At 42.8% G+C, this 576,716-nt stretch overlaps 8 protein-coding genes, 2 long non-coding RNA genes and 1 other non-coding gene across 23 annotated transcripts; 7 read left to right on the forward strand and 4 right to left on the reverse strand.

Annotated features, from left to right (window-relative positions):
- The first annotated feature begins 7,541 nt into the window (after window positions 1-7,541).
- Window positions 7,542-79,929, forward strand: SUSD4 (sushi domain containing 4). Its single transcript, XM_058420100.1, has 8 exons — window positions 7,542-7,662; window positions 48,484-48,696; window positions 57,516-57,695; window positions 61,070-61,258; window positions 75,214-75,405; window positions 75,926-76,070; window positions 77,242-77,624; window positions 78,861-79,929. Exons 1-8 carry the CDS (start codon window positions 7,542-7,544, stop codon window positions 78,887-78,889), a joined length of 1,452 nt encoding a protein of 483 aa, XP_058276083.1. The 3' UTR covers window positions 78,890-79,929.
- Window positions 79,930-99,975: 20,046 nt separating this feature from the next.
- TLR5 (toll like receptor 5) lies at window positions 99,976-110,702 on the forward strand. The gene is given in 8 exon segments (XM_040060944.1): window positions 99,976-99,991; window positions 108,062-108,679; window positions 108,682-108,735; window positions 108,738-109,684; window positions 109,686-109,919; window positions 109,921-110,168; window positions 110,170-110,406; window positions 110,408-110,702. Coding segments are annotated over 7 exon segments (2,628 nt in total). The 5' UTR covers window positions 99,976-99,991; window positions 108,062-108,066.
- A 30,377-nt stretch (window positions 110,703-141,079) lies between these two features.
- Window positions 141,080-226,854, reverse strand: DISP1 (dispatched RND transporter family member 1). Of its 6 annotated transcripts, none has more exons than XM_040059429.2 (11): window positions 226,779-226,845; window positions 203,806-203,966; window positions 202,863-203,066; window positions 197,828-197,985; window positions 172,470-173,006; window positions 157,004-157,033; window positions 153,355-153,478; window positions 152,199-152,326; window positions 151,667-151,764; window positions 149,379-149,476; window positions 141,080-144,794 (listed from the first exon to the last, which is right to left on the reverse strand). In XM_040059429.2, the coding sequence occupies exons 5-11, from the start codon at window positions 172,973-172,975 to the stop codon at window positions 141,150-141,152; spliced, it is 4,629 nt and encodes a 1,542-aa protein (XP_039915363.1). In that variant the 5' UTR covers window positions 172,976-173,006; window positions 197,828-197,985; window positions 202,863-203,066; window positions 203,806-203,966; window positions 226,779-226,845; the 3' UTR covers window positions 141,080-141,149. The 6 variants fall into 6 exon arrangements, with proteins under 6 accessions (XP_039915363.1, XP_039915364.1, XP_039915365.1 ...); XM_040059430.2 differs by lacking the exon at window positions 226,779-226,845 and adding an exon at window positions 221,145-221,262; XM_040059431.2 differs by lacking the exon at window positions 197,828-197,985.
- Window positions 226,855-240,057: 13,203 nt separating this feature from the next.
- On the reverse strand, window positions 240,058-255,022 carry BROX (BRO1 domain and CAAX motif containing). 3 transcript variants are annotated; one of them, XM_040058677.2, is made up of 13 exons: window positions 254,943-255,022; window positions 252,935-253,061; window positions 252,188-252,294; window positions 250,615-250,711; window positions 249,190-249,285; window positions 248,481-248,553; window positions 248,048-248,153; window positions 247,415-247,504; window positions 246,579-246,664; window positions 245,196-245,277; window positions 244,001-244,151; window positions 242,419-242,578; window positions 240,058-241,958 (listed from the first exon to the last, which is right to left on the reverse strand). In XM_040058677.2, exons 2-13 carry the CDS (start codon window positions 253,033-253,035, stop codon window positions 241,872-241,874), a joined length of 1,236 nt encoding a protein of 411 aa, XP_039914611.1. In that variant the 5' UTR covers window positions 253,036-253,061; window positions 254,943-255,022; the 3' UTR covers window positions 240,058-241,871. The 3 variants fall into 3 exon arrangements, with proteins under 3 accessions (XP_039914611.1, XP_039914612.1, XP_039914613.1); XM_040058678.2 differs by lacking the exon at window positions 254,943-255,022 and adding an exon at window positions 253,418-254,477; XM_040058679.2 differs by lacking the exon at window positions 254,943-255,022 and adding an exon at window positions 253,341-253,359.
- Window positions 255,023-255,240: 218 nt separating this feature from the next.
- AIDA (axin interactor, dorsalization associated) lies at window positions 255,241-284,163 on the forward strand. Of its 2 annotated transcripts, XM_040059805.2 has the most exons (11): window positions 255,248-255,427; window positions 258,956-259,025; window positions 265,586-265,639; window positions 267,637-267,691; window positions 273,170-273,233; window positions 273,656-273,762; window positions 274,923-274,934; window positions 277,588-277,710; window positions 279,984-280,106; window positions 280,563-280,680; window positions 281,543-284,163. In XM_040059805.2, the coding sequence occupies exons 1-11, from the start codon at window positions 255,318-255,320 to the stop codon at window positions 281,637-281,639; spliced, it is 933 nt and encodes a 310-aa protein (XP_039915739.1). In that variant the 5' UTR covers window positions 255,248-255,317; the 3' UTR covers window positions 281,640-284,163. The 2 variants fall into 2 exon arrangements, with proteins under 2 accessions (XP_039915740.1, XP_039915739.1); XM_040059806.2 differs by lacking the exon at window positions 274,923-274,934 and having other exon boundaries at window positions 255,241-255,427.
- An 815-nt stretch (window positions 284,164-284,978) lies between these two features.
- On the reverse strand, window positions 284,979-312,504 carry MIA3 (MIA SH3 domain ER export factor 3). Of its 3 annotated transcripts, none has more exons than XM_040059803.2 (29): window positions 312,345-312,504; window positions 311,542-311,675; window positions 306,310-306,396; window positions 301,774-304,711; window positions 300,558-300,845; window positions 298,872-298,933; window positions 297,544-297,675; window positions 296,295-296,316; window positions 294,193-294,281; window positions 293,964-294,041; window positions 293,758-293,868; window positions 292,864-292,935; window positions 292,551-292,655; window positions 291,650-291,772; window positions 291,423-291,546; window positions 290,706-290,761; window positions 290,535-290,625; window positions 290,287-290,425; window positions 288,581-288,682; window positions 288,420-288,480; window positions 288,264-288,299; window positions 288,105-288,172; window positions 287,747-287,844; window positions 287,499-287,630; window positions 287,225-287,293; window positions 287,021-287,097; window positions 286,804-286,875; window positions 286,015-286,180; window positions 284,979-285,659 (listed from the first exon to the last, which is right to left on the reverse strand). In XM_040059803.2, the coding sequence occupies exons 1-29, from the start codon at window positions 312,502-312,504 to the stop codon at window positions 285,400-285,402; spliced, it is 5,952 nt and encodes a 1,983-aa protein (XP_039915737.1). In that variant the 3' UTR covers window positions 284,979-285,399. The 3 variants fall into 3 exon arrangements, with proteins under 3 accessions (XP_039915737.1, XP_058275991.1, XP_039915738.1); XM_058420008.1 differs by lacking the exon at window positions 312,345-312,504 and adding an exon at window positions 311,997-312,013; XM_040059804.2 differs by lacking the exon at window positions 286,804-286,875.
- A 4,250-nt stretch (window positions 312,505-316,754) lies between these two features.
- TAF1A (TATA-box binding protein associated factor, RNA polymerase I subunit A) lies at window positions 316,755-327,510 on the forward strand. Its single transcript, XM_040058820.1, has 10 exons — window positions 316,755-316,965; window positions 318,433-318,602; window positions 319,421-319,534; window positions 320,492-320,690; window positions 321,399-321,529; window positions 322,391-322,549; window positions 323,609-323,675; window positions 324,748-324,868; window positions 325,933-326,093; window positions 327,250-327,510. The coding sequence occupies exons 1-10, from the start codon at window positions 316,842-316,844 to the stop codon at window positions 327,390-327,392; spliced, it is 1,389 nt and encodes a 462-aa protein (XP_039914754.1). The 5' UTR covers window positions 316,755-316,841; the 3' UTR covers window positions 327,393-327,510.
- Window positions 327,511-329,856: 2,346 nt separating this feature from the next.
- On the forward strand, window positions 329,857-351,473 carry HHIPL2 (HHIP like 2). The gene is given in 14 exon segments (XM_040057390.1): window positions 329,857-330,438; window positions 334,836-334,909; window positions 334,911-334,987; window positions 334,990-335,212; window positions 335,214-335,320; window positions 335,323-335,452; window positions 336,486-336,629; window positions 344,024-344,355; window positions 345,623-345,749; window positions 346,153-346,290; window positions 347,772-347,861; window positions 350,202-350,284; window positions 351,083-351,280; window positions 351,283-351,473. Coding segments are annotated over 14 exon segments (2,286 nt in total). The 5' UTR covers window positions 329,857-330,066.
- A 1,301-nt stretch (window positions 351,474-352,774) lies between these two features.
- Window positions 352,775-352,847, reverse strand: TRNAT-UGU (transfer RNA threonine (anticodon UGU)). The gene has a single exon. It is a non-coding gene; the product is annotated as a tRNA-Thr (tRNA).
- A 349-nt stretch (window positions 352,848-353,196) lies between these two features.
- Window positions 353,197-393,136, forward strand: LOC120750598 (uncharacterized). 3 transcript variants are annotated; one of them, XR_009207665.1, is made up of 5 exons: window positions 353,197-353,295; window positions 388,432-388,814; window positions 390,026-390,173; window positions 391,808-391,930; window positions 392,726-393,136. It is a non-coding gene; the product is annotated as an uncharacterized LOC120750598 (long non-coding RNA). The 3 variants fall into 3 exon arrangements; XR_005700065.1 differs by lacking the exons at window positions 353,197-353,295; window positions 388,432-388,814 and adding exons at window positions 389,240-389,313; window positions 389,516-389,596; XR_005700064.2 differs by lacking the exon at window positions 353,197-353,295 and having other exon boundaries at window positions 388,084-388,814.
- A 129,901-nt stretch (window positions 393,137-523,037) lies between these two features.
- LOC120750593 (uncharacterized) lies at window positions 523,038-533,846 on the forward strand. The gene is made up of 3 exons (XR_005700061.1): window positions 523,038-523,174; window positions 530,998-531,672; window positions 532,630-533,846. It is a non-coding gene; the product is annotated as an uncharacterized LOC120750593 (long non-coding RNA).
- The last annotated feature ends 42,870 nt before the right edge of the window (window positions 533,847-576,716 follow it).

Here is a 576,716-nt window from a genome sequence, read left to right on the forward strand (position 1 = left end):
AATTCTTTACTTTTCTACATGGCTTAGTTAAATGCTTCTAAGCAAACACACTCTGTCTACACCAACTCTGCAGAGACATGAGAACCAAGGGCCAGAATCCAAGAGCAGTGTGGAGGCCAATTTCTTCTGTACCTGAGTGGAAAGCTCGACTTCTTTGTTTGGGCAAAGGAAGGCACATCCCTTCTGGTTTGAAAGACATTTTGCTTATCAGAAGCGTTGTGAAAGCTTCTGTGAATCCAGCACAGAGAGGTACAACCCTACCAAACAAGCCACCAGATCCCTGCTCCCACAGCCTGGAACGCAACCACAAACTCCTGGGAATTTTTGCTAAGGGATAGGGAAGTGCCTTTGACTAAAACTGCAGCTGAGCTGGGGTCTGGAGGCTGCAATTTTGAACATAGGTGCCTTTTGGGGGAGCTGAGTCTGAGGGACTTGCTTGTAGCTGTAAGTTCAGGCAGTGGTGGGCAGGAATTGGTGTCTTGCTGTCCCTGTGCCAGGGGCTGCGCTGCCCGCCCCAGTGGCACCGTGGCACTCAGCTCTGCTTCTGCCGGACTGATGGAAAGGTCAGAAAGCGCGATTTGGGAACTTTTCCAGAGGGCAAATGGATGGGGCTGAGCACCTTAATTTAAACAGACCTGTGAGTAATGAACTCGTAAGCTGGACGTGAAAGACGCCGGGGTCCTCTTACGCAGAACTTCGGGTATCGTAATGCAGAGGAAATGAACACAGCCAAGTGTGCTGTGGGCAGAGGGAAATTCATCATGAGTTTATACTTAAGGGTGATGAACACCATTCAGGGCTTAGAATGGTGCTGCAAATCAAACACTACATACTGCATTTTGTTTTCAAGCCTCCTCTGGTCTGGGGGATGAAATGAAAAGCACTCATAATTTAAATTGTTTCAGCTCCTGGAATTGTTTCATTTTACATTCTTCTGCTCTAAATTACTGTTTACTGGAAAGCAAGGGCCAAATGGAGTCGCAGGACTAGTGGCAAGTTCAATTTGGCTGTAATCAGAAGAGCACAAAAATCTCCGTGTGTTCAGCTGAAGGTTTGGCCTCCCAGTAAGTGTGATTTGGCCCAGTTCTCCAATTAGCCAGGTATTGTTTAATTCTGTGATGTCCTCTAAACTATGTTGATGGAAATAAAAATAAAGCGTGGTTTTCTGTTAACTAAAACTTTTCATTAGTCATGTAGGTCAGCAGGAAACAAAAAAAGTAGTTCAAACTCCATCCTCCCTACACTGCCAGTTTTTCTAATGAAATGTAATTAGCACTAATTGGTACAACTACACTGATGGCTGGTTATTAATATTTGTGTATTGGTCCCAGATGTGAGTTTATGGCTGTCAGTACTAAAGGCTCAGTGAAGGAAAAAGAATTCTTCTTTCATATTCCTGTCATTTTCTTGAGGGTGCCCCCTGCTCCCTTCAAACAAGACTGATTATGTTTAGGGAAGAGAAAGGTTCTTCTTGAATCCCGACTTTGTGAGAAAATTAATGCCTTCACCTCTCCTTTGAATTTGTTAGGATTTTAAAGGAGCCAGCACTATTTAGCATCTGCAGAATCAGGACTCTACAATTTTAGGGCTGCTTTTCTTGAGCCATCATAACTGTTAGTGGTTCAGAATTCATCAAAATAATTATCCTCCTAATGGCTTACCTGTTTTTGAAAGCCCATTTATGAGGGAAGCCTCTCTTATAAGCAATCACCTTAAAGTATCCTGTTTAGAATAATTGCTTTCCTGCAATCTCTGCAATTGCTGCGTGTCCAGCAATCACCCTCTTTAGGCTGAGGTAGGTGAGGGAGCTGGCCTTTTCAGACATGGATGGAGAGAAATGATGAAATCAAGCTTTCCAGTGCAAATCTTCCCAGAGACGTGTAGGGGGGCAGTCTCCTGCAGAATCAAGCAAAGGCAGTGTCATGAAGAGGGGGGTCTCCAGGAGTACCCTTTTGGGGGCCAGAGCAATAGATTGGAAAGCGCTCAGGAATTCGTTAATTCCTGAATATTGACAGTAAGACATCACCACTAACATCTAAGAAGATAAAACCTTTCTTTGTAAAGCATCTATTTATTCTTACTTGGTTTAATAATGGGCAGCTCCCCAGGTCACCCATGCACACCTTATTTTTGTGAAATATCAGCTCATTAATATTTCTAAGTTCAAAGGGAAATACAGTGTATTCCAGGTATGAAGGAAGTGACTGAATGCCTTATCTGATATATAAGCGAGTTCAGCAAATGAGTTTTTACTTGAAAATGCTCGAAAGCTTGAGCCTGTTAAGAGTACAAGTAATACAGCATATCTCAGGCTATTATCTTTCATAAGGACACAACAAGGTCATTATGAATCTTAGCTCTGAATAGTTTTGTGCATTCCAAGGCATCCAGAACTCCCTTTAGCAACTCCCTGCATCTTGTTAGATGATGCTTGAGCTCTTTTCCTTAATTTGGTGTGCAGATTTGTGTTTATGCCAATAAATACCTGTGAGCTCAAGGCAACAGCTCTTCCTTGTGGCTGATGAAATGCAAGCTGGTCTGTGGCCAGGAGGTCTGGAGGATGTTCAGCAACAATACGTACTCACAGTCTGGTTTGATGTTCTGCAGCCAAATCTCACTGCCAGTCATTGCCGTTTTATATTTTAAAATAATTAATTGCAGTCTTCTGTGTTAAGCTGTTCTTTTCCCCATGGACTGACCACCCCTTTACTCGTTCAACTGCCACTGACATGCCCTGGGCTCTTTTTTTTTTACAGTCCCATACTGCCACAGATAAATTCCCTCTTCACCCTCAGCTACAACCCTCACCACTTCCTTTTCACCCTTTCCGGAGTCCAGTTTAGGGATGAGACTCACCTACAGACAGCCTCATCACCAGGACAATTCCTTCTGGCCTTGCTTTTGAGCAGGTAAAACATGGAGAAGGAATAACTTAATGTGATAATTGAAACCCCCAAACACTTAATCCAATACCCAGTATTTTGGGTTACATTTTGCTAGGAAATTAAAGATGTGCATGACCACTCATGCATGCACTGAGGCCAACCAGGGTGTTAGGAACCCAAGAATTTGGACTGCAAAGCCTCCTTTCCAGCTGACTCTCACCACAGTGTCCTGGTTTTGGCTGGGATAGAGCTGATTTTCTTCTTAGGGGGTGGTAAGTGCTGTGTTTTGGGTTCAGTATGAGAACAGTGTTGACAATACACTGATGTTTTAGTTGTTGCTGAGAAGTGCTTACTCTACTTTTCTGTTTCCCATACTCTGCCAGCGAGGAGCTGCACAAGAAGCCATGAGGGAGCACACCCATGACAGCTGACCTGAACTGGCCAAAAGGATATTCCACACCATAAAGAGTCATGATCAGGACATAAACTGGGGGGAATTGGCCAGGAGGGACCAATCATTGCTGGGCATCAGTCAGAGGGTAGTGGGCAACTGTGTTGTGCATCACTTGTTTCTCTTGGGGCTTATTTCTCTCTCTCTCTGTCCATCTTTCTCATTCTAATTAATATTATCATTAGTATTCTTACTATATTGTACTGTTTCAATTATTAAACTGTTCTCATCTCAATTATTAAACCGTTCTGATCTCAGCCCATGAGTTTCTTCTCTTTTTTTTTCCACAGCTCTCCTCCCCTTCCCATCAGGATGGTGGAGGACTGGGTGAGCTCATTTTCTAGCTCTCTCTCTCTCTCTTTGGTGGTGTGGTTTTGGGTTTTTTTTCCTAATTGAGTGAATGAATTTGTTCCCTTTGAAACAAAACCTGTTGGCAGTTCTGGAAATAATTTAGTCCAGACATCTTCCCAATGAGCTGTGTGAATGAGACTACAGCAGATCTGGCTGCTCCTGTCCCACTTTTGGCCTGGTTTTTGAGCACTCTCAAACACTTTCATGTGCCATGGCGGCAGCTGTGCAACACAGGTTCACGTTGCAAGGGCACCACTTGGACCGGTGATGCCACAGACTCTCACCTTGCCTTGGATGCTTTGAAAGAGAGTCCCTACTTCTCGACACAGAGAGAAAATTATTACATTTTATCCAGGACTCAGGGCCAAATGCTGTGTAAGGTGGGCATGGCCTTCATATTCCTAGTCCTGGGCAGAGTCAAGGTTGCTGCTCTTGTCACTCAGCTTGGAGTGAGGGGCCATTTTTGGGTTGGATGCATTTACCTGATTTTTCCAATCTAGCTTTTTATCCAGTACAGACCTCAGAATAAGAAAATCAACTGCAAGAGGGCACGTGAGAAGACAAAAATAAGAGAATGGAGCAGGTGAAAGTGCACGGCAAGACAAAACTAAAATCCTGCAACTGTAGGAGTTATACACACAATTGTTTATTCATGAAGGCGATCACAAATCCCCAGGGGAAGATGAGCTGTAAGCCCACAGCCAGCCAGAGTCTGGCTGGGATGCCCACCCGGCACTTGCTAGAAGCAGCCAGGAGCTGACTGTGTGCACCAGCTGGAGCAGAGCTGAAGCCTCTCCCTCCAAGGGGACCCAAGCTGGCCAGGAACGCCTCTCACCACATGGCAGCACCCACAACCTGCCACGAGGAAGATGTGATCTCCCCCATTCCCACCACCACCTCGATATTCCTGGGCCCAAATAACAGGAACCTGAGTCTGGAGGATGCAGAGGAGCACTGGGACTTTTCACCTTCCTTCTGAAGGGTGGCATTTTTAGCTGCAGCAGCGGTGCAGGGAGATAGAAGCAGCTTTGTGAGTACGCATGAAGCAAAAAAAAAAAAAAAAAAAAAAAAAAAAAAAAAAAAAGTCACTTAATCTCTCAGACTTGTTTTCAGCCTGTCTGCACCAACACCAGGGAGAGTTTATCTCCACCAGAGGCAATTCAGGGTTATACCCCACAGGTTTGAGACTCATCTGTAACTTGCTTTAAAAAAATGATGAAGGGGCAGCCAAGTGTAGGAAGGTACAGTAATCATGACATCTGGGTGGGATAACCAGGGGATAAATCCTCCTGTGTTTTACAGTCTGTGCTATGCAACAGCGGCTCAGAGCTTCGGGTCCAGCCTGCTGATCACCGCTCTGGCCTCACTTCAGCTCAGGAGAATGCACTAAAATTGATTATAGATGTCAGATCTGGTCACAGAGTGGTTGTAGCCCTTCAGGCAATACATCCATCCCTTCCAGAAACAAAGACCAAGCCAAAGCGAAGCAGCTCCTTCCCCTCTGCCTCTCTGTGGCCGGGGTTGCCCCCAGCCCCCTCAGCCACTGCCACCACCTTGCACACACGTGCCCTGCTCAGCAAGAGGTGAATTTTTACAGATCATTAAGATTTTGAAGAAGAACTGCTGAACAAGAAAACCTTGATTTCCTGGTGCTGTTTGCAGCAGTGGTGCTCCCATTCACGTGGGGTGGCTGACAGGTGCCTGGAGCACTCAGTTGTCCTTCCCTAGGCTGAATGGTGTCAGAGGTGCAGCTGCACACGTGGGGACAGGAGTAAATGGCAGAACAAGGGTTAAGTAGTACCTTTCAACACTGACAGACATTAGTTCACTTGCCTCTTCCTCCTCAGAGGTATCTGGGTGCTCCATCCACACTGAAAGTAGACATTGCACCCAGCATTTCACATTTTATTCGATGGAGAACACGAATAGCTTCAGATTGCTCGGGACATCACCTTTTGCTATTTTGATTTTAAAAACAAAGGCCACCAAACTGGTAACATAAAGATCCTCTTGTTACAGATAATAGGAATTGCTGCACTATTGCTCTGTCCTGCCACTGTAGTACTCAGTGGCTTATTTCCTCTGAGGAAGACCTCTGTCACATAACTGTGCCTGCGCTGTGTTTGCACGGCTTACCAGGGCTATCACCGACCTGAACTCCCTCTTTGGGCTGGCTGGGGACACGAAAACTGACCTGATCAGGAAACAATGCTTGGTGAAAGTGCTCTAGAGTTTCCAAATTTTCCTGTTTAAAAGGAGAAGCAAAGGTATTTCAGAGATAATACACTCTCTTAGCTGAAAATTGGCCACATACTTCCCCATTCTTAGCAGAGTACCTGCATTTCGCTGTGAGATGCCCATTTTCTCCAGAGGAGATGAAGAACTATGCCTCTTATGCTGGCCTTTGAACTGATACACGATTTGAACTAAAATCTCTCCTGAAGAGCCTGAAGTTTTAACTTGGAGGAGACAGCATCAGGTAGCTGAGACACTTGAAAAGGACTTCAACTTTACCAGTTTTTACTATTAACTTTGAAGCATCAGGATGTGCTATGTCCACATGCTGTTAATATTATCCCACGTACCTTTGGGTCTGTATTTGTACTGAGCATTGGTACGTTTCACTACAAATGTGTCTTCCCTTGTCCCTGGTTTTCTTCTCCTTGTTGTGTCCCAGGAGTGTGCCAAACACCTTAATCTGCTTAGGAGAGTCCTCCTCAGGTAGAGGACACCCTCTGCTACCTCTGAGCGAGGGAAGCTGCAATGCCTAGGCGTGGGCAAAGGGGCAATACCCCTAACAGCACACTGGGAATGGCACCAGGAAGCACAGAGCTACCACGGCTGCTGGAGCCACGAGACCGTGTCTCTGAGTGACTCGCGGCTGTGAATTTCACAGATTCACTAAATATAGCCGCATGCTAATTCCTACCAGCAAATTGCTCCAGCCGGCAGGCCCAGGCGTCCTGCCTTTCCCCGATGGCAGCTGATGGGCGAGAGCGCTCAGGAATACGCCTTCCCACTTCCCCAAACCGCGAAAGATGCGGCGCTGCCATCAGCGCTGCTAAACCGTGCCTCGTATCTAGCGTTCTGCCTACGTGACGAAGCACAGGGCATTCCAAAGATGCTCCGTCAGAGCCGCGCACCGCGAAACCCCGTTTGAGGTGAAAACGAGCAGAAACTACCGGGAGCGAAGCCCTAACTTCGCCTCGCCCTACCCTCGGCGGTGTCGGGGCGGCCCGGGGCGCGGGGCAGGGGGTTCCCCTCCGGGCCGGGCTGCCCGGGAGGGTGAGCGCGGAGCGGCGGCGCGGCCGTGCCCGCGGCTGCCATGCGTGCTCGGCGCGCCGGGGCCGCCCGCGCTCCCGCCGCGCTCGGCTCCCCGCGCCTCGGCTCCGCTCCGCTCCGCGCCGGCCGGGCGGGCCGGGCAGGTGCGCGCTGCGGCTGCCGCTGCCCCGCCGCCAGGTAGGGCCGGCCGGCGGCGGGCTGCGCGTCCCTGCGTGCGCCTGCGAGCGCGCGTGTGTGCGGCTGTATGAGTGTGTGCGTGTGCGCTCCGCCCGGCCCCGGCAGGCTGCCGAGCCGCAGCGGCGGAGGCGGGCGGCAGCAGCCGCGGAGGGTACCGCCGGCTCCGGCGGGGCGGCCCCCGCAGGTAGCGGCGGGGGGGGGAGCGGGGGGGGGCACGGCCGGGGGAGCCGCGGGGCCGGGAGGGCGGCGGGGGCGGGCGGGAGCGCGTCCCGGGGCTGGCGGGGGGCGGCGCGGGGGCGACCCGCGGAGCCGGCGCGGAGCCCCGGGCAGCGGCGAGGCGGAGCGGCTCTCTCGTTGCAGGTGGCGGCGAACCGGATGCCTTTGGCGGGCAGAAGATGTGTCATGGGAAGCGGGCGAGCGGCGGCGGTGCCCTCCCGGCGGCGCGGCGGCGGGCGCTGGCCGCGGCGCTGTGGCTGCAGCTGGCGCTGAGCCTCGGCCCGGGGCCGGCGGCGGGCGGTGAGTGAGTGAGGGGCCCCGGCCCCGTCCCCGGTCCCCTCCTCCGCCCGGCCCCGGCCCCGGCCCGCGCCACCCCATCCCCGGCCGCCCCCGCAGCCCCGAGCCGGGGGCGGCGGGGAAAGTTCCCCCCCGGCGCCCCCCGGCCCCTCCCGTGCCCGCCGCGGGGGCGCGCAGCCTTTGGCACCCCGCGTGGGGACCCCCGGCAGGAGGGAGCCTCACCCCGGCCCCGGCTAGGGAGCGCTGGCTCTCTGTAAGTACGGCTTCATTTTGAAACAGCGAGATTTTTTGAATTTAAAGGAAAAAAAGAAAAATAGAAAAAAAAGAAAAGAAAAAAGCCTTGCCCCGCCGCGGTCCGCTCAGACATCTCTTGGATGACTCTTAGCGCGAAATCCCCATGCAGCTGGGGAAAGCGGGAATGTGGGGAGGAAGCCGGCGATCCGGGTTTGCAAATGCAACGTCCTTCAGCACTCTCCTAGTGGAGGAGCGACCCAGCCTCGTTTGGCCTTTTTAATTTTAATTACCTTTTTAACACTATCATTTAAATTACTGAACCTGTGAGATATTTTCAGCAGGTACTTTTAATTACAAAATTGTTTTAAATTGATTCCATAATTAGACTTGGATTACTGGAAAAGTCTTAAAGTAAACTGCTTTGCTGTAAAATGAACTTAGCTGTGACAATGAGAGCAGCTTCACATTCCTGCTCCGGCATGGTATTATATATTTGTGTTGGGGGAATAAGCCATTTTATGATTGAATCGCATCACTAATGGCAGACAGAGCCCAATATAAAAATTGCTTGGGCTTCTTCTCGTGCCAAAGACTTACGCCAAAATTTTCCAACTTGAATGCCTAAGCCCCAACAGCTCCAGTGCAGATGTGTTTTCTGTCACTGAATATGGACTTACTGGAATACTGCTGAAGAGGACTTCAAAAGGTCATCTTGTCCATCCTCCTCCTGATGTGATTCAGTCCTAGTTTTTCTCTTTGGAGATGATAATGCCATTCTCCAATAGAAATCTCGTGACTGCAAATGTGATTCCAGCTAAAAAAGCTTTTAAACTGTTGCAGTGACTACATGTCCCTCTTCAGAAATCAATGGCTTAAAAAAAAAAAAAAAAAAAAATCTTGCAGTGATGTAACCCTTGATTTCCTGGGCAGCTCATGTTTCAATGTGGTGGTGCTACTCAGCCTGTCCTGTGTTTTTCTCGGGATTGGAGTTGTGCGTGCTCCTGTCCTTCTCTAACCTCTTCTTACGGCTTCATTCATAAAAATGAAGCTGTTCCAAGGCCCCCTCCTCCCTGAGGCTCTGCATATCCCACAGTTTGATTGTCAGCACTTATTTAGTGGATTAGTGCAAGAGGTTCTTCAAAGTACGGTTTATATCTCCCTGGAATGGAACAGTTTCCATCGCAGCCTGCAATAAATTGCTGTGCGGCGCTGATCGTTATTAACGCCCCTGCCTTTCACCTCAGTAGTGTAACTAATTCTGTATCGAATTTCATTTGTAAGTCGTTTTAGCATCTTTCAATAATATGGGGTTTTTTTTTTTTGCGTCCAGAGTCTAGGAAAAGGCAACGCACTGAACGATTGTGCACGGGCATAATCACCAGTGAAAAACCTTCATTGCTATTCTGATTACTGCTATTATTCTCCAGTGTGGTTGTGCTCAGAAGGTAGGCAGTGTATAAATCCCAGCAAACGTACAGTCCTTTCATGTGGTAGAATATATGGTTGTTGGGTTTCTCTCACCCTGAGTCATTCGAGTGGTGAAAATAATGAGCTTTGTAATTAGAACAGAGGACTGTGAATTAGCATCCCTCCTATTTTAGCGTCTGTTGTATCTGTGAGCGAGCTCACTGTGCTTACATAGCTTGCTGTGTTTGCTATGAGGGCTCAGCTTTTCGGCTCCCCAGCCTGTGACCCAGAGTTCGGGAACTTGTAAGCAGCCGTTGACCAAAGTTGTGATTTCCCGGGACCTTTGAATATTTCTTTTCTGTAGGACTCTCATTTTATGGATTTGTGTATTTGGACACAAGGCACGCAGCATTACTGACTGGTTTGGAAAATGTAGCTCCAGTCTCTTTCTATCTTCTCATTATCTGTTAAATAAGGATAATCATACTTCTCTCAGAGATTTGAAAAGAGCTTTGATGACATTTAATGAAAATACTATGGAGGTGGAAAGAATTTGTTTCTAAAGCTTTAGAAAAACAGCACTGACAATATGCTGAAATAAAAGCTACCTCACATATTAAAACATTAAAATGAATAATTTAGGGTTATTTTTTCTAGAAAGCAATCCACAGCTTATATTTTGGATCCCATTTAGAGCTTCTTCCCTTCCTTGGCTGATACCAGGATTTGTCTCCTGTAATAATCCTGTCATGACTTGTGTGACTCCTTCTATTTTATATCTGACTAAGCTCTATTGATTGTCACGTTCTACCATTTCACCCCAAATCAATACTACTTATAACTCTTTTTTTCTTGTCAATAACCCTACCGAGAATAACTTTGTTTATTACACTTTGACTTTCGCAAAAGTGAATCTAGCGAAAAAATTTGCTGTAGAAGTGAACTCAAGTGAGCAAACCTTTCAGCCATCAATATCCCTCCTTTGTCCCTGATGTATTTAAAACTCTGCTGATACCGAGGATAAAGTGTATCTCTCACACTTCAGCCTGTGGCTTTCATCTAATCATTTTTGTTTACAGAATCCTTTAGGTTGGAAAAGACTTTAAAGTGATTGAGCCCAGTTATTAACCCAGCACTGCCAAGCCCACCACTAAACCATGGCCCCAAGTGCCACATCCACGCATCTTTTAAATACCCCAGGGGTGGCTGACTCAACCATCTCCCTGGGCAGCCTGTTCCAATGCTTGACCACCCTTTTGGTGAAGAATTTTTTTTCTGATATCCAACGTAAACCTCCTCTGGTGCAACCTGAGGCCATTTCCTCCTGTCCTCTGCTGGGAGAGGCGGCTGTCCCCCCCCGGCTACACCCTCCTTTCAGGTGGTTGTAGAGAGTGATGAGGTCCCCCCTCAGCCCCGTTTTCTCCAGGCTGAGCCACCCCAGCTCCCTCAGCTGCTTCTCATCAGGAGGGACAAAAAAAAACAAACCCCAAAAAACAACAAACCACACACCAAAAAAACACCCCAAAACAAACAACAACAACAACAAAACCCCAAAATAACAAAAAAAAACCACAAAGCAGGAGCAGGCTGGGAAGGCCGGTATGAGGAGAAATGAAATGCATAATGGATGGAACCGATGACAACTTACTCTGGAGTTTTAAGGTATTGTACTGAGTTCACTGTGAAAACTGCAGTATGGGGATAATAGCTGTGACAATACATTTTAAAATATATTTCAAATTCCTGCAACTGTACTAAAATAGTGGAGGATGGCAAAACCTAAAAGGAGAGGGAGAAAAAAAGTTCAATAAGCTTCTGTTTTTGAGGTTTGTTATGTGGTCTTGTACCCAGATGTGACTCGGGCATGTGTCTGCTTTGTTGCCATGGGTCAGTTGGGTGACCTCTGCAGTGTCTTCTGCTGGGCCCATCAGGGAGTCTCAGGGCTGCAGCCCAGATCACCAGAGGTTTGGAGAGGGCCATGGCCTTGTCTTGCCTCCTGGCCTCAAGCAGGGTCAATGTTCTGTCTGTCTTGCATGGTCTGTTTCATCTCTTCGATGTTCCGCTGCAGAAATGCACACTCCAGTTCCTCCAAAGCCTGATGGCTCCAGTTTCTCTGAACTTTTCTTAAGTTTTTGTCACACTTTCTGGATTGCAGACCGTGAGCTTGCTCTCCTGGAACCACTTCCCTGTGGAATGCACCCCACTAGCACTGAACAGAGCTGAGGAATATCCTGTGCCTTGGAGCTCTGCTCCTGCTCTGACATCCCGGGTTCCTTTGTTGTTGTTATATGATGATGCTGGGTTGCATTCAGCTTCCGGTTCCCCGTAGCTCCCACGGCAAAAAAAGCTTTTTATTGGCATTGTAATCAATTTGTGGTGTTTCCCTGGTTGCACGTTCTGCTGGCAAAATCCCTGCACATCAGTAGTGCTTTTAAGCTGGGAAGTGCATCGTGCACGATGGCAAAGAAATCGGGCATGTTGTGAAACCTTCGAATATACGGGATTTTAGTGATTCCATGAAGAATAGTGGTGAGCTTCTTTCTCTAGGCCAAGGCTGAATTGTTACTGCCCTGTGATTGTATTGCATTTGATTGAAATTTTAGCTATGCCGTGGTTATGGTAACTAACCATTGACTTTGGATGTAGTGGCCCTCAAAAACACATCCCTCAGGTTTCTGAGGATGGCAGACTTGTTTTCCTGGGGTGATAAAAGTTTTTGATGTACGCTGATGATGCAGGCCTGTGATAGGGCTGACCTTTTGGTAACCTGCAGTTGTTTCTGGCAAGAAAAGCCAGCCAGAGATTTGCCATAATGGCCTTGCATGTGATTTTGGAATTACGAAGGAGGTTTTATGAAACCTCTGAGTCTTTTCTGATACCCTCTCACTAAGTCTACAGTTAATGTATTTTACTGTCTCCCTCTCAGTGTGTCTGCTTTGCTTGTCAAGCAAAATAGACATTTCAGCTTCAAGTTCCCCGTACATTTGATGAAATCACCAGTTATTTTGTAGGATTGTTTTTAACTTGCAGCTTATTGGAGAAGCTCAGTGTTTTGGAAGGAAAAGATTTTTCCCACCGTGACAGGATTTCAGTCCCAGATGCACTCACGCAACCTCTGTTCTCAGCAGTTAAGCACTGTTCCGATGCTGTTCTGATTGCAAGTGGCAAAGCCGGTGACATCAGAGGATGGCAGTTCATCATTTGTCTTAGTGGCACATCCATCTGCCTACAGCCTTGAGAGGTGGGCATATTTGATAGATTAATCTTAAATCAGTTCCTTAGCACTCTGCAAGAAGGAGCTTTATCACTGATGTGCTGTCATTTGGAGACCGAGGTTAACTTCTGCTTCTCTGCTTTGCTCCCTTACTCCCAGGATTGCAATAGAATATCTTTGATCTCTGTATGAGGGATGATTACAACTTTTGGAGAATCAATTAATTATGCTTTGCTTGATTTTCTCATCTGTAAAGTAGATAAACGATGTGTTTCGTGGGCGTGTTATGAGGGAGTTGGAGAACCTCCCAAAGAAAATGTTATCGGATTGAGAAATAGGAATTTTAGCAAAGGATAAACTGAGCTTCATCAGTTTATAAGTAGATTTTTTACTATTCATGATTTTTGTTGTTGGTATTTGTGGAGTTTAATAATGAAATATTCTTACCAGAATTAGGAAAATGCTATCGTTTTTAACTTTTACAGATTCTTATAGATTTTTTCCTACAGCATTGATCATGTACTCACCTCCTTTTTCCAAATATTGTCTAACTCTGATTGCAGTTCATTTATTTATATAACCCCCCCCGACATTATTAGAAGTAGGAAACCTTGCACTTGTGCTGTGCATTTTCATGAGGTTTTAGACAGGAAAAGGACAACAAAGTGTGGCCTGAATTCATGTTTGTTGTGTTCTGGTGCAAATGTGAATGAAGGCTGGGCTACACTTACTGGTGAGCTTGCTTAGTCAGAAAATGAGCTTGAGGGATGAAATTGTGTAGTGTGTACAATTTGATTCACTAAGTGGAAAAATCTGGTTTGTTAACATGTTAAGAGACTGAAGGTACAAGGATCTTACCAAATTCAGCAATTTAACTGTGAAACTGGCATCTCCTCACTTTGTTTTACATCTCCTCAGCTGCTTCCTTGGAGGTGGCACAAGCAGAGCATTATGAAACCAATTATGGGCTGTGCATCTATTAATTCTGACAGTGGTGTGGTTTATAACAGCAGTTTTTGGTGTCCACACTCACCTGCTGTCTGACTGTGTTACCCCATGGTTTCTGGTGACACCAAGTCTGGCCTCCTGCTTTTCAGAGGGGGCTCCCAATGGCTTTTCCTGAACAGCTGGGCTGCTGATAGGATTTATGCGAGTCGGGGAGGTTTTTTCTCCACGTACTGTAAACAGTGGAACTGGTTGGTGGTGCCATCTGTTCTCAATGAGATCCTGGGGAGCAAATGTATTTCCCCATTTGTGACCCCTGAATCTTTCAAATTGAGTAGTGTCCATCCTGGGTTCCTCTTCTGCTTGTTGTTAAGGGATTGTACCAAGCTTTTTTTAGCTAGGGAGATCCCAAAATTTATCAGGAACATTTCTGTATTTATTGATTTTTGTCGGTACGACCAACTTCAGAAAGGGGTATAGGGGCTTTTCTGCCAGCACCCCTGCTTACTTTTGATTAACATATCTCATTAAACTCATTTGACAAATATTCTTGCTTGTGGTAGCTTAATAGTAACAACAGTAATAAAAATTTGAGGTTTTTTCATACAGCTCTTCTCATCCATGGAGTTTAAAGCACTTTATAAAGGAACATAAGTTTTATTATGCTCCTTTGTAGATGGAGAAATGACTGTAAAAAGATATAATGTCTTGAAGACACATTACATGTAAGAAACAGATGTTGCTATATACAGGGACGAGATCCTTTGGATCTTCATCCGGCTCTTTCTTCTGTAAATAGAATTTAGGGAAATTCCTAATCCACAGTTTTGTAATATGGTCTCTATATTAGGAATTTTTTGGCTGTGACTGTCTTCTAATTGAGATGAGCAGCAGATTTCCTATTCACTTAAATTGCTACTTAAGCAAATCAGAGAGTTTCTCCAGTGTGGTTTATTTGCCTGACTCCTTTATGTCTGAGATAGCACATGGCATTTTTCCAGACACCAAAAACATCTTCAGAATAACAGCAAAAAAGAGTGTTATGAGATAGGGTAGGGCTCTGAAAAATGGTGTTTTGCAGGTTTCTCATGGTGTGAAGTCCATATTAACAGGAAGGGTATTTCTGCCTTGCTCAGTCGCGTGGTTCACGATCACAGTTTACATGAAAGGGCAACATCAGAGAAGTACTGCGTGTGTTTTAAACTAATTCTAACATACTTGAACAGCTAGAGAGGAGGTGATCATTGCATGACAGACAGCTCCATGGGGGCTGTGGCATGCCTGTCCCACGTTAGAAATCAGTGGACGTGTAACGTGCTTCCATAAAAATATGGGTTCCGCTTATGACTTCTTGCTCATGAAAACATAAGATGAAATGCAGAGGACACAGAAGGATGAAATATGTCTGGTCCCTTGATCCTTTCTGCACATGGTGAAGCTCAGCTAAGGATGCAGCAGAGTTTCTGTGTAAAGCCAAATTCTGCAACTAGAAAAATTTACAAAATCTGGAAGAAAAAAAAATCTGGAAACCAAAAAGAGGAAACAACTTACAATTGTTGAGGAAGAAAATAGGTTATGTTACTAAGGGTTAGATTATGTAGAAGTTGGATTATCAAGTGTATCATGAGATTATATCCTAAAAATATACTGTCTTGTACACTGCTAAAGAAAAAATGGGAAACTGCATGCACATGAATCAGAGGAATCATTGTATCACTGGACTCCCATTCTGAAGACCAAGAGAACACGCTGAAAAGAAGAGAATGTCTTTGAAAATGCAAAGCCTTCTGATCTTTTCTGGTACTGCAGAAAGGCAGCAGAGCTCGTGGCTGTTTATCTGTCAGGAGGCTGGAGAACACCAAACAGATTCAAGAGAAAAGCTGCCATCCATGCTGGGAGGGAGGAGAAGATGCTCAGAAAAAGAAGCTGGTAAATATGTGGTCCTGTTCTCACTTCTGTCATTATCACCAGCAAGTGTGTACAGTAAAAAACTATGGAACAGAAATTTCATTTCCACCCTTCAAGACATGGGAGAACACACTTGAGAGTGGAGTCACAGAAATGGGACTGGAAAAGAGCTCAGAAGCACCTGTAGCTTATCTTCCTGCCCAGAACACATTTACCTCAGGCACGTTACCATTTGAGACTTTGGGTTGGAAACTCTACTGTCTGTCCAAATGCTTCATTCTCTAATCTTTGTAAATGTTTTTGTCAAGTCTGAGTCAAATTGTCAGTGCTGTAACATAGGACTCTGAGGATTTCCATTTCTAGTGTGGGATTCCCAAGTGTTACTTCCTCCACTGTGGTGCTTGTTAGTGCAAATCTGTCAGTGCTGTGTCTTGGGCCGCACTGACTGCTGCTGTCACTCTCCTGGGTCAGGCTGGAAGAATGCAGGCCGCCCCAGCAAAGAGTCTTTCAAAAGTTATGGATTAATTAACAGCCTGGGAGCTGAAGTTTAGCTGTAGCTGCCTGATGTTCATGTGTTGCTGCCAGCACCGAAGGAGCTGTTGTGGTTCTCGATGGTGGAACTTCCATTTTTCTTGTTTAGTGAAGGTCACTGCTAAGTTTGTGCTTAACACAAGATCAGATATTTTACCAGCAAAAGGTCAGCTTTGCCTTGCTCATTCTGAAGGGCTTGCAAGGATTTTCCAAAGTCACAACTGGAAAGCATCAGGAATAAATCTTAGAGCCATCCCATAAAAGATGCTTATTTACACAGTCTGTTCTCCTTGGGGATATTAGACCAACTCTTTGTACTTGATCATGATGTAAACAGTATGGTTATTGCCACAGTAAATTGCACCCAAATGAATTTGTATTTTACTTCTGCAGACTGAGTGAAGTTGTATATACTGAAAAGCCCTGTGGTAATAGATTAGATCCACACAAAAGCCAGTCAATAGCTTAAGACTTCCATGTGTGTTTGCAAATAAACAATTTTAACTGGAATTTTGATATGCAGCTGCTTAACAGCTGTCACCCCCAGTGCCTGAGTTCCCATTTCCAGTGAAATGGTTGCTAATTGTGGGTATCCAGAAAGATTGTGTCATTCAAGAATGGCAGGGGGAGAGGTGGGGGATGTTGGAGGGTGTGTGGGGAGGAGTTCCTTGGTTAGGCTAAAATGGAAATTAGATTTAGAGCAGCACTAAGACCTGAGTTAGCAAGAGGAGATCTGTGATGGTGTAAGGACTGAAGTGAACAGCATTGCCTGCTTGAGTAAATCTTTCAGCTGTAAGGACTTCATGGCATACAGTGTTGTGGTGGTTTTTTTTGTTTTTTTTTTTGTTTTGTTTTTTTTTATGTATTTCTAATACTCTGTGGAAGCCTACCATGCTGTTGCTGTGTTTGTGTAAGAATGATTTGTATTCTGAAAGCAATGGGTACTTATGAGACAGAGAGGCATTTTTCTGTATCTCTCCACTTAGTTGACATTTTTAGGGATATTTTGTACACATCATCTTACTCAGAGAAAACACAAATGATCCACTTAGAACTGAAAATAAATAATAAATAATTTGGTCTCCTGTAAATTGGACTTATAAAATGGCTTGATTGCAATTACCAGCTTTGCAGTAATCTTGAAGGAATTAAGATAAAATGGTGTTATCATGAGCAATAGTAAAAATTAAAATACACAGACATTTGTCTTGATCTTGTAAAAGTGCAGAACATTCTTCTCTCCTCTGAAGGGGGACCATGACCCCCCAAAATACAGTCACAACCATTCTGGGGGAGCACCAAGCTGCTGCAACCACAATCCTGGGTCCTGCTCTATCCTTCCTTGGGTTCAGCGATAATTATCCTGGGCAGTTCTTTCCACTGCTGACTCATAACATCACATGCTCTTTTCTCTGCACCCTTCGTTTTCGTCTCAAAGGCCTGAGGTTCTTCTGTGGGGCCAGGGAAGAAATACGGAGGATAGTCTCTTTTCTTTATACATAATTCCAGGTTAATACCATCTGGCGTTAGATGGGTGAGCTGGAGGCTGTGACATGGTTGTGAGCACAGTACCCACATTTTAAAACTCCCCCTCGCTCTGCACGGTGGGATTCATGTCCCAGCAAGCAAGGCTGTTGTTTCAGGCCTTGATCTCTTCTCTTTTATGTTTGCCCAGGTGGAAGAATCCACCTTTCAACTCGAGCAGAGTCCTTCCCTGCTGGTAGCCTGTGCATCATCTGTCACTGCTGTCCTTACCCAGGGCATCTGTCTAGGACTGGTTTTGTCAAGACTAGGCTGGTCTGTAGAGGCTAGAATATTTTAGTTCAAAGGGAAAATCCCAATGAAAATATTCACCAGATAAAATATATGAATGATTGCACAATGTGTGTAGATGAAGCCCAGCTCCATCGTGCCTATGATCTCTTGGAAATTGGGTCATGATGGGACACATCTCTGCACAGTGGCTCTAAGGGATGCCAGTGGAAGAAATTGCAGGAAGGGGCATCTGGTTATAAAGGAGGGGTACATATCTGTCTTTGCATGCAGCCATCCCCTTATTAATCTTATGGATAGGGAGAAACATAAATAGATGCATGCATATATGCTGAATAAGAGTAAGAAACTAAAAAACAAAACCAAAAAAACACCAAAACCAAACAAACAAAACCAACCAACAAACAAAAACAACCCACAACCCAGGAATGAAACGGCAAAAAATATACTACTCTCATTGAGAGTCTTTCCAAAGTTCTTATGCTGGTTCTTAGCATTTACAAGGCTGCTTTTTACACTGAAATATGGATGAGCGCTGCCTCTAATGCTTCTGTTTAGGCACAAGAGTGATACTGGATTCATGTGAGGGATGGAGAGCGGGAGAGTGTTGGGTATATTTAGATTCTATTTCATTTTTATTTCATATTCAGTAACGTTACGGAGATGGACTTCATTCCTCATTTCAGAGAGAAATCCATCAGATAAATTGCGTTCACGGCGGGGAGAGGAATTTTGTGAAAACCAAGATGAAAGATGCCTTTCTGCAGTAGCCTTGATGTACTAGGAGGTGTGTTTCCTGCATGCTACTAATAGTGTATTTTTTAACCCTGGGTTCTGCATGTGTAAGAGTTTTCTTGGTTCTTCCAAAAGGCTGTCTGAGAAACCTTGTACTTAGAGCAGGTAGATCTGTGCTTCTCAGGAAGTCAGTATGTCAGCCAGGCCAAGGTTACAGGAGTGAAAAAAAGAGTGCTTTGAACTTTTTTTTAGAATCCCAATGTTATTAGAATATTAATAAATGTAAGGGGGCACTCATTTAAAGTAGCTCAGAGTTATGTCAACTAGAGATTTTGCTGCAGTGCATTAGTATCACAGGTAAATGATTCATGACATTTGCCATCCTGGCCTGTTTAAAGCTGTGATTTAAAAATCCAGACTTTCAGGGAAAACAGTTACAAATCTTGCCTGATTTTTAAATATATATTTTTAAATGTGATCTGATAATTACTTTTTTTCCAAAGGAACAATGTAGCAGCTCCCAGCTGCAACTCTGTAGTAATCTTAGAATTTGCTGTTTGTGATCCCTTTTTGCCACACTTTACCTCAGTTTAATTCTTTGGTTGTTTTATTGGAGAGAGGTAAGTCCTTTGGAAGTGCATACATACCTATAGTGTTGGGAAAAAAAATTCCTTATGCTGATATTTTCTGTCCTTGCAGTCAAGTGATTGTGTTATTGTAAAATCTCCTCTGAAGTCCAAACCCAAGGCAGTGCAGGGAGCAGCAGCAGGGTGTCGGGAGCCAACGGGACTGGCAGCTTGCTGTGAATGTTAACACGAGACTGCTGTTTGTCTGTAACTTGGAAATCCATTTGCTGGTTTTTCCCTGGTCTGAACGTGTTTGGAAATAGGATGATGTAGGGATTTTCCTATTCATCAGCTTTCCATTTGCCCTGTGAATTTCCTATCTTGCTCCAAGGCAGTCATTCAGGCCGTGGAGAATCTGGGCACCAGTGGCACAGCCAAATTTCCTACAAGAGCAAATCTGGATCCTCTCTGTTACCTCCTACGCTTGACCTTAGGAATGGAGGAGGCAGGGAAGAGATCTGACCTCATGAAACAGCTCTAAAATGATGCCTCCCTCAATTTTCATGTGGGGATGAGGAAAATCTGTTTTTCCTACAACACAAGATGATGCTGGTCCTTCTGTTTGTATGTACAGCCTCTCCTTTCAGCATCTGAAGACCACGCTTTCTTTCTTTCTCCCTCACATCCTTGTCATTCCATACTTATCTCTTCCTCTGCCTTATTTTTAGAAGTACTTACCTGAAAATAAAATGAACAGGTGGGCTAGTGCCTTTTCTGGGAGATTCTCTGGGAAGCTACAAGTCAATTAAAAATGTTTAATATGTCTCTTTTTGTAATTTGGCTCCCGTTCAGCCTTCTGCAGATCATCTGGTCTCTCTGCTGTCTCAATCAACTAGCTTTTGATAAATGTCTTCACGCACAATTTTTAACCATGTCTCCATCAGAAATACCAAAAAAAAAAGAGTCAGAAAAACAAGACAGGGATGTGCTAGATGGGGAAAAAGGTAGTCAAGGGATGTATTATTCAGAGCTTTATGTGAAGCTTCCTTCTTTTTCCTAGTTGTAATGGTAGTTTCACACTTGACTCTCTGATTGAACTTGACTGTAGTCTTTTGGTTTGTTCTGGGCTTAGTGAGTTTTGAAAGCAAGGGTTGCTCCGTGCCCAGTCCTGAGCGTTCCTTACTATCAGTCCATATGATCTGTGGTAGGAAGGGAATAATTCTGTACATCCAAGCCTAATGACCCGAATTTGTAAAGCTAAATAGCAAAACTGCTACTGGCATGACTCACTATTATTTTTAGCTCCGAAGAGGAGACAGTGGAGCAAAGGTTCATCTTTCCCTACCAGCTGTGCCTTTTGTTGAACAATCTGATATTGCTGAGAGGTTTAATGTTCATCTTTCTGTTTTTAACCAGGTTTCTGCAAGATGCCATGCATCTGTTTGGCTTCTATTTGTAACAGACTCATTCCTTGAGAGCTCTCTGCTCTTCTAGTTCTGTACAGGCCCTTGCACAGGACAGAGACTTTGCCACTTGAATTGTTGTTGGAAACAGACAAAGTAGAAAATGTGACTGATCTAACTGAAACAGCAACACGGAAGTCTGTGGATTTGGTTTGTGCTATTTAAAGTATAAATATTTTCTCCATTTTCCTTCAGAGTGCTAATTATTTTATGTTTAAAGAATGATTTTCAGAGGTGAGACATTTGGTAGTACTATAGTAGTATAATAAAGGAAAAAAATCACATTTCCCCGTGGAATGACTGATCCAGATTCAGTTTGGAAAAGTGCATTGATTCTGAAAGCTTTTGCTCCTAATCTCATGGAGTGCTGCAAAGCCTATGAGGCTGCATGGCCTCTGCTCCTGCCAGGGTTACCTGGGGAATACCTGGTCATCAAAATCCACTGTTGCACCTAAGCAGTTCCAGTTTCTGTCATTGAATTTCTAATTAAGAGTGAGTGGTGATACTGTCAGATTTGAAGGGAAAAAAAAACCATGTTTACACCTTAAAAAAGCAGTGAAGTGACTTTGGAGTTTAAGAACTGCTTTAGAATTAGCTTAAGCACTGAAATAAGCCTGAAGTCTCTAAACTTTCACTGAAACAAAGGGCCTGAGCTACCGTGAAGGCACAGGGCAGACTAGAGACATACTACTGCCTTTGGGACACTTGCTAAGACTGACCAAAGCAAAAACCTGCACTCAGATTACTGAATAGTGGGGTTCAGGTCCTAATCTGTGTCTTGCAATGGTGATGAACCATACTTGATAAGGAGATTTCTGGTTTTATGGTGAATTGAAGAAAAAAAAAATAAAATTACTTTAAGAAACTGCACATACAGCAACTTTTTAATGGAAAAACCCCACCTTACCAGGGTTTAAATCTAATTTTAATTATCCCTTAAGAGGGACATATGATGGTGAATGTCAACTGGGTGATGCTTGTATGTTCTCCGTAGTGAAGTCTTGGTCTGCTACATATGGAAGACTTATCTGAGCCAAAAAGGGAAGTAAGGGCACAGAATAAGGAGCACAGGGGAAGAATGTGCCTTGCATTATCAGGGGATTGCAATTTCAGATAAAGCAAGACACAGACATTTTGTCAAAGATGTTGGGTATGTAAGTTTGAAGCTTGCTCTAGGCAGTTTAACTTAGCCAGCACTTCCAGCAGCTGATAACCTAAAGTGACACTGACCTTGGCAGACTTACAAGGGCAAGACTTGCACAGGGATAAATTATTTCTTGATCAGTTGCTCAAGTATGTGAGACACAGTCCAGCATTCCTTCAGTATTGATTATGGGTATTTGTTTTATCCCAGAACAAACATACTGATTGCAGATAGTGGAAGTAGAACAGTCCCTCTGTATATTTGAGCTCTTCTCTATCCATTTTATTATATCCTGGGGCACAGCGATGCTACTGAGTTTGTACTGTGCGGCTCTCTCCGCTTGCTTTCTTGACTCATCCGTTTTTAAAACTGACATGCAGAGTAGGAAGTAGTGGTTTTGTTCAGTAACTGTCTGTACAATCAGGAATTTTGGCCAGATTGTCTTGTTTCTGGCCTCGTTGCCTTCATGTCCAGGAGATGTTTCATGACCTTGGTGTGTGGACACGCAGTTCCAATAGCACAGATAGCTTTCACCTGTTGTAAGTGGCTGCTTTGAGGCTGTCAGTGTTTAGAGACACAGTGGAGGCAACTTAGCCACAACGTCACTATTTTTAATCCACCCTCTGTGTACTGAATCACTGTACCTCTTGCTAAATCCGTCAGGGTCCGTGGGTGGTAAATGCTGCTAGGATGTAATTCCTTTTTCTTGTGAGGAGCTACCCAGACTCAGGAAATAAAATGCCATGGTGGGAACAGAACTCAGCTGTACCCTCCCCATGCTCGTTGTAGTGATTTCTGTGTAGCAGAACTGGGCAGTTCTGCAGTCACAGCCCTTTCCTGGAAGGTCATGTTTGTGGCCCAGTGGACAGAGCCTGTTGGTTTCTTGGACTAACTGAATGCTGTCCATGCCAAAACTCCCACAGATGTTTTCAGCTTAATATATTAAAATGCTTGTTATAAAAAAACTCTAAAAATCCAAAAACCCAGCCCCAAAAATGTTATGTGATACCTCTGGGAAAGTGACAGCTGAAGGGTCCCTTCTAGATCTTCTGTTGAGTGACTTGCTGGGTTCAGAGATGCTTTTGCACATGCTACTTTGCCCATCTGTTCTCCCTGCTTCCTCAGATCCCCTGAGCAGACAAAGCACAACTCAGAAGACTTCTTTTCTCTCTGCCCCTCAGAGAGAAGAAATCGTGCCAGCTGCAATACATTATTTGGATGCAAAAACCCCTGAGATGGCAGGTAAAAAAACCCCAGATAGTATCCCTGATGTGTGTAGGGTGAGTTGCCCAAGTAATCCCAGCCCCCTTGGTTTAGCAGTGGTCATTGATCTACAGACTTGACATTTTTGGACAGCCGTGTTTTTTGTTTGTTTGCCCCTCTGTTACACATTTAAATGAAGGCTACAATACTGTGGTATTATATTATACATTTTCTTTACCAGGATGGCCTTTAAGTCAGTAACACGTTGTAAGACTCAAGCTCTTTGTGAGCTAAATCTCTGCTGACAGCACATGATTGATTCAGTTTTGCAGATGGGACAGATTTCCGTGTTGTGTCTCAACCTGTCTTATGATTACTTGCACACAGACCTAGCCACTGACAACCCAAAAATGTTAATGTGGGTGAATGCTCGCACATATGCCTTACACATATGTGAACACCCACTCCTTTATGCGTCGCTGGAGGAAAAAATACACTTGTACACAAGAATCCTGGGAATACAGGATGCAAAGTTATGCAGCCAGAAATAGGAGCAGGGGGTTGAAATGTCAGCTTGTAAAAAAAAAAAAAAAGAAAATTAGTATTGAGTGGTTGTATATTCAAGAGGGCTGAGCATGACAGGGATTTGTACTTGATCGTCGAGCTTCTTCCCTCAGTAGGTCAGCACTTGTTAGCTCAAGATCTGAAGCTCTTTCACCTGGAGGCCCATATCCTTGTGGGATACCTGTCTCTCCCACAGCCCTAGGCTACTTGACACTAATTCCCAGTAATTGCTGTCAGTGTTGAAGGAAAAGCCAGTACCGAGTCAGCAAAGAGTGGGAATTGTTCTGCTGTCCCTGGAAGTTTTACATTTAGCACCAGTTGTCCCACAAGGCTGCCGTGGCCTCCCCTGTGTATTTTCTGAGTGTTGACTGGTGCACTGAAGACCACAGGAGTTCTGCATCAGAAGTAAAATGTCACAATTAAGTAGAGAAATTCAGAGTTGCCAAATTTTCATGGAAAAATTTCTTACTGTAGAATGTTCTGAGTTGGAAGGGGCCCACAAAGATCATGGAAGTCCAACTCCTGGCTCTGCACAGATTGTCCCATGGATAATCCATTTAGGATCATACTTTTAGAATTACACTGAAAGCATTTGAAAATATAAAATTTAACTCACTTTTCAATTTTCTTTTACTTAGTTCCAATTTAGAAATTGATATTTCTGTTCAATAGACTTCAGTTTTAGCAGGCTAATGCCTACGCAGCTGAACTTTTCTGCCCTACTGGATCCTGTAACTTATAAAACTGAGCAGGGAAGACCCTGGGTCTCTCTGAAGGCTAGCTTGTGACTCCAGTTTATTTGTACTGACGGCTTGGATTTCTTTTAGGTTCCAGAGTTTGTCCTCTAAGCATTTGTTGTTTTCCCATTTTAATGAAAAGTCTTTGCCTGGGGCTGAGACCTGACACATTTCAAAATCAAATGCTATTAGTGTTAAAAAAAAAGTGCTGGAGACCACTGATTTAATTGAAGGACTTCATTTTCAGAGGTGATTTATCCCAAATTTATAGTAAAAGTCCATGAAAGCTGTGATTTTGTACCATTTTTTGAAACCGGATCCTGACCTAAGACACCTCAATGATATGGCACCATTAGCGAGGAAGGACTTCTGCCCACTGTATTGAAATCTCTTTAAAATGTGACCATCTGCCCAGTGTTCTGCAAAGGCAGGAAACACTAATTACAGAATATTCTGACATCTTTGGACTAGTGACACAGCTGAATCTGACCCAGTATATTCACAAAGTTGAAGGTGATGTATACTGAAAACGGCACAGCTCAGGAACACTGTTTCCTGAACTGCTTTACCTTTGTGTAAGTATATTAGACAAAAGGAGTGTGTATTTTTAAAAGGCATTCAGTTCAAATTTGCATGAAAATGACACTGTTGCTACAGGATTTATTATGAACTGCGACATAAATAATCTGCTTTTAAACCGCCTCTAAATACCTATTTATGCAATGTTGCAGTTGAAAAGTTAGTACGTATTTGAAGACTGACAGTAGCTTACTGTGTTCAGCATCTTTGGCTTGTACAGCAGAACGTTTTTCACTTAACAACTTATTTGAAAAACCAAAGTAAATACCAAGAGACACACTGTGCACACACACACACACACACACACACACACACTGGATTTAAATGTAAAGTTCAGGTCATATAATGAGTCAGCTGCAAGCAGGAAAATATTAAATCTGACAGTTTTTTAGTAGATGTGCTCCTGTGCTTAAATGCCATAAAGGTTATTTGTCAATAGGTAATGCTGTACATGCTATAAGTTGAATGACCTAAGCCGAAAAGGTTTCTAAATGGATAAATATCAAGAACTGAAACTACACAGTCTGATCCCCTTAGCCAAGCCCATGAGAGGACTGGTCTTCAGCCACGCTGTTCGGTTCTGCTTTACTCTGTCTGCAAAACTGCTCACAGGCCTGCTCCCTGCTTAACAAGGGCAGTGCCTGCATCGTCTTGCCCTTTTAACAGCAGTGGCTCTTAGCTATGTCTGCCTGCTTTTGAATCCAGCTTCTGACTCCGAATGGGGAACCTCTCCCACGGCCCCTGGGGGAGGTCGTGTGTCCCTTGCTACCAGAACTGACTGTGTTCTGTGAGTGGTTTCACCTCTTGTTAGGCCATTAATGAATCTTGCTCCAAACATCAAGCTTAACAGCAAAATTGCAGGTTTTAAGTAGGCAGTGAAATAGTCATGACATATTGCTCCAGGCTTGTATTTGTGGGATTTTTATGCAGTGTGCTTCTGGAATGGAGTGGAATATTGTATTCTGCCTACTCATTCTTCTGTTCTTCCTGTAAGTACATACTCAAGTCTTTGCTGGAGGCAGTGATTTTTTAAATCAAACAGGTTATATTTATTTAAGTGAGGATCTGCTATCCACTCCACCCGGGCAGGTGACAGTTCCTAGGATTGATTATTCAGGATGAACACCTCACTATTCATGAGTATGTCTTCTGCATATGCAGGAGGGTGCTTGTCCCATCCTGAAGTGGTCACCACTTCTCACAGACACTGTGCCTGCTCTGGCCTCGCCATGTGAATTCTCCAGGGGCCGCTTGTGCCTGCAGGTACCCTTGGAATTGGTTGCCATAGTGTTGGATTTGTCTTGTTCTCAGGTTTGCATGGCCACACCAGACAGCTGCTCTGTGAAATGAAGGCAATGCCTGTCCCTAGCGTGCTCCAAATGGGCTGATCCACTGGGATTTCACTGGGTGTGGGACTTGTCATGCAGCAGCAGCTGAGACGTCCCGGGGCACCTTGGTTCACTGGGACGCAGTGGTGAGAATCCAACCCATATCCTGCCTCCAGGGTGAGTTTGCTACAGGGGTGCAAAGCTCTGACTTTATATTTGAAATCTGGATGAAGAAGTAGCTGAAGCAATTGTTAGTAAATTGTGTTTCTATTCAATTTTGAAATGAATATGTGATTTTTCCAGGGACTTGTTAGCAGTGCCAGGTTGGAAGACTCCTTGGGCAAAAGATCTGACTGCTTAGAAATTAAAATGGTGCAGAATAGATATAAAATTCAGAAGATGATAGTTTTATCCTTTGGGCATATGTCTGTGTAGGCTGAAGAAATTAGTGGAGCTGGTCTCCCACCTCAGTTTCCTTTATACCCTGTATGTGTTTTATACAACATTTTGGTTTTTTAAGCAATCATGCACACATGGTTTCTGATTGCTCTGTTTCTGACTCTGGAAAGTTCTGACTTGTACAATGGCTCTGGAGTTACAAAGATTTAAATTGTGAAATATGATAAATAAATAATATATTTCTTTAGAATCATCCTCAAACCTGAACACTCAAGATATTCTTTCTTTTGAATGCCTCTTGAAGACTAGCACTTTCTAAATCACTGTCTTCTCAATCTCCTGGAAGGAGGGTGCGATCACTTGCAGCTTACAGTCTGTTCTTGTACGAGGTACAGTCCTTTGAGATGCAGAGGTCATAGGTAATCAATCCTGCATTCATTTTTCAACAAAAGAATTAATCTGACTGATATTCTGTAGAATTTTGCATTGAGAGAGAACTGCAGAAATATTGTGAACCATGCACTTAGACGTTCACATTTTAACCTGTTTGCCCTTGTGCATCTGTCTAACGTGCACAGATGTCAAAGACTAGAGCTTTCTGTGAAAAAAAAAGGTCAGAAAAGGAAACACTGACCATATACATTCCCTCTTTCCTCTGCAGTGCATTAAGCAAGAGTGCAACGTGGCAAAATTTTTATTGATGCTTTTTCCATTTATTCTCATTGAGAAAATTCCTATAGAATCGTGAGCTACTGTGACGTGAGCCTTTTGCTTCGTTCTGGTAATAGTAAGTTTTGAGATCACAATCATATTCCATAGGTGAGATCTTAGCAGAAGAGGTGGAATTCTGCCACCCTTTGTCACTGCATCTGTTGTATTGCAGGTCTTATCTTTGGAATATTGATCCTAAGAGCACTGCTGTGGCCATGGAGGGGCAATTTCAGGAGAGGATGCAACCTTCTCACTACGTGATCTGGAAGACCAGTTTGATTTTGGTTCCTGGCATACTGGGTCATTGGAAATGTGTTCTTCCTTCCCTCAGTTATGAATTCGGTATCTTCAATCTGCTGCCATGTCCACTGGGGTAGTGTAGTTGGTCCAGAAGATCCAGAGTTGACCCAGAGAAAGAGGTTGTGTGCTTTGGCCAAGTCCTCAAGTCATGGAAGAAGCCTTTAACTGTGGAAGGAGGATTTGTAGTTACAGAAGTCATGTGGATATTGAATTAAGAATCCAGGAGACACTTCAGACTGCAACAGGCTACTGATCACTTGCCTTTGATTTTGGGAGCAGTCTTCACGATGTAGCAAATTGTGTAGAATCTTTTCAAGAATTCCGTGTTTCCTTGGCCAGACGTGAGAATTGAGATAGCCCAGTGAAAGTTTCATCTCTGTGGTTGAAATGATGGATGTAGAAGGTTGAAGATGAGTTGTGTTTCATAGGAGGCATAAAACTGGTGTTCATGGGTATTTGCCTTCTTTTGTTGTACAGGAGAGAGTGGAATCTTATCAAACTACACCAGGGAGATGTCTTCAAAGCAGAAGACTATAGCTGTCTGTTCTGGTCCCAGTGAATGTCTGAGAGGAGTGTTTTAAGTCAGGGTAGCTGCAAGCTGAGCACTCCAAATCTCATGTTTGACTCATCAACACTTCACAGTTGGCTGTAACAAATTCCACTGCCTGGTCTAGTCTAAAGGATCTCTTTTTTCTTTGCCATTTGTGCATCAACATCCAAGTCTGGTGTTTTGCAGAAACACATTTTAAAGGGGAGTTCGTTTTCAGACGCTTACAAGTCTTATTAGTCAGTCTGGGGCTAAGCAGAGGGAAAGCAGCATGGGAGAGAGGGAACTTGGAGTCCTGGTGGACAAGAAGGTGAACATGAGGCAGCAGTGTGCCCTTGCAGCAAAGGCAGCCAACAGCATCCTGGGCTGCACTGGGAAGAGAGAGGCACTGGAGCTGGTTTCCTGTGAGGAGAGGCCAGGAGAGCTGAGACTGTTCAGCCTGGAGGAGAGAAAGCTCAGGGAAGCCCTCTCTGATGTGTAAAAATAACCTGAATGGGGAGGATGAAGAAGACAGAGCCAGGATTTCAATGGTGCCCAGTGGCAGCACAGGAGGTAGAAGGCACAAACTGAAACACAGATTTCTTCTGAACATCTGGAAAAACTTCTTCGTGTTGGGGTAGACCAAGCACTGGTTTCCCAGAGAGGTGGTGGAGTCTCCATCTGAGGTGATAGTCAAGTACTGGACACAGTCCTGGGCAGCCTGCTCCAGCTGTCCCTGGCTGAGCTTGGGACCGTGGACAAGATGATCAGAAGGTCCCTTTTTATCAGAACATTTCTGCTGTTCTGTGATACACCTCAAATCGACACACATCAGAGGAAGCCTCTCTGTCAGGTTTGTCCATCAGTCCTGTCAGGGAAATGGGAAGTGTGGGGGCACTGTTATACAGATATGTATAGTTGTGGAACGGCTGAAGGTCATGTGCAGGTCACGTCCAAAGTACATGGACTCATGGCAAGCTGGGTGCAAGGCTGTGGTGTACTCCTAACGTAAAGAAGCACATGAAGATCTCGGACTTGGTATTTGAAATTTTAAGTGTATCCAGCAAGACTTTTATACACACACGTGGACATTTTTGCTCATGTTCCAGAACCTGGATAATTCCAGCCTGGAAATACGGCCTAAGAAACACTTAATTTTGGCCATATTTAACTACTCTTCCTCGTCTTTCATATCTCTTCTAACTTTAGTCCAGATAAATGGAGCACTTGGTCAGGGCAAAACAATTTAGCAACCCTTTCAATACAGAGTTAAAGATCTGTATTGCAATTTAGGTGAAGGGAATGACAGAAAATTAAAACTACAAAGACATTAGGCACAGCAGTGCTGTTGTGGTTTGTTGTTAATGTTACCACCCTCATCATTGCTGTTATGAGTGGCACAGTTGTTTTTAGCATAGCCTGGCTACCATCCCCAGCTGAAATTAGGAAGTTCTTTGCACTGGTGTCTTGGTGAACACACAACATGACCGTATGCCGCCTTGGCTCCAGTAGGACCGGACTGCTAAGGCACAGCTCGTCTTCTTCAGTGTCCTTGTGTTGCTGCTTCCGTGGTAGGAACAGATGGCATAGCAGGAGTGTTCCTGGCTTGGTTAAAACAAGATGCAGAAGGTCAGATGAACTGGCTTTCATTGGAATACACCGGCTATTACAGCTAGGTGCTGTCTACCAGTCAGTCCTAGATGTAATTCTCCATTGCACAGATTATACCAAACATCTCTCAGATGCACATACCACACAGAAATGTAGATCTTCAGAAGCTGCAAAGTGACTGATTTCACAGACATACATGCATTTTGAGACATTTCTTCCCATATCTGACTCTGAATGTGTTGATACGTTTCCGCTGTGTAGCAATGAGATGACTGCTCTGTTGGCAACATCTCGTAGTTGGTTACATAAAAGCCACGATGGTCTTGAAACCTTGAATCTGGACAGAGGGATGACGAATACTGTATTTTAAGCTCATGATTCAATGACCTTAGTTCAACAGTGACAAGAGATTCCTGCCATCTAAGCAGCTAACTAAATGAACTCACACATGTAAAATGGATTTTCCAGTTGCTCTGATGTCTGTATCCCACATGGTCTCCTCACGACCTTTCGCAGTCTCATCAGAGGTGCCAGTTTTGGATGAGATTGTGGAAGTTGAACTGTGCTTGATTGTAGAATTTAACTCCTTGGGACCAGAGACTACTGCTGGGGCAATAGGAGAAATTTGCAGTCACCCTCTACTAAGAGTTCTGTTATTTTACTTCATAGTATTTTAGATTCTTGCCAAAAGCAGAATAATTTTTACACCTTTTAGACTATGTTCAGTGGTGTCTACTCACTGGTTTTTGGCCTTGTATGTATGCTATTAGAGGCAGGCTAATTTATAGTGGCATGTGATTGCTTGTTGTACTCATTCCTGAAACTGGGGAGGGAAAATGCTGGAACAGATCTGCAAAGTGATTTTACCTCATTTTATCCTTGATTGCTTTAGCGTTAGATTGATCTACAGTCTCTTCTTTGTTCCGGCATGCATTTCTTGGCCTCTTAATTTTCAGCATAAAATGTAAATAGTTACTCACTGAGGCACATATATATGAAAAGGTTAAGGAGGTCAGTGAAGAGTCTAATGATGAGAGGGAGAAGAAAAGTGCTTTTGAAAATAACGTTTCTAGTTTGATTATATTTTGCCCTGGTTCAAAATATAAAATCTTTGCGAACTTATAACTCCTGTAATGAGGTTAGGTTATATTCCCAATCAATTCAATCTTCTGGCCAACACACCATTAAGCAGACATTTTCTAGTTCATAACTGCAGGAGAGACAATACAGCAGATTTTGTGAGGAAGGCCTTGTGTGACTGTGAGATGGTCTGTTTTTCATAATTATCTTAATTGGTCTAGTAAAATATATTTCTTTTCCTGACAAATGTTGCCTTGACGTATCCTGGAGGCAATCACAGCTACAACAGCATTACTGCTGCTCTGAAGTCACAGATGAATATGTCAGTGGGAGTCAAAGTAAAAGGTGCAACAGAAATGTTATGAATTATTATTAAGATACATGAGAAAGCTCTGCAGGGAAGAACTGGAACATCTTGGGAAATGGTCTGCAGTCAGCCAGCTGGGAAGGCTGAAGACAGAATGTTAATAGAAATGTTGTTTTTAAAAATCACCATGGCATCAACATTTATATCAAGTGCCTTGTGCTGGAGCTGCTTATGTAACTGAGATTATATTAGGTGTGATGAACAGATGTGCAGTCGAGAGGGGTTGTGTTGTGCTGGGGAAGGTGGAGTTGGCAGCAAAGCTTGTAGCTAAATCTGCTTCAGTAGGAATCCTTACTTTCTGTGCCTTGCCAGTTTGTACTGAAGCATTTAAATGAAATTTCCCATTCTTGTCTTATCTCTGGCTTAATAGCTTTGGATTTGGGGAAATATTAGGACAAGATTTTTTAAATACCTAATTGTGCCCACTGTGCTACTCCTTGGGTTGCCTGTGCAGAGTTATTTTGGATATGAGAAGGAAAGATAGCTTCAAATGACCAGTGTTACTGGTGTGGGTTCCAGTAGCGTATTTATGTCAGTTATGGGAAGGAAAAGCCCAGAACTGAGTCCTCTAGCATGCATGAGAAGCATCTTGAAGAAGTATGGTAAGTACCAGAAATCCAAGAAATCAGTCTGGTAGAATTTTCCTCCATTAGTAGGAAGAGAATAGGAAGTTTCACAGTTCCAGACCAAATAAACTAAAACATAAGTTTTTGTAATTGTGAATTAAAGCCCCCCTGGCAAAATTTTTTGGTTAGAAGGATGATAGTTAAGAAATACCAACATAAAAAGACTTTATATGGTGAGTATTTCTAAAAAATGACATAAGCAATTCAGTAGTTGTTCAAGGACTAGAACAAGTGATGAATACTTTACTAAAGTACTGTTGAAGATACTAGTTGCAAACATACGATACCATTTTTTTTTATCCTTTAAGCAAAATATGCTTTAAGGCAGATTTCTTCTGAAGAGCCATGGCAGGAACAGGATGTCAAGCACAGATGCTACTCTGTAAAAGCGTACTTTTAGTATTGCCGACTTTTATGACATTTTGAAGGTCATCTGTTTAGGGAACATGATAGGGTTATGCAAGATGTTGAGAGGTCTGAGAAAGCTCTTCTGTACTTTCTGGAGAGCTCTGGTTTCATCCCCCTTCATGCCAAGGCAGCCGTGACATGTATAAAACCTGTGTTCACACAGACTTCACACAGAGGAAAGAAGCTGCATGTTTTCTTTTGCGAAATCCTTAAAAAAGTTTGTGTCTAGATAATGAGAATTTGGTACTATTCTATACCTTCCTGTTATTTATATATTAATACGTGCTTGCAAAGGCTGGCTCTCTTGAGTAGCCTGAATTGCTTCTGCTACTCACTGTGGCTGAAGAGTTGCTGCATTTTTAGATTAAGCAAATGTTAATCAAAGTTGCTCTCATCCCAGTCAGTTTTTTGTCCTTCCTCTGAATACTTTGCATATCGAAAGGAGGCAGTTACTCCATAAATTACATCTTTTCACAAAACCTTACACTGAAATAGAATTTGGTCTTAAGGCAAAGTCACTGCTTCTTGGAATTCAATTTCTCAACTATAATTATTTTCATTAATTTCTATGTCACTGTCAATAGCTTTTTCTTCTCTACAAAGACATCAGAGGCTCCCTCTCGTGGCTGAGTTAATTTCATTTGGATCTTGTTTTTTTATAAAAGAAAGGCTGAAAAAAGCAGAGCACGTCCTAAGATTAAAAACTCAAACTAAAAGAAAAAGTAATAATAATAATAGCAATAATAATAATAATAATAATAGCGGTTGTACAGAAGCAGCAATGTAGATTAATAGTGAAAAGGGAAAAGGGAATTTCTCGCAGGCAAAGCTGAAGCATGTTTGCAGCACAATATGAGCTTTAAAATGTTCATACACCATTGCTAATGAACAGGTGCTCAGGTAGGAACAGGATTCATATTTCTACTGAGTGAAAATTAGAGCTGTTATCTCACTTAGGAGTGTGAAACTACTTTGATTTTTGACTTTTTTTTTTTAATGGAATTGTAATGCACAGAAGTTTTTTGAAATAATGATGGGGTCTGTTGCACTCAAAAATGCATCACTCGATTCCCATTAGTAATTTATTTTGTGTTTATTTTCCTCCCAGGCTTTCCAAGCATATGTAAAATAATTCAGCAGTTGGGTTCTGCTGTTTGTTAGGAATCCATCTGGTAAATAGTGTGGCTGCAGGAAGTGGAAGCTAATGCATTTCATCTCATGGGCAAAGAGAGTGTACAGGCTGTTGCCGCAGCTCAGCTGCCACACGCTACCTGTGCGAGGGGGATGGGACAGACACCAGCTCCAGGCAGCCTCTGCCAGCCCTAGAAGTGGCCCTGACCCTCCCAGCTGCCAAAGCAAGGACTGGTTTTAAGTGGTGCCCTTCCCATTTGTACACGGGGAGTTTGTGCTGCCCAGTCCATTCCTTTTCTGTCGGTCGTGAACAAGCTGCGCTCCCTCCTCGTCGCGTTCTGCCTCTCCCCTCTCACTCTAAAAGCTGCCCACAAATGTAGCAGCTGTAATATACAGCTGAAGCCCTTTCAATGGCCTAATGAGTTAAAAAACTGGCAAATTTTCCATGAAAGTTTGATGGAGCCTAGAATCTACAACAAAAGAACAAACCCACAACCAAAGCGCAGAGAAGCTTGTGGGTTGTAACTGGATTTCTATACAGTCGTGATTCTCATGAGGATTTCACAGTTTCGCTGGAGTCTGTAATGGTGGATGAGACAGCTTAAAACACTTTAGAACCTTTCTCCCCAAAGAGAAAATGTATCACGCAATGTCATTACCAAAAAGAATATAACTCTTCATTGCCGTTATAAATCACACTAAAGCAATTTCCTCCCTCATTTGGGTATGCTGAGTTTCAAAAGTAAGCGTAACCATGTGGGTTTCTGGCACCAGATTAAGTTTACCTGCTTACTGATTAAATGAACTGAAAAAAAAAAATGCTGAACTCATCCCAATTTGGAGTATCTGTTCTTGTATTTTTTCCAAACCATGTAGAACAGCTGATAATGCTGAGAGAGCATCCCTTGCCTCCTGAGAGAAAGCTGAGATGTTTCAGCCAGGATTGCATACAGAGACTTGAGAAGTAGCAGTTTACTCAATTTTTCCATGGGATAAAGTTGTTTTGCCACAGCCTTCAGTCAGTTTCCAGTTAGACTTGTGTATGTGGTCTACCGTGTGTATAATTTTATCTGTGACAAAGGAAATATGCTGAGTTTTAAAATGCACAAGGACATATATCTATACATTATTTTTTCCATTAAGATAGTGGAAAATAAAAATAATACAGTTATCATTCCCATAGCCATGCCTGGTTTCATCAGGTTGCTAATCAGGCACAAGATGCTGCATTTTATGAGAGCAGGTCTAAATGCTTGGAGGACAGGTCTGCTCTGGGAGTGGGGAAGAACTTTTGGTGAAGCCATGTATGATATCTCAGTGAGGGAAGTTGTAACGACCTGGGGAGGTCACTTCTGCCTAATGTGTGATTGATATATCTTTGGTGAGCAGCATGTGGGCTACCAAGTGGCTTGAGTCAGCAATCATGGGCAGAGAGACTTCTTTTCATCCCAGGAACAAGTATTTCTTAACAACACGCCAGGTTAGATCAATCAAAGTCTCTCTGTTTATGGGTACAGCAACATATTCACAGAAAATTAATGACATGTGAAGAAAGGTGGCTTTTCCCAGGAACAAACAGTTAAAAGATTAAGATTTTCAGTCCAAGGTTAGGGCAGACTATGTCCGAGAGCACCAAGTGTGGTAAGATGCTTTCTTGTCTGTGGATTTTATTGCCTAAACTCAAAGACCTCATGGAGAACAATCCTCAAAGGGGAAAGCAGATTGAATAAATGAATTAAATGAAGTTTTGAGGTAGGATTTAAAAGACAACTTGAAAGGGGAAAAATGGAATGGGAAGGTGCCATTGAAAGATAAATTCAAGCTTGAGAAAAAACAAAGCCGCCAAAATTATATACTGGGGAGAATGCGGAAGAAAATCAGGACGCAGAAAAAACAGAGAACAGGGAGGTATGTTGAGGAAGAACAGGCTCAGGGGCTTGAACTTCACAAGGAAAAGAAAGGAAAACAGTGTAGGGAAGGCTGTGTTCTCACTGACCAGGGCACAGTCCCACAGGGCCTCAGCAGAGCTGGGAGCTGGTGATGGGATCCAGGAACAGTCCCAGAAACAGCCAGGGGATGAACCCAGCCAGAGCAGCAGAATGTGCTGGTGGGTCCAACATTGGTCCAAGGTTCACCCAGAAGATCAGACTGGAGACAGGCACAGCTACAGCACAGCCCAGACAAGGTCTGGGAGCCCAGGGCTGAGCTACCTGGAGCTCCTGGCGATGAGGAGAGGGCGTGAGTGGGGATTCCAGGTGAGGCCAATCAGTGCCCTCAGGGTCCTGGTAGGGATTGACATGATGGCAGAGACATTACTAGGAAAAATAGAGACATGGGATTCAACGCAGTTCTAGAAAGGCAGTTTTGGCACCGGACTCTGCATCAAATCATGTTGGGCAACTCCCATCAATCAGAATGGAAGGAAGAAGGGAAAATATTTTAATAGAGGTGTTGGGAAGGTGGTACCCAGCAGAACCATAGAAGAACGTTAAGGACAGGGGAGATATGGAAACAAAGGGGCATTATTGTTCTCAGGAGGACAGTAAGACTGGTAATGATGAAGAGAAAAGGGTCAGCATAATGTGGTGGTCAGGGAACAGGTGCAGTATTCTTTTTCCACCAACACTATCAACAACCAAGCCTGGAGTTTTATTGTGAATCTTGTTTTGAGTTACTGGAGGCAAAAAATACTTAGGTATTTCAGATAACAAAGACAAGTAAGTAGTCTTGCCTAATCCAGCAAGGCCTCCAAGAATTTTGTGAGAACTGGATGGTGAGGCACGAGCACAGAATGCCCAGAGAAGCTGTGGATACCCCATCCCTGGAAGTGTTCAAGACCAGGTTGGAAGGGGGCTCTAAACCTGCTCTAGTGGAAGGTTATCCCTGCCCATAGGATGGGGGCTGGAACTTTTCCAGATTGTTTTCAAAATTTCATCCAACCCAAACACTTTTATGATTCCATAACTTCCTAAAGAAGTTATCTTTTGTCTCAAATAAGATTCAAGATAGTGTCAGGTCATGTAAGAAAAAGATCTTTCAAGCTGATCAGAAACAGAAAATGGGCGTGTGTTTAGGCATGTTCAGCTCACTTTTAGCCATTATGTTGTATTGGACTGGGCACCGACTGACTGGGGTCCGGCTTTCTGCTCAACGCTGTCCCATTAGCCCGTGCTGCTTTTGACCTCTGTTTGTCTCAATGCCCCTCATGGATACTGGTAATCTGTAAGTCTGACTCCATTACAAGGTAATCTGCAGCCTGGTTATTGGAATTAAAAAATCATTTGTAATCATTAGATTAGGACTGGCATGCTGTAGTCACAATAGCTGCTGAAAGGCCATGCCTACTTAGTAAGCTGCTCAACTAACTCAGTTATTTGGCGTACGTCTGCGGAGAGGTTGTAAATGTAAAGTGTAGATATAATAATTAGGAAGAACAAGATTGTCTAAATAACCCAACTGCTCTTGCAAGTCAGGAAGCTTGATGTGCTGCTCATATCAGGGAGACTGCAATTCACCAAATGCTGGAAGGCAGGCTCGGAAAGCTGTGCACAGAAAGAAATGGCTGAGCCAAATATTTTGCAAAAACAAAATAAGATTTGAGGAGAGAGACCCTGAATTAAATCAGAGAACCTATTATGTGCGTGGCTGGAGTCTGGTGTAAGGAAGGAGCCAGACTCCTGCATTTATTTAAGTCTGCTTACTATATAATTCAGGGTAGTGAGGTGAACTAAGGATGAAGCATTAGCTTCAGCATAGAATTTTTATTCTGATCGCTGGAGCCTAAAGTTATTAAAAGAACAAAAACAATTATGATATCCTAGGGGAGTGGCACACATATAAATCTGGATATGCTGCCTGTTTCTCGCAAAGCATATGTATGGATCTGTGTGCTGCCTGCTTTTTATTTTAACTAGGTTTGCTGCAGCGGTTGCTCTGAAAAGAACCATCTAACACTCTGGGGAAAGAGAGGCTGCAGAAATCCTCAAATCTATTAGGAAAAATAAGTTTCAAATAAATTGCTTGTGTATATGGTTAAAACTCCTGTCCCTTGAATAAAAACAAAGAACTACCACTTTACTAGCTCTAGACCTTTCCTAGTTCCCAGTTAATCAACTTACAGTACCATAACAATTTAATAACAGCTTATTCCTCTGTTTCTTCAAAATGATGAGAACCCATTTTCATGAAAGGTAGGGGTATGAAGGGTTTCTGAAGAACAAAAGCCCATAATCTTTAAATTTAGCTAGCATATGTGATTTTCAGATTGGCTTTTATGAAAATATTTTGAGCATCAGCAATACCTATTATCTGTTCATAAGAATACCCTAACTCTCAGTCTTCCAGCTGACTAATAGTGATGTGTATATGTTACATAAATTGTAGTAGACTTGATCTGACAGTCTCGATGTCAGTGCTGTCAATGCCAAGTACATTACAGTCTGTAGTTTTCAGAGGTGTCATCAGAAAAAAAAAAACCCAGGTTTTTCTGATCCGAAAGGGTAGGCCATTAACCTTTGAGGAGGTTCTCACAGTGTCTTACCAGCCTCCAAAGTTGTCCTGCAAGGCACTGCCAATCTTTGTTTCCTGTGACTGAGGGTCTCTCCCTCCCTTCCCTCTTGTCCCTCTCCAGTTCCATGTTTTAGCCTCCTATTGGGCTGCTTTTTGTGTTCCCATCTCCTCCTTCTTTTTCAAAATGATGCATTTCTATATTGTTGCACTTGTATATTGTGATATTTGTATCACAGCTTGGAGTAGCTGCTCTTAAATGCATAGTTTTGAAAAAGAAAGAGAACAAAGGTTGTGAGGAAAAAAGTTACCAAGCTGTATCTCATTAAATACATGTATTTGCAAATTTTTATGGGGTGGAGCTTAACTAGATGAGATTATATGGAAAGGATTATTATGTCAAGGGTCCAAGTCTACTATCATTAAGAATAACTCTCACCTGCTGGTGGTATCACCATCCAAACAGCTGCCAGTCACCTTCCAGGCTAACATATTTTTGTATGTCCCTACATCCCAGTTCTGTGCCTTTGCCAAGTCTCTCCTGCTGTTCCTGCTCCAGTCCTTTTGCTTTCTCTTCCATCCTCAGCTTCCTCCTCCTCTGCCTAAGTTCACTGCCATAGAACTGAAATGAAGCAACTTCCAGTATTTCCCTAAGACACTATCTGTAATATTCACAAACAAAAACCCACAAAACCACAGGATCTGGTGATCAGGGACTTGGTTCTCTCACTTCAGTAAATTGAAATTTTAGAATTGTTTCAAGGTAGTGAGGTTAAAAATACTGGAGGTATGACATAAAATAAAACATAGCTGTATTAAAAGAAAGGTTGTGTAAGAATAATCTGTTAATCTCCTGAGAAAACAGGTGGTTTCCTAAAGATGGAAAATATAGCAGATATTGTCCACCTTGGCTTTTGTAAACTGCCACTAGGGAAAGTATTTGTGAAGATTTGGGATCAAGGAAGAACTGGAAAATTGATAGAAAACTGACTAGAGGGTAAACAGACTGCATTGAAAGGGGAAATACTGGACCAGAAGGAACTTTGTACACCAGTGATTTTTTGGTGATGCCACAAAGATTGAGTATGACAGTGGAATTTGTCATTGACATTCTTCTGGTTGTTTTTTTTTTTTTTTTTTTGGGGGGGGGGGTGGAGTTTAAACATGGTGGCTGTGTAGTTGCACAGCATTTTAATTATAAATGTTTCCATCTTGCCCACTGGCTCTTCTGTGACTTTGCTCTGAGTTGCTTGTTCCGATGCTGTGAGCAGCCTCCCGCTCGCTTTTTATCTGTTGGGAGCTTTTTTGGAAGGACTTTATGAGGAAAATGGGCACACAAGGATTAAGTGTAACACAACTATGAATCAAAAAGAAAGGGAAGAAAAATGTGTCTGCATCATCTTAATCTCCTACTGATTTTTCCAGTCTTCTCAGTATGGACAGAATAACTCACAGGACAAAGCACTTTAAATGAGTAATTTAAGTTAAAAGTGTTTGGATATGATGACAATACTTCATTGTTAGTGCCCAGCCAGACTCCTGCTGCCTTCCTATACAAATCTGGGGTTTATCACATACTTGGAAAAGAGCAAGATGATTATGTTCCATTTTTCTTCAGAAAATGCATTCTCATGAAGAGAAGCAGAGTAAAACCAGTGTTTTATGCTAACAGTACTAGCAGAGCACAGAAGCATGCAGGACCTCTTCAATATGGAAGAAAAGCAGTTCTCCTTGGGTCCAGGTTAGGACCAAAATCATTGGTTTTTATCCCAGTGGGTATTTTCTGTTTCTAGAAGCTTTACCTGAGTAGAAATGCTTTGCAGGGTGATCTGCAGCAAATGTAGAATGTGCAGTGCCAGTCCTCATGTGGGAAATACCTGGTGAACCCACAAGGTCGCCTCATCTTCCTTTGCATCTTCTAGACTTGTAGGTAAGTAATACCCCAGCTTTGCAGGGCTAAGTAAATAAGTAGCTGCAAGTAAAACATACAGAGGAAAAGATGAATAAAAAATGGATGGCCATTTAAGAGGAAAGGCCATGGTTTCATGGGTAGGTGCAAACAGGGAAAAATCACTGTAGGGCATGAGAGCTGTCAGAGTAGCCAGAAGCATCAGAGGATTTGCGATAAGGAATCACTGCAAAAGCTGGAAACAGTGTCTGTCTGCTCTCCTGTTTTAGTATGTACCAGCTTTTTAAATCCCCTGTCTCTCAGTCTTCTCTGGTGTGCACTTCATTTAAAAGTTTAATATTACAATATTCACGCATTAATCCTGATTGTCCCCATATCCAGTTCTGCCTGGTCTTGGGAAACTATAAAATCAATTTATACAGCACGGCTGAAAAGCAAAAAATTGTTGGATTACCGTACTGTGGCATACAATAAAAATATAGTGTTATCTAGGGAAGCCTGTAGCTGATGAGAGCATAAATATCAACCCCCCAACTCATACCCCTGAGTATTTGATTCCCACATCTTATAGAAACAAGGAACTCTGCTGAACAGTGTGACATTTCATCACTTTGGGTTTGCTATGATGAATAATATTATATGCTATTGGTCTAGAAGAAGTATTACTATAGTAACTAGCTCATGATTCATTTCTTATGTTTGTTTTTTTTTTTTTTTTTGCTGTATTTCCTAAGGGTTGCCTGTCTAGACTAAGATTGTTTAACTCATGGTAATTAATTTTTTCCAGAGTGCTAAAAATATGGGACAGATAAACAACAATACTTAGATACTGCCTTTTGAAAAGCACAGCAGGCCCATAACATTCTTGAAATTATGGGAATATTGTTTTGTTTTATTTGTCACATTTTTATTAGTGGCTTTCTATGTTGTGTTAATCCAGTTTAGTGACCTAAGGCTGGATTCCCACACTGACAGTATTGCAACTCTAATGAAATCCTTAGACAGCTAATATATAAAATGTTACATCTGAGGATGAAAACAGAAATGGGGTTGGTTGGTTTAAATCCAAGTAATGAGATCACTTATTCATTTAAATCAGTAAAAAGAAAATCTTGGCATAAGTGACGTATTAATATTTCATATTCTGGTTTTGTACATATTTAATTCCTTATGATGACGCTTATGGGTCACCAGTCTACAAGCACACGGTGGCAAGTATCATCTTTATTACAGCGCCTTATCAGCAAAATGAATAGGAGATTGTGTTAGGTACTTGCCCATTTACTGAAGCATATAGAGAGCTTGGTGTGCATTTAATGCAATCTTGTTTTTATTATGGTAAAAGGTGGTGTTTGATTATTTTTTAAAACTGGATTGTTTCAAAAATTAATCATCCCTGTCAAACCATGTTTAGAATTTTTTATAGATAGAAATGAGAATAAGTAAATTAAATAAAAGCTAGATTAAATAAAATAGATAGAAATTAGAATTCATAGTTGTTCAAGGTTCCCATAAGAAATGCGGAACTACCATTTCCAAGAAGAACCATTTTAAAGTAGTTTAAATTACCTTAAGGATAATAAATATGCACACAGATAAGCTTATTTAAGCACATTTTGTATTTTAAATTAACTTAGAAACATGAAATATTATTGGAAACTGAAGAAGTAATTTATTCTCACATGCTTCTTTTTCACAGAATAGGAAAAAACTCTCTGGTTTTATACTTTTAAAAATTTCTGGTGGAGTTTGCAGCTTGAATAGAACTAGCCATTAAACTGAACTGTCTGAGTAAATGGAGATTCAGAGAATATTCACTCTGTATTTGCAGAAAGCTGACCAAACTTTGTCTTCAGGTCTTTAATTATTTCTGCCTAATACTTGATTTGATCTTACGCCAGTCTAGGCCTCAGAGTACCAGTTTTATCATTTTCAATGGCTCTGTTGGAAATTTAAAAGTTTAGGAGCTGGGAGGAGGTTGTGGGATTTATTGTTCGGCAATTTGGCTGAATCATATCCCAGGATAGCCATGGAAACTTTCTGTAACAAAAACACAGAAGTGATCTCTGTCAGCAGAAACAGCAAAAAATTTACTTTCTGCCTTTTATTTTCCATTTAAGTGATGGCAAGTTCAGGGATCACAGAGCAGCATATGACATTTCATAAGGGTTCATAAATTATTCAGTCGGACTTGTTGGATTACAAAAGCCCGGGAGTAACAAGTGCTTCTTGCATTATAAATGAAATGGCCTATTTACAAAGATGACACGGCTATATTAATTGTGAGAAGTTGTGATTAAAGGGATAGGCCTGTGCTGTTTAAGATGTTAATTAGAAGAAACTCCTTTTCCAGAAGAAACAAATGCATCTTTTTGGTTTGCTGTGCGTTTACTGAAGTGCTTTCCTGATTGTGTTCTGAACCACCTTCCTTTTCCAGCAATTTTAAGTGGTTTTTCCTTGTGTATTAGCCTAACATCAAGGCAGTAAAGAATCCTGCATCAAGGTGCACATTCAAAATTAAAACAGGTGATGACTGGCATCCATGGGCAGGAAATTCAGCTTGTTGCCTGCTGCATGACACTTGGTCAGGCACCAGCTGGGGTGTGCTGTCTGCTGTGAGCGTTGGATGGTAATTGGAGTAACTAATTGGAGGCGTGACCCCTGAAATAAAGATGCTGTTATTACATCTGCAGTCATCTGCATCATGCAGAGCCCAGGAGCCTGCCCTGCTGACACTGCAGCTCGTGCTCCTTTCTCCCTGGTGGTATTCCCAGGCAGAAACAGTTCCTGGGTGGTTCCTAGAACACCCATTTTGTCCTCTGAGGACACTTTATCCTGCTTACGTCTCCTCACATTCCTTCCCCTGTACCTGCTCTGGAGGGAGCAGCAATTCTTGGGATTTCTAGAGAGATGTCAGCTTGTTTTAGCACAAAAATGCCCAGGGACTTGTCATACCTGAGTAGGGATTTTAAGGTTGAGCTGATCGTCACCCATAGGAGCATCTTTGAGTGACGGCCCCTCTCCAAGGCCCATTGAGAAGAGGAGAAAGGGAGGTGATGAACGTGCTGGTTGGGCAAGATTTGGTAGCACAGAGGTCTTGGAGGGGAGTGCAAGGGCAGGTGGTGGGTCGGCTTAGGGTGGGCTCTGGTGAAGGAGGATAGAGAACACAGGCGGGAGGCCAGGGCTGTGGGAGAAGATGAAAGATTAGGAAAACGAGGAATTGCAAATGAGTCGACCTTTCAGCCTTTTGAACGACCAGTTGCCTCTCTTGGTGTCTGTTGCCCTTCATGCAAAACTTCCACGTTCATTTTGTACTGCAGATGGGTCAGTTTGGTGCTCATGAGCTGCGTTACACACTGATTTTCTTTTTTCTGCCATGGTGCTCTTGTGTTCTAAGAAGGATAAAGAAGCTTAATGGTGCTCTTGATTTGACAGATCAGCTTGTGACTTAAGCAAAATACCTGCCCTTGGAGGTCTTTTTTGCTGTTCTGTTTCTCCGACAAAATAATTTGAACTTCTCCTTTTCTTCCAGAGGCTTGTTAGGCTGCCCTGGGTAAGGCTTAGCCGAGTGAGGAGGGATATCCAGCCGTGCTGGGAGCTGGGAGCGTGTTCTGCAAGGATAGCAAGGGAGGTTGTGATTCACATCTTAAACAGGGCAGGGTTTTACAAAGCTGCTGAAGTCTCAGGGAAGCTTAAGCGTTAGTGACCCTTCAGGGATTAAGGAGAGTTTTGATTTTAGCAGGCATTTCACTAATGAAATCATAGCTTTATAATTAAATTTCCCTTCCAAGTCTAGATGTTAATCGAAGCACATCCTTCCTTTTCTTGTTCCTGGGGTACATGGATAGTTCAATTAACATCATCAACAGCAAGGAAGCATAAACAGCCAGAGGCACACAGCGCTGTGCCTGCGTGGCTTCCACAGAAACGGGGCAGAAACTCCTAAAGGGATGAAAATGACTTTTCCTTTGTACAAGACAAGCAAGCCCTTGGCATGTTTGCACTCGTGGCCCTTCTGGTTTAGTCCCAGAATGGCTTTTTACTGAGAGCTGGCCTAAGATAACCTGCTCCTGCAGTGTTTACAGACTCCCAAAACGTGCGTGCAGACAGTCTGGTCCTGCCACAGTCTGTGAAGCCTCCGCCTCCCTCTGCTTCTGGGTGAGACAAATTTAGTGAACCCAAAAGATCTTGATGTACAAGAAGCCCCTTCTCCATCCTACTGGAGACAAACACTGAAAATACTCTCTGTCTTGAATATTATTGCACATTATATGTCACTTTTCATTCACTGGGTGTAGGCAACAAACTGAAATGAGAGTGATGCCTGTGTTTAAGAATGAGTGCAGCCAGTTCTGAGCTCACATGCATCATCAGTGTGTCAGTGAAATGTTTTATAGCAGCTTTAGAGGCACAGAAGTCCATCAAATCTAGATTAGAAATCACCTTGCCAGCGCCATGAATTTACAAGGAGCTGTAAGATACGGAGGTGAGGGAAGAGGGAAACAAGGAAAACGAAACATGAAGCTGAGAAAAAGAAAAAGAGAAAAACAGATTTATGGGATGAACTGAGGGATTCTTCCTCCTGCCTTTTTTTAGGCATGTCTGAAGATCACTTGTGGTTATCATGATTTCTTGTCATCACACATATGTAATTTGTGTGTAATATGTAATTTTCCCCTGGATTCCAACATTTCAGACTTTTCATTGGGGATGAGATGAATCATTTTATGTTGGAGTACAATGCAGAATTCTAGGAGCAATCTGATCAAGTTATTTGCAATGATTCATTTTATATCCCAAGGAGGGCATTGCTTATTTTTCAGTCTTCTCATTAATTTTACATTATTTTACCTGACAATACCAAGTAACTTAGGTAAAGTAAGCACCCACATAATCTGCTTGAGAGTTATCCAAAATAAGAGCATTTTCTGGTTGTCCCAACAGTAGAAATGTGGTAAATTGGTAAATACCAAACCCAAAATATATTCTGTATCAACTGCATGCTTTGTTGGTTATGGTGACCTTATGTGCTCATTAACCTTACCAAGAAGACATTATCGTCCATGATATTTTACACTACATCCCTTAAAGGTGATGTGATATGGAAAGTCAGCAACTTGGACCAAATATTACGCTATTTTGATTACTGAAATAGTCAGTTCCAGCAATTATTGTGTGATCTTTACTTTAGGGGTTTAAAGCCATGCAATAACATCCCATAAAGTTGCTGCTAATGATGTAGTATTGATTATGATGACTGCTGGCCTTACTAAATTTTTACTATATAAGCAACATGAAAGTTTACTACTTTATTTAACAAGTGTGTTGTATAACTTTTACTAGTAGGTGGTGATGATGATTTCCCCTTCCCTCCTTCTAACCATGAGAAAAAGCCCAGTAATCTTCTTTTCCCTGAAGGCTCATTGAAGGGTTTGTCAAGAAACAGAATCCATTGTAGTTTGAAGTTACTTTTTTTATCTTACTTGATATATTTTTATCTTTTTCCTGAAGGATCGCAAGTTTTTATTATACTGAAAAGATTTGCTTTCTCTTCCGAAGACTTGTATTGTGGCTCTGGCTGAGAAGTTTTTTGGCTTTTTTCATCAGGTTCTAAAGGGATTGGAGCATAAGATGTCGGTAGTATCTCATCTATAATGTAGGATTACTCCTACCATTAGAAAGTTACTGTATCACAACTTGGAGTAGCTGCTCTTAAATATATAGTTTTGAAAAACAAAGATTGTGAGGAAAAAAGTTACCAAGCTGTATCTCATTAAAGACATGTATTTACAAATTTTTGATAGGGTGGAGCTTAACTAGGTGAGATTATATGGAAAGGATTATTATGTAAAGGGTCCAAGTCTGCTATCATTAAGAACTGCTGAAAGATGGCAATTCCCAGGGATGTTTGAGCCCTATTGTTCTTGAATATTGTACCAGAAATTTTATACTTAAATTGGAAAAGACTGATGGACTTAGCTGTCAGCTAAATAAGCTGTTGAAACTTCAGCACAGCTATTGTGTGGAGGAACAGCCCTGGTGAAAATCAGAGCAGTTCCTGGCTCCTCTGGATGGTGGCAATCACCCCTTTGGAACACCTGCAGTGCCTGTTGTGCACTGGAGATCCTCAGCACAGGGGCAGCCTCCCCACACCTTCCTCATACATGTCCTTCCTCCTTCCCAGCCCAAGCATAGCCCTGGCTTCACTGCTTTGTGCCTGGGTCATCTACACCTTCATAAAGAAGCTGGACATACAGGTGCCTTCCACTGGCCTTCAATTTGGGTCGAGTCTTCTGTTGCTACCTATGGAGCAAAGATGGGGTTAGGGTTTTGTTTGCTATGCCTTCATGGCTTTTCCATGAGATGCTATTATATTGCATGTGACATCTGCCTAACTGGCTCTTCCCTGAGGCTTTTTCCTTCTTCCCTACTTCAGGAACAAGCAAGTATGCCGTGATCCTGTGCTGAGTCCATGTGTCATCTCTTATGCAGCGGCTGAATAACAGCTGGCTACTGGCTCCGTAGAAACTAGAGGGTGCATAATTCAATTTTCCCATTCGTGTTCCAGTTTCTACTCGGGAATTCCTCTTGGGGATAGATTTGTCTGCTTGCTAACTGCACTTGATAAAAAGAACCTGAGAGACAAACACACTGCAAAAGGATCCCTAGGAGGAATGGAAATCTTTGCTTGTGAAGGGTCAACAGAAAAGTGGTAGTAGGGTCACAGAATTAGCCTGCACCAGGGGAGAAAACATTCTTGCCTTCCATGTTGAGTTTTGTGCTGACGGGCACAAAATCTCTAACTTTGCATATTAGACTTAATGAAAACTGAGAAATGAGCTTGGATCTTTTTTTTTTAATACCAGGCAAATTGTGTGTGACCTCAGCGCCTTTCCTTTTTCTGTGTTGTTGCAGAGGCAAAGTAGTAGGCAGTAGTGTACTTTTCCCTGATGCAGCTAGTGAGAAAGGACACATATCTCAAGGTGGGTTATAATATTCCTCGCCTGACTGCAAATTCTGACATTACTGAAGTAACAAAATTGATCTAAATGTCATGTTATCCCTTGGTTTAATGGGAAATAATTAAGATCTTCGCTGACATTATTAAAGGTTGTGGGTTTGCTGTCTGAAGCATAAGGAGCTTCTTTTTAATCCCCAGTAAAAATGGACAGCCTTTCTCTGTTAGTAAGTACTGCCTACAGCGTGTAATCCCATGATCATAATGACTGTGCTTCTCCTTGTTCATCCCGTTGGCAAATGACAGAGGTCTGGGGCCATTTGCACCAGAGGACTTGAGCTGTGTGGCAGATGAACAGGTGTGGGTGGAATTCAGGGATGTGTTTGACTTGGTCACTGCACTGACCCTTCCGCTCCCAGGACAAACTGCACTGGGTGGAGGAGTGCGACTGCACAGGAGCAGCTGCTCTGCTGCTCTTTTGCTGTTTCAGCCAGGAGAGGGGATGATGCTGAAGTGGAGAGGGAGGTCCATGGATGTTGGAGCACTGCAGAAGGGCACAGGCTGGCTGTTGGTTGTGGAATTCGGGCTGGGTTCTGTCCATCACATCACCTCCCGGGAATGGTAGCCTGGTTGGGGAGTTCAGCGCAGGACCTGGAAATCAGGAATGTGCAATCCACCCTGGTGAGCCCACAGTGTGTCCTGCCTCAGCTCACAGGAGCAGGTAATGGGGCATACGGCACAGTGGCTTGGTGTGGGCTGCCTGCTTCTCCAGTAGCAGCTGTCAGCCAGGGGACTGAGCAGAGACATTCAGTGCTCAAATGCAAGAGCCCTTCATCACCTTCAGTGCTCTCCATTTGGCTGCCACAGCGTCACAACGAGCCCATGGCAGAGGGAATGATTTAGCCTTGGGAAACGGAGATTTATTTCCTAAAGTCCTTTAGTGTAATATCTTCCTTCTCTCTGACTGCACCGTGGAGGCATCTCATTCTTATCATGCAGGAAGTGGCTGAGGCTCTCTGATACTATTCTTTTTAAATCAAAACATTAAAACTACCATGCAATGATTTTCACATTTTCCAGCCATCCCTCCTGCTAGCATTAATTGCCCCCCTGCTGTTCCTGTTCCAAAGCTATTTGCTTTTTCTGTATGCGGCCCTTGTTCAGTGCTGCACTAAACCTTTGCTGCTTTGCAGCAAAAAAACCTTCCACTTACGTAAATGGCATTGAAATGAGTTTGATAAAGTGATAAACAGTCACATTTAATGATTGCAACTGTTGGGGTTTAGTTTGTTATTTTATAGTTAATTTTGTGGAGGTAAAGGACTTTACAAACTCCCTTCGTATCAATGAAGTAATACAGCACTCCCATAACAGTGTTTGGAAAGTGTGGTAGGACCACCAAACCAAAGTGATAAGGGGGTCACATCCATGAAACATCACAGTGTCCCTTTGCCCTCTGGCAGATCTCCCTCCCATCTTGAAACCTCCCTCTACTTAGCAGTTCTCCTATTTCAATTGCTGTGTCTTTGGATGGCAGTTAAGTTTCAGGCCCCTTTATTTCCTCTTCCTCTCTGTTCTGACACATTATTATTCTTACCAGTGACTGTGCGAGACCTCCAAAATCCCACAGTCCCCAGAAGTAATTACAGATACATTACTGAGCAATCCCCACTGATAGGCTGGGTCAAGTGCTTTATTTTTATCCAGAGCAGCTACCAAGGAGTGTGGTTGACTTTTGGTTCCCTGATAGCTGTGTGAAAAGGCAGGAGTGCTTCTGTCACCTGAGCATTTCAGCCGTAGCTGGGGCTGGGTCCTCTCCCAACTCTGGAGTTCCTGGTACCTAAGCAGGGTTGCTAGCGGTAATATGGAATTTACAAGGTCCTCACTAAGATAATGGATAAAGATAGAAAAAGCATGAGGAGTAAACGAGCACAGTTTGATTGTATCCTTGTCTGACACAGGGTTTGATGACCTGCAAGCCTGTGCTGATCCTGGAGCTCCTGAACATGGCTACAAGACGCCCAGCGCAGGTGTTTACTTTGAAAGCGTGGTGGTCCGGTTCCATTGCCAAGAAGGATACAGGCTCAATGGTACTTCCAAAAAACTTTGTGTGAGACACTTTAATGGCTCCCTGAGCTGGAAACCCAGTGATAAACCTGTGTGCCTACAAGAAGGTAAGTCAGTTTTCTTCAAGCTGTTCACCACGTCAGTTCTTCTCGCTTGTCCATGTACCATGTCTGCGTGTCTCTGGACAAAACACAACAGGCTAGAGCCCGTTTCACTGTGTCTTATTGGATACATACTTCAATTTTCTGTCATAATCCTCATTTGTCAGCTAAGTTTAAGCCATGAGAGGCTGTGTGTGTTGAAAGGGACATAAAGAAATGTGAAAACAGAATTTGACCTCCCCTTTTAACCAGTTACAAATTGATGCAGAGAGGAAGAACAACCTCCATTGTAAGGTAACTGTAACTATTTATTAAAGCTGCCCACTTAATATTTCTTTCTGCAATATTTTACTAGGAAAAATACAATCAGTTTCCAATGCTACTGCTCCTGCTAATCAGGAATTTTAAACAATAGCTTTTTATGATGTATGTATGAGTCAAGTGGCAAAATCAAATACACATAGACTGCAGAAGCTTAAAGCCAGGGTAGAAGTTTACTCTGAGATAATTCAGACTATTATGGCATAAACCAATTTATTTTTATTGTATATTTGAAATTGTATTTGGTTTTAAATACTTAGGATGTTATGTTGCTTTCTTCTTCTAGGTCTTAGAGGCAGGATTAATTTGAATTTCATAACTGTAAATTTTGGCCAAAGTACACCCAAGCAGCACAAATTATTTATTTCACCAAGTATATTAAAGATATAACCTGTCCTTGTTGTTGATTTATTTTTGGTCAACAGAGCTATTAAAGTCAACAGACATGAAAAGTGTTAGTTAAATAAAGTGTTTACATTTTAGTGTTGTGACTTCTCCACCGAAGGCATTAGCCATTGCCTCATTGTCTTCATGGTGGAAAGAGATAAATTCTGCTTCAGGTTACCTTTCACCATTTAAATCAAATAAATACATGGACTTTATTCAGAGCTAGCTGAAGAATTATGTGGCTCACAAAAACACTTCCTGAATAGGATCATGCATCACTTAGCCTTTATAAAAACTGCAGGTACTTGTTTGTGGTGCTGGAGGGGTAGGCGTGAGCATCCTGTGCCAGGACAGGGATGTGCCACAACAGGGACAAGCAGGGCCTGGGAAGACCATGCTCAGGAGGGGTATGTGAAGGGAACAATCCTAAATATGGCCAGTGTGAAAGTGGTGCATGAGATATTGGCGAGAGTAGCCAGAGGCAGCTGGTAAGGAGTGCATGGGCTTTCAGGCAGCTGGCCCATTGGCAGGAGAAATTTTGTTAAAATATGTTCTCCTGGACATGTGTGAGGGGCACAGTTGTGAGCTGTCCCATGAGGTGGCAGCTGATGCCTGGAAATAAAGACAAAGGGGTGCCAATAGCACCTCATCATATGATCACATGGGTCAGCTTCAAAGAAACATCCTGATGCTTTTAAAAATTACTGTGTATGGAAATCGTGCACTCTTTTGTGACAGACACTTTTCCTAAATGACCTTGTCTCTCATCTCATGGTTATTTAAGAAAAAATACATACAGAGTGGCAGCAGTCTGTGTCTAAACTGGCTATTGGAGCTACCAGAGAAAGCTTTAATGTTTGGAAATTCTGTTTCCTTAAGAACAGCAGGGAGCTAGGAATGCTGATCTGCATCTTTGAAATGTTGCCTGTATCATCCACTGCAGTTGTTAAAATAAGCATTAATGTGTTTTATTGAATATTCAAACCTCTTCCCAGGCCCTCCAGCCCAGTGGAAATCTGTGGAGGAAGTTTCTTATCACAATGCCACCAGCAACAAAACTGCCACTAGTGTCAGTGTGATCAACACTCAAGCCAGGTGTCTTCAAAAAAGAAAGAAATTGGAAGATGAGAATGTGATGGATGATGTGACAACAGTTGCTTTAGAGATAATAATTACTTTCCAGCGCAGAATGCTTAAAAAGGATTGCTAGCCAATGCTCTGATCAAGCAAAGCACTTAAGCTGGAGCATAACTGTAATTACGTGATTAGTCTTGTTAAAGTTCTGTGCTCAAAATTAGGCAGATGCAAAAACGCTTCTTATTATTTGGACCAAAGAGTAGGACCCTGATTTAGGATTTAGTGAAGCAACTGCTTAAGTACTTCCCTGATTAACATTATAATAATACCTCAGGTATTAGATTACAGCATTAATTCTTCTTTCCAATGCACAACAGCACCACTGATTCAGAAGAAATACTAAGAAAAGGCTCAGTGGCAGTCCATGAGGCCTAAGCGCTGGCTTAAGTGAGTTTCAGACTGATCCTTTTGCACACTAGGAGCAAAATATTGAGAGAGGGCCGTAGTAGGGAGGTGGGCAGTGTAGGAACGTGGGCACGTCTGGAGACAAGTTAAGAGAGAATTGCAATGGGGTTTGTGATTCTCAGCTGTCTAATGACATACATAAAAGTCTTCATTGCAGAAATTCTCTAATGATATATAGAAAGAAATTTGAAATTTCTAGCAACTGCTGGAGAAGGGAGAAGTTAATGTCTTCCCATTCATCATTACCTATCACAAGGTGAAATAAACTTTATGCTGCGTTTACCATTTACGGCGGGGGCTGGCTGCTCTGTGGGCTATGATATGCTCTACACGCCTCTCATCCCAGCATATATAAATGTCAGGCAGTGCCAGCTGAGCTTGAGCAGTAAAAACACTCCATACTTTGGAGTTCATTTATTCTCAGGAGTTTGGATTCGGCGAAGGATAATTTTATGTCTATATGTTATGTACGTTTAATTGTCGTGATGTGTTTACTAGCACAATCTCTAATCACAAGTGGATGCTATTTACCAAAGAAAGCAAAGCAACCTGTTTCAGAAAGTAATTGATTTTAGAACTAATATGTTTGCCTGGAGCTCTTCACCCAATCAATTTGATTTTATGGGTCTGTCATTTCTCGTTAAGAGGCAGGAGATTTTAAGTGTCAGGACGAGAATGAAGTTGCTTGACTCGGTGACCAATAAATGCCCTGTCAAAAATCTGTATGTTTAGAGTTATGTTCTTATGTTGATCTACAGCATGTTGTGACTGTACCTTTCATCAGCTCTAATACGGTTATGCACATAAATACCAAACCTCTGAGGTAGGAATTTTGTATTTACTGTTTAAGAGCAGTATGTCATGTTGTTCACACTTTAATCTAATCTTCTCCCACTGTGATAATGTGGCTGCTAAGGCTGTTGCCCTACTTGGAACAAGTGGTAGCTCTTTCCTATGAGATTGAATCTAAATTTACAGTCTGCATGGAGATGGCAACGAAGCAAAGAGCTGTGCCCTTCTCTCCCTGTGCTCCTGCAGGCAGACACCTTGGAGATGTTCTCAGTGCCTCATTCTCCCACTGACAGGGATGATAAACCTGCAGTGGAAGTAGTGGACTAGTACATGGTTTGACTACAGCTTTCCTGTAGGACATTCAGCCCTCCATTTGCTTTGTCCCTGAGTCTGAAATATTTTTATTTCCCCATCTCTTATCTGTCTTGCCCAGTGTTTGCTGATTCTTAAGCCTGGTTATGAGCACTCTGATATGTGTAACCAGGCCACAGCTCAATGGCCACAGATCTTAGGTGAAGTCTCTCTGCACTGTTGCAATACAAGCAAAGACAGTAAAGAGAAAGTGTTATTTAATATGCGCTAAAATACCATTTGCCATCCACAGAACAATCCTAATAACACAGTACTGTGGATTTGACAGTAGTAAAAAAACCCCAAGAGACAATATTGCTCTTGAATGTTTACTTTTAGGAGCACAGGGTGTAGATGAGCTGTCCCTGCATCAAACCAGTTCTTCATGATACTCCTTTCATCCTTCCTCCCTGTTTCTCTCTGTTCCAGCCTGCCAGTGGTGTGACTTGATGTGGTCGAGGCTAATTCAGGGACTTGTCCACAGTGAGATACACAGGAACACCTGACCTCTGCATTTGACTTTACATGCAGAGAGCAAACCAAACAGTGCCAGAGCAGTGATTAGGACACTGTTCTTCAGTTGCACACGCTCTTACAGTGCTGGAAAGGTCCTTGGCATGGTTTTGGCCAACAACCAGCAGTACTGCCAAGTAAATCCTACAAGCGCCTTCTTGGATTAGCATGGACCAGGGATAATTTTTGGATGGTAAGGACTCACCTGCAATAGATAGAAGCCATCCCAGGCCAGCTGGTACCCATGGATGATGTGGCTATCTCCGTGGTGTCTGGGTCACGCCTTCCTTCTGAGTTGCTGTTGTGGTCCAGGTGCTCTTGGGAGGAGGTAGGGTGATCTTCCTTCCCCATGGGCTGGAAGGAACAGTTCTGAGAGGTTCTGCATGGTTTGCACCTGAGCAAAACACTCTAACTATACTTTTAACTGAATTTTGTTCCTCAAACCAATCTTCTGTGATGGGAGATGCACTTGGTTTGCTAAAGCCAAGAGTTCCTAATGTACAAATCTTCATGAAATTAAGGGCAAGGTGAGCCCTCATGCCTGTCAAGCTGTTAAGCCTGCTGGCTCTACCCCACCTCTTTCTGGCCCTGCAAGATAAGAAATGTGTCCTTTTGGCTGGCCCATTTTAATACCTACACGGTAGATATAAGCAGATCATGTAAAATTGCCAGAAAGGAGTGTAAGTCACAGACTTTGCTGTTCGGTGCTGGTTAACGACCGTATATTCCCTTAAATGGTTTAGCAGCTTCCACGGATTTGCTGAGAAAGACTTAGAATAAAGTGGCTTATTTTCTAGGACAGGACATTTTAAAATGCAGCCACTTTCTTCTAGCTTTTCCGAGCAGAATTGGTGCCAGCTAATCCAGTTGTTTATGGAGAAGTGGCTACTGCAGTTTATGCCTGTCTAAGTGCTAAACAATATTCATTCAGCCAGTGGGAAAGCATTTGCTCGCAAGCATCAGGAAAAAGAGCTGTAATATTGTGGTCCATTGGTCTGGTGTTTAGCTGGGACTTATAATAAGGCTGTTATCAAGGTCAGCCAGGATGTGGCAGGCAGAGGAGGGTGCAGTGAGCAACTTATCGCTGTTCTCTGCCAACATCTACCTGATTAAAATGATCCCATCTACAGCTGTTCCTTGGAATAATGGGGATGGAATCACTGTGATAGATCATTGTTACAGAATCCATTTCCCCCACTTTGGAAGTGAAATCTGATGTTTTACTGTGCTGTGTGTATACACACCTCCTTTATTTGTATTGCAACAGGAAGAGGTTTTAGCAAGAGAGGGAGCTTCTCACTGGTGTTATTTTCTGGCATCCATCTCCAACCTCTTGCTGCGTGGCTGCCAAGCAGGTTCTCCATCTGTCTCATCCCATCCTCATGGGGTGCCCAGGACAGCCTCTTCATGACAGCATTTATGGCTTAGTGTAAGGCATTTCTTCTGGGGCATCCTCTGCTGTCTTCTCTGCTGATTAACTTTATATATAGAGAGAAAACTGTTCCATCTTTGAAAGTAATGTCTGCACCTTCGCCAGTGTGTTTTACAGCCTCCAGTTAGGGCATGGATCCTCCCAGACTTGTGCATTTATAAATGAATAAATTCTAAGAAAACTTCTTGCTGCAGTTTCTCTACCCACCTGGCGGGCTGCCAGCCCTTCCTGCTACCAGCAGCAGGAGGCACCTGCAGCAGCTGCCAAGAAGCTGAAAAGTACCAAGAGAAATGGAAGAATTTTTAACTAATGATGTACTCAGGCCTCATACCAACAAGTTAGCTAAGTACAATGTAGTTTAGAAACATCCCTGGGATGGGAAGGTACAAAGTGTGTTTTAACTGGGGGAGGAGCAACACTGTCCCCCTTCAGGTTAGTAAAATTTAGTGATGGAGTCTCAGAGTGATAGACCTCCCCCAACTAAATAAAAGCATTATGAAATACATTTGCTCTTTGTAGTTTGTGAGTGCTAAATGACAGTTTATCTTCCTTCTACTTGTGCTTCTAAACAAACAAGCTGTCACTATCACTTTGCTTAGTGCATACTAACAATTAATTGCTAAATGCAAATTTAGTTTTGCCTCTTCCTCTTTAGCAAGAATTACCAATGAAAATGGCAGAAACTTGGTCTTCTATGCAAGTGTCAAGGGATTTCTTTTTCTATTTTCATAATAAAAACAGTATTCCTAAGTGAATATAATTGTCTCTAATAGTAGAAGTGTTGGGGGAATAAAACAGCATAACTCAGGCTTATAATATTTTTTATCTTTCTTGTGTTTGAAATACTTCATGGGTTTTGATGCCTGGAAACTTTTATTACCATCTCTGTTATGGATTGACTGCTGGCAGGCAAACAAAATTTTTCTCCCAATATTTAATCTTTCCCTGTGTTCTGTTTCATCTCGCTTTGCCTTTGTGATGAGGATGAACTTTGAGTCACCCAGACTATTCCCTCATACTCCCTTGGCTTGTTTCTCAATTATTCAGTATTACTAGGGGATTTTTCACCTGCTTCCCCTTTCTACTTTCCACATCTTTCAGTGTTCTGAGTTTCATTCTGTATTTTGGTGTCTTTGGCACTGGTATCTAGAGTGAGATAAGTGACTGTCAGATGCATGTGCCACAGCATAGTGATTTTAGTTAAAACCGGGCAGAAACACCAATTAATGTAGGGATTTCATGTTTGCTAAGTTGTGTTTGCCAGATTTAGTGTACTGGTCTTAGGGTTACTCTCTTTTTTTTCTTGTGGGAGAGGATTAGGAGAAGCAAAGCAGGCTCAAGCTTTAAAAAAACCAGTTTTATTAACACACGCTAAAAGAATGGAAAAGTTGAAAAAAAAAACCCCAAAAATCAAAATGAAACTTCAAAACACTCTTCCCTCCTCTTACAAACTGTTAACTTTCTTACAAACAACGTCGAGAGACATAACCTGTGATTTTTAGTCAGTTTCACCATTTAAACATAATCTTTCATCACTTTGGGAGAGGAGTCTCTCTAGAGTCTTATGGAGACATTCACCACAAGACAAAAACAGTCTTGTGGCTCCCAATGTCACAAATCTGCAACTGTCCAGAGTTTTTGCAGATTGTGCAGTCCCACCCATTGTCAGCCTTTCCCCTGGCTACTCAAGGGCCTCTCTGACTATTTGGGGTACTGTTTAAGAATGCTTCTTCTAGTACAAAACAAGGATTCTCTTCTTCTATCTCTAAAATCGTCTCTATCTCAAAAGAAATAAAGACCTCCTTTTACCCCAGGAGCCAAGGGCTTCAAATCACTTTCTCTCTAAAAACATCTTTGTCTCAACAGCTGAGACCTCCTTTTAACCCAGGAGCGAGAGGCTTTGAGATTCTCACTTAAATCTCAATTATATCAATCCTCAACTTTGATTAGAACCAGCATTCCTCCAGACCTTAAGATATTACAAGAAACAGTCCATTTCTCCATAGGTTACCCCAGAGAAGTCCAGTTAAAAATGTCCACATCCTCAATCCCTCCTTCTAATAATTTTTATCAGTTCTTTCACTCTTGCTCCACTGACTTCATGTGGTGCCTTTTCCGCATCCACTCTGTCTCTTTCTTTTCTCTCAGGGAAGGGTTAGGCCTTGGAAGCTTCACGTTGCCAGGAAAGGGCTAAATCTGCCCAGGCCTGCCGTGGCCATGTGCCGCAGTCTCTCCCCCAATGCGCCTCGGATCAGCGCGGTTCCTTCTCTCCACCCTTTTCTTCTCTGTCTGAAATGACCGGAGGAGGGGAGGGCGGGGAGCTCTGCACACCCCTCGGTGACAGTCGGGATGGCCTCGGCCCAACTGGGCCCATGGTTGTTTTCAGGAGCCCGGCGGAGATCCCTCCCTGCTCCGGGGGCTCTGGGGCTCCAGGGTGTTTTTAAAAGTAGTGGATTGCAATCTCTCCTCCCCCACCGGGAGCCGATGGAGCCCGGCCGGGCCTTGGGCCAGCTCCCCCCCCAAAAAAGGGTGTGGGAGGGAGAGCAGCAGGCCCAACTCGGTGTTACCTGTTCAGCTGACCCGGAGGAAAAGGGCTGACCTGAACAAAATCAGGATTTATATGGGTACTTCCCAAAGTCACATTCAACGTTCTCAGTGGTCAAAGCAGATGCCAATAGCCCAGCCTAGCTTCCGATAGGTCCCTGTCCTTTCCAAAACAATTCCAAGGCCCTGACAGACTAACACTGCCCACTCCTCCCTAAGTAAAAACCAAACTGTGCCAGCCCATGACACACAGACAGGTACTACAGCCCATCCCTGTGTATCACTCAGGTTTGCAGTCCCTTCTTGAGATCTTCTATAAGTTCTTGAGATGCTGCTCAGGACCCTAAAAATCATGTCCTCTAAAGGCATATGAATGCAGGCAAACAAAACTATCTGGTTTAAAACATAATCAAGGAGATTAAAGTGAAGGCATTCTCACAATGAACTCTGTGGAATGGAGCTGGATAAACCCTTGTGAATGTACCTGATTTTCATCTGTCTCTCTGCTAAAACTGCAGCTTTCCTGTGTTCCTTGTGCCATATCTGTATTTTATCTTTTCTTTCGTCCTGTCCTTAGTGCTGTCAGAGTCTGCCTTTGCGTGGAACCTTGGGATAGTCAGACTTTGGGGTGTAATTTGCACACATGATGAATGGAGGGCCACATTTAACCACAGTCTTCCTAAAGGCTCCTGATTTTGTCGGTTTTAAAAAGGCTGGGGGAATGATCCATTACTGTAGCACCTTAGCTTCTCCTGCGGTGCTATAGACTTTGTAAAATGGTGGTTCACTAGGGAAAGGGCGCTTTTAATGAAATGCATGTATTTTCCAAACAGTTTAAGCAGAGCACTTGTATTGAATGCTAACTTCTGTTTAAGAGCTTACTGATTACTGAATAGCTAGCCATGTTTTTTTAATTAAGTTACTATTTCTTTTTCTCGTGAAGTCACAGATTGCCTTGTTCCACATGTTGAAGATGCAGAGGTTCATAACAAGACATACAGGACTGGCGATAAGTTAATAATCAGCTGTCATGAAGGATTCCAGATCCGTTACCCTGACTTAGACAACATGGTTTCCATATGTCAAGACGATGGAACATGGGATAATCTACCCATATGTCAAGGTTTAGTACTCCAGCACGTCCTGTTTCATAGCTCATGCATCTTGTGATAGTTTGCCAATATTTTTTTCCTACAGTTGTAAGAATGACAGTGATCTGATAAGCTCCACAGTGCAGTGTTTGACTCGTGCTGCTGCTACGACTTTTTTGATTTCTCTTCTCCTTTGCTTACTGCAGGAAAAATGTTGCTTCCTGAACATTCCCATGCTTATAATACTACTTTAAATACTGCTTTTGGTTTGCAAAACTCAAATCTGACATAGATACACTGCAAAAAGTAAAAAAAAAACAACCGAGGTAATCAGTCTGAAGTTCTGATGGGCATTTGCATTTTTTCACCAATTAATTTGTGGAAAAATTTAAGCTTCTAACTGTACTTTATCTTCCTTTACCTGGTGCAGAAGGCAGGAGAAGAGGAGAGAAACTGAAACCTGTTCTTCTGTCAGAGTTTTCAGCAGAGCTGTTGATTAGATTCACAGTCCATTAAACCTTTACGTATTGACTGAAAATTCAGGGTGTGCACAGGGATGATTTTGGCCAGAAAAGCTATTAGCTGTAGAACTAGAAGTATCAACAGCATGGTATCCCAGCTCAGCTTAGACGGTGAGAAACGGCTGGGGGTAAGCCAGCTTTAGTGAATGGAAATTCAATAACCCTGGGCTCCGTTTCTCTTCGCATTTCTAATAAGCACGTCTGAGTACCCCTGACTCCGCTTTAACCAAGTCACGTCTTCGTAACAAGCTTGGCCCACTCAACAGCAGCGAGAGATTCTAACTGAGGAGCAGACTGGGATAGTCCCAACTTTCCTCAAACCCATCTGTCACCTCATAGAGCTAACACTTCTCTGTAGGCACTTAATTACACTGTCGCACCGATTTGCAGAGTCAGGGCAGGCAGGCAGGGGAGCCGGGACACTTCTCGGGAGCAATAGCACATCCTGTCCCCCAAGATCTTGCCTTCAACTGTGGCAGAAACTGAGACATATTACTAGGCTAGCATAGCATTTTAGATGCACACATTGTATCTGAACAGGCCTGACAGCAAAGGGGAGATTTTGCAAAACCATAGCAAAGCGGACGCCAGTTTTGGGGTATCTTATCAGCGATGGCATCGCATGTGGCAGTATGAAGTGTACAGCCCCTCTCTGTGGGGGTGCACCTCACATCTAATTCAGGTAGATTAGGACTCTTGCAGCAGGGGGAGATGAATGCTTAAAAGATTGATTTGCAGATGCTGTACTTGCCAGAGACCCAGGCGCAAACTTTGTGACAGGCAATATTTACTGAGTAAGCAGAAGTATCCCAAATACCCCTTAGCTTGTTAGTTCTGTTGCTGTGTTTATACTGTGAAACACAATCAATTGCTCCTACTCGACGGTCAATATTAATTGCTTTTCAAAATGAAAGCAGTGCTAATAAAAGTTAAGAAATCAATTGCACAAGACCCGAGAACTGTGATTACCAGGCAGACAGTGAATAGGCAATTCAGATTCAAGACCCTGCCATATTTTGCCAAATTCCATAAAGTTACTGCAGAATTCCAGAATTTCGTTTTTGCCATGTCAGGCACTGGAAAGATCAAAGCCACTTGTCTGATTGCTCTAGGTAGGCTGGCACTTACATTTCTATAGCCCTTTCATTACAAAAGGCAGGGAAGTCTGATGACACTAAGATGCCTTTTTTTTCCCTGCCAGAGCAGGGGGGAAAGATTAAGAGTGTTTAAGAATCTAACCTCTCTTTTTGCCATGAGATAATAATATTAATTACTAGTCTGGAATGATGTTATTTAGTAGAAAAAATGTCAAAATGAAGTTTTTCAAGCAGCTTGACTAATTTAGAGACCTAGGAATTTTCACAAACGCTTGGCTGTCATACAAATTCAAATAAATCTCTGTCCTGCATGACCAGGAACATAATGAACATTAAAATTCTGAGCCAGCAGAAGGTCCAGAAGGACCAAATTTTCCCTGATACAGTTCAGAGAAGAGTAAGCTTGGTCTTGCTTGGGCAGTCTGTGCTCTTTTAGTCCCACTGGGGGCTGCTTATGTCGTCCTGCTCGATGGGCTGCTCAGTTTGCAGGAATTAGTGTGTTGTGTGGGGGGCATTCTCGATCAGGGCAGAAGCAGCAGCCAGCAGATAGGATGCTTGAAGCTTTACTTGAGCAGGGACATAACCAGCTGCTTAAACAGCTACGAAATCATTGCTCTGGTGATACAACATGCTGCAAAAAGCTTTCAAGTTGTTTTTTTTTAAATTTTCTTTTGGGTTTATTCCTCTCCCTCAAAAGACCATTGCAAGGAAATGGCTGCTTGAAATGCTGCTGAGCCTTCTTGTTTTAAATGCCAGTACCTTACAAGCAGTTCTCAGACTGATTTTTGTTTCCTCCTTTAGCTTAAAATTATGGGAGACCTACGAACATCCTTCACAAATTCTTAGTAGTGGCAAGAGACCTATTTATAGACTGCCATAATGCAGCTTCCATTAGTCACATAATTTTAAAATATTATTTTTCATGCCATGATTGCTAGTCATCTTTTCTCCCCATTACTGCAAATTAAAGAATTAAAAATATCAAGTATTACCCAGAGGGTAATTTCTAGGGCCATGAGGAACGACATGTTACAAAGACATGCCATCTGTTAAATTCGCTGCTCTTTGTTGCCCCAAATTTGGTTGGTGACCATTTAACTGTAGCTGCTCAGTACCAGCCATGACACGAATCCCTCAGGTGTAATTGCAGAAGCAGAACTGGAACACAGTCTCTGATTCTGTCTACATTTACAATTTCTGATGATAACAGGTACCTTAACTTTTTGATAACCTAGTCTGAGCCCTCACTCAATGTTTATCATGGGACTGCTCCTAGAAAGTCATTCCCTTTAGATTTGCTCAGACTAGAATTTCGAAGCCATTAATTCTGCCTGCAAATCTTTTACAGTTGCGTGCACTTTGTCACAGGAGCGGTTTTAATATTTAAAGAGGGTTTACATGCCTGTCACTTTTAGGAGGAGGAATAAAACTCACCATTTATATAAATGACAATCTTCATTTATTAAAGATTCTTCCTCAGAAAGAAATTGCCATCTGCTGAAACGGTGAATGTTTGTTAAACAGAATGCTGTCAGTTTCCGAAAACCTTTCCTGGATTTGTTGGGAGTGAAGCCCACGCTAGCAAAGCATGTGGGCTAAACAACAAAAGGGTTTGAAATGGGATAATGAGGCAGCTCTATCTGAGGGAGATCACGCAGACTTGCCGTTCATAGTGGAGAGGATGAAAAATATCTCCCTTCTCAATTTAGAAACTGTAACTGAGACGCGTGAAGACGACTGAAATAAGCGCTTGATAATAAAAGAAACCTCCCTCTTCTTAATTTGCAGGTTGCCTGAGGCCGTTGATTCTTCCTCATAGTTACATTAACATATCTGAGTTCGGGGCCTCCTTCCCCGTAGGAACAGTGGTGTATTATCAGTGCTTTCCTGGATATAAACTAGAAGGGGCAGAGATCCTTGAGTGCATGTATAACCTTATCTGGTCAGATAGCCCACCTAGGTGCCTTGATGTGGAAGGTAAATGTCTTACTGTTTGTTTATCTTTCCGGTCTGCGAGATCTGCATGCTCTCTGTGATTTTACCACAGGGCCGTAGGCACGGTTCCACTCTGGGTGGCATTTCCACTGGCTGTGCAGAGTTCTGCTGTGTGCAGCCTGCTGCGCTTCGCTGCGCCCTCAGCTCTTGGCGCTCCCTAAGCCGTGTTTGCTCCCGCAGTGTCCCAAGCGCAAGAGGGAAAGCTCCTAATGATTGCTTTGCCTTTAAAATGTGAACTCTCTGCTGCCTTTCTGATCAGAACACTGAGGAGGTTGCGTAACTCGCCTTCCTGCGCAGATGGTCAAAGCTCCTACACGTACGGATAGATTTCCATGATCAGCTAAAAGATACCCCACAGAAACTCTTCGTTTGGGCTGTGCCAGGTGCAGTCATTACTCAGCGCCACACGGTGCTGCACACTCGAGTATTCGCTGTCTCTCGCAGTAGTTAACCTTAAAGAAGGATTGACAACAAAGACGACTGAGCTAACTTATTGATGAGGAACATAAAAACCATTCAGTGTGGAACAGGTAGATCCTACTGAGCCAAAAGGAATAATTTGTGACTAGAGCTGGGAAGGGGGGCGTTGTAGTGCATTTGTATTTGCATCCCAGACACTTAACACAGGGATATTGGATGGATTGCTCTATACATTGCCAAAACTGCACAAACCACCCTCCTCCATCTTCACATCTTGAATGAAACATCCTAGGGAGTCATGAGAATGCAAATACATCCTCGGCATTTCGTTCCCCTAAAAGAACTAAATTTTTGTTCTATTTCAAGCCTGTAAGGAAGCTCTCTATATGTAGAATGTAGCTAAAAGCAATTAGAGTAATTCATATGTGATGCTAATGTCACTGAACTAAATTCTAAGCATTCTGGAAGTGCAAAAAATTGCCAAAAGCATCAACAAAGTGATAAATGGCACAAAAATAATTAAATTATCCTTATTTTTAGCTGACAGTTCAAGTTCCAAAATTCAAAATTGCCTTTGCAATTTTGGAATGAAAAAACAAGATGATTTTTTTTTGTTTGTTTATTTAGCTCACCCTGAAAGACTAATCCTCAATCAGCTCTATGTAAGCCATTTTTGGAAGGCTTGTTTGTTGTTGTTTATAGCATGGCAAACACATTAGAAAATCAGAAGGGCCCTGTTAGGATTAATCCAAACAATATAACTGATTTGGTAAAAACGACAATTCTTCAGTTAGAAAGACAAGAGCATGAAACTCAAGCTTATGAAACAGAAAGAGTTGTGTCATACGGTCACTTAACACAGGTGATCATCCCAGCTGCAATCAAAATACCCGAGAAAACTCATGTGCTAATTGTTTCTTGCTTGTATTATGAAGTCATAGAGAGGGCCCTTCTCTTGATAATTTAAAACATGAGTCAAGAACTTCTGCCCTGACAGTTCTACATTTTAAATTACACATCAAAAGTTATCATTCCCACTCAACTATGATGATCTGTGATGGGAGGATCGGTGTGAGCCAGACTCTGGGCTAAGGCCATGGGGACACCTCCTGAGCTCTGATTTTGATTCAGCCTCCCTTTGAATCACTTTCTTACTGCTCTCTTTAAATGCCAAACCTTTCCATGGTGGTTTCACGTGGGCATCCCATCAGTGCATTTGTTAAGTGAACCACAGGAGACCAAATCTGGAGCACAACAACTGCAAGAGCTGGTTCTGCTCAGCTTTGGGGGAGAAGGGAGAGCTTCCAGCAGCACTGAAAGGTCACTCCTGACATCTCCCCTTGTGAACTCTGCTGTAGGGCTGCTCCAGCAGGTGTGCAGTGATCTTCAGAATGAATCCAGATAGGGTAAATCAACTCGAGATGCCCTTGTTTGAAAGTGCTTGTTCAAGACATTTATGCAAGGAATGCCAGTCTCCAGGAATCCTGTTACAATCCACTACTCTTAATTAGTGGACAAAATTCCTTCCCTGCATATTTTTTTTAATCTCCACCTTGCATTCCAATGTCAAGCTCATTTTTCAACATTCCTTTTATGTGTGCAGTGTAATCTCACCAAGCAGTATTTTTCACAGAGGAAATCTGCAAATAACAAATTAATTCCATTTATTTCTTTCCATGTTCAATTAAAAATGTATTGTAATGACATTTCCTGCTCAGTATTTTAATAGGGTAATGATTAAAACTAAATGACTGCTAGGAAGCTATAGCAACCATTTGAGAGCTTTTATTCTCCTATAAACAATGCTGCTTACAGCTTCCTCATTTAGATGTATGTTCTTGTTGAAGCCTCCACAGAAGGGATTTCCTAAATTTGTGTGTAGTCACAAAACTACTTTACATCAGTCTGGTGAATTTTTTTCCTCTTTGTTAGGGCAAATAAATTCTGAATGAAGGGTTTGTAGCTCTATTTAAATAGAAGGTCACGCCAGGGACCGCGCAGCTCCTATTGCACATCAGGTTTTTTAAGGCTTCCCAGCCTTACCCTCAATACCAGTGAGCACGGAGCTTCCACCAGCTCGGGTAGGAGACGAATTTCCACTGTCAGGGAAGGAAGCTTTTTTTCTGGTAAGTGAAATCAGTGCTGCTTTAGTCAGAGCAGAGCATAGAAACCGTGTCACCTGGCACTGAAGTGCAGCCAGCAGTGCAGAGCTGAGCAGCGACTGCTCAAAACAGCTGCATCTGGCTGGGGCAGTGCTTATGGCTCAGGCAAAAAAGGATGCCTCTAGCTCAGATTGTCAAGTGTTTGCTGGTACGAGATCCTCTTCTTAAATGCTTGTACCTTTGCCAGATTTAAAACATTTGGATTGATTTTTGAGTGTCTGCCTGAAGCTGAATCATTTGGGTGGCTTCAGTGGAAATGGTTGGGCGATATCAGATGACAGTGGAGGAAACAATGTTGTTTTACCAGTTCTAGAAAATTTTACAGTCATTTAGAGGATAAGATGAAGCATCTCCACGCTGAATTTTCTTCTTAACTTTTTTAATTTCCTTTTTTTTCTAGTGGATGTCCACAATTATGCAGAAACTTTTTAAACCTTCTTTTGTACTGAAACCCAATAGACACTTCCAAGAAAATCGAAGGAAAATGGGCGTTGGGTTTTTTAATACGATTTTTAAATTACCAATTTGGGGTTAATTATCCATCTGTAGAAACTGATGCGAGTTCGTGATTGCCTTCTGTAAAACCTGGTATGCAAAACATGGGTGCAGAATTAATGAGAGTGAAGAATACCACAGGGGGTATAAATATTAATTGTAAAATAAATCAAACGGTTTCCAAAAAGATCAGAGGAGAACAAACACTTGAAAACATACCTGTATGGAACTCTGTGAAATTAAACATTTAAAACTAGGAAAAGTTTCTGATATGGTACTTTAAAGTGAATTAAGATATTACATAGGATTTTGAGATCAACAACAACAACAAAAAACCCACCAAAAACTCTGAACCCAAGAAACCCCAAACCAAACTGAAAAAAGAAACTTTGAGTTTCTTGGCCATGAGTACTTTGGGAACATGATCTGCATATGATTACATTCCTTGCCATCTGGAGTTTGAATTTTAATTTTTCATGCCCTCTGGAAATCTTCCAAGGAGATGTAAGGAATAGTTCTTATAAAGAACTGGGTGGGAAGTGGCAAGGGAAGCAGATAAAGAGAGGAAGGGCTGGGAGAATTTGATTGTAGTGCCAGAAAATAAAGCACTTGTATGGATAGTGTCATTGGGAATTCCCGGCTTTGTATTTAAGAGTAAAAGGGAAAACAGGTTGATTCAATTTGCAAACAATAGACATGATCCTGTTATCCAGAATGTCTTGTTTCAGCATCATCCCAGCTGAACAGAAAAGCTGGTCTTGCAAGAAATCAAATATATTGCAATATCAAAACTTCATTCTGCTTTCTGGGAGGTTCTCTAGCTGAGGTTAAACTTGAAAGAAGGTAAAATAGAAAATTTCAAATTTTTGTAGGTAGATTCAAAATTAAAATGAAACAAACATGAGGAGTAGACTTCAAAGGGGAGATTCAATAAACAGAAGAGAGTACAAACACATAAAAAACCTGAAGGTATTTCTGAACTCTGGAATATAAAACCACTTCATTGTGAGGGTAAATGAAAAAAAGACAAAGCTAAGCAACCATAAAGGTACTGACAGGATTCAGAAAATTATAGAAACTGTGGAAGAAAGGTAGGAGAAGGAAGGAATTAAGAAATTTTAAAATAAAGCCAGAGGTGCAAGGGAACACAACCCCCCTTACCTGGGCACCATGAGATTTCTGGAGAATAAAAAGGGGTTAGCCAGATGAAAATCAAAACCAACAAAATATGCTGCAGAGAAAAAAAATCTCTGGGAAGATAGGTCAGAATACAGAAGAGAGCTTTAAAATTTTTCTTCTCATAAGCCTGGGGATAGACACTCATAGAGAGGGGCTGATAATGCTGACTTAGACCCTAGAAAGGGTGTGACAGAAGAAGGTGCTATTACAGATGAAATGCCATAGCCTTGTAGTAGTTCAAAACAAAATAGCTGAAACTTTGTAACCAGGACATGCAGGACACTTTGAAGGAAAGCTTCACAGACCTACATTCTTCCATAACAGTTCCTAATGTCAGGAGCAGTGATTGACACTGAGCTGTCTATCTGATGAACTAGGCACTTAAAATCTAAATTCTGGAAGGAACATAGAGCAACGCCCTGAGAAAAAAAGGATTGAAGTCAGCCTGTAATCAGTTATGTTCAGGAGACGGGATGAAGTAAGCAATCCTAAGCCTGAGATGTTATACAGTGGTACAAATGGATTTCTCTCTGTGTTTCTCTGCTGACTTTGAGAAGGCTTTAGATAAATTCCAACATGACAGACTGATGTGTATCCTCAGGGATGATAATGTTCATGCAGCACATCTCCAACAGATAGAAGTCCTGTAGAGGGAGCAGAGGGCAGCAATACAAAAAAGTTATGAAACACTGTGGTATTGGGAAATTAAGTAAAGTAGATACCAGGATTCTGTTTTAGGTTTGCACCTACTCAGCTTGCAGGCAGAAGGGAGAATAAATTAAATATCGCTCAACTGCCAAAGAGGTCATCCAGGTTAACTGAGTTAATGTTAACATCGGATATATTGATAGTGTGCTTTTTAACAGCTCTGTCTACGGTGGCATTTCACCGCCTACAGCAAAAGGTGTGACTCAGAAACTACAACCAGCAGTAAATGCTCAAATAGCAGAAGACAACCATATATCTGAGGACCTTTACCAGGGCAACACCTTTATGTCAGTGGCACCTTCAGCCTGATACCCAAAGGATGAAATAGGCTGACAGTGTCTCACCCTGGAGGTGCTTGTTGTGGAAAGCAAGTGGAATAAAGAAGTTTCAGGTATAGTTTTTCTTTAGAAAAAGTAATTCAATAATTCTGCTTGTTTCTGCACTTTGGACAGTTGATTCATTCATCACCCAGGAGTGAAGAAATTATACACATCCATGTTTGAGTGTGGAAGATGAACATTTTAACTTGGAGTATGTGGATTTCTGTGCTGTTGGAAAATGCTGAACTTGATCTGTTACCCACAGCTGAAGAGGTGTGGAAAAAAATTGAATTCAAAAGGAGCACAGGGACATGCAGTGCTAGACAGAGAAGTCAAGTTATGCTGCTAAATAGTCAGCAGCTAACTCCAGCAGCTGTATTGCAAAGTGAAACATGAAGGAAAATAGTCCAAATCCCAGACAGAATGGATACACAACAAAGTGGGCTTTTTGCAGCTCTTGTTGCAAGGGATGGAGGGTTTAGAGAACAGGCTCCAAGTTGAAGACATTGAAGAACATAAATAGCATTATATTTCTAAGTGACTGCTCCTTTTTTGCATTGCAGAAATCTTCTTTGATTTTGGCTGGGATTGAAATAGATGCCTTCTCCACTGTTCATAGTTCTTTCAGGAAAGCATCAGAATAACATCTTGTAATCTGTTTCTTTCATGTCTTTGGTATTGCTTGTTGCACATGACTGCCACAGTAAATTAATTGTTTTACACCTGCTCTATCACCTCTGTACCTTTAAGAAACTCCTTAGCATTTCCAGAATCAGCCAGACATCCCCACTTGTTCACGGAGCCATAATTTCTGCCTTGAAGTTCCATATTAGCTGCCAGATGCATGTAGTGTTTTATCCATAGTGCTTTAAATCTGCTGTGAGTTAGGTGGCGGAAAGCAGGCAAAAATTCTTCCTGGGGGCTGTTTTATGATATTAATCTTTAACTGTATCTGACAAGACTGCTTGGAAGGAAAAATAACATATTGTCTACCTTGAAATCAAACATCTCTGTGCTTTATGGACATGGTCATTAAATTTGGCCACAAAATGCACTCACAGAACCTCCTCCACAAATGGAGGGAGCTGTAGCTATGGACTCTGTGCATCAAGAAGTCTACTCACTGGTTCATTTCCAGAGATAAAACCCTGTATTTAGAGGGTGGAACTTTCACCAATCAGTGTAGGCAGGCACTTGGGAACTGAACACAAATACCAGAAACCAACATTCCTCCATGCCTTCCTGGACTTGTAAGATGGTTTGTGAAATTACAGTGCTAAGATCATGCACTGGTTTTCTTCCCCCACCTTTTTTTTTTTTCTTTCTTTTTTTTTTTTTTTTTTCTTTTTTTTTTCTTTTTTTTTTTCCCTTGTAGCTCTCCACTGGGGATGGGACCTGCTTTTTCCTTCCTTATGTGGTATAGCTTGATTTTGTCAGCCTTCAGCTAAGCCCTGGATTACAGCTTGTCTATTCCAGCATTCCTTGTCTCCATCAGTCCCTGATGACAGGTGTAGGTAACCCCACACAAGCTCAAGGGATTCTTGCTTATAACAAAGAAGGAAAAGCCATTCAAAAAAGAGGGATTAAAGTAGCATAAAAGCCCACTGATACATCCAGCTTTCAGTGAGCACTGGCTTTTTCAGACATTCCTGACAGGAGCCTTTGGCTGTCTGGTTTTCTTAGCCAGCTTCCTGACTGCTCTCTCTCCCCTCTCCATTATACTTCTAAGCACTTTGACCTTTTCCAGTCCTCAAGTTATCCTGGGATGCCTGTCAAATACCAAACCTTGATTGATTTTTGAGTTTTCTAATTCCTCCCTGCAAAGTGTCTGTATAGTTTCCAGCATCTGCTTCTCAAAGTCCTAAAAAGACCATTGCTGATCATAAAGCCATCCACTCATGAGGGAAGGAAGAAGCAAAACTGGAAGCAAGTGATGAAGAAAGCCAGAATTATCTGCTGTAAATGAGACCACAGTGCTCCAAGCACTCACATGTTAATAATGAACATAAATATTTCCTTAAATATAACTGTGGGCCATTTGTTAAAAGAAGTCCTGGCTCTCTAGCTGCAAACTTCTCATCAATTTTTTGTAGTTTAAATAAAACTTTCATTGTTTAACTGATAATTTATAGGAAGAAGATCACTTGGGGTGTGCTTCATCCTGTATTTGTTGTGAAATGCATTTGAAACTAAAGACTTCAGCATTGATACCAATGTTTCACAGGATACTGTGCTGGGAAGGGCAGAGGTGTTGAGGTTGAGTGTGAATTTGGCATGATGCTCTTGTAGGAGCTCAACTGGCTGGAACTGTAAAACTTGCTGTGTAATTTGCAGTTCCAGGAAGGAAGTGTGTACCATAAGTGATTGTAAAACGCTGTCTGTTTCCATTTTGGAATCAGCTAATATGAAATTATTATTAAAACGTGTTTAGAACTAGTTTTATACTGTTTCATGCAATTCTCAGCAAGATGGTGCTTGTCAAAGCTAGACAGAGAAGGAGCTTTTCTTAAAACACTTAATTATTCAATTTATTTCACACTCTGAAGAAGGTGAGAAGTTCTTCTCACTGTGTGCACATTGAAATCTTACCTCGGTGTCAAAGCTGGGTCAGAATTACCCTGGGGCGATCTTCTAGGGCTACAGCCAACATACCCTGGGGTGTGTTCCTGGCTGCTTGCACATTGACTTGCTGAGTGGTTGAGAAGGAATTGCTCACCTGTTAGGTGTCTTTTCAGGAGAAAACATCCAAGTGGCATTGTGAAGGTCAAGTAATCAAGAAAGGTTAAGACTGAAAAGAATTTGGACACTAGTGGCTAAGAATGCAATATTATTAATAATTCTTGCTCTAGGCTTTCAAGAAAAAAATTCTCTGGCAACTTGAGAGTTCAAAGTAAGCATCTCGTATCTTCATTACCTAACATCTTCAGTCAGGCTTAAATAGGATTTACTTTATATTTGAGTGCTCAGTTGCTTCCATCAAATTTTCTATTCTGTTATTGCTCTTGGTGCTGTTGTTTTGCTATGGGAATGAGTAATCAGAAAAACTCCTGAAAGCGTGGCATCACTTTCAGAACACAAATTCAACAGCCTCCAAGTTTGGTCCAGTACAGCTGTAACAGGCACCAAGTCTCCCTTCACAGTGCCAGCAGCATTACTTGTAAGATTGTTTCATTAGGATATTGTTAAGCTGAGGTTCACAATAAATGAAAATTTACTCCAGTAATGCTTCCTGTTCTGCTTATGTTCGTGAAGAGTATCATTAAAAAAAAAGTCTCATTAAGCAGCTGTTCTTAGAATGAGATGTTTTGACAGGGCTTATTTTAAAGCAACTGGATTTGCTATTTCCTTTCTTTTACAAACCTCTAAATTTCTTCTTCAAGCTTTTGATTGGATATGAGCAGTTAAGTCCAGTATTTTTCTCCCATCCTACTTAGAATACTGAATATTTTAATGGGATTTTTTTTTTTCTATTTTAGAATTAAAATGCATTGGGTTTTGTAGATTTCTGTAAATCGAAATCTAAGTATAGAACAGAAAAATCCTGTTTTTAGTATTCAAAGTGCAGAATTAATTTCCTCAGGCTCTGTGCTATGCAGTGCAGGTGTGATTCATTTGCTGGTAATATTTGTGGAAATGGACAGGTCTGTCAGGTGAACTGGACAGGAATTCTTATGACTATGAAAAAAACTTCTTGGTTGATGATTTGTTTTATTCTGTAGGTATGAAGGGCGATGACACTGAGAGAACCAAGAAACCAAGTTTATTAGCACATTGTTCATAAAGAAGAAGGAAAAGGAACAAACATAATCTTCATCTTCTATGTTCCTGTAAAAAATACAATTTTCAGATCTTGCAACCCTAAGCAAGGGTTTGTACAGAGGGAGTATATGGAAAAGTATCCAGAAGCCAGCCAGTAAACCTTCCGGTGGGGACCTGGCCACCCTTGGTGGGAAGGGTCAGACCTGCTGGGACATGCACAGCTGTGGTCTCATGGAGTAAGCGACAGCTTGAATTAAACCTTGGTTGGGATGCAGTAGCCAGGTGACAGGTGCCCAGATTCCTGGTGATAACTGGTGTCCTGATGTGTACAAAAATGACTAGTGAGGGTCAGCAGAAACTCTTGTTCTCTTCCAGTTTGTGAGCAAAGCAGACAGATGTCTCCCTGTTTTAGATGATTCTCTGAGTGAGACACACCAGCATTTTCCTGCACAGTGGAACTGGCAGGTTTTTATCTGTGTCTTTCTCATCTGGAAGTTTCATCTTAATCTGTTCTCACTCTTTGCATAATGAGCAGGCATTCACAATGTGCTTGGAAGAAGTGTTATTCTTGATAAGGTGCAAATGTCTCTAATCCTCTCCATCCCTGTCAGACAGAAATGGCTGGCCTTACACTGGGGTTTTCTGCTAACCCAGCTAACCAAGAAATTAATGTCCTACACAAAAGGTGAATTAATAGCTTGAGACAAATAATCACAGGTGGAAAATAAGCGTGCTTGTTCCTACACCTCACCCCCCTTTTTTTTTTTTTTTTTAAATAAGTAAGTGTCCTGTACTTCAAGACATTTTTGCTTTTAGTTTTTGGCTCACATAAAAAACACTGGGCAAAACCTGAGTGACTTACCACCTGTCTACTTTGACCACAGACTAAAGCCCCTAGCCTTTGAACATTGTCTAAAAAATGGGGTTTGAGCTGTGTAAATATCTGTAACGCAGTGGCTTTTAAAAAGTCATGCAATGTCTTTATTCTGTGCTATCGATGTTAATTGAGAATATGCTAATGCCAAAAAAATCTTCCCTCCCTCCACCAGTTCCAGTGTCAACACCGCAGAATTACTGCAGCATCCTCCGGGCAGAGTTTAAAAAGTTTCTTGACCATAATGGGTAGGAAAAATCACTGGGTGACCCCCATTAATTCCTCGAGTGCCCTCAGCCTGTGCCACCCCCTCGTGGCCCTGCTCCAAGGGATGCGGCTCTGCGGAGGCTGCGATGGAGAGGACGCTCCGTGGGGCAGACCAGCCCTTCCCTCTGCTCCAGGCCACAGAGTCACACTGCTGCTAACACAAGGCTCAGCTCCCCAGGTTTCAAGCTCTTCTTGATAGCGTTAGTCCTTATTAAATTCAGCCAGAGGAGAAAGCTGATCTCAGAGGAGAGGCCTCAGCTCCAGCAGCTCCTAGGAGCAGGTAGGGAAGTCCACCAAATCGAATCAGGAATTTTTCCCTTCAACTTCCTTGAGTAACAGGACTCTTGAGTGTGCAACAAGGGATTTGTTTGCCATATAAACACAATTGCTCTTTCTTTTTGATGAATGATTCAACTTCTCAGCTGAGAATGCTGAGCTATAAAGTTCCTGTAAATCCCCTTACATTCTGTGGCCAATTGCGGTACAAAGACAAATCCAGAAGCCCGGGATCACCTGCTGCAGAACCACCAGCAGACACTGTTTGAATTATGTCCGTCCCTCTGCCAAGCTCCAAAGTTAAGGACATGGGCATGTGGTCTTTTAATGCTGGTCGTCAGAAAATACTACTGGATTATCCATGCTGGATGTTGTAATTAGAGCATTAAAGTCTCCGCAGCCTTATAAAGTGAAGATGCTGAAAGCTATTGGTAGTAAAGATTTAGTATAATATTTAAGAACAGTACTTTGGGCTTTTTTCAATCTGTGAGAACTTTCTGAAGTAGAATTCCCTTGTTTCTATGATGACTGTGCACACTGCTATTGGCTTTGGCTGTGAAAATGTACCTGTCAGATCTGCTTTTATTGTAATCAGTTTATGGCTATTTTCATTCTGTGAATTTGATGCATTTGCCTGAAGTCCATGGCCTGTAATTTCCAAACACAATCAGGGCTCATCACTGGGAATGCTAGAATTTTAGCTTTCCTAAAAAACTTCAGTGGCCTTAGGTTTGTCACCTGAGTTTCCCTCCATATTTGATCTGACGCATTCCTTTAATCCGTGTAACCAGTATCATACACTGGCATCTGGCATAAATAAGAGAGCCAAGAGAATTCAGCAGCCCTCCAGACTTTGATAATCTTTCTTTTCTATGATCAAAACCAAGGCCACAAGCTGGTTGTCCTTCCACTGGCTTTAAAGGATCTTGGATCAGGATGACTATGGATATGAAGTTGAGAAAAGGACTGAGTGTACAACTAATTGCCCAGAACTCAAAGTCAGTTCATTTAGGGTTGTTTGTGATGTATCTTTAACTTGATTTGTGAAAAGAGTCTTTGAACCTGAGTGCTACAGACTACAAGTGGGGCCAGTTTGCCCATGGAAGTGTTAAAGGGATCCTGAAACTGGTTGAACAGCAAGTTCACAGGAGGTGGTGAATGATACTCCGAGTGAGTTAGAATCCCTGACTCTTGCACTCCAGCTGACATAAGAAGGAAGCACTGTTTCAGCTGAGCTCAAAGCCCTCAATCTCAAACCTGTTCCATTGCATCTGTTGGTTCCCAGTGTTTCACACAGGAGCTGTTGGCAGCTATGACCCCGTAAACCTCAACTAATTCATGACTAATACTTGACAGGGCAATAAAATACTGTCTGCAGGAGTCTCCAGGCAGCACTAATACACAAGCATTTCCCTTGAAATACGGATGTGTCCGTGGAAGGGGTGGCACTCTTTTTAGTACTGGGGACATATCCTACACAAAGAGTGATATTCTCATTTTTGGGTGTTATAAAATACACCTCTGTTTGTAAACAGACTGACAGCTCCATATCTGGGTTGTCCCCGCAGTGTAAAGCTTTAAATCTGCCGGGAAATGTGTCATTCCTGAGCTGACCCACATTGCTGGGTTGTCAGCTTTGAGGGATTTTTCTATTCAGCAGGCTGCTTTGGCTCTCAATGACATTAAGAGGTTAGGGATGATGTAGCAGCTACGTTCCTGGAGGGGAGAATTTGGTTCTCAGAGTGTTGCTCTTTGTGATAAGGTGTGCTCTACTTGCTCATTGCTGGAAAGGTTATAGGCATCTACACATCTCTTGTGCACTGCTAGAGCTTGGCAAAATTCAGTCACAGAGGAGCTTAAATTGTTCTCTTCCTTTGTTCTCATGCTCTAAGCACAGGTAATAAAAATACACCAGGTTTCCTTATGGTAGGCCAGGATCATGGCTTTCACTGATCATTTTCTTTTTAATGTAAGAATTATTAATAGGTACTTTCCTACTATTTCAGTCTGACAACCTCGCCCTAATCTTAAGAAAATTGTTTTCAATCTTGAGTTGACTTCCCAGTAAAGTATTCCTCTTTCTAGTGGGCCCAGAGACTTTGGAAAGTGTGCAGAGCATCGAGGATGTGAATTTTTATGTGAATTACTTACTCTGATTTCAAGTTATTATTAAGCCTTGCTAGTGAAAATGCAAACAAAACCGTGTCTCCAGAGGATAGGGAATAGACATTGCTGCACATTGTAATCAGCCTCTCTTGAAGATTCATTTAATATCTTGTGTATTTTTTTATGAAATGCATTATTCATGTAACAAGATTCACAGGGAGAAGCAGCTGAATTGTAATTTCTGGGAAGATTCTTCTTCCAAGAGATGTCATTTTCATTATTTAAATCAGTGCAGTAGGTCTTGCCTGCATGAGAGAGGCATGAAGTGAAGGGCCTGTAGATGGGGCACGGAGCCAGATGGGAACTGCCTCTGAAGGGAAATAAAAGCAGCCATCCAGCAACTGAAGCCCCTTTTGGGTCAGTATGCAGTCATTTGAAACATCATTACACTTTATACGGTGTTTTTTTGCCCTGTGCTAGAAGCACTTAAGAAAGCAGTAATCAACCAACACTTACACTGTGGAAAAGTTTCCTCTCTTGTAAAAATACTGCTTGTGAGCTGCTTTCCCCACTGCTGTTTTCCAGAGTGCTCCCTCAGTTCTCCATGGAGTTCATCTGCCTGGGCTGTCATTTCACGGCCTATAGGAAAAGTCCCACATGTTTATACTGCAATTCTCTCTTATTTACCTAACCCTAAGTAAACCACTCTACTTAATTAACACAGGCTCAGCCTCTGCTATATTTAAGACCTTGCTCCACCAGTGGTCCCACTGAGATCAGTCGGGCTGTTCAGAAATAACAAAACATAAATACCACCAGTAGACTTTAGGCTCAGCTTAATAAAATTACAGTGATACAGACTGCACACGCTTAAGTGACACTAGGTGCTTTCTATCTCTTGCAGCACTGCTGATGGCAAACTTATTTTTAAAAGGAGTTTAATTAATGCATATAACCATTTAATTATGTTAATGGAACAAAAAACAGCATGCTACAGCTGAGTTATAAATGCTTCATGAAAAGCATGATTCTCCTTCTTTTGACTGCCCTGCTCCATCCCCATGCAGCCACCTGATGGGCATGTGTCTCCCCTCTTGTCTTCCTCTCACCCTCCTCTTCCCATAAGGATTGGAAGCTTCCCAGATCCCACCTCAGTGACCCCCTGGCATGTGCATCCCTCCACTAGTGTGGATGGGCACCTGGCCCGCCTGGGCAGTCTCAGTCTGCCACTGAGACGTACCCAGAACCGCAGGGAGCCGAGAGGGAGCCTGACGTGTGCCTGCTGCATTGTGACACTCTGAAGCTGCCCAGCCGTGGGTGGCTGGCATTAACGTCTTTCTCCTGTTCTCTTTGTTTGTTTGTTTGCCCAAGTTTGTCCGCTACCTCCAATGGTGAGTCACGGAGACTACATCTGCCACCCGCGGCCCTGCGAGCGCTACAACCACGGGACGGTGGTGGAGTTCTACTGTGACCCTGGCTACACCCTCACCAACGACTACAAGTACATCACCTGCCAGTACGGGGAGTGGTTCCCCTCCTACCAAGTGTACTGTGTCAAAACAGGTAAGGGAGAGTCCTATCCTAACGGTCCTGTCTTCTTACGGTCCCTCATTTTGGAGCAGATTTGTAGGTTGGTAATGCCTGGTGAACTTCATCTATGTCATGGTTCAGTGAGTGAGCATTGATTTTAAGACGCTACTACTTTCAAGAGTCTCGGGTTTTGGAAAAGGCTAAATATAATAAATATAACAATAATGCATTCCCAAGATCCTGAATGATTCTAAACCGTTTTGATCATTACCTCTCCAAATGTATTTTTTAACATCTGGGTGTTTTGATATGTGTGCATGCTAAGGTCACGATTACAAGTATAAAAGACCAGCCAAGAGGAAAAAGCAAGATCCAGCCTCTGTGACAGCTTAATGTTAAGACTGCTTTTGGTACATGGCAAAGGGTTTATGTGTGTTTTTACAAGTTGCATATAAAAAATGTCTGGTCCCAACTGGCACTTCTGAGTAGTGTTGAATATAAAATAACAACAGGAATATACAAACACAACTCTTGCATTGTCTTTCTGTTACAGAACAAACGTGGCCAAATACACAGGAGACCCTCCTGACTACATGGAAAATAGTGGCATTTACGGCTACCAGTGTTTTATTAGTACTGCTACTGGTTATTTTAGCCAGGATGTTCCAGACCAAATTTAAGACACATTTCCTTCCACGGTTTGTACTGGTTTCTTTCTTATTTTGAAGGTTGAGGGCCTTGATTCAGTTTTCACACTCAGCACTCCTTGCTGGAGAGGTGGAGCAGCTCATGAACCTTGCAGAATCTTTGTTCTGCTCTGAGCAGAAGTCCCTGAACCACTGGTGTGGAAGGGCACCCCCAAAAACCTGCAGTAATCCTTCATGCAACTAAGATAAAAGGCAAAGTTTGCCAGATTCGCTCTGGGAGTAATTACCAAACTTCTATTGAGAGCTGCTGCTTCTGCCTGTAAAAATAGCTGACAATATTTTTAAATACTCGTTTTCAAGTGCTTGGGGAATTAATTTTTTAACTACTGTAGACTTAGTAATGTAAGTTTTAAGAAAAAATTTCTTTTTTCTCTATGGACAAATTTATATTAAAGGTTTGCTTTACCTTCATTAGTGCTATTTTCATCACGATTCATAAACATCTTCTGCATCTTCCTTTATTTCTATAAAATATCACGGAGCTGGGAGTATTTGTCATTTGTCATGAGGAAGGACTATAGACTGGGCTTGTCTAGCTTACTAAAATGGCTTTCAGCCCTCTCCGTTTCAGATGTTTTCATGTCTTCAAGGTACCTGGGACCAATTCTTTCCTGCCCGGACTATACTGTGTTTAATAGGCTACTAAATAGATACCTTAGGGTTTAACAGGCCTTCCCAATTAATAGAAATGTTTTGCTTAAAAAAGAAACCAGCTTAATACTGGTTTAAGGAAGCCCCCATCCTTTGAAAGCAAGGCCCAGAGGAGGCCACAAATCTTGCCACCCAACCCTTGTCATCCAGCAGTAGTGATATCAGTGCCCGTTTACTTGAGCTGTAAACACTTCTGTGCTCTAGCATACATTTTGCCAGGGGTTCACACACTTTTGCCTGGTGAACTAAATCTGTCGTCTTATGTCCATGATACCTGTTTACATTCCCTTCTTGGAACCGTTCTTCCCATTACTGGTTTCACTTTTTCCAGTTGTAGCAGATTCCATCTGTCAACCCAAGCACAGTTTGGCAAACATTTCTGTGAATGTTAATGACCCTGTAGCCTTCATTTGGCATGACTAGAAAGTGCTGTGTTTGCTGAAGTTCAGCAGTTGCTCTGAGCTGCTGCTGACATGCTCCCCTTCTCTGCGAAAACCTGTGTTTGACACAGAGGCAACCAGGAGGGCTCCATGGGCGACCCCGACTTCGTGGTGGTGGATGGTGTTCCTGTCATGCTGCCTTCCTACGATGAAGCTGTCAGCAGCGGCTTGAGTGCCCTGGCACCCGGATACTCAGCTGCCGCAGAGCAGGGGCACATTTTGCAGACAGAAGACCAGAATCCTCCTGCTTATCCCGGTCCCAGGATTCCAGACACGCAGCCCAGTGAATTTGAGACCTGTGACAGTAGGTCGGGTTCCTCTGAACTGCTCCAAAGTTTGTACCCATCCCTGACGTGCCCAGGGGCAGCACTTCCCGGCCCAGATCGAACTGATGTATCCCATAGCACTGACGGGGACGCTGCATCCACGAGTCCCCGGATCGATATCACAGATGGTGAGTCTTGCATAGGTGCAATAGGTGAGTCCATGAACAGGGGACATCATTTGTCTGTACTGGCAGAGCAGGAATTAACCTCAGCTGACTCACTCATACTATCTTTGTAATTTTGTCTACACCTTAATTTGAAACTTTTTTAAAATCATAAAACTCCATGCTTACAGAGTTTCATGTCTGTGGTATGTCCTTGCTAGCTGCGGTGCATGTCATTTGAATGCCAGGCCAGAAGGCTCCTGTTCAGATCCCAGCCTCATCAGCAGGGATGTCAGCAAACACCTGTGTACAGCAGCAAAGCCAACCCTCATCTTGCCTGTGCCGGTCTGTTCATCTGCTCCTCAACTCCTGCGTTCACAGCTCCCTCACAAACCCTGGCTTTCACAGCAAATAACAGGATTTTCTCCTTGAAAGAGAAAATAAATCATATTTTCACACTGGGCCAAAATTAGCAGCCTTTATTAACAAACTCACCATGTCTGTGCATCCAGCAAAATGTTCCTTCCATCTGAGGCGTGTGAGCCTTAAGCCAGGGACATGGAAGTCACAGCAAAAGGAGAACGTGCCCACAGGTCCATGTGCCAGGAGGGAGCTTGCCGTGCCCTTAAATCGAACATGAGCATGTACTGACACCATTTCATGGGGTTCTGATTGGTGCTGCTCAGCACGCTAAGGAAACTAGATGGCTTTTCTGGGAGACATTTAGAGGGAGAGGCTCATATCCCACTCTCCACTTTCACTGAGCTGAAGCTCAGTGTCCTAAATTTAGTGTGGGTGAAGGTCTGGGTGGAGGAAGTCTTCTGCTTCAGAGAGGTTTGGGTAGTTTTACTGCTATCAAAAGGGGAACAGGACGCCCAGGAGGAGAGGAAGAAATTATGGGGCTGCCAGTTAAAGTCCCTGCCACGTCTGCTGCTTCAGTGATTAATGTAGTAGCAAGGATGTTTACATTTAGGTTTTGTGTGTAAGTCCTCACTTGTCTGTGTGAAAATCTGTGTAGTTTTAGCTATCTAATTTTCATAGAGGTGTTGGGAGTCTGAGTTGTTAGAGTCCAGGGCATTCCTTTGGTTGCCCTGGAGGGTCAGGGACCTGGACAGGTCTAGAATTGGCGATATCCCATGTCTTGTTCAGATATTTGCAATGTCTGTTTCTGAATTTGTAGAATTGGTAACAATGATACTCTGCAAAAGCGAAAAGGGAAATTGCAATCAGCAGCCAATGGTATTTCTTTGTTTCTCCTAGAGATTCCTTTGATGGAAGAAGACCCTTAGCCTGCACTGAGTCGTGTCTTTGTCACATTGCACTGTTGGGTGACACGAATCATGAGGATTCCGAGACAGAAAAGACTCTCTGTGGATTTGGGGAGGGTGTTTTCCTACTTATCAATCTTCCACGTGATGATGTCACCAGGTTGGGTGTATGTCTTAATCCACAGCAGGGATAACACCGTCAGCATTGGGAACAGCAACAGTTTTATGAATGAATCCTGGGGATTTGATGAGAGCAGATGTAGACAAAGAACTGTGGCTTTTTAGAAATGAAATGTTTATCTGCATCGCAGAAAGTCATATGGCTCTGTAAGAAATGCTATTGGTTTTTGATACTAACTGCCTCACAAAAGCATGTCAAAATATGTAAATTTGCTTATAAAGACTGCTTTAAATGATCTATGGACCTCCAGTTTATGAAGAATCCTTTCAAGTTTAAAAAATATCAGTACTGAAACACAAAAAACAGAGGAAGTACCCTCTTTTGCTTTCCTATGATTACCAGGAAGTTTTTGATTTAGTTGTCGGTGATTTTGCTTCAGACCATGTCTGCAAAAAAATATAACAGAAATGAAGGGATTCATATATACTTTGATGTAAAATAGCAAATATATAAAAATATATATATATATTTAAAAACTCTTAAAGAGAAAGAAAAGGAAAGACTCCCAGGTCACATAACGATCTGGAGATTTTTTTTTAAAGGTAAGGCAGAATTTATATCATAGACAATATTCAAAGTAAATTATCAATATTTGTATTTATGCAAGACTTCTGTGACCACGTTGCATTTGATAAATCCTGCTGTAGTATGAGAGATCTAGAGGATGTTAAAATTATGAAACACATGCTTAAGAAATGTCGAACTGCCATGCTTCAACCTTTCTTAAGCTCTTAAATATATATATATATATATATGAGAGTAATCTACAGTCATAGCCCAGAGCACTGCCTTGTCCCTGTACATTGTGGTAGTATTCTGAGCCATTATTGTAGAATACTTTTTTTAAAAAAATAATAAAGCTGAGTTTCAGTTCTTTTGACTTGTCTGACTATTGTGTAGTTGGCCTTTTTTCCCCTTCCTCACTTCTTTCACCAGCTCCAACCAGAAGATAGGAGGTAGCAGAACACCTGTCCTGTGGCGTTTTCAGCTTCACGTCCATTATCCAGCTGGAAATGGAGAGTGGTTTTGGTTAAGCAGAGCACACAGAATGGGCGTGCAGGGGCACAGCTTCTGCAGATGCAATGTTGGTTTTGTTAAGGGTTTTCTCTGCTCTGCAGGCTGTGCCGGAGCATTGTGCTAAAGCCTGTATGAGGGGCTCACTACAGGCTGTTTGTTCTTTGTCAGGAAAATTCCTCGCCGTTTCATGTACTTACTGAAATCCAAGCAGATTTTCTTGTCTTATTTTTGGTATTGTGCAGATGAAACAAACTGGCAGTGTTTGAAGGAATAACTCACTGTGTGTTAATGACAGAGATCACCATCACGTAGGCTAATCTAAACCAAAGGGGAGTTCTGATTATATGTACAAAGTAAATTAATAATATCTCTATTGCTGTAAATAGAGGATCACTACAAGCTTCTCTGTCATTTTTTCATGATTGTTTGATGATTTCTTTGTATTGTGGTAGAATTTAGTGGCCCCTCTCATGAATCAGTCAGTAGTGGAATAATAGATGTGCTGCAACCATTCAAGAAAAGTGTTTATTAGCATCCCATCAGCAACTGTACATGACAGCAAGAAGCAAAAGCAGACCAAAACTTGTGGCGAGCAGAAGTAATTATGTCAATTTTCCTAAGGTAAGATTGATGAAAACACAGCAATTGGTACTGAAAAATGAGACATATTCCATATCATCCTCCATTCTTGCTTACACAGTATTTGCATTTTTCTTGTCCTGAATTGTCTCATTTGCAGCTGTATGTTCAGGTTTATCCTAGAGATGCATCTATCAGGTGTTTGTACTTTCTTGGCTACCCCTTCTTTTTTTAGATCTCAAGCTTTCCAGAGGTGTTTGCATGACCAACTGATGCTCGGAATTATCACTCCGGCAAACAAGACAGGAGTGCTGTAAAACCAGCCCTGAACTGAAGCACGCCCCAAGCCTCCAGTCAGTTATGTGATTTCAGATTCATAATGCCCGTGAAAAGTATTGAATTTGCTTTAAATGCCTGGTAAAATAATATGAAATCCATCTTTGCTGGTCTTCTAGCGGCTCGTGAAATTTCATTCCTTATTAAATTTTTTTGCTTCCATTTATTAATTTCTGTTATGAAAGCTTCTTGATTAATATTTGGGGCTCTGAGGTTTTACAGATTTACATTGCTATGTGTATTGTATTGCAGTCATTTCATTAAGGGAGCCAGACAGGGTAACTTAAGAAATGTAAATTTATTACTTACCTAGACCATTTTTATTTTAAAAAGTGCAGAACTGCAAATACACCCCAAAAAAAAAAAGAATGTATTAATTTTGCTTGATAGACTTTTGATAGCACTGTGCTAAATACAGCTTGTAAAGGGAAGAGAGTCTTACTGGTTTTTGCTTATGGTGGATAACACTTCTTAAAAGGCTGTTTTGTGGGGGGTGGAATTATTTGTGTGGCTGAGTTTGGGGGTTTTGCATGCTTGAATATTGGGGGGGAAAGAGAGGATTTTTTTTCTCATGCTATTTTTTTCCACATAGGGCTTGAAGTCTCATGAGAGGACTGCCTGCTTCTGGATCCACACCTGGGTCCCAACCCACAGGGTGACACCCTGGGCTGGGGGCTGCCCCCAGGTGCCCCTGACCTGCCCAGCAACCTGGACACCATGGAGAGCTCCACAGCTCCCTGGCCTAAAACCTTAGGATGTTTTTAGGGCCTCAGGAGACGAGAGGGCTGCTCTGATCATGGCAGGATGTTCACTGTGTAAATGAGACCAGATGGGAGGATGAGCATTTTGTGCAGCTCATAGGCTGTTTTCCCTTGAGCTAACTGGATGTGAATTAAAACAGATCCAGGAAAACCCTTGTTGGTGAGGGGAGAAGCAGCATGTTAGTGAAGATGGACAACCCATGTGCCTTCAGCAGGGAGAAAAAGGGTGTGTACTGAGAACTCCAGGAAAGAAAAACAAGAACTGGTTTCACCCTGCCAACATTTCCAAAAAATGAGAAAAGAGGAGCAGAAGTGAGCAATGTGTCAGCCTTCGACACTGACTTACGAACGGGGGCTTGACCTGCAGAGTGCCGGGTGAAGGGTGGGGATCCAAGGTCTCCCAGGAGCTCTGCAGGGAGTGAATCACAACTGAGCATGAGTCAACAGAACCTGGCTGTTGTGAAAATGTTAAATGTCAACACAGGCGTGTTTACACAGAACTGTAACTTATCAAATGCATGAAGCAATCCTTCGGCTGCACTCAGCACTAGTAAGGCCTCAGCTAGAGCAGTGTGTCAAATCTTGAGCAATTTTTTTTCCTCTTCAAGGGAAACATGGTGTAGCTGGATGGCAGCCAAGCAGAGAGAATCAAGCAGAGAGAATTGGAAGAACCTGTCCTGTCCTCACAGGTCACAGATTATGTAACGTTCAGTGTGAACAACAGGAGACCAAAGGGAACACAGACATTCGGTTTTCTGTAAGAAGCATATTTTGCAAAGAAGGAATCTATCCATATAAGTAGGACAAGAATAATAGACTTAATTGAAGCTTGAGAGAATTAGGTTAGATATTAGGAAAAACATTCTAGTCACAGGGATGGTTACTAGGAGAGAGAGAGATGGTCTGAAGAAGCTGTAAAGACCACTGAGAGACTTTTTAAGACTGTTTTAAATAAACAGAGGCCAGGAAAACATTGGGGGAGTTGCACAATGTGAGCTTTGGGACCCCTTCTCATTCTGTCTCTGCATGATTCTCAGCTTGTGAGAACTAAACTTGGCTGATGGCCAGTTTTGCCCATAGACTAATTCCAAACTGATGGTACTGGGCCCACTGGCCAGCGCTTATCAAAACCACAGCCAGAAATACTCTCGATTCCACCAACAGAAGCTTTCGTGTAGTGTGGGCTGAACTCCAATAAAATCCCGTGCATTAAACCCTGTTGTATTGAAGTGACGTTGATGTCAGAATTTTGTTCTGTGACAAATCCAAACTTGGGATTTTCTGGTCTTCATGTCTATCTTAGGCAGCTAAATGAATGCAGCCCTTCTAATACTCCCTGAGCATTAGGTGAAGTAAATCCTCTCTTGGCAATTATCTGAAGACACCTATTGAGTTCAATGAGAAACAGCAGCTCAGGCAACTGGAGCACAGAGCCCATTGTCATGTTTATGCAAAACTTGCTTCCCATGCCCAAAAGCTGCTTGTTCCTCCCTGCTCTGTGCTGTGGATGGTAGCACAGCTTAGCACATCAGCTGTCAGAGGGGGAGTAGCACAGATGAGAGAAGCACATCTCAAGCGCCTGTTCTCCATCTCCTGTGGATGCCCAGGCACGACTTGGGGGCAGAAAGAACTACAAAGCAAGTAAACATCTGCTATAAACACAGGGAGATCTCCCACAGTCAAGGCCACATCCAGTCCCTTTGACAGAGTTCCCAAAGGAATTGTGCTACACTGGAGGGGAAGGCCTGTGGTGGAGGGGACACGGGCCCGGCGGTGCCTATCACTCTCCCAGGCCAAGGTGTGCAGCCAGAACAGACAGACAAATCCTTCTCTCCCCATTATATAATGTATATAACTTACTTCATGCACTCAGATTTCTCTCCTCACTACTATTCTGTGGTGGCACACAGCCTATTCTTCCAGCCCTACATTTTCCAGGACAGGAAGATAGGTTATTTAACACCAACAGAAAGGGCTGAGATTGAATTATCATCTGTCCTGGTGTCAGAGCAGACTTTTAATCATTCACAAAGACCCCATAAAGAAATTGGGGCTGACTGGGATTTGAGGCACCTTTCCTCAGCAAGGCGAAGGGGCTGCTCTGCAGGGCAGGGGCAGCTGCTATGTGAGGACATTTTATAACCCAGGAAAATTGCATTCACCTGCTAAAATATATTAAGCAGAAACTTGGAGTAGGAAGAAAAGACATTTAAATTTTAATAAAGTCCAGGGGACATGGATAAATTCCCCATGTTCCCCAGTAAGAAGAGAGGGAGCTGTTTGTTTAATACAGTTCATTGAAAAGAAAGTCGAGAGGCAAGCACAAGTTTATGAGTTTTGGGGCTCCAGCAGCTCTTTTCCTTCACCTCTGCATTTCTGTCCTCAGACTGGTTCTGCTTACAATAACGGCCTGGGTTTTGGTTTGGATTCACTTTTTCCCATTTTACTGTGTTTGCCTTCATTTCTCCTCTGCTTATCCTTCTATTTGCTCAGTTCTTTTTTTGTAACTAATACTCCTGTTCCAATTTCATTCTGCCACCCCAGTCATGCTGGGAAGCAAAACAAGTTGCTTAATTGCAGGGCAGTGCCCAGCAGGACACTTTCCCTCCTGTGTAAGAGGTTGCTCTTATTTGCCTTGCTTATTTAAGTTCTCAGCAGAGAGGACAAGAAGGGCCATGGAGCTCCTCACTCTGCAGGCACATGGTCCATGAAGATGGTTAGAGAGGGGCACTGAGGGGAGCCCACATTGCTTCGTGAGTGCCGTGTCTGTGCCTCAGTCCCAGGACTGTCAGCTCACCAGCTTTCATCATTGGCCCAATATTCACAGGTGCGTGGGAATGCTCCTATAAAAACACAGTTGTCAAGGGTTTTAAGGATCTGCCAATGTTTTAGGGTGTTGTTGAGGTGAGACCTTTTTAAAGACCCCCTCCTTTCTGAAACTGGTGAGCTCACATCTTCAGAAAATTGGCACTGATACGGTCCAGTTAGGGAGCGCAGGGTGCACAGCAGGTCACTTCATCTGCCTGCTTCCTGCTGCTCCAGTTTGAATTTCTTGTCCCCTGGATAACTGATTGAACTAAAGAGTTGCCAGTTGCTGAGCTGTCAGGTTCACGTATTTCCTTTTTTCTTTTTTCTTTTTTTTTTTTTTTTTTTTAAACCTAATGAGGCTGGATTTATTTTTAACGTTCCTTATTACCATCCGCTCCTGACTTCCATCCATCTACTGCTGAGCACATGCTGCTCTTGCCAAAGCAAGTGTCTTTGAGCAGCTCTGTGAGCCCCTGGAACTGCGCTGCCCTGCGGGGGATCGCATTTGCCACCCTTGTCCCCTCTATTAATTCCATGGCAGCACATGCTGCTCGCCCGCCTTGTGCAGTGCTCTCGTGCTAATAACTGCGCAACCAGTTGTTGTTTCTTTCATAACTATCACCATAGCTGCCTGTTGTTAATAATTCAGGGTTAATTACTTACTAAAAAGTTTAGCAGAACGATTTAGCTTCACTTAGCCTGTTCATTGATGAAGACTATAAATGTCTGCAGTCTATCACTGATAGAGCCATTACTGGAGCTCGGTATAATTGGCTTTCACTGAAGTGCTGCAGCAAAAATGAGGGTTAATCCAACTGGCAAAGGGAGCTGTCTGCTTGTACACCTCCTGCTTGGTTTTCCATTGGATTTTGGACAACCACTTGGGAAGAGAAGTGCCACAATAACTTAGCAGGTTGTCTTATGTATCCATCCACAGAACTGCTGAAGCCTGGCATTAAAAAAGACATCATGACAGCTGTCAAGTGGCCAGCTTCTCAATTAGCCTTAGGGTGCTGGGCTGATCTGTCACGAATACATCTTACTGGGGTAGGAATACCCACAAGGCTTAGATGATAGTGTTCTCTTTGGTTTATGGAAAAAGTGGAAGGAAAAATTGCCAAGAAGAAGCATCATCAAAGATAACGATGCCTCTTCAGTCAGTTTTCTCTGGTCTGGGAGGCTCCTGTTCCCTAAATTTCTGAATCTAGAAGCTGTTACGGACAGAAGGCTCTGGATATACACACTGGTCTCAGTTTCCAGTGAAATGAATGAGAGCTGGGACCCCTTTCAGCAATGAGCTCTTTCTGAGCGTGCAGTCAATCCCCATCTGATTCCCAGAAGCCGAAGAAAAGCCTTCCAAGGGAAGGTGGGGTTTACCATTGCACTTCTTTAGAGCAAAACTGGACGCTGGAAAATCCACCCAGACTTCTGATTTTACTTGAATTACAGCACTTGCAGTGACTCAAGGCTGAAGTCCATTGTGGTACTATGGATTCATTTGAGTCTTCACAACACAGGGCTGTGCAGCAGATCATCAACAGCCCTTGGCGGCTCCAGGCAAAGACAAGCAAGTGAAACTAAGACAGTTTCCCTCTTAGATACTTACAAATCCAGAATAGCACTGCCTTCACCTCTGGATGCCTAAGTGTCCTAAACATGCCTACATATTTTCATATTAAATTATGGGCAAGAATGTGATTAATTGTCCCCTGACCTTCAGTTTCTTCATTGAGGCTGTGTCACCAAACTGTATTTTATGTCACTAGGAGACAGCAGATGTAAATCCAGTATCTGCCTCCTCTAGAATATATAAAAAGAGAGGAAATGAAATGAGAATTCAAGGAATGACATGAAATGAAAGGAAAGGAAATAGAATGAAATTAATTTTAGAAAATTGTGACATGGAAGTAAAAAGGAATGGAATGGAATGGAATGGAATGGAATGGAATGGAATGGAATGGACCAAAACTTACTGAAATGATACTCATTGAAATCTCGAGATTTCATTTCCTTGCATGAAATAAAGAATTTTCATTTCACTAAGGGGAATGAAATGAGAAATTAACAAATGAAGCAAAATGGATAGAAAGGAAAGGAAATAGAATTAAATTAATTTAGATTTAGTTGATAAAATATAAAATTCTGAAAGAAATTGAAAAGAGTGGAATGGAATGGAATGGAATGGAATGGAATGGAATGGAATGGAATGGAATGGAAGTGAAATTGTATTGGTTTATTTAGCATTGCCTGGTTTTGGTAGCTGGTGGGACTACAGGAGTGGCTTGTGTGAGAAGTTGCTTGAAGCTTCTTCCATGTTTAGCAGACCCAGTTCCTGGTGACTCCAAAGATGGACACGCCACTGGTCAGGACTGGGCCAATTTGTAGTGGCTGCAAATCCTCTCAGGTTGTTGCCTCAGCAGTATTCAGCACTTTGTATCTTTGTATCAGGATGTCCATCAGGCCTGGCTCTGTGAGCGAGGGAATATTTTCAACTCCCATCAGTTCCAAAGTGAGTACCATTGAAAACTAAACAAATGCTTTTTAAAAATAAATAAATGAATCAAGCTTAGGAGTAGCCTCGTTGTTGTGTTGTCCCCATGCATTCATTTTTTTCCTTCAGATTAGTCATGCACTTGAAGAACAGGAAGTTCACAATAGGGAAGTCAAATCTCATGTTCATAATTTAGACCCTGGAAAGAAATCCAGCCTGTAAACCAGAAAAATATTATTCTGTAATTACACTAAAATCTCAACAGTAAGTGCAAGATGTGTTTGTAAGTGCTTTCCCTAGGAAGCAACAGCCTCTGCCCTGCAATTACATATTTAAGCTCTGTAGGAAAGATTTGTTTACTGAGTAAGAAAGGCACAAATCCCAGGCTGCTGGTCAGAAAGAGTCCTATGTAATCATCAGGATTACATGAATACAGCAGTTCAAAGACCTTTGACATCTGATGAGTATTTTTCTCTTTTACAGAGTGAAGAGAGTTTGGACCTTAAAAGGAAAGTGAGCTGAGGCTTTGATTAGCAGAGCCACAGAAAAAGAAATGAAGGATGTCTGTGGAGAGCCACAAATATATGCTGAAAGCTTACAGGGAAACTGCTGCCAAGCAGGTTGTGATACATTTTAAATTCAAAATGTAGATGGACTCGCATGTGCAGATGCCAAACACAACCGTTTCTATATAACTTGGAGAAGGTAGGAAATGCAAGAAATCCTCAAAAGCACAAATTTGTGATAACTGGCAAATGTTCTCCTTGAGCAACTGCTTTACCCCTTGGCATGGTCATAGAGAATTGATTCTGCTCTCTTAGAAACAACAGCTGTTCACTGCTGAGGGCTATTTTTTGATTTGCACCATCTACATCAGAGCAAAAGAGACACACGTTTCTATTGTTTAGTCCATCTCTTCTGGGCCTTGACCCACACAGCTCCATCAGTACTGGTGCACTGGCCACAAAAGCCAGGAGCAAAGGTGACCAGGCACCAAATTCTCTCAAATGTACAAAGAAAGTATCAGCAATGGGTGGGGTTACTGAAAATGGTAAGCATGCTCTTTTCAGGCAAATATGATTTGTGAGGTGATGGTTGCTTCACAGGCAGTGAGTTCACAGAAGCTTCTTGGCATCTGCAGCATCTCTCTTTTCTTTAGGCAGTGATGCTCTGTGGCAGGAACAGGTGTAGATAAGAGCAGTGTTTTAGGGCTTGTGCTGATAGTACAAAATGAGCAGAAACCGCTGTCACATCAAAACAGCAGAAATAATCCAGGACGGGGCCATACAAAAGTGAAACACATTTCATGCCTGAAAGGTTGGACTTTCAGTTGTGGATGAAGCCAGAAGCGATGTGTCATCCCGCTCCAAGCGCTTTCTCCAGTTTCTCCTGGCTAGCAGGTGCTGTTGGCATAAGATCAGGAGTGCAAAGCACCACTTAGTGGAGTCTGGCTAAACTGAGCACTGGTTGAGGTGGAAGGAATAGCAGAACAACTGCTGTTCTGTATTTTTCTGTTCTGTATTCTGATTCCCTGCTGTGGGGCAGGAGCTGGAGCAGAAGGGCATCTCTCCAGAGAGGGCTGTGGTGGCCACTGGGAAGCACAGCCCCTGGCACAGCTCTCTGCTGGGTGGGTCCTGCTCATTTGCACTACTCTGGGGCCCCTCCTGCCTGGAACATAGGAGCCAGAGGCAGCAGCAGCTGTCACCCAACTTGGGAATTCATGTGGTCACCCAGCAGTCCTCCCTCTTGAACCAAAGATTACTTCCACCTGCTTCTTGTAAAAATGTGATCCAGTATTGAGACTTCAGGTTATTATTTTAATGGCTGCAGCAATATTTCCATGTGAAAAAAAAAAAAAAAAGTTAAGGACTTTTCCTCCAGGATGTCACCTGCTTTGTTACTAAACCACTCTGGAGATCCTTAAAAGAATAACGTTCTAGGAGTGCAAGAAGTGATGTGCCAGTTTTGTGCTCTCCTCATCCGCTGTGTTTTTGAGTTGCACAACAAGAGCAATTCATGTGTCACTTTCACATCTGGAGAATGGACCAAGCTGACCATCCTGGCTGAATGTGCTGTTGTTAACTGACAGGTCTCGAGTGCCACAGGAGTCACAAGGATACAAGGCTGTCGTGGAGGTGCTGGCTTTTAAATCCCAGCTGCACGCACAGCCCTCGCATACTGTCAGCATGCAGAATTTTCAGTTTCAGGGGACATTTCTTCTGGTGTTACCAGTGGATTTCGTTTTACCTTCATCTCCCCTTTTTGTTAACACTGCAGAAACTTACATCTCGAGGCTCTCTCCTGTCGTTCCCGATCCCACGCGCACTCTGTAATTCCCAGGGGGTTTCCGTGGCAGAACCTGAGCTTGCACAAGTGCTTCATGTGTACACTCACATCCCCACGCCAGACAACTGAGTATCACGAAAGCTGTCACAGGTCATTTTGCTACAGTCCCAACATTTGAAAGGTATTTAGGTTAGAGTAAAACCAGATTTTAGCTCCAGTCAGCCTTTTTTTATGCTGGATACAGAGAACAGCTGGCTGGTGGATGTTGCTCGAACAAAGGTCTCCTTCTACTCGGAGTGGCCTCGGGGGGCAGCTGCTGCTGCTGGTGCTGTGTCTGGCTGGCATGACAGCAGGGCCCAAAACAGGAATTTATCCTGTGCAGCTGCAGAGGTCAGACAATCCAGGGCTGTATTTTATCCGTAATAAACTGTGGGAGCACATTTTTTCCCTACAACTGACTCAGATCCAGGAGAAAAGCAGAGCAAGCCAACCAGTTCCTCCATCACTATCCTTTTGCATATTTTTACCTTGGGTTTAAGAATCTAAAGCAGGGTAATAACAGCTCTGAGGGTTTCTTTTTGCCAAGATCTGACCATGTTAATTTCAACAGAGAAACCTCGGTTTCAGTGTGTGCTAAAATGAAAATATAATTTTCAAGCTCAAATGTAATATACTGAATTATTCTTATGTTGAGATGGAAAGAGCACTTTATTTGATTGATCAAGCTTTGCTCCGTTACCCTTTACTGAACTTGCTTTTCTCTTCTTTGCTCAAATTAACACAGTCATATTTGTAACTGAAGTCAGTGGTAGCCAAGGCTCTAAAGGCAGATAAATGCAAAAACCTGCATCTCCAAAGTATTTATTCTCACTAAGAAAAAAGCTCACAGAAGGAGACTCAGATCAAAATCAATGCTACCTAACTTGGGAAAAAATTAATTTGCAGGAGTTCATTTTGGATTCTTCTATGTATATAAAGAGAGAATAATTAAGTTTGCACATGTAGAATTTTATCTTATTCTCTCCATTATGTGGACAAACTGTTAAGTTCACTGCTTTGATAAAAATCTTTCTAGAACATTTTAATTATTCCCAAAATACTGGTTTCCCCCCCACACTCGTGGTTTTTTTTTTGTTTTTTTTTTTTTTTAAGTTAGAGGTTTGTTAAAGAGATCATAAATTTTCCTATGTTAGTTGTGAAATCGATGTGGGAAAAAAAATCAAATCATTCTTGGCATTTACTATGATAATTTTAACTGGGACTCATAAGGTAAAGGAACTTAACGGCATTACCTGTGCAAGATCTGAGAATGTGCATGTCTAGAAATAATGACCTTATTACAGCGTTGATCCTGTGTGGGTGGAAGCGTGGTTTAGAAGGAGCCTGGGGAAAATGCTCATGTATTTCACCTGCCTATTGTACATTATAGGTGATCTCAGAGGTACAATAAGATACACATTTGGTAAGTGTCTTACATGTAAGAAATGGGTAATTTAATGCATTAATCACTGGAGTGCAATTACAGGCCTTAATTTAGAAGGTATTAGTCACTCGCCATAGATAACCTTCTGTGGCTATTAGAATTTCGTAGGCTGAGTACATTACAACTGGCAAATGTCATTTGCACAACCAGCACACACAAGGGGCTGGTTTTGGCTGGAAGCACGTTTTTTTTTTTTTCTGTATTAAACCCACTCCATTAAATACAAGAGAGAACAACAGTTTGGGTCTTATTTCAATAAGGACTATGTCCTGGCTGCATTTTAAGAGGGCTTATAAAGGTTGCATGTTATTAATGTATTTTAATAACATGTTTTAAATGGGGTGGGATACACTGCAAATGTTATGAGCACATCAGTAGAAGGCATCATAGCTGGTGATAAACCCTGGCAATAAACAGCCTGTTAACCTGTTGCAGTCTTTATCAAAATGTGAGACGGGTAACTATAAAACCTCACAGCATTTACTGATCTTTTATAAATGAACCTTCATATATGGTATTTTCTTGAAATTAGTAGTATGCTTAAAAAGTGCTAAATTTCAAGAAGCTGCATAAATCTAGGACACAGTAAAATTCTGTAAGTAATTGTTCCTAATTTTTGGTGTTTTCCCTTGCATATCAGAGAGGAAATCTTTACCCCCTCCATCCTAATCCCTTTTGGTGCCAGCCAGGTGTCTAGCTCACTGTGCGTATGTGACTTGCATAAGACAAGGAGAGAGCAAGAAACATGTCTGTGCTTAGCAGAGGCACCATGGCAGGAAGACAACTTTTGTTTTTGTTTCCATCATTTCGTTCAAGTGGCAGAACAGCATGAGAGGGCTGTGTAGGTGTGCCTTTTGTTGTCAAAATGTAACATGCAGGACATGCTCATCTGCATCATTTGGAACTGCATTACTTCCTCTGTGCTAGAAGGCACTGAAAGGTGTCAGCACACTGCTACAGGAAATACAGCTGCATTAACAAAAAACTTGGATGTTTCTTTTCTCTGTGAGAGAGAGAACAGCCACAGTAGCTGAATATTTTGGCATCTTTATTGTAGAGTCCTGTGATTTATGCATGTGAAGCCTGGAGGTTTTTAATAACTGGATCAAAAAGATTTAATCCAGAAGCAAGTCTTCAGTCGTAATAATGGTGTACAAGCATTGTTCAGTGACAAATCAGCCAATGCATCAACCCCAAAAAAGTTCCAGGTTGGATTTTTAACCATAACTTAGTAAGAACTTTTGCAAAGAAACACTTGTGTAAATTCATGACCATTTGGTAGCAGCAGGTGACTGTACACCAAGCAGCAGTGAATACATTGCTTCCATGCTGAAACGTACATTATGTATGAAACAAAAAGGTTTCTGAAAAACTATAGCCATGAAAGGATAACAATCCTGCTTAGCTGCTGCTTCAGCCACTTCTGAAGTTTTCACAAACTGGAGCTGGCTTAGCTGGCACCTAAACTGTCACAGCATTTCAGACCTTGTTTTAGTAACGTCAATATAAAATATCTCAGCCTTTTCGGTATATGGACAAAGTTGGGGCTCGAGCTGACAGGATCTACAAAGAACAAGGTGCTTCCTACCTGCAATAACAGGATTGTAAGTGAAGTATCTACATCAGACAGGTGCTTGTAGCCTGTGAACTGGGGCAAGCATGGTTAAATCATGATGCTGGGTCTTACTGTCGCCATATAAAAAGAGGTGCTGTGGTTGTAGACTCAAGAGAAAAGAGACTTACTACAGGCTTACTGTCTTTTTCTATTATTTACAGCTAAGAGTAATCCTGAAAATATTCAGAACTTAAAGCATCCAGTTTCCTCTATTCAACTATAAAAGAGAGAAGCAGGACCAAAAAGAAAATATGTTTTTGAGCATAAGTATCACAACTATTTCATCACACTGTAAATTTGCACAAAACTATTTGCTTCCAGATAATTCTCTGATATCCCATGTGTCCTCAAAGAATTGTATAGGACTTTTCCTATATTTGGCTTTCTTCAGTTGCCTGTGTTTTGTTTGAACACAAATGTAGCAAAACTACTTGGCTTCAAGGTCCCATTCTGTGTGGCCTTAGGACTGTTTCAGTGCCAGATCTGTCACCCGACTTAATCTAAGTATAATATATCCCAGGCAACCAGAGAGCTGCATTAACACAATTTCATTTCATCAATTACTCCTCCTGTCTCCTCAATTCACTTCATTCCCTGATTTCAAGGTTTCAATGAGTACAATTTTTGCAAGGTTTTAGCCTTTTCTCTGCGCCTCGTTTCATCCCAATCCACGCCAATGGAGTTGCTTTCAAAAGGGACTTGACCAGGTGGGTCCCTTTCCCTCTCATTAGCCACCCAGGCTCGGGAAGGGGCTTCCTTTGGCTACAGGACATGCTTTAAAGAAACATCTTTATGGAGATGCTTCAAAAAAGCATTCTCTTTAGGGGAGGGTGGCAGCAGGACGGGGCAAACAGGGGCATGGCACGGCATTTGCACAGTGGTTCACACAGGCGAGGTGAGCTGGCTGGGTTGTAGTCATCCTCCTGGCTGTGAGTTTTTTATTTTGTGTTGGGATTTTGTTTGCTTGGATTTTTTTTTTTTTTTTGGTGGGTTTTTTTGGGGATATATATATTTCTTTTTTCCCCAGCAATGGTCTCCAAATGGTTAAAAATTATAGCTAGTAAAAGTGTACCAACCCAAGCAGAACCCCCCAAGCAGGATGTGTGTGTCCAGACCCCTTCCTGTAAAGATTGTTTGAGGCTGCCAATAGTACCAGGGGACAGTGCAAAAGAAACCTGTGTATGGTGCAAACAGGTGAATGATGTCCTCTGTCTGGTGGCAAGCTCAAGGGAAAAGGAGAAAGACTTAGGAATATTAGGGAAAGTGAAGGAAACAGACTGGTGGAGTTTTGCCCTTCCATCCCTGAAAGAAGCCCCCAGCAGTCAGAGGATTCCCATGCCTCCCACCATCAGGCAGGAGGAGGAGATCTAGTAAACAAAGGGGAAGAGAAATGAGTCCCTGCTTGGGGAATTAATTAAAATTCCTCCCAACTCCCATCAGCTACCCAGGTACCACTTCAGAATAGGTATGAGGCCCTGGACCCAGAGGGTCAGCCAGGTGCCACTGAAGAAAATAATCTGCCCAGGGAGCGTCCCAATTACACTCTGTCTGTCAGAGGGATCACTGCCTCTAGCATTAAAAAGAAAAGAGTAGTCATAGTAGGTGCCTCCCTTCCGAGGGGAACGGAGGGCCCTGTATTGACTGGACCCATCCCATAGGGAAATCTGCTGTCTCCCTGGGGCCTGGGTATGGGATATCACCAGGAGTCTCCCTAGCCTGATTCAGCCCTCTGATCATCAGCTACTGCTGATACTGCAGGCTGGCAGTGATGAGACTGAAAAGAAGACTACCAGGGCAATTAAAAGCGCCTTCAAGGCTCTGGGCTGACTGGCTGATGGGGCAGGAGCACAGGTGGGTGTTCTGCTCAGTCCCTTCAGTAGCAGGGACAAATGATGAGAGGAACAGGAGCACCCACATTATCAACAAGTGGCTTAAGGGCTGGTGCCACGGGCAGAACTTTGGGTTCTTTGATCATGGGGCAACCTTTATGACACCTGGCCTGCTAGAGCCAGATGGGCTCCATCCAACTAACAAGGGCAAAAGGATTCCAGCCCATGGGGGGAGTGACTGAGAGGGCTTTAAACTAGGTTCAAAGGGGAAAGGGGAGGCAACTGGGCTCTCCAGAAACAAGCTGTGGTGGTTTAGCCAGGAAGTGATTTTTCTGGAAATTATAGCTTGACGAATCAATTAGACAGGGATACGTCTACGTGAACATAGGGGGTTAAGTATTGGAGGATCTTGGGAAACTGTTTTTCCTCCCTGCCTTGGGAGAGGCAAGCTAGTGGCTACCGGGGGGCTGGGTATGGCCGGTCCCTGCCTGGGCCAGGCTTTTCCCAGAAAGGTCCTGGGACTGGTGACTCCCAGGCCAGGGGAAGGGAAGGGAATCTGCCCCCTTCCCTGCCCGGATCGGGTCTCCAGCAGCTGTAAAACACCTGGCTGCTAAGCTGCAGGGCTGAGCCCCCCCTCTCCCATCAGTGCTGCCTTGAAATCTGACACCGTGAGCTGCAGCCCAGGGAGAGAGCACAAAAAGAAACTTGTGGAGCCCTAATCCTTCTTTGAGAGAGAGGAAAGGGACAGGGTGGATGTACAGAAGACACAGCATGAAGTCAGTGAGGAGAGAGTGAAAGTCCTAAGTGGGACAAAGGAGTGAAGAGTTGCCTCGTTGACTGGACTTCTCTTGTGAAACCATGGAGAATGGACTATTTCCTGGAACGCTGTTTGGGGGGGTGCATGGCTCTAATTAAAAGTTTGAAGCCCTTTGCTCCTAGGGAAAAAGGAGATCTCTAGTTTTTGAGATGAAGATGACTTTGGAGATGGAAGAAGAGAATCTTTGTTTTATACTAGAAGAGGCATCCATAAACAGTACCCTAAATAAGCAGACATGACCCACATGCAGGGTTGGCAAAGCTGCTGATGGGAAGGACTTCACAAGGGAGGTTCCTGGGCAGCTGTCTTTTTGAGAGACCCATAAGAGAACTGCTCTATGCTGTCAGCGGGGAATCCTCTCCTAAAGAACTGATGAAAGATCAGATTTTTAAATGGTGAAACTGACCGAAAACCTCAGGTTTTGTCTCTTTATGTTGTTTGTGAGAAAGTGAACACTTTGTAGGGGAGGAAGAGTGTTTTAAAAGTCTCATTTTGATTCTCATTTTCTCCTGTTGGTGTGTGTTACTAAATCTATCTTTGTGCCTTTAAGTTTGGACCCACTTGCCTTTCTTCTCCAAATCCTATCTCACAGCAGAGTAAACGCTCAAAGCATCAGACAAATAGTGCATTAGCTGAGAAAGGTCAAAATTATTGAAGGTGAAACCACTACACAAGCCCAAGGAGGGTAAGCCAGAGTCAGGGTGAAATCAGCAGCCCAGCTGAAGTGGATGTACACGAAAGCACACAGTGTGGTAACAAACAAGAGGAGCTGGAAGCCATGGAACAGGAAAGCCAAGATGTAGTCGCCACCATGGAAATGTGGGATGACTCGTATAACTGGAGTGCTGCAATAGATGGCTACAGGCTCTTCAGAAGAGACAGGCGAGGGAGAAAAGATGGAGGGGTGGCTCTATATGTATCATATATCACATCTCATATATCACATATCATATCATATCGCTCTGGATGCCATGGACATTGTGATTAATAGTGATGAGGTCGAGTGCCTGTGGGTGAGAACCAGGGGGAAGGCTGACATCCTGGTGGGAGTCTGTTACAGACACCTAACCAGGATGAAGAGGTGGATGACTTATTCCATAGGCAGCTGGAGCTTGTTTCAAGATCACCAGCCCTTGTCCTTGTAGGTGACTTTCACCTGCCAGATATCTGCTGCAAGCCCCAGGCAGCAGAAAAGAGGCAGTCTAGGAGGTTCTTGGAGTGTGTGGAAGACAACTTAGCACAGCTGGTGAGCGAGCCTGCCAGGGGAGGGACTATGCTCAGCCTGCTGTTTGCAAACAGAGATGGGCTGGTGGGAGATGTGGTGCTTGGAGGCCAATTGGGGCACAGTGATCATGAAATTGTAGAGTTTTCAATATTTGGTGAAACGAGAGGGAGCATCAAGAAAACACCCACACTGGATCCCCAGAGGGCAGAATTTGGCCTGTTCAAGAGAATTATTTGGAGAGTACCTTGGGAAGCAGACCTCAAAAACAAAGTATTCCATGAAGGATGAGCTTGCTTCAAAACAATTCTTCGTTTCATGAAAGGAAACAAAATCTGAGTTCAATCAGGATAAATCTGGCAAGGTTTGGTCCGCTTACCAACATTTGATGTCATCCTATTCCATTTTATTGTTTTCACTTTGATTTACAATTTTATCTTTTCTTTTTTAAAGTATTTAATTTCATCAATTTCTTCTCCTGTCTCTTCATTTGACTTCATTCTGTGATTTTGGGATTACATAAAGCATGATTTTGAAAAGTTTTGGTCATTTTCACTGCAGGTCATTTCATCCAAATGCAGGTTGTAGTAATTCCATTTACAAATTTTATTTTTCTTTCTTTCAACTGCATTTTGTAATATCGTATCTCCTTTGAACAGAGTTTGCTACACTTTCTTTTCTGAATTCAATATTTTATTACATTTAATTGAAAGCAATTCCTCATTTAATGAGAAGAAATGAATACTTGAGAATTAAATGAGGATTACTTTGGCAAGGTTCGGTCCAACTCCCTGGATTTCCAATGCCTGGATGAGAAGTGGTCCCTTTTCAAAGAAAAACAATACTCAGCCCCCAGTGTCTCAGGGTCAGCTCAGAGGTGGCATCTGGGGATCCAAGGACAGCCAGAATCCTAGAACCTGGCAGCTTTGTTCTGAGAGAAATCCTGTGTCGTTTGCAAATTTAGGAGTTGGCATCCAACCGTCCACCAGTGGGACTGGATGGGAACAGTGGCCTTTTTCCATGGGGGAAAAAAGCCTCATTCCCCCAGCATCTTGGGGTGAACACTGAGGTGGCATTTGGGGCTCCAAGGGCAGCCAAAGTCCTAGTTGCTGGCAGCTTTGTTCTGAGAAAAATGCTGCATGGTTTGCAAATTTAGGAGGCAGCACCCCCACTGTCCGACAGTGCAACTGGGCATGAACGGTGGAGATTTTCCATGGGAAAATCAACTCATTCTCCCAGAGTCTTGCAGTCAGCTCAGATGTGGTGTTTGGTGCTTCCGTGGCAGCCAGAAATTTAGATATTGGCAGCTTTGGTCTGGGAGAAGTTCTACCATGTTCACTATTTTATAAGGCAGCAGAATACTTTTGGCCACTGTCTGCCACTCATATAATCCTATTGGCTTCTACTGTTTTCACTTGGTTGCAAAATTTTCCCTTTTTTTTTTTTTTTTTTTTTTTTTTTTTAAGCATTTTATTTCATGAGTTTCATATCTTGTCTTTTTGTTTGATTTCATTTCCTGATTTTGGGATTTCAGCAAGTATAATTCTGCCAAATTTTGGTCCTTTTCACTGCACCTCATTTCACCATTTGGTTTTAATTATTCCATTTCTGAATTTTCTTTTTTTTTTTTTTTCCAATTGCATTTTATTTCCTCATATTTCCTTTCCCGAGTGTTTGTTACACTTTCTTCTCTGATTTCAATATTTCATGTACAGGGAAATGGACCAAATGTTGCCCAATGGATCCTCATTGAAATAGCAAGATGTAATTTCCTTTCATGAAATGAAGAATTTCCTTACATGAACGGAAATAAAATCTCAAAGTCAGAGAACAATGTGCAACAAACTGACTGGGGTAAACTTATAAAGACGTGAAATTCAGTTTAAAGAAATAAAAGAAAATTCTGAAATGAAGTGATTGTAATCCAATGTAATGAGATTACATGAAGTGCTCCCCTTTGCATGCCTTTTGTAGTTGCAATGTTTCTGGAGGTCTAGGTTTTATGGTATGCAATCATTTATAAGTACTTAATACAGGAGTGACAAAAGTATAAGTAATTAAAGGTACATAACACAGATTACTATGAAAATAGGCACTTTGGTGTCATCTCTGGCCCAGCTGATTCCATAGAAAGCAGACCAGCTTAAGCAGGAAAGAGTAAGAATTTCCTGTCTAGATATTGTCATCATCTGGTGGGATACCAGGGGCCATCAGGGAGAGAAGCAGAGTTCACATCCTGTTATGAAGAGGAGGGCTCCAGAAGGAGTGATCAGGACAGGAGAAGGGTCCACAACTTGCTGTGACTTGCGAGCAAGAGCTGCCTTAGGCACTTAATTCCAAAAGAAGTTGAGACTTACGCAACTCCAAGAGAGCCGAGACTCATTTTATTTTATAATCTTAAAACATGGCCCTTGGTGCTGCATTTCCAGCTGTCCAGATTAGGGGATGCTTTGGTTAACAAGATGTGTATTGCAGTGCTTTAGGCTCCCATGTCTCCCATGCAACGTTACTGAATCCCCAGCTCTCTCCTGTGGATATGGCCATGCAAACATGAGCTCAAGAGTCAGCTCAGAGGTGATCACTTTTTCAAACAGCATCAATTTCCAGAAATTTTATCTAAATGTAACATGAAAATCTAAATTACTATAGTTTTTTAAAAATAAAAGTTACCCTGTCCTTTCCTTTACCTCCCCTTTTCATTCCTGGATTGCTCTCGAAGAATTACAGTAACAGGCAAATAAATCACTTCAGTTACAGATCTATCATTCAATCCTAACTTCTTTAAGAAGCCTAAGTATTCCTCTTAGTATAAGGTAATGTAGGAAATTGAATATAATGGCCATTAGAAACAGGATAATAATGTGAGTGGAGGATCACCTGCTTACAGTTATCTTGGGTCAGATTAAGTGCAGATCAAAGAGTCATCTGTACTGGAGGTAAGAGACAGAGATGTGATGGCTCTTTCCACCCGAAAAAAGACCAGAAGAGACAGCTCAAGAACCGAACAGCTGGCAAACACAAATGTTCATGTTTCTTAGACTGAGATGAGTCAGTCTGATCATCTCCTATACATTAAAATGGAGCAAAGCCCATAAAAGGTGCCTCCTGTGCTCTGATTGAACCCATCAGTCTGGTTTTCCCTGGCCTGACCCTCTCCCATGGAATCATGGAATATTTGGGTTGCAAGGGACAGTGAAGATCATCCAGTTCCAACCCCCCTGCCATGGGCAGGGACACCTTCCACAAGTCCAGGTCGCCAAAGTCCCATCCTACCTGACCATGAACACTTCCAGGGATGGGGCAGCCATAACTAATTTGGGAAACCTGTTCCAGTGCCTCACCACCTTCACAGTGAAGAATTTCTTCCCAGCATCTAATCCAAATCTAATCTAAATTCTGTCAGTTTAAAGCCATTCACCCTTGTCCTGTCACTACACACCTTTGTAAAAAGTCCTTCTCCTGCCCTCTCTTGGGCACCCTTTAAGTGCTGGAAGGTGCCATAAGGTCACCCTGGAGCCTTCTCTTCTGCAGGCTGAACCACTCCAGCTGTCTCTCGCTGTCTTCCCAGGAGAGATGCTCCAGACCTGTAAGATTCTTTGTCACCTGCTCCAACGCTTCACTTCCTTCGTTTACTGGGGCCCTAGAGTTCGGTATCCAGCAGCCGATCTTGGAGAGCCAGGGAGGATTTCCATTCTGCTGGGGAATTTACCTTCCAGTGCTTCTTCACTGATGATTATTCTACCTTTTAATTTTTTAAAATTATTTTTCCCTTCCCCCTCCCCCTTTGTTTGGTTTTTGTGTGTGTGTTTGTTTGTTTGTTCCCCGTTTCCTATCCACACACTCATCACTTCCCCCTGCTCCTCACCCCTGCCAGCTCTGGCTCTCCCTGTGTGCTCCCGCCTGGCGTGGATGCGCAGCTCAGCCGCACAGCTTCTCCCCGGTGTCCCGGCTGCCCGGCCATTCCCGGCACGTGGAGGACGCTGTCCCGCTCCAGCCGGCCGGTCTGGATGTGGGAACCAGGCGGGGAACCCGGCGGCTCCTCCCGGCCGGGTTTCCGTGCGAGGCCGCTCCGCCCGCAGCTGGCGCGGCCGCCGGGACACGGCGCCGGGCTGCGGGACAGGGAGAGCGCCAGCCCCTCACGGCTGGGCCCGTCACAGCCCGCGGCACCCCAGGGCTCAGTCTCCACCCTCTCTGCCCACCCTCTCTGCCCCTTTAAGCCGCCGAGAAATAAGGTTCTCCGCCTGCCGGGAGGATGCTTTGGCAGCAGCCTTGCACTCCGCATTTTTGCAAGCGCTGTGTAACTGAGCGCTCATTCACTTTTTTCCCTCCCCGTGGCGGGCGAGGATTACTACACTCTTTTTATGGAGGAAGAAAATAGATCCCTCAGGTACAAAGTCCCTAAGAGGCACAGGGGCGTTGGAGGTGGGACTTGATAAGACAGAGCCGCATCTGCACCTGGCCTTTGAAGAGTCCAGATTGTTGGTTTCAGCAGTTCCACCCTGGGCTTGAGTACCCGAGAACTGGAGCACGGAGTGTTTTGCTTTTGCAGACACCCAGCAGTACCCGAGTCTGGCAGGGCTGACTGGCCAGCATCTAATCTGGCTACATGGCACAGGTGTTGTCAGGTGGGCAGGCTTCTGGCTCAGACCTAGCATAAAACACAGCAGTGTTGTAAAATGGAGACGTGAACTGTTGCTGTGTTTCTTTAATTCCGTGACTTACAGCTGGGAGTATTCACTGAGGTCAGGGGAGAGTTCAGTCCATCAGGTCTCTGCCCGAGGGTGAAGGAGACGTGTGTCTCCCTCTTAATTGGCAGCAGGCTAATTTTGGCCTCCTCCGGCTTCCTTGTGAAGCTGTGCCATTATGCAAGAACTTTCAGAAGCTGAGTAAGGTGGTGAAAGACAGGAACTAGAGGGCAGGGAAAGAAAGACCTCCACAGTGTTCTCTAAGGATGGTTTCTGGGTTAAACACATGTGTGATCAGCTTATGGAAGCAGCCCAGAGCAGATCTTCTCCCTTCCCTCCCTTGGCCCCATGCAAAGCATCCCCCAATCCTTCATTAGGCTGAAACATGTATTTGATTTAGGGAACCTTGAGCATTATTCACTCAGTTGGAAGAGCTATAATGGAAGAGGAAAGTGCCTCCTGTCCAAAATACCAATGTTTCCACAGTTATGAGTGTGAAAAAATGGTTTGGTGTTGCATTGTGAAGAAAACAGAGCTGACTGTAGCTGTTTTACTTGACAGATTAATGTGCTAAATAAAGACACAGCTGGCGTTCTCTCTGGAAAGAGCTGGGTAGGGAGAGAATTGAAAATATAACCTCCATGGGGATTTCTGCTTTGGCAATCCCTTGGTGTCTGACTGCGGGTCTTTATTCAGGATTCAGGCGCACGTTCTAGATGCACGGCATGCAGTGTGTCATTCAGTCTCCTGCTTCCCCTCTAAATGCCTTTGATGCAGCTCAGCCTGTGTGACAGCTGTCCTTCCTGGTTGGGACTATCCTTGTGTAAGGATGATCAGTAGATAATCAGTAGATCTGGGATGTATATGCAGGTGAGCCCTAGGATGCTCCTGCCATGCCGGGAGTCGATGGAACAGCTCCCTCACCAAGAGCCTCCCACAGGAAGGGTTTCAGGAAGGCTACTAGCCACTTTTCTACCTTCTTCACTTGGTAGTTCTTCATTGCATCACATGTTCAACAGTACAGAGTTTTGTCAGTCATACTAGTGAGTGAAATTTTCGTGTTTTTCTCCTCCACCACCAAGAGCAAATCAATTTCATTCAGATCTAAAGCCTATTTCAAAAAAAATTCAAACATCTCGATTCCAGGAAAGTCTGGAGCAGGTTTCCAATTTCACCTAAAAGCTGGGCAGATTTTATCTCTCTTTGTATTATGTTTATGGTCCTTTTGTCACTGGACATTTGCAGCTTGTTATCTTTTGATTGCTTTTTTAAAATGCAAAAAAAAAAATACTTGCAGAACCAAACATCTCTTTTATAATTTGTTCCATTTGGCTCCGCATATTCAGGAATCAGTTTCCATACTTTTAAAATAGTTCTTTAATAAATTATGTGCCCAGATTTGGTCCCAGAGGTGCAGGGCTGGTGACCATGCCATTCCCCCTCTGGCTGGTCCCTCTTACTCATCTTTGCTGACTTCAGGCTACCAAACCATTACCACTGTTTTCTGCCTGACAACCGTTTCATGGGCATGACAGCACTAATGAGCTTTATAGAAAGGTGAGACCTTTAAAAAGAACTGTACAGAGCTCTGCTTGTGACCCCAGGAATTACAGTCTGAGTCTCCACTTTGTCAAAAATTCACTGCTTCCTGAAGAATTTCTGTCTCATGTGTGAAAGCTGGCTTCCTGTAACTTAAAAACTTGACTGTCATTCCTAAGACTCCTTTCCTATTATCGCTTTGATCTTTTCCAGGTGAGAGCTTAAAGTCTGGCTGCTTCTAATTTTCCTGCAAGCACAAAAAAAAAGAACATTGTGTCTTTGGGCTAAATCCAGTTTCTGAAAAATACAAAAAGTTATAGCAAGGAGGGAGGGGAAATTAACAGGAAGGAACTTTTTCCCCCCCAGGGTGGCTTCTAGTGTAGACCGGGCAGTTCTCACATGACAGCTTTCAAAGAATAAGGAAAAGATGGCCTCAAGATGTGAGGTAAGAATACCTGAGTGGTGACTGTGACTGCCCACAGGTGCAGTGTGCAGCTGTGAACCAGTGCTGCTGCTGGAAAATGACTGTAGCAAATCCTTTGGAAAAACAAACAACAAACAAAAAAACCCCACCAAATGAAAAACCTCCAAATGACTCTTCACTGTCCTCACTGAAGCCCTGTTTCCTTAGGACCTGGAAGACTGGTTGTTGGTCCTCTTCTGAGGCCCAGCCGAGGCTCTTTGTGCCTTCGTGTGTCCTGTGACACACAGGGCGGAGTTGGGCTGCCCAGGGTGGGGTCATGGACCCGTGCCCAGTGCTGGGGGCCCTCCTGGAGCCACCAACCCAGCTGGGCAGGGAAAGGAGCAGGCTGGCCTCAAAACTCTGCTAGAGGCTAAAAACAGCTGAGCTAGGGCCAAAAGCTGAGGTCTGGGGCTAGGGCATTCTCTCTCTGCCTATCCAATATACTCCTGTCCTCCACAGAATAGACCAGAGTATGTTTTAGTCTTTATTTTCAGATTTATTTTCCTTCCCTTCTGGGAACCTCTCTGTTGTAAAGAACAGTTACACTACAAATAGTGGAATCACATCCATCTTTGTGTGTTTGCATCTCATCATATGATCTGCTGGGATGTCAAAACAAACAAATAAATACACACAGGAAGTCGATCATTACACCCAAACCAGTACTGGCTTTTATGGTCCTCCTGCCCTGTCAGGTCATTAAATGCCTTATTGCCTTATGCTTTTCTCTACCAAAGATAGGAACTGCCACAGTGCTCAATTACCTTGTAAGATGCCTCCTGATTTGAAGAGGAAATATGCTATACTTGATTTAAGCATCCTGGCAACTTAAGGGAGAGGCTGAGGGGTGGGATGGGGCACGTTCATTAATCATCTGATGAATGAAATAGTTTCTTTTTTAGATCTTAATTGCCTCCAGGGGCCCCATGACAAAAAGTGTGTTTACACTGCACAACTTTTTATGAGCACAAATGCATATATTATGATGGCCTAAAGCCCAGGCAAAAGCTTGGAGCTTTATTTTTGTTTCAGTAAGTAGGCTTGATCTTATCAGATAACAGCAGCGATACAAATTTTCACAATAGCAGTTGGCCTTTATCTGACCAGTCTAAGAACAAAGGCTTACTGTTTTGCAATATATCTTTCAAGATCTTTTTTATGGCCTAAATAAATATTACAAATGACTTGTCAGCAGGCTTTCTGTTAGATTAAAAGGAAAAGGATGCTCTTTGAAGGTCTTTGTTTTTTGGTTTTTTTTCCTGAGAAATTTTACCAAGCACCAAATATGAATAGTCCTTCACAGTCAGTGAATATCAGCAACCTCTGGGAAAGATAATCATAATTTTTGCCACGAGTGAGGAAAACATGAATGGTATTAGGGCATCAGGCAATGTCATTTTGTTCTTCACTTTCTCCAAGAAGTAGGAATGATTCTTGTTTCCCTACAGAATTCTGACCTGGGAATATAAAGAGAAGACTGCACAAGGGAGACTCCTTTGGATGGCTGGAAGGTGCCTAAGATCTGAAGAAGGAGATTGAGACACATTTGTCTATTCAGGTGAATTTTTGTGGGGTTTGGGCAGCAATTGCACAGCAACTTTTCCAGGGCATTTTTGTTGGGGGTGTGGAAAGGGGAGCAGCGAGTGCTTTTTGAATTTCCATGAGAGAGTTGCTGCTCTGGCATGAATAACAAAAAGAGACAGTCTGAGCCCTCCTTTTCAGCCTTCCCCCAGGCCCTGCTTACTGACAGTGTCTCTGGGTGTCCCCAGGCAAACACAGCGGTGCTGAGATAGACAGGCACTGCTACAACATCCACTCTCAGGTACTGCTACAACATCCACTCTCTGGTACTGCCAGTTCCCATCCTCTTTTGCTGTGCTTTGGAACCAGGTTAGCAAAATCAGGTTTTAAAACAGTGAGTACAATAGGGAAGGTCAGTTCCAGACTACTCAAAGCCTTTCTATTTTTCCTCTTCCCTTTACTACTTACCCTTTCTGACATCAGTGCAGTAGAAGGAAAAAAACAAATCTCACGTGCTGGGCTCTGGTTCTCTGAACTTCAGTGCTCCAGTTTTCAATAATGAAAATTTTCAATAATTGACAGGACAAGAGGATATAGACTCAAGCTCCACCAGGGAGGTTCAGGTTGGACATCAGGAAGAATTTTTTCACTGAAAGGGTGTTTAAACATTGGAAGAAGCAGCCCAGGAAGGCAGTGGAGTTGCCATCCATGGAAGTGTTCAAGAAGCGACTGGACTTGGCAATTAGTGCTACAGTTTAGTTGTCATGGTGGCGTTTGGTCAAAGGTTGGACTCAGTGGTCTTGGTGGTCTTTTCCAACCTTTAAGATTCTGTGACTCTATGTTTCTATGAATTAGGCATTTACACATCCCTTCATCTCCCTGTCCCTGCACAGACATGTGATTGAATGGGTGAGCCTCATTTTGTGGGAAGAATATTCTTCCCAAAAGGTTTTACATGCTAATGTACAGTGGTGAAGGGTTGCATAAACTGCTACATGATGGGGCTCTGATAAATTACAAATCTCGTGCTGTCTTCATGAGAGCAGTCAGAGGCATTTCATACTGCCAGCATCCCTCTGCTGCTCATGGATTCAGGGGAGAAGGCAATAACAAAGGCCAAAAGGAAGCAAAGAGTTTTCAAGTGAAATCTTGCTTGTCACTAGACCAGAGCAAAGCTGGAGTGTAATAAGTGCTAAAAGATTGTTAGATGGTTTTTTAGCTTACAAGAATGTGGAAAAGTAGGTCAATGTAAAAGAAAAGATCTCTAAAAATATTTCCCCATTTTATTATATTCTCCTAATAAAAATAAAGCTACATTGTAAAATTTAAAAACAACATTTTCTAATTCTTGCACTCTAAACATTCTGAGCTTTTTCTAGCTGCCTATTGTACTCATATCTGTTAAATTTTGACTTTCAAAGTATTTTCTCTTTGTCACTGCTTTTGATGATGCTGTGATTTTGCCCGAACTTTAAAAGTAACCATCTTATCTGGGATGAAAATCTAAATGTCTGAAAGATAAGCGTAATTTGAAACTATTTGTGTTAAACACCTTATATTAAGGTGTCAAGAAGAAGCAATATAATGGTTATCAAATATTAAAAGCGTAACTTGGTGTTTTGTTTTCATGGTTCAAGCAAAGATAAAAGTAAAAAAGTAAACAAGATCTGAATGTATGTTTAGCTGTGTCTTTTTTAACAACCTACAATATTTTGTAGTCACAACAAACATTAAATAGTTTACTGCTTATAAAGTCCCCTTTAAAAGTGCATGTTAGGTCAAAAATGAGGTTAGTAAATACAATTATTTTTTAGTACTTGGAATTATTCCCCATACAAGAAGCTAAAATTTCTTAGTGGTTTTTTTTTAAGTACAGTACACAGACAACCCCTTTAGGGCTAATAAATTGCTCTGTTCTTTACTATGCTCAATAAAAGAGAATTTTGATACTCACTGCCTGCAATTTGATTTCCTTTTCGGCACATCCTAAATTCCTTAGTGGGACAAAACATGAATGAAGTTTGAATGCCAGGACTTCAGAAATCAACGCTTATCACATATCCCTAATCTCTTTTACTTTCAAGGATCAGAGCTTGTCTCAAGCACATGAGATTGTCTTAAAAATTAGAAGATCCCTGTTTTAAGTTGTGGGCTATGTGGGTTTCCCACTTAGTGTTTGAGCCTCTAGGGTGAAAATTCGCAGACTCACTCCAGCAGACAAAGCTGCTACAAGTTAAGGTTTTAATAATTTTTATTTTGGTTTTAATCCCATTGGATGGCAGAAATAAGCATAATTTTAATTTAATTTAATTTAATAGTGCAATATTCTGCGTAGAGTTTTGTGCTTGTCCTTTGAAGAGGGAGGCGTGCTCAAATCAGACCAGTAATCGCTCAAAGCCCCACTTCTTCCTCTCTGAAGGAGATTTACTTTGCAGACATTAGATGGCTGCTGGGAGTTTGGTTCTACAAGAATTCACACTTACCCATCTTTAAGCAGATTGTGCTGGAGAACACAAAAATTCATCCATTGGGTCGTCATATCATTTCAATAAACACTTGGCTAAAAGCAGAAGCAGATGGTTGCAATCTTAGTTAGAAGGTTGGGAGTTTTTTTAAACTACACTGCAGAAACAACCACTTTAGGGATAGTAATTTGCTCTGGTCTTCACCACGCTCAATAAAAAAGACATTCCTTGCTCTGAAGAGGTTTTTGTCTCAGATAAAAAGGGCAACAGACAGACAGATGGCATAATGCAAGGAAAATACAGAGCGGGAATGAATGGATTCATCAGCAAGCTGCAAAAATTGTGCTGGGCACCTTTTTGTATAATTTAGGAATTTACAGTTTGGGAAATGTAGTGTTTTGTAAAACGTGAAATCTTGCAGCACAGTTTCAGGCTACTGCTTTTTTTTTTTGGTTGTTCCATCACTGTTAGTGTTGTTCCTGCCTACACTTTCAAAACTATTTTGCAGCCATTTCCAGAACAATTTCACATTGTCAGGTTAATCTGAGGCTCGAGGAGCCCCGAAAGAGGTTCCCCTTCTCAAAAACTCACGGCTGTTAGGCACCTCTATGTGACAACAGTCTGAATTCCAAACAGCTGACTGTCCTGACAAGGAGAGCACTCAAGGAAAGAGTGGCATTTGCCTGCTCTGTTGGGATGACTGGCTGCACTTTACTTGGACAATCCAAACTGGGTTAGCCTTTTTGGAAAAACTAATTAAGGAGTTAAGCTAATACACCAACGTTACTAGTTCCATGGTGCAGTTTAAATAGCTAGGCCAAGATTTTCACTCTTACCTGGTGGGGTTTTAAGGAACATAAAGGAGAGTTACTTTATAGGTCGTAGGAGGTCCTCTCATCTTTTCGGGATGCATGTTCTGACCAAACAGCCTATCAGGTGATGCCTGTTAGACTTCAGAGAAAGGATAAATCACAAGTTACTTTTATTGTGACATTAGCCCTTTATTCTACAGCTATTAAAAATGTGGTCTGAAACTCACTGCAAAGACAGCCAACTGCAGAACTAATTCTCGCTACTGTCACATTTTTCCACACAGGTTCATGACGTTGTGTCATCAGCTCCTACTTGTCTTTGGCCTGTCACTGGTGGTCACTTTGGCTGGTGGGGGGTGTGCATCTAGAAGCTGCTACTCAGAAGCCCAAGTCTCCATGTATTTTTTCTGCAGCCTCACAGATGTTCCACCTGTGCCAAAGGATACAGTGAAGCTTTTCCTGACTTTCAGTTTTATCAGACAAGTGACTGTGACTTCGTTTCCACTGCTGGAGCACTTGTTCCTGTTGGAAATCGGAGCCCAGTTAGTTGGTCCTGTTACCATAGGGAAAGGAGCGTTCAGGAGCCTGCCAGACCTTCCTATCTTAGACTTGGGAAACACTAAGATTCTTCAGCTGGATCTTGATGCTTTTGTGGGCTTGTCAAGGCTGACTGTCCTCCGTCTGTTTCACAACTCCCTTGGAGACTCCATCCTGGAAGAGCGTTACTTTCAAGATTTGATTAGAAGAATTTCATTAGAAGAATTGGATCTTTCAGCAAATAAAATCACAAAACTTCATCCTCATCCCTTATTTTATAATCTAACAGCCTTGAAAAGTGTGAACCTGAAATCCAACTGGATATCCAACTTCTGTCAAACTAATCTTAACAGATTCCAAGGAAAAACTTTTTATTTTTTAACCTTGGTTCTAATAATTTGTACAAGACAGAAGATGTGGCCTCGCCAAGTGCTCCAATCCTTTCAAAAATATTACATTTAAGTCACTAGACCTTAGTAAAAATGGCTGGAGCACAGAGAGAGTCCAGTATCTCTTCACAGCCATTAAAGGGACTCAAATAAATTATTTAATATTTAGCACTCATATAATGGGTTCAGGATCTGGCTATGATAACTTTAAAAATCTAGATTATTCTACTTTTGCAAGACTAGGAAGAAGTAATCTTAGGATCTTTGATGTTTCACAGGGTTCCATATTCTCTCTCAATTCTTTAATCTTTCAAAGTCTTGGCAATCTGGAATCACTGAATCTTTTCAAAAACAAGATAAATCAGATCCAAAGGCAAACATTTTTTGGCCTGGGCAACCTAAAAACCCTCAATCTCTCAAGTAACCTTTTGTGTGAGTTGTATGATTATACTTTTGAGGGTCTGCATAGTGTAACACATATTGATTTACAGCAAAATCATTTTGGGATGATTGGTGACAAATCATTCAGGCAATTAGTAAATCTGAAAATGATTGATCTCCGAGACAATGCCATTAAAAGACTCCCTTCCTTTCCACATCTGACCTATGCCTTTTTAGGTGACAATAATCTAATGTCTGTAGCTGACAGAGCAATAACTGCAACATACCTTGAATTACAAAGAAATTGGTTGGCAGACTTAGGTGACCTGTATACTCTTTTCCAAATTCCAGATCCACAGTATATCTTCTTAAAACAGAACCGTTTCTCTTACTGTGCAAAAAGTGCTAATGTTATAGAAAACAATCAGTTAGTATATATGGATCTAGGTGAAAACATGGTACAGCTGGTGTGGGAGAGAGATTTATGTTTGGATGTGTTTGGGGCATTGCCCAAACTTCAGGTTCTACATCTGAATAACAACTACCTTAGTGCTCTTCCACAGGAGATTGTTAGAGGGCTAACATCTCTTAAAAGACTTAAAACACCTGGCTTCCAACCTGTTGTCTCATCTTTCTCCCGGGCTTTTCCCACAAAGCCTAACAAACCTAAACTTATCTGGAAACCAGCTGTTTTCCCCTGAGCCTGAAGTCTTTATGACTTTGAGTATTCTGGATATAACACATCATAACTGTGTCTGTGATTGTGCTTTAAAGAGCCTGCTGGCGTGGCTGAATGAAGCCAATGTGACCCTGGCTGGCTCCCTGTCAGACAGGGGGTGACTGCCTGCTCCCCCCTGCCTTTGAAGGGGTGCCCCTGTCGCATCTGGAACACGATGGTTGTGATGGGGACGAACTCCAGCAGACACTCAGATTCTCACTGTGCGTCGTCTGCTCGGTCGTTCCCCTCGTGCTTCTGGTGGCAGTCATGGTCTTTGCTCGCTGCCGGGGGATTTGTTTCGTCTGGTATAAAACCATCACAAGAAGACTGATGGACAACCAACCATGAGTAGCAGATAAAATCCAGCAAAAATGACTTTGAATGGGTCCAGAATTCTTTACTAAGGCACCTGGATTCACAGTATTTTGATAAAAACAGATTTACCTTGTGTTTTGAGGAAAGAGATTTCTTGCCTGGAGAAGAACATATCAACAATATTCGTGATGCCATTTGGAACTGCAGGAGAACAATATGCATTGTGACCAGGCAGTTTCTCAAAGATGGGTGGTGTGTGGAAGTCTTTAATTTCGCCCAGAGCAGGTACTAGTGACCTGAAGGATGTCCTCATTATGGTAGTTGTTGGGTCACTTTCTCAGTACCAGCTGAAGAAGCACAAACCAATTCGAAACTTCTTACAAAGGAGTCAGTATTTGCGGTGGCCTAAAGATTACCAAGATGTAGATTGGTTTTTAGATAACCTCTCTTGCCAAATTCTGAAGGAAAAAGAAGTGCAAAGGAAAACCAGTGGTATAGAGCTGCAGCCTATACCAAGTGTCTCACACGGACTGTGTGAGTTCCTGGCAAATATCCCATTTCCAACTGTGCCATGGCAGGAATAAACAGAAGCTGGCTTCATCTTTCCTCGAAAAGACATGCAGAATGGTGTCTGTTTCAGCATAAATCCTTCAGGACACAGAGACAAAGCAACCAGCCGATTTATGAGAGTGCAATGGTTTTATGGAATACAACATGCGTTTTCAGAAGAATGGAATTAATCACAGATGCTTCACATTTTGGATACATTTTCAGGTGCTTTAGTCCTGATTTTTGGAGTACTGCTTAATGGTCTGTTTCAGCTAGAGGAGGATGCTCACGGTTGTTTTTCCGAAGAGAGCCCATGGTACTGTCCAGGAGTGACCAAAAGTGCTTTCAGGCCCTGGCAAGCCTGATCATTGTGGTTCCTGGACTATTTAATTCTGTGCTTGCTGCACTGGTAACTTTTCATGCTCTGTTTCACAGTACAGTCATTGTTTTGCACCATTATGCTTTATATTGGTGTAACACAGATGTCATTTGTTTGTTTTCTTCTCAGTTTACCTCAGCTCAGCTGGAACATACAAATTTGGGCGCTGTTCATGCCCTTCCCCTCCACCAAATTCTCTGCTTGGTGGCCAAACTGCAGTCATTGCTCTACGACATTTGCTACTTGTTCAGCTTTGGTGCTTTTTCACTTGACCTGCCTTCTGCCCTGCAGAGAGGAACCGGTATTCCCTTTGGATCTGAAGCAAGCCTGAGCTTGGAAAGGAAACGAGAAACTACCTCAGCAGCTGTGCAGGCTGTACCCTGGTGACAGGGCTTTTGCATTCTGGGAGTGGGAGATACACTTGTGCTTTGTAATTGTCCTATGTAATTTGGGTTGTCCTCAGCACACCCTGTGTGCTGATCAATTCTAAGGTGTTTTCTTGCTCCTATGGAAATTTTTTCCAGAGACATTAATGCCTGGCTCTCTCGTCTCTAATTATGTTACCACTGTCTGCTCAGGTATGTGCCTTCAAGGGTTTTTTTAGGGTCATTTTATTAAAAGTCTGTCTCGGAGTTCGCTATTACAGAACCTGCACCTATTATTTTGATCGTGACATACTCCTTGAGAGTACTGTTCACCTCTCTGCATTTATTCAACAAAAGCTTACCGAAATAATTTCAGTGTGGTCTCGGTGAGATTTTTTTGCAGTAGTGAGGAAGTAGGAACGGGAGGTTTTATAAGTTGTCTGCTCGACCTTAGCTGCGAACAAATAACATCATCTTAGCTGTTTTGATAGAGATGAAAGAGTGTAATCCACTTTGTGTGCAGGCAGTCGTTGGAATACAGATGTGCCTGTGGCTGATCTAATTTACTCTCAGCTCAGTATACATGATTTCTATTTGTGAAATTACTACAGCAAAATACTTCTTCCTTCTCAATAAGCGTAGTCATTCAGGAAGGCAGAAAAGGCTGAACCTTGGAACATTTTCCAGGCAGCATGGGACGCGGGGTTGCAGACGAAAGGAGGGATTGACTGTGCTGGTGGAGCCCTGGGTGTCGCTGTTGGTTCAGGTAACAGCCCGGCTTTCCTGAGCCCCTGCTGTCCCCTGCCGCTGCAGCTGCTGGCAGAGGGGAAAATCCTGCTGCAAGGAGAGGGCCGGGAAAGCACCAGCAGCCCTGGCTGCCCAGAGCCCCCCAGGAGCCGTCAGAAAAGCCACCACGGGAATTTCAGCTCTCTGCACTTCTTACAGTTCCCTAAAAATGTCCAACTCTTTCTCCTTTTGTCCCGTCAACCAGTGCAGATATTTATAGGCATCCTTTAAATGCAGAGGCTATACCAGGGAATATTTCACATAAAACCCGCTGGCACATAGCCAAAGCAGGAATGAATCTGTACAATGAAGATCATCTACAGGTCCAGGTGCTCAGTCTATGAATCTGTGCATGGTGTAAGAGTTGGGGTTTAAAAGCACCCTTAAGCAATTATATTTGAATGACTATCACAAAATATTTTTTGTCACGTGTTAATTCAGAGCCCTCTCCACTTAGGACCTTAATGTATATTTACAAAATACTCCTCTCACTTCAGTTACTTAAAACTTTCTCCTGCTAACGTGTGTATGCAGGAATGTCAGGTAGATACAGGAGATGACTTAAACCGAGGCTTTTCCATTTCATCTGAAAAGCTTCTGTCTATTTCCTGCTTATGCCACTGGTGGGAGGTGGCTACATAAGGTTTGCATTTACTTCAGGCTTCGGAAAAGTCCGACTTTTTACATGGAAGTTTTAATAAAATCCTCGGATGAAATTTCATTGTCTGCCTCCGTCCTTAAAAACCAATTTCAAAACATAAAGAGATCACACCTGTGCTGAAAGTAGACGGGAAAACTTCTTCCACAGAGGCAGCTTAGAAATGTAGAATTAGTCCAGCCTCCATCTTGAAAATTCTTTTGCAAGGGGTCTACAAAAAGCAGTAAAAGGATTTTTGGAGAAAGGGCTGCTGAACCATTCCTGCCTGTAAAGTGGTTTGCAGGCAAATGAATAACTGCAGTGTCAAATTTTAAAGAGATCCAAAATAACTTTAGTTTCTACTCTTTGTGAAACCATTCCAAGCCTGAGACTCTCAGAACACATACAGTTGGTACAGCCTGTCCTATATGATGAAAAATTGCCTTCAGATAGATCATAGGACCCAGATCACCACCTCTGTAGAGTCAGCTGTCCTAAATGACAAAGCCTGGGGAATTGTTGAGAAAGGACTTGTGCTGACTTTATACTCCTCTGCTCAGCAGGAATCACAAAAGCATCCTGTACAAAAATGGAGAATGACTATGCTTGATGAATTCAGGCCATAAATTGAGCCTCAGCCTCATAACTATTGATCGGATTTCCTTCAGGCTCACTGGGAACATTACAGCTCTATCAGAATTTTATGGCTCCTTAGCTAAGGATACTCTCATCATTTTTACTCACCTTCCTCAGTAAAAAACATTAACTTGTTGGAGAGGATCCAGAATAGGGTGTGAAGGGTGGCACTGGCTCTAAAGCAAGCTATTAAGGTGGAAGCTGGTGAATTTATTCACTTTAGCAGCACAGGGGAGGACAGTGACTCAGTGCCCCATGGTATCAGCTCAGATATTCAATAGCAAAGCCCAGTCCTACCATTGCAGTATATGGTAGGTAAACACTATGATGTGTATATATGTGTGTGTGTGTGTGTGTATATATATGGTAGCATATGGTATATAAACATTAACTGGTCAAATGGGCAGTGTTTTTCAACAGTGACAACTAGCCAGCCTCTCAGAGTCCAAGGATTGCATGGGCTCCTCCTCACATTTTACATTGTTACTACTATTTTCCACACAGTGAAATCGGCATCCCCTCCCATCTGACGTGCATTGTATTCTCAGTGGAGTCCAATTACACTCGTTAATCCAAATCAGAGGGACTGTTCCACATGCTGGTGCAGTATCATGATGCTAATTAACAAGGTGATAGATCTAACTACTGACAGTCAGTATCCAGCACTGCTCTCACCCCAATACCTGTGTGGAGAACGCGAGCATGGGTAAGACTACAGAGGGCTCAATCTCAGGAGGAACACTCCTACGTACATTGCCCAGATACACTCTGCCTTTAATTTTCTCGTGTCACATCATTAACTCAGCTCATTTTCTGACTTCTGGATCTTTTTTCAGCGTGACAGCTCTCCTTCTCCCTGCCAGTGACCATCTGCATTTCAGATCATTGGACCCCACTTTCTCGATTTCATGTGGTGCCCATTGTTTTACAATGGCTTTAGCATGTTCTCTTCTTGCTGGAGCTGCAGTCCAGTAAATCACAAAGCAAGGCCCATAGCTGGGGAAAATACAGATGGAGAGCAGGACACAGCTGAGTGGCAGGAGTGAGTGGTTGCAAATGGAGCTGAAGCTTCACATGTGAATCTCTAGAAAAGCAGAAAAGTTGGGAAGGGTGCACACTTCGGTTCCGTGAGAAGTGAAAACATGAAGCAACGAAGGCAGACGAGGAACAAGATGTGTCTTTAGGGTCTGACTCTACAAAAATGAGCAAGCAGAATGCCCTACTGTAGTAAGAAGATCTACCTGGAAATAGCTTGAGAAAATACTGGCAGGGTTTCTTTATGCTTCACAGTACTGCCAACAGTAAGCAGGCAGTTCTGTAAAATAAGACTTCCAAAATCAGAGACTGGTGTAAAAAAACCCTAATGAATAGAAAACAATTATAAATGACTGGTATTTGACCCTGTAAGACCATATTTTCACACTTTCTACATGATCAAAATATGGTAAATATTCATACAGTCTGTAAATACAAGAGCCAAGAAATTACCCAAGTATTTCAGAACCTCTGCTTAGCTATGAAGAGCATCTAAATAAGTCAGGCCTGGAATAAAGAACTTTAGGAAGATGATGGAGAAAGGACAGGCCTTTCCAGCTTCCCAGCCCTCTGTGGGCAGTGATCTTATATATATCCATTCGTGCAAGATGTTTCAGTAGTTGCTGTGAAATAGGATCAACAAGACCTCAGGCTTGACTGCAATGAAATAACATGAAGGAGAAGTGAGAATATGAACCCTTCCCATAGTGACAAATTGACGTCAGCAGTCCTCACAGGGCCTCTCCTGGTGGTTATTCCATTAGGCTGCCTGTCAGACTCTGGGAAGGTATGGAACGCTTTTGGAATGCCAAACAGCTCGTTCTGCCTTTGGGATGAGCACTTTTTCATACTCAGCTTTCAGTTACCTGTTTTCCCATTTCTGCCTCCCAAAGATGAGCTGAGTGCCTCCGTCTTCAGTCTCACTATGCTGCTCCTGGCAGCCATCAAAAATTCCACACACACCTGGAATAGGTGCTGCTCCACCAGTGTTTCCTTTAACTAAACTAAAAGCTGCAAAAGCAAAGTTTAGGAGGTGAGATTTACCCAAAAGGCCGTGTCAGCACTGACTTGAACCGGAGAACACTGTATGGCCGAGCAGGTATCTGAAGTTTTAAATTCAGCCTCGCATCACATCTAGAAATTACTGTTGGGCCAGGCCAACTGCCTACATGATTCCTCCTCTCTGTACAGATTGACAGGAGGCTTCTCTTCCCTCTGTAGCCTTAACTTTGCTTTCCATATTGTGTATATACTGCGCAGCGAGTGCCAAAAATAAGTCTACATTTCCTTTCCCAATATGCAAAAGTCAAAATGTAGGTATGACATGAGTTATTTCATAGTGCAGAGATTATCTATTCATAGCAGACTCTGTTTGTTTCAGACATGTGCTTTTCCTTCCTTTCAGATAGTCTATTGTTTGTCTTTTTCATTTGTATTAAAAATAAAATCTTTGAGAATTGCAAGCAAGAGAGGAAAAAAATATATTTCTTCTGAAACTAACAATTCTCCAAACAGGAAGGTTAGCTTTTTCCTGTTTAGACATTATGTTCAAAGAGAGGAAGTTGGGATTTTCAATGATAATAATAATTACATGGTATGTAAACATCAGTAAGTATCAAAGAAGCCTTCACTCTTTATTTAGCATGTCCCAAATGTTGTTTAGAGTATTTTTACCAGTTCACCAATCTCTTGCAAAACTGGATTTATGAACAGTCATTGCGCTGGGTTGATCACAGTGAAAGAAATCAGGCTTCCTCAAGCCTGCATGGAGGGCAGTGATGGACAGGAGTGGAGCAGATGGAGAATCCTCATGCAAAGCAACAGTTTGAGATATCAGATTTGCAGATTTGGGGGAGAGTGTTGAATGAGGATTACACCTACCAGGCTGTTCGTGCTGCTGCCTAAAGCTAAGTATTTCAGGTCACGAGGTCTGTTGATGCTGTTCCCCAAAACTGGATTGGCAATGTAATTTCAGCCTTGAGGTCAGGTGCAGTATCACAACACATATTTGGCACATGTGGGACCTTGTAGCGGTAAACCTAGAAGTGTTTTATAAAGATGAGCGCATGTTAGTATCTCCTCTTTAAAGATGGACGAATCGAGGCAGAGAGAATCAAGCGGTGAACCCTTGGGCATGGGCAGCACTGGGAAGAGAGCTCAGGTTTGTCGAAGCTCTTGGGTCTGTTTGCTCTCTTTAGTAGGAGTTTTACAATGGCCATTTTTATTACCTGCAAACTGAAGTCTTCTATTTATCAGCAGAACTAATTAACAGTGTAAGGCCTCCACTTAATGACTGCCTGTCGGCCCATGTGGGTCAGAGCTGGTTTTACAGGGAGGAGAAGGCAGCTGAAGAGTCACTGAGTGTCACCAACTCGATCTGAGCCTGTTCAGGATGGGAGCAAGAATCCACTGGGCATTTCACTGGGAGGTGCTAACACTCTTCAGGTACCCAGATGGTCTGGTATTTCAGATGAGGGCTTGCAAATTGAGAATGATAGGAAAAACCACAAAAGCCATATGACCCCATAAGGACATTGTCCTCATGAAGTCCTCACTATGGGAAAGTGAGCAATGGAGTAGGGAGAATAGGGAGAAGGCAAGATAATTTGAAATGCAGGAACTCTATTTTGAGAACTGTCAGATACTAAAATTCTTCAGTGATCATGAAAAATCTTTGGAATGGGCTGTTTGGATATGTTGCTTCAAAACAATGACACCTAAGAATTTAATGTCAATAAGAAAAAAAAAAGGTGAAGCAATAAATTGTACAGAGCATGAGAAATGAACAAAACTATCCTAACTATAACCTCCTTTTTATCCAGACATCTGGTGTTCTGGAATTTATTCACTTTAACTCATCAGAAAGGAAAGCCCCAGGCCCATACACCCAACTTTTCCTTTGGGATGGTGAGAAATGCCAGGGTGAATCACTTACTCTGTATTAAGAGTGCTAGCACCTGCAGCCCTCCTGACATAAACATTCAACACTCCCAAAAAGCAGGCCTTGAATTTCTCACCCTTTTCCTAGGGAGAAGAGCCTTCAAGCTGCATTCCAACTGCCTGATGGAAGCAATCTTGCAACCTTCAGTATCAGCTTCCTTAATTTCAGACTTCTACTGCTTTGCAACTCCTTTGTGTAGCTTCCCTTGTTCTGCACTGTCAAACATCCCTGCACCATCTTTTGTTTTGAATAGACTTGCAGACACCCAGGAAAATCCCATCCTGTGCTGCAAGAGAGAACTGAGAGCAGCTGACAAGTACCATGAACGTCCGTGTGATTAAATACAACTCAGGAAAGATCTGCAAACCATTTACCCACTTATGTCCACCATACTCTCTACCCAGGCTTCAGAGGAAAGCCGTGGATTAATCACAGCCCTTCCTCATGTCTCTGAAGTCTGGGCTGCACTTTTCCTGCCAGAGGCAAGACCTTTCATGAAGATGCCAGCTCAGTTTTCAGCTGTAGCAGCCTTATGGCATGAGGGAAAATATGGGCTGATGTGGAAGAAAGAGAAATCCAGAACACACTTCACCTTTGCCAAATCCCTTGATACTCTTCAGGGACACATCCAGCAAGAGGGAAAATGTAGGCTGTCAGTAAGTACAAAGTCAGTGGTATTTCATTCAGTTTTGTCTTTACAATTCTTTATCAGGAGCAATTTTGGAATGTGACTTGATGGAGAACAGACCCGAGCTGGGAATGGCTTGATTGGTTTAAATAAAGGGGGAATTTCTTCTTTTTTGTTCCTAAACTTGAGACATGCTTTAGAAAAGCCCATGCAGTTTTCTGTCCTGTTTTCCATTTTTGTGCCGTTCTCCTCACTGAAGATGGAAACAGATCACTCAAGACAGAGTTTAGGAAAGATCTTTAGTCTGATTTGAAAGAGCTGAAGAACCCAAAGAAGCAGAACTACCAACAACAGCTGCAGGAAAGTTTTATCTGAAGCCAGCAGAGGTTTTCAGTGTGAAGAAAGTGGAGCTGCACTACTACAGAGGGCACAGCCCCTGTCAGCTCCCTTTCTGTTCATATTGTAGATGACCAAATGGAAGACAAAGACTGGTATGAGAGGCCAATAGTCTGAAATAATGGAGACAAATTCAACTTTTAAAGAATCCTGTGCAAATCACCCTCTTCAAGCCTCACTTTCTCATCTTTTTTGTGAGAAGACAGCACAACCCCTGTATCATGAGAGTGCTGTAACTGGAAAAATATTAAAACAACATGGTGATGAAGCAACATAAACACAGAAGACAGATAAGAGCTTAGCCTTTTTTAACTTAACTCCTTTTGGGAGACTAATCCGAAGGCTTATCCTATGGCCATGGAAGTACACTGGGACTTGTCTTCACACCCAGGAGAACTTACACTAAGGACAGACGTTATTTCAGTTTTTTTGCTAAAACTGGAAAATCTTGCCTATTTAGCATGACTCCTGAAAAGAAAATAATGTAGTTCACTAGAAAGTGGGAACCCACTCCCCCTGGGTGTTCTTCCTTTTGAGTGTTTGCTCATACTTCTGTGGTCGTTTTTGCTAACAGTGTCCTTTTCATCAGTGTTCTTCTCTGAAGAGACTCATTCATAATATTCTCATTTGAGTACACACACATTCGCCCCCTTGACACTCCAGAAATCCGCAGTTCCATTCGTACCCCAGCACACACATCAGAAGGCTGTTTAAAAAGCCCCAGGAAGTTTGCTCAGACATGCTATTTTTAGGAGACCTGGACCGAGTCTTGGAATTTTACAATATTTAGAGGATTTGGCACCGTGACTGTTTCCACACCAGGCCACGTGTGCCATCAGAACACGGAGCGCGCGCCCCGTGAGGGAGGAATAAGCTACCTGCAAGCTGAGCAATAAAGGGGAAGGCCTATAAAATGCTTAAGAGTGGCTGCAGTAAATGATTTGGGGAAGGCTGACCCAGTCAGCCCAGAGCCTGACCCCGAAGAGGGAGGCAGGCTGGGCTGCAGGTGGCCAAGCGCAGTGCACACGCACGGGACACATCCGTGCCCTGCGAGGAGGAAGGGCACACAGGAAGCTTGTCCTGCCTGGGGATGGGTTATAACAGAGCTTGGAGGTAGCTGAAGGGACAGAACTAAACTATCTTGTTCATGCTACAGCACTATGGCGCACACAGCTACAAAGCCTGGCTCCTCTGCACAACTCCACTGGGCCGACATATGTTTTACACTCCTGAAGTCGCTAGGAGATTCATTCATGAGACAGCAATGGGTGATGAAATTCGTTGAACACACCTGCATCAAGAGCAGCACAAGAGCAACTCTTCTCAGCAAAGCCTCACCTTTCCTGTTGTCATCCTGTAGACCCCCCAGATAGCCTCAGAATCCAGAGTTTTTAACTCAATAACTTACTGCTCCGTGACCTTGGTTTTACCTCTTTGAAGGAAAAGCTTAGCAGGAGACACTCTGAAGGGATACCCTCGTACTTCACGTATAGAAGAAGCGGCTCTTCTCCCAGTGACCCTTTGGTAGCCCTTACTGGGGCTGGAGATCTCTCCATATCCTGTTGACTGTGTTTCATTGGCATGACAAAGCAGCACATCCTGCCTGAACCTATGAACCTGAGGCCAGACCTCATCTTGAGAGCTCCAGGATACATGCATTAAGAATGCCTGGTGATCCACCCCAGTGTGTTTGGTGCCTTAGTCACTGAAATGTGGCGTTGCAGAATATCGCTCTGTTCCGGAATGTGCGTCTGGAGCCCGAATCTTCACCTAGAGCTGCTACACCCCCAAAACACCCTCGACAGCCAAACCAGCACAGATTTCACACAGGAGCTGCCGGGTTTATTCTGACTTCCTGCAAAGACTAGAGATGTATCGGGCCTCAGTTTTCAAAGCAGCACCTGGGATCAATGCGAACCTTTGTCACAAGCGGCTCAAGGTGCAAGGCTCAGGCTGCCTCCCACCGAGATCCAGCAGCTGCATACATCTCTGACAGACTGATAGCTGTTTACGCAGCAGTAAATATTTTCATACCCCATCTATTTATATTTTCATCTCGCTTCGGAATTATTTATGTTTTTATTTTAAATCAATGATATCAAGAAGGCTGTATAATTCTGTGTGTTACTTCACAGTTTGATAGAGAAAACATGACCTAGAAGGGTAAGAGTCTGAGAAGTGAGATGTGATTACTTTAGCAGGAAGATTAATTAAATAAAATTCCTCAAGTTCTAATCCCTCCTGCCCAGCTCTCCCTTGGCTTTTGTCACTGCTCTGCGTGTTTCAGTCTGCCCACTGAGAAGTCATTGAAGGGGATAAAGGTTGCAGCCCACCTGCCTGATACCCACTGACTTTGAGGAGGATGGGAAAAACATCTTTGACTGTTTTTTTTTTTTCTTCCAGACTTACAAGAAATAAATGCAATAAGTAAGTTGGTAACTGGTTTATGGATGTTTTGTCTTTCGTGCGTCATCTGGGATGTGAACCTAAGAAATACGTGGATGGTTGTAAGCTGGATGAACTGGGGAGGATAAGTCTTACACAATTGTATTGTGGTAAAAAGAGAACCAGCGACCACAAGCAAGAAGAGAACAAAAGGGCTTGAAAATCAGAGAAAACTAGAGGAAAACAGTGAGTGCAGAGAAAAACAAATAGGCCTTTTACATTTTAAGCAATGTAAGATCTGACCCAGCTTCCTCAACAGAAAGATACCCATGGAGTTCCACAGATATTTGAGTTTTTTTAAAAATGCATTTTTACTACACCTTGAGTAGATTCATCCCGCAGAAGGAAGTATAATCTTTGTTTTCCAAAAGCTTAGCCCTTCTTGAGAAATTTTTAAAAACAGTGTTAGAACTTGGTGGGACAAATCAGATGATCTCAGAGCTGGACCACCTTCTGACTTACAGCATCCAAAATTGTCAAGATTATTCTTCTGCAGATGTGGCCTTAAGCATTTTTAAAATATACAGCTGTCTATGAATTCCACATCTAAAAAGGAAAAAATTGCAGAAAGGGACCAGCACAGTGACTCACAACTCTAATCTCCCTTACGAAAGAGGCGTCTCTATCCCTTCCCAAAATGTGAGTCACAATTCTCTGATATGAGCCAGAAATCTGCCCTCTAGTTCTCAGAAAATGGTGTTTTTAACACAGCAGTATCTAATGATTAAGGAATTGCAAAGCCACTTGGAGAAACAAAAAGGGCTGCTACACCCAGGTTCCAAGCATTTCATGACCCCTGGAGAGAAGACATCCTTGTGGATGAATGTGGGATGGGAAAACAAAGATACAAGGACTGGTCTTGATGAGGCACACAATCTCTGTGTTTTCCCTATGACAATAATACACTTCCACAGTCATAACATGAATTCATTTGGCAACAGAAGCTTTTCAATATGTATTTTAAATAATTTCCAGGTTTTGATGCCTCCAGGAACTTTTTTAAAAGCTGTCTTGGCAATCAGACACTTGTGTTTCGCAAATCAGAGCCTCAAGCACACAGGAAAATCAACTACTCATGAACTGCTCTCAGCAGGAGCCCTGAGCAACATCTGCCCTCATACCTTACCTTTCCCATTAGCCTCCTGAAATTAGGTTTGACTTTGCAAAAAGGAGTGTGCAGGTACCCTTGTCAGCTCCAGAGGCATGAGACAGGAATGGCACTTTAATGATCCACTTAAAAGTAATGAAACAGCCATTTATCCTAATTGGAGGAACACTAATTATACCAGAAAGTGGCACACTCTTAGATGGCAGAGTGCAAATGCTATCTAATCAAACTTAATGAATAGGTAAAGTGCCCTGACAGAGCATCTGTGCATCACTCACGAATTCCTGCAAACAGAAGAATTAGCCTATAGGGAGCTGATCTGGAACTGGAGGCTTTAAAATGGAAGGTTAATTATAGTGGTTGAATACGTGTACTTTATCTGAAAACACGTTCGCACCGTGAGCCTCGAGGGATGTTTTCCTATTGAAGGAAATAAAAGTGGCTGGAGCGTGAGGGCACATCCAGTGTGGAAGGCCTGTCGTGGTTACTGGGAACGTGTGAGGCACTCCTTTCTATCCAGGGGATTTAGAAGGAGGAGGCTCGAGACGGCCTTTGCGTAAAGACAGCACTGCTGCTAAGTCACAGGGGTGAATCTTATGCTGAAATGTCTTTGTTTGCTCTCTAACTGGCTCCCAGCAAGCAGAAGAGAAAGGCCTTTGGCACTGCTGCTGGGAGTAGAAGGTCAATTCCAGCATCTTCCCAGCCTGTCAGGCTGGAAGGCAGCAGAGGCAGAGTGTACAGCTCTGGGCTGGCACAAAGAACCTCATAAATCCTTCAGCCTCCATCCTTTAGGACAGAAGTGGGGCCGCTTAAACCAGGCTCTGAATGAGACCTCATTTGCTCTGCATTTGCCAGGAGAAGGGTGGTTGGAATGCAAGGGCTGGGAATGGACATGAAACAAGGATCAGTGAAGAGCACGTTGGAGATCAGCACTCCTGGAAGAGGAGATTATTATTGCAAAGGGAGCACAAGGGTCTTGCCTTCAGCAGCCACAGAGGATGCATTTCTCTGGAGTGAGCCGGGCTTTCTATGAGCTGTTCATTGGTGGGATCCCAACAGCTATGGAAAAAAAGAAAAAATCTTTGACACCTTTTAAAAAAACCTCTAATGAGGAATAGCAGTGAATTGACAAAGTTGAAACCTCTGCCGATGAAAGGAGGTCATCAGAATTTGCTCCTGTGAGCAAGGTACAATGTTAAAATCAGAAAACATTTACCCTCAAGCCACATTAGTCAGAGCCTTAAAATATTAGCAGAATTGGCTGCACGGAAGCCCTGCAAACAGCACTGGGTTTATGCACTGAAGATGCCAAGTAAACACACGAGCCTTGACCAAACAAGTACTGCACTGATAGCTCATCTGGAAAAAGGGAAAAAAAAAAAAAAGGCAATGAGGGATGTAATAAAACTCCAAGCAAAACGTGCTCCCAGCCAAAAAAACAAAACAAACCTCAACAACTCAGGATAAAAAGACATTCACAGCCTCTGAATGCTTACTGAGATTAGACATAAAAGCCTCTTCAATTTATCTTGAGTTGTGCTTCCCTCTTAATGTCAAAGGGTACCCTGCTGCATAGGAAGATGTTTATACCCTCTCATGGGAAGCTAGAGGCTTCAGATAAGGGAGTGTCTTTGGAAGAAGAGAGCTTTAAAGGCTTGGGAAGATAGCCTTTATTATCAGCTAACCCTCTATTGGGTTGGTGAGATTCCTGTTTGATTTGGCTGCAGTCTCTAGCCTCAAGTTCCTGCCCGAGCTTTTAAAATAGAACAAGATCTCCCTGCAGAAGGTCTGAAAAAGGGTGGTACGTGTAAATAGCAATTAAAGCAAAAATCTTGTTTTTAAAAAACCCTCCCCTAAAAGACATTCTGCGCTCTTCCCCAGTGGCCAAGGCTGGTGGGCTGACGGAGCCAAGCGTGCTCCACAGACCAGTTCAAGTTAAATGTGACGTGTCCAGCTATTTCAGACAGCTGATGACAACACAACCCTGACATCACTCTTTCTTGGTCTCATGATAAGAGGCAATTCAGCCAAAAGAAGAGACTCCTTTACTGGGGTTCAAGAGTGCTGGAGGCTGTCCTGGGTCCCCCAGCAGCCTGCTAGGTAATCACCTTGGGACAGCTCTGCTGCTTTAACTTTATGAACTATTTTTGACGATTTTAACTTTATGAACTATTTTTGAGTAAGAAGTTCTGCATTAGGTATTACTATAAATTCTTACATTCAGTGGAGTTCATTCCATAAAGTTTGGTAAGACAACCTAGAAAAATAATACAGCTAAGCAAACCAAACTTGGATTGAGGAATAAGTGTCCCCCCATATTCCTTCCTTCTCATCATGGAATAGCCCTGTCAGGCTCATCTGAGTGTGCTCAGACCCCACTTACTGCCCATATTTTGTGACCTTCCCTCACCTGTTTCTCAGTTTTTTGTTGTACTCTTATAAATCATGACTTTCTCATCTTTCAGCATTTCAATCAATACATAAAATGTCAGATGGGATAGCTGGAGCTCTCTCAATGCACACTAATGCAATTTCATAATGTGATTTCACTTTTCAGAGAAAAAAAAACCAGAAAAGCTATTATTGGAAGAGGAAGAATCAGGTAATCGATAAAGGGCACTTTAAAGGCAAAATTCTTAGAGCTTTGAGTAAAATATTTGCCTTTGGATTACATACAGTGGCTTCTGTGATTCCAGTCCACTTGCACAAGCTACAAACCAAAATTTGTTCCGAAACCTAAACACATCTATAACTGACCTTGGACAAAGTATCCAGTGGGATGGCAAAGAATCACAGGATGCTTAAGTACCTTGAGAGGTCTGTTAGGTCTGGTTTTCAGCATCTATATATACTTTTTATATAGCATTATTATCATGTGCTATATAAAGTTTACAGGAGATTTATATATCATGTGGAAGTCATCACGCTCCAACCCATCGTTTTCTGTCTCATTTCCAAGCAATATCTGACATATGGGATGTATCTAAGGTGAAGGATCTCCAAGCATGACAACACTGTCTGGGGCTCTTGAAGAGCTGCAAAGTGCGAGGTGTGAAATACAAAACTTCGGGGAATAATTAAAGAATTCACACAGAAAGGGAAAAAAAAAAAAAAGCCAACAAAAATTCAGGCTGTTGTTTTCAATCTTTACTTCAAAAAAGACAAATCCAAGGTACAGGCAAGACCCAATCTCAGTCCTGCTGGCTCTGGAAGCAGAGCTGTGCAATGACAAGATGAAATTCTGCTCATGTGTCTGCACATTTTCTCTCGGTTTTTTCATGGCCATATCACCCCACTGATATTTTTCATTTGGGATTCTAGGGAAGAGGGCTTCAGTAACGAGGTAGTCCCTTCCAGGAGCAGATTAGGAATGTCTGAGTGAACTGTTCACAATTCGTGACATGCAACTCAGCCTTCCTGAGTACTTTGTAAACTTCCCTCTGTTCCCTGAAGGATCAGCGTTCTCCTCCCCCCACTGCTCAGACCTGAGAGCACAGAGAAATTGAACAGTACAAGTCATTGGAAAAGTCGGAGTCTGGGCTCTAATCACAATCCCTACGTTTCTTGCTTCAAACACCATGCGGAGCACCCAAAATCTTTTGATTTTGATTCTTTGAAAGAAAAATCAATTAATTCCAGTTTTGCTCAGCTGAGTCGTCAAACTCAGTTTTTGCCCAAGAACTGGTTGGACACACTGAACACCTCAGAAGAAAATACAAGCAACTTTCTGTGATTGCAATTTCACTGTACAAGTCTTGATGACCAGTCTTGTTTCAACTCATAAAAGCTTTTCCTTCATTGGGAGGGAGGTTTGGTCAATATTAAAAAAAGTCATTGCTTTGCAGAGTTATTCTTATAACACCCCTAATTTCCAAGTGCCTTTGCCAAGGAAAATATCATAAACAGATTTTCTGTGAAACATGGAAATAAGCAAAGAAGCAGAACTAAGTATTACTGGGACAGACTAATTTGAGATGGGAGGGAAACTGCAAACAGAAATTAGGGAATGCAGCAAGGGAAACTGGCACAACACTGTACAGACACCTTGATGAGAATCAAAACTGCCCCCAAAAAATCACTGGAATCAGAGTGATCTCAGATATTTTTTAGCATTGATAAACTGTGCGGATGCCAGCACTTGGACAAAGTAGCAACTTTTCCTAAGAAAAAAAGAAAGCAAAGGATTTGTGAGATCCAGGCATCTCCACATAGAAAGATTGGCAGTATGGGAGAAAGAAATGCATTTTGTTTCATATCCTCTGATGCTAAAATGACCAGGAATCCAGACTTCACTGGAGCCGGATTTCCTCTGTAGTTTCTGCTCACAGGGACTCTGTTGCCGAGCATCAGGCACACAAGGCAGAACTGAGAAGTTCCTGGTTTTAATTGTTACCTGAAAAGGTGTGGAAGGAGACTTCACCTTGAGGTGGCAGAGATAAACCAGATAGCTTGGACACAGTTACACAGGGACAACTTAATGTCAGTGCCTGCCTTAAAGCAGAGGTTATGTGGGCAATTTGACACAGGCATACCTGACATTCTTCCCAAATTGGAGTGAAAAAAACAGCCTGTGATTTATAAAGGAGAAGACAAAGCTGCACAAAGGCCAGGGGCGGGAAAGAGATCAAAGTCTTAAACAAAACAAGTTTTTCTTATCAGATTGAGGTGCTTTTTTTCTTTTCAGATAACATTTAAAATACTAGTTTCCAGCAAAAATCATACATTCAGAATCACCTTCTGGGGGAAAAAAAAAAATGAACCCTGGATTAAAGAAGCTTCAGTTTGTTTGTTTGTTTGTTTTGTATTGTTTTGTTTTGTTTTTTGTTTGTTTGTTTGATTGATTGATTTCCTTTATCTCTTTTCCTCTTCCTTCGCTTTTTCAGTGGCAAAGTAGAAAGACTTAGAGAGAAAAAGAGAAAATGTCAAGCAGCCACAAAGAAGTGTTGGTATTTTCTGTATAACTGCTGGTGTTATATTTTGAATTAAGAAGGTGTTTATGCTGTATGTAAAGGCCTTCAAAACGGAAACATTTTAAAAAATAATATTTCTATCCTCAGCACTTCACAAACCCTGTAATAACACTCTGAGTCATATAAAGCATTTCTGACATTTCCAAATTGCCCAAACTGCACTTGAATAAAATCATAGCAATAACATTTGAGACAAAAATTTATCCTGGAGGTCCAAGTCCCTGGATTCTGGTATCACTCAGCATCAACTGGAAAACAAAGACTATAACATGATTGTTTATTTCTTATTTTCTTTCCAGCTTCTCTTTTTGAAAATGATGTTTAGGTGGGTACAGGGCTCACTGTTTCTTATTCCTGCCTAGTGCCCCACACTGAATGGCACGCAGAACAAAACATTTGCTACTGCCAATCCATAGCCAGACACAGCTATAGACAGTAATTTCCAGAGCTGGTAAACAGCCTTTATTTCATTAAGTTTTCTTTATCTAAATTTTCTTTTTCTAAATACTGATTTTCTTGTATTTGTGTTTTTCTTTAGAGTTTTCGAGTTCAGCCATGTTCTGAGATCTTTGCTTAAAGATCAAGACTCCCAAATATTGCCATTTCTGACAACCCCAGTCACTCCAGGCCTGTGACTCTGGTAATTCTCTCCAGGTTGCAAGAAAGACAAGATAGAACAGCAGTCAGCCAGAAAGACACACTTATTTTCATCTCTCATGCAGCTGATATCTGAGAAGAACATCTCAGTGAGGCCCTAAGGGCAACAAGGACTTTGATTTATTCCAGAAACTGCTTTCTTAGACAAGTTGCTCTCTTGGCAAAATATAGAACAGATTCTTGAACTATAAAGGCCTGGGGAAGGTTTTGACTTTCTGCTTTACTCGAAGAAATATTGTTTGCACTGTATTTTGTGTGACCCTCTCAGCCCCCCACAACAACACTTAGCATTTCCTGACGGCTCATCAATTTGTTGCCTTCATTGTTCAGAATATCAATAATTATTATGCAAGCACAAGACTGAAGAATTATTTCAAATCCTCATTAGCTTCAGTACCAACAGGAAAAGGAATGTAGGGCAGGAAAACCCTGCAATTACTGTTGTGGATTCCTTGTAACTCCAGTCACACCACATCAGTACAGTGCCTTCCTAGCTCTTCTTCTCCCTTCTGCTTGGATATCCTCTGGCAGGGAACAAAAGCTGGATTAGACATTAGTAGGAAAAAGAATAGCATCTAATATTACACTGGCTAATAAAAAATGGCCAAAGGTATCGACTGCCGTGCTTCAAGGGGATAAACTGATTGCCAGTCATGAAAAACCAGCTTCCCCACCCTCACCCATACAACACTTCAATGGGATCACGGTGGGAACACAAATCAGCATTTAGACCTTTCATGAGGCAGCCACACCTGGGAGCAGCGTCAAGGGAAGCTGACCAGGCAGCTCCCTCACCCTTCTGCACCTACAGCAGTGCCAAAACCAGGCAGAGCAGCACTCAAACTGAGATAAGGAAGGAGTTTTGCCCTTCCACTCGGGACGCTGGCGGACGAGCCGCAGCCGGCCGCGTGCTGCCGTTCCCGCCAGCACAGTGATGGTGTCTGCCAAGGCGCTCCCGTCACCGTGCAGCTTATTGCCTGCCCTTCCACCAGGGCCCCGCGCCACAGTGCTGTGCTGCACACACTGCTTAGCTCCAGTTGTTCCACTCACTGGTCCTGCAAGGTCGGGCTGCCTTCATAAAGTCTGGCAGCTCCTCCTAACCCAGCACATTAGAGGCCCCTACCCACCAGCACGGCAGTGCACACTCTGAGAGGCAGATCTACAACTCAGGCTCTCCTGTTCTGTCTCTACGTGTGCCCCTTTTACTCTCTCAGTCAATATTAAATACACCTCTGAGCAGCCTCTTCTCTCTGCTTTACTTACCAGGCAGAAGAAGGATTTATCTGGCTGCCAGTGCTATAGATTTAACCCATTATCTGAGAATTAGGCTTGTCTTTTTATTTCATATATGGTTTTTAATCACAGTGGAGATGTAATTTCTGGGATGCTGCCTCCTTCTGGAGCTCTGCAAGTTCTGAATCAGGAGTAGCTAATATGAATATTAGTCACCTAGCTCTCCCTAATTCTTTCATCTATTCCTCTTGTAATAATGTTTCCTTCCAGAGTTGACCTTACATTTATCTGTAAATCCTGGAACATCCACAAAAGGCTGCAGAAGCAATATAGAACTAAAAATGCTGGACAACCAAACCATCTGTCTTATTTTGGCATTCTTTTCGCTATTGGCCTACCTTTAATACTGCAGAAATGGAGCAGATATCATGTAGTGCCTTCTTTCTTAGAAACCTGGGAGTGAAAGGCTACAATTTTAGAAGTAAATGTAAACCTGAGCTTTCTCAAGTAAAGTGTGCTGATGTGTCTCAAAGCTTCAGTTGGCCTAAGCTTACAGTAAACACTGTAAGAACAAGATTTATTAATTCTTTTTTAAAAACATCCTCAACTTTTATTACCAGATCTAACATTTAAAGAAGTCAAGGGGGTTGCCTGCTTATTTAGCTTTTATTTTTATACACATATGTGTATATAATGATAGAACTTTACCAGAAAAACTATTTCCCATTTAATTTCCCCTCACAGGAAAGGATGACTGTAATTCCAGGGTCAGAGAGGTTTTGTTCAAAATCAAAATCAAATTATGGCTCTGACATAAAATACAGAGGTGTGCAAGAAAACTGCTCATCCCTAAGAACAGGAGTAGATCACCTGTATTTCCTAACATCTGTATTTACACACTGGAAGATTCTGTACTGGAAATCCAGTGTTTTAGTTTACAAAGAGCACACAAGATTTATAAAGATTCTATTAAGATGCACATTGCACACAGAGCAGCACGACCAGCTGTCTTGGGTGAGTGCTGTCCGATGCCATGGACAAACCCCACGCCTTTTCCTGTTAAAAACTAAACACACAAACAAATGGGAACAATAGATTGGTCAACTGAATCGAGCATTCCCAAACCAGCACGTGGTTGAGGGCTGACTGTTGGGAGGAAGATGAACTGGATTTGAAGCATCAACACAGGAAAGACAAGAGACAAGAGCTGGGCTCAGAGCCAGGGACTACCAAAACCATTGATTCAACCCTATCATGACACAGGCAACCAGTTACCCTGAAAAGGAGGCGCCCTGTCCCTAAAATGCAACTCCTAAAGACTGTTGCATAGGATGCATTCCCACAGAAGCCAACACTGCCTTACGGTTTAATTTCCAGAGCACAGAGATCCCTGTGGGAGCTGAGTACTGAAGGCAGGATAAATAAACCAGGCCAGAGCTTGTGTTGTCCCAGCTGGATTCCTTTGGTAGCTAAGGGGAGCACAGCACGTATCTCAGGCAAGGCTGTCTGCCTTTTCCTCTGTCTGGTCAAACAGAAAGATCCATGGAAGCCCCTTTGCCATATTGCAGCCTCAAAGAAGATGGAAGTATGTCACCTGTGCTTTTCCAACTTTCCCATGTAATTCCAGTTTCAGGCCTCAATCCGCTTGCCTGTGAATTAACAAGAGGAGCCTGTGCTGCAACGTTGGCAAAAAGAAAGACATTGCAACCTCTGCAAATATTCAGAGGGAGATGTTCCAAGTTAGGTATGATTTGCTGCTCCTGAATTAGGACCTTGGGCTCTCTGGACAGTCACTGGGAAAAGGTACACGTGCTTCCAGAAGGTTGCACCTGGATTTCTTGTCTGCAGAAGACAAGCGGGGTACGTCTCCATAGTCTCCATTCCATAGTCAGTAGCTTCCTGTCCCACATTTAATTTGGAGCATTTTGCAGTGAGAACAGAGGGATTTCAGGCAGCACAGCACAGCACAGCCCAGGATGCACATCCTTTTCCTCATGACAGCAATTAGCTCTAGGTGTTGCATCCATACCCAGGCAGGCCGGAGCTCCAAGATCTCCGGAGCTTTACTAATTCACAGCTAAATTCTCAAACAAATCAGCCACTGTTGTACAGAGAAGGGATGGAAGGACTAAGTCTTTTGACAGTTTCTGTCTTTCCCATCTCCCCTCCTGCTGTAGGAGAGGCTGCAAACAAGAGTTGCATCTAGTTCGATACACTGACATATGACTTCAGACCCTCTGAAGTGAAAACAAACCAATCTGAGAGCTGTGATCACTTTGAGGAAATCTATATTCAGCCAGGCACACCTAAATGTAAAAACATGAAGAGGCTGTGGCTTCCTCACTGTCTGGGTTTCCTAAGGAAGGGCGGACCCATTTCCAGATAGCATGGGCTTGGGTGCAGGGAAGCGGGAATACACCAGCAGCGACATCTGACATGAATCTTCGCTCTTCTGATCTCAAAACGCAATGTGAAACCGGAGCAAGTGCAGAAACTGAAAACTCCAGCAGGGTTCACATCCATCAGGCTTCTCAGGATACGCTATTTTAGCATATCAAAACCGAGGAGCGAGACAGCAAATGCGGGATGTCAGGACAGTTTCTGAAATCAGAAGACACAAGGGGTTTAAATTCCCTTCCATGTACAGTCCACCTCAGGAGCTGACAGCACCCCTGCTCTTTTCCCAGGAGGCAGAGGAGGTGACCGTACAAACAGCAGCTATCTTTGGGGCAGGGGCACTGAAATAAATGAATGCCCCCAGCTCTTCCTCCACTTGACAAGGGCTCCGACAAGGCTGCACACAATGCTGAGAGCAGCAGGGATTGTTCCTCAGTGGGGCCTCTTCGCAGGCAGCAGCAACTGCAGGGATTTGAGGAACGTGAGCACCAGGAGGGAGCTGCTCCTGGCTGCCCAAAGGAAGGGGAATAACTTGCAGAGTAACACAATGGCAATGGACAAAAGGCAAATTTAGACCAAGTATCAGACAGATTAATTGCTGAGGGTTCTAATCCTCAGGGATTGCATGGCCCAGTGCCCCCCTGCAGCACAGGCCATACCACCTGCCCTGCTGCTTGAGATCAACCCCTCCCTCTGCTCAAAGCACTAGGAGAGATATAATAGTGGGTCTTAGTCAAGTTCTGTGTCTGGAAACACACTTAAAAAGCAGGCATACACTGACATAAGTGCAGCCCCTCAGAACTGGTTGGCCCCTTGCGGTATCAGAACCAGCTCTTGCTCTTTAGGATGCAAGTTCAGGTGCTTTGAATCATCTAGGCATCCAGACCTAGCCTTTCAAATCCATTATTTTAAAGGCCTCATGAAATACAGTCACAAAGTACTAAAAGCAGTAAATTAAATCAGAGCTTATGTGTCTCTACTGGTCTTGCCCAGTTATAAAAATACTGAAGTAATAATAACATTGAACATCAGCTACAATAATAGGCATTTAAGCCTGGCATGTTATTCTAGCTTTTATATATTTAAAATAAATATGAATTTAATCATAAGAGAAGAGTGTTTCTTTGACAGCACCAAAGCAGAAATAGATCAGGCCAACTTTTACACTTAACAGGGTGAAGTGAAAAATAAATATGTTTGAACATAAGCAACTTCTTAGCTACAAAAATCCAAGTATTTATTCAGAACAACCAAAGAATCCCAGCCCACAGAGTTTCAACTACACAGGACCACAAGGACTTACTTCATTGATTGACCTTTTGAGTTTTGAAATATCTGTGCTGGGCAAAGTCGTCAGCTTCTGTATTCAGGGGACAAACAGAAGTAAAGATTTGAACCTCCCTTCTCCATTGCTCACAACAAACCAGTGTCTGGCATAAGCCAAAGAGGCACACTCATATTCTGCTTTCAGAGGTGGTCTCAGTTTCGAGCTGCTCCTTCAGGAGGCACTTCAGCCCCCATCCAAAGTCCAGACTGGTGACAGCTGAATTCACTGCACTGATGTACCTATGAACCTGTGTAACAGACACCAAGTACTGTATATAAAAGTTACAGCACCAAAAACTACTTGGATGTACTTGACCAAGCACCGACGAGATCTGCTGCAGCACTCAGACACACAGGTTTGTGGGGCTGGATGAGATCCCTCCAAGGGTATGGGAGGAGCTGGTGGGCGTGCTCTCCAAGCCACTTTCTATCATTTACCAGCCATCCTGGCTAACCGAGGAGGTCCCAGTTTTCTGGAAGCTGGCAAATATGACTAAGCCCATTGCCAAGAAGGGCTGGAGGAGTCTGCAGGGAACTGCAGGTCTGCCAGTCTGACCTCAGACCAGAGGTTTCTGACCAGGGAAACCATGAAGCAGATCAGCTGGGTTGCCATTACAGGCACGTGCAGGACAACCAGGGCATCAGGCCCAGCCAGCATGGGTTGATGAAAGGCAGGTCCTGCTTGGCCAACCTGACCTTCTGTGATGAGGTGACCCACTTAGCGGATGAGGGGAAGGCAGTGGATGTACTCACCAGGACTTTAGTAAAGCCTTTGGCATCATTTCCCATAGCATTCTCCTGGAGAAGAGAGCTGCTCATGGCTTGGATGGCTGCACGGTTCACTGGGTAAAACCTGCCTGTATGGCTGGGTCTAGGATGGTGGTGACTGGAGTCACATCCAGCCAGTGGCCAGTCACTGGGGGTGTTCCTCAGGGCTCTGTGTTTAATGTTAATGTTCACTTTATCAGTGCTCTGGATGGACACAAATGCTGTGTCCATTTCTGGGCCCCTCATTACAGGGGCTGGAGCGTGTCCAGAGAAGGGCCACGGAGCTGCTGGAGGGTCTGGAGCACAAGTTCTGCGAGGAGCAGCTGGGGATGTTTAGCTGGTAGAAAAGGAGGCTCAGGGAGACCTTTTCACTCTCCACAACTGCCCCAAAGGAGCTTGTAGCCAGGTGGGGGTCAGTCTCTCCTCCCAGGTAACAAGTAATAGGACAAGAGGAAATGGTCTCAACTTGCACCACAGGAGGTTTAGACTGGATATTAGGCTGTCAAGCACTGGAACAGGGAAGTGGTTGAGACACTATCCCAGGAGGTATCTAAAAGACACGTAGATGTGGCACTTGGGGACATAGCTTAGTGGTGTCTTGGCAGGGATGGCTTAACACTTGGACTCAATGATCATAAATGTCTTTTCAACCTAAGTGATCCTATTATTTACTGCAGGTTCATTTAATGTTCCCTTTTCAAATGCTGGTGGGTATTTTCAAATACCCTTTTCAAATGCATGGAAGTTCCCACTCCCTAATTAAACATCAATCACATTATACACACTATTGTTTGTAACTCATTTCATGGTTATTATTCTGAGATCAGAAAAGGTACTGTCATCACAAATATTGTGGTTTAAATATATTTTCAAGACATTTAGTCCCTCTGTGTAGTGTACAAGAGTATTTCAATACAAATAAGGATTTGGGATTCTCTGTCTCTCTCCCTGCTCTAAGATAATTGAAGATTTTATATCTAAGTTATCCAGTGCACCTACTGAGCTGTCTCAAATTCTTGCATACAGGCTTGAGTACCTTGCAGTCAAAATGCATTAGTTCAAGTCCCATAACAATTCTCATCTGCAAATGATGAAAAAGCCAGAGTAACAATTGAATGATAGTTTCATTACGGCACCATATTTTGGTAAGGTATCTTTCCCCAGTCCCTTTTATTTCTCATACTCAAACTTCTCTGGAAAGTGATACCGTCTAGAGTTATCAGAGGAAAGTTTCTTGAACTCTCATTCAACAACAGCATGTTATTCACCTGGGACACATTAAGCAAGATGGTTTAAAAAGTCCTTACAGAATTGAAAAAGCAGCAGAGTTTACCTCCTGGCAAGCCACTGTAATCCAAGCACTTTTCAGTTTTATGTTGTTTTGCTTAATACTTCCTGAATTACTTCTTTTAAGTTCCTTTGTGTGAAGGTTATGCTATACAAAAGAAGGTGAGAGTTAGTTATTATCTGTCATTTATGTTACAAGACTCATAATGCCTGTCTTTGTGAGGATTATACTCTTTCAGTGCAATGCCAAATAAAACACCGCCATGTAATGGAACTACCTACTGCTCCAAGTATTCAAACCGGTGTCAGTGTAACACAGCCCTCTCTATTTCTGCCCTGTTTTGTAGTGCAATACTGCTGTGAGGTCTTAAAAAGCCGACATGTTATACTTCCCCAATGTAAATAAAGCTTCTCTAATAAGAAAGGTTCAAAGAGAATATGCTATGCGACTACAGAAGCTGTACTTCAGGAGCTCGAGACAAAAGGAACCAAGGAAAAGAAAGACAGCCTGCTATAAGCAGTTTTATGATTGCATGGGATACAGGGAAATTAGTTACCTTTAATGTACACTAATGACAAAATGACCTCCATTTGGCTCTTAGCAGATTCAGTACTATGTCAGGAAACAAAGCAAGATGTCAGAGCATCTAAGAAAGGCCCAAAATGTTCAGGTCAGTTGAGACAGAACCCTAACTAGGAACACAGAATAGAAGAAAAGGTGAATAATAGACTTGGATGACCTTGCTGATGTGACAGCCATGAGTTCAAGTTCCATTAGATTGAAAAGAACATTTTTTAGGGAAAAAAGTTTGATGTTCAGCCACAGCATATCAGGCCACATGGAAAATTTTGGGACAACACTATCACATTATAAAAGAGATATTTAAATTTTGATTTTAAAAACATAGATTTAAAAATATATATTGAAACGGGTTATTCCTGTAAGAAAAAGGAGAGTATCTAATTTGGTACTGCAGGATGGCTCCAACAGATCTCTCCACTCAGAGCAGTGCTAAACCTGCTTTTTTGTGCTGTCAAATCTTTTCAGGAGTGAGTTCACATGCCTTCAGTTGCCAGTTTCTGTTCATTTTTACCTGGACTGTAAGAACTTCGATGGGTTCTGCTTTTGCCCATAAACATCTCCTCAAAAGTGGATTTTGGGCCAAACACTTTGGAATTTTTATGAGAGCCAGTAACTCAGCAGTTGTGATACCTCTCTTTTTATACTAACACAGCTCAAATAACTCCAATTAACTCACCTCTGATTTATACCACTAAAGCAAGAGGTGGGTTATTGCTCCAGCACACAACACACTGAAGGGGCTTTTATTACCAAATGGAGAACTTTACCAGCCAGGGAAGGGGAGAAGAGAAGGATGATGCAGTTGCTGCCCCTCTGCTCCCCACCACACTGCAGGTACCCGGCTGCTCCTCTGTCAGCTCCTGAATGCTGCCAGGGGATCCCAGGTGACCTGCTCTTAGGGTTGAGTGGGAGCAGACAACCAGAGGTGCCACCTCGTCAGACCAGCTGTCCTCACTCGTCCTGAAAATGGCTTCAGATACGCGTAAACTCAGCAATAATTTCAGTACATCATCAATCTTACAATTTGAACTACGACACTTCCAATTACTGAATAATATTGTAAAAATATTATTGTATGCAGAAGACATGGCTTAGGTCAAATTTTTAAGGGCCTGCCATTACTGAGTGTATATTTTAGTCCCACTGTTTTCCAAGGATCAGGGCACTGTATAAAGCCAGCATTACTAACTAGTCAGCCATGAATGATCTGCTCCTTTCCTAAGCCGCAGAGAAACGTTTCTAGAATTGCTGTTAAGATTAATCTGCAGACAATTTTGGTTAAGGCTTTACAAGGGTTTAAGAAGGTTTGTTTAGGCCTCAAAGCAAAGCCATCCGTCTGCTCTAAAGACTCACGGCTGGAAGGGTTCAGCTTTGAACACTGCCACCATTGTGGCCAGCCCTCAGCAAGAGAGCATGCGTTATCCTGCTGATTTTAAGACAGATGGGCACCAGTTTTAAATTAACAGCTTGGGAACGAGACTCGACATACAGAATTTAAATAAAAGCACTAACAGAATTTAAATAAACTAACTAACAGAATTTAAATAAAAGCAACAAGCAGCTGCTCCTCTGGAATGTGTCTATCCATTTGCAGGTAAAGTGACATTGATCAAAACCTAAATAACGTAATCCAAACCCAAGCTGGACATATTACCTTTAATACATTTCAAGTGTACCAAAATACCCCAAATTACGTGCCTGCAGGAAACACCTGACTCCATGCAACTTTCTGAAGTGGGGAATCTTAGGAAGAACTCTTGGAATATAGGCTGCCAAGTAAAGGGAAACAGCAAAGTCAGGAGTCCTTGGTTTCAGACAACTTAGTATTCAGACAGTACTACCTGAAAGCTGCAGCCTCTCTAAGCCGTGCAGGATCTATGTCACAGGCTATGCAGACCTCAGAGACCTTTTTCTGATAAAGTGAGTGAATAAATAATCGAAGGGTAACACAACTAAAGTGAGAGTAGCTCTGCAACGGCGACACCGGATCCAAATTCATGAGTCTGCAGAGATCTGTTATGAACTCGGAGACGTTTTCCAGACTGTAACTTCTCCAGGCTGAGCTTTTTATTGCAAAGGCGACCCTTGTTTTGCACTGTGGGAATATGCAACACTTAGTAGGATGGTGTCCCAGCTCAACATCATAAATCAAATGCTGCATGTATAGGCACTTCAGATGTTATTGGCAGAAGTAAAATTTAATACACTTTGCCAACATGTGGAAAAAATTTAAGGTCCAATTCAATGAAGTCAGTATGATTCTGGCCTGAATCACCCATCTGCTACCTGTATTAACTAGTATAACATTATTTGTATAAATAAAATATATTCAGTTTTTATCACATTTGACATTTCTTACCGTGCTAATTTTTTTGTCATTTGTCAACCTGTATTTTTAGAGTTCTCTTGGACTGATTGCCAGGTCTCCATCTGGCAAAATGAAGGATGTTCCTAATTCAAAGCACTTCAAAGCAATTCTCCCACATCAGTTCAAAAAGATCAAATTAAAGTGATTATGGGTGATTGTAAAAAGATGGCTGTTAATTTTCTTTAAAAACACAAACAATGAAGCAATAATTTAAAACTCCTTCACTCTATCAGCTACCTACCCTGGCCCGAGACTTTGAGGTAGATGTATTTCCAGTGATTACATATTGAGCCGGGTTTAATATTTTAAAGAACTTAGTGTAAATTTTATTCTTTTTGTTAAACTGATGAATATATTACCCACACTATAAATGTGGTTTTAACCTGAAAAACACAGATCCCAAGGACAATACAGATAACTAAGGTATCTATTATGTTAAATATAATTTTTTCCCCCTGGGTGAAGTGAATTTGAGGCAGTTGGTCTCAGATACAAGCCCCACTCCCGGGAATATTCTGGTTTGTAGTCTTTATTCCTGAAGAAAGCATACCAGCAAGTTAAGAGCCACAAAGAGACCACTGTCGTCTCACATAAAGCCTCTTTCCTTCCTTGAATAATCAAAGACATGTCACTTTAAAGACTCTCTACACGTACAAGTTACTGTCGAGTCTTTCCTAGACTTTGGAAGGGCAAAAAGCTCACCTGTCATGTCTCAAGTTACAGGTGTCATCACTGGCAGAACAATTCCCAAACATCCCAGCATGGATTATCCATAGAAATAAAGCTCTGCATCTTCTAAATCCAGGACCACATTATTCCCTGGAGGAAGCGCGAGCCAGTGGCAGGGCCCTCAACCCCACTTGGGCAGCCTCCAAGAAAAGCACCTCACGGAGCCAATCTGTGTGGTGTGCACACATCCACACCCCCCAAGCAACCCCAAAGCAAGGCAGGACCTCAGTGACAGAAAATTAGTTAATGGAAATTCCAGTATTTTAAGCTCATCAGCTTCCCTTGGGACTTGGCCATCGCTGGCAAGTTTTCGAGGGATGTCTCAGCAGGATGTAATGGTTCTTGTTAAAATTTCCTGGAGTGGAACAGAATTCCACCTATCCTTGCTTGCTCCCAGTAGCCTGTAAAAACTTAATTATTAGCATTTATTTATTTCTCTCCTGGTTTTTATGGGGATAGAGTAATGCATACCCTCATCAGCCTTCATCTGTCACTGGAACCAATCCCTATTCTCTTCCATGCTCCAGGAGTTGCACTGGCTTGGATTTTAGAGTCTACGCTTGAATTGACACAGATGCAGCACACGGTACTACGTACATAAGTATTAAACTTATCTAAGTCAGTGATTGCTCCTTGTCCAGCTAACTGGTTTGGAAAAGATTAGGCAATTTGCAGGGAGGAAATGGCAAAGTCACAAAAGGCAGATATGGTGATGATCCTGCTCACTAGCCAAGCACATTAGTTCATTTTAATCTTTCCTAAGAGCATATTATATCACAACTCCTTATCTGCCCCCTTTTTCTCACTGTATCAGTCTTTAAGAACATAGTAATCATTATGGAAACATAACATTAATCTCTGTCACTTACATCACCATTACAAAACCAGTTATTAATACAAGCAATCAAAGGTGGTTTCCTTTACTCAGAACTCAGGATGGAAAACTGGCTTAGGGAAAAATCTCATTTTGAGCTCATCAGGTGACAAAGTTCCCTGTTCTGTAGATGCATTGGCTGGGGCCACGAAGACCCACGTCTCAAAGCTGTGGGTGACAGCTCACGTGACAGGCACTGTGGTAAGCATTACATGCCGCTTTGACGGGGTCTGACAAACCACCCTCAAGCAGGTGTGGTGGGCAGGAACAAAGCTGGACAACAGCAACAGTCCAGTTTATTTCTTATTCCCCTATATTTCTTTGATTGCTAGCACTGCAAGTGTTAGCTTATAATTAACAGAAAAGCCTTGAATTGCTCTCATTACAAACTAAAGAATCAGGCTCTAAACTAAAAATCAGGCACTTGAGTGACAAGTTCCAAGGCAACTAAAACCGAGTTTTATTTTATAGCTAAGAAAGAATGATGCTCTTCTTAAACCATGTAAAACTAATTTAGCTTTTCCTGTAGATTTCAACCTCTCCCAGTCACTGGGACATATAAGCACTAACATCACTATTCCCAGCCAAACCAAAGTGGTTTGTTGCATGATGTGAACCTTCTGCATGCCTTCAGCATGAACACTAGGATAGAATCAGCCAGGCTTTTCCTCCAGTGATTCATTACACACTGAGTACCTGATATCACATCAGCCCATGAAATCCATCCTCTGTCTCATAAATCATCAGCATAACCAAGCGATGAAATGAAGAGAGATTTGTCATTAAGGTACACAGAAATTATGACATGCTACACAGTTCCAGCTCTCAAATCCACTCTCCCTGAGTGATAAGACCATGGTATTCCCATGACTAGCCACGGCTATCATGTGACTAAACCCTGTACTTACACAGATACAACATCTGAAATCCAATATCTTGGTTACATGGTTTAGTTCAGTATTTGTAACTTCATCTTGGAACTTCTCCAGATAGAAGCACTCAGAACACAATACTTTAATTTATGTTTCTGAGCCTTCTGAGTTGACAATCTGATACTGTTGGCAGTAGAGTCTAGAACCTGTGCACGAACTATGCCTTTCTCCACAGCAGATTAACTCTGTGGGAAAAAGTTCAGTATTGCAAGGCACTTCATGTCCAATTTTACAACTCCTGATTTTACACACATCTGTCAGCTGCATAAACTGTATTTTGTTGTCTCACTGAGAAGTCAATAACGTTCACTGACTATTGTTTCCACCTGTGTTCTCTGGTATGTAATGGCGAAGTCTATACAGTACCTGCCAGAAAGGCAGTTTAAAAAGTTTTACTGCACTATATACACAGAAACGCAACACAGGCAGTGCAAATGTTGTGGACCTCCAGGAGCTTTTCTTAAGATTTTGTTAGGATGAATAGCTAAAAATATTCCCCAAACAGGCTACCCTGCAGAGCTGGTCTGTCAAACAATCCTGAAAGAACACAGTTACAGTCCTGCTGCTGTTTCAAGGTGTGCAGAAGCCTGCCAAGGCAGCAGTAGAATAAAGGCAAATTATGTACTCAGGAAATGTGGCAATCTCAGTCTGCCCCAAATGTTATCGATCTCACAAGCCCTGGCTTCAGAACAGGGAGAGTTTCTTTGTAATGCTTTATTTCTTGAGATGGTTTATATGGAGAAATCAAACACTAATGCCCTGGAACAAAACCTAAATGAAGCATAATCCACCTTACGAGTTATAGCAAAAAAAACATTCTGGACAACATCAGGTTTTACTACATGTAATGGCTTTATGAAATGTATAAATGTTATTGTTCTATAAAATACATTTTTCATTCCAAAAGGCAAATTAAAATTCATATTTATGCAGGACTTTCCTTTCTAGTGTTTTAAACTTAGTTTTAAAAGAAAGACACTGGATTGCCAAATTAAAGGTTTATTATAGTGTTTTTATTAACAAACTTTCATTGGAAAGTTCTGGGCGCATTAACATAGGAGGCACATTGGCTTCAATGTTTGGCATTTGACAGTCAACAGAATTGCACTTCACTGCGATTGCCTTGCCACAACAGTGTGAACTTTCATGGCAACCCTCAGAGCGAGCCTCTCTCCCTGACCTGGTCAGCAGGTGTTTTTTATCATTTTGGTCAGCCTTCAAAACTCGGTCATTCTGCAAAGAACGCTGATCTATCTTGCTCTCAGCTTTCTTTTTCTGCTTTGACAGAGAGGCTTTCTTGCTTTCCACCCCGTTTGCTTCTGTACCACCCTTTTCGTCACACTTGTCTGTCTGCTGACAGAATTCCTTTTGGTTATTTGAGATGCTCTTCTCACATTCAGAGCAACGCACTATTAGAGGTGCTGCATTTCGGCAGAGGAACTGTGAGGAGCTCATCACCTTTGGAACAGTTCTTACATTTTCCTCTGGGTTTTGATGAGCATGTGTCTCTGTCCTGTTTATTCTTTGATGTGCCTGGAACTGTTGCATGGACTGGAGGAAAAAATTTTTAGGCAGAGAGTTTTGTGTCATCGTTCTTTTGAACCTTCCCTGAAGGCAGCTGCAATGAAGGACGTGCTGGACTGGATGCACGTAACCCTCGGCAGCTTGCTGTAAAGCATTTATGGGAGCTACAGAGCTTTGGATCTGCACGGTCCCTGGGGAAGGAGAACACTGGTAACAGAAGGTGTCACTTAACTGCTGACAGGAGTGTGGACTCCACTTCACTGCCACCTGCTTATATGCATCAGGACAGCTACACTGCCTGTTTTGAGGGAAAATCGGGCATAGGGTGTGTTGGTCAATAGACGTCTGCAGCACACCTGAATTAGCAACATTTTTGATGCCTTTACTCACTTCACTATTGTAGGCTGGATGCATAGGCACACACGAGTTTTGGGGCCTGCTGTTGAAGAGCTCTGAGCAGATATGAGTTTCTTCATATGTCACTTTCTCCGCAGGGTTACAGAGTCCAGTTTGTGATGCGAGAGGTTCAAGCTCGTAGTGCTCATGCTCCATTTCTGGTTTTTGACTTCTGGAGTCCAGCTGATACTTGCTAACAGGATGTGATTTGTTTTGACTTCTGCCCCCTTGGGCTCCTGAAAAGGCCTGAGAGAAGGCATGACACCGCAGTTTTTTTGGTAGTGGGATCTGGCCACAAGTGCCCTGGGGCCCAAGGCATCGGCACATGCACTGGAAGAAGAACGTTGCGAAAGCCCAACTAATGCACATTATAAGCATCATGAAAGTGCCAAGCTGAGTGTATGCCAACACTGTCGAGGGCATCATCATTGCCCCAGCTACAAATGTAGTCAAGGCAGCCATTGCAATAGCAGAACCCATACGGCTTAAAGAAAAAATGACCTTGCCCTCCCGGTCAGGGTCAGGGGCTAAGCGGTAGGCCACTCCGTAATGAACAGCGAAGTCCACTGACAAGCCAACAGCCACCGAGATTGTGACAGATTCCAACACGTTCAGCTCCCACCCAAGAAGAACCAGAGAACCTACAGTGACAAAAATAGTTCCAGCTATTGAAACTATTGCATAAAGGCTTATGATTATGTTCCACGTTGTAAGAAGCATTACGCTAAATGCAACGGCAACTGAAAGGCCCATGGCAATCAGAGTACCATCAGAAAGACTGTCCTGAAGATCGTAAAATTCAAGGTTACTCACAAACCAACCATTGCTAAGACCTTCAGGAGCAGAACTAAGCTCACTTGAAATCCACGAGTCCACCTCTTTGTAGAACTGATGCATTTTCTCATAAGCCAGTGTGAAGAGGTAGGTGCTTTGGAACTCCAACACCACTGCCCTGATGGTGTCATTAAGGTCAAAGCGAGGCCCTGGGGTTTTGCTATCTAAATGGTACCCCGTGCTTCTTTCTAGCTCCATTATAGCTCTCTTGATACATAATTCAAAAACTTCTTGTTTGTACGGAAAGCTCCAATGGCTGCAGCAGGGGTAAAGAGATGGCTCATCACAGTCTTGATTTTCCATCCACTGCTTAAATGTTTCAATGAAGCAGCTTGTGAAGTCTTGTTCTTCTGTCTGATAAAAAAAGGTTTGATTTCTTAACTTCTGACAGAAACGTAAAATCCAAACCTGTGAAGCTGGGCTAGCGATATTAAAACTGGTATCTAGCTGCAGCTCTCCTTTGCTTTTAGGGTTTAAAGGGTCACCATTATCCTCAGGTGTGACACCCCAGATTACTGTAATCGGCATGTGGAGCTCCTCTCCGTGGTGGACACGTTCAAACATAAAAAGTTTTTTGTATTCTGCATCGTATCGTTCAAATGGGTGAGAAGACCTAAATACCTGAAACTCAGAGAGCTCCAGTGATGGCAGTTTCATCTTTGGATTTACACACACGATATATGCTCCACCAATTGTTAAGGCAAGGAACCAGAAAAGCCAAATATACCGAAATTTGATAACAATGCATGGCAAAACTTTCTCAAAAAATATCCTGGATGCTTCTGAGACTGCAAAAATAATCTTGTGGAACATTTGGCACAACACTGTCCAGCAGTTTTTGTTGTTGTATACCCTCTGCTGAGGCTTCTTAAAGCAACTGAAAATATTGAGAAGATATCGTTCATGTAATACAACTACAGCAGGCAGCCATGTAACCATCAAAACATAATTCACCAGAATGGCAGTGCCAGCATAAACACCAAAACACCTGATTGCTGTGATATTGCTGACATAATTAGCATAGAAGGCAGCAGCGGTTGTAAAACTCGTGACAAACATGGAAAGAGCAGCGTGTTGCAATGTGATGCTCACTGTCTCAGAGGTTCCAGCATGAGGTTTATCAAACTTTGTGTAGTTCCAAACATCACATAAAACAAAAGCATCATCTGCTCCAATCCCAACAAGGATAATCAATGCCGTGAGATTCATGAACGGAAAGAACTCAAAATTAAATACTACCCGATAGAGAAAATAAGAAATAATCAAGGAACTAATTATTGCAAACATAGTCATCAGCGTGATAAACATGGACTTGGTGTACACACACATAACTAACAGAACAATTACAATGGCTATGGCAGGATACACAGTATCCATCAACAGGTAATCTTGAAACAACCTATGTTTTATTCCAAACTCAATCCCTGTGACAGTTGTTACACCGTCAGAAGCGTTCCAGTTCTCAAAGTTATCTAGGTAAATACTCATCATGCTTTCCCCTTTCTCGGTCGGAGAGAAGAGCATGCTGTATTTTAAAGCTGGTAAGACATAGTCAGCTGTCTTTGGGCTTAGGAAATCCTTGTCCACTAGGTAGTGAAGGATCTGGTAAACAGCATTGTACTTGGTACATTTGCGAGGCACGTTTGTACACTTGAGTTGGTCCTTCCTTTTGGCATTCATATCCCAGCAGTCCGGCCCCAGGGTCCCGTTGTAGTAGTATTTGGCACAAGTGCGAAGCAGCTTTAGGGTGTGAGAGACGTCCCGTTCGACAATTTTCTGACACGATGACCTGTTGTTCAGAATAGCAATATAGTTGCCCAGGGTCCAGCTGGGACAGCACGAAGCAGCGGTGGCTCGCTGGCAGAGATCACCAAACTGGGAATGGGATCTGATCTGTATGAAGACAGACAGGGAGAAAAATCCAATCTAAAGTAACAGTCTGAAACATTCAGTAACAAAACAAAACAAAACAAAATAACCCAACCCAACCCAACCCAACCCAAGAAATTACTTTCAATTATGAAAATTCAGTTTACGGTCCTTTGGCATTAACATTTTAAATTCTTATTTCCACATGCACTGCTTTTGATCAGTATACTCTTACATACAGCAGACTAAACCAGCCAGTATACAGGCTTGTCACAGTGGCACAGAAGTGGCGGAAGTGTTAAGAGTATTATTTGAAGACCCACTGAGGTGTTTTGTTTCTTTCCAGACTGAAAACTGTTAACTCTCTTCTATTATCTCATGCTATACTCCTGAGAATAAACAATCAGCCATACATCAGTGAAGTTTCATTCTGCTTGGAATCATAACCTGAAGTTCCTAGGAGAGGCAAGGACTTACCAACCTGAAAGGAAGGATGTGACAGGTTACCATAACTTCCATCACCTGATGTCTCTCCTACAACCCTGATTTTACGAGTCTCTTTTAGCTCTTGTAGAGCTGGCAGGCACTGTCCCCAAAGAGCTCTGCCAGCCACGCAGGCACTGCATGTCCCTATGTCATGAAGGATTTCCAAAGCACAAGATAATTCCACTGTCAAGAAGCACCCCAAAATAACAGGTCATGCCTCTGAACACTGCACCCACGGTGTACGGCACATTCTGGTTAAAGATTCTCCTGAACTAAATGAGAATGAATCCCTTACGGGGATATTTTTCTTTTGCTTCTAGAATACTCCAGATTTAGTTGAAGATAGTAAAAGCACGACTTAGCAAAATAACCACAAGACACTTCTACGCAAACTGAAAGTAACTATAAACCAGAAGTAAAACTCTAAAGTAACAAGGTTAGATCTGGGAAATTTTCTCAAGTTGAGAAAACTCAAACTTTGGAGAGCACAAGGAATAAAAGTCTCAAAAAACCAGAGAGATATATGTATGTTATATATGTCACATATGTTCTATGTGACAAAGTAGAATTAGTCCTTCAAATAGTTAAGATATATGTTTTTCTTTTGGTCAAGTTACACAGAATGAACATATATTAATACAGTCACATAAATAAAGCCATGTGCTTCAGATTTTAGTGGAGTGCACCCTGGAACAGTTGTCCATGTATGCTTTAAATTTAGGTGATCTGAAAGAAACAATTTTTTCTCTTTTTTCTTCAGCAGAATTGCACAGGCTTATTATTAGCAATCCTTCATAATGCAGACCAAAGAATACACTCGGGGATTCTCTCAGCAGTTATAAGAGCTTTAATATGGACCAAATTTTGTCAACCAGTTTCTGAACAATAACAAACTGGCACTCCAAAAAAACAGGATAATTCACATTTGATTGTTTCCAGATAAAAACACTCACACATGCAGACTCAGGAAAAACTGAACAACCTCCTAAATAAAAGGAAGCACTGGAATAGCATATCTGTGTTTTTCATGGCACATCTCCAGGTTAGTCCTATGAGGATATAATAGGCAAACTGGGAGGAAAGGATTGTATTGTCTTCTCTAAGTGTTCAGGTTCAAGATGGGACAATGAGATTTATATACTGTTCTTCTACACTTGCTGCAGGCCATAAACATTCACGGGCAAAGTAACTGCTGCCGAAGATAAAGTAACATGAGCTGGCAGCTGGAAATCAGAAAGTAAAATACAAAACCTAGCTCCTGATAGCTCATTAAAATACTATGTAAAATGTTAATAGATTGTAGCATTGGGCTTTGTTGGTGATCCAAAGGAACCGGAAAGATCATTCTAGGGTTTGCAGACCTGGTCTGCCACTGGCACCACTTTAATTTATTTTGGAACAAGTAAGGAAATGAAACTGTGCAACCTGCATGCATCTGTGGGCAGATCTGCCTGAGTGACTCTCTGCAGTGACAGAGAATCACACATCCACTGCTTTGGGGAAGCAGCCTGAAGACATAATATACAGTCATTAAAGTTTATAAAATAACTGTTTACAGTTTATAGGGAAAACATTCTGCAATTAACAGATGGGAAAAAAAAAAAAAAAGCTCTTCTTATCCAAGTAGTAAAAAAATTAGAACACCTTCTATAACTATTTTGTATGTAAAGTTTCCATGAGGATTATAGGGTGAGCATCTGCTGAACAGCTGCAGGGTAGAGCCCCCAAGTGTCAGTAAAACCCATAGTTAAAGTAGTTACAAGCAGATTGGAATACAATTAATACATAGAGGATATGCTGTTAGTTCCATGCTAAAGCCAGTACTAGTTGGTGCTGATATCCTGCTTATCATCAGAAAAATATATAAATTTGAAGGCTTGCATTTCCAGCAAGCAGTGCCTGATTTTCCCAACTTTGAAAACAGAAAGCTTTACCATTTAATTCAACAGAATTGTGGCCCTAAACAAGCGTGAACTCAAACCCAAAAACAACTACAGGCAGGAAAGAGTCTGTAAGACCAGAAGGTCACCAAAGCCATGAGGTTTCTGTTATGGCTGCAGTGTAAGTCAGCATCCTCTCCCTCCCTAGGGACTGGCTGCTAGCAGAACTTAGCACTCAGAAGTGGGACATAGCACAGCACTTCGTGAGTTCTAAGAAGTGTTAGAAGTACTTAAAAACTGCTAGAAAATGTTAAAATAATTAAAAATTTTATTTGTAAGTAACAAGCATTTAAAAAATGAACTATATAAAAACTTCATCCCTTTCTGAGCCCTGAGTATCTAATTTTTATAATAAATTTACATGCACAGTCCATCAATATTAGCAAAACCTAACCACATTCGTTTTCTATACTAATTAGCTAAAAATCAATGCTGCTACCATGATGTACTGTTGTTCTGCTCAGATGAGGTGTCCAATTACTTTTTTCCTGAGTAATTTACAAATAAAGATCTACAAAAACATTATTTACAACAATATTCTTTATAAATTCCTACCCAACTGTGGGTGTAGATGATGCAGCAAACGTTTTATTTTCTCTAGTGTTCTTATTTCAAAGGAAGAGCTGGTTTTATGGGGCTCGTTTGTTGTAGTAGTTTCATCCTTTCTTCAGAAAGTATAGCGGGATTTGATATAATAATATAATTTGATAATTATGATTTTATATATTAGTTTAATATTATATAATTTAGATAACAATCAAATATTTTAATATAATTTAATATACTTTTTTATGAAGGTGAGCAGATGGGGAGGAACAGAAGGAAAAGTTCTCAGTAATGCAATCATTACAGAGATATTCTACAGAGGTAATTAACTATCTTCTGTTAAACAGAATGATGCTTTTTAATTCAGATTGCATTGCTTTGCAATGATCTACACGACCTGCATCAGCTGCCTGTGTGACTAAACTTCTACAGTTAAATGCACAGATTAGCATCTCCTCCCTCAGGCTCAGTTTTTACCCTCGTTAAAAGTTATCCTCCCCTGGATCTTCTGATTGAACTGGTGATATGATCACTCCCTAGCTCAGCTCATTCAAAACTGATTGGGCTGCTTGAGATCCTGTACTCTGCTCACCTGGCTCATTCCGATTGCAAGAGATAAGGGACAAAAGCAAATGAACCATCCTGTCAGTGCAATCATCTCTGATGGGGAAATAAGGAACATTTCAGCAGCCTGTGAGGATAAAACCCCACTTCCACCAAGGGAGGCCAACCAGGACAAAATGCCTGTCAGCAGACTGCCAAGGGAGAATCATTATACAGTGTTCCACTACAGCTCAACATTTTAATCCAGCAAATGATGGCTGTTGTAGAGAAAACAGAATTATTACAGTTGTCTAACAGCCAATGATCAATCTAATAATCAAAATATTTCTCATTAAATAGATGAGAAATATGAGTGAAGTTGTCTATTTTTGTTTTGGAGAAGAGCAAAATAGAAATAATTCGTTCAGTATTAACAGATGAAAAACATATTGCTTCATTTCCATGAAAAGTCATCACTGTGTGAACTAAAAGTTCATGGTTACTCAGAAGTTCAAAGGAGTTCACTGAAGCAAGTGACAAGCTTATATTTTACAGATAAAGTTTAAAGAAAAAATTAGTACTACTCTTCAAGTGTCATTATCCACATCTAATTAACTGGGCTGTGTTTCTAGCTATTTTACCTAAGCTCTTTTGCTGTCCATTTGTCAACCTATTCTAAACTAACAAAAGAAAAAAAAAAATTAGAGTGATCCACTGGGTGTCTGAGAAAACTGCATATACTATGAGATTATAGCTAGTTCACCTGGAGATGAAAACACAAGAAAAAGCAATTATTTGCTGGGATCCAAGAACAAAACTCTGTGGAATAATACTGTATGAGGAAACACACAGTAAAAGTTAAGATAGTCCTTTCCTGAAGCAACCCTCTTCTACCCCATTCTGGATGCTATTTGTAGAAAACTCAAAGAAATTCCCCAATATATAACCTGATCTACAAACTGAAAGTTGTTTTTTAACTGCATGTATGTGCCGACTGACCATGTGACAGGAGCTGAACCACATAAAGTCCTCTCATATGCTACTGGAAGGCAGTGGGCAGCAAAACAAAGTTTCAAATGCCATTCTGACTTACCCTCAAGTTGTCTACATTGCACATTGACTTAATTGCATTCAAATTCCATAAATTCTCTCCTTCTGTTGATGTAAACACCACTCGTGAATAGCGATCACCTGAAATTACAGAAGGGGGTTTTCACTGTTTGGGTGGGCCTGGTATCAAAGGCTGAGGCAAAATCCCACCACTCAAATGACACACATGAAATCTTTGTCGAGTCATGGGAATTCACCTCCTTTTCAAGATGAGCTGTTTATCTGTAACACACGCTCCACATGAAAGTTTCCATTTCCTTAAAGTGCTTATAGTAAATATGGCATCTTCAATACCACGTACCACTCAGAAGCTCTACAGACTTCTATTCAACCAAACTATCTTCTGAAATATGACAAACAAATAAAAATCAAAAGATCTAATCAGCAAACTATGAAATTCTTGGCACAGCATAATGGCAGTACACTGATAATAGTAATCAAAGGCTGATTTAGTAAGTCATTTGGGAATATAAATAATAATTATAAAGCTGTTTCTACAAAAATGTTTTTGCTTTAGAAGCAAATGACTGCAGTGCATATCCTTGAGGCCATTTTCAAGAATTCCACAGTTCAGACACATGGAGCTTAAATTACAAATTAAATCACATTTATCAGAAGACAGATTTAGGAAAGGAAATAATTACTAAGTGGCAGTGAGATCTGTCTGCAGAGCTCAGAAGGGAAACAAATATACAAACACAAACATATAGTACTGCCTAACACAGTATGGTACTTTGGGTTAAGAAACATTATCACGTTAATTAAAATAATCCAAAAACCCAAAAGGCTGAATTTTTCCCACTGCTGTGAAGCTGCAGAATTATTGCCTTCCACAAGGCTGCAATGAAAAGACTCAGAGGCAGCGCTTCATGATCTCCAACCATGTTTTAGGATCAAGGGAACTAGAGGTCCTGGAGCAGATAAAGAAAGATACCAGGAATGACAGAAGTGGGTCAAGAGGAAACCACCTGTTTTCTTTACATAATGGACTGCCAAATTTTCCCAGAGAAATGCAATTCCTTCATGACTGTCACAACTGAGACTACGCAGAAGCAGCAGAGGAAAGAAGGAGTGAGACTGTGCAGAACAGTGGCCTGGATAAGAGGAGTTAATTCTGCTTCGAGTTAATGCTCAGCAGAGTTCCGAGTTCATTTCCTCTCCCTTACTCATGACATGCTCAATTTGGTCCTGTTCACAGGAGCAGAAATGATGACCTTGCTCCCATCCTCTCACTTAGATGTAAGATCATACTGTAATTGAAAAAAAATAATAAAAATCTGTTCTTCACCCCAGTTTTCCCTGGTCATTGCTCTTTTAGACCAAGTAACCTAAACAAATAATTTCACTATTGTGTTTTTGTGCTCTGTTATCAGTCCTCACATGTGGAAGCAGCCACAAAAGAGCTCAGGTCCTTCTATGAATAGAGGCAAGATCTACATCTCTCTGCCAGAACAGGACTTATCAAAGTTCTGCAGTGTGCTTTGTAAAAAGTCAAAAGACTTTGTCTTTTTTATCCTCTAGTTTAACTCAGTCAGCTTCATAAGGCTACAGTGCTTTAAGGTGGGGCGATTTTATTTTTATTTCTTTCTCTGAAGGGGATGTTTTCTTTGGTTTTTTGTTTAGGGTTTTTTTTGTTTGTTTGTTGGGGTTTTTTTTTTTTTTTTTTTTTTTTTTTGTTTGTTTGTTTTGTTTTGTTTTTTGTTTTGTTGGGGTTTTTTTTGGTGTATCTTTTATTTCTCGTAAACAAACTCCTACATTCTGTACAAAATATAACTGGTGGATGTCTTTAGGACATATACAGGAAAAGTATTTTGACTTAATTCTAAAAGATTTAGACTTAACTTAATTATAAAAAGTTAAGTTAATGGCACAGACAAAACACGACTTCTTCCCAAGTGTGAATTAAGGACTACATCTCTAGCCACACACAAAATACTGATTTTACAATGTTCAGTACTACCAAGAACAAATAAAATTCCTTACAGGAAATGGAAACAGTTAAAGGAAGCACTTCAAGTAAATACAGTTTACTCTGAGGAAGAGCCAATAGAACAGAACCAAGAAGACAAATTTTTAAATAATTTTGAAAGTGACTTTGAAACATTTCAGTCCAATTTTAGCAAGATTTCTGCATGAAGAAAGATGGTGTTTATTGTGTGTATATATTAAATAAAAAATATCTTCCTAATATGGCATACAATATACAGAAGAGTTCAAAAACTCTGAACAGTCAGAAGCTTTTAGCTTTCCTTGCATCATTTCTCCACTTACTTGGAATATCACAGAAAAAGGTATCCTTGTGGAAGTTCCAGTCTGCTTGCCTCTTCTCTCTTTCATAGTGATCGTCTGACCATCTGTCATCCTGATGACTAAACCAGAATAAAGAGTTTCACTTTACCTTAGCAAAGGAAGTATTAAAAGAAGCACCATCCAAACAAGTCACAAAGCTTGACAGCTCTTACACATGAGAAAACATATTTTTACCCATGTGATTTTGGTATACAAAAACCAAAACAGTAGTTTAATTTTTTCTTTAAATTAAGAGACTTCAAATGAAAGGATATTGAGTCCAGTACCAAAAATATCCATAGAGAAAAGTAAAATCATACATTTTTTCAAGAAAGCTTGCAATGGGAAATATCTAGCCTGATATGAAAGGCCTTAAGAACTGTAGAATATTAGATTCTGTATTTATTGAAATCAGTGGCAGTAAATGTATTAACTTCAGAGGGTACTGGTGAAAGCACGACGTAGGTACAAAACCACCAATAAAACAAAATGCCTTTTTACTATAAAGCCTTACCTTTTAGCTTGCTCATCTGCGTATTTGAAAGGATAGTTTGCAAGTGTTGCTTTGTACCCTGTGTTTTTCACCATGTTGTTCCATGTGACCAATCTCTGTCCTATGGCCGTCCCTCTGGGTTCAAAACCCTAAGGGGAGAGAAGCACAAAATTCCATTAATGCTTCTCATTCTTCAGCTCAAATGGGAGAGCAGAAACACGATGAAAGTGATGGATAGTTTTCATTATGAAGCATAATTACTCCAGGCATCTACTTTTAGAGGTAAAATGCTTTATGACAAGTCAGACAAAATAATGACCCAATGTAGAGAGTGACGAGGGATTAAGAATTCTTGCACGTCCTGCTGCTCTCCCTGAGAAGAGATGATGATTTAGTCCACCAAATGTTCACCACTTGGTTTACAGAGGAAGAACATTCTACAAAGTCCTCTTCTGTATCTCAATTATCACTTTTTATTCATTAAATATGATTAAAAACTGTCAAGTATTTCTTCTCTGTCTCTCCAAGAATAAAGCAAATATTTAAATAATTTTCAAAGTGACTTTGAAACAATTTTAACAACCTGGCTATTTTCAAGAAATATCCATTAAATATGGATATGTACAGATACACATACTATACAAATAACAATAACTTACAGGAAGAGTTTATTTTCATTTGAGGGTAATAATTTAATACTATATTTTCAATAAAAAATCCTGAAAGCTACTCATGCTTAAGACAATTCATGAAAAGTAAAAAATGAGTGCAATGTTTCACAGAATCTGATAAAAATTACTTTTAGCCTTTCAATATGGCCATCACTATCCCCAGAAGGCCCTCAGAATTCCTTCTCCTTTAACAGATCCTGGCCTTCCTTCTTTGAAACCTGATTTAGAACATGTGGTCTGTGCTGTACATTAAAACTGGGATGAATTTTCATTATTCAATCTGAAGCAGCTCTGTTAAAGGACACATGACCTTAGCAAAATGCAGGGGGAATAGAAACTAGTGGGTAACATTCTCTGATGGCAGCTGCAGCTTTGTATTATCATTTGTTGCTCCAGTGTCAAGATTCAATTGCTGTACATGCATTTGCTGTTTACTGGTTCTGCTGGAGAAAACAGCAAACAAACAAATGCTTGTTTGACAGTACAACTGATTAATATTGACTTACCAGCAGTGGATCAGAGAAATCTGGAAGATCTGGAACTAATATTCCCACGAGTGCACACACCACTATGAGCACAGTGCACATGCCCAGGACCACCACGGGCCAGTCGGCGATGAGCGCGGCGTAGCTACGGGAGAGGAGCAGGGAGAGGTGCTACAGCGAGGAAAGCTGCACGCAGAACTAATCCATACCTCTCTACAGAGCTTTTCAGGTCAGCCTATTCTTTCTTCCCAGGATTCTGACAAAAATGCAAGCTTATCCATGATTGGGAACCACTAGGAAAAGATGCTTTGTCGAAAATTTAATGAGAGAAAAAACATCACTACTTGGGCTTTTTTAAGATGAAGCATTTTAAAGGAAAAAAATCCAAGAAAGAAACAGATCTGTTTTAAAGTAGAACCCAAAGAAAACATTTCCTCCATTTTTAAAATAGTCATTAAAAAATATTTAAACCCGACAAGCTCACGATCCATGAAATTTGTTGTAGCTCAAAGATGCAAGGGGTTGGCAGCATGATACATAAACTGACCAACATTAAACATCTAGTCTCACAGCGTAACATTCATCCTTTGATTTTAACACCTAGTTTATTCTAAATTTTATAAGTGGAAGAATTGTTATATGCAAACCTAATTTTCTTTTTTTTTTTGTGAAATATTTTTATTTTTGTTCATTCAAGAGAAATGTTCAGAAAATTAAGTGAAATCAAGAAATCTTAATTTCTAAATGATCTGTCTTACAATAAAGACTTGAATTCATAGAGTTTACGTTTCAAAAGCAACACTGTCTAATATTGGGAGTAAAGAGAGTATAGGAAGTCCCATAAAAGCATTAGAAAAGTAATTACAGGCTATGAATCCCTCTATACGAATGGCCTCTGTACACATTAAATATTGATCACGAAGATCTCCACTCTTATTTCCTCCTCAATTTGCAAGCAGCACAACGTGAAAATTTATAGCAGAGAGCTCCTTTACTTATTTCAACTGTCTTAAAAGATTATGGCCCTTCTTCAGTTTTAAGAGCAACCTGCTAATTCATCAGAATACAATTATCAGCTTGACTGAAATTTTCTGTCCTGCTGCCAAGAAGGGAGGGATTGTCCATCTCCCCACTCCAGCAGCGGGTTCCCAGTGTTCTGACTGCAAAATCAATGGCATAAGCAAGCTTATTCCTGTTTTTCCATAGCATGTGGAAAGAGGCATCTCTAGGGGTCTAAGCAGAGCTTTGAGGAGCAAGGAAATCCAAAGCACTGGGTGTTTCTCCATTTCCCATTAAGCAAACATGGAATAATTCTGACATGCTCATATAAGAGGTTAATTAGCAAAAGCTTGAAAAGCAATCTGAAGTCAAAGTTTTCATTAAAGTCAATCACAAAGAGGCAGCTTGCCAAATGAGCAATTGTACAAAGTAGAAGTGAAGGGAAGTAAATGACCTAATAGAATTTTCCTATTTATAAGACTAAATGTTTTTCTAAACACCAAGCTAGACTGACTGGCCATTACAGACATTTGCTCTGAAGTCATAAAAGTTATACCCAAAAGATTTATTTTCCTATTCATCACTAGTGCCAGATTTACCACTTTGACATGTTGTCTCTACAGTTCCATTCTCAGCTGAGCACTCTTAAATTGGGTAAATTCTTTCAGCTGTAAAAGAAACTCTGCCCTAAGTGTTTAATGTGATAATAAGCCACATACACGAAACAGTGAAGTGCTTGTTTACACCTGCAAATTTGTGTTCTTTCTTTACCACATACTGAAATTCAGATAAGTACACCTGGCCTGGGCTGACAAAAGGACAGACCACTCTGTTTTTAATTTTACCTGTCTGAGCATTATTTAGTGCTGCTGAGGGCTCTAGCTCCAACCAAGTTGCCTAAAACCAGCCTCAACCCCAACCGAAAGTACATGGCTACAGAGATGGCAGGTTTTTTAATTTTTACCCATTAAAAAGCTATAACATGAGTTTAGTTACATTTTTTTCCTCCGTGAGGAGGAAGCCACCACCCTGACAGATTGGGCATAAACAACCACTTGCCTGAAAATGCCGGAGTCCAAGGGGAAAATGCTTAAATCAAATCCTCAGTGGAGGAATCACATTCAGAAAGGATATCCTTAGTGCTAAGCACATCCTTTAGTACTTTTCTAAATCAGGGTAAAACCTCCCACTTCTGGATGCCTAGTTAAAACTATTTTTTGATTATGCAATGATCTAGACATATAGCCACACTTATACCTTCTTGTATTTGTTTCAGCCAAACTATTCCAGCACTGAATGATGAACTCACGTAAGTCTGAGACACTGAGTGAAATACCACATTTTATGCCACTTTACCATTTTCAGTCTGTTAGAATGGTACTAATTTTAGCTAGCTATGTACCATTAAAAAGCATATAGCTTTCAATAATTTATGTTCTCCTGATGTTTTTCACACACCTAAAAAAGGTTTGGTTTTAGTTGTTTTCTTAAACCCATGTTTTAAGTAATTCAAAATGCTTAGGAGATACAGTAATTCAATCTATATTTAGCACCACTAAAAGCACCACTGTTATCAAGCAATTTGTCCAAAGGTGATCCCAGACTTCCAATGTTTTCTTCAAAAGGAGAAGGTAAAAAAGAGAATGTTTAGGTTAGTTTCCTATTTTAAGCATAATATGTGGTTTAGTAACAAACTTTTCAGTTCAGCTCCTACATACAGATGTCCTCAGGCTCAACCACTCCTCAGGCTCATACAGACACAGAAATGTACCATATATAGTTTCTGTGTTGTAAAAAGGTCACTATGAACAACAGACACTTGTGTGACCCAAATCATATCAACACACAGAGTTCTGTAACTCAAAACAGACACTTAAAAAAGAGGCCTGCTCTTTACTGAAAGCAAATCCTAAAGATGTATTGTGTTTTTAATGCATTTTCACTTGAGATGGTCTCTTGCTGCCATTCTGATGCACTGACAGTTTTAGATGGAATGCTCTGCCTATACAATCCAAACCGTGTTCTAGATTGCATGGGGAGGAAGTAAAAACTACTATGATGAAATTTTCTGAACTTGACTGTAAAGGTTGTTTATCACTACTGATGATACAACCAAGCTACTTCTCAGAGCAATCCTTAATCAAAAAAGTACTGAGGCATGGAGTACCCAGGCAGAGATTGTAATAAAATGCCCTAAAATAGCTGGAAAACAAGAAGCATTGGAATCTGCATAGATTTTTAAATTCTGGCCTCGTACTAATGAGGAGACTGCTTTTCTGTCTGTAAATAGAGCCTGAGTTTGGATATCCTGCATGTTCTCTCCCCTTCCTGCCCCCCCAGGATTCACAGATGTGTTATTAGGGATGTTAAAGAACTTGGCCCTGGCTCCTTGTTTCAGTGTTTATTGACCCACTGCAGATCAATTCTTCTAAATGTTGTTTGACCTTGCTGATACTATCTGCCTCCCTGGTTTCCCATGGCAGCTGCAGAAGTTTACTTACTACCCACTGCCCAAAGAAATACTTTTAAAATCTGATTTTATTTGAATGTTTATTATTTTCTTTGAATATTCCTTATTCTTGCTTTGTATGGGGAATAAAAGCTTTGCCATCACCTCATCTACCACCTTTATAATTCCTCAAACCTCAGCGATGACAGCACTGCTCCTTACCTTTTTGGTAACTTGAATGGTCTGGCTGGCCTGAAAGAAGAGAAAAAAAGAGAGTAGTTGAGAATGCATGAAATATGCAGGCACACACCAATTTGTTTAATTATTCTCATATATGGGTAAGCAAATAAATTATAAAAATCAGATATTTTAGGATATGAATTCTTTTGAAAGGCCCACAATCATACTCAATTGAGTCTTTGCAAACAAGTAGTTCAGAGAATAATTACAGCTACAGACAGCTGGGTTTTCAAAAGTGGAATTTTATGCAGCTGATTTTTGGGATTACTATTCGAGAGGCTTTTCCAGTTTTCAACAAGAGACAAAATAAACTAATATGCTAAAAATTAAATACTATTAAAAATCACGACAAAGTTTGCATATGACAGAAACAGACAACCACAACACCGTGTTCTGACAGCAATTCCGAAAACTTCATACTTGTCCTTTGTAATTTCCATTAAAAAACATTATTTTGGCCATAAATTCTGTCTTGCCATAATACATGAAGTAGAATGACATAGGATACCTCTATAAAATATTTTTATGCACGTTTTTATTACTTTTTAAAAAACTAATATAAAGTATATTATTTTGAAGAGGCGACAGCAAACCCAAGTGAAAATTATTCTTATCTAACACTGTTCAGTGGGCACATCAATTTCTTAGCTACTGGACCAGCAAGATTCACATAAATTTCACTTAAAAAAAAAACCTCATGAAGAATCTGCAGGTCATTTCAAGAATGTGACATAAAATCAGTCTGAAGTTGTAACCGTACCACAGCTTCAGTTAAGTTATGGATTTGTTTTACCACCAAGGACACACTTGATATTACTTCTTTAAAAAAGTATGCAAAGCACTGAGTTAAGAAGCAGGTACGGCTTAGTAACATCACACTGAGGTTGCCAGAAGCATAGCTTTGTGTGCTTTCACATAAACAGTACAAACTTCAGACTCCTCAGAGATTTTCAGAAAAACTTAATCCACTACATAGAAATAATCCACTAAACAGAAATGAAATGTGCTGTTCTTCAAAGTACTAAGAGTTGTTTACTGCTACACAGGAGTAATATTTGCTCCTTTCAGCCACAAGGAATTTGGAGAAAAGCAGAATAACCAATCTGCAGCTGTAGAGTAACTCAAGGAATAAGGAAAGGTACAGACAAAGATTCTCTGCTGAATGTAGCCACAAAAGATTACATTTATGAAATGTCACCAACCTTCAGACTAGGTGCCCAAATCTGACTTCCAGAGGTATTGAACATACCCAGTTTTCCAACTGGTGCTAAAAACTTCTGGTAGCACTACAACAGACTCACCAGCAGCCAGAATGTAGAGAAACCCAACTGAAGTGAGTTCTGAAACGACTTTAAACAGTAAATTCCCCGAGACTGAAAAGAAGTCACAGCAGGCTTGGGGGACTGCTCGTTGTCTGATCTACAGCCTCAACCACAAAACCAACTTTTCCCAACTCAGGCTAGAATGGAGGATCAGAAACCAGGTACTGAAGTCAAAACTCACTCAGCTTGAATCTGAAATGAGCAGTAACAGGACTCTGGATGAGGAGAAATGCTTAAACAGACAGTCCCTTTGATGAGCCAAGGCAGAGCACATGCTGAATGTGCCTTCACAACTGCATGGAAAAGAGGGCAAAGCCACAGTGTGGGGAATAACAATTTTTTTAACTGCAGCACAGACTCCTGGGTTTACTGATGGGAGAGAAATATAAACAGATGTATTTACTGTTAGTAAGGTGATTCAAATATGAATTTTTAGCTTTCGTTTGTAAAGATCTGAATTTCCACATATATTCAGTCACTTGTTTTTGTCTGCGTCACAATGGGCTCTGCTGTGAATAACAATACCAGACAATGCTTTGGCACAAGTAGAGCCACCCAACAATGATTAGTACAGGCTTTGTATTTATGCTGACTTGTATAAAGGTTTCTATGACAATTCCAGTTTATATTAGCAGGTAAAATTGTTTTCTTCTGCACGGGGGCTACTTTAAAATTAAATTTGCCTAATTTGTTTTACACAAAGTGGGTAAAAATACCAACACACAATCGTTCCTCATCCACCTCCTGTCCCATCAAAACCAAACTACATTTCCCTCTGTTTCCTCCACCTGCAAAATATATTCAGTGCTGAACAAATGATGATGATTAAGTTCTTCAAAGTTAGGGAGGGTTAAAGGTCACACCTGCTATCAAACTGTTTTGTTTTGAAAAGCAGGCAGTCAAAAAACCTGGGTACACCCGGGTGAATTCCAGCAGTGTAACCAATCCCTTGCAGCTGTTGTGATGACTCTATTATATTGGTCAATAGGAAAAGCTATCCCTGAAAACTATGCCCCAAAATTCTTTAGTTATGCTCCAAAATACAGAAATGCATGGCAAAACCAGAGCTTTCCCACTTATTTAATGTTGCTGTATCTAATTTTTGAAGTATTATACTTTCATTGAGCCAGTTTAAGTAACACCATCAGCCTCCAACAAAAAAAAAGTGGACAAAAGAGTCCTCATCAGTTTTCATGAGAAAGAAATGGTGAATTCCACTCTTTTGCTGGGACAAAAGCCAAGTTGATCTGTGTATTAAATTACCTTTGTACTTGGTTCTCACAAGTCTGATAGCAAAAAGTGCCAATCACAGTTGTTTGTGACAAGACCAGCACAACCAAGTTACTGCACAAACTACAGTCACTGATTAAAATCTAACAAACACTTTGCATCAAGAGGGGAAGAAGGAGAGAGGAAGAAAAGGACAGGATCTGTTCTAGCACAATTTACTGTGTGTGTCAGACCCTGCTCAACACATGCTTTGCTTCATCCTGTCCTTTCCTAGTGGCAAGTTTTGTCTGAACATCACACAATTAAGAAATACATAAAGAAAAGATAAATAGATTGGTTAAAACCCCCAGATGTTTCTCAGTATGAAATGCATTTTGAATGCCCAGCATGCTTCTGTGTAACATGCTGAAAAGGAGGAATGGTGTCTTTGAAAAAGGCTGCTGTAATACCAGCAAGTTTACTCTAGGAAATACCTGAGTATCAGGAGGATCGATCAGCTTTGGACTGGACTACTACAGCTCTAATTATTCACCTACCCAGCCTAAAAAAGCACTTCACCTGAGTGTTTCTACCAGTATTTTGAACAGTGAGGTAGTAGAAAACCTTTGCTCCTTTGTGTACAAACCTACTTGAATAGGAGCAGTTCACAGGTATAAAAAATGATTGCTTTACGTATTTTTCAATCTGACAATCCATGGAAGCCAAAGTCTCCTTTTGATTACGGCACTGAACGAGTTTTCTCGTGGAAGTTAATAGGGTATATCAGAGAGGGGAGTTTGGTCCTAATTTCAAGCATCACACTGGAAAACGAGCTTTTGGAAATCCTATGTATTATTAGATCTAGTTCATAACCTTCAAGTCACCTGGACATCACGTGGCACAAAGCAGTATTTCCAAACATGCTCCTCAGCATGGGACTTCATAGTAACACTGTGGCTGATTTACTTCATATGCAGCGTGTTTCATTAATCTAAAGCATTTCAGGGAAATACGAACCTGAATGTGTCAGAGAACAATAAAAGCATCTCAATACTCCAAGACATTCTTTTTCAGGCTTTCTTCACAAACCTCAGTTGTGAGAAAGGTATCAATGTAAGCTACCCCTTGGCCTCACACCCCAAGGAATCAGTGCTTGCTGCTTCCTTAGTGGGTGCAAGAAACCCTGCAAAACACAGCCATGAAATAGAAAATTAGGAAAACAGGCTGTGCTTTGAAGGATACTTTGAAGAGTTTTCTAGCTGTTGCGAAGCACCCACCATTTCAAAAAAAGTGTTAAAAAGGCAGCTGTCAATAACCTAAGAGGTTGAAAGAGACATTAATATGATTTTACATAGGAACATCCCTGCTTACACTGACAGTAATGTGGGTTGGGGTTTTTTTTGAGTCAGTTAAAAAGCATCAACACATTCCAAATCATATCTTTGTACTAACTTATCCAAACATTATCTTCCTAAGATTCCTACTACAGTTCTGGATATTTCCCTGACTAAACATTTGATTACTGACTTACGGAATTTCACTTAGCTGCAATTAATTTCTATTTCACCATGTGCAGACGTGGAGACTGGAACTTGCATATAGAAGGGCTTTTCCTCTTTTTTCCCTTGGAGGAACAATAAGCCAGTCAGACTTTTAGCTGAAATTAATGCCTACCAGCCTGACATGGGGCAGCACAAAGGCACTGCCCGGGTTTGCTGTGCCCTGTTTTCAGGTGTAAGGAAACAACAAACAGCACTGGCTAACTGTGAAACTTCTCCTCTGCTTCATTCCTGGGAGACAGGGCTAAGGGAAGCAGAAGCTGCTCTCCCAGCAATGAAATCCAGCACTGTCATTTTGGTGCTGAGCTGCACAAAAATTTGAAATTAAATGTACAGCTTACTGATATTTATCATAAAGGATTTACACAATATAGAGTCATGGAATATCCGGAGATGGAAGGAACCCATCAGGATCACTGAAGTCCAGCTCCTGGCCCTGCACAGGACACCACATCCATTTTGCACTCTTGCTTTTCACTTAAAGATTCACTGGAGTAAAAAATGGTAGGTTACAATAAATAGCTGTATTTACTGAAAAAAAAAAAAAAGACTCTCCTGTCCAAGGATTATGAGGTGTTAAACTTCAATGCTTTACTTTGCCAGAGGGAAACTATTCCCTTTGTTGGTAGATCTCGTTACCAGAAGTGATAAAACATAGCTTTTTGTCATTATTATACTCCTGGATAAGCTAAATCCCTGCAGGATAGAATGAGATATGCATCATATTGTACATTCTCCATCAGAACACACAATACAAACTAAATCCCTGCACAGGAAGAAAATCCTCATGTTTTCAGAATGTCATTGACCCAAGAGAACAATTTGAATTGCTCCTAAATATCAAGCTGGCTTTTGCTGTTATATCAGATACAACACCTATGTACTCTATCATTTTAACAATCACTCAATGAATCCAACAGATTAAGTTGCCAAACAAGTTTTTATAAGCCTCCCAATTTAATTTGTTTGCTGTGATGAGCAGTTTTCCATTATTTTAATAATGATATATCAATATCTAGATATTTTTTAAACATGCAGTGTTCACTGTATTCGTCTGAGCTTAGCTTTGCTTGTTTACATCTCTAAGGAGCAGGGCAACAGCAAAATGAAGTAAAGGAGAAAAAGAATTCAGTTTTCTAGTAAGATGCTTTTTAAGGCTTTATTAAAACCAAGAAGAATGAATCTAGTTTTCATGGGGTTTTTCCCCCCACATAAAATATCAATGAATAATACCAAAAGACTTTATATCTTTTAATGTCTACATTAGCAGGGTGAAATGATCTGAAACTAACTGCTATTTCATCCCATTAAAATGCGTGAAATGTCAATGTTGCAGCTTTTCTTAATGTTGTACATATTCTTTTGCTTAAAATTAAGCAAAATGCAACTTAGCAGACACTATTTGGCAACTGTATTACAGATGTCAATTCACAGTTGGCAATTTTACAGTTGAGACACCAAGCTTTATAAAAGAGCTTATCTGCTTTTCCTGTGTTCTTACATACCTCTTCAATTCCAACTGAGCATCTGCTCTATTTTCACAGATAGGAGCAAATAAGATTGACTTTCTGTGAGGAAAGCAATTGTAAGGAAGGTGTTAACAATAAAATCATTTTCTGAGTGATTCTTGCTCTGCCTGATTTAAATTTAGCATAAAACTGTAAGCATGCCCACTGGATAAAACCCCACAGAGCGGGGCAAACCCTATATACTTACCTAAGCCAGCATTTCACCCACTTCTTTTCTGCTATTAAATCAATATTAAACTTTATTAACCTACTCCACAAAAGTAACAGGGAGTTTTGATATCTCCCATGGACAAACTTTTGGCAACAGAAAACTAGGCACCAGGGATGGGAAAAAGTCAATGGAATCCTGTTAGCATCCTAAATGTGTGTATTTTCATTTGGAAGTTTAGTAACAGTACTGGGAGGAATGTGCTAGGAAGATGGGTTGAGGACTTTGGACTTGTCTAATTTGGAGAAAAGGAAGCTGAGCAGTGACCTCATTGCGCTCTACAGCTTCTTGAGGCAGGGAACTGGAGAGGTAATCTCCTCTCCCTGGGATCCCGTGCTGGAACATGCAGGAATGGTTCAAAGCTGAGCCAGGGGATGTTTAAACTGGACATTTCTTTATCTACAAGGCGGTCAAACACCTGACCAGACCTGCTCAGGAAGGGCTGATGTCCCAGTCCTGTCAGTGTTCAAGAGGCATTTGGACAATGCCCTTAACAAGATGCTTTAACTGGGTCAGCGCTGAACGGGTCAGGTGATCCTTGCAGGTCCCTTCCAACTGAAGTGATCTCTTTTATTCTAACCCTGTGTAACTCATTACATGTTAAAATTAAAACTCCTATAAATTTATAATAAACAGGTGATTTGAAACTGAAATGATCCTATTATAATCATCTCCAAGGCTGGGGGGATTGTTGGGTTTTTCCCCTCCTTTTCCTCACTGCTCCATAGGGATGGTATCCACATAAGAGCCCAGGATTTACTGACCAAGTCTTCAGTTTAAGGATCCTTAGAAACCCATTTTTGCAATACTGACTTCTAATGTCTTTCCTCTTTCACCTTCAACAACTGACTAAATATTATCAACCACTAGGAAAGTTACCTTTTTTCTTTACAGCACCTACTTGGTTCACTTGTCTTGAAAAGGAATTAAATCATCATTTCTGTAGGAAAAGCTGAGAAGATATGAAGGAGCCAAGTTATACAGACCCTCCAAACACTTCTCCTGTATTCTCTCCCTAAACTTTTCTCTGAGTGTAGCCACTTTTAAACACTGCTCCAAAACTGTCAATAAGAAGATTGCCATCGATACTTCAACTGGATTCTCCCTCCTTTAAATGGCAAAGTTTATACACAATTTAAAGTATACATGTCTTCAAAAGGTTTAAGTGAAGCTATATATATATTCCTTAAATATATATATTTACCACTGAAGGTAGGACCACATAGAGCACTGCCTGGCAAATTAAACAAAAGTTCTGAACTATTAAAGAGAAAAGAAAAAGCTTAGTAAAATACCACCATGAATCATTACTTGAAAACAAGCCAACAGCTAATTTGGAACAGACTAATATTATTTCAAGATCCTTCACAAGTCTAAAACCATTAGTCTTTTCTCTTTTCTTGGTAATTACAGTGAAATTAATAGATATGTTCTGGGATTTAAATGATGACTAGAGTAGTTTTCAACATTTTTACTGGCAAAAAGTCCCTTCCTTAGAAATATTTTATTTCAAAACTGTTTTTATTACACTTCCCAGTTGAATGGAGCAATGCAAGGTCACAGCCACATCTTGTATTTCTCTGACAGACAGGAAATTAACATGACCCAAGGAAACACAGCATACACAGACGAAAAACCCCTTCTCCTGGTACCAAGGAGAATGGAAATGTCCAAGAGTGGCTATTTTTATGATGGCATCTCTCCACGCAGGCTTAAGTGCATGTTCTTATAGGCATTAATGACTGATACTAAGCACGTGGAAGTTTGGCTCTGGAGTAGGAGATTTGCAGTGTCATAAATCACACCTCAACTGGTACATGCTTCTGTCTTCCCCCTTGTGCAGATATAAACCCCTGTGATTCTAAGTCGCCAGGGAGCTCAGTTTCACTCTCAGAAAACCTCCTTTGACCAGAGAGCTCTTCTAAAGATAGACTAAAAGCACTTCCATTTTCTCCAAATTATTCATCTAACTATGGGGACAAACAATGGGTTTTATCTTTCTGCATATTTAATCCGTTGCAGCAAATGAAAATGCTGTTACTTAAGATCTTTGTTCTAAATTCAGTCAAGTATTTCTCTTCAGTGTTGAACTCCTGTTCCAATATCTGTGAATTTAGTCATTCAGAATGCTGCAACTTTTAAGTGATATAAAACAAGTGTGTATTCAACACAATATATTTTAAAGGATTGAATATGAAATTCCACAAAGAAAGCTCTTTTGCTTTTGCTAGTGCTAATGAAAACTTGTACTTATGTAATGCAACGTTATCTTCTGGATTTTCTGACATGAAATTTTGTATGCTCGGTAACAAGCAAGCGAAAAAAAGGAAATATTTACTGAACATTTAAGGTTTCCAGCATTGTATCTAAGATCCCAAAAAAGCACTCTAGGATTGAACAGAATATAAACCAGATTTAATATAATCAAAGCTGTTCAGCAAAATGTTTGTAAAAGTTCATCCATTTGACAACAAACTAAACATCCCACGAGCTGGAAATATAAGAATTTTGAGGCAAGGTATCCCATTAATATACTAGAAAACGTGGGAGAAGTGGCAGAAATGATGCAAATAAGCTTTTCCAGTCCAGTACATAAATCTATTTATGATTTTACTAGAAAATAACTAAAACACACCCTCACTTGCAAATAGTGAGGCTTAGCTGCCTGAAGTATCATCAGGATTTCTACCTGTAACTTCCCTTACCTCCACTGATCTGGTAGTGGTATCATCTCCTTTCTATTTTGCATTGATAGTCCGGGCTTTAAGAGACTTCTTTTTTCAGTAGAATCTCACTGCAATTTTTGTACAGCAAAATCAATTCCGAATTGCTCAGGTACCCTCTGTATTTCCATCTTGCACTGTGACTGGGGTTTTGCTTTGTTTTGCTGTTCAAGCACCCCTGACCAATTAAAAGCATGCACTTCAATTATTATTATAGGAGATGAAGACAACACTGAAATATCAGAGAAGGAGAACAAGTGATTTTGGAAGGAGTTAGAGACAGACAATGATGGTAACTCATAAAGACCTTTCTAAAGGTGATGTTGATCATTCTGCACTTTCCCCTCAGAAGGAAGACTAAGAACTTTTGAGTAGGAATATGCAAATATTTCGAAATTCATCCCTTAAAGAGTGATGAAAATCAGGTCTTGCATAGTTTGGACTGTTGTTTGTTGTCTGGTGTGTCTTATTCCCATTTCAAGTTTACTACAACTACTAAATTAAAAGTACACGAAAACAACTGTACATCATCAAAACATTCCAGCAAACTGACATCATTTTGCATGTTGTGGGTTTTTCCTAAGTGTACATAAATGCTTAGTTTTAAAAGTAATCTCAAACCCCACAGCAATTAGTCCTTTTCCAGAACGAGCACAGCTGATGCTGGTTTTCCAGTCAATTTAGTACAAAAGAAAGGAACCATGTTTTTTACGGTTTCCCTCCCATTATCAGCTTTACATCTTCTAAAGACAGCAGTTCAAAGGCCCAGCAGATTGCTAGTTATGAGTGAGCTCTTCTCCTGTTCAGGGAAAGGTGAGGGATACAGGGCACGGGAAATTCACCTTCAAGCACACACAGGACCTGAATTCCCTAAGGAGCAGAACCTGCAGGGCAAATTACAGCCAGGCTGGTACTCAGCTGCACTCAGACCAAAGCACCAACCTTCCAAGCACCACCTTCCTATGGCAAAAATGCTTGATTCCAAACAACCTGAGGTCTAGACAAACACTAATGTTTAATTAGTACAATTAAGAAGCCTGCAAAAATCCCTCCGACAGCCCAGAATGACAGGGGTCTTTGAAGTGTACTTAATGCTTTCTTAGTCATGCTATTCTTAATTTGGTAAGCCACCAAATTGTAAATGGCATTTTTATTTGTGTTCTGTGTGTTAGCCTTTTGCTTTCAGCTCCAGAAAGTGCAGCAAGCTGTTTGCACAGCCAACAATGCCCAATGTTTGTAATGAGAAGAATACATGAATTAATAAGACCAGAATAAAGCTCTTAAGGTACCACACCTGGAGATCATGCAAGCCTAAAATAAAAATGTGTGAAAAAGAAGAAGCACAGTTCAGATTAAACTGACATGAAAAATTATATCAAAGAAAGAAAAAGGACCAGATAATTTGGTCACAGGGGAAGACCTACTTCTCCACATGTGCACAACAGAGAACCCCACATTTGGATTCAGATGGCTGCATGGGACGGCTTTGCATTCCTTTTCTTTTTTCTCAGCTACATCAAAATCCCAAGTATGCCATTGGGTTGCTAATCCTTCATAGTAAGAAGAAGAGAACTCCTATTTTGGCATAGAATAAATGGCTCGAATGAGAATACAGCCAGAATTTGTATTGTTTCAGGAACTCCTGATCTATAGCATGAACCAAAAGATTGCAACACCCTGAACACTGAATGAAATGATGGTAACAGCTTTTGCCTTTTAGTTGCTAAAGGTTGATAAAACATTTCAGAAATCCCACTTGCAGAAACCTGACCTAAAGATTTCTTCTTAAGGATTCCTATTTTTAATCTTCCTAGGGGAAGGCAGAAAAGCTCTTTTATTCATTTTTAAATTGTTATATGCATATGTATTTAGTACAAAAGACATTAGTATACAATTCATATAAAAGGTGAAAAGAAAAATATCTTTTAATGCATCAAATAAAACAGAAGCTAACAACTTTCAAAATAGGATAGGTTGTTAAAAAAGCTGCATGGAAAAATTTTTGTGAATAGTTCATGTTGCTGAAATGAGGGTATTTGAAAATATTTTATACGCATGTATACGCAAAATCAGCTCTGCAAGCTATGCAGAATGTACCAGATAACAATTATCCTTTTCCTGGAATCAAGCAGGGAACTGTTTCATAACAAAGTCTTGTTATTAAGATTGGTATTTGGCAAATATTCCCTTGCTTTTTGAAAAAACAGGAGATGATTTTTGTTTTTTTCTGGTCCTAATCTTAATGCCAAATAACTACAGGGAAAAATCTAAAATGGGTAAGAGACAGCTGTAGTGTTCTATCCTCACTTCACAGCTTTTTCATTTTTATAGAGGTTTGTTTTAAAGTATTAAATACAGTGTAAGTATTCATGTATATCTGCAGTACTGTTTAAACAGTGTGTGGCACAGAACGCTGAGACACAGCAGAACTCAGAATCCCAGAACTGCCACATAAATCTGCAATGCCAAAACACTTCAAAAGAAGGTTTAAATCTAACTGAAAGCAAGTTGTACAAGAAGTCTGGATGTTTTACCAGTTTTCCTGACGCTGTTTTTTGCCTTCCTTAGAGAATAAATTGGTGCAGCAAGCAAAAACTTTGAATCCAGCAATTTAAACTAAGTGAGCTTTGGGAGCTAAAACCTCCAAAGTAGGCTGGTGGGGGATGAGGAACAATTCTTAAATTTTAGCCAAAGTAAGGATTCTGTGGAGCTTTAAACAGATTTTATTTTCCTGTTCCAGCTTGAGATGATTGCATGATTGTGGAGAGATCATCCCATATACCCTTTCAGCCTTTTTTTTTTTTTTTTAACCACAGATAATTCAGAAGCTTTTCAGAACAGTTTTCCTTACTTGTCTGCTTTAGTCAAAAGCATTAACAGTATAGTCTAAAAAAGTAATAACAGTGGGTGACACAAAGCAGGTTCACCCTGAGCCAAGAGTGCTTGTTTGAATTTACTGGTTTGATACTGCAAAAGTGCAGGCACTGCACAAATTGGCAGTCTGGAGCATTTTTCTTAGCAGCAGCACCAGCAGTTCCTTCACAGCTCCCTGATTTCTTCTGCCCTCCCTTTTGTCTCTGAGTCCACAGACCTAAGTCTTCTAAATGTTATCACCGGAGAGATTCCAGCAGAGTTGGCATCAAGATTAACAAGCATACAGGTAGCTTTTAACCTGTGTTTTCCCACTAAAACCTTCCCATACATGTCTGAGGGAAGCAATCCAATTTGGTACCAGAGATCCCACCACTGTAATTCCATGCCTTCCACAATCCTGAGATGACTTCCAGAATGATCTCAGCACGTCCTTCTTCTTCCTCTCCTATTTACATGCAGACATTCCCATATGAAGAAGAGGTTTGGAAAAATACCAGGAAAGATTGTAAGAGTTTTCTGGCTTTTTTAAATGGTATTTAATTCTCCTAGAGAACTATGCAACTGTTCACTGTTTATTCTATCCTCCTTTCATCCCATTAAGCACGCTACTGGGCTGCACGGTTTTACTTATCCCTAGGGACTCCTAACTCCAATGCCTCCAGTCGTTACGAATCAATCTTCATCCTTCTTTCACAGCCTTATTTAGTTGGTTTTCCCCATTTCTACTCCACCCTGGTGCAGGCTGCTGATGACTACAGAAGCAGGTGGCAGCAAAGGAACTACAGTAACTACCTATCTTCCAGTGTGTCTAAGCCCCCAGTTTTCTTGAGATTCATAAGCCCATTCCAACAAAAAGGATAATTCAGCATGAGCTCTCCAAAGGGGCAGAGTAGGGAAAAATAAAAAAAAATCCAATAGTACTGAAGAGAATTATATGTGCCTTGCTCCTACACAGGTAAATTTAGAAATGGTTAGAAAGCAAATCAATCCCCCAGACAATTGCGTTCTGATATGGAGAGGTGGCTAGGATTTCCCATGGTGTGTTTGTGTGGTCAAGATATTATGGCCACTGAAAAAAGAGGTATGAACGTGTTTACATGAGCTACTTCTTAAATGTGCATGCAAAATAACACAATTACTCAAGATCTTCCAACCTCAGAAAAACATCTAAAAAATCATCAGAATCATTACAATCAAATGTTGACCACTTTTACCTACTTTTACAATAGAGGTTTTTTTATCACAATCGTGCTGCAAAACACCAACCACTAAAAATATTTTCTTTCATGCTACAGAATTTTTCACCAACCTAAAAAAAATAACAGCTGTCCAGACTCTCAAGATATGGTGGATAGATGACATTTCCATGTAATTTAGTTAAACTTCAAAGCTGAACCCTCTACAAAATTCCAGATCCAGCCAGCTTTAAGAGGATAGGACAAGTGTGGCATTATTTCAATCTGTCTTTACTCACTTCAATCTGCAATGATATACCAGAGCCACATTCCTTTAATATTAGGTCACTGACAAATGTTAAGCCTTGGGCTTCAAAACCTGACAAAACCTGTTGTGCTGAAACAATTGGTTACCTGCCCAGAGCCGTAAGCATCAGTGATACATTCTACAAAGTGTTCACCCTGCTCTATCTAATTGCCTATTTTCCCCCTTCTTAAAATTATAACAACATTTGAATGCATTTTTTAAAAATAGAAAGAAGCTAAATTAGGTGTATTTTGACTACATACTGAATTTAACTAATGTATTGTATGAGAACCTGCATTTGAAATAACCCTGTTAAAACATGCACTTTTTATAAAGCTGGATGATTTCCAACGAACCTTGTAATAAAAATACTTGGAGAAGAAGCTGCTGTGCAGATTGTAAGCTCAAATTGCAATAAAATTAAGAGTGTGGAACAATGATCACATTGAAATATCACACACCTAAATGTTACTCCTCTGTTTACAGGAAGTTACCTGAGCACATAAAAAATGAATACACATTTATCACCTCTCCTTTTTAGCACTGCCAAGTAGCCACAAATGAGGCAGTTTGCTTCTTCCTCAGTGCACATCCATCCACCTGCAATGCTGCATCCATCTGCTCCCAGTTTTTACCATCTCCCAACATGTCTACATTGACAGTGGCCTCTCTGGGTGATAACTTCACAATGCAATGAGAGACTGTGGTGTTTAGACACACCTTGTTGAGTATGGAGAGAAAAAAGAAGTCTTTGGTTCCGTGCTAAGTGATAGTCAGATGTGTATACCCTGTATACACTGTCCATTAAGGCAGCCACAGGCAGTTTAGAGTGAAAAGGCATGGAAGCAGCCCAGTAATCATTTGATAGGGACATGCAGGCTATGCTAACAGACAGAGCTGATTATATAAGTGTAGGTGCTTTAAAGTGTCGTTGCTTTGACATCTTGCAGTAAGACAAACCATTCACCATAACTCATTATTAATAATTTCTGTACATTTTTGTAGAAGTGTATGGTATGGCAAGGAAGTGCAAGATGAAAAACCAGCGTCTTGGCTCAAGAGCCCGTCAGAACAGTTCAAACAGTTCTTGTATCTGTGAAGCGCAACAGAAAACATTATTTTATCATATCCAGAAGAAATTTTCACTGTTTTTATTCCTAGACTAAAACCAGAAACCCAAACTTATGGATGGAATTTGTTCCCTTCCTCATGACTACGGAATACAGATGAGGTTTAACAGCCCTGCTGCACAGGGAGAAAAACAGTGAAATCAATGTAACCATTCCGAGAGTTTGAAAAGTATGACTGATCCTACAACAGTTCAACTTCCTGCATACCTTTGCATACAAAATTATACAATATCTTTGCTTGACATTTAAACAAGTATGGCGTGGAAAAAACATCTCTGACTGTAAGCAGTTGTGACAACTAAGATTGTTTCCATTTGTAAGTGGAATAACTGGCAGGAGAAAGCCGATTTGCACTCTGTATTACCATCATTGCTATTTTCATCTGCTTTCACCTAGAAGAAAAAGCTGTATTCACTTTGAGTTTTTCTACATTAAATGTTTTTCCCAGTCTGCTATTTTTAGGAGTTTAAAATTAGTTCATATATTTTATCAAGACAAAAATCACTGTAACTGACTGAGAAACACTTGTAGCTCCAAGTTCTTGAACAAAGTTGCAGATGGTGGAGAACAGTTTTTAATGCTCCCATGAAAATTCACCCCTTTTAGCCCAACTGCAACTCAGAGAAAATAATAACCTTGCTTAAAAGCTTCAAAGCTTCTTGCTTCAATGGGTAATTTGTTTTTGAGAAACTGCCTCTTAGATTGACTGATTTTGCCCAGGATCAGGAGGCTGCAGAAGATCTTTCTTGTGCTTGTTCCTTCTTGAAGCTCTGGAACTCCAAAGTTAACAAATACAAAGAGACGGGTTCTTATGAAATGGAGAACAGAAAGGACTACAACCTGGAACAATGCCAAATTTCTCAATCTGAGCACAATTTTGAAGTTTAACAGATAAGACAGGAGGGTAACCCACTGAACCAGCCAGCCTGACAAAGAAAAAAAACACCCTGTACATTTGAGAATAGAATTGTTGAAAGCATTTTTCAATGCAACTTTTTAAGGAAATACATGTTTTGATTGGACTATGTAGACAGATCTCTCAGCATATTCTTAGCTATCTCTATATTGGTTTATTCTACACAATAGAGGTGTACCCTGTTTCTTCTAAAAAAGCTAATGAGCTTCCAAACAATCCCCAAGAAGGAAAAAAACCAAAACAAAACAGCCTTTTTTTTTCTCCCAAGAAAGAAATAATTCACTTCAGGAATATTCATGGAGCCTGGCAAAACAAATCTGACTTGGCTTCTTCTGGAATTAATAACTTGGAAATGCATTGAAAATTGATCTGCAAAATTACTGGGAAAGAAATTTGGTTCCTCTTCCTTTCAGATCTTCTACTTTTGTAAGAAAATAAAACAGTTCTGAGAAAGCTTACCCAACCTGAGAACTAAGAAATAACGCAAGCTGCTTACCTTATCCTGGCAATGTGTTGCTGCACAGGCTGATGCTGGAAATGGTCAGGCCACTGATGGTGAAGGCAGAAGGATGGGGAGGGCTGAAGACAGCAGGCAGGCTGATAGACAGGGGTGTGTTTTTGGCAAATAGAGGCTGAGTACTCAGCGTGTGGCTGCATGCAGCACGAGGTCATAGGAGATGGCGCTGAGCTGCCAACCACTGAATGACATTCTTGCTTGCTATTATGGCTACTTAAAGAATGATGGTACGGACAAGGGTGGCAGCATTGCGACAACATCTGCTGAGTTCTTTGGTTGTCTAAAGGCAGAAAGGATGGTTTGATTGTACCATTTAGTTGCAGGCAGCCATTTGGACTTGGCTTTGTTCTTGGTGTTTCCTTGGATGGGAGTTGCTGGACCGTGATGTCTCCGTCGTTCGCTGCGACGACCCCTGGGCCAGCAGCATTTGACAAGATGCTGCCATTGCTCAGGGCCACAGAGTCACTGGCGTTGCTCATAGCCATGCTCCAAGTTCTCAGTGGACACCTGATGTTCCTGAAGAAACAAATAAAGCATAGTTTAGAGAGCTGCAGAGTTTTCAGATGCTCAGAAATAACTTTGGATTAAACGTGAGTAAAACTCTGCTCTGAGCTTCTCCTTCCACAACACAGGGAAATAGAAAGGAGTCACCTACATTGCCAGGAATGTTTTAAAGTACTTAAATCTGTTCAACAAAATGTTAAGAGTGAAGTTATGTCAATTTTCAGTCATTAAACAAATTGTAAGTCAAATGAGTAGAGAGCTGACAGCATCTGTGTCACAGCTAATAAGTAATGGCTGACATGCACAGAACAAGATCACTGTGCACAAAACTAAGCTATAGCCACTATTTATAAAAACAGATTTTGGTATAAGTGGTGTCACCATCCACATTGCAATTTACCTGCTTTGAAAACCTGCAGGAGACAAGCCCACACAATGGAGATTATTTAATAACCAACAGTGTGCTGGTTTCAGTAACCTCTTTTCCAATTTCTAATAAAAATGAGGCATATTCATGTTTATAAGGAAATTTTGAAATGCCTTATTTGAATAAATCAAGCCATTTCAGCAGACATATCAAATTTTCTGAATAGTAGACCAGGTCCTTAGCAGAAGCTCAAAATGAACTGTTAGGAATACTAAAAAGATAGAATACAACTACATGCTTTTCCCATGTTGACAAAAAATAATCCCAGGATTGAATTACTGCTGAGAAGCTCTTGCTTCTCAGTGACATGTATTCCGAAGACAGTACATAATGTACCGTGTTGTAAATAAAGGATATTAAAAGATTTTCTCCTAAGGTTTTTCAGGCAATATGTAGGTAAATGAGAACCATTAAAATTGTAGAAGTGACCACAGCTCAAGATCAAAACTTGTGTGAGGTGCTCACAGCAGCCAATTTTCCCCATGTTAACTAAAACTTTGTTTTAGTAAGATAAAAAGGTAAGTTGGAGATTGTTATTCTGATAAATAACACGAAAGGTCAAACACCACACTCAGATAAAAGTTTGCTACCCAATTTACGTGGGCCTGGGGGAGGGAGGAGGAGAAAGAGGAAGAAAAACGCCAATTATGTAGTACTTAGAAGAATAAATCAACACTGAAAAAAACAGAATCACTTAATTACAACAGCTTTGACTTTTTAATACCAAATTTAATTAACAGCATTGCAAGTCCAAATTGCAAGGCTTGCATTACAGACACTGAACTTTGCAGAGGGACACAACATACATTGATTAAGGCAGATAAGCAAGGAAGTTTTAACTCCTTTTCTTCCCTGCTACCTTTGCTGAGTGCTCAGAGCTAAGCCTGCCCAGGCAGCTGAGCTATTTGACCGCCGGAATGCTAATTCTGAGCAGAAAGTGCTTGGCCGACTGGAATGCTCCCCCTGGCAGCCCCCCGCCTAGCATCTCCCTGAGAAGAGCGAAATCCTCCACTTCTGAAACAAAAATTAATCCTCTGCTATTTGTTCTAGATCATGTGCAGAGCCAGATGCCCTGGGAAATCACTTTCATTTAGATAACCACTCAGAACGGGAGAATATGCTGCTTGACAAGCAAATTTCTCCAGCCCTCAATTCCACACATTCCTGCTGGGTACCCCCTCCCCTCCCCTGGCCCAGGCAAGTCAAGCCCAAGGAGGACTTTCTGCTGAGCACAGAGAGTAAATTCAAGGGGCAGGCTAAGCTTCAGTTTGGTCTGAAGAGACCTATCAGCTATGTGAAATTCCACTGCGTCTCAGCAGTCTGGTTTCTCTCGCACTGCGGGCAACGTCAAACCTCAGCGGACAAAGTGAGAGCTGGACATTGAGGCAGAGAAAGCTCCTCTCCAGGTCTGGCAGCATTTTAGGAATTTCTGGCCACTTATTTTTACATTCACCCACCTAAGAGATAAGCTGCATGGTGATGCTGTTCCATTTGTTTCTAAGTTAGTTGGACTCATCCATATTATCACTTGAAACTGCTGTGCACTGATCCAAGTTACTGTCTGCTGTCATAACTAAACAGAAGGGACAGAGAGACTGCAAATATCTGGTATTTCAGGAAGACAGACACATACCCTTTTGCTTTAAATCCACGTCACTTGCAGCATTCATTTTTAGTAGCTGTTTTCAATCACCTCATGAAGGAAACCACACATCTCTGTGCCAGGCACACGCGTGCCAAACACAGACGCCCAAACTCGTGCCCGCAGCAGCTGGGCAATCCCAGCACAGACACACGGGCTTGGCCCTTCAGCGTATCTGTGCCCCTCGAGAACGCTGACATGGGAATTGCAGCTTTTGTCCAGACAGCTCAGCAGCCTCCACTTCATCATATGATCAAAGATAAATGCTTTATTTTACACAGATGTAATAGCTACCTGTGCACCTTTTGTTCAGAAACGTTCTAGAACTACCAAATTTGAAGAAAAAATCATCAGTACCACAACATATAATTCTGACTTTGTTCTCCTGTTGAACAAGTAATTCATGAACCATTTCAAACATTAGCATTTTAACAGACAGAGCTAATTCTTTCTTTTTTTCCTAAGCCTTGAGGAACTCCTGAGTTCTGTCCACTTTTATGGAGTCTTTTAGAGAGGCAATGGAAGCACCTGCTTGCCTTGAAGTTCTCTCAATGACACATTAAAGCAAGACTACTTTGCATGCTAAGGTAGCCACCTGATAAAATATTTTATTCAGTCACAGCTAAGAAGAACTGGGACTCAAACCAATTCTCTAGAATGTCAGCTGGGCTGTACATTTTCACTTGGTTTGGTAACTTTTCTATTTTGAGTCATTGAATTTGACCAGGCTAATATCATCTGAGTTTTGTTTCACTCGAGTTTGAGGGGATCAAAAATCCTGTACTAAGGTACTTCATTTGTGTCCCTCTCTACGGAAGGAACTCTAAATCTCCTGACAGCAAAACTTCACCTGCAGCTGGCACACCAAAATATATTCTTAGATTATATTCTTAACTCTCCACGGCATTTTGTCTCCTCTGCCACAATTGCAGTGACTGGGAATTTAAAGAGATGTAACAATAGCCCAATGAAATAGTTAACTGAAGTCTTTTCTTTAGAGGATGAATAAATAAGCCAATTAAGATGTGACAAGTAAAAGTGTAGTAAGATTTTTAATATGACATGGGCATGGGAAATCTAAGAACATGATAATCATAAAAAGAAAAAATCTAAAAATAAGCATCTTTGAAAATTCACTCTTTGAGAATTCTGAATTCTTTCAATATTGAAGTTTATTTTTGCTGCACTCCTCAGACTGCTTTAGGATCTGGCATTCTCCAGTAGAGTGGGGTTTTCAGAACTACAAAAATTTACACCTGAAAGCTTTGAAGCAGTGGACAGGTATTCTGAATAATGAGGTTGTAGAAAATACAGGCTCTAACGCAGGCAGCCCTACTTAATAGAAGATTAAATACAACCAGAAAAAGTGGTAATCTGCATGTTTAATACATCCCATGTCTGTAGCTGGACACAAGGTATTTTAAATGTGATCATCTCATGATCGTAGAAATTATGCCAGCTGGACTGCTAAGGGAAGAAAACCAGAATTGTCTTCAATTACTGCACTCTTGATAGCAGTGACTGCTCAGAAAGCACTTGAGCCTTGCAGTTCAAAACGACTCTTGGACGAGCATCATATCTGGAATGTACCACGGTCTGCAGCGGCGATGTTCCTTCATGACAGTTTTATGGAGTAACCCATCTATTATTCGTGGAGCTAACAGTGAACACAGCTCGCCCAGCAGTCAGCTGCCATCGGCATTGCAAGCCCTTCAGGAAATAAAGTAATGCTGTACCACACAAACTATGTGGGATTTGGTGCTCCCCAAGTAGCATGTTCTTTTAAAACTTGGATTAAGTTCACCTGTTCCTTTGGCTGCAACTGAAAGAATTGTTCCTTGATTTAAGTTTCTTAAAAAGAAAAAAAGAAAAAGAAAAAAACCCAACCAGACTTAAAAAAATATTGGTTCAACAAATCCCATCTGGGCTCATAATGCCTGCAATTGGGAATGACAGAAGTGCAAATCCAAGAGAGAATGACGTAGTGGAAATTTTGTATAACCTAATATATTAGTACAGATAATTTAAAGATTTTTTAGAAGACAAAAGAGAACAGCCAAGTGTTGAGGGTTGTTTTAACCATACAAGAAAAAAAAATACCCCAAATCTGTAACTTGCACAGAACCTAAACTAAACTGTTTTAAGACTTCAGATTTTTCATTTAAGGTAGCACAACATTCAAATTTCATTTCGAAGTTATCTAAAGCTTTTCAGCTGTAGTCAGCATGGCACCACGCAGCCAGCTGAAGCAGCCCAGGCTTTATGGATTTTGCAGACCTGTCAACTACAAAGCATCATAGTTCTGAGATGAAGACGACGCCCAAAGTAACAAAAATGTCTTTTCACGTTAAAATTCATCTAAACCAGCTGGAGTCTAGAAGCAGTGCATTTTTAAAAGAAGCAACATTTACCAATCCCAGCACTACCTGCTAAGGCTCCTTCCAGATGAAATACTGTGACGGCCTTGCAGTCCTTTAAGACGCTGAAGTTTTCCAACGTGGCCAGTAGTGGTACAGTCTGCAAACTCAGTTAAATCCTCTCCAGGCTTCGTCTGCTGCGCCAGCCAGTGCACAGCCACTCCAAAGGAGGGTTTGCTCCTCCTTCACATTACCAGAATTCTTTGTATCTTTGCCTTTTCGCGGCGCTCAGAGAAGCAACGAGCAGTGCCTGGTGTTTGATACTGCGTTTCACGGGAGATGTCTACTTATCTATCACCGCAATGGTCTTTAGCGAGTCAAACTGCGTTTTAATGTTTTATGGTTGTTGATCTCCATTTTGGCTCTCAGCTAGACATTTTTCAAATTCTCCAGATCTTACTCCAATGCTATCATATGTGGTGCTTGGTTTCTCTCAATACCTCGATTCTTGCTTTTCCAGCTGTTAACCCCTACCTCTTCCCTGAAAAGCTTTCTCTGTACAAAACACAGGCACTTCTCAGAATGAGCCATCCCTGTGCTTTCCTTTTTTTTCCCCAGGTATTTCAAGTATATTAAATATATGTATTGCAGCTTCAGGAAGTCTCAAACTCTTATTTCATCAACAAGCAAGTTTACCTGATACATTTACTAGTGCAGCCATCTCGCTCTGAGAACTGGTACAACGCAGCTCCTATTTTTGAGAAATGCAATTATGGTCAGTTTGTTTTCGGCACAGTCTATAAATACCCATTTTCTGAACTAACGTCATCCTATTAACAAGCAGATTTTCAGCAATCTAAGTCCTTGTTCCATGAGGCAGTAGTTAGCAGACAATTATGAAGCAGAAGAGGTCTGTAGAGGGGAAATTTCCCCTCCTCCAAGTGTTCTGAGAGCCAGCTGTCCCTGTCATCCCTCTCCACAGCCTCACAGGCTGAAGCTGTCCTGTCCTGAACCTGAGACTCCATGAGTTCATTTCCTGTGTCGCAGGCTGGCTTGGGAACCGCAATTCCTGTGACAGGGAGTTTCCAGATGTCACCATGCCAGCACCACAGCTCACGTACAGATGGACACTGGCAAGCAGCGTTGCCAAGCTGGCACAAGAGCGACCCACCAGCGGCAGCTATGGGGTGAGGGACCTGGGAAAGGCTGCAAAGGGTGGGAAAACCAGGATTCTTCAGACCCTCGGAAACAGACTCTGCTTTGCTTTTAAGCTAAAGTTACTTCTCCTGGCACAGAGAGCAAAACAACAGCACACCATTTCCAGAAATCATTTATAGGGCTTTGACTACAGAAATCGATGGCAGTGCTTTAACTACGAAGTCTTTTCAAAGCCAAAATGTACAATATATATGATTAGACTATAGATAGAAGCAACAACAAGGAGCTCTGAATTCTCTTCCAGAAGTTTTGTATGAGTCTAAAGTTTTAATTTTAAAAAAAGGCAAAAAAAAGCATATTTATGTAGGGAAAATGGAAAAAAATGTATTAAAGTCCAAAAAAGCTTCAAATACTCTGAGTTTTGGAATGAGATACAGCTACAAGGAGAAATTATTGGAACCACACTACTTCAAGAAAAAATGTGCATAGTTCTGGAAAGCAGGTGTATACCTCCACACAGTTTAAGAGCCCAGAAAGCTGTTAAAAAACCCCAGACATTGCTTACAACTGCCACACTGTCATCACACTAAATCTTATTTATACAACTTACTGACTTCCCATTACCATATGAAAGACTTTAACGTTTTTGTAATTGCAAATATTCTGATCCAAAATAGCGCTAATCCTGCTTACACAGAGTGGGGCGAAACCAAAATATTTCTCTTTCTGGCTGTAAGAGGAGTTACTTGCATCGAAAGTTCCGCAGGTTTTTACTTCATCGTGCTGTGGGATTAACATTGAAATTATTACAGCTGTAAAGGGACACAAAAGAAACACCCTAATTTAAGGTACAGCCCCAACTATACCTCCCATCACCCTGCCTACATTAATGTTATGTAAGAGGTTAAGAAACCCCTTGGCCATCTGCTTAGAATCAGACTTTTTGTTTTCTGTCCAAATTTAAAGGCGATGTTTGAACACAGTAACATAGTAACAAGATTTGTTACTAATATTAGCATTTTTTTTTCTTCCTATTTTAATAGAAGCACTAATATAATGTCCCTCTACAGCACATTAAAGAAGGCAAAGACTCAGCGAGAACGCCATGGCACATCGGGCAGGTACACACTGCAGTCACACCTATTTGATAAACACAGAGCATTCTTTCCCTTTGGCTACAGAAAACACAGCAAAACCCTTTTACACGATCAGTCCAGCAATAATTTTCTTTGAAAGCTAAACACGGGAGTTGTTGGGTTATTTCCCCCGCTTCATTTCCCAAGCGTTGAGTGGGTTTCAAGTCTCCCATTTGCTGAGCCGTGCTCTGAGGGCCAAATGATAAACCTCGTACAGCACTTTTATCACAGCGCATCTGCCCAAGGAGCCGGATCCCGAGTCGGGAGGGGGTTCGCTTTCTCACCAGGCTCTTCAGCGCTGGCAGGGTACTGCGCTAAGCTCTCCGGCATTCCTACCCAGCTGAAAAGTCTCTCACAATCCCGGGAGCCCACTCGCATTACAAAGCAGCATCGCAATGTAAATAAGCGCAGAGTTAAACCTCCATCCTCGCGCTTTCTGAGGGCACGGCCAGCTCCGAAGCGACCCGACGGGACGCGGCTCTCGCCACTCACCAGCCGCAGGTCGGGGCGGACGGGCAGGAAGGAGGCGGCAGCCCGGTCCCGATCCCGGTATCCCCCGGCTCCGCGCCCGCTCTCCCCGCAGCCGGAGCCGCTGCTCCGCTCGCCCCAACGCCGGCCCCGAGCGGGAGCCGGGAGCCGGGGCCGCCCCTCCCCGCGGCAGGTCCGGGCTCCGGCAGCGCCCGGCGGCTCCTCCCTGCTCCTGCCGCCGCGGGAGCCCCGGGCCGCTCCCCGCCCTCGCTGCCAGCCCCTCGGAGCGGCGCCGGGGCCCAGCGCCGCAGCTTCACCTGCCCGCGCCCAGCGGCGCTGCGCGACCCGCGGGCTCCGCGCCAGCCTTCCCACGTGGAGAGCGCGAGTGGCATCCCCTCGGCACCGGCGGCTGGGAAGGGAAAGAGCCGAGGAGGGCGGGAGACTGAAAACAGCGCCGGGGCTCATCTGGAGTGCTTTTCAAACCCGCTTCAGCCCTCATTAACTCCTGGCAAGGGCTTGTCCCCGAGCACCGAGCTCTTACTTCATCCTTTGGTTGTCAGGTATTTCTTACAAAATATTGGTGCGTGGCTACAAATCTCCAACAGTCTCCAGCAACAAAATACCTACTGGGATTTAAGGGCTTTTACCCCTTCAGACTTTATGAAATTTGTACCTAAAAAAAGCTTCTTCCCCATAGGCGTACTTGAGGACCTGGCAGTTCGTCTCCACATATGTCTCAGATAACAATTTTTTATGAGACTTTATGAACACAAACGTAATTATTACAGACTATTAATGCAAAAAACTAAAACCATTCATGGTTCACAACTCAAAATGAAAAAAGAGGGCTTACCAAAGTCTGGAGCTATTTAAACCCTCAATTCTAGGTATTAATGTGGGGAACATGGTACTCACTCACTTAGTAGAGCTGTTCTATGAGGAGCTTAAAACCCTACCAGAGGAAGTGCTACAAAAGGGTCCCAACCTGCGGTATACCACGATATTATGTTCAAACTACCTACTAAAGCCCATATGCTCACAAGCCTTGTGTTTTTGGGGCAGACTTCTGCTTTTTTCTCGGCCCTGGGTATCTCAGATACAAACCTCCGACCTGGCATCTTCCTGGGGCAGATCTTGTGAATCAGTCCCTGTAAATCCAATGTAGAACACAATTCACAGGCATCTGACTGCCTTTTAGAAGTGCTCTCCTTACTCTCTATTGAAATACAGAAGCTCTGGTTTCAGGGTCAAGTTGAACTGGTTGGAGCAAAAGGAATTTCTCATCTATAAAGACCTTTACTCTTTGCAAAGCAAAAGATTTAACCAAAGGAGACACTGAGGTTCCATTTCCCTTAGTGTGACCTTAGAATTACATATTCCAAGTGTGATACAAGTTTTTATACAAGGCAGCTCTTCCTGCTACTTGTATCTGGTCTCTAACAGGTGGTGAGAAAATGTTAAACCTGTCTTCCTTGACTCTCTTACTGAGCTTTAACTGTGAAATTTCACAGGCTTCAGCTGCCATCTCCACCTCCTCCACACCATCAGCATCCTATCTAGAGAACATCATTTTTCTAACATTAATGGATTCTCTAACAGAAAACTTGCTTTTCATCCAAGGTAGAACCATTCAGCATCAAATGATCTAGGACAGATTTTATATAAGAAATGTATTTTGCTCAAATGTATTTATTGAGCAAAACAGCACTACTACAAATCAGGTAACTTTCAACCATAATTCAAAATGAAAGTAGGACTTCAATACAGTATTCACTTTCTGAATATCTCCCATAATATAGCCTGAAAGCACCAGAAGAATAATCTCAAAGTTACTTTTCCAAAGTCACATGACTCCATGTATTCTTGAAAAACACATCTGCTAATAAAAGTATTCCTGAAATGTGTAAATATTACTGCGTATCAGTCCACTGCTGATACTGTGCCCCTTGTATTTGCTGATCACCTCAAAGAAGTGACAAGAGGCACATATTTTCTCAATGCTTTTATACCGAGGAGAAAAGGGACTATAAAAATCTGAAGGATTACAGTCTATTAAAACTCTTAGATTATATGTACTGCAGAAAAATAGCACTAGTTTCTTAGCACATAAATTTAATGCAGATACTTTGTTCCCAAGGAAGACAGTAAAATGAAAGTATAGTGCATGTTCAGAGATACGCTTAATAAAAGTATTTGTCCAAATGGGATTTAAATAGCCTATCATATATTTGAATTACAGCCTTGTAGCCGATTACTGCCCTTACAATATCTGAACACCAAACTCAACACTAAGTGCTGAGAAACCTTTTCCCTGTGCTACACTTAGGCCCTGCAGAGCCTTGGTTGTCCAGGGTCCCCCCAGCATATTCCTGGTTTGGACATCTCCAACAATCACCCTATAACATCTCCTTCTGCATCACTTCTAATGTTGCTACTTATCCCACTGTTCATCTCCACCAATAGCAGACAAATGCTGACTTTTTTATTTTAAATCATTAAAAAATACAACTGAGCCCTCCAGCATATGGCATGCAGGTCCAGGAAAACCAGGGGAAGGTGAAACAGGATGGAAGAACTTAAGAGTCATTCCAGGCAGACCAGGAAATGTCAGATTTGATCTGTGGAAGCCTCAAGAGGATAAAGGAGTAACACACTGCCCTATTCACTGCCTAGAAATGCATCTATGCAGGGAATTTGGAGGGCAGCTGCACTACTAATTCAGCCTTGGTATAATTCAAAATGATCCTCAATATACTAGGAAGTTCTGTCTACCTATGGATCTACAAATACATTTTACTAGAACTTTGATTGTTCAAAGAAAAATTCCTTACCTTAATTAACATGAGATGCTTTCTCTATTTTCTCTATTATTCTATCATAAGCCTTTTTTTTTTTTTTAATTGAGATTTTAAAATAACATTCTTCATAGTATACTTCACAAATAAAATCAAGCAGTAGTAAAAAGACTAACACAGTGCCCAGATTTCTGCATATAACACTTAGGAAAAAGGTTATGAAGAGAACCATGGTAGAGACTCAAATGAGCGTGCACATCTGTGTAAGAAAGTGAGTCTAAAAAACTGAAGCTTGTATTTACAAAGTAGGACTGACAGAGTGTTGTAATGCATGAAGTTTGACCATTCTTTCTCTTCAATAAGATACAAAGAGCTGCAATTCTTGGCCCTGACCCTTTCACAGCCTCTCCTAAACTGAAGACATTGGGCAATGCCATCGAGTGCCAGCCACTTCTCCAACCTCTGGCTGCCCAGGATGAAGAGCCGTAACCAAGCTGCCGCCCTTCCACCACAGGAGGTGCAGCTACACCTTGTACGTTTTCCTGGCTGGAAACTTTCACCTGCCTCTCCGAGCTTAAGATGACATTAATCACATGTTCTCCTTGTCACAGTGTCACTCTTCCAAAGAGAGATCCAGAAGAAGCTGAAAGACTTTGAGCATTGAATGTTAGTAAGAGAGCTGGTGGAAATCTTGGGTGTTCTGGGGATGGAATGGGTGATGAAGGACTACGTAAGTGCTCAGGAAAAAAGTGGAGAGGCTTCCAAAATCCTTGAAAGCCAGACAGAAGGCACAAGAGGTGCTGTAGAAATTCTGATGAATTGCTAATGAACTGGGGAGAATAACGGAATAGGGAATAAAAGAGCCAATTAGAGGTTAAAATGACAAAATGAGTTCTGCACGTGGCACATGTACTCTGCACATATTTTATTACAGCTACATTGAATTTTTATTACAATTCCTATCCACCTACAGAATTTCCTGGCTGGTGGGTTTTTTTTCTTGGAGGCAAAAGTCTCTGTTGCCTTTTAGATGCCATAGTACAGTACTTGCAGTAGGCAATTTACCAAATGCCTTTTAAAATAAACAACGTAGCAGGAAAAATATGGTAGGAACCAACCACTCTTTTACTACTTTCCATACTAAAGTATAATTTTGTGCAACACCTGAGGTAATACTAAGGTAGCAGCACCTACTTTAATTATTCAGAGGCACACAGGGCACAGACCAGCAACTTGCAGCTTCTAGCAGCACATGGGACAAGCCAGCACCATATTAAGGAAGTTAATTGGTCTGAGTCAGCTTGATCCATCAGAGATTGCAAGGTCTAGACTGCCACTGATCCTCACACCTGACAACCTGCAGAGAGATCCAAGAGCCTACACGGTGTTCCCAAGCGTTCTTGGGTCCAGAAATCTGAGGCAAAGACACAAAGTGCCTTATCTGAGTCTGCAGCCATGCAAATTTGAGCTCTCTGCTCCTACGCATAAACTGAACCTGAACAGAGAAAGGCTGTGTCCATAAGGAGATGAAGTTGGAAACTCTCAAAGTTGGCATTTGGAAGCATCTGAACATTGGAGTTAATTTACAACCTCTGTTATCCAGAGATGAAAGAAAATATTGCAAAATATAAAAACAAAAGCAGCCAACTGTGAAAATCTGGCACTTCAGTCTGTAGGTTTATTTATTTGAGATACAGGATGAAAAAAAGGAAGTGACTGAAATCCAAGGTATTAAAGTCTAAAATACACTGGTATTCTTCTATACACTTTTTTCTTCCCCTTGAAGTGTAGAAGACAGACCTTCTTATAAATACAGGTTATACTATAAGCAAAACTGATTCAATATCATCATATACCCATGGCAGAAGCCTTAAGTAGAATCCTCCACTTACAGACTGCTGCTTCCAAAATGATGAGATCTTGTCTGATCAATAGAGGACGTGAAGTAAATTGACTGTCCTTCTCCAGCTTCCACTCATCCAGACTTTATCACAAAATCTTTCATAATTGATTACTTGGAGAAAGGCTGAGAAATCTTTAAACCTTGCAAAGCAGACTTTCTCCAGCACTAGTGACAGGGGAAAAGTTAAGACATGCTCACTGCTCATGCTCTGTTCATTGCGGTTGTTTTTTGGGCTTTGGTTTGTTTGTTTGTTTTGGTTGTTTGGGTTTAAGATATGCAAAGGACATCTGGCTTGGATTTGGAAAATTTAAACTCCACACATTCAATAAACCAGATATCAACACATTCTTTTTAATATGCTGGAAACTGGACATTTAAGGCCACATCAGCTTAAATTACACTGAAAGTCAAAGCACAGAAATAAATTTCTGGGGGCAAAGAGGGTGTTTCATTGTCCGTGAAGTGCCTAGAACAACGTCCTCTCACCCCTTAGTGTAATGAAAAAGTTACTTCAGTATGAATCTGCAAACAAATACAGCCTGATTCTAAATTATTTCCTTTATTGATTTTTTTGTCCTTTATTGATTTTTGCTAAAAAGCCCTCTAAGTATGATAATGACATTTTACAGCCTTGCCTCTTCCCCCAGCTGAAACAAGTCACTGGCAGCACTTCCCTAACTTTTTTTTCATTGAGATCCTGAGATTTTAAATGCAAAGGCTGAGGTTTATGACATGTAAGACTGTCTTATCTAGTTACAGAACAGAAAAACTAATATAAATTTAGTGACTTTTTTTGGTGGAGCTCTAACAGACATAAACCTTTTATTTTCCATGTTTCCAAACCACAGGTACTCTGAATTGAAATGCCGATCTGAGGCTCCACAGTAACTCAAGTCCCACATCACACAAAAGCCTTGAAAAGCTCTGAAGTTTTAAAATTCTCCATGTTGAATGAAATTATTTACATTACTAAAATAAAACAGAAAGCTGTGTATTAATCATGAAAACCAGAAGAAAACATTAGATTTAAAACTCTGCAAAAAAGCTTTAATATGGAAAGTTTATAAGACAGTTTTATTAGCATCTCAAATAGTTTTCAGATACTAATAGAAGAAAACTTGTTAAAAAACCAAATAAATTTGGAAGCAGAACTGAATATCTATACTTCTGATTTATCTACAGCTTACAATGTTTTGAAGGAATTTTTAATAGCTTGTCTTCAGCTGTAAAAGTATCATTCTCTAAACATAGTGCTCCAATAATAAGTTACATTAAAATACAGCTGCATAAACATGTTTACACACAGTTATATTTTCTCATTCACATTCCTTTCTCACAGGTGTACCTTTTCCACTATGAAGTAACTAAACTTAAGTGTATCTTATGTAAGTGCACACATGTATAATGTCACTTGTAAAATAGTCCAGACTGACCAGGGGGAAAAACTAACACAATGCTTTATCTGAACATAAAATAAACAAGTGACATAAAAAGCAGTAATTCTACCACTTGTACAACACCAGCACTTAAATTACAACCACCAGCCTGATGGCAGTGAAAGCAACTATTCCAGTATAACTTTTTTTTCTTTCCAGGGCAGGAGAAATGTATTTTACTAATACTGTTTTAATAACCACCACATGAACTTGTCTGGAATCAAAGAAGTAACAAAGAACTGCACTTCTCCCATCATTTGGAGAAATTCATGTAGCAACAGTCCAGAAACCACAAATACCACTATTTCCATTTCAGTTAAGGAAGCAAAGGAAAAGTCACTTTTTTCCAGATTCATATTCTTAGTTCAGAAAACAGCAGAGTCTTGCAATGTATGGGATTCTTTCAAAAGATATCAATTATTTTTAAGATAGGGACAACTGTTTTGAACTTTATTTAGGGAAACTAAAAATATAACATCCATATTTATTGCAACTACATAGTATTGCCATGTAATGTTTATGCAACATTAACAGCTGTGTCCAAAATAAACTTTTATGTTGCAGACATCAAAAAACCACTCATTTTGCTGTTCACTTAATTCACTTACAGAGCAAAGAAGAAGGTTCTTGCTATTCATTTAAGAGTAATCTAGGTAACAATGGCCATTCTGAAACACTTCCGAAATATCTATCTATTGCACATTCAACCTTCAGCCTAGCCTAGCTCCTTCGGCTTAGTAAAACTAACAGGAGAAGAAATCCCTACCAGCTTCTTTTTTGTTCATTATTTTTTTAAGATTTTCAAAACTAACTGCTCAAACCTTCAAACAATACATGAAAGAGCTCCCCTGCCTTTTGTGCTCAACCAACATCACACCTTCACCTTTCTTCATTAGGAAGGTGGAATAAGCACCAAAACTAATTTTTTTTTCGTTTTCCCTCCCAGGAAAAAAACGAGAGATCTAAGTGTTTGGAGTAAACAAGCATTGCTAGAGCCCATAGAGGACCTTTTATTTGAAGTGGGCTTTACTGACACACTAACGAAGGCCTGACAGACAAGCCAAGAGAAAATGGTATTTGAGCACAACCTCAATGTTTGCTCACCAGGCTGCTTGCCTGCCACAGGCTTACCCAAACACAGCCCCTGCAATGAGAAGTCAATCTTCTCTGGCTGTCCCTTAGCAAACAGATGTGAGCCTGGGAATTCCTCATACATTCAGATAAATCGAGAACCAGACCGTTCAGAGCCCCAACCTCCATGGCTTTAGAAGGAGATGTCATATTTCTGCAAGAGTCTCTGATTTCACACTACTTAGACTAAAATAGAGTTATTGCCAATCATCTGCAAGTCACACAATTTCCAAAACTGTTCACCAAGTTTGATATGCTTCTGTTTCACCTACTACTCTACAGGAAAAACCTTGAGACAAGTCTAAACTATGAAACACGTATGTAAGAGTCCTCTATGGATGTTTTTTTTAAAGCCATCTCTATTCCTTTTGTATTATGCCCAGGGGTAGTGAGGTGCATCTTCTCAAAAAACTGATCTGGCATTTTCTACTTGCAGGTTCCCTGGAACCACTCAGTTCTGACTGTACAGCACAAGACTTGCGTTGACAGTACCGAACTGCAATTGTACCTTCCTGATCAATGCTTGAATCAAGAAATCCTTTAGAAAAGCACAAGGTACACAAACGTTGCATTACGGTTGTAATACAAACCCAGATAAATTCCTTCACTGCATGAGGTCCATTTAACAAACTAGATTTTTATGCAGAAGATTGCCAAAATGTCTAAGGTGAGGAACTTGAGTGTTTTTCAAGCTTAAAGGGTACCTCTTGGGAATGACATTCAATAAATACAGCTGGACATCTACTTAAGATGGAATTCAAGAGCAGACTTTGACAAGATTACTTTATACATTCTGTGATGAATGTAGAAATTCAGTTGGACAAGACTGATTTTACCATTTTATCCAATTACAATACAGTTTCTAGATACATTGGAATAGGATTTGGTTCTCTTCTGGTTATATGAACTCTAGTATCAGATTAACTCTCTTCACACAAGAATTAAGGAATCTAAAGAGGATCAGCTGCTGAAATGTATTTAGGAGTACAGTATCTTTCCAAACCCAGGATTTGAGGATCAGGACTCTGACGCAGCAAGACTGATAACCAGCCTGCAAAGGAAGCCAGGCTGTGAGAATTGAGAGAACTCTAGTCAGTGTTGGTCATTAGAGGTTACAACTGTGCAGTTGTGGTTTTTTTAATATCCTGGCTAAAAAGCGTGCCTGGGTATATGCCAGCAGTACCACAGCTGCACAAAGTTAACACCAGCAAAGCACCTCCATATCAGACATGGAGACAAGGGAACAGCAGCTGTGGAAGACTCCTAGTAGCCCCAGGGAGCAGCAGCTGCACAGCCATTCCTTGGCTCCAAGGGCAGTTTGGTTCCTTTGCAATTCCCTCCCTTCCAGCTCCCTTAATTGTGCCATGTACCTGTTCCAGGGCATGGGCACTGGTGATTGTAATGAACCTGAGAAATCCATTTACTACCAAGCCATTGAACCTTTTATAGCAAGTGTTCACATATTAAAACCTGAATATTCTTTTTATAATTTTAAATCTTATTTCACAGACCAGCCTTGTTTAGTCTACAGATTTAACAGTCACCAGCAGATATCATTTTAAAGAGCAATGCACACAAAAGATACTGACTTCCCAGCAAGAACTCACAGCCCAGCTATTAAAAAAAAAAAAGACCAGCCTCAGTAAGGTTGCTCCATTTGTCAGAAGATATTAATCTTTGCATATGGCCTTTCTAAAACAAGTTAGTATAAATCTACCAGCAAAAAAATCTTTCGCTAAAAAGTTTGCTTTAGAAACAAAGCCAAAAATAATCTAACCTTGAGGGAACCACCCCAATGAATTTTGCATGACTTGTTCTTCATACTTGTATGACACATCCATGTTTTTCCCCATAGTGAACAAAAAGAAGTATCACATGGATCTGGTCAAGGTACTCAAAGGCACACAGAGTTACTGCCAGGCATTAGAAGAGACTGTAATACCAGCCAGTGTTCCTTCCACCTTTCCAGCACAGCTGAGTGTGAGCTGCCAGGCAGGACCAACACATTGTGCACGGTGAGTGACCCTGAGCTCCTTGGTTACTGGCACATTATAAACCAGGGGTGAGAGCAAACCCGCTCACACATATCAAGGAGAAGGGGGCTGGGAAGAAGGGAGAGAAAGGAACCTGGAATGCTTGGCCCAGGGTCAGAGGACAAAGAATTTCAGAGCTAGGCGGCACTTTTAACAGGGAAGTGCCTATCACGCAAACATGTGCTCATCGCGCTCACCCACACACTTCCTCTTCAGAGATTAGTTTTAATCCCAGTAAATTTTCTAAATTTAACTCCCCACATACTTGCACAAGCTTGTTTGCTGGCATAAGGTTGGTGGCTATAGCAGGCAAGGATAACCAGATGGGGGAGATGCATTTCTTTCAGTGGCACCGATAATTTAGGTTCGCTTAGGAGAACATGTGCATATAATGTGTATATTAGAGTACAAACTGGAAAAGCAATAGGCACTACAGGACTAAAGAGAAACTTTTAAAAAATGCTTAAGAAAAAGCATGCAGTACACAGAATTTAACTAAAAGGCAGAAATGCAAATCACAGAGATTAAGTATGATGCACAATCTCTGCCTCTGACTTTTCTGTACAAAAAGTTATTGCTGAACTAGTTTTGAATTCTCACAAAATAACAAAACAGAAACAAAGGGCTGTCCTCGAAACACAAACTGAAATTCCAGTTCCCTACGTACAAGACTTTCTTTCATTAGGACAAGATGGAAAACAAGTCAGTGATTAGCATTCTAATTCAATACTAAAACATAGTGGGGTACAATTGGTAAAGGCACTGATGGGCATTTTTCCAGGTTCCTTGTTGAATGACTGCACTTTTTCTTTCAGAAAAAAACCAAGTCAACAGTTGAACAACATCATTATCTGCTATGACTTTCCTCACAAGTGCTGCATTACTGAGCTCCCTGCATGGCTACTGTAAACACTGAGCAGGAGCATCAATGCTCTTCAGATTATCAGTCAGAGCATGACTGAGAGCGGTCAGGCTTCTTGTGCACAGAACACATCCCAAAGACTCCACAGCCATCAGGAGCTAGTCTCCAGGCAAACATGTGAGTGACACCAGATAGTGCTGTATTCCATTAAAATGGCAGTGGTGAAACCTTCGGAGGGAGGTAATTCAAGGAAAACTCTGCCGTGCCGTTACTGAATTCTACACAGAACTTCACAAAGGCCTCATGATTACAAAAATAAAACAGGTTCTGTTAATTTTCCTATGCTCACTCCACCTTGTATTTAAAGGTGGAAAGAAATATTTCCCTCAGGGAAGGGGGGGCCCAGTTCATAATTTCTGGATTAAACCCATTACTATTAGCTGCAGAACGAAATCATTAGTGACAGGTTCACTGAATTACCTCTTTACAGAGGTCACTGGAGCTTCCTAGAAACCTAAAACTGCCACTGTAAATTTAGCTAATAACAACTGAGTTTTTGAAACCAAGTTAGAGGTAAACATAGTAAAGTACCTGCTTTAATACCCTAATCTAGTCATGCACTGTAGTACAATACATTTTCGTTTCTTCACTTTGAAGTTATAAACTGAGAAATACAAGAGTTTTGGCATGCACCACTATTACATCAACATTTTATATCCACAGATGTGGATGTAGAATTTCTATTGATTTTAAATATGCTCATTTCTCTTTGAACTGTAACGCAAATCAAGAATAATTTTTCTGGCAAGTACACAAACCATAGCTCGATTAGCACATTTAAAATAAGATTATACAGAGGCTTAAAATAGGATTAAACAAAAGCTTTCACCACGTAAAATTCTGTTATGAAATGAATCAATTTTGCGATATCAATAATCCAAAAAAAAAAAAAAGAAACCACATGTACAAAAACCTTACTTTCATTCTATGTTTATTACTGACATTTTGAAATTTTGCTCAATTACTGATGAAGCACCTTAGACAGAAACTGTTCAATCCACCACTTCATAGGTTACACTTAGTTCTGTTTAATCTTCCAAGACAGTTCATAAACTCTGTGCACTGTTTCATGTAAAGTACATACATAGTCCTCAAAGTCCAGCCTGTGTTTCCCCCTTCCAAGGAAGTGACCTCACCAGCAGATTATGAAGTTCTGTTTCTCTTACTGGCGCTCTCTGTCGCTCTGGTCCTGTAAATTTTGCATTCCTAGGAGTACAAAGGATGCCCTTCATCCCCATCCAGTAAACAGCTGAGTAGTTAAGAGTCCACTACTCGGTGAGAAACCTCAGCTTGAAATCCTTCAAGCTGGATTTCAGCATTAAATCCAAGTCTTCCCTTTCCCAGGGTTATCACACAGCTGCCCAGCAATTCTATCCCAGATCTGCAGGGCGTGTGGGGCTGCTGCAGTGGCTCTGGGACACTGGGGCGCTGCCAGGAGCAGCACTGGGCACAGCTCTGCTCCCCAACACATCAGTCTGTGTGGCTGCTGGGACCTCAGAGGGTCAAGGATGTCACACTTGCTTACACCAAGCTCTCCACTCCTCCCACGAGCAATGAGAGCCTCCATCCCTGCTGTCCCTTCCCAACTCCTGATCTACTTTGTCAGGGGTTACTGGAAGAACTCCCAGAAGTAATGCCATTCCATCCTAGACAAACCCATTTCGAAATGCCTATTTTTACACAGTGAAAAAATAAACACCTTGAATTCTGCTGGTTCATAAAGAATTGACAGGTAAAACGGGGCTATAACTGAATTACTGGGGAAGAAATGGAACACCCCATGAAATGGTCATGGTAAATCTCACACCAAATGAGGGTCACCTGTCACAACTGAGCCCTGTTCATCAGTATTTAACAGGAACCTAACAGAGTTCTCAGAGTCTCAGAAGCCTTAAATAGATTTAAAACATGCTCTGTTATGGTTTATTTTACCAGTGGAACACTATTGTGCAAAGATCATAGAATCCCACTGACCCTGGTCATGAGTTCCACAGAACTATTACCAAAATTCTACAGATGCCAGAGACCTTGAATCTGAAGCAGACTGATACTAATTTGCAATTAAGAGACTAACCTACCATAGAGTGCAGGTTTCTTGGTCTAAATTCAGTTTACTAATAAATTCAGTTCCCTTTGTAATTCCTTTTTTCTGCTTACCATTGTATTTGGGTTAAGAACTAATATATCTCATACAACAACTAGACATGCCCATAACAGATAATGATGCAGAAGGCTGGAAAAAGAGCTGGATTAATCAACTTTAAAATTGAATATCACCTTTTGCACAGGACACATCTGATTCTGAACAAGGAAGGCAAACATGCTCTGTGCTAGTCTCTGTATCTTTGTGGTAGAGAGTAAGACCCTATTATTTTACTTCCTCTTGGCACTGGTTGCCTAAAATGAAAAAATGACCACACTCTCCAGTGTCCAGGTTGGGCAAATGACATCACTGAAATAAGAATTTCTTTGAATTGTTCCAATTCAGAATTTGCAGAGGACTCTCGGTAAGAATAAGCCAAGAAAGGACAGGCGGTTAAATACTGAAGTGTTTCTCATCCTGCTGAAGAAACGTAGAGGTAGCAAATATTAATTTAAGTAGGTAACCAAAATGCTGAGAAATTTGCAAGGAAACTGAGGCATTGAAGTCTTGGAGTGGTCTAAACTATCTCCAAATATTATTTCATGTTGTATTTCAGAAGTCTAGCTCCTCTTGCAGAGCAACTTCTGTTAGCCTTCAGATATTAGGTGATCTAAAATTCAACAAACTGTCCTGGGCTGTGCTGAATTATCTGCCATCTGGAAACAGTAAAAATCAAAATTATAGGAAGGGACATGAAAAAAATACTATTAAAACTCAACGGTGATGGTAAAGCTTGACAAATTTCCAACAGATCTAACTGGAAACCTGTCTTTTCTGAAGACCCATACAACTTGAAGCAAGCTGAGTGAGAGCTAAGAGCCCTCAGGCATAAGATAAGGTTACCCAAGCAGAGCCTCCTACCTATGGAGATTAAACTCTATGTCCTACAATGAAATGTAGCTTTTTTTTTTTTTTTTTTGCTTTAGCTTCTAAATTGGATAAAAAATATAAATCCAATTTCAAAACACTGAAGTTCTTTCCAAACGTACGGTTCTCTTTATCCAGCCAACTCCATACACATTTCAGTCTCTTTCTGAAAAACATAGCACTGCTCAAAATTAAGTTAAAGGATTATCTGGAATTGCCTTGCATAAACACAAGCCAAGTATCAGCTTAAGTTACTATAATGGTCTTTATATAGGCTCGTAAGTCACACAGCAAATTCTGGCAGAAAAAGACTTCAGTCTTTGGACACGTTTAGGTATTTGAACACGGTGCCAAAAATCTCCAAAAGATAAGTGAAGCACACCAGGAAAACTGGTTTTAATATCCGAAGAGTTACTCAAGCTCAATTGAATTTATCAAGATAAAGAATACATTTTTCTTGCTATGCAGAGAACAGATGAATCTTTCTGCTCAATATTGAACAGCTGTTGAAAACAACAGATGCTGAAAACTCTCTAAGATTCTACAAAAAATCGTTCATGGAGCAAATTACTTTGCAACCTAAACACCAGAGATCCTATAATGAAATCAATTTCTATGCCATGGTCTTAATTTCAGTTTACTTCATATATTCATTTAACCTACAGCTCCTGAGCTTTATATTCAAGAAGTTCTCATACCAGAAGTTGTCATCCATAAAGAGACTTGTTCCCTTAACAGTGCTAGTATTTGCTCAGTGAAATATAAGCTCCTGCAGCCTGTCAGAAAGGAACTGAACAACAACACACTCTGGTCTGACAAAAAAAAAAAAGTAAAAATGCCTGAACAAGAACAAAAAGGACACATTTTCAAAACTGGGTGTTTTATTCTACACAGAACATTTCCTGCTGATTCCATACTCCAAAGCTGAAAATTGTAACGTTTCACCAGTTTACCAAAACGCTTATATTTTTTGCACCCAAGGTTTAAACCAAATGTGTCTCAGCACTGAATCCCAAACTTTAATTTCCTTCTACTTCGGCTTTTGTTATGCCAGCACTTCTAAATATTTACCCTTCCCAGATTCCTAAAATGGAAGAAGCCTGGGCTCTTTTGTAGTGCAGATGATTTGCACAGATCCCAAGCAGTGGAGAAATTCTCACGCTTTCATAGGAGGGAACTGGATTTAGGAGACACTTTGCTCCTGACAGGGTAAAGTAATCTTTAATAAATTTAAATTGAAGGGTATTTCTAACACAGAGGGATTATGTATATCTTCCCTACGTACAATGATAAACATTAAAGGCATTAGGAAACATTCCTAAAGAAAACTGCAGATATACATTTTTCATAAAGCGTAGATGTGATTAAACAGAATCTAAAGCTGGAAATGTTTAGCACTAAGCTACTGAAAAATCACTTTTCTGTATATGTCACTTCAATTTATCTTTTGAAAAATTAAACTGTCATTATAGATAAGGATTCAGTAAAAGCTTAATCAAAAATGTGAAAGCAATACTAACAAAATGCAAGCATAAACAACATGAAAAAGGAAACTGTATTTTTATGCCTACTGAATCTTTTGGAGTCTCCGTAGGAGAAACTTTGGTATCAAAGAGGGAAGTCAGCTTGGTCTTTGCTGGCATCACACATTCAGCAAAGTGACAGATAAGAGAAATAATTTATATACTGTTTATTTATTAAATCAACCCCGTAGTCTAAAATGTCACGCTACAGTAAATCTAAAGGAGAAATAAACATATAAGACACTATGGAGTCATCTGAGAAAAAAGCAGTTTTCCTATACTGAGTTATATCTTCCTACTTAACAGAAATCTGTTAAGGATAGACAGAAGACTATTAAACTTGCTAAAGCTATTGATTGTGTCATTTGAGCTGGAGCTGTGAACAAAAGTATCAATATATTATAGTATTCTTTAATTTGAAGTTGTCAAATCATGCACTCTAACTAAAGAAAATCCTTCCCGAAAATCTTTGTGAGCACTGAGCCTCTTTTGTTATCAAAGTAAACATTTCTTTGTGTGTCTATTCCATCTGATAAAGTTGGATTTTGCCCCCTTACAGATGCTGAAAACTTGGGGGATAAGAATCTAAATGGGATCATCGTTCCCATATATTACAGAATTCCTTAAGAATCCATACAAGTGCATGGTAATCGACAGAGGAATATAAAGAAACTTAAAAATAAAGTGTTTTTGCACAGTGGGGAGTTAGAGTTTCTCAGTAATGAACTCAGAACACATGGGAAAATCAAAAAGAAGGGAACAAAACAGAGTCTGTCCCAATCTGCTTTTCAGTCTAAGGCAGCAAAATAATCAAGCCATCATTTTTTTAAAAAACAGGATAAAAATACTTCAAAGGAATGGCTGTTAGTGCCAAACCCATTTCACACAGTTCCACTGGTCTATCAAAAACAATCTCTCCTTATACTCCTGGTACTGCACCAATTCTCCTCACTTTACACGGACCTTTGCTTCTTTCTCATCTTCTGCTTCTGTTTTTATCTCCACTTGTCCTGAATTTTCCTAATTACAAAGCCTTCTAAATCAGAGGAATCAGAAACCTTGATGAATAATTCCTAGAAGCCTCTGTCCTGCAGGCAATCTCCTTGTGTAGAATACCTGTCTGCATAAACACCACTTATCATTGCAAGTTTAGATGTGCAGGACAGTTTGAACACATATCTAAGGAGCTGCTGTGGGCACACAGGTTCCACAGACCCCATCAACCAGTTTCACCTTTTAATCATTGCGGTGACCTGCACTGCACTTGCGCCTCACACAACATTCAAGTGCCAGTCATCATAATGCTCATTCATGAGGAGTTCCTTGAGTTCTCCAATTTAGGGTAAGATTATTTCCAAGCTATTTAACCCCTAAGGGAAAGAGTAGGAAAACAAAATCCAAAGTTTTGTTCATGAGACTAGGGAGAAACTGTAATATTCAAAGTCTTCATTAAAATGACACGTTTTTACAGACTGACTTCAAGAAACTACTTTAGAAAACCCCTTCTAGATGGTTCTAACTTACCAGTTAAGTTACAATACAGTTACATTTCACCAGTTTCAGATCAAGCCAGGCTTACTTTAAATTCTCAAAAGACCGCTGAACAAGCAAGAACTGCTTATCACAGAAGCTCCTACCTTTAGAAAATACTGAAAACCACTGGCAGAACTTTAAACCCTTAAAACAGAACTTCAGAGAATAACTGTGGGTATTGACAAATTGTTGGCACTTATTTTTCTTAACCTCTTTTTTTTAATAGGTATGTAGTTGCCTTAAAAGTCATTAGAAAAAAACAAAAACAATTGGTTACCTCTCCCATTAAAAACTCAGCTGAACAGGGTTTGATGCATCAACTAGTACAGCGGCTGGCTTCAAACCCAGTAATTATGAGGAAATTTTAAGAAGCTGAAAAAAAGCTAAACTTTTCATCGTCTCCCAACTGCAGTAACCAAAGGTGGAACACTACCAAGGATTGGACCAAACTTTTTAACTCTTTATTCTGCCTTTCCCATCTATCTGACTTTAAAGGTATGCTTTCCCCAAATCTGAATTAAAAGCAGAGGTAAGACAGCTAGCTGAACTGGAAACTGTAATAGCATCAAAGTTACATAGTTAAGCAGCAAATAAATGCCTTGCTAACACTGACCAGCAAGGTAAGAGTCCTATTTTCAGCTGGAAAACCAGCTTTAAGGAGCAGTCAAGGTGAATTTGCATAGTAAAGAACAGTCTTAAAATGGGACACATTTAGAGAGAGTTAACAGTTCTGTATATATAATAAATAATATCCAGGCAACAGATACAATCCCATCCAAACAGTGTCTGCTGTTCTCAGGAATCTTGCCCTCTCCAAAGCAGAATGCATGATGTCAACTCTGGGGAGCAAAGGCAAAAGCAACAGAAGAAAAGGCACCTGGAAAGAAGTAGCCCAGTTTTAGGTGGGATGAAAACACTCTGAAAGCTGCTGTATAAGGAGAAAAGCAATTTGAAATAGCTCTTTGTGTTACTCTTCAATAGAAGATTTGTGTTACTCTTCAATAGAAGATTTTAATAAAAATGAAAAATAAGGGACTCTGAAAAAAAATACAACCTCGAGCTACATAAAAAAAGAGAACATGTTCACAATAAGAGATGCAAATACTTATTGCCCTTTATATGCCATCAGACCATGTTAGACTTCCAATGCAGACCATGACATTCTATGTCCATATGTCCTATAATCTAAATTTCCATTGATGCTTCTCACTAAAAGCAAGAAAGATTTCACTTTTTAGTTCTGGGATAGTTATCTTGAACACAAGTGAGCTGACAACTGTAACAGCACCTTCCCAACACAGCAGAATTAAAGTAATGAATTTCCTAGAGCCTGCACAAAGCAACCCCATCCCTCCTTACCAAGGCACAAGTGTGACTCTTGAGAAGCAGCTGACTTGCGAAGTCTTTGCTGGAAACCAGGTTCATGTGTTACATTTGATGTACTTCAGGGCAAGCGAAAAACTTCATTAGAGCATTCCACACAGGTTTCCAGGAACAGCAGCACACTGAATTAGGGGCTAAAGGAAGAGGAGTTGTCAGTTTTAAGTGCACCAGAAAGAAAAACAGGAACACACTTCCTGGGGCTTTTTAAATTACACTTCAAGAGCTATTGTTACTAATAACTGCTCTGAGCTGTAAAAACTGCAACCTTGGAGGGCAAAAGTCAAAGAAACCCTACTGGTTTTCCCCGGATTACTCACAGAATTAATAAGATCATTTGGAAGGCAGCCTTTAGGTTATCAGAAATCTCCCATCACATGCCCACAGCAAACTTTTCCAGCATTTCTGCTTACAACTCTTTAATGAACTGCAGCACTGAAGCAGAAATCCTCTTGCCTGCTAGCAGGTCGTGCTGGAATGCAATTTGGCTACTTGCGCGTTTTGTGTTTCCAAGAGCAAAGTTACCAAAAGAAAAAAAACACACAAAAAAACCAACCAAACAAAAAAACCAGATTAGTCTTTAGCAGTTTTCCACTACATGGTTCTGAAATAGCTTTTTAACGTGTATTTACCACTGAAAAAATACACGTCAAAACTTATGTAGGAATATTATTACTGACAACATAAGCAAATTCTCTTAATTTTTCAGTACATAATCAAAGAGAACATTGTCTCGAAGTGCTATAGAAAGTGCTCCTTCTTCAAATATTCTTTAAAGCAATAGCACTGGAACAGACTGCTGAGGGAGGTTGTGGGGTCTCCCTCTCTGGAGACATTCAAGCCCCACCTGGACACGTTCCTGTGGCAACTGCTCCAGGTGACTCTGCCTTGGCAGGGAGTTGGACTGGCGGTCTCCAGAGATCCCTCCCAACCCTAATGATTCTGCGATTCTGTAATAGGTCTCAGGCAGGTAGAAACAATCTGAACAATGAGAGTTTGTAGCTGAATTGAGCTGTTTTGACACACAGAAAAACCTAAATGCTGTTTTGACACACAGAAAAACCTAAATATCAATGGAGCTGAAGGTGGATATGACTCAAACAGATTCTTGTCAAGGAAGGAATTGCAGGATTTTAGCTACAGGCATGTCTTCACTACACCATGCTTAGGTACTTCTAGGATTTCAGCCCAAGCCACTACTTGTGCACAAGTACCTCACATTCCAAGCACCTGGTTCAATGAAGTTCCCCACAAAACAGACACCAAAGCAGGTACCAAAAGTACAGCTTGCCAGCCAGAAGCTCAGACATTCACTGTGAATTTGTGATGGGAGGTCAGCAGGGGAACAACCCAAACTGGCGTGGCCACTACAGGACAGCTTTAAGGTATGGCCACAAGAATAAGTAGAAACAGGCAGAGCTCAGATAAAAATGACAATACTCATGGCAAAGCAGGATTTCAACTTGTCCTTAATGTGATAGGCCTGGCATTGCTGGAAGTGTGCATCTGGAAGTGTTACACATCTGAAAATCCTTTATTTTGGCCTTTTGGACAAACTTTCTGAGAAGAAAATGAAAGGCCTTGAAGAGAGTGAATCCATCTAGGAGCCAGAGTAACATTAGAGAAGAGCTGAGACTCAATGCATGTCATCATCAGGTTGGAACCCAAGGGAATAATAAAACCCCCAAAACTTACTTCCTTCCTTCAAGTCAAAAAAGAGGCCAAAATCCCCAAAGCAGCCTGTCACAGGCAAGAGGCTGAGTTAACTTTATCAATTTGAGAGAAACCAGTATTTGTGGAAGGATTTGGCTGGTTCAATCAGTTCACTCGCTGGAGACTTAAGATAATCAGGCCTTGACTGTCACAGCTTAAAACAATGATTTGCAGTATTTGACTTCCCCTCCTACATCCCAGGCAATCCAAAATGGGTTCCAAGAAGGCAGAAAAATTAAAGGTCTTTAGCCAGTCACATCTGTTTTACTTGAAAAGTTATAAGCAGCATAAATTCAACACATCACGAGGCAGAGGGAGCACAGACATCCATCCAAATACATTCCTCTTAGTTTCCAGAACAGAAAGTCAAATCAGAATGTGGAGTGAGGTTGTGTGTCTCAATTGCTGTACATGGAAGTTCACTGTCCTGAAAAGGGTTAACAGGGAGAACTTATTGACCACTCGAACACGCAAACCTTTGCAAGGTTTTTCTGCACATTGGAAACAACCCTAATGCGCACAGATATTTTAAGTAATAAATCCTATTGCATGACATGCAGTTTTAAGAGAACCCATGAGACTGCTGTTATCTGCTCTCTGGGCACTGCTGATTCACTGTTTGCAACCACATGCTGCAAAGGTTTCTGTCACATGCAACATTCTGCATCCGAGTTGTGCATCTTGTTTGTGTTGGCAGGAACTTTGCCCACTCTTGACAAAAGCAGCTTAACCATGAGGCTTAGAAATTCCTTGGCCAGGGCAGATTCTCCCTTCTCTTCATAGAACTCATGTCAGGGAGCAGGGAAGGAAGAGAAGACAGGAGAAACAAACCTATTAATAAACTCTCAGATCAGAGTGGGCCCATAAAATTTTGATAAACCAAGTTACCAATTATCTATACATTTTACTCAAAAAAAGATGGAACAAAGGGTATCTCTTGCTTTCCCTGTACTGCTACACCACAGGCTTGGAGAGCTGCACGTCCTGCCTTGGACTCACTGATTTCCATCCAATCCCAACAGCAGCTCTTGGCCCCACTCTTTTTTTTGTAACTTGTTCTCTCCATCAGCAGTGGCATGAACCAAATTTTCCTTTTGAAAAGGTGGGTTAACAGCAGCTTGCCTGTCTTGGGCCTTCAGCTACCTTCAACTCAGGCAACTGCTCAGTACAAATATTCTTCTATCTGGATGATGCTTTGTAAGTTCAAGCAGCACAGTGTCAGCTGGAACACCCAACAGATGGGACAGATGTGCACTGGTTGGTGACATCCATGGCAGCAGGGATGCAGCAGACAAGTTAATGGTTGTAAGTCATAGAGGTTATGGAAGAAAACCACTGTCTCAGAGAAGTCAAAGATAAGATGTGAGGATAGTTTCCACTATCTAAAAATAAGTCACAGCTATTTCCTCATCTGTCATTCTTGAAAAAAGAGAGAAAGTTTTACACTATGAAAAGCAGGTGTCTGTCTTGGAACTACTGGTAGCCACAGACATCCATTAACTTTCTGGCACTTTCTTTGGTAGATTGTTTTGAGCCAACCAAGTTTTGCCAATAGGCAAAGTTTCATCCTGCCATTACACAGGGAGTCTACTGTGACTACTAGTACAATGACTACTAGCCCAACATCTGTACAACTCCCTAAAATTTGCCCTGCAAACCCCTGTCAAAAAGGTTAACAATTACTTTTTTCCCCCTTTTGCACTGCTTCACCAGTAACCCCCTCTTTTGGTTTGTCTGGTGCAATTAAAATCTAATTTCTGCATTTTCTGGATGATGACATCTTGTTGGAATTGTGTTATCTCGGGACTTTTAGACCAAGATGCAATTTTTACACAACAAGATTATTAGGAATTATCATCACAATCTCATTCTCTCCACAAAGTAACTGGTATGGATTTATTATTTCATCTATGGTATCTTTAAGCAAAAACTTTCAAGTCTGAAACAACGCAGTAAAAGCAAACATCTACACTCCATATTTAAGTTTAGACATTACTAACACAACAATTATCAACAAGTGTCTATTTAAATATTTATAAAGCTATTAAAAACAAAGAAAATTTTAAATACCTTAACCTGAAAATATGGATTGAGAAATCACAAGGATACCAAAACACTAAATATATGCATGTGAATTGGTTCAGAAAATAACTATAAAGCTTAGATACCAGGAGCAGGAGAGGAAGATCTCTAGCATGCTAGTTGATACTCAGCTGCAGGCAGCATCCATTAAAAAAAAAAAAGTTATCAGACAACGTTTTGACTGCTCATGCAAATTGAACAAACGACTTGATTTCAGAATTGAGAGTAAAAAGCTTTACTCAGTGGAAACCTCAGGAGCGATGGGAAGAGAGCAGACCTGCCTGCAAAAATGACCTGATATTATTTCAGCATCCGTCAGAGATTATCACTGGGGCAGAAGACTCCCAAGGATGTTCCAGCCAAGGCCTCTATGATGCAGTTTGTGCTGGGTGTGGAAAGCCACATGAATTAGCTGTCCAAGGAAACATAATTCCTTGGCTGAAGCATCTCGCTGATCTTGCCTGCGACATGAATATAAAGTACCTTGCTCAAAACCCAAAATGTAATCCAATCTGTGTAATTGTAACAATCAAAAGGTAAATATTGGTGTGCAACTGATGGCAGATTTTTAATACTCTTAATACCTGGTAAACATCAGGAATATGATCTCATGTTTATATATTCTTTATTTGAGATGGAAAATAAACTGGTACAAAGTATTTGTGCTCATTTAGGAAAATCACATCTCTGCAAAGGAGAGAAAGATCAGAACAAAGTCTCTCATTATCAGAATACCATGCCACTTCACATTTTCTATGAAGTTCTTCTAAGAAATCAAACTTTTCTTAGAGTGAAAAAGCAGTTGCACCTGGATTGAAAATAAACAGTCTGAACCAATCAGCCTCACGAGGGAATTTCAGTGTAAATTTTTAAGCGGAGCTCTACTTGGAATTTCAACAAGGTAATTAGAGATAGACCACTTCAAAGTGGGACATGTCTATACTGATCACTGAAACACACAGTATTGCAGAAAGGGAGCCAGTACTTCCAACAACATTTGAATAAAACATGGATTTAAAAAAAAATCTGTACTCTACAGGAAACATAAGAGCAGACCAAGAGAATATCTAAGCAGGTCTGCTTTTCATTTTTTTTCAGCTAACATTATTTAGGCCTGTATCAAAAGATTCTTTGGAAGCACCAGAACTTAGCTGTTGGCTTCAAATACCTTAACATAATTAGAGTGCTTTTAAACTTTAGTTATGCTATGCTTCCTCACCCTTCTGTGTGCACTGCAGGGACTGAAGATCCAGTTTGTCTTCTCTCTTGCTGACCTAAGGCAGCATCACACTTTTGCTTGTCCTGCTGGAACTCTCAAGCGTGAAGGTTTCCAAGTCACAACTCCTCTTGACAAAAGCTAAATTGTCAGTGTATTAATTTGTCTGGTGCAGAAGTGGGACTTAGACCATTCTTTCCCCTGTGGCTGCAAGCACAAGTAAAACAAGTGTTTAATCACAGTATTTGAGAAAAGAATTTGCTGCTGGGTTCCAAGTTAGCTGATGTTGCAAAACAATAGCCAACACAAGTAATACAGCAACTATCCACTGTTTCAGCACAAAAAGACTTCTACGTGCTACACAATATCCAGATTTTTTTTAGAAGGAAACGTGAAAAGTCACTTGTCTTTATCCTAAAATAGAATTTCTACTTTTCAGTTTACCAGTTTTGGTCTTTTTTAAAATAACTAAATCTGCACTGCAGATGTATCCCAATGCCCAAACATATATTTGCATCAAAAATATGTTTTGTAGACTGAGGTGCACAGACTGAGTGAACTGAAACTTTGCCTGTGATGACATCACCCAGTTGAAAATAAGAGTCTAGGTATGCTGTCAGAACTGGGAATACAGGCCAAAAGTCCTGGCTCCCTCTCTGGAGACCTTGACAGAAAACAGTATTTCACTTTTAGGGTGGAATACACAAAGAAAAACAATGTACCTGCCTTTTGTAACACAAATTTATTTGGAAAGATGACCAAACAGGTTGTAGCTTCAAGTTACCACTATGAGATTTGGAGTGGCTTTTTTTGGAGCTGTTTGTTTGTTTTAAAAATATAAACATACACACTCTTCCAGTCATATTTTGCTCAATGAGCTTTATAAAAAAATCTGCCATATCCTGCAGCTTTGCAAACTGAGACCATATGTGAGCATTATACGCACCACAATAAAAAGGCAAGCTGCCTGTTCAGCTGAACATCTCTTCCTGCACATGGACACAGATGGAAGCAGCTGTTGCCACGAAATAAGTCACAGAGCTAAAATGCATCTGAGAAACTGCTCCATTCCCCAGGCAGGACCTGCTCCTATGGGCTGCAGCAGAGCTGGATGGGATAAAGAGAAGATGCAAGTCGTGAGGTGGTTTGTCCTTCCCCCCTCATCTCCTGAAATGAGCTCTGCACAGACACTCAGCCAGCTCTGAGAAACGAAAAGACAAATACAAACACCACTTCCTCCTGTAACTGCTAAGCTAAGCAGAAACACAAAGTGCACACTTTTATTTTACAGCACAGCACGAACGAGAATTAGGCTTTTTGTACCAAACCATTAAAACATGCAATCTGCCCACCAGGTTACAGTAGAAGGATGAAAAAGTAGTGTCTGCAACACTGGCATACACTGGAAAAACAAGGAGGTGGAAGGATGAGGTAATAGAAAGAGGAAAAGCAGTTTATCACCCCACTCACTCTCCTCTCAGAGAAGACTCTGAGCACTTGGGAATAGCAGGGGACTATGCTCCTACTCATGACCTTTCTTTGAAAAAGTGCAGTGCAAAGTCTCAAAAAGTAAAAGTCAGGGAGGAGGCAGAAATCTGGCATTCCAGCACTCCCACTCCCAGCCTAAAACTTCAAGGCAGATTGCTATTTCACAGTCTGCTGATTTGCTCTATTTTCTATGAACCAAGAATGCTTCAGAAATTCTAATTTAATCTCTGCTTAATGTCTCACATTAATCACATAAAAGTTTTGCTTCTGGAATCTTCAATGTCATCAGTGGCAGTAGTGGGCCATTGAGAGTGAACCTTCAATAAGAAAAAGAAAACTAAGACTCTCCTTGCTGGAGGAACGTGAGCCATAAGTCTCTTTTCTTGAAGATTTTAGAGACAGGTTAGTTCCATTTGCATGTTTTCAGACACGCCTTTAGGAGGAGAAATCATACGTAGATCAATACAGAAATAACACAGTTCTCTCCAGTATTTATCAGGTTAGGAGAAACCATTAGCAATGGTACTGAAGCTTATGTGTTTATGGATTAGAAAAGACATTCCTGCTTTCTGCAGCTCACGAAATCACTTCTCTCAGAAAGCAGCTGTAATCACACACTGCAATCTATACAACTGTAGGTATTTACATTTCTGTGATTGAAATATAGGAATGACTGTGCTCAATCAATTCACAAAATAAAAACTTTTTAAGCCTCAAAACAAACAAAATATCTGATTCTTCAGATAAGCATATGATTACCACAAAATGGTCAACTCTATAGGGAATGCTCTCCCTAAGAGCTATTTAAGCTGTAAGTTCATAACTATGATTTGAATTTTTATTTTTTTTAACACTGAATAATGTTTCACTTTCAGAGTCTGACATTTTTAAGGTAGGTTTCAGACATGGCAGAGGCCCTATCTCTGCATCATCAATTCTGCACCATGTAGCCAAATTCTCTGTTCTTCAAACAATGCCTCTTATAAACAAAGAACTGCAATTTTTGCATTTCTACAAAGCAAATTGATTTGTGGAAGAGGTTAATGCCGGATGCCGCTTTCCCTGTCATAGAACTACTTTGCAATCGAATGACTAAAACTGTCAAGGCCTTCAAGAACACACAGTATCTCTCTAATCTTTAGGTATTATTATATAGGTGCAGCTCTGCTTAGACATGTAGAAGGTAAATATTTCCAGCCACTGGCCCTTTAGAGATGTTGAGTGGGTAATGCGAACATGAGAACAGGAAAGCACACACACACACAAGTTCTATTTGCAAGTTTCACTCCCAATCCTGTCACCTAAAAGCTTTATAAATTTTCCATTTCTATAGAGAAATTATGCCAGTATCTTCACCCAGACAAGGTACTTCTTTCATCAAATGAAAAGGGTTAATTCCAAACTTCAAGTGAGTATTCCTATAGCCACCTTCATTACTAAGCTAAGCAATGAGGCAAACCAAAGGTAAAAAACTCAACAAGTCAACAGTCCCATGAATCACACAGAAATTGCTTTGCTTCCACTGACAGGATGAATGTTTAAGTGAAGCACTGATGTCATTTTAGTAGCACACCCTCCCCTGCTGCAGGACCTCACCCTCCACAGCCTGTGCCCAGCTTCCATCCCACCCAAGATCATCCACTAGGTCTGGACATCTGCAGCGGGCTGCACTTCTGTTTGCACTATATTTTAAATCATTTAATTGTTCTACCTGCTTTTTAACAGAGTCAAATCAGATATACCAGTAATTACAAGGAGAAAAATAAAATTAACAAAAAGATTCAGTAAAAAGAATCCCCAGTTACTTAACTACCTTTTAAATCCCATACATTCAACTTCGCTGTTTCCAGCTCTTTAGAGATAATAATGGCTCATTTGACCAGTTCTTATTTAAAAGCCAATTACTGTACTTGTAAAATTTACCTTTAATGCAACTGCCACCCAAGATCTTTTCATGATTTTTCTTGATTGATTCCTCAGGTCCTTCTCTCAAAGTAAAGTTCATGTCAGCACTGCAGCATCTTTCCCCAAGTCCCTGCTTTTCCTCTTCTCCATCAGCACCAAGAAACCAATTCCCAATCACAGAATTTCCATCCTAATTCTCCCTAGTAAAACAACTCTCTTGCCATTCTGACTTTCTCAGGCATGGAGGGGAATAAAAGCCCATCCATACCAAAAGACACTGAATTTACAAAAGTTATTTTCCTTGCAAAGGAGTGTGCTGTACTTACGAAAAGTTATATGGAGAATAACCACACAGAGAAGTTCATCAGAACTGGGAAACTGTCCTCATAGTCTCAAAGACTCTCAAAGAGCCTCACACAATCCTGAGCTTGCACTTTATATTCCCACCTCACACTGCTTCCCCCTCAGCTGCCTGCATCTCCTGGGTTTGCATACAGCACCTTCATTTTCTTCCCCACACCTCACATGCTTTGAGCAAGATTCAGCTGCATGAAGCCACCAGGCATTTGGCATATGGAAATAACCAAGCAGGAGAGAGAGCAAAGCCTTATTACAGACAGATGTTGCTGCTCTTACTGCAGCTCCATGCTCAGGAGTCTCATTAGAAAGAATATTGCTCCCAGTTGCAGCCTAAGAATGGAGAGAAATACAACAGAAGCAAAGCAAGTTGTCTGCTCCTGACAAGGGAACATTCAATAAAAATCTAAATTTGGCACCTTAATGTCTTTGAAATCAATCAGCCTTTAAAATTCCCTGCCACGTGATGCTAACCATGGAATACAGCAAAGTTTAGTGCACTGCAAATTTTTATGGTTGTCAGGAACTTTTAGCTGCTCATACTATTAATGCCAACAGAAGGACTGTTAGAAGAGAGGTAAATATCTGCTGTTTAAGATGTTAAGCTTTTCATGCCTCTGGCTCAAATAACTTCACACTCTGAGATAGTAAGGTCCCACATCCTTCCTCAACTTGCCTTCTCTCCAGCTTAATAATGGGACATTCTCTTCCTGCTTATTCTGCTCCTCCTCACTTGCAAAAAGCATCCTATACATACCCAGCAGTCTGACAGGCCTTGTACAAGGAAGGATTTGGCTTCTTTCTGCCTTCTCACAGCTGTTCAATCCTCTGCCATCTCCATCTCATCACTCCTCAGACTACCAGAGTATTAAAAAAGTAGTGAATAAATGGTACAGCAAAAGGGTACTGAACAGCTCTCCCCTTCCTAATAAGGTTTCTAAAGCCTTAGGCTAGATCAGATGTTTCTCTTCACGTTAGTACTAGCACCAAGTTAGTATTTCCTTTCAGCACCAACCAAGATTATGGTGCTACCAAATAGTAATAAATCTCAACTAAATATTCTCAAGAAATTAAGTTCTAAAATTAGACTTCAAAGTAATATTTTTAAGTACCTCTAATGACTATTAGAACGGGGGAAGATATATAAAAAAGAAAAACTGACTGTAGTGGTTTCAAAGAACAGTGTAATTATAGATGAGCTTCTAGCATTTTATGATCACAAAAAGAAGTTATCTTTCTTAAACTGAATTATGACAAATTGTTCTTTCTCAGGTGTGGAACAACACAAAACTGGTACTACCAAAATCTTCAGCTGACACAGGGTATCTTCAGCAAAAATTTTTATCTCTATTATGATCTTGAGGTCAGATGACTATTACATGGCCTAGCAAAACCAACTTCAATGGGAATATATTTCTAACCTGTAGCTAAAGGAAGCAAAGTAAACATTCAGCTGTATCTGTTCCTTTATTTCCATTTGCAGAACATGGAGGTGTGAGTACACAATGTTCTCCACAAGCTTTAGGAGATGGGACAATTCAGCTAGAACATCTCAATAATGAAACCAGAAAAGAAATATCCTGAAGACAGAATGGGAGAAGAGGAAAGCCAAGCAGCCTTTCAGACCCATCTCAGAAGAGCAGCAAATTTTCATCATTTGGCATTTATAAAAATCTTTAATTCAGGCTTCAAATAAAACCTTCATGGCTTAAAAATCTCTACATAAGAACCCTGTTCCTAAAAGGTGACTATATAAAGTGGAGTATAAACATATCAACTGGAACAGTGGCATGAAACTCTCAGATCACTGCTTCTTGCTTAAAACAGAGGAATTTTTTGTAAGAACACTTGGTTTTAGTCAACTACAGATAAATCACTACGGTTATAACTATGCAAAAGAACCCATCAACGGTCAGACATGTTCAGATGAACTGTTCTGTAATTCCATCTGAGAAGTTCTGGTTTTCCCTAGCTCAAATAGCTACCCATTTCTAATATCCTAAATGAAGTCATTTGGTCTTTTCCTAACTGCCACTTAGACCCAAATGAGCCATGAGGACACGAAAAATAAAACAGAGACACCAAAACCTAAGACTATTCTGGTAAACAGTACTTTTGGTACCCAAGCCAAGCAGCAACCACAAGAATGCAGTCTGGCCACGATGCAGCTCTTGATATCCAGTCCCTGCCTCCCCAGCTGACCCCTGATCACCCAGAACATTTCAACAATTTCTGCAGGTTTGCCTCGAGACATTATTGTGACTACAGTGTGATACAGAATAAGCAGTCTTCGACTTACATCACTTTAACAATCTCCAGCTTCTCCCACAAATGTAAAGCTATAGATTATTTTATTTGTCCAAGACCACATGCTAATTATTATCATATTTCACTGCCATCATCTTTCAAGACCAACTTAAATATTTTCCCCAAAAGTACTTTTAAAATTAGATCTAGTAAGCAACACATTAAGTTCCTTCTCTTCAAAGCAGGATCTTATTTTGTACAAGTTTAAGATACCAAAAGCCTACCTAAAAACACACGCTACTTCTTGGGCAAAGTTAATTCTTTGTTAATGTAAGTATCAAAGCTCAAAATCATGTTTCTTTCCAAATAACTGAAAGATCTCTTTAACAAAGCAGCAAACTGCAGTACAACATGAACATTGTCATTGTCTCCTTTCGGCAGATAATTTCACTTCAGCAGCACAAATTTTATTGTAACTACCTTCCAGTACTTTCTCCTCTCTCAAAGTTTTCCCATTTTGTAACACTCTGGCAACCCAACATCTTGCTTTGAAACCCTGGCTTATTGCCAACTTGCAACTGATACCACAGTTTAAATACCTTCCTAGCAAAGTTGCACAAACTTCAAAACACTCTGGGATCAGTCATTAAAATGTTTTTGTTTCAGTTACAACACTAATGAAAACCAAATGTCTGCATTTATTTTAGCCAGCTTAATGGTCTAGGGACTTTGCTTAAAAGAAAGCTCTGAATCAACCCTCATTTACTTGAGTGAACAGATTAGCAAAACAACATTATACAGAGATACGGATAATATTTTTAAAAGATTTAATAAGAGTCTTTCAGCCACAGATTCGATTAAGGAGGCCAAATTAATCGCCTCAATTTTCTTCTTCTCTGAAGTCTTCAATTACAGCATGCTCAAAAGTATTCACTTTTAGCTGCAACTTTACAAGGCTCAATTTGCAAACGGATTTAAGACCCAAAGCTAACATTGTGCTACAGGATAGGCTATTGCAAATGAAATAAGTACTAAATACCAGATCCTGCCTAAGGTTTGAACCTTCCCAAAGTGCCTGCTTGTGAAAGATATCACTGTGCTATGAAAGTGTATCTCCCAGATACACACACGCCACATTCACTGGACATGGGAATATTTGGGGTGGGAATTGCAGCGTGCAAAATGAAATGCCCCATACAAAGCTGTCTTTCAGCCGAGAGTCATGACATCCTGCTGCTGCTTTAATCCATACATTCTACAATAAAGCCGGCAAAGTCTATGCTGGTTTTGTACAGCCTTAGCAATTCAAAATAAATTGATGTTTCAGAAACATTTTACGCCTAAATTTATTTTTGAACGCTTTGTACGTACTTCTCCACAGCAAAGAATGCAGAAGGTCTGCTGAAGCAAAACCAAGACAAGCTGGCACAAATATCTACATTTCAGTAACAACACTGTTGACCATCATTCGTATCTCAAGATATTTGGAGCATGCACCACCTGTTTCCAACTAGCTCTCACACTGTTCAACTGCACGATTAATGACAGCTGCTAAAACATCTAAAATATCAGGGAAAACAAATAAAAGTTTAACAGCAGCTATGCAGGATTGAGTCTTTTGCTAAATAGGAGTCATTATAACACATACAATACTCCAGTAACGTGTATTTGCACTTCACAGACTCCCCTCACCACCATTATCACTCCAAAGTTAGAGTTTCTGTCTGCAGGAACGCTGACGCCTCTGTATAACTATTGTTTCTAGGCCAGGAAGGTGAATAGGCTGCCTCTACACTTCCAGAGTTTTACAGACCTAAGGAATCCCGACCAGAAACTTCCCAGTACACATCCCAAACACGCACATCCATCCTATTTAGCCAGAAACAGAAAAGAGAGAGAAAAGCCTGCTCAAGAAGTGACACCAAGTGCACAAATGCCAACCCAAAAAGAAATTTTAAATGAACAAATCTCAAATCATCAGTTTTTTATTCCCCAAAATGTGCAAAAACTGATATATAGCAAGAAAGTAAAGGTTACAGATAACTGATGAGCCAGTAAATAGATTTTATAATATCCACTTTAAGTGCATTGCCACTATATTTGAAAGCACATTTTACTTATGAACACTGGCATTTCTGCCATGCTTTCAAACGTATGCAGAACTCTCCCTATGTAAAAATCCTTCTTTCTAGCACAGCAAGACATTGAAAAAGTGACTTTTTATATGCTTAATTCAGAGTTTCACAAAAAATCATATGCTTACTGTAATTCACTTGACTTCTCAATTTAGGAGATTTTTTTCCCAGAAATTAGAATACAGAATTCTGGTACTGAGTAGCTGATAATTGCTTTTCTGTTAACCCCAAAAGGAAGAGAAAGGAATAATTCAGGAAAAAATGGATATTTAAAATTAATACATTTATGTTTCACAAAAGAAACCCCTGCAACATAAAGGTCTTCCAAGGTGTTAAGTCTCTGACCTAGTCATGACTTTATAGATGATGGACATCACCACAAGAGCACCAGAAGCAAAGAATCCTTTCTCAAAGTTTTACTAAAAGCAACAAGAAACAAGATCAAATAGTTCAGCTATTTAAATGAGAATGAAAAAATAGCTGAGAATAATTTCCTATTCCTTTATTTTGTAAATCCACATACCTGCTCTTTACCACTTTGAGAAAGAATCGTGGCATACTGTTTATATAGTTATTTCTCTTATGTAGATAAGAAAAGTATGAATTCAACCACACCCTGCAAGAACCTCCAAAAATACCATTTCTCAGTATGAATTTTCTCAGAGCCTGCCAGCCCTACAGAACAGTCACAGCCCTAGCCAGCAACGAGGTCTTCTCATGACGTTTCAAATAGATACAATGCCTTCATTTATTAAACTGACCATACCTGCCTGTCACAATTTCTCTCAGGCATTCAGCACGGAAGATTAATAAAGAGCATGTGGATCAAACAAGCAACACCCCCTGAGATCAAGAATAACAAATTCCTGCAAGAACACAGTTGGAGATAAGTTCCTGCTATCAAGTACTGTTTGCACAAAGCAGCACAGAAGTGCAAATCGTGAACTCTCAGGAGACTCCCATTTCCCATCTGCATACGAAGGGAACTTCCAAGTTTTAAAACCTAACCTATGGTTTGGGACGAACTTCTCAAATATGATTCTTTCAAGCAGTAATACACATTCATTCCTCTCTCAAAGGAAAATAATTACGCCAAAAGCAGATTACAGAGACACAGCAATACTGAAGAATTAAGTCTTGTAAATTCAGAATATTAAGACTGATTTTTTATGGCTCATAGAACTAGCTTCAGTTCTCGCACGCAACAGGGGATCTTTTATGTGAAAACACCTTGAGGAAAAACAGATAAATATTAACTATTTTCCAGCAAAACAGAACTTGTCACTTGTCATATATTGAGCATTATCATCTTAAAGCCTCATCTAATTTAGTTCAAAACACAACCCATATCACACAACCTGTTCCAGAAGTGTAATATGTAAGCAAGGAGAGCTTAAGAACAAGGTGCTACTCAGCTTCCTTCATACTGCAACATTCATAGGAGCAGTCACCCCTTTTGGAATAAGAGAACAAAATTCTGAGTATCTTTTTTTTATCCCAACAATCTCTATCTAGGGCATTTTCTCACTGTGTATTAAGGGCTAACCTGAAAGCATTTAAGAGAGACTACTCTGTGAATATTAGGATCTTGATGGTTAGCAGTGTCAGCTTTGGAAGCTGGCTGTTGGGTCAGGCCAAGAGGATTGATGGAAAATGAGGTAATCGAACAGATGTACACAGCACTTTGGGCTTTCTTCCCTGTCACTAGGGCCAAGTGACCTTGCTTAGATTCCTTACAATCTCCAGGTATGGGAAATCTGCATATGGGATGATTGGAAAAAAACAACAAACCAACACACTAAACAAAAACATGGTGGCTTTTTACCTAGAAAACTATTTGGAAATTAGGCTTGAACTGCCATAAAAGCATTCTAACCCAAGAGCATTTGGTCACTGGTGATTATCAGCAGAAGAGACAGATTGGTATTATTAAGACAACATCTATTAAAATGAAATCAGCATGGACTGCAAAAGGCATTCATCCCCAAAGCACTGTCACATTTTAACATCCTGCTGAGTTTGTTCATTTGTGGGATATGGGCTATATTAGAGCAGCATGTGGAGCCAATATCACATTAGGCCTTACAACCTGAAGCTAGAAATCCACTTCTGGGCAATTCCAACTTCATTTAGTCCTGGACATGTCTTCAGATCCATGTCCACTTTCTTCCCAAAGAAGCTGAACTTGTGTCAAAACTAGACTACAGCTTGTCACACTGCTCTGCAAGGGTTCCCTCCCTGGCACACACTCCTGACTGGATGCTTGGCTACCAATGAAACTGTATCCCTAAAGAGGTGCAGAAAGTACAGACCCCACATTGCTCACTCTGAACGGAAAATGCAGATGTTTCACGGGGGTGGTATTTAGCTTGCATGAACCACTCAAGGTATTTTGCACTACATGTATAAATCAATGGAAGAGCTCTGCTATGAAACACAGTTTCAAACACAGATCTCTCTGTACCTGTCACTTCACAAAGGCACCTCTGGCTACTTCTATGGACACCAAACCCAGAGAACATCCTGTTACCTTCACCTGGAAACTCAGACCTACTGCACTAAAATTAGCACACTGAGGGTATTTCATTTACACTTTTTAAAACACACAAAACACTTCTTTGTAGAGATATTTCAAGGTTTTGAAACACACAAGGTGTAAGGCCACCACACTTTTCTCAAAATACTTTTACTAAACTTTACATGTGAGGTAACTTTAAAAGGTTGACAGTAGAGCTCATACAAAAACTGACTGGCACAGACTGACCATGCCCAGGCTTCTCCCCCACTCAAGAAACCACTTTTGATTACGAAGTGGAAGGGAGCAGGGTCATTGTGGCTGTGGAGTTTCACAATTAAGTTCATCACAGAATGCACACAAGGATCAATTTTACCAAGAAAGCTGCTTCTAATTTTTACTCCATTAAGAGTGGTCATCCATTTTCAGCAGCTGCTTCTTTAACAGGTGTCCCTCTCTTATCTTTCACTTTCCACAACAGGACATTCACCTTTTCACTCTTTTCCAGTATGCTGCCCTTGACTTTTTGCTACTCTTGGCTATTTGACCCAAAACTGAACCGAGTGTCCTGCAGCAGTTGTTTGTCTCATCCTTAAGGACTGCACAGCTCACAGTGAGACACGAGCAGCACTTAGTGACACCTTCACTGTGACAAACACAGGGCTCGTTTTCCTCAGCTTTCAAACGTGCCTGCCCACACCTCTTCCACTGACCTGGGAAAGGAACAAGTTAATGTTTGACTTCTGGTTTAATCACATAGTTTTTTCTAGTGGTTACTTGACAGCAGTCTGGTGCTGTGCAGGTCGTTTGCATGGGCTCCAAAGTCAGCAGTTTGCATTTCTGAATCAAGACTTGAGAGGTTACATAAACACATTTATCTTTGTGGTCTTTATTTTGGAAGGGGAGAAAAGTAAGTGTGCAGCTAGGAAGGAGCACAGCAGATCATTTGGAAGGCAGAGAACAGACCAGAAACATACTTCAAGTGTTGTGTTATGTAATACAAACAACATACAAATGCTCTCTCATGGGCATTTAATCTATGCATGCAGGAGTTTCATGGCTTATTGTCTTGTTATGCCAGTTCTTAGCCAGAAAAAAATTCACCATCCACTTTTCCCCAGTCACAGCAAGTCTAGGACCTCTTTGCTTCATGCAGGTGTGTGAGATGCAGCACATTTTGCATCAGCAGTTCCTTAGCTCTCGGTGTGTGCATTGCCTCCCTGTCTCAATGCTGACTGACAGGGCTCCAACACACAACACAGGGCACACAAAACCAGCAGGGTCATTTTACTGCAGAGGGAATAAAGCAACCTGAACAACTGACAAGCTAATGCAAAGTAAGGATATACAGACGAGCATCTCTGCATTAACTCTTTTCCAAGTTAATCTAATTCTCAAAGCAGACAGTAGAATTTGCATTCACTGGCCAATTAACTCTAGTGAGAACAGTATCACTGGAAAGCAAAACGTGCATTTGAAAACAGCTACCATAAACCTTCTCTACCTCATTCCTCCATAAACAAACACTAAGAACCTGACATATCCATGGCAACTTGTGCTGTGGAAACGAGAATTCAACATAACCTTTGAAAAAATGATGCCAATTGTTTTACAAAGAATTTACTGAAAGAACTATAAACCCTGTAGGGTGACACCATAATAATAAATTTAAATGTCTGTGCAGGCCTAACTTGAAACAAGCACCTGCAGGAAGAAGCCCGCAGGGATTTCAGCCTGATGCTACCAGCCTTGGAAAAGGTGTTTCATTGCCCTAAAGACTCCACATGCCCTCTCACTCTTCAACACTGCTGGCCTCTTGAACCAGAATGACATCATACAACATTGCCCTCAGCCACTAAAGGAACCTAAATTAAAAATTAAATCCTTCACTGTATTGCTGCATCAATGCTCCAAGACAAACCAGCTTATACCAATGCAGCCTCCTTGCTTAGAAAATAACAGGACTGGGATTCTAGTCAAATGTAAATTCTGCAATCATTCTGTATCCTTATAAATCATGAATGAAAGTAAAAAAAACTACACCGTACATCTGAAGTCTTTGAGAAAGGAGGTGATTTCAACAACAGCAGGGAAACAAAAAAAGCAAAGGAAGAAAAAAAGAATTTGCATTTTCCATATGTAAAAACTAAGGAAAATATCATAGGGTTAGATATATTTAACCCATCAGAATTTTAAGTTATTGTTCTTTAACCCGAGGACACTGTAGCAGAAGAATTCAAACACAACTTACGAATTCATGAATGAAAACCTTGGGCTTACATACTAACTTTTAATGTGGAAAGACGAGTCTGAGAGTTTTAATTCTGCAACTACAGACAAAAATTAATCCTTACAGCATTACATTCTGTGTGTGGAAAACAGGGCCAGGAATTAAACGTGCCCTTCAGCAAATCATAATTCAACAACATGTCTAGATTAAGATGCTGACAGTTCTGTCTCCCAGGCCCAAGTTCCTGCTACCAGAGTACACTGCTGCTTATTTATGCATTTTAATTGCCAGGTTTAGAAAGAAAAAGGCAAGATAAAGGCTACTATCTGCTAATGAGGGAATGGTTTCTTTTTAATCTTAATTCTGACTCGGAGGAATGAGCTAAGCAGCCTGAAATCTTAGAATCTGGTATCAAATTTACCATGGGGCTTGAAGAGTCTAATTTCTCCCTCATCCCCAAAGCAATTTTACATATAGCTAGGGAAGAAGGATGATTCTGGAAGTTTGCAGTCATCAGTACACACTTAGTGTATCAACTGGAAGATATTTACAGACATGAAATGGAAGTGAGCCAGAAGATTTATAAAAGTATTTCCCCCCTCCCCCAATGCAATTTTACTTTCTTTGAAGAGCAGGGAGTGGAAATGAGGGAGTACAGATGTGCAATTTTGACAGCAAGACCCATTATCACAAAATGAGAAGGTGATTAACATGGGCCCAATGCTATTAACCACTTTGATATCTTTTTAATTCGAATGTGCCTGCTTTCTAGAAATCCTTCTAGGATTTTCTAATACTCTAATGGTTAGAAAGCAGCTCAATAAATCAGCTAATCCTGCCTCTCAGGACTGAGGGAGAAAAACATGGTCTAGACATAGTTAATCTGTGCCTTATGAGGCACTCTAAAAATGGCAATATCCCAGTCTTCTCAAGCAATCTGTTTCAGGGGGTCACAGCTCTTTTCAAGGGTCCATTTCCACTCTCTGTTGCAGTGTAAGTGTGTTACTAGTGGTTCTGCTGTCAGAGACACTAGACTGAAAAATGTTCTCCGTGTTTATACCTCACTGAAGAAAACTCTCCCTTCCCTCTGTAGATTTCCATTCTGTAAAGGAAACACTTCTCAATCTTTCTGTGAATAAAATAATTACATTTTCAAGACTTCATTTTTTACTTTCCTCTATACTGTCTTGTAATTGAGCTTCTCCTGGGGTGAAATGCTTCAGCCTAGCTAGAAGGACTATTATGTGATATGCAGAAACTCATCCTGCTTACATATCACAGTACACCCAAGCTCTTTGCAGCAGCTGCGTTAACAGAGTATCTGGCTTCTCAACTGCAACATCCCCAGAACTCTTTGCACAATTCATTCTCCTCCTCCACACTCTTCTTGTACAAAGATGATAAATGGAGGATCTTGAATCTTGTCCTTATCCAAAAGGCATGGATTTCTCCCTCCCAGACTGCTTCTTCTCTGTCCTCAAGTCTCTCTGAACCCTAACCACATTTTCCAACACACACACAGTAATTCCAGGCTTGATACCATCTGCTGCTAATACTGCACAGCCTTAACGTTTCACTTAAGCCAAAATTAGTGACAGAACCCTGCAGAGAGCGTTCAATCTCCACATCCTCTGGTCTGACAGTGATCCTGAAACTATTTAAGGCTTTTCACCAACTTCATGGTATTTAGAGAAACATCCTTGCTTATAATACAGAAAAAGCCATTAGAATAACTAACTAAACTAAAAACACATTTGTTCCTCCCAAAAAAGACTGGATAGCATGCCATAAAAGGAGATTTGAATGGTTGTGAATTTTGGGTTGAGAAAATCCACATTTATGTTTATTTAACACTTCTCGTACTTATTACTTGAAAAACTTATCCAATGGTTCACATTTGTTGCAATGTTTTTGTAAGTGGACTCCAGAACTCTGGTGCTTCTTTTCCACCTGACCCTTAGATACAGGTGCTGGGCCTGGCTTCATTCCCTGCTTAAAGAACTTTATCTATCTACATGGAAACTGACAATGGTTCTGTGACCGGGAAGCAGGTGACCCAAATTATCCTTTAAGTTTCACCTGCTTTCCAAATTAGCCCTTTTCTAACTGTTCTTCATCATCTTCCTCATATAAATGAAATTCCTATGCTTCTGTTTCTGGTGTCAGCTATAACTATAGCTTATCCTGAAATAAAGATATATCTGAAACATGTGTACTAAACATACAGACTAGACTTTAAAAGTTTTCTTGGGAAGAAAGTTTATTCAAATCTTTTCCAAAAGAGTTGCAACCAATTGGTTTTTTAGAATATCTTCACCACTCAGGTCTTTTACTAGTTGTCTGCACCCTGATTTATAAACCCCCAGCAGCATTTTCCATCCAAGTCAACAACAGTCCAGTTTGGTAAAACAAAGTCTTATGCTGCAGGTGTAAATCAGCCCACTGACCACCAAACACCTCCTTGGTGCCAAGTGAGGTCTCTTGCCTCCTGTCCTGGTTGAGCTGCACCAGCCACGCTGGGCACATCCCACCACACCTTGAGCTCGTTCTGCGTGGCCTCCAGCCAGGACCTTACAAGGACAAAGGATGCCCACGCCATGGGAGCCACATCTACACCTAAAGCTACTCAATATTGTTAATTACAGACAGCCTCTCAGGCAGCCGTCTGTACATGTCTGAATTCACTGGAAGGATGTAACTGTGAGAAAAGAAGAATTCAGCAGTGGAACAGAGCACCTGTCCTTCTCCATGGAATAGCCACGAGTGCTTGTTTTGGCCCACGGTTTATTACACAACACAGCACACCGTGGAAGGCTACCCAGAAGCAGCTCACAGAAGAGATAACCACATCCAATTAAGAACTACCAAAATATTTACTTCATTCAAACTTTTCACTTGCTGCATTTGTTTTCTACTCTGCTCCACTCATTCTGCTCAAAGCTGTAATACAATGGGGAAAATTCCTAACACAAATATGAACACAAATTTCCAGAAAAGACAAACAAGGTACCACAGAACATCCTCTTAGCAGGGCTGACAGAAGACCTGGTATTATGTCTTCAAGAGTCAAGTAGTACAACTGTTTTGAGCTATCATTCAGACCCATTCTTATCACCTGACTAAATTTTAACCTAGTATCTTTGACACTAAGGCACTGACCACCAGAGCCTTCCCTGAACCACAGAGGGCAATGAGAGGCACAGCAGATAAGAGAGGTCTCAAAATTAGGAATTCATCTCAGAGTCTCATAATCCCATTATTATGGCTTCAGTTTGTGGGTTTTACAGATTTAGCATCCTAAGTTCTAAGATCTGCAAGGAACTCTAAACAGCATATCCAAATTACCTTTGGGGGTTAGAGGATAAGATGCCAATTTAAGAAAAAATCATGTTTGGCACAATCAAACTGATGCAGTTTCTCCTGCCTAGATAGTTAAAAAAAAAAAAATATTTTTGGAAGTCAGTAACTCCTTTATTGTGTATGCAATTAGCAAAACCATAAAAAAAAGATAAGTCAAAGAGCTTTGCAAAGTAACAAAAGCTAAGAGAGGGACAAGCCTTCCCCAATCCAGTCAACATCCCACACACCCAGTCAGTGATCAAAATCTATTAAAAAACAAACAAACAAACAAACAAAAAAAACCCCACAACAACAACCCAAAAACTTAAACCCCTTCATGTTTCCCCAGAAAGCAGAGCAGTTTAGTTTGTAGAACTCAACCATATACAGGGCAATAACAAACCATCATGTGACCCTCTTAAGGAAAGGCCATGGGGGAAAAAAAAAAAAAAAAAAAAAAAAAGAAATCTGTCTGGAGTTTGTGTCGGCCAGGCAAATCAATATACTTAGTCATAACTCAACTACATTACTTACAAAGCAAGTAATTGTTTTCCCACTAATGCCATCTCTACCATTTTCAACAGAGAACGAGTTGCCAAAGCACTCAGTTTGCAGCAGATCAAACTGGCTTTGCTTGACAGCAAAGAAAAGCAGAGAAAAGCAGTTTACTGATTCAACAGTTAAGCAGTAACGCAAAAAAACCCCAAAATGCAGTTACAGCTCACAGTCAACCACAATTACTTTCTTCAGCTGTCTTGGTGTATAAACATTATAACACAATGACATTTCCAAAACCCTTAAAGCAAATCTTGTTTTTTCAAGATGTGACATAAAATTTCATAAAAAAAAAAGTTTCACAAAATTTCACTGTCACAGAAAATACCCAATGACTAATTCAGGCCCAGAAAGTGTCCAGGACCATTCAGGATCTTAGACTTCACTGTCACAGAAGTGAGTTCTAAACTATATTAATGATCTTACTTTTAATTTTAATAATGGATTTGGGTTTTAATTTCATTATGTTTTTATAAAGCTATCAGCATGACATACATTTCACAGTACCTAACTTCAAAGAGTTAAGATTAGGTTACTGAATTCTTGCAATACCTGCTGTAGTTTTTTATAGTATTAAAGAAGTTATCAACAATAAGTGAGAACATATGTTTAAGACTAGGGTAAAGTTTATTCCAAAAAGCAGAAGTTCCCTTCAGCCTTATATAACTATTTAGAACAGCACATGTATTAAAGAAAATATTTTAGCTTAGTTGCATATTCAAAGTATGTGGCATAGCACGCTGTAACTTTCTAAGCCCAAAACATCATAACCACAGCAATCTTTAATTAATCACCTAGCTCTCAAAATCCCCCTCTTCCTTCCCCCCACCCAAAGATATCTCCACATTATCCAGTTTTGATGCAACTTCAAGAACTGCTGCCCAAGAGGGGTGTTTCAATATTAAATACTTTTACCATTAGAAATGGATCCTATCAGCTGTATTGCTGAGCACAGCAACTACTTTCAGTAAACACAACAGGGAGAAAATTCCTAAGAAAGTCTTTTAAGTTCACATCAAGTCTAAAAGCATTTTCAGTCTAAGCCTGTAAGTATCAAGCACCCTCTAGGTTATACAACAAGTAATACGAAAGTGCAAAACTCGGAAGACCACAAATGAGGCTTTGCAAAAAAACCCCAAGAAAACGAACAACAAACAAGCTCCAAAACCCCCAGCTTTAATTCCAACACTACCCCGAAGCATAAGTGTAATCTGAGCTGTACGATTCCACTCACATTCCAGGTAGAATGGATTTTTTGTTTACAAAATGTGTCTTCTCAAATCTCACTACCAATGTTCCATCCTGACTATAAATGCTTAATCACAAACACTTCACGAAAGGCAGCTCACTGGCAAATGAATCCTCTCCAAGTTAAACCACAAAAAAATTATGTTACACATAAATAGGGTATTGGAAAAGAAGCCTTAAAGAGAGATGCATTGAAAGAAACAATACTCTTAAGTCAGTCACTTTATGTCTAAAATATAAAGCATATTCATTGGCCAGACACATACAAGTCACAGGAAGATGATGCTGTACTTCAACTTTGAAACTTGAAAAAATTCTCCTCAAGACTGTCTCCAGACACTCAGCAAACAGCAGACAGGATCCTTTTGAAAAACAAGGCACAAGCCCAGTATTCGCTGTGGCAATGAACCTCGTGCCTCTGACTCCGTGGTTCAGCTCCAGCAGGCACGTCTTATCACATGCAGGGATGGCAATGGCATAGGGAAATACCAGGAAGTCTAAAACAAGGCTGTTTACAGCCCCTGACCAGCCCTGGTTACATAAAGAGGAAAGATAAGAATTAAAGCTCTAGGAGGGGAAGATATTCTTGTCAACCCAGGAATAACAATAGTTTAATTTCTAAACACTGGCTCTGCACAAGAAAGGACTATTGCTGAGCATGCAGGCTTCACCCAGGAGCATAAGCGTTTTCAGATGACAAAGCAAACATTTTCCCTTATTAAAGCCTATCTCCCTCCCATTTTATCTGCATGTGAAGTTCATTAACAAGGATAGACTACACAAGGCTAAACCACAGTTTCCATCTGCTATTAGTTATGGCTTAATTCAGTCATTTTTATTAATTTGTGTTACATAGCACAAGAGTTATGTTGTACTATAGACAGCACAAGAATGTTTTTATCATGCTGTGTTTGTCTGTTTCTACAAAAACAACAATGCTATACATAAAGATACACAGCAAGACCTTTCTTCAGAGACTTGAATGCAGAAAGCTGATGTTATTTCCAGTCATGTGTTGACTGTACCAACCCACCAGAAATCAAGATTTTCATGTCTCCCACAGAGAATAAAGATGAAGAGGGGAAGAAGAACAGGGAGGGCAGAAGGAACGTTTCTTTCACATCTTCTATAGGCTATGCACACTGTGAGAAGCACTCTGGGCTGTGCACCACTCAGGACACCCAGCATGGCACACAAATGTTGTTTGAGGTTACCATACAGCTGCAGGTCTTAAGCTGTCTCCATACCACAAGACCTCTGGTTCCCCACCTCAACACTGAAGTTCTCTCTGCTCACAGGAATGGGCTCCACACACTCCAAGAACATGCACCTTTACAGTCACTAATGCTTTTTCTGGTGCCTTTCAGATGTATTTCTTCCTAATTTTAAATGGCACTTTCCTGCCTATATACCACACAGTTTCTTTTTCTGTCTCTCCTCAATACCACCTTTACTAACCAGAAAACTTTACGCTTGCCAGGTCTAAACTACTCTACAACACTATCAGCAACTCTTAGTCGTCTGTGAACCCTGGCTTTGCCCCATTCCATTTCCCAACACCACTTTTGCTGCTTTTCTTTGCCCTGCTCCACTGACTTGATTGCTTCCACTTAGAGTTCTGCTTCCAAGATCATCTGACACTGGCTCCCCTTCCCACAACTCTCGTAGATAGATTTATTTCTGTTAATACTGCATGCTGGATAATCTCCCACAGAGAAATTTAAACTGCTATTTATAAGCAAAGAGTAAAAGTCAGATTAAAAAATCCCCAGGATTTTTCACCTTTATGAAACTGCTTCAGAAACAGCTCTAAGCTTCCCAGCCAAAGACTCCTCTCTGTTATCCTAGCTTTCACCAGCTCAGCTGGACTATGCTCCTTGATGCCCAGAATATTTCTCAGAAGCTCTTGATTTCAAATCTTAGAATCATTATGGTTGGAAAAGACCTTTAAGATCATCAAGTCCAACCATTAACCAAACACTGCCAAGTCCACCAGTAAACCCCCTGTAAGCACCACATCTGCGTTTTTTTTGAACACTTCTAGGGATGGTGACTCCATCACTTCCCTGGGCAGCCTGTTCTAACACTTGACCATCTTTTTAATGAAGACATTTTTCCCAATATCCAATCTAGACCTCCCCTGAAACAACTTGAAGCTGTTTCTTCTTGTCCTATCACCTGAGAGAAAAGTCCAACTCCCACCTGTCTACACCCTCCTTTCAGGTGATCATAAAAACCAGGAAGGTCCCCTTGGGCCTCCTTTTCTCCAGACTAAACAACCCCAGTTCCCTCAGCCACTACTAATGTGACAGATAAAGTTCACACTTTTTGATTACTGCAGGCCTCAAAAAACTAGAATTCAAATGGAAATTTCCTGTGGCTGTTCTATTAATGTCATGACACATTTAACAACAGCATTAATGTATCACACCTTAAGAAGAAAACCCCTTAAAAGGGTATGATACTGAAAGAGGGGTCTCCTTTTCACAGAAAAGCTAAAAAGTATTTTGTTTACAACAAAACACTGATCTGTTGGTCATTATTTGCATTAAAAAACTTCAGCGTCAAACAAGCAGCAGTTACAAATTTTTACTGCTTTAGCATTACAGTCCCCCTGAACGTGTCATTTAGAGGCTACAATCTACTCTTACTTTAACTTACCAAAGTTAAAGTAACCTGCCTTTTTTTTCCCCTCCTCTTTTAGTATTAGAACATTTTCACACCTTCCCATAGTATTTAATTTTTGCTGCACTTCACACCAAAGCCCAGCTGACTCTATAAAAACCACCTACAGGAAATCACACTAAACTCAGAAATACCATATGGCTGCGGAATGAGAAAATAGCCACGGCTACCAAACGAAATTAATGCCATTGATCACTTTAAAGAGAGATAGATGTAGGCTTGCTAATTACCTGAGGTGCTTATTATGTATTTCAAAGTTTGAAAGTAATTCTATCCCTCTATCAAAGCCAGTAAATCAATCATCTCTATTAAAGGCTTAGAGAAAAAGTCAAGCTTACTGCCCAAATAAATCTATGGTCAACATATGAGAAACATTACTATGAAAGCCATTCAAAAAGCCTCCTCATGGGAAAGGGTAACATTATGAGAACTAAGTGTTTTCACATGTTGTTTTTACCTTTGTTCTTCCAAAGTCTTACTTTTCACCTCTTCTATGGCAAGATTTTTTTGGAGGCTACTAATCTGAATTCCATCTCTTTCTTCTCAAGCCCCCTTGGGACCACTTCTCCCCCATCACTGTCCTTTGTTCCTGCTACAGTAATTCTCTGAGCAGTCAAAAATAGCTTCATGTGGCATGCTCCAACAGAGCCAGGAATCTGCGATGATAGTGCATTTGGAAAGAAGGAGTGAAGAGGAAAAAAACCACAATCTCAGCAATGTTGTGAAGAAAGCTTCATCCTCGAGTCGTGTCTCCCCTGCACCACCTGAGCAGGAGAAGGCAAATCCATTGAAGCAAAGGTACAGCTCTACAGACAGGAAAGCCCAGCCACTGACAGTGCCCTCTCCCAGGTGCCTTGAAGGCAAACAGATCCCACTGTGGCCTTATTTATTACTTCATATAACCTGCAAACAACCTTAACTCGGCTACAATGAGTTCAAAAGCAGGCTAAAAAAATGGAAAACCCAACCACTGCATTTGATTCTCTACATACATAATGTGTCCCTCGAAAGTGGAAAAAACCTCTCCTGAGCCATGGCACGAAGTTGCCAATCCTAAGGCACTCTTCCATACTTTGCACCACTCTAGTGTCAAGTCCCCACTACAACATCCATCTGCTTTTAACCAACATACACGCTTGAGCTTCTAATCTCAAAATAACCATGTCCTCCAACTGGGCTGTGATATTACTGCAGGATATCATGCCCTTCTCTCTAAAGGAGAAAACAAATCTTCCTGTAAAATCTGATTTCGCTTTCTATTTAAGGGCCACCAAAATATCCTACACTATAACAATGGTAAAATTCAACCGCTCTATTCTGAAACAGAACATGAGTGTCAAAGGCTGTTTTGTTTACTTACTTGAGCATTTAAAGATAATTACTTATGCAAAAAAAAAAGCCCCCACCTGGACGTTTGCCTCTTTAATCTGTATTTTAATTTACACAAGCATTCAGCAATCAGCACAGCAGCCCCCCAGTACTAGACAGTTTCTGGGAGCTACTGAAAAGCTAAAGAAGCACAAGTAATTTTTTTTTACATTCAGAGAAAAACATAAATATACATAAAATAAATACAATCTGTAAACGTTATTATACATTTTCATGTAGTGTGAAGGTTTCATTACAAGTGTAAATATCTGCCACAAGAGACTACAAACCACAGAATCTCCTTAGTTGAACAGAACCACAAGCAGTCCAACTCCTGCACAGCAGAGCCCCAAGAATCCCATCATGTGCCTGAGAGCATTGTCCAAACACCCCTTGAACTCTGGCAGCCTTAGTGCCATGCCAACGTTTGAAGTATTTATATTTTTCTAATAAATTTTTCCCTGGCCTCACCTTGGCTGTTTGACACTAGATCTCTTTCACACCCATCCCTGAAGCTGCCTGCTTCAGGCTCTTAGTCCTTTGTTCAGTTAAGAAACCCCTTATTCCTTCCAGTCTCAATTCATCCCATCTGCTTCCTGGCACCTATTTTTGCCTGTAGTTCCACCAGTCAACACTCTTAAAGCTAAGCACTTATATAAACCCACTGACAATCCAGATGCCTTGTACTAAGTGTTTGTTACTATTTAACGGGTTTGACCAAGCCAGATATTCTATAACAAGCTACTTGCAATTCTGATCAGAGTTTTTGTTCATTTAAATCACACACATGCTACAGACACACTTTGAGTTAACTTGAGAATTGTTTCATCTCTCTCCTGAAGAGCTGGTTCTCATTTACATCCATACAATGCGAACCATCAACCATTCTGCAAAAATGTATTTTTCCATCCTCCCCAGAGGCTGAGAAAAAGAGATTGAGTGTCCCACTGCCTTACTCGCAGAGAAGTTTTTCATTAAACCCCTAGTGTCCTCTCAACCTCGACTAGGACGAGGATGTGAAGAACCAGCAGGTGAGCTGTCCCAGACGCAGGAACTCAGCCATTCCCAAAGCGAGGAACAGCGAGAGCTCCTGCACTGGCTGCAGGTGCCAACTCCACAGATAACACGGGAACTGCTTGCTCGCACTGTAACCAGAAACTGAAGAAGCTTCCACACCCCTCTGGACAGACCTCTGCCCAGACCACCCCCCTCCAACACACCTCCAGCATTTACCACCGCCACTGGAAGCAATGAGCAACCTTATCACAACATCCGTTGTGCGGCCAGAAGTCGGGAATTACAGTATTCTTATTTCCCAGGACAAAGAGCTCCCATATGAGCTCCCTTCCGAAACCACTGCCCGTAGACCTGCTCTCAAGGACTCTTTGCTCCTAACAAATAAAACAGGCAACTACAAGCACCGTGTGTCTGAACAAAGGGCAGGAGCACACGAAAGGTTGAACACATCTCAGCCCGTAATGAACAAAAAAAGTTAGGTGCTTGAACACCTTTAAATAGAGAGAGGGGGAGTAAAAAAGAAATTTAAAAAGGCCCCAGGTTGCAGTAAAATAAACACAAAAGATTCAGAAGTGAAGGTGAAGAATTAATTCATTTTTACAAGGCATTTCAAGGTACGGCTCAGCGACACAAGGACACCTCCGCCGCCAGCAGGGCTCTGTCCCGGGGCTCCCCGGGGCGCTGCCCCCGACCGGGGGTTTCTCCCCCGCTACACGAGCGCGGGGCGGCCGCCGCCGCCTCCTCCCCGGCGCCGCCGGCCCGACCCGGTACCTCGGCGGCGCGGAGAGACCGCCCCGCGGGGCCCGCCCGCCCCGGCGGGCTCCTCTCACCTCGCGACCTGGCGGCTGCCGGCGGCGCGGCCCCGGAGGCGGCGGCTGCCCGTCGTCGCGGGCCGGGCGGCAGGAAGGGAAAGGCGGCCGCGGCGTCCCCACCGTGGCGCAGTTACCATGGGACGGACGCCCTATCCCGCTCCCTCCGGAAGTCACCGCCGGCGGGGCGGGGGAAGGCGGGGCGGCCGGCGCCGCCATCTTGAGCGCGGCGCCCCGGCCCGGCTCCCGCGGCCGCCATCTTGAGCGTGGCGTGGGGTTCTCCTGAGGCCCCGCCTGTCGCGCCTCGCCCGGCTCCTGGGGTCGTGGCGGCGTTGAGCGGAGCGTGTCCAAAACTCCTCGAAGAACCACAGTCGAATAGACACGCTTTTAATAATGTACCGAAGCTGTGGGAAAATCGGGTCTGGGGTTGAAAGGATTCCCCTTTAGTCTGAGGAGGTTGCACCCCGAAGGTCACAGTGGCTCCCAGTTTCATCCGAGGCAGTGACGCAGATCAGAGTCCATGCGATTGTCCACCCTTCGTCTCTAAAAACGTGTCGGCATTGCATATGAAATTGCACTAGGAAACAAGGTTGTCTATACAGATAAACGCGGTGCTGAATTCCTAGGAAAAGCTTGCTCCAGACGTAATTGTGCCCCTTTGTGCATAGGCCTCCATTTTTAATTACATGGTTGTGTACTTTTCTGTCCCAAAAGGCGTCTTTCTTATTTAGTGCACAGAATGGGCCGAAATACAGAGGTGGAGTTTCCTAAACTTTGAGCGCTTTATTTTGCAGTTGTAATAGAAGTATGTCTTTGTAATTTTTGAAACCATGGTAATACATGGGATAATCTGCAGTGATCCCTTGCACATGATGTGCTGTTTCACTTTCATCCTGTCCTGAGGGGAATTGGCTCCCTAAAAACCCTTCTGAAGCATAAGAAACACCCGCGTCAGGCTGCTGATGGTTGGAGAGCCAGAGTCTGCAGCCCGAGTCGGACTCCAATCCCCTGCTTCCCTGCTAATTCTCCCTCCAGGGTTCATTTGGAGTGGTTTTTATTGAGGGCTCGTTGTAATCTCCAGTTCTGACCCGGGCCTTCTCCTGAATGCCATTGCTGTGTCTCCTCCATCGGCCCAAGGGTCAGATGGACAGAACCAGAGTGTGAAACGCTGTGAAAGTTGATGTTTCTAACACGGTCAAGTTTGGGACTACAACTGCATACAAGGAGCACTGTGGTGACAGGGAAGGAGCACATGAATTCTGGAAGAGATTTTTCTGTGAAGCAACATGAGCAAGTAGGAGAGGGAAAGTTGAATTTCCCCCATCTGCAAAGGGGCTTTGCTGTTAGCCCTGGTCACTTAATATCATGTTCTGCCGCTTCGTCTGTAATTGTACCAAGTTCTTCCATAGACTTAAGGAACAACTGAGTTATGCAATAAAGCTTCTGAAATTCCTGTGGCTTCTTTCTTTCTTTCTCTCGTTCTCTCTCCCCCGAATAGATTACAGGATATCACTTATGCTGCCGTGATCCTCCACTGAAGTACACTAAAATCAAGAAATGTAAAAGATCTGTTTTCCGCACCCCAGCTCCTGTCTTTCAGTGCCATCTAGTGCCCACGCTTGGAAGAGATGGTGCAATTAATCGAATTTCTCCTCATCAGATCGATTTGCTATAATTAATGCATTTCGGAAAATGATAGATGGCACCGGTAGAAGGTGTATTAGGACAATATTTCTCTAGGTAAATCTAGCCATATATAAATTCATATTTTTATTTTGTGGCACTAAATTCTGACACAGATCTCTTTCACATTAATTAAATTAAAATCAATAGTACTCACAAATCAAACGTGTATATATCAGTTATTTACTTTTGGCTATGCTGTTCTCTGTACTTAATTAGATTGCTTTGGAAAATAGTGGCCTCATTAAAAAAAAGTGCTGAAATAATTTATCACCTTGCTTCATTTTCAGCTCAACTGAAAAGGAATAGCCTCCCAGATGTGAGCCCAATCACAATTTCATTTACAAAGTAAATCTGCAAGGCTTGAAGTAACAGGTTTTTCTGTCCATCTACAGAAAGGAACAAGGTGATTTTTGAAACACGGAAGAGACAAAATATGAAGGGTTATCCAGAGATCATCTGACTTCAGGTTGTTATCTTTCACCCCTTCATGCCTTTCTTTACAGTGATGGCTAGTTATTATTCTCATCAGCAGTGAAACAGTTCTTAACCTTGAACACCCTTGGCTGTCTTTTATTGTAACACATAAACTTGAGAGATGCTCATGAGGGAGTTATGTCATCTCCTCATATTACTGCAAAGAAAGCACTTAATGGCCAGAACAGATAATTCCCCCTTGAAGTTCTCAGATTCTAAATTGAGATGCAAATTGTGGATAGCAAATACAACAAAAGGAATATGAATTCAGAATTCTACACAACAGTCTTGTGCATATTCAGTTCCTTGTTTATATGTAACAAATCTTACCTTTCTTATCCGGCCGTGAAAGAACTGGAAAGTCACTATTCTCTGAATTAGTCCAGCTAAAGAGGAAACAAAACAAGGTGCTCAGCTGCTTTCATTCTAGTAAAAATCTAATTTAATTAGAGCAATTTCAGATCACAATTCTGACAGCTGTGTTTATCACACTTTCTTCAAAGGATAGAAATTAGCATTGACTGACATTAGCATCAAAGCTTATTTATTCACCCGCCCACAGCCTAGCAGCCCTTCTGAGTTCGTCTGTTTATTTAGCACTTTAATAACACCACAGTAAATAAGATTTCATTTCAGAGCGTGTTTTTTGTCAAAGCATTTAGTGCAGCCTTGTTGGAATGCCATGGTAGAGCCCCTCATTACAGGTTTGATGAAAGAGCAGTGGGTGTTCTCCAGAAAAAGCATTTTAAATAGTTAACAAGGACATAGCCTGGGATTTGGAATTTCTTTTTCTTTCTTTTTTGTCAACAACTAGAAAATATCTGCCTTTCAGCAGTAGCCAGAGACAACCTGTTAATCTTTAAGCTGCAGAAGACTGTCCAAGTCTGCCAAAATCTTGGATGGGGTGGAAGTGGAGCCTCTTGTGGCTATGACCCAGGCAGAAATGGCTGACCACAGGCCTCCTCTGTTATGCTTTGGTAACTTATGAAATTAGGAGAAAGACAAGCACAGCTCTGAGAACAATGGGCAGTGCGGGCATTTTCTGCCTTGCAGCAAAACATCAAAACTAATAAGGGAAATAGCTGTTACTTCCCAAAGTTTATCGTGTACAGACAGGGCAGTAGTCTCCCCTAGACAGTGCTTGCAACCTTAGCTGAAACAGAAAAAAATCAGAGCCCTCACTGAAAGATGTCATTCAAAACACGATCAAGGAACAGCAGAGCTGTAAAAGTTCTCTCTCCAGTGGGCACATGATTCTAAAGAGAAGTCAAATTTAAAAACAAAAAAAGACAAAGAAAACACAGAGAACTACTAATGGGAATAAATTCCACTGCTTTGACCACAGAATTACTTTCTCAAATCCTGGGACTTAATATGCAACAGAATTATCATAAGACACTGGTTCTGTGTAATGGAAATAATTTCAGTTTTGGTATTTCATCCAGCAGTGCAGACAGGCTGTGGAGTGTGCTGTCTCAGCTGGAGCATTTATTGAGTCTGACTGCTGATTTATACAGCAGGAGCTCGAAAGTGACAAATTCAACTCTCCAATTCTGAAATCAGGAAAATCCAGAAACGCCAAGGAAATGAGACACTCAGCAGCTGGTTGGTGAGAGAGAGAGAGTTGAAAAATTCACAACTTTCAATCACTCACAGTATATGTTATGCAGAAAAAGACTGAGCTCCCAGTTTTGTTTTGGAAATTGTGTCACTCCCAATCTTTCCTGTGAAACTCAAGCATGGCTTATGATGGCGATTTTCATGTGGACGAATGAAATGTCTGCTTTCAGTGATTGTATTTCTGTCTTGGTTTTTTCTCTAGCTGAGAGAGAAAACAGCTTTTGGGAGGATATATTACCCTTGTAAATATCCCCATGCTCTAAACCATTACACACGGTCTGACTTTAAAAAAAAAAAAAAAAAAAAAAAAAAAAAAAAAAAAAAAAAATGTGGTAAATGGGAAAAGGTAGGGGAACAAAAAATGTTAACACTGATTTGCATTTTTAACTGACAGCCCAGCCAGCGGCTAGAATATTTTGTTTATTCTGTTTAGCTAGCCAGAAACCACACAGGCCCATGTAAACCCAAATTTTGGACATGCTTTTTCTCATTTACCACGAAAATGTCAGGGAAAAGCAAAATTTAAATATCACTTCAAAAGCATGTCCAGAAAACTCATCTTGCATAGTACTTTATACAATCCATTCTTCCAGTGGTTCCACTCCCTTTCTTCAGGCATACCAGCAACAAAAAAACGTGCAGCCAAGAGTAGCTTAGGACAATATTCAGTATCTCACAGGAGATTACTGTGGCAGCATATCAACTAGGATAAGAGTATTCTTCTTTTATTAGATTAGTTTATCTATAAAGCAAATCTACCTTCTTTAGGAATACTGACCAACATTTAAATCTGCAACAAAAATATGGAACCTGGAGAGCTAGAATTAAAAAAAAAAAAAAAAGAAAGAAAAAAAAAAGAGTCACTATTATTAATGTTCAACTACTTGCCTTGCTGAATATAGGTAATTTTTACATGATTCCAGTCAGCCAAAGTTCTTTTAGTTTTCACTTGGTTACTTTGATGAGTGAGAAAAAAAAATAATCTGCATTTGCCCAGACCAAAAAAAGATTCTGCAGGCTGGTTTAGGGATGTCAGGATATTAAATTCCTTTGTAATGGCCCAAGCAGAAAGTTTTCCATTGTTCAGAAGTCATCAGCTAATGACAGCTCCAAGACCCATGCATCAGAAAAATAAGAGCTTCAGTTAATGGGAATCAGATGACAAGCTCCAGCAATGCCTTTAGTTTAAATAAAGCAGTAGATGCCACCGAGGTCATGTTCTTCCTCACAAAACTCCCTTTTCTCTTCCATGATCAAAGTTTTTTTCTCTACTGCACATAAGATCTTGCTGGCTGGACAAAGGGAGGGGATGGGTTGTGCCACAAGTGGGTAAGAATTCATTCCTAGCTTATTAAGTTACTTTAGTCACAGATATATAGGAACAGCAACAATCAGTGTTTAGTTGTTGAGACACTTTTTGCGTCACATTCTGAAACTTCAATAATATTTGCAAAAGCACGTTGTGAGAAACCAATTGTATCCTTTATTGATCTTCAACACTCTGTACCCCAAGGTGTCTTTTGTCACTCAAAAAAGTCCATGTCATTTCCCTCCGAGCTTCCTTCACTATCTCCATGTTCCTGAAGATAAACCAGTAAAACATTCACTAGATAAAAGGCAACTAATGTAGCTGTCTTCTCTTAGGAACATGTAAAAAATGATAATTGTCCCAGAGCTTCCACTTGCCTTGTGCTGAGACTCCATCACATAAGGCTGATTTATGGCTGTAGCTTATGTGGTGAATAGCAACAAGAAATCTGCAGTATCAGAAACCACAAAACACAGTTAAAATAAATCTTGAAAAACAACAGTGTGGAAACACCATCAGCAAATCTGCTGTTGCATTTTAGAAATGATCCAGTTTTGCTTTAGCAAAAAAGAGCTGCAAGAAGTTGTATTAGAGCAAGGAGTGTGAGCTGTAATCACCTCTGGCTCATGTTTCAAGAGTCCCAGCTCTTTTCCTCTCAAGTTACTCCCTTTTCCTCTCAAGTTACTTCCTCCACTAAGCAAGCCTGCTGTTAAATAGGTGCATGTATCAAAGGTTCTAATTTAAGTCTTGTTAAAGAGAAATAAGAATAGAACTTGATGGAAAAGAATCAAGCTCAAGGGAAAGACCTCAGAATAAGCTGCCAGAGCTGAGGTCTTGTTTTAAAATTTGGTTGTATCACACATAAAACTTGGAAAACTACACTACCGGGTTTAGATATCACTTTTCCAAAGCAGATGTTTGCTTTAAAGTACAAACTGGCACAAGCTGACACTTCAGGCTTTCAGGGAAGTTGTGCTGCACCTAAATTGCAAGAGCCCATGTGTGATTATTTTCTAAAGTTAAACTGGCTAACAAGAACTTCAAATACAGATTCAGACAGTTTCAAGTTTCAACAACTTTTGGGATGTCTTCATTGATAGGCAATGAAAACAGAATTTAATATTACAAAGTCTATAATCTGTTATCTTCACATTAAAAAAAAAAAAAAAATCCCATCTTTTCTGTAGAATTTTATTGCTAGAAAAACTCCACCACACATTTCACACATCCTTAGTTAAAAAAATTCACCCAGCTGGTCATCCATGAGGTGTTTCCTCAAGTGGTCCTGGGACTCACCTTGGATCCGCTGAATACCCTGCACAGCACCATTGTTGCAGCCATCAGTAAGAGTCTCGCAGCATAACGAAGCAGGGCAGTTGTTTTCTTACTGGCAGGAATTAGTAAAGGATAATTGGAGTTACCTTACGTTATCGCAACAGCAAACATCACTGATAGAACCAGGAGTGTTGCAATAGAACCACACACTTTAGGGAATTTCAGAGACCTGGTGACAGGAAAATGTTTAGAATTCAGGTTTTGGGAAGAGTTTTGTATCACCTAGATTCCCAAAGGGCCTTTATGGTTGGACAAAGTTAATCCTGTACAGTGTCATGTGGTCAGTGATCCATCAAAAACCCCTCACCTAATTCTTGGATCAGGCTGAATTTGGGGTATTGCCTATTGCAAAGATACACATAAAGGCTCAACTATTTTCTGTTTCCTGTGGAAGAGGTTGCCTGACAAAAGATCATAAAAGCTGCTGGGTTGGCTGTTTTTCCCCTGGAGAGAATGGATTTGTAGTATGTCCAAGGACCCTCAAGTGCTCTTTGCACAGCCAGTGTGGTTGTCCTCATTAGCTTTATCTCCACACCACATCCAGTTTTTTGCCATGGCTGCTGCTGAGGAATGGCACCCCTACCTCTTCCTGGGCACCATCCTGCTGGGAAATCTTGTGGCTTTGTGTCTGTCTCCCCCAACAAATGCTCCGGCACGTGCCTGTGACAGCAGAGTGTCCAGGAGCCCCAGGAAAGCTTTATTTGCAATGCAAGGTTAGAACACATCGAGTTTAACTTGACATTCCAATGTTGTTCATGGAAAGTGGAAACAAGTGGAATAGACAAACATTTATTTATGGCAATCTTGTATCTTGCAAGGTGATAGATTTTCATGGTTATATTGAGATTACTTTCCTACAGCCACACTGATTTCCACAGAATCATTTCTTATTTGTATTCCTGTAATCAGGCCAGGAAGAATCAAATGTTCCATTTAAAGCTTTTATTTTTCCCCCATTCAGTGGTAAATTTTCCGTGTTCTTCTAGATCTGAGTTCTGGATTAACTGTAAATGAGAAAAATAAAATTGTGAGGGAAGAGAAAAGAAAAAGGTCTGCTTTATTTATACCAACTCATTTGCATTAAAATCAGTTGTGGCTGAGGCTGGTTTTTGCAACATGCAGGGGGAGTTTTTTCAGGCCAGGCCTCTCAGCAGTTCTGTGCACATCCAGCACTGGGTTCAAAACAGCTTTTCACTGGCATCCGAGAGTCTGTTAAATTTACCACATTTTATTAGTATTTATTTATTAACAATTTGCAAAATCAGTTGTTCCTGCACTCTTGAGTATGCATTATTTACCTTATCCAAAAGAAAAGCTGGACATGTGAAATCCTAGGGAAGCTTTCCTCCTGTAGCACCGTTTAAAACCGTAGCCCCAATGCAGGTTTCAATAAATGCACAGTTTTTCTTTGAAACCTGCTTGCACATACATCCCAACTCTGTGTGCCAGTGAGCAGTCTGAAGGTTATTGCTGAAGCTATGGAATATCAATGCCTCCACAGCCACAAATGCAATGTCTATTTGTTTCTTAAAGCACCTATCTTTTACTTAATTATTATTTCAGTTGTGGTTATCCCCAGGTGATATTAAGAACAGGCAAAGCACATCTGTTGGGTAGAAAGAACCAAGTCTGTGTAAATTGTAAATTACAACTCCCTACAACTGATTGAGCATAGGGGCACACTATTTCTGTCTCGGAATTCCTGCAGTAGATGGATGCCCCCCATTACTTCCACAGGCAGTGCTGCCCATGTGCAGTTGGTCAGGACATTTTCTGAGCTGATGGAAGGGACGAGTTGAAACCCAGTGCCAGTCCTTAGTGGCTCATTTCAGACATGTCACTCAGTAACTCTGTCATATTTACCTGAAACTCTCTCCAGAAAGAGTTTCCTTACCAAGGAGACAGAAGATATTGTGGAAGCTGCAGAGAGATTTTGTATCTGCCGTGCCAATAGAAAGGCTTTTCCATTAATAGTTACAACTTGGGGGTTTTTAAAGCTGTGTTGCCAAAAGCAAATGGTTTGAATTTTAATGTGTGGCTTTGAGTTCAGCATTTTCCTCTTTCTCTGTTTATTAATTTCCTCTTATATTCCTAAGGATCTACCATGTATTACAGTACTTTTCACAGGAATTCATGTAATCTGATTTTAAGCTTTATGTGGATTCTTTAACTGGTCAATTCATTAATACTTAAAAGTTTCTGCAGTTTGAAATACAGGAACAAGAAAGTCCTTAGTCAGGGTGACTACACCTAGTGACACATGGCTCAAATTTAACAAACCTGTCAAGAACTACTTGGTCTTTCTTGGTTCACCTTTGATTGGAATCATCCTTTTCTGGTTTTTCTGCAAGTGCTTTCTGCCATGTTGGTCTAACTGTGAAGCTTGCACAAACTTCACACCATTTTTAACATACCACTCACTGATTGCTGTCTACCTGTGTGATAACCATGGTTTCCTACTGTCTTCATCCACAAAGGCTGCATCTGGGCATGCAAAAGCTCATTTGTGGGTACTGCAAAATGTACCCTTTGGAAAAAGCTGATGGGCTGATACTGTGCAGTGTAGTCTGAATTGTATTGATAGAGTTTATACCATTTGAATAAAAGAAAACAGCCAATTTTACAAATCATCAAGGGGTTTAAATCCTGGTGATAATCCCTTCAGACAATACCAGTAAGTATTAAAAGGAGGAAAAAATAGACAAGTGCCGGCTTTGTTGCTTGGGTAGCGATTGCATTCCTGTTAATCCATCCTTAAAGTTAATCAATCATATTAAAGTTTTAAAAAAAGGAAATAAAAAACTTTAACTTGCTAAGGAATTAAGTGGTTGCAATTCAAACTTTCCCAAACCAGAGATACAGACTCCAAGGACACTGGGAACTATGGAAACAAGAAGAAAGCTTTAATTTTGAGCATAAAAACAAGTTAATCTGTGAACTTGCACCAAACACAGTTCCGTACCCTCTGGTCATTGGGGGTCAGTTGTCCCCTCACAGCCTCCTGTGCACTCCCAGCCCACTGGGGCATGCTGTGCAGAGGAGAGAAGCCCTTGGTTCATATTTCCAGCCGCCCAAGGCCTCATTGTCCACCTCACGGCCTTTTCCCCACAGCCATGAGCAGGGGGCTGATGGACACAGCTTGGGCCAGCAGTGGCTCTGTCCTGGGGCTGGCTGGAACAGGCTCTGGCCAACACGAGGGCAGCTGCTGCTCACAGAAGCTGCCCCTGCAGCCTTCCCAATTCAAATCCTTGCCACGGAAACGCAGCCCAGGACCCCAGAGGAGCCCCACACAGATGTACACGGCCTCACGGCGCTTCCTTCCCGAAGGACAGCTGCCCTGGAGAGGCTGAAGGCCCCGGGACAGAGCAGCCGCTGGGACACAGGGCAAGAGATCGTGTGCGTTTGTCAGTGCTCCTGCTCCACGGCCTTGGCAGCGTCCTGGGTGGAGAGGCAGCTGCTCTCCTGCTCCCAGAGCATGCACGGGCTCTTGGAAGCCCCCGTCAGTAAACACAGATGTTCTGCATAAAATGATGTAGCAGGTGTAACTTGTGACACCTCTCCCCATTTCAAAGCTGCGGGGCTGTTCCTGGGTGCGCTGGGCAGCTGTGTGGAAAAACTGCGGGAAAACGCGAGCTCTGCTGCCCCTTGGTGGCCAACACTCCGCAGCGTCCTGGGGGGATTTTTTATCCACTCCGGAGGGCTCTGGTGGTGCTGTTACGCAGTTTTTAACGATGTTTCGGGAGAAGGTATTGACTAAGCTGTGCTGGCAGAAACTGGGGAAGGACTGGCAGCAGGGGAAAGGGCCCAGGTGTCACAGAGGACGAGGTCCCTGACCCTCAGATTTGAGAGCAACTCAACAAAGCAAGGGCAGCCTTACATCCAGGGGCCACCGACATGGGCATTGCAAACGAGTCCTCCTTTGGGAAAGCCAGACAGAAAGCTTGGAGGCATGAAGCGAAATTATTAAAGACCATCACATGGCCATGAGAAAGACTGGGACTCCTGGAGACACCAGCAGATTCATGTCTGGTTCAGATACAGAAGACCGAAGTTATTCCCAAATAACCCCCTTCACATACTGTATATAGAATGTCACAGACCTTGGCAAGTACTGGGATTTTGTACTGCTGTAAGAAATTCTGCCTAATTACTTTCTTTTTTCTAAACGTGAATTTGGGAAGCCCATCTCCTCTCCTCCTGCCCCAGGACTTGACACGCTTCATTGTAGCTACTACTTTCATAGGCACCCAATTCACGAATCTTCCTTATTTAAGTCCTCCTGTAAGCAAGGATTAAGCATTCCCCATAATTAATAAAGCTGCCTTAAACTGCAGAAAGTAACATTCAAGACGGAGTCTTTTTCTGGCTACTGTACGTAAAGTTTTAAATAATGAAATAAAACATGATACTTGAAGATTGTTTATTTTAAATGGTATTCTGAAATTTGTAGCTATATACAGATTTTCCAGCTATGAAGTTTAAGATTGCATGGTGACTGTCTTCACAAAGTAAGGCTGCTCGGTCGGTGATCTCCGAGCTGATTCCATTGAAGTGGGATTACTCCAAGTACAGGATGGCTTCAGGAAGCTTGTAATCCATGAAGGCACTAACACCAAAGGAGGGAGGCCTTCCTACAGAAAAAGCTAATCAAGGGTCCCCTGGGTTGCTATGGGACCCTTGCCAAATTTAAGAGCATCACCAGCAGGGAAAGGTCTGAGTAAAACCAATGGTCCCTGTGGAAAGGCCTTTACACTGCACTCACAGCCTGGAGACAGGTACACTGCAGGGCCTTTTCCATGCCTGCCTTACTCACTTTATGTGCTTTATTCCTCACTCAGCTGGGCCAGTGACAGGGAAAAAAACACACAAAAAGGAAAAAAAAAGCAGCTTATGCTCCTATGGTAATTTAAGAGTGATCTTTAGAGACAGGATCTTTTTAGGGATAATTCACAGGCATGAACAGGATTTTTGTTAGGACTTTAGCTTAGATACCAGACACAGGGATGGGACGAAATGTTTCACCCCGCAGCCAACAGAGAGAAAGCCTTCACTTCTTGGAATTCCCATGGAAGACAGATAAGCTACTTACTGCCTCCTCTCGTGTTCCCCAATTCTAAAGGCAGAGATATGCTTCATGAGTTTGCTTTATACACAGACAATTAAAAATACATTTTAGTAATGTTTCCCATTAAAACCTTACCCATAGAAGAGTACTGAAATCAGTGCAACAAAATGACAGGAAGGAGTATTTACAAGCATATTGTATTGTACCAAATTTGAAAGACAAGAAAATTCTAAAGTGCAAAGTAGTCTCTATTCTACACAGACACAGGGATCCATTTTCCTGCTCCTTGTACAAAGGACTGCCATCGTTACAGACACACCAGGGATCCATGCTGAACATCCAAGTGACCGCACACTTTCCCTAGGCTGACAGACAAAACTCCTCCATCAAATCCAGTGGGAAGCAGACATCAGCATCCAAGGGCCAGGTTTAGTCCCTTAGCTGTAGGTGTGCCACACGCTGGATGGAGAGGAACTATCGAAAACCCAGGAACAGGAAACATGAAGGAAGTGTACTTAAATACATGGAGGAAGGTATTTAAATAGAAATCCTACTAAGAGCTTAATGGTTTGGTTTATACTACATTAAAGACAATCACTGCTTTTCTTAAAGCACAAAACAGAGGGCCCAGCACTCCGTATTTTATTCAGCTGCAGTTCTGTCCTGCTTCAGATGGGGCACAAATTTTTAAAGACTATTTACACCAACAAGATTTGCAGGCTTAGCCATGAGAGCCTCTAAAACCAGAGAGAGGCCACAGAAACAGGCTCTTGCAGCAGCAGAATATTAAAAAGTCACCGTTCAAAATACTTCACTCTTAAAAATTACTAAAGGGAGCTATAAGAGAAGGAACATGGCTGCTGGGTTTCCAGATTGACTGAAACTCCCAGCTCATTCACCCATATTCTTAAGCACATTGGACAGTTAATCTATATCCTATTTACAGCAATTCCTGCTACTACCCAACAAAACCAGAAGGGAAAGCTGCTCATTGCCTCACAGCTCTCTCTGCTTTGCAAACTAAACAGTCTCCAGCTTCTTACTTTTTGGCAAAACCATCCAATTTTTGCCACAGGATTTCAGCTACGAGTAAACAAAGTTTGTCTTGAAAAGCAACACATGTTAAGTGAATTAGTTTGTTCCATTATTCTATTCTTAAACTACTACATCATATTTACTGAAGCAGCTATGGCATAAAAGGTTACACAGCTAGGCTTAAGTAATGTCATCATCTGACACAATTCAATTGGTTATGTCCCAAACTATTTACAGTGAACTTGATTCAGACAAACCACTCGGTTTGAGAAAGCGTCCAAAGAATTCCAAGTCCATAAAATAATCTTTCCTATCAAGATGTTTGGGAATGATTTAGTCATGATATGTTAATTTGATTTTTAAGATATTCCTCTACTGGAACCCACCCATGGGTAAAAGCTGCATTGGAAATGAGGGCCAGGACCTACATGAGCCTTAGCAAACAAGGGTATGTCTGTGCCACAGTTTCTAGCAGATGGAAGAGAAAATGAGGGGAGGAGGGAAAACAGGATCTGGTCTACACAGAAAGAAAACTAATTCAGTTGAGATGTGTACATATTGACAAAGAATTCTGAAAAACAATGAGTAGCTAAAAAAATTGTGATTATGAAACTGAGTTAACTGTATCTTGATCCTTAAAGGGGGCAGGTTGAGCAAATGTTGATGACTACAGCTGGAGTACATTTTTAGAATTAAAATCTATATAAGAAAACTAACTCCACACTCCACTCTGGCAAAACCTAAGCTGTCTTTTAACAATGTAAGAGTCTAATGAGTCAGCTGATCAAGTTAGGAACAGATTTGAGTAACTCTTCATGAAACATACCCCATGTTCCTGTGCAGCACCAGAAGAAATGGAGCCTGCAGAACAGAAACTTCTTCCAAAGAAATTCAGCTCACTTTACACTTATTTTTATGTGCAGAACTGACAGAAAGAAAAATACATCACGGGAAGCAATGAGGTCTGCAGCTGATCAACCCACAACAGCCAGCATTACAAGCCTCTTTCCCTTTTGTATCAACAAGTTTTGTAATTTGGTCCAGTATCTCAGGAAGAGTCTCGAGTTCCCTGTTAACCACCTCAGCAGCTTTTGTTCCACAGGCCTTCAAGGAGTTCCACACCTGCTCTCGATGCTAAGCGACTCCAAGCCCCATGAAAGATTTTAGAAGCACTGAATTACAGCACGGTGCAAGGTGAACAGTGGATGAATCCTCGAGTGATCACTCTGATGATTCCTCCACAAAGAGCACAAAGTGAGGAATGTGTTTACAGTTTATATCACATTAAATGCATTTGCCATCACGTTTGCTGGAAGGGTGAACATTGTCAGGCTGCTCAGTTTCTTTCTCAGGCAAAGAGAAGTGCAGCAACTGGTACCCAGGGATTGCAAAGCCCTCACTTAAACACATGCATCCTATGTCTTTGCATCTGCAGCAAATCAGAAAGATGTTTTTGTTGTCATGGGTGTTTTGCAATGCTCAGCACTGAAGAATGCTGTCACTTTTTCCACAGCAGGCAGAAATGGAAACAGCAAGTTCTACAAAATCCTTTCTTTCTCAGCCTTGACTGGGCTGTGGCAAGTTTTCTTCAGAAAGCTCTGATTTCAGTGCAATACTGCAAAAGCTGAGAAGCAGCTCTGTTTACATGGGGCATAAAGGAAATCCAGAGCTTGGCTTTCCAGCTGTGCCATCAGCTCTTCAGCTCGTCTTTCCTCCCTGTTCTCCTGACAGCTTTTTATAGACACTACCCAGATGGAAACACAGCAACTTACTTTCAAATCCATTACCTCAGCATGACAGCTTCAGGAATTCCAGTGCCAAGAGATTTGAACTGTCTGCAGCCTTCAAACTTAACAAAGCTTTGATGATTCAAAAACTCTGAACAGGGATGCCATACTGCTTGCTGCATCACTTTCAGATACACTTTGATATTAAAGGATTTGGATTAAAGGACAGACAAGGCTAAGGTACTTTACTACAAATTCTGACATAAAAACCCTAATCTATAGAGGAAAAAACAGAGACAGTTTCAGAACATAAATTGTGCTCTTGTTATGCAGAACTTGAGGTTTCCCAAGTTCTGTGCAAGTCCTGTGAAATACCATAGGAGTGTTACAATCCAAACCCAGATTTTCTCCCCACTACAATTAGGTGAATTGGAACACGACAGGGGCTAAGCCTGAATGACAAGACGTGAATAAATATAACTGCTCATGCAAACTTCTGTTTGCAGAATTGGACATGATACAGCATAAAAAGTAATGGAAAACCCTCAAGCATTACAATCATGATACTTCCTTTGCTATTTGTGGGTAAAACTAAACCCACAAAAACAAACTCCCTAGAGGCACAATAGGAACATTTAAGCCCACTCATTCTATGATATCCCACTAAAACCAAAAATAAGTCAGACATAAATAACCTCCTAGAAATCCACCACATTCTTAAGTAAGATAGACACATATTAACAAAGGTAAATTAAATTAGTCTTTTACATGAAAAAAGAACAATCAAGAAAAGGAGATCAGAACTAAAGCCCCAGAGTCCTATGAATAGGAGTTTCAAAGTGAATTCAAAGCACTTATGGCACTTAAGAAATCTGGCATCCACTGTCTTTTTGAGGCTTTATATCTGGTTCCTTCAGAGGTTTTACTTCTTCATCTGGTTTTGGTTTAGCCTGAAAACAAGAAGAAGAAAAAAATCCCAGCTAAATACCACAAGTACCAACCACTGTGTCTGCACAGTATTTATGCACAGCTAACTTTACATGTTATAATCTAATAGTCCCCTCTCTTTTCAAGGTTGAAACTTTGAGTATGCCTCGAGCAAGAGGGAAAAGCCAACTGTTCTCTGTTTCAGCATCCTTAAATGAGTCATTTACTACAAAAGAATCTTTCTCTAGAATTCACTCCTGTAACATTACAGGACTTAGTAAAAAATGAGCTGATTTTTCAGATGCTGGCAGAGTGGCAGAGGTTAATTGACTTGCCCCTGGCACAAGAGAAGGATGAGCTTAGGTGGTCGCCTTGTGTCTGCTTCCTACACTGAGCTGGGGAATGTTACAGAAGAGCCCAACTAACCCTGTATGATACACAGAATAAAGCCAGAGGAAAGAACAGCACATGGGATTATCTTACGGTGTCATCCTTTGGCCTCTTGGTCAGATCAAATGCTGCAACTGTTTCAGGAGTCCAGTGTGTGTTCAAGGCAGGAAACTCAAAAGGAACAGGCTCTACTAAGCCATAGTTTGCTTTCAATTCCAGCTGGGGAGCCTCTGCTGGCACCTTCTGGAAATAGCTGGAACAGAATACAGAAATGTATTTAAAATACAATGCACCATCTCTGCAAGTCTTATTTGCAATTCTAAACAAAACAATCTGGGTTTTCACAGTGGCAAGCTCTGCTGCTCTCTTCCATTTGATTAAGGCACTGCCTAACATGCATTCTGCCAGCAAGGTTCACAAGAACAAAAGCAACTCCTTCTTAGCACTATTGTTTGTTCCCTAATCGTGTGGTGGGTTTTCTCCTACTTAATAATCATTATTCCCAGTGCTTCAATGAGAAGAGCATCTTTTCTCCAAAAAAAACCCCTTCAAAATACAAATGAGGATTTAAAGAACTTCCCAAAGATGAAGAGGACACTTCTCCTAAATGTGCCTTAAATGTGTCACAGTGGATGATGGCAACACAGCAGCCCCCCAGAGACTGACTACAGGGCAAAGCCTGACTCGGGGTGTCCCTCTGCCCCTGGCAGGCCAGCAGGAGCTCACACACTGACACACTCTGCCTCACCTGCTGTGCTGCATAGAGCTCTCCCAAAACAGTCACTGCTTTCTCTTTCCAAGCTTTGCTCTAGAGGGACATGGGTGTGTTGAAATCTCCAGTATGCCGCTGTTGTAAGCTCTGACAACGGGTATTTGCACCCAAGCAGAGCAGAGCATTTCTCTTCCTATTTGCAGTTCACTGTGATGCACTTGACCATCCTTTGAATTTAGTCAGTTCCCCTACTATTGCAGGTCTTTAAATATCATAAAAATGGAAATAACATACCTATTATGGAATACTAAATCATAACAGGAGGGAAGGGGAGAAATAAATGAGCCGAAGAACCCTAAAGATAAACTAATCTTGATGTTTTCAACTGAAATAAAAACTTGGTATTTCCAAACCCTTTTTGGAAGGACATTAATGAACAGAAAGCCCTATTTACAATATTAACTATACTTGGACTGGTAAAGCTTCTGGCACTCCAAGCAGGATCTTCACTGAAGGCAGCACCACTGTTTTGATTTCCCTGCTTGCAAAGCAGAATCACCTGCTGCTCTTCTCCACTCCCCGCTCTGTCCTCTTTTGCCTAATAGAACCCAGGAGACAGGAAGGGAGCATCAGAGCAACACAGCAACTTCTGCGGATTTTCTCCTGAGCAGAAGGAAGAGTAACCAGGTGGCTGAGGAATGAGGGAAGAAAACTGCTCAACCTCTGCAGATGTCAGTCCAACCCACCCTGCTCAACTGGCACAGGACACAGTGGGAGAGCACACACCCACTGCAAATCTGCCAAGAGAAAATCACAGAACTGCAAATTTATCTATAAGTTATATGCCATGCCCTAAAGGAACGTAACAACTGGAGAGTAAAATTTCCCATCCCATCCTGAAATAAAGGCAAATGAGGTAATAACACCTCATACAGAGTGCTGTACCAACTATGAATTACTTACATAAATCCATTCTCTCTCTGGCATTTTTCTAGTGTGCTCTTAATCAAACTTCCTAATTTCCTAAAGAAAAGATGTCCAGAAGGTTTGGCAGTAGTCCCAGGCCCTTTGGTTTCTCCATATTCTTTGCACAATGCTTCAGCCTTGGCAAAAACTTTGCAAGGAAGAAAGGAAATAAAAATTATTTACATGACTCTGTTCAATCATGGTTCTGCTGTACAGCGCTTCAGTCTTAGAGACACTAGAATCCAATCAGGCCTCTTTCCTCTTAGAAACCAAAAAACCAAGCTAGTTCAAAGACAGCACTTCCAGCCAGGATTTACTGCATCCAAGAAGTGACTAGGAACAGGAAAAGAAAAAGATAGCTTTTTGGGTGGGAAGATGCAGGAAAGCATTCTAATGTGTGGGGCAAAATGCAACAATAAGCCCAAAAACTGTGCCACAAGGTAGGGAAAAACAGAGGGTATGAAGGAGTCCACACCATCACACCGATGTCCCAAACCAAACAATAACCAATAGGGAGTGGGAGAAGAAGCTCTCTTCTCTGAACAGTAGAACAGTATTTGTTTTACTCCACAAAATCCAACTTAGTTTGTTCTCAGTAAATTTTTGATTTATGTTTAAAACTAATATTAAAGTTTCCACTTTGAAGATTCCAGCATTTTTATAGATTGCAGTAAAGTTATGCACTACAGGCCATTGGGGTAGAAATAGCTTTGAAGAGAGAAGATTGGGCAGAAGACCTTGAACTACTGCAAACTTGCCTGAATATACCTTTCAAATGAACAGAAAAAAAGTAAGTTACTGAAATCTGTTCAAAAATAAACAAGCATAATCTAGATTTACTGCTTAACCTCCAAAGCAGAAATGGCTGCACCCCTCTAACATATAGACCAGAAAACAGGATGACCAGACCACTGGTTTTTACACTGTATATTGCAGACAGCTCAAAGCCAGTCTTTAAGCCAGGCTGAGAAGTGAAGATGAAATTTTCTGCAGCACTGCTGTGAAAGAGAGTCTTTGGTAAGACAAAAAAAAAAGAAAAACCACCAAAAAAACCTGTCTCTATTCAAAGCTGTGCTGGTTTTCCATCAGGTGACAGATAAAATCTTTATGGGAGAGCAAATTAACACAATACAGCAAAACAGAACAGGCATGGCTTCATCAGACCCTGTACTCCAGTCTCAACCACACTCACATTTTTCTGATTCCTGCAGAGATCTGATGGCTTCCCCACATTTATCGCTCGCCAGCAAGGTCTGGCCATGGTAACAGTATGCCTGATGGGAAAGGACAAAATCATTACCGACATCACTGGGCACTTCCTGCACCAATTCCCTTCTCCTGCTCCCTACGGCAGCTGCAGCTCTTTGAAGCTGCCATTCCCTGCAGGTAGCTGGCAGCTGGGGAAGGCAAGTCAAAGCAGCGTTCACTGAACCACTCCTGCAGTTCAGCACGAACACTGAACCACGATCACGAACCGAGCTGTCTCGGGTCTAGCCAAGAGTAACTGAGCTGCAGGAAGCTGGCTGACCCGCAGCTCCGGCACACAGGGCAGTGCGAGCTCTCACTGTAGCAGTGTGCAGCATCGAGCCCCAGCACAGAAAGAACAAACCCCAGGCAAGTTTACAAAGCTGAGACTGAGAACTAAAACTACCTGAACACTCAAAAACACTCCATCTGCGACAAACACCACTGAATCTGGAAGAGATGAGGCGTTCTGCTGTCTGAAATATTTTGTCATAGTCCAAATAACTTTTCCACCCCCGAAAGTCCCATTGCTTCTCACCTGTGCTTAAAGGTGGTACTGTGTTCCAGTGAGAACTTAATTCCCATTATCTATTATCGGGAGTTGAGTTTAACTAGTGAGTACAATAGGTGAAGGAACAATCCCATCAACTAATGCCTACCTTGTCCCCCCTTCCTTTAGTGCCTGTTCTCACAGTACAAATCTATCCAAATCTGCCATTGCCCAGATCACTCAAATTTTAAAAAAATTAGAAGTACCACAACTCTGACCCTCCCTCACCTCTCAAACCTGCTAATAAGGCAAGCAGCTTTTAGCTACAAGTTCAGCCTAAGAAAAAGACAATGATGTAAACTACTCAGCTTGGGCCTTTTGTACAGTATAAAAATGACAGATTACAGGCTGTGGCAGCTACAAGACAGCAAATTGAGCAGCTGAGGCTTTTAAGGGCACTGCAGCACCTGCTAGGAGATCCATCAGGCAAACAGGGACAGCTCTTGGAATGGTTCCTTTTGGTACTTGATGCAGTTTCATTCAGGGCTTTCATAAAGATGCTCAGCTCTGAACTGTGCCTAGGATCAGGTCGGGATGTAGGTAACAGAGATGATCATTATGCTCAGCCTGAACAGCTTCAATTAAAGACCTGTGATCACAACAAATCCACACTGCTGCAATTTCATCTGGCCCCATAAAGGCATTTTTAATGTCACTGACACTGCACAATTCCTCTCCACAGTATGGACAGAAAGCCAAGGCAATACTTAGCCCCCATTCCCTATGCAGCCCTTGGCAGACAGACAACAACCTCTGACTGCTGCCACCCAAAGTACTTACGTAGGCCATATAGAAACAGCTCTTCAAGTTTAAGTACTTCCTCCATTTACCTGCATAGGTTGGATCCAAACTGGATAAAGTTTGATCTGTGAACACATATGTAAAATTATTTTTAAGACATTTCCAAAAAGAAAAACCCCAAACACATTAAAAGACCAGAATTCTTACTTAGCAATAGATCCTAAATCTAAAGTATCCAGAAACAAGGAAAAAAAAAATTACCCCTGCAACACCACAGAAAAACTAGGAGAAAACCCCCCAAAATATGCAGCTATCATCCAGTTGTCCCTAGAATCCCTGAAACTCCTGTCCACTAAGTCTGGATGGCTAATGCTGTAAGTATTTTTAAGCAGCATTTCAAAGCTTGCTCCTTGTTCCAGCAGTGACCTATAATGTGACATATGTTACAATGTTCTCCTGACTCCCACACTTCTGCACTTCTCCCACTTGCCTCAGTGGGCCCAGAGATCATCTTACTCATATGGAAGGTGGTCCATAACAAACCCAGCCCACTCTCCATGCTCTGCATCATGATCTGCTGCCCAAAGGCAGCTGGAACACATTCCACTGCCATCAGGCCATTTGTCTGCTGCCAGTCTGTCTTCCTTCACTAACATTTCCTGCCATCAGCTACAGAAAAATATTCCCACAAAACCAAAAAGCCTTACCAAAATACATGCTGATAAGTGAAGCCTTAAATGTGCTAAATAGAAGCTAAGTACACACTCCACATCCACTGAGAACAGTGTTAATATTGCAATTTATGGGTGGGTGAAGCATATCTGCTGGCAAGAGTGAATAAACCAAGTCACTAAGGATACAAAAAAGACACTCACCAGCTTTCTGGTAGAAGTTGGCTGTTTCATAAGCAAGAGCAGCTATTAGGCCTGGATTGTGTTTCAGCTCAATAGCCCGAGCAATTGTCACTGAAAAAAAGTTCCACACCATGGTTTAACTGAAACGTCCCATCACAACAAATCAGCAGAAGCATTTAGGGTTTTAAAACCCATGCACAAATGGAAAATAGATGTTGTGCTGTCAAGCAAACAGCAGAATAAAGACAGATTGCTTCTTGGATAGAATGATTCCAATTGAATAGAAAAACTGAAGGAAGGTTAGCCTTACAGAAGCTGCACATATTTTGAAGTAAAGGAACTGGGAATTTATGTTAGGCAAGCATGGTGGTGAAAGGGTTGCATGAAAGGGGGAAATAAGAAAAAGGAGGAGTGCCACACACAGCTTCTTCTAAAGTGAAAGATATTCCATATTATAATTATAATATCAGACTGATTTTTGGCATTTTCCTTATGTAATTGTAACGTAATTTTCTTTAAAAGCAACCTGCCCCACCACACCACAGTACTTCAGGAGAATAAAATCCCACGGCCTTGCTGCCAAGCAGAATTCATGAGACATCAGTAACCCACAGAGTCATTTCCCACACCCAACCTATGTACACTTGAAGATACCTTCTTGAGCTTCAGCTTGACACTGTATGATGTAGGAGTCTAAAAGTCGAGCTTCTAAATCCCTTCCCTTTTCCACAGGCGTAATCAGTTTTGCAATGTGACTTTCCTAAATACAAAGCAAGCCTCAGAGTTAGTTTAGGCCTAATACCAGTGCAAAACAAGTGCCTCATTCCTAAAGGGATGGGACACACTGCATGAAGGTCCCAAGACAGAACTGCAGCACATGATATGGGCAAACAGGCAAACCACTCTTCCAGTGCCACTGGGAATGGGTTGCAGGGATCGAGTGGTACCACAACATATTAATTCCCTTCTGCTTCTTCCATCATTCAGGTGGTCTCAGGGATGTGTGTATGGCAAAGGCCTCTCTAAGACAAGAAGTCTAGTATTTGGAGACACCTTGAAGAACAGAGAGCAAAGAAAGTCCTTCTACCTTCAGGTGTTTAAAAATCCCAGCTGCTATCTTCAGGCTGCGGTGCACGTCTTTTGCTTCATCTTCTGTTATACTGAGAAAACAGAATGAATCAGTAAAATTATAGTTAGAAAGGGCCCCTAAATGTCATTTAGTGCCACCTCCTGCTTTGGGGAAACAGCAGATCAGGCCACTTATGGCTTTGTCTAGATGAATCTTAAATCCTTCAACAATCAAGAGTCCACTAATTCCCTAAGTGACCTGTCCCACGGCTGTGCTACCTTCAGAGTAAAAGAGTTTCTTACGATGTCCAATCACAAAATAATCATATAGAACTCGCTTGGAAAAAAAGAAATGTAAGATCCTGTGATGACCCCCAAGTAAAAGGTAACCTCAGTGTTAGAAGCCAAGGATTTAGAAGTCTGTAGGGCTAAACATCAGCAGAGCTGGGATTTTGAGACTCTCAGTTTTGTACCTGGACATTTAGAGAGGGACTGATGAAGGGTTTATTGACAACTGACACTTTCTCTGTATCACAGTCACGTGGTACTACTGCACCTGGTTTACAGAGACAAGAAAGGATTGAAGTGCTTGTTTGTAAAGACCAACTGCCTCCTGCAACTCCTCTGTCTTAGCTGAACATGTCCCCCAGCAGGGAACCCCCAGAACCTGCTAAATCTTTGGTGGAGTATTGCTGCAGCAGAATTGTTAAGAAAAGAACACTACTTACTCTTCTTTTCCAGCGAGTCTTGATGCATATTTTGTGTACCATAGAGCTACATTAAATCCCATGGAAACCAGTTCAAACACTGCATCCTGCTGGGCACTAAAGAAAGACAGACAAACCCCCCAAAAACTTAATGCATTCGGTTTTGTTCTCACATCTCTCTCTGCTGCAAAAGTCAACATTTCTCTCTGTAAAACATTTTTCATTTAAGATGTCAACAATTTCCAATGCAGAACCTCCTACTTACTCAACTGCCTAAGAGAGACTTCAATTTTTTTACTTATTCCCTGTAAGAAGTCATAATTAGAATCTCCCACATTCAGATGCCCACCCTTCCCTTTTGGGAACTTTTATTTTAAAACTGTAACTTGAGATTTGTTTAGCTTTGGGTGTGGCTGACATTTTTCCTTCTCTCTCTTTTTTTTTTTTTTTTTTTTCCAATTGCACATTTAGTGGAAAGCCTTGCCATGGAATGTCCACTTTAAAGTTGTACAGCTAAGTTAATAAGTCAGAGTCTGTTACAACTCTTTCAAGTGAGTGTTATTCCAAGTATTTATGTAACTGCAGACAAACAGCATGTGCAAATAGCAGGGAATTTCAAAAGCTATAAACAGAGTCTTTGAAAAGACTGAACCTGCAATCACAAGCTCAGTATAGCCTAGGAACTAGCAAACCTTTTAAAAAGAAAGATGTGGGAGTGGGAAGGGTAATGCTGGCACAAGTACAAGAGTGTATGACCGTGAGAAAATTAGAAGAAGGTCCTAATCAACAGACTTTCTTCCATGGGGAATAAAAGCTTTGAGGAGGTCAAGCACTTCTAGCTAAAGCCCAACAAATTTGTAGGCGTGGTTATACAACACAATTACCTCCAACAGCAAGAGACAAGTGAATAATTCAGAAGGTTACAGATCTGTATTCCTATTGGAAACAGAAGATTGGTTTGTTTGAACCAAGAGGGCATGTACTCAGAGCTTCAGAGGACAAGGACAAACTCAGATCTTCAGCAACACCTGAACCTCTAAACACACAGACGTTCCTGGTCAGGTAGTAGTGCTAAATTAAGTTTTAAACTGCAGTAAGCAGTTTAAACTGAGATGAGCCATGCTCAACTCACCAATACCCTCAAGGCTCTTCTTTGTACTGCTCTAGCCAGCTGCAGGTTCAGTTTGTAGGTCAACTGAGACCCAACAGATCCTTCTACCAGCATTGTGCATTCTCATGGCTTTACATAAAGGCCACGCACAGTTCAGAACACCTAAGGCAGTACAGCAGTTACCAAAACCACAGCAACACCTTTTCACGAACTACTTTGTGTTCAAGACTTTGCTACATTTCAGTTTCCCTTCAGGCCTGTGTTGGCACGGGTGCACCGTGTAACAGAGCAGCAGAGGGCAGCTGCGTACCCTGCACTCAGAAGAGCGCACGCACCTCGGGACTTGTCCTTGCAACGTGTCTGTCCACTTGAAATTCTGAATGTACCTCAACTTGCACTCCTGGGAAGAGTCATCCAGAGAAAGGATAAAACCTATGGAATAAAACAGGCAATCTCACCATAGGAAACAGAAATGAGTAATGAAGGAGATGGATCAATATGAATAACAGGTATAGATAAAGGATGTTTCTTGCTGAACCCCTCAAAACCCCACGTTACTTCCTGGGGCTTTTATTCCTCAGTATCTTGAGAACAAAATGTGGGAAAAACCAACTGGCTACTCCAGGAAACTGCTTGTCCAGCAGGTTACCAAGCCAGTCCTGAGAATCTTGACTGCTCAAGGAAAACCTGCACATCTCATATGGTGAAAAGTTGGGAGTGGGACTGGCCCAGGTACAGGGTGGCTGAGGCTGTTCAAGCTGAGTGAGTGGCTGCCTCTCCCACCATAGTGGCAACCACGAAATTCCAGGAAAAGCTGCTTGGTCAACAGGGAGAGGAAAAAGGGCTTCTAAGCATGGGCTCACCTAGTCATCATATATCTGCAGAGCCACAGGAAATCAGTTCTTTGTGTCCAGTAGCCAAGAAAACAGCAGTTAGTGAGATGAAGCTTATGCTATGGGATGTTCAAATCATAGCATATGCAGGCCCAGGAATTTTTTAGGGAGGTTGAAGAAGAGACTTGGTCTGATCAGGTCTTACAGACTTTAAGAGGTCAAAAGCTCGCCATAGCAGCTACTAGGGCTGTCAGTGTGTCACATGTTTATAAACACAGAAAATACTTGTTCTTTTCACATGTGGAAAATTTTAGTGGCCAAGCATGATATTTTCCTGAAGAAACTCTCCAAATCTGGGCTGAAGCAGCAGGGATTCTTATCTGACCTTTAGATGTGACATTGGCCTACACCCTCCCATGGGCTCACTAAACCAGTGTGTACTTCCCACAGACTGGAAGATCCCACTTTCCACAAATCAGCTGATTCCTGAAAACTCAGTCCTAAGAAACCTGGCCGAGCACCTGACTGCTACGAGAGAGTTACCAAAATATTGGCAGAAGGAAGGTTTCAAAGGAATGTGTCAGCACAGGTGAACTATCCACTGAAAATGCAGATACCAGGCTAATGAGCACCACATATATGCACACACCTGACAGACAAGCAGCAGTAGAAGGTAAACTTGCAACAAGTCTGTGGTCTAATATTAGACAAACCAGCAGTTTACACTGAAGAGTAAATGATATCAACTAATTAACAGATTCAATTTGTACTTAAGGAGCAACTCACCACCACCTAAGAGACAAATCCGTGTTTTTTCCTCCAACAGGAAGCAGAATGAGGTTAAAGGCAGGAGGGCAGGGCTGCCAGCACTTAGTACCAGCAGGGTCACAAAGGACTCTGAAACTTGGAGAAGGGGCCTGGTGAGCAGCCACCACTGGTATCAAGCACAGAACCCATGAAAGACACTCTCCTTCCTGGGAAGTGCAAAGCTTCTTTACAGGAGATCAGCACAATTCACATGCTGAACTGATACTTCTCTTGATGAGTTAGAAGTACTGCTAATAAATCTCCCTACCTTGCAGGAGTGAGAAGTACAAGTCAGCTGCATTCTTCATCATTTCTGGATTACAACTCGAATCTGTGAACAGCTCCAACAGCCGTGTTCGAGATAACCGCAAGTCACTAAATGAAAGGAGAAAAAAAAGGGAAAAAAAAAACCCCTATTCAAAAATGTACTAATACAGAAAAATCTTCCTTTCTCCTCTGGATACATATGACTGACTGTTTAGTACAATCCACTCTGGACACACAGCAGTGGATAATGAGCACTCAATCTCTTGTTCTAACACTAAAATAACTATGCCTTTACCTACCAAGAGGTTGGGTGCACAGAGAGGAAAGGGAAGTAACAAGCAGGAGCATTCTTCCACATTAGAATGGGATGATGAGATGAAGAGATAAGAATAGATTTGCAAAATAGGCTGAGATCCCTTTTCATTACATTCCTATCCACAACGGAACAGTCAGGCCTTATCCACTTATGGAAATTAAGCAATCTTTTGCAGAGGAATGCACAGTCTTCAGAAAGACAATAAAGTGTTTCGTCTTTTGCCTCTGCATTGTTGTAATAGGCCTTGTTGTGCACTCAGAGACTTGAAGACTGGAGAATTCATTCTCTATAAGCAAATGTTCAGTGTTAGCAGTCTTATTGCCTCCCTATCTCTAGTCATCTTCAGTTCAAAAACTGAAGAGCAACCATTATTTTTATGGATGTCCCCCAATTTGTAAGAGGCAGAGTGAAGCCAGTCCCAAGTACACTTACTTGCAAACCTTTGTTGCAGCTGGAGTGGTGGCTACCCCGTAATAATTAAATGAAACGGGAGCTGTAGCCTTCAGAGGGTTGCGATGGAACCAGTGGGTCATTTTCTGTAATGTTGTTTATGCCAAATCTAAGGAGTGGAAAGGAAAGAACAGCTGCAGGAACAGGAACAGGTACAACTGAGGAGCTGCACATGTCCTGCTCCTCTACTCACAGAAAGACATTCCAAATGTAAACAACTAGGCAAGAAATTAATTTGAAATTAATTTTTTTTTCCCCATTTGAAACGCCAAGCTTCCATATACCTTGTGCTCATCGTCCATGCGCTTAGTGTGAGAATTGCACTCCCTTGAAATACAAATGCTTTCTGAGGCAACTATTTTAAATTAGGCAAAAAGCTACCACCTACTTTGCTCTATGTGAGCACACACATTCCTAGGAAGAAAATCTCCACATTTGTTACCACCTGCATAAGGCTGAACATACCTGTAAATTACATGAGAAGTATCTCAGAATCACAGAATCAGTTGGGTTGGAAAAGACCCCTGAGCCCTCCGGGCCCAACCTTTGACAGAACACGCCCGTGTCAACTAGACCATGGCACTGAGTGACATGTCCAGTCTATCCTTAAACACCTCCAGGGACAGTGAGTGACTCCAACAGCTTCCTGGGCAGCCCATTCCAATGCTTAAGAAGCCCTTCCGTGAAGCAATTCTTCCTAATGCAAAACCTGAACCTCCCTCGGCACAGCCTGAGGCCATTTCCTCTCATCCTGTCACTTGTTACCTGGGAGAAGAGGCTGATCCCCAGCTTGCCACAACCTCCTTTCAGGGAGTTGTAGGGAGTGATAAGGTCACCCCTGAGCCTCCTTCCTCTTTACCAGGCTGAATCTCAATTCACTGAGATCATTATACTGTGTCTGCTCCATCTGTGAATAGCTTGTATTTGGAGCCTTTGGATAAATGAACTGCAACCACGAATCCTGACTGAAAACGTGGATTTATTTACATGCATGTATCAGACCTGGAAGGCTGGGAGAGCAGAGATAAACCCGACAATCCCTTTTCTTTCACTTCAGTTTCAGCAGGCAAATATAACGCAAGCACTGCAGCCAGTTTTACAACAGCAGTGCGGGGTGATGGAACATAGTGGGCACATCCTGAACACGGGAAGGCCCTACTGGATAAAAGGTAAAACTCCTTCACCATGAGGACAGAAAAACGGAGAAGCAAGTTGTGTGCTCTCCGTCCTCAAAGCCTTTCCACACCTCACCGGACAAAGCCCTGAGCCCCTGGTGTGACCTCGGAGCTGTCCCTGCTCTGAGCAGGACGCTGGACCGGAGACCCCCAGGTCCTTTAACGAGCTTGAACCCCTTAACTTCATCCTTATAAAGCACTCTGCAGCTTTGCGGAAACAAACAAACAAACCCACACCCAAGAACTGCCGGCACTGACCCCCCGGCACCGTTCCGATCCTCCTGACCGAGCAGGGGGCTTGTTCATCGCGTCGGCACCTATCGCGCCGTGCCTATCGTGCCGGCGCCTCTCGGGCCACCATGCCAGCGGCTGCGGCGCCGTGCCCGCCCACCCCGCAGCGCCGCTGTCCCCGCGGTGTCGCGGCCGCCCCGGGGCGCTCCCCGAGCGGATCCCGAGGCCGCGGGACCCCGGCCCTGCCCCGCCGCTCCCGGCGCTGCGTCACGGGGCCGCCGCCGCCAGCAGCGCCGGCCGACGGCCGATGGCACCGCCCCATGGCGGCCGATCGCGCCGGCCCCGCCGCTCGCTCGCCTCCCTACCGGAGCCCCCGGGCCGCCAACAGCGGCCCCGCGGCTGCGGGGCCTCCCCCGGGACGGCGGCCGCCGGCGCGGCCGGGGCCCGAGGCCCTCCCGCGGGAACGACCCCCGAACGCCACCAACACCGGCGGGAGCGGGGACGCCAGCAAGCCGGCGGCGGCACCTGCCCTCCCGGAGGGGCGAGAGCCGCCCGCGGGTGCTGCAGGGGGGCGTCGGGCTTACCTGGGGGCGGGCCTGCGGCGGCGGCACGGCCGGGAGCGGAGGGAGGAGCGGAGGCGGGAGCGGAGGCGGGAGCGGAGGGGGGAGCGGAGCGGCCCCGCCCGGCCCCGCCCGTGCCCACGTGACCGGCGCCATGACAGGTACCGGGGCGGAAGTGGCGCGCTGCCTCGGTAGCGATGGCGCGGGCGGGCGCGGCCGGCGCCGCCTCCCCGGCTGGGCGGTGCGGGCGGGAGGCGCCGCCGCGCTCGGGTGTCCCGGGGCCGGGCTGGGCTGTGCCGGGCGGGGCGGTGCCGGCGGCGCGGGGGCTGGCGGGAGCGGGCCGTCCGGCGCGGTGGGTGCCCCGGCGCGGGGTGAGCATGGTGCCCTAGCGCTGGGGCTATGTCGGAGGCGGCCCGCAGCCTCCTGCAGCGCTGGGGCGCCAGCTTCAGGAAGGGCACCGACTTCGACTCCTGGGGGCAGCTGGTGGAGGCTATCGACGAGTACCAGATGTGAGTGCGGGCCCGGCACGGCCCCGGGGTCCCGGGCGAGGCGCCGGGGTGAGGGAGCGGCCCGGGCGGGGCGGGGCAGGGGGGCCCCACCGGGCCCAGGCCGCGGCCCCCTCACCCCTGGGGCCCCGCGGGTCCGGCCCTTCCTAAAGGCGCGGGGCCGGGGCCAGGGGGTGCCCGGCCGGGGGCCGAGCGGGGAGCCGGTCGTCCTGCTCTCTCGGGAGGGCGGCAGCGGCCGGCGTGGAGCTTGGAGCAACCTGGTCTGGTGGATGGTGTCCTCCTGCCCGTGGTTGTGGATGGAACGAGGTGATCTTTAGTGTCCATTCCAACCCAAACCGGGTTGTGATTTTGTGAGCGTGAGCTGCCGGAGTGGTTGGTTGGTGGAGCCCCCGAGGCACCACTGTACCGGGATGCCCCATCCCATCGCCCTGTTGCCCTGGCACCACGCTTGTGGGAACGGAGTGCCCTGGCAAATGGGCTGGCTAAGGATCAGCCTTAACCAAAAAACCTGCCAACCAACCCATCAAAACACGCTTGTGTGTTGTGTCCCTGATTGTACCGGGGGGGGGGAGAGTCAGGTTGGCTGGCACAGGGTGAGACCACACCATCCATGAATCCTTTGGCAGCAGAGGAGTATCGGCTACAGGGCACCGATGATGGACTCCTTGGAAACACACCTGGTGCCTTTAGTCAGATGTTCTTCCCTACTCCTCCATTTGCCATGACCGTGAAAGTTATTTCTTTGTGATTGGAGTATTTCAGGCCAGCTTCTCTTGGTGAATTTTCTGGAAGTCCTCTAAAGTCAAGAGGGTTTGCACTTGTTTGCCAAGAGAAAGTCAGCTGAAGAGATGCTCCCTGAAGGGTCTTTAGCACTGTTCAGGACTGGTCAAGTTGGGTTGTAACCACACCAGCTGCCAGCTCAGTTGTCATTCAGAGTCACTGGTCTGCTGGCCACTTACCGTGTGGTCAGGAGAGGCTGTAATCTCATCATTTCATTCACTCACCAGGAATGATGATGCAAGTTCAGTGATTTGCAGTTTGCTGATGGCCTTTAGAGTAGGGCAAGCAGTTACTCTACAAACCTTGGCAGAGAGATGAAAAGAAGTTCTCTTCCAGATCTGTATCTCGGCAGAAAAAAAGAATCATCAAGAAGTAAAAGAAGATATTTTTACTAACTGCCCTTATATGCATGTCTGCAAGGAGTCCAGTAGAATCCTAATGCCTTAAACCCTCTAAGCCTGAGCAGCGAGTTTCATATAATGATGTTTCTTTGGAATGAAAAGTCTTTGGGCTGTCCTTCTGATCTCTCCTCTCTGAGAAGTGAGGTCACCAGACATGTGCGGGCAGTCCAGTCTGAGCATTGAAGTGCAGCTTCTGTTGCCTTCCTCACTCTGTTGCTTGTGTCAGATGGACGAGAGCTGAGGTGATCTCCACACCCTGCCTCTGTTCTGACCTGGGGCAATGTGGTGTCTTTGTGAGGAAGCTCCTCTCGGTGGAAGCTGCTCTTATCAGTGAGTTTCTACTAAATACTTGTTGGTAGATGAACTCTGTGGTCTGAGTAGAAAGGAGCGAGAAGATCAAGGCATTACGGGGAGATACTTCCTAGGGAGGAGCAAAACCTTTTCTGTGCTTGTATCTTCTTTATCCTGTATCTTTAGCAGGTAAATTAGTAACAGTATCACGCTGTAGGGTGGAAGTTGCAAACAAGTAGCACAGGGCAAGATACTGAGCTGTAGTTCTGGAGAGACATTGCAGGAAGGGTTTATGGTGTTGCTTTCTCAAAGGCACCCTAAGATGGGATGAACAGATGTGGTGCTGCTCTTGTCCAGGTGCTGATCCACACAAGCATCTTGGAGAGAAGCTGCTTACACTGAGCTTGCTGATGCTGAGAAAGCTTGGATTTGGGAAAAATTTAAGTCCTGATGGCTGCTGAAGTAAAACACAACTATGTACCTCCTGTGTCCATCTGCTCAGGTGTTCATGTTACCCCTAAAAGTACAAGAAGCTTGACTGGCCCTCAATCATTCAGATGATTGTTCATGCAGGAACCCTTTGAGCTGTCAGCAGTGGCTTTCCTGTTAGATGTCCCCATATGTGGAATTTGGTCTCAGCCAACTTTGAATGAGCTTCAAGGAGAATGCCAGATGCATTTATTTGGATTAGGGGGGATTTTTTTTTTTTAATTTTTTTGTATTAATGATACATGGAAAGAAGGTTGTGTTAATGATGCTTGCAGGAATGTTAATGCTGTGATGCTGCCTGTTGTGAGTAGCATATTGCTGCTCTGGTGATCTGTTTTCTTAAATCATTACTTTAAAATGCCCTTTCTCTGTGTCCTGTGTATCATTGGGCAGAGCAGTAGGCCAGGAGTGGACTTTTGGGTTCAAGCATGCTTATACTTTTTGTCTTTTCTCAGCCCCAATCTTTCTCCATTTTTTCAAGCAGGACAACACCACCAAGTTGCGCAGTTACCTGATCCTGTTTGGTTGTGGTTTTCCTGGTGAGAGTTAAAAGCTACAGTGTTCTCAATCAGTCTGAGCATTTTTTGAGAACTTATTTTGAGGAAAAGCAAAGAAATTGAGTTCTGATTTTTGCTTCTGCCACAGGCTTTGACAACAATCTGTTCTGCTGGATGTTATCTTGGTGTATATATTTTATAAACCCCTCCTAAGGCTGGGCCAGTGTGGAGAGAAGCAGAATGCCTTTCACAGTGCAAACTTTTGAGGTTCCAGGAGGAAGCCTGTTGTGACGTCCCTGGGTTTCCCCTCAACCATGTTCTCCCTCTCTCTCTGCTTGTAAAAAAAAAAATTATTTACAGGGAATGGCAACAATTGCCCAGAGTTTTTGCTTGTTTAATGTTCTCCTTCCTCCAGAGACGGAAACTCTAACTCTTCCCATAGCTTCCCTCCAGCTTCCTTTCGCTTTCTCGAGCTGTTTGCTTACTGTTACTTTCCAAACCCCTTGGTACTCCTGCCTTGGTGATGACAAGGGGTGGGGTTTGTGCTCCGCCTGTGATGCTGACAGGCACAAACGCGAGCGGATCCACCCGGCAGCCTGGCCAAGCCGCCCTGTGCCTGGCTCCCAGTGCTGGCAGAGCGTGTGCCATGGCTTCGGGGGCCCGAGCCCCCCAGCCTCTCCCTGGGAAATGTCTGTGGGATTCACCACAGTGGGTCTTCACAGGGGCTGGGGCGTGGTATTATAAAAGGGGATTGTGAGAGGAAAAAAGTCAGTGCTTGTAAAAGGGGCTGTTGGCTACAAGGACCCTCTTACCTGTTCTCCCTTCATGTTCCTGCCTAATGTAGTTGTGCCCTTGTCCACCTTCTGGGGCTTTTTCTTAAATATGAACTACCATGGCTATAGAAAACTTTGTTTCAAAGGACAAAAACAAACCAAAAACACAACTGCAAAACCAACCCAAACCTCTTTGGTGCAGCAGTCTGCGAACCTTTTGGCTGACATGTTTTCTGGAGCTGGGGTGTGTGTGTTTGTGTTGTATTCCTACTCTACAATTTTCTTTTCCCCCCCATCCAGATTAGCAAGGCACCTCCAGAAAGAGGCGCAGTCTCAGCACAACAACTCCGAATTCACAGAAGATCAAAAGGTGAGTACTGCTGTTTGCTCATGCAAGGAGCTTGACTCATAGATGTTGATGTGTGTTATGTTTTTTTATCTTGCAGGCCAGAGCCTTATGAGACCTTTTTTTCCTCCCTCAATATATGCAAACAGAAACAGAGCCCTGCGTGGCTAAAACGATTGCTGTCATTAGATGTGAAGGATGCTCTGCTGTGCTATTGAATGTCAGGCAAGCTGGCCAGAGTCCTTCATAGCCTGGGTGTTTCTTTTTGGTGGTTTTTTTTTTTTTTTTTTTTTGAGTAATGTTTGATAATTTGCTTATTCAACATTAGCACAATTTATGTTGTGAGTTCTGAATACAAAACATCTTGAACTGCAGACATTGAGGGTGTGTGAGGGGGATGAAAGCTTAACATGTAACACCTGACAGGGAAGGGTCCTGGCAGAACACTCCCTAGCAGCCTCTTAGAATGTTAGTTGTTTATAATCTTTCAAAACATGGAAATTACTTTACTCCTCCCTCTGTCCCATCAGTTGAAAAGGCTGTTTCTTGTCTTAGCAACATCCTTCTGCAGTTCTGTGATGGCATTTAGGTGGACTCGTGGACTCAAGCATTTACTGCAAAATAAAATCTTTTGATATATGAGGCCCTACTAATTTTCCCTGTCTTCTGTAAAGGCATGTTTTTCTTAGGAATAAAAACCAAGAGATGTGTATTTCCAGATTTCCATGTCATAAGATCACTTGTTTGAGCAATGCTGTTGCCTGAAAATTGACATTTGCTGGCTCAGAATCTCACCAACGGTGATAGGATGCTGGAATAATGGGAGCCGTGCTTGGGAATGTAAGTCCTGAAAACAGGTGCTGGCTACAGAAATTTGAGATGAACTTGATGTATGTAAAGAAGCTCGAAGAAATGCACCTTTACATAGACTCTGAGAGAGGTTTGTAGCTGTTTCCTCTGTGCGAACCAACATGAAAAGCAAAGACCTAGTCTTCCGTGTTCTGCTTACCTTCTGCAAAGATGATAAAGCTCATGATTGTCTTAAACAGAGCCATCATTTTGGAGCAGGATTTGGTCCACTGTTCCTGAACTGTAAGCCATGAGAGCCCTATTGATGTTGGACAGCTGTTTATTCCTTGAATGTTTCTGCTCTCCCTGTCTAGCTTTCTCCATCATTCTCAGCTAGAGTCATCTTTACTGCGTGTTTCCACTCTGTGGAGACTTTTGAAAATGTAGTTACTTCATGAAGGCGAAGCTGTTAATCTCACTTCTGGAGACATCATCTCCTGTGAGTATGGGAACCAGAACCACTCAGGGCTTAGCCTCCAGATGTTCCCTGAGTCTTATGAAAAGGACCTTGGATCAGATTGTGGAAGTGAATGAGGTCAGCCACGAGGGGAGGCCTGGGGGGCTCAGGAAGTGGAGATAACTGACCTCAGATGTTTCATGCACAAGTGCTGTCATGTCTTAAGGCAACAGTCTTCTGAAAAGAAAAAAAGTGGTGGGTGGTGGTTTTACATCTTAGCAGTGATACCCATTGCTAAAGCTGATATAGTTTATAAAAAAGGATGGCATTTTTATCACTTGCTGGTTCTTGCAGATCATTAAGCGGCTGATGCACTGAATCTTTGAGTCTACTTATCAAATAGCAGTGCCTGTCTCATTAGCCACATGCACAAACCAACTCCCCAACATTTTGCTGAAAGAAAACTTTATCTCCTCTACCATGAGGAATGCTAGTCGCAAAAAAAAAAAAAAGTGACTAGAGTCTTGCTATTGCTTAGAAAAAAGCACTTAAAACTCTGCACAGCAACAGCAAAATCTCTGATGTAAAACCTCCTTGCTGTGCTGGTCTTCCCTATTTCTGCAGGAGCTCAGGCAGTATATCATCTAGTGATTATGGCTAATTACTATCATCACTAATATCATTCACATGGCATGTGGCTGGAGGGCTTGGTGCATGCTGGGTTTGCAGTTTGCTTAAATAGAAATGTATCTTCTTTCCTGCTGCCCTTCCAAAAATCACCTACAAATCAGTAACTTTGGCTCAACTGTTCTTCTGCCAGTGCACCCACCTGCATGCTTTTTCCTCCTGGTTCCCAAAAATCTCTTTCCCTAATATCTTGACTTTCTGAGGCTCTGTATGTTGCATAAGAACCACTTTTTTTTTTTTTTTTTTTTTTTTTTTTTTTTTTTTTTAACTGTGGAAGAGCCTGTAACCTTCAGGGTTTGCTTATCTGATGTCACTGGCCAAGGCTACGTGCAGAATTTCATAGATTGAAAGGCCATGAAGCTGATTACGATTGCCACTTGCTTGATCTACCCTCATGGCAGATTTTGTAGATTTTCAGTCAGCTGTTTTCCAAAGAACCATATATACTGCTGAGAATTGTTCTGAGGCTGTTGTTTCTTATTTGACCTACCCTGTGAGGAGGGTGAATTTCAGCAGTGATTCCTCTGTACCAAGGGAATGCTACTATCTTTACAGCTGCAGGGAAAGACCAGGTTCAAATCCTCATCCCTATCTGTCTGTATGAACTCTTACCAGATTTGGGTTTATTTCTTGCATCACAGGTGGTGTTACAGTGCAGATATAGCCACACAAAAATGGATGGTGTGTTACTTGCTAATGTTAATCTAAGAATACTTGACAGATACCACCAGTTTCCTTCCTGGTCATACTGTGAGCCAATTATCATTTATCGTCTAATACATGTATTGTTTATGGTAAGAATTCAGGCTTGTAAATAGTTGTATCTCCCAATTTTGCTCCTAAAGAACCAGTTTTGAAACACTGTATGCTACTTGCCTTGATAGAGCAGACTCCAGATTTTGTTGTTCACTCCTGTATTTTTCAAATTCTGATGGGTTGTCATCTTATAACTATTGCTGGACATAATTCTGGCGTTTTAGTCCTTAGGAAAGGCTCTGTCTTGACTTGGGTAATTGGCAGTGCTGGAATCTTCATTAGTGACTGTGAATTTTGTTGAAGACTTGAAGAATTTCTCCACAGATCCTGTAAGCAGCAAATCATTGTGTTTAGTCTCCCTTCCACAGCTATGAAGAGGCTGTGCAACAGTTTTATCTCCTAGAGGCAGCATGTGTGTAATACTAAGAGATACAATTGAATTTACCTCAGTCTTAACATTTTGAATACCACTGTTCATTGTTTTACCTCCATTCTTGAAAAATCTCATCTTCATTCATGATCAGCCACCGTGTTTTGCGATAGGAATTGTTCCAGTTAGGTTTGGCCGTGTCTGACAGCTTGCCTGCAGCTAAAGTTACTCTCACCCAGTTCTCTGTGCAGTAAATGTGACCTTTAAAGCCCTCTTCCAACCACAGTTGTTGCTTCTCGTGTAACTGTTTTTGTGCTAGGCTGAGTTCTCGTCAGTGTTAGAAAATCCTGCTTTTGAAGCAATGATAACTTGCTGTAATACGAGCACTGTTGAACAGTCTTAGCATGATTCATTAAACTACTGGTCTTCTAACAGCCTAAACTCTGGTTAAAGCCAAGCTCTGCTCTGGCTCTGTGTTTGTGCAAACATCTTTGCCTGCGTTACAGTTAGCACAGTCATTACTCACACAACTGCTCTGAAGAAACCTTGACTACGAGATCAACTGACTTTTCCCCATTCTAATCACAAGTTTACATAAAACGGAATCTAAACTATTTTAAACTAGCAAAGTTAATTATGGCTTCAGTCTTTCTAATGAGATGCAGAATGTTTTCCCTGCTGCAGAAAGGAGCCTTTGCATGGGATAGTTGCAGCTGAAAATGATAGCAGTGTTTAGCTGCATTTTTAACTTTTGGGTTGGGTGTGGTCCCTTAAAAAAATAGTTATGAATAATGCCTGCTGGGAGCTTGCCATATTTCAATAGATTCCATATAAAACCTATTCTTTACTATTTTAAGACTCCCAAAGTCTCTTCAGTTAATCTGTTTCTAGAGCCATTATTGCCCTTCAGCCCCCAGGAGCCAGAGGATACTCATTTTGTACTGCTCTTTGTTCTGTGAGGAGGTTCCTAGTTCAGGCAGTTTTCAGAACACACAGTTGTGAATCTGCAGGACAGGGAATAGTGGAGTTGTTGAATTTACTGGTGAATTGGCAAAGGAGATAGGGGCTGAGCAGTGCTTCTGAGACCTCATTTATGGTGTGGGCCTAACGAGAGATCAGGAGGGGCAAGGCCAGGTGAAAATCTGTTTACATGTTCTGGGTCTGTGGTGGGGCATGGAGACAGTGTGCTGGTACCCTGCAAACTCATAGCCCTCTTTCTGTTGTGCAAGTGGAGGAGTTTTGATCTCACACAGAATGGGCATGCTCTTTGCTCAGCCGTCAACACCCAAACCGTTGGAACAGCTGGACTTCTGCAAATGCTGGAGCTGTAGTCAAACCTCAGAGGTTCCCCTCCCTTCCCTAGGGAACCTGTGGATTCCTTTCTTTTACCCTTCCACACCTTCCTCTTTAAGAATCTACCTTTGCAAGTATATTTTTCCAGCAGTTCACAAATATAGAAAGGAATTCCTTTTGTTATACTGCAGCTGCTTAGATGGACGTAGCGTGTTCTCATTCTAGGGACTGATAATCTGCTTCTGCAGTGCTACTTGGTGTCCTCCCACCCAGCCTGGCAGTACATGTAAACAAATCCACAACACCCACGTATGCAGTGTGGGTCTGAAAGTCTCAAAGTGAGCTCAGGACTCTACGTGCTCTATTTCCAAATACCTGTGTTTTTGCAAGCTGTGCTGGAGATCCAGTCATGGGTCTCTGTTGTATAGCAGGATTTATTTTGGGGAGGAGGGAGTTTGTTGACTCAACAATGTGTCCTGTGTTAATAGGCATCGCTCGCTGCTTTCTGGGAAGAAACTGAAGTTTTTGAAAGGCCTCCATACAATGGACAGTAATAAAAATAATAAAGATGTAAAGTCTGGCCTAGTGCCATGTTGTAACAGTGTTAAGGGGAGATGCCAGCTTTGAGCCAGTGGTGGCAGGTGAAAATCAGATATCTGAGGCGTTTGCACACTCCAGCTGTTGGCTCTGCCCTTGAGGTATTAATGTGTGATCTACTTATGATTCAGCTCCTGAACCCTTTCAAGTTTCAATGTGGCCTAAGGTGAACTGAAACTGTAGTCACTTAGTTTTTTTCCCAGCCTGTTGAAACTCGTGGGGGCCTAGGAGATGATGGAGAAGGATTTGTGACACCCCTTTGCAGGAGAATCAGAACAGGTGATGGGGTGAGGTACCTTTGAAAGCACGTCTTAGTTTTTATCTGCTGTTACCAACCCCTTGGAGTATAAAAAACACTACCCTCTGGATTTGAATGACACTGCATAGTTTGCCAGGTGCCCGTACTCTTGAAGTTCTTTGATGCTGGAGTTGTGCTCTAGGAAATCTTTTCCTCCCATTGCATCCAGCTTGTGGAGGAGCTGTTTTTATACTGCCTGATTTAGAAGGAGAGAATGAGTTACAGGTGCGTATTTCAACTTCAGTCTTCCTTCTGGGGGGAAATTTAATTTAAAAGTAAACTGCTTTTCTTTGTAGCTTCATTGTTGCTGGTTTTCTTGCCCTATAAATGTTCCACAGAATATTTTGAGTTTATATCTGGCCCTTATTTCTGCAGATCATCTGAATTTTTCTTCACAAAAAGATTTTAGTCAATTAACAACAAACTTGTGATGGTTGGGAAAAATATACTGGGCAGTTGTGTCCAGTTGATGTCACTAATGGAATTCTTAACTCCCCCTTTCAGCTGACAGTAACAGAAACAAATGTGACTTGCTGGAGCATCTTACTTTGTGAGACATAAAAGCTTAAAACTGTCTTCAAAGCAAGACTGCTTGCAATGGGCTATTTTGAAGCCCTTCCCTCTCTTCTACGTTCTTAAATGAAAATGAGAAATTACTTCACAGTTCTGCTCACAGATATTTTAGACTGCTGACAAGTTTGAATTCAGGCATATATTCCATGATTCAGTCAGAGTTTAAATCTCTTGAAATCACAAAAATAGAGAGCTAGAAAAATAATCCACCTTTAGACTTCCTCTCCCACCAAAACCCACAGGAGTGGGCTGTGGTTTTTTAGGGATGAGATATTGGGCTGCTGTAATGTCTGATGTGGGTGGACTTGGTCTGCTGAGGTTGGGGGCCTGGTGGAGGAGCAGTAGACCTGGCTCCTAAAAGAGCAAATCAGCACAAACCACTCAGGTTCTCAGGAGGTAATACACTGCTTGGCTTGGATTTTTTTTTGGGGGGGTTTTTTTTCAGTTCCCTATCACCTGAGAGCAGTTGAGTTTATAAACAGTTTATGAAGTGATAGGCATTACTGCAGTTTCTGCAGAGTGAATGACCCCCACGTGTGTTGTTGGGCTGTGGGAGGGGAGTTAAGTGGCAGATGTCTTTCATCTATTGTGCTTTCAGCAAATCCTGCTTGTCTATAAAAAAAGCCTCTGATGCTGAATGGTCTGGTACTGGACAAGAGACCTGAAATTTTTGCAAAATAAAGCAACTGTTTGTGTTAACATTCTTTGAAAGTGTCGATCTGGACAAATACAGTTTCTGCACTAATCTTTTTTTTCCCTTTCAGAAAACCATAGCTAAAATTGCAACATGCTTGGAACTGAGAAGTGCAGCTTTACAGGTATAAGCTCTTTTTCCTCTCTGACTTCATACTTTAGCAGCAGGTAACTGTAGAGCTTTTTAAAACTCATTTATTGTCTTCAGAAATACCCAAACGTCTGAAAATGGAGTGAACGCTTGAAATTTCCAGCTTGTCATGGTGATGGCCCAGGTGGCTGCCTTAAAAAAGACTGCAAGTGCTTATGTGAGCAGCTATTAGTGCTTGTACAGGAATTTAGCTCCACATTTTGTGTCTTTGGTTCTTTGCTTCATTTTCATCCTTCAGAACTGTTTAATTTCTCTTCCTAAGCTGTGCACAAGGTTAAAAGAGATCACCAGAATGACCCTAGGACTTATTCAGCTGCTTCACAAATCATAATAGACCACTAAAAAACCACGTGTGTGTAGAATAAAAATGACTTTTTAGCAGTCATGAAAGCTGGCAGTGCTCTAGGAAAATGTGGGAAAACAGTAATTTGTAAACTACTTTTTGGGCTTTTTTCTGGACTGAAAGTAGATGTCACGGGAGTGGATATAATTTTTTTTCTCAGCACATGCTTATCCCCAAAACAAAAAGCAAGTGAGAGAAATTTCCAAAAGACCATGGATGGGGAAAGGATGAATCAAAGCTTGGGTTACTGGGTTACCTCTTTGCCAAGAAAGAGTGATGACAGGCAAATTTTGCATCAAGTAACTCCCAGCAGCGCTACCAAGTACTTCATTTTGCTGGACAAGGTGCTGCCTTCAATTGTCTGAAAGGCTGGGATACAGCATGGTGGACTCAAGAGCTGGGGGCTGACCAGTCTCAAGGCTGTGTAGAATTTGAAGGTTTATTTGGTTACCTCTAGCTGTCATTCCATTTTGATGTAACCTGGGGTGTTTGAAGAGTGTTGCACTTGCTTGGAGTCACTGTGACTTTGACGAAGGCCTGAGTGTTCCACTGTGGAACAGCTGTGTGGGACAGGTCACATCTGGGAGCAGCAGCAGAAGCTGCAGCCATGTCATAACCTGCCAAGCTGGGGAGATGATGTTATGGATATTATGCAAGAACAGCCTTCCTTGCTGTTGAGTCCCCTGCAGTAAGTCAAGGATTTTATAACCTTTTGAGAGGGTACGAGAACTTCTCACCCACTTCCCTTTGGGGAGGTCATGGTTTCTCAGCAGAGGTTAAAGCAGTTAGTGACTGTATTCATCTTTTCCCACTCTCCTAACTCTAAGGGTACAACTGCTTTAGTATCCTTACACAGCCTTGCAGAAGGTCCTGATTCACTCTTGGACAAAATCAAGGAAAAAAAAAAACCTCATTGGACCTTAAATGTTGAAAACAATGGGCAATTTTAAAGGATGCAATGACATAATAGGTAAGACCTGACCATCCACTCAGAAGAGAATGTCCAGTGTCAATCCTCTTATTTCCACTTCTTTTTATGCCAGCTCTGCCACTTGTCTCAGAATAAATTAATCTTACCAAATTGTTGGTGAACTACCTCAGAATAAAAACTTAAGAACTTCTCTGTTGCTTTAGTAAGTCAGATAGGCTTACTGAGAACTGTACATGCATGTGCTACAGACAGAGGAGGAAACCATCATCAGAGCTGGAGAAAAGAGAGATGGGAATTCCTCTTCTGTTTTCAGTGAGTTCTTGGCTGAGTTTTGTCAAGCTCATCCTGTGTACTGTAATTTCTGCTAGTGTCACAATGTTGGACACATGTCTTGAAATGTGAATGTTCCTGTGTGCAGTAAGTAAGAATTTACAACTAGTTGGTTTAAAAATGTTTATCTTGCGTTAGAGCTTGGAATATTTGATATGTTTGTTCTTAATAAGTGAGAAGTAACAGCCTCTGCCTCACCTGTGAACCTGCCTTTTGTTGGGGAGATTTTTTGGGGGGATGGAGCTTTGTAGTAACTTGCTGTGCTGGAACAAAAGGAATCACCTTGCATGCTTATTCTGAGATAAGGTAGCCCTGTGTGAGAGGAAGGTGTATCTGAAAATCTGACTCTTTCTTTGTACTGTCCTAGTCCACCCAGTCGCAGGAGGAGTTTAAGCTCGAGGATCTGAAGAAGTTGGAACCAAGTGAGTGGTATCTTTGTATTTTGAATGCCGTTTGTCATGACAGGGGAAAACATAGCAGCAGCAGGAATACTGACTAACCACACTGCAGTTCAACAGTGATGCTGGGTTTAGGTGCTTATTCCAAGTGTCTATTATTACACAGACAAAACTCGATGTGTATTAAGGAATGCAACATGAGTAATTTAAAAGTACAGTAACCCAAATGTTTCAGATAATATATTCATTTTCAAAGAAGCAATTTGGGGTGCTGCTAATTTTTGCACAAAATAGTATTTTAAGCTATTAATAGTAAATTTTATAATTTACCTGCACATTCCTTATTTGAACTGTATTTCTACAGTTTGTGGTCGTCCTTCTTGCAGTATGACATTTATTTTTTCTTCTGAAAATATTTAACTTGTGCTCACGGTAGCCAATCACCTATCACCTTCCACTGTAATGCTACCAGACCAACGAAGTTGAGAGTCAAAGTGAGGATGTGAGTCAGTCTTTGAAGGGTTTTGTGTGATGTTGTTTTTTCCCAACTAATCCTGGGTCAGGTCTTGGTATGTCAATCCAGAAATAACTTTTTCATATAGGAAGTATCTATTTATCTGCTTCATTTTCCTTCCTGTAACACTGGCTGCTTTGTTCTCAAAGCATCCTTATGATTAGAGCTTCCACATCTAAGCAATATTATCCTGAATGTTAATGTTTCTGCAATTCTCAGGGAACAGGAAATGTGGAAGAGCTTCTTTCATGCTGACTGAAGTTGGTTTTATTTTTCTTATGACACAATTGTAACATTAAGTGGCGTGTTGGGGATAAACATGATGGGCAGGCAGTGTTTCCCCTTCATGAGTAGACTGAGCTTTTCTGCACAGGAGATCCTAAATGAGAGCTTGTTAAGAAGTGGAGCACTGAGCTAAGCTTCCTAATATCTCTACCAAAACATAGAGTCCAAATGCTTTTCAACAGTTCCCTGAAAGTGCAAAGTGAGGGTGTGTAACAAACTGCTGGGTGTTATAGGTGAAGACCATAACTCAGGCAAGGGTTTAACGGTGTGGTGGAATATTCTGTCTTCCTCACTCTACATGTAGCATGTCCAGCTTCTGAATCCTCTGACTTGGGATTTTTTCTGTATAGATACTGCTGCTCTCTGTTTACAAAGTATTTAAAATGTTGTAATCATTGAATGACTGTGAATTTTAGACGCCATTGTGCAAATGCCCTGTGAGTGACTGAATGATGGAAGGGAGACGGGAATCCTGTCCAAAATTTCAATTATGGTGCAACAGTCCTGTTGCTTATCTTGTCCTTCACCAGAAAATTGAATTTGTTGTTAAAAAAACTGCTCAGCAGTGTGAAGTGCATTCAGCCCACACCTCATACAACAAGCAACTATATTAAAACTGAGGAAGAGTGTGTGGCCATCAGTTTTCAAATACACTGAGTTATTTTCCTTGGAGGAGAACGGGTGCTTCTACAACAACAATTGAACATTGATGTTCCTAATGCTGCTGTCTTACTTGGATGGTTCTGGCCTCTTTCTCTCTGAATTGTGCCTTTGTTTTGTGGTTTTTAAGTGTATCTTGAATAGAGTAAATCTCAATCAGGCCAATACCAGCCATTTCGTAAAATGCACCGTGAAGTGTTTTAATTCGCATGTTGTCAATTTTGTTTTGCATCCCACCAGAAAAAGCTAAAAAAATCTGGGCTGGCAATGCAAATAAGTGATTCCTTTGTTAGGTCAAGCCATTCCATTAGGGTGGAACAAAAACAGCTATTCATACAAAACAGCTATTCACACAATTTGGCTTGTTTTAATTACTTTTGTGCCTGAAGCTGTCAGAATGGTTTTGGTGTTGTTATAACAACCAAGGTCCTTAAATTTACTTTTTTTTTTTTTCCCCTTAATCTTGTGTTGTCGAGTTCTAACTTTTCCTACTTGAGCTTGCATTTCATGCAGCTTGGAAAGTGAAGCAGTTGGCTAGTTCTGTTTATTTATAGGATTTGTCACTCAATAGTTTGTGCTGGAATAATGCTGCAGGAGGTTCCATACATACAAATAGTTCTTTTGAGGCTGCGCTGTGTGAAGTCATTGTTAACACACTGGGTCTCACAAATCCATTTCTTTGTGGAAGCTTATACCAGTGTTAGAATGCACAGTACAAATGGATGGGCTGGGGCATCCCTTGTGCCTGGGTGATAATTATAAGACAAGTGGATACTGAGTTGTACTGGGGAGCATGGTCTCTGAATTATTTTATGTTGTCTATTCAAAAAAAAATCAGTACAGGTATCAGAAAAAAATCCCTGTCACAGAAAATCTAAATGGACAGTAATCTTTACCACATTCATGTGTCCTCATCTTCTGGCCTGTGTTGATAATTTCTTTTGAAATCTTTTAAGAAAGAGCCAACTGCTGATAAAATCAGACTATGAGGATGGTGAAAGACCTCGCCGGGAATCTTTAGGAGGAGTGACTGAGGTCACTGCATCTGTTCAGGCTGGAAGAGACCGAGGGGAGACCTCACCACAGTTCCAACTTCCTCGTGAGGGGCAGAGGAGGGGCAGGCATGGATCTCTGCTCTGTGAGGACAGTGACAGGACCTGAGGGAATGGCCTGAAGTTGTCAGGGGAGGTTTAGGTTGGAGATCAGGAAAAGATGCTACACCCAGAGGGTGGTTGGGCACTGCAACAGGATCCCCAGGGAAGTGGCCACAGCTCGTGCCAAGCAGAGTTCAAGAAGTCTTGGGGCAATGCTCCCAGGCTCATGGTGTGATCCTCGGGGTGTCCTGTGCAGGGCCAGGACTTGGACTGTGATGATCCTTGAGGGTCCCTTCCAACTCAGGAGATTCTGTGATTCTACGCTAATCAAAGTGACACTGTCCAACATCACAAAAGGAAAGGCAACTTCTGCACAAGAGCCTGCAGAACAGTATATTTAAAAGATTTCTGTTGGCAATGTAGCACAGATGGAGGCCACGATGCTGGATCTACCCGTTAGTTGCACTTCTGGAGAATTTTCTGGGAATCGCATTCTCAGGCAGCAACATTACAGAGGGGAAAGGCTCTTTCTCCCAGAGGTGAATTGTGGTTTTGAAAATGAAACAGAGATCCAAAAAAGATCAAACCAACCTTTTAAAGCTTGGATGTCTTATACAGCACTACAAGGGAGATTCCTGTTCGTATTAACCTAATTTTTTTTTTTTTTTTTTTAAATTCCTGTGATCTGGTATTTTTATTTGAATCAACTGAAGCTCACATTTGTGGTGGAGGAGAAGAGGATTTTCCTTTTCCTCAAAGTTTTATTGCTTAGCTTTTCTTAGTGGCTTCGAATAAGTATTTCACCAGGCTGAGTGTGGTGGACCTGCTGCTTACCTTGCTGGTCTTCAAAGGAGCACTTAAATTGCTGCGTTACAGCTCTGCAAAGGTATTTGCCATTGGTGGTGAGACAAGAATTGAAAACTTTTTAAAAACTTGAGCCACAGCTTTGTGCAGCAAAAGGCAAGAGGTTCCACTCCTGAGCTGAACATTCAGCACCACATTTGTTGCCGGCAGCACAGGGGTGCTCAGCCTCGGGCGGCAGCAGCAGCAGCAGGATTTTAGGTGCTGTAGAACGGTTTTTCTCTTGCCTGGGCTCATGTCAGTAGAGCTCTTTGGGCCCTCTAGTGATGCCTGAAGTGAATTACGAGGACGGTTTTTTCAGGGGCTGCTCGTAAGTGGTTACTAGAAGAGAGGATTCTAAGCACTTAGCAACCTTTGGAAAGTGGGAGGAGAGCTGCTGTGACGCCTCTCTCTTCTGTTTAATGTGCTTGTGATCTGTAAGAGAGCTCGCTTCACTGAGGTTTTCCTCCTGGGGCAGTTTCACTTTCTGTTTCTGATGTGATGTATGTCTCTGAGAGCTGGGGAATTCTGAGCGTAATAAAAATCCCCTTCTTTTCTGAACCTCAGCAGCACAGGAAGGTGACTGTCTGCTGTTGACCAGCTGTTTTACTGGTGGGAAGTGGCTGTGATTCTTAAGATTCATGCTGAGATCTGCATTACTGGTTCCTCAAAACAGAAGTCTTTGGAGAGACAGGCATGGCATCAGTTTTGTCTCTCATCACAGCTCTGACTGAAGGCACTTTAAACCTTTCTCTGTTTTTATGTTTTGTGTCTGGCTGGGATCAGGCGCTGATTAGCCTCTCATGTCGTAGCACAGAAATCAGAAAAAAAAATCAGTATGGGTAAAGACTGGAAACACTTTTTGGTTTCTTTATAGCTTCCCAGAGGGATAATTTATTCTTAGAGCATTCAGATGCTGTCTGGTAAGCTAATGCAGGAGCCCAGGCTGGGTGATGGGAATGTGAAGGCAGACAGGGAATCTCTTCTGCACTGAGCTGTAGTGTGCTCAGGCAGAGGGGCCTGGCAATGGTTCCTGAAACATAGCTGGTATTTAAGTACCTCTTGGTATTTGTGTAATCTGAACATTGTTTGAAAAGAGTTTTGTTCTCATTCAGCAGTCCTAAGGGGAGAATTCCTCTGTTCTGAGAGTGCTTATTGCAAAGTGAAGCTCTGTGAGGAGAGTCAGGGTTTTTTTCTCTCTGCTCCCCCTTCCAGTCTGGGATATTCATTGTCTGGTAGGAGAGTGCGTTTCCCTGCAGGTGTCCTCTTGTAAATTTTTTAGGCCCTTTAGCCATCATGAAATGCTTATTTCTTTCACATATTTTTGGAAGTTTCTCTTTCACTGGTACTTGTGTTTGGAAATGGCAGCTAAAGCTGAGATTACTAAAATGTGAGTAAATTTCCAATATAAATGGGAAAGCCATTCTCCATGGAATGCTGAAAATATAGGCAATGTCTCTGGGCCTTGGTGCCCAGATACTGTACTTTATCTCTCCTGAATTTCACCAATCTCCCCAGACATACAAGGGCAGATAAAAAGAAAACACAAAGAAACAAAGCCACGACCACCACCAAACAAAACCCCCAAAATACATGACTGAAGAAGTAGAAAATCTCACCAAAACTTTGTGTTAGCAGCACCCCCATGGTGGCTGCCTGAATGTGCACCCACATGTGCTGAAGTGTGCCAGCTGAGGAGACTTCAGTCTGTTTGGAGCTGATGCCAGTAACACCACCACCCTGTTCTCAATAGCCACCAAAGATTGCTACCCTCACCCTGGGGGCTGTAGCTTTTTCTCATGAAGATTTTGGTTATTGCCACATTTATCCTCTCTGTGTGGGTGTGGTAGCAGTGATCTTGTACTGCTGTTGCAGTTCACCCGTTGGAATGTTACAGTGATATAGCTTTGATCATAGCTATGCTGGTGTTTAGAATATGAGAGATGAGGGGTGTTTTTTGTAGGATCTGATTATTTTTAAAATATTACTATTATCATTATTATTATTTGTGTGTGAAGGTGCTGTCAGAATGGACATAGCTGTGCAAAGTAGTAGAATTAATGCTGGGTTTTAAGGGGTTTTTTTTTGTTTTTCTTCACTTCTCTGCAGTCTTAAAGAATATCCTTACTTACAATAAGGAGTTCCCCTTTGATGTTCAGCCTGTCCCACTCAGGTAAGAGAGAACTTCATGTACAGGTATGTACCTGAAAGGGAGTATGGCCTGGACCTGGTGTGCACCTGAAACACATTCCTAGAACCGTCTGCTTGCCAGACTGCTTTGTGTCAACTGGCTAATAAAAGAACTTTTGAATTCTATTTGTGTAGGTACCACTAAAAATCAAGACCATGCTTTTGGTAAAATCAATACCTGGTACATCCTCTTCATCTCTCTGAAATTTCCAGTATCATCTCCTGGCTTTAGGCTCTGTGCTTTCCATTGGTCTGACTTCCTGCAATCTCTGTCAAAGTCTGTAGGTAGAAGTTAAGAAGTGTGAAATGACATTAAAGAGTGTTGTCCATGCTCAGATGCTGACTTGTGAATTGGCAAGTGATGAGTGAGTGTTGATCTCATTTCTTCTTTCTTGCATTTTACAGGAAGATTTTAGCACCTGGCGAAGAGGAACACTTGGAGTTTGAGGAGGATGACGAGGAAGGAGGAGCTGGAGCAGGGTCTCCAAACTCTTTTCCTGCTAGAGTTCCTGGTAAGGGCACTAGCCTTGCCGTGCTAGCCTCTAGCATCTCTGAGTTCTGGCTCTAAAAACTTGTTTTTCCACTTGTGATTTGAAAAGTTTGGGTGGGAAACTACAAACCTTAATGCTGTACTGGAGAACCACAAGGGTGGCCAGTGAACTTTTTTTTCAGCAAACAATATCTTACTGTGAAACAGTTGTATGGAAAACCTCTGAGGGTGGTACCATCTACCTCAAATAATAAGCCTTTAATCCTGACTCAGACTCAGTATTTTCATCCCCTGTGCTTTAACTATGTGAAGCATTTCAAATGTGTTTGAGTGTAAATTGTGGCAATGTTTCTCCTGCAAGGAGCAGCACATTCTACTAGAGATGTGAGAAGTTGTTGCTGCTTATGTTTGCATTGTTTGGTGAGACAATGGCTTAGAATAAAGCCAGGCTGTGAGAGCAGAAAGTGGGGGGTTTGATTTTCATAGCTTAAGTCCTTGTCCATGTGAAAGCACTTGTAGAACTGGATATACTAACAGATTCTAGAGAAGGTCTTCAGGTTTTGACAGTTTAAATGTTTCAACAGAGGTTCTTTAGGTTCCTGGTGTAATTTCTTCGCAGAAGAAACAAGTTTCTAGTTTCAGAGCTGGCTGGCAAACTTTGTGTTTCAGGAATGAGATAACTGGAAAGGAAACCAGTACTGGAATAATGGTCAAAAGAGCTGGGGTGTTGCATTACTTATGCCTGGAGAAAACAGATGATAATCAGATATGATCCCAAGCACAATGCTGAATATGGCCCCTGCAGGCTGACCTGATGTGGACATGCACAGTCTACACCTGTTCATGCCAAGCTCCCAAAAAGGCTATAATATATTGTCATATTGATTGCTGACATTTGCTGTCTCAATCTTTGTTATTCACTGTGATAAATCCATTTATGGAGACGCCTTCTGTCTGTCCCGAGTACAGCAGGAAGTCTCAAACAAAAGCAGTTTGCAGCCCTGGGGTGAGCCTCATGAGTAAAGTGAACTTCCCCTATCGATTTGACAGAATTGTGTTGCACTCCTTGCTTTGATGTGCCTTTAGTCCATAGTGTGTGACTGTACTGTCTAACTGACCATGGTCTTGTCTTCTCCATGCATGGCTTCATCGTTATCACATTGCCCCATTCATCTAACCCAGGAGCCAACAAAGGTATGAGAACCTTTTAGTATGTACAGTGATTTCTGTGCTCGTGTTCATGTAGCCGTGGTCTTCTTCATACAGCTCTTGGTGCTGATCCTCACAACACAGTTTTTGGTGACAATCACAGTACTGGGCACCTATCTGTTGGTCTTCATTTGCCTTCAGGACGGAGAAAAGGGAAGGTCATGTTTGTTGATTCAAGCAGCTCTCTAGAGGTCCTGCTGTACTAATGAAGAGGTTCTGGGTTGTGGTGTAGCCAAGGGTAGGTGTAGCTGGATTTTATTTACTGGAATACACATTTCATGGGAAATCTTACACAAAAGAGTATTTGTGTAGTTAGACTTCTGTGCTGTGTGGAGCTGAACTGACCAATGGCTTGCTGCCTCCAACAGCAAAGGTTTCCTGCCTTTCTCCTGGTTATATATGACTTTATTCCACTGCGGTGCTCTTCTGTGAGCCATTTCACTTCATGAGCCCAGCAGGAGACTTGGCACTTTTTTCCCCTTGCTCTGAACTGGGATTTGGGAGGGGAGAGCCTGTGTCTTGGTGGCAGTGGGCTGCTGGGCTGACTCACTGTCTGTCTCTGAAACCCACCTAGGGGAGGACATTTCCTTCATGTGCAGATGCTCCCGTCCCCCTCTGGCACAGATGCCCTGTGGCTGTGTCTGGCGTGGCTGCAGCTTTCTGCTGAAAGGCCTCAGTGTGAGCCTGCTCAGGGGGCCAGGCTGTGGTGGCAGACAGGGCGTGGTGCCCAGCCTGGGAAGGCTGTACCACGGACAGGGCGCTGTCACCTACTGTGGCTGCTGGGGGAAGTGGCTGCAGAGGCTCCGGCACAGGCCTGCCTGGCGCTGTGGCTCATGTGAGACAGGTTACAGTCAGCTGCTCTAGTCCACTGCTGGCTCGGCTGTTCCTCCTGCTAGGGCAGGAAGGAAACAGTGTTCCTTGGATACTCTCTGTCCTACTGTTTTCTTGTCTCCTGGAAGTGAGTCTGACCCTTCTGTCCGTTGCAACTCTGCAATTTCACGCATTCTGGGAAAGCATTCTTCAAGAACAGAATCATTTCTCTTAAGCCACTATTATTATAATGAACACCAGGCTGAGGCATCTTTCGGGTGATTTTTCTATCAAGTACCACATCACTTAGTCCCATGGAGCGATGGACAGGAGAGCTGAAGGCTGCAGTTGTTCCTGGCTCTTGAGGACCTCGCTGCCTTTAGGAGACAACTGAGATACGGTGGAGCAAAAGTTTGTGCCAAGGAGAAGACAGGCTCGCTTCTGCCTCCACTTAGATTGAAATAAAAACTCTGTATTTGAACATCTCTTCAGGAAAGAAACAGAAAGATTACCTAGAGCATGAGCTGCTTTGCAGAAATGAGGGCTCTCTACTAAATTTGCTCTCTAACATTTCTCCCACTGCAGTCAGAAGCCTGTCCCATTGCTCAGAACACTGGGCTGAGCTCTGCTGTGGAGGCCCTGAGTCTCTTCAGGACAGGAAATACAGAAACACACAGCTTCAGAGATGGGAATTCAAGTCTTGCACATGATCCTGAGAGGGGGATTGGATGCAGGAATGCTTGTGAAATCTTGCTCGAGCTGTGCCTGTAGTTCTCAGAGCAGAACGCAAGGTTCCTCTTGCAAAGCCACTCTCTCATAAGACAAAATCTTTGTGGTTCCACAGCTGCTCAAGCAGATGAGAGGAAAAAACTGTATCAAGAAAAAAACTGTATTGGACTTGTCAAAGGAAATTATTACATGGTTTAGGTCTCAAGCCTTAGGATAACTTCTTTTTTTATTAGAAAACCAAAACTTTAACTCAAACTTGCTCATGAGCCTGAGTATTTTCTGTCCTGGTGCTTGCTCATCCAGTAGGTGAGAGGGGCTTGAAGTATGCCAGTTTTTGCTAAATTCAGCATGAAATAACCAACTTCATGTTTGATGACAGAATATCATGAGTTTGAACAGTCTGGATTTCTTGGCAGCTGCACTGTCTTCCTCAGCACTGTGAGGATTCATTTATACTGACCACTAAGTTTTGATGCTAAATATTCTTAATGCAGAGCTGAGAGCTCCTTCCTTTAGGCAGAAAGGAAATTAGGGGATGCAAACACGTTTTGTTTTTTTTTCCTCCCTTTAAGTAGAGGCCAGTAGAACTTCTTTAAGAATCAGTTTTCTGGTTCCCTTATGTGCAATTTGCAACAGTGCCATTTTCCTCCTTAATCTCCCAGTCTAAATGTTCAACGTGAAGCCAAGTCATGTTCAGTGGGGTGGGACTCCTGATCAAGTGTCCAAACCTCCTGCAACTGCAGATTGAATCCAGCCTCCCAAATTTAATCCTCAAAAATGATATCAAGTGAGTTCCATGAATGGGTTATTCTGTGTGACAGCAAGAAATAATGCTCCCCTCTATTCTTACGGCATTAGTTTATTATCAGTTGATTTGACTTGAGGCAGTCCTGGGTTTTTGCTGGGGGGCTTTGAACTCTGTCAAAGGATGTTGTGTGTCTGTGCACAGACATTCCCATAGTGGTGTGTACTACTGGGATAGGAATCTTTGCAGTTTAAACCCCCTATGAACAGCATCTTCCATGAGAGAAGATGGGACAAGCGAGGCCTCTGCTGTGCGATGACACCAAGGGTTAATAATATACATTACTCTTTCCAGGTACTTTATTGCCCAGACTGCCGTCTGAACCCGGGATGACGTTACTCACCATCAACATAGAGAAAATTGGTCTGAAAGATGCTGGGCAGTGCATTGATCCTTACATCACAGTCAGTGTAAAGGGTAATGATTTCTGTTCTGCCTCCTCAGTGCTGCTGTGGAAGAGAGTGCCTTTTCTGAAAGCTCTATTGATTTTTCAGCCTGCCGGGAAAAACATTCGTTGGCACTTCTATTGAGGATTTAGGGCTTCTGCTTTAATCAAGGGTGGAAAAATTCAGTATTTGACAGATACTGGGAGGTGAATCTGCAGGATACACTTATCTCTGTGCACTCAGGGGTGGCTTGTCCATGTTGAGGGCTGAGTGACTTTGCCCTGCTTCTCCATCACGGCTTCTACAGCTGACTCCTAAGTACAGATCTGCATGGACTCTGTGTACTCCTCACACATCCTGGTCTCTGGGCTCCCTGGAGGTGGGGCCCATGGCCCACTGACCCCATTCTTGCCCTCTCATTAAACTAATTTTGCAGTAATACAAATATAATCTTACCAGGGCTTGAGGCTTAGAGGGATGGGTATCAAGCTGGGAAGCAAAACTTGCAAGTGAAATAAAATAAAAAATGTGTTAGCCTGGCTAGTGAAATGCTTCAGCCAAAGCCTGGTGGGCTGAGAGCCTCCATAAATCTGGAGGAACCTCGGTCTCTGTCAGTCCAGGATAGTCCATTAGGATTTCTCTGTTTCAGATGGTAACAGTTGGAGTATTTTGAGGCTGAGATTTTTGATATTCACACTCTTTCCAGTAGAGTGTCTCTGTCCCCCATTTTGCATTTCTTAGCAGGAAGCCCCTGTAGTCAAAGCTGCTTACCCTTGCCTTGTTCTGCTTTACTCCAGCTTCTCTTTACAGGCTTTGTAGGCAGATGATTTTTTTGTTTATCATGTAAAAATCTGTAGCTCAGCCAATATGCTCTTGTTATTTTCAGTTGTGATAATGACCTTGTATGTGTCCTCTTGAGATGTGCTGTTGGATACTAAATGTAGGGATAGAACACTTGTTAGATGTGTGATCAGTGCTTCTTCCACCAGACACGTCCCCTGGCAGGAGGAAGGTTCGCAGCATCAAATATCCCTTGAATACTCAGCAGGGCTTGTAAAGCAAACGTTGTTCCTTGCCACTGGAGCGTTTGCCTCGTTGTACATTGCTAAAACCACTGCTGTGGCTCTCATTTCCCTTCTGGAGCTAAGGGAGACTCTGTATCTCTGCTTGTTTTCCCAACAAGTCTCTGTTAACATGATGCTCCTGTTTCCAAACTCATTTACCTATAAATGAGTTGGGAAGCCAAGTAATGAGGTAGAAAATAGGATCAAAAAGTGAGTGTGTGGGCAGGGTATGGATGAGTCTGCTAATGGTGTCTTTTGATACTCTTATTTCCCAAGATTTTCGGTCAGGAAAAGTAACTCTGAGGGCTCATTTTGTTACTGCTAGGAGTCTGAAGACACTTAGTAGCTGATTTCCTTGGCTTTAAACCAAGCTGCTCTTCTGCAGGTTCTGCAGGTTTGGAGAGAGGTTTGTTCCTGTTGCAGCATTGGAAATCCCAGCCAATGTCCTGGAGGAAGGGAATCACTGGTGCTGCAGAGCCTGAGTCTGTGCTTCAAGCACAACATGTGTACTCCATACTTTTGATCTTGGCCACATCGTTAGCAACTTCCTCTGCCAGAGGGAAAAGGATGGAGAATGAGAGGAAAGACCGAGGACACTGGTGCTCCTGGAAACAGCAGAGACCTAGTGAGAAACAATATTGACTGTGCCAGAGCAGCAAAACCAGGGGCTGGTGCTGAGAGCTGGAGCCCAACCCACAGCCCTACAATGCCTCTGTGGAAAACCCAAGAGAAATAATGCTTGTGTCTAGGGACAAAGCAGGGCAGACACAGGATGTGTGAGCTGTGCCCTGCAGACCCTATGGGAGGACAGCCTTTGGTGTGTATCCCACTGGGGCTGGAGCTCTGCTGGAGTCCTGTGTGCACAGGGAATGGAATCTTTTGCTGACAGCAGAAAGAAATGCACTCTTAAAAATAAAAAGGGATAATTCCAACTTTTTATCTGAAATATTGCTAGAACTTTAGCTGCTTTCATGTTGCACTCAAACAAAACAAAACAAAACAAAAAAACACACACACACACAAAAAAAAAAAAAAAAAAACAAAAAAAACAAAAAAAACAACAACAAAAAAACCCTGATTGTGAAGGGGTACGATTGCCCCTTTTTTTAGGTTTTCTGGAAACATTCAGGTGTGGATTAACTTTTTTGTGGCAGGATTAGGAGAGGCTTATAAATCTCTTAAAGCTGAACCTTAAAGTCTGAGAAGCTTCTGCAATTCTCATGCTCTTTCTTTCCTGCAGATTTGAATGGGATAGATCTGACTCCTGTGCAAGATACTCCTGTGGCTTTGAGGAAGGAGGACACATACATCCATTTTAACGTGGACATCGAGATTCAGAAACACATTGAAAGACTAACAAAAGGTGTGTGGTACCAGAGACCTGAAACAGGGCCCAGGAGCTTTGGGAGCAGAGATACTGGGCAGATCCTGAGCCGGTGCTGCAGGGCTCAAGATCCAGACAAGGATAAAAATAGACCTTTGCATCCTGTCCCTTTCAAATTGGTCACTGGGATGGCTCGAAGGCAAGGGAGAAATGAAAAGAGATAAAATCAGAGCAGGCTGCTCTTCTACACAGGTATTGAGCTGCTTTATCACCTGCTTAGTCATTGGTACCCGGGTGTGAGCAATGGAGTGAAGAGTTTAAACTGTTGAGAGTGTGATGAGCATTGTAAGAACACGGTGTAGCTTTTGAGTAAATAACAGAAGTGTGGGAGATAATTCCCTTCAATTTAAGTAGAGCACCTTAATGGCAGGTAAGTTTTCAGATAACTCTTAGCCATAATTGCTAACTTTTCTATTCAATAATTTTTCCCTCTAGGTGCAGCTATTTTCTTTGAATTCAAACACTACAAGCCTAAGAAAAGGTTTACTAGCACCAAGTGCTTTGCTTTCATGGAGATGGATGAAATTAAACCTGGGGCAATTGTTATAGAACTGTAAGTGACTCACAGTTAAGGATGACAATGACAGAGGAAATGAACCAGCTTTCAGTTACAATGTGTGGCTTGTTGTATTAAGGAAGGTTTCTTGGACTCATTAGATTGACTTCCATAAGGAATATTTTATTCTTAATAAAGAGGGGAAAAAAATGCTTTTAGGCAAGTAAGATGGTTAGCGACTTCTCAGGAACTAGACCAGCTTGCAAATAAAATGCTGGTGTTTGTAATTCAGTTTTGTATGGATTTAATGAAGTCTGTAGGGGAGATTTTAATTTGGAGCTTAGCCTGAGTGTCAGATCTGCTATATTTAAAAAAAAAAATCAACTCAGGCTTTTGGTGCAGAACTTCTGTAAAGGAAATCTGATTTGAGGCATGAGGTACCAATTTGTAACTAACTTTGTGAACATTTCAAAGCAGTATTGAGTGGTCGTGATGTGCATTCTCTCCTTGCTGAGTGAGGGAGGGGTTTGAGGACTGGGGTTTGGTTTTTTATTCAAGAAGAGGGTGAATCTTGCAGTTCTTGGAAGAGTGCTTAGTCTGTGCTAGCTGGAGTACTTCTTAGGTACTGAGTAACTGATACTGGGTCTCTCCTACAATCCAGAGTATTATTTTGGGAATCTCCTTACAAAACATTGTGTTCATTTGCATATTGAAATTTTTCTTCTGTAAAAATAATAATCCAAAGAAAATACCGTTTCTTCCTGTAAGTCTACCCATTACTGTTGCTTCCAGCAAGCTTTCTCAGGTGTATTTAAAAGATGAGGGTAATAAGATCTGTGCAGATTGAGCTTTCTAGTTTGCTTTCATCTTCCTGCACGGCCATTAGCGCTTGTATTAATGCACTTTCTTGTGGTTACAGGTACAAAAAACCCACTGACTTTAAAAGGAAGAAATTGCAACTGTTGACCAAGAAACCACTTTACCTTCACCTCCATCAAACATTGCACAAGGAATGACCCCGGTTGTGAGACCTCTGTGAACTGAATCACAAGTCTTGGTAGCTGTGTAGTAGCCTTAGGCTCGGAGGGGCGGGAAGACGACTCTGTTCATGCCAGTAGGTCACACAAGACCATCACCCACTGCACAGCACTACTTCAGGGGCAGGGACAAGCCCACCATGCAAGTGCAAGATTTTTTTCAGTAACTTCCAGCCACAGGTTTTTCCAAGAGCCCTGATATAGGTTGACTGCTTTTCCTAAGTTTGCTGTTCACCACTTTTTATCTTTAACCGTTCTTCTCCTTTTGCCTCTAGCTCCCCCTGAGGATGGAGAGTGCCCCTTTGCCAAACCTGCAGCAATAAAGATGTGGCAGGCCTACTAACTGTTTACACTGCTGTGCTATTGTAGTTCCTCTCATCTGCATTTCAGAGTCCTCTGGAGTGGGCAGGCTGACAGAAGACTGGGAGAAGGATGAGGTGGGCTGGGAAGGAGCTTGAGGTACTGCAAGTGCTTTGAAGTGAGGGAGCAGGATGCGAGTCAGGTGGGTGGCCACGAGTCCCTGTGGTCCGGGCAAGAGGAGGACAGCTGCAGATGAGAGCGCCGAACTATGATTTAACAGCCTTGCCTGGGTTTTGGATACATGTTACAATCCTTTCAGTCACTGTTACTCCCTAGTAGAGCTATTCTTTTCTGTATCTTGTCACAGAGCGATTTGCAAAGGTGGGTGGGGGATAGAGAGGCCTTCTCCGGGGCTTTGTCCTGGTGGCAGTGGGCGTTTTGCCATTTCAGTTACAGCAGGACAGGCCCTCAGTGCTGAAGTGGCAATTTTCCAGAGCTTTGGATAAAGTAGGTCTGGCTAGCAGGCTGACCCACCTTTTACATGAAACTGCTGTTCTTATGGAAACTGATTGTATACAGTTTTCTGCATATTTTGTGCAAGTCTGGAAACTTACTCAAAAATTTACCTTTTTATGTAAGTAGATAGGATTATCATTTATTTTCTATATTTTTGATTTGGTGTGTAATAAGCTGCAGGACATTGGCTTATTATGACACACTTGCATTCACCTTTTGACCAGAAAAAGGGACAGAAGTAGAACCCAGTAAAATCTTTCATATATTTGCGTGGATATTTAATATGATACTTTATGGTTTGATAAACTTCTTGCATATCTAACTAGTGCCTGAATACTCTGCTATGCTAACTAAAGATCCAGCTCCCCAAATAGTGTCAATTATTTTAAACAGCCTGGATGCAGATGTATCATCCATTCCTCTTTTCTATCACCTCACCCCAAGATCTTACATCATGTGTTAAGGGAAGGGATGTTACTTTCCTCATGCTGTTTGTCTGTCTCCACTCAGCTGTTCAGCATTTTTAGCTTTACCATATTGATTAGGATAAAAAGCTGGTTTTGAATGTCCTAATCTTCTTGCCTTTCTTTGCTCTGGTCTAACTAGGGATGACATTATTTAGCTGTTACAACAAGTCAGCAACACTTTCTAAAATTCCACTGCTGGTTGGAGGGGAAAAAGGGCAGTTGAATTGTCCTGTTTATGGGTCTTTACAGTATCCCACTGGTTTTAAAGCTGATGGGTGACCATCAAGATCTCCCTGTGAGTTACAGACACACCTCTGAATGCAGCATTCCGGACACCAGGCTAAAGGAGGATACCTACACTGCTAAAAATTGAATACAAATCATCCTCTGAACTCTGCAAAAGGACAGAGCAAAGCATTTGTCTGTGGCTGCAAGTAAATCTGAGCTTGGCCCATTTACCTGTCAGTGGTCCCTGGCTGGCTCAGGACTTGTTCTGACTGAGGAATTGCACGATCTGAGTGTCCCTGAAAGGTGGACGGGCTGGTTCTGGAGTTCAGTCCAGCTCTGCCATCCAGGGTAAGGATTGTAGCTGTGTGTGTCCAAGGTGAATGCTGGTGCATCCAGAGGGAGATTCCATCCAGCTTTTGTTACTGGTAGCTGGGATGGGCAAGGGAGGAGACACTGAGCATCACAAAGGCTTGTATGGGAAAGGCAAGATCCTGAACTTGGAGAACTTGACTTTTAATCATGGATGTTCAATGTGTGTATCATCAGCCACCCTGCAAACTGAAACACTGTCCCTTAAAGTACAAACCCATCGTTTCTGCTGCTTACCTGGACCCTTCCCCAGCTTGTAGATGTCTGTATTAATGCCAGTTATATGAAATGTCAACTTTGAAGTATTTTTGTTAAATACACAAGTAGAGCTTTGTATTTAACTGATTGTGAATTGATGTCTGTTGAGTGTGAAATACCATTTTTAAAGTTGCTTCTATCCCTTGCCTTTTTTCTGTGAACCGTCTCAGTGCCAGGACTGCTGCTGCACACAGCACAGGCTTCAGGATTGTTTTGTGCTTCAGTGATGTTCCAGCTTCTGTTTCATCTGAAATCTAAAGCTTTACACTTGTACTATAAGAATGTAATACCTAGATGGCAACTTTAATGGCTGCTTGTACTCTGGCAGTAAAGCTGTAATGGCCTCCCAGTAGGGTTTTTTATTATTCCGCATTGTTTTCCTTTTTTCCTCCCTCAGGCTGCCTTTTGGACAGTGCACTTGTGAGGAACCTTACTCACTGAGACAGTCAAAAGCCTGCTTTTCCAAATGCTTGCACGAACACTTGAACTGCAAGTGTACGGTGTGTTTGTGAAGTTATTCAGTGGTGGTCGCTGCAGTAGATTTTTACACGGTTTACATACCCCCAGTCTGCTTTACAGAAAGCTACTTTCTGTTCTGATGGAAGTAAAAAAGGCTCCCCAACTCCATCCTTCCTCTTAAAGAAACTGAATTGCTCTTAACCCTGAGGAAGATGAAAACTCAGCTCTCACATTTTGCTTGATGCTGCAGGGTGCTCTTGAAAGCAGAAAGCAATGGGGGAAGTTCTAAGTTTCTCTAGTGGAGAGGCACTGTGGAAACACAGGTCAACTCCACAACTTCATCAAGGTTTCCATCTCTGGAAGCTGCATCCCCCACAGTCCTCGTAACATTGCAGCAGAGTAGATCAGCATGAGGACAACAAGGTCATTACCCTGCAGCAGCATTAATTTGGCCTTGATTCAATTCTCATTCTCAGAACTGTAGCATTCTCTGTCACATTACTGAACCAATGTCCTTTCTGAACAAAACATGGCACTGAAACAAAGCCTTCGGGGTTAGCAAAAGGAATTTTGCTTTTTATTATAACTTTCCTTTGAATACAGTGTCATTTGTGCTTCTGGTCTCTGACCAGGCATCTTTTTTAAAAAACCCCAGAACCTTGAAATCCTCATGTAAACCCCTGGCCTAGAGTAACTGCAGCTCAATGATGTGATGGAGAAGGCAGGTTGGATAGCATTTTACTTAAAAAATTATTTCCACAGGAAATGATTCGATTTACATTTTTAACGAAATTAGTTCATTCGCCAACTGGTTACAAAGGCTACATTGAATTAAAACTCTCCACACAGGTACTTCCTTCCTATTGCACTTTTAGAGTAGGTTCAAGTCCATCACAGAAAGGTTCTTGCAGCCCAAGTGGATGGATGAGTTTGTGATCATAAATGCACGTAAGATGTCTGTAGCAACTGGATAAAAATTAATCCTGCAAAAGCTGAGATATACTGAAATGAGACCAATGTCTTCAAACCAAGAGCCATTTCCTAGAGTTGTGCACACGGGAGCCGGGCCGGTGGAGCCGGCCGGGCGCTGCAGGCAGGAGTCCTGCACGGGGGCTGTGCATAGTCCTTGGGGCCGGCCGCTCTCAGTCCCTGGGTGCCGGCAGAGGCAAGTCTCTGTTGGGAGCAGGAGCATAGTCCCTGGAAGCCTGCAGGGGTAGCCGAGGGCCTGGAGGATAATCCCTGGGGCCGGGAGGGCCAAGGGGAGGGAAGGGAGGATGCCCACGTGCGTAGCCTCTGGGATCAGGGGGAGGCGGGAGTGGGACGGGAGGCAAATCTCTCATTCCTAAACGTGGACCAGGTAAGAAATCTCTTCCAGCTGGAGGCGGCAAGGGAGCACCACAACCTAAAAGGAAAGGAAAGCGTGGAGTTAAATGAAATCTTGCTTTAACCTAAACAAAGTGGCTCCTGCTTAGTTCCTCAGTTTGTCATTCTCTGGAGTGGATCACTGTCACATGCGGGACTTCAAAGCTCACAAACTGCATTCTAGGGACTTCTGGCTGCTGGTTTCCATTTTAGAGTAAACAAGGAAAAATACCTTGGCATTAAAGAATCTTGAAAAAACCCACCCAGTCCAAGCTTACTGAGCCAGCTAAAGCCCCGGAAGCAATGAGGAAGCCATGTGCCAAGGGAAAGCAGACCTGGATTCTGCAGTCAGGCTCCAAGAAGTGAAGTGCCAGCACAGGGCACTGCAGCCGTACCTTGGGGCCCAGGGAGAGGCCGAGGCCCGAAGCTCCCCCGCAGAGGAGGTGGCAGCGGTCCTGGGGGTCCGTAGCGAATGGGTGGCGGCAGCGGAGGCCCCATCACCGGGGAGCTCATCAGAGGTGGCCCAGGAAAAGGAGAGGGGCCTTTGGCACCAACGTTACCCTGGGCAAGATGAGGTTACACTTCCGTGAGTTACTGCAGCCAACAGGCACTGACACTGCTGAACAACCTGACCGCTCACCCAGAGGCAAATAGGTACAAGGGGGGCAGCGGGGAGAAAGAAAAATAACCCCAACACACTCCAAACCACATTAAACAGGCAGAAAACAGCTGCTGCACCACTGTCATCCCTTCTCCCAGAACACTGCTGGCAACACTCAGGAGCAAGTGGTTAGTGAGACACGTTCATTTAGATGAAGCTGTACTAAAGAAAAGTTCAAGCCCTGGTGAGGTGCCCTTGGTGAAGGACCCCTTTGGTAAAGGACCTGGAACTTTGAGTTACACATGGAATTGTGCTTAAACACCACAAGGAAGTCAGCTGCTTAGGATTATTGTTGTAATCGCTCCAAAGTGTTTGCCCACAGTCCTTAACAAGAAACATGTCATTTCCTCAATCCCACAAAAACCAGAGAGCAACTGCTCATCATTAGAGAAGCCCTTTGAGACAGAGGGATGAGCCTTTGGTTAGTTCCACAGAGCAATCGTTATTCAGCACTTCAGAACACCAAGCCTGTTACTCCTCTCCATCAAAGCAGCATCTCCATGTCCAGCCTTGGAATACTCACTGCAGCTGCTTCCATGGAGGAAGGTGAATCTTTAGTCACACTGGGGGCTTCAGACTCTTTGGGAGAGGGTTGCTTTTGGGGGTTTTTTTGGACAGCAGATAGGGATAGTGACAGGATACAGACAAGACAGAACATGATACAGTTAAAGAAGCAGGAGGAAGTACAGTGAATCATGTATTAGAAAGGCTTCCTGAAGGTTGGGGCATTCTCAACTCACCACTCCATCCATTGCTGTGGAAGGGGAGGAGGTTCTTGGCTCACTGCTGATCAGGGATGCCACAGCAGGCCCAATATCTAAAAAAAGAGACCCATGAATAAGTGTCCTGCCATGCCTAGAGTAGGGAAGGTGGGCTTGAAATTACCTTTTTGAAGGGAAAGAGTTACAAGTAAGTTGAGGTTGGTTGCAGACCTGACAACTTACCAGGAACAGACATCCTTCCAGGTAGCTCTGGAGGCCTTCGTGGGGCAGGGGGGCCATCCAGCATTGTACCTTAAGGGAAACAAGAACCCCAGAGACCCTAAGTAACACAAGCCTGAGCTAGCTATTCCTATTAATGAAACCCTACCACCAGCCACTCATTAGTGTATTAAGACAGGTATCAATACCAACATTCCTAGAACCAATATCTGACCTTAGTATTCCTGGGTGTGTAGCCTAAGAGGGAGCTGTCAAAAAGGGGAGTTTCACAGCTTACCAAATTCACCCCTCGCGCCGTCTCTTCGAGGAGCCGAGAGGGGCCGGGGAGGGACATCAATCATCTGTGTGGGGGATGGATTTCCACCACTCACAGGGGATGGGCCAGAAGAGCCATCTCTGCTTAAGGGCCCTGTGCCAAAGAATTAAAACCACTCGATTTACTTTTCTACAATTTAGCACAGCCCTATGTTTTTATGATGCGCTGACTCCAAGAGCAAAGGTTTTGGGAGAACCAGCAGCATTTACCTCGTCGCGGTGGGATCTGGCGGTCAGGTCTGCCTGGAGTTGGCTTTACAATAACTGGTCTTTGAAGCATGATGATTTTTTGGTTTACTTCTATTAATCTGATTTTGAAAAATAAAGGGTCTCATTATTATTCAAGCAATACATGTGAGTTGTATCTATTACAATGTAACATAACAAGGCAAACTGCATTGTAAAATGTTACAGCTTTCACAAAGACATGTTATTTTAACCATTAAAACAGTTTAACAGTAGTTAAAATTAGTATAATAAAAATGCACTGCACATTCTGAGCTTCTTCTCCCCCAGGCAACTCCCAGAATGTTCCAAGAGCAAGAAAGAGGGTCTGTTCTGTACTTACTTCTGTCTCAGGTTGGCTGCTTCTCTCTTCTCTTCAGCCAGAGCTCTCTCGGCCGAGCGGGCAATGAGCTGGCAGGGAAAATTTTGTCAACTGCGTTACTGGCACCAATGTGACATCAAAAGCAAACTGCTGGCATCAGAAAAGAATGAACATTCTTACCCAGTTGTCATGTGCCTTTTTCTCATGAACAGCAATCTGAGAAGGAAAGAAGCCATTTAGTTTTTATCCAACTACCAGTATGTCCAATAAGTCACCACAGAGCACTAGAATGATGCAGTAAAAGATGACACAATAACGAGCAAGCAGGAAGTTTACCTGGTTTTTGTAAGATCTCTCTGTTTTTTGCAATTCTTCTTCCATATCTTGGATCCTTTGCCTGTACAAAAGGAAAAAGAGGGGAAGGAGAGACATTTGAATAAGTTTTCCTCAGTAGCTGAAATAAAAGGAAAATCATAATCTTCAGAAATTCAAGTTACTTGTAAACTTTCACTTCCTCGATGGCCAGTACGGCTTTTTCATCTGCAGCACACAATTTCTGCTCCTTCTCCTGACGCTCATACTCCTCCTGGGTTAGTTTTCTGCATAGGGAGAAAGAATGCACCAGATAGTCCAGCATTCTACATCTATTACAACTCAAAAGCAAGGTATTCCCCTGCCAACGACAACAAGATCAAAATCTACAATAATGGATGAGATACAGAGAGAAAAAAGAGACTTCTTAGAGAGAGAGAAATCCTGTCTCTTGAAACCAACAGACACGCCCCTTATGTACAAAACCTTAAAATTACAGAGTTGACTAAAAAGTTCTGTCAGAATCTATCAGCTGCAGACAGTTCATTCCTTCAGATCCTGTAGTTTTCCTAGCAGTGCCATAGATTGCAATCCAGATTTACAAAGTACAGACAAGGAAATCCACTGGACTTTCACCAACCACAGGAAATGAAGCTCTGTGTGTGTGGAGAGAAGGGGCAAATTTAGGGCTCAGGTGACAAACACATTCAATAGTTATTAACCATGTGGGAAGTTTTTTCCAAGTATTCTCCATACCAATTCACTGCACAATTTCCAAAGTCTTTTTATAACCTCAAGGTTCACTATTTTTTTAATTTTTGATATTTTTCTGGAAGTATTTAAGAAGTCTATAGTGTGCTCCCAGCTTACAAGAACTATCCCACAGAACTGGAACCATTTAACTAATAGCAAATTAACTATTGCCAACAGCCAGTTCAACATAATCCATTTCCTTGGCTAAAAGTCAAAGCAGTTTTCCAGGGGGAAAAAGAAAAAAAGCAAGAAGTTTTTCATTCTGGTCAAGAAGTCCTAACATGCAGTGTAATCTCCTCTATGTTTTGGAAGGAAGAGAAATTCTTTACAGAGGTCAGGATGAGGTTTTCCCTGAAGTGTGGGCTATGCTTCACCTCTCCATTCCAAGTTATTACACATGGACCCACGGAAGTTACAAGGTCAGGCAGTTTCACTACAGCCTCATTTCCAACCTTGTGCTGGTTCCAACCCTGTGCTTCCCCCCTAACCAACACTCTTAAACCTCAGGAAACTTCAACTGCTTCCCCATCACAATTTCAGCTTTTCTACAGAATTCAGCTGAGAATGACCCCAAATCCTATTCTCAAAATTTCCCCACAGAACACAGATGGTATTTCAGACATTTCAGTAAGTAAATAAATGAATAAGGAATGAACACAAACAGAGCAGATCCTCACCACTGGCAATTCATTCCTCTCAGTTGCCATCACCAACGCAGCCTTCATTTAGCCCTTTGAGAATGTAAGAAGCTCACAAGGCTGAAATCCTAAAGTTCTTACGCTATGAGAATTAGACTCACTGAACGGAAGTCAGAGTAACAGAATCAAATCTTAGCAGCCCCTGTGTTCTCCCTGACACTTCTGGATGATATAACAGAGCAACCCAGAATTTGCAGAGCAAGCCACCCACCTGCCCTCTCCAGGAGTTTAAAAGTAGAAGGCAATATGGTTGTGTGCACACTGACAGTCTTTTTAGAATTTCTGGAATGGTGGCAAAAGTAAAGAAGGGATAGCACCTTTAGTTGTAGTGAAAGAATAGCCATCAACCATTCCAACAAGAACTTCCAAGTTCTTTGATTCTTCTGAGCAAAAAGCATTTGAACAGTGCCCATGATACAACAACGTAAGGAAAGACTTACTTCTGGAGTGCCATCTCCTTCTGCTGGTACAGTTCACCAAGTATCTCCACTTTCTGCTGAAGAGTTTTGCATTCATTTTCCAGTTGAGTTTTTGCTGACTGCAGCGAAGAGGAATCGTGTTCCAATGTTTTTATCTTCTCTGTTGGTGAAGCAGTTGCAGGAAGAACCATTAAGGCCACTTACGCGCTCTGTTTCTTTTTAAGCCACCAACAGCACTTCATACTAAGCAGTTATTTTGCTGAACCTACCTTCCAGCTCATGTCTTGCTGTTACTTCATCATTCAGTTTGGACTGCAGAAGATTTCTGTCTTCTTCAACGATGGATAACATAGTTTTGACCTGAAAAGAGAAGCAGAGAGTTTGTGATCGTAGGCATATCACTCATGTGACTGCAATTCTCAGATACTTGTGCAACATACCCTGGAGACATCCATCATCTGCTTAATCTGAGTCTTCATCTTCTCACTCTCAGTATCTACAAGAGAAAAATATCTTTGTTTTCCCTTGTTTTTAATCATGAACAAGTCCATGGACAACTGTTAAGAGTGACACTCCCGACAATTTAATCCCTACATCCTTATATGGAAAAAAAAAAAAAAAAATCAAGAAGTAGGAATTTCCAGCCCACATATACTTTAAGTGGAAAAAAAAGAGGAAAAAAAAAAAAAAAGAACAAAAAGGGATTTCAAAACCAGAGATGCAGCAAATACATGTGCAACATCACAAATGACAAACTGCCTGAATAGCTTTGAAAACATCTATTTCGGTCTTTCAGTTTTAAAAAATGTGATTACCTAAATTAGTTATTTATCTGGAGGCAAGCAGAAAGCTCATTTAAAATTCATATCAAAAATAAATGTACCAGAACAACAAAGCTGAGACTCTCAGCTTTTGGAGTGCTCTTAATTAACAACCTTTATACACAGTCTTTACAGCCATGTCACTACATCCATGGTTTACCTAAAAGGTAATCTAAAAGCAGCTACTGACCTTGTAGGCAGTTCCTCCCTTCAGTTAGGGATATTTTGTGTTTGAGGATTCATGCTGGCAGCTCTATATGCATGGATTCCCCCTGTTCCCTCTCTTAACACACCACGAGCACAGCACCACATGATCCTCAGGTGGGATCACTGTACCTGGCAACTCTCCATTGGCCAGATCATCTCCTGGGCTCCACTCATGCCCTCTGTCATCCTTCTTCGATGGATCCTCTGAATCCATGTCCAGCTGCTTCAGCTGCATAATGCAATTGGTTAAAACCTAGTAAAGAAATCAAAGGTTCAATTGCCATGCATTTTGTGCAGTGTGACAGAGTATTTTATGATGCATAATACTGAAAGCAAGCTGGTTATAGAGAACCTACTTCAATTTCATTTTCCTTGTAGGCAAGTGTCTCTTCTATGTCCTTCTGAGATTTCTGATACAGTTGAATCTGCTCACGGAGCTCAGAATGCCTCTCACTCCAACCTTCAGCTTCTTTTAGCAGCTGTGTGAAGCACCAAGGCAGGATGATTACTTGCTGTGTTTTTAGTGCATGGTGTAGGTAATTAAAGTCCATTTTACTGCCAGCTCTGATGATAACTGATCACCACGGGTCACAGATAAAGGGTAAACTTCAGTTATCAGGCTAATTGCTGTCCCACTGCAATGAGTGGATGCTGGCAATCTTTCTGCAGTTTATTATTAGGTGGCTTTACAAATCTGCCATTTTCTCAGCTAACATCCCAACATCAAACTGCTCACACACCTTAAAATACGAGGAATTAATTGCAGTCAAGAGGTACTCAAAACACATTCCTTAAAAAGCTACATACTTCACATATGAAGAAAGAAAAGATATTTACAATTATTTGGAAAAGAACTGTCCCGACATTCCAGGGCTAAAACTCCTCCCCCATTATCTTTGCTTTCTGAGATACTTTCTGGCAATTCTTCACCAGTACCTTCTTGAGCCCTGATGCCAAGTGGCAATCTCTCCACCATGCCTTGACTAGCACCTCAGCACAGACTTTCTGTGACTTTGCTGACAAAAGCTGCATCAGGGGAACTGGCAAAGCCTTCATACCAGAGCTGTGGTTCAGCTGCACAAACAGCCTGTGCAAGCAGGCACAAAGCATTTAAATTTTATCATGGTAATAGAAAAAACGGTATTCTGCCATGTTAAGAAAACAAAGACATGCTGAAGCTACACTCAAAAAACACTAGGAACAAAAGCCAGGTATTTTGTTTGAAAGAAAAGGTTGCCTGGCCTGGGCATAATTTACCTGCTCCTTGCTCTTTTTCAGTCTAGCATTCTCTTCCTGAACATGATGAAGCTCAGATTTCACCTTTTCTTCACTCAGTTTAGCTTCATTAAGGGCTATCTGCACCTACACATAAAACAAAAAGAACAGGAAGACAAAGTCAAACTACAGTGGAGTGACAGCTACAAAAAAAACCTGGTTAAATGGAAATGAAGAAGGTTACAGATGCACAAACAACCTGCAACCTGCCAGGGGAGCATTTTCTGTTCCAGAGATAAGAATTTTTCTGGTACAAAAACTTGTGAGTGTTGAGGGGGCGTAAATAATGCTTTACCTCTGAAAGCTCTGCAGAATGCATAGTGATAGCTTCCTGAAGCTTCTCCAAGGACTTCTGGGTCTCAGAGAGCTAAGAAAAAGATGAGCAATGACTTAGTGTTATCCTGGCACAAACTTCAGCCTGAGTAATTATTTAACCTGTGTCTCCTGGAAGCATAAAAGCAAAGTCAAAACACCAACAAGCTTCAATTTCAAGAATCCATTTGCTGGCAGCAGCCTTATCAACAAGGTAAGGAATAGAAACATTCAGCACATTCAAATCAACTTCCACCCCTGACTCCACCTGTCAGTGTCCAGGAAGTTCCCTGTACACCTGTGTAGTCCACAATGAGAGGAACTGCTATCATTAGCCGCAACCTTTGACCAAAACAAGGCCAAAGAGCTTGTTGATACAGAAAAATGAGCCTTTAAAGAGAAGAAAGAAAACAACTATCTTTGGACAACAACAAAGAGGGGTAACTCAGAGATCTTCACAGTAACTGTACAACTAAATGCTGCTCTGAGTACAATAAAATGCCTCTTTCCAATCTGAAATTTTAAGCTTATACTGCCAAGGAACTTCCTGGCTCCAGCTAGGCAGTATTAGACTAGCCCATGACTTGAATGCATCTGTTTGTGTGTGTGAAAGCACATAATCACACAAGTCCCTCAAGATCTCTTAAAAAAAAAAAAAAAAAACCAACAACTACCCTACAATCCCCACCCCCCCAAACAAAACAAATCAACAGACTAATCCTTTGACCTTGGGATAAACCTAAAATTTCATTTAATCTTTCTTTTTGAGGTGGCTCACCTTGTTTGTTCTACCTCTATCTAACCCACCAGGTCATGACAAACTTTTAGGGTACATCAAGCTAAGGACAATGCAAGACACAAGTGTAATTGTTCTAACCTTGTTCTGTTTCTTCTCATTCTTTTTTCTCTCTGCTTCAAGCATGGTGTGCAGATTTTTCACTTTGTTATCTAGCTGCTGATTTGCTTCTTCCAATTCTTTGACAGTGTCCTTAAAAAAAAAAAAAGGTGTAAAAGACCAACCTAAAGCAAACAATTTTTATTTGTAATCTGCTTTCAGTACGGAGACAGTTAACGTGCTCTTACTTTAAGCCCTGCAGTTTCGTCTGAGAGAATGTCTTTTTGTTCTTGGGCCACTTTCACAGATTCCTTTGCTTCCTTTATCTAAGCACAGAAACAACCACACAGAACTGAGGAAATTGTCAACATAATATTCAGTACAAATAGAAAATAAAAATATATTAGATATTGCACTGACTGCGTCATTAAAGCAGTAACAGAAAATCAGTAAACAAAGGACAACTTAGAACAATACCTTTTGATCGTATTCTGACAACTTTTCTAAGATTTCTGTTTTTTCTTGCAGAAGGTTTTTAATCTTTTCAGCAAGTTGTTTTTCAGTCACTAGGAAGAAAATGAAAGCTTATAGTAACTGTACTTCATATACTGGGGAAAAAAATCATTACTACAACTTCAAGGAACATTTTCAGGAAATAACTAAAGCATAAATCAGGAGAGTGTTAATTTCTTGGCAGTCAGCCCTTTCTGCACCTCCAGCTTTCACTTAACCCTAACTGAAAACAAGACAGTAAAGCTGACACAAAGCACAAAGCTTCTGCATCCAGCTCACAAAAGCTGCTCCCAGGACCCAGAGCAGAGTGAGGTGCTGGCTACACACAGCTGATGTGTGTGCAGGGGAAGAGCTGACAGTGAGACTCTCAGAGCAGTCTCAGGCACTCAGGAAGATGCCACACCTTTCCTAACAACCACCCTTCTGCCCTAATGTAGGTGAATGTTTCATCAGCGAAGGAAAGAGGATGAAAGCTCTGAAAGATCTACCGTGAACAGAACAGAGACAGTCAGCTGAGAGACAGCACCAGTAGGTTTTAAGGAGCTGCTCTCAAAAGCTTAGACCTCAAAAGGGCTGTGACCAAGCAGCAGCCTTCAGGCACGCATTTGCTTCTCACCCTAAACAAGCCACCAACCAGCCCTCAGGATTCAATGAAAATCATTAACGCACTTCACTTATTTTATTGCAAATCATTTAAAAACCACTCAACTATTGTTATTTTTCAAGTCCTAAGCCACCTTAGTTCTGGATCTGACCGCCACGAGCGCCCTTTGCCTCACAGCAAATCCTGCAGCACAAGAAGGAGCACTGGCTGTTCCAACTGCATCCCACAGAGTGCAATACTCCTCCTTGCCCTCCCACACGAGGGCTCCTGGGACAGTGCATCCCAGGCCCTTCCCACACTGGGCAGAGCAGAGACAGCAAGTGGCTGCCAAGGTTGGAGAAAGCTCTCAGCAGTTTAAAGGAAGCAGCAACCCCTGCATTAGCTTGGCCTCCCAGTTCTACTACTGTCATTAAGAGAGGATCACAGATTTTTATCCTTGGAACTCCAAATGTAATCTACATTTTAAAGCATTTTTGTCACTGTTAATATTCCTCTATTTTGGATAAAGATTTTAATAACAATGTGGCCTGTATCATGCTTGAAGAATATCTATTTGTTCTGATCTTTGGTAGTTTCTATATAGCATCAAAGCTATATATTTGGGTTGTGGAATTAAATCCACGTTCCTCAGTTTTTTAGGGGGGGGCTGCTAAGTAATTTCTGCACCACCAATACCAATATTCTTCCTGCACTACAGAAATCACCTCAGAGATCTAAGATGGGCTTTTCTCAGCTCATTAATTCTGCATTGACTGTGTAGAAGGAAGCTGCAGTATAACCACAATGAAATTAGAGAGGAATGACTGGTAAGTAAAATGTGAGGAAGGAAGAAACAGAGCTCCTATGAAGACAATTCTTCCATATTTGCATTTTTTATTCAATTATGAATTTCAGCAACCACCCTACTTTGAATTTTTTTTACATTCAGCACACTTTAATTTTAGTAACCTGAAGCCAGAGAAAAACTCTTGCAAAAAGTGATGTGTTGGCCACAGGAATACCTGCATATTTAGATCTACATATAGAGTGTGTCTCTGCAACTGCATAACAGCCAGTTTCAGGCTCCCCTCGATCCAAAAAAACAAAAGAAACCTGCTCCAGCTTTTTGAGAGAAATGACAAGCAAAGGCAGACCCCCTGCTGGTCAGAAAACTAAAACAAACTCTGCCCCATGAACCAGTGGTTCACATTTATGTTGAGCAAAGTGGAGCTTTTCCTTGCCCTTTATTTTACAGGTGCAAGCTGCCTTGTTTCTCCTGATCAAAGTGTTATCAAAGGCAAAATTTAAACCCTCAGATTCAACTAATTACCATCTACTGGCCAAGCTTACACTGTAACCTTGGACTGAGCATTCTCCTCGAAAGGGAGTCAAGATGAATACTTGGTCTTCTGAAACAGGATAAACATTCAAAACTTTTACATGCTTAAGCATCAGCTACACTGAAAAGTAGAGAGAAACTTACCTTGATATATTCTACTCTTTACCTACAGAAGAGAACAAACAAATGAAAAGATTAGCCATAAAAAGTGATAAGTGAAAAATGCTATTAGTATTCCCTATAGAAAAAAAGCGACCACTTCCATGCAGGTTAAAGCGGCACATGGAAAACACATCTATCACTGCCAGTGAGTGTTGAGTAACACTACAAACGAGCTTAAGCTGTTTTCTAATAAAAGCTCCCAGGCTAAAGCCCTGTTCCAGAGCCCTAGTAAGCGTCTGTTTACTCACTCACTGAAGGGGCACCAGCAACTGCCCACAGCCAATTTGCACAGAAAATGAAACCATTTTGTATCAAACCACAGCCACAAACTCGCAAACACAAAAAAGCCCCCTTGCATCCCAGTTCTGTGCCCTCTAAAGCTATATGTTAGTATGACAGGTGTTTGTTTCGAAATTAAAGACTTTCAGAAGGTTTTTTTATGCTGTTCTGTTAACACTCTTTTTTTGCATTTGAAACTGACCCAGGGTATTCTATATTAACACTAAGCAAGGGGAAAAAAACTCTATCAATACTGTTACAGAAAACATGTAGTTTTAGTTTATTTTTGTCAGGCAAATATGAAGTATTCCACAAATTTCCAGAGCATATTGTGACTAAACTGGACAGCTGTAAAATATATTTTCCTGTTTGATTCTCATCACTCAGCTCCCAAGGAAAAGCATTGCTATAGTTGAGAGCTGGTGACAGACTTTTTGTTGCACGGAAAATTATCTATGTAGGAACGAGAAAAAATGGAAGAGCCTCTCCAATGATAATTAATATCATGTTTTCAGGTTTCTAAATGCAGTACCTGCAAGCAGCTGGACAACGTGAAGTGGAGAGGATTAACAGTTTTGGATATAGCCAGCAACAGGCTCAAGCACATGGAAGGCTTCTCATTTCAAAAATATGCTGACCCTTTCCTCAGCCTTCTTTATTTACATCATACTCAGACCTTACATTTATTTACATCATACTATTTTGCTTTCAAAATTACCTCTTACTAAGCAATCTTCAATTACCAGCTTATAGAAAATGCCTCTTAGCACTGCAACTTACTTTAACTATTCGGCCAAGCATTTAGCTCCCATTAATGCTCTAAACAGAAAAAGTAAAAACACAAAAGACTACATATTGCTTTGACCCCAGTAATGCTGAAACAGTTTAACCATACAAAGGACCACTCAGCTAGTGAAACATCAGCAGGCTTGCAAGCACGAAGTATACTCACTGAAAGGCAGGTTCTCCAGAAAAATATAGCAAGTGTGGCAATTCCCACTAAGGCAGTTATAATAACAGGCTCCCAAGGAAGTCCATGGAAATCAGGCCCAGGACGCATTTCCTCAGGCAGCGTGTCGACCAACTGCAAACCGACAGCAGTGACAGCCATGAGTGTGTTTGCATTGAATAGCGGGGTAAAACAAGCAGCCTGACAGGTGCCTTTACTCCTCCCATAAAACCAGAGAACCATCTAGAGGTTTCTTGCAGTTTTTCTGCAAACTGAAAACCGAAAATGAAGAAAACCACAGAGCAGCCTGGTGCTCACATTTCAGTGCAAAACTCCCGAGTACCAGGAGGGACACCTGACAGCGGCAGTCTGCTGGCAAAGAAGAGTCACACCAAAATGAGTACACACGGATGCACACAATTTGCTTGACACAGCACTGGTACTTATTTGACCTGTTTCTAGATAAAGCCGTAAGGACGGAAAACTATAGAAAAAAACCCCCAGTTTTACATCTGTACGTCTGTACCAATCCAGGGCAAACGGCTCAGATCTTCTTCCAGCTGTTGCCCCTGTCAGAGGGTCATATGCCATGAGTCTCCTCCTCTACCTGGAGGTCAGAGAGCACCTGGGGAAGGTGCGAATGCCTGGTTCAGGCTAAGGGGCTGATAGTGACATGACATGGCGCTCAGGGAACATAACTGTGCGAGCGACACGGGAGCCGCCGTTTTCTCCCTTCCTTTCCTCCTACGTACCCTCTCTCGCCCTCCCTTCTCCACAGCCGGCAGAGAGGGGGACGGAAAGGAGGGCGAACACCTGCCCTGCAGAGCCCGGCCGGGGAGCGAGCTCTCCCCGCCATCCGGTGAGGCCGGCAGCGATCCCTGACGCCAGCGGCCGCCTCCGCTCCCGCGGGATTGCCCCACATTACGGGCCGGGGGCGCGGAAGGCCAGCCCCCTCCACGGCGGGTACGCCGGTGTGACCCCCTGAGGGACCCGGCTGGCTCGGGGGAGGTGTGTCGTGTGTCACCGCCCGCCCCGCGCCGCCGGAGCCCCTCCGCCGCTCCTCACCGCCCGCCCGCCCGCCCGCCGCCGTTTCCCTGCCCTCACCTGCAGCAGCCTCCGCCGCGCCGAGGGCTCCTCCACCGGCCAGCCGCTGCCGCCCGCGGGATCCATGGCGGCCCGGGAGCGCCAGGCACACGTCAGCCCTCCCTCCCTCCTGCCCTCCTTCCCTTCCCTTCCCTCCCTCCCTCCCTCAGGGCCCGCCCGCCGCGCGCCGCCCCTCGCGGCCTCCCCGCCCCCGCCCGCGTCACTCGGCGCGCGCCGCCGCCACTCACCCGCCGCAGCAGCGGCCGCGCCGCGCCCAGGGTCCCCCGCCAGGCGGCGCCCGCTCCGGCACCTGCGGGGCGAGAGCGGAGCGGCGTCAGGGCACGGAGCGCCCGCGGCCGGGAGCCGCCTCAGGCACCGCCGGAGAACGGCCCCCGGCGCTCCGGGCACCGGGAAAGAGGCAGAAAGCCCCCGGGAAGCGCGCTGATATCCCACAGGCGGCGTCAGGAGGGCTGCCGCAGGAGGGGACGCGGCTGTGCGGCGGCACGGCGCCGAGCCTGCCTCAGACGGAGCGCACCCAGCTCCTCCAGCCGTGAATCAGAAACACACTCTTCTATTCCTAACCGCGAATCCCTCCGATTAGTTCCCAGCACTGTTCACAGGACCACAGAATATTCCAAGCTGGAAGGGACCCACAAGGACAGCCAAGTCCAACTCCTGGCCCTGCACAGGACATCCCCAGGAATGTCAAACGTTCCTAAACTCCATCAGTACTCCGTAAGCATGGCAAAAGCTTTAAACCATCTCCGGCTCTACCCTGGCCTGAATGCTGCCCTCTCGTCTCGCTGCTTCTGCCGCCACACGTGCAGGCCAGCAGATTCCACAGCCACCAGCCCAGCCTGTTGTCACAGCGCAGAACAGCAGCTGCGACCTGCCATTCGACCATCATCCGCCTTGTAACTTCCCAACGCTTCTACCAGCCCTCCCAAGAACTCCCGGCAAGCAGCATTCAGCCACATTTAAGGAAGGAATGGAAGATGGTCTGAAATACAGCTGAACATAACGACTGCTTAACGAGTAAGTTACCCACTAGTCATTTAAAATTCCTTCGTTTTCTTTGCATTCAACCTAGATCAACCTTCAGATCTTAGAAGCTGTTCAAAAACGCTTGGCCCTGGAGGTGGTACAGCACCTCAGCAGTGTACAAAAGCTAATGAAGATGCGCCTGAATTTTTCCTAAATGCTCAGTGGAGACAGAATTATTAAGCACAATCAGAAGTGAAGGCAGAACAGCAAAACTGAGAGTAGCACTGAGAACACAGTCAAAGACTGCTTCCTGCCAAAACAGAGCTGGGAAAGATGACAGTAACAGGATCCCTCCTTGGCATAATGATGAGATGGCACTCTAGCTCCAGAGGGATAAGGCCTCGGCCAGAGGGAGCCCAAACATTTCTCCTACTCCCAACACACAGAGAAATTACTGAGCTGCCTGAAGGGGAAGCTACACACTACCTTTCCTGGAAAGTAATATGGCCCAGAGACATGGGCTAAAAAGAGCACGAGAGGGCACACAATTCTATGGGCAGTCCACTCTATAGAAGGTGACCTTTAGGCTGTCAGTCCCTGGAAAGAAGCAGAAATCTGGGCTGATGGTATGCTTCCAGGGATTTCTGCTCTTTCTCTACTACCATCCTGAGACACAGTCCACAAGCCCAAGCACAGAGCTCTAACTGACACTCACAAGAGCACTTTCCTTTTTCCTACAATGCAAAACCATAGTAGAAAAATTGCTGTGCTAAGTTAGCAATACAGTACTGCCACTAGAGGGACTGTCACTGATCAGGGAAAGCCATGAGGATTACAGCAACATAAAATGAAAGTATCAGTGAAAACTCCTGCTACTTGCCTAAAAATACATTAAATCATGCACATCTTCAAGAGCAGAAGACCAAAATAAGACAATTCCAAATGCTTACCTTCAGCAGTGTGTTCACTGGAACTCTCTCCTGAATCAACTGACCCAAAGGAATTATCTTCCAGGGGTGATCCTCTTTCACTATCATACCCTTTTTCAGCTTCTCCATTATCTGAGAAGTTGGCTTCTTCATGCTCAGGTGGAACACTGACAGCCCTCTCCTCCTCCTCTTCAACTGGCTGCTCTGGCCTCTTATCTTCAACGAGCTGCTGAAATTCCTGATTGCCCTCATCAACGGTATTTGGGTTTCTGATGGAAACGCTGTCATACTCAGTCCCTTTTGCACCATCTGTGACAAACAAGGAGATGCAAATTAAGCACTGAGCTAATGTGTATTTCTTACTCACAGCTACCTTCAGTGAAATGCTGCATGTAACAAAGCTTTCTTGACACTTTTCAAATAGTTCAGCTTATGTATTACTTCCAGTACATTATCAATCAACTTTCAGTAGCGTCTAATTAAATGTCTGTGTGAAATTCGTGCAAGATATCAACCACTGACCTTGCAGTGAAACACTTCAAGGTGAAATATTTGCATCCTTCGTGACCTTATCAGAAATCACATACTTAACATGTACTACTGTAAGAGGAGCCTTGCTAAAAGTGTATCTTAACATCTTGCACACTAATTAGAAAACCCAGCAAGTTTGCAAAAGACTACCTCTCATTCTTGCCCAATCAAAAGATCTGTTTCTTCAGTATTTCTACTTATGCACTCTTTTATGAATGTGGGCAAAAATATGATTATAAGGACACCCACGATTTTAGGTGGCTGGATTTAGTACCTGACCTTTGCTTTACCACCAGATCTCTCACAATCAGGTGATAATTAGTTCAGAAAAAAAGACTGCTCTAAACCCTCCGGAAAACTCAGCACATTAATATACATGAATCCCTCTTTCTTAAGGAGGTACAGACTTGTCCTGAATGGCTCCTTACAACCATATCAATGCATGGATCTCACTTATCTTACACAGAACTTGGTCCATAAGAACAGGCCTGCTGAACTCAGTATCTTCCCTTAGGATTTATCCCTGAGCCCTCTCATCACAATGCTAAAAACATGCATTAAAAATAAGCAAAATCCCAGGTTACTGCACAAGGCCTCTTTCAATTCTACTCCCTCACCCTCTTCTTAAAGCTTCTATGTGTTAGTGTTGCTTGGGACAGGGTTTTACTTCCATTTCATCTATTTATTATCTGGTTTAACATCCTACCTTGAACATGCAGCCGGTCATCTTCCTGTTCTGGAGGAGAAGCAAGTGGGACACTCTCACCAGCAGATGAGTATTTACTCCTTAATGAATATATTAATTCTTGAATATCATCCATCAGTGCACTCTCCTCATCATACAAATCCATCTCCTTCACCACCTCCTCCTTATTTTCTGCCACCCTGGAATCCAGAACTTTTCCTACAACATCCATAATGCTCGATTCTGAAAACTCCAGTATCTCATCCAGAGCTTTCTCTAAATCCTCGTTACTCTGGCTCGCCTTCCGAGCAAGCTCCATCTCCACCTTCATGTCGTGGAACATGGCTTCAATCCTAACCACGTGGTGGAGCCCAAGGTACTTCTGTAGGCGCATCACGCGCTTTTCATCAAGGAAATCTCTCATTATTGAGAGCCGCTTCACAGACTCACTGAAGTCTGTTACAGTGTCACTGGTGGCTTCTGAGCTGTCGGCAGGGCTGGGGACATGTGCAGCTTGCTGGTGGTCATTTCTTGTTTCCTCTAAATTTTGCACCTCTTTTGAGTCTTTCTCTGAAACGCCCTCTGGGAGATGATCCTTCCTTTCGTCAAAGTCATTGCTGTCTTCTGTGTGAGGAGACTGGAAATTATGTTCTTCCACAGCTGATGGTTCCTCAGGTTCAGAAGACTCCTCATCAGCTGCATCAGTGACATGCTGCATCTCATCCAATTTAGCATCTTTTCCCACTGATACATCAACTTCTTTGATCCTAGTCTCGCCTGTGTTTTGCACGCTGATTGTTTTATCCTCCTTAGGGAATGAGTTTGTTTCCTCTCCTGTTTTGTAAGTAGGATTTGGGATTCCTGAAACAGCTTCACTTAGTCCTTCTAATTCAGGATTTGCATTTTCACCACTTAGTGTATTACCCTGGACATTTGCAGCCTTTGCTTGTGACAGCTTTGCACTTGCTGCATTCTCATCTTCCAGTAGCTCATCATCTGCTTGTTTGAGGTCAGGGTCATCTTCAACATCTGGCTCTTCAGATTGCAATTCTTGTGTTGTTTCTTCAGCCAAATATTTGCCAAGATTTCTGTCTGATCCCGCATCCTCAGGAGGAGCAGTTCCTTGCAGAGTAAGATTCTCAGTATTAGTGTTCTGCATGGTGCTTTTTGGTTCTTCTTCGGGGGAACTCTTCTCAGTGCTTTCTTTAAACACTGGCATCTTGCCAGGATTTCTTGGAAGGTTCTCATTCACATCTGCCTCTGAATACTCAGTCTCATTTTCCCACGGCCTAGGTTGCTCAACAGCTCCACTATAGCTTGGGTCTTCTTCCCCTGCAGGGGTTTCTTTCATGTTTCTCTTTATTTCCAGTTCTTTGTTAGAAGAGGCAGGATTTTTATTTTCGTCATCAATTTTCCCTGTTTGTTTTAAATCCTCTTCATGTCTGAGAAGTTCTTTCTCCACAGCAGGCATTCCAAGCTCCACTTTCTGTCTCAAGAAGTCAGTATCTCTTAGGTCACCTTGAGATGCATTTTTTACCTCTTCCACTGGTTTGGCTGGAGTATCAACTGGAGGCTTGTTCTCGGCTTCTCCCCTTCCCATTGTTTTCTCCCGTGATCTTTTGTGCTTTAAATCACTTTCCAAGGATTCCTCCGAGGTACCATCCTCAAACTGTTCCTCACTTTTCTCTGCTGAAGCAAGTGGAACTCTTTCAGGACTTTTGTTGATATCATCATCAGATGGTTCTAAAGCATCTTCCTTCTTTTTAAGAAATGATTTGGACTCCAGAGCATTGCCTGGACTAGGCAAAGCATGAGGATCAGGCACAGCTGTAACTTTCAGTGCTGCAGAATGTGACTCAGTTCCATCAGTGAGCTGCTCTTCCAACTTACCAGTTTTGTTGGTTTTCTCTTTTGAACCCAGATCACCTGTACCCACAGGTTCCTTTCCAAGGAGCTCTTTGGGGAGATCCTCAGGCTGAGTTGTTGCTGGTGCTTCTCTTTTACTAATTAGCACCACCTCATCCAGTTTCTCTTTTGTTTGTTTAGATTCAGACCTGTCTACATTTACACTGCCACCCGACTTCTTGCTCTTACTGAAGGCATCCTTAAGAATTAATGCATCTGAATCGGGCTCCTCCCCATTGTCTCTTTGGTTATTTAGCTTCATAGCACCCTTTGCATCTTCATCAGGTTTGTGATTTTGTGACTTAGCATCATAGTTTCCATCATCTTCTAAATCCTCAGGGGATGTAACTTCATCCTCTGCTGTAAAAGACAGCAAAGGGATTTCTGCAGACTGATCTGCAAACTCTGGCTCCTCATCTTCATTGTGAGGATTAATGCTCAAATCTTCACTTAAATCATCTTCCAGTGATGTAACAAGGCGAGTCACTTCATCATCTGATACAACAGCATCAGCAGTTGAGCCAAATTTTGTTTTTAAGTTCACAGAGAGCTCTCTGTTTAAAAGTGTATAGGCATTGACTTCTTCATTCTCTTGGTCAAGTTGGCTGGTTTCACCCTGAGGAATACTAGTGTTTTTGGTATTTTCACTTTCTAGCCCTTTTAACTTCCCATGTAGCATTCCCTTCAAGTGCTCATGTGCAATTTGATCTCCCTGAGAGTTTTCTTTGTGACTGTTGACACTGGGGTCTCCCCCAGTATTTTCAGTTCCTTCTGTAAGAGAATCGTCAACTTTGTCTGTCAAGACAAGGTTTTCCTTTTCTTCTTCAGCACTTTGCTCAAGATTGTCTGTCTCCAAAGCACCAAGGGACTTTGCTCTATCAGTCTGTTCAGCTTCTTTATCCTTCTCAATTCTTTCAGCTGGTTTTGTCCCTGGATCACTCCGTTCAGTTTCCCCTTCATTTACTATTGTCTCTTGCAATGACTTTAGAAGTTCATCTACATTATAATTATCAAAGTCATCCCTTCCTCCATCAAAGCAAACAAAGTCTGTTTCCTGAAATGAAAAACAACATGCAGTCAAAAAATATTATTTTCTTTGTAACAGTGATGAGACCAAAACATTTGCCTACTTTAAGAGAGATGCAGCAGCAAAGCAAATTATGTTAATGACACAGAATTAACCCCTTGAGTCCTTAACCAAAACTCTTTGAAATCAGTAGAGGTTTTGCCCCAAGGACTCATAAAAAACCTAAACAAAAAGATTTTTCAGGAACAAAGCGTAAGGCAGCAATGGAGCTGGCAGTGTTACACTACACTCATCACCGTATGTCCTGAAGGAAGAATAAGTCTATTGCTGAATGCCAGTAAACAGAAAAAACAAATGTTGCTAAGCTTGTGTGTCACAACCTCTGTTAACTGGTGTCCCTTAAAGGACCAAGTCCTCCAAGCAGGAGCTCCCTGTCACACAATTTCTGAAAAATAAATAGAAGCAGTGCAAGACTCTGAACACAATTTCACAGAACCACAGAATGGGCTTGGGTTGAAAGGGGTTTAAAGGTCACCTCATTCCAACCCACTGCCATGGGCAGGGACAACTTCCACTAGACCAGGTTGCTCAAGGCCCCATCCAAATTGCCCTTGACCACCTCCAGGGATGTGGCATCCACAACTTCTCTGGGCAGCTCCTTTCAGTGCCTTGAAAGAATTTCTTCCTAATAGCTAATCTAAACCCACACTCTTTCAGTTTGAAGCCATTCCCCCTTGTCCTGTCACTACATGCTCTTCTAAAAAGTCCCTCCATCTTTCTTGTAGGCTCCCTTCAGGTACTGGAAGGCTGCAATTAGGTCTCTCTGGAGCCTTCTCTTTTCCAAGCTAAACAATCCCACATCTTTCAGCCCTTCCTTGTAGGAAAGGTGCTCCATCCCTCGAATCACCTTGGTGGCCTCCTCTGGACTCATTCCAAGAGGCTGATGTCCTTCCTGTGCTGGGGACCCCAGAGCAGGATGCAGCACTGCAGGTGGGGTCCCACCAGCGCAGAGCAGAGGGACAGAATCCCCTCTCTTGCCCTGCTGGCCATGCTGCTTTGGATGCAGCCCAGGATTCGCTGGGCTTTCTGTGCTGCAAGCACGCCCAAAGCTACAGCCTCAAAAAGGCTTCACTGACACAACTCTGGAGCTGCTGCTATTAGTGCATGAAAGCCAGTCATGTGTGAAAGGGCTGCAGGACCAATTCTAGAAGCAAAGGGCTGAGTGTACCCAGTGCTGTTTGTTTCTGACAGTAGTTTAAACTTGGAAAGTTTGGGAAAAGAAGCCATTTGGAAGGCCTATGCACAAGCCAGCTAGCAGGACTTACAGAGCTCAATCCAAACAGATAAACAGATTTCTTTAGAAGAAGACAGTAACATTTGCGAAAAGAAAGATCAATGCCCACATTTTGGGCTGATGCTTTCACACCCATCCGTGTACACAGCTGCACAAACATTCCACCTGCCCACATACATGTGCACCTCTGCACATATGCAGCTGCTTACTAACAAAAAGTTACTAAAAATCACTAGTGTTCCCAATTTCTTCCTTGGGAATTTTACTGAATGCTAAGGCAAGAAACAGTAAAACCCCAACTGAAAAAGAAAACAGAACAAGTAAGACTTACATCTGTTGGTAATTCTAGCTCCTCATTGGAATAGTTATGATTTATTTCAAGTAAATCCTTTGGAAAATATCCAAAATCACTTCCAACCTGCCAAAAAACAAACACAAACAAACAAAAAGCAGTAAGGAAGGTTTAGAAACTACATGACTATGTCAAAAATTGCAGACACCAGTAGCAAATATGTTGAACTGACTCTCAAGTATTCTAAATGAAGTTTAATGCAGTGAATAAAAGAAGAGCAGTGATGCCTTCCTTATGCAAGAGTTTTCACTGAGGTTTTATACTTACATTTCATAACAGCCTTGTGAAGTTGGTTTAAGTTCTACTGTTCATGTTTTAAAGCCTGACTTAAAACAAATTATAAGCCCAGGCCTTCTTGCTCATGTGCTTTAACTGCTATTGTGCAGGCACCAGAGGCACCACACACACCTCAAGGATTTTCTCAAGTAGCCAAGCAGGAGATGATCTTTGACTAATAAGATTTGCATCCACTCACAACATTATAGCCCAAAATACGCTCACTTTGGAACTTACGGAAAAAAAAAATTCTTAAAGCAGATTGTAGGGAAATGCAAAATTGTACTCGATGTACTAATCATTTAAAAACCTGTGTGGAAAATATATCCCCCTCTGCAAATGCACTGTTGCTTTTCAGTGCCTGACACAAGCAAAAATCAGTCACAGAATGGTGATTTTCATTGTGCTAAGGCAAGGCAAACAGTGGAAGACAAGAATCTCTCTTATTACTCAACCGATAAGATCTACACAGAGCAATGCTCTCACTTGAGAGCTCTGACAACAGCTGTCAAGAAGCCAATATTAATTGCATGCAATCGCTACACTGATTAGATAATTCAGGTAATTAGTGCCTGGTGGAAACACCTAGAAAGGTACAGAGTTCCTAGACAACCAAAATATCTGGGGGGAAAAATATAAAGTTGGTAATTTCCTCAATCATTTGTTACAGGAGAAAGATGACAATTGCCAATTTTCTTGAAGGGTTTGTGTGAAGAGAACACTCAGCTAAAAAGTTCAAATTAAAAAAGAAACTGGGTATCAGATATTAGGGATACACAGACGTATTATTACACTGATAGCACTGAAACAGGTTAACCTTGCCTGAAGCTTTCTGGATTTACAATGATATTAAAAAAACCCCAAAGAAGAAATTAGTATCTAGTAAATAAGATGTACTAATAATTTTTGGAGGTGTTTGTATTGATATGCAAGCAAAGTAAGCACTGATACATTACAGGACTTCCTTTTTAAACTACCTCTCATTCCAATCTTACCTTCCATAGTTGACATCTCTGAAGTTAGTCACACAGGTACTAACAAACCCCAAACTCTCCCCACCTTTTGTAAACACATATGCTCTCTTACTGAAAACAGACCATGTATGTATGTTTATTATTAGGAATTACCACTGGGAATGGGAAATTCATTGAGACAAGTCAAATCAGAAGCTTGTCTTTCTGTGGTACACTAGAGTTGTAAATTGGCTTATTTCTCTCTCTAAACTTCTACTCTAGTTTTTAATGATCTTTCTGAAAAATGAAGGTTGGAGCATCAAAGTTTCCTTACAGACTAATCTCTGTGACAACCATTATAATCAGGCGTCACTGATTATAATTGGAAACTCCTTTATTGCAATCCAAGCTGCTGACCATACAACTCCTCTGCAGTGACCCAGTTTGCCACTTCTGTGGTTTATAAGCCATATGGGATCTGCTTGCCCAAAATTTCATCTGCTTCTCTCCTACAAGTCCTCTCTTGTAAGGGGGGAAAAAAAAGCCTCATTGTGCAAATAAAGGAAACATTCATTCTCTACAGACATGACAGAGGAAAGGCACTATCAATGCCAAGTGGATAAGGGAGAAATATCCACTCTCTTCCCAGATAAAAAGTTGTGTAGGGACAAAACACGTGGCTGTGTGTAGAGCATCTGGCCCCCCTGGTGCCCACGTATGACAGGCAGCTGCTGCAGTTTCACTGACCAAGAAGCCACACCCTCACACCATCTATCAGAAAACAGCTGGGGAAGATGATGTTCAGATTTTTTAATCTTAAAGCCCACATCCCTAAAGCATAGGCATCACAGGTAACAAACTTCCCAACACAGGGCAAGGAAGAGCTGCTTTGCCCCTGCTGGGCATTGGCAGTGTTAAGAAAACACAGTATTGCCCTGATCCTCTAGGTCCTCCTGAAACATTGTCTTCCTCTTTCACTTAGTTTTATCCCCCCTATCGTCTTTTTACTAACCTGTGTACAAGGTTTGAAAACAAACAAAAACAACAACACAAAGAAGCCACAATCTGCAGTCAAGTCCATTTCTTGTGATATGAGGCCAGAAATGGTTTTCTCAAACTGGGATCAAAGCTATTAAGTTCATCCCTTTGCCTTAAGATAAAATAACAATCTTAAAGTGTCTTTGACAAAATGTTTTGTGAAAAAGCAGCAGGTTTTACTTGGAATGGTCTGAAGTACTTTTTGAGTTCTAGACCCTGCTAAAGTGAGAGAAGAGTACAAAAAAACTGCACAGGAATCTACACAACAACTTGATGGTGTAAGCAACACAAGATTGATGCTGAAGAGGAGACTGATTTACAGTAGGACACTGTGCAGAGTACAACAAGAGCACCTGATATGCTGTATCTTTTGACTCTGCAAGAAAAAAAATGAAGCATTTTCCTGCAACTGATGTATTAACGAAATTCATAACATAAAATGACTATTAAATCATGTCATAGAGTATTTTCCAAGCATTTGGGTTTGCTTCACTATTGAGGTTTAGAGAGCTCTGCTAAAAACTACAGGCCATATAATGTATAGAAAATATATTACAGCTAGGTTCCAGAATTTTTTCACATGCAAAATATCCAGTGAACATAGTGTGCTTTGTAAGCAATTTAGTATTCAAGACTGGCATCACAAAATAAAGGAGCTATTTTGTCAAAATACAACATGTTTGCTGGCAGGGAAAAAAAATCAACAATGGCTTGAAAAGGGTGGAGTGAATTAGAAAAGCAAAGGCAAATAAAGCCCAGTCCCAACTGCTATAGATTTTTCAGCCTTGGTGAAAGGCTCCTTTTCTTATCAGATCATCTCCCTTCAGGTCAGAAATACTATTGTATTTCTCCTGGCTCCTTCAAATTGATTTTGGAATTAGAATCTGTATTTACAACTTGTTTGAAATAAGCCCCAGGTTGCATTAGTTGAAGCTTCTCATACACACATTCCCCTGACCTCTGCTCACACCTGACAATCAGAACCCAAACTAGCCCTTGATTTCATAGCTTCTATTCTGCCCTAATAAACCCTTTCCCAAAAAAACCTCTTTGGGGAATGGAAAAAGGCAGTAGGCTACATGGATGGGATCAAATGAGGCACACAAAGCCCACACAAAGTCAGGCAACGAGATCCCAAAAGGGCCATGGCAGAAGGTAACATGCCTTCCACTGGAATTCTTTTGATGGCAGACCTCACTGGGCAGCCTGGTTTTAATTAGCAAGCAGCAGCTTCCCCCTGGCTCCAAGATTTCACACAGCAGGCACGGCTGGCCTGCATAAATCAAGCCGCCCAGCCAAACCTGGCATGGGAAATGAGGCTGCCCAGCCAAATCTGACACAGAAAGTCACGCTGCAGGAGAGAGACCCCAGTGCTATCTGTGAGTCAGGGAGAGGGCCAGCCGTGCCAGTGCCCTACTCAAAATGCAACAGCAGGCACCCCTGACCCCGCTGCAGCGCTTCCATGCTGGTTGTTGCAGTGTTATGATTAATGCAGCAGCAGTCAATCAAAGAGGATAAAAGAAATAAAGGTTACAGCCACCAACCAAAAGGAATCAGTCTGGTAGCACTGCCCTAAAAGGAGCACTGAAAGTCGTGTAACACAGTTGAAAAATAACAACAAATAAAACGGAGCTTTGCAATTCTTTCCGACTTGCCAGCAGCAGCTTTTACTTGTTAAACTCAAAGCAAACATCCTTTTAACTTGGAGACACACCTAACTGTTGCATGAGCTGCCTATCAGTGAATAATTAAACTGAATATTAACTCAGCAATTACCTTAACCTGCTGTCTGATCTTGCAGCCTACATTATACCTTGTTAGAAGATGCAAAATTGGCCCCACGCTGCTACTCTGCATCTCGAGAACTGGCAGCCCTGGAAACCTGTACCAGCTAATTACCCAGATTATTTATGGTACAGTACATGTCAGAAGGGAATTACCAGCATGATAGAATTATTAACTCTTGTTTAACCGTGTGCTGCAGTTTTTCTATTAACTTCACTATCGTTCTAATTGGATTCAGCTCCTACTGAGAGCTTGGCTGTCCACACCCAGTCTGAAGTGGTTACAGAAAGTGAGACATCCTGATTTTCACTAAACCACTGGTCCCACAGTCAACACCCAGATGTGGTTTCAAGCACCCCAGACCACTGTAAAAATTGTTTATCCTTTGTAAAAGACCAAAGTAAGAAAGCACGGCGAAGTAAACAATTTGGACACTAAAAAGGATGTACGGGAAATACGGGGAAGAAGCAACTGGGACTCGGTCTAAGCAACCTCTGAATTGCCAATGTTCTCAAGGGAAGCTCACAAAAACTGCTCTTCCTCCGTGGTATCTCAGTTCTGCCTCTGCCAGGCAAATAAGGTGGGAGTAACTGCAAGTTCGGGGATGTTCCTTCTCTATTAGCAGAAGCCTCTCAGATTGTCCTAGGACGCTGACTCAGACAAGGCCACTACTCTGCAAGATGCTACAGCACAGCTGAGAGAGGCAGAGCTTTTAGAAATCAAATATACCTTAATCCGTTCTAGTTTTACTCCAGCTCTGCATGCATCTTAGATAAAAAGGGGAAGAAGGCAGATGAATATTAGGAGGAGAAACACAATTAAAACACGCACATGCAGCGATCTTCAGAAGGATTACAGAGTGCAGGATGAGACCACGTCATGGGAGAAGACAAGCACAGGGAGGCTCAGCTTCCAGGTAGGCCTCTGGCCACCACCACTGACAGTGCTGCAATGGGAGGTTTTCAACACAAAGGCAGTTTTCTAACAGTTTTTAGAAACATCAGTGTTGCCCATTTTTCACAGCACTCGGGTTTGATCAAAGCTCATCCCAGTTCCCACCGGCCTCATGACAAAGCAGCATTCACTGCGTTATTTAGCAGAAGGAATTAAAATAAATTACTATGAAGAGCAAGCAGAAGAAATGCTTTACAGTACTTACACTTCCAGCCCAAAGCTCAGTTGATTCTCCTATTAGTTTATAATATACATACACCGCTTCTCCTTTCTTAAAATTTACAAAGCGACAATCCGGACCTTTAAAATCCCGCATGGCTTTCCCTCGGCACATTAACACTGTCCAAAGAAAACAAAGAGAAGAGTACGACTTAAAAAATAATTTACGTGAAAAGTGTCTTTGCTAACTAGCAGTAAACAAGACCTCCTCGCATGCACTGCTTTGCTATTTTCCAGACTGGGTCAAGAGATAAGAATTAAATTGAAAGAAATTGAAAGAAAAAGTTTCGCTCTAATTAACACAAACAAACAAGCCAAGTTATAGCTTAAAAAAAAAAAAAAAAACCCAAACAAAACAAAACCAAAAAAACCCCACAAAGGCAAGTTATAGCGAGAAAAGAAAAGCAAGCATTCTAGTCAGAGAAGGATTTGACCAAGCACTGGAGAACTACACTGCAGGAGTGCGCTCTGAAGCTAATTATTAATGTTAAATCGGAAAGATGACATCTGTGTCCCAGCGAATCGGTCCTGAAATTATGCCAGAGAACACCCAGAGAGCGGGCTTATCACTAGAGGGCTTTGCAGGGGGGTGAGCCAAACACGGAGCTGCGGGGAAAACTTGGCCGAGGAGAGAGGAACGGCGCGCGTGGGCGTCGCGTTCCCGTTTCCCCGATTCTCCCCAATCTCCCTGCCAGAGCCGGCGGAAGGAGAGGGCTTTGGGAAGAGCCTCCGGGAGACATCTTCGCCCACAGCCCCCTTGCCGGGGCCGTGCCCGCCGCCCCCACTCACTGCTGCACTCGAGGTCGGCGCAGCGCTTGCGCTCGGCGAAGCGGCGGCCCAGGTCGGGCGCGGCGGCGGCGGCGCAGCGCGGGCCCGGCGGCGGCGGCGGCGGCAGCAGCAGCAGCAGGGCGAGCAGCAGCCGGGGGTCCGGCGGCGCGGCTGCGGCCATGTCGGCGGGCGCCGCTGAAGGAGGGAGGGAGCCGGGCCGGGAAGGAGGGAGCAGACACGTCAGCAGCGCCGGCGGGAGGGCGATGTGGCGGGGGAGGGACAAGCCCGGCCCCGCCGCCGCCGCGGCGGGAGGAGAGCAGCGCACGGACCCTCCCTCCCTCCTTGCCGGCGGCATCCCGATCCCGATGCCGAGGGGGCAGCCGTCCTGGCCGCTGCGCCGAGCCGGCGTCCGGCTACTTCTCCCGCTTCGCAGGCCAGAAAAGAAGGAAAGTCCTGCCGCTTATCTGTGCGGGTTTCTCTCGCTGAGGATCGCTGGAGTAACAAGAACCTACAGGGAGGGCGTAGGTGCCGCCCTGTAAGGACACGACCGATCCGAGCTTGCACTTGGCTGCTCTCCCTCCTGCCCCGCCGAGCAGTTCTTATCTCTGCTGCAGAGGAGCAGGCGCCGCTGCCCCGGTGGCCTCCGAGAGTCTGAGGTTACACCTGCGGTGCCGCGGGCGGAGGAGTTCATTCAGCCGTGATCCCACCGGGGAAAGTGCTGGGTTTCACAGCGGCCGAAAGCGCAGGGTTCCCCCACAGCCCTATCCTTGCCCGTCTGTGGCCGCAGCTTCCACTTGCTGGTACTTTCAACTGGGGAGCATTTGCAAGCCGAAAGATGTGCTACTCACAAGTGTGCTTGCACTTGCTATTGCCTTTTCGTCACATCCATCACCTTAATATTGCGTTAGAGATCTAAAAAGGCAAAATGACAGCAGAAGTCACGATGCAGATGAACAAAACTTCGCTTTCTCTTTTCTAGACCCATGTTGTTTGTTCAGTGCAGTAGCCCGAGTAGGCAAAGAGAATAAAAGATGCAGCTAAGAAAGGACTTGTGACATAACAGAATCCTCTTCCTGGTGAATCAAATGACCAAATTTTTCAAGTTTTTTTCTACTTTCCAGAGCAAATTCTGAAGCTGCTCCCAAAATTAATAGAATTAATAGAACTGATAGTCAAGGTGAATATTTTTTTTTTTTTTGTGCTTGTCAAAACAGCTGAGGGTTTTTTCAAGAGCCCTTATAAATGCTACATGTCAAGAGTTAGCAATCCTTGTTGCTAATTCATGTGTTCCTCTTGCATCCTCAAGCCTACTGATTTTCACTCTCATTTCCACAAGGCCTTAGATCCAGGCTTAGTTACTCCTCTGTAATCTCTGAAAAATACGTATTTCATTTTCAGCCCCCACCTAGAGCAGTTTAATATTTCAATCACATGATGAAAAAGTGTCAAGGTAGAAGCAGGTATTGGTACCTCTTTGCCCAGCATCCCATGGACAGCCTGGCATTTCTTACAGTCCTGTGCATCCCCAGGACCCAGGTGCTATAGGAATGCAATGATTCATTCACCCACTGCTCATGTATGTTCTTCAGACCTAGTGCAGTATAGTGGCTGTAGCTCTCCTGCAATTTTGTTGACATTTTTGCGTTTCACATCTTAGAAAAGGAGGTGACACCTATTTGCCATCACTGATATTGGCTGATTAAAATCGCTAAGAAAGCCTAACTCAGAAAATCTAGAAGTTTATCACAATTTAGAATATGGAAGTAAATACATTGAATTCACATTTTATGATAACTGTATAAGTGAAAGATAAGCATTATTTCCTCAACATTAATATTTCCTGTTGTGCAATGCCCACATTATTAGGTCCTGTTTGGTTATTTTCCATTAAGTAAAAATTATCAAGCTTTTCTTTATTAAAGACCAAGATAAAAGGTAACAGTGTCTGTGGTTGTAAAGACAAGGGCAAGAAAGGGAGGTGTGAAGAAAAACAAGATCACACACCTCTTGTAAAAGTCACTGCTTTTATTGTGCTTGCATAGACACAAGTTTACCACTGCAGCTGTCAAGTATTTGCTTATCATTTCAAGTATTTCAGGGTAATAATGTAGTAGCCACTTATTAACATACCCAAATTTCCCCAGTGTGTGAAAGAAAAGAAAAATATTTCACTTGGTTCAATTAAGATATTTCAGGCAAAATTTCCTTCCAGTCTTCAACCTCAATCTTGGAAACATGTATTCAGCTATGAATGTAGTCCCACTGTACATGAGGTATCTAACATTCATCTACCCTTACAAAGCAGCTCTCCTTTCTCTTCTGCACTAAAATATCTACTAAAGTAGCTGGTACTACCCATTAACAAGATCAGTTGGCCAAGTCTACTTAAGGATCAGGAAACACACACTTATGTACAATTGGAAAATAAAAATAACAAACCAAATGTAAATGTCCTTGCATGCAAACATGAGAACTTCTACCAACAAAAAAAAAAAAAAAAAAAAAAAAAAAAAAAAAAAAAGATAAATTTGTTTCTGAAATTAGAATACTGAGCTAACACAAGATCAGGAACGTTGTAGGAAGTGACATCAAACTTGGGGAACATCAGTGATCAGCAAGGCACTCAGACAAGGTACAAATGATACAGGGCAGTCAAAGAAGATGGCACTGATAAAGATGTGGTGCTGTGTAACAGTTTATTGTCATCAGTCAAGTAAGTTAATTATCCATTAATAACAATACTTATGAACTGAAATGCTGGCCTGTATGGGAAGAACGCAGGATTAAAAATAAAGAAAAAGCAAAGGGAGACTTCTGTTATCCCCACATTGATTTATTAAATACCATATTATTTATTAAATTTCATATCATACCATATGATATTGAGGTTTAAGTGTTTAAATGCTGCAAACAACTGTTCTGCCTTGCACTATTCCCAACATTGGTTATTGATCACAGCAGAACCAGGACACTGCATCACATGAACCTTTAATCTGAACCTGTTTACTATTTACTCATTCTCCCATGCCAGGGCAGTTCTAAAAAAAAAACCAAACCCCACACTCTGTGAGATCTTACATGGTAAACTGGACTTTACACACTTCAAAACAGTCCAGGGCAAACTCAGTTCCAAAGTAGTTTAAAGAAACAAGTTCCAGCACAAAATTGTATAAACCAGATGCCACGGCTAAAGCAGATGGATTCCCAAAATCCAGGTATTCTGTGGGAGCACAGACAATATTAGTGCTCTACAATGCACAGGATTTTCATTCAGAATCTTTTCATTCTGTAGACTGAGTTACAAAAGAACAGGGAAGTAACAATACCGCTAATGGAAAGAGAGACAGGAGGAGCTCGCTAATTTACTTTTAGAGTAACTGTGCGTTAGCCACGGTTCTAGTCACACCGATTCACAGAATCATTAGGTTGGAAGAGACCTCCAAGATCATCAAGTCCAACCCAACCCTAACCTCAACTAAACCATGGCACCAAGTGCCACATCCAGTCTTTCTTAGACACATTCAGAGATGGTGAATCCACCACCTCCCCAGGTAGACTATTCCAAAACTTTATTGCCCTTTCTGTAAAAAACTTTTTCCTAATATCCAACCTATATTTCCTTTGGTGCAGCTTAAGACCATTTCCTCTCGTTCTTGTCAGTTGTTGCCTGAAGAAAGAGACCAGCTTCCACCTGACTACAATCACCTTTCAGGAAGCTGTAGAGAGTGATAAGGTCACCTCTGAGTTCCTTTTCTCCAGGCTAAACAACCCCAGCTCCCTCAGTTGTTCCTCACAGGGTTTGTGCTCCAAGCCCCTCACCAGCCTCGTTGCCTCCTCTGGACACGTTCTAGCATCTCAACGTCCTTCCTAAACTGAGGTGCCCAGAACTGGACACAGCACTCGAGGTGTGGCCTCACCAGTCCCAAGTGCAGGTGAAGAATGACCTCCCTGCTCCTGCTGGCCGCACCATTCCTGATCCAGGCCAGGATATCACTGGCCCTCTTGGCCACCTGGGCACACTGCTGGCTCACGTTCAGCTGCTGTCACCAGCACCCCCAGGTCCCTTTCCTCCTGGGCACTGTCCAGCCACACCTTCCCCAACCTATAACGCTGCAGGGGATCATTGTGGCCAAAGTGCAGGACTCGGCACTCGGACTTATTAAAGTTTTTGACTGTGGTACATCTAGAAATAAACACCGCTCTGCACACTCTCAGCTATCCCCCGTGCTCCACCCTTGGCCGGCACCCCTCACTTCCCCTTCCCACACGCAAACAAGGAATCGCTGCGCAGCACGGCACTCCCCCCTCATGGCGGCCGCGCCGCCCGCCCCTCAGCGCGCACGCGCAGTCACCGCCCCGCCCCGCGCCTCCCGGGGCGCGGCGCCTGCCGGGATCTCCGCCCCGCCCCCGCGGGACGCGCCGCCGTGAGGGGGCGGCCCGGCCCCGGCGGAGCCCCCGGCGGAGCCTCCCGCCCCCCGAGCTGCGAGGTGAGGTCGGAGCCCGGCTGCCCGCGGCGCCATGGACAGCTTCCTGGAGGAGGAGGATGAGGAGGCGGCGGGGAAGAGAAAGAGGAGAAGGAGCCCCGCCGCTCAGGCGGTCTTGCAGCCGCCCCTGCACCTTCCCTTCCTGTCGCCGCAGCCGGGTAAGGCGGAGCGTTGGTGCGTTCTGGGTGAACCCTTTGGTGCTGCCGTGCGAATGGTGGCACGGAGTTTCGGCTTCCATCCGCCAAATCGTCCGCTAGCGCCGGGAAATAGGTTGGAAATGCCGTCGTTATGTTGTGAATCGGCGGTGTGCCCTTGCGGGCTGGAGGGCCCATGGTATCATAGGGAAGAGCATTGCCAGCAGGTCGAGGGAGGTGATCCTGCCCCTCTACTCAGCCCTGGTGAGGCACGTCTGGAGTGCTGTGTCCAGTTCTGGCTCCTCAGAACAGGAGAGACATGGCACCCCGGTAGAGAGTCCAGTGGAGAGATGATTCGGGGTCTGGAACATCTCTTATGAGGAGAGACTGAGGGAGCTGGGCCTCTTTAGAGAAGACTGAGAGGGGATTTTATTAATGCATACAAATATCTCAAAGGCAGGTGCCGAGGGGATGATGCCAGACTTTTCAGTGGTGCCCAGCAACTGGACATGGTGCAGTGGCCATAACTAAAGCACAAGAGGTTTCACCTCAGCATGAGGGAGATCTTTACATTGAGCATGGCAGAGCACTGGAACAAGCAGCCCAGGGAGTTTGTGGAGTCTCCCTCTCTGGAGACTTTCAAATCCCACCTGGATGCATTCCTGTGTCACCTGCTCCAGGTGACCCTGCCTTGGCAGGGGGTTGGACTGGATGATCCCTGAGGTCCCTTCCAGTCCTAATGGTTCTGTGATTACTTGGCTTAGGCATTGTTTGAGTTATTCCTTTGCCTACAGCATCCAGGTAGGAGGTGTCTTGGTGAGCTCCTCATGTGCCTTCAGGTGGCTTTTTATGGATGAGCATCGTTGTAGGGTTATACAGCTGTGAGCTTTAAACAGACATCATGGGAATGAAGTTCCAGTTTTGTGCTGGTTTCAGTATAAATTGAACTACTATTGATATAAAAAGGCCAAGTGGCCTCTTTGCAGCCTTGTACTCAAATGAGAATAATTCTCTATGTTTATCTTTGTGGGAATTGCTTTGCCTTTGGCACTGGAATGGTTTGTTTGTGTGCACACAAATCTGCAGCACTGTGGGTTCACAAACTTAGGTGATGATTAAGAAGTGACAAGTGTAGTCCCCAAAATATGACAACGTGTACTGTGAAGTTACCAAAGCACCGTGGCTCCCTGATTCTGGTAAGGCAGTAGTGTGACATAATTGGCTATTCACTGCTTCAAATTAATGGAAATTTCAAGCACAGCTGTGTGCTCCTTAAGGAAAATGTCATTTCATATCACATTCCCAGCTTTTCCCATAGTCTCGGTTCCCTGTGGACTACCAGGTGTGTTTGTCTTCAAAACCACAGAGCTTAAGTTGACTCTGCAGTGTCCACACAAGAAGGATGCTGAAATGGAGAACGAGTGGATACCTGAATAAGGGCTGTGACAGCTGTGGGCTCAGTGGATTTTTGTTTGTTTTTTGTTTGTTTAGTATCTTCCAATGAACACAAGTTAAGCTTCAAGAAGAGCAAGGAAGCTTGTTTAAGTTACATTCAGGATGCCTTGCTCCAAAGGCAGTGGAAGAGGGCTGCAGAATTCCTGACCTGCTATATTGAGTCACTAGAAAAGGACTATTCCAGAGAACACGTTGGGCCATCAGAGGTAAGCCCATGTTCCTTGTCTGGGTTCTTTTGCAGCTGAAAAAATACTTGCAAAGCAGCATCTGTATACTTCAGTACCAACATCTGTCTTAATTAGCCAATCACAGTATTGATTTTTATTTTAAATAGATCCTTGACACAACAGAAGAAAACTTGGCTTGGTGTAAATTCACTCCATCAGCAGTGTATCTATGAAAAGTCCAAGTAGTCCTCTAAAATGGAAAAGCAGTTAATGTGTTTGGTTCTGGCATGCCATCAGTCAGAATCTGTTTGCAAGTTGGTGGCCTATTTAGGTTGTTACCAGCTCTTCCAGTAGCTGCAAATCTCCTTGCAGGTGTTGAGCTGGAAGCAGCTGGAAGGAAAAGATCAGAGCTTTTGAATAAATGGAGTACTTGAATATGGTTAGCTTGCAGACCTTGCAAACAAGTGCATGCAGCTGGGGAGCTACATCAGCTTGGAAATAATCTTTGCTATTGAGTTCAAAGAGCTGTGTCTCAGTGGGGTCATATCAAAGAAGAACATAAATTTCAGTGAAGGGAGGAGGAACCCTCTGGCATGCAGTTTTCTAAGCTCTTCTGGAGTGCTGCATTTGTAATGAGCAGCTCTGAAGCACCCACTGAGTGACTCTAAGAGTCCCACTGGACGAGTAGGTAGGTTACCACAGCAGTACCTAATGCTTTGTAGTATTTTTTATTTGCAGTTCAAATGTACATTTTTCATGTCCTACAGTAACTATAAGTTAAGTAAGATTGTACGTATGGTATCTGTTGCAATTGTTGTACTAAGGTTGGCTTTGATTTTTTTTCTCCCCATTAATAGATGATTTGGAGAATAGGAAGTGAAATTTTGTGGCATCATTCTCAAAGCAGTATGAAAGAGTTCAACTGTTTCATGGAACAGATGAAAACTTTAGGAGTAAAAAGGTACTTGAAGGTGAGTGTACTTAAAGCAGCCCTGATGATTTTTCACATTTACCTGAACACTTACTTGAATATTAAATTCCAAATCTCTTTTGCAATGTACTACTGACATAGGGTCAAAAAACCCTCAAACTCAACATTTGAATTACCAATTGGATGATATTTGAAGGTCATTTTTTACCTAACCTTATCTCATTTGAGCTGTATATTTGATCACGGATGCATGTTCTCAGTCCTTAGAAGTGCTTAAAAACCCTTTAATTAAGCTTTTAATTTGAATTTGGAACAGTCAAATTAATTTTCGTGCATGTCCCAATGACATGTAAATAGAAGTAATTACCTGCCAAGTTTTATTTCCAGTCTTTAATTTGACCACTGTGCTCCTGACTAAACATTTGTACTTAAAATTTAACCTCTCACTTTTCGAGTAGCTAATCTGATTATAAAACTGTATGTTGTGCACACCTGTGTCACACAGCTCTAAGGGGTTTTTAATTTTTTTTTCCAGTGGTGGCTCATTCAAACTTATATTGGTTTGGCTTACTTGGCTGTTTCTCACTTGGGATGGTGCTTCTGTCCTTTATCATGTTCTTACAGGTTTCCAAAAGAAGTTCCATACAAGGGTTTTTGGAGCTAACTGAAGCTTTAGGCTTTTATCTTATGATGCCCAATCAACCTGGCAGGGTGGTGGGACATCCCTCTTTCAGGTGCTCTGAAAACTCAGCAAATGCAGCCCAGCTGGGTTTCCTCAGGTCATTTTTAGATCTTCTGAAATAGGTACAGTGCTCGTTAAAGACTAGCAGGTTTTTGAGACAACACAAATCATTTAAATTCTTTGCCTGTGTTGGCAATATTTTTTATGCATGTCGGTCTCCTCTTTTTCTGCACATGTGTGCAGAACTTTGCTGTATTGCTGAGAATCTCTGCATTTGAGTGTGAAATGCTGTGGTTTGGACTGTTTGGGTTGCAGGTCTGCTTGGAACATGTCTTTCATCTCCTCTGTAATGGGCAAATAGATGAAGCCTACCAGAACCTGTCCCTGGCAGAAAGCTGGAGGTTTGGAGAGCAAACAGCCATTCAGGATAAGGAAATGAAGCTGATTCAGGCTTACAGAGGACTCTTGGACTACTACAGCTGGTCTAAGCAGAAGAACATCCTGTTAGAGCATGGTGAGTGTTTTTGGATTGGGCTGCAGCTTCAGCTTGCTCATGCAGATGCTGTGGTTTGCAATGACACCTTTCCCTTCACCAAACTTGTGTGTGGTGGTGTGGCTGGTACAGAATTCTGTATCAGCAGGGATGGTGGCACCAAAAGAGCACTCTCTGAAGTTCCCTGAAATGCTCTTCCGAAACTCTTTCTCCCTGTGTCCAGCCAGCATCACCTAAAATAATGATCTAAGGAGTGCATTCCCTTAAAGCAGTGGCTTAACAGGTGTGCGAGTGTTTGATTGCTGCTGGAATGTTGAGTGATAGCAAAGCCCTCAAGACTTGTGTTTGAATTTCAGTTTGCTTAAAGATGTGGAAGTTGCTACATGTGTCACATGTGGTTCTGTATATACCTACTGGCAGTGTTTTATCACTTACACTAGATCTTCTGTTTCTCTGAGAACCAGATGTTGAATTTGGGTTATGGACCTTGTGCTGGTAGCATCTTCTCTTGGAGTACAACTCATTGTGCTCCATAAGTTGAAATTGATTACTAATATGAATGAGGAACAGTGCAAATTTCTTGTTTCAATACTGAGGAGTCTTTTCTTAAGAGCTCTCTGGCTGGAGTCCTTGCTTAGCAAAATGTGATCATCCCTTAGGTGCAGCACTTCACGATCCCTGTGCTTGGCAGAGTTAATAACTTTGTGACCTTCCTTTGTGTTTTGGTAGGTGAGGATGGATTTTCAGACTTGGCTGTTGAGCAGGAAATGCATGGTTACTTTCGGAAGGCAGCGGTGAACTTGAAGGAGATTATTAAAATACCTGGAGTCTGGGACATCTTTGTGAAATGCTATGTGGATGTAAGGGCATGTTTTACAGATGGCTTCCTTTTGTGTTTCCCTGTCTAATTTTCATTAAGATGCCCATATGCAGTTTATTTTCACTGTGTGAGTGGAAACAAAGTATTTCAAAAGCAACACATTTGTATGTCTGAGTCACTGGCTTTGACATAGAGCCCAGTGTACTCCTGGTAGAGCTGCAGAGCCTGAGCAGAGTACAAAAAGAACTTTTATCTGTGCATTGTCAAGAAAAAGAAAAAGAAATAGACAAACAGCTTACATGTTTTGTTTCTGTGGTGCTGCAGAAATTGGAGCATAGCTGCTTTAGTTTAAATTCCTGAAAACACTTTCTCTGAATTTTGGCAGGGTAATTTTCGCTGGATACATGGAATGTTAGAGATGCCAAATATGCAGCCCCTCTGTGATTTGGTTTGGGTTATTTAAATATCTGGTTAGGAATTGTAATTAAGAATTAATAATTTTAAAGAGATCTTTTACTTTTTGTAAACACTGATAAACTCTGACTGTTCTAAGCATGTCTTAAGAATTTTCCTCGGTGCTGGCATCTGCCAAGTTCTGTCTTTAGAGATATGGCAGGTGCCTTCAGCATCTCTTTCCAGTGAGCAAGTGATGGTAATCCTTTGACAAGTAAGTGTTAAGGCATTTTCTCCCAGAGTCGCTTCTGTGTGTGAATTCTTGTCTCTCTGTGCAGAGGGCAGCCAGTAAAATTAGGACAGATGTGTATGTGATTATCTAATATGCATTACCTTGTATGCTCTTTGATACAGACTGTGCTATTGGCTGGCTCTGTGGCGGTCCAAAATTAGTTGTAAGAGCTTGGTTGCCTGTATCTGATGAACTAATGACAGACTTAACTTGCAGTTGTTGGAGTTCTATGGAGACCACGACGAGGCCCGCCAAGTGTTGAATGAATATGCCTACAACTCCAAGTTCCCTGCTAACCCCAATGCTCATGTCTACCTCTGTCAGTTCCTCAAGAGGCAGGGTGAATCAAAGAAATCCCTCATATCTGCACTGAAGGTAGGTACCCTTAGAGATGTAGTCTGTGTCACTCATGTGGTGGTCTGACAGCTTGCTTGAGCTCTGTAACATTACCTATGCTGTTGTATTCTTTGTGGGAAGTAGAGGGTTAGAGGGAAGTTAGTGGGAGGGAGCAGAATCCTTTACTGTCCTTGAATTCCAGTTCTTGTTTTGCCTTTAACTGGTACATCATATCACTTGAAGTCAGTAAGCAAGCTCAGAAGACATATTCACATGATTCCAGGAGTCTGTATCAGCAGTCTTGTGCATGGCGTCCATTGATTTCTCTTACAGTTTGATCTTTACGATATTGTACAAATCATTAACTGCCTGCTCTTTCACATATTGATCCTGTCTGGCAATTAGGTTGTGGGTTTTTTTTTTTTTTTTTTCCAATGAACTGTGCATCAAAGCTAGAAGTTAATGTCTGCTGGTCGTTGGCAGACCAGACCTTGTTGATTTTTTAAATTCCTGCTTTCCTTGCCCTTGGTACTGCTTGCAAACCATGTTTTGCCACTTGATGGCACTAATGTGCTTTTTTTAGCACAAGTGTTTAAAAACAGATTTGTAAGGCTGTTTTGTTTGGTTTAGACTTTGAAACTGTAGCAGATTTGTGTGAAGTCCTGGGTGGATTTTATCAGTGGCTTTGGTCATGAGTCTCTTACAAAACAGAGATAAATCATAGAAATGGTTTAATAAGTCCAGAAACTGATCCAATCCAGAGCAGTGGACAGGGGACCTAGAACTGTCGTAGGGAGAAAATGACGTTGCCTTCACAAAAGGGGACACTGGATATGGATTTGGGCTGCGCCTCCAGAATGTTGTATTTGCCACATGCAGTGTTCATCAGCAGCCATCAAGGTATTTATCCATGGTGTCACAGATGTGCAAAATGGACCTAGAGATCCATTCTTTATATCAAGGCACCAAAGTGCTTAATTTTCTGAACTAAAAGGACCCGAAGCTCTGAAGCCTGTGCTTTTCTTGGTCAGGCAGAAGTCTTCAAAAGCTTTCTCATTAAAATAACCTATCTGGGTTTTGGGTTTTTTTATTTTTCAGATCTTGCATGATATTGTTCCTTCACATGAACTAATGATAGATTTTAATACCATGCTTCAAAAATCAAGTAAGTCTTTACCTTTGTTCATTTCATATATGCTAATTTCAGAAAACTATTCCAGATTATCCTACAGCCTTCTTTCTGCTTTTGAAAGTAGTTTTGTTTCTTAAGAAATAATCCCCAAAAACCAACTAAAATCCCAATTTCCCATCACCATAACCTCTTAGTTGGATGTATGAGCAGTCATTTACAAACTTGTGTAAACAAATGCCTTTCTCATTTGAAAGGCTGAGCAAAGCAAACCATGGTAAGGCACAGGCAGGATCTCAAAAATAACTTTTTTTAGGCACCCTACTCCGAATTCCGAAGTCTTCATTCCCTTTTTGGGATCTCTGTTTTATTTTTTTTTTCTTAGAATAGATCTATTCTTTAGTTCATTGTTTCTGATCAAACAGAAAATTTTCCTTCTCTTTAAGGGAGCATTATCTCCAAGCTGGTAGAAAAGTCTTCCAGTTTGAAGACTATTTTTTTTTCCATGCTGATCAATTGTATTCCAAGCTGTCTTCTTGTGGCTTGATATGTCCCAGCAGGTCAACAGATTGGTGAAATGTGCATGAATAAAGATTGTTCTCTCTTCTGATATGACGAGGGTTAACGGCTTTAAATTGACAGGGCGAGGTTTAGGAGATTTTGGGAAGAAATTCTTGATTGTCAGGGTGCCGAGGCACTGGCATGGGTTGCCTCAAGAAGCTGTGGATGCCCCATCCCTGGAAGCGTTCAGGGCTCTGAATATCCTGGTCTAGTGGAAGGTGTCCCTGCCCATGGCAGGGGTTTGGAACTTGATGGTTTTTAAGGTCTTCTCTAACCCAAACCATTCTATGGTTCTTCTTTGGGAGGGAGACAAATAGACATTTTGTCTGAAACCTCCCTTTTTCAGTTCACGTGACACATCTGCCAGCTTTTCATAACTAATGAGAACAATCTTGAGTTTTTCAAGAAATTTATACCAATAAATACAACTTATGTTTGAAGTAGCAGCATTTGGCGGGGCAGAATGGAGAACTGTATTTCACTTGTGCCTTATTAATGAGTTCATCCTGATCTCTGTAATTCATTAATCAGCCCCATCTTTTTCCAGAGAAAAGAAAAAAACGTCGACTGGGCCTTGAAGTTATTTTTGCAGCCTTGGATTATGCTGGCTGGAAAGAAAATGCAAAAGCATGGAGCTGTTTGGCAAGACAGGTGAAACAAATTGTAATGTAAGTAGCTCTGATGCCTTGTGTTGAAACAAATGTGTCAAGTCTTCGCCTTTGGGCAGTGGACACAGTGACCCTGTGGGATCTAACTTTGCCTTCATTTTTGCCTTTCCTACACGACTACAGAGTATCTTGAAATATTCGGGGCATCTTGGTCACTGTATGGGAATGCCACTTTCCTGTTGCAGATAGTTTCATAGACTCCTAGAATAGTTTGGGTAGGAAGGGACCTTACAGATCATCTTGTTCCAGCTCCCTTGCCATGGGCAGGGACACCTCCCACTAGAGCAGTGTTGTGGGCTGACCATGGCTGGATGCCAGGCACCCACCAAAGCTGCTCTATCCCTCCCCTTTGGAATTGGATGGGGAGAGAAAACATAGCAAAATGTTTGTGGGTTGAGAGAAGAACGGGGACAGACCCCACAACAAATACTGTATTGGGGAAGGCAGACCCAGGGCCTCACCATCAGAGTGAAGAATTTCTTCCAAATATCCAATCTAAACCCATCCTCTGCCACTTTAAAGCTGTTCCTCTTTGTCCTGTCTCTAGCTACCCTTGCAAAAACTCCTTCTCCGTGTTTCTTGTAGGGGCTGGAAGGAGTTTGTGTTGCTGAAATTCTTGGTTTAAGGGCCTTATTGCCTAACAGTAATAACTGTTTGGGATAAGTTAGTCTTTAAGTATGGATGGAGTAACACAAACCTTTCCTGAGGTTCCTTCATACTACTCATTTGTTGACAAACCTGGAGAAACTTCCATGCTACTACTGACAAATTGGCATGCAAGTGAAGGGCTTGTTTCATTTCACACCATAGTCTTTGTTATTGTCCAGACTTAATAAGACTGCTAGAGTTCACTTCCAGCCTCACATATGTTGCCAGGGATTTAAAAATTTATTAGTTTTATATAAAAATGCTTGTATTAGTGTTTTGGTTTCAGTATAAAGTCTGTGTGTCTATGTTGGCAATTTAGGAGATTTGTAGCAAGCCGATTATAACATTCAGTGTCTCCTAATAATCTTTCCATCACAATTTAATCTTTTGTGTAACTTGTTTGACTTTTTTTCCAGCTCTGAGAAGCATCTTGACTGGATCAAGCAAGAGTGGAACTCCAGGAAGGACTGGTGGCCAGCCTTCCATTTTAGCCGTTACTTGGCAAAAAGGAACTGGCAGGAAAATAAAAGTCTTTCATATGAAAAAGCTCTGGTGGCTGGAATCCTACTGGGAAAAGGTATAAGTTGGTTTTTTTTTTCCTTTTCACTACATAAAACAGAAATAATGTCTAGTTCCAGCCCTAATGGCATGGGATGCAGCTGATCTGCTGCCTGGAAGAAATGCAGTTTCTTTCTTCTAATAAAGATTCTTGTCCTTGGAGCTGAACATGAAAGGAATTTAAATTGGTTTGATATTTAACAGTGAGGCAACTGGTCTTATTGTGGTTTAGAATTCAGTTTTATCTGAATATTTGTTGAGCAGCCACAATACTATTTGTCTTGTTTGACCTTCAAACCATAACTCCCAAAATGCACAACACCCTCCTGAGGGAATATTGTGAGGACTGCAGGGAGTTTGTTTGCTGATGCCAGCCTAGGCAGTCTCTCAGCAATATTGGGGGTCAGCTGGTCATTAAGGACCACAGGGATGTTGTAATGCAGGAAAGAGGAGGGACAGTCTTGAATGAAAACCATCATTACCTCTTTAGTAGCATTATTTGAAATACTGCCAAAACCAAGGGGAGGATCTGGCCAAGAATCAGCTGCTAAATTGAGAATGGGAATATGATGTGGAGACAACGGCTTGTGCACTGGTTTGGACTCCTGGCTGATAGGCAACTTGTTCATCATCAGCTTTTCTATAACTTTTTCTTCTGCGCTTCATAGAACAGTTCCTCATATTGGAAGTTCTTTGGATAGTTTTTGTTTTGCTTTCAGTAGTATTAGATTTTATTTCCAGATGGCTAATAAAATCATTCCAGTTCAGATTTTCTTGAATGAAGTTTCAGTACTTACTGGTGTCAATGTCAGCCTCTATTTTCCTTATCCAGTATAACAAATTAATGTATGATATCAATGCTGCGTTATACTCTTGAAATTTTACTTTCTGATCTAATTTGCAGAACGAAAATAAAAGAGAAAAATACATTTTGCAAGATAACAGGCATTTAGGTACATGTAGAATGTTTGCTGGGCTAAGTGAGGCTAAATTATTTAATGCTGCAGTTATGTCTCTAATGAGCATGCCTTGCATTTTAATACCTTTAATTACTGAAAAGTTTCTTAGCTGTTTGCATATTATTTAAACAATGAAAGCATTTTGTATTTGCTTGTATCATAATATAACTTAGTGTGGTTTCTGGGTTTGTTTTTTTTTTTTTTCCCTTTCCTTAGGTTGCAAATACTTTAAATATGTATCCCACCAAGGCTGCAAAGCTCAGCTGAAGAGGTTTCGGATGCTGAAGAAGTTTGTGAACAGGCACAATCCTGTCTACCTGAGAATATCTGGTCCTCCAGATTCCTCTGTTCAGCCTTGACGAGAAGGTGTCCTTAAGGTTCTTGGTGTACTTTTTCCTCTCTGTAAAACAGACTTCTGTGTTGGTGCTATTCCAAAACTTCTAGGCAGACCCTATTGACTCAGTATTAGACTTTTTTTTTTTTTTAATATATTTATGTAAAAACTCTTTGGTTTGTATTTATTTTATAATAAAATGAGTATAAATCAACTGATAATGTCAAAGAATTTCTGTAATGTTGCTCTCATTTGTGTGAAATGCAAACAATGTTGATTTCAAATACATCTTGAAAGAGCAGAGGCACAGAAATACTGAGACATTCTCTACCTACTGGAAGAGACTTTGTTTTGCAGTCATGCCCATGAGTTGAAATATGCAGTGTTGCTGTGTTTGGAAAACAAATGCTGATGTGTTATCACAAACCAGAATTCCAGTTTGCTTGAAAACAACAACAAAATGGTTTCCACATACTACTTCTGTTTTTATGCCAGGTCTGTAGAATTCTGGAGGGTGAAGTGCTTGAACCTCCCTCGGGGATTGAAATAAAAATATCTTTAGCAGCAGAGTAGCTTACAGATAAGTACAGGTGTGCTTTTGAAAACTCAGTGTTTATCTGGGATTTTGCTCTGGGTTCACAAGGGTCTTGTGAGAAGTGTCTTAAACATTAAGTGAAATACTTGCTGTAACCTTGTTTTGTTAAAGGTGATTACTCATCCTTCCCAACCCTGGTGCTCATTTACTTCTGACTCCCTAAGAATGCTGCTGCCCCGCTGTGTAATAGTCAGGGGGTTGTGCTGAAGATCTTCACCTGGGTCGGGACTATTTTGATGTAGATTGTGAAGTTTCAAGATGTTCTTCCCCAGCATCCCATAAGGTGTCCCCCAGCCCTGGGAAGCAACTCCTCCTTAGGTGAGAGATGATCCAGACTTGCTCCCAGTGTCCATCTCACTGGGGTTCATGCCCAGACATGGGCCTAAAGCTGTCCTGGGACAGCCCTGGTGGACAATCGGGTGTCCCTTCCCTTCCAGACACATGGTGTTCTTTCCCTGGAGTCTTTAATTTGGCTTCTTGCCTGCCATTGTGCCCTTCTGCTCCCCTGGATTTGCAAAGATGGACGTTGATGGGCTGGTGACTCTCCTGTGATGACCGTGAGAGCATCCCAGCAGGATCGGCCTTCCCCCTTCCGTGTTCCTTTGTGGGTGTGCAAAGGAGCTTTTATCATTAACCCAACACAAGTAGTTTAAAAGCTGAATGCTGGGAGCCCTGGTGCTTGGTGAGAGCTCCCATGTAATTTCCTTTTGTCCTCTCAGCTTCCTGTGGGAGATGTGTGTGCCTTGCAGCAGTTGAGACTCTTGAGGAAGACATGTGAAACAAAGCATCAGATGGGGTGGAAATAAGGAGAGTGAGGGGATAAAGAGGAGCTTGATGTCTGAAAAATCTGCTAATCCCTTGTGGTGCTTCCAGCTTTCTCCTGTGACCTGCGGAAGCAGGATTGCTGTGGGGGATCACGTCCTCTTCAGGTGCTAGATCTATCATGCTGCAACTAGCAAGTACAAGAGCACAGTCACAGCTTTTGTGTAACTGTCCCAAGCATTGCTCTTCCATGTCCTGCAAGAAACTTGACACCACGGTACCTGCACCTGAGACAAACCAGCAGATCACTAATGTGGAGTAAAATCACTCTGTCCATGCTGTGTTTTCAAGCCTTTGTGTTGTACTTTGAATGCGACAACTCTTTAGTGGATTGCAATGGTCTTTGAATTCTGTGCTCTAGATTTGGTTTTCCTATCAATTTTCTTCTCCCATCCTGTGGGCAGAGCTTCTGTGAGGATTTTTTTTTAAATCATGCATGAAAGAAATAGCTCCCTTTCCATGTGGCTGTGATCAAAGTTATCTTGTCCTGCTTATGGAAGAGCAAATTTAGGGTAATTCAGGGAAGTGCCATCCTCCAGCATGGGCTGAGTACAATGTGTACAAACACCTGCTGATGGGAAGGGCTTGCTCAAGCATGATTCACCAGAGGGGAAAATGTGCAAAGGTCTCATGCATTTTATATCAGTTTAATGTCAAGTGGGATCAAACCCACAAAAGTCAATTGGTTTAAGTACAGGATTACTGCAGAATATCACAGTAAATTTGAGGTTGTGCTGGTGACTTAAATGATTTTTTCCTCCTTCACTCCTGAATTTCTTCTCATTTTCACCCTGAATGTATACCTGGATTTGTGGGTAACAGTAATATCTCTGAAGTCACTTGTTCCTACGGTTAATTGCTGCCTTAACTTGATTGTATTTTACCACCTCTGTTCAGTCTTTATTAAACCAGACCCACGTTTGGTGCATTTCCAAAGCTGAGAAATTTAGGGACTGAAAATTGTTCACTTGTGTCTTGTAAAGATTACCAAGTTCTGTGTATAGGTATCACATCTCATGTTCTTGTTATTCGTATTTCTGGATGAAGGATTTCTCAGCCAGTTTAATCTGAAATGTAGGGATTAGATTTGTGTGTGCTTCTAGGGGCAGGAGAAATGTCCAGAGGGGAGGGTTCAACCCTGTGACGCGTGAAATACCAAAGAGGCAGCCTGGAGGGTGTCTCTGCTGCCAAGTAATAAACTTCAGAGAGAAAGGAAGAGGGAATGTAAGCAATTCTCAGGGAATGCTGAGCTCTGGGACTGGAGATTAATAAAACAGACAAGATGAATGAACCATGCTACAAAGAAGTCCAGGATTTCTATATATTTGACCTCAAGAAACCTATCCTGAAAGAAGCGAATGCTTGGCCACAGGCTGGAAAGAGCAGCAGCAGCTCTGGAGTTTCTCTTCCTTGCCCACATGTGTGTGTTTGCCTCTCCTTGTTGTGCCTGACAGGCACTCTGCTGGCACATCCTTAGTGTCTGCCTTTCCAGCCCTCTTTGCCCTTGGAGTTCTGCTCTGCCTATGAAAACTTTGGCCGCTGTGACCAGGAGAGAGACAACAGCATTGCAGCACAGTACTGGGACATCATGGATTACATGGATCCCCAGGGACATAAACTGTGTGGAACATACATCAAAGATATCCTGTGTCAGGTAGGGAAGAAAAATACTATCTGTATCCTACATTTTGGGCTGGTTTGGAGGTCAGTTGTGGTTCTGCCAGGTGTGCTGTGTGGAGGGAGATGTGGGAGCAAGGGAAGGGTGGGCTGGCAAGAAAATGGCACTTAATCCTCAGCAGGCATTTTGCAAAGTGCTTTGTGTCAGGTGCATCACTGGAATCTGGGAATATATAACGACACTTGCTAGCAATTAGGGTTTATGGAAACATTGCCTGGTGAGGGTGATGATTTTCCCATAACAAAGGAGAGAATTAGAGATCAGTATTTACCCTCTGCTTGCAGCTGCAAAGGTGCTGGATTACAAATTGTGCAGAATCAAATGCTAGGGGAATTACAGGCAGTGTTTGGATCTCTGGACTGCAGGGAGGTTGTGTTCCTGCTGAGGATGCTCCAAATGCTCTGCTTGTCAAAGTAAAACAGGATTTCCCAGGCAGTGGTTTCACACAGCTGCTGCAAGGCCCCGAGGCTGCAGTCAAGGGGTTTTCATCGGTGCTATCTCCCCACTGCCCACCTGGAAAGACCAAAGGCACTTTTCTGCCTGAGCTCCCCTGCATCCCTGGAATCAGAGGGCAGGACCCACCTGCCTTTTAGCAACTGCTAGTCATGCCAAGCTGTAATCACTGCATGCGGAAACACAAAGCTGCCCAAAGACACACTTAGTCTTTCTAAAACCAAACAAAACTCTTGAAGTTGGTATTTCCTGAGCTCTGAAATGTTATCTGTGTACCAAAATGTTTCCACGCTTTTTGGATGCTGGTGAGATTCTGGCATCTCCTTGGGGTGGGGGATACACCTTTTCAGCATCAGGGCTGAAAAAAGTAGCAGCAGAGTTCTCGGTCATTTTACAGCTGGTAAACCAGCAAAAGATGTGCTATAGATTCTACCAGAAAAAAAATGGTGTTGTAAGGGTTTTTCTACATGATTCAGGCAGAAAAAACACCATAAAATTACTATTATTTCTTTGATTCCTCATTCTGCATAATGAGGAATCATGTAATTTTGGGCATAATGTAATTTCGCATTTGTTCTAAGTGTATTTTGTAGAAAAAAAGAACCCCAAACAACCCTTATTTTTTTACAGATTTTCAAAGTTTTAAACTATTACTCTTTTCCTGTTTTTTAGAGTAAAATTGCTGCTGAATCTTTGAGGAGGAGTTGTGACTGTGATGTGTGTTGCTCTCCCTGATCACGTTGGTAACAACCACGAAAATGAGATTGGGTTCTCTGCCAGATATTATTTTTCTGCTGAATTAGTGAAAAGAGCAAAGATCTACCAAATGGCTTTGCTTTAGTGAAGTCACTTTGCTGGATCAAATTGCTGCTGAATTCACATGGAAGGAATGGAATTCCTTTCTGCCGCCTCCACAGCATCCTCATATTTTGGAACAAAAGAAATTTTAAGAAAGTGGTATAGGTGCTTATTGATAAACCTGAATAGCAGCTGCTCTAATTTAGCAAAGACAGCATTGCTTCACATTTTTGGGGGAGATCAGAGCAGTAGCCACATGTGGTAACAAAGCAGCTCATTCAGACAAGTGTTCCTCCAGTGCCAAAAGCCAGAAAAACCAGACAACCTTCCTGGTGTGGTAATGAAGAGGTTGCTGAGCGTTACCCAGAGGAAGCCAGGTTTGGCAACTGCAGAAGTTTCACTGGCCCTGCAGAGCCCAAGGGGGAGGCCATGGAGTTCACCTTACCCTGGCAGTGCAGCTCTGTGTTCCTTAATGGTCAGAGGATTAAACAGGGATGTGTTCTGGCTCGTGGATTTCCTGCTGGCACTCTAAACCAGATACATTTCTCTCAAAAACTAGGTTAGAAGAGGCATGCAAAGCAATTTGCTGGTAGAGCTCAGTCTGCATCTGGTCTGTTTTAGCAACCTACATTTGTTCTAAGCACTTAGAGGTTTAGAGTCTGACCCTCAGCTGAGTTATTCTAGGATTTAGCTTAAAAACTGAGTATGAAACTCTGAAAACTGTAATATTCTTAAAGAGATGTAGTGCAAGTTGCATGGCTAGAAAATTTCCCTGGATGCAAACCTTGCTACGTGTGCTAGAGCATGTTTGGCTGGTGGTTGTCAGGATGCTTCCCTATTCAGAAAACTGCTACAGGAGGGGGCTTAAAAAAAATCAAAAAGGCCAATTAAAGCTTTTTCAAGCTGATTGAAAACCATAGGATGGGAGCTAGTGCAGGGAGAGCACCAGACTTCTAAAACCAGTTTTAATTTGAGGCCTGATTTGATTGCTGAATGCACACACTTAAGAGAAAGTTAACAAAACAGAAGTGTCAATGTGATCTTAGCAATTTCTGGTTTGTTGGTTTTTTAAAGTGATGAGATTAGTTTTCCTGCAATTCTTGAGTGCAGACAACCAACAGTTGACTGCAAGGCCACCTCATCCTGGGAGTTTATGTAGATCCTGAGGAATGGCCTTCCTCTTGTGTGCCTTGCTGGGTCCACGTGCTGCAGGTGCTGTTTTGCCAGGGAAACTGTGTTGGAAGCCCCATGGCTGGGAAAGCATGGCAGCTGCCTCCACTTTTAGGAGGGTGAATTGTGGGAGGCCTTTTTGCTGCAGCCTGTTAGCAGAGCAGAGCTGAGGAAGGTAAGAATACACCTTGTTTCAGAGGAGGTTTGTTATCTCTTTTTACCTTCTCAGGTTGCTGGTCCAGGAGCTGGACTCTGTTCACACTTATTTGAGTGAAACAAAAAATATTTTCAAAGGTGTTAATGAAGGAATCACTTCAGAAGAGGACTGAGAGAACAAAAAGTTAAGGACACTCAGCTGAAGCTTTGACTTTTGGGGATGGCACTCAGGGCCTGGTGATGCCCTTCCTCATTCTGGGAACACCTTAAACATGGGAAGAATGGTGTGGTTCTGCCAGCTGGGACTGGGGTCAGACTCCAAGGACAGGCCTGGGGGATTTGGCTCCCCTTTGCAAGGCTGGAGGCTTTTGATTTGGGAAGAGGGAGAGGTTCCTTACAGATAATGCTGTGGAAGCAACAGAAACCAGGTCATTCTGTGCTGCTTTCTGGTTACCAAATGTCAGCAATGAGAAGTGGGAAACCTCCTACACCACCCAAAAGCTGTATGGGCTTTACTCCTTACAAGTCATATCTGTTCTTAGTATGGCTGAAAGCCCCTGGGTGTTGCTGTGAGCAAAGAGAACAACTTGCTTGTGAAGTTTGGCATCGGGGTCTGTAGTCTTCATATTAAATATCCTGGAAAGGCTGCTACTTGCACCAATAAATAAATAAATAAATTCTATGCTTGTATAACTGCCCAGATTTTAAAAGTAATTCTGTTCAATGAAGCGAACGTGTTTAATGAGGCAGAAAAGTTACTAAGGTAGTAGTTCTTTCCTGGACTGTGCATGGACTTACCCTCCTCCATCTGTGCCAAACGAAAGATCTGGATAGATTATTTCAGGGCTGCTGGCATGAAAACCAGTAAAATAATATTTCTGTAGAATGTAGTCTCTTCTGCTTTAACTTCTACAACTTTGTGCTGATTAAAATAGAGGTGGGATTTTAATGGAAACATTTTACAGAAGTTCTGGCCCATCCATCGCAAGATGAGGAGTTTAAATTTAGGTACAAATTCAAACACAATGCCTGATTTTCAGAATTTACCCTACATTTTACATAGCTAAACACTCAAAGGTACTTGAAGGAACACAATTTTAGATCTGTAACACTTGAAAATGTTGCCTGCAGTATTTTTTCCCTGATAATCACAGATAGAGTCAATGATATCTACAAGAATTGCATGAGATGGTATTTACTTATTTGAATCTCACCTACAGTCTGCTTCAGTAACGTATCAGATTAATTTTGTGCATGTATCAGATTAATTTTGCCTGTATATTTAATCAACGTACATCTTTAGAACCTACAGTTTCTTCTGGCAGTGTTTCATGGGCTTTTTTTAACCTGGCTCCTATTGCCTTCATCTGATACTCCCTTGTTTTTCTTCTGGTGGAAAGTGAGCCCTATCCATCTTCTCAATGTCATTTCTGATATTTCCAGAGCTCTGTCAGGTTGTTTCCCTGCTCTGATCACCTCCCCTCAGGACTGCTCAGTCCCACCTTACTGAGTGGAGAATCCACAGCCCTCCACACTTGTACTTCTGTTGGGAAGAATTTATGTACAGCTGACCGTGCTTTGATAAAGGAAACTACTGCTGATCTCTAAGACCATTTTGGCCATATTCTGAGTGACTTTCTACTGTTCCATTTCATAGGTGACTATTTATGTTGTCTGCATTGCTACTTTCTTTTATTTTGTTGACCAGTTTGCTCCCCTTAAAGTGCCTTGGCTTCCCCTGGATGGATGTCCACAGCCTCATCTTTAGGAAATCTTTAGTTTCTTTTACTTCTGAGGAATGTTCTCCATATGCTGCACATCTCTATGACACAGAAAACCCGTGGACCCCTCTAAGAAGCCTCCCAGGACTTTACAGACTACTGCTCCGAGTTTCACCTTAACTGCTACTCTGCCATCCACCTGCTGACCAGTGACGAGCACATCCAGGAGCCACACCCAGGAGCCACCTGCTGCAGCTCCAGGACGGGGATTACTGCTTCCCCCAGGCGCTGTGGAGCTCAGCCCTGAGCCGCAGCCTGGCCTGGGTGCTGGAGGAGAGTGGGGGCTGTGTCCAGCTGTGCCTGGCTGTGGGTGCCGATGGCCTGAGGAACCTTGTGCTGATGGCCCACGCCACTGACCAGACCCACCGTGCCTTCGTGGCTGAGCAGCTGGGCCACAGAGGAGCTGTGCCTGGAGGAGCCATCCCTGGATATTCAGAGCATAGTGCTGGCTACCCCGTGGCTGGGGGATGAGAGAGGGTTCCTGGGGATGGCGTTCCACCCAAGCACAAAGACAACAGGAAGTTTTATATCTATCGCTCCTACACGGCTAAGAACTGAGTGGAAAAGGTCAGGATCAGTGAATTGAAGGTTTTGGCATCTGATGCCAACAAAGATGATCCAAGTTCTGAAAGGTAAAGTTATTGCCATGATGAGAAATCATTTTTCTCTGTCCCTGTCCAACCCCCACTATCAGCACAGGCTGGGGACTGCGAGCAGCCCTGCCGAGAGATACCTGGGGGTGCTGGTGGGCGACAGGCTGGACATGAGCCAGCAATGTGACCTTGCAGCTGAGAAAGCCAAATATGTCCTGGGCTGTATCCAAACAATTGTGGCCAGCAGGTCAAGGCAAGGGATCCTGCCCCTCTGCTCCACTTCCAGGATGTCCCACCTGCAGTGCTGCATCCCGCTCTGGGGTCCCCAGCACAGGACACAGATCTGTTGGAAAGTCCAGGGGATGATCAGAGGGATGGAGCACCCCTCCTGTGAGGACAGGCTGAGGGAATTGGGAGTGTTCAGCCTAGGAAAGCGAAGGCTTTGGGGTGCCCTAATTGCAGCCTTTCAGAACCTGAAGGGAGCCTACAGGAATGATGATCAGAGACTATTTACAAGAGCATGTAGTGACAGGACAAGGGGGAAAGGTTGACCATACAAGTTGTGGATGCCCCATCCCTGGAAGTGTTCAAGGCCAGGATAGATGGAGCTCTGAACAACCTGGTCTATGGAAGGTGTCCCTGCCCATGGCAGGAGGGTGGGAACTGGATGGTCTTTAAGGTCCCTTTACAACCCAAGCCAATCTATGATCTTATGATTCTTTCCACTGGCAGAACCTGCACATTCCCAGTCACCCCGTTTTCAGATATGTGACTGGCCTGCTGTGAAACTACCAGAGTCAGGTTGGTTCAAGGTCACACAGAAAATCAAAATGGATTGAAAAGACTCAGGAATAAGGTTGTCTTCTCTCTCCATCTTGTACTCTTGTCCTCTAAAGAGCAGTAACAGCCTTGAATCTTTTATGAAATTAACATCTGCCCTAAGAGATTTGTACTGTAGAAGAGGATGTTCCACTACAGTACTATACATACACTTATTTTGTCATGTGTGCACCTGCCCTGTCCTCTGCTAAGAAAAAAGCTAGTTCTATTTTTTTTTTTTTTTTTTTTTAAGGAATCTCCTGGAGCTTGAGGAACCAGCTACAAATCACAATGGTGGACAGTTGCTCTTTGGTGTGCATGGCTATTTTTATGTATTCACAGGGAAGAGAGAGAAAGCTGGAGACCCTCTTGGAAAATTTGGGAATGCTCAGAACAAGTAAGTAGGACTGGTGAAAGCTTTGAACTTGTTCACCCAGACACAAGGTTTGGAAAGGAGAAAATGTGGAAGAATAGAGTAAGAGTGTTTCCCAGAAGTGCTTGTGCATCTGCAAGTCTGTCCAAAGCAATATTTTTGAAATAAGCCAAGTTTCTTAGAGAAAAGAGAGTTTTCTGGCTTAAGTGGGTTGCAAGACATACCAACCACTGTTTTTTTCTGTTAGACAGATAACTTTTCCTTTGAAAATGAGCAGGGAGAAGAAGGAATTTTTTTGTGTTTTCAGATGGCTCTCATGCTGTCGGAGTACAGGGCATTCCTTTGGTTGCCCTGGAGGGTCAGAGACCTGGACGGGGGGGTCTGGGACCCTGGCACAGAGCCCAGGAAGACACTGGCTTTGATCCCAGTCCATGGGAAAGGCTTCCTACATTGCAAGATGAATTACAGTCCACAAGAGTGTGAAAGATAGTAGTTTAGCTTATCACAGGGTGAAAAATCATAGTTTGGGGTTCTTTAGTATGGAAGTGGATGGGAGCAAGATGGAGGATTTTGGGTGTTGTCCCTTGCTTCTTCTTTCTTCTTCCCTCTCTCCATTTTCTGCAGTGACGGTGGCACAAAGTAGTTTAAGGAGATTGGGTCAGAGTAGAGATGACCAGTTTAGTATAAGTGATAGGTATTGGCAAATAACTATAAATAAAGAGTACGTAACAATTAGTATAAGAGGCAGCGACAGCCCAGTGCAGGGGGAGTCGTCAGATGCCCGAGCAGCTGCACAGATCTTAGCTGGGCACTGAGAGAATTGTAAGATAAGAAATAACAAACAAAGCACGCAACCTTGAAAAATCAGAACCTGAAGACTCTGTCTCTTTCTTGCATGTGGCTCAGAGCTTTTCAGAAAGCAAAGGACTCTAAAACCACCTGAATCTCGGGAAGCCAAACCTGAGAACTGGTGTCCCTGGCTGGGCCCCAAAAAGGGGCACCGAAAGGGTCACAATAAGCCTTCTGCACGCAGTGAACACCGCAAGCCCTCAGAAGATAAAAAGCCAGACGGTCAGCTCCGGAGAAGATAAGGGAAACACTTCTGGCCAGAGCAGCTAATCCCAAATTCATCCCAGACCGACTGATCTCCAAGGGCCCTAGAATCCATCACCCTGAGACCTGCTCACCCTGAGACCTGCTCGTCAGCGATCAGGACACCTCTGAGGCGAATTCAACAACAGCTGCACCCAACCCTTTGAGCTTTGGTAAGAACAGTTGGATCTAGATCATGGGGGGAGCCATTTCCCAGGAACAAATCACTATCTTATCTGCCCTACGGGGGGTGGTTTCAACACATAGTGCAACCCTCTCGGAAAAAGAGCATCAGGCATTGTTGCTCTGGGTCTGTTATAATTATCCTCATTGTGAGACCCGTGTCCTATTTGAGCCAGGGTTTTGGCAGGAAGCAAATAGGGAGTTGTATCATAGAGCTACGAAGGGGGACAAGATAGCTGCAAAGCTCTTGCCCCCAGCCAGAGTCATGTTAGAAGCCATTTCGAGAAATGGCGAGGGAAATCCCCACTTCGTGCAGTCGCGAAGTAGTGGGGAGGGAGAAAGTAGCGCTTCATCTGTCGGCCAGTCAGCGGGAGGGCACAGACAGCTACTTTCCCCAAGTCCAACACCTCTTCCTGAAAAATGGGGAGGGGAGAGCCCTCAGCTCTCCCCGGGCTCGCCACAAGCCCCAGAAGCCGAACAAACGCCAGTCCCAGGAAACATAAAACATTTAATCCATCCTAGCGACCAAGAGGAGATGGACATGCTTTATTTTGAAGCAAGTCTCGCGGACACAACACTTTTGCTCCAGGAGTGGGGGGAGACAGGTTCGACACAGAGTCCACCTCGGAGCCCCTTCACCCCCCCACAGTCACCGTGCAGCAGCACCCCACCGCTCCTTTCCCTCGGATGGGGGGAGGAGGGAGCGGGGTGGGCGCCGGGACAACAAGAAGTCCCGATCGAGTCGGTGGAGGAGGGCGGGACTGCGGAGCGCGGGGACGATCCTGACCAACGCCGCCGGGGCGTGGAACGCGGCCGAGGGCGGTCGGGAAGCGCACCGGGTCGGGAGGGGCCGGATCGCGGGGGAGAACAGTTCGCGGCCGAGCGGCGCCCCGGGACCGAGGCCTTGGGGGAGGCAGGGCCCGTGCCGGCAGCTCGGCGCGCGGCGATGACGCAGGCTACGGGAAGCGATACAGACCAAGATATATCAGCGTCGCAGAGCGAGGGCGGGGAGTCGGGACGGGCGGCGCCAAGCAGGGCACTGCAAACCCCAGAAACGCTCGCGGCGGGAGCAGGCGCAGGCGCGGAACGGGCGGGGTGGAGCCCAAAACGCGGCCTTGCCCTGGGCGGGGCAAACCCTGCCGGCGAGAGAGAGAGGGCGGCCCCTGGGCGTGAGCGGGGAGGGGACACTTCACCAGGCGCCGCCGGGCAGGGGCGGGCCGGGCAGGGGCGGGCCGTGGCCAAGGCGGAGAGCTTCTCCAAAGCACCACCCCACGCGGCAAACGTCACGGAGCTCGACTCCGCCCAGCAGCCGCCCCCGGGTGGAGGTACCGCCTGCGCGCGGCGATTCAAACTCGGCCGCTGCGTTCCTGCAAACGGGCGCACGTCCGAAACCATACCAGGTTTTGCAAGTGCACCCAGAAACTAAAGGCTTTTTACAAACTCGACGTACTTTGTCAGGGGCGGCAGAAGAAGTACCTGGTCCATGTAGTACCGTGAGCCAGCAGATGCCAGCTGCCGACATGTCATCGTCACCTAGGGGCGGGACCGTGAAACCACAACAATCACAACGAGCGTCAGGCACGCCGAGTGGAGCACCTTCCAGCAGCGAGACAACCACGTTCGACCGCTTTTTTCCAGTTTCATATAAAAAACAGACTTATCCTTTGGAACAGCAGTTGAAGCAAAAGCAAAGTGAGCCTTTGTCGGCTGTGGAGGACCGTGGAGCAGCCCGAGAACAGGAAGAAGAAACATCAATCACTGATGACGACATCACCTGCATCACTGGTTCACAAGGCATTCCTGTTCGGAGAACAACAGCATTTGATTTTCCATGTCAAGCAGCATCATTTTTGCTGTCCGAGGACTTTATGGAGCAGTTTGTTCAGCGATTTATAGAAACAGCTTCAAAACTCCACCAAGATTTGTCACCTTCTCTCCCTCGACTTCTCCCTCCAGAAAAAGGTAACCAGACTTCTTTGGAATCCTTTCCTTCTTCATATGTTCTACAACTACCTGGGGGGTTCATTCTCTCCTTTCATGGTGCTGCACAGGAATTGCGTGATGCCCAAGAGTCCCTGGTCCCTGTTCTTCATGCAAGAGGAAAAGAAACAAAACAGGATGCGGAAAAGCCACAAAACCAGGCAGATCCTGAAAAGGAGGAAGCAGCATCAAAGCTGCAAACACAGCAATCGACTCCAGTGTCCAAGAAGACACAGATATCTGATGCACAGGTACCCAGTGCAACAGATTGGATTGACATAAGAAAGGAAGTATTTAAAGGAGAAAACCTTAAGATGATAGGCTCAAGAAGCATGGCAATGCCAGTGACTTGTGATGCACAAGATGAAAAGCCAAGATGGGAGCCATTGGATCGTGAAGCTGTGAAAGATCTGATGAAAGCCATTCGTGATAAAGGATTGGGGTCTTCATACTTCAAACAGCTTTTGAAAGGGACATTTAAGATATATGACTTAACACCATTTGACCTCAAATGCCTTGCTTCACTGATTCTCACAGATTCACAGTTTATCATCTGGGATGCAAAATGGAGAAGAGCTCTTGATGTGCTCAGAAACAAATATCAGGGAGGACCAAAGGCAGGCTTCACTGTAGCGCAATTGGCTGGTGATCCACCGCTTGACAATCCAGCTCGTCAAGCCAGCCTTTTTCCACGGGAAGTGTTGATAGACATCAAGGATGCAGCAAGAAAGGCAATGGTGAAAATTCCACTGGCAGGAGTTTCAGAAAGTAGTTATATAGACATAAAGCAAGGTCCTTCAGAATCTTTCACCTCATTCATCGATCGTCTCAAGCAAGCAATGGACAGACAAGTCTGTGATGAGTGGTTGAAGCCACATTTGCTTCGGTGTTTTGCATTTATGAACACCAACACAGAATGTAAACGTATCATCAGTGCGCTCCCTGGTCTGCCCTCTATGGCAGAAATGATAGAGGCATGCAGCAGGGTGGGAACACCACAGCACGTCACAACCATTTGGGGAGATCAAGTGGAAAGAGTCATCAAAGCCCAGTATGAGAGCACCAAAGAGGTATTCGTGACTCATCAGAAAAATAACTCCACAATGGCGACAAGACAATGCTACAGGTGCGGCAAACAAGGGCACTTCAAGAAAGACTGTCCAAAACTTGCAAAGATCGCAAGCTCGCCGGATGTTTGTCCAGGGTGCGGTATTCCTACTTGCTTTGAGTGAGAACATTGTTGCAACACAGAAAACATAAATACTTTGTTTCTCACATCAGGGCACATTCATCTATCCCAGGATTTTTAGTGGAAGGTAATGCCCATGCAGACAAATTGACCATGCCAATTTCAAGGATTTTACCAAACATACTTGTTTTGCATGAAAACATTATTGCAACACAGAAAACATACTTTGTTTCTCACATCAGGGCATATTCATCTATTCTAGGATTTTTAGTGGAAGGTAATGCACATGCAGACAAATTGACCATGCCAATTTCAAGGACTTCACTAAATATTTTTGAGCAGGCAAAATTGAGTCATGCATTCTTTCATCAGAATGCTCAAGCACTAATGGAAACTTTTCACATTTACAAAAGTCAGGCAAAGGAAATTGTTAGCGCTTGCCCAGATTGTCAGCTTGTACAGCCTCCTGCTTCCATGGGAGCAGTCAACCCAAGAGGATTGCACAGTCTGCAATTATTGCAGACTGATGTCACAAAATACCCATCCTTTGGGAAAATCAAAAATGTTCATGTTTCAGTTGACACATTTTCAGGTGTGGTTTTTGTATCATTGCACACAGGTGAGACAGCACAACACGCTTGTCGACATTTCTTGCAGGCATTTGCATCATTGGGTGTGCCACAGGAAATCAAAACAGGTAACGGTCCCACTTACATGGGAAAAGTGCTTGACAAATTTTTAAAGAGGTGGGGTGTCCATCATACCTTTGGTATCCCACACTCTCCAACAGGTCAAGCAATCATTGAAAGAACCATTCAAACTAATAACTTGGGGCAAGGGTTATGCTTGTGTCTCCACAGGAGGACCAAAATGGGTGGTGGTGAAGCATGTGAAATCCTACCGAGTCCAGACGCAAGCAGACACGGACCCCAAGGCCGGAGAAAGACAAGTGGGCACACAGACATGAACTGGTGTCAAGACAGCAGACATCCTTTTGTTCTACGTGCAAAAGAGACTCTGGAACTTGGGTTTTCTTCGGGATTTGGTTTTTTTTCCTTGGGACTTGGGTGGTGTTGCATTTTAGGGATTCCCAGGGGAAAAAAAGGCCATTGAACATGAAAGAACTATACTTGTGCCTCATTCTCTCCTTGGTTGCCTTGAGCAATGCGGCAGTTTTGCCCATGGCTCAACCAGAGGAGAATGTTTGGGAAACTCTAGCCAATGCATCAGGGTTGGATACCATCTGTTTGACACACTCAAGGCCAAGGAAACACTTTTCAACATGTTTAGTGGGATTGCCAATGAGCAAACGGCCGATTACAGAAAACATCCCTCCAACAATTTCAAAGTCCGTTGTAAACCCAGTGGACAGACGGGAATGTTTGGACAAAATTCCTTCCTGTGACTCCTTTTGAACCTCAGGAACTGGAAATTCTTGGATCGGTCAGAATGAATTTTTGTGTGAAATTCGGCCTTTTTGGAGTGGCACAAAACAAAATGATAGATGTCTCTCCAAACCTCATCATTTACAGAAATGCATCATCTTGGTGTAATTACACTAAGATGTTGGACAAACTATCCAACCATGTTCCAGTGCAATTGCCGAGAGGAATCTTTTTCATTTGTGGGGACAGAATTTGGCCCGCAATCCCCGCAAATGTCAAAGGTGGTCCATGCAGCATTGGAATGCTTTCATTGCTAACACCCAACATGACATTTCTGAGAGAGCAAAAAGGAGGAAAAAGATCAAACAATATGATCCAAATTGTGATGGCAACGTACACACATGGGACAAGGCTCAGAGGATTGCGGTTGCACTTTTTTCACCACGGGCAGCATCAGGAGTAGCCTTGACACAATTGGATCAGGTGGGTTGTTGGCTGAGCAAGCATGCCCGAGCCACCTCTCTTGCACTGAGTGACATGTTATTAGACATTGACAGTGTAAGATGAATGAGTCTCCAAAACAGAGTGGCAATAGGGTATCTACTGCTGACACATGAGCATGGGTGTGAGGAATTTGAAGGGATGTGATGCATGAATTTGTCAGATCATTCCAAATCCATTAATGAGAACATCAAGCAATTGCAGGAGGGTGTGAACAAGAGGTAACTGGATCATGGATGGATGGTGTGTTCAATTTGTTTGACCTCTCACCATTGTGGAGGGGATTTTTAAGAACACTTATATACATTTTAGTAGGGCTTGTAATTCTTCTCATGATTCTGCCGTGTTTCCTTCAATGCATACAGCAAGCCATGGACAGGTTTGCCAAAGAGGTGTTTTTGGTTCAAACAGGAGGGGGAGATGTTGGAGTCCAGGGCATTCCTTTGGTTGCCCTGGAGGGTCAGAGACTTGGACAGGGAGGTCTGGGACCCTGGCACAGAGCCCAGGAAGACACTGGCTTTGATCCCAGTCCATGGGAAAGGCTTCCTACATTGCAAGATGAATTACAGTCCACAAGAGTGTGAAAGATAGTAGTTTAGCTTATCACAGGGTGAAAAATCATAGTTTGGGGTTCTTTAGTATGGAAGTGGATGGGAGCAAGATGGAGGATTTTGGGTGTTGTCCCTTGCTTCTTCTTTCTTCTTCATTCACTCCATTTTCTGCAGTGACGGTGGCACAAAGTAGTTTAAGGAGACTGGGTCAGAGTAGAGATGACCTGTTTAGTATAAGTGATAGGTATTGGCAAATAACTATAAATAAAGAGTACGTAACAATTAGTATAAGAGGCAGCCACAGCTCAGTGGGGGGGAGTCATCAGCTGCACAGATCTTAACTGGGCACTGAGAGAATTGTAAGATAAGAAATAATAAACAAAGCAAGCAACCTTGAAAAATCAGAACCTGAAGACTCTGTCTCTTTCTTGTGTCTGGCTCAGGGCTTTTCAGAAGGCAAAGGACTCTAAAACCACCTGAATCTCAGGAGAAAAACCCTAGATCATGCTGTTGTTTATTTTTCTGCCTTCTCTTTAGGAGCACTTTGTTGGGGAAAGTGTTGAGGATTGATGTGGATGGAAGAAGCCCTGGTGGGAAGCCTTTCCACATCTGTCCTGATAATCCATTTGTGTCTGATCCCAAAGCTTGCCTGGAGGTTTGTGCCTACAGGGTCAGGAATATGTGATGCTGTACAGTGGACAGAGGGGACCCTGTCACAAAAAAGGGAAGAGGGAGGATATTCTGTGAGGATGTTGGGAAGATCAGGTTTGAGGAAATTGACCTCATTGTTAAAGGAGGGAACTATGGCTGGAGAGCAAAGGAGGGGTTTGAATGCTATGACACAAAGCTTTGCCACAATTCCTCCATGGGTAAGGAAAAGCTTTCTTGTAGAAGATTATTATATGTGTATATTTAGTGGACTATAGCACTGTTTTTCCAGTGTAGCTAAATAATCCACTGCTGTATATTAAATGACATTTGTTTGCTTCTTAAGAGCAGAAATCCCTTCTCCCCAGCCCTGCTGTGTTGGTGTGAAATGATGCTCTGCTTATCCGGGGAATTCCCTGCCACACACTGCACTGGGCAAGGTGTTTATATTCAAAGCCTGTGTCCTTTGTGGACAGTTTTCCCAGTGGAGCCAGGGAGGCAATGGATTTGATTTAAGTAGAAAGCGATACTGTGTTTTCTTCAGAAGCTCTGAGCCATGACTGTGGCTAAGGACAGAGGACCAGGCTGATGCTGAGACCTTGAAACAAACCCTGTGGCAGATGCAGTATGTCCCAGCCAGCAAAGTGCTGCAGCAGGATGCCAAGAAGCTGTGCTTTGGGTCTGACTGTGGGTGTGATGGACAAAACTCACTTGCTGCCTTTGAAAAACAGAAATTGGTGGTCTTTGTAAAGGTCTTGGCAAAGCATGGTAGAAGGCCTGGGTATTATAATAAAGTTCCTTAAGCTGATGGGTGGAGACATCTGTTCTCAAGGTCATGCAGATGCTCCTGGACCATTTGGATGAGCAGACAAGTGCAAAGTATGTGTTATTGACATTAATGCAGGGAAAAAGGTGAGGACAAGAATAAAATTCTGTGGAATCTGATAATTCAATATGAGGAAGGGAGAATTCAATTTTAACATTACCAGAGGCAGAGTCTTTATTTTACAAGTCTCATGACATAAAATAGTGAGAGCACACTCATTTATGTTCTGTGTTGTGTCAGTGAACCCACAAAGATGTTGAGCTCACTTGCAATTTGGATCTTTTTCCCTTCTCTAAAAATACTGGAATTGGTAAAGATGATCGCTGCTAAACTGATTGGTACAGTCACAAATAAGTAAGATAACACTTGCTGTAGGGTGATGCCTTCCTGCATTGCTTTATTGATGCAGAGGATCTTGGTTTTATGGAAGCTCATCATGACTAAGCCTTGATAAGCAAGTACACAGAGAGATCCTTAAAGCCCTTGGGTCTGTTCTGTCCCAGAGTAAACTGCTGAATTTCCACTGAAATTTCACTAAACCCTTTGTTAAACTGCATTGGTCCTTCTAGTGGTTTTTGTACCTGTCAGTGTCACTGAGCAACTGCTTTTTGATGCTCCCTGAAAGTAAATTTTTTCATTTTGCATTTCTGTGTGTTTGAGAGATGACATTCTGCCAATATTTGCATATGGCCGCAGTGTGGGCAAGTCAGTTATTGGAGGCTTTGTCTATAGGGAATGTGAATCACCCAACCTGAATGGCCTTTATATTTTTGGTGATTTCATGAGCAGGTGAGACTGTTTCCCCTGCAGCTCCCATTCTGTACTCACATTTACCTTGTCTGAGCAAATAGGTATATTGGAGCATCCCAAAACTTTTTGGGCTGGAGTAAATGAGAAATTTGGATATAGACTAAGCTCTGTGTTCAACTACTACAATGACATTTTTGATGGAATCTAAACTTCCTCCCTTTCAGACTCCGTAGGATAAATTTGCTTTTGTTCAGGTTTGTTTCTCCAAAATCCAGCCAACAGTCATGGTCTTCACTGACTGGTTTTTTTGTTTGTTTGTTTGTTTGTTTTTGTTTTTGTTTTGTTTGTTTGTTTGTTTTGTTTTGTTTCAGTAGTGCATGATTTTGACAGGAACTAATTCTGATGATGGAGACATAAAACACAGGGGTTTATTTTCATCTAGTTGACTTGTGGCTTTACAGGACAATGAGAAGACAAATAAGTGGGAGAAGCAGGATATCTGCATTGGCAGCACAACAGCTTGTGCTTTCCCTGGAAAGATCAGTTCCTACAGCAAATTCATCATCTCATTTGCTGAGGATAGAAGCAGGTAGGTATCATGCTGGTCACGCCTTCAGTGGAAACTGTACAGTCTGTTCTCTACTGTAGGGAAAATGTGGAAAACTCTGTGGCTCCTGAGGTGTGCTTGGAGAGCAGGCGGTGCAGAAGCTTGTGGCTGGCTCAGCATGGTGGGTGGGGTTGGTCTGTGGTTCAGGGAGGTCTCTTGCCCTGTGAGGCAGTTGCAGATCAGGTTGATGGGGAGCTCAGGAGACAGAACCCCATATGAAACATTCCTTTTGTTGTTGTTTTTTTTGTGCTCTTTCACTAATCAAAAGACCATATCAGTGCAGCTCCCTTTTTCATTGTACCACCTCATCCTCACTTGAGTTCTTGGAGCTTCTCTGAATTTCTCCTGCTTCCCTAGCATAAAGTCCTCAGTCTTATTCAGAACAACAGCACCTCACACTGGATCATAGACCGGGACTTTATTTGGGGATCAGGAAAGCCACTCATTTCAAAATTTAGTGTAAAGGCCTCAGCACATGGGACGCTACTAAGGTCACAAGGACCAGATCTCTCACCAAGGGGGAAGTACCAGTGAACACTCTTCGTTTTTCTACAGCCTCCTGATAGAGATATGGAATACAAAAAGCAGCTGCAAGTTTTTAGAGAGCACAGGTGTGCTTTACTGCTTCACCATTCAGCAGAAAAGAGATTTGCTTGCCATGAAAAGATCCTAGATTGTCTGCCTAGCATATTCTGTCAGAGCTGCATGGAGATGAAGGCTTTGCTGTGAAATGTGTACAATTTTTAACCGCTCTAACAACAATGGAGTGAATGAATGTTGAATGTCCCTTCTCCTGGCAGCGTTTTAGAAATCAACATGGTGTTATATAGTTTGAAAGATCACAACAGCTTTGTCACTTGCAACATACTCTAATTTCCCTTTTCCCTGGATATTGTTCTAGCAGGTGCTGAAGGGAAGGCACAAGGAGCATTTGTCTTCCACAGCTACCAGACAGAAATGAGAAGCTTCTGTCTCCCACAGATTAGCCAGTGTATCTCTTGCTGATTTTTTTTTTCCTTTTTGGTATGACTATGAAATGGAAAATATATTTCCTGTCTGGTCTTCCCCTCTGTTTCTAGTTTCTGGCTGCTTCTTTGGTACAAACAAGTTTTTAAAAATATGTATTTATACAGAGGAAGGCGACCTTTTGGAGAGCCACAGAGGTGAGGTAATGAGGGTGCTGCTCGGGCTCTGTGCCTGAATGAGAGCTGCTGGCTCTGTGCGGAGCCCTGCTGCAGCCAGGAGGTCATTTGGTGTTCCTGGGAGTCCACCTGCACAGGGCAGGGAGAACAAAGCCTTGGACATTTCTTGGACATAAGGCATGGCTGAGGGGGTAAATGAAGGGGTTTCCTTTTCTGACCACATGAATTACTGAAAAGCCAGGAAAGAGGGAAATGGAGAACTGGGATCCAGTTTGGGCACTTGAATCTAAGACCAGTTTTCTTTTTACACTTCGATTTAGGTGAACTGTACTTTATGTCTACTTCTTATCCCAGTGCCTATGCACCATATGGATTGCTCTACAAGCTCATTCATGCTGCAAGGTTTGTAATTAGGGATGGATTTCCTTGCCAAATTCTTCTATAATCACCATACACTCCGCAGCTATCACAGTAAAAGGATGCCAAGTACTACTGATACACATTATCACTGACATCTGCATTCAGTCCCTGGGCTTTGTTTACACGCTGTACCTCTGGTGCAACTTTAATCAGTTTGAGTGAATTTGTTCCTCACTCATCATATCTGTGCACAGAGAAATAGGAAACAGAGTTCAAATTCCCTGAAGATCTGGGAGAGTTAAAGATTACAAGAAAGTTTCCTTGGATGCATATCTGAATTACAGCAAAGCAATTTTTAAAAAATGACAGTTCATACCCTTTAGGGTCATTACATCAAACATCTATGATGCACTTTAATACAAATCAAAAATAAATGGCACTGCACATCTTTCTTCGCAAAGATGAGAGAAACCTGGTGGTTCATGCAGTGCTCAAATAATAATGGGACCCTGAACCTGAGTTTTTCCAAGCAAAGTGTTTTTCCCCATTTAGCAGTTATCCCTGCTAAAGTCTGTTTTTACAACAATAAGCACACTTAGGTAATTTTTTTGCCTCCCTAGCTTTCAGATTTTGCTAAAAAACATTAAATGTGTTTCAAATCAGTCTGTAAATTAGACAGAGTACAAATGTGTTTGTGCTGTAGCGGAGACCTTGGAAACTAGCAAAATGAAGAAAACAAGCTATGTTTTCTTGAGAAGTTAGATCCAAAGCTAGGGAGTTAACTCAAGCTGTGTACCAAGGTGATGGGAATGGAACTTGAATCTTTAACTGCTCATAGAGATTTCTGCCTTTAACAGCTTGTCACCTGCCAGGAAGTGCATTAACTGTGGCTGACCAAAATGTAACATTTTCAACCTATATGTATATATTTGTGAGCTTGTATAGACATCAAGAACTTGAGCAGAGTCTATGTATCAAAATGAGTCTTTGTTGTCACTATGGCACTCCTTAATCTGCCAGGGAGACCCTGCGCTTTTGAAGCTTTGTGTCCATCACTTCTAGAGCAGGAGGAGGCACTTGTTCCCTTGGCTCTCAGGAGCGTTTTCCTGCATTTTCCAGTTCCCCTTGTTTGCCTCAGCCCGGATGGGGCTGTGTCAGCTCTGCCCTGGTCTGTTTGCGCTTTGCGGGTGTGCCCAGGCTGTGCCGAGCTCCCCGGAGCCTGGGCAGGAGCGCGGTCCTGACACCTCCAGCTCCTGGGGTGACTCTGGTCCCCTCATGAACCTTTCTCCTCTGCATTTTACTACTGTTTACAGGATTTTTTTCCTGGGGATAGCTGGCTTCTCTGCTGGGCGCAGCCCCAGGCAGTGAATCCAGCATTCCCTGCCTCCTGCCCGCACGGCAGGAAGCGCGCCGGCACGGACAGCAAGCCACACACGCTCCTGCTTCCAAAACTTTGCCAGGGCCACTGCCATGTGCCTGATGGCAACCCAACCTTCCCGAGGAACCTGTCAGGAGAGCGGATGGCAGCAGCGCCGTTTGTCCCCGCCTCGGCTTGCTTCTCCAGCAGTACTCTTGGAGACAGCAGGGTGGCACCAAATTCCTTCTGTCCCGAGCAGAGAGAAAACGGGTTAGACTGTATTTTTAAAATCACAGAGGAGGGAGATGGAGGGAAGAAAAAACCCACAACCCACTCGAAATCCCCACGAGCAATGCCTGCAACCCTGCTTTAGCAACCTTTTTCAAAAATCTGAAATGGTGTAGAGGAAGCATTTGGCTCTTGCCACTGTCAGAAGGAGAATGCTAATCACAAGAAAATGTGATGCCTTAGGTCATGCTTTGCTTTGCTTGGTGCTGTCAAGCATGCCAGATTGGAAGAACCTGTTTTTATTTGTCCTGCAGCGGTTCTCTTGGTGGGTAACAGAGAACACAGGTGTGTGGTGCTTCTTTGAAACTCACCTCGTGTTTTTTAATGTGCAACATCTTTCCATCAGGGGAAATGTGGCTGGTTGGTTTTTGTTTTGGTGCTTTTGTGCTGCGGGAAGTTGTCAGGGAACAGCAGGAGAGGAACACTGACACGTGTCTTTGCAATTGTGGCTCCGTGCCTGTTCCTTTCCTTTTTCACCCCTCTTGCTGCAGCACTTTTGTATCCAAAGAAAATCCCAGCGAAGGTCACATTCACCAGCTGCTGTTGGGACAGGGACTTTATAGCTTTATAGCTTGTGTCAGCCTCTTGAATTCCACCTGTGCTGCCCTCCAGGTGCCTAAATTGCTTTCATGACTCTTCCACCAGAGGCAAATGAGAACAGGGAATCGTTTTGTGCCTATGGAATAAATAAACTTCCCAAACAATCTCTCAAATGTCTGCATTTTCTGTTTTCCAAGGAGAGCTCCACCAGGGAAGTGTAAATACAAGCCTGTTGCAGTGCAAACGAAGAGCAAGGGGATCCCATTTGTTCCACGTGCAAGTAAGTTGTCAGGCTTTGGTTTTAATGAGAAGCAAAATATATACATAAACTTACAGGCATGTGATTGAAACCTTCATCAGTTTTAGCAACTAAAGCACTGAGCAGGAGCAATCCTGAAGTCTGGTTATCACATTTAATGTGTGCTTCTGCTGTCTACTTGATGCTGTGCCTTTGCTTAACCTCAGTCTGTAATTTTATTTTTTTTCCCAGGTTTTGCTAAGTAATAGTATAAATGGGCATCGAAAGGGAAGTGATGATTCTGATTCAGGCATTGGATGAGGTCTGAGGAATTCTGAGGGCCTGTTCCCCGGCTCTGAGACAAGTTCCTTGAATGAGATAATCCCTCCCCTGTACATCTGGGTGGAGTCAATCTTCCTTTTCCCAAGCTGTGTTCTGTCTTAAAGTCCCATGCAGCTGGGTCAGGAGTTACATCTTGAACAGAACCCAGCGTTTAGCAAGTTGATATTATCTTGTCTGGGATTTCCAGATATTACTGTATTATGAACAATTCATTGTGTTAAGTCTGCTAGAGAACTGTGCAATGTTTCATCACATCCTGTCTGGAACTAATTTTCCATAAATACACATTTGTAATTTCTAAAATCAATGACTTTATTTCCAAGAAAAACAAGGGTCTTTTGATGGAAGAAGAGAGGTTTGTAGTGCGCATTTCTTCTTTCATAATTTCAGCTGTTTTATTTGACTGTAGCTCTAATATATGTTATTATCAGTCATATTTCTGAATTAGCCTTTTGCCTCAAAGCAGGGATGCTGAATCATATTTATTACTTTCCCCAGAGACTCTCCTTAAGCTCCTAAATGAACGTTCAACAACCATGCCTCCAAAAAAATTTTCTACCCTCGCTGCCGCCACCCCAAGGGTTACTCCTAAGAAAGGAAAAAAGACCCCATCCACCAAAATAAAAGCATCAACAGCAAAAATAGCTCCACTTGGTAAAGAGAGTCAGAGAGTCAAAGCTCAGGCTAAACCTCACAAGGGAGGAAGATCAGACACAACTCCAGAACTGCACCAGCACCACCTTTGCCAAAAAAGAAGAGCTTCGACCTAGCCAGAACCAAGGAGGTTCTTCCAAAGGAAGCAGCATTAACTAAGGGAAAAGTGGAATAGAGGAGGAAGAAGCAGCTTTTGAAGCTCAGTGATGTCCCAGAAAAAGCAAGTAGCCCATGAAATGAAACAAAAGCGTTGAATAGTGATGAAATAAATAGTGACGATTTTGGCTGACTTGTTATGGAGTGTTCCCAGGCGTGCCCTTATTGATGGCAGTGTTAGCAGTCTCTACATATGTTCTATTAAACTTTAACAGCACCAGCTTCTGTATCCTGCTGTGATGTCCTTTACTGACATAAGTGGTTTATGAGAGCCGATGATGGACATTCTCTGGTAAGGTTTGGCTGTGTATGACTGTCTAATAAATCTAAGTGCTTCTAAGCTTCAGGACTTTAATCTTCTATTGAAGAATATGGAATAGACATGTCAGTTAACCCACTTTTTTTTTTTTTTTTTTTTGGTCCTTTAGCTGAAATGCATGAAAAAATGTGTTTTAAGAGTAGTTGTCTTTCAGACAGATTTTATTTTTGAAGGAGGACCACTAAGATGCTCAGAGGGCTGAAGCACATCTCCTATGAGAGAATTGGGGTTGTTCAGCCTGGAAAAGAGAAGGTTCCAGGGAAATCTTATAGTAGCCTTCTTGTCCCTGAAGGAGGCCCACAAGAAAGCTGGAGATGGACTTTTTACAAGGGCAGGTAGTGACAGGACAAGAGGGAATGGCTTCAAAGGGACAGAGGGTTTAGATTAAATATTAGGAAGCAATTCTTCACTGTGAGGGCAGTGAGGCACTGGCACAGATAGCCCAGAGAAGTTGTCCCATCCTTGGGCATGTTCAAGGCCGGGTTGGATGGGGCTCTGGGCAACCTGCTCTGCTGGGAGGTGTCCCTGCCCATGGCATGAGTTTGGAACTGGATGATCTTTAAAGTCTCTTCCAGCTCAAAACAGGAATATCTTTTCAAGGTACGGATCACCCGCACCTTCTGTAGCGTCCAGTAAGGGCTGGAAATGTCTAGCAAATCTGAAACACCAACACAATCAAAGCACCAGAAGCCGAGCAATCCCCGCCCAAACCCGGCGTTAGAGCTGAGCCACGGCTGGAACCATCCTGCGAGTCCAGATCCCACGCGGTGGAAGCGGCGCCGTGACCACCCGCGATGTCCAGATGCAGGGAGGTGAATTCTTCGGGAAGCGGAGCCGGGACCGCCCTTTGCGCTCCTGACCCGGAGGCACCGGGCCCGCGGCGTCAGGTTGCAGCTCCGACCCTGCGTTCGTCTCCCACCGCCGCCCTCTGGAGGCGCCGGGCCGGGATGCAAAAGGCAGCGACCGCCGCCGCCCGCTCGTCCCGGAACCCCCCGGCTCGATCAGGGGAGAAACAATGACGGGGGGGGGGAAAAAAAAGAAAAAGGCAGGAAAAGCTCGGGAGGCCCCAGCGAGGATCGAACTCGCGACCCCTGGTTTACAAGACCAGTGCTCTAACCACTGAGCTATGGAGCCACCTATCACTTCCAGCCCTGCCGAGGGCTCCTGTCCCTGTGCGGGCGGCGGCCCCGGCGCTGCCGAGGGGTCCCTGCTCTCCGGCCGGGCTGTGCCCGCCTCAGCGCCCCGGGAGGGCCGGGACAGCCCCCGGGAGCCGTCTGTGGGCGCCTGCGGCACCCCGGGGCTGAGCTGGAGGTCCTCCACGGGAAGAGCTGCCCTTGGCGGGGGTGGGAATCCAGCTCCCGGCCCAGCCCCGCCGCGTTGCCTGAGGGGGACGAGGTGGGGCCCTTCCCGTCTCTATGAGGGGCGGGCGCACCTGCAGCGATTTGAGGGTGGAAGTGCCTTGGAGAGGAGAGTTTCGGTGGCACAGGGGAGGATTGCTCCCAGGAGTGATTCCCGGTTCTCCTGGGCATCCCCCGCGCTGTGAGGGAGGGAGCAGCCGCTGCCTCAGTCAAGGCTTTGAGAGGTAAGGCTGCACAACACCTGGTTTAACTCTCGCAGATAAGCCACACGTCTCGTTTGACTGGGGTATGAACCCCACAGCAAGACAGGCAGTGTGGAGCCTCCGTTTCTTGAATTTTACTGAGCAAGGAAGTTCGAAGGCATTTGAGGATTTTCTCCTTTCCTTTGCGTAAAAGAGGCAGTCTGTCACATGCTCCATGAAAGCTTAGGTGAAGGTGAGAAGGTGAGCTGTGCAGAGGAAGTGGAGAGACACCGCTGTGGAGAAATAAATCCGAGCAGCTCTGCTGTTTGCCAGGGTCGTGTTCTAGAAAAGCAGACATGATTTGCTGGGTGCAAGCCTCAAGCAGAGTGTGACCAAAAGTAAAGCTCCTTGAAATGAGAATAGGCAGAAAAAGCTGCATTAAGGAGCTAAAGACCTTTCATCCATCCCACACTCCACAAATCATGAACTAGGTCAACTTCCTCTATTTTCTTTTTTTTTTTTTTATTTTTTATTTTCCTTTAGTTTTATTTCACCTTCTCTTTAAATGGATATGATCTCTGTGGACAAACGAGATCAGTTCTGGTGAACTCTGTCTTGTTGTTTATGTAAGACACTAAAATTACTTTGAAATATCTGCTTTTGACCTCTAACGTGGCAGCTGATAAATTCATGAAGTTTCACATTTCTTTGGATGCTTTTTTCCCCCCTTTCCTTTGAAGATAGTGACCCTTTAGGGGGACCACAGCTCTTCCAAAGAGGGCTAAAATGTCTGTAGTGAGTGTTCTGCTAATGCCTCAGGGAACTGAAGTATAAGCATAGATTGTTTTATAACCTTCAAGAAGGCGGGAGCAGAGCTGTCTTACACTTTTCATGCCGTAAGACAAACCTACCTTCATCAGCCTAACACAGCTGAGCAGCAGGGTAAGATGTATTCAGAGAGCGTTGAAATAAGTTTTCTGTGATAACATGGCTACCTGCCACTACTGGGCTTTTAAACTGAGGTGCAAATCTGTAACTGTTGTGATTGCCCTGCTTCCAGATGCCTTTTGCTGCCTGCTGAGAGCTCCTTGCAAGGCGGGCTGCCCTTCAAGGTCTGTGTGGCTGTTCTTAGTCAGAGAGCCTGGGTGGGATTCAGGAGGTGTGGTGGTGGTACCACGCTATCAGTAAGCCCCCCCGGCTTGTCTTTGAAATGAAAATGAGGAAATGAGACACTTCTGGGATGTAATTCACCTCTCCTGAAGGTAAACCTCTACAAAAAGTCATCCGAGTCATGGTCTAGGGGCGCCTGTTCCTCAGCTGGCTGTGAAGGGAGTCGATGCAGCCTTCACGACTTCCCCAGCCTCCGTTTTAAAGGTAATTTAGTAGAAATGCCGCAGCAGGTTATTTCTTCTGATTTTTAAAATCTCATGTCTAGCTCATGTTTTGTATCCAATGTTTCAAAGACAAGTGGATCATTCCTATGGAATATGAAGAACAATGATTTTTCTAAGGATTGATTAGGTCAAAACTGTAGAACCACATCTAAAGAAGACTCTATGATTCTTTCTGCAGCTAGACCCACACAGATGTGAGAATTAAGCACTTAGGCTATAAAATGCCTGTCTAGTCTGCTGTTCATGACTGTTGAAAGCCACTAGGTGGAACCTAAGGACTGCATCAAAAGATTAGAAAAATACTTTCAACTGACGACAAATGCTGCCAAGTGAATTTTTACCGCACAGGTTTTTAAGCAAGATCTGTGGGATGACTGACCTTTAAAGGTGTGCCAGACATCTAAACATGCACATTTAAATATGCTCTTTAAAGTTTCTTCTCTAGGCCCAGACCAACCATCAAGCTAGAAAACAGGGTGGTTAGTGTAAGAATAGGTGTGGTCTTGCTCAGTCTGGATCAAGGCTGTTATTCAGGGCTGATTTATTTATTCCTGATTAGCTCCCTGACTGTCCCTAACAGCCCCACTGGACAAGTCAGTGTTTAACCCTGTGTAAAGCTGCTGTCAGCCCGCAGATGTCACCAGTGCTGCCGTGAGTTTTTGCCCACCTCGTTAAGCACAGTGAGCTAATCCCAAGCATATTCCACGATTTTACTGCTGCATCTTGCATTCAGGGGAAACGAAAGGGATGACTTTTCAGACAGCTAGTGCAAGGAAATTCGTGGAAATCCCTGGAAATTCTCTAACACTACTGTATTCCCTTCTCCAAACTCCTTTGCCTGGATTGCCACCCAGTTCCCTGCTGGACTCAGTTTCACTGGCGTTTCACAGGGTTTGGTTCTGGTTCTTTGTCTCACAGAGCAGCTCTGGGCTGCAATAGAATGCAATAAATAGCAGCCAGTGTTTCCTCTGCACACCTGATGTGTCTCCTAACAGGTTGTCAGGCTTGCCCATCGTTGTCCTCCACACATCTGACCCTGTGTCCTGAGCGAAGTTTGGTGCACCTGGGATTATCTCAGCAGAGGTACAGAGCAGCAAAACTGGCACACTTGCCTTTCCTTGCTGACCTCTGGGAGAAAGGATTTGCAGCACAGCTTTGGTCTTCTTGTGAAATGGGACATTCTGTGGGTTTTAATTGTTTGACAGGTTCAGCACCGTTGGTTTTCTTTCTTAAGGTGCCTGAGTTTAACGTAATACATTTCAGTTGGCAAGTGCTGGTGGATTACTTTGTCTTGTGCAAATACAAGGGTTTTTTTGAGGAAAATATGACCAAAATCAGGGAAACGCTTCCTGCTGTTTTTGGGTGGCTTTTGGAGGCAGTCCTTGGGGTATTTTAGACATGTAATGATCTCAGCATTTGGTTGAAGCCTGCCTTGTCTTCTGAATGTGAACCTTTCCAAGTCCTGTTTGACAGATGTGCCTCAGGAAGTGTCATGTAGTTTTCCAGTTTTGTCCAGTCAAGCTTTAGAAAAAGCATTGGTTTTGACATTATACAGGAATGATCCACTTGTCTTTGAAACATTGGATACAAAACATGAGTTTGAACGTGATTAAAAACCAGCAGAAATAACTTGTTGTGGTATTTCCACTAACAATTACCCTGTGTAACAGAGTCTGGGGAAGTTGCTGTGAAGGCTCTTTCCGGGTTTTAGCTTGTGCATTGCTTGCACCTCTACTCCCAAGTAGCATCCTGGGAGAGAATCCTGGTGTTCACCCTTCCTCTTCCCTGAAACTCTGCTTTCCAGGGGAAAAAAGTTCAAACATGCAACAGATACGGTGCCCTTTCAAAAGTAGTGTGGCACGCTCTTCTTTTGGACAAACATCCCCATTATCACCTGCAAAAAAAATCTTGCCTTTTTAACAGCATTTTTGTGCAGCTTGGAAGAGAGAAAGGGATTGATGTTTTTGTTGAAATTCAGTTTGTTTTGTTCCTCAAAAAGGTGACAGAGCACACAAGGGAAATGCAAAGACCATCAGAATCCACGCATCTCTGTTTGCTCATAGCCCTGCTCATGTAATGGGTGTCCATTCATGGGGTTCATGCTGTGGTGTCCACTGCTCATATTTGAGCATCAGTAGTTTTCTGTGGAGAAGCATCACTGTTCCCAAGTCTTATTCCAGAGTAACAGTTCTGTCTCTGCCTCCTTGTGCTCTCCTGTTGTGCTTTTTCTTAATGCCAGGGATCCAAGCGGAAGAGATATTGTCTTCAAATGCCTTATGAATTGATCTTCCTGAAACTAGAAAGGAGTAATTGAATTTTCTTTGCTTCAGGGTTATTTCTCTGATCCAGACCAGATTTGAAGCTATTTATTATAACAGCTTCACACACCATATCCAGTGGCACTTAGCTGCCATGCTGCACCCAGTGGTGGAGGTGACAAAGCCATCCATTATGGGCAAAAGGGTCTGGAAAGTTTGATAGGAAGCAGCTTTTCATCAAATAAGATAAAATAAAAATATAAATAACTGAACAATGCAGGAAAAAACAAAGTATATTTTATTCTAGCTTCAGAAAAAGAAAATCCTTGTATTTGAAATAGAAAGATGCATAGTTTTTAGATTTAAAGGGGAACAAAAAAGCAGGAAATAGCTGACCTACAGCTGTGCTTGTGCTGGTCAGTCTGTCACTAAATGTGTATTTATATCTGAACGTTACATGTATATACACATGTAAATGTGTTTGTGCTGTTTGAGCAGAGTGTAAACAGTGTTCTCCCTCTCTGGAGATGACATCCTGAAGGTCTCTGTTCAATTGTTGGTTTCCAAAAAGTGCAGGAATGTAAGGACCATCCCTGAGGCTGTAAATCTCAGATTTGTCGAAAGTCACTTAGCAGATTTGAAGGTTACTTGGGAGAGAGGTTGGCAATCAGTGTGGTTACATGAACCCCCTTTCCAGAGAAAACCAGGCTAAAAATATACTGATTACATTTCCCAAGAAGATTTTAAAGAAGAAGATTTAAATTTTTTTTTTTTGAAAACAGGTGATTCAGGAAAGTGTGGGGCAGAGGAACCAGGAGATCCAGCATTCCCATCCTTGCTCCAGTATGGATTCTGATGCTTAACTCTGTGCCCTCCCTCACAGACTCCCAAGGGGATGGTAGGATGTTTGTTGGTAGCACAAATGCAAAGGCTTATTATCATCAGTGTAAAAACAGACTCTGGATATTTCAAGTGGGCTGTAATGGAATAAAAATGTAGCAACAGGATGGCTCAAAATAAAACGTTTTTGGGATGGTTTCTCCCAAGGAGCTGTCAAACTATAGGCACTGAGTTCCTTTTGCAGCTCAGTGGGCGGCGGGGAAATGGGAACGTGTCCCAGCACGGTCAGCACTGCTGTGGATGGGAAGCCATTGTCTCAGCCAAGGCCTGTTTGCAAGGGCTGGGATATTTGGCCCCACTGAGGATGCAGCCACCCAGGCGAGACACAAATGTAAGGGTCAGCTCTGGGCTTCAGTTACTGGGAAAGGCAAAATAAAAACCTGTCACAACTATTAGGCTCACTTCCTCAAGTGCTCACATTCCCTTTCCCGTGAAACACATCTGAATCCCAAAGGCAGACCGTCCCTATGCTAATCAAGGAACAAATTGGGTTTTGTTCTGAAGCTCTCTTAAGAGATGGAGGAAAGATGCTAGTATAATAAATATTACATAAACTGTGAAAACCCAACAATTGCTTAAGTGCTGGACATTGATAACTGGAGTGGGTGATCTGTGATTCCTGGAAAAAGCATATGAGCTGAAAATGTGTTTTTTTCCCAGCTCTGTTCCTGATTTTGCCATATGTTTGCTGCTGAGACAGCAGTTTGGGGGTTAGAGTTGCACAAGTGTGTGTGTTATTCTCCTGTGCAGTTAGTTGAGAATATCCTTCCCCATTTCCTCAAGTGCCTGGGAAGAGCTGTGCCCTGAGCTCCAGGTGCTCGAAGAGCTGCCCTCACCACTCTGCTATGGGCAGCTGGAGAAATTATGAAGAGCAGGTGTTTAATCCCCCTGGTAGGGTCGGTGGCCTCTGGACACCAAATGGGAATGGGAATTTACAGCTTCCCTCCTCTGTTTTTAGGGTTAAGCTGGATGGACTTGCAGGCCCTGTCTGTATACAGGTCTGTCAGTGGTTCTGTGGGCAAGATTTGTTGCTCAGCAGCTCTGCTCTTCTCTCCCAGGAGAACACGTTCATCTTCCTGATTGCTGAGCTGGACCAACAAGCTGCCACAGAACAAACTGAATAGAAAAACGTGATTCTGCTCCCAGCCTTATCTTAGTAATTGGTAGAAGCCCCTTCTCTCAAGGTTGCTGCTGTGAAGATTTGCTGAACCAGAGTTTGGAAAGGTTTTGGGGGCCAGCTTTTGAATGATCAGCTCCTCTTTGATACCATTTCCAGTGGCATTCCATTGAGTGTGGAAAATCTCATCTCCTTGAGTTTTAGGCAGTGTTACTGTTTCAAAGTATGCTTTGACTGACAGTATTGCCGCGTTTTCAAAGCGGTAACTGAGTGTTTCCAAGTCCCGTCTTTGCTTCTGAAGGCCCAAACTGTCTGCAGACCCTTGAACATCCTTTCTTCTGAGTAACCTTGGACCCACAGTTCAGTTTTGTGATTAGGTTTGTGTCTCTTTCACCATTTCTCCTGGTTCTGATTGGTTTGGAAATCTGGAGGATACAGCCTTCCTGAGAGTACTGTCTGTTTTCTTTAGCTTTCCCAAATTTAACACATCACACAGTGCTGAAAATGAATGAAAAGGGAATGAATAAAAATGTTTTGAATCTTGAGGATTTGGATTAAGCTTTGTGTAAAGCTGTTGGTTTGAGGTTTGCCTCTGTTAAATTAGCTCACTGTATAGTAGGGCCCTTCTATCTGTCACTGAGGTCCCAGCTAGCCAGTGCAGACCCAGGCAGGTGATACCACATCCTTCAGTGCAGGCATCCAGTCTGCACTCTAATGGCTTTGACAAATCCCCTCAAGCAGAATTGTCAAGCTGACTCAGTGATCTAATGTGTCCAAAAGCGTTAAAAGCTCCACTGGGAATCTCAGAGGGGACTGATGTGATTAGATCACATCTGCATGGGGGGATAAACTGTTCTTGAGTGTAATTCGTAAATTGGAATGTTGGACTGCTGTCTTCAAACTCCAAGGGAGCCTCTCTGTAGGGCATCAATAGCAGCAGCTGCTCTTCATACATGACAGGTCTGTTTCAAAGCTTGTCCATGCTTGATAATCCTTCTCCTAACTAAACTTTTAACTGAAGGATGCCTCAACATGCCATAAAGAAGGGAGCTTAAGTGTCTTAATTCACTTAGGTGACTGATCCACTGATGTCCCTGGAGTTAGGCTTGTCCTGATCTACTTTGTCATTATGTGTGTGTCCTACCTACAGAGCACCCAGCTCTGGTGACCTTTCTACTGGCGCAACCCTAGCCAAAACTACTGAAAATTGCACGGACTTTTTGGTTAATTGTGGCTGTTCTTTTGGTGGAGGCAATTATGGCAGTGGGATAAGTCAGGCCAGTGGTAGACTGTTGTTTCTCTGTAAAAAAACCCCAACAAAACAACAACCAATTAACTTTGCATTTAGTTTTACAGTTAAAGCAGAGTTACTTCAAGGTTGAAGCCACTAATGCCTATTAATATACTCCAGAGATTATGCCTGGGAAATTTCTCTTTCAGACAGTTCTGGAAAATAGAAATGTTCATATCTTCAAGTGAACACAAAGTGATCCATTTCTATTTATGGTAAATGAATAAGTACATATGAAAGATAAACACTAAAAAAAGACATGGTTTTAAAGACTGACTCAGCTATTGTAGTTTTTTAGAACCAATGAATGAAACTTTTTGGATTCTTCCCAGAATAAATACAAACACCTTTAGAGTACTAGGGAGAACAGAAAAAGAAGCAGCAGAAAAGCAGAAGCACTGATTTAATCTCCAGTCCACCATCTCCTTTTGCGCTAGTGTGACATGCATGTGGTTTTCTTATGCCTCACATACATGTTTAACATTCGGAGTCCTTGGACATATCTATGAAACAAGAGTTGAGAGACCCACATTATATTTAGTGCTCAAAGTTGAGAAGGAAATGTGGGTTTGCTGGTACCCAGCCCCTTAGATGTATCCTTGGGCTGATAGTTCTCTGTAAAAAAAGTTCTTGGTATATGTTCTGGGATGTCTGGAAAATAGATAGTAATAAAAGCATCATTTTATGTGGAAGATGGATAATTCAGCGCCTAAGAATGTGAACTGGAGAATAAATCAATGCGAAGAGACTTTCTGTTCTTTGGTGTTCATTTCTCCTTTTTCTTTCCCAAGTGAATGCTCCTCAGCAGTCCTAGCAAAGGGATGTTTTCACAAATCTCTCGCTGAAATACTCAGACCTTGCTGTGTTTCCTCATGAGAATTGAGAGATGCAGAGTGGAAGGTGCATCATTGCACTCATGTTTAAAGCAGCAAGTAGCAAGTCAAGGTGATTTCAAGACCAAGTTGTTGTTTGTAGCAGGACAAATGGTCACTTCTAAATCACTCTGACGTGCTTAGTGAGAAGTAAAGCACAGCGGTGTCTCCTCTGAACTCCTGAATTTACTGTGATAATTGTAAAACATGAATCTCAGTTTAAGCTAATCTCCAGTGGCCTCTTGCATTTTCATTTTATGCTTCCTTGCCCTGCAATGACCCCCTTTAGACTGCTAGTTCTATAAATCTTTGTCACAAAGGGTCACTGGGCTGGGGAGAAGAGAGAAAAATCTGTGAACAGAAAGAAGTCTAATATGCTTTCTCCATTAGATGCTGTGCCAGATGTTGGTTTGCTTGTTCCAGCCTGATTTAGCTGGTGCAGATGTCATTGCTAAATGCATAAACCAAATACAGTCTAGTAGGGGTTTGTAATTAGTTTGTTTACAGAAGCACTTACAGGAACAATTTAGTTCAGCTAGAGCTGATCAATCAAACTTCAGCTGAAGAAACCCCAGAGAGACTCTTTCTTTCCACCTGACCTGCTGGAAGACAGATTAGAAAATATTGATAACGCCAACAGCTATTGGCAGCTGCCATGTGTTTAATGTCCTTTGTGCATGTTTGGGCAAAACAGGGAGAGACTGCTTTTTCCAGCTTAGTTGTAATGCTGCTTCTTTTACAAATGCACCTTTGCCAAGAGAAACAAAAAAACAAACAAACAACTGAAAGCCTAATAAAATTGAAGATTATGTAAATGAAAATGTCAAAGCCCTTGGGCCCTGACCACAGCATTGCTTAGCTGAATTGGCAGAGCTTGAAAACCTTTGTCTCATACTTTTGACCTAGGGTTGTTCCCTTAAATACCTCCTCTGAGCTCGTTTTCCCAGTTCCCATTTTAGCATCCCTCTAGCGGCGCAAATGAAGGAAGCTCAAAGCTTGTGTTCTCTTGAAGCATTGCTTGCTAAAGGAGCAGGAGTGAGACCAATACTCATCCTGAGGATCAGTGTGTTGTGGCCCAGCCAGGCTGGAAGGATGTGTAGATGTTGTTTCTGGTGTGTGGTACCCAAATACAGCCTCAGGTGAGAGCAGTGTTTTCAAGAGTGATGTTCCACATCCACCTCTTCAGTTTTATTTTCCTGATGGGCACTGCCAGGTGCAAGGAGTCCTGGGCTCATCGTATCACTCCTCACCAGCGGAAGGCAACAACATGTTGTCCTTGAGGAATCTTCTTCCTTAAGTGCTCCTTATGCTTGGATGTATCTGTCAGGCCTTGGATGATCACTTGGTGTGACAGTGGCTGCCTTGCAGGTCCCTGTGGATGTACCCTACATTCTGGGTGCCTGTGACAGGCACAAGTGAAGGTGCTTTGTCCTCTTGGCACCATGATAGGTTGAGCTTCACAAAGCTCTTCTGGCTGATCATGGGTTCCGCTGGTCCCTGTGTTAGAGACAGAGCTGTGGTACACCCAGTTGATGTACTTTGTGGAGGATGAGCAATTTACGTGAGTTGCATAGCAGGTCAGAGGAGAAGTGAAGGACATGGCGTTTCTTACTTCTAGGAGCAAGTTGTGTACCCATGGTAGATGCTGTAAAGCCCAGATCCTGCCTTATACCATGCTGACCTGTGCTAGATGACAGCCTGAGCCTATAACAATTGAAACCAATGATTAAAAATGACAATTTGAGCCGTGTAATTCAGAACTGGACATTCCTTGAGATACTTACATTTCAAACTGCTTAAGCTTAACATTCTATTTTCTGTCATATTTGCTGCAGGATGGAAAAATCATTTGGTTTGCGGGATGCTACTTAATGAAAATAATTCTTTGTGTCTGAATTTATGAGCTGTGATCACTGCCAATAAAGAAGGCTGCAGGTGATCCCATCAGCAAAATCTTCATCAAGTGCTCCCCTCTGGTTTCCATTTTTGCCTCAGAAGCAGGGAGAAGAAAGTGAGACCTTTTCAGAGCTCTAATCTGCAACTGTCCAATGGAATTATGAGATTTGAATTATACACTGAGGTTGAAATTGTCCTTGTGCAGGAAAATGCCATTATCTGAGGCTGTCATATTTGGCATATACAAAACTGCATGTTTGATAATTTGTCCAAAAACAAATAAGGGAGATGTCCCACCTTGCAGATTTAGGGCAGGATGAAGTGATTTGCCAAGCTCCACTTTAACCCATCCATCCAGAGGCCAAGTTAGTCTTTCCTGTTTGCAGTCCCACCTGCCTTTCTGTGCCAGGGCCAGGCAGCTGATGATGTACAGCATCACTGACCCCCGGGTCACATCCAGCCCAGAATTTTACAGGCTGCCATCTGTCTCTGGAAGAAAGACCATGACACAATGCATAAAGACTTTATTTGCCTTTTACTATTTATCTTTGTTATCTGACTTTCATCAGTACTTCTGCTGGACAATAGCAGTAGGAAAACATTATGGAAGTGTACCAGGAGACCTGATCTCAGAATTACCAGTTACACCACCTAATAGATAACGTCCTTCTGTTAATACAGGCTGTTTATCAAAGCATCTGTAGAAAAGAATCTCTTTGAAGAAACTGTCTAGGGAAGGTGTTTTTCATGAGCTTGGAGAGAGAGGAAGTGTATCAGGTTGAGAGTGAGCCTGGAGCTGTGGAGAGGGTTTTTGACAGACATCACGTGCAGGGTGAGATATTGACAGGTGGAGCACAGGGAGCTCATGAGCAATGTGTGAGACAGGTCCTGTGAGAAGATGACAAATATGTATTGAGGAAATTAGAGAATGTGTCTCAAGCACTGCCCAGCTTTGTGCAACTGTCCGTGTAACACTAAAGAAAGTTCCAGCATCTATTGAACTCATTTACAAATAACCTGCATGAAAGCTGTGAATTTAACACTGCGTGACAGCTCTAAAGAATGGAATCACATCCTCGTGTGTAAGGTCATAGCAGGTCACTTCTCACCCCCTTAAGCCTGTCAGCTGAGTGCATCAATGATTCAAGGAGAAGCAGGGAAAAGTCTTCTGGGAACAGCAATGCTTTGAATTGGTTTGGCTCCTGTGGTTCTTGTGTCTGGTGCTGCAGCTGCCAGCTCAAGTGATGTGGTGAACCTGATCTGTAGGAAGTGGCAGGGAGCTCATACTCTCCCCACTCTTTGGACGAGGCAGCTTGTAACTCGTTTTGAAGCAGGAGGGACTCCCCACTATTTCCTGATTGATTGGGCTCACGTGCAGCAGGGAGAGTAATTAATTGCTCCTGTTACATCCCTATGCACTTGTCTTGCATTCAGCAGCAAACCTAACATCCCAAACACTCAAAGTTGTGTTGTTACCCTCCCAGCTTTCTGAGAGAGGTATAAACCAAGATAGCTAAGGCAGGGATGAGTGTGAACCTTTTAGTTTTGGTATGCCACAACCACCTGGTTTTAAAGGTTGCAAGGTGCCTTTGACTAGCATTTGCAGGCTTTGGGTTTGTTCCTCCTTTTATTAAAGATACACTTATTGGCGGAGTTCTCATCCTCTGACATTTTAGGTAGATGAGGTCTTCCAGCCTGAAATGCCATCTTGCAGCCTCTTTGCTCCTTGATTTTGCTCTCGCATCAGATTCCCCGCTCTGCTTTTGCAGGCACAATTTCCATTTATTAGACATACTCAAATATGTGGTAGAAGGTTTTCACTGGCTTTTTTAGGTGTGCTGTCAAGTGTAGTGTGTGGCCATTTAAGCAGGGACAGCTACCTAAGGAATCTTGCACAGTGCAAAAGGATGTTCCCTGTATGCGTAATTGTATCACAGTCAAATACCCGAAACAGAAAGAAATGTGTGAAAACAAACACCCAGGAGTTGGTGGAGCAGGAGCTGAAGGTTACCTGTAAGGCCTTTATTTGTTCATCTGAGCATGTGCAACAAATACAGTTCTCAATACAGTTCTCAGCTGCGCAGTGACACGTTTTCCCATCTGGCTGTTGAGCAGTAGGAAGTATGGGACTTGTGTGGCTGCACAGCCACCTCTTCCATGAGCTGCAAGGTCCAAAGGAAATGTTATGGGCTGTGAAGCTCAGCCCAGAGAGGAGGCACACACCATTTTGGCAGGAAGAGTCAGCCATGGGCTGTAAGGTTAGGGTAAGGGGTAGAAAAAGAGGTAGCATGTATCTTTTAAAGGCAGATGAATTTAATTTGGGATGACAATGCCACAATTACTTCCAGAGTTTTACTCCCACTTCTGCTTCTTCAGTCTTGCTGGCATTCATTAACCAATACAGCTTGATGCAGGTCCCAGTTGGTGCTATGAATGGGAAGGGGTGACAGGAGCGTGAAGTGGGAAAGTTGGTTTTTGGCAGCAGCCGCTGGCTATGTTGGCTTAAGGTAGTTATGGAACAAGAGCTCATGGCTCTGGGCACTCACAGGTTTTAGTTCTAAGCATGCAATTATATGTAGGTTTTTTTACAGATCTAACACAGATTTCTTTAAACTGAATATCTTGGGTTTTCTCTGCTTGTTTTGGAAACACAGGTAATATGCCTTATGTACAGAGTACCTCAAGTTTTTTAACCACTCTCAAGCCCTTCACATATTTTTGTTTGGAGATCAAAGACAACAAATTGCTGCCTAGAGTGGATTTGTTGTGAGGTAACCCTGCCTTGGCAGCAGGGTTGGACTACATGATCTCCAGAGGTGCCTTCCAATATTAACAGTTCTGTGATTTACATCACCCACTGTGGTGTTGTGATCATCTCCCTGTTGCCCTTTAACAGATCACAAAGCACACCTGGAAGTGGGAGATCTTGAACTCTGCTGTAGGCACTAATTTTTTGCTTTTTGTACTACAGCAGCTCAGCCTCTCCTCCAGCTGTTTCCTTTCTTCCTTTACCCGTAAGTGTATGTTTTAGGTAGTAGCTCTCTCCCTTTAATCCAGAGCAGACAAAAGATTTCAGGGAGAGAGGTCACATGTGGATTGTTTGCTACTGGGTGCTCCTGTTCCTGGGATATGTGTGTTGGTGAAATGATTGACAGAGGGTAGCTGGGGCCATGTATTTGTGTGATTCTGTTCACAGTCACTCTCCACTCAGTTCTGCTGCTCTGAAGTGGGAGGTGTGGGCTTTTCCCATCCTCTTGGCGTCCTCTGTCTCGCTTGGTGTCAAAGGCAAGCTGTCTTCCTGAGCTTGTGAAAATGTTAGGGGTTTGGGAGCTGCTTCCTTAGGCTGATGCTGGTGCAGCTGGAGAGCAAAGAAAGGGAGGACAGGGTGAGTAAAGAGAAGGCGGGCCCAGCTGGTCTGCTGGATGGAGATGAGCTGCGGAGCAATGTGCCTTAGTTTCCCTGTCTGTGCAGGTGCTGTAATTGTGAATCTCTGAGGAGTGTAGAGAGAATTAATGTTGCCTTTGCTTGGACAAAAAGCGCTATGAGCACAAAATGTTTGCTATTGAGAAACTGAATCTATTTCATGATGTTTGTCAACTTTGATCAGTCTGTTGATCACAGAATCATTTAGGTCGGAAAAGGCCTCTAAGATCATCAAGTCCAACCTTTGACCAATCACCACCTTTTCAATTAGATTGCAGCACAAAGTATCCAGCTGTTTCTTGAACACCTCCAGGGATGGCAACTCCACCACTACCCTGGGTGGGCGGGCAACGCATTCAAATGCTTAAAAACGCTTTCAGTTAAGTTCTTCTGAGATAATCTGCTCTTTTCCCGTCCTGCCCATTTCATGGGTGAGAAGGCTTCAGTAAGGGATTCTGTTTGCTTCCTGTGATCCCTGATTCCCTTGCTGTTGGCTAAAAGATCACTAAGCTTGTTCAGAAGGAGACTGTGTGGATTTGTTTCTGAAAGCTTTACAGAAATCTGTGGACAAATTGTCTGAGCCCAGGGCGTTTCCAGATTGCATATCCTTAATTGTATTAAACACTTCAGAGCCATCTGACAGTTTGTCTCACAGTTCCACCATCTGGTCTGGAAATTTAGGCAAGCTTTACTTCATGGAAAAACTCGGAGACACTCACATTGAAGTGTCATTAGATGGCCCCTGGGCTGCTCTTTGATGGAGAACAGGCTACTATAGTATCACTGCTGATAGAGTGCTGATTGAGAGGAACAAGGTTTTAGGGGCTCATTAGTTCTGATTAATTAGGCTAAAATACAGCTTTCTTGCCCTTCTTGTCTTCCAAAATCCTCCAATCCAAACCAAACCATAAAAATTGGCATTATTTTAGTTTCTTTGTATTTGTTATTATAAATACACAAATTAGTCTGCTTTCAAAACAAATTCTTGTTGTGTTTTACTGGTTCACTTGATTACACGGTACTTGGAAGACTTTCATGCACTTGTAACACCCACGTGAGGTAGGGTGTATGGCTACCTTCACAGCAGCAACGGGAAGACCCAGAGAAATAAGGTTGTGTAGGAGAAGCTGCCTTCTACCGAGACTATACCAGCTGCATGGAAACCTCTTTAGGGCTGATTTCACACCTATTAGCTCCTGTGTGCTCACTCTCTTCCCCTGAGGCAGAGGAAACCCTGAAAGGGTCTTGCTAAAAGATTCCTGTGGTGAGATGGGTGTTCCCAGGTCAAGTGTGCAGACATGGTTTGTGGTGGGCTCAGGAAAGCTCCTGTTCCAACGGGGAGCTTATTAATGCGCTCTCATCATGTGGTCGGTGTGCCCTGAGCTAGCCAGCTCGGGGGGTAGAGGATGCTGCCTTTCTGTATCTGAAAACTCAGGAACAGGTTTTCAGTCTATATTGTAGCTGGCAAGGAGAGGCAGGGTGGCCACTACTGAAGAGCAAGAGAGGTGGTTAGAGAAATGCTTTCGTTTGCATGCTGTAGCCACTGCAGACTCAGTTTTTGAGGTAATTTTGGCCAATAAACAAAGACCTTCTCTTTAAAATAATTTGAAGACCAGGGATCTATTTGTATGCTTGAATCTGTCAGTAATTGGGCCCAAGAACACATCATATTTCCCAGAAATGCTGTGGATCACAGAAAGCTCTGCAAACCTGTATCTCCAGAGAATTACTTTTGAATTTACAGGAGAAGCTGATTTGATTTGAAATAAAATCCTGAACATTCCGCAGACTTGAACCTCCATTGTATTTGGAGACATATCTGGAGGCCATCCTATTCCTTCCAGTTCCAGATAAGAAGTGAGTGATTCCAGATGAGAAACTAAGTCTACTCAGGTGGAACTTGTGCTCCACCATCAGATATAAGCAGTCAGCAGCGGCAGATAAGAATGCTTTTCTGCTCTCAGGGTTTGCCAAGGTCTTTCACGTGCAGGGCTGAACGTCCAGTAGATTGTCTTACAGCTTGTGTGTGAATCATGGGAGACTTTCCAGCTTCCTGCTTCAGCTTCTCTGTGTTCACCGTGCTATGGGATAAATGCTGAATTGCTTTTTTAATTCCCTTTTGCTCCCCTCTCTTTCACTTTTCCCCCATTCCCAGCTCTCCCCCTTGCATGTATTATTAGGGAAGAGCAGTTTCTTTGACAGCCAATGTAATCCATCAGACACAGTCTGTTATCAGTGCACTGTTCTTGAGTGAGATTAATTATTTGTATGACACAGCAGAGTTCTTTGCTTGTTACCTGTTTAACCCTCTTCCTCTGATTAGAAAAAACTGTCAAGCCTGATTGCTCTGTCTGGGATGATCCCAAGATCAAAACTCAGCTTTTGATCAGTTCTGTGTGCTAAGAGAGGCTGATGGTTCCAGGTTTCCAGAGGGTAATTCCAAAGCAATGCTGTGGAAGTGAAATGACATTAGTCGGTTCTAGAGCTGGGATAAACACGACCAGAAGCTGAGACATTTCCCTGTTCTCTTGGGTGACACAGCAAGCAGTGCTGACTTGCAGCTGGGTGCAATTTTAGGGTTGTTGGTGTCTGGGTAAAAGACCCTGTTGGGTGAGGAGACTTTGTTCTGCCCAGCTTTTTTCCTGGCCATCTTAAAATCTGCTGTTATTTTCTGCTGTGCTTCCAAAGGTGCAGCTTCAGAAAGAGAGTACAACTGTGGCTTGAGGCATCTCTGCTGTTCTTTAGCTTCCGAGCTGCTCAGGGGCCAGTTTAAATTAGAGCAGCCCCCGTGGGTGCTCCTACAGACGCTGTACCCAGCTGCTCCTGTTTCTGCAGCACAGAATGCCTCAGTCACACCCCCTATCCCTGACTTTGCTCCTGTGCCAAGGACAGAGATGGTGGCACTGTTCAAATACGGGCTTCGTGATGCTCCTTACCAGCTGCTGTATTGCAGGAACAGTGTCTGAAGGCCAAAATGTGTCTCCATTCTCTGAAATGTTTGTATTATTTCTTTAGGGTGTTTTAAGGGTTGGAGTCTATGAGCTTTGCTGTTACAGAACCCAAATTTTAATATATTGGTGGCAAGTTTAGCTTGTGTCCTGTAGAGGCAGAAATCAGGGCAGAGGCATTCCAGCTCCATGTGAATTCTTGTGAGTTTGTCTAGCCCAGCATGTAAGATCTGCTACGTGTCCCAGTGTAGCAATACCAGTGGTGGGAAGTTGGAGATAGAAGCAAAAGCATTGCTCAGCTTCCCACCCATTCCTTAAGTGGATGATCTGGAGAGCAAAATGGGTTTTTGAAAGGTTTTTGGGAAAGTCAGCCAAAAATGGGGTTTATATGGGCCAATTCCTTAAAAAAAAATTAGCATTTTGGTTGGCTAAGAAAACTTGGTATTCAGTAATTTTATGGGGTATTTTGACAGAAAATAGGCATTGCTTAAAAAAAAATAAATTCTGAATTGCAGAGAAAGACAAAAAGAGACCATTTTTTCGTGAAAGAATGGCACATGAACCAATCCTTCCAGGTCTTAAAATTGCTTCATTATTTGGGTGAATTATTTATCACTAACAGGGCTTTCCTTCACTCAAGCGCCTATAGTTCTGTGCAATAAAAGGAATTTTCCACTACAGAGGCATGTAATGGGGTTTTGAATTTAATATTCATGTGGTGTGAAGTAGGTCTCTGAGTAAAACATCCTGCCTGAACATGAAGCATCAGCACTAACCTGGTGCAGCAGAACACTGAACCCGTCTCATTTCAAAGGCCTGGTTGTCTGCTGTGTGTCACAGGCATGCGGGAGTGAAAACTGATCTCTTGCAGTCCCACAGCTGAGGGGTGCCATGAAAAACCTCCTCAAGGTTTTTCTGCATTTCCTGGTGGATTGCAAGGGCAGCCAGCAAGATGAGCTGGTGCTCCAGACAACTTTGATTTTAGTAGCCTCAGTGCTTCCGTGAGGTGTGTATTGTCCATACCAAACACAATTTCCTCTTCCCAGTGAAGATGAAGAAAGCTGTGCCTCCTTTTGCCCCAAGTAATTAGCACAGACCTTCCCCAGGAGGCTAAAGGTCTCTCCTGCTGCATATTGTGTGTGCTTTCTCCACAATAAAGCTGCTTTTCCAAGGTGTAAACACTCTAGCAAAGGTTGTATGCTGCTGCTTGGAACAGTTGTTCTGGCAGGGACTGTGCAACTGCAATTGGCTCTCCATTTTTAATTTATTTTTTCATAATTTTGTTGTATAAATACAGAAAACAGATCTACTGCTGGATCTGGAAGGCTGAAAACTTCTCATTTTCCATTTAGACCCAAAACCAAATTTATTTCTTGTATTATTCCATATTTTTTGTTCTGAGTATTGAATTTTCTAGTTTTTCCTTAACCTCATGCAGAGTTTTTTTAATATTTATAATGCATTTTCTCAACTGAAAGAGGGAGAAAATGGATTGCTGGTCTAAATATCAAGGATCTAATTGTTTTCTCCCACAGAAATGAGCATGCAAGGGGCTAAGAAGGAGCTCCTTTAGAAATATTTTTTCCCCATCTTTTGTCCAGGGTAGCAGGACTATGTCCCTTGTAGCTGAAACGGGGAATTGCCTTCCAAAACTCTTATTGAGATCCCACAGGACTCTAAGGTGGCCTCTGCCCATCCAAAGGCTGATGTGAGTTTTGGAGCAGCTGCTGAATTCTCTGCAGCTCTGTTCAGGCCCTGCTGAAGCTGGCAGCGGTGCCTTACAAGGGCACAGGGGGAGGTCAGGCAGTGCTGAGGGGTGAACCAGCCCAGTCTTCCCTTTCACTGTCTGCAGGTGTGAGCTCTCTGTGAACTCAGGGGAGTTCAGGGAAGGCCATTCCAGTTTCTAAAGTGCGACTGAAGTCAGTCACACCATTTACTTTGCGGAAGAAAACGTGGTCAAACCTTTTGAGACAAGGTGTACTTTGGGCTTCAGGAATGCCATGGCATCCTTTATAAAGCCAGCAAATAAAGGCTCCTTCTTTCTTGCAGCAGAACCAACAGGCAGAAACCCCTGTCCTGGGGGCAGCCTGGTTGTGACCATGATGTCACAGCACTTCAGAGCTCCAGGGCCCTATCTCTACATGTTCCAGCTGCACAGTGGGTTTGAACAGGCACCTTGTGAGCTGTGTCTGTCTGAAAAATAACTGAGAAATCTGATACAGGCCAGTGCTAATAATGCTTTAACCATGGCTTTATTTGTAACCGGCTTTGGGCACGAAAAGCCTTATTTTGCTTAGCAAGCCTGGAGAATTCATCAGAAAATAAGTTGTTTGTACCCCTCCTTAATGAGATGAATTATGTGTGCTAACCATGACAAACATAATTCAGCTTACTATGCAAGGGCCCAAATAATTTATAAACAAACAAACAAACAAAAACACAAAACAAACAAAACAAAACCAAACAAAAACAACAACAACAAAAAAGGGAAAACGTTGTTCAAGAGCAGACTTTGTAAACAGCTCAATCTTGCCAATTCTTGTGGTACTGGAAGAATTAGTTTCCTTCTGGTTGTCTAGGTAACAAAATCTTTGGGGCCAGTTTTCAGGCAGTATAAATCAGCAGAGCTTTTATGCTGACTTGTATCAGTTTATATCCTCCTGCAGCTTGTGCAGTGAGCAGTGCCAGCTCCTTACAAATGTGGCATGTTTTAGTATCCACCAGGTATCTCAGAAGGCAAGGTGCTGGCTATAAAGTCTTGTCTTCTGCACCAGTTCTAGTTGTCACATCCTTCCTGCCTCTTGACAGCCCTTGTCACCTAGACACCATTCAGGTGGATATAAAGGATCTCTGGGAACAGAGATGGGTGTCTGCTCCATGCCATGAGATGTGCGGTGGCTTTGGCCTCCCAAGTCACTGTTCAGGCCCCTCTTACCCTTACTGTGGTGTAGGCAAGGGTCAAGGGAGGGACATATCTTTGAGAAGCAAGAGTTCTTCCTCTTTTGTGTTACGGAGTGCGTCCTCCCAATGTCTTACTGTGGATGGTAATGGGCTTACTGAAGTGATTTGGTTTAGAAACTATTCATCTGTTGTGCAAATGAGATGTGAAAATAATGTGCTTGGGGTTTTTGATTTGGGTTTGATTTTTTTTTCCTCTTAAAACACAGAGCATATGGTTGCCTTCATGCCAAGAGGGAGAGGGAATTGGTATGAAATGTTCCTGCTGGATGTGTTTTTATCATCCTTGCTGTAGTTGGTTTGCTCTCTGAGGTACTTAATCTTTAATGGAAGCTGTTAAGCAACAGCAGAAGAGGAGATGCTCAGATGCTCTGTTCTAGGCAGCAGGGGAGGGGCTTTCAGTCCTAGATCTCAGTGCTGTGGTCATTTAGATGACTACAGGATTTGATAGCCTTGTTTAGAACAGCTCATTCTTCCTGCTTGCTCATTCTGTGGAGAGATAGTGAATCCCTGGGAAAACAGTAATGGATGGAAAGAAGATTCCTTGCTGTTATGGCAAGACCCTGTTAGGCCCTGCATGCTGTATGGGATGAGCTGGGATCAGAGCTCAGGTGGAAAGCCCTGGGGCTGCCCTGGGAGCCCCTGAGCAGTGCCAGGGAGCAACAGGGGCAAGGGAAGAGCAGCACCAGCCTGAGATGTGCAAGGATCCTGCCCAGCAAGGCCAGGCATCTCTTCCTTAGCTACCCACAAAAGAAACAGAGGCAAGCAGGAGTAGCAAGGCTCCAGGAGAGCTTTTGTATCCTTATCCAGCTCCTGAAAATGGTGTTGTATTTGAGTACAAATGCAAAATCTCATGCCAGCTTAGAGTACAAATGCAAAATCTCGTGCCAGCTTAGAGTGAAGACTGCACATTTGAAATAGCTGAAGGTCGGGAGACATGGAATTGGGATGCCAGTTGCAGTTCTGACTTACAGTCCTGTTGCACATTGCAGAGTTCAGTGTTTTCCCTTCCCGTGCAAGTATATAAATGGATGGTACAACAAATGCCTACTTTGGGATTTCTTCATTCAGTTCCCAGCAGAAACCAGAAAAGTGAATTAGCCATAATTTTATTAAAATTAGAATGAATAATGTTCTTTTTTCTGTGTCTAAACTTTGGCATATTTGGAGTCGAAGTCTGCAGCTGAGTTTGGCTGTGATCCAACAAGAATGAATATGAACCTCTTTTACGTTACTTTTTTTTTTTACCATTTACTCCTTATCATTAAAAAGGATTCATATAAAAGCACAAATTGAGTTCCTATTTGGACTCATTTCTGATAAGCTGTAAAAAAAAGCAAAAAGAAAATTATGATGTTGCTCCAGCGAAAACATTTGGCTTCATTTTTTCTCATTTTTTGCATGACTTTTTCAAAACCAGCAACTGAGTTGTTGTTTATCCTTGTCACTGATGTTTTCAGGGGGCTTCAACCTGTATTTCCCGTTTTGTCCTATGATAATAAGAAGCTTATGTGAAAGTAAACACAAAAAGCATTGCTATACATTTATTCTATAAATTTTATGTATTTGTGCACATCCTTTTTTTGTTGCAGAGACAAGCCTTTTTTTAAACCTCCAAATCAGAATTTTCAGTTGAGGGCACTTTTCTTAGTCTGTGAAGGTGAAAATCCACTATAGCTGCAACTGTAGAGGCTTAGTTCTATTCTTGATGGAAGGAGTGAATTTCCTTAAAGGATGCCTTTGCTTTTATCAGAAACCAATTTTGTCACACAATTGTCAGAGCAGATGTCAGAAAACAAAAAGAAAGCAGACATCATCAGATGCTTTAAAGCAAAGAAATGTTCCTCTCGCAAAAAGAAAAAAAAAAAAAAACCAACCCAAAACCCCAAAACAACAACACAAAAACCAAACCAAACAAAAACTCAACATGTTGGACAGCATGAATTTTTTTAAAACTGCTTACCTGACAGGAGGCATTACCTTCTTCAATGTCACAATTGCAGCTGTTCTTTCTGAAGGGTTTTGCACTGCAGAGAAGCAACGCTTAGAAAAGGAACACTTTTGGTCAGAGCGAAGTTCTTTGTGAGGTTCTTTAGTTGTTGCTTCAAAGAGTTTGAACTCTGCTCCCTTTTATAGTGGGATAACAATGGAAATTTTGCAAATATTCAGCAGAAGATGACTGACCATTTCTGCAACCTGAACTGTTCGGAGAAGAGGTGTTTGACACTGAGCAATAGTTTAAACTGATTTGTAGTTTGATAGGGGACTTTGAAGGCACAAAGCTAAATCTCAACTTTTTGCACTTTTAAATGATCAGGTTGTCCTTTGTGCACTTCTAGAACTGCCTCTCATAAAACTGAACTACTCTAGCTTTAAAAAGCCCACCAACAGTTATTTTTCTTACAGAACGATTTAAACCCAAAAACAAGAAAGAAAATAGAAGAAACAGAATAGTGACAGAGATTTGTGTACAGAGAACAGATTAAAAAATTTTATATTTTTACCTATATTTAAAAAAGAAGAAAAAGATTCTATGGAATGCTGCTTTGTATAAAAGCATAATTTGCTTAGTTAGCTCTTCATGACAGCAGATTTGATTGGACATACTTGTCAGGAAAATGCCAGAGGTTTGTGTCCAAAAAGGAGACAGAGGAGTCCTGCACCTTTATTCGAATAAAGGGAGAGAGTCCACTGGGGCACACGCCCGCGGGGTTTTCGCTCTTGTTGGTTGGGAGGGCGCAGCCTCCTTTTATGCTTAACTCCCAGCCACACCTTGCCCTCTTCCCTTCCCCACTGGCTAAGGTACTTTAGCCTTCCCTAAATATCTACTGCATATTTCCCCCTTGAACCTACTGTTTTACCCCAAAGCTCCAAAGTTCGGGCTTGTGCTGCTTGTCTGTTTCAGGAGCTGAGCTGTCTGGGCTCTGCAGCAAACCTGCTGCCCAAAGTTAGCAGAGGCATTAAGCCCATTTCAAGATGGTAACACTCACACCTTCACCCATCAGATTGTAAGGACATTAGCTTTCCTCTCGTGCTGTACCCTCAATCAAAGAAGAGAGTCTCTGTGGAAGAGGTGTTCACTAGCGCAGAAAGTCATCCATATGGGCTGGACATTCAAAACTTCTCTGTTCCTCAGGATCTGTTGTCAGAGCCACTGAGGGAAGAAAGTACGCAGCAGAGAAGACTGTACACAGTTAATTTGCAGGCAAAATAATGCATCAATTTTGCCATCAATAAGGCAAAATACAGCTGTTGGAAGGAGAGCAGCACAGGGCAAATAGTTACCAGCAGGTTCACAGCCATTTCTGATGCCATTATGTGTACTGTAGAAGTATCTGGCATTTCAACCTGAGCTGGTACTCCTTTGAAAGATTTGTGTAAAGGAGGAGAAAAGATTTGGCTTCAAAGAGCAGCAAGACCTATTTTTTTTTTGTTTCAAAGCACATACATATTTTATCTCCTACTGAAGAAAAGGGTTTCAATGCTGCAAAGAGTTTATCATGTTAAGTTAACTTGTTTGGTCTGGCTCAAGATAAAGATGGGATTTAGGATGTGTCTTTCTGGCTTGGGACCCATCAAAGGAATGAACAAGGCACTGGTGGATGAGAGGAGGGCAGGACTTTGCCCTTTCAGGCCCATGTGCCCACTTGCACGTTTGGTTTTTGGACCTCCCTGAGAGCTGGCTGCTGTGCGGATGTGCTGATGGGCTGTATGTGCCTGCTGTGCTCCCGGGACTTCTGCCTGCCTTTGCTGCTCTGGAGCAGCTCACTGACTGCTTGCTAGGAGCACACCATGAAACATTCCTGCCCCTGGTGAATGGCAGCTCTGACTGTAGTGGGATTTCTCAGAAGGAAAACTATGACGTCTAGACTGAGTTTGACCGGATTTACAAGTGCAGCACTGAGATGTGCTCCAGACAAGTGCTGTTCCCTGTCCTTTTTCAGCCTAACACTGTGTCAGAGGATTGGGGCTTTTGCTGCAATTATTGACCCAATTTATTAAAATTTTAATAAGAGCTGCTGACTGTGGAAGAGCTGGGCAGTGTCTGAAAAACGTCTCACCAAGAGCCATTACAGCTCCCAGGGCGTGCATAGGGTATGAGCAAGCACTTAACTGCTCTCAGCCAGGCACAGGGCTGAGCCTCTGGAGCTGTTGTGCCCTCACTGGGGGAGGTGGATGTTTTGTAACTCACTCCCCGTGCCTGGCCTTGCCCTGGATTTCACAGGTCTGCCCTAGCTGTCCATCTGTTGATGACCCTGAGCTTTTGCAAAATTCTTATAGACCAGCTTGCTCTCTACTCCAAGATGCATTTCCTTGACTCTTCTAAATCCACAGCAGCAAACAAGACCACAAGCCCTACCAACACATTGCTGCCTCCTGCATTGTGGTTCTTTCTGTAATAGGGATGGAGGGACACATCACAGGAGGGAGAAATAACTAGAAATTTTCTGGTGCTTAGAAAAATGTACTCTCCTTTCATTACAATGTTCTCAGAAGGCAGAACAAGTCATGTTGTCATGACTACTCTCTCTACCTTTTCTTTACAAAGTTTTCTCCTCCGTAGTTCCACCTAGCTGGAGTGGGAAACATCATCGTTGGTAAGAGCAGTGAAAGGTTGAAATGGCCAAAGTACATCATTGTGGAAAAGGACTGTGTGATTCGTTAGAAATGCAAATGTAATGTTTAGAAGGGGAATGAACAACTCCTCCTAGAAGTGTTGCTGGAAATACTGGGATGAATCAAACTCTCCAATACTACTTTTTGGCATTAGAAAGTAAATGTTACTTTTGCTATCACAGCACCATGGTGATAGCTTCACCTGGATGCACACCCACTTACAAAAATTTTTCACTATTTATATATCTTTAGCAAACAAAGAAATCACTGTCCATTGGTTGCAAAGCACATAATTCTCTTAATTAGCATTCTGTCTTCTCTTGGTTATTGATTTGTGACTTCTCATGCTAATTAATCCAGATTTTCATCATTTTTACTATCGTTTTCCCTGATAGAGTTTTCAGCACAAATGCTGAACTGTCTAGTCTCTTCTTTTTCTCTGGTTTTTGCACCATGTCCTTGTAGTCTATAAATTCTGCATTCCCGGTGTCCAGTTTTCTACAGTACATCTCTCCCTCAGGCTTTGTTCATGAAAGCGTATCAAGGTTGATTTAACAAAACTTAAAGTTTCAGCGCTTTTCCCAAACTCTTCTAACCACAGCAGTCTGTGAAAAAAAACTTTGCTACATGCTGGCTAAAGTGGAAGATTACACAGCTTATTATTATGATTAATTAAAACAATGAATTGGAAGAGTTAATTTAAACAATTAATTAATAAAGTTAATGAGGAAAGTTATATCATTTCAAACAGAAGGATGTACTGAGAATAGTTTTTAGGAGTTATGGAATACGACAAAGGAAACACAAATTTCGGCTCAGCAAGTAGAAAATTTGCATAGCTGTGAGATTCATTACACCAACAGTACTCTCCCAGGATGGGAGGTAGGAGAATACATATCTTGAGTAATTGGAAACTGATGAGTGGATAAACCCAGGGAAATGATCCTTCTTGTTAGGCTGGGAGATGTCTTGGACTTTCGCGTCTCTCATTTCAAGGGCTGTAGGTTTGAGTGAAGTGAGTCCCAGGACTCCCTTCCTTGATGCCAAAAGGTCTTGGTTGCCTTCTGTGGTTCTCACACTCACAGAATACCAGCCCCTTGCATGTGGTGAAGGTACCTTGGTGGCTGCTGTAACTTTTCTCTAAGTATATAAAAACTTTTAGGACCATTATAAATCATCTGTGTGCGGGTGCCTACATGAAATATTTACGTTTAGAAGTTGCTCCAAGCACCCAAGATACTGAAGTTGATAAGATTTTCCATGCATATTGAGAAGTCTTATCTCATGTGGCTGTTCAGGGCATGATTTAAGATTTTGAGCAGTTTTTCTTATGTGAACTATGACATATCTTTTAGGGCAGAAAGACGGAACATTTTTATTTGCAAATCTGTTGAATATGGGATGGGTAACAAGGGAGTCTGGTCTCAGTTGCTGTCTCAGGTTAGCTGTAACTAGGCAGAACATGGTGGATTCTGATGACTTTCAGTGCAGCATGTGTGTGTGCGTATGTGCAGAGAAAAAGGTTTTTAGCATGAGTCAGTCTGGGACTGGTGATTTCAGATCAGAAGCTCTCACGTGTCCCAAGCAGCATACAGTGTATTCAGTGTAGGTGTTCCAGAAACGTAGGAAAAAAATGCAGAAGAAAAATGAAAACAGTTTAGGGAGATGGTGACCAAAGTATCTAGTAGCATGTACTTGCCTCCGTGAAAAACCCCCTATATGTTTGTTATTTCTTCTTCTTCACGCTGAAGGCTAGAATGGCAAATCTGGGGTCTAGAGCAAATCTTGTTTTTCTTATGAATTCTGATGCAGGATAACAGTTCAGACAATTTGAGAAGCAAGAAGGAATAGAAGGATTTCCAACAAACTTGACTTTTATATTTAGCACCCAAACAGAAAATGAGTCGTTCCTAAAGTACACTGTAATGAGTGCAGTGGGCATGGCCTGGATTCCAGGAGTGAAGTGTTATTCCAGTCCATGGATGCTGTTTGACATTCCCATCTGATGGGAAGGAATGACACTGAAGATAAATTGACAAACACAAATCCCACAAGTTCATCTTTGTTTTTTGAAACAAAGTGTTCACGTACACACTTTGCCTGATGTACTTTGTGCACTTTTTCCTACCTAAATTTGTCATGCATGACTGTAACTTTTCCTGACAAGGGGCAATATTTCATGCTTGTATTGAGGTACCATTAGCTTGAGCTGTCCATGTCTGGGCAGCTGAGTGCAAGTGGAGCTGTTTTAATAGCGTAGCTGCAGAATGGGGAGAGCTGCTATAAACTTGAGCTGTCTGGCTTTGCTGCAGATCCAGCCTGGAGCCGGAACTGCTCAGACATGGCAGTTATATTTCAGTGGAGATATATTATTTATGAATTCCTGGCTGTCACTGTATTTAAAAACATGTGAAATCTGTTGGTTTGCAGAAAATACATCTGGGAGAGGTCAGCCAAGATAGCAAAGTGTGCGAAAATCATGGCAGACATCCACTTAGGGCTGTAAATCAAGCACTTTCCCTGGATTTCAGACAGATACTTGATTTTGCTGGATTTGTCATATGATGGTCTCTTAATCAAATAGGAATTTGAGGCTCAATCTTATCAGAACCACATGTGCTGTATTGTTGTTGTTGTTTTTGTGACTTATTATTAGGGGAAACAAGTACTGCTTATGGGGGGGCGAGGCACTGGCACAGGTTGCCCTGAGAAGCTGTGGATGCCCCATCCCTGGAAGTATTGGGAGTTGGATGGGGCTTTAAGCGACCTGGCCTAGTGGAAAGTGTCCCTGCCCATGGCAGTGGATTGTAGTTAGATAGTCTTTAAGGTCCCTTGCAACTCAAACCATTTTATAATTCTGTGAATTGCTGAGGCAATTTGGATTGCCGTGTGCAGTGCAGGAATCTTGGATCTCTGTAAATGAGCGGAGGTTGAGAGTTCACTCTGTTGAACAAACAGGCAAATTTGTCTGAGGCTATTAAATTTAAATCACAGTTTATTACATTTCTTCATGTAATAAACTGGTCATGCCTTGAACTTTTTGTATGTGGTCATGTACTCACTGGAGGGTAACAATCACTTGGCCAAATACAGGCTCAGATAAAACCAGTCCCAGAGTTCAGAGGTGTTTAGATGGAGGGGATTGATTTGGCTCACTGTGTTAGCAGAGAAACAGTTGTATAGCTGTCTGTAGTTTTGGTGAAGGAATCTGGCTCCCAGCTAAATGTAATATTTTGCATGTGCTTATTTTTAACGCACTCTGAGGAGCTCTGATGCAACTTTGAAACTATTTCAGTAAATATTAGTTTTTAATATGGAACATCTGTGCATGATTATGACAAGGAATGTGACAGACTTTATCTCACTCAGTTCTCTTTCACCCCATGCAAAAATGTCGTCCAAGCTGAACAGTACAGTTCCCCTTCAGTCTGTGTTTGCACAGGAGAGAGGAAATGAGGGAGACCTGGATTCATCCTGTCTGATTTTAGGCCGTACATGGACAGTTCTGTCAGCACAAGGGAAGGGACAGCACAGGACTGAGGATGGTCAAGGGGGCACAGAGCTGTAGATATTCCAGCTTGAAGCTGGAGGATTACTTTTGAGCTTTCCTTCTAAGTCAACAGACTTATTCCTACTATCTACCATATTACCTTTTAATTAGGATTAAATTAATTAGGATTGGTCCTCACTAGCTGAGAAACCAGAGGGGCTAACTGGATACTAGCTAAGCTGAATCCCATTTTATGTGGACAAGACCATAGGGAAAAGTTCGAGATAAATATGCTCAAAACCAGCACTATTGATCCAGCACCTTTCAACAGTACTGAACTTCACTGAAATTTAAATGCAAACACAAAACACCCTTAAACCATTAATACCTTCAGCTAGTATATGATCCTTCAAAGTGTTAGCAGCCTGAACTTCAAATTGCCAAGGCATTTAAAGTGAGTCCAATGTGAGCCCACCCCTAAACTGGGTCTCAGTATGAAGGCCATATATTACTTTAACAGATCAGGCATTTATTTATGCTTCTTTTTGTTACATTAGGGCTTGTGAGATGGAATTGATTAATAAACTGTCACATTAATGTTTCCACTTAGCCCATTGCTGGCAACACCTGCCTTTCAACAGCATTATAAATGTTAACTCTGTAATGACATTGAACAGATAGGCAAAAAGTACTGTGGGTAAATCAGGCTTTTTATAACTTTCTGTTTTTGTAGGATGGACTGGAGGTGAGTGTGTTATTACAAGGCAGATTTGTAAAACCTTTTTCTTTCTCTGAATCAAGTCACATAAAATTAAAGCTCTTGAAAAGATGGAATGTTGAACATCCCGAGAGAAAGTTTCTATCAGTGTGACGCATGCGAGGAATAAAGCCTGGAACAAATGGTTTCTTAGATGAATAATATACTGAAGTGAGGGAATAAATAAAAGGAACTGGAAGTTTTGATATGTGATAAACAGTTAGATTTTCCTGTCTATCTGAAACCTCTTTGGAGAGTTATGTGTGAATTGGGATAAAAGGGAACATCACTTGCTCAGAGAAGTGAGATATAAATAAAGAAGTGGGGTTTCCCCTTTCATCAACTTATGTATACTTGCTTTGGAATCCAAAATATGAGTTAGACTTGTGGCTATGGAAAGGGAGAAGAACATGGACAGCTTTGTGATGAGGACCTTCTCCAGCTTAGCACACTAGCAAGATGAGATAGCTGAAGATTTGTGGAGCTTTTTGAAAAATGAGGAGAGCTGGTTGAAGCACAAGGTTGCTGGTAAGGGAATTTGAGGGAATCGGGGCTATCCAGACATCTGTTGAGAAAGAGATAAAGGGAGAGTCTGAGCCATCCATGTAATGAGGAAATAATGACATTTTTAGAAGAAGGGAATAATCTCTTCTCTAGATGAGTGGGTTTAATTGCCAACAAGGAAGATTTAGGATAGATACTGGATAATCAAGAAGATGGAGCATACGGAGCTATTTCATGAGAAGGCAGTGGGGCCATTGGAATACAATAAAGACCTACTAGACTTTGTCAGAAAGGATAAAGGTACAGCTGATGCCTCCAGGGAGCAGAATATGGATTACATAATTTTTGAAGATGTTTTCCACTGCATTTTTTTGTAATTCTGTTACTAGTGTAGGAATATGCCGTAGAATAAATGCATATTAGCCTGCATGTGCTGTTTTGCAAACAGTGCTTTTTCCTTACTACACTTTGAGGGCTCTGCATGGTCCTTTCCCCTAGGAAAGGAAGGAAAAAAATCCCAGCATGTGATAATAACCTTCATGCCTGACTATAACTCAACCAGTGAATCCACATCTGAACCTGCATACAGGTATTTTCAGCCTGTCTGTCACAAAGAAATAAAATGTTGATGCATAGATGTAGACAGCTTCAAGGCTCTCATGCCTCTGTGAGATCCCTTCATGAGATATATTTTGAAATCTCTTCACTATGGCCATATTCTGAAGAAAATAGAAAGCTTATTTCTCCTGCAGGATATTAGATAAGATAAAAACAGACCTGTAGAAAACCTACTATTCACTACTTGAGTGGTGAGTAGAGTTAGATGAGAAAATTATTTGGAGTAACATCCTGTCTGTCTACTTAGAGCTAGTTCTTGTATATAACCCTGAGAGCAGTCAGTCTACCCATTTAGAATAAATTTGTTTCACAGGCAGTTTGCGTGGGCAGTGTAAGCTTTTAATATGTTTTTTAAATACGTTTATCTTTGACATATTTGGGAGCATTCAGTGATTCAGGATTCCGAACCCAGTAAGAAACTCCAAATTCAGAAATACTGAGTAAGAAACAGAGCAAGCAATTAATTTTTATTGAGTTTAAAATCATGAAAACATTTACTTAAACTTCACAGTTAAAATGTTATGAGTGTATGTGGCCAAGGAACATGTCTGAGTGAAAAGTTTATAGCTATCACTTAGTCCAGTGCAAGGCAAGGGAATGTAAAGCCTTGAAGGAATGGCTTTCTAGGTGCTTGGTGTTGCAAAATGTTGAAAATATAAAATATGTATGTGACAAAACTCTTAGTTGACTTGAGCTGGTGGTTACCATATGCCCTTTTGGATAACTGAGTGCTGCCCTTTCTTATAACTGTCAATTTTTTTTTTTTTTTAAACTCGTGGTTATTTTAATAATATCTTTGTAGGTGTGTTTTTAGTAGTGTCACAAGCTGATGGGCTTTAATTTTTTTTTTTTTTTTTTGTAAAACAAAGGTAGTGGGGAAAAACCTCACCAGGAAGTAATTTCTATGTGTTGTGGGGAATGGCCTGTTACAGTGCAATTTCATACCCTGCAACCAGTCAGTCATATGTACTGATAGAAACCATATATAAAACCATGATCAAATAGAACAGTCCACATCAATACCAAAGACCAACAAAAAACTGCCCTTAAAAGCATCACGTTGGTTATAGGAACAATTCAAACTCCATTTTTCATTTATTCTCTTTACTCAGTGTTTTTCCACTTTCTCTGCTGGTGTGGTTGTGCCTGTGTCTGGGTGCTCTGGCGTTTTGGAGGTGCTCAGGATGAGACTGGGGTGCAGAGGCTGGTCTGGACTCTCAGTGGCCTTTGTGGAGGCAGCTGTGTGGCCAGGGCAAAGATGACTGGGTTCAGATTCCTAATCTACTGAGCTTTTTCTTCTCAGGAATGATGCTGTGGTCAAAGCTGGTGAGTTTTAAGAGTAATTTCAGACTGTTACACATAATGTCAATAGACAGTCTGGAGTGCACTGGTGAGTCATAAAAGAAAGAAAAATGTTTCAAACCTTGTTTGTTTCTGGGTTAGTGTTTTTTGGTTGTGAAACTGCTGTTTCTTGGACACATCTCCATCTTCTCTACAGATTTCTGTTGAGCTGTAGTCACAGGCAATTTCTGCCACTGCCTTTCTGGGCGAGTCCCATAGCTGTCTGTTCTCTCCCTCTCTTTTTCTTTTTTACCCACATGTAGGCAAAAAGTAACATATTTCATAAACAGTGAAATTTCTGCTTTCACAGACCTTCCTCTGCACTCATCTTCTTGTCAAAACCACAGTTTTGGTCACACTGCCAGGTATACAGGGCATCAAGCTGAGCCTTATTTATGTGGAGTTTTTAATTTTCCCCTGCAAGCCTTTCAGTTTGTGTCCCTGTTTGGGTTTGATCCCCCTGCAGGATGCTGTCCTTTTATCTATCTGCAGGATTTGAAAGCAGAATCAATTCTGCTCAGCCTGGGTGTGAGCAAACACTTTGGGAAGTAGCAGTGTTAAGAGAATCGTTTTGGTTGTTACCCTGAAAATTCTGTGACTTTTCAGGAGCAAATCCTTTTATGCCTTTGTTCAATCTTTCAGTGATGAAAATCCAATAGAAGCCAGTAAGACTGAATAAGGACTGCATAACAACTCCAGTTTCTTCCCTTGTGTCTATTTGTTTTCCTGTCATTTGTCTGCACTCTCTGGAGTGCTAAGCAACCTTAGTTCCTATAGATTTAGCATTTTACGAGATTCTTTTCTCTCCTTCCAGCCCAACCTCATGACCATTTTGAAGAAGAGAAAATGGCACCAGAATAAAATAGGAAGCACAAAGCATTTGTATTATAATAGAATAACAAACAGTACTGTTTATTTTAGTAAGGCTAAGAATCAGTGGAGTTGTTCTTATAATTATTAGTGCCATTTATCCTGTTAGATGTTTAGAGTGCTGAGATGCTGTATTAGTGCTGGGCACCAATGATAACTCTGCTCTGGTTCCTTGGGACCTGGAAAATCATTTGGAGGCTAATTGGTAAGAGTATGGTGATGCTGCAATCTACCAATCCAGAAAGTTACTGCAGGCTCTGCGTTTGCAGGTGCAAGATGGGAACGTGCATTTTTGTTTTTTCCAGAGAGGATGACTAGCAATGCAGTTTTCTCTTTGAACACTCATTACTAATCCAGAGAGATTGTCCCATAGCTTCCCCTGCTTCCCTTTCCTTCTTTTACACCAGCAAATGTTTGTCTTTCAAGCAACTGGACTGCATGGACTCATGAACTTAAGTGGCTCACAAAAATGCCTTTAAGGTCATGTGACTTTTTGCTTGACAGGAGCAAAGTGTTGGACGGCAACAGTGAGATGTGTGAAATACTGAACAGCAAGTACGTGTTTTGATGCCACTCCCTGGCATCTCAGACTGTGCCAAAGCCTATTTACTGTGCCTGGAGGAGGAGACTCACTGCCTTGGACAGCCTTTGGGTCTGGCAGTCTGCATTGTGCTGCCATTCTCAGCGCCTAATCCCACAAATTGTGTTCCCCATCTCTTTCACTGGCTGTTCCCAGGTGACTGAGGTTTGCAGAGATGCTCAGCACCTTGCAGCCTAGGACTCTTAATGAACAGCTGGTTGCTTCTTGTTGGTGAGGAATGTACACTTACAGTATGGACCCATGAAGCTGGAAGGGAGAGAAACTTTATGAACCAGTATAATTAAACTGTGGCAACCATAACAGAAAATCTGGGTGTTGGATATCATTTGCTGTGATGTTTTAAAAACTTACAAAACTCCAGGGAATCTGAGTTTTGGCAATTACCATGACTTAACTTTTTCCATCATTACCACACTAAACATCAGCAGGCATCCCAGATACTTGTCTGTATCTTTCCAGTGTTCAGATCCATCCAGTCAGAGCTGAAGCTATGGCATCCTCAAAGTAAGCAAGGAAAAAGGCATGTGTGCTTACTTCTATTTCTGTTTTCCTTCATCAGCAAGTGGATTATGAAAGCCTCATCTTTACCAAAGAGAGGATTGTTTGTATGGGCAAGAAGGAGGCTGTAGAGGGGAGGGCACGGTGAAATATTTGGCAGGAAAAGACACGGATGTGATGAGAGATGAAGGCTTGCAAGATCCATTCAGTTTTTCTAGAACTGTGCCTACTTATTGCTGGAGAGGCTGTCAAGAGGCACTTGCATGTTGTGGCGCAGGATTTTAGAGGATCCTGCCTTTGGGAAGGTGTGAAATTGGGGATGTTTTTGCAGCAGTAACCAACAGTTGTGTTGTGTGACGTCAGCTCTGGAAGTAAAGGCTGATAAAGTGCCTGTAGAAGCTAGAAATGGACATGACAGCTGGAACTGCTAGGGACTTAGGTTTGATTATTAAAGAAATTGAATTCACATGCTGCTTGTATATCATTGAGGATCTGTGTGGATTTCGGTTCCTTGGGAGGTAGTTGGAGAGCCAGGCCTTGTAACTGAGGTGTCTGTAAGCAGTACATAAATCCGTAGGATTTATCTGGAGAACTGCAGGCTGACTATCCCTTTAGCCTACATCTTGATCTCTGCTTTTCTTTTTTATTATTTGAATAACTTCAACCTGTGATTCATTTCATGGAAGAATTCCTCACCTCCTACTGATTTGGGGTATTTTGTCCCAACTCCAGACAAGATGTCAGCAAATGCTGACATTTTTGTTTTCAACCCAAAATGATGATGAAACTGAGAACAGGGCTGTCAGCTGAGGACATTTGTATTCCCAACAGCTGTGGTCAATGAGCCAAGCTTGTGCAAGCCCAGTGGTTAATCAGTTGGGGGGAATCTGCACATTTTATTTACCTGAGTCAGCTACCTAAAGGATTTGCTAATAGCTAAGAGTTTGCCTGAATTGGGCTGCTGGGTGCAGTAAGCATCTGTTCACATCCTGCCTGCTATAATTAAAGATACAGGGATGTGCTGCTTAAAAAAAGAGGAGATGGCAGTGCATGGCCGGACTGAGGGTAATTTTTTTTTCCAATGTTGTTAGCTTTATCTCTTGTTACTCCTAGTGTCAAGGCCATTAGCTGTGAAAGTCCATGATGTATAGCTCCATGTTTGGGGGATTTTTAGCTCTCAACACTTCTTCTTCAGTTCTTAGTGAACAGAGGACTAATAAAGTGATGGATGATAGTTCTGTCAGCGGTGCAGGAACAGGGCTATCCAAAGTGAAGCGTGGAGGGTAACAGTCATCCCCCAGGAGGGGCTGCTCTGAACTGAGAACCATCAGCTTGGGCACAGGTGAATGAAGTTAAAATTACAGCAGTTTGTAGACCTCAGGTGCTTTTAGGTTGATCAGTCATGTCATGCTGCTTAAGTGCCTTATTTGTAAACGAAGAATGATGGAATATCCCTAATCTCAAGGAGAAGAGTTCTATTGTGAGAGTTCTGAGCTGCCTGGGTATTGCAGTCCAGGACCCACAGCTCAGCAGATGGAAGCTGCAGGATAAAGTAGCCTCTTCTCTAAGTGTAGGTATAATATGCAATTATTTGGGTGTTAATGAAAGTTTCTGCCCCTGATAAACCTGCCCTGACTCTTTAACTGTTGGGGGAAAATCAGTTAAACCAGACACATTGTATGTTGTCTTATTTGAAAGCTCTAAAAAGACACTTAACTCATAAACTTAAAACCAATGGATAGCTCTGACTTCCCATGGAAAGCAAATATCTTTTCTGAAGAATAAATAGCATGGTGAGTCTTCCAGAGTGTGGTTCCATCTGTTTTGTTCTCCTCTCTAACAGGAAACACATTCATGAAGTGAGATTCTCAGTGTTGGTAAAACACTAAGTTAATAAGAAGACAGTGTTTTTGTAGCTTTGATAGCCTAAGGATATGAGGCAGATAAAGTTTTATTAGGTCTACTGATCCAGCTAGAACAAAATAGATCCTGTAGAAGGCCTAAAGCTTTTTTTGGGTTTTCCTGAATGTCATTTAGCCTTATGTAAACCTTTAAATCGCCCTACTCTGAGCTGTTCAGAACAACCATTGTCAGTGTTGAATAAAAACTTTAACCGGCTTCAAAACCTTTTAAAATCCACTTGGGAACATTCTTATGATACTTGTAATTGCTTCATTCCTTCTGAGATCTGAAAAATCATAATGAATCTGGGCTTGTGGTTTTGTGCTGCCTTGCCAATGCTTTGCTGTGGCTGCACGTGGAGCAACCTTGACAAACACGCAGACACTGTGACAGCCCCAGACTGGGGCCTGATGCAGTTGTTCTCAGTAGAGAAATCCATCCACGGGCTGCAGTGCCTTTTGGATGAAGGCAATTTGCTTTCTTTTGAACTGACTCCAGAGCACGTGTGGGGAGTTAACTGAGATTAAGGGATGACACATGACCTAATCCCGTTACCATGTGGGTCTCCTGAGAGAGGTGGCTCTTACGTGGAAATGATCTGCAGATTCCACTTTGTCTCAGCACGGCTATAACCTATCTGTCTGTGTCTTGGGTGAAGAAATAGCCTGAACTGTGAGCACACACAGCTGGCCGATAACTGGGCCTGTATGTGAGTGTCTGAAACTGAACTTTTGAACTCCGCAGCAGCAGCCTGCTGCTTGCTGGCTGCAGTTGGTATTGTTCGGTTGTAAATTCTGATAGTATGTGGGCTAAAATGTAGTGGCACATCCCAGATTCTCCAGTTAACAACCTGAACCCTACAATTAATAAGCAGGCCTGAAAAAGAACGAGGAGGCTGATCAGATGTCGTGCTTCTGCCTTAGACTGTGTCCTAGTTTGGACTGGGAGAAGCACAGGCTTTGGTGCAGGAAAGAAGAGGAAGCCAGAAAGGTGGCAATCCAAAAAGAAGAAGTGATCTTGAAAAGAAGATTACATGAAAAGAGAGTGGTGGAGATTCTGGCTGGAGCACAGATCCTGGACACGTGCGCAGATCCTGGAAATCACTGAGCTGTGTGGAGACAAACGCGTGGGGATGTGCAGGGACCCTGGCCAGTCCTGCCTGAGGCTGGTGTCTGCAAACAGCTGCGTAGCAAGAACTGAAAGAACTTTCTGCCTACCTCGCTCAGGCTAGCGATGATCTTCTCTGAGAAGTGGAAGTCAGGCCTTAGTGAACCTATAAAGCTCAGAAGAGAGCAAGTGAATGCAGGTGCGGTAATCAGGCTGGGTAAAAGCTCTTAAATAAACCACAGTATCCACTGCTTGTTCTTGTTTACTGTTGTGCCAAGGACAGTCTGCTACACTCCGTGTGTAGTAGGGAAGAAGTGGTTACCTCTCGGAATGAGGAGAGGCACCATTCAGGTTTGGCATTTGTTCTTGTCACTCTAATGTTTTTACAAAATAGATGTGTGGAGTTAATTTTAATGTCTGGGGTGTGATTGACAGTTCAAAGGGAACAGCCTCTTTTTTCCACATAATTCCCATTGTAATTGGGAAAACCTAGCAAAATCTGTGGAATTAACTTTCTGTTAGGATGGTTAATAAGGTGCTAATTGGTACAAATTGGTGTTCTTTGCAATGAGAAAACTTTTCTCAGAATAAGTGGGACAGAACCCTCAAAGTTTTTGGAGAGACATTCATTATGACTCATCTGGCAGGAATTTAAAGTGGGAAGCTAGAGAAGAGAGAAGGCAAGAGAATGTGTTGAGGTAGCTTCTTCAAACCCTTTCAGTTTTTAGGGTAGGATTCTGATATGCAAAATGTTGAGGATCTTTAGAAATGCTAAGATGTACCCCCCCTTATGAGGGGGGGAAAAAAAACAACTCTTCCTGCATATAGGCAGTTTTCTTAGCAACTGGAATTCTTTTACATCACTCCACAACACTTAATTACCATTTTTCTGTATCTAAGCATGCCAGTGAGGCTGAAGCCAAAGCCCAGCTCAGCTGTATTGGATCTGATCAGAAGACCAGGATTCATTAAGCTACTTAGGTCAGTGGGAGCACCGGGAACTGGGGAATAACACTGGTAATTTACTGCTCCCTTGGCTCAGCTTCAGCCCTGGTTTGACCTGTCCTTGCCTCTGTGATACAATGGAATATTTCTTGCAGGTGGCAGCTTTTGCTGGACTCACCTTTTTCAAGCAATTGTTCATCCATAGCTGTATATTTTGGATAGTAGCATGAGCAAGTATTAAGGGTGATGTTGACTGTTGGAATAAAGTTATCAAACGCAGGTTTGAGAGCTGCTAATTAGAGTTTAGATGCAGATGAAAACCCTTTTTGGATCCAATGCACGGTTGGATATTGAAGCGTAGCTTGCTGCTGGCAACCATCCCTCAGGCTTTGGCCTTTGTTGAAGGTCACAGTGAAATAGGTTTGCTGTTGCAGAAGATTAATATTGCTTAAAAATGGCTTGCAGGAGATTTCATCGGAGGATTTCAAAATCTTTGCAGAAATGGGCTTGCCACATGTTTTCCCCCCTCCCCTCTCCACTGAAAAAGAGTGGCGAGATGAAGTTCACTGGATTGCCCACATTTCTGCAGTCAGCCAGTGAGAAGAACAGAAAGGTAACCAGAGTCTTCGATTTTAATGGGGTATTTACTTCACATATAATTTAAGAAATGCAAGTCATTTTTGTAGGCTATTTTTCAACATCACTGTTTTGATGGGACTTTCTTCAAATGTCTCCCTTAGACCTCAGCGGTAAAAACTTCATTCCTTGTGGACATAATGTTCTGTTTCTTTCCTGTTATCCTCATCTTTGACTTTCTAGACAGAAGAATTACAGAAGTATTAATCCATTCAGTTTTCAAAGGAATATTTCATTTGATGCCTCTCTACAAACTGATAGTGAACAGTGAAAATGAAAAGAAAAATAGAAAAATCTCCAAAGTGGGCAAGCAGTTGGATGAAGAACATGCACAAGATGTGGCACTTGAAAGAGAAACATCTAGCTGGATTTTGTTGAGGGAGTACATCAATGATTACTTTATTTCTGATCTTGTTTATCACTTTCATTAGCAACCTTGGCATAAAAAATAGATTGTGCTAATGAAATTTCCTGATGACACTCCGCTGGGAGACAAGTCAAAACTGCAGCCTGTCTCAGTGGTGTAATTTAAAACTCACCTGCCCTTTCTGAATACATATTTGTACCTGTACTTTTTAAAATTTCAGTGGGGAAAAACCCCACTCCTTGTGTGCCTCTGTTTTTTCTTGGCCTAGACATATTAAAGGTTTAGTTTGGCCCAACTACTTGAAAAATTTCTAATTTTTTAAGGTGTCTGTCAAGTTGGAATTCATTAATTTCTCCTGCCAAAACCCAAATGAATAATATAACTTGACGCAAGAGCTCTGAGTGAGGGTTACAGGTAATTATTCATTCTCAAGACTTTGGCTATGAATCATTTCTACTGTGGAGTCTATCTGCTTATGTAGCACCACCAGCTTCACATTTCTTTGTTTCTGATGCCAATAATTTTCAGTGATATAAAATGTAAGAGGGAACATGTTTGTGTTGAACACAGGTAACTATTACCAAAAGACATGAAAGCCTTTAAAACAAGAGTTATAGGGGCATCTAAGTGGCAATTAGAATCCTTTAAAAATTCATTCAGATTTAGTGAAACATTGCTGACAGTCATTCATAAAAGTAATTGCCCTGTGCACATGAAAAATTTAAATGTGGTAATTTAGTAATGAATTTGAGCTGTCAGAAGGCATTTTATGGGTAATCAGACATTCCTGAACACGCAGCAGTGACTGAAGAAAATTGAAAAATAACTTTGTGGAGCCAAGATTGTCTAAAATAAGTAGGTTTTTTAAAATTTTTTTTTTCCTGGAAGCAAACAAAGAAACCTATGATTTTTAGAAATGTAGTACACTGTAAGTCGATAAGGGCAACCACTGGAAGCAAATAAAGAATCAGTTGTGGAGTTACATTGGTTCAGATTAGTCATTTCAAGTAGCAGTCTTTGAGAAGTGGATACTTCTAGATACTCCCCGTGCAGATGCGTTATCCAGCCCCCAGGAAGGGGAAGCAGGAACTCTCCATTACAGCTTGCAAATCACTTCGTCAGTTTTGAAAGAGAAAGCTCAGTTCTCCTTTCATTTTACTTGGATGAAACTGCTGACTGTACTGCATTTAAATTCTGTTTCCTCTAGAATAAGGGAGGGTATAGCTGGCTGTGTGTTTTTGCAGGGCACATTGGGGACATTTTGGAAGTTTAGTTGGAGCTGCTGATGCATAAGGAATACAAACCTGTGCCTTTGGATGTGGTTCACTGCCACTCGGAGCAGGTGTTAACGGCCTGAAAATGGACAGGTGCACCTTTCAATCTCTTTCACCCCGTGTCTCTAAATCACTCTGGGTAGAAGATCTCCTGGTGTTTGTCTCGGTTGTGTTACTACTGTTGTTTTTGATCTTGTCTAGGTATTTCTTGGGATTTTGGTGTTGCAAGACTGGGAAGAAAAGTTTTCCAAAGTTCAGATCCAGTTGGGATTGCTGCACTCTTCAAACATCCCTTTGTCAGAATTGATTTGCCAACTGGTCAAAAAGAAATTATCTTGTATCCTAGTTTACAGAGTGATTGTTTAAAATGCTAATCTCAGATGCTATTTCAAGTATTGAAATAAATACCATTAAGATGTTAATACTACTTTATGTTGTTTATGCATCTGGTGCTCCTTTTCCTAATTTGTGCTATTTATTGGGTTTATTGAATGCTAAATGGGGCCAGCTCCACTCATACTTCTGGTCTGCTTCAATTTATGATTTAATGAAAAGAAGTTTTAAGACAATACAAGAATTTGTTTTTTTGCAGTACAGAAAATAAAATGTATTTCCGTTAAAGTATGGGGTTTTTAAATCATGTGCTGTTTGTGCCCTCTTTATTTGCCACAAGGGTTAAATATGGGCTTAGATGAACATGACAGTTTCTTTTTAGTGCTATGAGAATGAATGTAAAATCTTATGGAAAATTTCTACCATAAAAAATCATTAGACATAATTAGCAAAATAATATCTCTCATGGGAAATGATAAGATGAAATACATAATTTGGCAAGAAGTAGCTCACTTCGGTGTTAAAGTTTTCCAATACTGTCTCCTTTTCCCATAGATCATTTAGAAGACTGATCACCACTTGGAAGGACCTGTGATATCGGGTCTGTGTTCTTATTCTGCACTCTGGAATGGGGCCCTGCTCCCTCATCCTGGCTCTCTGGTGAGTCTCCCTACCCCAGGCAAGAAAAGGAGGATACTGCCGAGAGAAAGCACCTTGAAGATAATTCCCTTTCATCTATAGCTGCAGTGTTTGGCCGTTCTAAGGTTTGCAGAGCTATAAAGCATTTGATAATCCCAAGGGTGGGGGAGAAACTGAAGGGCATCGCTTGAGTTCGATGAAGCACTGAGGAGAAAGAACAGTGAAACAAAGATTATTTATAGAGGATGCTTGCCAAATAAGAGCCCAAGCTTGTAATTACATCTTTATACACTATGGCCATGTTTAATAAAGATCTTAAATGCAGTATTATTTAGCTATTTGACTTGTTAGCATTTTGCCTTTTTTGTGCAAAATCTGGCACATGTTGGTGTGATCAGCTATGAGTAAGAGGATGGTTTGAGGCTGAAAATCATTCAAGGACATGTTCTCATTTAACGGAGCCTTTTTAAATCTGTTGTGGTTCTGTCTGCTTGTGAGGCATTCTCTGATGGTCACAGACTGTTTTGTGTCTGATTGGCTGTCATGGTCAGACAGGAAGACTCAGGATTTAAAGGGAGTAGGGAGTGGGCAGAAGCTCTTTGGGGTGTATGGGAGTTGAGGGGTTGCTCTTGGTGTGTTTGTTGTGCTTGGGGTTTGATTTCTGTCCATTTAGGCAGAATGATCAACATCAGCACTTTACCAATCCAGTTGGACCTCTTAAGTAAGCTTGTCACTTCAACAGACACTCCAAGGAAGTCCAGCTGGGCTTGAATTCCTGTTTCTTTTAGATAGTTTTTATCTAGGTCAGAGTTGAAGTTCTTGCTCAGAGCACTGCACTTCCCTGTCATTGCTGTTGGATTGACAGAGACGGTTTTCAGTTTCTAGCCCTCAAATGCTTCAAAACGGTGGTGCCCTTTAGGATTTCTCTAAGGTCTGGCAGGAGCCTCTGGTCCTGCTTTCAGTCCCTGTAAAGGAAGTTTGATAGGCAAGTTCTTGCTACAGGCTTAGACCTTTCATTTTTTCACTCCTTTCTGTCAATTTTGCAGTGCTTCAATAGGTTTCTCTTTGACCTCATGTCTCAGCTCCACCCCTGCTATTCATTTTGGCCATTTGAAATCCCGTGCCAGTTGGTGCATTGCTGTGCTGAGAATGACTTGTGGCTCCCTGGATGGCAGCACTGACATCTGTGCTTATGCAATTGGTGCAGGGGCTCAGGTGAGGAGAAGAGGGACCAAAGGGAGTCACAGAGCCTTGAAATCACAGAACCCTCCCCACCAGCGAGTCCAATGTCTGCAGCTGAATGCTCTAAAAATTCCCTTTCTTTTCTATCTTGGCTGATTGCAGCATGTTTCAGAGCTGAAGGATATGCTTTCTGTCCCATGGCTGTTTGCTCTTCAGTCTGCTGGAAAATTGGCAGGGCATTGACAAGGTTGCTGCTTTCCTAAAGCTCACCAGGTCTGTACCCTGGTTTTTGGGAGCAAATAGTCAATGTCATTTTCAAACTCATTTAGGAATTACAGCCTTTATTCTACACTGAAGGCCAAATGAATGCTGTTCAAAACTGGAGCTGCTTTGTGTTGCTTTCCTCAGAGAAAAGCATCTGCTCTGGTTTGGGTTTTTTTCTGCCATTAGCACATTTGTTTCTGTTACACAGGGAACTGGGTATGTTGTGAGGCTAAATCTTCCCTACCAAGCAGCAGCTCTGGCTCAGCTTTGGTGGTTATTTAAAATCTCAGAAGAGAATCATCAGCTGCTCCAGTTGTACACACACAAGGTGATATGCTAATTGGGCTTTCATTAGTGCCTGGCTGACGTCACCAACAGAGTAGAAAGAGGCTAAGCAGATGAAGTACTTTTCCACTCTTGAGCTGGTACTGATGCAGCTATGTACTACAGCTTGCTTTTTTTTTTTTTTTTTTTTTTTTTAATTTGGAGAGTTCTAATTTTCTATGTGACGGCATCTGTGCACTGTAGCATTCAAATATTACCCTGGTGTATTACAGTTAGAGCTGAGCTTTTTATGAAAAAGGGAACAGAGGCTGTGAAATCCCTTTTTTTTCTGTAAGTGTTATTACTGTCTGGGGTTGATTCAATTAGGTTAGACAAGTAAAATTTCATTATTTGATTCATCACTTCTGTTCACATATGAGTTCATATCTGCATAGTTAGGCAGCTTGGGTCCTCTGAGAAACACATATACCATGGAAAATAAACAGCTGTGTATCATTTAATGAGCAAGTAAGAGGCACAGCCCTGCTTTTCCAGGAGCGTGTCCACCGTGTGAGCTCAAGCAGAAATTGTACCTGAATTTAAACAGAATCTGTTCTTTTTTTTAGAGCTGCTGGTAGAAGCCTTTGTAAACTGAGAAGCTTTTACATAGCAAGCAGCTTTAGCAATAGAGTACAAGATGGATCTATGTTCACATTGTGGAGTATGGTACTGCATCAAAAGTCCATCAGAAGGGCTGTGTTTCTATTTTCACATCCAGAGGTGAAATACTTCATCTCTTTATGCCTCTGCTACCCCTTCACCTGTACAATAAGGACAGTATCTGTATCTCCCTTTGTAAAATGATTTGCTATGACAAGTATAAGATGAGCTAAGTCTGCATCTTCAGGAATTAAAAAAATTGCATTTTGGTCATGATAACTACTACATGTAGCTTAAGAAGGAGTAGATTTGCTTGATAGGAAGTTATTTTTACTCAGCTCTAAATGAAATAAGTTGATATTATTAAATATAATCAAATACAGTTGCTATTGAAATGGATGCTTATGAGTCGGAGAAATATTTTTGTCTTGTAATAAACTAACTCAAATATAATAAAAAGGATAAGGACAGAAGGGAACTCTGATCTTGGAAAGGCCATAGCAATACCATTAGGATTGTTTCTTTTTTAAAACAGAAATTAAGAGTGCAGAACTATTTATTGCTTTAACTTCAGCAAAAACACAGTGACAGCAGGGATCTTGTTAAACTGGGACACATATTTCAGTGACTAGAAACCTATTGTAATCACAATTACAGAGATGTGATCTTAGGCTTTGGTCCATATGTCTGTCTTAAAGAGGGTTATTAATGCTGTTGGATTGCATCCAGCTTGCAGACAAAATTAACTAAATATTTTCTTTTTGCTTCTGTCATTAGCTGGGGTGCAGAGATGAAATGGTTGGGGCTGCCTTGCTCTTTAGTTCAATTATTAGATCTCTATTGTTTCTCAAGTGTAAAAAAAATCTGACAACAGAGGATGAAGAATTATTCCAAAGCCTGTCAGTGGGATAAACAAATTAAATCCATCATGAATTTAAATGCAGCCATGTATTACAACCTCCTGCTTCTCATTGGGCCTTTTTCCTATGTAAATGCTATATTTTTTTCAAATGTGTGGGCAAGGGCAAATTCAAGGATTTGCTGAATTCTTTGTCATGAGCTCCTATTGTGTAGTTCATTTATTTCTCATCCATCTCACTGGGGAAGAGCTAGGCAAGGTCTTTATTGAGGAAACTTGCACGGTGGGAGGGCAATTTATAACTCCTCCCACTCTTCCAAGCAGGACCACATCCCTGGGTAATGAGCAAACCCAGGGACTGCCATGGTTGTGCTCAGTAGTAACAGCAGAGAGTTCTCTTGCAGGTGTTGTGCTTGCTCCATTTCTGCCTAGGAGCTGTTCTTGGATTGCTGTGTGATTGCTGTCACCAGAGTAATCAGGGGCTCAGGACTGTTCTTTGGGACTGTAGTTTCAATTGTCTGGCACCTGTGAGGGTGAGCACAGCTCTGTAGCTGAGATATGAATAGAAAGAAATACGAGGGAAATAACTCCAGCCAGTAGTGATGTGTCTTTATAAATGGAATTCTTCCCGGGAGGAGCAAAAATTGCTGTTAATGAAGATGGTCTTCCTTAATAATCTCTCATAAAAACACTGAGTATTAAAAGAGAAAGGCTGTTTGTGAGCTAGAAGCAGCTTGTTTGCCCACCAGATGGAGCTAAGAAATTCTCTCCAGGCTGGCCGGGAGCTAGTGATTGTTCCAAGATTTCTTACCCTTGGGTCCTGAAGTGGTTAATGCCAGGGTTTATTGCCCTCTGTGTGACCCTCTCTGCGGCTCCCCGCTCAGGGGCCGGGCAGCCAGGCTGGGCTCTGCCAGCAGCTGCTGCAGGGACACACAGGCTCTGCTGTGCTTTAGTCCATCAGTGTTTTCATGTCCCTTTATGCAGGTTTTTTCCTCCTATTGCTGGTATTAGCAGTACAGTTTGCTGAGGGGATAGGCAGGGGGGTTCACTTAATACAGCAGAGGAGAGATGCTGTCTCAAGGGTGTTGAAGGTCTATGAGACTTTGGTGGTCCTTTGAGGTGACAGCAAACCTCACTGGCTGTCTTTTTGATGGGAGTTAAAGGCCTTCCCCCCCCGACAAGATAAGCACCACCTTTTTCTTTCTCAAAATAATGTCTTACTAATTTGGTTTCTGCCCAAGGATTAGTAACTATGGCAGTCCTTGTGTCCTCCCCTGGCGGAGTGCTCCTGAAAGCTGACATCCAGGTGTGAAGTCACGTAAAGAGGAGTTCATTTAAGATAAGATTAAATAATTGTGGGGAAGGAGGGCAAAGGTAATTACACCAAGCAGCCAGGTATTTAACTTCTTTAGCTCTTTTCTGCTTTAAAATTTACTGGCCATTTACTTAGTTTGTCTCAAGAATTTTATTTTTATTTTTGGGCAGTGGTGGTGTGATTGTTGGTCACGTGAGATGTTTATCACAATGAAGCTTTTAAAGCTTTTGGTTCTCACATTTTAAGGGTTAAAATGGAGTGGAGAGAAAGGTTTAATTGAAAAAAATGTTCTTCTCATTAAAATTTCTTGTCAACATATTTTTGATGAATCTGCTTATTATTGAAAAAAGAAAATGAATGACTTAAACTACAGCTAAACATAACAAGGAAGGAAGCAGCTTATGCATTGTTTTATAGGAAATTTCATTGAGTATGTCTGGAGTAGAATAATAGGAAGACTCAGTGCACATTCTTGAGGTAAATAAAGCGCTTGAATTAGGTTCTGTCTCTTAAAAATCCTACCTTGGACTCCTGGAGTAGATGGCTTATTCAGAGATTATGTTCTAGATGCTTTTTTTTTTTTTTTCCTTCTCGCAATAAAGATTCTGCCTCTAGCAGGATGACCTGAGCATTTTTATGTGCAATCAGAAAGACGGCCTAATTAGCCATAGCAGAGGCTGAGTGGGATCAATCACCTGGCTGAACGACTCTGTGCAGGTGGAGAGTTAGGGGTCCGTGGTTCCCACGGCCACGGTGTGGTGGGAGCTGGGCCAGCAGGAAGTTTCAGGGTAAAAAAGAAAGGTCATGTTGTGTTCTCTAGAGCTGGCTGGCAAATCAGCACGAAGCTTCTGTCTGAACAACAAGCTGATATCAGGGACAACCAGTTAATGTTTTTGAAGGGGTTGGGGTTTTTTTCTCCTTTGATTTCATTAAAAAAAAAACAACAACAAAACAAACAAACAAAAAACCCCCAATGATCAGGCAGATGCTACAGCCGTCCTTGGTGAGAATGTGTAACAGGTCAGGTTAAAATAGGGGAATAAGTTGGGGAAGTTACAACTGAAAGGAAAATGGCTGACTCAGTGAAAATCCATCAAGGACTGCTTCTCAGTGCTGGTGAAGGATGGATGATGTTCCAGACAGGGTCAGCATTTGAAACAGCATTGAAAATGGAAGCAGTGGGGTGGGAGGGCAAGCAGACATCTTCAGTTTTTAGAAGAAGAGTGAGATGAAAACTTTAAGACAAACCACCTTGAATACGACGAGGTGTAAATAGAGCCAAATGTGTTAAATCATGACAACAATCTCAATTTCCTTCCACATTCAAATAGCAGACAGTGTCAATAAGGAAGTGGCAACTTGTATTTTCTCTGCAGGAGTGCTTCTTGATACTATTTAGGATAGTTTTTGTTTTTCCTAAGCAAAATAAGAACACATAATGAGAGAAGTCTTGTGGAAAGAGGCTCCAAGAGCAGTTGCGTGCGAGGTTCTGTGGAATGGGGAGGATGCAGTGTGTGGGATTCCTTGGGAAGGTGTGGTGGGTCTGGTGCCTGTCGGTTCACAGAGCAGCGATTTGGGTGAGGGACTAGAAAATGTGTACTGCATTTCTAGGCCAAGCACAGCTGGAAGGGCTGCAAGCACTTGGATGAAAGGATTAACAGTCAAAAGAATCCTGCCAGTTAGAAGAATTCATTTGAATTAAGTGGGATTCAGGTCAAGGACAGGCACAGAGTCCTGTGACGAGGTATAAATTATGTGTGAGATGAGCGGATGAATGAAGAGCTAGAGGAGTCTCTCAAGGGAGAAGGTGGGGTTGTGGTGAATGACAAACTGAACAGCAGCTGGGGACATCACAGTGGTGCAAGGTAACATCAACAGGAACAGAGCCTGCTAAACACCACAAACAACCTTGCTGCTGGGGTTGGCACTGGTATGGCTGCAGCATTCCAGACCCCACATGGAGGTGTGGAGGGAGTAGGGATCAGAGATCTGGAGAACACAGGCAGTGAGGAAAGGCTGGAAGAATTAATACCATTAATCTAGAGATAAGATAGCTGCAGAGCTGGGAGAGTTCATAAAATAAAACAAAATAAAATGGCTGCCTCAAAGAAGTGTGTGGCACACACAGCACAAGAAGTGGTGAGCTTAAACTCCATTGGAGGAACATTTTATTAATGGGAAAACTTTCTATCAGCAAGGCTGCATAAACTACTGACACAGAGGATTTTAGGGACAGGGTAAATAAATTTCTGAGAAAAAAAAAAAAAATGAGTACTATTGCTATTGGAATGGAACAGAGAATGAGTAACACCACCCTTGATGCTTTTCCTAAACTTATTTTCTTTAGGTGTCCCAAAAAAAAAAGCAACAGGCACCTACCTGACTGGGCACCACAGACACATGAAAATACTCAGTTCTTGTGTTTTGTTTTGGTCAAAAAAGCAGTAGCAACCAGAAAAGAGAGAGCTCTTGCTGTCCCTAAGCTGGTGGAAGACATTCAGCTCCTCTGTGAAACTTATCTTAATAAAGGGGTGATGAGAAAAACAAGAGAATGAGATTTTTCTCCTGCTGATAGTTGACCTATGCAAGAACCAAGTGATTGTGCTAGTCTTTTGCTGCTCTGTCATGGTGGTTGTTTGTTTTCTTTAATGAGGATCTTAAATCCAGGTGCTTCTTTGCAGGGTCAGCTCCAGAGTTCTGCAGGGCACTGTGTGTGGCATGTGACAAAGCAAGCCAAAAACAAATGTCCAACATGCAAATTGTGATACTTGAAGTCAAAACATGCCCCTGTGCTGGATTTCTAGATCTTGGAAAGGTAGAATCTTCTGCTTGAAATCACAGAAAATCCCAAATAGACCTAAATTCACAATTATTTTTAAAAATACAAGGTATTCAGTAGTTATGCAATAGAGATCACCTTGAATGTAATTACATGAATCAAAATTAGACTAATCAAATAGTTCCTTATGATCCCTGTAAGTAAGATGCTAACAATCACAAAGCTCTAACAAATGTAAATAGTAATTTAACTGATTATAATGACATATTCCAGGGTGACTATACCTTTTTACAGATGATACATAATACTTTGTTTCTGTGTTGAGAGAGTTTAATCAACTCTGAGAGAGTAGTTCAGAGTGACAGCCCTGTGTGTTGCTGGACTCCACCAGTAGTTTGTTATCCTGTGTGCTTTGGAAAGTAATCTGTCTTTTCTTTTAGAAAATTAGGTACAAACAGTAGAAATAGTAAATTTATGATTAAGTGGAAGTTGAGTATATTTAATAATTAGAGTAGTCTGAGAATCTTGGATTAAAAATGTTCTGGAAGCTATGGAAGCCAATTTTCTTCCTCCTGGTTTGTGGGCAATGTCATTTTGCCTCGCTTTTTTTGTATCTGTCTGAAGGGGCAGAAAAAGGATGTGTGGGTATCTCAGGTAAATAGTCTGATAAAATGGAGAATGATTTCCACTTCAAAGCACTGACTAAAGATGTTTCTTGAGGCAGGGCTATCGTCTTGGATTAGTTTTTTGTATTTTTTAGTGGCTTGCTAAAGAAAACAACCCTTGTGCAGAGTAAGGTAAAGAAAATCATGGTGGACATTTTGTTTTAATCTATCATATGAGTTTATGAAAACTCATTACTCCAGTGCTAAAAATACTGCCAGGTAGCCCTTTTAAATGTAATCAAATCCCTCTTCTTCTGATACTAATCCCTCTTCTTCTGATACTAGTTCATCAGTCTAAAGAATTACATTGTTTTTGATGATGATGAGAACAAGAGTATGGAAGCAGAGCACTTTTGTTTTGAAGGATGACTCTGTAATTACAGAGTGAAGCTGTAAGTTATGAAAATCAAGGAGACAAGGGTAGATTTCATGTTTGGTTCCCACTAGAACAGTTTGTAGATTGTGAGTATTTCTCTGGTTATGGAGGATGTACTGTAAGAGATGATTTTCTTACACTATTTCAGGAAATTGGCTTCTGGCATGGTAAGTCAAAGGGAGTTATACCACAGACTTTATCAGAGTGCTGCTTATGGCCAGGATTTGAAAGGTATACAAGTGATGGGGAAAAGGGCAGCATAGAAATATGAAAAAAACTCTACCATGTTTTATGAACCCCCAAACTGTTATTTTTAGCTTGCTCTCAGTTATTCCTGCACGCACCCACAGTTTTCTGTGCTATTTTGAATGTCCATATGACACAAATGGCACAGTGTCAGGGAACACAGAGCTGTCTTTATAATATGCTGTTTGCAAGAACTACAGTGTCTCCCTCACAGGAGAGTGAGAAGCAGACCTGTCTTTCTATACATTTCTATGGGTCTTTCTTTTTATTTAAACTGTGCTATCAGAGTGAAACAAAAGAGTTGCTAATTGCATGTGTGTTCAAGTGCGGCTTGGAAATGTTACGTAAACTGGACTATTTCAAATGAAAATGCAGTAAAGGATTTGAAATTTAAATTGTAACATGGAAAGAATGTGATGGGGTCTATTCCAAAAGGAATGGTTTAAATGAGGAAGTGGTTAGAAGCTGGGACTGGAGCTCTGGAGAGCTGGGTTTGGGTCCTGGCTCTGCTGCACATTGGCAGTGTGGCAAATCACTTCCTAACTCTCTCATGGGTTTCACTCTTCATTCTGACTTTGTGCTCCTTGGTGTAGGTACGAAGTGCCAGTGCAAGGGTTTTGGTGTGGGGCACAGTGAGGCCTCTTCTCATCTGAGGCCTCTGAATGCACAGGTAGCTTGGAGGATAAATGATGGCAATAATCAATGTGTCTGAAATTCATTCAAGAACTCATCCAGCTGAGTGTTTGGACTATCTGGAAGGATGGCATGCAAAATGATCTTCCAGTGAATGACAGTTTTGGTTATCCTATACCATCCAGGTAAGCAGCCAGAGGATAGTGCTATTCGAAGGAAAAGGGTCAAAAGTGAATTTGGGCTGACTGGCAGTAATGGCTGGAGAGTAAATGCCACTCCCACTCCAGAACACTGAGAAACTTTGGAGGACAGTAGTAAATATGAGTCCAATTTCAGTGCTTTGCTATTTCTGTTTCCCAGCCCTATCCAAAATCTTGAATGTGAATGTCCATCAGATGCAGTCATTTTAATGTAAATATTCTGGCATGACTGCATATATAACTTCAATCTGCTTTCACACTGTCACTGCTCAAACTGGATTAAATAATCAGGCCAAGGCCAAACTGTTTCAGCAGCAGCAGTTAAAGATGATTAGGAAGAGATTGCTGTAGTTTTAACTCCAGGAGGTTGGAACATGATTGTGTTCTCTGCCCAACAAGACACTTTCTTGATTACAAATATCAAGTAGTCTAAGAAAGGAGAGGATTTCTCATTACAAAGCTTGTAGTAGCTTAGTCTCTGTCTATGAATCATCTGTACTTTCACCCAAATAATTATTGTCTTTTTCAAATATTAGTTAATATTAGTCTTGAAGCAGTACTTCTTTCTTTATGGATTATTAAATTATTTATGTGTTACTCTGTAACTCTACCTTGGTTAGCTTGAAGTTGTCATGCCAGATTTATCAAGAAGAGGCATTGGATAAATCCAATGATATTATCTAGTTACATGCCTGGCCTAATCCAACATGGGTGGGTAATAATTGACAACTTTTTCCTTTTTTTCAGTGTCTTGTGTTTGTTTGGATTCAGTTTTATGTTTTCAGTTTCAATTTGACTTGGTATTAACCAGTCAAATTTATGAATAAAGTTAATGAATTTATTTAAATGAGAGTCTGGAGGATTAGCTGCTTTAGGGGTTCTCTTTGATCAATATTCTTATGTTTAAAGGAAAAGAAAAAACCGATTTTTGACATGCTCAGCCTTTGATGCTTTGAAATGTTGATGACCCTGTTGATCCTACATTAGTGACGAATTATAGTAGCCTACTCTTGGGTGGATAATTGAAATTTAAAAAGTGATGCTTTTGCATCCTTGGGACATAATGGCTTGCCATTTCACAGAGATATTAGAGCTTTGTAGCAAATCTGCGGCTTGTGAGGTTTCCTGCCTCCCCAGTATCTGTAATTGTGGGACCAAACAATAAAGGATGTTGTGATCACAGTCTCTTTCTTTTGCTGCCACTTGGGCCAAAATAGTCTTCTACACGTGGGTGAATTTACAGCATGCCCACACTTTCATCTTTCGGGTCAATGGGTGAGGTTTGTATGGATTTATAGATTTATCTCAAGTTTAGCGGTATGAGCTCCTATGTGAAATCTATCCACAGTTTGAGATTTGAAAAGTTGTGTTGACAGCAGTTGGGTTCTTCTAGGAATTCTACTGATGAAAGGTTTGCTCTTTAAAAATCTGTCCTTGTTTAGGCATCTAGGTAGGAACTTGAGTGTCTGCAGTTGGACACAGGATTATGAAAATAAGCAGTCAAAATTTAAGAAAATTAAGAAAGGTTCATTATAAAGGAAAAAGAATCAAGCTTGAGATTAAAGAAGGCTCAAGACAATGGATAAAAAAGGGACTGAAATTGTAAGCCAGGAGTGACCAGTGCTTTTAAGAAGACTAGATTTTAAATCAAGATCTCTGAAATAGAGATGAAGAGCAATGCTTGCAAGTTTTAACTGCATTTTCTGAGGGTGTTTTTTTATTATTATTTTTTTTATTTATTTTTTTATTTATTTTTTTATTTTGGTGATAACAGGTGTATACTGATGATTATATGGTTTTAATACCATCTGGGGCTAAAGTGACACGTCCAGTGAAACCCTATTTTATTTTTATCATCTATGTGGTGAGTTGGTTCAGAGCATATTTCTCCTCCTTGTCCCTGGAGAGCTGTCTGTTTTAATATACTTGTTTTTCCTCCCAAGTATGCTCTGAAATATGTGTTTTTTTCAGCATGGGCACCTTTTTCACAGTGTTGCTTTGATCTCTTGATAAAATCAGTTTCATTGGTTAATCAGGTTGGGGAAATCAGGATGCAGAGAAATGATGTCATAGAAAAGAGATCTGCCGTAAGATTAAGGGCTTGGCAAGCACTGCTGTTTACTGTACTGATAACCAAAAAGCTTTTTGTTCCCAGATTTAAACAAGGTCCATGTTACAGCTGCACCTGCCTCAGAAGATTATTTTTGCCACCATGTGAACTAGAAAAACAGTTTTGTAGGAGGGAAAACGAAAGTATTCTTACTACCAACAACTTATGTTTCATTATTGCATATTTATACTTTGACCCAATTTGCTATCTTATCAGAACAGCTGAAGGGCTAGTGCAGGCAAGAGCATGGTTTAATCTGAAACTATGGCTTAAGATATTTTTAACTTTATGAAATGATTGCCAGAAAGTCAGTCTGGTGACTGATGTACTCTGGAGTTTCAGAAAAGCTGTTTGCACATGGCTGTGGCTGAGGAAGGTGCTGCTACTGACAGTGCTTTCAGTTGTTCACAACATTTGTACACCTCGCATGTACCCTTGACTACTGCTGAGTGGATAGAGAGCTTAAATGGGAATTGCAAATACTTGGCGCATTTGAGATTTTGTTCATGGTAAAATCTGGGAAAACATTTCTTCACTGTCTTCATTTTTCATCACCAGCTTGAGGCACCTCAGTTCTGTGAGCCTCTGAGAGGATGGACCAAGTTTTAATACATGTCCTTCTCTTGTGGTTCTCCAAACTGTGTTCTTCTGTTTTAATTAAATACTTCATCTATAACATTGAAAAATAATGATATCAAAAGAAAATAGCTTCCTTGGGGTTTCTTTCTGCTGCTACCCAATCTATAACATTGAAAAATAATTATATCAAAAGAAAATAGCTTCCCTGGGGTTTCTTTCTTCTGCTGCCCAATGCTTTATAAACCATCACAAGGAGAGCAGTGCCAGGATGATGTATGGATCTAATGGATCCGCATGATGAGGTGGAGCTGGAAGAGAGAGGGTTGGGTTTTTTAACATTATCTGTCTTCCTACATCCTGGTTTCTAGGTTAATTTCTTTGTGAAGACCTGGCCAGTGTGGTCAGATTTATACAGGGCAATTAGGAGAATAAAATATTTCAGTTGGTTGAGTAAATTAGCATAGTAGGTTCCTGTGTAATTTTTTCCACAGCTATTGAGATGTCTTAGTATGCTTTAGATCCACTCTCAGCAGAGCTAAAGGAACTTAGTTTTATGGACTTACATTAATGCACATCATTTTAAGCTCATAATAGTTTGACTTCTGAAAATGGTATGTATACTCCTAAGTGCTTAAGAAAATATGACGACAATTCTCACTGAAAATCAACAGGATTTAGAATGTCAAAAGGCAAAGTACCTTTTGAAAATGACACATTACTACTTCCTGTATTCAAGAAGCTGTGGCTTACTTGTCAACCTGGTTTTGCTCTAAGAAGATCAGAAGTTGCACCAGCCCTCATCTGTTACACGTGAGGATGAAATGTGAACATCCAGTCAAAATTTGGTTTTCATTTTCAGTGAAGTCTTATTTTAGCCAAAGTGAGAAAGGCCAGTTTGACCATGCATTTTCTCAGATCACATTTTTCTGCAGTTCAGTGGGCCTTTATCCACTGTCAGAAATCCCCCAAGAACCGGAGCAACCCTTTTATCATTACTGTTGTCATCAACTGTAAATCATAATTACTGATCATCTGCATTAAGGGATCGAGGGTACCCTCAGTAAGTTCATGGACAGCGCCAGTTTGGGTGGGAGCGTTCATCTGCTTGCAGGGCAGGAAGGCTCGGCAGAGGGAGTTGGATCAATGGGCTCAGGGCAGGGGTATGAGGCTCAGCAAGGCCAAGTACCAGGTCCTGCACTTCAGGCACAGCAGAGCTGTGGGCTGGGGGCAGAGTGGCCTGGGGGTGCTGGGCGACGCTGGTTGAATGTGAGCTAACGTGTGCCCAGGTGGGCAGTGGTATCCTGACCTGCACCCGCACCAACGCGGGCAGCAGGAGCAGGGCAGCGACCGTCCTCCTGTGCTCAGCGCTGCTGAGGCCACACCTCGAGAGCTGTGTGCGGCTCTGGGCCCCTCACTTCAGAAGGGACACTGAGGGGCTGGAGAGAGTCCAGAGAAGGGCAACCAAGCTGGTGAAGGATCTGGAGCACAGGTTCTGTGAGGAGCAGCTGAGGGAGCTGGGGGTGTTAAGCCTGGAGAAGAGATGGCTCAAGGGGACCTTATCAGTCCACAACTGCCTGAAAGGAGGGTGTAACCAGGTGGGGCTTGGTCTCTTTTCCCAGGCAGCCAGCTACAGGACAAGAGGACACAACTTCAAACTACATCATGGAGCATCAGGAAGATTTTTTTCACAGAAATAGTTGTTGAGCTCTGGACCAGGCTCTGGTCCAGGGAGGTGGTAGAGTCACCATCCCTAGAAGAGTTCAAGAAATGACTGGATATGGCACTTAGTGCTATGGTCTTGTTTTCATGGTAGTGGCCAGTCAAAGGCTGGACCCTGTGATCTCAGAGATCACAGTGCTAAATGATTCTGTGATTATGGCTTTAGGGATGAGCTGCAGACCAGTTCTCATTACTTCCTGCAATTGTTTTGGTTGAGATGTTGTGGCTGTTTGTTAAAGACAAACTTGCTTTGTGTCTTCGTACACCAGAGAGTGCCAAATGGAAGACACAGATTACAGGAGGAGAGTCTGTGGGTGCACACACATGGAGAAGATCTGAGCAAATGTTACTGATGCTGACACTGTGGTATGATGTCATGGGCAGAGGACTTCCAATAAGCAAAAAATGTAAAATACTTCTTGTCATTTATAGTGGGATTAATCAGATAAGAGGCTTTTCAAATTGAGGATGCCCTTTTCATGAGCTTTGAACCCAAATCCTGGAGCCTTAACAAATCTTGCTGCAGGCAGGAACAGCTTTAGAGCACAAACACATCTCCACAGTAGATAAGATTACCTGATTAATTTAAGCTCATAAAACAAAGGTCCCGTTACTGTTAAAACTTGTCATGGTTGATTTTTGAAGGTCACATTCTGCTATGGCAACAGAGAAACTGCTTGTGAAAGGAAGATTCATGTTTGAATGGGGAGGCTACACGGAGGCATAAAAAGAGGCATAAAAAGCTGCTCCGGCACTTGCTGAAGGTACCAGCAATCCCTTTAGGGAACATTCAGGATGGACCGTTTTCCCCCATCTGATCTGTCTGGTTTCTCTCTCTCATTATGTTTAGACTTGATTTTTTCTGATGAAGTTGTGCTGTTGCTCAAGTTAAACATGAAATAACTGGTTAACCTGAAGTAGTTGAAGTATTTCTAGAGCATTTACTATTCCTGGTGAAATATATGGGCAGTCAGAAACCACAGTGCTTTGTCATGTCAGGTTGGGATGGATTGCATGGGAGGGAGAGAGCTGTCCACTGGGCAGGACTGCTGCTGGTAGCAGGTGTGGATGGGACTTTCATACAGGGGTTCTCTTTAGATATTTTTCTCAGATTTTGCCTAAGAGGAATGTAATCCTATCTTGAAACATGAAAAAAAGGAGAAGACACAGGATGATCTGGTGGTCTCATTGGATCAGATCCCAGACAACCCATCAAAAGGTGGGATGCAGATGAAACAATATTGGGATTCTCTGTTGTTGAAGAATTTCTCTTTATGGTGGTTGTATTCATGTCCTGAGCAAGTTAAAAATGGAAGGATTTTAGCAAAGTTATTGTTATATATGATTTTAAAAGACAGTAACTAACACATTTTCCTTTATATTTGTCATCTGATCTCACTGCTCAGTTAAGGCCAAGTCACAGTCTTCCATTTGTTAGGAAGAATTTAATATGTGAAAGCCCACAGCTGATCCTAAACCCTATGTAAAGGTTTCCTGCTAAAAGCATTATTCCTCTGACAATTTACATCACCTGATAGCTTCACAGTGTAGTGGCTCTATTTACAGTGTGTTGCTCTGAATTAGGTGCTGCCAGCCATCTGTAAAGTGTACTGCAGCTTGTTATCACCTGCTTATGGGCATTAAAAAGACCGATGGACCAGATTCTCCTGTACAGAAAAGCCCCTTTTTGTCACTCTGTCTGGTTTAAAGGGACTCTGAGCTGCAATTACTATGATCTATTTCTGCTTTATGGCCCATCTGTACTTCTACATTGTGTAAAGGACCCCAACATAAATGAAAATGAGGTCACTGGGAATCTCGTCATGTTCAGCTGCAAGGTGGACAAAAGATTGCTGTAGAATATTAATAATAATGTGCTGGTTTACTGTGAACACTGGCCCTTAAATTTGTAATCTATCTTGCTTGCCTTGCAGATGAGGAACTCAGTGCTCAGAGGAAATAGATGATGTTCCTGCAGTACGCAGCAGAACCTGAGTTCTGTCACCAGAACCAAGCAGAAAGATTTATATTATTGAGGACTAAGGCACATGTGCAGAATGAAGGATATTTTGAGCAGAAAGCAGATTTTTTTCCCCACTGATTTCCCTTCAGAGGGAAGTAAATCTGATCAGAGTGCACTATGGCGCCATCAGAGGACAGAGTTGTGGAATGCAGTAGGACAACCCTCTTGCCGATTCCCTGGCACTGCAGCCCTTGATGTCTTGGGAATGAGGGACATTCTGCATGGCTGTTTGCTCTGGAAGTGCTGGAGTCCTGAAGCCTGAACTCCCAAGCAGCGGCAAGTGTAGGGGCTGCCAGAAACTTGCTAACAAACCAGGTTTTAGAATTTTTGAATGGAAATTACCTGCTAACTATGGCTGCATTGGCAAAACATGTCATTCTCTGCAAAAGATTCATTAATTTGCTGAAATCTGATAAAATGAGAAGTTTCTCAAATTATCCTATTGGTGCTGCTGTCAGCACTCACTTCTTGGATTTATTCACCCAAGAGTCCTGTTCTCTCTGTCTCTCTTACTTTTGGCTCCTACGTGCACTGAGGGGAAATGCTTCAGCAGATAACTTTTTTAATTTATTTTTTTTCCCTGTCAGATGCTTCTTTATCTCCTCTATTTGGTTGTTTGAGCAAAATTGCCAAATTTTAGCACTCACTGATCGTTACTCCATCATATCCCTGAGCTTCAGGGAACTAGCTCCCCACTGTACTGAGGCAGGAGGGTTGTAAATGAAATACTGCTTTGACGTAGCATTGGCATGTCTGGAAATTGTCACACACCTTGGTGACTTGGCTCTTGGGGGATGACATCAGAGGTGTAGAAACATTTACAGTTAATTGTGCACCCATATGGAGAATTCCCCGTGATGCTGCTGGTGGATCACAGTGTGTCATGTCTGCAAGGCTTCACACAGGAGAGCACAGTAAGGAGACTTGGGAACAGCAGCGTGAGCATTTTTGTTGCTTGTTTTCAGGAAGCTGGATGCCAGATCTGAGGCATCCCAGGTCGAAGCCAGCTCACCTTGGCTGGGCGGTGCCTCCCATGCCCACATTTCCTGTGTGCCACAGTGCTGCTCTGCCCTGCCTGGCGTGCAAGGGCCCTGTGAGGGACTGGGGGTGTGGGCACAGAGAAGGGGAAAGGACAGGGCAAACAGGTGGAACGACCAGAATGAAGCCCCACTGCGCCTCATTTTTTTGCTTTCACTTTTGCTAGTGGTGCAAGTTAAAGCTTCCTATTCACACTGCTTCTCTGTCCTCACAATTTTTAACTTAGGGCTGGAGAGCAGAGTGCGATCTGATATTTTTCCTTGTTGCACTTGGAATGCTCTAATTAGTATGTTTATTGTCACTTCATACACAAAACCAAAGAGAGGTAGGAGATTATCTGTCTGGAAATGCTTATTTTGAAATAATAACATTCTTCTGCAGTTGCCCGTTGTGCACTCTATTAAGGGCAGCATAGAATAAAACTTTTCAGGACACTCACTTGGGAATACTTGTGTCTCGACAGCACTTGAAGAGGGAAATCAAATGTTTGCAGTGTTTGGGAAAGGCACAGAGAGCAAAATTGAAAATGTCACTATGCCATTGTATAGATCTGTGATTCACACACACTTTGATTACAGTGTGCTGGTCTCTTCATTTCTAAAGGCTATATTAAAGCTAGAAAAGGTTCAGAGAAGGGCAGCAAGTATGAAAGTAGATATGGACTAGCTTCTGTGCAAGGAGTGACTCAGAAAAAGACGGTGTCTTTTCTGTGTGGAAGAGAGAAGAAGTGGGTACATGATGGCTGGGAAACTGGTTAGGTCACCTGGGTCCTGCTGGTGGTACATGAAGCCAGAATCTGCCAGCCCTGGCTGAAGTAGGGAATCGATTGATTTATTTTGATTTGATTGATTGATTGATTTATTGTAATTGATTGATCAATTTCTTCTCTGTGCTGAGGAGCCACAGAAAACCCTGAGTTAGTGCTTAGGTGCTATAGCAGCTGGAGTCCAGTTCCTGTGTTTGCAGAACTCCTGTAGAAGTGCAAGGCTCCTGCTGTTACAGCTTGTTCTCTGGCTGCTCAGACAGGGAAGTTATGGATATAAATTGTAGACACGTCTGGAAGCAACATGACCATTTGCTGGTTTTTTTTTTTTTTTTTTTTTTTTTTTTTGGTATTAAATTGTGCTGATAAGTCCCTGCAGGCAATTACACCTGTATGTGGCCAGTGTAAATAAAGTGGAAGGTCACTGAGGTGGAACATAAGGTCAACTGAGACCGGTATTTTTCCTGCATTTTACAGATACGATTGCCTCTGGTTCACAAGGGAGATTGGTTCATGCTGTAATCAGCAGTGAGCTCCTCCTTGCATTCTAATACCAGTCCTTCACAGCAATGATTTTCTTGCTTCTTTTCTCTTTTTATTACTATCTGCATTTTTCAACTTATGACTTGGAATTTTGGAATCTTCAAAGGTCCGTGACTACTTTTGGTGCCTGGCCTGCCTCTCAGAAGTGCTGAGATTTAGAAGCTGCTCTTGAGCCCAGTGGGAGGTTTTGTTGCCCATCATTTCTGAAATTATGTTACTTCCCAGGAGTTGCGCTGCCTTCTGTCACTGCAGCATGCTCTGTTTTTTAAACAGCACTTTTTCCCACAGGGAATGTAGGTAGCACTTACCCACAAACCTCCATCTCATGGTGTTGCAGACATCACTTTTTGCTTCACTGGTCTGGTTGAAGGGTGCTGCTCTCACATCTACTCAGACCCATGTTACAAATCTGGGAAACGTCTAGATTTTCCCTCAGTTGGAAGGATACATCTGTATTTTGGAGAAAGTATGGGAAAACGACTCTGTAAAAATAAATGTAATGGGAAAGGATGCATAATGTACAGGGTAAATCCAGCTCTCTTACCCCGCAGCATTTGGGACAGTTCTAAGTGTCACTGTCAGGATCCAATGCAGGGTCAATGCTATGCTTAGATCCTGCTCTGTCCTGCCTTGGCCACATAACAAGGGAAGCATCTTAGAGAGCAGAGTGTCCAACAGTACTGAAAGGCAGCAGGTCCCGGTGCTGCCCATTTGATCCCTGAGTAGCAGCGCAGCTTAGGGACATCGCACGCCTGCCATCGGGCACAAGCAGCAGCCTGCAGTGTCCTGAGTGTCCCTTATTTTGCTTTTCACAGAGCAGCTGTCTCTTCCTCTGTCTGAAGAAAATAGCTCTTGCCCTGATTAATAAACATGTAGTGAAGCCACCTGAGCATTTAGGGGGAATATATTTTTTGCACTTCCCCACCTGCATCCCTGCTGCTTAACAGTATCACTGAGCTGCATCCTGTCCTTCCCCTTCCCTATGCATCTGAAAAAACTCTCCCTGGGTAGCTGCAAACTCCTCTCTTTTCAGCAGATGAATAAAACATCACGGCCTTGCGTCACTGTAAAACCTGCCTGGATGTGCTTTTTTTAATCCTCTGCTTATTTATTTTCTTATCTGCAACATGCGTCACTAATAGAATTTAAATGTTATGTTAAAGACTGATGTTAGGAAGGTTTGTTTTTTCCCTCTTATTGACTGGCCCCTGGATACCACAGGGAAATATTACAGCATTTATTTTATTATTCAAGATGATGCTGACGTAGAAGTTCCCCGATTCATCTTCCACCATTTCTCTGATGCTCAAGAAATTTATTGCCTGCAGCCAGTGTGATAAACCTTAAAGAGTCGCTGTTAAAATGTATGAGATTATAGCAGTACATTCTTATAAACCAGTGATGTTTTTTGGTTAGATAGCTTAACTCATGGTCTCTGTCAGAGTCAGTCTGTGCTCCTAGGCTTTCAAAAGCTGAACACTGTAATTCAGAAGGAGAGAGTTTTTATTACCATTTTATTACCATTGTGTCTCAGATGTGACGAATGAATCACAATGAGTTTCTTAGGATGTGCTTGTTCTTGTCAACAAAAGGAAAACGTGGTTCACCATGGCAAAGGTAGACTGACCCAAAGGCCTTAGTCCCTGTTTGAGAGCAGGATGATGAATCTGGTAGATAGTTGATACATGTTTTAATGAGGGAGTATGGCTAATGTCAGATGGAATCTCTCTGGTTCCTGAATGCAGGAAGTATATATGTTGTTAATGGTTTGGGTTAGAGTATTTTCATTTTTGGCTGAAGGTTTGTGAATTTTTTGGTGGAAATTTTCTTTCTTGTGCTGTCTAAAATTTATCACCAGGCCCACTTGGCTTCTCTCTTCTTGTGTCTAAGTCAACACAAAATTCAGAGAATGAGCTTCTGATCTTAAGGAAATCAATGAAAACATCCTGTTGCCTGCAAGGATACAGTTGTTTCACTTGTATGCAATTGGATGTCTTACACCAAGTAATCACGGGTTCTGTTCAGCTATTTCCTGTAGTTTTCTTGTCCTTGGATTTTTGCTGTTTCTTTGTCATTCTGCCCATTTGGTCTGTCCTAAAAGTAGGTTTATATGTTCTATGGCATATCCTGTGTCTTTTCAGGGACGTTCTAGTCCAGCTTTGTCCCAGATAGCATAAAATTTAGGTAGGAGATCCAGTTTCAAAACCAACCTCAATTAGTAAAAAGCCCAGGCTATACATGTTCCAACATGAGGGAGAAAAAATCTTACTGAGACACATAGAGCTGAAAAAAGTAATGATGTTATCCAGGTTTGTGTCTGACCCCCCAAGGCCTTCAAAAACATAGTTTGTGTTGCCTTTGACAGTGTAAAAAAAGCCACATATATATATATATATGCATATATATACACACACACACACACACACACACACATATATATATATGCATATATATGGCAAAAGGCAGTTTTGGCCCTAAATATGTAAAAGTCATTTACCAAAGATATGGCGTTAACTCCTTTTGGAAATGGAGGCATGAGCCAAAAGAGGAGGGACAAAGCAGAGCAGCTGGTGGCTAGGCTGAGGGATTTTGCCTTGCTTCCAAAGTCATATGGACATGGGGGAAGATTCTGAGATCCCTCTACCAACATTAGGGCAGAGGCAATTGGACACAGCCCTTTTTGCTGGGTGCAAGCCCTGCTCTTTGTGTATGTATCAAGTTGTGGGGTTTATTAATGTTAGACTTTGAAAACACTTGGCCAGGAAATGTGTTTTTGTAAGCTGTGGAGATGTTTAAACTGAGGCCAAGCAAACAAGTGGAGTGCAAGAGGAGTTTTGTTGGGTCAGGTCCAATTTGATAAGAAGAATGAGATGACTAAGCATGTACTGAGCTTTAGTGCTACTCAGCGCATCATCATTTCAGTTGTGTCAATGTTTCCATTATAAATACCTCTTCTCAGGGGAGCTCAGCCGCACATCTCGTTTGGGGCTGGAAAATTCCATTTAGAGAATGCTATTAATTATTTAAAAATACACATTTGCTTTTTAGGTCAGGATTTTTGAAGTAGTGATGTGCAGTACTCGGCAGGAAACAGTTCAGAGGCCTGGTTTTCAGGTGGTCACTAATGAGAAAAACAATCCTCCCTCTCTTCCCATCCCATTTTCAGATGCAGCTGCTCTAGTTAAATTTCTAGAGTATTCATAACTGTATTCTATTTTTTCTTCCTGTCTTCTTGATGATGATCAGAAGCTCGAGATAGGTGGCTTGATTTACTTCTCATTAAGAAATAAAAGATCTAAGTTCAGAATGTGAATACTCCTTGGAATAATATTTGAAACTTTTGTATAAAATAAATGGAGATGACACTTATGTCCCTTCTGCTGCTGCTTCTGCCTGGCTGTCCTAAGGCAGTGCTATCTTTTTTAGCTGTGTCCACTTGACATGAGTTGTGCCAAAGACCAGGGCCTCCTAAGCTTCGTGCAGGGTGGTCAAGGCTTGTGTTGTTCTTCCAGAACTGTGTGTGTGTCCGTGTGCTCCCTCACAAACGGGTGATAGCCCGTCGCTGCCCGTGCTGGGGTTTTGTACCTTCTCACCTCTTTATGTTCCAGACCAAAAGGACAAGCCCGAGAAGGGAGGGGAATTGTATAAGGGTGCTTGCTTCTGGCAGCACTGCAGGTAGCTGGGCATGAGGCAGGCATTGCTAAATGTGACCGGTGTCTGGTCAAACCATTACAGCTGGTTAGGTTACCATGCTGTATGTAACTGGAGAACCATTTCACTGGCTGTGGGTGAGCAGGAAACCCCCTGGCAGACAGTGACACTGTGGGATAAGCTACAAAGAACTCAGTGGAACTGATTTTATGACATGCATCACATATTTTTCCCAAGCAGCACAGAAAGGCTGTAACCCCAAACCATCAGAAACAACCCAGGCAGTGGTTCTTTGTGTGCAGCAGAAGCAGATTAGCAGATGGCATTTTCCGTCCTTAATCTACAAAGCACATTGAAAATTCAGAAACCGATCTATGTGCCTTTAAAAAGACAGTATTGTACCTGGTAAAGCACTCTGTCTCTTCGCTTAATGGCATTTACTTAAAAGAAGGTGCTAGAAGTCATTAGCCAATATTTTTAGGAGCAGCCTCATCCAGAAGTTCAATACACCAGAAGAAGTTCAGGGTATCTGTAAAAGAAATATTTGCAGCTTGACAGATAAGTCTGTAGGATGCTATTTTGCAGTGAGTTTTCAGACCAGAGTAGTAGTGTGCTTGCTTGCAGATCCCATACTGTGAACTCGATGCCCAAGCACTGACACACAGCTGTCTTTCTGGTTTTTTATGGCTTTAACAGTCTACTGTGAAACTAGCCATGATATTTTATCAATTCTGATAATAAAAATAACATATGGGGTTTTGCAGTGTGCTTTTCTTGTCCCCTGTGTGCATTCTGGAAATCCGTCTAGCAGTATCCTTTGAGAACTGTGGTCAGGGATGATTTTGAGGCTACTGAAAGTAAAAGATGGGTACTGTATCATTTGTTTCTTGGGCACTAGCTGAATTATATTGATATATTTTCCAAATCTAGAGATTTCCTGTATTTCAAGGTGAAACCAAAGAGAATATGCAATGTATTGCTCATCATGTTATGTTAAACACTGTGCTAGGGAAGTGCAGGATGTCACTCCTTGGAACGGCAAGGGGCTGATAGGCAAGACCTGTCTCAGCTTAAGGGCCAAGAGGAAGCTTGAGCAAAGACAGCTAAGGGCAACTCCAGGCACAAGGGAAGAGGTGTAAAGTCAGCTCCCAGGAGGTCGGAAATGTTGCTATCCTTTGTCGTCAATGGGAACAGGTCAGTGTGCTGAGAACTCCTGAGATTAAAAACCCCTTTCTCCCTTCTGGTGTTGGTACCTTTGACTCTCAGTCACACAGAATGGTGAAGAACACAGTATAAAATGCTGTTGCAGTTTATTATGTTATTAATGTGTAGACTAGAATTGTTTATTGTCTCAAACAGCAAAAACCGTTTGAAGCAGAATCATGAAGCTAATGCTATCTAAACCTTTATGAGCTTGTCTCTCCTAAATTTGAAATAGCATTTCTCATTTTGACTTGCAGTCTATGCGGGGCACTTCTTTAGTTATTTCTGAGAATAATAATCTATATTTAGGAGGCAAGGCTCTGATTTTCCTATGAAATAGGAACTGGTTTTGGGATTGGAATGGTGAGTCTCTGACATTTTGCTTCAAGGACATTCCAGGCTCAGTTTTTCCAGATGTAACCCAATGAGTTAGAGAAAATTTATTTTTATCTTTAGTACCAGAGGTTTAGATAGTCAGTGCAGGTTTCAAATTGCTTTATTCTTACAAATGTTCAGCAGGACTTCATGTCTTGAACTCTCCTCATTTTGATTTTGGTGGGTTTTTCTTTAGCTCGGTAACATAATAAAAATGGTCAGCTGCTTGATGATTTTTCTTCAGATGACCAGTTTGGGATTAGTTCTGCAAGACGTTGTTGAGAGAGAGTATTCTTATGCTACAGATCATAGGAAGAATAGATGTCTTTGTGGTGCGAGGCCCATGTTTGCATTGAAAATTGTCAACATACATGGTATGCTTTGTTGCTTAGATAAATGCATTATTTAAGACTGTAACATGGTTATTCTAGTTTGAGCGTGCATTTATTTAAGTGATGCATGTAGAGCTGTAACTCCTGACAGAGACTTTTCCCTAAGCAAGGCATCAGGGGAAGTAATTGCTGGACTGAGTAGTGAGCTGACCATACAAATCAAAATGAAGAACTAAACAAGAAGTTTCCTTTATTCTCTTTCTCAGAAAGTGGATGAGCGGTAATACTGTGTGAGATTGGTGTCTGAAGCAGTGGAGTAGGAACTGAAATTCAACAGAGGCAAGTGCAGGGTCCTTCACCTGGGGTGGAACAACCTCAGGCACCAGCACAGGTTCAGGGCTGACCTGCTAGGGAGCAGCTCTGTGGAGAAGGACCTGGAGGTCCTGGTGGACAGCAAGAGCCAGCAGTGGCTGGGTGGGCAAGAAAACCAAAGGTATCCTGGGGTGCATTAGGAAGAGCATTGCCAGCAGGTCGGGGGAGGTGATCGTGCTCCTCTGCTCAGTCCTGGTGAGGCCTGGAATGCTGTGTCCAGTTCTGGGCTCCTCAGTACAAGAGAGACATGGAGCTGCTGGAGCAGGTCCAGCAGAGGGCTCTGAAGGTGATCAGGGGACTGGAGCTTCTCCCTTCTGAGGAAAGGCTGAGGGAGCTGGGCCTGTTCTGCCCCAAGAAGAGATGATGGAGAAGGGACCTCATCAGTGTCTGTCTGTATCTGAAGGGAGGGTGCCAAGAGGAAGGATCCAGGCTGTTTTCTTACCAAGCAACAGAACAGGAGGCAACAGGTAGAAATTGATGCACAGAAGTTCCACTTGAATATGAGGAAGAGCTTCTTTACTGTGCAGGTGACCATGCACTGGAACAGGTTGTCCAGAGAGGTTGTGGAGTCTCCCTGAGTGAAGATATTCAAAATCCTGGACACAGTCCTGTGCCACGTGCTCTGGGATGACCCTACTGGAGCAGGGAATTTCAGCAGGATGATGCACTGTGCTCCTCTCCAACCTGACCCATTCTGCGATTCTGTGTGTTTTTTGTGACCCTGACCAAAACAAGAGCGTGTCCATATAAGGTGGTGTTCCTGTGGTTTTGACTTGGCTGCTGAAGCAGATAGCTAACTTCACAGAGAGCTGGGAGCTCTGGGATTGCCTCTGATGGGCTTGGAACACTGGAGAGGTTTTAGGAAGATAAAAAGGCAAACCCAAGGGATTGTCTCCAGAGACCAAGGTGGTCACAACACCCCAAGAAAGGCTAGACCAACCACATATGCAATATCAAATACCCAAGTCTAAGCAAACTTAATCTAGGTGACCAGTGGGAATGGTGGAGTCCTGATCTTGTCATTCAAGAGTAAAGACATCAAAAGGATATGCAGAAAAAACACCCAAACTGCAGGCAGCAGAGTGAGAGGTGTGGGAAACGATCCTGGTTTATTTCAAATGCAAGAATGCCCCAGGGAGGGCAGCACAGAGCACCAGGGTCTGTGTGGCTCCAGCAGCACTAGTAAACAGTGACCGTGGGCTGGCAAGGTGACCAAGGACAGTAGCCACCTTATGGGATGGAGAAGCAGCAATGCTCCGCAGACCTCCTCCTGCAGAGACCCCCGTAGAGAACATCCATGGGATTCCAAGGGGGAAAGGCTTTTGGGAAGTGCTTAGAAAATCTCCAGATTGCAGAGTTTTGCAAATTACTGGATCTATTCTGTGTCTTATTTCACTTCTGTTTAACAAAGGGAAAGATGCACATTATTTTGGCATGTTCTTGTCACATGTTTTTAATAGATATAATAAGAATCTTAAAAGATGACTGTAAAGGGAAGGGAAATTAGAAAAAGGAACTGGGAATTAATTCTGGGTTCTGTTTCTGCTTCTGCCACTGTCTTTCTGCATGACTACATTCTAAATGAATAATTTCATAATTTCCATAAAAATAAGTAGGAGAATACAGACCTTCATTGCTCAGAGTTACTGCGAGACTAATGCTGTCCTTCCACACTGTTTAGCTTAGTCATGCCTTGGAGCAGGCAGGGACCATCTCACAGAACATGTTTGTAAAGGCTAGCCTTATGTGATTTTAGTGTCCTGGATGTGGTCTGGAGGCTGGAGAACATGCTGCAATAAAAAATAAACCTTTATTAATAATACAAAGGAGTTCTGCTGCAGCCAAGGAATTAATTAAAGATTAAGCTGGTATTAGTGGAGAGGGTGTGTCTGTGCTTTATGTGCATTATTCATGGAGACCCTCTCCCCAGAAACATCTTAGTTATTCCTAACTTTTCTCAGAGGTTTGTTTTGCTGTCTTGTGATAAATTCTCAAGGTCAGGAAGGACACACTTTTAGTGATGCTCATGCAATTGGCATTGTAAAATTTTATATTTAAGTGAGGTGGTGCTAGTGGAAAGGGTGATAAATTTTAATTTCTATTAAATACTGGTGCACTGGCTGTAACTTTCTAGTAGCACCTGCACAACACTGTTGACAGGCTTGCTAATGGATTAAAGGGAGCTGATGTCATGCTAGCTACAGAGTGGAGATGTAAGCAGAACATGTAGTTTTCTTGTCCAGTACACTGGGGAATCCAGACCAATTGCCAGAAATTCTGAAGAAATCCTGACAGTTCATCAGTCTGATCATGTTTCACTCAGATTTTTCAGCTTCAGGACTACAGGGCCTGATCCAGTGGAGAACAAAAGGAGCATGAGAGCTGATGGCTGCATCAGAGGTGCCCAGGAAGGCATGTAAAGTTAAACCTAGAGGAAACAGCCATGGAAAACAAGAGCAAATAAGATTTCAAGGAAAGGTGTGCAGCTGGAGGTGTGTTGGGAGGTGGGCAGCCTGAGGAAGATAAAAATGAGCTTCAAGTTGTGGGCTTTGAGACAGGGAGTGAGTGACTTCCATGAGGTGTTTCAGCACAGCCCGAGTGATGGGAGCTGCCACGGGGCACATCCAGGACAGAAACCCCAGAAAGCTGCAAGTATAGGTGCTGTGTCTTTTTAAAAACAAAAAACTGTTTAGGTTTTTTTGGTGGGTTTGCTTTGGTTTATATTATGTGTCCTCTCACCTTTTAATTTTTTTTTTCCTCCTGAATTCAGTAATGCATAGAAAGTAATGAAACTCCCTTGCAAAAAAGCACAGGACTTAGAGATGCAGGACATTGGTTTCACTGGCTGTTATAAACTCTTTACTGGGTGACCTGGAGCAGGTGATTTTTTGGGGGTGTGTGCTCTATCTTGCTTATGGGGATAGCAACATGACTTAGATTTCTGGAGCAGGTTAAACACTGGTATTTGGGACATACCGTGCTAGTGAAGAGTGAGTTCTTTCCCAACAAACTTTAATTCTCTTTTTTCAATGGCCAAGAGGCTCTGTGAGAAGCATTATGATGCTGATTTGGACCACTTGACGAATCACAGTGTTTGGGTTTTCTGTTAATAAGAGAGAAAAAAATGTAGGCCTGTCAGAAGATTGTGGTGCTTAGATAATCTCTTCCTTTGCTGTTTGTCAGCACAGTGTTATAATTAGTCCTTCGCATTTTTCTCATTTATTTCATCCCTCACTGCATGCATCTTATCATGCACTAGAAGCGAGTTGAAACATGAATTAATTTGAGCCATTTCAGGGAGCTGAAGGACTCATTTAACTGTCTCTTCTCTTTGGATTCAGAGGCCAAGCAGATAGAACCTACTTGCTGCCTTCATGTGAGAGTGGTCTCTGGCAAAAGTCTTCACCTCAAGTGAACTTGCAGACATGTAATTTCTTGACTGGCACCTCTCATTTGATACCTAAATCCTCCATCTAGAAATGCAGGAGAAATCACTCTGTATCCTGAATTGTGTATGGATTAGCATCTACATCTCTGGATTCTACTCACACTTCCATAACGTGTTTTATAATTCAGATTTTGATACAGTGCTTTTAAAAAACAACCATCAACCTCCTATGTCACTATGTGATTCACAAAGCAGTCACACGGAGAGAGAGGTTTCGCAGGGCAGAGGTTCCTCCGTTCCGACTCAGGCTGAGTCTGGGCGGAGAGAGACCTCCTTGTTTATTTCTTACTTTTTATACATTTGTGGGTCTGGCCGAAGATTGGCTTCTTGGGGTTTTTCACCCTTCAGCCTCAGTGGCCAGACTAATCGTCAGTTACAATTGTTTTCAGGTTAGAAATATGCAAACAAAGGACAGAGAATGAAAAACAAAGGATTTGTTTATGTTACATATGTGGGAAAAAGTTAGAAACTGCTTCTAATATTGCACCGTAGCTAAAAGATCTGACTCCATTTTATGAAAATTCAAAAGGCTTTAAGAAACTCAGAAAAAACAGGGTAACACTCCTATGTAGTGTATTTCATTGTAGTTTCTTTATTTGGTGCTGAGTATCTTCTTACAAGTATTTCCATGGCCATGCAAAGAATATCTGCTGTTCCTTGCAAGATCGTTTTTTAATCCTGCCCACATTATGGATAAAATCCTTGTTTCAGTGAGTAAAACATCCTGCTGCAGATATTGGCCTCTGTGCCAAATGCTGGGTTACAAGCAATCAATGCACTTTGGGAAACTGAAGTATAATATGATTTTTCAAACCAAGGCAAAATTGACACTGTAATCTGACGAGTTAAGATAGAAAGCAGGCTGGGTCATCAGGAATTAGTGAAAACCGAAAAATGAGGAGGGGAAACTTCAAAAGATTCAAATACATCACAGAAATCCAGATACCAGTTCTTCTGTCTTCCTTTTTAGATCTGAAGGCACACTCCAGCTCACTTGGCCTTCACCCTGGTCTAAAACAAGTGTACTCACAGCTGGCTGTCAAAGCCACGCCAGTCCCAGTATAACCTTTCCTCCTGTTTTTACACCATCATAAGAGCTGCAAGGTAAAAGGCACTGGACACTTTCCACATGTTAATATTATTTTGGTTGTCCACTTCTGTTTTTATCTGTGGCTGGTTTCTCATGGCTGTTATATCCAACTCGAGAGGTGCTGACATTCTCCCGTTCTTCAGACAATGCTGTCAGTGGATTTATGTCACTGTCTCTCCTGCTCTCTGTCTTATTTTATAGCTTGATGGATGGGTCAATCTCCAGAATTATGGGATCCACGGTGATGCTGCTTTTAGTTGTCCTTTTTTTCAGGTCTCCCTGACAGAATGCAGGTGAGTGTTTTGTGGTCGAGAGGGTTTGGATATTCTGCTGACTGACTGCTTTTAAACAATTCGATTATTGCTAAAGTCTGTGAGGCTCCAGTGAAGTTAAAAGCAATGGAGAGTGTATTGTTATCGGAGTAGCTTTGTGTTTAGCATGACTTGTCTCACACTTGACTGCTTTTCAAACCTGGTCATCTGAAAAATACTCTGGGAAATTTCTGATTCCTCCTTCTGTGCTCTGGGAAGTGAATAAAGGTGAATCTCATGTGCATTGTGCCAATGCTCAGTGCTACTCATGTGCTCATTCTCTGGAATAGTCTTGGACCCAAGCATCAAAATCATCATCTCTGCAGAAATGATGGGAATCAGGGTCACTGGGAATTTTTCCTTGTTCTGATGATTCTCATGGCTTGTAGCAGAACTGTTCACTGAGCCCTGCACTGCAAGGATAAGGCGTCCTGTGTGTTTGGGAATGCATTAAGTGTTTGGCCAGGGAGTTCCCAGTGTGGCAGGCAACATATAATCCAATGAAACCTCCCACCATGTTTTGTTCCTCTTCAGTTATTTCTTACTGTCCAGGTGAAATGTGGTGTCCTGAAGTGGATCTAACACTGCAAATGAGGCTCAAGCACCACTGAATGATCTCTCTCTTCATACATTACACTCTCATCAATGCAATCTGATGCAGCACTTGCATGTGCTGGTCAGGTTTGCTAAAAATGGATATTTACAGACCCTACTTGCATTACTCCTCCTTTGCTGATGCAATAAAATAAATGCAATGACTTTAGCAGTCCCTGTATCCTGAAGAAGTTATTAAATGTTAATCAAAATAGTTTCTTTGCTGTCTTTAATGCAGATCTGGAATAGTTTTGCCAAGGGAAGAATGCTATGGTTATGCCAAAATAAAAGCCCTACATATGAGATCCTTAAATTTGTGTACCCGAGTTAGTTTGCAATTTAAAGGATGGAAGAGATGCCTTGTTTGATGGGAAGAAACGGCAAGTGCCTGGTCCTGAAACTGGGTATTGCTGAACTCCAGGAAAGGCTTGTACATGGACATAGAATTGAATTTTGGAGCTCAACACTTCTTTATTCTTTATTCTGTACAGAGCTTCCTAACTAATCTGATGGCCGGCTTCTCAAAAATGTTCATTTGCTTTTGTACAGGCCTTCATTTGGAACTGTGAATGTGTACTAAAGAGCTTGACTGAGTCATTTGGGAAACCGAATTTAAGTCCTTTAATCTTATATTCCAAAGTTTGCCTCACCCTTTCCCTTTGAGCTCTTTGTCAGCTGTTCAAATGAACTTTAAAGTCAGGGAGATCTTTGTGGGTGTGAGTGAAAGGTCTGGATTTTGAAACACCTATGCAAGCTGTAGAGCAGAGTTTAATCTGTTCATCAAGGACTCAGAATTTGACTTGCCTTATTTTTCTAGACTTTTAATCAAAAATGCTGGTATAATTTTTCCCTTCACAGCACTCCACATGAGGAGAAACTCAACTCATAAATAACTAGGGCAAAATGCCAATGTATCAGTGCAAAACAAAACCTGAAGAGCCGTGTCTGTGCTTTGTGAAAGCAGCAGAAGCCTTGCAAGTCTGGATCCCAGTCTTGTACTTCTTTGGCATTCAACACCTGCCACTGTGCTCTGGGAATGATTGTACTGCACTTCCAGATGCAGGAAACCTTTCAGGCTGCCTCTCTGATAGCACCAATCGAGTGATAAATATTCCACGCTGAAAATACTGTCACTGCTTCTCATTCATCTTGCTTGCAGGAAGCAGATGGGGTAGTTAGTGCCGGTCTGGCATCTCTCTCTCCTTCTCATCAGCGCCTTGTAGTTTTTAACAGCTGCCAAAATAGTAAAAAGGTGAAAAACTTGGCCAGAAAGAGTGAAATAGATAGGGTTGAGAGGCTGACAGAGGACTCCTCTATACCACCATTATATTAATCAATCAAAGTGGCCATAAAACAACAGTAGGAACAAGCCCTGCTTCTAACTTACTCCTGACCTGAGCCATTGGTGTAAATTCTCTGCTTGTGGCTACAGCACATGGCTGGGCAGTTGTGTTGTTTCCACAGGTGCAGTTCTATTACCACACCAAGCTGCTTGGCAGGGCCTCCAGCTTAATCATGGCAAGGCAAGCTGCAGTACCTGGAGTCTGCTATTCTGTCACCAGGCAGCTGGAGAAGGGCTTATAAGCTAAAAGCTTGCAGTCAGTGAAGGAAATAGCAGTTCTGAGCAAGGATCATTCGCTTCATTCCTATTGACTTTGTCATCTTCAGTCCTGATGGTTTCTTAAATTCTGCATAAATTTTTCTCCTACCACTTTTTCTGTTATCTTCCTTTAATTAATGAGAAAGGACAAACAGAATTCCCAGTGGTTTCCTGCTTTCATTTATTGCACTGTACTTGCTAGGACTTTCAGGTGTGCTGCCCTTACCCTGGGTAAAGAGGGAAACTCCCTGTGCAGAAGGGGACTGTGGAGTCAGGTGAATCCTACCTGTGCCACTACTGCAGAAGGACAGAGCTGGAAACATGTTCAGCATGTGTAGAACCTAATTTAAGGAGGTGTATTGAAGTAGTTTTTGAATATAGTCTGGTTTCTTTTCCTAGCATGTTGCTGAGGTGGTATTACCTGACATGCTTCCCCCCTAGGGTCACAGTGTGATTTCAGGATGGGGATTAAGTGATCCACTAGGGCCCCCTTTTCCCCTTTTCCCTTTTTCTCTTTTTCTCCTCCTCTCTCTCTTTCCCTTTCCTTTCCCCTCCTTTTCCCCTTTCCCCTCCTTTTCCCCTTTCCCCTCCTTTTCCCCTTTCCCCTCTCCTTCCCTTTTCCCCATCCTCTTCTCCTTCATTTCTCCTCCCTGTACAAGTAATCATCAGTTTATTACTATGATGCATAATTATGCTCTGAAAAATGGAAAAAGTATGCAGAAAATACAAAAAATGCAGGGAAGTGCTAAGAAGTTAACAATTGAAACTATAAATCTAACATTAAATTTCTAAGGTTTATACCTAAAATAAAAATAGTCTTTATAAACTATTTCCAAAAGATGAGTTCTTCATTTATCACATTGAGCAGCAAAACCATTTGAGAGGCTTGGAATGCACAAAGTAGGAAACAGCTCCTCTAGAGCAAAGTAATCCTGTAGACCTGTTGCAGCCCCCCATCATGGATGGAGAAGTCAGCCCATCATCCACTTTTTCAAACAGTCTGGAATAGATGTGTGAGTAGGTTCAAATTCTTCACAGCCCTCTGCAAAATTTGAGAAATAATTTATGTTAAGGTGCTGGTAAGTTTCGTCTTTCATCCACCTGACTGATGGCTGATCACAGAAAAAATAGAGCGACTTTTCACAGTCCAAGAAATGGGTAAGCGTGACTGTGAAAAGATCCATAAAGGAGTTTAGCAATATATCATTCACCTATTGGATTTATTTCGCAGCCTCATGAGAGGTTTTGCCCGAAGCACTGAGTTGAGTGGGTGATAAACTCCCAGCATTTTAATTGGAGCTGGATAAAACACACTTGGTGCAAGACTCAGGATGCTACTCCCCCTGAGATGTAGCTCCTGCACAAAATTAAAATTTGCATGTATTCTTCCTAGCACATAACTGGAAAGAATTCTATAGAAGTTTTTTTTTTCCTTCCTCTCACCTTTTTTGTATCTAAGTTTCTGTGTGCCAGCTAGTGTGGCAGGGACAAGAACATGCTGAGAAAAAAAATCTCAGCATGGTAAGCTTTACATGTTGAGGTTTATTTAATAGCTGGGATTGTCTTATACTGTGAGTCATGGACACAAAGAGTGAAAGAAGGCTGCCCTTCCAGAGCCCTATGGAATATAACCCTTGGAATATAATATCCTTTCTCTAGTAGTGTCAAAGTTATCCACCGCTCAAAGGAGGGATTTGCTTGGGTACAGTCAGACCCCAGAGTACAGAGGCTAGTTCAGAGAATGGATTTGCTCTCTGTTTCACTCCTGTATTTGTGTGGACAGCACTGAGTGTTCCCCTTGCTGTCTGCTCAGAACATTTCTAATCCAAATACTTCTTTTGAACTTCAGTATTTTCACTCTGGAAACCTCCTGGGGTCAGTATGTTGAAATTATTGGCTGAACTAAAAATTGTGTACTTTTATAATATTACATGCCTGAAGAAAAGCCAGTGAAATCCGCTTGGCAGATCACACATCCAAGACTGAAACCTGCAGCTTCTTGTTTCTTGTCAGCATTTCCCAAACTATGGTGGTGCAAGGAGCTTGGAGCATGAACCTAAAACCATGCAGCCTAAACCAAGGTGTCTGCCACTTGAATGACGATGGCCATGAACAGCAGGGCTCATCTGATGTACGGTGGATAGAGAAATAGGTAAAACACACAGGCAACACTCCTGAGAGTCCTGAATTTCCCTGGATTTGATTTTGAAGTCAGGCTATGGGCCCATCTGTGAAAAGAGTGATAAAAAATGCAAGACATAAAGTAGATACTGAAGCTTTTTTGCAGTGCATCCTATAAATGAGCTTAAAAGATACATCCAAGTTGTCTAAAGCAAAAATTCCCAGTGGCCCTGCTCAGTGTGACTCTTGCATAGCCACATTAACTTGGTGGAGTGTTCTGGATCCCTGTGCCATTCTCACACCTGCTTATTGTCTTTTATAAAGAGGCAGAAAAGAGATGTGTTTCAAAGATGGCTTTTAAATGTCTCAGAGGATTTAGTGATAAAGACTTGCTAAACTTCAGAAAGGTATTATTTCAGCACTGGTCCAAGCTGATCTGAGACCACAGTGCTCCTGAAAAGGGTGGTTTTGGTCTTTGTAAAACATCATTGGGGGTTCCCATATCTTCCTTGGGTTGAAAGACTCTGCTGAACTCCTGTTGTGGGTAGATGTGATGCTATATTTTTACAGTTCTGCCTTTCCAGGGACCCTCTATTTGGAGATATATTCCACTTGTTTTCCTGACGATCAGGTTCTTAGTGATGCCTAACTGTACAAATGAAAAGACTGGTGTTGTGGAAACAGAAACAGAGACCTGAAAAGAAGGCCATCCTAATCTTTGCTCAAAATCTAAATACTCTAGTCCCTCTTTTCTGCAGTAGCCTTTGCTATCGAAGATTATCCAGCATCTAGAGGATCTCTGCTAGGGCAGGAGGGATCAAAAAAACCCCCAAATAACAGAGAACAAATCTATCAATACTGTTCTTAGAGGAGGAGAACAAAATTTGTGTCCTTTTGAATCCAACTAGATTTTCACCCAAACAGAAAAACTTTTCCAACATAAAGAACCTTCAGGGAGTTAGTTAAAACCTGCTAAGATAAGATATATACTGCATCTCACTCTCCTCAAAAAACTTTATTATGTTCATTCTCAATAACTCTCTCCTCAGGGTATTTTGTATGTCTGCAGAACATATTATGGCCATTTGGTTCCAAATGGTTTTGCAGGACTGTCACTGAATTTAAGTCAGAAAATGTCTAAAACTGTGAACAACATTTCAAAAAATTATAACAAGACTCTTTGAGTAATATATAAATCAGCAGATAGAAAAGTCTCGCTAATTCTGTCAGGCCAGGCACAGTCAGAGCTTGAAGGAGAAGATAAGACATATTTTATTTCATGTATTCTGATAGAGCCCTATCCGAGTGAAGCTCTGCCAACATTTTCACTTTAATTTTGCATTGCAGAACCCTCCTGAAAGTTGCCTCACTGCTGTTCAGTCATTAATTTCTTTCCAATACCAGCCCTTTCACCCTCAAAGAGAGAGTTGGAAAACTGTCACTGACTCTCCTTTATACATCATTTTCGTTCATTTAGTCCTGAAAATCTGTGTGGCATCTCTGTGTATGTCCAGCTTCCTCAGCGGTAAAGACTTCATTCGTATCCCTGAGGAAGCAGAATGGGTGATTCTTCTACCAAGGAAGTTCTAGAGGGTGAGGTAAAACTTCCTCATGGATACCTGCAGTGGAAGAGTTAAAAGGCTTTGTGCTTATTGGCTCAGATGGCTTTTATAATAAAGTAGAAATCCTTCCATTTTGAAGTCAGGTTCTCTTGCAAAGCTGAACATTTTATCCATGAATTTCCTACTAGACAAAGGAATGGTGAGCTCCTGTTTCTCAGGAAAACGAGCTGCTGGATTCATTATCGTCAGGTCTGTACAAAATGGTTTGCCAGACGTTTCAAGCATGCGGTAAAGTCCCTCCTGGGCCTGTGCTGCAGCCCTCACAGTGGGGGAAGATGAGCTTTTGAAAACAATTCAATTTTTATTCATTAATGTGTATAAAAATAGGACATTTGATCCATCCTGAAGCCAACAGCCTGAGTGTACTGTGTCACCCAGCAGGAGTACAGGACAAAAGGGCAGAGATGCAAGACAGCAGAGCCACGCAGCTTCAGAGCAAGGGTCCCCTGCCCCAGGATCCTCTGCCAACAGCACCCACTGGCAGATGGTTGAAGGACTGGCAAATGTAAGATTTTCTGCCAACTTTTTTATTTTTTTCACATCCTTTTTTTCTTCAGTACATCTCTCAAAGTTAGTGTCTCGTCTCTTCTTGGACCTGTAATTAAACTATTTGCAACAACAACATTCCTTGGCAAGGCTTTCCACACAGTGACCACCTGTTGCATTAAGAACCATCTCCTTTACCTCATCTTGAGCCTGGCCTCCTTCTCCTTTCATTCTATGGCCATTAGGAGAGATGCCTGCCTGTCTGATCCTGGCCACTTTTGATTAGTGGATCAGTGTCCTAGTTCCACTAAAATAACCCCTTTCCAAATCAAAGGGAACACAGGAAAATCCTTCCATGTGTGGAAGAGGTTCTGTAGCTGAGGTCATTGTAGTTGCCTTTCTCTGGATGTTGGGTGTGATCCAGCCTTTCTCAGGTGAGGGAACAAGAACCACAGGCTATATTGAAGATGTGGAAGAGACATAGATTCCTACAATCACATAATTAGGTTTTCTATGTTGTTCATTTGTTCTTGTTAATATGTATTTTATTTTTGCTATTTTGACACCTGTTGAGTTGATGTTTGAATGGAACTGAAATTAGGATATGCTAAAATATTATTCCTGGATGATAATTGTCAGGTTTGAGTCCATTGTTTCCTTTGTGAAGTTAAAACTGTTTCTTTCCCATGTGCATTATTACCTAAATTGTCATTCTTTCTCATATTACCCTATCACCAAATCTTGCATGGCCCTATGGCAATTCTGCCTAGTCTGCCCTCAATCCTACTGTCTTGAATAATTTTTTTATCAGCAGAAAACTTTCTCACCTTTTGCCATTTATATATGAGTGAATTGAATGTCAGCACAGTTCCCTGAGGAATTCAGCTGATGATCTTTCTCCACTATGAATTCTTACCCTTTGTTTTTTGTCTTTTAACCAGTTATTTTTCTCTGAAAGGAGTATTCTTTTACTTCATGCAACATTTGCTAGCTATGATTAAAAAGAGAAAAATCAGAATAAATCATCACCAGAAGCAAAATTTCGGCAGATCAAAAAAACTCCAAGCAGAGCCAAGCTGAGCCCAAACAATAAATGCAGTTGCACAGCAGCTGTAATCAATGTCCTCCCAACAGAATAATTGAAATTCACACAGCCTGATCTCAAGATGGGGTTTGTCATCCAGTACTTCACACAGGGCATCCCCTGGGCCATGGAATAAACTGCCAGGAATTTGTAAAGGGGCATAACAACCAAGTTGCAGAGAAGAGAAATATGTGGGGGTTGTTGAGCAGTTTTGGGGGGGAGGGGGGAATTTGTATAGTTTGTTTTTTTTTGTTGTTGTTGCTTTTGTTTTATTTTGTTTATTCAGTGGGGCTTTTTTTTTTTTTTTTTTTTTTTTTTTTAAATTTCTCAAAACTATATCTCTGCTTCAGATCTCTCAATACCATCCTAAAGAAAAATGCTGAAGTCTGATCCTGATTCTGAAAGACAAAAATTCTGCTCCCTCCTCTTTTTAAAGTTTGGGGGGTATTTCTTAATTGCCTTCTGTCTATTCCAGCAGCCTGTCCCCTTGCTACATCCTGTTTTCTCTACCTGTTCTAGCAACCATTTTTTCCATTCTGCTCAGGGAGACTTACTAATCCAGATGTTTCAGTCATCTCTGCAGTGTCAACCACAGAGTTTTAATTAATTTAATAAGAAGTTTAGTAATTTAATTTGGCATTGGGTCTGGCTATAAACTTTAGAATCTAGTCAGCAGCTAAGATCTTGGGGTGTTCTGTAATGAAGGAGATAAAAGCTGGACAGACTTCCAGTTTTCTCTGGAAATCATAAAAACTATGTTCTACTTTCCAGGAAAAAATAGTTTTTGTTGAATTCTTGTTAAGTGTTTGAATAGCTGCAAATCCTATAGAAATCATCAAGCAGAAGGATGCTGAAGACAATGTAAAATAAGGAGTTGTGCTGGTGTTGTAATAAAAGCCCAAAGCAGAGTGGTGGGGTGAACTGGAGTAGTGGCCACAGTCTGCAGTGGAGGGGTGGGGAGGGTCTGGGGGATTTTTTTGTACTCATGATGTGGAAGAAGAGTGTGATTCCTGTGCACAGACTTCTAGAGTAACTGTGCCTAGACCATACATTGCTTGCAGTTGTTGGTTGCCCAAGTAAATGTGAAGATTTGAGCATGACAAAGTGTGTTTGCTAAGCTTTAACAGACGGCAGATCAAGGCTCTTCCCTCCCTGTTTAACTGCTTCCCAGTAGAATTCAATCTGGCTCGTATTTAGCAGAGCTGTGCCATGTTCTTGCAGGTCTCTTGCTCAGGAGTTGAGGTGGGTAGAGCAGAAGGGGGACGTGTGCCCTGATTTTAGTTGGATTAGTAAGACATGGATGTGGGAGAGCTGGAAGTGGCAGCCAGGCTGCCTCACTCATGCCTCACCTATGGTCAGGCTGGCTGTGGGCACCAAGCTCTGTCCATTCAGGTAAAGCCCTGTAAATCTGCAGCCAGCTGGAGTTTGCTGGTAGGACAGACTTCTGCCCTGCTCAGTTCCTATCCTGATCTCCACCTGCAGGCTAAAAACATGAGCATCAGTCAGCATTTCTTGTCCAGATGGAGCTACAAATAATAGCTGTGTCAGTCCACAGGCTCCTTCAGCTGTTTATTTTGCTGGGGGAAGCAATGGAGTCTCAAAAGTGTTGACTCTTACAAGAGGAAGTACTGGGCATGCCCGTATGAATAAGTGATCTGTAATTGTGTGCAAGTGCTTCTACTGGCTTCAAGCATATTTTTGCAGCTGTCCCATCTGGGGAAAAAAATGGCCACGAATGAGACCCTAAATCATGCTAAATATTGCAGACAGCATATCTGTATGAAGTATTTAAAGATTAAAAAAAAAAATCCCGGATTCTGAATTTACAAAACACCATTTCCTCCATCTGCACTCAGTGTTCATCATTTTGTTACACAACCACTTCATTCCTTCACTGCTAATAGCTCCCTTTGAATACTGAATTGCCTCATTAGGGTCTCTTATCCCGTGGATGAAATTCTTCCTCTGAGTCAGATAGGCAGTCCTTTATTTTTCCCATTGATTTTTTGTTAAATATATCAGTCTGGCTCTAAGTAATCAATAAAGCAGTGTGGAAAGACTTCTGATCTTTGAAATTGTGTGGAGTAGAGAGACCCTTTTAAAATAATGCCTTGATTTCATGACATCTTGTGTTTAGTGGAAGCTCTTTGCCCTGGTTTAAGCATACGGCTGCACTGTTTGCTTTCATCCAAAGACGTCTGCCTTTCTCTGCAAAAGGGAATGGCAATTCCAAACTCCTGATTCTAACTGCAGTATATCTTGGCAGAGTCCCCTCTAATGAGGGGGGTCACACTTGTGTCAAACAGCTGGATGAGCTGGCAAAGAATCGGATTGATTTGCTGAATGAGTGTCAGTCAGTGGAGAAGGTAGAAAGAAAGCTCTGCCTCATACTTTGACATGCTAGAGCTTCTGAGCTGTTAATAGTAGCTAAATAACCCCTGTTATGATGATACTGTCAGCTGTAAATTCATCTCCCTAATTGATCTGTTGAGCAGACTTCATGTTTCTAAATATGGGTGTAAGTCACTTCCTTCTACCTCACTGTTCAACAGTTTAAGTAATTGAACACAGCTGTTTTATTGCTCCCTTAATGAGCCTGTGGAAACCAGCGGTGAATTTCTCAGCGTATCATCTCCCTGCAAAGTGCAATGTCTTTTGGGGCCTGAAAGCCTGGATTTGGTGATGAAATAGTAATACTGTGTTGGATAGGTTCCTGACAAATGTGGGCCAGAAGACTCTCTGATTTACTGCTCGTTGCTTTAAGGAGAGGCAAAGGAACTCAGATTATGGGTACATCAGAAAACTCTTGCAAAGAAAGTTCAGGCCATCTTCAGTCCAGCATGTTGAAGCAGAGAAGAGCAGTTTGCTCCTGTTTTAATTTCTGAACGTGTTTTTGATGTGGTTTATGATGCTACATAAGTTACTTAACTGTCTATGCTAAAGCTGACAGAGACGTGAAATGCCCAGTCATTAAATAGAGTTTCAAGCAGATCTTACCTGTCCTATCACTCAAGAAATGTCGGGTGGTGTAGAGCAGTCTTTGCTGTGATGTAACTCAGGGACTACAGCTGCCTGACCTCAGTACCTGTTACCATATGGTATCTAAGCTTGGGGGGACAATTAGCATCTTAGATCTGATGATGGGCAATCCAATGGGGCCATAAGGCTGTGGTCAGGGGACTGGTGCAGCTCCTTGGAGTGGCATTCTCTGCCCCTAATAAAAATCCCTTCCACGAGAGCATTTTGCTTTTCCAGACCTGGGATTGATACTTCACAAATGAGTCAACAGCTGTTGAGCTGAACTTGAAGCACTCCAGCCTGTGCCAGCGAGCTGGCAGTAACAACATCATATCTCACAGGCAATGGAAGCAAAACAGCAGCGAGTTGGAGGTCTGGAAAAAGGGGGGAGTTGCTGCTGTGCAGCCCAAAATCACAGGCCCAAAGTTACCACGTGCAGAAGTGTTTTTTGCTGAGAACACTGTAAGCACTTACAAGTGCATATGGCCTCATCGTGCTGGACATGTGAAACACCCCATAATTGAAGTCAAGTGGATTCTTATGGCTGTTATCCAGCGCGAAAGAAAACCTTGGAGCCGGCTTCCCAGCTGACATAAAATAAAACTAGATGGGGTTATTGAAAGAAACGTGCATTGGACTCAGGGAATCAAATGCTGTCACTCAAATCCTGTCTCTGTGGGTGGCCATGTGGAAGCCAACCTGCTTCCCGCTTGCAGGTTTTGAGTGATGACCTCACCTTGCTGGGAATGGGGCAGCAACACTGGAGTCGATTGGGCTGATGGGGATCAGGAGGGACATTTGTGCAATTTACAGAATGTAAATCATATTTGTAGAAGATGATTTCCACGACTGTTCAACAAGGTGACTTCCTCCTGTGTGTCAAGGCATGGTGGACAGTGCCAAGGGAGTGCTGCTGGAGCAGAGCTGGGAGGTTGATGTCACATTTCTTGGGAAATGGAGGACACAGAGGGAAGGAATAGGAGATACTTTTCAAGGCAAGCAGAGAAGACTAACCTAAAAGAGAGGAAATGCAGAGCAACAGGTGAAAAAATGAGGGTAAAGAAACAAATGAGACTGAGATTAGGACAGGTTGGTTGGGGCTTTGAGCAATCTGCATTGCTTCTAGTGGAAGGTGCTCCTGCCCATGGCAGGGGGTTTTTAATTAGATGATTTCTAAGGTCCCTTCCAACCCGAACCATTCTATGATTCAGTGAGATGAGACTGGTTTGATGCTCAGGACTTTGCCATAATCACTAATCCCTAAACTAAAGGTTATTGCACCTTCATGCCATAAACATGCCTTGTTTCAGCATGCCTGGGGTGGAGACAGAAGGGGATGGAGTGGCTTCCTGAGCTTGTACATGAATGCTTCTGTGTTAACTTGTTTTTACAGCGAGGAAAAGGCCTTCAAAACCAGCGGGCCCCAGCATGGTTGTCTGGATGTCCTCTGAGGGGACAGCAGAGCAGCACTGGCATCCACACATCTCATGCGCAGGGGTTATTTCTGAGCTTGTCTATCAGCCCTATACATGAGAGGTTTTTTTCCCTTGCAGCTATGTCTAGGGTGCTTCAGAGAGGCCAGAAATGTAAGATGATCCAAAGAAGAAAGAAAAACGTTTTTAGACTCACTAGTCTTAAAAGTCAGCTTGGCATGGATAGGTAGTGAGCAAACCTCTATTTTGCCTCTTTATAACCTTTACAGTGCCTAAGCTGTGTTTATGTGATCGTCTTCTTGCATGCTTTGCATTAGCCTCATGGCTGTGTTACTGTGCAGTGCCTCTGGTATTCCCTAGAATTCAGGACCCTTGGGAAACGTTCCTTGTAACCCTGGTTCCAGCTTGATGTGGCCAAGCAAAAGCAGGGATTTTGTAAAAGGAACCTGACTTCAGCAGAGAATCTCTCTGAACAAAAAGAACTGCCTGTGAGCAGGTTTACATGCAAAGGGATTTCAGTGTGGTTGCAAACATGCAGAATGGACCTGGTTCATTTTAGTAATACTGTAAAAAATGGTTGTGGCTTAAAATGCTCTGACACTGAGGTTTAATTTGTAGAAATGGAGTTTGCTAAAGCTATCCCCTCTCATGGTGGCCTGCTGAGTTGTGAAGCAATTGCAATTACTTACACAATGTATAAATAAACTTGCTGCCCTGACTGTAAACCATGACTCTTGGAAACTGAGCATTTCTGCAGGCTCTGAAAATGGCTTGGTCAGTTTGGGAAAATTTGCAGTTTGCTTTCGTGAACAGTAGCTGATATAAGGAAATAATATTGGCTTGCAGTTTATAAAATCTAGATTTGGTAGGGAAGTTTGGCAAGATTGTTCCATCTGCTGTGCTTAAGTCTGGGATCACGAAACAAAACAGACTTCCCTCCTTCCAGATATCATAATGCTGCCCCTTTTAAACACTGTTGTAGCAGGATGACCCAGCTCCTTCTGGAGGTCTGCAGAGCTGGATTTACTGTCCCCTCTCTGCTGCAGAAGCTCTTAAAGTCTTTAGGGTTTATGCCAGCTTTGTGTTCATGTTGTGCCCCTTGAGTCCCGAGTGAACATTTAGATGGTTAATACTAAAACTAAGGTTGCTCCAGTGAGAAAACAATGAAGTCACCGTTGCACTGATACATAGATCTCTCCTCTTGTGTTTCATGTTGGCCTCTGGCTTGCACTCATCACTGTGGTGCCTGAGTGCCTGCCAGCAGGACACTAAATTGTTTGGGAGTAACATATCAGGTGATCAGTGTCTTGGCTTCCTCTTCTTCCCCATGCATATGAAAAGAAGCACTTAGAATTTGTTATGTAAACACAGCATTGTATGTTTATCTTCAAGAAGCAGTTTTAGTTTTGCATTTGGCAGAGAAAGTGGTGGCACTTGCAGCCGTGTGGATCATTTCTCATGAGCTCTGGTGTGAAACTTGTCCCTGGTTGAATGAAGCTGACAAAACCCCCTAAGCTGCTGGCCTAGCTGGCTTTAGCCTTCCGTATATCCCATTAGCTCCCCTAGTTTGGAGGACCTTAACAGGGAGGCAAAGCCTCCCCCCCCGTCCCCCTTCTTATTGTCCCCTGTGGACATATTGAAGGGAAATGCTGTTAAAAAGCATCTCTAGAAAACTTTCCACACCTTTACTTCTTCCTGCAAGTTTGGCCACAGAGAGGGATGGAGCCAACTCCGCTTTCACCATGCCCTTGCTCAGAGATGTGCTTGCCAAGGAAGGACCCACAGGATTTGACTATTGTGGAGTGGATGCATTACTAGGAAAAGAAACAGGTTTTACAGGAGTGAGGCTGTATCTTAACTACTGCTCAGTCACTTGGGAAGTCTGTAAAAGCTTTCTGAAACTACCGGGATCCTCCCAAAGCACCATTTGATCTAGTGTATTTTCAGATTCAAAGCTGAGTCTATAAAACTTATCCCTGTACAAAGACCACCCAACACTAACAGGGTGTGCAGAGAAATTTCTGTTTATAGTGTAGTGCAAGGGTCAGATAGCTTTGCTATGGTTCAGGTTATCCACCCAGAGCAAGCATGCTTTTTTCCTAAGCATGGGATACATGAGTCATTTCTATTACCCAGACCTCTAGACATAACATAAAATAGATGGCATGAAATAGCATTGGAGATATTAAAGATGGGAGGAAATTCAATGTTTTCTCTCTTGCATTCTTGAGCTATAGAGTAATGGATTTCTAGTGCAAAGCTCAGCTACTGAGGCACGCATAAGAAGTGAGGGCAAACAGTAGAAACCTCAGACTTTGTCCTGTAAGGTACAGAAGACACAGTCAAGCAAAAAGCAACACAGAAGTGCTTTTGCAATATAAATTTGGTGATTAGTTTCCAAGCAGGGAATTAGCTTTCATCTACTTTTAAAAAATGTTAGTAAACTGGATTTATCTTAAGCCGCTTAGAATTTGTGACCCTGCCAGTATCTGGCATATTGCAGGATTTTCTCTCTTTGTTTGAGAATGACCCATAAGACCCTAAATTTGTATTCTTCCTTTTTCATATTTAAAAAAATAAATTCCTGTTCAACCTCTGCATGCTCAGGTCAGCTCTGTGCTATCATCCGTCTCTATTCAGATTCTGTGGAATGGCTAGGGTATTAGGAATAACAGACCTCACACCCACCTAAACCAGAAAGAAATTTATTTTATCTCCCTTTTTTTGGAAGGTGTAAATTCTGAACATTGGATTCCCTCAGAGTCAGGATTAAATTATTTGAAAGAGTGCCTCTCCTCATTAGAGACTGCTTGTAAATATACTGTCTCCCTTGAATGCTTGGGAACACTTGCATTTGGATTCCTATTCTAGGACTTTTTCCACTTAGTAATTAATACTCATCCTTATATAACATTTGTGACTGAAAGCACAATGCAAGGGGATAAAAATGGGCAGCCTGCCCTGTGTAAAGGAGATAAATCTACTGTACTGATGGATCTGCTCTCTGAAATTCCTTAGTGCAGAGGAGGTTAAAAGTTATATACTCTTGGTCTGTCACACTCAGTGACTATAGCCAGTCTATTAGCTGTTATAGAATTTAAGGCTAAGTATTTTTAACAGTTTATATTGATGGCTTTCTTAAACTTCTCATTCAGAGGTTTTGTAATCATAAATAAAGATGGAATGAGTTTCTGTCTGACTAGTGAATAAAAATTCTCATATGATCATGCACATGCATGCATTTAGGGCCAGTGCATCATTTCCAGTAACTAAAGGTTGCCTCACTTCCATGATTATTTTGGAAGTCAGAACGACTTCCCATTTGTTGGCTGGGGAAAAAAATATATTTAATTTGAGCTGGATTGAGTCTTGGCAAGTGATTTATCATTGCCAAAATATTTTTTTACAATTTTTAAATCTGCAAAGTCATATCAATAACATAAATTAAAAGCTTCAAGTAATGTTTCAAATGCAGGGTTATTATTTTATGTCTCCAGGAAATGCAAAAGAAAGAAATGCGATATAATAGAAATGGAAAACCCAGTTACTTCACTTACCCTCAGCAACAAAGAAAGTTTCCTTTCTTTGACTAGATGGTTGTAAACACAGTCCGTAATCCAGCTTCTTGAGATACTCAGTAATTTTGTTTCCTTTATTTTGCTCTCTGAAAGTACACACCATTTCTGTGGCTCGTTATGTATGTAAAAGATACTGGGAAAGAGTTGAGACTGAATAATCCTTGCCAGCTCTAATTTCCCCATCAGGAAATTAGCTGGGGCAGAGCTGGCATTGAAACATGTAGGATGTCTCTATTATCTGAAGTGAAGCGTTCTTGGTTCTTCCAATCTTGAAAAAAGACCAGGCTCCTGACAGGGCAACTATGTTTTTTCACTATTTTCTTCTGGGCACCCCAAAATCTGTGTGTTGGCAGCAGAAGACTCAGAATATCTCTTTTAAAGAGCTCTGGCAGAATCCTGTTTTCCTTGCAGGTGACTGACCCCAGGACTGGCATGAGGTCTTGGTTTCCTTGGGTGGCTGTGATTGAAGCGTTGTGAGCTATAAGCCTCAAGAAGGTTAAGGAGGCAACTCCACTCTTCCCTACACACTCCTCTGGCAAGGAGCACAGATGCCAGCCCTGCTGCAGCAGGGTGTGATTCCTGCAGGAGGTGCAGTTAGCAGAGGAACACAATAACAGGACAGCACAAAAGGGTGGAAAGATGACTGTGCCATACACCTTTTCCTGATGGAATAGGGGAAGTTGTCCTTGTGAAGAAGAAATGAACTTAGCCTGTAGTCTCTGATGGCAAATGACCAGACTGTAGCAGCTGCTTTCCAGCCTTGTAGTGCCACAAACCAACTCTCAGGAGATCCCTACCACGATATGGAGTCGAACCTTCCCCAGATGTATCTAAAGCTGTTGAGGCAATGTGGATTCAGGACTGAACATGGGACAGAGATCAGGGAATTCCAGGTTAGTCCAACTTGAGCCCCTACTTACATGTATGTGCTTAGGGTCCCTCATGTTCTCATTTATCCTCAGGTGACCAGAAGGTTCTGGCCATCTACACTTTTTCTGACAAAACCATTTATTGCACAGTAAAGAGGAACTTGGCCCTCTATGTACAAAATTATTTTACTGTGCCTCAAAAAATAATCAGACTTGTGTTTTAAAGGAGGAGACTGGTGGCAGGAGTTTCTCTCCACAGGCTGTCAGCAGTCCCTATGAGGCCCGCACTATCTGCAATCTTTTCCAGTTTCAGTCCCTTCCACTGCTTTGCATAATGGATGGCATTGTCAGGAACAGTTTCCTGATGTTGTATATTTCTAAGGAAGAGACTGTCTTCTCCCATACTTAACCTTTGTGATTTTTAACCCAGCCATTAGTCCTCACAAATGATATTGTTTTCCCCTTTGGCATGAAGCAGGAAGGCCTGTTGAAAACCACAGCATCCGTTGTAAGGATGGACATATTCATCACTTGAACCTGGGGCTTGTCTGTGAACACAAGAAGGACTTCAGAAGCCAAAATATATTTGGTCAAACTTTTTTGTGTAACGGTTTCCTCAGAACTCCAAGCTGTAGCCAAACATTTCATTAAAATGCTCTGGGAATGCACAAGAAAGCTCTTGAATGTAGTATTTGCCCAGGGAGTTTCATTTGAGTCTTCAGCCTAGATTGTCCTTAAAGCCTATTGTACTGCATGAAAGGTAGCAGAGTACCTCAAGGGAGAGTCACAGGCAATTCAGATTCATGCCACTGAGTTCCTGTACCTCCTGCCTGGAGCCTTCCAGCAGCCACAAACTGAGCTGGATAATACCCTCATTACTCCATCTCCTCTTCAGCATGCATGCTGCAGCCAGCAGGCACTGCTTGCCCTTCTGTGGTTGTAGTGGCAATTCTGGTACATGTCCTTAGAAGTCTTGATGACTTTGTTAAGAAAAGGGATGTACTGATGTAATTCTTACTGTTATTTCAGTTTAGCCAGAGCCCTCTCTTACCGGTCTTTCCAACTGCCAGTTACACCAGGCTGTCTAACAGTGCATTCATCAATCTTCCCTCCTCTCTGGCACCCATCTTTTGTGATGCTCCAGAAAGATACAGGGATGTGTTCTAGTTCATGCTTTCACCAGGGCAGCAACATTTAATCCTCAGCTTCCCCTGGACCTTGTTCAGTGCAGATATCTGGTGCAGCCCTGACAGGAAGGAACAGTGTCAAAGCAAGAGCTCGGAGGAAAGAGTAGGTCTTGCATGCTCCAGCTTTTAGTCTGGCAGCACAAAGCAATGTGGTGGTTCAGCTTTCTGTGACTATATTAATTTATTAGTAGCCAGCTCTGGGTGAAGCATTTAGTGTAAATTAATTAAATAATAAGATCTTGTTCCCTGGTTATCTCAGTCACATGACAGGCTGGCTATTTTCAAGTGACTTGTTCTTTCCCCTTAACAAGCAGAATAATTCAAATGAATTGCTTCCAGAAACAAGAGGAACTGTAGTGTCCCCGATTATTCATGCTGCTCTTCCATCTGAGCATTACTGCAGTGGGCATGCAGTTGTTCTAAACATAGGCTATGTTTTCTTTCGGGACCATTTTATCCTTGGCAACTCGTCAATCACCTGGAACAAATCTCTGTTCCACTTTCCATTATTTCTCTAATCATTATGTCTTTTCTAGATCCATAATTGTTCTTCATGGCTTATAAAGCCAGCATAATTTGCTATATTGAAAAACATTGATACTGATTTATGTGCTTTCAGTTATGCAGTGTGCATTTCATTTTAGGTCTGGTCTGGGGGTAGAAACCTCTCCAACCTGAGCATGTGCTGTGCACAGGACCTCTGCTTCATTTCTCTTACCCCTGCTATGGAGATAAGTAGGTTTGCTTTCAGAAATGTTTCTGAAGCTTTGTTTTTTCTTGACACTCTGTCCTCCACAGTCACTTCATTGGCTTGTGGCACGTTGGGGCTAATTTCATGGCTCGTTCTGTGGTTGTGGAATATCTGCTGTTTCCCAGGATGTCTGTAAAAAAAGCTGACAAACCATCCTGGTGCTTAGCACACCCCACAGTTTGCTTCCCTGCTCTGGCTGCTTTTCGTAGCCTTTGGAATCCATTAATATGCACCTCCCTCTGATCGGCTCTATTTGTGCTATGTCTGTGTACCCTATATTCAACACTAAGTGCAATTTCAATTCCACATTTTTGTGAAATTACTGCTCTGACTCGGAGGTGGTGCTGCACACCCTGCCCATGTGGCCGCTCTTCTTTGCCATTTCATTTAACCCAGTTCCTACCTGCCACCGGATCGTCTCAATTTAGTGGTGGCTGTGGCACCATGGAGTTAAAGGAATCTTGTACAGTATGTCAAGTTTTAAAATCCCTTTGAATCAACAGAGAAATATTGTTTCCTGTCCTTACGTGTTACTTACTGCCTAATACAATTTTTTATGGGCATGAGCATTTGCTAAGTTTTAGTTTCTGTGAAATGTAACAGGTCTGTTCAGTGTGGCTTTGGAAAAATATGTTCATGTCCTGCTTCTTTCCTGGCAACTTTCCTCTTTCTCCACAATGTAGCACTTATCTCCCAGGGGAAATGGATAGCAGGAAAACTTTTTTTTCCCCTTTTTTAAAGCACCATTTCCTTCTCCTTCCATGCCTTGAAACATGGCAGTCCATAAACCTGCTTCACTTAAGAGCACGTTACTGTTTTTGGGCCAACATCTGTTGTGTCAAACACAGTAAAGCTTTCTAAGGCAGGCTTTTCCCTGCAGTTGTGCTCCTGTAGGTCACGGAGGCTGGATCCAGCCCTTGGAGGAAGCTGGTGGCTCCTGCCTTAGTGATCTCTGCCTGGTAGATCTCAGCGCATCCTGAACAGCCGAGAAGTAAAGTGGAAGCTGAGTGGACATGAGACCCCTGGAAATCCTCTTCCTGCTTTTTTTCCCCCCCTTTTAAATGGTATCTGGGCTAGGAGATAAAAATGTTTCTCAGCTGTCAGGGGCTGCTGCTTCATATTTCTGTCTATGAAGACTTTGCTGGTCTTTCACTGAATCTTTGCTTGTGTTACCATCTGGGTCTTGGTTTAAGGCACGTGCTAAGTCTGTGTCTCACCTGTGTACTCAGGCAGGGAGAAGGTTGGTGTGAACACTTTTAAGTTGATGTCTCTTTGTTATTACCAGCTGTCTCCCTTTTCTTGCATCAGAATAGGAAGAGGCATGAATTATTTAACGGAAAATGTTTTTGGATCTCTTACTTGCCTGGGATTATTGATGTTATGACCCCTCAGGTAAGAAAAGCTGAACAGTAGTGGCTGATAAATGGAAAGTGTTTCTCTCTCATTCTCCCCTGTCACTTTCTCCCTTTTCCATTCTCCACTAATGCATACAGACTGTTTTCTGAAGCATTCACTGTTACCTGTGTTGACATCTAGAGCCTCTGCCTAAGTTCCTGTACTTCTTGTGCCCAGGTACACATGGGGAGTCTAAAGGACTGAACAGGACACACATAGACAGAGACGGGCTGGTCCCAGAAAAAAGGGAACACTTATGCTTTTATAAATAAAACACTGCAATAGTGGGGGCATTTTATAATGGGTTATCCTAGTTAATTGCTGCTGTGGTCAATCATTTATCTACTTGTTTGATGGCAATTAAAAAAATGTGCTATGTACAGTAAGCTAAGAATTATGCTTGGGAAACCACGGAGGTATCAGAGTAAAACAGGTGATATATGAGCTTTTCGCCTACAATTTTCCAAAGGCTCTAATACAATTCCCAGTTCTAGCTCCAAACTCCAGAAACATGATGCTCCTGGCTAAAAGTCAGTTTTCTGCTTACAGCGAAGTGTTCATCTCTAGTAATGGGGCTGATCTGAGGTTGCAAACTGTGGGATCTCCCATCTGAAATTCCAAGGAGGGAAGGATCAGGTGTTCTGCTTGCGATGCTCTCTTAACCAGACAAAAGAATCAAAATAATACCAGCTTTTGAACTACTTTTGTTCTCATTCTCCTTGGTTTTGGTTGTGTTTCCTTCTAGACTTGAAAGGTTTTTAATGGAATGCTGGCAGATATCCTTAGGAAATTTCAGCGGTATCTAAAGTATGCTTGAATCTCTTATTCCTTTTATTTGTGAGGGCTAGGGATGCTATCCAGGCTGGAAGTATTTTGAAATATTCCAAGTGTGAGATGAAACAGTTCTGATGCTTTTATTGGGATTTTTCTGGGCCAAACCCCTATAAGATGAAAAAGGATCCTATAAGAAGACTTTTGTACTTTTCCTAACATTTCAGTGCTCCTCCTCCAGTACCACACAGCACATAGAAATTCAAATTTTTCTTAAAAATGGAACAAAGATAATGACCTCATGTAGGAATTTCATTAGAGCGTGGATGAAATATACAGCGAGGATGAGCAGCATAGTGTGGTGCTGATTCCAAAGGGCTCCCGATTTTTCAAAGGTCTTCTCCTGGGTGTTTGTCCTGATTACACAGCTCAGAATTTCAGCTGGAGGTCCAAATTCTGTGCTTTTAACCACCAAACTGGATGTGTGTAGGGGCTAGAGAGTGAGTTACAGACAAGCAAAGGAATCTCTGTGTGGGTTTCTTCATTTTATTGCCTATGCTTACGAGAAACCAGTGCTTCTCACACATCCTGGCTGCAAATGCCAGTGGGAGCCCAGACACCAGCAGATCCTCATGCTACGCAACGCATTCCATAAAAGCCTTCCAAAAATCCTGCAAGAGCAATGCCGATGGTTTCTTTCCCCCCTCAGAAGCCCAGGATTCACCTCCAGAGGGTGCTGCAAACTTGCTGTGGTCACCAGCCCGCGGTGTGCAGGAGGGAGCTGTTCAGTGGGCATTTCACCGCGGTTAGGGGACATCAAAATGTGTAAGTAATATTTTGACAGTCTCTCTGATTGCACAGCACATAGTTTTAGGTATAGCTTGTATGCACTTTGAAGTAAAAAAAATCCAGGTGGCAGGTGTCTTTTGTTAACGTGAGATTATCGTGCTTATAGCGTGAGCGTGAAGCACATCTATAATCCAAGTCAGTAATGAAAAGAAAAACCCCTTTAATACAACTCTTGGGGCACCTTGCTTCTCTGCTAATTTTCAGCTGTACAAGCAAATATCCATACAGTGAAAATACACAGAACTAGAATTCAAAGGAGTGCTCACAACAGTGTGATAACACTTTTCCTGACGTTACTGAGAGACACTCCTTCCGTTCCCTAAATAATGCAGAGCAGGCAGAGGCATACAGAAGGGGAATTGAGGCATGGAGAAGAAGAGCAGAATTTTGAGTACTGGACAAGGTGGATATGCTTATAGTATGAGAAAAGTGCTGCTTCTTTAATGTTGCTTGTAAGGGCATGTTGAAGGCTGTGGCAGAGCTACTAATCTTACAGAAGGATGAGTTTCAGGATGACACTAATGTCATGAGTGCTGCTAGGTTCTTTTGGCCTGCCCAGGTTAAAATGGCTGCAGGAGAGCACAGCAGCTGTGAGGCAGGACATTGACTGCTGCCCTGCTCCTGGCCATGCTCCTCAGCACTTTCATGGCAGAAATCCTTCTGCCTTCGTGACCCCTTGGTGTTGCTCTCATCCTGTTCAGGATGCACTAGGAGGCTTTGCCAGTACAGCGCTGAATCCCTGGCTCTGCACTGGAATTGCCCCACTCTGCACACTGGACTTTGCCTCCCTGGCTGCCAGCTGCCCGTGGCTGTTAGTGACAGAATTGGCAGGAAGGGTTGTCCCTGTCCCAGGATGTGCCTCCCCCTCCAAGTGAGCATCTCGCTGGGGTCCCAGAGCTTTGCTGGCACTCTGCATGCTGCCTGTGCAGTGCTGAGGCTGTGTTAGCTGTAGATGGATCACTGCACCCCTGTGGGGGTATCTCTTCCAGTGTGCAGGTGCTGCACCTTCTGGACAGATGAGGTGAGGCTGAGCTAGTGAGATAGCTCTGAGGAAGGCCAGTGCCAGGACCTAAAAGATGTTTTAGCCACAAACAGCTCAGTTGTGCTGGAGTGAGAATGGGCAGTTTGCTCCGGGTTGTCTTAGTGTGGAAACAACAAGTGGTGCTCGGAGAAGCTTCCTGCTTGGGCAGAGCACTGCTTTTCCCTGGTCCCAAATCCAAGGCAGGCTTGAGCAGAGCAGCTAAAGCAGTAGGACAGTGCATTGCAGCCAGCCAGGGCAAGTGATGGAGAAGCAGCCATGAGGTCTTGGATGGCAGGTCACTGGGATGTTTATGTACAGCTTTTTCATTAGCTGGAATTCAAGTCCTGTGGAAAATGGATGCTTCAATAATTGCTTTTGGTCTAATGGCTCGACAAAGAGTGGATACTGAAATTTATCATTAATTTATCACATGTTCCAAACGGTTCATTCTGAAAATCAAAGCATTTTGTTTTAGCTTGATTTGACCACATCCGGATCAATCGTAGTGCCTTAGGCTTCCCTTCTAATTTGTGGCTGGATGCATCTCCATGGTACACAGCAATAGTTCTATGACATCCTACAGCATCTTCTCAGATTAAATCCAAGCAGTGAATGTAGGGAAAGGAAGAGGTAAAGGAAAAAAAAAACCAGAAGAACATGGGACATCATTTTTCTGAGGCAGTGTGGTGTCTGAAGCAGACAGAGATTAATAAAAAATTGACCTAAAAAGAAGTGTTTTCAAATAGGTCAGCTGAAGTGTTTCAATTGGGTCAACAAGACCAGGAACAAAAACTTTCATTTTGGTTTGCTGGTTAAAATAATAATAATTTAAAAAAAACAAACAAAAAACCCCCCCAAAAACAAAAACCTAACACCCCACAAACAAACAAACAAACCAACAAAAAACACATCCCAAAAAACCCAATATCATTTTCATTCAGCAGGCGTTGGAAGAAAATACCCAACCAGCCCTTCTGGTAGCACAGAAGGAAGTTTCTTTCTCTGAGTTGATGGCAAATTTTCACACACAATTCTGGTCTTGTAAATAAGATTCCTCTTTTGTCTTCCTAGTTAATTTGGGCTTCCTCAGTGAAACCAGTGGCATGGGTTTTGAGGGAGACAAATACAGTGAAATCTTGAGATGTTTTTAGCAATCCACAGCACCCTCCCCTGCTGTCTGCACTCCATCCTTTTTTCCCCCCCCCAGCTGAAAATATACATCTTCCCCCACATCTGCAACAACCCTGTTTTTTATATTCTGGTCCAGTTTTGTTGTCTCTAGCCTCGAGATTGTCCTTTGAATTAGGGGTCCCATCTGTTGTTATCCTGAGCAGCACAGAAATAGAAAATCCTGCAGGCAAATGGAGCATTGCTTTGTAGGACCAGACTGAACTCTACATCCAATTTAATGCTCAGTTTAAATTCTGTTGAATACGCACCTTAGATCTTTGTTTTTCAGGGACAATGTGCCAAGTAAATGGAAATTTATATTTGACCATTTCCCATTTTCCTTAAAAATGAAACATCTTAGTGTTAAGTAAGCTGGGGAATGGGCGGGGGGAGCAGGTTTACTGAGAGGCAGAGATGATTCTGAGCATGTTGGTCAGTGCATCTTTTTCTTTTGGTGTGTGATGTTTTGTACTCTTCGATGCAGAACTGGAATCCCAAGGAGGTTCTGTTTGTGGGCAGAACTGTGTCCAGCCAGGCACTGAACTGTTCTGTCTTATAAAACCCATCTGCAAACATTTGGAATCTGGCCAAAGCTCCTTTGGATAAATGTTTGTGCATGAAGTATTGTGTAAACAGATCCTGGGTGCAGCAAATAGGAATGGCATAGCTTGGTGCTTATTTGATGGCACATTCCATGAGGACAACTCACTTATAAAGCAGTAATACACACATTAGGTGAGACATGTGACTTGGGACTTAGGCAGAAGGTCCTTAATATTCACAATTCAAGTCCAGATCTGAATTTTACAGCCTCCCCATCCTTGGTAATAGTAGAAGAGTGGCTTGCTGTGGCTACTGACACATCTTTGGGTTTTTTACTACACTCTAATGGGATGTTCCCACCATCACTGTGCAGTAGAGTCCATTGCTAAATGGATGTGGGCTGGGATACACAGCTGGCCAGTCTGGGATTCTGAATGACAGTGCTTTACAAGAAATGTATTCCCTTATATCTGCCCAAGCTTGTTTCCACTTAAGAAGATCTACTTCTTCCACATATCCAGGTACCAAAACCTTCATGAAGTTCCCTTATCTTACAGCACAGCAGTACCACCACTGAGTAGGACAATATCCTGATTTTTCCGACTAAATAATACTGATAAAAGGTGGGTCTGAACTATAAAGTCTGAGTATAATTCTTGATCCAAATTCCCCATAGCAACAGGTGTTCAAACCCTGGGTTTAGGTATATGCTGTTGTAAGAGACAAGAGATGCAAAGTTCAGGTCAGGAATTTCAATGAGTTACAGAGATGCTCCACACAAATAGTGGTCACTGTACCTACTGCTGAATTCAAATCGAGTCATTCTTGAGGAAAAGGGAAAGCCACAGAGAGCTTATCACTCACTGTGTTTCTTTTGAATTGGAATAAAACTTATCAAACTTCAAAACTAAAGCTGTGAAAACAAGCTACATTTTAGGAGGCTTCATACCCTTTAAAAATTCACAAGAAAGCAAAGGGCAGAGATTTTATCACTGGAATCTGAATCAGATTGATTTTCTGGATTTGGCCTTGGCTCAGATCTTAATGTGATTTTAGATGCAAAGTCCCCAAAGTCCACAAATCTGAATCTGTCACCCTTAGATGCTACCAGTGTGGGACAGACTGTATTATCCCAATAGGATGAAAAAGGTGAAACAAACTTACTTTTCTATTTTCTTTACTGTTCACTCTGAACTCGGGTTTCATAAAATGCTGGTAACTCTGTGAGGAACGTCATGTACAAATGGTAGCGGTGACCATTTGTTATGTTTTCCTGCTGGATTCCCACTCTCCCTTATTAGGCTGTAAACAAGGGAGAATGTGAGGAAAACCTGGTCACTTAGATCCTGTTCCATCTTGTGGCATGGAATGCTGCCCTCAGTATTTCCAAGCTTTGTGCAAGTTACAGCAGGAGGAAGGATGATAGAGAAGAATGTGCATTTTTGGCGTACTTGATGTACAGGTGCATCCATGCAAACCTCATCCTCTCTGGTTGCTAACTTTTGATTCTTTTTTGCTGCAGCTCAGACATAAACACTGAAACGCTTTCATGACTTTATGACCGAGAAAAGATATTTGTAGGCACGTGGACCAAGGAGGAAAGAACCAGTTCTCATTTTTTGGGGTGTTAAAAATCCCTCTGCAATGGAGAGAGAGAACTTTCAATCCTTTTTGGGTACAGCGTGATCTAGTGAGGCTCTTGTCCTCCTCCGCTGCACAAGGCGTGAGTGAAGCCTGCAGGAAGGATGACAGAGCTGCTGAGGGGCACTGTCACTTGTTTGCAATTCTGTGTTCCCGAAGCATGGACATGGCCCAGCTCTCCTGGCATGGCAGTGCTGTGAAGGTCAGAGCACGTTGCATTGGGAAGAGGCATCCTCCCTCCTGCACTGGCTGATAGAAATCCCAGGGAGGATGCTAAGGGTTTATTTGCAAATAGATGAAAACAAGCAAATTAATCAGACAGCACAACGAAAATCACATTCTGTAAGACTTCAGCAGTTTGAATCATGAGGCAGACCCAAGCCAGAGGCATTGGCAAGCTTGCCAGCATGAATACTCAAGAATGTGGAGCAGGACACTCGTGTCACTGAACAGGTCACTGCAGCAGTGACTTCTGGTGAGTTCTCGTGTTTGCAGTCAGTAGTGGGAGGGAGGCAGCATGGACAAATGCTTCCTCAGCAGTTACTATCCACCTGAAAAAGAAGAAGAAACACAAAAAAGAAAGCCCTTTTCTTATTAACAGTGTTCCTCCTCACTAAACCACTCAAATTATGGTACTTTCAGAACGAAGCTGAAAATCTGCCGGTTTGGTGCTGCTGAGTGCCTCAGGTTTTAGTGCTGTGCTTTAGAGTGTGTGCTGGCCCTAAAAGAGCTGCTCTGCTCTGTGTTAGGGCTGCCAGCATGTCCCTGGCAGCATCAGAGCTGGAAAGACCTTACCTCTGAATTGTAAGGCTCAGGCTGCCTTTCCCCTCTGCTTAGTTTTTCTGCTGGTAATTCGTGAGGGACGGTAGGTGCAGCCAAGAGGGGGTAAATTGATCTGTTCACATGGGAGGGAATACCATAATATTCTTTTCTGATAGAAACAAACAAATCTCTCATCTTGCAGTGCTGCTGCTGAGAGGAGACTCTGTGCTGGAGTCTTCATGGCTTGGAAGTGGGTAAATGGGAATAATATGTAGGAGTTATGTGAAAGAAGGCTTAGAAATATGAGTAGGTATTAATGTCTCTGTTTTGGCTAACTCAAGCATGTTTGACAGCTCCTCCCATCAGCCTGGGAGAAACAAAAAAATCAAGAATGTGTATTTATATTTTGTAATGAATCTGCTTGGATTCCATTTATTCTAAGTTTACTTTCTTTTAGCAGCCTCCTTGACAAAAAGTGTCCTGGAAAGATGCATTTGGACTTAATGTAGCAGTTGACCCAGGAGAAATGAATTTTAAATTTGCAATCCTGTGATCTTGCTGTGGAAGCATAATGCCAAGAGTCACACAACTCTTTTAACGCCATAAAAAACCCCATCCCATATGACCTGACGTTATCATTCCTAACTGCAGTAAAGAATTCTTTCCCAAGGGTCTGGGTTTATTTCTAACAGAGTTTTCAGTAACAAATGCCTTTGATAACATTTCTGTTTGTTACCAGGAAACATGCAAGCAGAGAGAGGGAGATATACTGATTGAATAAGATGTTTCACATTTTTTACCCGCTGCAACTTGCATCCAGCAGCCGGCCTCAGTGCAGAGGCTGAGATTGGTTGGCAGCGAGGGCTGCATGGGGAGCTTCTTGCTGATCCTTTACCTGGTGTCACTGATGGCTGTGGGATCTGTGGTGGGAGCCGTGGCTCTGTAGGGCCACAGAGTCTCAGCTTGTCCCTGAAATACCTTGTTATTTAAATGACTTTGCTTCGCACATCAGCCTGTCTGCTGCCAGTTGCCCCCAGCACGGTTTTTTCCAGTGAGGGGTTGACCATGCCCTTGAAGGACCAGCAAGTTGTGGTTCAAGGGTTCAGAAGCAGCCACTGGGCAGACAGCTGCTTCCCTTAAAAGGTTACCAGCTTGTATTGCTCCCGAACACACGGTCCTTCTGAGCACACCCTGAGAGAACATCCTCACCCAAGCCTTTATAGGAGATCATTCTTCTCTACCCATCTATTAATAAGCAGGTGATGTCAGCCTGTCACTCCTTTCTTCCTCCAGGCAAAATCTAACCACAATGGGCAAATAATAGATGAGATTTGGAGAGGGGATGCTGATGGTGTTGGAATGCTGGGTGACCCCAGGAACAGGCACTGTCACTGAGTCAGAGGATGACATCAACACTCCTGCTCGCTGACAGGTTTGCTATCTGCAAAAAAAATGGGCTTAGGCCTGTGCTCCTATTGTGTTCCAGTTAATGCTGGCATTCAGTGGCGAGCAGGGCCGCTGCTCGTTAATCTGATCAAACGGTGTTCAGCGGGAGGGATCACAGAGTGGAAATTCTAAAGGGGTGATGCCATGTGCTGCGCTGCAAATGGAAGTGGGCTCAGGCCACGGCGGGGAATCCCGCCCTCACTTCTCTGCTGCTCAGCCTGCGTGTCCCGCTTGGGGCAGGGCAGGACTGCCCGTGCTCTGGCTGTCCCCTCTGGAGCAGAAGCAGCTTCTTGGCTGGCTGGGAGTGGAAGGTCACACTGGGCTTTGACTTCCCCATCTTCCTGATGCTGATTCTCTCCAGCTTTCCCTTTCCCTCAGACTTCAAGGGAACTGTTCAAAGCATCAGGAGCAGGTGGGACAAAGTGGTCCAAGGAGAAAAAGGGGATATTTGTGTGTCTTCCATGCAGTGACTCATCTGAGAATTTGTAGGGTAGAGAGTGCAGTCCTGTTAGGAATAGTTTCCCAAGTGTATGCGAGATAAGAAGGAGCTGGCTGGATGGCTGCCATCCAGAGGAGCCCTCTTCCATGGAGCTTCCACATCTGTCTTCAATCTGCAGCAGAGCCCTCTCCTCCAGCTGCCCCTAATCCAGGTTTTAATGCTGGGCTTGTCTCTGCTGGGAGTGAGGAATTCAGTGGTGGCCATGCACCTTGGGACAGAGCATAACCTTGTCAGGGACAGGCTGACAAACTGCAAAGTACTCTGACTGCAAGAGTTTGCTACAGAAAGGTTTCTAGTGAGTCTTCTGGTGAAAAGAGGTTCTGGGTTAGAGATTCCCTATCTGTCCAAGCCTCCTGTCCTCAGGAGAGTATGAAACAGAGATAAGCATGAGGCTAATTGCTTTTGCTGTGCAAGGTAGGAGAAGGGTAGAAAGTCAAGAACTGGAGATTACTGAACTATTAAGATTTCCCTGGGTTATTCACTCTTCCACTGCTAATCAATATGTTGCTTTATAATTGCATGAGCCAAAGATGAAGTTTTATTCTGCCTCATAAAACAATCTCCCATAAATCCCAGGTTGGAATAGCTGGAATCTGCTATATTAAGCTTAGCAGCTAGCATAATGCCCCCTGAGGTGGATGCCAGTTTTTTTAGAAGGCTAACCAGGAATTACAGTGTTCTTCTGCTTTGCCCCCTCTCTCTCTGGCTTTGGCTGTTGCAGGAGTTGTTTCAGTGCCACTCTTTATGCCACATCATGCATTGCAATAGTGCATCACCACTCTAGATTCACAGCAGCCGTGGAGGAGCGCTTGAATCCCAAAGAAGTCTGAAGGCCATCCCTTGAAATTACATGCACCAATACTGAGTTTTATATAACCCTCTTTTACACATAAGCTAAAGCTAGTGCTGCCACTCTTTTAAAAGAAGTGCTCTCCCCTTAGGAAAAAAAAAAAAAAAAAAATTAATCCAGCCTCTTCCAGACAATTATTTCCAGGCCACATAGCAGGAGTGAATGATGTGAAATAATATTTCAGTAGCAGCCCTGAGTAGAAGGGTTGCATAACCAGGCACTGTCCTGTGTCAAATCTCAGTGGATGTTACTAAGAAGACAGGGCAATTTTCCTCCCAGCTCATGTAGGCAGTGTGAATTTGGGGTTGGTTACTCATGCAGTCCATTTCTTCTTGGCATCCCTGCTTATTGTAGGTGGCTGCACATGCACCTGTACGCCAGTAATTACCTTGTTTATAAAGGTAAGGTGATGACTAGGACATCTTACTTCAAGTGAGGATATATGAATTTAGCTGACTCTGCTGCTGCATGTGACACAGATAAACCATTGATTGTGATGCATTTTTTTCTCCTGCATTTAATTTAGAATTTGTGATCCCTGTCTTTATAAATCTCTTGGTCAGCTTTGCTAACTTTTGTGGTGGGAGGTCAATCCAAACATTCTTACATTTGTGTTTGTGTTTGTGTTACAAGGTCTTGGGAATTCAAGGGAAAAGAATTAGTTTCAGTTACATGATTAAGTCTGATAATTGTGATCAAGCTGTGGCACCCTCCAGTTTAGGGGCATAATCTGCAGAGAGATTCTCCTTGCCAGGTTTCCAACAGGCTTTTTTTGGTATCGTGGCTGTGAGCACCAAAATAAGCAAAGCAGTAACTTTATGTTCTGATTTCTCTGCTTCCAGGAGGTTTTAGAAGAATCTGGGGGAGGGTCAAAATTCACATCTGTAACCCACAATTTAGTTTCTTTTCCCTTTCCTGCTCAGTGGTAGATGAAGTGATGCTGCAGTGAGTTGATCCAGTTCCATATCCAAAATCCGTATTTGGAGCTCTAAAAGCCAGTGGTGTGCTGCTGGTACTTTGCTTTAGCAGAGCCATCAGTAATTAACCTAAGATGCTAAATGGCTAAGCCAAGTGGGACAGAGACATTGAGCATAAACAGCATTGCCTCATTCTTCATCTTTTATTGAAGTGCTCCGAATGTCTTGCCAGGTGCCTGGTTTATTATAAACAAAATGGCCCTGTTCTGTGGAGCTTTGAGAGTGCCTGGGAAGGGATAGGAAGAAATATATGTGTGTTTTTAAGTACAGCTCAGCTAGGCTCCCTGAGCAAGTCTGGCAAAGGGAGGTTTCCAGGGATGTTTAAAAACGGGAAGTGTCCCTGCGCTGAGGTTGAGTTCAGACGTGAGATTAGGAACAAGGCACAGCCTCATGAAACAGTTCAGAGGGTCTCATGGTGAAGAGGCCAACAAATACAGCTGTGAGAACTTTTGGGGTTTGAGAACAATGCTTTACAAAGAATCCAGTATTATTTTGAGCTGTAGCCTCAAAATCAGTGTCTGTGATGCTGAGGGGTTCTAACCATCCCTTTTTCCAGCCAAATCCATTCCTGCTTGCTTGTGTGATGCCTTTTCTGTTGTACAGGTTAATGAATGTCTTACAGATGAAAATACTGCTTCAATAGGTGGGCTGAAAAACTACCACTTTGTACAATTTGTGAAATGAACAGATATGTGGAAAGTGAGTCCTGCTTTTTATCTTGTGCACATGGAGTTGAACGAAAATGGCTTCTTCAATCAGCAGTACATTAGCTTTCACCCCCTCCTCTAGCTGACATCCTCCATCACTGAGCTGCTCTCCTCTTTGATCTGCTTTTTTTGTTTCCAAACAGCTTACTCTTTCATCAAGAAAGATTGGCTTCTCCTGTGGGCAGAACATCAGTAAACACACTAGAGAAAAATGGAAGAGATAATGATATGAATTTATCTTCTGAATAAGTTCCTGTTCCAGAAAACTGAGCAACATCTCTTTCTCCCTAATGACATTTCTCTAATAACCATTTCATAGAAACAAGGCTATGAACAAAGGAATTTTAATAGCTTTAGGGTGTTGCACTATTCAGTCATTCTTCAAGGTGGAAGGAATCATCCTTATTTAGATGATAAGGATCCCAGCTAGTCCTGGCATTTCTAGCAGGAGTGGTAATAGTTAAATGACAAATTTTAAAATAATTTTGCCCTGCGTTTTGCTATGGTATGATCAGTTTTTCTCTTAGGAACTGGTACAAAGCAGAATGAAGTCTGTGGCACTCTTTCAAATAACCATGAAAAGCCTTCTTCCAGGCCTTTAAGTCAAGGTCAGTATTGGAGTTATTCACTTCATATATTCTCAGGAAAGAAATAACAGGATATTACATCTCTTTCCCGGACAGGAGAGCTAAGGAGACTGCAGCCCTGTTTGACAGTGGTCAGTTAGATCAGTTCTGCTCTAGGAGTACAACTCCTTCCATGGGTCTGCACTGTCTCTCCTGATCAATAGTACAGTGGCTGAATCCTGAGAAGCCTTTATAAAGCTGCAGACTCCTTGGAGTCATAAATAAGATCCCATTTTAATTAAAACATTGACATTATAAAATATACATGGCACAATAACTCATAATATTTAGAAACTCTAGTAGGAATTGCATAACCATTTGTTATTCAATTTTTAAAAGCTGTGATATTTCAGCTGGTTTGCTGCCATTGTTGCTGGAGAGTTCCTTCTCCGGGGCCTTTCTGGGCCACATCCTACTTGTGGCTATTTTCACAGCCGAGCTGTGCAGATATCTCACTGTGGATCTTGTCTTTGTTGTCATCAATGGGTGTACTGTGAACACCTCACGCACATTGTGGGCTCCCTTGCTTCATCACATAGATGCTTGTGAAGCTGTTTATCCTGTGAATGTGAGACAAGATTTAATACCTGGCTCACAATTCGTGACTCCTGCTTACAGACAGTATCCTTCCTTCCTTATAGCTTTTACTTATTACTTTTTTTAATAAATGTATTATATTGGAAGGGATTGTCATGACAGCTGGGGATTAAAGTGTCCTTAACATATAATCCTTACCATTTCTCCTTATCATGTGGCAACAATTGTAAGGGACATGTTAGTGTTCCATAGAAATGTTCTGACTGGGGGTGGCTGAGGTTGATGGCCTCTTATTCCCCTTCTGTATTCCTTCCTTCAGTGTCATGTGAAGCGCCCAAGCTCTGAGAACCTGGGAAACACCCCACCTTTCTTGTCTCTTCTCTCATTTGCTAAATACAGAGACTGGGTTAGCGAGCTTTACTTGTTAGGTGCCCTGGCAGGGGGTAAAGCTTAACAGGCTCTCTTTACTCTCCAAAAATTATGATCTCCTGATTATTCCCATGTTTCCTCTATCTATTAAAGGGTGACATTTCAGTGTACAATTCCGGCAAATCCAAGTCTTGCTTTGCAGGGAACACTCTGTTAGTGTCTTTCTGCCTGAGCCCCAAATACTGTGTTTTCATTATTGAGGCTCCTACTGGCTGTGGGGAAGGTCAATAGCCAGTGGTTGTCGGTGTTATCACTCGGTGCCAGGTGACACAGTGGCAGGTGATATAGTAGGCACAGAGTTTATGCATAAAAGTAACAGTTCCTCCATGTTCAATTGTTCATCCTTGTCCCTGAAATTAGAAGCTGATTTTTGAATACACCACAGTGTGCAATACACTCCTATGTCACTGCAGCAAATCAGGTGAGTAACTGTGGAGTTGGAAGAGGAGAAAGCAGTGGCTTCCAGTAAGAACAAACCACTGGAGGCAGAAGCAATGGTACATGGGCAGAAAAGAGTGCCAGATACAGGAATTATGTGTGCTATCACTGAGTTTTCCTCTTTGCCACTGCTGATTAAACCCCCAGCTGGACATCAAGAAGGTGAGAAGCTGTGCTCCTTTAATTTCATTCTAAGTTTTTCAGACCATAGTGCTCTTCCTAGGAAATCTGTGGCTTATTTCACTTGCTTCACAGCTGTGGAGGCCTAATGTCAGAGGCAATCATTGACCAGCCAGGTTTCAAAAATCCCACTATAATTTCTTGCACTATGTTGAATAATTTCCTTTGGGAAATAAGACTTATTTAAGGTTTCTAATGCTTGTCCCTCAGAAATGCTGGTTTCACTCCAGGAAATTTTGGCTTGTGATGTGACCAGGGCCCAGCTCTGCTCCCCTTTCTCTGGGGAAATGGGACTCTGTGGTCTCAGCAGCTTGTCTGCATCTGGCACTGCAGCCATCCACGCCCAAATAAAGCAAGCACAAAAAGGAAAAAGCAGAGAAAGCTATTTTTCTGAAATGGTAACAATCTTTTGTTATCAGTCTGTGATCAGCGCTGTGGTAATTGGTGAGGGCAGCTGAGGAAATGCAGGTTATTACAGGAGGTGAATGTCCTTATCTGTCATCTTGAGTCCAACTTTCTTATCTTCAAATCCGAGCATGGGGTCATTTAAAGCAACACAATATTATTGCATTGATGGAGAAGGCAGTCTGCTAAGTTCTTGTGTACCAGATGGTAAATGCAGCTTGAGTTGGCAAATTGTTGCTCTTCTTCCTGCCGTGCAAAGGCTTTTTATCTAACAGCATAATAAAAACAGAGAGAAAACTGAAGAGAAATTTCTTTAATCAAGCATGAGAGATTTCAAAGAAAATAATAACAAGAAAAAAAGCAGACAATGGTACAAGAACATATTCTGCTCCACTGCTTTCTGATTTATTCCTCTTGCATGAGAGCTCTGAGGGACAAAGCCTGCTGATTTTACTCTGCAGAGATCCCTAATGACCTCAATAGGAATTTATTTAGAAAATAAGGTACCACTGAGCATAAGTCTGTCCAACTTTACCATAGTAGCTTCTTCTATATATATTTTAGAAGTTCAGCAATTTTCCTAGAATAATGGGAAAAGATGAGAGTTAAAACAAAAAGAAAAAAAAAAGGATTATTAATAAACAAAAGCTGATGATAGGACCAGTCATATTGATGATTGGTCTATAATGTGAGATCCTTAAAATTTTAGAGTTGCCTCCAGATAAAAATTTTGTCATTCCAGACTACGCAGGTCCTTGACAATACACTTTAGAAGTGAGTCCTCTTCTGGTGGGGGTTTCATCAGAGGGAAAGATAAATCTTTCCATCTCTAATGTCAAAAATCTTGGAATCCTCCTGGGGCCTTAAAAAAAAAAAAATAAAATATATATATATATATATAGTGCCTCTCCAGAGCATATAATGTGCCTTGAAATGCAATCATAAAACCTTCTGGAAATCTAAATCCCAAAGGCAATCAACATACTTTGGTGGAAATCTTAGGAGACTTATGTTGGCTGGTCTTCACTATGCAAACAAACAAATGCCACTTGTCCTGTAATTTTCATCATGGGATGTAGTTGTCTTTGGGTTTATATGCTCTCAAAGATGAAGGCTCCAATTTCTGTGAGTCCAGCATATTTTTTCAATGGTATCACTCATGGCTGACTTCTGTAACGCATTTAGACATTGTAGGGAATGTTTTATTCTGTGAACAATACCAGGGCAGCCTCTGACTTGGTCATGTCCAGATTTAAATGTGGAATCTAAGTTCTTTGATTTTTTTTTTTTTTCCCCCCCAGTGACAAATCTTCCCAACATATTTCTTCCTGCATGAGTAGGAATGTGAGTAAATGAAGTAATTCACAGGAATTTGGACACAAAGGGTTCTGTGAGGGAAGGTGAGGACATCCATTGAACCGCCCTCTGCCTCCTGCTTTCCATTGCACATCCATAACCTGCTCCCAGCCCCATGGATTTGTGCCCGACACCACAGCAATCCTCAAGTACAGCAGGTCAGGTCAGAAGCCCTCCTACTTCCACATCTGTTCTCTGGCAATGATGAAGAGTAAAGAAAAGGGCAAGCATCTAATGATGCTTATTCTACTCTCTAATGATTTGCAGGTCAGGAATTTCCTGAGCCAGAAAACGTATCCGTGACTTTGGAAAGTGGGCCATGTGCCTCAGACAAGTGGTTTGTGGTGTGATTGTCCCATTCATTGAGCTGGCACCATTTGAGCATTTTGATCAATGTAGATTCTTGCCTCAAACTAGAGTGCTTATTTGAGTCCTGATTATTTATCGTTGTTGTGAGTTTTCCTGTTTGTGGCCGTCTCATTTGGTGATGAGCGCTGCAGATGGCGTATAAATTGAGACATATTTTAAACTAAGTATGAAGCTGGTTGTGTAACCTCAGCTGCCTTGGGATTTGTATTGGGGAGAAAAAAAAGAGAAAGACTTTCCCTGCAAGTACTCAGCAGACAATCACTGCTCAGTGAATGAAGGCATGGATGTCATTTTACATCAGCTATACTTGCTTACATTCCTTGTGGCTGGAGGCAGAATTTAAGAAGCCATTGAATATAGCTGATAGAAGGAGGTAATAAAACAGCACAGAAGGAACAAAGAAATGCAAACTTAAACAGATAATAGCTTCATGCTAAAATGAGCTCTTCATAAGTCTGTGTTTTTAGGGAAAAGAAATTACCCTCCTGTATTTTATTTTCTGCTGCAAAGACAGAAAAAAAGAAAAAGAAAAGAAAAAAAGATAGCCGTGTAGTCATAGTTTAATACACAAAAATCAAAGGGAAGTTTATGCTGTGAGATTCTCAGGATGTGATTTACAACTGTGTTTTCCCTGCTGTCTAGCTTCTTTGACAGCAGAGGGGACTTTGATGGGTAGAGAAAACATTTTCTAAGAGCTGCTATGCAGCTCCTGACCTCCTTTGTAAAGACTCCCAGTTTGCTGCTCTGCGTGCAGGTTTCTTGCTGGTGCTCAGTGGCAGCATTTGCATTAAAGTCTTTTTACCGTCCACAAATGAGTGGAGGATTTCCATCATTCTGAAAAATGACAGCTTGATCTCATGTCATGCCCTCATCACATTGCTTGGTGTGGGGACAAAACTAGCAAGATCTGGTGGAGAGTGGTGCAGACCTCAGTGACCCAGCAGCTCCTGCAATTGCGTTTCAGTTGCCTGGCTTTCCATCAGCTCTTGAACAGGATCATCTTGTAACCCTGGAGCTGGCTTGGGCCTAAGCTGCACACCAGAGGGCTGGGGGGAAGACAGTCCTTGGAGCTGCTCCACTTCACTGTGTTACGGTTGAGATGTGTTCTCAGCCGGGAATGCTCTTCTAAATTTTGTCAAGAAGGTGGGCTTTGGTTCTGGGCAAACTCTCCATGAACCGTCATGCATTTTTTCCTGTCTGGGCATGATGAATTCTTTTGAGCTTTGATTTCTTTCTGTAACAAAACCCCAGAAAAATGTGTACTTTCAAAAAATCCTCACGGGCTTTCAATAAAAACATTTGCTGCTTGCAGCAAGACAGTGAGGGTTACTTAGCATGGTGTGTTTAGTGTCATCTCAGGATCTGTAGGGTAGCACTTGGCCTCTAGCTGTCTCTCCAGAGGGGTGAGTCCCTCTCATAAATCTTGTGCTGTGTTTGCTTGATCTGTGGGGAAGTCTCAGATGCTCCAGGACAGCCCAATGCTGCTGAGTTGAGTCAGGAAAGTGAAAATACCCCTGGGCATGTCCACTTGTGCTAAGATGGGACATGAATGTGGTGGAAGATGGGCAGATCCAGCAGCAGTGATTGTGGCATGGGCACCAACACCCAGCAGGGAGGCACACAACACTCCTTGCCCAGTTCTGTGGCCGAGTCACTCTTAAGCCTGCAGACCCCTGGCAGAGGGCAGCCAGCAGGCCACACCTAAACATGACACCAGGGAAAGTTTTATTCCTTTAAATAAGAACCGAACTGAAGAAGAAGTGTAAAGTCATTATGGCTTAGATCACACTCATTCTTGAATATCCTCTGGCAGGATTTCTCTGTTTTGGCAGCACAAAGCTGCTGCAGTTAAGCACAAGCAGCTGTAGTGGGTTACAAATGCTTTTATGTTTCGGGAAGAAACAGAGTGCTGGTGAAGCAGCTTCAGTCAGTGCTGTCTATTGATTTTCACCAACGCAAAGTGGGTGTAAAACACCGCCCGATCGATCCTGTTCTTTATTGCTGTGCAGAGGGGTAGCACCCCAGGGAGGTTGGGGGTTTAATGGAGCTGCTTTAATGAAGCTCCTAACAAATGGTGTAAGTTGGCTCTCCCCAGGCCTTTTAGGCTGACCCTGGTTTCTCTCTCACAAAACACATGCTGTGGAGGATGGTGGACCCCATACCTAAGGTGGCCTCTGACTTTATGTAAGCATTTCTGACTGGCATGACAAAACCCAGCCCCCTAAAACCCAGCCACCAACTGCTGCCTGAGCAGAAAGAGGCATTATAGCATGGGCTGATTTGTTTCTATGTAGAGAGCACGATGTTGGTGGCAGCTGATTTCTCATCCCAGGAACTAATTTAGCATCCCCTTCCCCACATCATTGAAGACAATAAATTACACCTTAATCAAAAACTTGTACATTTTTTCTACTAGAGTAGCCAGAATATTTCACCAATTCTGTTTTTCAGCATCTCCCTTGGATCCTCTTTGTCAGCTATATTGTTTCATATTAAGTGAGTTATTTGGTTTACCAAGTAAGGCATTTATGCTCAGCATGAAAATGAGCAATACATGGGTACCCTCCTGAATATTATTTCCCTGTCAACAGAGCAGATAGCCTAAGCTGCAGAATTAATTGAAGGAAAGAAACAAAGATGATGTGAGGAAGTATCCTGTCTAGAAGGTGTAATTTCCTGAATATTCTGGCCATTCTTCACTCATCAGCTTTCAGTCAGCCAAACATGCATTTGAAGTCCCTGTGGAAAGACTTGTCACAACAGAGGGGATGGGGAAAGGGGGAGAGAATTTTTATCACCCACCAGCTGAGCTGGGACCACAGCCTAACTGTGCCACAAGTCTCTGCTGCAATAAGATTGTTTATGGAAAGGAGTGTCCGGAGATCCGGAGGTCTTACCTTGAATGTCCTGGAGCGTACTGATCAGAGGATGCTGCACATCATGGAACTGAGGGCTCACCTGGAAGTCACTAGAGGAAGTTAGACAAAACAAGCACTTGAATGCCATGTTTCTGCTGCTCGAGTGAATTGTCTAGACTTTGCGCTATTCTTTGCTCAAGTGAGTATGGAGAAAATTAAAGTTTGGACCAGAGGCCATTGTCATCAAAGCTGGTCTGTACACTCATGTATAAAGTTTATATAACAATAACCATTGCCGTGAAAAACAGTGAAGGGAGAAAGTTCTCATCAGTCTCTTGTGGAAGTGATGGCTTCAGCAAGGTCCTGGCAATCTGAGGAGAAGCAGATGTTTTGATTCTCCACCAGGAGGCTATGAAATTCTGGTTTAGGTCTGGCTGTCGTTTGTCTGTGTTCACCTTAGCTGTTGATGTACATCATATGATGGTGACACTCTTGGGACTTCAGATCGCCAGAGCCCATTTCATCGGAGGCTCTGAAATGATTCAATTAAAGTTGATGGGAAACCTAAACTATTAGGAATGTTGAAATGTTTTGTTTGGATCTGAAACTGTAGAAATCTTTGTCCAACATGCTGGATTCGTGCACATTCCAGGTCCTAGTGTTATTTTCTGTATTTCCTATTATTGGCATGTTTAATACAACCATAAAGTTTCAAAGCTTTAATACATTGAGTTGAAAACAAATAAACAGAAATAAGAGCTGTTCGCTGCCTGTCTTGGATTGCTGGCTGGTAGAAGGCGCCACAGGACTTGATAAACTGTGTTACGACTGTAGCAAGTGGTCACCAAGGCAAGGCATGGGCCAGCTGTTCACAGCTGGACTACTAATCTTGTCAATGTGAACAATTCAGGTTATTCCTGGATAGTGTTTTGGCTTTACAGCATTCATCTTAACCAAGTTATGCAAAAATTCAGGGGTTTTTTCATATTGCTTTTCTTGGTGCTGGTCTGATTTTTGCTTTCAACTTGAGACACCCATGTTGGTTTATATGTGCACTCTATCACTGAGATTTTTTTTCATAGCAGAGTTCAGACAGCTTTCATACTTTTGTTGCAAGAGAAAGAGCAGAGAGATCTGACCGAGGCCTGTAATAGGAAATCATAGGGCTTTAGGTTTTTTTCCTTTCCTTTGATATGAATTTTTATATATATATAAATAAAATACATATACATTTCCTTTGATATAATTGCTATTTATGTTATTGTATAAGTTTCAGCAGAGGTAGTCTTAGTAAGCAGTGCCCCCCAGGAGGTGTGTGGACAGCCCTGAGCTGTGCTGTGAGCTGAGGGAGGGAGGGAGGGAGGGATGGATGGATGGATGGATGGATGGATGGATGGATGGATGGATGGATGGATGGATGGAAGAGCTCATGGTAGCAGTGCCTTGCAGTCACAGCTTGTTAGTGCCCCACTGGGCAATGTGTGAGTCAGAGGGGCTTCTGAGGTGCATTGACTTATGTCCTGTGCTTTTAAAATCAGTTTGAATCCACTTAGACATCCTGTGCCACTATTACCCTCTTCTTCCTGGCTGCTTATATGGCACACCTGCTTTTTTATATTAAATTGCAGATTCTCAAGTGAGGCAAGTTCTTTTTTTGGCTTGGTATATGGTGCCTAGTACGGCTGGGGTTGTTTCATGGGGATTTTGTCTGCTACTGCAATCTAATGATTAAATAACAATGAAAGGAATCTCTGAGGCTAATGATCTGCTGAAGAAATCTGGATTTTCACTTGGAATTATACTGCTTCCTGCCTAAACCTGGGTTTGGCCCAGCTCGGGTAATACCATTCCACGACTAGAAAACTGCACTGCAGCAAGTGAAGGGGTATTGATCACTCCAGGAAATTTGAAGAAAAGCATCAAAATTAGAAAAAGCTTAACGATTTTTTCCCCTCCCAGCAAGGAATGCAAAATGCTGAGTAAACAGTATAGAAGAGCTCTGGAAACAGAATTCCAAAAGTGTGGTGTCCAGGTCTGTCCATATTATTACTGATGCAAACAGCTCTGGGTCTGGAGACTGCATCTAGAGAAGATACTTTTTTTTTCTGCCTGACACACTAAGCAGAGAGTGGATGGGTTGTCCGTCTTCTACAGCTGTGAGGCAGAAAGGTGGGTGTCACCCAGTTTCACAGCTACAGTGAGTGCTGCTCCCTAATGTGAACACATGACTTGTCCTGTTCCTCCAGAGCTGGAAAGCTTAGGCACCTCTTGTGGAGTGCAGGGCCTTTGGCCTTCTTCGCCTGCCTGTGAGACAATCCTTTGCAGCCTTTATTGCTACAACTGCATTTTTGTCTCCTTGTTCAGAAGCAAGTTATACTTTATTTCAATTAGTTTAATGTGTAAATCCATTGTTTTGTTATTTTTAAATGGGAGATAATACCCACTATTTGGCCAAATGTTGTCTTTTTCCCCTGCTGCTTTTCTTTCTCCCTCTCTTGTGGGTTAAGAAAAGTGGGAAGACCTGAAAACAACTCAACTTCAATTTCCTGTTCTAAATGGGCAAAGTCCTAAGCATATGTTTGTGTGCTGCTCTCCCAACTGTCTCAGTAAGAGCTCACCACCTACCAGACCTCTGCAGGACTGCACAGCACTGGCATCCTGGAGAAAGACAGCAGCTTCCTACTGGTTTGATATCCATTTTTAATGATAGCTGAACAGCCCAATAAGGGGAGAGCAATAGTGAGGAACCCCTCACTATTGGATATTATTCAGGAAATGCCAGACCTGCCCCACTCACATTTTACACAAATATGCTATTTCCAAAGCAGGTACCACACAACCTGGAGAACAGAAGGGCCACTTTGTTATAAAGGCTGCGTTTTTAAATACATGCCGCAGGAAAACTGACTTGAAATGAGGACATAAGTTCATTCACATGTAACCGCCCTCAGGGAGAGGGGCTTTGCATTTCGCTGAGAAGATGATATGTCCCCAGCGAGCAAGAGTCAAGGCTCAGTTACTTGTAACTCCTCAAAGCCCATGGAAGGCTTTGGATGTATCTAATTTATTGGTCACTCTCTCCTCAGCAGTCGAGTGAAGGAAGATGTCAGACATTGCCCAGTTTCACAGTTAATGGGTTGAACTTGTTTCCAAAGTAAATATGGACAGCTTCTATCTCCCAGTATTTTTCCATCTCTTTCCCTATCTCTCCCTCAATCTCTGCAATAGTAAAGCAGCTGTGGGGGGAGCTATGAACCCCTTCACTTCAACATGCTGTGCTCTGGACCATTCACCTGGAGTCCTGGGGCTTGCCTGAGATCAGGTGCTTTGTGTGGATGAAGTCACCTCTAGTCCTAGATGTTTGCAACGCAGATCCACGTTGACCGTATTGTATAAAGCACTTGTAGAGTTGCTCAGGCTGCGTGTTAGGAAGTGACTTAATGGAATCTGGGGATTGTTTTCCAAGCTCTGCTGCATTGTGAGTTTGAAGAGTCACTTTTTTCCTTCCACCTTTTTTTCTCTGAGTGTTTCAGTGACATCACTAACACATCTGTGCTAGCTGCAATAGTCGTAATAATTCTAGTCCTGGTGTTTGCGGAGGGGTTCTATTGGTTTTCTCACTTCCTTATCTCAACACTTTTGAGGGAGTATTGATGAAACATTTTTCCAGAATTTGGACATAAAAGGTCCAGCTGAAATGAAGTCTGCAAGTAGCCACACCTTTTGGTCCTGAAGTGATGGTCCGTGTTTTCTGTGTTGGTCTCTGAAGGCTTGGCTCTCTTTTAAAACATCATCAGCTTCAGTGGAGGCAAAGCAGAACAATGTGATGGAGGATTTCACACTGGGTATTTTATGTCTTTCTTTCTTCGTGACACAAGCTGTACTAGAGGTAAAGCGAGGACCAGATACATCAGATAATGTGTAGTGTTGGGGTTAAGAAAGAAATTTATGTGAGCTGCAGCACACAGTCCTTGCCTTCACTTGCCCTGCTGGGACAAGGAAAGCAAGGCACTCCATTAAATGAAATAAGATGACAATATCTGCCAGCAAAGCCTTACTTCTCAGCAGTCAAGAAAAAGCACACCAGCAACAGTTGCTCTGAATGAATAATGTGATCTGAAATCTGTGATTTTATTAAATGGTTAAGTGACTTTGTGCTTTGTTCTGCTCTACTGAAATGAAACAATACATTTTCATTCCAGTCTTTTGTCTTATGATGGTATATTTTTTTAATACTCTGAGTTGAGATAAACTTCCTTTGATTCCACAGAATAGATGATAAGAGAGAGAACAAAAGAAATTTTAAGCCTTGTAGTAAAAATACTCAGGTGAATTAAACAAGAAATCAGGCTTAAATCAGCCTAAATCTATTACCTCTTGGTTCTGAAATTACCTCTTGGTAATGAATCAGAGGACCTGGCTCCTGTTTCTCATGAATACTTATTTGTGTTTTCCAGCCCTAATAAGTTACTTTTTACTTGCTGGTGCTGCAGTTTCGTCAGAGTTTTGCAGGTGAGCTCATCTCCTTGTGAGGAAGGTACATCCTGTCTTCAGTTCAGTGATGATAAAGCCAAGGCACAGCGTTGCTGAAGGCCACACAGAGGGTGAGTCAGGGCAAAACCACTAAGCAAACTCAGGTCTCTGTGCCTCGCCTAACCTGTGACAGCCTGACAAGCAGGTGAGGTCATTTCCACAGGGTCCTGAGTATGGCTTGTACAGCAGGTAAATAGGTTTGTGTAATTTTAAAAAGATTTAGCAGTAGATTTCAGTATAGTATGAGCACACTGCTGGATTTTAACCCGTTTCTTGATTCCAGCTAGGTCTGAGCTTCAAAAGCAGCATCCAGAGGGACAGGATGTATTTTTATTTGCCTTAAAAAGAGCAGCCAGCATGACATCATCCCCTTCAATTAGGCAGGCAATGATCTCTGCAGTGGAGGGGGAGGGAACACACTCCCCCCAAATCTGTTGCTCTAGAGTTGGCTGAGTGGATGTGAATAACAGAAGTGATCAAAAGGGAAAGATCTTCAGTGGGGAGCAGATAGTGGGGTTGCAGAGGGGAAGAGTCTTGCTTTGGCTTTGCAGGGAAGAAAGAAGGGAAAGCTGCAGAAGTAATGAGAAACCAAAGCGTGAAATACTCACAGGGAACAAATGGTGGGTAGCTCTAACAACCATTTTAGCAGGGTCAGAGAAGAATAAAAGGACTTATTGAGTCCACTTGCTGAGACAGAATTCACAGAGTGCTCATTTGGCTGGCAGAATGGAAAATGGCAGCAATCCTGGGAGTTAAAGAACAGCCCTTGGGCTGCAGACACATGGTTACGTCCCAATACAGTGAATACAGAATACAAGAACACAGTGAATTAGGGACAGCAGAACAGAAGCAGCTCTGCTTTGGTGTCATGTTTTGCCTTGTCCTTTATTCTGTCAGTTCTAGTTGCTTTTGGAAACATCTAAAACTTGCAGTAAGAATGTGGTAGTTCCCTTCTCATTTCCAAGGTACACTTTTGAGGGACCTGCCATTCCTCTGCTGCATGAAATCATCTTAAAGGATAGCAACAGGATACAGAGAGAGGTTGAGGCCCATTCATACAAGACTAGTTATTTCCAAAGCTACTGAAATCCCTCCCAAGCAAGAAGCTGTTTCAGTTAAAAGCAAATTATCCAGCATTTGCTCATTCTTGCCACTGAACATTCATGAAGAAACTGCCATTATGGTTTTTATTTAGGGTAGGAAATACCCTGAAATCACAGAACCTGTGTAAGAATAGAGCCCTGTTTTAATGTCTGCTGTGTGTTTTCACTCTTTGCTGTAAATGTGCAGGAGACATAGATTTGAGACCCATTTTGTGAAGTGAGCACCAGACTATCATGGGCTTCTTTTGAGGGCTCAGGCAGCATCACCAGAAATCAGTGTAACTTTCCACTAAGCTTCTCATTGTAGATGATTGTAGCACAACCATGAACTGACCCTGCTTCCAGCCTTGTGGAAAGTACATCAGCAGGGGCAGATGTTTGAATCTTGCTGAATTTTAGCTCCTGTGTCTTTAAAAAAGGAAACTATCCCAGTTATAAATTACTTGAAGCCTCAGTTCTGGACCTATTGGAACTCCATTCAGAATGAACTCATGGGATATTGGGGAAACTGCCCAAAGTCTTCCAGGCAGGAAGAGAAGAAGGCAGAAGAATAATGGGGTAATATGCATTCGAAGGCCCATTTGGATCCATGTTACAGTACAGGCTAAAGATCCTCAGTTACTTCAGCCAGGTACCTGAAATGTCTCAGGCTATCAAGGCAGTGCTTTGCTGTCATATCTGAGACAGGGAATAGAGGCACTGGGAAAGTTGCTGTAGATGAATAATCATTGTCCAGAATTCAGAGAAGATGAAGCTTGACAGTCATTAGTCTCACCTGCTGGCACATCTGTGTGACATTGAATTATTGCATGCCGTGAGTGTGAGCTGTGCTCAGGCCAATTCTCACCAACCTCCTGAATGCAGGTGCAACAGATAAGTGTATCCAGCACTTCTGACCAGTCCCTAGGACCTTGTTGCTGGGCTCCTCTCACTTCACTTGCCCTCTAAAAGGGGACTTGTTTCACTGAGTCTGGTGGCTTGGCTTTGTTTTTTGTGATAGGCAACCATAACAAGAGGTTGTTGCATCATTCTCAACTGAGATTATAGACTCCTTGTATTGTTGTCAGGCATTATAGCAAAGTCAGTGGGGGCTTTTGTTGCTAACAATGATGAGAACCAAAGTTTCTATCTGGCTTTAATTAAAGAGCATGCTAAGGTCAGTATTGGGGACACATTCAAAGGCTCCATGGGATCTGGCATATCGTATAGAAATTTTTTAGCATCTGCTAACCTTAATTGATTTGCACACGGGACAACAGATTGTCTGGGATAGTCTGAGATGCCATATTGTCAAGCCCCACCAGTTTTCTGGACATTGCACTAGGAATGTTTCTTCTTGTTTGCACATCTTTCATCGTAAAAGACCAAGCTGTGTAGAAACAAACCAGCCAAGTTCAAGCTGTGATCTCTTCTGCCAGGCTAGTGCCCAGCAGTCCTATTAATTATGTCGATTCTGGCTAGGGATAAAAGGGCTAAACAAATGAACTTAAAAAAAGGCAGGAATAGGCTGTAATTGTACAGGAGGGAGTAATTGTACAACCATGTCTATAGTTCAGAGCCATTCAGCTCCCTGACATTAGTTCTGTGTTAGTAGATGTGGTTTTGTTTCCATGTAAAACATCTGGTAACTGAACTGAGGCAAAATATTTTAAAAAGTGTTTTAACAGCTTTTCCCCACAAGAAGCAGGGTTCCATGGCGAACACAATTTGCCCAGGCCTGGCAAATTTTTTTCTCCATATCGCCTTGGAATGATTGCCTCAATTCCCTCCCTTTCTTAGCAGTGATCTTGCCCTCTAAGTGTCCTTAGCTGCCTCTTACACGAGAGCATGTAACACCCAAACGTGATACTGAGGAACCCAGTGGTGCTTTATGGCCACCATATTTCCCATGAACAATCCTGCTGGTGACAGGAGAGGCTTTAACAGCACTTTTGCTGATGGATTTTTTTCAAGGTGATGAAGGGGTCTTTCAAAGATTACAAACTTCACTTACAATGTTGGGAACTGTCAAAGAAAGCCAAAGAGCTCTATTTAGTCTAGGAATATCATCAGAAATCTTTCATGTTTTTGGTTAGATGCAGACATTCTATAACATTTCAACACTATCAGGCCCTGCCAAGTTCAGAAGAAAATCCCCAGCCAAACCCGTTGGTGGATGTAGCATCATGTAAGATTCGGATGTTTCAGGTTAGATTGTTAGGCTTACAGCAAAAGGCTGCAACGCTCAGGATGAGTTACGGCATCATGTTCTCCATTACTTTACCCATCCCTCAAATTGAAAGGATTTTATAAAAGCTAATTACTGCCACCCCAATTAAAAATGAAGAAGTAGAGGAATTAAGAAACTTGCCGAGGGTAACAAAACTGGGAAGAGCTGGAAACAGGGTCTGCAACCCAGGAGATGGGTGTTACTCAATATCCTGGGGCCATGTCACCTCCTGGCAGCTCAGAGGTGAAATCGTAACTTCTCTGAAGCTGTGTAAGCTTGACAGTTGACCACAGTGAAGCAAAAATGCAGCCCCATAGGATTATTCTGCCTTTATTCAAATTATCCAGGATATTCGAGACAGTCTCTGTGGACTCTTTAAATGTTCCAGAGGCTTTGGTCTTCCCTCTGTCCTGGGACTTACTTTCCTCAGAATGAAGCCTGGGCTGAGCAGACTGGTGCAGTCCACCTCTGCTGTGGTGTGGCCTGCAGGCTGTACCTGCTCCATAAACTAGACAGGAGCTCATTAACTCCACTACATACATTGCATAAAAGCTCTTTACTAAATAATCTTATGTAAATGTGTAAATTTTTAAATGCATTAATTGCTTCATTTTTCTTCTTGTATTTTTTCTAAAGATGAAAAAAAAGAAGTGGGAGTGATATTAAGGAAAGTTTCATTGCCTTATTGTGTTGATCAATGAGTATTACAGCAGTTATGAATGCCAAGAAAACAAATACACAACCATAACTGGGGAGGCAAATAAGCTTCTATTAACTAGAGCTCTAAAGATCAGAGCAGCCTGTATTTCTTGGACCATGTTCTGCTCACTTTATTCCTTTAGGATTATAAAGAATTGAAGATCTGGAAGCAACTATCTACTCATTTGTTTATTCAGTGCAGGAATATGTTTGCATTAGGCACCCATCCAAAACCAACTTGTTCTATTGAAAGGGAATGGGTCACAGCAGGACACTTAGAAATGGCTTTCTTCAGTAGCAGACTGCAAACACCCATTATTTCCAGTTCTTTTGTAAATTAATGAGGTTTTTACTCTCTGTGTATTACTTAAAAGAAATAAAACACAAGCAAAAGAAGTCTTAAGTATGTGAAAAGATCACGCATATGAACAAATAAATTTTCATTAAATTTAAGTGTTAAATTCCTTAAGTATCTAAGTAGGAAGTACTATTAGATAAAGTGATGGTGCCAAGTAAGCGCAGAAACTAAACAAGCTGTCTCCCGGATTTAAAGATAATTGAGAAAGCAGGTTGGTCAAATAAGACAAGAGTAATGCTTTGGACTTCCATGGCACAAAGGGAGGAATGATATTCCCAAGATTGTATGGAGCTGGAAGCCACCACCTCATTAATTCTGAATTGCAGCTTAAAGCAGTGCTTTTGAGCTCAGTAGAACTGTTTGTGGAGTTACATGTCCAGAACTTCATGGGTGAGTGGGAGAAGGTTCTCAGCAGGTCCATGCCTGAAGGACATTTGAAATCTGTGTTTTGTGACTGGTTCAGTTGAACACAGCCATGACCCTGTGGAAAGGAAACAGGAACTGGGATTAATCTTAAATTCTTCAATGTGCAAAGTTGCCAGGGTTTTACTCATCTTGCTTTTTATTTCTTCCAAGTTGAAGCCAGCACATGGATGTTTTGCATGAGCTGACTGGTGGCCAGTACTGTGTAAAGTCATGATAAATTGTTTGCAGGTCAGAGTTTGAACGTTTGGGGATTGGGAATGGCAACAGAGCAGGATCTGGATTTTGCTGTTTCTCCTTGGGACAGTTTTCCCTTTAAAGGCCATTTCAGCAAATGTATAGAATGTTAGAGGTTTTTGATCCTGCAGAATTGAAAATAAGAGTGCTAATCTGGAAGGCAATTGACAGACTTTCAAGATGTTTACACCAAGCAGTTGTTTTTTAAGCAGGGGTCTACTCTGTGGTATTGCCCATGTTGGTCCAAAAATTCTCGGAGTGGGTGTCAGTCTCTATTAAATTCTCTGCAAAAAGGGAGTAATTGAAGCAGAAACAATAAGAGAAAGCCATTAGGAAAGTTTCACATTTAAATCCTATTATAACTCCTGCTATAAGGTTGTGTCAGATCTGATTTCCATATTCAACCCTGCCTTGCTTAAACAGAGTGAAGCCTTCAGTTCCTCAAGTATAATACATGTTCATTTGCTCTCAAATTCTTATTTGTTCTTTGGAAAAGATGTGGAATTCTTACATGAATAACAGATAAGTGAGGCCATATGTGGTATAATAGGTTGTGTTCCTATTATGTTGTTCTTGGCACCTCTCATATCCTCTGAGTAAGTATAAATCTGTGTCTCCTGCTTCCCCCTCCTCATAAGAGCAGTTCTGCATTTGCCATTGAGCCAACAACAAAAAAATCCAGTTATGATCCTATCCTCAGGAGTGTGTATGTACCTCTTAAAAAGTGATTAATTTTAACATGGCTCACTAGGGTGTTCAGGGAGAGAGAGATGTCATGGCCCTTTTGCTTGTTGGAAAGTCTAGGCATAAAATGCATTTGGGAAAGAAATGAGTGCATAAAGCCAACTCTGTTTATATTTTTAACAACCTGCAATTTGAAGGAGTGTTAAGCTAGTGGGGTGGTTTTGGAGATCTTCATCGGAAATGATGTTGAGGGGTTCCAGCGTAACTGGTGAAAAATCAATACATTTAAGAACAAATTAACAGTAATACAAATAATAAAGACAAATGCACATGGGATCAGAGGCATGAAACCGATGCATTGCATTGCAAGCAAAACTTTAAAGTGAGTTGTGTGTAACCAGAACTGGGAGTGGACTTGGACAGCAACGACTGAGAAATAACATGGGATGTTTTTTGTCTTTCTCAATGAATCAAAGACGGTATCTTCTAATGGAACTGGAAACAACTGAAACAACCAAGCTCTAGGATGTGTAGTGCTGTTTTAAGGATTAATCCACCACCACTGAAAAATTTGATGATCCTCAGAAGACCTTACTAAAGAATTATGTTTGTTCTCCACTGATATTTTTTTATTTGGAAAGGGGAGGTGATGCAGGATAGGAAGGAGGGGGAATCTGGTTTTCACTGGAAAGATTTTTAAATGGAAATTTCCAACCACTTCTATAGTTAACGAGGAAATAGAACATTTTGTTGAAAAGATTTCATAGGGAAACAATTTCCGTTTTTCATCAAGAAGCTTTCCAGCCCAGCTTTTCCAAGCAGCTCTAGTTGTCTTAGGGGCTGCTTGGAAGCTGATGGCACACATGGGAAGGAGCACAACTCTGCTGGCCTCAAAAGCGTCCTGGAACGGGGGAGTTTGGCCGAATGTGGGGCGGGAGGGAATTAGGTGATTCTGGGAGCAGTTCAGATTGCACTCATCAGAGGGCAGTGGTGCTTGCACACATTGACCCTCTCTGTGCTCTCTCAAAGGGTTGCACAACTTACTGTACATGGCAGAGGGATCGTTTCACGCACCAGTGAAATGCAGTCTGTTGTGGGTTGGAAAATAGCAATGGCTGGACCTCAAAAAAGGCTTAGATTCAGTTTGGGATACCATAGAAAAGTCAACATTTGCTAACAGTTACCAGCCTATTGGTATCTGAGACACCACATTTTCCATTTATACTCAGAGCAGGAAGTAACTGTGGTCTTTTCATATACCACAGCATGGTACTTTTTCTGGCAAATGTTCACTTTTTAATGATGACCACTGTGTTTTCCATGGTTTGTGCTGAAGTTCTGTTTACAGCTTAATGCAGTTGCAATGTTCTGTGTTAATCTTTTATCCATATGGAAAAATATGTAACATACACTTCTTCAAACACTTAGGAAAATACTCACATTGATCATATACAGAGGGACTAAAGAAAAATCACTCTTTGTAGTCCTCCTGCATCCTTGACTACATATATTCCATCTTCTTGGCTTCCCAATACATATTTCTTTCTAAATTATCCTCATGGTTCTGATGAGATCAAACCAGGTCAAGATAAAACCAGCATTTTTGAAACTTCCTTTCCTCACAGGTCAGCTCACTCCTTATAGAGAGAAGAGGCCGTCTGTGCTGTGAAGTGTTTTTGAGGTCTGCTGCATCCACAGCTGAAGCCCTGACTGCAGCCAGCAGAGCTGAGATTCAGGCATCGCAGCAGAGCAGTGCTGCAGGCCACTGCTGCCAGCTGAGTCACTGCACCAGCGCTGCGGAAGTGCCCTCACAGGGCACAGCTCTGCCCATTTGATCTCTTACATGGGGTTTATGTCAAAGCCTTGTGTACAGCAACAAGCCAGGGCTGCTTATTTGACCTCGGGCATCTGTTTTTTGGCATGATTTGTAAGCACTTTTAGAAGCACAATGAACAGGATCAGGGAGGATTTAGTTATAGCTATTTTCATTTTTGCTTGCTACAAATGCTGTGATCCATCAGCTCAGCTGGGGCAAAGGACCTTGCTGACAACTCCCAGGTGTCTCTGTTGTTCTGTTGTTCCAGTATTTAAAGGGTAGCTACAAAGGGTATGGAGACTCGCTTTTTACAGGGGGTCACATGGAAAAGATGAGGGGTAATGGGTACAAATCATTCCTGGGGAGATTCCATTTAGACACAAGAGGAAAGTTTTTTACAGTGAGAACAATCAGCCTTTAGAACAATCTCCCCAGGGAAGTGGATTCACCAAAGTCAGACACCTTTAATACTCAGCTGGATAGGGTGGCGGGCCATCTTGTCTAGACCGTGCTTTTGCCAGGAAAGGTTGCACCAGATGATCATTGAGGTCCTCTTCCAGCCTGGTACTCTGTGATTCTGTGATATGATTCAACAGAATACAACTGTGCTGCCTTTCCTGTAAATGAATTAAGGGTGGATTTTACCAGTCCTGTGGCAAGGAAGGAAGGAGGGAAGGGAGGAGGGAAGGAAGGAAGGAAAGAGGGAAGGAGGGAAGGAGGGAAGGAAGGAAGGAAGGGAAGGAAGGGAAGGAAAGGTGGGAGGGAGAGCTGTTTCCCCACCTAGGGATGGAGGGGTGTCAAAGCTGGGGCTATGTTCTGCTACATGGGACTGCTACACTGATACTGTTTTTAGGGGAGAATAGTTCATAGAGGAGCTCAATCTCCCCCTGCCTGGAGGGACAGCCTTTCTCCTGTGGGAGCAAACGCAACCAGTGATTTCTCCTTAGGACATGCACAAGGAGAGCTTTAAACCATTGGAGAAGCAATCCCAGGAAAGCCACCAGTAAGACAGTCTATTTTGGGCTGCCCTGGGATGCATGGTCAGTTGCTTTATTTGCAAGAAGATGAGTTGGTGTGGCAGGATGTCCCCTTGGCTGAACAGGGAACCCCCAACTCAATTCTGTGAAAAAAACAGCACTAGGAAGAGGTGGAAAAAGGAGCAAGACATCAAGCAGAAACGTAGAAGCATACAGAAGCATCTCCCGGGATTGCTGGGATGAAAACAGGCAGGCCCAGCCTCATCTGGAGTTAGAACTGTGAAGCATATGAAGGTCGGAGGGGCAACATTTCTATAGCTACACTGACAGCAGAACGAGAACTGTTGCTGGCTGGTGATACTGTGATGAAGGACAATGAAAAGACCAAGGCATTGAGCACTTCCCCTGTCTCAGCCTTTCTGGCAAAGTCTGCTCTCAGGCCTCCAAGGTCTCTGCATTGCAGCTCCAGCATGGTCCCTGGCGCTCCTGAGATGAAGAGAAGCCCCATTTGAGCTGCTCATGGGCTCAGTGTATCTCAGTACCCAATCTCAGTACCCAGTATCTCAGTACTGGTCAGGCCAGTCCTGACAAGGGGACAAGCAATGCACAGACTGTGTTGGGTGACAGCCTCATCTGGTGAAAGGGAAGCTCCTTTTATCCTCCCAAAAAGCAGGGCAACTTTGTCCCATGCTTCAGAGAGTAGCAGATTTATCTCTGGCTGATGGTTGGATGATCACAGTCCAGCAGCTGTCGCTCACTAGGCAGGTTTACAAGAACTACTCTCCCTTCTAGGCAAATACAGAAGGCCCAGATTCCACCTGGCTTGGTATTTTGCAGTCACAGGGAAATCAGCAGGAAGCTTGTATGGATCACATGAGAGGCAGGCAGGACTCTGCCCTGGGGCTCTTGCAAATGCAGGGTTGGTCTTCTGAAATTACAGAAGTTGCATCTATTTTATGGTATTTGAAGGATCTGACCTGTTATATTTATTTTGCAGATGGCTTCTTTGGCCTGCTGCTGTTTCTATTTTTTTTAATGAGGTTCTCAGGAAACATTTATCTATTAAATCAGGTCATTAAAAAAATTACATTTCCTTCCTGAAGTCCGTAGCGGTTTTTCTGTCTAAGAAAAGTGGGACATACAACTATCATTTCCCATGTGATCACAGAACAGTATCAGAAGAGACCAGGGTCATTTTTGTAAAATGAGCGTCACTCTCCACCATCCTCAAGTTGATAAATAAACAATGGGCTCCCATAACCAGAACACAAACCAAAGTCTCATCAAACCCGGTATTTTAAACAGAAAGAAAAACCTGACTGAGTTTTCAGGTTTGTTTCTTTTTTCTTCTTCAGTTTTCTGGGTTTTTTTCAGTTTTCCCAAATTATCCATTATTTGTCTGACTCTAATTGTATTTGGAGCCGAAATGTAGGTCACATGGAATGCTTGTCTGCATGAGCTCAGAAGTAAGGCATCAGCCTTTCCAGTAGATGAGCCTGGGAGATCTTGGGAAGACTCTAAGGCCTTGCAGCACATTTGTGGGCTGACTGCATCCAGAAGCAGCACTGGCTGCTGAGGGGACTACGAAGCTACAAGGCTCATGCCCATGTTGTAAATGTTTTTAACACCTGGGATAGCAAGGCTGTGGACAAATTGCTTTCTGGGGGTGTTCTAAGCGATCGTGTTTGAGAGAAATAGTTACAGAAGCCAAAAGTGTAACAGGGAATACTTCAACAGCCTAACCAGTTATGTTCCACTTGTCCAGGCTGATTCTAGGGTCTGAGCCATTTGCTCATGTAGAGTTCACAATTTTTCTTGCCTGCAACATTGATTCACTGAGAGTTGATCCTACCAAGCACTGAATACACTCAAATTCCATCACATTGCCTTTGCTAGGGGCAATGAGTCTTCAGTACCCTCCTGGCTCCAGCTCTAACATGTTCTGAAATGAGAATGCTGGATCTAAATGGGTTTTAAATTAACTTAGGGCATCATTGTGGCTTGAAGACCCACCCTGTGGGACTGCTGAGGGTAAGGGTGGCTTTGGGTTGGGCTGTAGCGGTGGAAGTCCTATTACTTTCCTGTTCTGGGAGATGTGCTTTGTCAAAAATCTGGGGATTAAATTCTAAGTCTTTCCTTTCATAGATCCAAGACTCAGTGGATTTATCCCAAGTGTTGTGTCTTGAAGGCAGGTTTCAGAGTAATCTAACAAATCTAAGCTCAAAATTTCCTGAAGCTCTCATGTTTAAGAGTGAGCAAACCAATTCTTGCTGAGGCAAAGCATTGCTGGAGTGATTGGCCTTTGCACACCTTGAGGAGGGCCTTACCTGATGTGTAGAGCACACTCGATATGCCACCGCAGTCCTCTCGTTCCTACCAAGAGGTTGTTGTGATGTGAATGCTGACGATGCTCAGCAGGCTGAATTGCCAATGCCCTGTGGAGAATCTTCTGTTTGTACTGCTGCAAGCACAGAAACAGATGTCCCGAACCTTCCTGGCTCTGCTGCTCCCGTGCTTGCAGCAAACTTCACAGGTGACAGCATCTTAGCATCGCCCACCAAGTGGATGAGCTCCCTGCTGGTGACTGTTCTGTTGGGCCAAGACCAACAGGTGCAGACACTGAACCAGTACAAAGTGATCTGAAAAAGGAGGTACATCCCACAATCCTACTTAGCTTAAAGTCGCTCTTCCATGTGGCTGGGCATGTGAGGGGAGAGACAGTGCCTCTGTGATTTAGCACTTGCACATTTCCTCTTGCGTGTTTGCAAGAGACAAATCAATAGAGGATTTACCGAGCTGTGAGGAGGCTGCAAAATTCTACAGCCATGAGCACAGTAAATAGGAGTGGCAGAAGCCTGGGTGAATTGTGCAGGTTATGCCAGACAAGCAGTGATAAAACTTTTATAGTCCCATCCCATATTTCATGCATGTCCCATCTTTGCCTGGCTTTATAGGGTTTGGGGTTTTAAGTTTTTATTGAAAATAATTTGTTGCTATGGAAACAACTGTATTCATTAAATTGGGTGGAGCTTAATGACACCCTCTGAGGCTAAGATCAGTTCCTCATTTAATTTTAATGATGCGCTGTAACGTTTGCTGCAGCTTTGTCATTTTATTGTGGTTTCATCCATCCCTTCCATGCTCCTTTTGTTTTTCCCACCTACCCATTGTCTCCAGAGGCTCTAGAGAGCTCTTTTGGGCAGGGCTCTCTTCATTTACAGTGTCTTTTAAACGGTCTCAGATATGCTGCTAAGTGAATCCCAAACAATATCAATTTGGTTGTAAGCGAGCTTCATTTGGTCACAGGCACAAAGAGTGAAATGATGTCAGTGTAGTCATGCAGTTGAGCAGTAGTAGAAAGTTGCACCAAGACAGATACAAATAGCTAGATTCTATAGCTACATCTCTACAGATATATATTCATCCTCCTGCACACCCCTTCAGCTCTTAGAACGCTGCAGTTTCCAGATTTTCTAATTGTGGAGAAGAACAATTTACCGTATGGTTACTTCTGTTTGTTTTTGGTGTAAAAACACTTCTGGTACTAATTCTAGAGGATCCTCTAAATGATAAACTGAGAGTGAACTCAAGGTTAAATTGCAATTTTTACGATAGCTGCCATGTGATTTGGACCTGGATTTCTTAGTACAACGGCAGCCAGGGTGAATGTGGATTTTGGAAGGACAGATCTATTCCTTTTGGGAATTATACTGGAGTGAATTCCTTGTTTGCCAAAGATAAGTCTGAAATGATTGCAAACATCGAGTCTCACTCTTTAAACATTCTATACTTAGAAACACAAGGCTGGGGAATAGGGATTACTTTAAAAGGGGGTGAGCTGTCATTGACCATAGAAAGGCAATACGTATTTATCAAATGCCTATACTCTAGGGGGATAAAATGATACAGAAATATTTTTTTCTCATTTTTAGATGTGGTCATTTGGGAGGTAGAACATAATGATGGTTAGGTAACATTCAGCAGAACGAATCTGTGGCCTCCCAAATGATTTTATGACAGGTCAATAGTAGCATTGAAGTCAAGAGTAATTTTAGTTGTGTGTAAAGAAAAGCATGTACGTCTTTTTAATGAGTTTGACAACTTTAATTTCAAGTGGAAACTCATCAGGTTTAAGGCATGGCATCTTCCTTGGGATTTCCTAACTAAGAGTTACAACTTAAAGGAATGATTTAGAGGTGTGCAATGTGACTGACTGATTTGGGACCAGTTAATAGTCTTGCTGTTGCTATCACGTGTCTCGCCACACATCCATGGACCCCTTTTCCATCCTCACACAGAGCACAAGTGCCTGGCTTTTTGAAGCATCTTGTGTCCCAGCGTGTGCTTTTCTCCAGGCAGCATTCATTGCTGGTGGTGTGGCTGGGATGGCAGGGGCAGCCAGGTGGGCCAGCACTCCCTGCCCTCCTGAGTGAGAGGTGGCAAGTAGAAAAATATCGGTGAGTGTACCAACATCAACCTCAAGATGAAGAGCTGTGGAGTATTTTCCTTCCCACACAGTGCTGTGTGTCATCCAGACCCTGCTCTCCTGCCAAGCTAATCACCCTATGTACAGCTTGTAAATGGTTTGAAATTGTGGATTATATGTTTCTGAATAACCACAAATGCTTGCATGGGTATATCTTTAAACTTTTACACAGATGGTTCAGTGGTTAGTCTGTGATTTATCAAATATTTGAATTGTTTCCTACGGAGCAAATCAGAATATTGTAGTGAAAAAAATTCTTCACTTTCTAGTGTTTCTACATTGTTCCTTTAGATGGATGGGCTCAATCTGATTATTACATGGAACAAAGAAATTCCAAGGCTGATGGCACAAATGTTTATGCTTGTACTTTGTTGCCTTTGGGTAATTGGGATTTATTTCCTTGGACATTTGCTGGATCTAATGTTAAGCATTCATCAAAATACCTGGAGAAGAATGAGCAATGCTGAGAGCAGTTGCTTGAGGCAGAACAGCTCATGGGGGAGCTCAGTGGCAGGCCCAAGAGGCGTCCCACGCCCTCTGGGCAGCAAGCATGGACACCTTCAGTTATCCCTTGCCAGGAAGTGTTTGGGAGCTCTGGATAAGGCATCAGTGCCCTAGTGCCAAAGGAAGCCCTTCTCACCAGCCCCATTGCAGACATTTCATCAGTGTTGTAGCCTTGACATGCTGGCGTACCAGACAAGTTGAATGCCTGCATTTCAGCACTCTCTTATCTGTCACCTCTCCCAGGGAGAGCTTTTCCTGTTGATTCCAGCTCTGCCGTCCTGGTGGGACATGGCTGCCAAGTAGAGGTGTGGTAGGGAAGACCTGGGATGTTAATTTTGCCCTGGTTTTCTGGGGTGGGGGCCAAGGTCCTGCTTCTGTGCCTAAAGGCCTGAGCAAAGCTATATCAATGCCGCTCCTCTTCAGCCTCTCCTGATCCTGCTCCCACAGACACTTGGAGTGGGGCGGAACTGTGCATGAATGGGGGAAATGGTGGCACTGGGAACCCCTCTGTTGCCCTCCACACTGCTTTTCTCAGTCAGGCTGGGAAGGTGGGGACCAAGCTCTGGAAAAGAGACGTCCCCTGCTGTGCAGGGTCTTGTGAGGTGAGGAGCTCACACAGGGCTGTGGCTCACCTCCAGGTGCGCAGTGGCACCTGTGGCCTCCCTGGGGTACGTTTGCCATCTGGAAAAGGGTCCCACTTGTTTTATTGTTTTAAAGGCTGTTTTCACTGATGCTCTATTTTAAACAGCCCTACTTGGCAGTGCCTTGTTTGAAGGTGTGGGTTGGGCACTGTCACTGTTCCTGGGGTGAGCAGACAGCAATCCCCAGCCATCAATGGCTTTGCTGGGGTGTCACAGTTGATGGATAACCTGTGAGCTGCAGGCTGAGAAGGAATTTCTTCTTTATTTATTGAAAAAATAAAAAAAAAGTAGAGGGAAAACCCAAATAACCACGTTTCTCAAGTCTCATTTAAAAATGAGCTGCTTATCCAAAGCATTGTTGCCTGTAAACAGATCCTGGGTCTCATCTTTTAATAATATCTTACTTGTCAGGGTGACAACTAAGCTGTCTGATGCAAGGAAAAGAAAAGGAGAAAAGACCTCAACTTCTCAAAATCACATAAGTTTTTCCTTTATGAAATACATTGATAAATATAGTTCAGCTAACACTCTGCTGGTGTTATCATGTCTGAGAGCTATGGCAAGCTTTCAAACAAAGCCAGCAAAACCTATACTTAGAAGCAACCCTCAGATTTTCATGCAAAGCACAGAAATGAAATGGGAGTGGTAACAAAAGGGGGAGGCTGGTGGCTTGCCTACGTGTGTCTGCCAACCCAGCTGCTGTGTGAGACTTTGCTGTGAAAACCTTTTGAATCGTGATTTCCAGGAACGCAGCTGTATCTGTGCCTCCCTGTGCACCACCATGGGTGCATGCCCTCATATGTCTGACCTTTTCAGAAGTGTGTTGACATGTTCAGAAATAAACTTTGCAATGTAAAGATAACATATTGGGTAGGGAATAAACAAATCAGCCCTAAGAGAACAGGTCCTTTAAAAGCCATGGGGAGCTCTTGCTGGGGTCTGGATGCGTGCTCAGGTCTGGCAGCTGCAGCTGGCATTCTGCTTCTCTTGTGTCTGCTGGACCTTTCTGCTGCTTATCCCTGCAGGATTGAAGTGTGTGTGTTCATCAGCTTATCCTTACCTCACCTCTGGTGGGTGTGTGGGGGCAAAGTAAGAGAGGGGGAAATAAGTTCCCCTCCCGTTCCTCTTACTTCAGAGAGATTGAGTGACTGCCCGGCTGTGAGGCTGCTGCTGCTGCAGATGGGAGACCACCATCTCCTGAGCCCTGGCATGGGGCTTCACCTCAGGACCATCTTCCTCGCTAGGTCTTGTCAACCTGTGTGGTTTTTAAAGCCCCAGGCGCTCCCGATTTCTTCTTCACTGTCCCTGTCCAAAGTAAATGTAGCGCAATGCCTTTTCTGAAAGGGTGGCACCTTTTCGCAGGCACTCTATTTCTTTCCATCAGGCTGGTGTTGTGAGGAGAGATAAGCTTCTCTATCAGTTCACCATTGGTGTTGTGAGGAGAGATAAGCTTCTCTATCAGTTCACCATAGCGCCAGGGCAAATAAAAATCTTTCACTGTAAAATGGAGTTTGTTATTTCCCTGGACTGCTTGGGTGAAGGCCTTGTTGGGTACCTTGTGCTCTCTGCAGGTGCCTGGTGGGGATGGACTCCAGGCGTGAGCACACTGTCCTCCCTCACATCACCATGGGCAGCATGTCAGCAGTGGCTGGTGGCGCATCTGGGCTAACCTGGACAACATCATTCCCTCATGTACCTTCTGGACTTTGCCCTGGTTTCATCAGGCAGGGAGAGGAGGTTGCCAGGGGATTAGAGTGCTGAACAGGTGTTTAGAGGTTAAATTCCTGCTTTGCCACTGACTTCTGGTGCTACTTTTGCCAAATGTAAAAAACATGGCCTTGCAGCCCTTTTAATCACACAAGTCATTTTTAGTCCTTGTAACATCTTAAGATGTTATGAGAGTGGCTCTATTCAATATTTCCAAAGATCAGCAGCTTTCTTTTTGCTCGAGAGAGAAATACTTAAATCCCTCAGGAGGGTTGTTTAAACTTGTGCTGGGTTTGGCTGGGGAGAGGTGGATGCTTATGTTGGGCTTTTTTAAATTAAACTCCTTGCTGACTTGCTTGCCTGTGGTGAAACAGTTTGACTAAGACTACTTCTGTAAAATGAAAAAACTGTATGGTCATGCCTTGATCATTTTGGGCAACTGCAGAAATGGGTAATTACTGTTATGGACACACATATCTGTTTAGTCATTTACTGAAAAATTTTCATTTTTTCTGTCAGGCGAATGGGAAGCCACCGCTCTGAGCCAACAGTTGTGTGGATTTCTCCATGGGACAGCAACATCTTTTTATTCCACTTTTAACTCATTGAAGAAAGAGTTTGTCAAGCAAATCCCTAAATGAAACACTTAAGCAATATTTAACTAAGTTTTTTCTCCCACTTTTCTTATTATTTTTCCTGCTTTTGGAGCAGATGTAATCTGATCTTGACAACTATTTTGAGAGAGGTTCTCAGTCCTGTTTAATCAAGAGCGAGAAAATAGAAAAGTGTCAGAGAGACACATGAAGATTAGGAGAAACTGGAGAGCTATAAATGCTATCCTACTTTAATAATTGCCATTGACTGCAAAAGCAGCTGATGAACATTTTCTAATGTAAGCTCCACTATTACAGCTTTGTAGGGGATTTATTCCAAACAGTGACTTTTTCAGTAATTTTCTGACCCAGCTCATTAAAGGCTGCGCTGGGAATGCCACACTTGGCTCACCGCTTTAACATTTTTTGCTGTCTTAGCTAACTGTTGTTCTTTCTGTCGTTCATTGATCACTGAGTCAGAGAATGATTCAGGTGTTGTTTGAACAACAATGTTTGAGGATTGTTTATCAGTGACTCCACGTCTGCGAGAGGCACATTTTGCAATATGTACTTCACATTTTTTCCCTCTGATGATCAGGAGGCCTGATGGTGTTACAGGTCTGCTGGCTCACCTCACCTCTATGTGACTCCTTCCCTACGGATCCCACTCTTACCTGAACTCTCCCAGTGAACTGCACTAGCAGAGGGTTAATGTTGCTGGGCCTGGGAAGAGTTGCTTGCCTTTGTTTGAAGGTAGAACAAACATGATCCCTGCCTTCAGAAGGCATAATATAGATGGGTCCCACCTCCTTGCAGGGAGGAGGAATGCAGGATGGGGTAGAACAGCAGTGGAGAAGGCAGGCAATGGCAAAGGATGAGGCAGAGTCATTTTGGCTGTTCTCAACTGTGAGACATCAGCCTTGGAGAAGCAGCTCACAGTCGCTTTTCTCCCCTGCTGGGGCTTTTGCCAGCTGCTGGTTTAGCTGAGCCAGGGCCCCGAGGTGTTGATTTCTCTGTCAGGAGGGCAAAGGGCTGTGTTCACCTTTTCAGGAAAGGGCATGGCCAGAGGTATTTTCTGTGCACTGTCACTAGAAAGCCACACCATCAATCAGGCTTTGCTTTGCGGGGTCTACAAAAGAAGAGTCTGGTGTGTAGAGCTCTCTTCACTCTCCTACGCAGGGGCTGGGTCATGCCAGTCCATGTAACCTAATAGTTACCCCGTGGGGAAGCAGTATCAGTGTCATATGCCATAGGAGAATGATCTGACCTTTCTTGTTTATATGGTAAGTGTGGCCAGGAGGCTTCTTTGTCAGCTTGATAGTCCCAGCTGCCAGCTCTTAGTGTGTCTTGTGAGCTCCAAAACTCTTGCCAGGGCTTTGAAGTTAACAAAGAGTTATTTGGAGTTATTTGGAGTTGCAGGGTTTTATTTCATAGAGCACCCCTGTGCATGGCTCAAATGAAAATGTTCTCCTGAGTCAGAACTCACACATTCAGCAGTGCTGGAATGGTGGAACAGTGCTGGCGGGCTGGAACAGCACACAGTAAATGCAAGGCAATTTGTCTCTTTCCAAAAGCCAAACATCGTGAAGATAAGGTTGTCTTGATAGTTAAGGACAGACTTCAAGATTTTGCTGTTGGAAAAACCAGCAGCTCAGAAGCTCAGAAATTTGGAGTTTAGTAGAACATGCTGGTAAAGACAGGAGGACCAACCCTCTGATTTGGCTGAGACTGTAGGGCCTCCTTGGGTTTAACACTGGCAAAACATTTGAGTGATACCTACTGTTCTCTGAAGAGAGGCTCAGTTCCACAGCTTTTCCCACACCTCCCCAGCATCTGATCCCTATGGCTCACTACAGGAGGTGAGTGGCTGAAAGAGAGGTCCTTAAGAAGGATCTGCTCCCTCTTGCTCTGCTTGGTTCATGAATGTGGGTGCCGACCCAGTAGATCTTTCTAGTTCCCAGGATGGTAACATGATATTTTTGTATAAAATACGTAAGAAAAAACCCCTCATCTTGATTAATGTTATGCAAGCAAATGTGTTTATGAGTCAGAACAATATAATTCATCTGTCGAAGTAGATTTTCTTCTTACGATTACAGAGACACCTCAAAGCCCTCAGCTGGTTTAAGGTGCCTGTGTACTGGCTGTTAGGTGCCTGCACACTGTCAGAGACTCTTCCCTAAACTGGTAAGAGTAACAAAGAGGAGGGAGAATCCCCATTGTACAGGATAAAAATGAAGTGATTCACTCCAAGTCACAGATAAGGTCTGTGGTAAAGCTAGGAACAAAACTCTAATTCTCTCCAAGTCTCAGGCTCTTCCTTGCAAATATTTCCTTGCTTTAATATGCTTTATCTCATCCATACAATAAAATCATGCTGACTATGTGCTAAGGGAGCCCTTTCATGCTCTTGGTGCTGCTGGCCAAATGAGATGTGAATGTATCTGAACAATAATTGCAACTGATTAATTACGGCAGCAGCATACCTGACATCACATCTGTTACTCTGATGCTGTGCTCAGCCTCAGTCAGGAGCAGACCATGCCGGTGTGAAACTCCTCACTGGGATTGCCTGAATGTGCATCTGTGCTTCTCACAGAGCACAGCAAAAGGCAGGAGTCTACAAGGACCAAACCTACAATCTCATGAGGTTTTCCAGGTCAAGCTGGCTCGAAACCTGAGCAAATCCACAAATCCCTTTTTTTGGTGGGTGTCCTGCCAGCAGAGCTTAGGTAGGACTGGGCTGCTGAAAAGGTGGGAGCAAGAGGCATGGCATTTTTTGTGTGAACACTGGCCATTGGAGCCACCTGGCCAAGGGGGCAGCAGATAAACAACCTTTCAATGGCTCAGTCATTGTGTCCTTTCTGTCTCCTCCGCACTTGGCTGCCCAAAATAGTCCCGTGTCTTACCCAGGATCTTATAGGAAATGGTTCTCCCTCTTGTACCAATATTTTGGATTGTAATTCTCATTTCACTCTGGGGTTAGCCTGAGACTTTTTGTGTTCTCTTCCCCATACAGCAAGCATGAGGCCATCCATAACAAACCCATCAAACAGTGGAGCTGGCAACTGCTGGAGGTGGAGAAGACGAAGGCTGCAGTGTATGCCCTCAGGAGCCCAAACTGAACATCTGACCTGAGTTCCTCAGGACCGGGTATGTGTTAATTTGCCAGGATGTGGGCTGATCTGGGAAGAAACCGTCCTTGGTTTTGACCATTCTTTATGTGTCAGAATGTAACTCAGTCCAATCCTGGATAGTATTCTCTATTCTCAGTAAGTTTTCTTACAAAGGCCTTCCCTTAAAAAAGCCTTACATAACATTGTAAGGGAGGAGTATTAACACCGGATTACTTCTGAAACAAAGTTTAATTAACAAGTGTGAGAAGTGGGTCAGGCTCTCTTAGGAAACCTTTCTTGATACAATTAGATAAAGAGAAGGTAGGTAGCACTCAGTGTTCGAGATTTCTTTATCTTTGGTAGCTCTCAGGGTCTTCCTCCCAGGCTTGGACTTCTGGCACAAAACTCAGCAGTTTTAATTGATAGATGCAGATAGTACTGCCAGAAACAGAAAGGTGTGGGGTGATGTATAATTACCATCAACAGTCATGGGGAGTGACTGGGACACTCCTGCCTTTGCAAGCCTTCCCTAAGGAGTGCCAGCCATCTGTGAATTCTCTCTGGCCAGCACCAGGTGCTGCTGAAAAACTAAGTTACACCCAGCAGCAGAAGTCAGTGAAGAGGGCAGGTGAGAGGGCTGGAGAGAGTCAAACCCACCATAAAGGCTAAGGGGAAGTTTTGAGAAGAAGCTCATATTTAAGGTTAAGTTTTCAAAGTTTGGCCCTCAGCTAAAGGACTTTGTGGAAACAGTCCTTTTTTGAAAAGAGCTGTGTGTCCATTGAAAGCAGTGACTGATGATTTTGAAGAGCATCTGGAGACCTAATCTTTCATTCAGACCACACTTCCTGCCTAGCTAAGGAAAATAAATCGCATGATCTTATTTATCTTTCTTCCTCAAACACTCAGATTTGAAAGCTGCAACTGTAGAAGCAGCAGAAGGAAATATTTTCTTCCACAAAAAACGTGATTCCCTTGTGAAACACAGGAATTCAGCAGGGTTCAGGGACGGAAGGGAATTTTTTGGTTGGGCCTTAGAGGAATTATGCAGCCCAGCTGTAAAGGAAAGCCATGAGTTTGATGTCCGTGTTTCTGAGTGTATTTGAACATCCCATGCTGCTGGGGAACAAGATGATTTGTGTGTAGTTTTGATGTTTTATTTATTCTTTTGGTTGTAGCAATTTGGTATGAATATAACATCACGAATGAAGAACAGAGCCCAGAGAGAAAGCAGGCATGTGCTCCTGTTGTTTTCCCTTTGGACAGGAGAAAGCAGAGCCGTGAGATTGCACAAAGGAGTCATACTTCTACATGCTCTCATCTGTGTGAGTATGTGAGTTTGACTAAATTTCTGTTCATGTACCCCACAGATGGTGTTTAAGTGCCCTTAAGTCTTTATGTCATATTAAATGCAATACCAGATGAAGGCTGTGTCAGAATTGAATGTTTCATAATCTCTGGGTCAAATACCACTTTTTTCATACTCCAAAACTGTATTCTGGGAGGGGATAATGTCTACTGTATGCCTCTAATTGTACTACTTCTATTCTCCCTAGAGAGAGAGAATGTCTTTTGTGAGGGCTAGTGGTTCTCTCTCTGTGGTATGATATACCTTTCATCTTTAGGAACCTCTGCTAGCTCATTGTCATGGCTCATTATTCCAATTAATCACTGAAGACAGTAATACTCACAAAAATAGTTAATATCTATTTATTTCAGCGAGGCTGAACCAACACTCTTGTTCTAAGTGACTCCAGTGGAGTTGGCGTGTCAGATTATTGCTTCACTACCCACGTTAGTGAGGTGTAAGTGTGGTAGCACAGCTGTTAAAAAGAAGTTACTCAGTGATTCTGTGTAAAAAGGCTTGAGTCAATTCTCAGAAATGTTTAATCTGTCAGTCAGATGTGGAGATGACGTAAGCTTCCTCACTCGATCACCCACAACATCTCAAGCTCAACCAGGTGAGGCTGATTTAAGGAGAAGCTGTACACATTATTGCAGCTTCATGTTAACCTCTCGGTTGGGCCTGCTTGAGGACTGGCTTGGATCTTTGCATTGATTTGAACAGGTCCTTGTGTCATGCCCTAAGCAGCCTCTCTGCAGTACATGCACTATCTCTGGGGTGCAGTGTGTCTGCCTGGTAGAAAATCAGCCTACAAAACCCAGCACAAGAGCACATTCAAAGGATTTTCCACCCCAGAACCTGAAGAAATTTCCCTTCTCAAAGGCCATGTTCAATACAGATCTTGTCTCAGGATCTCATCTGGTGTAGTAGACTATCTAATATTCAATTTGTTTACTTCTTTTGGTGCCAAGTCGGAGTCAAGCTCGTTAGCTGCCCCACTGTGTTAGAGGTGAATGTAGAAGAAATGTTGAATGGGTTACACAGGTGTAACTGAGAGCAGAACAAGGCTCTGTGTTTTTTAGAAAAGTCCGAGTTAACTTTGGAGGTGTCATCCACACAAGTCTGAGAAGTTTCCTATCTCTCACTGCATTTTCCATAGTGGCAAGTGGCCAGAAAAGCAGAAGACACTCAGTTTAATAAAATGACACATTTTGCACTGCCCCCAGCAGGTTTTCCTGGATTGAGGTGTTTCTGCATCCAAACAAGTCACAGGGAAGCTCAAGCAGGAGAAAAAATTGTCCTATTCCACTTTGAGTTTCCAAGGACCCCCACAGCAAAGCATTCCCCTGCAAAATGCTGGAGGGATCACTGAAAATTGCACTTATATATCCTCATGGTAAGTGCCTGATGTCGTCTGTTTGGTGCTTACCTCTGCCACAGTTGTCCTTCCATTGTCACTCCCCTTAGGCGGACAAGCGTAATGAGAGTGGAGTGTGGGACAACTAGGGGTTTGACTCTTGGTGTTGGTGAGGGCTGTATTTGGTGCTGATAACAGCTGTGTTTAGTGCAGTAGGGTATGAGTTGCTAAATTTCTAAACTCTCTCTATCAGGGATGCTCAGAGACCGCTTTGTAGCTAGATTGGAAATTAGGATGTAGGTATATTAAATCTAGAGGGACTCCCAAACAAAATGCAGGGAGGCCCATTCCAGGTGAAGGTGTCAGCCTACCCCCTTTTTATAATTCCCTGTTTATCTAGGTGAAGAGCCACAGGGTGCTTTTCAATGTTTACTACTGAGTTCAGATATGGCAATGCCTTTTTCTGACATAGTTCATTGTTTGCCCTTTCCTATTGTTCTCATAACCATTTATAAGGACTTTCTGCCTTCTTTGCAACCTCAAGGTGAACTTAGTGCATGTCTGGCAGCTGCAAATGTAGCAACAGAAATGCATGTTTAAAACCAGTGCATTGTGCATTTGTAGGCCCTCTGTGGCTCATTCCCTCTACTGTCAAATTAATTGATGTTACATCGTTGCTACTTTAGCTTAATACAAGCACAGGTTTTGACTTGCGTGACCTTAATGTCCTTGCAAACATTAACAAAGCACAGTTGCCTGCTCTCAGATGAAATAAAAAATCTTTATGGATGCAAGGTACATGTTTGTTCAGCTTTTAAGCAGGGAGGTTCAAAAAGCACCACCACCAGAGATTTTTCTGTTCCCTCTGATTTAAACCGGAATGTTCTCAGATACTCTAGTAATGAGTAACAGCATAAATTCCAAAGTCAGACGGATAATTACTCTTTCAGAAAAAGAAGCTTTGGGCTTTTATTTATGTCTGTAAACTTATTTCTTCCAAGAGGAGACTTTCAGGGTGTCTAAAAGGCATCCAGTGCACTGATATCTCCATAGGGTGGTACACAACAGCCTTCAGGCAGTGCCTGCACCATAGATAAGTGTCTTCAGAGCTGGTTCAGCTTTGGTTTATGTAGGGTTGGGGATCAGTCTTTATGTGGTCTGTTCCACCAGGACACTGTATGCCCTACAAGTTGCTTCCCCCATCTGAGGATGTTCAGACTATCCTGTCTCCTGATATGATACCAAACACCTGAAATATATAAATATTGAAGGATGCTGTAGTGATGGAAATTTGGGCTCATACCAAGAGAGACCATGTTTCAAAGTTGAGTGCACTCAACAATGCTCGAGTCCCTTCAGTGCTCCATGTGCTTTGTCCTTGGGACCATCAGCAGCACTTGCTCCAGTGGGGTGTCACTATCGGAGAGCCTCCTTATGTTTGAACTCAGCTTCCTAGAGAATTGCTGATCAGGAAGGAAAGCTTTGTGGTGTTCTGGCAGGGACATGCTCACTAGGGCTGAAAGTGACAAGATGAGAGCTTTGAGTTGATGCACAGCAGAAAAGTGTTAAAATTGACACCTAATGCACAGCTCCGATTTCAAAATTGGATCCCGATTCAAAATTGTTTATCTTCCCCCCACCCTTCCTGTCTAGTCCTAATGTCTAAGCTTATTTGGGCTTGTTTTGATTTTTGGTTATTTACATTTTTTATTTGAGGGGTAGGGAAGACCACAGAAGCATAGCAATTTCTCCCCTGAAAAATCTCCCTTTAAATTCTTTGAAGTTTCTGTGGGGAAAATGGTAGTGATATAAACTACAAGGGGGAAATTAAGAAAATGGGCAAAAGGAGAAAATCTTTGTTAGGTATTATGCCTGAAAATGCACTCCACTGTGAAGCTTCCTTACGATTGGCCCAGACAACCAAAAGCTGGGGGTAGCACATGCAGGTTCATTTAGCCAGCTGTGTTATAATTTGGAATTTCTTTAGAAGGAAACTCTGAACACTCTGGGGAAGCCTCAAAGCAACTTGAATTAAAGAATGTTTCAATAATTAGAAGATCATTTGATGTCTGTAAACAAGGCTTTGTGACATAGGGTGTGAAAATTCGTTAGAACTTTCAATGATTAAGTAGTCTTTTTTATGTCTTGAGAATGACATTTCTTTCCCATCAATATGAATACAGGGAATATGAATGCAGGGGAAAACATATTTTTCTGGCTGAACATCACACATGTGTTTTAGCCAAAGGGTTTCTTTCAAAGAGATTTTGAGGGACTCATAACCGGCTTTTGTCCTTACTGCCTTTACTCATGTGGGTGTGAACATGGTGTTACTGCATAAAAGGGAGCGTGAATATTGCCATGTATCTGCTAATCCCTTTACTCTCTGTGTATGATCTTGTATTTGGTTTGTTGATGCCACTGTGAGAATGAGGTTTTCCATTTCTTCTGAAGAGAAGAGTAAACATACTTATTTAATTTTCATGTGAAAGCTAAATATTCATCAAAACATTTTATTTTTGATGCTTCTATATTCCTCCAAGAAATTACACAAAAAGCCTTCACAAAAGGAAAAAGGGAAGTTCTGCGTTTGGCCTGTCCTGGAAGTCTGTAGACTGTTACTTTTTTCAAAATGGAATGATAATTGGAGCTGACACATTTCACTTCCAATGAAATAGCATTTCCTGATTGTGCATGGGAAGGCTCTAACCAGTACTAATTGGGAGGCTCATTTTGCATGCATGGGCAGGACACAGGCTTCACTGGATGAAATCATTGACCTGTGTTTTACTTGGAGTCAGACTTGATCAGTGATACTTCCTGGTTTTAAAGTCTATTGAAAAGATGTCTTTCTTTTGAATCAGTGATGATTGTTTAAAAGAATTCAGATTGTGATTTGTTTTCAGTCTTTACAGAAATTAACATTTTAGAGCTGCTTTCTGCTCTCTGTACATATTGGGAATCACCAGTCTCTGGGAGGTGGGCTGAGGAGGCTTCTTGAAATGCGATATAAGCTACTCTGGCTCGCTTGCAAAGAGGTGAAGATGTTGAAAAGTGTGGTAGGTGTGGTAGGTGTGTGCCTCTGGAAAGGGCAGGGGCAGGGACTAAGAGCAAGCTGCCCTGCCGGGCACTCAATTGCTGTAATCTCTGCAGAATCTGACCAAGGGTTACCGCTGCTAGGCAGGAGATCTACTCTTGCATCCTACACTGACCATCTGAAGGCTTCTGTGAAAAAGATTTGGTTTTTCCTTTAAGATGCTGCATAAAATGGGCTTATGTTTGTGAGTGATGACGGAAAGGGTTTCGAGTGCTGTTTCTCTGCAGTGACTTGCCATTTAGAGCTCACACTGTGGGCTCTGGTTGGGATTTTATCATGGGTGCTAAAATTGCTGCAGGCTGTGCAAGGAAGACAGTTCACTCCCGTGGCCTTAAGTGGGGAGGAGCTCTGTGCTCCTCAGCTATTCTTATAGTAAGCCCTGTATGGAGGAGGAAAGCATTTTTCACAATTTCACAAAAAGGCAGCTAAACTGACCAAGCTCCAGATCCATGAAGATTCAGAGCACCAAGATCCCACTAAAATCAGATGGGCTGGTCTGGCATCTATAATGCTGTGAGGTCAGCGATAAGCAATGTGCCTAGAGGTAGTCTGTGATGGAGCAGGACACTGAGCTAACGTACCCTCATCCTTACTTTTGCCTTCTCACTGGCCGCTATGGAAATTGCCTCTCCCAAACAATCCCTGGACTTGAAAACTGCTTGAACATCTGAATTGTGTCAAATATACATATTAGTGAGACTCATCCTCTGATCTGTTCCTGAAGAAGCAGGAGCTTTCCAGTGTTCTCCATTGGTTGGTTGGTTGCCTGACAGAGTCACCATGCTGTGCTGGGAATAGTGTGTGAGGAGAAAAGTAGGGTAGATAATTCACACAATCCATGTTTCCATTTTATCAGGAAATTTGGCCTTCCCACTTCTTTTGGCATCTAGTACCACTTTTTCTTTTCATGCTTTAACTTGAGGCTAGATTCTCAGCACAATCCAGCTGAAGGGAAACAGCTGTTGGCTGAAGTCCTCTGGAAAGCACTCCCTTGAGCTCAAATCTGACCATTCTTGGCATGAGCTCCTGCAGACAACAGGTGACTCATTTTGGTCTGGAAAGTGCGACCGTATCCTCTGCTGTCTCGTCAAATACTATAGGCAATTCATTGAGCAATTCCAGCTTTGCCTCCTCGCCTGCTAATTGAAGAGAAGCTCCGTGCTTGCCCTTTGCAAAAGAGCCAGGACAATCCGGAATACACATTGGATCCAGATTATCCTTTTAGTCTTTGGTTTAAAGTAACACACAAACAGCAAATGAATGAGGCCCCCCTGCCAAGAGATTCAGTGTGTGAGTGGTGGCCACTTTAAAGGGATACTGGTGGCTTAAATGAATTAATAGATTAAAATATTTCCACTGAACAAGACTCCTGTTGGGTGATTGTGGTAATGTTCAACAGATTTACAGTCCAGAAGCGCTAAGGAATTTCAGAAACCCACCTGAAACTCTAAAGAATTAGGGAAGAAGGCTTAAGCTATTTTTTTTAATCCCCAACTGACCTACCTCCCACACTGGCAATGTCTGACACTGGAGGCAAACAGAACAAGCTTTTATGCATCCTGATTTATAACAGTGTTTTCCAAAGTGGCGTACTGAAATTGTAAACAATATGTTCACACAGAGAGAGGGAGGAAATGCCAATATATTAAAATCAATGGACTAAATTGTATGCTGCCCTGAGAGTACTTTTGGCCAGAGGATGGAAGTGACCTGTGTTCGGCTGAACAGGAATTGATTCTCCTCCCTTGCTATTTATGCCAGCACAAATGTGCAGCACATTTGACGTCAGTGCACAGAGAACGGGTACAAGGGCAATTGGGCCCCCAAGGGTCTTGTTTGGTCACCACTTGAGGCAAGGGGAAGCTGCACCTATGAGGTTCTTCACCTTCTAAAACAGGCCTTCTGCAGAAACTCCATGTGGAGTCTCAGGCTCCCATGACAGCACGGTCCTGAAAGGAGGGAGGAGAGAGCAAGGAAACTTGGCTCGGGTCCATTTTGAATAAAAGACACCATTGCAGATGAGCTGAGTTTACCCCCCAAAAGTTCCTCTTTTCATTACATTTTTCACTTGGAAGAGTCAGATTGAGTATTTGCATTGGCTTTCTGCCTTGGCCATGTGAATTCTCAGGGGTGAGGAAAATGTTAGTAAGCTAGTAAACATCCAAGAACTGGGAGAAAATAGGTTGAGTTGTCAAAATCTTTTTAATCTCTTCTGAAAAATATTTCCTCTAAGAACACTTTCCTGCTTGGAACAGGTGCCTCATTTTTTTTTTTTTTTTAACCCTGCAGAGGTGACATGTCTTTTGCTGTCTCTGCAAAACTTTGTTAAATCTGGCTGATTACCTGCATCCCCAAATCCCCACAAGCAGCACATCTTGTGACTGCTGCTGCTACGGTCACTGAGCCCGTGCTCCATGCTCTGGCTGCTCCTGCTCCTTGATGGTGCCCAGTGTGGTATCACCCTTCAGGACACCCATCTGCCAGAGAGAAGGGAAATGTGTATGAAAACCAGTATGAAAACCAGCCCAGGAGCTGTATTCCTCTGCTGTTTCCCATAGCTGTGTGGACATCACTGCTGCTGTTGCTGAGGGAAGCTGGAGGACAGCCTTTTCCATATCCCTGGCCCTGAGCTGCTCTGTGAAGTGCCAGCTTGTGGAACAGACTCTGGTTGTTCTCATGGCAGGCTTTGCAGACACTTTGCACTGAGGCTGGGAGCTGCAGGGGTGTGCTGCTGGTCTGAGAGGCAAGAGAGGGGTTATGGCCTGTAGCACTGGCTTCTGGTGGTATTCTCTGCTGCTTCTTTGGGCACAGAATTGGACTTAGATTCAGGGTGGTAAAGAAGTTGTTGTGCAGCTCTGGCCTGGGCAGGTAGGTGGTGATGATGATGGTGATGATGGCTGTCTGGGCAGCATCTCTAGCAGTTATGCTGGGTTCTGTTCCATTTGTGTCCTGCTTGTATTTCCCAGTGGGATTCTTTAACCCAGGAGAGCAGCAAACCTGTGCTGTAAAGTGGGCACAAGACCTGGGCTCTGCCAGCTGTGTCACCTCAGTCAGTGCTGGCGTGGAGAGTAAATGAGTTGGTTGCCTATTGCTATGGAATTGAGCCCTGTTGCTGAGGATGGGCTCCTCTTTCAGCTGTGTCTCTAATCTTGCTTGCCTTCTAAGGCAGGCTGGTGTACGCACACAAGCCATGAGCTTATTTCTCCATGAATTGCTGTGCAGCAGCCCACACTTTCCAGAATGACTCAATATTTCTCAGCATACGGGTCTGATGGTGGTCACCCAGCCATGTGATCTGTAACTCTTATCTGGTGTGAGCTGGTGAAATAGCGGAATTTCTCCTGCTTCACCAAGGGCTCCTTTCAACTGAGCCCTGAGACTTTGACAAGGGCCATCAGAGCCCCAGCAGCCCTCCAAAAGAAGAGAAGCCCTTCAGTGCTGGGGTGCAAATAGCAGCTGGTTTGCAGTGTGGGTGTCCCACCTCAGTAGCAAAAGGAGGTGAGGTCTGCCCTTGCCCACCAACCCCTTTCCGGACGTATGACCTCCCACTCAAGGCAAGTCTCAGCACACGTGAAATAGTCACCTTGTTTGTTCAACTGTGTGTGTTTCTGATGACTAAAATCAGGAGATCTTTTCCCATTTTGGGAAAGAGATCCTTCCAATCTGGATATTGTGAAAAGCTGCTTGAAGAATTCACCGGTTTGAGAGCTCAATTGCACAGATCCTCAGCTGTATGTCTCGCTGGCACTTTCACAGACAGCAGAGTTACAACACTGGCCCTACTGATTTACCAGACAAATCCTCAGTCCTGGTTCCTTTCCCTGAAAACTTCTTTTTCCCTTCTTTTTAGCTTGAGGTAATTAAAAATGAAAAATGCTGGGTTCTGCTTTGTCATCGTCCTCTGGGATACTTGTAGTGGGGACGTAAAAGTTTCATCAGTACCTTTGGAGAAGGGCCCTTGCAAGTGGCTGGCCTCTGGTGCATGGTGACAATGCAAATAAATAACACTTAGATGGAAAATTCCATAGATGAACTGAAATGTTTTCTGAAATTCCTTTCAAAGTGAGACAACAACTGTACCTCAGGAGAGCCTGCAGTGAGGGGATCCATCATGCTTAAAGGAGAGCAAAAGGGACATCTGTGAGTGCTTAATTCAAGTGCTGAGGATCCAGAAAACTTGGTGAGTGGGATTGCATTTCGTATTATCTGGAAGTGTACCAAAGAGTAATGAAACTACAGAGGAAGCAAAAGATATGCTCTGTGTGGATACTTACCCTTTATGGCACCTGAATTTCCTGGGTAGCTCAACTCATCATGAAATGTGAGCATCAGAAAGGAGATACACTCACACATGAATTCTGGATTATGCTGTTATTGCCAAAGGTTATGTGGATGCTGCAGATGAGAAAAACCTTCTTCCCATACAAGGAAATATTCGTTATGATTGAAATACATTTCTTTTTTTCAAAACGTGATTAGCAATCCGCCAGAGTTTTTTTTCATTTTTGTGTCCATCTGGGGATTGCCACCTACATCCTTGCATTTTCATTATGTGAGGAAATAATAGTTTTCATATGTTGAGAGAATGAAAATTACCTCATAGGCCTTTTCTGACACATGTGGCAGATCATACCTTCTCCCTTGGTGACAGAGTGAGTCATTCTGGAGTAAACTTCATGTTTTGTAATGGAATGAGCAGGGAATAGGTTTTTTGAAGGAGTCTGAAAATGATCTCAAATTAAAAAAAAAAAAAAAAAAAAAAATTAGTTCAGCTGTTTGCATCATGGCTTGTTTCTCTTCCATGGCTGTTCCAGCAAATTCAACTGGCAGCTCCCAGCCCTGCACCCTGACCAGCACTTTACATCAGCCCTGCTCCTGCTGGAGCCTCGTGATCAAGCCCTGCCCTTAAGTCTGCACTCACCCCATGAAACTTCTAAAAATTGCAGCCAAACAATGGGGGAATGGAACCAGTCCTGTGTGAACTCTGCCATAAACCTTCAGAAATGCTTAAACACCCCAGACTTATGGTTTCAGTTCACTTATTTTACTGTCTTCTTCTTATTTTTTTTTTTTAATAATAGCTACATTAAAAAAAAAAAAAATCACAAAAACAGTGGTGCGAGGAGGCGACCCTTGTGTCCATAGTCCCAGATTTTACACAAATGGGAAAGGTATTTGCAGGAAGATCCTTGTAACCATGTTTTCAAGGTCCTCCTTGAAGCACATGGACATGGTTAAGTGCTCCAAAACACCTCCAATCCCTCACATCTTCACAGTGATGTTTGTAAAGTGTTTGGAGCCTGCTCAGCATGCTTTTCAGAAAGCTCTAGAAAATAAATTTTGATGCCTAGGTCTCAACTGCTCTTTCTTTCCTGGGCTTGCTTGGGTTGTAGAATCCTCTGGAAATCCTTAGCCATGAAGATGTCCATTATACAGACTCCAAGCCTATCTGCCTGATCTCTACTGGCACACATGACTTGAAGTTCATCAAATAAAAAAAAGAAAACACAGAGACTTTCATGAAGTTTTGCATAGTGCAGACAAAATGTTTTGATTGGTGGAATCTAATGTTTCTTAACATGGGGCAGGACCAGGTGCTACTATCAGTTTTGCTTGCTGGTTGATCTTGAGCAAATTACTTCCGTGTAACTGTGCCTCCTCTTTCATTTCCTCCTCCTGTAAAAGAGGGATGCCAGGTGTTCTTTGTGGCGAGGCACTCAGACATCATAGGAATCGAAGCCTTAGGAAAGTTTCTGGAGAAGAAAGGGTGAGGAGCAGATTCAGCAATGCTCAGACATGTGTATTTTCTAAGTGTTTTGTGTGTTTCGTTTAGAAAAAACTTTCGTAAGTATTCAAGGGAAGAAAATCCCTCTAGAGTTACAAAATAAAACACTTGGATTTTTTTGTTGGAAATGTCTTGGTTTGCAATATTCTTCAGTGTAACTCAGATATTAAAAATACTTTTCAATGCCTGGAATGAAAACCCGTTTGATCTTAAATATGGTTCTCTTAAACTTCTTCAACATCTTTTAAAACACAGCCAGACTTCTTCTACTTGGAGCTGAAATCCCATTTTGTCAAATCTTTCATAAACTAAGAATTCTGTGGCTGTGTCCATAAACTCACTAGAAATATACACTTGGTGTACAGAAAAAGTATTAAGTTCACTGTAGAAATTGGCTTTGACTTGTCTGGTCAACCCTGTATAAAGCATGTATAAAACTGAAATCAGACACTCTGTCCTCTGGATTCCTCATAAGATTGATCTGTGCAATTTACAGTTTAAGAGGTGAGGTGAACCTGAGATAGTGGCTGCAATTGCTTCTCATTTCAGAGATGATGCTTTGTTGTCAAAGATTAATGGCTGGGAATCTTTCATCGCCTCTGTTTGCAGAGCTGGGTTGGGCTTTTGTGTCTCTCTCCAGGACTGAGCACTGGATGCAGTTGTTTCGGTGAGCCCTGAAATTCCCAAGCTGCTTTTCTTTTCTACAGAGTGATGCTGTCATGATTTATGAAAAAAATCAGCTCTTGGAATTTGTTTTGCTTGGCTTGCAGGCAAAGGACTCCAACCCCATTTTTTAATAGAGAAAGGTTAGGTGGGAGGCTTTAAGCTGTGCTTTTTGAGTGGGAAACTTTGCAACTAAATTGAGAATAATATTTTTCTGTCTAAACTGACCTTTATACTGATACATCCTCTGTCATTTTGGGCCCTTTTAAACTGTGTCTAACTTCTGCAGGTTTACAGTTCTCCTTTATCACTTGCAAGGGAGACAAAAGTCCTAAAACCCTGTTCAGGAAGAGACGCGCTTGTTCCTCTTTAAAATAAAATGGGACTGTGCTTTGGCCTGGCTTCCAGCACCACCTGTTCCGCTGCCGTGTCTCCATGCTGCCCTTTCAGCATGGTCTCATCTGGGTATGCTGCATTCATCTCTTCTGGCTTTCCTGAGGGCACTCGGCAAATTTCTTCTCCTTGGCACCTCTGCCGTATTTCGCTTGGCCCATTCCTTGCTGTTGGCAGAACTGGGACGTTCAGCTGCTTGTCTGAGGAGAGGGAGTTGTGGGAATAATTGAATTTGTGATGCCTGAAAGGGAAGATGCTTTGTGTCGTTTTGGGGAATGGACATTTTGAAAATAGTGTCGTTCATAAAAAATAATGGAATTAGCAATAACATAGTGGGGGGAATTCAAAAGAAAACTAGTAATAAGTCCTGAAGCAGATATTTTTTATTTTTTTTTTTTTAAAGTATCTTTCTCCCCAGTCTGAGCATTTGGTAATGATACAAGTAACAAGTATTTCTCACCATACAGTGGCAGAGTGGTTCTAACTGTTCTGCATCATAAGCCCCACACAGACCGTGGGGGACTATCCCTCACTCTGTCACAAGGTAACCTTATCAACAATCAGTGGGGTGGGTTTTTTGCTTGTTTGTTTTTCAGTGGTAACACTATTCAAAGACAAACTGATAGCTTGAGGATTGCAATTTCCTTCAGCAATGGAATTGATCCAGAAGCTTGGCACCACTTTTTTTTTTTTTTTTTTTTTTTTTTTTTTTTTTTTTTTTTTTTTTTTTTTTTTTTTTCCCACATTTAGAAGGGCAATTAATTAAGATAAAAAGTTTCTACAAAATAGTCCATCACTGAAAATGGTTCTGGAAAAACTAAAGTGGGTTTCTACCATCTCCCATCAGGACTGCAGGCTCTCAGTCCACCAGCTTCCCAGGCTGAGGCTCCAGAGCCCTTGGCTATGAAGCAGCAGGTCACAGACGACTCCAGGACTATGATTTTTCCTTTGCTGGAAATTTCAAAATGCTGGAAATTTCTTTTTAGTGGCCATTTTAAACAAAAGTGAAAGCAAATTTCAAGAACACATGAAACACATGGAATTACCATGTGTTTACCATGGAAAACTCTGGAAAATGCTGAGTAGAGATCGTGCCGTCTCCAAGGTTAGTTTCTGCCTGTGTGATCCTGGATCATAATTGTCGTTCTGTGTGTGTGTGTTCATGTCAAATAGTCTGAAACAGCACATGTCATGTCCCCCCACACCGAGTGGTGTGCTTCCAGCAGCAAATGGGAGATGGATGTGGCATGAGGAATGCTGGGAATGCCTGAGGGTTCCAGGCTTTCTGGGGGTGTTTTGGGGTACACTGTAAGGAAGAAGATGATTGCAGATGTCACATCATCCATTTGGCTGTTGGGGAAGCAGTCTTTGGAGTGAACCATCTTCTGGAAAATGCCCAGGAATTGTCTTTGAGCAGTCCCTCCAAAGCCAGCTGTCAGTTGAATGATGTGGAAAAGGAGGGTCTGCTTCTCCAGCTTTGATTCAGCAGTACTGCAATACCCTCCTTACTGAGAGTGCTCAGCCCCAGACAGTGTGTTTCACCACAGCCCTGAGCCAGAGCTGTTCCCCGACTGGGCTGACGGTAGTGAGTCCCTTTGGAGCACTGGTGCTGTGGGGAAGCAAGTTCCCCACTCTCTGGTGTGTTGGTTTGGTTCACAGAGCAGTTCTCTGTGTGCAAACAAGAGTCTTACAGGAAGAAACCCCAGTGGAAGCTCTGCTCGGCACCTCCTGGCATGAATTTCCCCCGCTTCTGAAATCCAAGCCTTTGAAAGCAATTTGTGTTAGCTGAAGTTGTCTGCGCTTCTTGGTAAATCACATCCTATTATTTTGAGTTTAGAATCCACAGTGTGCTTTGTTACTCACACCAAAAGCTCTTCCAGTGATGTTTTAAGATAGATCAGTGGGAAGGGATGATGGCAATCATGAGGGCTTAGCTGTAGAAAGTGTTTCCCGTTTTATCTTGTAAAAGTGGTTGGGGAATCCCAAGAAGCAAAAAGCATTCCTGCCCCAGCCCAGATTAATGTCACGGGATTCAAGTGACCCCCTCCCTTAGATTTGTTTGTAGATCCCTCTATTCACAATAGTAACTGTGCTTGTAGTTGTATAACAGCTTTATAAACTCCATAAAGCACCACTGAAATAATTAGCGTGGATCACAACCAGGCAAAAACCACTTAATCAATTTGTCTATTTTTGGAAGCTTCCAGGCAGCCTTTTCCTCCTTATTTTCCCAGCACAACTCACTTTTATGAAACCTGCTTTAGAGCCTCTAAATTTTAGGCCAGAACCAGAAAGGAATATATAAAGAACATCTTCTATTTGGATTGCATCTCAGCAGGCAGTTTGCCTCTGTAAGGTTAATCTGACCTGAGCAGCTCCAGCAGGCTAAAATGTTTCATAAAAGGATATTAATCAACCTATCTCCATTTTTGAGATTAGAAACCAACTTCTCCCATCTTTCTTCACTGTGTATCTTAATTCTTTATCTATCTGAACAGCTCTTGTTTATATCAGCATAAATAATGATTCGCATTAAGCTAATGTAGCTTCAATTACACAACAGTGGTTCAGAACAGGGAGACTGAGATATATTGGGGATTTCCATAATGTTTTGACATCACCTTAAATTTGATTTCCTCAGCTTGGAAATATGTATCTCCTTTCATAAAAGAGATATTCCACCTTTTAGAGTTAATTTGTGTCTCCCTTTTCAACATGATTCTCTTACCTATTAATCAAAACATTTGCGCTGTTCACGTAAACACTTCAATGGGACCAAATCTTTCCCAGTGTATTTTTTCCTACCTGGCTCCCTTGGGATGGTGCATGTATTCTGTGGATCACCTGTCTGAGTACTAATGTGTAGAAACATTTCCATTCCTTCTGTTAGTATATGCAAGAAATTGTTTTTCTTGTTCTGGCCGTATGAAAAAATAGACAGAGCTCTTGGTTTGCAGTGCTGTTCCCAAGTCCGGTCCCACTGGAAACTTTGGCTTGCTTGCCTATGCTTTGTCCATTTTTCTCCTCATAACTTCTTCTAAGAAGTGCAGTATTTGGGGTGTGCATGCTTGGGTCCAGAAGGCGCTTAGGTGTGTACCTTTCCCAGTCTTCCCTTTTTCTTTCCCTTGACTTCTGGGGGACGTGTGATCAGTTGAAGTAAAAACAACCAGCTGGATGGCTGCAAAATTCCCTGATTGCCATTGATGACTGTCTTGTACCAGCCTCATTCCTGCTGAGGAGTATCTTTTCCTCCCACAGAGGGGTGAGGAGGCCAGGAGGGATGTGCAGCACTGCACCCCATTAGCCAAAATCACATGGAAAGCCTCTGGAGAGGTTTTTATGGCATGACGGGACAAAACTGTGGGTGGTCTGCTCTAGCGCTGGTGGTAGCGCTGCTTCAGTTGTTGGGCTGGGCTAGAGACCACCAAAATTCCCCTCCAAATGACATTTCCATGAATTTATGGCATTTGTTTTGTTGGAAAACCAAACAGACATTTAACCAAAGTTGCAAATAAATAAATAAAAAGTACGGAAAAGCTACAGTGTGAAGTAAAAGTAAAACAGAACCATGCAGGAAAAAAAATGAGATGAGGGAATGTCCAGATGTTTTGCAATAAATTCTAATGACAAATTAAGCAAAAAAGAAAATTACCAAAGACAGGCCTTTGAGCATCTTAAGTGAAATAAGTTATTGAAGTTGCTGTTGAAGTTAATGGAACTTTACAGCAAGAAGATTGCAGCAGCATCTGTTGAAAGCTGCAGTGACAGATGTAGTAACAAAACAATAGCAGAGAGGTGAAGGAGAAACAGAAATGTGTTACAGCTGGGGCAGATGGAGGATGAAATGGGTAAAACAAAATGAAAGATTGCAAAGCTTATTTTTTTCCTAGCTCTCCTCCAAAGGTGATGTCTCACCTTCAAAGACCCATATCTTTGGAGACAAATCCTTTTGGCCAAGGAGTACTTGACACGTTCCCATACAAGTGACGTAGAGGGAGATGCCCACTGCTGTGTCCCTGCACACACTCTGGAGGTCAGTTCCAGGGAGGTGCCATCCTGCTCTGCATCGGGGAGTGGTGACCTGAAGGGCAGGCTGGCTGTGCTGCCAGCATCGAACACCCTGTGGGGCAATGCCTGTGGTCACTGGTTGTCATCTAAGGACAGAAGGCACTTTCCTGAGAGCAATAGCCAGGAAGTGTGGAGCAAATGTTTCGGGTAGGGGAGGGAAAAACAGTTTTGGATAGGGGAGGGAGAGAGCATGGCTCTTCCTCTTCCACTTGAGGGTAGAAGGTGGAGTAACTCAGGATGCATTCTTGATGTTATTTTGGACTCTGGGAAAGCTGAGTTTCTCTTCTCTTCCTCTTCTGTTTATTTACTCTTTTTTTGGTTGCCACATGGGAACCCTGGGGAGGGCAGACTTCTTTGAGCCCAACCCTGAGAGCTGTTGAGTGAAAATTATGTAAATCCTGAGAGCGTTGTCTGTGTGACAGAAGCTGTTCAACAATGATCTTCCTCTGGTATGACAAGGATTCATTAAATGTAACTGCTTGTGGTCCAAGAAGGGCAAAACAACAGGTGGAGGCGCTTCAAAAAGCAGCTGGAATGTGGCAGCCGATATCACCCAAGCCTCATTTGCTCCAATAATGAGAGGCACCGTGATACAAAACCAACATGGCATTTACAGTTATGGCATGATAAATGTTCTCCTGTGCTTAACAGCGGATCACATAGTTTTTATTCCTGTACATGTAGATTAAAATAATTTGATATGAGCCCTCACTTTGGCTCATCCCAGTAATGGTCAGGAAGTCTTTGTAATTTGGTCAAGTGCACAAGTGAAGCGGCTGTTGGACAAAGCCCCTGGGGTGGCTGTCATTTGCTCAGCTGCCCACTGTGATGAAGTGATTTGGTGTAGCTATGGACACAGCGTGGCAGAACAGGAGCCGTGTGCGCTGCGGGGAGCACGGAACTTTGTGTTTTCTTTCGGCGGTGAGACAATCTCCTCCTGGCCAGCTGGCATGCGTAGGAAACCAGATGATAGTCATGTCCTGCAATGGCCATGGGCAGGTGCATCGCTTCCAGGAGATGGCCTTGATTATTTCATTGGAAGAACAGCAAAATGAATGTTATCCAAAAGCCCGGTGTCCAGGAGAGGGGAGCAATACCTCAGTAGCTGTCCTGTAATGTGACCTCCAAAGCAAATGCTTGGAGGTGGCAGTATGTGCCATCTGTGACCAAAGAGGACTAACAGCTTTCCCGAGATTATTTTGATGAGGAGCTTGTGTCTAGCAAATTGTTCTGTGAAGAAACACTTGGAAAAGTAAGTGGTTTCAAAGTTGACACAGACTTTGGGAGGAAAAGGTATTTGGCCTTCATGGAGAAGCGAGAAATAACCCTGGGATACTGATTTTACCATTGTGACTTAAGTCAGTTTAATTTAGTATCTGTCTGAGTCTTAAACTAGGCATACATTACCTACTGACTTTGGTGAAAATTACCTGTTCTGGTGAAGGTGTAAGGGGACATGCTGTTTCAGAGCCCCAAAATGTTGGCATTTGCTTTTGTTCTGCTTGAACTTAAAATGGCAAGCGCCTTTGCAGAGGAGAACAATACAACAGGAATAATACCCCACAGCAGGTACTGTGTGCAGCACTGCCTAGGGAGTGCTGGAACAGCTGGCTGAAGAAGTAAGGCTTTCAGTCTCCTGCAGTTAAAAAAGCACTGTTTAAAATAATTAATTCCCATGTCTGGAGCTAAAGTAGCTGATTTGTCAGATTAATACACAAACTCTTCCAGTGCCAGTGGGTCCATTTACCCCAATGTTTATTGCATCTAAGCTTTCAGGACACTCTGATCATAATGACAAATAGAGGGGCAATAACTCTGTGGTGTACTCAGAGCTGGGGAAAAGCAAGTGAGCACAATATATCTGTGGTTTGATGTGATCAGGATATGCAAAGCAACCACACGGAGACGAGAGATTTGCAGGGCAGAGGTGTTCCTCAGAGAGAGCCCAAGGCTGAGCCAAGGCCGAGTGCCCCTCTGCCTGTTTATTTCTTACTTTTTATACATTTGTGGGTCTGGCTGTGGATTGGCTTCTGGAGTTATCACCTCCCAGCCGAATGGCCAGACCAGCCGTCAGTTACAATTGTTTTCAGGTTAGAAATATGCAAACAAAGGACAGAGAATGAAAACCAAAGGATTTGTTTATGTTACATCTGTGAGAAAAGGCACAAACTGCTCCTAATATTGTACAGAAGCTAAAAAGACTGACTCCATCTTATGAACAATCAAAAGGCTTTAAAAAACTCAGAAAAACCAGGGTGACAGTTTGACACAGCAAAGGACAGTCTTTGCTTTGGGATATTCAAGTTGAGCATATTGATTTCTGAAACAATTAACACATGGTTCTTCATGATCCATTTACTCTTCCTACCAATATGTGTCCAGGCAATGACAGTCCAAAATCAGAGCTTCTCTGGCTTTTACTGTGGTGAAGATTTTAGAGAGAATAAAAATTATCATACCAATTCAGACATGAATGAATAAGCGCCCTATAAAAAGTGAATTTATCACTTTTAGAATGAGACCTGGAATGAAAAGAAAATGTGTCGAGCTAAAGTGTAAAGGTGAGATATGGCCAGTGAGCACAACTGGTAGATGAAGCTAATTGTTCCACTGCTTTGACCAGACCTGAGTGAGAATATCAATTAGAAGAATTTTATCCTTGAAACATAAAATTGTTGTCAGCATGGCCCAGGCTTGGAATCCCAAGAAAACAGGCCAATGAAAGATACAAAATATAAGTTTGGGGTGACATATAGTTGTGATTATGGAATCAGTCATCTATAATAAAATTGAAAAATGTATTTATGCAAATTAATAGTAATGATGTATTCCATTGACCAGACCGTATTGAAAATTACTCAAGTAAATTGTGTTCTTTGTTTTAATGGCCCATCTTAAATGTTTTGTGTAGAATTATTTAAAGTTTATATGACAAGAAGAACAAAGAAAAGAAATGTTAAGGCATTCGTTCTGTTAAAGATTGTCTATGTTTTCAGATTTTTCTAGCATACTATGGTGTGAATAAAATTACAGATGTGATTTGAACATAAAAGGAGATCTGGCATCTCTGAATGGCTCTGTACCCAGAAAACAACTTATACAACCAATAGGTTGCACTCTTTGAAACTATATTTATAGGTACTTTTTCCTGTGGCATGGGAGAAAGCAGACCGTGAAGGTACAAGGTCATCCTCCTCCTGTTTCTTGTGTATATTGGCAGTTATCTTCCAGCGCAGAGATTTGAAGATTCAGCTGGGTTATGCTCTCCAAAAAGACTGGAATTCAGGCTCCTTTCAGTCCTGAGCTTTGTTTTTTACTTAAGCAGTCATTACTCCAATGGAGCAAGATAAACAGGAGCAAATCCCCTTATTTTCCATGGCTTTTTTCCTTTTACCAGGTATAGGCTGTGAATAACCAAGTATATGAATCAAGAAAAGGAAGGGAGAGGGGTTAGGGAAGGAGGAGAAATAGCACAGTGAGTCACCCTGTCCACTATCTGGCTGAAGATTTATATGCTCCCTTCTTAAATATAGAAATGATTTCATTCAATTATTAACTCTTGCAATTGAAACATTGGGCATGAAGGGGGGTCTTGGATGCTGATTCACAGTGATGGCTCTCTAAAGGAAAACTGGAGCAATCATGTATAATCTCTGCAATAAATCTTGACTAAAGCAGAAGATATGTATTTAGAAATGCTTTTATTCAGTGCCTGTCACTTCTGTGTCTGTTAAGCTGTCAGAAACACTAATGACAACTGATGGGTGTTTTTCCACAGAGATTATCTTGTGGGCTCCAGATCCTACTCAAGTGATGGGTTTTAAAGGATAACGAGACTTTCCTTTAACCTTTGGGAGCTTTGTACCACCCACATAACCCAATGGGTGTTTAATATTCCATATTTGGAGGCTCACACTGTGCCAACTGCTCTTTGTAGGTCACCTTACTCAGACTTACGATTTCAAATGGTGTCTCACTCACCTGGGCAGAGTGGCAACAACCCCATCTTGAGATCAGATAGAGGCATAGCCCAAAGGTATTGGCCACCAGGTTTTTGTGTGGAACTGTGGGATTAGCTCATCTCAGCAAGCTGGTAAGCAGAGGCACATTCTTGTTGGATCCTTGCGAGGATGCGCGCTGGCAAATATTTCATTAGAGGTGTTGAGAATGTGTCACTGTGTCAACACTGTGTCAACAAGGTGACGTACAGAAGTCAGCAAGACTTTGCTTCTCTGGTTTGCTTTTCTTTGGTTTCTGCTTCTCAGAGAAGTAGGATAAAAAGAGGAGAAGTTTTGATTAAAAACGTTTGAGGGCTGCATTGGAAGACTGAGGATGAGAAAAGGTGCTGGGAAAGGCACTGTCATTTCAGAGTAAATTAATGCAGAGACATGAATTTGAACCAATAGGTTCATTAAATAAGAAATTAAAATATCTGAGCTGCCCTAAATTTCCATGGGAAGAGTTTTGAAACTCCAGGAAATTTCCCTATTAATTTTAGGCTCTGAAAGCTAGGTGGGAGTCAATAGTGAAAAATATTTTATTTCTTCTGCAGAAAACAGATGACTTTGTGTCTCTCTTGTAACTGTGATGGTGAAGGCAGATACTCATTTGATGCTCTCCTTCCAGACTGATCAAGGTTGCAGGGGTCCTTAGATACTAAAATCAGATATCAAACAATGCATCCTTTGCTCAGACGCATTGTGGAAAAACATGGTCGCGCTTCAAACAATCTGTGTAACTCTGTTCCTTTTTACTTTTTTCAGACCAGCGATCCATGTTTCATCTTGGTTTTCAGGAATTACAAGCATTTGTTTCTTCTTGCTTGCAAAGCTTCACTGATAGGTGAAACTTGTTCATTTTGTAGTGAACCTATTTCATATTTCCAGCATCAACTTTCCCATTGATTTTCAGGAGATAAAATACCATGAAGACAGAGAATGGAGTCATAGCTCTGGTTCCCCTTAAACAAGAGCTTTGTGAGCTTCTACAATGCCAGGTTAATCCAGACTCCTTTATCCATAATCTCCTCTAATTGTTTCACTCCTTTTCCTGGCTGCTTACCTGCCTCATGTTCACTGAGGTTTCTTTGCCATCAGGGCCTGTGATTGGGAAAATGGGAAAGCTGCTTGACCCTCAGAATCTATCAATACAATTCACTCTTGGGAGGAGATGAGAGCCCAAAACCTTCTGGAAGATGAAGTGGTGCAGCAGTTGTGGTCAACCTGCCACTGACTCCTGGGTGATGGGGCTGTGAAGCAGACACTTTGCTTTCTCTCCCTAATGCTGTTCTCCTTAAAGGGGGGAAATCCTCACTGGGAGACAAGGGAGAAGACCCTCAATGGGAGTAGGTACAGGCAGAAATGCAGAGATCTCCAATGAATGCCCAGAACAAGCTGCAACACACAAGGGTGCACTCAGCCAAAGGGGTGAGCCAGAGTAGTGGGAGTGGAAACAAGGACACCATGCTCCTTTAGGAAGGAAGCCTTTAAATCTTTTGTTCCCCAAACTCAGCCAAAACAAGTGAGAGAATGTTGGAGTGTATTTCCTTTCTTAGTTGTTTCGAGGACAAGTCTAAATCCACTCTTGCCTGCAAAGGTATCAGAATCTCTTTATCAAAAGCCATTCTGCATGAGTGCATGGGAGAACAGAGTGTGTTGGCATTCATACCTTTGCTTACTGGGATGCAGATCTGTACAGCGAGGTAATTATGCATTGATTTGATTGCCCAGCACTGCGAAGCATGTGAGCATTCCCTCACCTAACCACTAGCATTGACTTACCAGGTATGCCTTGGACAGCAGCTATAGAAAACCACTGTCATTTGCACTGCAACCACCTGCAATAAAAAAGTATTCTTAGGGAGGGGGATGAAGCCGAAAGTAATCTGATCTTTGCAAGCGTCTATTTTGGACAATTATTGCTGATTAAATTTATTAATAACTGCTTGGGAACATACAGCTCACACTTCAGTTTTGCCTTCTGTGCGAAGAAGTGCTTTGGCAAATCTGTGTCTCAGCTTGGAACAGGAAAACGGAAAATATATGAATTTGGATATCATTTGCCTCTTTGGGTTCACAAAGAGTTTGTAACAAACCGTGAAAACACTGGGGCTATTTTTTTTTTTTTTTTAGCAAGGGAGGCAGAGAAAACAGTTTCAGCTTGGAAGTTTCACAACCAGCACTTGATTTTTAGAACATGTTGTGGTTGTACACACGGAGGAGCTGAAGACAGGAAAAGTACTGACCCTGAAAAGGGTAACTGTGAACTGTGAATGATCAGTGCAGTCTGATTCATCTACAGCATTTATGTCTATCTGTGGAAAGATCTAAGGACATCAAGTGCTACATTATCCCAATAATGCCAATTATTTGTTGACTAGATTTGTCATCATCATTACTAGAAATGCAAAGCAAGGTCCCAGATGAGATTAGGGTTTCCTTATCAAGATGAAACACATACCATTGGCCTGCCCAAGGTGAAATGGAGCAGATTAACATATGTTTTGCAAAGTGCAATCATATTTTTCTGCAGTCTTGGTACAAATAATGCTCTGTAAACTCTTGCCTGCTTGGACGGGTTTGGATCAGTTCTAGTTAAATGTGCATACTGCTCATGATCAGATATGTGTGCGTGTCCTTTGCAGGGAAACAAGAAGTTGGATATCCCATACTCCAAAGTGGCTTATCTGAGTGTGTAAGAGAGGTGAATATGGGCACTCTGGTTACCTCATCCTCTTTGGAAAAAAGCTGACCCACAGAGAAACCACAGGGCTGTGCTGTTTGGAGCCCAGCCTCAAGTAGTTCTGCTTCTGCCATCTGGAACTGGCAACAGGGCTTCCAGCCTTTCCTCAGCCCCCAGAGCCTGGATGGTACCCAGAGCTGCCCCCTGCACTCCTCTTCACCATGCTGTGACGTCTGGGGCCAAAAAGGGGCTTCAATGGTATTTTGAGAGTGGATAGGACCAGGGATATATGTTCCCATCTGTATTAATTCTGTTCTGTGACATGGTGAGAATCTGCCACAGATTCCCCAGAGAATCTGTGGATGCCCCATCCCTGGAAGTGTTCAAGGCCAGGTTGGATGGGGCTCTGAGGTGCCTGGTCTAATGTTAGGTGTCCTTGCCCATGGCAAGGGTTGAAACTGGATGAACTTTAAGGTCCCTTCCAATTCAAGCCACTCTGTGATCCTAGGATATGATCCTATGATTCTATATAGAGCAGCATTTTAAAAGGAATTTGTGGAAAATGCTTACAAGATAAACTGATGAATTAAGGGCCCGAATTACCCTTCCCCTGCACAGCTGCAATTTCCAGTGCATGGAGGGGAGGATGTGAAGGACTTGAAGGCTGATTTTATAAGAGGGGCAGGGCATTTCCAACCTGCCCTGGTTGAGCTCACCAGCCCCTGGAGCTGTGCCCCTCCTGATCACTTTCCTTCTGCTTGATGCCATCAGCCTGAGTGTTCCCCATGAGGAAGGCAATAAATTTGTGTGGCAAACCAAGGAAAGTGAAATTTGCTCCCTACAGGCAATCCTGTGCTGTAAAGGCTGGGAGAACTTCTCTTAAATGTTTTTCCTGCCCTGTAGTCAATGGAATACAGTCAGTTTCCGCAGTGAAGGCATTGCTCGCCTGGCGGAGAGATCCCTGATGTTACCAACCATGAAGTTATTCCCTGTCTGCATGTACTCGCTTAGTGTGTCCCCTCATTTATTACCTGCTAGGGTAAGCTAATGAAATCACAAGGACACCACTGTGAGAGCAGCAGCCATCACGAAGTAGGGCGTGTGTCCTTGGTCCTGCAACCAATTTCAGGTTAACAAGGAGCTCGGGCTGAGCTGTATATTCTGGCTGCTGTGTGTGACTGGCTTAACTACCTGATAACCAAGCTGCTGCTTTCTGTGTGCTGCACGTCTGCTCAGGGCTGCCAGGGCTGCAGAGAGGACAGACAGACTTTGCAGGTCTGTTACAGCACTGAGAGCCAGCCTAGATGTCCCTGTGGGACCCTGTCCTTGTGCTTTCTTTTTATTAACCTCACAGTCTGTGTGATCTTCTGAAGTAAAGACTGGGTCATTTGTTTGCTGGCTTGCTCTTTCTGTGGACGAGCAATACCCTTCTCCTCCCTCAAATCTGAGAAACAAGCTGCTTCTCTACTTCCCCAAAACCACTCCTGAAGTCCCTTCTTTCAAACTGGAGGGAGAATGAACTGCCTCAGCATTTAGAAGAAGTTTGAACGGGGATTCCATTTTGTCTCATTAAAGACATGGAAGAATCTCTGAATCAGGACTGGAATGAGGCTTGTTTCTCCAGTGTGACTGGACTTAGGTGCAGAGTTTTGCTCCAAGATCTGGTCTGTCCCTCTAGGGTGACATCCCCCTGGTAAGTGCAGGTGTGCTTTCTTAGTCCTGTGAAGGAAACAGGAATACCTGCTTTGTATTTTAGGGAAAGGGACAGTGTTATGTTGCTCAGATCCCACTGATTTGCAGAAAAATCGTACTTTTGATGCAGGGGAGCTTGTGTAACTTGTCCCTCTCACACACATGAACCCAGGTGGCTGAGATCAAGCCTATGAAGATGTAGACAGTAAAAGATTTGTTAAAGTATCACATGGCAAGTGTGTATTATGTGTCTGGCTGTTGTGCTGGTGAGGGAGCCAGCAGATGAAGTCCTGAGGGATCAGTTACTTGTGTGTGTAACCCTTCTGCCAAGGCATGACTGGCAGCAACAGCAGCCACAGTCAAGTTTCACCCCGTTTGAAGACCCTGAGCTCAGTGGTCTGTTTTTCCTGGCAGAAACAATTGCCTTAAGAAGCAGAATTTTGTCAAGGCAGGGGAAACAGGAGAGTGTCCAAATAAATAACACCTTGTTCCTTTTTCCTAAAGAATGTCTAAATTAAAAAGCTTGAAACAAAGTTTCCTTAAAAATCTAAATAAAGTTTTTTTCCCTAAAACCTTTAAAATCTGGAACAAGGCCCCCCTCATTCTCCTTCTCTTGCCTCCTATTATTGCTGTACCCTGAATCTGGGGGAGAGTTATTCCCCACTGTGTGGCACCTGGAGCCATAGTTTAGTTGTGGACTTGGCAGTGCTGGGTTAACAGTGATTCAGGGATCTTAAAGATGTTGTCTGATCTAAATGATTCTATTCTTTGCCCTGTGGTGAAGGCAGCTGCAAGCTTTCTGTAGCAGGAGGCAGATGCAGAGGCCCCTCAGCAGAAAGATGCACAGAAGGGTACCAGAAACAAATCCAAAGACCTTTCCTTCCAGGAAGAAGGCTTTGCTAGGTTTTGGTCTGGGGTGTGCTTGAAGGAGAGAGGAAAGAGAAAGAACAGAAACATCAGGGAAAGCGGCAGAAACAGCTATGAAACACTGACACCAAGAAACAAAGAAACCCTCTAAAAGTAGCTTTTGGCAACAGATTCCTTCTGGTGCAGGGGGAAGCAGGGCACCGCATATTGTCTGCAATTTCTTCAAAGGTTTTACTCCTTTCAGTTTCTCTTCATACATGAGATGACTTGAGTTTGCATGCAGCAGTTTAATGTGTTCTGATGTTAAGGGGCTGGAGTGGGAAGGGAGCGAGATGTTGGGAACCAGAGAGGATGTTGAGGCTCAGCTGAGCTGAGATTAATCTCAAGGGAAAAGATAGTTGGGTATTGAGGGGAGAAAGGCATAGGGGCTGGGTAGAAACAGGAAGATGGAAGACTGTGAGTAGAAGTTGTGGGACAGGCTTCTGGGGGCTTGTCCCATCCCAGGAACAAGCACAGCTGGCTCTGCCAGCTCCACTGGTGGGGTGAGGCAGGCTCAGCATCAGCAGCAGGCATGGAGGCAGGCCCTGATTTCTGTTCTATTTGGGACACTGCTCATTCGGGAGTTTTAGAGGCAAGCAGTTCTTTAGTCCATACATTCTATTGCTGTCCTTTTTCATCCTTCAGAGATTGGAGGAACGTAGTCTGGGAAGAGAGCACACCTAAAATCAGCCCTGTGCATGACCGTGCTGCAGGATCTGCCTGCATCAGGTACTCACTCGGCGACACCTCCTGCCTCCATGAGATAAAGTTTGGTGGCAGTGCTGTGGCGAGGTCAGCGATGTACCCCTGCGGGCATTTAACATCCTGTAAGCTTGATTAATGCTGAAGGGAACACTGAGGCGCTTTAGCTCACTGCCATTTTCACTTCTCATGCATCGAATGTGTGGAAGCATGCCGTGAATGCACAAAGAGGAATATTTAATAGCGATGATGTAATACCGTGGCGCTGGCTCTGTGCTCTCTGGCGTTATTCAACACATCTTTCTCAGCAGAATGATGGTAGTGAAATGAGATTTTACTAGAGGAGAGCAGCGCAGTGTATCATTTAACATTCAGAGCAATGTCTCCATTTCCTTTCCTATGCTGTGGTGCTGAAAACACATCCCATCTCGAAAGCGAATATTTAACCACAAATGTAATTTGTGAGAAAACAATTCTTTTTCCTTCTTTTTTTTTTTTTTTTTTCTTTCTTTGAAAGCATGCATATTAGTAGAGCAATCTTTCTTTCAGGGTTTTAATTTTATTTTTCTTTCAAGGGAGCTGCATAAGAAAGTTGTTTGAGTGATTTCTCCCCAGCTATTCTGTTGAGCGATTCTTAATTACCCTCAGCATTTGAAAGGTGAATGGTACTCTTATATAATCAACATTAATAATTCAGCTTAGTCCAAGAAGGCTTATTGCAGCTAGTTCTTTGATGCCAGAAAACCTCTACTAAAACATTCTTTCTCAATTTAATTCATAAGCTCCTAATAAACCCAGTCCAGCTGAAGTATTTTAATCTGACTCCTACAGTTTAAAATGTAGCTGAAATTATTTCAGGTGGGCTGTGGTAAATAGGTATTGTAAAGTTTTAGTAGAAATGTACTTTTTCACTCTGTTTCTGAATCTCAGGATTGTCGTGCTTGGAAGAACAGAAATTATATGTATGGTAACACACTTTTCTTTCCTCTCTTTTCTGTGTGCCTTTCTTTTTTCCTAGCTGTCCTCTCTGGTGCAAATGCTGCTGTATGACATGATCGCCACAAACAGAGGTGAACAGTGAGGGTGTTCTTTATACCAGGAGCATGAAAGGTCATGAAGATTTCCAGAGTAACTTCCCATCACACTGAGCCATCCCAACTCACTGTTGCAGAATCAGCACAGTTGCTGGGAGATAATGATCTCGTGTTCTTTTATTAAGGTAATAATGGAAAGAATGCACTGACTAACTGGTCCTATCAAAATTGCAATGTAGAGAAGCTCCAGGGAAAGGGAAATATTTTTCTAGCCTCCACCATTCCGTGATAGACAAGACTCTCCATAGGAATGAGTTTTATCAGGTCTGATGGTGCCATGCCATCAGAAGTGTCAATGTTGACCTCAGCACGGCCCATGACACCTGGTATGAAGAGGAACCTCTAAAAGCAGTTATTTTTTTGACACCACTGTGCTGTCTAAGAGCAGCTGCTGGAGGGGGATGAATGGATTGTTGTCAATCATATGTCCAAGTTTGAATGTCTTAATTTACTTCCTTCCACACTTGCTAATTTCAGAGGGATGAAGGAGGGTATTTGTCTTCTGGTGACGTGGCAGGAAGAAGTTGGAAGTACAAAAGAATTTTGGCAAGCTGGAGTCCTCAGAGGTCCAGCTTCCCATTTCCTGCAGGGACCATATGCCAAGGATACCTGTTGAGATTCTCACTGGCTAGAGAAAGAAAAATAGCTTCCTTTTTCCATTCAATCCTTTATTACCGAAATTTTCAAAAGTTGGGAGAATCAAGGGAGATGCTTGCTATTTGACCACCTGCAAAAATAGTCTCTCCAACATACAGATAAAACAACAACAAAAAATAGGAACACTTCTGAAAGGAAAACAAAAGGGTTGCCTCTGCCTGAAACGCCTAATCCTTCCGCAAATGTGTTTTCTGGGGGTACCACCATTCCTTAGAGGTATCATAAAGTTCAGCTGTTGGAAACATTTTTACCTTATCTGTGGAAAATGAGCATTTCTTCATCCTTTCCATTTCAAGACTCTAAATAACATATTCTCCCACGGTTGTTGAGAAAGGTAATTTCTATAGGCAGAAACACCCTCTTTGCGTTTCTCAGCTTTTCCATCCCTCAGTATGGAGACACAGTGTTTGCAAACCCTGTAGATGCATTGGAAAGATCACTGGGTTGTAAAGTGCTGTGATACATCAGGATGTGAGATGCTGCAAAAGAAGAAAATACTTTGATTTTTCTTTTTCACTCTTGTAATATGCCCATGGGTGTTCTTGCTTCAGTGTTATCTTGATTCTGGGAGTCTTGTCACTGCTTAAAAAAAGGTAGTGTTTTTTTCAGATTTGATCATTTACCTGCCTTCATAAATTTGCGATTGCATGTTTTGGGTTTGAAAAACCTTTGACTGGCATTGAGGAAATGGTAGTTTTGTGCCAAGAGGAGAAATAATACATGAAAATGATCCTTGTAGGTAACACAGAGGCAGAAGTAGCACACAGCACTGCAGTGAGGACTGCAGACATGCGGCACATGGGTTTTCAGCTGAAGTAAACCCACATGGCTTGGCACAGACCAGGTGCTCCCAGAATCCGGGGTGTCCCAACTTCCACAGCCCAGTTAATGCCATGTGTTTGGAGTTCCTGTCTCCTCCCTGCGCTGTGTTCTCTACTGCCATGTTTAACTCTTTGCTGGTTTTGAAGTGGATCATTTGCCAGCTGAGCCATATACTTCATCCGCTTGGAAATGGCTATTTGTGTTGTCCTCAGTGAGGTGGAAACCACCTGAGAGAAGGCTGGAGCTCACTGGTGGCTGGCACTGCTCTCCGTGCCCCAGGAAGGAGTTTCTGACGTGGCCAGGGTGGGATGGTCTTGTACAGTTTTCATAGTGGATAACCAAATACTTTTTTTTTTTTTTTACTGGACATTTTTAATGAAGTTTTTGAGAGCTCATTAGCTGTGTTGTAGTGGTCTAGGTGTTAAATATTACTGTGATTTTTTTGGCTTTTAAAAGAGTCTAGAAAATGTTTTTTATAGGCTATTTAATGGTGTTCATTTCATGTTCATCTATTCAGAATTATGCTACATTAGCTGTGGACTTGTTGGATGATGACATGTAATCAATCAATCATGTACCATTTGTGATTATTCTGCTCATAAAGCCAGATTTATTTGTTTTGGTATCCAGGCTGGAATGCATTTTTCTTGTGCTTTTCCAGTGCTGAACCATAGATAAGACCAGTTGTTAGTCTCTGAGAGATCTGTCTGCTCAGGAAACTGTGTGAAGAAAACAAACTGCCTCCTTAATTAGAAGGCTGTGGCTGCTCCTGATTTGAATGGCCTCTTTCTCTCACATTAATACATTATTACTCATATGAGAAGCCAGATTATTTTCGGTGGGAATTCCTAGTTAGTGCTGTGTGGGTGGACCCAGCAGAAAACCCTGTGGTTGTTACTGGTTGTTATCTTTGCAAAGTAGTCTTGATGGAGGCCCCATGGCCTTCAGGAAAGGATGAAGTGCCATTTGGAGCTCTGTTGATGGTACTGGGGAAGCCTTGGGAGCCCCACATCTGGTGTGCATTTGGAGGGATGGCATGTAAGCCCTTTTGAAGATGGAACATTAGTCATTCCTTATGGCTACGACTTGTGAATAATTTATAAATGTTACGGCTCTTGGGAAAAAAAAAAGTGTGGCATAGGGTTCAGGAGAAAAGAAGGAGGAATTGTAAGATCACATAGAGAAAAGATGTAAGTTAGGAAAATTGCAATTACTCCAAGAAATCCCTCCGACCCATAAAATCAAAAGTTTTTCACCTACTCCTTTGCACTGTGAATTTATTTCCCTAGACATGTGACATTTTTGAGGGTTGGAAAATTTGAGTGCAGATCAGGAAGGAAGCTGTTGGAGTGCCCTGCAACAGGCAAAACCAAAGGTAATTGTTTGTTCTGCATGAGCTAATCCAGAGCCCGTGCTTCATTCCAGTCCTTATTGGCCAAGAGCAGCTGTGAATAGATAGAAAATGATACAGTGCTGCAGCCAGGGCTTGGGCTATTCAGGCAGCTCATCATCAGCTCAGAGAGAGCTGCTCTTCTTCTGTCATGGAGCTGCATTCTTAGTGCTGCTTTTTGCAATCTTGTGACTTTCTCTTTGTGCTGAATAACAGTTAATTATTTTGTTAAATCCACGTGGAGATGCGTGGAGTCCTCAGCGCTCAAGAGTCATATGATGTTGAGCAAAAAGCCAACCATTTTGCTGCTGGAAGATGGGGCTGTGAAATACAGCATTATCATCTGAAGCAAATAGTCTCACTGGTTTTCTATTTGTGTACATGCACACATGACCTCTTTTGACTTAGAAGTGTAGTGGGAAAGAGAAATCCATTTGCTATTATTTGAATTTCAGTCATGCCTACAGAGAGAGAGAGAGAGAGGGAGGAGTCCCTGTGGGATAAGCCTGATAGCAGTCCCTACCTAAAAAGTAAAATTGAAATAATGGTCAAGTTGAGTAGGGACAGGTGGGGAATTAGAGCTGCTCAAGATCATAGGGAACAGGTAAGATAAGTAAGGTCTCTGGAGTTGTGCCTGGTAGGAGAGCTGCTAGGCCCTTATGCCTTCTCAAGGTGTGGTTCACCAGTTCTGCAGCCAGTCCATGGGATGTCTTACACTGTGAAGGTCAGCTTCTGCTCCAAATCAGGTGGCAGGGATTCGAGCCGGGGTCTCACACATATCAGGGCGGTATTCCATGCAGCAGTGTTGGGACACGCTGGGTATTATCCAGTTTAGCCGTGCTTCAGCCCTGTGGTTCATTCGTACCACTCTGGTCAGCATGACACAGGAATATTTCAGATACGTGGGGGAGAAAGGGGAACAACGCATGGGATATGACACGGGATGTTGCTTTTCACTTTGATTCAGCATCCCTGTTTTTTTGGTATTTACACCTCTGAGTAGGTGGAAATGGCAGTTTCATGTCTTAATCAGCAGCTTAACCCTGCTAGTTTTGAAAAGTCATTGGTGTGCACAGTGATAGACAGGTGTAGAGTCATCCTAACAGTCATCCATTGGCTGTCTGGAAATGCAGCAAAATGCTCCATTTTATCCGTAGTTGTATTAGTTTACAGAGAAACTCAGTGGTTCAAAGAACAACCATTGCTCCATCTGAAAAAAAAAAAAAAAAAAAAAAAAAAAAGGCAAATGTCTCCAGTAGCAGCATGGGCTTGGTCAGGAGACTGGAAGTTATAAGATTTAGGATGTAAAGATACCTGTGTATTACACAGATACACACTGACACACCATTTCCCCCAATATTGGACCAACTCTGTTGATGGGAGCTGACCACAAGTGAATGGGACAAAGTTTTTGTCTCTCCCGGTGCGTGTTTTGCTCAGCTCCATTGGAAAAGCTTCTGTGAGCTATTTGCTGCTAATCATACTCAAGCAACGAATGAATGGAAAAGAATCTTACTAGAATGCTTTAGTGTTCGTCACGCATAATAAATGAATAGAGTTATTCACTGGCAGTCACACATCTCTGGCTAATCCTCCTGAAGGTCACTCGTACCAGTCACCAGCCTCTCTTCACAGCTACTGCAGTAGAGAGCAATGTGTTGTGGACTGGGAACTGTTTAAAAATGTGGGATCATGCCTGTCGATCGGTTTGGATTTGTTCTTAACCCTGATTCCTACACCTCACATCATCAAGGACTACCAAAGGGAAGACCAGAAACAGATGAGAATGCAGTAACACTGAATTATTAAATCCTCTCAGCTCAAAAAGAAAGAGCTGTCAGTGTTAATCGTTCTCTAGGGAAGTCAGAGCAGAACAGTTTGTTCTGGGATGTCCTCTCATGCCCAGATATTACACTAACCAGGTTGCAGGGCATCTGCAACAACTTCCTCTTGGTGCAAAACCATCTGACTGGAGGAGAACTGGATTGCAACATATTATTAGCTTTTTTATTATGTGCTACTTCAAGTTCTTCAAAAAGTCCCCTGATTTGAATTTTGTGTTGTAATTTCCTTCCTCAGTTCCCGAGTCAGACAACACCAGAAGGTAACGGCAATGTGACCTCACCAATGAGAAACGTCCAAGGAAATGAGGATGTTGTAATGATACTTGGTGTACTTGGGCACTGCTCACTCCCTGGGACTAAAAGTGACTTAAACTGTGTTACCACCCACCTCTCAGAGCTACAGCAGAGTCTGCTGGTGACTGTTCCCTGCCTGAGTGGGTCGGAGAACCACAGGAAGTGGTAAATGTATATGGATCATTTGCAAGGTACTAAAATTATACCTTGTGTTTCAGCCTAAGGGAGCCCAGACTGTATCACCTACCCAAGGGAATATTGCCTGCCGAGGTGTGCCTGAGATCTGCAGGCATAGGGCTGAGAGCTGTGGATAGTGACACGAGTAACACATTGTCCCAACTTGACAAGAATTTTCCCTGCCAATGGGTGTGTGAGTCATCTGGTGTAGACAGGTACAGAGGTGCTAGAAAAGGCCATATTTCTTTCCCATTTCCCATAGGTATGAGGTGATCAAACCACCTGAAAGGCACAAAGTGATTAGAGGCAAACTTCCTTCCTTCCTTCCCTCCTTCCCTCCTTCCTTCCTTCCTTCCTTCCTTCCTTCCTTCCTTCCTTCCTTCCTTCCTTCCTTCCTTCCTTCCTTCCTTCCTTCCTTCCTTCCTTCCTTCCTTCCTTCCTTCCTTCCTTCCTTCCTTCCTTCCTTCCTTCCTTCCTTCCTTCCTTCCTTCCTTCCTTCCTTCCTTCCTTCCTTCCTTCCTTCCTTCCTTCCTCCTTCCTTCCTTCCTTCCTTCCTTCCTTCCTTCCTTCCTTCCTTCCTTCCTTCCTTCCTTCCTTCCTTCCTTCCTTCCGTTCCTTCCTATCCTTCCTTCCTTCCTTCCTATCCTTCCTTCCTTTCCTTCCTTCCTTTCCTTCCTTCCATTCCTTCCTTCCTTCCTTCCTTCCTTCCTTCCTTCCTTCCTTCCTTCCTTCCTTCCTTCCTTCCTTCCTTCCTCTCTCTCCCTTTCCTTCCCCTCTTTCTGTCTCCTTGAAGTGAGATATTTTAGATAATAATCCATTTTTTTAGTTCCCTGATCCTGGGTGTTGTCTTTGGTGTCCCTGCAAAGCCAGCCTTGAGGGATTGGCTGGCTGCCATGGTCAGGGCTTGGTCTTTTGCCTTCTCCCAACAGCTGGGCCAGTTATCGATCCCGTTACTCTAAAAAGATGCAGACCTTAATTAAAGATACTGAACATTCCGGTTTGACAGCAGGCCACTGCTTAGATATACGGACAAGGGGAACGGAGTAAAGGGTGCCTATTTACAGCACAGAGGGCTAAGTCTGCACTGACAGCACTCCTGCTGTCTGTGGGACCAGAAGCCTGCTCATAAGGGGTGAACCTGAGGCCCTGTGACTCCATGAATCATTGTGGTTATCCACTTCTTTTCACTCTGGATTCACTCTGGAGCAAATCCAGATGAGTGCAAACTGCTGTTATATATTCCAGGAGCCTTGACACATTCTATGCTTCAGAAAGTAAATACAGGGGTGTTGGCTCATGTGTCTTATTGAGTGAGTCTACCTTGAGAGGTAAAAAATGTTCAGGCAGGAAATATTATTCTTGCAGAGGCTGTGTTTAATTCACTAAATGATTTTCTTCTGTGGGTTAAAGTCAGCTCCCACATATCTCCTCTCCTGGAGAATTTTCCCTGGTATCCCGGGGAGATTTCAAGCATGGGCCACACCATGGGATTTACTGACTTGTCTCCTGTCCTGTCTCTGGGAGTGCGATTGTGTCATGAGTGCTGTACTGGTGAGTCCAAAATTCAGGCAAATTGCAAAGGGCCCATGTTGCTGCTCTACAAGATTTTTTTTTGGCAGGCTGTTAATAAATAAAAGGACAGTGAAAATACGGGTCACAGAGTACAGCAGTATCCATTCCTGTTCTTCTCTGCTGGGCTCACTGGAGTGATGCTAATCTGGCCTCTTTCTCCTTCCTCTGCAGCCTTCCATCTCTAAACCAGTTTTGCTCACATTCAGGTTGTAGGGACGTGGGAGTTCAATTTGCTCAGTTGGCAGCTCTGAAACCTAACAACCCCTACAGAACCAGAACCGAAACCTTCTTCTCTGTTTCCTCCTACAGATTCCTGTTTTTTGCTGTGGGGAACAAACCCCTGTGCATTTTGAAATTTTTTTTTTCCTTCACGAAAAGACACCTTCTCTGCCCTGAAAGTCCTGATGATATTAAAGCAGGCAAGGAGCGCAATGCCACGAGTCCTGCTGCACACACAGACCTTGACTGTGATGTCAGCCAAGCTGATCCCTGCAGCTGTGCTTCAGAGGTTTAGCTTGTTGTTATCAGGGTCCAGCAGGCAAATGGCACCCTGAACTTGGCTGCTGCTCAGCTCCACCTCTAAAATCCTCTGTCTCACCTACCTCCAAGTTAAAACAATTCCAGATCCGTGCTAGTTAGGAGTGCAGGTGGAGGAGATGAGAAGTTTGGAAGTAGGCTAGACTATTTCTTCTTACAATGTTTAATTGCCCCCTGAGAGTGCCCTCATTGTGCTAAGTCACATTACTGTTGTTTAGCTTTCCCATGGCACCTGGCTGATCCATCTGCATCAGTGGCACTGTCCTTCCTTCCTTCCTGCCTCCCTCCTTGCTGCACCGTGCCATGGTGATTTCATTTGCTATCAGATATTCTGGATGTTGTCTCTCCCTCCCGAATTCCCTTATCCCGTGGTATTTTACTATATGGTACAGGAAGAGAGGAGACAAGGTGAAGGAAGTGGAGTGAATTTTGGCAGCCTTGTACCAGACTTTGGTAGGAAGGGGTGATGGCAGAAGCCCAGGTGGAAGGAGAACGTAGGACAAGGGGAGAGAGAGAAGAAAAAGGAGAAAGTAATTGTAACCTGCCACAAAAGTGACAGATAGCAAAATCAAGTAGGGCCAGGCTTACAGTGCAGCCAATTATTCTGCCAGTGAAGATACGAGAACAACTAATAGAATCTTTTGCCCCAGGGTTTATTTCTCCTTATTTATGTCACCATTACTGAGAGAGACACAACATTGCAGAACAATTGCTTGCTTCATTTCAGGAGCACAGAATGGTGAGTTGCTCTGAGGAGGAGGAAGAATCTTGAAGTGGGTTATGAAAAATTGTTTTTTTTCAGCTTGACTGAAGGAAAAATGTGATTGAAAGAGCCTTAAGTGGACACAATAACTAATTCAAGATAATGATGTTGAAAGAAGCACTGTTTTTCTAACTGATTTTTGTAATGAAGGAGGTGAATTCATGCCCATTCCTGGAATCTCTTACTTAGAGATTTTCTAAGTCATCTATTACTAACAATACTCTTGGTTTTGCTTGTTTTTAATGAGGCATCTCCTGGTGAATGGTTGGGTTTTGTTTTATTTCCTTCTTTGCTTTCATGGCAGAGTGGTCTAGATTTTCCATAAGAAATTTATTCTTTACTTATGCTTATTAAAGAAATTCCTCTGCAAATTTCAGGGTAATAACTGAGAGCCTCTGATTTCTATTTTGAACAGGGAGGAGTCAAGAATATTTCAGATATTCCTTAGCCTCCAGGCAGGATAAAACATCAGATTAACAATGTACTGGGGATGTTAATGGAGAAGCTGGGGAATGCAGACAAGCACTGAACTCATTTCTAACACTATTTGGACATTTATTAAGACTCATCGTGCAAAAGTGAATTCCTCTAGGATGTCGTAGCTGGTGTCGTTCTTCCTAAAGACTGGATCTGTTGACCACATGAAGCCATGGGGCAACTGGACCACCCATGACTCTGTGTCCTTTCCTAGTTTCTAGCATTCTAGCACTTTCCGACCATTTTGTTATTTACTAGAGGGTAAACTTTACCGTATTAGTGTGTAGGAAGTTCATTCTTCTTCAGACAATTTTACAACCATCTCATTACAGAAATGATACCAGCTTTAAAGTCATTTGTTCAGATTTGAAGTAATGCCCTGAAAGAGGAAGTTCTATCAGCTCTATTGCAGTGGCTGATAAACCCCTCTAAGTCAGTACAAAACTGACTGTGAGTTAGTATGGACTTGTGTAAGAAAAGTAAGAGCAATGCCGAATGACCAGAAACCAAGTTTTCTCAGATGTCTCCTGTGCTTTGGAGAGGATTCCTGTCTGCCCCCAGTTCCTGGCCAGTTTGGGGCTTTTCTTAGGAATCCAGGGTGAAACTTGATTTTTCAAATGCTGAGCCCCAGAAGCTCTCATGGACTCCTGGTGGACTTGCAGTCCAGGCAGGACACGTTGAGTGATGAGGCTCTCTTTTTCTCATGCTTTCTGAAGTCATGACATCTGGTTTTAACGCTCAAGCATTTAAGTGCTTTTCACTGAAGAGTGCAAGAGACCACCCAGAATATCCACCAGCGCAAGCGGTTAGGAAACTCATCTGGCTCTTTTGGTGTGACTCCTTTTCTCTGTTTCTGGTTTTGAGGAGAAAATCATTCAGAAGCTGGAAGCTGGAAGAATATGATCAAGTCTTACTGTGACAAACAGTTTCCAAACATTGTTAATGAAGAAGGGGCATGGCAACGAAATCAGAAGTTTCTGATCTGCGCAGATTGCTCAAGTCTTACCAACAGTAGTCAAAACACTGTAAGTGCTGCAAGAGGCAGTATGTAAATGTTCTTGCAGCTATACCATAGATCAGTAAATTTGCTGCCCAGTGTTAGTGACCTGGCTTCTGAAAACAGTTGATTCCGGAAATCATGACATCTCAAGGTGGCCAGATTGGTATGGTGGGTTAGTGCAAAGAGGGAAAGTTAATCTCCATGGTCCAAGACTTGGCAGTTGGGCTAAGGTTCACAGAATCACAGAATTAACATGGTCAAGAAAAGACCTTTGAGATCATCGTGTCCAACCTATGACCGAGCACCACCTTGCCAATAGACCATGGCAGTGAGTGCCACATCTTTTCTTAAACACATCCAGGGATGGTGACTCCACCACCTGCCTGGGCAGCCCATTCCAATCACTCTGTGAAGAACTTCCCAACGTCCAGCCTAAACCTTCCCTGGTGCAACTTGAGGTTGTGTCCTCCTGTCCTGTCTCTGGTTGCCTGGGAGAAGAGACCAACCCTTCTCTGTGCACAGAAGGGTCCCTGATAGAAGAACAGGCAGAGGAATTAATGTTGTTATGCTGAATTGCAGCTTTACCATCTGCAGTCCTCTACAGTGGGAGAAACCAAATGGCATGGATCATTGCCAGGATTTGTAAGGAGCAGTCATGTGTTGTGTTAGAGATGATCTGCACTGGTTCCTGCACTGTTCTTCCCTTTCTCCATCTCTCCTTCCTGTAAATCACTCCTGCACACATTTCACACCTACCCAACATATATGGAAATAATTAAAACTTTGGAGAGGAAGTGTTTCCTGTGATAAATTGGTACTTGAGCACTGTGGAAAATTGACAACAAATTGCCTCTGACAGGATTAGGGATTGTGTGGAATCTTGAGAGACACCTGCAGCCCCTGCAGCGCTCTTCTGGCACCCCTGCCCCTTGCAGCACTGCCTGCTTCCTCCTGTGGAGTGGAATGAAAGCAGCTTAGCAAAATGGAATAAATGTTGTGTGAGGCTGGAAGGGCTTGCTGAGCACCAGCCAGTGTCAGAGCAGGGTCATTGCTGGCTGTGCCAGTGCAGGTTGAGGTGCTGGCCAGTGCTGTTGGACAGGAATGTTGCTTTTGCAGACCAAGTTAAAAAATGCCATGGAATTATGCTTACTACACCTACAGCAGTGACAGACCTTCCTTTTTTTTTTTTTTTTAATTACTTCCTAAGCCAGAGTATTAGGAACCTGAAGGAAACTACATGAAGACAAATAATACTATGTGTGGGGAGAGCAGCTAATTTCGTCACAGTACCAGCCTCCAGGTCTGGCTTTATGCACTTGTGTCCAGCCTTCTCTAACCAGCAGCGCTGGATTTGGATTTTTAACAGTTTCCCCCCTCTTCTCTCCTCAGCACTGAGCTCTTCCAGAACAGAATATCACTGTTTGTGTTGGAATAATCTCCTTTATGAAGTGATACAGAATGTAGCAAAATTTATTGGACTACAACATAGAGGGGGTTATTCCCCTGGTAGATTTGAGTTCATATAACCAAGAAAGAGCTGGTAGGCAGTGGCACTATTTGCAGCTTAATAGCAGCCACCTGAACCCTGGAATCACTAGCCACATGAGGCTGGCAGGGCAATAAAGGCTCGCTGCCCATCCCTGTAACAGCTGTGATAAGCCAGGGTGTTTTAGGCCAGCAGAGCTGGAAAACCCTGGGTTGTTCATCTGTTCATCCTTGACTATTTGCAGCATCTCAGTACTGTAGCTTGTGACCAAGAGCTGTCAGCAGTCTGATCTGACTGAAACTTACCAAGTAAGATTTTATTTATTTTTTTTTTTTTTTAAATGTTATGGGCTTGTTATGATCCTGATATTTGCAAACCTGCTGGTGCATCCATGCTCTTTTATCCCAGCATGAAAAAAACCCCAGTGAAAGGCCTCTGTCTTCTTCAGAGGTTATCTCAACTCCAACTCCGCTCATTTTGGCTGGGTTTTACCTCTGCAGCTGGAGAGGTCTTTGAGTGCTGGCCTGGCTATGGGAGGGCAGTTAGTGGTGTTGGGAGGGGTCAATTCCTGCAGTCCATTTGGGCCTGGAGAGCGAAGCTGGGACTGGCATTGTGACGTGGAAACAGTTACTGTGTGTGGTGGCTTTGTGATACAATGCCCGATTACCAACCATTTTCTCCGTTATGGTTTCTAAAGGCTAAAAACTTTAAAGGCTCAAAGTTTGTTGCTATTATGTTTAACTGGCTACATGGCTAATGTCTTAGAAAACTCGGGGGCCTAATTACATCTGCAGAGGCTTCACCAGCTGAGCTTCTACCTTAGATGTTTAGTGTAAACTGCTGGGGCAGCAGTGCAGCCGAATCTGGAGCTTTGTTTTCTTTCAACAGTGCCAAACTAATGCATTTGAGTGTGTTACGTGTGAACTGTGGTCATTTACTTCTGCTGGACAGATTTTGCTTTGCTTTCCTTGCTCTGTAGTGCTTCTGTCTTGTTTAATTAGCAAACCAAAGTCACCTTGGGTGCAGTGTAAGCAGCCCAATCTATGTAGGATTTGGGTTGACAAATCTGCCAGGTTTTCCTGGGATTAGTAACTGCTTGCTTTTAAAGTTTGTTAGAGAGGTGCTACTAATAACTTAAAGAAGTTTTCTGTACCAACTAATGGCTTTTGCTGCCACCTGTGAGAGCTGGAGGGGCCCTGATGGTGGGGGAGGCTGCTCTGAAGGTCCCAAGTTTGTGGTTCCTTCATGATCCAACTATTATTTAAATAATAATAAATATTAATTTATTAATCCCAAAGACATCTCCTGAAAGCTACCAGTGCAATGGACTAAATATGGTGTTTGGGCCTTATGTCTTTGTTCTCTGGTATCTGTCCTGGGCCTGGATGCCAAATGTAGTTTGTCCTTGACTGGGATTGTATCCTGTCACAGGTTGATTTTTCTGGGGTCTGATGAAGGTTGATCTTGTTCTGCATTTGGTTCAATGAAGGCTGAGTATTCCTTTGTGGTGGTTTTTTTTTTTTTTTTTTTTTTTTTTTTTAATGGAAGCTGCTGGGGCGTAGTATTTCTGGGAACCTTTCACTTGTTTATAAATAATTGATGGCTTCAAGACTGACTGCTGGCCACACAAAATGGGTTCAAAACTGATTCAGTGAACATATGGAAGAGCTGAAAATATGGAAAGTAAGAAAAACTGAAAATTATATTGAGGTGCTGTAGGGTACCAGTGGGAGGAGATATCCAGGGGTCATCTGTACTTCTGCATTGCAGAAATACATTGGCCTCTGCAGTGAGGAGCTGGATCTGCTGGTGTTGGCCTCTGTGATGAGCGTGTGGCAAGGAGGAAGACTCTGCAGATAAATCTCCTTTAAGTTAATTTTTATTATGGTGTTTTGCAGCTCTTGTCAGGTCCTGGATCCCGTTAGTACTCACTGAGCAGTGGGCATAGACATGCAATGGATCTGTGTCCGGTTTAACCAAAAACCATGAAATAAACTTGTGATGTTTCCAGAGAGAGTCACAAACCCAGGGCTGGGCTTGGAGAAGATGCCTTCTTGTGGTGAGATCCAGGAACCCAGCCCTGACAAAGGAGTCAGAGGTGGAGGGGAGTTCTGAGGACAACGATGGATGGTGACGGGGGAAAGCAGTGAGGAGAAGGTAGAATAGGGGCCAGTATGTGGAAGCTGAATTCAGCAGAGTGGACATCGGGCACAAAGCGATAAGAAAGCAGTAGGCTACTGGGATCAGCTGCCATGGAAATTGTGGACATTTTATCTTGTTCTCAAATCATGAGTACCTGCCTAGCTGCAGGATGAATTCTAGCTTAATCTGTCTTTGGAGATCAAGATCAGTGTTATCTGTCAGTGAAGTCTGAGAATTTGTTGTAGGCTTGAGATAAATGCCATGAGCTGATAGGACAGCTGGATTATGATATGACAGGCAATTATTCCATAATAACGTGTCTCCTGTGTTCTGCCGTTTGCATGGGATGGCTGCAGTTACTCCAGAGTCTGGTTCATGGTAGCAGCATGTTCATGGGCCACGGAGTGGGATGTCTTCCACAGCAAAAAAACACTGCCATGTTTTGAAATCTGACCATTTTTGCAGGATAATACCTTTTGTACTGACAGCAAATGAAGCTTTAACTAGTCAATAGAGTCTGCCAGAAATCTGTATTTATGAATTACAAGATTGTAGCCTTAAGTTCAAATTTTCCAATAGAACAATGAAGATTTTTGAGAGTGTTTTGCATCTGAAATTCCTTATGTCTGGAGGAGGAAGATGTAGACCAGAAAAGCACAAGCACTCAGGTCAATTCATCATGTAGTTCTCGCTTCTCTTCCCAAAAGAAAAATGGGCAAATTGAAAACATGTTAACGTTTGCAAAGGATTTCTGGTTTTGTTTTTCTTGCTTTGAAAATACATGTTCACTGCAATTTAAAAGAATTGACTTGTCTCCAGTAAAACTTTCCTTTTGGTGTTCTGTAAACTTTTCATTTCATCTGGAGATTAGGATTTCTGTTTTAATAGCTTTATCTGAGAAAAAGATTAAACTATTGTTTGGGGGGAGTGTATCTGGATCTTAAGAATGGAGAAATCAGATTTTTGAACTGCTTTATGTCCAGTTGACATTCTAATTGCTGGCAATTTCTTAGGGCTTTTTTTTTTTTTTTTTTTTTTTTTCCCCAAAAAAAAAACTATTACAGGGGAAAGGACCTGATAAGAAGGCTATTTGTCTTGGCATAGGCTACTTTTGATTTTGAAGTGCTGAAAAGTTACTTTGTAAGGCTTTGTTGCATTTTCACAAAACTGAGATGAAATATGGTCCAAGTACTGGTATGTTGTGCTCTCAGATGGATTTACTTTAATTGTAACATCTTTTTTTCCCCCTAGTTTAATCAGAAAATAGATGATAAATAACACCTTGGAGTAGATCAAAGTCTGTCACACTACACAGTCTGGAAAAAAACATAAAGAAGGCAATTAAGGTCTGTTAGTCCTGGCTTTTTAAGAGTAGTTTGGCAGGAAAGCTTATTTACATAGAGAATGAGGTTTGTGGTGTTGGATTCAAATGGCTTTTGTGCCACTTGTGATGATTCTGTCTCAGCAGGCTGCTCTTAGAAGCCTGGTTTGATTATGTCCCTTGGTCATGGCAGCAGCAGAGTTGATCAAGTCCATGGGAAACCCTGGGTGCATTTGAACAGGGAGCATCCCATGGCCTTTGGGAATGCCGGCTGCCTTTCAGCCAGGACTGAGAAAAGGCAGGGCTTGTAGGTGAGCTGTAGCCCTGGAGAAAAGGGTCTGTGTGCATCAAGCTCTGGCTTCAGATGAAATATACTCCTGTTGTTGTTAAAGCTCCCTTGCTCAGTGTGGGCTTCTTCAGCAGGGAAACTATCCACCGTAAATTTTCTGCAGTCCTGATCTCAGATGGTGGCAGGTGGCAAAATAAAAGATGGTGCCAGTGGAGACCATGGTTAGAAACAGCCGTGCTGGCAAGCCGCAGAGGGGAGTTTGCCCTTAGTCAAGAAGAATCAAATTAGGTTATAAAATATTGAGGCAAATAAACTGAGTGTACAGAGTCTTTCCCCAAAATGATCTATCCTGGGCTGTACAGTGTTGTCACCCCCTGGACCTTGCTCCCATCTGCCTGCTGGGGAGCTGCCCTCTATGGGGACCTGGCATCAGGGCTATTGAGTGGCTAAGCTGGGAGTCTGTCCATCACTCCTCCATGAGCGGCCCAGAGATCCCTGGCCTCAGGCTGTGCTTCCTGGTATGGTGAAGAACAGCTGTAAGCACAGCCCGACCTTAAATCAAAATGAGAGGCTTCACAGTTTAAAATACGGGCAAAGGGCTGGGTGATGGATCCATCCTTTGATACCAGGTTCGTGCCAGGGCTCTCTGTCCTTTGTGTTTCAGTCGGTGCCTCGATGTGTTGTGTAACGAGGCACTAATTCACTGCTGGAAATTGCAAGCCGGCTGGTAGCTCTGCCGGGTGGAAAAACGTGTCATTAAAAGAAGGGTGGCAGCAGCCGGTGACAAACCACAGCAGGCAGAGTATTTAGCAACCTGGGCTCCCTGCTGAGCAAAGGGGTTAAGAGGCGGGAGAGATCATTCATAAAAGAGCAAGGAGGTCTTGCTTGCTGGTAAGTCATTTCTGTCACATTGTTTCACACGGCATGCTAGAGAGCATAGCCAAACCGCAGTGGAAACAATAGATGAGCGTGGGGCGGCTGTGCAGACCAGGTTATTATTCTCTCCTCCTCTCCCCACTTAGCTGTGTCTCTGAGGAATGTGCACATCTACTAAAACAATGCAATTGATAACTTCATTTTTAGTAAGCTGCACTGAGTGCCAGTGATATACATGGAGTCAGTGTATATCACCATTTATTTGAGCAGGGTTCAGAGGTTTTTTCACATTAAGGCCATAGTCATCAACTGTATTTGAGATCGCATCGTAAAGCTGAAAGAAAACTTCTTCACTGCTGTGCCTGTGTTTCCACTTGCCTGACAGGTTTATCTCTTAAGTCACAGTCTTTGCCTCCTATTCTGAAAACTATCCATTTGTGGTGGCACCCATCCGTGTCCTGTGCTTTCGGTAAAATGGGTGCCCCTGGTATCCAGTACACTTGAGGGTGCCAAAAAACACCGGGCTGACTGAAGCAGCTTTGTCAGTGGCTGTGGCATTTTGAGGCTCCAACCCATGTTTGTCATGGCTAGAGTTCAGCTCTGGAATGCTCTGTGCAATGAGAGGGTGAAGGCAGAAGTGTCCCTTTGAGGATGTGCATTATGACTTTTGTCTCAAACCATCTGGTGAATGGTGCTCTGGGGATGAGTCAGAGTGAGTTCCCCTTGTGAGTTCCCTGTGTGGGTCCCTCTGTGGTGTGAGGTGAATGAAGCAGAATATTATGGGGCAAAAAGCCCCTGCAACACCCACCAAAAGGCTCTTGAAAATACTTCAAAGAGCAAGCTAGGAAGTGGCAAGTTGCTTAGCAAAAAGTTGAAAGTGCAGTAGGATGCTTCTGTTCAGGTAAGTAAAAAGTTGCAGTTGTAAAGGAAGAAGCTTGTGTTGAGCACAGTTCTACCCTTGCACATGTGCTGGTTGGCTAAAATCCCTCCACAGCACTCATGGAAAACTTTGGAGAGGCAGCAGCCAGCCCTGATAGTAGTATCCTTCCACAGTATGAATGTATTTGTGGTGGAGGCTTCTTTTGTGTTATCCTGTTTCTCAGTTTTCATGCCATCTTTTATTCTGCTTCCAGTCCTTTGTGCTTTTTTTTTTTTTTTTTTTTTCCTCTGCTTACATTCCCTTTGGTCCTCCTCTGAGTTCACCTCCCTTGAAGTGGAGATTTGCCCTTGGATATTGCTTGACCTGTTTTGCCAAGGTGTTTATCTTCCGCAATGCAGATACCAAACTCCAGTTTAATGTTTCCCCAGGCAGTTTGTTGGCTGAGGCAATGCGTGGGGAGGTTCCTCGGGTAAGTGTGTTTGCCTTCCCTGACCCCTCCAGAAATTTGGAGAGAAAGTTGAGGGGTGCAGCAAATCGGACCAGGAGGTAGGTGGAGAGGGGAGAAACAAGCAGCTTTGCACTAGCAACAGGCAATGTGAGTGCCTGCTGCCTCGTGAGGCTTGACGTGAATTCAAATGGGTATCTATTACCGGTGAACAGAAAGCCAAAAAATACTTAAAAAAAAAAAAAAAAAAAAAAGCGGGGAGGGATTTTTTTGCTCTTGGGTTGTGAAATTCCAAGATGACTTAGAAGAAATTGAAACACTTGCATCCAGTGGTGACTTTGAACTGGAAGGGGAGCTTCATATTTCATGGGGTGTGGTTGTGAAAGCATCTTGTAGCCAAGCAGTTAACTCTTACAGGAGCTTTTAGCTTTATGCCAAAGACAGAGCCCCCTGCTCCCTAATGTTGCTTCTCTTCATGGAGAAAGGTTACAGGGAAATGATAGTAAATGGTGTGGCGTGTCTGCAAATCACTGGTTTGAGGGGCAGTTGTTCCCATTCCAGCCGCTATTCCATCACCCAGCCCTTCACATTGCATAATTCCTGTTTCATTTACTGCCGCTTATGATAGGGGAGCTCAGCCCAGCAGTCAAGGATGGTGCCAAGAGTACCTAATCAAATCTGGTCATGCAGATCCCTGTCCGCGGGCTGGGCAGAGCGCAGAGCGTTCCAGGGCTGCAGCAAAACTGGACTTGCTGTCCTCTTCCTGGCTTCAATAGGAGCTGGAAGAAATGGATGCCCAGGTGCATTGCCTCTGCTGGTACACCACCCCACTCCCCCTGCCCCCTTCTAACAGGATAGTGGTGGCCCAAGTACAGCATCTCTGCTGTAGGACTGTTTCTGCCAATTATTCTCCCCACAATAGTGTGTGCTGTCAGTGAGAGGCTGCTCAGACCTGATGTCTGGGCAGCCTGCAGCAGGTGAGACCCCTTGGAGAATTCTAGTGACCAAAGAAAGAAAGAAAAGGGATTTGCTTTTGGGGTTTTGCTTGGCTTTGTGTCTTCCCAGTGCACAAGATGCCAGTGGAAGCTAAAGCTTGGGTGACCTGTATCTCATTGCTCAAACTCCTGGAGAAGGAGCTGAGCCACTGCCGTGCCTTGAGTGTCTGAATTATATTAATTTATTGGCCTCCTATGCTGTTGGAGTGAATACATCTTTTAGCTGGTCATTCTCCACTTCTTTTTGGAGTGGGTTGGGAAGAGTGTTGGTCTGTGTGTGTCTGAGCCACTGAAGTGCAGCAGTGACAAGCTAAAGAGAGCAGAAGCCTACACAAAGTCCTGATCTCTCACTTCACTCCTTGCTCACCAGGAGGAAACCTGGACCTTTTGGGCCCTGTGGCATTTGTGAGTTCTCCTCAAGTCATGGCTCTAGACTGCAGTCTTGCAGGTTGGCTTCTCCAAACTTGACCTTGTTTCAGTCTCCTAGAAGGGAGCTGCTCCGTAGGAAGTGCTGGGAGCTGCGAGGAGCGTGTGCGGCAGGCGGGAGATGGAAAGGGATGTGCCCGGCTCTAGGCTGTGCTTGTGACGCACGCTTTGCCTAGCCACAGCTGCTTTGTTCTCAAGGACACTGCTGCGAGTTTAACCCGGTCTGTTCACAGCTTCTTCTGCTCGTGTGTCCTTCTGAATGCTGCTGGCTGTGCTCTGCTCCAGCCTCAGCTGCTTTGCACCCTCCTGCCTCTCTCCAGATGCTGGCAAGAGAATGTGGTGCTGAGAAGGGCACCAGGGGTAGAGTTAGGAGCTGCAGAGTTGTGTGTGACAAGACTGTGCGTGTTGGCTGTCCTAAGTATTTTCCTGAGGCAGGTGCCAAACAGAGGATAAATCCTTGTCAGCTGGTGCCACTCCCTGGGAATATCAGAGCTTTGGTCTGTCTTGGCAAGCTGGGTGAATGGCAGTGAATTGGAAAGTGGCATCTCTATTGCAAAAGTATGATACCCCAGCAGGGAATCTCATAGGCAGCTGCCCCTTCTGCTCCAGACTACTTCGTGGCTGCAGAAATACTGCCCTCTCCTACCACCCATCATCATATTCCTAGATCTTGTCAAGCCTCTGAAATGAGGGCTTCTTGAGCAAATTTCTTTTTTTTTTTTTTTTTTTTTTTTTTTTTCCTTTCACACTCTTTCAGCAGTGCAGCTCTACAGCACTGCAAACACTCATTGAAAGCACCTGGGAGTGACAAACTGCTGCTGTGTGAGTCTGGCTGGGACGAGAAGGATGCCCTTCAGGGAGGAGAAGCAATGAGGCAGGCCAAGAAGGAATGAAGCCCTTCAGAGATGAGAGTTTTGAAAGAAAAGTCTGAGGTGGGAGAGTTTGTCAGAGACTGGAAGTAGAACCAAAGCTACCTTTCCCATAGGGATCCTCTTATCTTCAAAATTATTCTGGCTTGCACTGTTTTGTTTTACATGAATGGAGGATGCTTTGACTTCACAGATTTTTACTTCTGTAGAAGTTGCAGAACCTCTGTAACCTTGGGTTGTGTGCTTACAACTGAACTCACAGCAGTGTTTTTGCTTGAGTTTGAGGATCATGGCTCCAGGGTGCCGGACACTGCAGGATAAGCACCATCAGCAAAATGCTTCAGGAAAACCAGCTGCCTTAGCTGGCAGCTGCTGGGTGAGCTACCTACGGGCTACATGTGAAGGAGAAGCAGGTGAGCCATCAGGCTCATTTTGTAGCACAGCTTACACCAGATGTTGGAGCTGTGATGTGCAATATGGTATCTCACCTCCAACACAAACCACACCTGGTGCCTGGAGCAAGGTGGAGAAGGTGTAGTTGCCAGACTTGCTATTCACAGAAGGTATGGTAATCCCATATGTGGTGATGCTCAAAAATACTTCTACACAGAAAAAATGCTTTTTGACCTTGTGCCTGCAGGTGCAGTTTTAGTTTAAAGGCATATTTTAGTCTAAGGATATGTACTTTTAGGGAAAAAACTTGGCATGCATTTTAAAGGCATAAACATAAGAGCTCTCAGACAAAGTACATGATCCTGTGCTGTCTGCCTCAGCATTTGTATCTCCTTCATCTGTTTCATGCTGCCAAATTCATTTGTTGTCTTTTGCTGTCAGTGGAGATAAACCAGTGCTAATTTGGTCCACAATATTGTTTTTGTTCAGTCCTGTGCTATGGAGCCAAATGCTGTGCTGAGATAAATCAGCACCCACCTTGGTTGTTGGCCTGGAAAGCAATGGAATAAACCAGCTACTGCCATATTGGGAATTATGGTTGTCCTGCACGCATGCCTTGGTTGGCCTGGGGAAGTGGAAAGGGAGGGAGGAGATTAGCAGCTGCTGGACTTGTTGGTCATTCTGCTGGCAAGAGCATTGTATGGTCTTGTGTAGGTATTTCTTGCAGCCCAGTGTGAGAACCTGAAGGCCCTTTTCTGGTTTAAAAGTGAGGTTTGGGATTACACAGAACTGAAGAAGCAGCACAGTAAAGTGTGACCTTGTGACACCTCGGGCTCCTGCACTGCCTCAAAGATAACCAAGGTGTTTTTAGAGAGAACCCAAGCAAAAATTAAAAACAAACCAAAAACAACAACAAAACAAAACCCCAAACCAAAAAAAAAAACCCCCCCAAAAAACCAACCCAAATCAACAAAAACAAACCATGCTCCTGTGCACAGACACAACAAAGGCATATGCAAGGCATAGGTTTGCTCAAATGCCAAATCCAATTGGAAATAGTAACCTTTTACTATGAAATTTCTTTGCTATGGAAAAAGATTGCAGTCCAATTTTTTTTTTTTTTTCAGCTGAGCGTGTATTGTGAAGGAAGACTCCTAAGAGATGAGGAATAATTTCTACCCCACTGGTTAGGTGGAGAGGCTGGAGCATGGAGGAGAGGGAGCTGGCTTCCTCCATGGTCACACAGCAGCCACAGCTGCAGTTGGAAAGCAGACCCAGACATCTTGATTCTGTTTTCTTGCCCTTTCTGCTTCAATACTTTGTCACTTCCTGATAAGTACCATATAGTCCTGCCATTTCAACAGAGCTAATCTTTTAGAAGCTACAATTAAAAAGTAGCTGGTGAAGGCATTAAAGGTGCCAGGTGGAGTTTCCCATGTTCTCCTTTCAGATGCAGTTCATAGAACAGGGATGAGTTTCCTCTGGTACAGAAATATGTGTATAGTAACCATATGCTTACCCTACTGTCATCCCAGGGATGGGGACAAAAATATGAATGGGTGGCATTTTTTTGTTACCAGGTATGTATAAAAAGAAAAATAACTAAGCAAAAAAAAGGGGGAAAAAACCACAGCACAACCACCCAAGGGCAAGAAATAACCCAAACAAACTGAGGGTAGTGGAAAGCAGTGTCCGGTTAGACAGATCACTTTGTTTCTCAGTGGATTTTGTTCAGGAGTTGAATTAGCTGCAATTACAACTTTTAAGAAAAGACAAAATAAAAAAAAAGAAAAAGGAAAGGAGATAAATGTCTCATAGGTATGGATATAAATGAATGCAAATGCTGAACTTGAAGATGAGTGTTGGAGGTAGGGGGCATTGGTGACAGCAGTGATATTTTAGGTCAGGAGTCACGGAATCTGGGGCATTCCCTGAAGTTGTTGTTGTTGCTTTTGGTTTTGTTTTCTGGATTATTCACCAAACTGAAAAATGTCTTATTTTGCATGACTGTGACAGTTTCAGTTTGGAGGTGATTTGTACAAGTGTTTGTCAAAAAAAAAGCCGTGACATTCTTGACTTATGCTAGGGCTTCACCTGACCTCCAACATGGAAGGTAATGGATGTTTCTTCCTGTAGTTTTTTGGAGAAGAATCTTCCACCAGCTGCCTCTGATATCTGAAATCTCTGATGTAAGAACATGACTTTTCCAGGCTCTTAGTTAAGTGTTCAGGTTGGGCAAGTATTGATGTTGATGAGCAGCTAACTTTAGTTTGTGTGTGTATACATATATATGTGTATATAAATACAAAATTCAGATAGGCATATTATATTGAAATATAATTATTACAAATTTATAGGTTATTTCATTAATGCAGTAATAAAGTCTTTATTTTTAAAACATGAAAATTCCCTTCCCAGGCATGGGAAGCTACTGTTTGTGCCTTTGGTTCATTTTGAATATATTTCAGAGAGCTTCAGGAGTTACTGAGGTGGTTACTCCTCAGATCAATAAATAGATAAATGGGTCTTGCCCTCTTTGCTCTTGAACTTTTGAAATTTATTTGCAAAATTCCACTTTCTAATCTGGCCCCTTGATCCAAGCTCATCACTCTGTTTCATACTGGCTTCTGATTCCTTGAATGATCAAGGAGGCTTCCTCTCTTTGTTCCCCTGCTAAGGATACAAACTGTTCAACAAAGCTACAATTAATTTTTTCAGTCACCATGTCTTTTTCTTTACCGAGGCTTCAGGTGAAACGGGTATTCAGACATGAAGAAGGAGATGTTTTGTGGTTTTACCCTTTTGGTTTGGTAGCAGTTGGGTAGGGGAAAAAAAAGTACCTGAAAGGGGAAAATTCAACAGTGACATAATGTTAGCAAGTCTTTTAATTAGATGATGTGTTTTCTGGGCTTTTTAAATATCAGAAATATGAACTTCTGGAGGCTTTTATTTAAGAGGATGATTCTGAGGAAGCGATTCCTCCTCAGTGTAGCTTTTTAAATTTGCCTGTCTGAGCCCTTTAATAACATTACTGCATCCTAATTGGAAGTCACTTGAAGGGAGACTAGGTTTTGATTGTGATTGATTTAATAGATCCTCATTGTAGCTGGTCTCGAGAAGCCTATCTTGCCTTGGTGTGAAGCTATTAATATGCTCTGCTGAATATTGCTGGGCCCTGGAGGGAGTTGAGGTACAGTCCTCGTGATTTAATTTTGCTCTGTTGTGTCTTGTGGTGGTTTATTCTGAAGTTGGGTGATATCCTGGAGGAGAGGGCAAACGTTTGATCTGTGGGAAATCCCTGTGGGGCCAAGAACCACAATGCCAGCAGTCACTGCTTCATGACTTGGGATCTGGGGGGCCTCAGAGCTGCAGCCTCCCGTGGTAATATCTATCACTAGGGCTGGATTTGCTTATGTCTTGGTTTTGAAAGACAGTTGTCTGCCAGGGAAAGCTAGAGCTTCCCTTGGAATGGAGAATGTAAACCCCCTTCTCTCCAAATTATTATAATTTTGCAATTAGGGGCTTTCTGGCAAAGATATGGGAATAGGAGTAAGTTCTTTACTAGGAATATTTAAAAAAAAAAAAAAAATACAAGCAAGGAAGCAAACAAAGATCCTGGGAAAAAAACCTGACAGGGTCAGGGATATGACCAGGCACCCTGTTGGTCAGGGTGTTGGAAGCAGTCCAAATAAGTCCTCCTGGAGTAACCGATGTGGTTCTGTGGAGTAGAGATGGTCCTGTAGAAAGTCCAGTGGAGGTGAGATGGGTCCAGTCTTCCTCCAGGAATCCAGTGGAAAAACAGGATCCCTTGTGTCCTTCAGTCCCAGTTTTTATCTAGCTAGGAGCAGTTGGCTCCCCCCAGACTGTGTGGAGCATCTCACAATGGGATGATGGAATGTGTCATGTCATTGGTGGGCCCTAATGGCCCATTATCAGAAAATGTCCCCCTGGAGGATGGAGGGGTGGTGAAAGAGATAAGAAACACTGACCCACTGCCCCATGGTTTAATGGCTGGGCCATTATCAGAAGGCATCTGTCCTCCTCCCCCCCGGAGTTACAAGAGATAAGGAAAAAACATCTCCCAAAAAACAGTTTTCAACAGATGAAACAGAATACACATTTTTTGGTTACATAACTCAAGACAGCTTATCTGAGTTGAACCTAATGGCTATCATACGGACGTGTAATGCAGCTAGGACACTCTGAAGATACCTTTTGAGACATGCTTAGCAGGCATTTCCCTTCCTCCAGGCCTTTTTGGACTTCTTAGTACATCTCTAGATTTCCCTTGGATGCTTTCCAACCAGCAGCAATGCAGTTGGCTTTACAGCAATGTAGAAAGGGTCAGAATTTGGCCTATTTGCTATGTATAGAAAGAAAGCAGGAGTTATTCAGCTTCCTTTTCTTCACACATCCTACTAGAGCACAGAACATTCCTGCTCGCTGGCTCAGTTAAGTTGCAGCCTAATGCTGAACTGCATTAATTTTAGTTTATAGTAGGAATCTGAGGACTGGTCAGAGCCACTGTGAAATCTCTGACATGCTCACCTTTTGAAATTTAAGACTAAGACATCTTTTCAGAAACCCCATTACTGATTCAACAGCAACAAATATTAAAATGCTAATCAGTTTCTTTTAATTATGTCTGTAGCAGCCTGGGACAGCTACTGATTTAGTTTTGAGAATGCTGACGCTTTGGCAGGCTAGAAAGAAGCCTGGGGCTGGCAGGATGCCTGACCTGCAGAAGCACCAAGGTGAGGGCAGGTTTGCTGGGATAAACTGGCCCTTGTCCACTGCAGTCCATTGCTCCTGTCCCAAACCTGGAGTGGCTGCTCCAGTGGCTGCCAGTGGGGTCTCATGGTAAAGACACATGTTACCTTTTGTACACTCTTTTCTTGGGGTGACCAAAGGTGGCCCACCTCAGGGGATGCCACCCACACACTGTGGAGCAGCTCTGACCCTGGGTGTGAGACCCAGAGACCTGCACTTTCCCTTGTGTGACATGGGACATGCTGTCTCAGGGGTCGAACATGCTGCCTGGCCCCATAAGCTTGTTCATCACCCAGCTCCCTTCACAGCTTGCTAAAGCTCATTCTGTTTTATTTTCCAAGCAAGGGAGTTTGGTTTCTCATGATGTCAGAGAGCAAACAAGTTGTGTGAGGATCCTGGTGCTTACTGACAGATTAAGGAGCACGTCCTGGTCCTCGGGAGCCGTAACCAGGTGCTTCAGCAGATGTGAGATCCATCTCTGTGTCTGAGCTCTGACGCACTTCATGCTGGCAGATGCAGAGAGATTTCCCTTGCACACATCATGAGTTTACACTGCTTGGCTACACATAACTTGTAGTCGTTCCTCTTCCAGCTGTCACAGAGCTCTTGTGCTGTGCCAGCGGTACCAGCTCCTTGGCATACTTCTCCAACGTCCCTTTGGAGAGGCTTGCATCTGTCTGCCCCACTTTCTGCGCTGGCTCTTTTGTAGTGGCACTAAATGAAAATGCAGAGTGCTGAGTCACGGGATAATGGTAACAAAAATGCCATTTGTGCTGGACAAATTAATCCTGTGTTGCCTGTAGCACGATGACTGACCTCCTGCTCGAAGATCTGTCAAAGGCAGTAAGTGTTGTGCACGCTGATGTGGCCTCCTTGCCCCAAAGCAGGTCCTGCAGCATCATGCTGCTGCCTGTGTGCCCGAGGCGGTCGCAACCAGCACAACCAGCTGGCTTGGGAGCTGAGGCTGCTCCCTGGGGCTTGCTGCTGTGGCACTTGCTCAGCCCCTGACATAGGATCCTGGCCACCTCTGCCACATCTGTGCTTGCCCTCCTCTGCCTCTGTCCTGGGAGTTGTCTCTGCTGCCCTGGAGATGAATTTCAGGGTGAATCACAGGACTTTGTGCTCATCATTCTGGCTGAGTGCAGGGTGGAAGGATGCTGCGAGTTCCCCAGCAGCATTATGGTTTGTTTTTAGTGAAAACAGTGACTGGCTTCAGATGCTCCCCACCAGCTTGGTGCAGATGCAGTGTCTCAAAACACTGATCTCTGTGTCCTTGGGGGTGGTGTCACCTCCAGTCCGGCTTGTTCCCTGGTACTTAATAATCAGATGACTCATGATGGAGAGCTGATTTTGCAGCTAGAGAGGGCTGGGATACTCAGCCATGGACCATCCTGTACTTGCATAGCATTGCTCCAGCTGCTTGATGGGAGCCACAGTGACTCAGTCAGTATGCCTGATGGTGCAGGAGAGCCAGCAGCCCCATCACCCCTGTATGACCCCACAGATGTGGCTGTCCACGGGGAACCTTGGAATGTGAGAGTTTGGGGATGTAGAGGACAAGTACAGGGAATCAGGGAGGGTTGAGATGTGAGCAGTCAGGGAATGGGTGGGGATGGGAGGAGGTCAGGACAAGGGTGATGATGTGCACCTCTACTGACAGAAGCTCAGCCTCAGAAAAGGTGCAAGGAGCTGGAGCAGGCAGACCTTGCCCAGCCACAGGAAATGCAGGTCAGATGAAGCAATTAGACCTGGTGAAAGAAGGGCGTTTGGGGAAAAACTGTTGCCTCTAAGGACAAGAGTTGGCTAAAGGTGCTGCTGTGACATGTGGCACAAGGGCCGGGCCCTGGTGCACCAGCCTGGGCACAGGATCCTGAGCCTGCAGCTGGGTGGGCAGGCAGCCAGAGGGGCACCGGGGCTGCCCTCAGCACTGTCGTGGCAGGTGGGACGTGGAGAGCTCCTGGGCACGTGTTGCAGCAGGGCTGAGAGTGAAGCAGCAGCGTGTGCTGCTGGTCCCCATGGCTCCTTCTCCTTTCTGTGGGTCTCTGCTGGGCTTGTTTAGCTGACTTACTTGGAAGGCTTCCTCCAGGACTGGGATGTGGCCTGGTGAAAGAGACATTGCTGAGGTCAATTACCACAGCCAGAAGCAGACAGTGACAGCTCAGTCACGTTCTTTGGATTAAGGTGCCAGGGAGCACTTGTTGGGTTTGCTGTCTGCATCTGTGCTATTAAACCCAGCTGGCATTTGAAGGTCAAGCCGAAAAATAAACATGGAAGTGCCCTGTATAGGTATTCACACAGAGGAAATAGCATTAGAAAGAAGCTCCTGCAAAGGGTCTGAGTGATGAAATGTTCATGTGAACCAGCAGAGGTTTAAGATGGACTGAAATGAAGAGCTTGTTCCTCTCACACTTAAAACAATTCTCTAAACGTAACAGGAGTGGCTGCATACTATGTATTTGTCAGCCACAAGACCAAAATCTTCACCTTCTAGTTAAACAGGAAGTCAAAATCTTTCTGCTTTTCCAAGCTTTAACCTCTTTTGCCAGAGACATGCTGGGTCACCACCATCATATTCTGTGCAAGCACCTGAGCTTTGGGAGCATCTTCCCTTCCCAGGAGCCTTTGAGGATGTGAAATCCCTGAAGGTCTTAAGGTTTTATTATTTTTTTTCTTCTTCTGTTTGGTTCTGTGGGTTTTTTTTTTTTTGTGTACAGTCTTACTTTGCAGTTATGGGCTGTGACTTTCAGTGTGGCTGTGCCCTGGATTGCCCAGTGCTGGGGGGAGGTTTTCTACATGAATTGCTCTGTATAAATAAACCCATGACAACAATGATGAAAAATGCAGGCTTTTGCTGTAAAAGTACATCAGCTGCTACTTAGTTTTAAAGAATCCTTCCACCAAATCATCACAAATCACAGTAAAGAGGAAGGAATGATGTAGTCTGACAACAGTATTTTTTTAGACAGAGAAAAAGATGTGTAGAGAAAAGCAGTAACTATACAGGATTCTAAAAGTCTGTTAAGCAATTGCCCCCTGGAAAGAATAGCTTTACAGCATATGCACAGAATTTTTAACTCTTGGCTGCCCTTTAAACTAAGATAGTGTATTTGGTGTCACTCTGGCTTCTTTTGCCTTTTTCTAGGATGCTGAAGATCCTCTTTTATCCTCCCATGATGTACATTGGCACAGGCTGCTTCATTGCACCGTGATGCCCTGGAGCCAGAGGGGAAAACTGAGGATGGGAGGGTGTTAGGCTGAGGCTAGAAATAAAGGTTGTGTTGGTAGCTCGGGGTGTTAGGTCTGGAGCAGGATCCTGGTGCAAAGTAAAATACCCGGCATGCAAAGAGGGTCTCCATGACTGCAGGTTGGGAAAGGGCCTCAGCCAGGCTCCCCTTGTCCAAAGGTCTGGCACCTGGGAAGCAGCTAGGTAAAGGTTTGCTGTTATCTATGGCTGTCTGTGCACGTAGCACATGGTTATCTTTCACTGCTGAGGGCTGAGACAGCTTTAAGGGTACTTGGCAAGAGGTGTTTATGCCTTGCCTGGATCCAGCATCCTTCATCGGCCCTGTCTCAACACCTGGAGGATGCTGTCACACTGCACAGCTCCTCTGTTGGAGTGCTGCAAGATTTACTGGCTCTCCAGCTGCTGCTAATAACGCTGTGTTTGTCATGTGCTGTTTAATTAGCACAGAGCGTGAATCACAATGAAGAGAAGTGAGGTACATGTCAGTTGATTACACCAACAGTGTTGCTGAGAACATAAAATAGCTCCATGTTCTGGCCGTGCGGTGCCACAGTCGCTGTTCCTTCAGCCTGTGGCTGAACAAACACAGGGAGAGCAGAGCTGCCTTTTGCCTGCAGGCACAAAGAGCAATGGATTTCCTGACCTCGGAGGGATGGATTTCTTTTTTCCCCCTCTAGACTTGACACCTGCCTGGCATTTGATACCTGTTATCGCAGGAGAACAAACAAAAAGCTCGTTGCCTGTCTTGCGGAAGCAAAGCCAAGGGCAAAGCCTGCTGTCATCTTCCTTGATGTGTGTTGGCAGTGCTTGACGCCGGCTGGATTAACTTGTTTAATTTGCTCCCTGTGTGGCTTTCAAAGTGATAACCGCATGAAAATGGCTGGGCTTTGGTTAATACCAAAGGGATCCTTATTCTGACAGGTTGATTTGGGATACAGCTGCTCTGGGAGATGCACATCAAGCCCCTGTTGGCTGTTTGGCTTGCTGCTGGTCACAGATGTGGCCAGAGATTGTCCCTGCCCGATGCTCTTGAGGCAAAGATGAGCAAACATTGCATCCCTGTGCTTCAGAGATGATGGGATGAGCCAAGTGCCCTGATGTCACATGGCAGATCTGTGGCAGCTGTCTCCTGAATCCCAGATGGACCCATGGTTATTTTCTGTGCAGGCACCTAGCATGCTAAGTGATGTGGGTGTCTTGTGGCTTGACTTTGACTTGTCACCGTGCACAGAGCCCTGCAGTCTTCCTTCTCACTGCTTAGAGCACCCAGGTCAGACCTCCTGCTCGCACCTCCTCCCTTTCCAAAGTGCCAGGTTTGCTATGAGAGAAAAACTCCTTGGCTCAACAGCTGAGGAGTCCAGTTCCTGGTGATCTTTGTGCTGGGATGTCAGTTCAATACTGGAAAAAAATAAACTCCCCAAAATGTTCAGGTGAGAGTTGTGTTGATGACCTTTGCAGTGCTGATGACTGGTGTGTTAGCTGGTGCCTGCAGCTTTGCACCTGAAAAACCTTGTGTTTTTCACAGAGGACAAATTTGCATAAGAAGAAAAAGTAACAAGGCTGCTGCCAGCCTATGGGTTTCAAATGGCTTTAGGAAACAATTTGCCTTTTAAAATAACAGACAAATACTGTGGGTAAACTGGTGATATTTCAAAAAGGCATCTGAGTGAAAGATGTTTTACAAAGTATTTAGCCACGCTTTCTTCTCTTATAATTAGTGCACTGTAGTACTGAAGATACAATACTCAATTGGTGGAGGCTAAATATTGTCTTTTCAAGGAGTCAGTAGGCTCTGGTGAGGCTGTACCTTGAGTTTTGTGTTCAGTTTTGGGCCTCTCACTACAGGAAAGATGTTGAGGGGCTGGAGGGAGTCCAGAGAAGGGCAGGGGAGCTGGTGAAGGGTCTGGAACACAAGTTCTGTGAGGAGCAGTTGAGGGAGCTGGGGGTGTTAAGCCTGGAGAAAAGAAAGATCATAAGGGGGACCGTATCACTCTTTAAAACTGACTGAAAAGAGCTTGTAGCCAAGTGGGTTGTAGCCAAGTTGGTTTCTTCTCCCAGGTAACGAGCAATAGGACAAGAGGACACAGTCTCAAGCAGTGCAGGGTATGTTTGGATTGGATACTGGGAAAAAAAGTCATCATGGAAAGTTGAGTCACCATCCCTGGAGGTTTTTAAAAAATGTGTAGATCTGGCACTTGGGGACACGGTTTAGTGGTAGCTTGGTAGTGCTGGGTTAGTGGTTGGACTTGATGATCTTGCAGGTCTTTCCAACTTAAATCATTCTGTGATTCTCATTCAAATCCTGCCCTCTGTCTTAGCCCTGGCACTGCAGCTATTTAGCTCAGTACAATTAATCCCTGATTTAGCTTTGTGCTGCGTGGTTGGAGATTTTGGAGATGTGTCACCACCTTGGGGAGAAGTAAGGAGTGACTTCCCTGGATGCCTGTTGTGGTACTCCATGTGTGCTATCTTCTTTGTTGGCTGGTATGTACAAAGCAGGTCAGTGCCTGCTTTCTGTCTCTCAGGAAAATAATGGTGTGCTGAACTAATTTTTCTCATTGTTTAGCTTCATTGAAGGCCTGATAAGCTTATGCTGGTGTAAATTTGGTTACACAAAGAATATCAGAAAGCCTTGGTTAACTGTTTGCCCACTGCAGCTTTTCCCTTGGAGGGGGCAGCTCTTGGGTGCTGCTCAGCCCAGCTTTGGATCAGGTTCCTGCAGTGTCCTGGACAGAGGTAGAGCCCTTGCCCAGGCTCCTCCAAATCAGAAGCACCAGTAGCCACGGGGCTTTGCATGTGGGCCACCCAGGGAGGCTGAGCTGCCCATCCTCTGCTGGGGGCGCATGGACAAAGTCATAGGTCGGCTCCTTGTCTTGGAGCTTGATGTCCTGCCAGCTGCAACTGGGGAGCTCAGCAGGTGGTGCTGGGATGGGATGTTTGGCCTTTGTGCTGTGGTGCTGACGGGATGCCTGATGCTTTGAGATAATGTTCTCTGCACATTGTGGTGGTGCTGGTAAACACTGAACCCAGCCTGAATAGTCCAAATACCGTAGCACGCTGCAGAGCACTTGAAAAATGACATCACATGGAAAACAGTGGCCAAACTGGGAAATTAGGCTTTGCTTTTGGCAGCCAAAGAAGGCAATGAGACAAAGCACAGAAATGAGCTTTTAAAGAATTTTCTAAGTAAGACTGGCTTGGGTAACCAGTTTTGCCAGGGAGGATCCTTTTAACTGTTTCCACTTGGATTATTTAATAATCTGATTTCAGGATGAAATTGCTTGCTTCTCTGCATCATGTTCTGTTTTGGTCCTTTTAATGCCATCAGGTGTGGGAGAAGGGAAAAGCTTCATCATGAGTTCTTTATTTAGGCTGTCTGGTCTCCTCCGCAGGGGTGGGCTGGCACTGTCCTGACTGCTGGTCTGTGCCCGTGTAATGACTTGCTGAAGGGTGTCACAGACAAGCTCTGTTCATAGTTCTCTTGGGAGTGCTAAATCCCATCCCTGAGGACCGCACAAATGGACAGAATTATCAGTGAGTAGGTGGCTTACAGACTCCTCTTGCTTCTAATTCTCTAATCAGGGTTCAACAGTGAGCCAGAGGAAGATGCAACCCGTCCCTCTCTTCTAAGAGGAAGAGGATTTTTATGCTGCATTTTTTGTGTTTTGTCTCTCATGTGGAAGAAGTTTGGATATATTCTTTCTAAAAGCTTTCTTTCTAAACATCAGGCTCAAAGCTAAGTTTCTGGAGAGAAGTAGTGGATGGAAGGGTTGCAGGGGATGGGCACTTCAGATTTACAGAATTTCCTGGACCCTGGTGCTGGCTGGCTGGATAATCGTGTTTGGTGATGGCACATTTCTTTCTTGGAAGTTGTTATTTTCATGTACTCTCTCTTCCAACATACTTCCAGTTATTATTATTCATAGGTAGCACGTGCAAACTCCATAATGGATTTTGTTTAACAGTATCAGGCATATGGCTAAATGCTGGTATTTTGTCATTGCCATAAACTGTTGCCCTCCAGTTCTTTCACAATTAAATTTTTTTTCTATCATGTAAGAGATTTGGAGCAGGGGCCTACTATTTTTCACTGGTCATAGAGGAACTTTATGAATTTTCATATCTGGTATAAATTGAATCATGTTCATGCAAAACATGGCTAAACGCAGTCACGCAGAGGAAGAAGGGGTGAAAACCCCCCACTTCTCTAGTAGAGAATTTGCAGTCCCTGTAAGTAAACTCCAGTGAAAAGGAAACAGTGAAAAGCCATGAGTGGAATGGGGCATAAACCACTCAGTCTGTTATAATCCTGGTGCTTTACAAGAGCTGATTGCCAGATCAAACCTGCTCAAGAACAAAACAAACAAAATGAAAACAAAAAGAAGAAAAATGTCTATTGTACATCCAGCTGCCCCACAGCTCTTAGTTGCTGTAAAACCTGCCAAAATCTACCCAATCAGACCATATAGCACTTTCCAGTAGCTAGAGAAAGATGAAAAGGGACTTTTTACAAGGCAGGAGGGAAAGGCTTCGCACTGAAAGACAGTGGGTTTAGATTAGGTATTGGGAAGAAATTCTTGACTGTGAGGGTAGCGAGGCCCTGGAACTGGGTACCCCAGCCCCATCCCTGGAAGTATTCAGAGCCAGGCTGGATGGGGCTTTGAGCAACCTGGTCAAGTGGAAGGTATCCTTAGACTTGCATGCCATTCTTGGAACTCTTAGAACTAGACAGTCTTCAGGGTCCTTCTCAATCCAAACTATTCTGTGATTCTGTGTTTATGCTGGGGATTGTACCTGGGATTTGTTGCTGTTAAAAATGAAACAACCTCAGACAACACTGGAAAAATATCAAAACTAAACAAAAATAACTTTTTTTTTCATAATCAAAATTGCATTCCTTCCTTTCAGTGTTGTCTTTTGTATGGCCAGGCCAAGAACTACTCCATGAGTCATGCCTGTCCCATTGGAAACAGCAAAGGGAATATGGGATGTCTGGCAAAGGCACCGTGAAAAGGCATGGGAGGGTGGTGTTTTGATCAGAGGATGTGGTGACCTCTGATCTCTTACATGGGTACCAGTTTGTCATGCAGCATTAAAAGCTTCTTCATGGAAGTCCTGGACTGACCACAAACGCCCCTGGGATATTAAAGTGCCCATGGATGGATTAAAGGAAGAGTCTGACTGAGGGATGTGCATTACTGTGGGGAAAAGTTATGAGCCAAAATTAGTGCTAGATTTAAGCATCCTACGAGAGTTTCACAAATTCAAATGACCATCTTCCCACTCTGCAGGCTCTCTTTAGCTCGTGATCACAGGCGTGGTAGGTGAGAGATGCTGTATTTATAGCTTGAAAATCAATTACTTGGGGAAATGCCTCAGAAAGGGCACATCTGCTAAAAGATTTGTGTTCTTAAGCTGAAAATATAAATACTTTAATAAAAGGGACATAAAAAGAAGTGCATAGATGTTGACAGGGTTTTGTACCCACTCTGTCTGTGTGTAACTTATGTTTTCACTCATTTACTGGGGCTTTGCATCAAGCAGTCTTGAGCTTGAAGTCTGCTGAAGTCACTGATGTGTTACCCATATTCCTTCTCTCCCAGACTTGTTCCTCAAGCCTGCTCTTTCTTCTCAAAGTGAAAATAAAGTAGGTGCTTGGAGGCTGAAGAAGGTGCTTAAAACTTCCACATTGATGGGGTTGTAGCTGCAGCAGGCAGCTTCAAAGGAAGGCTTTGGATCACTCATCTAGGATGTGATGCCCAGCCGGACAGGAGAGGGATCATGGAGCCACCTCTCCGCTTCTGGCCTGATAAGCCTAGGAGAACATTTGGTGTCCTTGTAAAATGTCTGGGACCTCTGTACAGGCAGCACTGTTGGGACTGTTGGTGGTGATTTGGCTGTCAAGACCTTGAGGTTCCTTTTGGCACAGCATTTTCTTCGCCCTGCTGTAGCCATCCCTGTGGCCATCGTGGCCATGCTCCCAGCAGAGCTGCCAGGATAGCTCACCCCATAGTTAGCCTGGGGCATGGCTGACAAGGCGTGGCGGTGAGGGAAACCCACAGCCCTCCTCCTCCTACAGAGCTCATCTCCTGTATGTCACTCTGTCACTTTCCCAACAACACTGCCTTTTCTAAAAGTAGTATAAATCTGTTTATAGTCTGTATTTAAGAAAAGAAAAAAAATCAATGGAAAATACAGTGAATTCATGGTCTGTAATCTTACACATTTTTGGGTTTTGTGAGAGACTGTGAAAGCACCCATCCCACAGTGAGTCAAACACTGCCCTCTCCTCCTGGGCAGTTCCTTACTGGGTAACAGGTTTCACTGGGAGGTGTTTCTTGGGGGCAGATGTGCCTCTGAAATAAGTTCCTCTCGTAAGGTCTTCTCAGGCATCTCTCCTCCCAAAACAAATGAACGAATTAAAAAGCCTCCATCCTTTCACTTCATATTACGGGGAGAAAAGTGGAAAGGATGGATCCCCAGCAGATATTGGGGATTCTGGAACCATGTGATAGGGCAGCCCTCATGCTCCCTTAACTATTGTTCCCGTGCTACCCTTATACAAGCGTGACTGCTCTTGAAGAGAAAAGGTCACATATTTATGGCAGTGCCATCATATTTAAAAGTAATGGTGTAAAATTGTCTATTCAAGTTGAGAGTTCAGGCTTATTCTCTTTTCATATAGATTTTTGCTTTTTATGATTTCATGGATCACACAGCAAATTCAGTTTGACTCCCTAGTAAACATAAGTAGGCCTGTAGGAATTGTACTGTTTGTTTGTGTTGAGTATATTGCAGAGAGATTTTTGAAAATAATGTGCTTTAGCCTCATGTGGTTCCTGCTGACGTCAACAGCAGAAGCCCTCTCTGGATTTCAGCAGTGGAGGGGAAGGGACACTTTTGCTTTGGAAAATCCAGTTTTTAAAATATGGATGGAGAGTAAATACCCACAAATATGCTTAAACTAATGCTTTTCCCATGTTTGTGCCATGACCACTGTTGTAGCTCATTTGCAGGAACTTGCAGCAAAGTGCTCCTGTTCTCCAGCCTAAATGTTGTAGGTCCCCCTTTCTTTCTCCCCCACCTTAACCCATACCTTGTTCTTTAAGTCACACAAGTTTTTTTCTCACCACACAGCTGCCATACTGGTCGAGTGACTTTTTTGTTTTTCATATTTGCTCCGATGATTTCACTGAGGGGTTGAGTAGCTGACACCTCATATATGGCGCTCTTTGCCAGGTATTGCTCAATAAATGCAAATGTGTCTCAGAGGTCAAAGTGAAGCAAGGTTCTTGTGGCTTAAATCAATAGAACTTGGGAGGTATGTGGCATGTGTCATAACTCTTCAGGGTCCTTTATTTCTCCTTGGTGAATTTCTGAGCAATTATGCTAGAAATGCATTTAGGGATTTCCTTTCTCTTCTCAAGTTAAGCAAATACCACTTTAGACACAACACTGCAGATCTGGGCCACGGGTTTTAAAAGGGAGTGGGTGTAGACTTGGATTTTTCTGAGTTAAGACTGAGGTATTTTTTTTGTTTTATCTTGCAGAAATATCTGTGCTGGCCATCTAGCCCAGCATTTGGTTTCTGACAGCAGCAAGAGGAGAGGTTGCTTAGGGAGAATAAGAGTTCTGCTGCTGCTCGCATTCCCAGCCCTTGGACCCTCCCAAGGGTCACAACTGCTGGGTTAGAGCTGTTGAGCCTATTAATCGCTTTAGGACCTGATACCCTTGGCTCTGTGAAACAAGCCTCAGGTACCTGGGCACTACAGACATCCTTTTGCCCAGTCATGCATTGAGTGGCTGGTTTGAAGCTCTCAGATGTAGAAGCCAGGGCCACGTTTTTGCATTCAATGCTTACACCTTATGTGAAGTGTAGCTGCACAGCAAGTGCTCTTGGTGTTAACAGTCCACTTCTTTCTCTCACAGTGAGTTGCTGACAAGTCCTCCTGCTGGTCTCTCAAGGGAAATGGAAGAGATTGAAGTTTAAGTATTGAAAAAACCCCACAGTCTTGGAATATGTGAGAGGTGGCAGGGTTATTGCAGAGCGTGGATTCAGCTGATGGGAAGGAATAATCAGCTAATGCTCTTACTTCCTGGCCTGGGAGGTGACAAGGAGTGAGACCAGTGTTGTTTGAAAACACTTGTGAAGAGGGAACTGGCATAGCTCCTTTTTGTATCTCCTGGGTGATGAATGAAACTGCTTACAAATATTTGTCTTCTTTCTGCACCTGGGGCTCTTTTATGGGTTTATGGGGCTCTTCCCTCCTCTACAAAGAAGGTCCATAAACCATCCTGGGGGCAGTTCTGGGAGCAACACTGCTTAAAATACTGGTTGAGGTACTCAGGGGAGCAGAGGGCCGCAGTTTTGCATCTAGCACAAAGTTTTATGTGAACAAACACGTATCTTGAAGAAGCATTTGCTCAGGACTGGAGTCCTGGCTGCTCCTCATGGTGCCTGGCCTTGAGCACCAGATCAGTGCTCCCAGGTGGGCAGAGTTGAGGTGTGTGTCTCAAGTTTAAAGCAGAATAAAAACTTACATGCATCTTGGGCTTTTTAAAGACTCTTTGGAGTTCAAAGAGGAGGTTAAAGTGTGTGCACAAATACAGCCATGTTAAGTATTTTTCTTGTCAGATCAAAAGGGATTAGAAATGGTAGTGTGTTATTTTTGTCATTCTTAGATAATGGTTTCTTTTATCTTCTTGATTCAGGCCTGCCTGGAAAGGCTGTTTTAGGGTCCTTTTGCCTTTGGCTGATTTGGGATTCACTTTGTAATTCTTTCTCAGTGAAATGGGAACCAGAGTGTTCATGAGATCCATGAATGTGCTGGTGGCCCCACTGTGCACTCATACATAAATGTGTAGTAAAAGGCCAGCAGAAGCTCCAAAAGCCAATATTTGAAACACATAACCCTGGAAATTCTGCTACCCTTTGCTGTCTGAGAGTTAGCACTGATACCAATGTATGCTGGTTTGTGACAAAATTATGGTTAGCCATGGTTATCCTGAGCCTCATTTTCATTCGGAGAAGGATTATTTTGCAAATTGGTAGCCTTACTGCTTGTGAAACTCTCACTCCACGGGGTCTGTTTGGGCTCTCACATCCTGAACAGCCCCCATCTAGGGAGTCCTGCTCATGTTATTCTGTCTAAGTGGAGCAGAGGAAGGTTTCTCATCAGTTCTCCTTAGCACATCGCTTTCTGCTCCAAGTTGATCAAGTGGTAAAAGAGAAGAAATCTGCTAATAGGGAATAGAGAAAGGAAGAGGAAAAAGAGTTCCACACCTTAAAAAATCAGTTTTTCTGCCCTATAGAATACACTTTCACTGGAAGCAATGATGAGGGATTAGTGATTCATGGCCTGGACTGATCCTAATGTCATCCCCTAGGTGATACAGTTATGTGTGTCAAAACACATGCCCGATTAGCATCTTCCTTCAAGCTATGAGAATTCAGAATGATTCTGGCAAGGATTTTATTTGAAAATAAAAAGTTAGCTGCTGTTTTCTTCCCTGAATCTTAAGATACTGGTAGGGTTGACGCTAAGCATCGCTGAACAATAGACTGATTTAGAACTCTAAGTATTATCACACCAGCTACACTGAAATACAAAGACTAACTGACACCACTTTCAGGAATCTTAATGAGCAGGCACAACCAGAAGGGTAAACAGGAACAAAGAGTGTAGGATTTCTCACTCTGGAAATAAGCATCATCACTTGCTGATGGTCCACTGAGTTGGCTCAGCTCCTTGTCACCAGCTGCTAAACTACATTCAAAACCGATTAAAAAGATGTTGGAGATATTCCTTATGTTAGTTTCCATGTAAACAATGTCTTTTCCAGTTTGCTGGGGAGAAGCTGCAGATGGTACAAAGATTTGTAGAGGGGCAAGGGATGGAGCTCTGGAGAAAAGTGATCCTTTTTCACAAAGGACCAGGACTTCAAAATTTGTTGTAGATTCTTACAGCTGGAACACTCTGAAATGGAATTAAATTAATAACTTCTTACATTTCTCATGCAGGAAAGCAGGGATGAAGACCTCTCTAAGACCTGTGGTTCCCATTTCCACAATATTGTGCCTGGTTTCTATTACAACTTTGGAATCAAACTGTTTTCCCAAAATATTTCAGTTGCAGAAACTCCACATTCCAATTCAACATTCTTTTCCTGACTAGTACTGGTGAATTATGCTAAAGATTTTTCAGCTACACTGAGTTGTGTGAATTACCTTTTTAGTGTGCCCCAGTGAAACAAAGGATGTTTTTGCAGTCATTTACAAAGTAATAAATGCAGAGAAATGCAGACAAACCTTACAGAATGACTAATAATATTGTGGAAAGCAGCAACCCTTAAAAGGATTTAAGCGTTAAGTGAACGCAAGCTCCCATCTGATAATGTGTCAGAAAGTCAAATGAGGCTCTTGAGCATACAGACAGGGAAATTAAAGAGTGGACAGTGGTGATTTATGATCATAGAATGGTTTGAGATGGAAAGGACCTTAAAGATCACCTGGTTCCAACCCCCTGCCCATTGGCAGGGATATCTTCCACTAGATGGGGTTGCTCAGAGCCCCATACAAGGTGGCCTTGACCACTTCCAGGAATGGGGCTTCCACTGCTTCTCTGGACAACTTGACACCTTCACAGTCAAGAGTTTCTTCTTTTCTTCTGTTAGAGCCGGGATTAAACGTTCAGGAGACGCAGTTTTCGTGTTTGGACTCAGATGTTTATTAATTCTTATCTATAGTGCAGTCTTACAAGTTGTGAGTTCTAGCTAACAAGGGAAAAAATGGCTCCGTCTCTAACTCTTTCCAAGGTCTTTTAAACACTTATTGTCCAATAATGAGATGACACCTATATTATTTTTACTTTTAACCCAATAACCAAATACCCATGGTCAGCAATGCAGACTTTTTTCACCCAATTACAAAACACCACCCAAACCCTTGAAGAAGAGGGTGAAAGAAGAACCTAGCCAACATCCTAAATCCTCTATCTTGCTTTATATGTATTACTATATACCAAAACCTTAAAATCTAAGTTTTTCACCCTGTGATTATCACACACTTCTATTCAAACTGCGCACCCATAATCCCAGTGCTATCACTCAATTTTGGAAACCTGTTCCACGGCCACCAGTCAAATGTAGTGCTTGCTTGAGGTTCAGTGCCTTTTAGCACAGAAAGCTTAAAATTCTCAGCTTCCATGGTTCCAACACTAATATCTCACCTGAACCTGCCCTCTTTCAATTTAGAGCCATTCCCCCTTGTCCTATCACTCCCTGCCCTTGTAAGTACCTCTCCAGGTTTCTCGTAGGCTCCTTTAGGCACTGGAAGGTGCTTGGAGGTCTCCCTGCAGCCTTCTCTGCTCCAGGCTGAGCCAGCCCAACTCAGCCTGTCTGCATAGGAGAGGTGCTCCAGACCCCTGAGCTTCTTTATCACCCTTCTCTGGGCTCATTCTAATAGCTCTACCTTGTTCTTATGCTGATGGCCCCAGAGCTGGACCCAGCACTCCAGGTGGGGTGTCAGGAGAGCACACTGGAGGGGGAGAAGCCCCTCCCTTGACCTGCTGGTCACAGCTCTGTTGATGCAGCCCAGGACATGTTTGGCTTTCTGGGCTGTGAGCACACGTTGCCAGGTTATGCTGAGCTTCTCACCAACCAACACCCTTGAGTCCTCCTCAGGGCTGCTCCCAATCCATTCTCCACCCTGCCTGTATTTGTGCTTGGGACTACCCTGACACAGGTGCAGGATCTGGTCCTTGGCCTTGCTGAATGTCACGAGGCTCACACAGGCCCACCTCTCCTGCTTCAAGGTCCCTCTGGATGGCATCCCTTCCCTCCCACGAGCTGACCACATCCCATGGCCTGGTGTCATTAAACCTGCTGAGGGTACCCTCAGTTCTGTGTCACTGATAGAATAAATAGTGCTGATTCCAATTCCGACTGCTGAGGAACACTACTTTTCACTGTCTCCACTTGGATAGCAAGCTGTTGATCACAACTCTGTATCTGATCATCCAGCCAATTCCTTTTCCACTGAATGGTTCATCCACCACATCCATGTCTCACAAGTCGTGATGTCAGTTTCTCTTCTCTTATCCACCAATGATGTAGCTCCTTAATACAAAGCCGCCAAATTTCTCAGGCACAAATTACACTTAGCAAAGCCGTGTTGGCTGTCACTAAACACTTCCTTATTTTCAATGTGCCCTAGAAGTTTCCAGGAGGATCTGCTCTGTGATCTTGCTGGGCACTGAGGTGAGACTGACTGGCCTGTAATTCCCTGGGCCTTCTTTTTTCCCCCTTTTTAAAATGACAGTTATGTTTCCTCTTTTCTCTTCAGCAGGAATTTCAGTGGACTGTCACAGCTTCTCAGCTGTGATTGATAGTGGCTTAGCCACTTTATTTGCCAGGTCCTGCCGGACCCGCAGATTTGTCTCATTAGACTCCATGGACTTGTATTCCTTCCTCCATCCATCTCAAGTTCCCTTAGATGTTCTTGAACCTGATCTTCTCCAGTGGGTGCCTCTTGGTTCTTGCAGTCCCCACCTTTGCCTTCTTTGACTTGGCTGGTGTGGCTGGAGCACTTGCTGATGAAAACTGAGGAAAAAATTGTTACCTCAGCCCTCTCCCTGTCCCAGATAACCAGGTCTCCTGTTTTCTTCTGGAGATGGCTTTCATTTTCCCTAGGCTTCCTTTTATCACAGATGTACCTAGGGAAGTTTTTCCTGTTGCCTTTGATATCTCTGGCCAGATTTGATTCTATCAGGGCTTTAGCTTTTCTAACCTAATTGCTTGGACAATTTCTCTGTATTCCTCTCAAGCTGCCCATCCTTGCTTCCACCCCCCATAGGCTTCCTTTTTGCATTTGAATTTGTCCAGGAGCTCCTTGTTCATCTACCCATCTACTGACTGACTGGTTTTCTCTGACTTCCTCTCTTTTGGGCTTCTCCTGAGCTTGGAGGAAGTGATCCTTGAATATCAACCTACTTTCCACCCAACCCCTCTTCCATCATGGGGTTTACCCCAAGGATCTCTCCTAAGATGGTCCCTGGTGATGCCAAAATCTGCTCTCCTGAATGCTGGGGTCCTGCTTGCTGTGCACAATTCTTGCTGTCTTAAGGATCTTGGACTCCACCATTTCATGGACGCTGCAGCCAAAACTGCCTGGCAGGAAGGGCCACTTCCAAAGCATTGTGATCATACCTTGCTTTTGTGTAGCCTCAGTACGCACCAGACATGCTTTTGCTGGTGAACCTGCACAGTCTGATCACCCACTTTCATCACTGCTGGTTAGACAGCAGGCAGTGAGACAGTCAAGGATAGACAGCAACGGGTGATGGAGTTTACCCACCATGACCTTGAGACTTGCAAATGATCTACTGCAAAGAGTCAGGGAAAGTGCCTCTGCCTCTTGGGGAAAGGACAGAGATGGCATTGTTTTATGCCTCTTGATAACTTGCCAGTGAGTTTTATTAACACTAGTCCCACAACGAGGTCGGTCAATCAATCAATCAATTTCCATATTTGCAGCATATTTGCCAGAAATGCCTTAAAGCACTTTCCAAAAATACAGATGTCCCTGTGAAATCTTTACATAAACAAAAGGGCTGGTGAGGGGAGAATCAATGCAATTTTTATGTATGTATTGATATTTCATACTATACATTATCTGTAAATGGGTAGACAGATTTTATGTAATATATGTGACCTTATAAAAAGCATGCAGCTGTGATGCAGCCTTCTACTTGCCCTTTCTTTTCCACCTGCTGAAAGGTCATTGTGTAATTGCTGAACGGCACAAATCACACTTCCTCCTAGCTGGAGAAAGCAGTGGAGCTCTTACCTCTCAAATGTCCTAATAATGATGCAGTAAAACAACATTTAAGTCTTTAAAAACGCTCATCAAATGGGAAGACTGAGGTCTCAGATAATATGCCAAAGAAACCTTTATATTCAAATTATCTGTAGAATGGTACCATGGTGGGTCTTTAACCAAGGCAACAGTATTTAGGGAAAAAAGCCAACTGGGGCTTGAAGTAATTCAGATCTGTAAAAAATAGTGGACTCTCATACAGCAGTGAAATAAGAAACTCACGAAAGAGCATTGGATTCAGGCACAGGATGATCCTGTTCCTTGTGAGGTCTCAGTAATATCTATCATGGTGCATATCCAGATTCCTGAAAGAGGCAGGAGATGATAATTGAGCCATATATAACAGTAACAGGGAGTTGAACAATAAATTCTATGCTCAGTCAAGCATGGCTTAGTTTCTGCCTGAGTTTCATTTTCAGCAATTGCTAGACAGTCAAGATTGAACTCCAGACAAGCAGAGGTAGGACCTGGATTGCATCAAGAATTATGTGTTAGTCATGAGAATTACAGTGTGATCTATTATTAGAGCAACAGAAAATAGCCTTGTGAAGTAAAGGAGAGGCTGAAAAGCAGAGAAACAAGACCTGAGAGGGATCTTACTGTGTCAAAATTAAAGGAAAATAGCAATTTTCCCCTTGTGGCAAGCATATTTTTAGGCTTTTCTGGTGAACTTGGCAGTGTTAGGTTTATGGTTGGACTCTGTGATCTCAGAGGTCTTTTCCAGCCTAAATGATTCCATGATTTTTTTCTGCAAAATGCTGCCTCACAAATAGGAAGGCTCTCCTATATCCAGATGTCTCTGGATTTCCTGCCTCCTCTTGGGGTTGGATGGCCCTGCCCTTTCCAAGTACCTGAGCATGGATTTGTTCCCTATCCTTAGAGGCATCAACTCCCTTTGCTTGGGAGTAGCCTGCTGTTGCACTTGGCCAGGTGTCCTGTTGACTGAGGGCCAGATCCTCACTCCTGGACTAGACTCCCAGCTTGACCTCAGAACAGCCTTGTCACTCTGGACTGACTTGGTCTGGACTCTCTGCAGACCCTGGTTACAGCTCCTGCGTGGTTGCTCTCAGGGCTGGAGTGCCAGGCATGTTGTCCTGCTGGCCCCAGAGGATGCATGGCTGACGGTGCGTCCAGGATCTTCCGGCACCGTGCTGTGGACAGCAGTGACGATGTGTTGGGACGTGCCGGACACGCTGTGAAATCACCAGCTCTGCCAACACTCGTGCTCACCCAGCTCAGCACAGGCTGCCCCCAGAGCTCTTTTCCAATTTATCTGTACCTCTCCAAAACTCCTCCCACTTTTGAAGTGAAACATTTTGGTGGGATCTAGTTTAGGCCTGCAGCATCCCTAAGTTAAGTTCATTTTCATCAAAGATAGAAAACCTTGAGTTAAGCAGTCGTTGAGTGCGTAATCACACATTTGTGTTGCCAGGCATGACTTTCCAAACCTGAAGTCTGACCTGGCACAATTAAAGTGTACTTTTCCACTACTCCATTGTACCTTTGTAAAGGGAAAGAGTGCACTCAGTTGTGGAGCTGCAGGTTTGTGGGTTTTGGGGTGGTTTTTTTTTGGTTCTTTGGTTGTTTTTTCCTTTTTTTTTTTTTTTTTTTTTAAGTAGAAATTACTACAAAAATATTGTCCTTTCTTACTTGTAGAAACTTGTAAATAGATTTTTGACAATTTTTGCCTTGGAATGGGCCAGGAGTTGGCAGTCTGACACGGGTGCTGTTGTAATGGGTATCTGCTGTGGATCTCCTGACTAGGAAGAATTAATAGATGAGGCCTTCAGACAAATGAAAGAAGCCTAATGTTCATAGGCCCTTGTCCTCATGGGAGACCCACACAATAGCTGGTGGAATAATGCAGCAGGGCACAAGCAATCTAGAAATCTTCTGGAGTATCCTGATGACACTTCTGGTACAAGTAGTCAAGGGGCCAGCAGGGAAAGGTGGTTTCCTGGACCTGATACAGACAAGGAAGAACTAGACTGAACTGGATAAGCCAAAGTCAGCCTTGGCTGCAGAACCATGAGATGGTGGAGTTCAGGACTTTGAGAGGAGGGAGCAGGTCAACAAGTAGCCCTGGATTTCTGGATAGCAGACTTCAGCCTAAGAGAGCTGCTTGGAAGAATCCCATAGGATATGGCCCTGGAGAGACAAGAGGTCCAAAGAGAGCTGGGTGATATTTATTCAAGGCTCACCTCCTCAAAGCTCAAGAAGAGACGATTCTGAAAAGAAGGAAAATTAACAAAGGGCAGCAGATGTTTTTGCTTCAGACTCAAACAGTAAAATTAGCCTTTGGGAATCCCAGGCCCCTGAGGCTGGAGGAAAAGTCTGGAACAAGGAGGACTTACCCTCAGTGAAGGAGGCTCAGGCTAGGGAGCACTTAACCACACTGGACATGTAGCCCTGATGCTGAGGGACCTGGCTGATGTCACTGCAAGCCCTTTGATTGTCTTTGATATGTCAAATGGTCATTATGACTGGGAGAGGTTCCTGGAGGTTCTTTAGAATTTCTGCATCAAGAAAGGCAGGAAGGACCTCTGAGAAACTGCAGGCTAGTCATCCTCACTTTGATGCCTGGGAAGGTGAAGGAGAAAAACTTCCTGGAATGTATTTCCTAACACATGAAGGGACAAGAAGGTCATTTAGAGTTGTTGGCATGGATTGATTTATAAAATGAAATCACCCTTGAGCAACCATTTTGCCTTCTACAAAGTTATCGCTACTTTGGTGGACAAGGGGAAAGCAGTAAATGCTTTGTTTGTTTGTTTGTTTTAACTGTGAGGGAACTTAAACACTGGTTGCCCAGAAGGGTTATGGAGTCTCCATTTTCCATCCTTGAAGATATTCCAAACCCAACTGGACACAGTCTCAGGCAACCTGCTGTAGCTGGCCCTGCTTGAGCTGGAGGCTTGGACTAGATGATTTCAAGAGGTCTCTTTCAACTTAAGTAATTCTGTGTGGATTTATTCATCCTATGTAGCTCTTACAACTGAAAAATATCTCAGTCTATATTGTGGCAGTCAGCAGCAACAATGAATTAAATAAAATAGGTTATTTTATAAAGCTATTATACAAATTGCATTGAAGTCATTAAAAATTCCCATTGATTTCAAAGGGCTTTGGCTTAGTTCCAATACTCCCTATTTAAATAACTATCTAAATGGCCTGATTTTCACAAATGTAGGGAATGCAGCTGCTCCAAAGGGCTTCACTTGGCTTTGATCAGACTCTAATTAGCTGTACTTGTTTAAAATGTTTTTAAAAAGTTTGAAAATTTTGTGGTTTTTTTTTTTTTTTCTCCTCACAGTCAACAAACTCAGTAATTCCTGGAGGGATATAGCTTAAACTTTCCCCAGAGCTCAACCTTTTATATAAAATAACTTCATAAAAACCATTGCTACAAAATACAACTGTGAGTATGAAAAACCAGCAGCATGGTAGAGAGACTGTTTGATAATCACAGAAACAGGCCAAGGATTTCGGTGTATCACGCTTGCAAGGGCAAAATTCTGGGGCAAAGAGAGTTGGAGGGTGTCATCCAACAATGTGTTCCATGTCAGGTATCAAGAGATGGGAATGACTGGAGATTGAGAAAGAAGTACTGAATCCCTGTTTCTTATAAGTGACAGCTGTGTGGGAGACTAATTCCAGTGACGGATGGTTTTGCCTTCTACTTAGTCAGTAGGTGCAGGATGTGTGAATGATGATGTTTCTGAAAAAGATTGGTAATATAATATTCTAGACTGACTTGAGATCTGAGATTTGTTATTGAAAAACTCAGATGGAAATGCTGAAACTGTTTTCTGAACACTGGGAAGCTGAGGTGCCAGAGGGAAAGTGATAGCAGTGACATTGTGGTGCAGTGTTCATCAGCTATTGTCATCGTTTATTAAAGCAAATTAATTAAATACCCTTAACAATTACAGCAGTTTTAACAGCTTAGGTATGTGAAAATATCATTCTTACTGAAGGTCACTTGGGCGGCGTTTTCTGTTCTGCTACCAAAATGGGTGTAATATCTGTATAAATTATTTTGTCTTTTCTACATCTAAAATTATTCATCGGTTAAATGACTGTATTAAAAACCAGGCCTTTAGCTCACAGGGATATATTGTTATGAGCCATACTGTAATTCCTACTAAGAGGTCAACATTTTTCTTACATAAGTACAAGATGTTATTTCTTGGAGGTTTTTTTAATACCTTATAGACCTATATTCTATTTCAAATTATTACCACATCTTAAGGTTGATACAGCCAGAGCCTCTTGTGTGGTGTTGATTTCTTCTTTGGAAGCATTGGTGAGCATGGCTCCATCTATATTTCTTCCTTATCTGCTGCAGAAAGTATAAAAAAGGCTCTGATTGATGCATATGACTATGGGGAAAGACAAAGGGGGAATATCCAGCCTGGTTAAGTGCAAACTGGAAATATTGAACCAGACAGCTAGCTAAGCAGAGAGGCAGACAAAAAAGTTATGGATAGTCACAGAAATACACTGAGAATACACTTAGATCAACTGAGACACTAAAGAAGTGATGTCACTCTTGAAGATACCTGAATGTCAAGGCATGAGATAAAGGACAGAAAAATACATCTCCTAGTGAAAATTCAGGGTGTAAAAAGAACCTTAAAATAGATACTTGTGGGTTTCTGCTGTAATAACAAGAACTGGGAGAGATAACAAATGCCAGAAGAGGAAAAGTTTTATTCTTTAAATGGTTAAAGCAGATTATGGTGTGACTGGAAGGGACCAGCACAAAGGGTGGTGAGCAACAGTGAGTGCTTCCTTCTCCCCAGTCTCCCCTGTCACTAGAGAGCCATGCTGTTATCCCACAGCTAGTAACTCATCCAAAACCCACCCTGAATCCATGTGCAGCAGCACGTTGAAAATCCACACGGTTTGTTGGTGTAGCTTGAGAAGTAACTTCTGAGCCTTCTCAAGAGAAAGCATATTATTCTGTGAAACAATTTGTTCTTGTTGAATGAAAGAAACCTCAAAATTCCAGCATTTCTCATTTTTACCATTGTAAGCTCCAATGAAGCTATACATGTTTCAAATTTACATGAATGTCAAAGAGGGAAAGATACATTTTTGGCTCACAGACTTTAAACTTGTTAAGAAGGCGCAGATGCAATGACTGATAAAACTGAAGCCTACGCTTTCTTGCTTTGCTGTGGAAGAGAGGAAGTGGTTTTTCATCTAAAATGCAATACCACAAAGAACTAACTTTTTCCATGCCTGAGTTGTACAGTGTTCTTTGTAGCTAGATTCTTGGCACCTATGAAAATATGACTAATAAAAAGACTGCAGTTGAAGAGATATGTGCAGGATCCAGCTACTAAAATGAAATAAACTTCATCTGGGTGTGGACATTCCTCTTCAGAGTGCTTCTAGGTTTCTGAAGACGTAGTGCTGTTCCTCCTCTCTACCTGGTTTAGCTGCTGCTGAGGCGCAGCTGCAGGACATGACTACATAAGGTAGTTGTCAATACCTTGAGCTGCCAGGACCGCCTGAATCCATGGGGTGCCTGTCTGCTGCCGTAAATTTCCATACTTCCATTGCACCCACTCATCCCAATAGAAGAGTTGGTTCTTCGTGCTGGCCTCTCTTTTCAGGAGTACCCAGGACGTCTAGTGGGGTGAAGCTCCTGGATTTAAGGAGAAAGAGGATGCTGTACCAGAAGTTTTTTGCTATGACCCTGTACCTGAACGTAGTAGCTTACACAGGAAAAGTTTTCAGGGAGGACAGACTCTTCGATGTGGTCTTCTTTCTGCGCTTTGGCTTTCGGAAGTGTTGGGCATGCGTGTGATTTAGGGAGGGAACCACAGAACAGGGATTGCTTGGGAGCTCTCTCTTAGCCCCCAGAGCCAGCAGGATTCACCTTGATTACTTACAGCAATCCCCCCCTGCTGTGTGCTTGTGCTCCTGATCCCCCTCGAGTGATGCCTTCTTCCCACATACTGTGATGGACTGGAGAAGCTGAGCTGCTCTGGCACAGCCACTCAGAGGGCCTTGGCTGAAGAGAGGGGCAGAAATGCTCAGCAGGTGCCCTGTGAGCCTGTCTGGAGCGTGTTGCAGCTGCCTTTGGCCTCTGTTTATCTTTCACATAGAAACTAAACTGGTGAGAGGGGAAAGGAGAGAAAATCCCACGTACCTGGGCCACTTACAGCATGGAGGTGGGTGATATAGCAAAGTCTTGCAGTTTAGATGAGGCCAAAGGGTAGGGAACATTGAGGTCTTTTATTTAGTTACTGATAACCTGTTAGGCCTAATTTTAATTGTAGTAAGGCCTCATTACACTAATCAGAAGGGGTAAAAATATACCTTTTAATGGCATAAATTAGTTTCAGTTTTAAAGCACTACTTGGATCCATTCTTCAGTGTTGAAGAGTGAAGAATAATTGCATTGGCTTCTTGATATCACTGCTTGGTTTATTCAGACCATCTACGCGCATGTTATCATAACTGGGCAATGGATGTAGATCTTTAGTTCATGCAGCAGGACTATGGAGCCTGACTCGAGACTTCCAGAAGGCACCAGGATTAGGATTTTGTCACTGAACATCATTTAAATTACCTTCTAATTGAAGTTTTGAGAAAGATTCAAAAGATGCAAATAAAAACTTTCTAGAAGCAAAAGTCCCTGAAGCCCCATACCCTGTTTCTCAGGTTACTTGGGTGGTTTCTTGTTCTTACACCAGCCTGCTGAAATAAGGCATTGTAAGAGCTCTCTCCCAGATTCCCTTCACTACCCCAGCCCTTACAGGGGTCTGGTGATATTCAGTATTGCAAAGTGCTTTAAGATCTGTGATGAAAGGCGCTGTAGAAGTGCTAGAACTCTGTGTATATTTATAGAGAGATCTTATTCCCCTGCCCCAGCTGCCCATCTAGAATGTAACAAAAAATGGTTTTCCCTCTGTGCCACTGGGCAGGGCTTGGAGAGCAGGTAGAGTCATATTGCCACAGCTGCCTTTATGATTCAAAGAGCAATAAACCCCGGCCCCGCCTCCTCCAGGTGCAAGGTTTGTGTGTGTGGGTGACTTGCCATGCTAGAGCCGGGTGGGAATGCAGGGCTGCTGGTGGCTGGATTGCAGCAGCCCCGTGCCTGGTCTGTTCCTTAGTGATGTGCTGCAGTCTGCCTTGGCTTTGTCTCACCACTTGTCTCAGGTGGGTGACCCCCACCTGGTGTGGTGGCATCTCGGGGTGTCACAAGCTGGTACTGTAGCTAACCTGCCAAATAATCAGGGGGTTCTTCCAGGTGGGCAAAAATACATGTGGAAGTGCCACATATCCAAGACGTACCACACTAGCTGGAAACAACCCAGAGGAATAACCATTCTGGCAACACCCTAAGCGTGTGCATCAGACCTTCATGTGCCAGAGAATGATCCTGAAGTGAGGGGGAAATATCTCAGTGGGAGATATTCTAACTGCCTGGGTGTCTTTACCAGCCCTTCAACCTTATAATCAAGAGACCCAAGGGTTCCCAAGTATCTGTTGGTATCTGGGTTTCAGGAAATTGGCATAGTGGGATACATAAACTGAGTACCAGATTTGTTTCCACCAAACAGCCATGGAAAATGCATGCTCCAAGGGCGTAAAGGGTGTAAAACAGAGTGATTTACATGCAGAAGGTTTCTCATATCTCTGTCTCCCAGATTTTAGCTGACTATGTAATAGATAAGGGTGTAGAAAAGAAATCATCAGGCTTGGATTATCTTCTTGCAGGGAAAGCATGAGCACAGATTTTGGAGATGAACTACACCCTGCGCTATGGTTAACCACATCAACGAGCAAAAAGTCCCCTTGCTTGTATTACCAGCGAGATCATGCGTAGCATCCTACTTGATAAAGGCATGTTTTGCTAAGCCTGTTTTCTGTTTCAGTTTTTTACAAAGGATGTTGGGCCCTGTGTATGTTGCTAGAGAAGTTTTGTTCTGCTGCTGCTGTAGTCCTTGGCCCGTTCAAACTGGGGTGAAAGGCACACTATGAACTCAAGTGTCCTGGGGGTGGGCCAGCTGCTGGATCATGGTTTCTTCAAAGTGGGTGGCTTTAGGTGCTCTGATAATTTTGCTTTTTGCTGGTTTTTGTGTCCTTGATCCTAAACATAATAACATATAATAACAAGTCATTATAACATCTGGCATGTGTAATGTGCTGTACATAGAATGCAGGAATCATTTGCTTTTCTGCCCTGGCAAGCAGCCTTTCCTTAGGATGGAGGGACTGTTATTTAACAGCCCATAGAAATACATATGGAAGCTGGAAGAGAAGTAAATCTGAAACAGGAAGCAAAGATTTTTCAAGAACTGATGAGGGAGGACTATTATTTAACACTCAGGGACGCTCTCTATCCCTCGTGATGCTCCCATGGGGTCTTCTGAATCTGGGCTAGCCTTTTTCTTCACTTTAACAAAGGCTGGATGGGTTCTGATGCAGCGAGTCCCCAAGAGAGGTGACAAAGGCTACCCTGGAATGTCAAGGGGGAGATCGCAAAGCGGCGTTTTCAGTCTTGGCGCCCAATTTCATTCTAGCTGGCACCACACCTGTACAAGGGAAAGAAAATCAGCCAGGCAGCTAAACTTGTACTTCCTTTTGATACAGCAATACATTTTGTTAGAAACAATCAGTCAGTTATAATCCTTATACAACAGCTGCAGTTTCTCCTCTCAGCCTCTCACACTGTGCCATTATAAATAGATTGTCATATTCCTTGCAGCATTAAATTGCTTTCTACATTCCCAGTCCCTGGGAGAACTGATTGACTTGGGAAACCTGCCATTTTGGTATCCCTCCAGAAAAAGTGATTACTTATTTTTGCATCTGTTGCCAAACCCCTATAAGTATGTTACCATTAAAAAGTCGGTATTTAACCACAATTACCATAAGGGGGTATTTGATAAGACAGTTGTTTCCTGCTGTGTTATGTTTCTCTGTACACAAAAAGTAAATGGGTGGTTTTAATTAGAGGAGGGGGCCTTCCTAGCTATATTTACACTGCTTTGAACACACAATACATTCTTGCTTCTTTAACCAAGGCAGAGATTAAGGATTTAGAAGCGCAGCCCACAAAATACCCAACCAAAAATCCAAACAGAAGTATACCTGTTGTAGGGAGAAGACAAGCAAATAAATGTGAAGTGCATAAGGGTGGTGCTGTAAGTGGTGTGGCCGTGTGGCCTTGGGATGCCAGAGGAATAACAATATTCCCAACATTTGCCTGTCCTGTGGCCCAATGCAGAAACGTAAGCATGGCAGCGTGCTGCGCACTCTGGAATCAGGGCTGTGTCTCTGTGTTTAGCAAGATCTATTGCCATAACGACCTGGTCCTGCTTTGGTGAGTCAGTGAAAACCTCCCCACTGAGGCGAATATGATACCATAACCCTTTAAAAACCTTCCAAAACAAGACAAGGTCTCATGCTTAGCTCTGCAAAATAGGACATTTTGTGCTGCGTGGTTCTTAATGAGGCAATGTCTGTTGCATTTTAATAGCAGTTTTTTCGGCATTGGCCCAGATTGGAGCTCCTTCAGTGGCTGTTTCTACACTTAATGTTGAGTGCTTATTGATTAAAACCCAAACACAGCCTCAGAAGCAGGGATCAGTCCAGCCTGACCAGGCTCTAGGCTGATGCCCCCTCAGTGCTTGTTTTCTCCCTCCTTTTATCTAGTCCCATGAACAGTAGATTTTTTACTCCAGAGGGAGAGGTGCAGAGCTGTTCTTGTCTCTGTTTTGTTCTTCACCAACTCTCTTTCTAATCTGACTGTGTTTGGCAATTAAATGCCCCATGAGAAGGTGTGAGGTAGGCTGAGAAAGGAGCGTAATCTCCCCTTCTAGCCCAGATGATATAAAAAAGACCAGTTGATACTCAAATGCTAGGGGAGGAGGTGGCGTCCCTAAAGTGTCATTTTTGGGAGTTGATGACCACAGGAGAGAGCCTGCTGGACTCATCTCTCAAGAGCAGTGAAAGATGGAGGAGACATCGAGTTTAGAGCTGAGGCTTAGGGTGGATATTAGCAGGTTCCTCTAGGGCAGCTGTTATCATGCAGAGACTTTCTGGTGAACCTGATGAGCTTGTGATCTGACAGGGATCTCCTAAATATATGTTCCTCCAGGGATTGGTGGCAGGTACAGACTCTGGTTTGGGTCACAGCTTTACACTTGGATGCTTCTCCTCTTTTGAAATGCTTCATTAAAGTGAAACCTGAACCCAGAGACCTCAGAGTGCTTTTTGGAATAGGTAAATATAGCAATTTCATAGTTTTGGATAAGGGCCGGATTTCTAAAGATAGCCATATGTCTACCATCATCTGCTGTCTGTTCTTCTGTGAGGGGTCCTGTTTGACATGTATTTTAGTATTAGATTATAGACAACAGACCATTTCTTGATTGACGTTAGAGGAACACGGGGCAGAAATCATTCGTAATTGATGCTCACAAAAAGGTACAGATATACAAAATTCCGTTCCTTTGAATTGAATAAGACTTTAAGGTTACTTACTAGGCTGTCTGAATACCATTTTGCATCTGGTCTGTGGAGTGTTTTAGCAGGGTCAGCCTATTCAGATTGAGCAGATACTTTTTGCATGCTAATCAGAATACCTACTGATTTAGCACATCTAGTGTTTTTCATCTAACTAATAGGAATCTCTTCAGTTGTTCTTTTCCTCCATAAATCCTTCTAATGTCCAGTGCTCTTTTTCAATATGCAAGTCCTTTCTTCTGAATGTGAAGAGCAAGATTAAATAGGATGCTTATAGTATCACTTATACAGAAGGAGCTCCATACTACCAAAAGCAGCTGGTTAGTAAGTACTGTAAAATCAGCATCCTTTTGTACTTTCAACCAGGCATTAAGGAGCTTCATGCCATGGTGCAACATCAGATCCAGGTCTGGGATAATATAAAAGCAAAGATTCTAGAGGTTTTTTTTTTTTTCCCAAAGCAAGGAAAGGATCACAAACCATTACATATCTACCGTGTTTCTCCTGTACTACCTTATTGCTGAGCTCCAGCGCCTTATCAGTACTTCCTTCTGTCATTCCCTGTTGCCAGACCTCTACAAAATGCCTGCAAAGCCTTCAACGTGAAGTAGGAAAGATGATGCCTGTCTCCAAGTTATGAAGATTGTTTACAATCCAAATATTTGAAGATGTTGCTAGTTATATAGTAACCAGAACCCGTGTAACTCAATGCTTTAATTAAAGGTTTCTGTTGACTGAAGCACAGATGATAGAGGATTTAAAAGCTGTTGCTGCAGCTAGGTTTTATCTGCCTCTAAAGCTGACACCAGAAAACATGTAATTCAGAGCAAATATAAATTTAAAAAAAAAAAAAAAAAAAAAAAAAGTTACTGGCTGGTTGCTGTGCAAAGGCAGTCTGCTATGAGTAGTCTGGCATAACAGGAAGAATAGCTCTGATGGGGAAAACTGCACTCTCTGAGAAAGCCTCCAGCTTGTATTTTCTTCTGTTTTGTGACTCTCTATGGTTTTCATCTCTCCCAGGATTCTCTGACCACAGAAAATACCATCTGAACAACTTTCTATGGGCTCTTTGCAGCTTCCTACCTCTTCTGTGGTTTGGCCAACATTGTTGCTATTGGTGTTGGATTTGGAGACTCAGTTGTGTAGTTGTGGGTAGTGAAGGACTCGGATTGGCAGTGCAAAGTCATGAGCTCAAACCTTACCAGCTTTCTGCTTCCTAATAAATGTGAGCAGAAATCTTCCCTCAGGGGGATGTTAAGAAGGCATCAGCTGCTCTGGAGATGTATCCAAACCTCTGGACCTTTTTAGGTCTGCCCATCACTTCTTACAATTGGGAAAGAAATGCATGACTCTTTGAGGAAGGTATTTTAAGCTTATTTTCTTTAATCTTCTGGGTTCTGTGGTTGTGACTCCCCTGAGGTCATACAGATATTTTTAAATGAAATCTCACTGCTTGAAAAACAAGAAAATAGCATCTTGGTTTTCAGCTTCTTTATTCTCCAGCTTCATAACTTTGGGCACTCCTGAAGTGAAGCTAAAGTCGTTGGGCCATTTCAAGAGTCCTTTTGTATTTACACTAATAACAAACCTTCTCCCTCAAAGAACATTTGCCATACTTCAAATGTTTATTGTTCAGCTGGGCCAGTGAACAGCTGTATTGAGCAGAGCCCCATGTGACAACCATTGCATTCCTGGGTGATTATAGAGTACTGCCAGCGACTGTTTAATGTGTACGTTGCGGTAGAATCCGCATGGCCCGGAGCACAGAGAAAGGGGGGGGGGGGGGGAAGAAAGCCCTGCAATCTGAGTATGAAATCATTACACAAGGACATGAAAAGCAAGGAAGAGGTCGTTGCACCCCTGGTAAAATGTCTTCTGTGCCTCCTTGCTCTGAATTTGTGCCTGTTTTTTGACAGGAGAGTGCTCAGCTCAGCCTGTGTGTTCGTGTGCCTCAGCACGGAGCCTTTGGAGCCATTTTCCCCAGAGATGGCTCAGAGCTTTTCTCCAAACCACATTTGCATAGGAAAATGGAGTCTGTCAAAATATAACATGTTGTGGGCTCACACCAGCATTCAGGGAGTAGAAGGAGGGGACACATGGGTGCTTTGGGCATCTTCAGCTTGCTCTGAGTGGTGCCAGACTGGATTGATGTGACAAGAGGAAAGCATTTTGTTTTAACAAGCAGTGCTCCTATTGCTTTTCACTTGGTCAATTGAAGTTAAAGGGAATGTTAACATTAAAACCTAACAAAGGCAACAGCACTTCATATTGTGGTATTGTAGAAGTGAGGTGTTTCTGCACTTTTGAATTGATTTATTTTAAAATAATTTCTAGCTAACAGAAAAACTTAAAAATTGGACTTTTTGGGTTTGTCATGATACCGAGTTGGAAATGCTGGAGTTGAATGTGTCCCTGAAGGACATCATTTCTTGCTCTGACTTGTGCCAGATACCAGTGTCTGAAAAATTAAATTTTGAGACTAAAAAGCTTAGGAGAATTTTATTCTCTCATTCACTTATTAGCCTTTTTAAAATTTTTGCCATAAGTAACAAAGTTACTCAGCTTCGCTAATAGGGGAAAGTTTATAAATCATCCATGGTGCTTAGATTGCTGCCCTACCATGAGCTACTGTCTTGGTAATGTCATCCAGCAGGCACAAAGGAAGAATGAACTACTGCAACTTGTTAATAAAAATAGTTTTAGTGCTTGGGATTGTTTCAAACATGTTCTGCTTGGATGGATTTTTGTGCTAAGAACCTTTTTCCTCACCCCCAAATCATCTAAAACAAAAGAAAGGGCCACGTAGCTGTTGATTGTCTTTTAGCAGTTCCCAAGTAAAGAAGGAAATTATATTCAGGCAGGCCTTTTAAGTTGATTTGGAAGTCTCATCTGGACTTGTCTTGCATGAGAGCCCTCCATTTGACTAGCCCTCTGCTGTGTGCAAGCTGGCTCTACTCCTCCTTGGCAAATAATAGTCTCAGACGTGGGTTAAACTGACAAGCGGCTCCTCAAAAAAAGCCTTTTTTAAATGGCTCTATGAGAATTTCCAGCAAGTCCGCAAAATGTTTCAGGAACATTGGATCCGAAATTAGCTCCTTCTGATTAACTTCCATGCAGCAGGCTATTGCAGGGCCACCTCGATTCTTCCTGTTAATAAGGCTTATTTAAGGGGCAGAATAATGATAGTCTTGCAAAATGCCTGCTTTTGCAGGATTTTTGCTGCAGTTTTGATGACTCAGATGTGATGTGATTCTTTTGAATTACACGTGGCCAGTAACTGTTAACACTTTTGCAGGGTATTAAAAATTTGAAACTCTTTCATGGTAGCATTTTTGTTAGGAAATAGGAAATGAGGCTTTGCAGGCTGTGCAGAAATTTAGTGCAGGTTTTGGTTTCCTTTTTTTCTGATGCTATTTTCTACAAAATTAAATACTCCTTAAAAGAATGTTTTAGTTCGTGCAACATTAAAAAAGGTTTCCATTTGGAGTGAATAATTTCTCCAAACCCTAGATTAGGCTGTGCCTAATGAACTTAAAGAATTTATTTTGATTGGGAGCCAATACTCCAAGTCAGATTCTTTGGGACTTGCTTTCATGAGATGGAGAAACTGGCAATGGAGCTGCTAACCATGGCAGAGCCCACATCTCTGAACCCGAGGGGAATAAAAAAATCACTTTTTGTGTACAGCTCTTGGTCTCTGTCTGCTACTAACTTGCTAAGAAACTTCTCTGGATGTTTACTCACTACCGTGATTTAAGTGGAGGTCTGTTCAATGCCTCTCCCTTTTTTTCCCCCCTTTTTCATCTAAGTGCTGACTTTGGAGGATATTTTCTCTGAGACAGTGGGGAACAAGATACAATTTTCCCTTGAATTGCTTCCCAATTCTGTTCTTATCTAGCCTTAATCATCCCAGCAGGACCAAAGGGATGGCCATTTTCCCAGTTTCCCAGTTGGGAAAGGATGGAGCCCAGAACAGCAGGGAATTTGTTGCCTGTGTAACTGTGTTTCTGATGCAGAGCAGGGAGACAAAAGATGGAAAGGGCTGTGACCTGAAAATTAAACTATGAGTGCACTGAAAGTTTAGAAGAAAGATTTCAAGCCTTTTGCTGGCTATCAGATTGTTTAGATACAAATGATCCATCAGACTGTTGAGTGAGGAAATGCCATTATTTGGAGAAGATGCTCCATTGCAATGGAGCCACAAGACTCTCAGCTCTAGGAAAGGGAGCAGGGATGCCTCTACGGAACCACTGGGTTGCCCTGACGCATCCTCCCCAAGACTGTTGCAGGAGAGGTGCGGCTGCAGTGGAGTCTCCACTCTGCACTGGACTTTGCCACATGGATAGTGCAGCCAGCACTTATTTTCTCTCTCTTAGGGGGAAGTGTGGTGCACTGATGGGAAGCAGCTAAAAATGAGCAGGCTAAATCTGTTTGGACCTGCAATGTATTTCAACTTTGACCTTTGATGTCTCTGGCTGCCACTGCCTTGAGTCTTCTTTTATCTGAGACTTCCAGTCTCATGTCAATTTTAAGATGTGGGCTGAGGGCCTTGGGCAAATATTCGCTGGAGATTAGGAGGAGACTTTAATGAGCGCAGCGCGGCAGAAGCACTCGCACGACACTGGCTTTTGAAAAACCTTTCTCAGGGCAGTGGCAGCAAATCTGGAGCACGCCCTGATTTTGTTCACTTGAGATGCCAGCTGCAAGGCATGTTGTTCCATGTGAATTTTCCTTTGCGTTTCACCCGCTAAAAATGTCTGCTCTGCGGCTGCTGGGGGCTTGGAATGAATTTGGGAACACATCCAAAAAACGGTGGGTGGGTGTGTTGCGTGGGTGAAGGGTAGTGGATGGAAATCCTCGTCAGATGAGAGGATACAAAGAAAAGAAGATGTCAGCGCACACCCTGGCCAGAGCTGGGACAGAGGGAGGGAGGGAACATTTGTTTCCACCGGGTGCCTCAAGATGCTGACCCAGATTCGCAACACTGCGGTGGTGGGGTTTTCGCAGCGCTGAATGCGCTGGCAGCAACTCAGCAGGAAATGGCTGGTGCAGCATGAACCTTCCATCACATCCCTTCAAGAGTGCTGAACCAACTACCTGGAAGTCTCTGAAGCTTGGTGGTTGGATTGGGAATCTCTTCCCACTTCTTCACCTCCTCTTCTCTGTATTTACTAAGTCTGTAGAAAAGCTGAGTGGTGGGATCTGGCTGCAAAGTCAGCTGTGTCTTTGAGACAAGCCCTGCTGTGAGCAGGCGATTGCACCAGGTAACCCCCAGAGATCCCACCTGGATCACCAAAACCAGTGGGTTTGTAGTGGTATGAGTGTGGTGTCAGGTCCCTCGGGATATACACACCAGTGCAGAGCTGGATGCAGGTGCATCCACCTGCATACGAACTGTTTCAATAAGAGTTTATCCCCTTTACCTGCATCCTAATCAGTTGCTCAGTGACCAAGAAATGACCACTGCTTAGTCTTAGTGCTTCCCTACTAAAAGTGAGGTAAAACTATCAGTATTCTTTTATGTCTCATACAGTTCTGTTGAAGGAAGTGGTGTTATTCAAACACATATAAGATGCAGAACTTGGACTGATCTAGAGCTTATTTAATAAAACTCTGTTGGCTTCATTGACTTCCTCTTTCTATTCAAGTTACAGAACCACATCCTCCTTGCATTTTTACCTACCTTCAGAGTTCCAAGCTCAGACCTGTAAAAAGCACCAGGAAAAAGAGGAAGGCTGGACTTGCTGGTAAGGCAAGTCTAAGGTCTAACTCAGTCCTGCTGAGACCAGTTTTAACTATTTTGGACTTATGCTTCCTGTTTGTGTCCCTTTTTCTTTCTCTAGAAAATGGGAATGATTCTATTGGCCTGTCACCAAAGTATGAAACAGCTAAAGAGATTGAGGATTAGAAGGAACTTAGAATGAGGCAGACAAAGCACAAACTGTGGCAGCATCGTGCTGTCCTCAAAGAGATTGTATTTGCTTCATCACAAAGCAAGGCCACTGGGAAGGTCATGGCAGTTTGGCTTCTTGCTCAGCCCCCCACCCCAGGATTTGGAGAGCGACTCAGCCTGGCTGCAGCTGTGTGTGAGCCCTTGGGTCTGTGGATGGGACTGTAAGGTAGAAGTTCTTGGGATATTTCAGTTTTTTTCAATTCCTGTTTCTGATGAGGTAGCAAGAGGAGAGCTGGTGGTCTGCTCCATGTACTGAACCCCAGAAATGTCACTACTCCTCCAGTTTTGGCAGATGAGTCATGACCCATGTTGCCCTAAGTGAAAATCATCTCCTTGTGTCCCATGAGGAGCTGTGATGGGGATCTTCCTGCAGGCCCGCTTCCATAGCGACTTGGCCAAGCAGGAGCTGGGTCCCTTTTGTGGGACAGCTTCAGGCTGGCAGCAGGAAGCTGAGTTTTGGCACCATGCTGGGACACCACTCCATGCAAGAGGTGACATCATTTTGACCCTTTGTGCAGGGAGGTGTCAGCTCCCCTCACTGTTGAGGTCCAACATATCACCGCTCTGTGATGCCAGCCCCGTGTCTGCCCTCAGACATACTCATTGTGCCTGCCTGCATTGATTTCATTGAAGGGAAGCCCTGAGTTTATTGTGCCAAGCTTTTTTTTTTTTTTTTTTTTTTTTTTTTTTTTTTTTTTTTTTTTTTTTTTTTTTTTTTTGTGGTGCCAAGACCTCCTTGGCACAGGAGAGAGGGGTATTTTTCAGGAACTGCAGCTATCCCTGAGATTTGCTGGTAGTTCTTAAAGTTGCTACAGTCCATGGATGACCATGGTGGCTGCAGCTTCCCGGTCACCCAGGAGGGACTCAGTCACCCCAGGCCATGGAGTTCTGCTGGGCTGCTCCTTCCAGCCTGCCCAATAGGATGGACAAGGGAACAATCCTGCCACTGCTGTGCTGTTTAAGGCCATTCTCCCTAGTGAAACACTTAATGTGGTCCCTGTGGTCAGGATATGTCCCCTTTGCCTGGTTTGGGCTGCAGAAGGGCTGGGAGCATGGGGAAGACCTGGCTCCAATACATGTGACTCTCCCATTTGCTGCCGCTTCGGCTGAACTTTCCCCTGCCCCTGGCAGGGGAAATGCCAACTGAGACATGCCAAATTCTTCCCTATCTTTCTCAGCCTGGACTTCTTTCCTTATCAGAGCGGCCAAAAATAACCTCTGCCTCCTGTCCAAATGTTGTTCGTACAGGATTGGCATCCTAGTACCCACATAGGACAGTAAAGTGCACAGCTGGGGTTTTGTCCCTAGGCAAGAAATGACAGTAGTGTAGTGAGCAGGGGATTTCCAGAGGCGAGGTTTGTCTGCAGCTACTGGGGATTTTCCAAAAAGGATGATCCAAAGCGGAAGCCTTGAGTAGTCCTCACTGCATCTGTTCGGGTAGGTCGCATTTCACGGCCTATTATCACAAGACATTGCAGGAAAATATTAGTGTTTTGGATTCGGAGGGTTTTTCTTTCTTCTCTTCTGCCACAGATTTCTCCCTTTAATTTCCCTCTTATTTTGATGTGCTTCCTTGTGGTTACTAGGTTAAGAGAGAGACTGAAGCACTGGTGTAGAAATGCCCTGTATGGAAACAGACACCTTGATATGGGTAGATAGAAAGGGGCCAGGTCTTCAGCAGAAGGTAGATGGGTGCAGGGATGGACTCAGAGGTCATTTCCCGTTTGCACGGGTGACCCTTCGTGGAGGTGACTGTTCAGGCCAGGGCAGCACAGGCACGGTCTGTCCCATGACCATGAGCACATCGGGGAGATGTGTGGGAGCGGCAGAGATTTTACAGAGGCTGGGGCTCTGAGTGGAAGGGGGATGATGTGGCAGGAGCTGGCATAATGCAAGTGCTGCACGTCTCTTGCATGTTTGGTGCATGAGGTGTGAGGGAGCATGGGGAAAATCCTCCAGCTTTGTAGGCAATTTTATTAATATAATGTTATTTTAGAAGGCTGTTGTGCCATCTCCATCCTCCATCTCTCATTCATTCAGCAGGGCACTGCTTCTTCTGGCATGCCAGCACGGGGGATGTTAACACTGACTACACCTTAGGGCTAACGAAGGTGTCACTTGAAAGTCAGATTAGAGCCAGGCTTTTGGCATAGCAATCTCTCATGACACTTAGTAAAATTTTCCTTTTGCCTTGCTCTTTCATGATGTTCAGCTCTTCCACATTCTGCTGGAGACAGGAGGTAAATCTGTGATAAATCTGTAGGGCCAGGATGTTGATTTCACTGCCAGACCTGGAACAGAGATTCTTGAATGCTGGGCACCACTTATGCACCATTAAATAACCCTTGTAATGATTTACCAGGTAACCTGAATTCAGAATTCAGGTAAGCTGAGCATATATAAACTTTGCATGCAAGTTGGAGGCAATAGCCCTGTCATCAGCTTTAGCAGACAAGCCTGGATTGACCAGTGCTGTTGTTATGCCTATTGCTGCTGGCTGCAGGTCTGCTCCATCTGCTCCCCTGGGGAGGGGAAAACTCTTCCTTGGGGTCAGGGTCAATGTATCAGGACATTGAGGCAATATCAGAGTTCGCCACTTGCTTTTCTGAGGCAACAAAATGTTAAACATTTGGCCCATCAGAATAGCTCGAGGGATGTGCTTATAAGGAGTGAAGCCTTCAGTCAGCAGATTGTTACTAATGGGCCTGGTAGCAATGGCAAAATATCTGCCCTTCTTCGGGATTATTAAAGGCATTTCTCGATAGCTTTCACTGTCCCTTTGTAAACAGGGGCATGAGCCTCAAGTGGCATCAAAAGACAAAACTGCCTGGGTGTCACTGCAGCCATTCTGCCCAGTGTGACGGGCAGCGTTGGCCTCATCGTTACCGTTGGCCTTCGTTACTCACTTTTTTCTGATTTCCACTCAGAATTACTCACACCACTTTTTCAAATGGGACATTTGTGGTGACTAAGCAGGGTTGAATGAGTCTAGCACAGTTCATGGTATCTTATGCTAACATAAGATCTTATTTTTAATGTACTGATATATGAAAAGTATATATACTGGGAAGGATGGGTAATAAATACGAATATACTATATACAGGATCTCTCCTTGTAGTATCAGCTTTCAGCCAGTTGACAGTGCTTCCTATTTTGTATGCGACCATATAGAATTGGATTTAATGCTCCATGGGGCTATGTAAAATGATGCACTAAGGGAACTGGGACGTAAAAAGGCATTTAAATGCACTGTAATATTTAGCTCCCAATGTCTGTGCAGAAAGGAGTGGTCTGAGACATTTGCCAACACTTGTCCACAGCTGTCCCATGAAATACTGTCCCTGGTGTTCCTACTGTGTGGTGGGTGTGCGGTACTGACGGGTTATTGTGCTCCTCTGACACTGGAATATCAGCTTTGGATGATACTGGAACAGCTTTCCGGTATCCATATGCCTCTGCAGGCCTAAAAAGCTGGGAAAAAGTTAGTCAGCAAAGAAAAACCCTAGGAATCCTTTGTTTTTCTGCCAAAAGAGGTATCTTCAGAGGAAAACAAAAAAAAATTCGGCTGATTTTGTCATGTAGATCTGAGCTGAAAAGACAAGAGCCCAATATCCTGCCTGTGAATTGGTATTTATGCAGAGCACGTGCTCAGGAGGTTATGGAGCTGCAGTATCATACCAGCAGGAAGGTGTTCTGCAGCCCAAGGAGTCTTGTTCTCACAACCCCTTGAATTTAGGGGGGATTGCAGTGTCCATAGGGAATGATTGTGTTTTATGGCACATCCACCTGACTGCTGATAAACTGTGGCACCACAAAACCCTTGGGTACATGTTACATCTTCTGTTGGAGGTCGCATTTCAGCAAAACCTCTCTCCTCGCACCTAGCAAGGGTTATTCTCAGAAAAGAAAATCCTCTCTCTGCAAGGTGGTGGTGACCTGGCAGGGTGTGAGCTGCAGGCAGGTTGGAGGGCAGTCACTGAAAATTTTCACCACCTTCCTGGTGTAATTACCACCCCTGTGACAGTCTTGATTTCTAAATGTTTAAAGCTTATGAGTCACCTGCTGTTTCCCTTTTCCATAGCTTGATAATGAATGTTTTTTCCTTAAAGTCTAGCCATGACTGATCAACTGCAGTCATCACTACTGTGAATGATTACAAATTGTGCAATATGGACCCTTGATGAAGATTTGTCCCTTGATGAAAAGGGGTGACCTCATCATTTAGGGCCCAGTGTGACTGTTGTCCCAGGCATTTTCTTCATTAGCAAGGGTTAAAGTCACAGAGGAGGAGGAAGGCTCCTGTAATGGGAAAGATCAAACTCAAAGATTAGGGAATGGCACGCTGAAACTGCCTGAGATTGTCACAGCCCTTTTCACTCTGTAAACTAGCACGTGAGTAGGGGAAGTTAGCTCACCAAATTTTTATGTGCTTCTCACAGTGTGGGAGTATCCCAGAAAAATTAAGAGGCAGAGGGTGTGTGGTGGAGTAATAACACTCTGTTTTACCCACGACATAATTAACACGTGGAAATTCCTTTCAGAGGGAGTCTCGAGGTCAAGAGGCAGGAGAGAGGGATTAAGAGAGTGAAGGAAACACTTAAAAGGTTGATGAGACTGCTCCTAACAGCTCTCAGCTCTATTAGAAGGAATTAGAAGCACTGAGGAGTTTCACCTTCAGGAGCATTTGCCAAGGCTTGGATATTGTAGCTGTTCCTTGGTTGTCCACTGAGGGGTTCAGTCAAATTTTTGCTGGATCTCTTCGCTGTCAGAGGCTCGAAATGGAGTAGTTGGTCACAGGGGTTGTCCATAATGCCAATTTGTTTGTGTAGCATGAAGGGAATCAGCCAAAGGCACTTTGTGTGTGTGTGTGTGCGTGTGCAAATGTGCCTATGCACACAACGTTAATTGGAACTATTTAATATTCTGTGTTGTTCAGACCTCTCTAAGTTTTATGGCCAAAGAGTCTGAAGCCATGACATTGTCAAGGAGAAATGTTGCATTTATCACCTTTTTGCTTGCAGTCTCCATTTTATATACTGACCTCAGCAATGAAGACAGCAATATCAAGGAAAAAAAAAACCAAAACATCAAAACAAAGCCTCCTGGCTGCTTACACATGCATGTTCCCAAATCCTACATTGTGCTAGGTTTGAGTTTTGCAAAATCTTTTCTTTATAATGGGCTGAACAATCAATTATATTAAAACAACCTCCTTTTCCCCTCCTCTCCCCATTCCCTACCCAAATGTACACTAAGGTCCTCACACCAAAGTTTGCTGTTAAAACTAAAATTTCCAAGCTCTTCCTGATACCTGTGTTTCTTGGGAATAACTTAGTGAAACGTGCATGTCCTAATGCTCTGAGCAGTGGCTCGAGGTCCCTGCTGTTCCCCAGCAGGCCAGGCTGCAGGACATTAAGCTACCCAGAATGACAGAATGCTTGGAAGCTCCCATCACTCTCCTGAGCCCAAGCTGAAGTTTTATTTACGCAGTTAGCCAGAAACAATGTTAGTCATGAATGAAATATCCATAAGATCACTGTCCTCCTAAGCTTTTATTTAATCTATTCTGAAAGGATGTATAATCCTATAATACAATGCAGTCTTTTAAGAAATGCTGTGGATGAGAGATGACTTGTATTTGCAGTGACAAATGGAACAGATGAAGAGACCTGTTGTTTGTGGGGCATGGTGGCAGTTGCATACATCCTTTGCCCGATGAAGCAATGCCTTATTTGTGTATTGAGTGCCAATTGTTTGCGTTTGCTCCGTGTTTAACACAGAGGACATTGCTCACTCCCCTGTCATCTACAATGAGTGCTAATCATGAGTCAGACTACCACAGCGAGTAGTACACAAAGGGCTGCTGGTTTTGTAAAATCTCGAGGTGGGAACATCACTATTACCTTCACCAGGAGCAGACTTGATCGCTGCCAGGTGCCCTGTACTATCCCAGGCCCTCCTGGGAATGAAGGTGTGATTCAAGAGTTGGGAGGGGGCCAGCCAGAGAACAAGGACAAACCTGGGATTCTTCAGAACTTCAGGATGCCTCTTCTCTTCTGGTCTTGATGCCCTGATGAGAGAGTGATGGGAGGATGAGGGTAAAGGAGAAGCAGTGCTCTGGCTGTGCTTGGGATTAAAAATGTGTTTGCTGGCAGGGAAAGCTTTGGTGATTCATTAACAGAGCCTCCGTGGGTCTGAAACAATTTTACTGCACATTTTTCAATCCCTGTTCTGCTCATCCTGCAGATAACCAGGCGACAGGCAAAGGCTTTTGAGGGAAAAAAAAAAAAAAAAGAAAAAAATTCAGCAGTCAGAAGCAGCACCAGAGTAGCAGCTGCCAGAGCTGCTGCAGATAAGGCTTGTGACGATTTCCATTACTCTGTTGCTCGAGTGCTTATGGTTCAGCTGTTAAAATTAGTTCAGAACTAAAAACTTATATTGAGTTGCTCACCTCTAAAACTGAGCACACAGAAGGAATGGTTTTTATAGCAAAGATCTCTCATTTTTGGCAAAATTAGTAGTAAATTGTCTTGCCCCCCTCTGTTAGCTGCAGGCACAGGCTTACATGTAGGGTTTGTAGGTACAGGGCACAGACCTTCATGGGAAATTATGCAGATGTGGACTCAGGGCTTTGTCCTCAAAACGTGCAGGCAGCTGTATGGCTGAGTGTGTAATGCACCCCAGAGCTTCTCCATGTGTGCCAGTGAGAGCAGCACACAAGCACACACTGATGGACTTAGCCATGCTTACTGCTGCTTCGGGACACTCAGCTGGGTTGGGTTGTGATATTTGCTGGCCCCTGTCTGGCCACGATGAATATTTTTTATTTGAAAGAAATATCTCTTATTTGAAGATGATGCAAATCCTGTTTAAATCCTC

This window comes from Hirundo rustica, chromosome 3, assembly GCF_015227805.2.
Source record: "Hirundo rustica isolate bHirRus1 chromosome 3, bHirRus1.pri.v3, whole genome shotgun sequence".
In the NCBI taxonomy this organism is placed as follows: domain Eukaryota; kingdom Metazoa; phylum Chordata; class Aves; order Passeriformes; family Hirundinidae; genus Hirundo; species Hirundo rustica.

What these genes read in the sequence shown, in the direction of transcription:
- AIDA (XM_040059805.2), top strand. Translation starts at nt 255,318, where the DNA reads ATGTCGGAGGCGGCCCGCAGCCTCCTGCAGCGCTGGGGCGCCAGCTTC. An exon ending in GCTATCGACGAGTACCAGAT is followed by an intron (nt 255,428 to 258,955) that starts GTGAGTGCGGGC and finishes CCCCCCATCCAG; the next exon opens with ATTAGCAAGGCACCTCCAGA. An exon ending in CATCACAGTCAGTGTAAAGG is followed by an intron (nt 277,711 to 279,983) that starts GTAATGATTTCT and finishes TCTTTCCTGCAG; the next exon opens with ATTTGAATGGGATAGATCTG.
- DISP1 (XM_040059428.2), bottom strand. Translation starts at nt 172,975, where the DNA reads ATGGCTATGAGCAACGCCAGTGACTCTGTGGCCCTGAGCAATGGCAGC. An exon ending in ATTTCTCTGATCCACTGCTG is followed by an intron (nt 152,327 to 153,354) that starts GTAAGTCAATAT and finishes CTCTCCCCTTAG; the next exon opens with GGTTTTGAACCCAGAGGGAC. An exon ending in GCAGATGAGCAAGCTAAAAG is followed by an intron (nt 151,765 to 152,198) that starts GTAAGGCTTTAT and finishes ATTCTGGTTTAG; the next exon opens with TCATCAGGATGACAGATGGT.
- BROX (XM_040058677.2), bottom strand. Translation starts at nt 253,035, where the DNA reads ATGACCCACTGGTTCCATCGCAACCCTCTGAAGGCTACAGCTCCCGTT. An exon ending in GTACTTCTCACTCCTGCAAG is followed by an intron (nt 250,712 to 252,187) that starts GTAGGGAGATTT and finishes TTTATTCCATAG; the next exon opens with GTTTTATCCTTTCTCTGGAT. An exon ending in AGAGGCCAAAGGATGACACC is followed by an intron (nt 241,959 to 242,418) that starts GTAAGATAATCC and finishes TCTTGTTTTCAG; the next exon opens with GCTAAACCAAAACCAGATGA.
- MIA3 (XM_040059803.2), bottom strand. Translation starts at nt 312,504, where the DNA reads ATGGCCGCAGCCGCGCCGCCGGACCCCCGGCTGCTGCTCGCCCTGCTG. An exon ending in CTGAGCTTTGGGCTGGAAGT is followed by an intron (nt 306,397 to 311,541) that starts GTAAGTACTGTA and finishes GTTTTTTGGCAG; the next exon opens with GTTGGAAGTGATTTTGGATA. An exon ending in CGGCGCGAGGGGTGAATTTG is followed by an intron (nt 287,294 to 287,498) that starts GTAAGCTGTGAA and finishes GTTTCCCTTAAG; the next exon opens with GTACAATGCTGGATGGCCCC.
- SUSD4 (XM_058420100.1), top strand. Translation starts at nt 7,542, where the DNA reads ATGTGTCATGGGAAGCGGGCGAGCGGCGGCGGTGCCCTCCCGGCGGCG. An exon ending in TAATCTACCCATATGTCAAG is followed by an intron (nt 57,696 to 61,069) that starts GTTTAGTACTCC and finishes CTTAATTTGCAG; the next exon opens with GTTGCCTGAGGCCGTTGATT. An exon ending in TAGGTGCCTTGATGTGGAAG is followed by an intron (nt 61,259 to 75,213) that starts GTAAATGTCTTA and finishes TGTTTGCCCAAG; the next exon opens with TTTGTCCGCTACCTCCAATG.
- TAF1A (XM_040058820.1), top strand. Translation starts at nt 316,842, where the DNA reads ATGGACAGCTTCCTGGAGGAGGAGGATGAGGAGGCGGCGGGGAAGAGA. An exon ending in CCCTCATATCTGCACTGAAG is followed by an intron (nt 322,550 to 323,608) that starts GTAGGTACCCTT and finishes TTTATTTTTCAG; the next exon opens with ATCTTGCATGATATTGTTCC. An exon ending in TGGAATCCTACTGGGAAAAG is followed by an intron (nt 326,094 to 327,249) that starts GTATAAGTTGGT and finishes CCCTTTCCTTAG; the next exon opens with GTTGCAAATACTTTAAATAT.